The sequence below is a fragment of the Pimephales promelas genome, chromosome 10 (assembly GCF_988280905.1).
Source record: "Pimephales promelas chromosome 10, fPimPro1.hap1.1, whole genome shotgun sequence".
Lineage (NCBI taxonomy): Eukaryota > Metazoa > Chordata > Actinopteri > Cypriniformes > Leuciscidae > Pimephales > Pimephales promelas.
In genome coordinates, this window is record NC_142778.1 from 17,483,867 (window position 1) to 18,025,922 (window position 542,056).

Here is a 542,056-nt window from a genome sequence, read left to right on the forward strand (position 1 = left end):
AGTGATGAGCGAGCATGGTCGCGGACACGGGGCTTTACTGGCCGTGTAACAGAGCGGGCAGAGAGGGAGCCCGTGCGCGCGTTTATGAACTCTGACACCCGAACGGGCTCTGCCCGCTTTATGGGAGTGGGCTCTGACAGAGACACCGGGAGTGTGGTGCTTTTGTGTAGGGGTGAACACTGGATTGTGGGCACATTTTCTACACAAACGGCATGTTTGCTCTTTAAGAGATCTCTCTGGGTTCAGGCAAGCAGGAGTGGTGACTGGCTTGTTGGCTGCTGTGTACACTGCTGCAGTAATGTGAATATAGGGGACTGACAGAGGATGAAGCTTTGACGGCGGTCCGGCCGCGGCGGGAGATAGCCGTCGTTTTCTCAGCTGGGCTAGGAGGACTTCGGTTGTTCGGGCGGCGGCCTGTGGCAGCTGTCTGAGCGTGATCTAGGGCGGCCGCCCTGACGACGCTGCGAAGTCTGACTGTGCTGAGCTGGGCACTGCAGCGGTACTCGTGCTGATCACGTGAAAAGCCTGCAGAGGAGCTAGCATGATGAGTTATCGCTTGCGTGGCTTTCTGGATTTCTGAGAAACGGTCGACGATCCCACTCACAGAGGATCCGAAGAGACCGGACGGAGAAAGCAGCGTGTTGAGAAAGGTGGCGCGTTCAGCTTCTCCCATGTCGGCTAACGTTAGCCACAGATGTCTCTCAGTCACAGTTAAAGCGGCCATGCATCTTCCCAGGGCTTGAGCTGCAGATTTCATGGCACGAAGAGAAAGATCCGTCATGCTCCTTAAATCAGTGACAGCATCAGGGAGTTTGGCCCTCGCTTGGAGGATCTGCAGGAAGGCCATAAAGTGCAGAGCTGAAGAGACTTGGCTGGCTGCGGCATAAGCGCGGGCAACACAAGCGGACATGGTTCTGCAGGCCTTAGACAGGAGCACAGGCTTAGATCGCCATCTCACGGAGGGCGGACAAAGGTGTGCTGCAACCGAGTCCTCGACGGGGGGGATGGATGAATAGCCTTTCTCGGCAACCCAGTCCACCGAGCTCAGAGAGGTGGAAACATGAGACCGGTTCCTGACCGAGAGCGGCACGTTCCACAACTTGAGTTCAGTGTGGAGTTTCGGCAGGGTGACGGCACTGAAGAAAGCAGCCATTGAGTCGGTTGAGGGCCTGCTCAGGGGGCGGTGACCACTCGAGCCCGAGGCGGCCAACGGCCTGTGAGAGGAGGCGCATTAGTTCCTCTTCGACTCCGGCGCTGTTCCTGCTGGATTCCGTAGCCGAGGAGGAGGCGTGAGAACCTGACCACTCCTCGCTGTCTGAAGCCAAAAGGGAACAAACCTCCTTCTCATCCGGAGGTAGAGGCTCCGGCGAGACGGTCGCTTTCATGGGAGGTTCCGGCGGCCTTTGGGAGCGGCGCTTCTTGCGTGGCAACGAAAGCTCCTCATCCACCGTTGGCGAGAGCGAGCTCTGTGTTCTCCAGTCCCAGGCAGAGAGCATAAATGAGATGGCGGTCTCCGTTGCTGAGAGGGGCGCGGCATGAACCGCAGGTGTTGCGAGGCATCTTTAAAAGACTCTCGCTGTTCTTTTGTGAAGCTTCACAAATGAAGTAGTGCTCTAAAAAGGATACGTCGCAGGATGGCTGACGGTGGCGAAGATGGCCAGCTTCTTCAGGCGCTGTCCACGCTTGCTAAAGATGCCCATCAACGCCGACGCGGCTTCTGACGATCAGAGATGCAAATCAGGGAGGCACCCTGTGAACCTCACTTTTATACACGCTGGCCACGCCCTTTCTGGCGGGCTATGATGCAATGACGGCGTGTCCACTCACAGGAATGTTATGGCACTTAAAGGTTCTCTGAGCAATCCTGGGTGTTTACATTCGGAATATTTTCAAACAAAACGGAGGCTAGCTAGACCCTCCCTCCTCCGCATCTCATCTCCTCCCCCTCCCTTCCGTGCTTCTTGAAATAATTGTGAACGTGCATTTCTAGCAAATGATATCCTTGTGTGGGTTTGGCAAACATAAGCGTCAATTAAAAGAAAAAAACAATTTAACGTTACCCACCTGTCCAGCAAAAACAGAGCAGCCTGAATGTCGGACTGGAAGCTCTGAGCAGGGCATGGTAAATTGAAACGTCAGGTTTTAATTTGATATGACAAATATATTTATTCTATATTTAACTTGTGAACGACCGACCTGCTGCTGCGCATAGGCCTATAGATGATTGCTGCCTGCGCCTTATTAGAATAGGTTTTCAACCAATAAATCGCCTTTACTCTACTCTTCATTCTAATCTAGTCTATTCTTAAAATACAGCGTCATCATCGACCCCACAAACTTTCGGTAAGTTTGAATATTAACTTGATGGATGTATAATTTTGCTTTTTGTGTTTGATTAAACTCTATATTCGCCTAAAGGACTGGCGATAATATATCCGGTAGAAATATTTAAATTTTGCTGCGCCATCATGATGTAAGTTTATCATTTAAACGCGTTTTTAAACGTTGTGGTTTGGATACAAATTATTTCAGACTGCTCAGGCACAGTGAGCAGCGGGAGAATTTGTAATTTGTAAATGCTGGTTTTGAGACCAAGGTGAAGCATAGACTGTGGTGAACTTGAGCCGGTTTTGCACAGCGCACTTGAATCCGACTCTGAGGTCTCAAAGTGACCGCCGTGTGTGTCAATAATGTTAATCAAACATCAGAAAGAAAGTAATTTACTGCATTTGACTGAATTACTTTTGCAAAATTAACACGAATGAATGTTGAATTTATAGTGAAAACCATGTATTGTATATTTGATTACTTTATATAATATAATATTATTCAGTGCTTCAAGTTTTTCATAGGTCGATTTATTGTGCCTTTGTTCTATTTTAATTTGTGACTCTTGTCATCAGTAAGCTTGAGATTATTTTCTTAAGCTACTATTATTTTTTGGTGATATTGAAATTGGTCACAATAATTATGAAATTTTAGTCAATACATTTTGATATGATAAAAAAATCGTGTTAAAAGTAACATAACTTAACTGTGAAGTATATCATAGATGGATAAAATGACTTGTATAATAATATAACATTTAGCTCATCTAGTTGGTGACCTAAAGTGGTGGGGGGGCCCTGCAGTAACTCATAGCCCCGGGGCCCAGTAAGCTCTTAATACGGCCCTGAGGGCGGTTATGCAGATTTTCCGCGCGATACGGCCAGGATGTGACGTCTTTTCCGCGCGATATGGCCAGGATGTGACGTCTTTTTGTAGTCAATTTGTAATCGATGATGATTATTTTAAAAATCAGCTTCAATATCATATTAAATTTACCTTTCATAGTATATGCAATTATAGTGTCTGCTGTCATTTTAATCGAGAACTGAATTAAACTTGCTAGGATTTAGTATTTAAATAAAATAAAAATGCAAAATACATAGACCTACAACGGCCTACAACTTTCAAGATCAGTCTTTTAGATGTTGAAAATTAGTTGCATTGATTTACAGTGAGTAATAAATATACTTTTTCAGACATTGTTTTGACATATCACACCAAATTGACGTTTCATTTCCTGATGTCGAATCAACATTGATTTAATGTCGATGTTGACCTGAGATTTAGGGACCAGAAAAAACATGTCAGATTGATACCTTTGTTTGGCCTCTTTATAACCACAAGGAAATAATTACAAAATATAATGATAATATGCATATTCATGCATGTTATACATGGTGGTCAAAAGTCTTGCTTTTGCTGATAATTTACTCACCCCCATGTCATCCAAGATGTCCATGTCATTCTTTCTTCAGTCGAAAAGAAATTAAGGTTTTTGATGAAAACATTCCAGCATTTTTCTCCATATAATGCACTCCAAACGGTCCAAGGTCCAAAAGACACTTTCTCAGTACAAACTGCAAACTGTTCAAAGGGCTTTAAAGGGCATATTGCAGGTTAGAGAACCCAACGAGTCAATGCATAGAAAAATAATGTAGGAACTAGATTTTGTTTAAAATATACTTATAAATACGCTACAAGCTTCTGGAGTCGTTTTTGAGAGAAAATTTTACCTCCGCGTGACCGCGTCTGAAAATGGGCGTGGCGGGTGTGACGCAACAAACGGGAGAGTGGTCGATTCACACAAAAGGAAAACAATGGATCGCAATGACATTTCGGACGCTGAGGAAATACTCCTACAACGGACCAAGCCATAAAGTTATGAGCCTGCTATTCTAAAGAGAGCAGGGACAGGCCAGGATAATGTTAGACAGAACGGTCAGAAACAAATTGAGTTGTGGTGTGAGGAACCAGTGGAGAACAGGACAGGTGTCTTTTTGTGAGAGACGTGCTTGTAGATATACACGTTCACTAACGATATATACTGTGCTCACAATATTGTACAGATTATTATGATCCTATAACAGGCCAGCAGACATTAGTTTGTTTAGGGTATACTATTAAATGTATAAAAACTATACTTGCGTATATTTCTATTGTACTAAAAACATAAAGGTAGCCTACATTTTTCACCTGGGTTATAACATAAACAGAAAATAAAAGATTTGAGTATTTAAACAACCAATTTTGTTTTTCAATTACAAGTTGCCTCTATTTAGGGCATGACTAAGGCCCTGTTCCCACCGCAAGTCTTAATGCTCATTTATGATTTTTTGCTCAGATCAGATTTTTGGTTTTGGCTGTTCACATTACCTTTTAAAATGTGACCTATATGTGATTCCAATGTGAACTGTTTGCATGTTTCAAACCAACCCGTATGCGCAAAAGAACAACAATGACTTCATACGCAGCACACTGTTGCACTAAGGTTTCTGTGGTTATGGAGGAAGTAAGCATTTCACGCTTTTATTTCTAAATGTCTGTGTAATAGAAGCCATAAAATTAATGAGCAGGTGATGATGAGGAGAAGAATGAAGAGAAAGAAAGCAAAATTGGCTATTTATTAATTAGCCCATATGTTAATAGGTCTAACACATCACTCTCCCTCCATTGACTCCCTCCATGACTGTTCTCCATATGTATTCAAGTTTTTAATGTTACTGTCTGTGTCTGTTGTGTCTAGTGCTTAATCGCCGGCGCATAATTCTGTCAAATGTCAGATGTAGATTGATGTCAGAGTCGCATTAAATCCGCCTTGGTTGTTCACACTGTGGACACATTGAAAAAAATCAGATCTGTGTCTGATTCAGGACTACATATGAATGTGGTCTGAATCTGATTTAAAAAGATCAGATCTGGGCCAGATTTGAGTGTTCACACTATCTCTGAAGAAGTCTGACCTGGTCACTTGACCCCAAAAAAATCAGATTTGGGCCACTTTTGTCTGCAGTGTGAACGGGGCCTAAGTTACCTATATCACACTATTTGATGATCGTGGTATAGTATACGACGATCAATATTCTTGCTTCGGCATCCCATGTTGAACTCCTTTATATCGCCGGGATGATAATCATTTGATTTGAAGTGAACGCTACACACGACCGCGTTTTCCGAAGCCGATGCGGAAGAGAAATCCCTAGACAGTATAAGAAGTGGACAGAGCCAGGAACTCCATTGAGACAAGTGAAGCCCATTTTTAGCATTTTTTATTTATTTATTTTTTTAGCACTTCCGTTCCTGACACGCAGACTCAAACCGACTCAAACATTGCTTGACGATGTAGATGTGACGTGAGCAACCCATCTGTCTTCTAGTGGCTGTGGCATGAGAAATTTGAATCATTCCCTTCCGAAACTTCCAGAGGCAGAGTGTGTGAGTAGGAGCTGTCCATGAGCTAGGAGCAGGAGAAACTTTTGCTAGGTATTCTAATAAATTATTTTGTCATTTTGCCTCCAAGTTTCCCCGATTGCCCGCGAGCTTCTCCTCCTGTCAGAGGAGAGTCACAAACGCACATCGCAGTACAGAGCAAGGCAACCTTTTTAGCTTATAAAACTTTTTTTTTAAATGAGTGATCATTTCGCTTGATAAGACCCTTATTCATCGTCTGGAATCGTTTAAAGCCCTTTGAACAGTTTGCAGTTTGTTCTGAAAGTGTCTATTGGACCTTGAACCGTTTGGTTCTCCCAATGAAGTGCATTATATGGAGAAAAATGCTGGAATGTTTTCATCAAAAACCTTAATTTCTTTTTGACTAAAGAAAGAAAGGCATAGACATCTTGGATGACATGGGGGTGAGTAAATTATCAGCAAAAGTTTTTTGAAAAGCGAACAACTTTAAGTATAGCATATTATCCCTTTTCGGGAGATTTAATAATGTAAAGTTTATCTGATTCAAACCTGTGTGAATAATTATTCATTATCAATTATTAATTATAGTAGGCTATACATATTCCCCAAATTGACCAGACAGACTCTACACCACCTTTCTCGTAAAAATATTGGTTATCAATGGTAATTCATTAGCTTGACCGTTGTTTAGTCACATACACAAAATAACTCTGTATCTATGACTGTGCTGTTAAACAGACAATAGCTAGAAGAGTTTGAAATATAATAGTTTTATAGGTAACAGAAAAACAGCAATACTCATCTTTCATGTCAATGTTTCGTAGACATAGCTGAAAGAAGCTCTAAAAGAAATATCTCATGTAGAAATATCGGTTCATGTTTTTCGTAAATTCCTATATGTTTGACCACGCTCGGAGACTATAGTTTTTGCAAACTGTACAAATACAAAAAGCACCAAGATGTAAACTTCTAGTAATCATATATACAATTACAATTACGTATATACAATGTCAATTACAAACATACAAAACTGAGCACAAGTGGCTTTTCTGTATGGCTCATGTTGTATTTACTTTTTAGCATGTTGATCACTAGAATTTACTTTGTGCAATGTTATCTGCAGGTTTTACCGAACCTTATTTAAAAGCCTTGAGCTTTAATGAATATGCATCTCTCAGTGCAATAGTTTAAAGGCGCTTTTCCACTGCATAGTACGGTACGGTTCGGCTCAGTACACTTCGACTCGGCGCAGAACAGTTCGGATCGCTTTTCGTTTCCACCGCAGTAGTACCCCTTCAAAGTGTGTGGGACTGATCGTTATTTGCGCGCGCCTCTACTGCCATGACATCATCTTAAAAGCGCCACATTTTCAAACCCACAACACAGGAACAATGGAGACTATCGAGGGGATGGTGTTCCTGATTCTCGGTATGTGGTTGTTTTTAACTGCTAGACGGAAAAATGTGTTTAAAATGAGGCTGATGGCAGCAAAACAAAAATACTGCTAAAAAAGTGTCTCGTGTCTCGTGTCGCAAATCCAATGACGCTAGTAGTGACGCAGGGAATGACGATTCTGTCTGGCCAATCAGTGATCTGCAGTGTTTCGCGTCACATTTTAGTACCGGTACGGTACGCTTGGAACCTCAACAGACCAGGTACCATTTAAAGCGACCTGAAGCGAACCGTACTGTACCGTACCATGCAGTGGAAAAGCACCACAAGTGAGACGTACCGAACCGTACCGTACTATGCAGTGGAAAAGCGCCTTTAGTGTAGGGAACCAAACTGAAAAATAGTTTGGCACCGGCCTAGATTGTACATAGTACATGTACACGCAACTCCACTCCATGGGGTGCCCCACGCCATGCAGGGCAGTTAGAACCATTGAGAGATCCAAAGAGGGCACCAGAGGAGGGGGAGGAGGATTCAGTCTCCTCGCTCCTCTCAGGAACCTGACGATCAGGTAGAGTTTTCCCACCGACTTACCTTTGATAAGGTCGTGGTGTGTGGCGATAGCGGTGACAGAGACCTTGAGGGTGGAGGGAGACAGCCTTCACTCCAACCCATCTTGAAAGAAGGAAAGCACGACACTGATCGCACATCTCCGGGGGTCTTCTCTGTGAGAAGAGCACCAGTTGACGAAGAGGTTCCACTTCAACACGTAGGCGTGTCCCGTGGACGACACTCTAGCAGAAGTGATGGTAGCCACCACCGCTGGTGGAAGGGTCCTCAAACCTGCCTCGTCCCGTCCACGAGCCACACGTGGAGGTTCCAAAGATCAGGACGAGGGTGCAATTATGTGCCCCGTCCCTGAGAAAGGAGGTCCTTCCTCAGAGCAGAGGAATGGGGCAAAGAGGTGTTGTCACGAGGAGAATGAGTTCGGAAAACCAGGTACGTGTGGGCCAGTACGGCGCGACCAGAATGACTTGTACTCCCCGACCTTGCGCAAGAAGGCTCACTGGGGGAAACGCATATTTGCGGCCCCTCTGCCAGCTGTGCGCCAGTGCATCTGTGCCGAGCATGCCCTTGGTCAGAGAATAATCAAACATATCTATCTGTGCGTCCCCGAACTGGTCCCAAATCAGCTGAACCGACTGGAGATAGAGTCGCCATTCCCCCAGGAGGGGCTGAAGCCGTGAGAGCTTGTCGGCTGCACAGATCAGGGCTCCGGGAATATAAATGGTATAAAGCGACCTCAGATGCTTCTGACTCCAAATAAGGAGGTGGCGGGCGAGTTGCGACATACGGCAGAAGCGCAGACCACCTTGACGGTTATTGTACGCTACAGTTGCAGTATTGTCTGATTGGACCAGTACATGCTGGCCCTTGAGCACGGCTCGGAAGCGGCGCAGGGTGAGCTGTACAGCCAGCAACTCGAGGCAATTGACGTGCCATAGGCGCTGGGTTATTGTCCAGGAGCCCGCGGAAGCATGTCCATTGCACATGGCACCCCAGCCCATGGTGGAGGCATCTGTCATTACGACAACATGCCGGGAAGCTCGTTCCAGGGGGACTACGGTTCAACCACGGGGTGAGGGTCTGACGGCAAGTTGGAGTAAGTGCTACTCGGAGAGTGCCATGTTGCCATGCCCACCTCGGGACCCAGTCGTGAAGCCAAAGCTGAAGTGGTCTCATATGAAGCAATCCGAGCGATGTTGCCATGGCTGCAGATGCCTTATGGCCCAGGAGCCTCTGGAAAAGTTTCAGTGGAACCACACTCTTGCCCTCAAACTGTCTAAGGCAAGCCAAGCAGTGACTGCGCACACTCGCTCATAAGCTGCATGGACATGGCGACCGAGTCGTTATCCATACCAAGATAGGAGATCCTCTGCACTGGGCAAAGCACTTGGTCCCTATGTTCGCACACCTGGTCTCGAGAGTTCAAGATCAAGTTAATTTATTTATATAGCACATTTAAACAGCCGCTTAGACAGACCAAAGTGCTTTAGAGAACTCACAAATAAGAAAAGAAAACAGCAATAAAAAACAAAAAGCATATAACACATAAAAAGCAGCAAAGCTACGAGTAGCCTTGTCAGAGACTCAATTATAACATAATAAAATACTTAAAAAAGAGATCAGTATGCTAAAGAGAACAGGTAGGTTTTTACCAAAGGGCGGGGCACGGCCTGGGGGCGGTACACTGTGTCGTTCGTGAACTCTTTGTGCTCAGGGATGGACATGTTACTTCTTTCTTTAACCACATTAGGGTGAGTGGAGAACAAAAGCACCCATCCCACCCGGGCCCTCCCACCCGCTCCAAGCAGCAGGCTTCACCCAGGCCCGGTCATGGAGGAAGCCGCAAGAAGGTGCCGACTGGATGGAGGCAGCAGTGGGTCAGCGGGGCAGGATGTGTTTAATGACCTCAGTCTGTTTCTGAGCAGTTGAGAACTGTTGGGCGACGCCCTCAACTGCACCACCGAAGAGGCTGGCCTGGGACATGGGGGTGTCGAGCAGACAGGACCGCTTGGCATCCTTCATTTCAGCCAGGTTCATCCACAGTTGTCTCTCCTGGACAACGGCTGTGGACATCACCAAACCCAGGGAGTGTGAGGTCACCTTCGTCGCCCGGAGAGCAAGGTGGCAGCGCGCAGCTCATCAAAGAGCCCTGGGTCTGTCATACCCTCGTGCATGTCTCTGAGCATCTGGGTCTGGTAGACCTGCAGAGTGGCCATAGCATGCAGCAAAGATGCTGCCTGTCCCGCCGCTCTGTAGGACTTTGCCACTAACATAGACGAGTACCTACAGGCTTTGGATGGGTGCTTAGGCTCGCTGCGAGAAGAAGCACTCTGAGGACACAGCTGCATCGCAACAGAGCGTTCAACTGGGGGGAGCCCAGTGTATCCATGGGCAGCTGCTCCATCGAGGGCAGGAATGGGCACAGATAAGCAGGAAGTGTGCCCTCGAAGGGAGATCGCCATCACACCAACATCGAAGAATTTCGCTCATCTGTTAAAAGCTGACAATTCAGAGATGGCTTGTAGAGCGAAGGATCAACTTGGCTCCGAAGCGAAAACATATCTGCATGTTGCCGGCGTCCTCCTTTTATACCCACAAGGTGGGGCGGAGTTGCGACATGCAAATTCCGCAGGCCCATGGCATTTCTTTGCCATTGGCTCGTTTTGTAATACTGAAAGCTGATGGGCTTTCTAAGCGAAACCCCATTCATCGTCACCCGATGGAACTCGGAGTGCCAACGAAAGGGAACCACCTTGTCAAAGCCTAACAGCAAATTTAAGCTCTCATCTTTGAGTTTCTAAAGTGTTTGTGAATGTGATCAATGATGCTGCTTCTTTCTTCTATTCTGTTCAAGCTGAATCAATAAAGACATTCTGTTATAGTTGGATCCTGTAACTGCCCCAGGGATCATTTGTCATTGTCAGTTTAAAGCAGCATTCTGTTATTTTTAAAAAATTTTGCTCTCGGGGTCCCCCCACAGTTGGGAAACAGTAATCTGTCATGGTTACACTAGGAAATACACACGTGCATTTGTTGACAAACGATACCCCCGAACTCTGCAGAAGGAAGGAGTTCTCACATCTTGGCCAGACTCCAGTGTTCGCAACACTCCAGTGTTGCGAAATGTCTTCAGGTACATTGGCATACATTTCAGCATGTCTTATGAAGATAGTGTCATGGGCTTTATTTTTTTCGAACGTCAAAAGATTGCGCAGCTCATGTTTAAAAGCAGCGTCTTTATAGTAACGTTAGCCTATTGGCTACTGTTTTACATAATGGATATGCTAGTTCAATTCAATGTTTGTTGGTAGATAATAGCCATGTCGTCAATATTATAATCTCAAGCTACCATAGATGAATCTGCAAATTTGAAAAATCGATTTGCATTATGAGGCAAGACACTTTCACCAGAAAAATAATTATCAAACATGACTATCAGCCTGCAGTCATAGGATAGTTATCTTGATTGATTATTTGGTTCGTCTAATCATGTATTATTTATTTACTTGCAAGAATATAGCCCCTACGAAACTCAGTGATCCGTATACTTTCACGTCTCAAGCTGGTGCGAGCTGCCCGCCCCGGCTCTACGGGGATGCTTGAGTGTCTTAAGCGCCATCAAAAGAAAGCAATGCAGTCTACACTGGATGCGGCGAGGTGCGAAGCTGCACAACACATTACCAACAGTAAACTGATCGCCTGTGCGCTCTGTTTCTGACGCACTTCACATTAGTTTTACTTGCTGCTTCAGCCATGACAACATACAGAGGAAAAAAAAAAACGCTCATTGCGGTCTCGCATGTTGGAATTTGAGGAAGTGGGGGAAGTGACGTATGCTACTGTATAAAGCAGTCGAATTTTGTAGTTCTTTTTGTGCTTGGGTTCCTACCCGCTCCCCAAAGTTACAGAGTGCCAGTAAAAGCGATACAGACCACGTCAGGCTATGGCAGACCTGTCATTCAACCTATTTTAAGTCGATGTACCATCTCAAGGGTTTTAGAAAAATATTATAAAGGTTAAAAAAAAAAAAAAACTGCTGCTTTAAGGCATCAGGAGTCATAACGTAAAACGGTCAGGACAGGATTCTCCCGCTCATAAGTTCAACATCAATAATCAATCATGAGTGCGTAATGGTCTGTGATGGATAAATGAGAGCAGCCTGTGGGCTGATGTCATAAGAATTAAATAATCCAACTATCAGGCCCCGGATGATCACGTGTGCAAAATCTGTTTCAAATAAACCATGAAACTGATTTTGGATCATGCTTGAAATGCAATGAATGCAATTTCATGAGATTAATTGCATTTTATATTGGACACTCAAACTACATTTTTCCATTTTTGGAAGGTGTGCTGGGTGTTTTTTTAGTTTGCTGTATCATCCTTGGGTGAACATTTTAAGAATGTCCTTATTATCAATCATCATGCCAGTCATTGCAGATTGATATATGTATACGCCTTATTCACGGCAGCGCCATCTTTGATTTTTAATGAGAATGAAAGCGAGGCTGTGAGGGATAGTCATGCATCTCTTCAATGGGCTGTACTGTTATTTAATGTGTTTTCGGATTGTTCTGCTCATGAAACACTGAAAAAATATCTTTCCAAGAAATTTCAGTTGACAAAAAACTCCCGAGAATGTAAACTGTGGAAAATTGTAAGTAATCTAGCAGCTTTATTCAGCTTTTTACAGCGGATGCCATTGGAAACACGGTAAGTCTATCCCTCACAGCCTCACTTTCATACCTGTCATGGCGCTGCTCTGAATAAGGTGTATAGTAGTACTCTTGTTTATGGGGTTGTTATTCAAATAATATACCCATATGCTTTCCTTGGCAAACACCACTAACAAATTATTTTTGAGTTGTAAGTGTTTACAGAAGCCAGTAGATGGTGCCATTGGACTGTTTTGCTGTGGTGATGAACATCTTTCTATTTATTCCAAATACAGTAATACCAAATTGGGAAGGATGATGCAAAGGGAATAAACAATGTACCAAGCAAAGCATAAAGTACATATGTGCAAGCTGATTATGATTTTTTGTCTTTGTGCAAACAAATACAGATACAACAAACCTATGTAGATTAGGACAGAAGCAATTGTGAGCACAGTTCATCTCTGGAGTGATGGATGGACGCAATGTCTGAAAATGTGATCTGGGATTCAAGTTTATTTTTTTCAAATCAGAAAACATTAAGTCTAGCACTGACCTGATCTTAAAGTTGAATGCAGTCAGCAGGCTCATGCGACTGCTTTCACACTCTTCACAAGAAAGATCACAAGAAAAGTTTCGATGTTAAAATTTAGGAAGTCCATTATCAGCCAAAGATAGTATGGAATTTTTTTTGTGCCAATAAAAATGAACGCAACTTATCAAGAAACTAATGAAAATATCAATTGAAACTGAATAAAATATCTTTGAAACTGAAAAAGAATGAATCGCAGGCAATTTTTTAAACTTTGTTTTTAATACACTGCATGTTTTGCTAACTATTCCTCATATTTCTTTTACTGATCTAAACTTACAAATGCGCTTCCACAGTTTTCATTTACGCTTCTGAAGTTTTCATTTACACTTCTGAAGTTTTCGTTTACCCTCCCTGAGTTTGCGTTCGCTGTTCTGACACAAATCTCTCGTGGGGGCGGGGCTAGTAGTAGTGTGTTCTCATTGGCTACTGAGTTTTAGATTGACAGCTTCTTGACCTGGAAGTGAAGACGTCAGTGTTGTGCATAGACGGTAAAAGAAATGGACAGACCCACCTCATTGGAACTCCATTGAAACGATTGAATCCCGTTTTTGGCGATTATTTTTTTTTTAGCACTTCCGTCCCTGACGCGCAGACTCAAGCAGAGCTTGACTACGTACTGGGACGTGAGTGACCCGTCTGTCTTCTAGTGCTGTGGCATGAGAAATCTAAATCATTCCCCTCCGAAACCCGAAACATGCAGAGGCGGAGAGTGTGAATAGGAGCTGTCCATGAGCTATAGGAGAAGGAGACAATTTTGCTAGGTATTCTGATTAATTATTTTGTCATTTTGCCTCCACATTTCCCCGATTGTGTGTGAGCTTCTTCTCATGTCCATACGGTACTGTCTTTACTGTGCGACAGAGAGTCGCGTGGGTATGACGCAATCGTTAGCCTACTTTCACTAAAACTGCTTCTACGGGGCCATAACATAAGCTACAAGGTAATGGAGCTATTTATAGATTGTCGTGTTTCTTTAGAAATAAATAAAGGACAAATGGACCCAGACAGCAAACTGACATTGAATCAACGTGGAAACAACGTCTCTCATGACATTGAAACAACGTTGATTTTGCTCATCGAATTAACGTTGAACCAACGTCAGACGCGGCATTCTTCAAAGCTAAATGAAAATCGAAAATTGGTTTGCTTTCATAACGTTGAAACAACGCGTTGATTTCAAGTTGATTTTCCGTTAGTTTTGAAAGAATGACGCGTCTGACGTTGGTTCAACGTTAATTCGATGAGCAAAACAATGTCAGATCAACGTTGTTTCGATGTCATATTTCCACGTTGATTCAATTTCAGTTTGCTATCTGGGGAGTCTTCAAATGCCTCAGATGTAAAGTTATTCGCTGTCAAAGTGACGCCAAAATGAATGGGAGTCAATGGGAATGCTAACGCAAGTGAAGTTCTGCTACAAGATGTCAGCTCCCGCGAGGCTTCAACTTCCGGTCGATGGATTACCCCCTTGGTGTTGTGTTTACTTGTGTGGATGTGAGCGTCTGTAAGCGCAGCTTTCTATTTCATTTAGGTGATATTAAGTTTATATCTATATTTATTTACTACGCTATATTGTTGATTTGATTTCTTATAGAAGGAATAGTACAGACAAATGATATAATTTGTCATCGTCAATATCAGAATACTGGATAGCATACTCGTGGTAAGTCTGATTGTTTTTATTTTTTATTAATTAATACTAAACTAATACTAATTATAATACAGTTCTTGCTTTTTCAGGTGGAGAGGCATATTAGAGCTCAGTGAGAGCCCATAACATATAGCAGTGTTGTCTTGATTTAAAGGGTTAGTTCACCCAAAAATGAAAATTCTGTCAGTATTTACTCACCCTCATGTTGTTCCAACCCCGTAAGACCTTTGTTCATCTTCGGAACACAAATTAAGATATTTAAGATATTAAGATCGCTCCTGCATACAGTCCATAGGCTTCTTGAGGCACTGGCTCTTGCTGTCCCCGAAAAGTCATTAAAGACATCGTTAAAATAGTCCAAGTGACTTCAGTGGCTCAATCTTAAGTTTATCAAACGACGAGAACACTTTTGTGCGCAAAAAAACAACAAAAATAACGACTTTATTTCAACTATTCACTTCCTTCTCCATGAGCCTGTAAGTCAGTTAACGTAGTGTGATTGCGTAGAGCTACGTCACACGTAGGCTCACTATTGGCCGACGCTGGTCATGTGTGTGTGATGCGTGTGACGTACAATAACAGAAGCTTACGCTATTAAACTAGTAACCTGACTCGCGCAGAGGGAGAAATAAACGAATAGTTGAAATAAAGTCGTTATTTTTGTTGTTTTTTTGCGCACAAAAGTGTTCTCGTCGTTTGATAAACTTGAGATTGAGCCCCTGTAGTCACTTGGACTATTTTAACGATGTCTTTAATGACTTTTCGAGGACAGCAAAACACAATATTTTAAGTAGTCATATACAGTGGGCCTACTTTGATGTACAATTACACCTGAATAGACTGATCCCTTGTGAACCTAAAAGCTTCTGTTGACAAAATAGTAGCAGCAGAAGGTAAATACAGATAAAATTAAAAAACAAACATAACTTAATATCACTAAAATTAAATAGAAAGCTGCGCTTACAGACGCTTACATCCACACAAGTAAACACAACACTGACGTCAAAGAACGTATATTGACAAGAAGTGAAAGCCAATAGAACGTTCCATTGCAACACCAGCGCCCAGCAGCAGCCCTACGCTTCCGCCATTTCGGGGTGAAAGCGACTCGGCGACGGCAGTCATATAATATACATATATTAGTCTAGTGCAGAGATCATTTTTAGGTTGAAATAATTAGGCTAGGTGATTATTTAACTCACAACAGTTAACTTTATAGCAGTTAAAAAAGAAGTTGCTACTTAACCAGGCTTTTATACCCCCACATAACTTGAGAAAGGGAAGTTTGAGGATTTAATTCATTATATTACTCTCCACATTAAGTGTGATAGGTAAGAATAAAGTGATATCAGTTCATAAAGTTATAATAACATAGACCGTTTCCCGGGAGGTAGGCCTACACATAACGTTACTTACAAAAATAAATAAGTTATCAATGAAATAAATTCAGCAAATAAATGTTGTACTAAAATGTAAATGTTTGACAATAAATATATAACAGCAATAGAATAACTTTACAGTAAACAGTTTTTTTTTTTTTTTGCAGTACTAGCCTATCTTATATTAATGACCCAGATAGCAAACTGACATTGAATCAACGTAGAAACATGACATCGAAACAACGTTGATCTGACATTGTTTTGCTCATCGAATTAACGTTGAACCAACGTCAGACGCGTCATTCTTTCAAAACTAACGGAAAATCAACTTGAAATCAACGCGTTGTTTCAACGTTATGAAAGCAAACCAATTTTCGATTTTCATTTAGCTTTGAAGAATGCCGCGTCTGATGTTGGTTCAACGTTAATTCGATGAGCAAAATCAACGTTGTTTCAATGTCATGAGAGACGTCGTTTCCACGTTGATTCAATGTCAGTTTGCTGTCTGGGGACGCAAGACCATGTAAACAAACAAACAAAAAAAACAGCCAATGTCCAAAGTGGCAATTAGTTATAGAATAACGGACACAGCGCATCAATGATCATCATGTTTGTAGCATGATCCAGGCCAGGGGACTAAAATGTCCAAAATATATTTCAGGCCTAGTGGAGTTGGTAACTAATAATAGTAGTAAAAGTGTAAAGTTGCATACAATGGAAATACTCACTAATGCAAGAAAAAACTACCTCAAAAAACTGTAATCTGTGCTGTTGTCCAGTAACTCCAGTTGGAATTTTCACCCCGATATGGCGGCCGCGCTACCGAAGCGCCATCTAGTGGCTGTTACCAAAAAAGCATCAGAGTTTCGCCTCTTGTTCTTCTATAATCTTTGCTGACGTCTTCACTTCCAGGTCAAGAAGCTGTCAATCAAAAACTCAGTAGCCAATGAGAATACACTGCTACTTGCCCCGCACCCATGAGAGATTTGTGTCAGAACAGCGAACTCAAACTCAGGGAATGTAAACGAAAACTTCAGAAGCGTAAACGAAAACTTCAGAAGCGTAAATGAAAACTCTGGAAGTGCATTTGTAAGTTTAGATCAGTAAAAGAAATATTAGGAATAGTTAGCAAAACATGTAGTGTATTAAAAACAAAGTTGAAAAAATTGCTTGTGGTTCATTCTTTTTCAGTTTCAAAGATATTTTAGTAAGTTTCAATTTATATTTTCATTAGTTTCTTGAAAAGTTACATTCATTTTTATTGGCACAAAAATAATTCCATAAGATAGTTCCAAAGTAATGTCCGTATGGCAGGGATATAGCTAATGTGTTAACTTAAGTAAAAACAACGAATTTGCAATTACAACTTGTGTTCACAATGAATACAATATAAGGATAATATTACAATATTATGATTATTTATGAAAGTTTTACATGTTAATGAAAAGTCACCATCATCTGAAACCTTTGCAATTGTCTGTGTCGACAGAAAACATTGGAAAGGCTGGATTCGTCATCACAGAAATTTCATCATATTATATTAGCTACTTCTCTAGTGCCTAGAGATGCACAAGAAGCATGCACAAGAAAATGCACAAGAAGCATAGGCCTATAAATGCAAGCTGTTTCAATGAAATACTTAGGAAGTAAAATGGGTTGCAAATGCCTTTTCATGGTAACTTTAAATTAAAAGTTTCTGATTATGGAGTTTAAAGCAGGAGAATCGAGACATGTAGGCTATAGTTCAAATGCTTGACTGTTGTCCTTTCCTGAAACGATATCGGTGAAGTCAGGCATCTCTAATACTTTAAACTCTGTGTACAGCAGCGTGTGATTGTGTCTGTAGTCCCGTATCTCGTGTTCCGGATTAGACGACCCTGTCGAGACAGATAGAGGGAACATTGTGAACTGTCTGCTCAGAATCTACTTGCCAAATCATCGACATCTGCCCAGCCGAACTCTCAACTGATTACACAGTCACTATTTCACTTGTGATAATAAGCGCCACACCGCCACTCATATTTTAGCCTCCATGTACATACAGGTGTGAGATGGGCATTAGGTTCCTGTCCAAACTGTGAGATTGTATTCTGCTGCTTTTTTACATCATCAGCTCGCAAGTCAGTCTCTAAAAGCATCAGGGGACAACAATTCCTCTCTTAAAATGTCAATTCCAGCATCCTCAGATCGTGTCTGGTTCCTGTGTGCTGGCTTACTCTGTTTGACCTTCAGGGATGCGACTGTTTTTTGTTTTTGTTTTTTTGTTTTTACATTTTAAATATCTGCTTTAACATTTTCCTCTAGCATTGCGTCCCATCCAGCACTGGTGTGGTTTACTGATCTCTCTTCCAGTGTACACAGACAAACCAATGGAATAAAGTTTTCATAATGTTAAACTTTCATAAAGAAAAAATTCTGTAATAATGTATGTTTTTTTTTTTCAGAAATGACAAAAGTATATTGATTCTTTAGTTGACAGAAAAAAATAGTTGTTTCACAGACAAACCTAGTCCTGGACTAAAATGTAGACTTGTAGTTAAGACCGCCTAAACCGAGACCAAGACACTACCAAGACCAGAGGGTATCGAAACCAAGACCGAGATCAAGTCAAGACCGGGGAAAAAAACAGACTAGTGTTGTTGAAGCTAAACAATAACTTGTAAGATTTTGTTTTGCAATGCCTGCCAATTTTGAAGTCTCCAAATGAATCCATTCTGCAACTTTTTATTACATAATTATAAGCTTAAGTGCAGGATCTGAAAGTTGGTCGTTTTGACGCTATGGTTACGCACACACACACACACACTTGCCCCTTTCACACAGAGATTCCGGAAAATACACGGATAATGTGACATTGTGGATAATGTGGCATTTGTCCTGGGATTGATTGATTTCGGTTCATTCACACTGCCAGTGATTTGCCGGGATCTGTGAGTGCGTTCACACACAACTCGTAAAGATCCCGGAAAGACACATGACGTCAGGATGAGACGTGTAACAAATGCATCGAAAACGTACAAGCAGACAGAGGTTCTTTGTTGATGACGAACACAAACTTTCTTCAGAGCAACAGAGTCGTGCAATGGCACGAGCGTCATCACTGGGGCCGTTTACACGTGGTCACTTCATGAGTTTTCTGTGATCGGATAGCTATCCGATCGTGAAAAGACCAGGTCTAAATGCCCCCCGAAACGCATTCGAGACGGATTGGAATCCGATCGCTCAAACCACTTCAGGAGGAAGTGTAATGTGTAAATGCATCTGGTTGTTGAAAACCAGAATTCTGGTTGAATTCTGAAACCACATATGTAAATTTGACTACTCCCAAAAATGCTAAAAAATAAACGTGTGAGCTGTTATAGGCTATATGTCATGTTATTTTAGCCAGATATGACAACGCTTCTGTGACACGCATCACTTCAGATGAGCACCTGAGCCCTTATCAAGCCAACGCGCCGCAATCTATCGCAAATCAAAGTGAAAGTAAGTCGCAGACACTTAACACTGCCAATTTCATTAAAAGTAAAGAAAATGAATCTTACAGGACTGTTGCCACTCTCTCTTATTGCTGTCTTTGCTTATTTTGAAATTAGCCAATGATCAATAAAATGCTGCTCATATCTGTTGCTTTCACTGACGTGCACTTCATTAAATCCGCATATAGCGCGGGAATTGAAGATCAGATTTATATCCGTTTTGCAAAAACACATTTATGTGACCAGGTATAAATGGAATCGTTTTACAGTTTTTTCCAATTGCTAACACACAATTTTGCAAACTAGTCTGGTTTTATCAAAATACTTAACACAATTCACAAAAACACACACCCAAACTGCAAAATACCTCATATATCCTGCAAAATGAAGCACTGCAACCGAAACTACACATAGCATTATCAAAATCAAACTTTTGCATGAAATGGCACACACTTCATTCATATTACCAGATTTTTGCCTAAACAACTACACACAGTTAGACATAATGAAAAGCACTCATATCTTTAGTATGCTTTGCCATAATACTAAAATATGTATCAGATTGTTCACATGCACAGAAATATTTGCAGACACACACATGCTGTTGAAACTTCATTTTAACGTAATAGATTTTTTCACTACAGTAAACAAGTCAGTGCAACATATGCACAGCAGAAATATTTACATGGGACTGAAAAAATTGTCTTACAAAAAACAGTAAACTGAAAAAGAAACTTACAGAAAATATATTACAGTAAAAAAAAGTGGCAAGAAAAATAATGTTTTATAGTTTTATAGTTTTTATAGTGCATACGATCTGCTGTTGAGGAAACTAGCAGAGGTGGCAGAGTCGTGTAGACAGGAGGCTAACAGAAGACCTTTTGGACCAACGAGAAGTCCCATCCTGTTTGCAAGGACCGGTGAAAAAATCAATCACCCTCATCAGAGAGCAACATCTGGAGTCCTCTTATCTGGCTGTGAGTGAAACATGAGGGTCAACCTGGGGAGGCAGCTCCAATTCCCCAGGGAGATCGTGGAAACTTTGCTCCGGCCAGACCTGATCATGTGGTCAGAGTTATGCAAGACCATTTTGTTGGTGGAGCTTACTGTCCCATGGGGGGAGGGAATGGAGGCTGCCAATGAGCGGAAGCGTGCCAAGTATGCAGATCTGGTAGAAGCCTGCAAAGAGGCTGGCTGGAAAGCCACCACGTGTCCTGTTGAAGTGGGATGTAGGGGCTTCGTTGGGTCCTCAATGCTTCGCCTGCTCCGTGAAATGGGACGTACAGGAGCAAGGTGTCGAAAAGCCATCAAAGAACTGGCAGAGGAGGCTGAGAGGGGCAGCTTTTGGCTGTGGCTAAGGGGTGGGGGCCAAGTAACATCTAGGGCATCAGCAGGGGGTGGCAGAGAGTGATCCCTGCCATTTCTCCGCCACCAGGAGATGTACTGGGATTAAAGGAGCAAAACATCAATGACTGGTGGTCCCCAGCTGATGACCCATTTTAGGCCCAAAGGGGTGGAGCACACCTGCACAAAAGGCACCGGTGGAGGTGCATCAGGCAGCAATGCCCAGCAGGTTGACCATCAGCCTGTATTTTAATGAGTGTAGTTGTTTAGGCAAAAATCTGGTAATATGAATGAAGTGTGTGCCATTTCATGCAAAAGTTTGATTTCGATAATGCTATGTGTAGTTTCGGTTGCAGTGCTTCATTTTGCAGGATATATGAGGTATTTTGCAGTTTGGGTGTGTGGTTTTGTGAATTGTGTTAAGTATTTTGATAAAACCAGACTAGTTTGCAAAATTGTGTGTTAGCAATTGGAAAAAACTGTAACCATTGAGGTGTTTGGCCAGGTGGCACATGTAATTGGCCAATTAGCTCATGTAGTGTCATTTTGAATGGTAGTGTTTTGAAATGGCAAACATGTGACTTTATGTCAGATTGCTGTGTCTTCTGCAGAGAACTGTGTTCAGTGCATTTAAAAAGTGGCATTTTGAAATGCAAAATGTGTGTAAAGCAGAAAATGTGTTTAGACTTTTGGAAACTTGAGAAGAAGTTTTGCTCTCTGTGTGTCCATTTAAATAATTGTGCTGTGCATGTCATTTTAGTGTGTTAGCAACTGGAAAAAACTGTAATAAATCAGATAGCTATCCGATGTGAGAAAACGCATGATGTGGCCAGGTGTAAACAGCCCCACTATGACACACCTCTTACGGCATTGGTCCTGGCTTTTGTTCACACAGCGCGCGTTCCGGGACTGATTCCGGCAATGTTACTAGGTCCCCAACCTGGCATTGATGCCAGTATCAATCCCAGATCGTGTTTATGTTCACACAGCAAATACTCTAAAAAATATGGCTTCCAGATGTAAACACACACATCAAATAGTCTCTGTAATGTATTGGTGGAAAAGGTGGATTTGTATTTGCACTGGTGTGTTGGCAAGAACACATAAGACTCTGTTGAACTAGAGTTTGAAGTTTACTGATGATTCAGTTGAATAGTAACAGTGAGTGGTCTGAAATATATGTAACCCTTATTTCTTTACTCCAGTCTCTTCGTCGTGGTTAACATTAATGAAACATGGGTTACAATGGTGAAAGTTCACATTTCTTCTTTAATCAGAAGCATCGGCATAACAGCATGAACAGCCGCCTAACTCAACTCACTTCACTTCACTTTTTTTTTTCTTCCTGCCAGCACACTGGGGCAGGGGCACAAAATAACCCTTTCACATACATATATTTAACTTTGTATGAGACAAGTAAAGATGTATGAAAATACTCAGATTATTATTGTTTAACATCTGTTTCTTTTGAAATAAAATGAAATAAAATAATGAACTATATAGCAAATATAAAGGTTACATATCAAATAACAATAAATATTAGATTACAAATCAATAACATAACATAGGCAATAATCTAGGTTACATTATTGTAGGGGAGACCAGGGACAGTTTTTAGCAATACATCAAAAACCATTTATACTGGAATATCCAATTTCAACCATGAAATATGAAATTCCAACCATGAATATGAAATTCCAACCATGTATACTGGAATATCCAATTTGTTATATTATAAACTTCAATCCGTCTACTGCTGAAACAATGTATTAAAGTGGTTTTATGAAATATGTATAGGTTGCAAAATTAATTTCAATATAGTATCTCCACTGCTTACAACCGTCCCAGTGTACAGGGACGGTTGTAACGTATGTCAGGGACGGTTGTAACATGTCTAAAATATAGGCTACATAATGAATTAATGATATAACCTACTCAAAATGGAAAATATTATGTATCAGTCATGGTATTGTGACTATTAATTTATCCAGTATCCAACTCTGGGAAGTGTCTTTGATCCCTGACTCCTCTTCTTGTGGAATCGGTGCAGGGTCACATGGCAAATGCCATATGATGACATTTTACATTTCATTTGCTATGCACCGTGCACATTTTACTTTTAATTTGGACATTAAATGGAAACTATGCAATTTTTTTTTAACTTAATTAGTTTTTAAAATATAAACGAAACTTGGTTGGTGATACTGGGACAGTTGTAACGGGGCGTTACAACCGTCCCAGTATCACCAACCATGTTTTCATCTCATGTGAGCTAGCTTGACTGCTAGTTTGACACTTGTTAGCCATTTCTATTTTTAGCTGAAAAAACAGTGATTCTAATAATACTTGTTTGAATTAATAAAATTTTTATCACAGCATCCAAAAAAGTACATCAGAAAGAAAAGTAATTTTTTTACCTCAAAAACAACCTTTTGTTGATAACTCTGCCAGAAAGTTTCAACTGTAGCTCCCTTTTTGAAAAAAAAATGGCGGAAAACTACCTGAGCATGACCAGAGTGAGTCTCATCACTCTAGGTTGTTTCTGATTGGAGGAATTCAAAGCGTTATAACCGTCCCTTGTTACAACTGTCCCTGGTCTCCCCTAGTATTTAGTTTGTCCACAAGATGGCATTAAAAGCTCAAACATGACATTAGATATGAAAGACAATCATTTTAACGTGACCTTAGGCATTATTAATGGCAGAAAAAGAAACTTCATAACAAAATAGATATAAAAATATAAGGAAATAACAATATAAAATCACCATCCAGAGCCCATACTATAATGGTAGGCCTACTCAGACATTAGTTCTACATATCGTAAATAGTGAACTTTGGCGCTCAGGCACTAACGTGGATTGCCGCGGTATGGCACATTTTCCATGCCAAAATCAAACATTCGACTGACCGAACGTCTATCCGAATGTCTTGTACTTTTAAAAATCAGCGAGTTGACCCACGTGACGACCTGACGTGACGTCAACATCTTGAAATTAGCAGTCATGTAAGTATCCAAGCCTTACTGTGATGTCATTGAATACTAGGGGTATACGGGACTCTGTAAAAAGGAAAGCTGTTTTTTTATTTTGTAAAAAAAGTGGGGCTGATTTAATTCTTCTTCAAGAAACACATTCCTGTGAATCAGACATTACGTTTTGGAAAGGGCAATGGGGAAACGAAATTTACTGTTGTCATGGCACCAATCACTCAGCTGGGGTCTCTATCTTTCTACATAGATTTAGGGGAGATATTCTAGAGGTGGTATCTTCTGATGATGGCAGATGGTTAACTATTGTTACTAGGCAGAATAATGCAATCATTATTGTGTGCAATGTTTATGGTCACAACTCACGCTCTCTGAACAAAGGGCTTTTCTCCCACATAGTTTCAAAATTAAATGAACTCTTACAGAAGTATTCAAACTCCCTCTTAATTTTAGGTGGTGACTTTAATGAATGTGCTGATGAGGCAAAAGACAGGTATCCTCCCAAGATTTGCCAATCTTTACAAAGTAACAATTTGATCTTAAAACTTTGTTGTGACTTGTCTCTGACTGATGCATGGCGCTTTTTGAATCCTGATTTGTTGAATTTTACTTGGTCTAACAAAAGTTTGTCGTGTAAATCTAGAATAGATCTTTTTTTAATTTCAACAAATGCTCTTCATCTTCTTAAAAACGTGTCTCACTCTTCTGCCCCTCTATCGGATCATAAACAAATTATTCTGAAATTGGGTAATTCACAGGAAACTGCAAACTTAAGAGGTTACTGGAAATTCAATAACTCTCTTCTCCAGGACGTCAACTTCAATGATAATATTAAAAAAATAATTGAAGAAATATTTAATGATAATACAAATTGCAACTTCATGCAAAAATGGGAATATTTTAAATATATGGCTAGATGTGCTGCTATTAAAAGAAGCAAAGAACTTAAATTCCTCAGAAATCAAAAAGAATCTGAGTTATTTAATAGAATTAACATTCTTTTAACTAAAAGAACTGTATCTTCTGAGGAAGAAGTGGAGTTAAAAGAGTCACAACTAAAAATTGATCAAATGTATAAGGATTTAGCTAGAGGCGCTTTTATAAGATCCAGAGCTAAATGGCTAGAGGAGGGAGAAACCAACTCAAGTTACTTTTTTGCTCTGGAAAAAAGAAATGGAAGGAGGAAATCACTGGATGTTCTTAACATTAATGGAACTCACTGTTCAGATATAACCGAGATTTCCAACTTTGTCTCTTCATTTTTCAGTGCCCTTTACACTTCCAAATTTGATGATTGCAAATGTAAAAATTTCATTTCTAAATTAATGAAGGATGTGCCTGCTATTAAAGATGACTTTAAAACACTTTGTGACTCGCAGATTACTTTGAATGAAATTAAAACAGCACTTTTTTCAATGAAAAAGGGGAAAGCACCCGGTATCGATGGCCTTTCAGTTGAATTTTATATTCATTTCTGGGACCTTATTCAAAATCCGTTATTTTACATGTATAAAGATTGCATCAGTCAGAGAGAAATGAGCACAACGATGAAACAGGGGATTATCTCCTTAATACCAAAACCTGATAAAGATGTTTTACTAATAGATAACTGGCGGCCCATCACTCTATTGACTATTGATTATAAAATTTTGGCTTTAGTTTTTGCAAGTAGATTAAAGACTGGACTTGATAATATTGTTGCTGAACCTCAGTCAGGTTTCATTAAGGGACGGCATATTAGTAACAATGTTAGACTGGTATTAGACCTATTGGACTATGCAAACTCAGTACATTCTAAAGCTTTCATCCTTTTTTTAGACTTTTATAAGGCATTCGACACCATTGAACATGGTTTTCTCATAAAATGCCTCAAGTTGTTTGGTTTCGGAATGGAATTTATAGAGACGATCGAAATGTTTTATAAAGGAATTAATAGCTCTGTGATAATAAATTTCAACACATCTCCTAGATTTGAGATAAAGCGGGGTGTTAGACAAGGTTGCCCTATTTCGCCCTTTCTTTTTATTTTAGTTGTTGAGTTGTTGTCCAGGAACATTTTATGCAATCCTGATTTGAAAGGTATCTCCATATTTGATAGGGAAATAAGAATTTCGCTACTGGCGGATGACACAACACTTTTCCTTAAAGATAAAGATCAGATACCTAAAGCTATTGAGTTAGTTGAACAGTTTTCTGCGGCCTCAGGTTTAAAGCTGAATATATCTAAATGTGAGTTATTGCCTGTGCATGATTGTGAAGATACCTCGATAGGAAGTATCCCTGTAAAGAATGTAGTGAAATATTTAGGTATTTATATATCCAGGAATCTTTCTGCCAGACAACATCTGAACTTTAATGAGAGAATAAAAAAAACGAAGAATATATTTAACCTCTGGCTTTAAAGAGACTTAACGATATATGGTAGAGTGCTTTTATCAAAAGCTGAAGGTCTGTCTCGTTTTGTTTACCCATCACTTTCTCTTTTTGTTAATGAATCCATGGCCAATGACATTAATAAGTTATTCCTTGATTTTATTTGGAGAAATAAAACTCACAAACTTAAAAAAGCTGTGCTATCTAATAGCAGAGCGGAAGGAGGTCTTGAAGTTTTAAACTTCATTGATACTATTAATACTTTTAAAATTAACTGGCTTAAAGATGCCTGGCAAACCCTAATTCTGTATGGTTTTTTATCCCCAACTACATTTTTGAAAAAATTGGTGGCCTCTCTTTTGTCTTGATATGTAATTACTGTCCAAACAAACTCCCTGTTGCATTATCTAAGTTTCATAAGCAGTCACTTCTTGCATGGAAGCTATGTTATGTCCACAATTTTTCTCCTCACAAAACTTTCTTATGGAATAATATTAATATAACTAGTAAAAATTCCTCTCTTTTCTATCCAAAGTGGTTCCAAAGAAATATAGTAAATATCTTGTCTTTGGTTGATGAACATGGCTCCATTCTGTGATATGAGAACTTCATGATGAAGCACAGTTTTCCCATTCCTTTTAAGGAATACAATGCGGTAGTTAAAGCCATCCCTTCTGGGTTGATCCATTTAATTAGGAGTCATGTTCTTTTTAATAAAGTAAATACCCCATATCCTCAACCTACATTGTCTTTGAACGGCATTCAATTACTTGATAAAAAATGTAACAATAAATATATTCATACAATATTGCAAAGTAAAAACAAAGTCGTTCCAAGAGGAAAATTTTTTTGGAATTCACAGTTGGATGATATAAATTGGAAAAAAACATGGCTTTTACCTCATAAATTTTGCATTTCCAACAAGGTAAAAGAAGTGAAAATCTTGCATAAAATTTATCCTGTAAATTCAATTATATCCAAATATATGGATGTTGATAGCTCCTGTTCTTTTTGTGGATGTGCTGATGAAACTTTTACTCATCTTTTCTTTCATTGTGATTCTACAAAGAAGTTTTGGTCTGATTTAAATTATTTCATATTCCATCCTCCCATGATGATTTATAACTTTTCTCTCAAGGATGTAATATGTTATTATGATAATAGTAAGGATCAATCTCTAATTAATGTGGTGAACTTTCTAATTTTATTGGGGAAATTTTTCATTCATAAGCAGAAATTCTTAGGCTCTCAACCCTCATTCCCTTTATTTTTAGTAGAACTTAAATTACTTTTCAATTCTCTTACCCTGATAGATAATAAGAAGTGTAATAGACTTATAGAGTGCTATGAAAATATATTTGGTAAGCTTCCCTGATATTATAGTGATTAATTTACCCAATATTTATTGGCTGTGTAAGAGGAATTTATTATTTATGTATTCTGTGGCTAGCTATTTTTATTGTATTTTTATTTATTTATTTATCTATTTTATTTAAATGAAATAATTGTAATGCGTATGTATGGATATGTTTGTGTGTGTGTATCCATATTGTTTTTTTTATTGTTTTTTTATGCTTATATTTTATGATGTGAGAAATTTGTTAACCTTTCTATTTCTGTTTGGTGTTTGAATGTATCTGACTAATTTTTGTAATTTACAATAAATAAAAAAAAAAAAAAAAAAAAAAGTAAGTATCCAAGCTGATGTGTAAAGACTATAAATGGACATAAAAAAGGAAGGCACTAAATATAAATATTGTACCCCTAAACAACACTAACACATTTTTCCTGAATCCTGTGTATATACTTTCAAAGTGCAGAAATACTGTAGGCTGTAGCAGACAGACATTCAATAGTCTTAATTTGACTATAATTTCAATAAAATCATTTTAACTAGTTTTTATTCTTAATTTTATTGCCCAATTTACAATGTTCTCACAGTTCATAAATAACACTCCAAATCAATATGTTTTTTATGTTATATTATTTATAATATTTATATTAATTATTTTATTTTATTGCATAGGCTAATCTTTAAAAAACTGATCCAAAAGGTTTTCATATATATATGGCTCTCTGGAGAGGCTTGTGAATTTTTTAGTAGTTTTTGGACAAAATCACTTACTTTTATCCTGTGGATTTGAATGTATTCTCAAATAATACTTTTGCCAAGGTTTATCTAAAAAAAAAAAAAAACATTTAGATTTGAAGTGTACATATATTTTTGCACTATTAACAGTCAAAACTGGAAGTTAAAGATGATTCTCCTCCTGTCTTTACAGTAATGTCTGTACTGTGTGATGGAGAGTTGATTTGTTATGACGCAATCGTTAGCCTATTTTTTACAAAAAACATCTTCTTCTATGGGGCCATAACGTAAGATATATATTATAAGGTAATGGAGCCTTTTATACATTGTTGTGTTTCTTTAGAAATAAATAATGGACAAATGGAGTCTTTGGAGGCCTCAGATGTAAAGTTATTTGCTGTCAAAGTGACGCCAAAATGAATGGGAGTCAATGGAATGGTAACAGCAGGTGAAGTTCTGCTACAATGGCACCTCGGCTTCAACTTCAGGCTGATGGATTACCTCCTTGGTTCTTAAGTCGAGCCTGCCACTTATCAGCCAATCAAAAAAAAAAACTATTGTATTTGGGTAAGATTTAACGTAATAACCAATGAAAAAAAATCAGAGGAAACCACTGGAGCTTCAAGCAGCACTTTGAGCACAGAGTAAGCCATGATCTCCTGTTTTAAGGTTACGACAAATTCACAACTTGTTTGACACAAACAATGACAACTTGACTGATGTTATAGAACGTTTACCAGATAATTAGCAACAGTTTTGTCTGTAACTTAGCAAAGAGTTTTACAGCCTGTTTTTTATTTCTTTACTTAGAAAAGGGACAGTGTACAATAATAAACATTCTTAAATGTAAATGTACCCAAATTAGCCCGAAGGCTAGTTTTCATTGGTAGTCCCTTTGCCAGATGTTAGTAGGCTCTAAACTAGAAAAAAAGAGTTAAACATTACAGCAATACAACAGTCATAAAACTAAAAGTATACAAAAAGAATATATATATATATATATATATATATATACACACACACACACAATTAAACAAAAAATAGAAATAATAAGGTTAGTAATAATAAAAATAATAGAAGAGAAGCGTTAATGTTCACATTGTTGGTTATGAAGTAGCCATTTCTTAAGATTAAGCTTAAAAGAGTTAAATGATGAGCACTCTCTAATTGGTTGAGGTACAGTATTCCACTGATGTGAAGCTTTGTATGGGAAAACACCAACTTGACCAAACAATGTTTTCCTATGTGGAATTATACAATCCGCTCTAATTGCACTTCTTGTATTTCTGTTTTCAACAGATTTAGATGTTCACTGACAACGCTTGCTCAGAACAAGTAGTCTAGACCTAGTCATATCTTCGTTATCACACGATGACCGACATATTGTCACATAATAAACATCTCTCTCTCCAAGTAGGCTTAATAATTTTATTAGCACTAAATGATTTAAATTGTATTGCATAGTTGATGTTATAGTTGACTTTTAAAATCATGTCATATTTTATAATTATATCCTGGCCATGGATGCATTAATCATTGTATCTGTCTTTCAAAGATGTAAGTTAAAAAGCAATTAAGCATCCTCTCATTTTCCCTAAAAGGAAAGGCCCCTAAAAAGACCAGGTTAGAGGGTGCTGGCCCAGAGAAGGTGGCGAAAAGGGTAGGCCCATTAGAGGAGGCAGGGGGGAAAAGGGTGCAAATGTAAACAATGTCCAAACTGAGTGACTCTGTCAATGTGGTTGTCCTCAAAATAATATCTTAATAAAAAATATGAATGTTCCTTAAAAAAGGCATAATTTCCATTTTCTTTTTTAATGACCCTGCCATTTTCTTTGTGCGATTCACCGCTTATTTACTGCTATTTTTTCTTTTCTTTTTCGGAGCAACAGTTTCAAATGGTGATTTATTGACCTGTGGAGGAGTCTGCTTAATTCAGTCATTAACAGTCACTCATTAATTTGTCCCTCATTAACTGGTGATGTTGTAGAGTTTTTTCACAAGTGTCAGTGAAGGTCTCAGAAGTGCAGGCTATATGTGGTTCTTTGTCCTGGTTTGGATCGTCTGTTTCCCTGCAGGTCATTAATCATCATAAAGACAGCAGAGCGCTGTTAGCCGTATGAGCCTCTGTCGCAGGCTGGAGTCTGCCGGAGCTCGGAGGCCTCTCACACCTCATAAATCTACACCGAACAGAATTTTAGGAAGGTTTCTGCTGAGCAAGAATCATTACTGTTCGGATGGAAAGTTTGGACCCGTCTGCTGAGTTGCAGGTGGTTCATTTGTTACTATTTGAGATTATTGAATGTTGTCAGTGTTATATGAGTATTAAGAAAATGGATTTTGCCACCATTTTGCATGCATTTATATTCTGGCTCTCAGACCCACACATGGTAGATTCTAGAGAGGATGAGTTGGAACAGAATCAGGAATGACTAACTAATTGGAAATAATAGGAAACGTTGTGTGGTGTTTTGGGGGAATGTTACTTATAACACTAAGGTTTCTGAACAAATTGTGATGCAGTGGGTGCTAGGGAGGTAACAAGTAGTTGCATCCTGGCGCAAGTGAAAATCAAATATTAAAATGTTAATGTAAGTGCATTTCTGTCACCAGTTGGGGGCAGTATGTGCACAGAGGGTTTTTAAACATGTGTTTCTTATTTGTAATGTATGGCCAGGGGCTCGTTCTTCGTACGTTGCTTAAAACATCCGAGATCAAATGAGAGATCTAAGATGATATCATCGTGCTAATCATGATCCGGCTAATTGGGTTCTTCGAACACACCTGTTGTTTATGATTAGTATCGCTGGATTGAGTTATCTGAGATAACTGCGCGTTCTCGCGTTGGTTTAAAAGGGTACATGTATCGATAGCAGAACCAGTGATCAGCAGCGCTGCTATGGGCTCTATGCACGGCGGTATTTCCGGTGAAGCATTAGGGATGCTCGATAACTTCCGCCGATCATAGAGTCCAATGCAATAGCAAGAATTTATATTGAATTTTATACTCCATGGTTATACTAATGAAACGTTAGTCACAAAAACAGATAAAACAGACACCCCTCGTTGTGTTTTTGCTTCTTTTTAAAATGATATCAAATAAACATAACTGTATATAAAATTACATCTAAACGTATGTACATTTCGTTTCAAAGACGGGAGGACAGTAAATATTGAAGACTCTGCCATAATCCCGTTTTCTCCGGTTTTCCTCCGCTTTAATCTACACAACCGGAAATAGACGAGCATCCTTGCGTCAAATGCGGAACTTATGCGTGCATATAGCCCATTGGCTGTTCAGCATGGCCAAAGAACACGCCCAGTTTTTCTCCCAAGCAGAGCAAGCGCTTTTAATGCAAGGTTATGCCGAATTTCAGTCTTTAATTAAAACGCCAGGGAACACCTCAAAGTGTGCAAAAGCCAGGAGAGAGTGCTGGCAAAACTAGAAGACAAATTAAATGCGTTTGTGGTGACCATGTTAGATGTTTTAATAACTTATTATTATTTTATTTTTATTTTCATAATTTCATAATTACTTTGTTCATTGTAATGTCGAGTCACCGCACTATAATAATGGACATGGTCAAAGTGAAGTATAAATATTCTACTTAATGGTAATTTTAGGCCTTATAGGCCTACTAGTCTCTTTTAAAAAGGCACTGTTAAATAAATGATTGTCTGTTTATAAAAGCAACCAGGAAAAAGGCTGAGAAAAAAATAATAATGATGCTCCTGACCCTGGCAGAAGAGCTGACCCTTGTGTTGAATGTGAATTGCCCTGTTGTGAAGGGCATCCCTGGGTTCAGCTCTTCCAGACACACATCAGGGACCAGCAGCAGCAACACCTTTATCACTGGGAAATGAGATTTAAATTATCTTTGTATACTATGAAATAATTTGTTGCTGCATTAAATGAAGTAGACCTATAATCCAAATTGGCTGGTTTAGTCATTTCAGCTGTTAAATCTTGAGTAATGATAAATTGCTTTGTCTTTTGAAAGTAAAAACTGATAAACTTATGTTAATGTAAAAATATTTTGCCATGAGTTATCAATCACATTGCACTGGAGAGTGAAGAAAACTTCTCAGATGACTGTCCTTTGGAGGAAGAACTTTAATTTAATTGATGGCTTTAATTGATTTCTACTTGTGCCTATGCCTGTTATTTCTGAGAGGAGTCCACATGTACAGAAAGGCCTACAGAAGAGTCTGCACACAGCAGTGATACAGGGGTGGGCAGTGTAGAGACAACTTTTGCTTTTTATTTGTTGCATGAGGCATGTGTGACACAAACGACACAGGGTTAAATTCGTCCCCTATATGAGTCTTCAACAGAAAATAGAGTATTTTGAAAAAACAAAAATCAGGGGGAGAAACAGAACTTGACTAAGAAAAAATTGCACTAGAAATAGAATTGCTTCAAAATAAACTTCAGAGTAAAATCACACAGAGTACTATTGCTGACCTTGCATAATATCTTTTAAAAAGATGACTGAATAACTGGCTTTTTTTTACAAAGAACAATTGAAATAAAACTCTAAGCAAATAGAGTTTTGCAAATTTGTCTTGTCTTTTATTTTAGGCTTAATGAAACTTTTTTTTTTTCTGATGTTGGCAGTGTTGTGTAATATGGCACATGCAATGTCACAGGCCCTGTCAGGTGCAACCCTCAGGCTTTTTAGACCCTGAAATCTTCCCTTTAGTTGGCCAAAGCTCATGTCATTGTGGCAAAAAAAAAAAAAACTAAGAGCACTACTTTGTGAATGGCACGACAGAAAGCTTATCAAGTTCTCCGCATCTCCAGTAGTGTAAAGGAAACCACTCGCAAATAATTTTAGGGCAATGCAAACATTTTGTACTGTTGTTGAAGCCCGACATCGAATCAAACATTAATGTGCATTTCCAACAAAATAATAATGTATTTAAACGACACCCTCACGACGATCGTTTCACGAGAAAACAAAAATAAATCTCAGAAATTAGGCTACACACTATCGCGCTGCGCTGAAGGACTTCCCGTATCAGCCGCGATCTAATCCTGTTTACATGAAATAAGCCTGCTCGCGAGCAGGTTCAAGCTGACGGACCAGTTGCTATGACAGCAAGTCCAGGATGAGCGTCGAAGAACCAAACGATCCAAGATCATGCCAAATCGCCAACAATCAAATCCAGCTAACTGAGTTAGCGACGTACGAAGAACGAGCCCCTGGTGGATGGAACACATGCAGTTTCATACCACACAAACAATAGAAGCCACAAGTTGGATGTCCACCATCACGCCAAAGGATGTAACTAAGTTACATCATTATGTTCAAAAACGTAATCAAAGAGTTAAGATCAACTACAAGACTGGACATGGTGTGCGTAAAGCATGTGTTAAAGAAGTAGTTCACTTTTAAAAAAACTTTTGCTGATAATTTACTCACCCCCATGTCATCCAAGATATCCATGTCATTCTTTCTTCAGTCGAAAAGAAATTAAGGTTTTTGATAAAAACATTCCAGGATTTTTCTCAATATAATGCACTTTACTGGTAACCAAACGGTTCAAGGTCTAAGGAGACTCTGGGGGTAATTTGAGTTGAGAGAATGACTCTTCTTGACAATTAAAAGTGAGTGTTATTACAGTGAGATGCCTCTTCTGCTTGCTGAACAAAACTTTGCTCTTTTAAGAAGGATCTGAAGGAGTAGGATGTATTTGAGTCGAGAGGAAGTTTAGACTGACAGCCATTTGATATCTCATCGTCTTTCTCTCTGTGACTCTGTGAATTTGCTCCTGGAGGAGATTCCCTGCCGTGAATAAAACATGAGGGCACATGCACTCCTCCTGATGCTTTAAAGGGACTTGTAATAAAAAGGCAAAAAGAGAGAGAGTCTCCAAATTGATTTATTGCAGAACCCATAATTTTCATTGAACATCAAATGGCAAGTCTCAGAAACATTAAAAGTCTGGAATAATTTGTTTATGAACTTTCTTGATTTAATTTCCAATTCTCTCTGCAGTGAATAATTAGCAACCACATACATATTTGTTGCCTTCATCCTAATTGCAAGCACATTTGTATTTAAAAGTGAAATATATAATTTCTGCACTCTTTTTACCAAATGCAATTGCAGAAACAACACTTTCCAGACAAGCATTCTAGCACTTAAATAGTCTTTTTGCAGTTTAACATACACAGACACCACATCAGCTGCGCCGCTGGTTGCCATGTCTCAGCGCTTTCATGAAGAGGACACAACTTCACGCCCTTTGTGCATGCATGTGCATCCAGAACCGGGTTTGACTGGGTACTCGGTACCACCGGTACTTGGTATTGTGGCGTTTAAAAACTTTTAGTACCGACTTGGTACCGAGGTACTGAATATTTTGACAACACTACAAAGAAGGATGGAGGGCTGAGGCCAATTTTAGATCTCAGACATTTGAACCGTTCTCTGAGGAGGTTCAGGTTCAAGATGCTTACTATTCCCGTCATCGTGAATCAGATCAGATCTGAGGACTGGTTTGTCACGATATAAAAGACGCTTATTTTCATGTTTCCATCCTTCTATGTCACAGGAGGTTCCTGAGGTTCGCTTTCGGGGGCGACGCTTACCAATATTGGTTCTTCTGTTCAGCCTTGGATTCTCTACCCGCACATGCAGCAGGATGCAGCACTTGCTCCACTGAGACTTCAGGACATACTGAATTATATTGACGACTGGCCAGTGTTAGGAGCGTCATGTTGCCGGAAAACCATTTTGACAGACGCCTTCCTCACTGGCTGGGGTGCAGTCATGGACGGCCCATTTGCCAGGAGTCTGTGGCAGGACCATCATCTTTCTTGGCATATAAATTGCCTAGAGATGTTGGCTGTGTTCAGGGCTCTGAGGAGCTTCCTTCCAGACATCAAGGGTTACCATGTCCCACTACGATCGGACAATACATCAGTGGTAGCTTATCTGAACTGACAAGGGGGACTCAGATCTCACCCTCTGTACAGATTGACGCATCAGATTATCTTTTGGTCCCAAGGGAAAATACTGTCTATCAGGGCAATGTATGTTTTCTGGGGGTTCAGAATCAGGGGCTGATGCCCGGGAAATGGAGACTTCCAGATATGGTGAAGTCGATATGGGAGAGGTTTGGACCGATGGAAGTTGATCTATTCACGTCTCGAAAGACGTCTCATTGCCCACTTTGGTTCTCCCTCTCACATCCAGCCCCACTGGGGTTGGATGCCATGGTACAGGCCTGGCCGAGGCTTTGTCTGTATGCTTTCCCCCTGATTGCCCTGCTCCCGGGAGTCCTGGAGAGGGTCTGTCAGGAGGGCATCAGTCTACTTCTGGTTTCTCCAATGTGGCTGGCCCGAGTATGGTTTTCACACATAATTTCACTCCTGATAGCTCCGCCATGGCAGATTCCTCTGAGGAAGCTGTGGGTCTGGCCCCAAAGGGGGTTCAGTACTTGAATGCTGGTTTATCAGCCGGGGTGGTTGAAACCATACTTAGCTCTAGGGCTCCATCTACAAGGAGATTGTATGGCCTCAAGTGGCATATGTTTTCCACTTGGTTTAGAGAACACTTGGTGTGGTTCTCGAAGGTTATCCCTGGTTATCCCCCTTCGTCGGCTTCGCCCTAGGATCTAACATTCAAAATGTTTTTTCTCTTAGCTATTACCTCTCTTAAGAGGGTGGGAGATCTCCAAACCCTGGCAGTGACACCAGCTTGCTTGGAGTTTGCCCCTGGCAGAGTTAAGGCCTTTTTGCACCCGAGACTGGGCTATGTGCCTAAGGTGTCTTCTAACACGGCACGGTCTACGGTCCTGCAGGCATTTTATCCTCCACCTCATGTGTCGGCAGAAGAGAAGCTCCATTTGCTCTGCCCCGTCAGAGCTTTGAGTATTTGCCTCGAGAGGACATCTTCTTGTAGGAGGTCTGACCACCTAAGAAGGCATTCAAGCAAACCATTAGTATTTGGATTGTTCAGGCTATTGCCTCGGCTTACAAGATACGCAATTTGTCTTCACCTTTGGCCGTAAGGGTTCATTCAACTAGAGGCATGGCATCCTCTAGGGGCCTCATTTCGGGAGTGCCCCTCCAGGAGATCTGTGAGTCAGCTGGTTGGGCTACCCCGCACACTTTTATCAGGTTCTATAGTCTGCACCTCCCTAGTACGCCTGGCACTCATGTGCGATCTTGTTACGGAGCAGGCTCCCGCACCACCTCCTCTTCGCCAGCAGAGGGAGCCTTCTCCAGAGTACTAACTCCCACTAGAACTCCGTTTACCATAATGCCTCATTCCTGGGACTGATTACACTCACACCTGAACCTCATTCAGACTGCCTATTTAAGCCACACTCAAACACAGACTCAGTGCGAAGTATTGCATTGCCACGGCCTGTAATGACTGAGCGTTTATCCCTGTCTTGCCTGTTCTGTGTACCGACTTTGGATTGTTATATCACCTCTGCCTGTTTGCTGCCTGTCTTGATTTGGATTGTCCTGGATTATTGTTGTTTGCTGCCTGCCCTGATCTACTGCCTGTTATCTGACCACTCTCTGTGCCTGCTCTCTGAAAACCCTGCTTTGCTGTTCTCTGACCCTTGCCTGTTTGACCAATCTCTAATAAAGCTGCAAATGGATTCCACTCCGTCTAGAGTCTCGTTACAGAATACTTCGCCATCAACGAATCCAGCAGCTGTACTACAGATTTCCTCTGAACTCACATCGCAAGCGTCTCGCCTGGATCTCCACCACCAACAACTCAGTCATCTGATTTCACTCACTGAGAAACTGGTTCATGGCTTAAGCGAATTACGGTCTGCAATTGCTAACCCACCTGTTGCACCTGCCAAGCCTCCTGTGGAAAACCCTCCAACAGCTCCCGCTTCATCAGTAACCCCACGACTGGCTTTTCCGGAGAAGTCCGACGGTAAGCCCACTAAATGCAAGGGATTTCTGCTTCAGTGTACTCTCTTTGTGGATCAGCAACCGCTGTTATACACCACCGACGCAAGCCGGATTGTGTTTGTTTGCTCGCTGCTCACAGGTCGAGCGCTGGAATGGGCTACAGCTGTTTGGAGTACTAATGGGTCATCCTTCGCTTCATTCAGTGAGTTTATTCAGCAATTCTGTCATGTTTTTGAACATTCAAGTGAGAAAGGAGACGGCGGGGAACAATTGCTATCACTCACGCAAGGGAATAAATCAGCTGCTGATTATGCATTAACCTTCCGCACTCTAGCGGCGCAAACTGACTGGGTGGAGAGCACACTGAAAACTCTGTTCCGCAAAGGTCTTACCATTGATCTACAATCTGAACTGGCCTGCCGAGATGAGGGGAAAACTTTATCTGAATATATCGACCTGGCCATTCAATTGGACATTCTCATTCGCTCCCGACGATCAAATCGGCCGGTACAACGTTTTCATCATGAGACACCTACTGAACATGCACCCATGCAGCTCGGATTTTCTCACATCACTCCTGAAGAAAGAGAACGTCGGCGTCAATGCGGACTGTGCATGTATTGTGGTCAGCCGGGACACATGAAAGTCGCATACCCAAATCGACCATCCACCAACTCTCGTTCGGTGAGTCCACACCAGGGCAGTTTGGTAGATGGGTAGAGCACTGCAGCTTACTGTATGGCACTCCTGTGGACACCGACTTGAACGCTGTTTCTGCTGCTGTACCACAACTACCTGTCCTTAACAAGCTAGATACGGAGATCTCAGCAATGGAAATAGAGCACGCAATAGCAGCTCTTAAGAACAACAACTCACCGGGCAGCGATGGAATTCCAGCAGAGCTGCTGAGTGGGTGGGCCAGTGCTGGTCAGGCGGCTTCACTGCCTGTTTCGATGTTGTTGGCAGAACAAATGCATCCCTAGTGAACTCAAGAATGCCAACATTGTCACTCTTTATAAAAATAAGGGTGACAGACAGGACTGCACTGCAACAACTACCGAGGTATTTCGCTCCTTAGCCTTCCGGGTAAATGCCTTGCCCGCGTAAACCTTCCAAGGCTGCAGCGCATTGAGCGGTGCCCGCTCAAATGAGTTTGATGTCTGCTGTGTAGTAAAGCAGGGGTCCTCGCTCCCACCTTGTTTGGCATCTATTTCTTGGCCGTGCTGCGATGGGCGTTTCCTGATCCGGTTAGGTTACTGCTGCACACTAGGTATGATGGAAACTTCTTCAGCCTGGCTCATCTGAGGGACAGACCAGGGTGAAATGCGTCCTTGTGCACAAGTTACTTTATGCAGATGACGCTGCCTTCCTCACACTGAACAAGAAATTCAGGAGATGTGCAATTCTTTTGCTGCTGCCTACACAGAGTTTGGACTTACCATAAGCCTCAAGAAGACAGTGGTGATGGCTCAGAACATTCCTGCTTCCCCTTACGTCACCATCAATGGCAAAGTGCTGTCGTCTGTCGAGAAATTCATCTACCTCGGCTCAACCTTGACAGCAAACAACACCCTTGATGCTGAACTGAATACCAGGATCGGTCGTGCCTCAACAACCTTTGGGTGGCTTCAGTCTCGCGTTTGGAACAACAGCCACCTTTCTCTCAAAATAAAGGTGCACGTGTAGGAGCAGAAGCTTAATGCTTTTCATTTCCGTTGCCTACGACAGATCCTTGGCGTGTCATGGCAGGATCGGGACCCGAACACCACCGTGCTGAAGCTCACTAACAGCAGTGACATGTACACCATGCTCCGGAGGAGGCGACTCAGATGGATCAGCCATGTACGTCGTATGCCTGATCTCCCAAAGTCCATCTTCCATGGGGAGTTAGCTGTGGGACACCGCCCTTGTGGCCGACCAAAGCTCCGCTTTAAGGATGTCATCAAGCGGGACATGAATGTCTTCAACATCAACCCTAACAAATGGCATCACCTTGCGGAAGACCGGGCAGCTTGGCGGTCTGCGTTGACAGAAGGCACGACTCTGTCCTGTTATGCTTACACCAGCTTTTGCACAGAAAGACAGCATGCTAGACAACGTTCAGATCGGCGCTTGCGCTGTAAAAGGCGTTGATTGAAAATGTTTAATTTAGATTCCAATATAAACTGAGAAAGGTTACTGTACATTGAATTTAGCATTCAAGTTGAGGAGGGGGGAGGTGATATCTGGCTAATCCTGCTTTCACATTGCTGAAACTCTTAGTGGCTACTGAGACTCCCACCCTTTTTTCTCAGTGATAATGTAAAGGTTTAACCACTCTAGTCAGACTGATTGGATTAGCATCTCAAGGCTCTGAATAACTGCTATGCTGATTAACTCGGGTAACCAGCTGAATCTTTTACACTTGCTTTGTTTCAAGAGTCTCCTCCTCTATGTAACTCCTCCAGATTAGCATTTCAAGCTTCCGAATAACTGCTATGCTGATGAACTGAGGTAACCAGCTGAATCATTTACATTTGCTTTGTTTCAGTGTCTCCACCTTTATTTAATCCCACCCTCTTTGAAATGTATAAACTAGAATGTAAAGTTATTTTAATTTAGACGATGTTTGAATGCAGCTATACCAGCAATAAAGAACTTCTGCTTGGAAAACCTTCATTGTCTCCTGGTCTCCTCAGCTTTTCTACATGGAAAAAGTTCCCTACAATAGGATAAAACCTACAATAGTAAAACTTGAGCACAGGCAGTATATAGCATGTCTTTGTAATTATATTGAATGCATTGTAACAAATAAAAGCTCAAAAGATATTTTCTAAAAAATATTATTGTTTTACATATACTGCTCATAAGCGGTTAGAAAAAGTCTTAATTTCTGAAAACTGCTTTTAGAGAGATATTTATGTTTGTTTTTTCTTACTGAAAAACAACACTGATATAATGTTAAAGAAGAGGATTGTACAATGCACATGTTGTGTAGTTGAGTGTATTAGTGTGTTTGTTTGTTCGTGTGTGCGTATTTGTAAAGCACTTATGAACTTGTTGGCCCTCTATGGTTCAGATTAAATATTTGCAGGTAGTTTCATTCAATATGCTGTTGAGACAGATTTGCTTATCAAGTCAAGCCAGCTTATTTTCAGACTATGTTTGAGGCGCTCTTGTTCTCTGGCATCTCTCTGGCTTCAGTCAGCCGAGACACTGCTGTGGTTTGAATAGAACAGAGAGCAGAGATACAGATTTATAAGAACAAAGTAACTTTAAAAAAAAAAAAAAAAAAACATTTTATGTTGTGCATTTCTTGAATATAGCTGTAAGCACCTAAATCACTTAAAGTCACCATAAAATCAAAATGTACAATTATTTTTTTATTTTTAATGGAATATTACTGTATATATTATTGGCCTAAATGATTGATTTGTGCACATGATTATTATTTTTTTTTTAATCATGTGCCTTGTGTTTGTCACAGTCTTTGTCTGCACCTGTCTGTCTTAGTCTTCACTACACTTCCCAGGATCCTCTTGTTTCCACACCTGTTCTCACTCCCTCAATCATCCACCTGTTCAGCGTCATTATCATCTGTGTCACCTGTCTTCACCTCGTTAGTGTTCATTTGTATCTGTATTTAGTTCTCTCTGTTTGTTCAGTCCGTGTCGGTCAATGTTTATGCTAGGTGCTTTGAATGTATATGTTTTAAGTGTCATGCCTGCCTGCCTGCCTGCCTATCTTTACCTGTTTGAGAGTATTGGAGCATTTGCCTTCTTCTGTCAGCATCACACCTCGTGACATAGTGTTCACTTGTTCACTTTGGCAGCGAATAACTTTACATCTGAGGCGTTAAAAGATTCCATTTGTCCATTGTTTATTTCTAAAGAAACACGACAATTTATAAAAGGCTCCATTACCTTGTATCTTATGTTATGGCCCCGTAGAAGCAGTTTTTGTAAAAATGCTAATGATTGCATCAAAACACTCGACTCTGTCACACAGTAGAGAAATTTCCGCATAGACAGGAGGAGAAGCTTGTGGGCAATCGGGGGGGGGGGGCGTTGAGGCATAAAGTCAAGGGAGAAGCCCATAGAGAGTCATAAAGTTGCTCCTGCTGCTAGCTCATGGACAGTTCCTACTCACACTTTCACTTCCCTATGTCCCAGCCACAGCCGCCTGAAGGGTCTTCACTGCCGTGGCCGCCCGAAGGGTCTTCACCGCCGTGGCCGCCCGAAGGGTCTTCTCCACCGTGGCCGCCCCAAGGGTCTTCTACGCCGTGGCCGCCCGAAGGGTCTTCTCCGCCATGGCTGCCCGAAGGGTCCTCACCGCCATGGCCACCCGAACGGCCTGCTCCGCCCTGGACGCCCGAGGGTCCAACAGCTCCGCCCTGGACGTCAAAGGGTTCATCTGCTCCGCCCTGGCCACGCCCTCAGCCTGCTCCGCCACGCCTTCAGCCTGCTCCGCCACTTCCTGCTCCGCCCTGGCCACGCCCTCAGCCTGCTCCACCATGTCCACGTCCTGCTCCGCCCTGGCCACGCCCTCAGCCTGCTCCGCCACGTCCATGTCCTGCTCCGCCCTTTGGAGGGAGTTTTACGACCCTTTACAACCATTTGTTTCCTAGAACAGTGTTATGCAACAAAAACCTGGGCCAAACATGCATAAAATCCCCTTTTACAAATCTACTGCAAATGTAATTATCTAATCATCTAACAAGATTATCAAGTGAATTCTTTTATCAATTGTCAGAGTTTGTTTTGTTAGTTTTATGATTGGCTCAGCTAAACAGGCCAATAAGACTATTAACTATCATTATTCATTTTAATTATAAAGTATTCTGAAGTCAACTATTCAATCTAGATTGGCGTAGCCTAATCACGTCACTCGTGATGGCGATGCAGAAGCTATAAAAGGATGCCGGATCATAGTAGCGTCAGCTTCTGATTGGTCAAGGCAAGTCGTTCTCAGGAGCGCAAACAGTGTGGCCGAGGGACGCAGCGCTTGGGTACAGTCGTAAACAAAGACGTTCCCTTTCGAGGGAACTTTCGCTGCGTCGGAAATCGACACATTGGGGAACAAAATGCCCACTGCGCCACACTGAGAGAATACGCCCTAGTGTGAAGCATCTGGCACACTCATGGATGGTATGAGAAGGCAGATCCAACCTAGATTGTCAGAGAGAGAATGAAGGGCACTTTATGCCACTTTGAGTGATTTATTGCCCTCATAAAAATAAGCCCCGCCCCCTTTTTTACCCCTCCCGCTCACTTCCGGTCTGACCGCGTGACCGTGGGAAATTCCCACGGTCTCCCCTCCTCTTACCACCCACCAACACCCCTCACCACCACCTCCACTTCTGGACTGGTCATGTGATTGTGGGAAAATTTTCCCACGATACGGAACCCCATCCGACCCCGTACCGAACTGGACACCTGTTGTACACCTGTTACACCTGTCTTGTTCAATGTAATAATGTTCAAAATGATGGAAAAACAATACATTTTCAAACTTTAATGATGACAGAAAACAGATATAGGTTATGTTTTTTAGTTTTTATTAAACAATGGTCCTTTTACACACATTGTTTAACATTTTGGATCAAAAGTTGTACTTTTACACAATTACACACCGTTTAAAAGTATTAAATAATATTGATTATAATAATAATTATCGATGTTCAAACACTAAAATGTTAAATTGTTTAGACGTAAAAATAAATAATTAATAAACGTTATCAAAATGCATATTAAAACAGTGTGTATTTACATTACATCAAACAATTATTAAAGGATATCAAAACTTAAAAACATAAAAACTGACTTACGTTCTGTTTTGTTGGTGAAAGAAGAACAAAATTATCCCGTTTAAAGATTAATCAGCTCCAAAGATATATCCGACAGCAGCGGTTATCCAAAAGGTATATCCAACAGCAAGGATTATCCCAAAGGTATATATCCAAAACTTTAGAGATATTCCAAAAGTTATCCGGTTCAAAGTTGTGTAAATGTAATCCCGGGAGCCCAAGAAAGCACGTCCTAACAGGCCGAAGTCAGAGAGAGCAATGACATCTCGAACCTCTGTACTGTGACCAGACTCAGGCTCCGCCTCTTAGATCCCTCCCACAACACGTGATGAAGATGGGCGTGGAAATAGAAAGTTCCCACCTCTTCAAGCAGGATTAGAGGAGGAGCGTCCTTGTAGCTCCTCCCAATTCTACAACCATTAATACCAAAAAATGTACAAAATGGTGGAAAAACAATACATTTTCATTCTTTAAGGACGACATAAAACAAATAGGTTTAGTGATTTTTATTAAAAGAAAAATCTTTTACACAGACTTGAAGTTGTACAAACAATATTTAAAACTATAGCAAATATTACAAGTTTCAAATACAATAACGTTGTATCTTTTAGTATTCTATTAAAAAAGTTTTCTAAAATACATTTGTTATATTAGTAATATCTTTTAGTGTTTCATTAAAAATACACGGCTTCATATATATTTTATGTTAAAAACCTTTAAAACAGTTAAAAATGCATTAAAAAGTCAAAGATCGGACATTTTACAGAAAAAAGTCAAACAAGTGGGTTTTTCATTAAAGAAAACTGTTTTTCTAAACCATTTTTAAAAAGACTTACGTTTTACAAAACAATATTTAAAACTATAACAAATATTACAAGTTTCAAATACAATAACGTTGTAATATCTTTTAGTGTTCTATTAAAAAAGTTTTCTAAAATACATTTGTTATATTAGTAATATCTTTTAGTGTTTCATTAAAATACACTGCTTCGTATATATTTTATGTTAAAAACCTTTAAAACAGTTTAAAAATGCATTAAAAAGTCAAAGATCGGCCATTTTACAGAAAAAAGTCAAACAAGTGGGTTTTTCATTAAAGAAAACTGTTTTCCTAAACCATTATTTTTTAAAAGACTTACGTTTTACAATACAGTGTTTAAAACTATAACAAATATTACAAGTTTCAAATACAATAACGTTGTAATATCTTTTAGTGTTCTACTAAAAAAGTTTTCTAAAATACATTTGTTATATTAGTAATATCTTTTAGTGTTTCATTAAAAATACACGGCTTCATATATATTTTATGTTAAAAACCTTTAAAACAGTTTAAAAATGCATTAAAAAGTCAAAGAACGGCCATTTTACAGAAAAAAGTCAAACAAGCGGGTTTTTTCATTAAAGAAAACTGTTTTCCTAAACCATTATTTTTTAAAAGACTTACGTTTTACAAAACAGTGTTTAAAACTATAACAAATATTACAAGTTTCAAATACAATAACGTTGTAATATCTTTTAGTGTTCTATTAAAAAAGTTTTCTAAAATACATTTGTTATATATCTTTTACTGTTTCATTAAAAATACACGGCTTCATATATATTTTATGTTAAAAAACCTTTAAAACAGTTTAAAGATCGGACATTTTACAGAAAAAAGTCAAACAAATGGGTTCTCTTACGAGAGGTTCTCTCGTATTGCGTAAGCTAGCTTACGCTACGGGAAAGATTCATCTTTGCTGAGAAGTTGAAGCCAAAAAATTATTCCATAATTTTGTAATCATTGTCAACGCAGTCTCTTCGGAGGCAGACCATGAGCGGGCTAGCTAGCGGCTCATTGGTTCGCTCAGAGAGAATGCACGAACCTATGGGAGAGCGGCGCTGAGTCCGCGGCCAATGAGCGGACGGCGCTCGCTTACTGCGTCACAGCCCGCCAAAAGGGGCGTGGCTACAGTGTATAAAGGTCGCTCTCCCAGCTCGTTCGTTGATTCTGTTCATTTCAGCGAGCTACACGCATCCGCTGTTCTGGGAAGAAGCCGCCGTCGTTGAGAAGGCACCGTCTAGCGAGCTCCGGAGTCTGAGGAAGCCGGCCGTCTGCCACCTTCAGCCGCCCAGCAAGCTAGCGCCATCCGACGCGTATCCTTTTTACTATTCCATATTCCTAAAAGAGCCGAGCGTCTTTTTCAAGATGCCTCGTATTTCCTGCGGCTCATGCCGCTCTTCACTCGAGGAAGGAGACCGCTTCTGCGTTCTCTGTTTCGGAGTGGAACACGCAGAGCTCGCCCTCGCCAACGGAGGACGCGACCACTGCGAGGACCTGCCTCCGTCTTCCCTGCGGGCTCGACTACAGGCAGTCAGAACTGCTCCCGCGCCGCCTCTCACTTCGCCGCGGAAGAAGAAACGCCGCTCCCAGAGGCCGCCGGAGCCCCCTGCGGATCCATGTGGGCCGCCGCCGCCGCCCACCGACCGCTCTCCCTCTCCGCCCCTGCCGGACTTACAGTTGCCGCCGTATGGCCGCTCTGTCGCCTCCGACGACACCGCGGATGAGAAGGACTCTTGTTCGCTGCACCCTTCTGACAGCGAGGATTGGTCGTCGATCGGCTCATCGACGAGAGAGTCTGCGGGGACCCGCGCCGGCATCGAGGAGGGACTATCGCGCCTCCTTTCGCAGGCCATCTACCGCCTGGGTCTCGAGTGGTCTCCTCCCCCAGAGCAACCACCGAACCGGCGCCCGGCCCCCGCCTGCAGCCGGGCTGCACCATTCCTGCCTGAGCTTCACTTCGAGCTCACTAAATCCTGGAATGCCCCTCTTTCGGCTCTTATCCGCTCCGAGGGGTCCGCTTCGCTCAGTGGACGGAGCCGCCGAGATGAGTTATACTGCCATGCTGCCCGCGCCTTTGACGCCGCCGAACAGGCCGCCTCAGCGCTGCATTCCATCCAGGCGCTCCAGAGCGACATCTCGTGCGAGATGGCGAACAGCGGTAGGAACCCGCCCATCCTTTCGGATCTGAGAAGCGCGACGGATCTTTCCCTTCGCGCCACTAAAGCCGCCGCACAAGCCTTGGGAAAATGCATGGCCGCCCTCGTTGTCACTGAGAGACACTTGTGGCTCACGCTCACCGATATGGGAGATTCAGAACGCGCCCTGTTCCTCAACGCGCCTATATCTCCTACCGGGCTCTTCGGATCTGCCGTCACGGGCATCGTTGACCGCTTCTCCGAGGTACAGAAAGCGACTCAGGCCATGAATCTGTTCTTGCCCCGCCGCTCTAGTTCTTCGACAGGCCGTTCTCACGAGCCGCCTGCCAGAACCACACAGCAGCGCCCGCCTCAGCAAGCTCAGCAGCCCCAGCGTAGACAGGGCGGCCGCCCTCGCTCTCGCTCAGACAGCCGCCGCAGACAGCCTCCTCCCCGGGGGCCTCGACCCAAGATCACGCTGAAGCCTGATCAACAGAAGTCTGCCTAGCACAGCTGAGAAAAGGACGGCTTTCTCCCGCTGCGGCCGGATCGCCGTAAAAGCTTCGCCCACTGTTAGTCCCCGTTTCACCGCTGACTGCAGTAGTGTTTACCGCCACAAACAAGCCGGTTTCCCTGCCCGCTTGCGAGCGTCTAAACGCCGTTTTCACGGCTACCCAGAGAGTTCACAAAAAGAGCATAAAAGCCTCAAGTGTAATAAATGTGCCCACAAGCATGTGCTCACGTACACACACAAGCACCTTATGCCCAGGGTCTCACAGAGCCCATTCTCACGGAGCGAGCACTTCCGCTCCAGTAGCAGAGAACATAAGCACGCCCACGAGCCCGTGCGCGTGTCCCCCCTCTGCCCGCTCTGTCACACGGCCCATAAAACTCCTCTCTGAGTCTAAGTCCCGTTGCCACCCACATTATAAGCGTGCCCACACACAGTGTCCAGCCCGCGATGTGCAGCAATCAGGGCGAAATATCCATTCAACCGCTTACGAAGCGTGGGAAGCCATCCCCGGCATCTCCCCGTGGGTTTTTAGCATAATAAAGAATGGTTATCGATTACAGTTTCGTCGCCGCCCGCCACGCTCGCGCGTGCGGCTCGAATCCACTGTCAGCTGCCCGCTATGAACACGCTTCGCTTAGAAATAGCCAAGCTACTGCAGAAGGGCGCTATAGAGAGAGTCCCACCATCTATGACCGAGTCGGGGTTTTTACGGCCGTTATTTTCTGGTTCCCTAGAAAGACGGCGGCCTCAGGCCGATCTTAGATCTCAGGGCTTTGAACAAAGCGCTCTTTAGAGACCGTTCAAAATGCTCACAGTCAGGAAACTCCTCGCGCACGTCCGCCAGGGGGACTGGTTTATCTCTCTAGACCTGAAAGACGCATATTTTCAGATCCAGATAAGCCCTCATCACAGGCCATTCCTACGTTTCGCCTTCGAGGGCCAAGTTTATCAGTATGCCGTTCTCCCGTTCGGCCTATCCTTAGCACCCCGTACGTTCACGAAGTGCATGGATACAGCGCTCGCCCCCCTGCTAAGTCAAGGGCTGCGCATACTGAATTATCTGGACGAATGGCTGATTCTAGCAGATTCCCAGACAGAGCTGCTGTCGCACTGCACAGTTCTCCTCTACCATCTGGAAGCGCTGGGACTCTCTGTCAACTGGACAAAGAGCTCTCTCCAGCCCAGTCAAACTATTTCGTTCCCTGGAATAGATTTGAACGCTATCACGATGACGGCTCGCTTATCCACACAGCGCGCGCGCCGTGTTCAGCGACTGGCCGCCTCGTTTCAGATGGGTACCCATACATCCCTGAAATCTCTTCAGAGGATGCTGGGTCATATGGCTTCAGCCTCCGCTGTGCTACAGCTGGGTCTTCTGCACATGCGCCCCCTTCAACTCTGGTTAAAGAGCCGCGTATCCCACCACGAGTGGACGACGGGCCGCCAGATGATCAGGATTACTCAGACATGTATCACTGCACTGCAGCCATGGGCAGTAAGCGAGTGGTTTCAGAGGGGCGTTACCATGGGAACCTTCTCTCGCCGGAAAGTTATCTCGACAGACGCATCCAACTCGGGTTGGGGAGCGGTTTGCGAGGGCTCACCGGCCGCCGGCCAGTGGTCGAGCCACGAGAGTTCCTTACACATAAACTGTCTGGAAATGATCGCGGTCGAGAACGCGCTGCTATGCTTCCTCCCGCGCATAAACGGTCACCACGTCCTGATTCGCTCCGACTATATGGCCGTGGTATCATACATCAACCGTCAGGGCGGCGTCAGATCCAAGAATCTCTTCATCTGACACGCCGCATCCTATTGTGGTCCCAGAGTCACCTGCTATCGCTCAGAGCGACGCACGTGCCGGGCCATCTGAACGACGGTCCAGACAGGCTGTCCAGGAACCTGGTCTCCCCGGAGAATGGTCCCTGCACACTCAAACAGTCCAAACACTGTGGCGCCTATTCGGCAGAGCGGAGATAGATCTTTTCGCGTCAGAAGAGAACGCTCACTGCCAATATTCTTTTCAAGAGCGAGGACGCGCTAGCCCAGGATTGGCCCCGCCGCCCGCTCTATGCTTTTCCCCCGATTTCTCTGCTACCGCAGGTCATTCAGAGAATCAGGGACTCACGCCACTCGGTGCTCCTCATAGCCCCGCGCTGGGAGAATCAGATTTGGTTCCCGGAGCTAACGCGGCTGTCACAGACAGCCCCGTGGCCCATTCCAATCAGAGCAGATCTCCTCACTCAAGCCCGCGGCTCGATCTGGCATCCCCATCCACAGCGCTGGGCGCTTCATGCATGGGTGACCAACGACTACGCGTTGAATTGCCAGAAGGGGTTTTGAACACGATCTAACACGCCAGAGCGGATTCTACCAGAAAGCTCTATGCTGCAAAATGGTCTGTGTTCTCCAAATGGTGCACCGACATGAATTTGGACCCACGGACGTGCGAGGTTTCGTCTTTGCTAGTGTTCCTTCAGGAGATGCTGGATAAGGGCAGGTCCCCATCCACTCTTAAGGTTTACGGGGCAGCCGTCGCGGCGTTCGCTGAACCCCGGCGCGCCCAGTCTCTGGGCAAAGACGAGCTAATCATCCGCTTCCTCAGGGGAGCCAGAAGGATGAACCCCCCTCGCCCCCCCTACGGTGCCGGTCTGGGATCTTTCTATAGTTCTAGAAGCTCTGAAAGCCCCACCGTTTGAACCACTTGAGTCCGTGGAGCTAAAATACCTCTCGTTAAAAACCGTTCTTCTGACGGCTCTCGCCTCAGTATAACGTGTGGGGGACATTCACGCGCTGTCTTCGAGCGCCGCGTGCCTAGAGTTTGGACCGAGTGACTCCATAGTCATTCTAAAGCCTAGACACGGTTATGTTCCAAAAGCGATTGGTACCCCTTTCAGGGCGCAAGTGATCTCTCTATCGGCGCTGCCTGCATCCGATAGCGAACGTGACGCTGACCGCCTCTGCCCGGTTCGGGCTATCAGAGTGTACACTACACGCGTTGCCGCGTTCAGACGCTCGGAGCAGCTGTTTGTGTCGTTCGGTGGCCGCACCAAGGGACTAGCCGCCTCGAAACAGACCCTATCCAGGTGGATAGTAGACGCGATTGCCTCTGCTTATGCCGCTAAAGACCTGCCTTGCCCTCTGGGCATCAGGGCTCATTCCACCAGAGGCATGGCCTCATCGTGGGCATGGTCCTGCGGGATTTCCATCCACGACATTTGTGTGGCTGCGGGATGGGCCTCCCCCTCCACCTTTGTCAGATTTTACAACTTGGAAGTTCCAGCCTTACAGGCTAAAATTCTGGCGGTCTAGTACTCACAGCCCTCCTATAGAAGCCGCACTATCGGGAGTTCCATCACAACCGGCTCACCCCTTGTGTTCCCCTATGTGCTTATGCATTAGCCTACACATCACGGCCCGCCTTCGCCGGCCGCCTTGGGCGTTTTTGCACTAGATAGTAACGGCCGCTATGCTGGCCGCCGTATTATCTTCATCCACTTATAGATTCCCCCGGTGTTCCCCTGGGATGCTTAGTGGTTACTTAGCGCGCACGGCGTTGACCAGGTGTTCCCGTAGCGTAAGCTAGCTTACGCAATACGAGAGAACCTCTCGTAAGAGAACGAATCGGTTACCTAACGTAACCTCGGTTCTCTCTAGATGAGGGAACGAGTATTGCGTTCCCGGCCGTGCTTGCGCCACTAGCGTTTCGCTTCATGCTACAGAATCAACGAACGAGCTGGGAGAGCGACCTTTATACACTGTAGCCACGCCCCTTTTGGCGGGCTGTGACGCAGTAAGCGAGCGCCGTCCGCTCATTGGCCGCGGACTCAGCGCCGCTCTCCCATAGGTTCGTGCATTCTCTCTGAGCGAACCAATGAGCCGCTAGCTAGCCCGCTCATGGTCTGCATCAGAAGAGACTGCGTTGACAATGATTACAAAATTATGGAATAATTTTTTGGCTTCAACTTCTCAGCAAAGATGAATCTTTCCCGTAGCGTAAGCTAGCTTACGCAATACTCGTTCCCTCATCTAGAGAGAACCGAGGTTACGTTAGGTAACCGATTCGTTTTCTTTAATGAAAAACCCATTTGTTTGACTTTTTTCTGTAAAATGTCCGATCTTTAAACTGTTTTAAAGGTTTTTTAACATAAAATATATATGAAGCCGTGTATTTTTAATGAAACAGTAAAAGATATACAACAAATGTATTTTAGAAAACTTTTTTAATAGAACACTAAAAGATATTACAACGTTATTGTATTTGAAACTTGTAATATTTGTTATAGTTTTAAACACTGTTTTGTAAAACGTAAGTCTTTTAAAAAATAATGGTTTAGGAAAACAGTTTTCTTTAATGAAAAAACCCGCTTGTTTGACTTTTTTCTGTAAAATGGCCGTTCTTTGACTTTTTAATGCATTTTTAAACTGTTTTAAAGGTTTTTAACATAAAATATATATGAAGCCGTGTATTTTTAATGAAACACTAAAAGATATTACTAATATAACAAATGTATTTTAGAAAACTTTTTTAGTAGAACACTAAAAGATATTACAACGTTATTGTATTTGAAACTTGTAATATTTGTTATAGTTTTAAACACTGTATTGTAAAACGTAAGTCTTTTAAAAAATAATGGTTTAGGAAAACAGTTTTCTTTAATGAAAAAACCCGCTTGTTTGACTTTTTTCTGTAAAATGGCCGTTCTTTGACTTTTTAATGCATTTTTAAACTGTTTTAAAGGTTTTTAACATAAAATATATATGAAGCCGTGTATTTTTAATGAAACACTAAAAGATATTACTAATATAACAAATGTATTTTAGAAAACTTTTTTAGTAGAACACTAAAAGATATAACAACGTTATTGTATTTGAAACTTGTAATATTTGTTATAGTTTTAAACACTGTATTGTAAAACGTAAGTCTTTTAAAAAATAATGGTTTAGGAAAACAGTTTTCTTTAATGAAAAACCCACTTGTTTGACTTTTTTCTGTAAAATGGCCGATCTTTGACTTTTTAATGCATTTTTAAACTGTTTTAAAGGTTTTTAACATAAAATATATACGAAGCAGTGTATTTTAATGAAACACTAAAAGATATTACTAATATAACAAATGTATTTTAGAAAACTTTTTTAATAGAACACTAAAAGATATTACAACGTTATTGTATTTGAAACTTGTAATATTTGTTATAGTTTTAAATATTGTTTTGTAAAACGTAAGTCTTTTTAAAAATGGTTTAGAAAAACAGTTTTCTTTAATGAAAAACCCACTTGTTTGACTTTTTTCTGTAAAATGTCCGATCTTTGACTTTTTAATGCATTTTTAACTGTTTTAAAGGTTTTTAACATAAAATATATATGAAGCCGTGTATTTTTAATGAAACACTAAAAGATATTACTAATATAACAAATGTATTTTAGAAAACTTTTTTAATAGAATACTAAAAGATACAACGTTATTGTATTTGAAACTTGTAATATTTGCTATAGTTTTAAATATTGTTTGTACAACTTCAAGTCTGTGTAAAAGATTTTTCTTTTAATAAAAATCACTAAACCTATTTGTTTTATGTCGTCCTTAAAGAATGAAAATGTATTGTTTTTCCACCATTTTGTACATTTTTTGGTATTAATGGTTGTAGAATTGGGAGGAGCTACAAGGACGCTCCTCCTCTAATCCTGCTTGAAGAGGCGGGAACTTTCTATTTCCACGCCCATCTTCATCACGTGTTGTGGGAGGGATCTAAGAGGCGGAGCCTGAGTCTGGTCACAGTACAGAGGTTCGAGATGTCATTGCTCTCTCTGACTTCGGCCTGTTAGGACGTGCTTTCTTGGGCTCCCGGGATTACATTTACACAACTTTGAACCGGATAACTTTTGGAATATCTCTAAAGTTTTGGATATATACCTTTGGGATAATCCTTGCTGTTGGATATACCTTTTGGATAACCGCTGCTGTCGGATATATCTTTGGAGCTGATTAATCTTTAAACGGGATAATTTTGTTCTTCTTTCACCAACAAAACAGAACGTAAGTCAGTTTTTATGTTTTTAAGTTTTGATATCCTTTAATAATTGTTTGATGTAATGTAAATACACACTGTTTTAATATGCATTTTGATAACGTTTATTAATTATTTATTTTTACGTCTAAACAATTTAACATTTTAGTGTTTGAACATCGATAATTATTATTATAATCAATATTATTTAATACTTTTAAACGGTGTGTAATTGTGTAAAAGTACAACTTTTGATCCAAAATGTTAAACAATGTGTGTAAAAGGACCATTGTTTAATAAAAACTAAAAAACATAACCTATATCTGTTTTCTGTCATCATTAAAGTTTGAAAATGTATTGTTTTTCCATCATTTTGAACATTATTACATTGAACAAGACAGGTGTAACAGGTGTACAACAGGTGTCCAGTTCGGTACGGGGTCGGATGGGGTTCCGTATCGTGGGAAAATTTTCCCACAATCACATGACCAGTCCAGAAGTGGAGGTGGTGGTGAGGGGTGTTGGTGGGTGGTAAGAGGAGGGGAGACCGTGGGAATTTCCCACGGTCACGCGGTCAGACCGGAAGTGAGCGGGAGGGGTAAAAAAGGGGGCGGGGCTTATTTTTATGAGGGCAATAAATCACTCAAAGTGGCATAAAGTGCCCTTCATTCTCTCTCTATTGTCATAAGATTTGGTGTAAGAAAGGGAGGTCTGGAGGCGGTGGCTCAACGGACCCCATGGATGGGAACTCCAGACAGTAAAGAAACACCATATTAGTAACACTTTATAACAACTGCTCTCTATTAATCATTTGTTAAGCATGAGTTAATTCATTATTTATAAAGCATGAGTATACATTTAAGCAGTTTATAAATACAGCTATAAATGTTTTTTTCTTGATTTATAAGCATATCTATAATGCGTTTGATAATTGTATTTTCTTAATTTACTTAATAATCAATTAATAATCAATTAATAATTTCTAAATGAAGTATAGCATTATTTACAAACCAGTTATTTAAGAGTTGTCAATCATTCTTAAGATAAATGAAATTGATAAGTACATGTAGTAAATACAGTTAGTTATTTAGCATTTAGTAGTGGTCAGTTGTCAGTTAAATGTGTTTGTGAGCTCATCTAAAGTGAGGACTATTAATGCTTTGTAAAGCATTTATAAAGGAGATTTAAAGGCGCATCAATCTTCTAAAAAGTAAAATGTAACAAACACAGTGATACAAAACATAAGTATTTAACAGCCTTTAAATCTCCTTTATAAATGCTTCACATGGCATGAATAGTCCTCACTTTAGATGAGCTCACAAACATAGTTAACTGACCACTACTAAATGCTTTATAACTACCAGAATTAACCCTGAATTGCAGCATAAATACATGTTAATAAAGCATTTTTTAACACACTAAGTAACCATCACTATATGTCTGAATGATAAGATGTATGAATCTACATTTAAAAAAAAAGTTTATTAATCATTTACTTACACTTTCTAAGTAATTTTATGAACCACTGAAAACTATTAAATAACTGGTTTAAAAAAAATGCAATTCTTCATTTAGAAATGATAAATTGATTATTAATAAATGACAAATACAATTATTAAACAAATTATAGATATGCTTTTATATCAAGAAGAAAGCATTTATAGCTATATTTATAAACTGCTTATTAATGTCTATTAATGCTTTATGAATGATGAATTAACTGTTTACTCATGCTTAACTAATGATTATTAGTGTGTAGTTGTTATAAAGTGTTACCTATTTGGCTATTACACAAATAAACCATAAATTAAATTACCAATCTTTCTTTCATTTTGAGCTTGAATTCCCAGTTATTATCAAAAGAATTTATTATATACAGATTTTATTGTACTCAAATGGATTGCATTGATAGTCAAAAGAAGGTTATTGCAGGAACATATTTAAAATATAGAGCAACATAATAATAATCGAGATGTAGCCAAGAGGTAAGGCAATATTATTTTAAGATCATCATACTTCTTGACTGGACAGATCGATATCCCAGAAGCTTGCGTTAAACTGTATTGGGTGTTCCCTTATTTCTTAAGTAGTAGTTTGCTTTTATTAATTTACAACACCATTAGCCTTATTAAGAGGTGAAAAAAAACTGAAAAGAACCAATGGTTGCCCTGAATTTAGTTTAAAAAAAGCATGTTTTGTTGGAAATTGTTCACTGCTTGAGGCCTTTCTTTTTTTCCTCTGTTTGTGTCATCACAACAGTTTGGGAGAGGAAGAATGGAGAAGGAGAAAATGGGTGTTTGGCATGTTGGGTGTGAAGCAGGAGGAACAGAAGGGAAAAAGGGCCAAGCCAGTGCTTCGACCGGTGGAGAGAAGGGGTCGTCAGAACCTTGTGCCCCTGATTGCACTCCATGTAAAGACTGGCTCCTCTATCATAAGTGATGAATGGCGGGCATATCGTACGCTAGGTGAGCTCGGGTACGACCATGTGACAGGTAATCACTCCAGGTGGTATGTGGATCCAAGAACGGGTGCCAGCACCCAACATATTGAACGTGCCTGGAGAAGCATCAAGGAGCAGGTTTGGAGGCAGAGGGGGAATCGAACAGAACGCCTACTGTCTGACCATCTTTGCCTTGTTAAATGGATGGAGTGGCTGGGCAGGAGACACAAAGGTGGCCCTCTCAGAAGGCTCCTGTCCTGCATGATATAGCGAAGACCTACCAAGTACCAAGTTAGGATGTAGCATGTATTTTTTTTTTTATTTCGTTTTTTTTTTCAAGCAACTACTTTGTTGTAATCAAAATTAAAATCCCTGCAGCGCTGGGCTGACATGCTGAGTCAAACTAAGTCAGGGCAAAGTTGTCTACTGCTGCTATGTGTGTGTTGTGTGTGTTTCCTGAGTTGAGCCCTCAGCCTCTCCCTTGCTACTGTACATCACAGTTAAGTCAGAGGAGGGATTCGTCTTTATTAAAACCTTCTTAAGACTGCACCAAATTCAGCACTGCTTTCTTCATCAGCAACAAACCTAAGCTAATTTTAAAGTAGATTGGATGAACACTTCTTGAGATATGGAAGTCACTGAGTGAGAGAGGGAAATAATTAAATTTTCTATGTAGTAAGTCTGTTTTAATTTGAATACTTTTTTCAAACTTCTTTTTGACTTTCTTTTGGTTGATGCGTTTAGTTAAGTTATGAAATGTGTATTATTATACAAAAAATGTCACAGTGTGATTTCCTGCTTCACAAATAAAACACAATTTTTTCCAACATACTCATTTTATTTTTTACAAACATTCCTTACAGTTCCCATTTTATTTTAGGTAGCTGCAAGGTGCATTATTAATGGTTAATAAGTGCATAATGAAGGAGTTATTCATATAAATAAGACACTGTTCCCACTTTATTTTAGTTAGCTGCAAGGTGCATTGTTAATGGTTAATAAGTGCATAATGAAGGAGTTATTCATTTAAATAAGACACTGTTCGCACTTTATTTTAGGTAGCTGCAAAGGAGCATTGTTGCTGTGGGACAATGTGGGAGACACCAATAAAATGCAATATATTATTTTAAATATTATCATTACTATAGTAGAACAATACATAACATACATACATAACACATAATTTTAGGTTTAGGTTTAGAACTTTTAATATTTAATATTGCACAGACCACAACTGGCCAACAAATAAGTCGAAAAATATATTATGCTTAAATGTACCCAAAAAAATAAATAAATAATACAATATACATACAATCTTTGTAGTTGTTGTGTTGGCTTTAAATGTTAAGCTGAGTTAATATGCTTGGTCACTAGGGGTTGCTATGAACCTAGAGTGTTGAAGGAAAAGAAAGAGGAGAATAAAAGAAAATGGAGTGTTGAGCTACTGCACGTTTGTTTGCTGCGTTTCATTTTATTAGTAATAGTATCAAGATACAACATTTTGGCGACGAGGATGGCAGCTCTCAGTTTACCTACGCCGGCTTTGTTCTTGCCATGCCCGGGCCATCCCTCAATATTGATTCATACTTGGCGGAAGATGTTTGAAAACTATTTTGTCGCCATCGATGCTACAGGAGATCGGTGGCCGGAGGAGAGGAAGCGCGCCGTTTTACTACAATACCTGGGGGCCGAGGGGTTAAAAGTTGTCTACACGCTGCCTGATACAGGTCGATCTGTTGCCGATGCTTTCAAGGCTTTGGAAGAACATTTCCAGCCAGCTACCAATGTTGTTTTCGTACGACAAAAATTCAGACAACGCGCCCAAAGGCCAGGTGAATCAATAAAGGATTTTGTTGTTGCCCTACGTGAACTCAGTGTACACTGTGACTTTGGCGATCATACGGACAACGCATTCTCACCCCAAGGCGTCACCTTTGACCATGCTTCAATATTTGACGTTTTAGGCGCCCTTTAGCGTCACTTACATGACGCGATCCTACGGCGTCATCTAACTGACGCTAAAGGAAAGCGTCAGTTAGAGGACGCGGTTAGGTTTAGGTGTGGGGTTGGGGTAGGGTACACGCGATCCTAGGGCGTCATCTAACTGACGCTAAAGGGCGCCTAAAGCGTCAGATATTGAAGCATGTCCAAATGCTTCCCAAGGCGTCAGTTAAGTGACGCCTTGTGGGTGAGAATGGGCTGATACGGAAGAGATGATCCGGGATCAATTAGTGGAAAAGGTATCCTCCGCACGTATTCGGGAGAGTCTCTTGTTACAGCCACAGTTAACATTGAAGGACGCGCTGCTGATGGCTGGCCAAACAGAGACGGCCGTGGGGAACACTCAAATGCTCGATGCGGCATCAGTGCACGAGATTAAATCTGCTCAGCGTGGCGTGTCAAAACGAACTCAGAAATACCATGGAAACCATGTGAGTAAAACACTATCACGGTATACTGCACAGAAAAATCACAGTTGTTTTCGTTGTGGGTCTGGCTCTCACTTGGCTAATGCTTTAAATTGCCCTTCTGCCAAAGTTAAATGTAAGAGTTGTGGAAAAGTGGGACATTTTGCAAGGGTTTGCCGCTCAGAAAAAAAGTGCAAGTACTTGACACCCCTGAAATGGAGGTCCCCGAAATAGTGCAGGTGCTTGAAGTGCAAGGGAAACCGCTGTGTGAGAACTGAGGGAGTGGGCCCCGTCCCGGTCGAGCTCACAGTCGACGCGGGCTCTGCCGTTTCCATCCTCCCTCACCACCTTTATAAGCGTCATTTCAGTACATCTTCTTTACAACCTCCCGGTGTGAAACTGGTGACTTACTCTAAGGCGGCACTGCCTGTTCTTGGATGCTTGTGTGCACATGTATTTTACGGAGATGCGGTGGCCAGTACTAGCATCTATGTTGTTGAGACAGGCACCCCTATACTGGGCATGGACTTAGTATCTGGCCTAAACATTCATATTGCTGGAAATGAAGTGGTCCCACCCCCCTCTCCTACCATGGTTAGACAAGTGACGACCACAACTGAGGCCATCGGATGCGCTAAAGGCTTTGTGCATCGGGTGAAAGTAAGAGAGTCAGTAGTGCCGGTACAGCAAAAGCTGCGCAGACTTCCTTTAACTGTTAGGAATGCAGTCTCCAAAGAACTTTTTCGGTTACAAGCTGAAAACATCATTGAGAGAGTGGATGCTTACCCATGGGTGTCACCTATTGTGGTGACAAGAAAGAAAAATGGAGAAATTTGCTTATGTGTGGATTTGCGGGAACCAAACAGGGCAGTAATAATCGATAGCCATCCACTTCCACACATTGAGGACTCATTCACTGAATTGAAGGGGGCCACAATATTTTCAAGCATCGATCTGAACAATGCATACCTCCAAGTAATGCTTCACAAGGACAGCAGAGATCTGACGGCTTTCATCACCCATGAAGTGTTGTTTAGATTTTGTCGGGTACTGTATGGTTTGGCCTCGGCACTGGCAGCTTTTCAGTCTTCTTGCTGCATTACCGTGCTACACCTCATGCCGCCACTGGTGTTGCTCCCTGTGAACTCTTGCTTGGACGCAAACTGAGAACAACCTTAAAAGTTTTGCCCACCCGGCCCTCTGCTTGTATGGATGCTACAGTGCAAGCTCGCGTTCATGCTCGTCAGTCTCAAGTCAAGATCTACACTGATATCAAACGCGCAGCGAAACCATCCGCGTTAAGACCAGGTGACAGAGTGCGGGTGAGGATACCTACATATGTGAAAAAGGGCAGGCCGAAATTCAGTCCGCCTTGTACAGTGCGGGGACAAAAAGGTCAGGACACATACATCCTGGATGATGGGAAAGTGTGGAATGCAAAACACCTGTCAATATGTCCGGGTAAAAACCATTCGGATAATGATCCTACAGAGGTTCCAATGCCGGTTGTTACACCGGTAGCTCAAAGACAGTCCAGAATCAGACGTCCGCCAATCTGGCACAAAGACTTTGTTACATAAACTGTACACAGGCACACTCATCACGTCAGTACATCTCTACTAAAGTTGTTAAGTTTCCAGATGTTGATGTTGTATAGTGTATCTACACAGTTCTGATGCTTCTGTATTGTATGGGGAGATTACTGGAGTCCGTAATTGTTGATGGATATGAAGGAATATGCATCTTTTTGAGTTATGTAATAAGAGACCTTAAGGTACTTTCCACATGATAACCTTAGCGAATTAGGTATGTTAAAACAGTTGTTCTTTGGTTATTGGCTTGTTCAGGATTGCAGTAAGCTATGTTAATATATCTTCCATTGGGTAATATTCTTAAAAGTGAGTAAAGTGTTGTGTTGGCTTTAAATGTTAAGCTGAGTTAATATGCTTGGCCACTAGGGGTTGCTATGAACCTAGAGTGTTGAAGGAAAAGAAAGAGGAGAATAAAAGAAAATGGAGTATTGAGCTACTGCACATTTGTTTGCTGCGTTTCATTTTATTAGTAATAGTATCAAGATACAACAGTAGTGAACATTAAAATGATAAACAGTTTCACAAGAAGTGCTCCCAGAACGTTCCCTGCAGGTTATTTTTTAGATTTGAAAAAAATCGCAAAAAATCAATCTCGCCTAGGGCAACCAAAGGGATAGAGCCGGCCCTGGGCACAAAATAACCAATTACTTATTCATTTTGATGTTTTTGAATGCAAAAACCAAGCAAATGTCATAAATTGATCTCAGACAACAATATAATAAAATTTTAAAAAGCCAGTTCATGACCCGTTAATATTCTATCTGTGGCGCTGCATTAAACCTTTGACGTGTTTCAATCATCAAACAGAAAGTCATCAAAGCTTAGCCTGCTGTTGGGAGGGACTCAAGGTGTACTTGTCCTTTATTAGATGACATTGAGGAGTTTATCCATACTTCTTAAATGACTGACACATTCTCTCATAATGGTTTCAATTCCTATTTCTTGTGCAACAGCTTGTGAGAATTGGACCAGCAGGAGGACGGGCGGATCTTTGCCATTCCTCTATCACCATGTCGAGCATCATAATGATACTAACGTCTTTCACACATGCCTGATTAAAATTTTCTCTGAAAACATGATCTCATTCACTCCGCTTATGATTTTTGAAGGGAAACATGCATTTGGAAGCTGCTTTTATTTAAAGTGACTCACATTTCATTAACGTAATACATTTTATGCCTTTCCTGGGAACTGAACCCTTGACATTGGTGTTGCAAGCACAAGGCTTCAAATCCCCCAAACCCTTTCAAATGAAAGAAAATAGAAAATTAATTTAGTATTTTTAGCACTTTAGCATTATTTTATTGTATAATTTATATTTGTTATTATTGTCATGCACTCTTATGCATGTGTTTGTAAAACCCGATTAGAGACTATAGACAAAAAAAACTTGCAATACCGAAATGTGCACAATCCTTGTAAATCCAATAATTAATGCATATTACATTTTATGTAAAAAAATACATATTTTGAGGCTAAAATTTCTCCAACCTAGGTTTATTGAAAAAATGTGACTGTGGTGACATGCTAGCAAAATATTCCACTGCTTCTTGCATTTTTCAACATTTTCAATTGAAATGTCCATTGAGGGTTCAAGAAGCATATTCCGTTTTTTCCAAAACTGAGAATCTTGAAATTGGCAACATGCTATTGCTAATTCACTCCTGCATTTAAATGCATTTGTAACTCCTGAAACTTTGCAGTGTTTACATAGTGACCAAATCTTCTTGCAGGCTTCATGTCCTTTGTTAAGAGGAGACCTTTACTGTATTTCCTGATAGAATGATAAACGCAAACATATTCAGAGGTGTGGCCGTTTCTGTCCTTGAAAGCAATTATTACGATCCATAAATATGCTGTGTGCTGTTCACAAACACTGTCACATTGAACTGTCAAATGAATGTCGACAGCGACACACATGGACAGATGCAAGTGAAATGACATTTGAAGTCCTTGTCATCTGCACAGATGCTAAAAGAATTTTGTAATGTAAGCATGAGCTTCAGGTCGCAACAGACATTAAGTTCCCTCTCTACTCTTGGTAATGCATCTCTTACTGTCTTTTTCTCCTTGTGTTTATGAGCAGATTATTATGAGCTGGTGGGAGAATGTGGGTTGAAGGTTAATGTCTTTTGGCTGCTTGTGTATGTACAGTATGTTTCTCCGTGCTTGATGAAGAAGGACAGCTCACTTCCTCGAGACATGTCCAATAAGGACAAACAGCCGTCTGAGAATCACTGCGAGACCAATGACACCGGAGCGGAGCGTGTTTTTCCCCAAGACGCTTCCTGAATTAGAGAGGTTTGTCTCTGTCTGAGGCAAATGTCCATAATGGCTAATGCAAGAAAAGCCCCCAGATCCACTCATCCTTAATATCACTGATGAGACCAAAGACACCATCTTAGTCTTCTGTCCTTAGATGTCACCAAAATAAATATGAATTATTTATAATTAATGACCCTACAAATTTGATTCAACCATCAAAATATGAGAGAAAATATTTGACATTTTTGAAATATTTTAAATATGAGAGAAAAAAATCATCAAAATAATATGACATAAAAGACAATCTATGTGCCTACAGGTTGTATTTAAAAAAAGCATAGAAAAACAAAAAGCCCAGGGGAAAAACGTCTTGGGTAACGACTGTACAGGGTTCCTGCACACTTTTTAAAGTAAAATTTAAGGCTTTTTATGACCTTTTTAAGACCTGAAGAAATCAAAATTAATACCATACATTAGGGGTGTGCAATATTGACAAAAATATATCTAGATATTTTCAACGTTTTGTTGATAATAATTAGTTGATATTTTACTGATTGTGTTTTTGTGCTGGTGCCATGGCTGGTTTAGGCCTGTTGTTGACAGCAGACTCGCGGAGATATTTATATTTTTCATATTCTATGCAGTGGTCAGCTCACAGCAGTGACAGAAATTATTAATTAATGTGCAATATTTGCCACCTTAAATTGATTTCCAGGGGCATTTTCACCTATTTATGGAGTTTTTTTCTAAACTTATTTAGAGTTATGCATCACGTTTTATGTCAATTATACAGTAATTATACTTATTACTACAATAATATTTAATTACACAATAATTATATATTGGGAAATAAAGGGAAAACAAACAATATCGATAATGTTATGTCTAAAAACTAACTCACAATGTCAATTTATTTTTAATTTAACTATTGTATAACATAAATATCACATTTGTGCATGGGAAAATGGCACTCTTACTGATGTGATATTCTAATATAACAACATGATATAAATATAAGGCAAAAACTAATTTGGGGACATACCTACAGTATAGATATAATAAATAACGTTACATGTCTATGCCTATAACTGCACACATCACGCAGTGAAAACACGAGAGACAAATGCGATGTCAGCTCACACTCACAATGCCTCGTCCATTGTTAAAACAATTAGAACAACGTCGCCCGTGACCTTTTGAACGTAATTACGTATTACGTGACGTTGCAAACGCGCCTCACAGAATGGAGAAAGGCTAGCATTTGTCCTTAGAAAAGTTACATTTTTGGAATAAGCTTTGAAATAACCGATCGTTTCGCATGATAAGACCCTTATTCATCGTCTGATATCGTTTAAAGACATTTGAAGCTGCATCTGAAACAGTTATTAACTGTCTTTTGGACCTTGAACCATCCGGTTCCCATTGAAGTCCCATTATATGGAGAAAAATCCTGGAATGTTTTCATCAAAAACCTTAATTTCTTTTCGACTGAGGAAAGAAAGACATGGACATCTTGGATGACATGGGGGTGAGTAAATTATCAGCAAAAGTTTTTTCAAAAGTGAACTAATCCTTTAATGTCTATCAGGGCCCTTATATGATTAATTGAAATTTGACCTATGGAAATTTTTGACCGAAAGCGTGGTTTAAATTTGTTTTAAGGCTTCAAGTTTGCGGACAGTTTATTTCTTTTTTGAGTTTTCTAGTCTTGTCTCTCTGGCACCTTGTTTATCGTGAGTGCGGTGAAACTCCTTCAATATGATTAATTGAAATACATTTCTTACATACAGTTCCTTTAATATTTCATTGGTTCTCTTATTTTTGCATGTGTTCATAATTTCTTTGTATGACAGCCTGGCCAAAAATTATGTAAATGCACAGTTTGACATGCTTTATTGCGTTATCATAAATGAAACCATTGACTCCAAGCACAACTATACAATATGCTTAAAAAATCGGTAACAATTTTTTTTTATTAATATTTGAATAAACGGTGAAGCCGGACATCAGTTTTGGCCAGTATAGCTGCAAGCCATCATTACTGTTTTCATCACAGCATAAAGAAAAGAAAAATCCCAAATAATGTATATCTCAATGACTTCTCCAAGAGAGCAATGAGAGTAATTACATAGCAAATGGATACTTTTGCAAATTAAAAAAAAAAATCACTATAAATGCAGATGCATTTTCTGTAGAGTTTTAGAGATCTCAAAATGAACAATTTGTTCTCAGTACGATCTCAATATGTATCAGAATTTAATGGTCGGTTTTTATGACATATTCCATATTTTGAGAAGGAATTTATCGAAAACATCCAAAACAATGCACTTTGTGCACTTTAAAATATGTGAATAATCGTACATACCTTATTATAATAATTGTTTAGATTTTTAAGTCAAAACAGCATTAACATTTTTTTTCAAACATCCATTGTTGATTTTCGTATTCACTTTTTAACTCTAAATATTTAAATACTTAAAAGTCGGGAGACAACATTTTTGTTTCAAACATTTGTTTACACACACATATGTTTACATTTTAATCTAGACATGCAACCCTAACCCTAACATGCCAGCCGAGAAACAAGATTATTCGCTTATCACCAGCACATTTGTTAGTAACCAACCAACGGTTACCAACGAACTTGGTAAAGCTGCTAATCATTGTCTGTGGTAAGTGACAGTGACTTTAGTGAATAACAGTAGGTCTGCCCCAGCGTTTTGGGAAAAGAATGATAATATGGTAATATTGTAACGTAAGTAACTCAAATGATCATGCCAGTCTTCAAACAAGTATATTTCTAATGATTCCTCACCCCAAACGTATCCCTGTAGCAGCCGCATTCATTCTCTACTAGTTTACTTAGCTAGCTTTAGCCGTTTTAGCTAATTTTGGTAGTTTCTTTAAATGGCCATAACTCCTCACAGGTACCATGTCACCATGTCAGGTTCAACCCATTTTATTGAGCTTTTGAGACTTTGGCTCCCTGACTATTAAATGGTTAAAGGTGCTCTAGGCCAGTCTATCTCCAGCTCTAGACACACCTGAATTAACTCATCGGCTCATTATCACGGGATATATGTGATAATGAGCTAATGAGTTGAATCAAGTGTGTTTGAATATGGAGACAAAGACCAGTGTTGGGGGTCCTTCAGGAGCAGGGTTGGGAAACTCTGTTCTAAGCAGTGTCATGCATTTTTTAGGCCAAAATTTTCGTCACATGCAGCAAACATCTCCTCACTATCCACTAGCTGCCTGTCCCCACTGTAAAAACGCGGTCTCTGTAATAGAGCCAGACCGATATATCGGGCAGCCGATATTAGGCATTTTCCAAAATATCGGTATCGGCAGTTATAATGGCTGATAAATGAATATTTAAAAAATGAAATAAAAACGGACAAAAACACGCTTCAATCATCTCTCCTTGGCCTGTTATATTGAAAATGTCTGTTGTACAATTTGCAGATTGATGTTATCTATTGCTAAATTATGGCTCATCATAGACTAGCTAACCACAAAGCCATCTAATGCCACTATCATCAGTGGAAGACCGCTAACGTTAACATTAATGAGCTTGGAAACCACAATGAACTTTTTCTGCCTAAATAAAGTAATGATTACTGTATTTATAACTAGCATATCCCCAGTTACAGTCCCTGCATTGTAAAATGTCTGCCTTCAAAATCCTTTATCGGTCGGGCTCTACTCTGTAGACAGCCCAAGCTCCACAAACGGCAACAAAAACAAACTGGGCCAACCCCCACGAAACATAACAAGCAATCTTCTAGCCAATAACCGACAAGAAGGATTTTGGGGTTGGCTTTGGAGGCGCATATAAGGATGAGGGAGGGTCGAGCTAACCTCTGTTTTGCTTGACAAGACTTCGAACGTCAACAATAAGTGACGTCATCCAACATCACTTAGATCACCTATAAGCGGAATAAAATGGCTAAAACAACATGTAAACCCATTAAGACTCAAATATATGTTTATATATAAACTATCATGATTTTGAGTGGTATAAAACACGTGTCTAATGTGACAGTAGCCACATTTTAATTATCCTTCAATTTTTGCAAATTGAAATGTTCATTGAAAATACACCCAGTGTGGACACACGTCAATTTAGCAAAAACTCCAATAAATCATTAAAAAGTTTTTACAAAAGGAATTTTTCATAAAACTACAACTACAAACTTAAAACAGTACATGATGTAGGTATATTTAGACAAAAGACGAGACGTAGTTCTTTATTAAACTCATAAAAGACGAAAGATTTATAGGAATACTGGCCCTCATTTATCAATCTTGCGTAGAAACGGGTGTATATTTTGGTGTAAGATTATGCTTACACTCCTCTCACCGCCTGATTTATGAAGATGTGCGTACCTTTGAAATCCAGGGGCCTCATGTATAAAACTTTGCGTAGATTTCATCCTTAAAGTGTGCGTACGCACATAAGGCAGAATTTGCGTACGCACAAAAGTTTTCAGATTTATAAAACCGTTCATACGCCAGAACCTGCGCAGAATTCACTTTATAAATCCCAGTCAGCGGGAGATTGTGCGCACGTGCGTCTCCTCTCCGAAATAACCATATATGGAGATTACAACGCCTAGTTTAAATATGCATATCCTCATCTGCATATCATTTGCATATGATTATTCATCCACGTGATACCAAGTTTAACGGTACAAGACGTTAGGAAAATATGAAATGCGGATGTGCCGTCACATTATTACAAACATTTTTTTTTAGTAGCCTATCTTGCCTTGTTTTTGAATGAATAAATCAAATAGTGTTAAATACATTTCAGAGAAAGTTTTTCTCAATCTTTTCCACTGGCCAAATAGTATTTTTAATTGATTTATATTTTAATGGAAAGAGATAGACATGGTTGTGCATTATTTGCACGAAACAGTTTTCTCAGACAATCTTTAGTTAAAACATTAAAACACAGCATGCCAGAAGAAAAGTGTTCAAAAGCAATGCATCCACAACAAATAGGTCTATTTCTATTTATTGAATATATATACTGTATATATTGTAACTTCTTAGTAATGATTGCATGTAGTTTAAGAGTTTAACTCCATTAATGAGAATGGCATATTTAATCTAAATGTTTATATCAGAAGTAAAACAAAGTTTAAACCATTTTCTTATTTATTTAAACTGTTATTGAGAACATGCACTCTATTTATGATTTGGACTCATAATGATGATTTACGGTTTTACTCCATTTGCCGTTAGATTATAGGCTATATGTGCGTCAGTTTCACTAAACTGCCCAACGCGCGTGCTGGCGCGGTCATTTAAGAAGGGATGGATGTTTGCTTCAAGTGATGATAGGTTTGTGAAATTATATTTGTATTATCTTTCTGTAGATGTATAATTTTCTTTAGATTCTCTGTCTAATAGTGAGCAAAAAGACATTTGACTCCAGCTCACCATCGGTGTCGCCAAAACCCATAATCTTCTAAAAAGAGTGCGTACGCACAGTCAAGAGCATCCTTACAGTGCGCACTTATTTACGCCAAGTTTATTTTTTATAAATCCCGATGTGCACGTGGAAAAATGCGTACGCATATTTCTATGCCCATTTTGTGCGTACGCAACGTTTATACATGAGGCCCCAGGTGTACGCAATACCTGCCCTTGATAAATCCCGCGGCCGAAAACGATCGTCATTAGAATAACACGCCCCTAAATATTCAAGTCTCCGCTCCCCCCACGCCCTTATTTTACGCCATGGACACACGGAAGACGGCAAAGAAGAGAAACTTCTCCGACGTGGAGACGAAATTACCTATCACAATGCATTATTTTACAGCACGTCTTTTGAAATTAGCATTCAATTTCGAATCACGTCACATGTATAATAGTGATGATGATGATGTGATGTGAAGTACCATTCATTCACATTAATAATTATGACAATTTGTAATAGTATTCTTATTATTATTATGATTTGCATTAATGATGCTTATTGTTATTTAGAAGAAGGATGTCGTTATTATTATTTCTATTATTATCATCATTTAAAAGAAGAAGAATGTATTTTTTATTATTTTGTCAGTCTTAATTATTTTTTTGTCATTGAAAGCCTTTCATTAGGCTACCGAACGCACCTGCCGGGGCACATGTCCGTGCGCACCTGCCGGGGATAATCCTGAAACGTCAGGGTAAAGCGGGCTCGCAACTGAAGGAATATATGCTTACAAATCAAATGCTTTGGTAAAGTCACACAAATTAAACATTGAAGTCCACGTTACACAAAAATAAATACTGAAGTTTATAATTTCTATGTTGTTTTTTGTTTGTTTGTTTTACACTGGGTCATAATATATCATATCTTTTAGTTTGTCAGTGCGTTTTGTGGTGTTAGGAATTTTTCTGCGCATTTCCTCACTAACTCAAAACGTGCGTACACCACCTCCTGAGCTGGTGTAGGATTCGAGCGTGCCGTACGCCCACGTCCATATTGATAAATCTCAAACTCACCGTGGTTTTGAGTGTACGCAAGGTGTACGCTGGAAATTTGGTGTACGCACTTTTGATAAATGAGGGCCAGTGTGTTCAAAGAAATGCCACAACCAAGACCTTGAAGCAGATATGAGGGAGAAACACCAAAACAACTCATACATGGCCTCTCCCAAGTATGAAGGGCTTTCCTTGCCATTAATGCTTAAATAACACGCCTACGTCTTCTTGGATGAATATAATGGCTGGTGTGGTGGCTGCGATATACGTAAACCTACCAACATCCATTGCCATGGTTTTTGGAATGACTTATCGCGAGAGGAAAAAATTTACGTTTTAGTTGCATAACATCCATCAAGGCGCAATGGAAACACCATCAAGGCACAACAGTCTTTTAATGACATTTAGAAAATATTACAAAAGTTTTGCGCAAATATGTAATGGAAATGCGGCTAGTGTCACAAACTGAACTTGATTGCGAAACCAGCATGTCTAGTGCAAAGGCTTTGATTTTTTTAGGCTTCAATATATAACATTGTTTTATTTATCCACTATATCCTCACAAATCGGCTGTTTCTTGTTTTTCACTGGCATGTTTCTTAGGAGTTGAGAAAAAGAGCATCTTTGAGCCTATTCAGTCTGAGTAAAGTACTTCAGTGCTGTTAAAAACAGATCACCTGGTTTCACAGACAAGGCTTAAGCCTATAGTCCCAGACTAAAATGAATGTTTGAGCAGTTATAACTTAAAGTAACTTGCACCAAAATACCTGTACCTTAAAATATGCAGTGCCATTGTTTTGTCTCAAGATGCACACCAGTAATGTTTTGTTTTCTAAAGCACATTTAAAAGTATCTTAAATGTCCTGATGTAACTAAGGTCTAATCCTGTCTTAATCTAAGCCCTCTCTATGAAACTGGGCCTTAGACTTTTACTCAAGTGGTGAAATTGGTGATTTGTAATGGATTAGCTGTAAGGTATCTGTCCTTTTACTCAAGTAGGCTATGATTTTCATGCTCTGTACACCTGTGCATGTCCTTGTGTCTATTAATTAGGACAAAGTTGATATTTGTAACCAATGAGAAATCATGAGCTTTAAAACAGCAAACTCTTGGCAAACCTGCTTAAGTTATGAAAAATGTGAAGTTCATGAGAATCTTAAGTGTATGTTCTCATGTCATTATATCAGTCCTGTTTTAAGATTTTTCATGATGCCCAAACCAGGCTGTTGAAGGGCATATGCATATCAGTCTCCGCCTCCTCGTGTGTGTCCTCAGCTCTGAGCAGATTCATGAATCACAGCATGTGCTGTTTTTGACACAGAAAAAGGGCATTTGATTTGTCTTTGTGTAATGCAGGCCAATAAAAGCTGTGCGTGTAAACCCCGTTTCGCTGGCATCAAGAGGCGCTAGAGGCCGTGGTCTTTATCATCCTTGTTAGCGTGCCCGCTTCCCACACCGGTTTGTATCCAGCTCGGAGCAGGTTGAGTATGACTGGTTACATTTGGTGCTGTGACCTGAATGAGAGTGAGGTTTAGGGGGTGAGTGTAACAGATGTAGACCAGAAAGAGCTTTGCGTGTCAAACTCTCTCCCCACACGAGGCATAGAGGAAAACCGAGGGTCAACAAAATTAAACAAAGCGTGAGCTGATATTCAGCGGCTTTTGTAAAAGGTGCAGCAAACACCTTCCACATTACTCTAAAGCATTCTAATAGGCCTCTTTTCCCTTTGAGCCGCTGAGAGATTGATGACATGGGTAAAACGCATTACTATATACCCATGGGAGGCAAAATATTGGCTGGTTGCTGGTTTGGAGATTATGGTTTTTAAGATGTCAGTTTTTCATGGACAAAAGACAATTATGGAGCATCACCCACAGCACATTATGAAAGTGTTAACCACTTTCTCTTCAATTTTACAAAATCTGCATTAAACCGAATTGTCTGATGTTTATGAGGAACCAAATGTTTGGAACATGTTTTCTGTCAGAAGCTCGCACCACATCTGTCATTTTACATGCTTGAGTTTGACCTTTCCAATATGGTGGCAATCTCTGCAAGTAGCTAATGCAGAATCGACATATTCATATTTATGGTCTCTTACACATATGCTGAGCGATGAGGATTGTTTTGAATGAAAATGTGGCGGGTCTAATTTCCCCCCTGCTGTCTCAAAAATCAACAGTGTGTTACCACATACTGTGATGAAATCCGTTGTTGTGTAACCCACAGATATTGTTAAGAGCTGATTGTGGCCATTCAGATGAAAAAGAAAGACTCATATTGAGGAGCAGTTATCATAAAAATTGTGTGAACAACTGAATTATAAGGTAAATGCCATGGCATCAGTCAAGAACATGTCATAATTCACCCCCCCAGAAATTATATACAAAGTGTTTTACAGCATTTGCATTCTTTTTTACATTTGCATTCATGTATTATAGTAAATTACTAATATAAGTTTGAGTAATGCGAATTTGGAGGGCAGGGTTAATTCACTCCCACTCATACAAGTAGCCATAGGAACATTTTTCTATTTACAGATATGACGAGACACGCACGTGTGAGTGATGTATTCCATGAGGGGGTTTGGCATCACAGCAACTTTGTTTCCAGGGGAGGAATGCTAAAGAATGCGACACACACGTCTCCTGGAAATTCTGTAGAATACAACAAATCAGATGATGCCTTCAAAACTCCTGAAGTGTTTCCAATTTTGTATTACATATGCATCAGACGTTCAGCCAGCGGTCTGCAGGCATGACGTCTGAGGCTGAGACTAGCTTACCATAGTAAATCAGGGTAAGACAAAACACATTTTGGAAGAAGGATTAATAATGTATTGACTCATTATTTAAATTTTGTTAATTCTGAATTGAAAAAAGTTACATAGTGTACCTTTATATCAGGGATGACCAGGGCATGTTTTTTTTGTCAAACTCACCCCATAACTCCCTCTGAATGTTCAATGATATAATGCTAATAATTGAGTGAGTTAATAAAGCTTCTTTCCTAAAAAATGTAAAACAATGAGACCTTAATTACAATTTCTCACTAAATATATTTACATGACATACAATTTGCCATCAGTGCAATACATAGGAATGTTGCATAAATACCAAATGTTAAACTTTTTCCTCTGTAAACAAAAATAAATGAGATGACAGCGATCGATATGACTCTTCTTGTAAAGTAACACTTACCACATTCATACCAGATAAAACAACTTCACAGAAATCATCCTGAAAAACTCAGAACCCAGCCCATAAACACAATCAGATATGACTCAGCAATACTATAAACATGATTCATGTACAGTATGTAGCATGTGTACATAGTATATACTGATTTTCATACAGATCATGAATTGCTTTTGTATGAATATTTTCATGTAACTTTGGCAGTTTTTTCTTCTTTTGTTTTTGAATCAAAGTTGTTTCAAAAAATAAAAAAGATGATATCAAACAGTCAACAAATGTGATGTAAGCTTGCCTTTCAGAGCCCATGTTCACAGTGTTAATTCAGAAAGGCTGAAAGCCTATGGTAACAAAAAAAAGGAAGGAAACGCACAGGAACTAAACATATGAAACAAACGAAAATAACATCCCACCCCTCCTGCCTGGAGCGACAGCACTCAAGGTGGTTTTCATTGTTGTCAACGACTATAAAATTACAAACACGTATGAAGAGATTCGTAGCAGTCATCGCCATTTTAAAAAAATGGTCTCTTTTTAAAGTCGGCTCAAAATACAAAACGTTGGAGGGGAGAGGGTCCGAGCCGATGCCCACAGTCACTGCGAACACATGGGAGAGACGTCACCAAGAAAACGAGACATGCACCACCAGTGCTGTGTGAGAAAGGGTGAGTTACCAAAAATGCAAAAAAACAAAACAAACTACAAAAAATGGCGTGAGAATGAAAAGACGAACAAAACCGTTACACACTTAAAGAGAGGATGATATACACCGGACAAAAAGAATCGAGCAAATTTAGAAAGATACCAACTTCACCAATAATTCATGTGTTTGTTTTTTTGTCTTTTTTTTTAAACTCATCAGGTTTGGCACTTTATCTGAACAAATACAAGATCTGTTCACAAAGACTAATCGTCATACAAAACTGTATTCAACGTCTCTTGAACATAACTTTGTAGAATATAATATTTGATAGAGAGCATACGGTAGGTAAACACTTTTGTACGTACTTGTAGTTTAAAATGAACATTCCAACAGATGTTTTACACACATGCACAAAAACAAACACAACCATCTTGCATTGCGATATCCCTCCCGCTCTTTTTTTTTCTTTACGATACTTCCTCGGCTGACCGCGTGTCTGATTTGAGACGTACGAACTCTTTGGCCACTTCGTCGTTGGTCCTTTGCGAGAGTATTCTCATGATGGTCAGACCGGTATCGTCCATAGTTACGCTCCTGGCGAGCGGATAGCAAGCATTCAGGCTGCCCTTTTCGGCCAGTTCTCTGAGCTGCAGGACAGTCAAGCCGATGATTCGGTCCTCTCGGGCGAAGCAGTAGTCCTTCACAGAGATGTGAAGCTCGTAGGCCTCTGGGCCATGTTCGTTACTCAGCACGCTGGACGGAGAAGGTACAAGAAAACTTATATTAATACACCACAATGTATTATATTTAATTGTGATGATTATGGCCTGCAGCATATGAAACCCCCAAATTCAAAATGTAATATTGTGAAAAAGGTTTTTACAGCTGTAAACCATAATCATAAAAATGATAACACATAAAGGGTTGAAATATCTCACTTTGCATATTAGTTTCACCTTTTAGTTAAATTAATGAAAAACTAACTTTTGAACAATATTAATTTTTTTTTTCCGAGTTTCACCTGTAGTGTTTAGCATCTTGAGTAAAGAAAACAATGCAGTTCTTTATTTACCCTTGCAATGTTTCAACAGGAACACAGACAGTGTGTTTACACCGGGTCCAACTGTTATAGGGTGCAACAGCTAAAAGCCGTCCACACTGGACGCGACAAAATAACCGTTGCAAATCCATTTTTTGATAGTGTCAGAAATAGAGCGAGTATGTCATAAATAGAATCAGTTTATTGTGTGGGATATGTCATGTTCCATTGCACTGCAACCAATGTAAACAGAACCACTGATTATAATGGGTTTTATTGTATTCTGCCATGTTTGTGATGTGAAATATTTGCTGGTGCTTTTCGTTGCCAATTTTCAATTTCAAGTAAATAATCTTTCATTTGTAAAAATATTTTAATAGGGGTGGCATATTATTTCTTAAAGGTTTAAGGGGGTAGGTTTGAAAACCACTGCTTCATCTACGATAGAGACGACGTTGAGAAATGCGGGTTGACCGACGGTTTGATGATCCAATGGAATTACAAGGTTTAGTAATAAACTCTTTTTAATAATTTTTCATTGGTTAAGGGCGATAGTTGTGACCTAATGGTTAGTGAGTCAGACTGGTAACCTGAACGTTGTGGGTTCAATTTTTAAAACTGGAAGAAAAGGACTGAGGTGCCCTTGAGCAAGGCACCAAACCCCCAATCGCTCCCTGGGCACCACAGCAAAATAGCTGCCCACTGCTCCAAGTCTGTGTCCACAGTTTGCACTATGTGTGTGTGTGTGTGTGCACCAACTTGGATGGGCAGAGGACAAGTTCAGAGTATGGGTTACTATACTTGGCCTTCACATAAATATTTGCAAAACCCACAGACCATTATTTCGCCTCATTGTAATTGGGTCCCGGGAAGGGATGTGCGAGCATAAGCGAACATGCTTAGAATGCTTATGCATAAATCCGGCCCTGCACATAATGTATTTCCAAATGGAAGTCATTGCAAGCCATTGTAATGTGCTTACACACAGAACAAGACATTAAATCGAAATAAACATAAAAAGAAAAACTGTTTGGAAAAAATAACTTACTTACTTAAAGGACTTACTGTATAGGTAACACTTTTTTCATTCTTTAAGATTAGATAACTTCATTAGTTAAAATGAACTAACAATGAACAAAACTTCTACAGCATTTTGGTAATTCTGCAGAATGATAAATTGCAATTTGTATCTGTTAACATTAGTTAATGCACTCTGAACTATCATGAACAAACAATTAATAAAGGCATTTGTACTAACTAACATTAAGAAAGGATAATACATTGAGGGAAAATGTATTGCTGGTTGTTAGTTCATGTTAACTAATGTAGCTAACTAATGTTAACAATTGAGACCTTATTGTAAAGTGTTCTCCTGCCATCGGCATGACAAGTTGGTAAACTTGTAACTTTTGCATAATATGCTCAATAACTGTCACGGTGTGGGTTTTGTGTCTTGTTCTTGTCTCTCATGTGATTCCCTGTTTGTCAGGTGAGGCTGCCATGTGTCTTGTCAATTGTTAATTGTCTGATCATTGTTCACAGATGTTCCTTGTCTTGTAATAAGTCAGTGTATAAAAGCCATCATGTTTTCCCTGTGTCTTTTGTCGAGGATTGTATGTTTTCTAGTGTTGACTGTTTTCTGCCATGGTTCTTGTCTCATACCTTGTCCTTGTTTGCATTTGGGTCCTCACCAGCTTGCCTCCAGTGGATTGTTTCATAACAATAATACTGCCAAGTGGTTTTAGGACAAGTAGTAATAAAACTATAAATCAATAAACGTATATGATCAACAAAAATGCAAACTTCACATTTCAACTATCCAGAATGTCTTGCTTCAAAGACTTCCTTTATAAACGCATTACTGTTAATTCGATTTTTATTTGGGTGAGGAAAAATATTTGCGGCGTATTATTATATTAACTCTTAAGAAAAATGCTTCCCCACCATGGACGGAAATAAGCATCCAAACATTTTAACGATGAATGAAATGAACGGTAACCCATCCTATAACTGACCACTTTTGCTTTCAAATTCATGGCTGACTGTGAATACAGCCTCTCTACAATGAATAAGTAACCTTTGCATGGTACTTCATTTAAATCACTAGTTTTCAGAAAGTCTCAAATGACTAAAGATCAGCCAGCAAAAATAATAATAATAATAATAAATATAGCTGCAAGCAGCAATACCGAGGCCAAGCACAAAGAAGATGACAAGACATGCCAACATGTGGTAGACCAACTATAGCAAGGAGCAACTGAAGACATTTAAAGATGAATTTAGGCAAAATGGCTGAAAAATGTGATTAAATGGATTATCACTTTCGACCAATAGGTGGCGTGGTTACAAAATAGATGAACGATTAAAAATTGACGATTAAAAAACCTTCAGACCAGTGGCATTAAAATACGCAGATTTATTCAAAAGTTATAAGCATTATTAGAAATTTTGTTATAACTTTGACCAAAAGGTGGCGCTATCTTGAAATCTTTTGAGTACCTTCAGGGGATGGTGCTCATGGCACAAACTGAGTTTCGTAATGTTACATCAATGCATTCATTAAGTATAGCATGTTATGTTCTATTATAGCGCCACCAAGAGGCAAAATCTCACTTTTTTTCATGTGTCCTCAGAATGAGCCTATGCATTTGTGTGCCAAATTTGGTGAATATATCTCAATTCACTTTAGAGTTATAGACATTTATATGAAAAAACACTGACACGAAACAAATTACTGACACGTGACTTTGATTGAATTTTACTACACCTTACTATCAATATTTTTGCATTTGGGCATTAACATATAACCAGAGACCTATGTTTCCAAACTTTGATCGGACAAATGGTTTTGAAGATATCGGCAAATGTTTTTTAAGCACTAAATGACTGAGTTGCACAAACCATATGATGGAGCCTGGCAAGTCTGGTATTGTTGGACTCGGCAACGATTCAGGAACACAACGAGATGAGTCTCGTTAAAATATGTCAACCAGAGTCAGAATTATAAGCATTTGAAAATGTAATTTTACCACTAAGTGGCACTGTTTCAAAACTTCTCAGGTTCCTTCAGGGCATCGTACAGATGGACCCATAGTGAGTTTCGTAAAACAATTCATTCATGCGTTAAAAAATACAGCATTTTAACACATCACTCAAAATGGCCGACAGCCAAAATGGCCGATCTGGGAAAATTGGATATCAGTTGACTCGGTATGACGCCCTGAATCTAACAAGACTACGATTTATGATTTTTGGACAAACCGTTAAGAAGTTATGAGCACAAATAGCCATTTTTCATATCTCCGGACCAGTAGGTGGCACTACATGTAACCTCAGGTCATGCTTATGATGACATGGACCAAGTTTGGTCAGAATATGATAAAGCATTGCGGAGATACAGCCTTATGTCTGTTTTTGCAAGGGCTACATAAAATTAAATCGCGTGGTATTCAAGAACAGGGGTTCTCAACTCCAGTCCTCGCGACCCACTGCTCTGCATATTGTGTATGTCTCCCTCATTTAACACACCTGATTCAGATCCTCAGCTCATTATAGACTCTACGTCAATACTAACGAGCTGAGGATCTGAATCAGGTGTGTTAAATAAGAGAGACATACACAATATGCAGAGCAGTGGGTCGCGAGGACTGGAGTTGAGAACCCCTTTTCTAGAACGACTTGCAGCGTTTTTATGAATTTTATAACTTTTGGTCGGCACAATCTGGAGATGATCTGGTTCAATTTTGGTGAGAATCGGAGCAACGGCCTAGGAGGAGTTTGAAAAAGTAGCTTTTTCGGATAATTAAAAATGGCGGACAAATTGTCATCATGAACAGGGTTCAATCAAATCGGCTTGAGCCAAGGAATAAGACGACAAAGGAATTGTGATTCTAGGCATTATGGCTTAAAAGTTATTAGCATAAACATGAGTGAAATTTTGGACAGTTAGTGGCACAAGAGGGATTGAGTTGGAGACTCTAAATTTGCCGACTTTTCAGACTGTCCTGTCAGTGTACCAAATTTAATAACTTTCCTGCAAGTATGGGCTGCCATCAGCAGAAGAAGAAGAAGAAGAAGAATAGGTGCCTCCACACCATCAGTGTTTGGCCCCTAATAAGAACCGGAACAGATACAATAAGTGCCTCCCCACCTGTGATGCTTGGCCCCTAATAAGAACCAGTACAGATACAATAGGTGCCTCTGCATCTGCAATGCTTGGCCCGTAATAAGAACCGGAACAGATACAATAGGTGCCTCCGCACCTTCGGTGCTTGGCCCCTAATAAGAACCAGTAAAGATACAATAGGTGCCTCTGCACCTGCGATGCTTGGCCCCTAATAAGAATAGGAACAGATACAATAGGTGCCTCCACACCTGTGATGATTGGCCCCTAATAAGAACCGGAAAAGATACAATAGGTGCCTCCGCACCTGCGGTGCTTGGCCCTTAATAATGATATACAATACATTAATGTAAATGTCTTCTCTCCAGGCATGTCTTGGATCTGATGAGTCTGTAAAATACCCTTGACAGTAGTACACAGCAACCAGGTCAGCCTTTTTTATCAGCTTAATGTTTAGCATCTATCAGACACAGAAATCACACTGACAGAGTGAAAAGACCCACACAGGAGCTCTTTTATGATTCCACACAAAAACGGCTTAAGACTCCATTAGGCTAAAAGGCCCTTAACAACCAAAGGTTGGTTTGATTTCATTTTTTAATTTATTTATATTTTTTATTTATGTGCGCTTTAAGTGAGAGGTTAATTTAGAGTGTCTTTGAGTTTGTGCAGGGCTTCCATCATATTTTATGTCAGCTTTGAATGCCATTGAAACGCCAAATGCAGGTCTGTCTTTTGAGCCAACTGTTCTGGAAAGTCTTTCTTAATTATCTTTTCTTCCACAAGGGTATTTTAGACCTAAAAGGAGACTGTCAGAAGTAAATCTTCATGTGAATGGTTTATTTCTGTCCTGTTGTTCAAGTGCAGTTATGCAGCTTAAAGCCGACAAGTCAATGCCACTGGTGAAAAACCAGGAAGTAGATGAGACAGTTGCTGATGTATAATGCTCTATTTACAGTCAGACATGAATATTTATTTAACAAGAAAAAGGGACCCAATAAAAAGGAAGGTTACCAAGATAAAGTGAGAAGTATTCATCTGGTCCATGAGCACCATATAAAATACAACAGCTTTTATTAGGGTGCTTTCACACAGGCAGTTTAGTTTGAAAATGTGGAACTGTGTGAATGTGAAAGCAATTGCACATAGTGAGTGCAATCAAAATGGCAAATCTGTGGCTTGCAATCCGCTGTCTCCTCTGCAAACAGCAGAAAGCCACCTTAATGCGATAAACCCAAGTCTCTGCTGTGCATTCTGTTTATCATCCACCGTGCACGCTTGTGATTATGTAAGATGCAAATGCACTAGGGTTCGATAGTCAAGTGACTGTGAAACCCCACCAACGCCGCGGGAGACGCCAGGAACAATCACACTTGGACTGCAGCAAACGTCTCCAGTGTGAAAGTCCTCTTAGGATATTGAGTCTTACGTGATCTTTCAAAAGTACGATTCATTTATTTCTGTTAAAGTTCAGGACAAAAAGACTGAGTGAAAAATGTGATTACAGAGGGAATAGTAGTGATTACATATTGAACCATGACTTTATCCAATTACTAGCTAGGGTGTCATTTTCAGTAATATAACCCTATGGAATTGCCATCCAGCTCTTAAAAATTAGTTCTATGATGGTATCAGAAGGTACTACCATTGTACTTTGATGCATAACTGTTCAAAAGTTCAGGGTCAGTAAGAAAGAAGTACACTCTTAGTACATGTACTCTAAAATAAAGCAACAACAACAACATAAAAAGTTTAGTTTAGTTTCCATAAGAATGTTAAAGGTGAAGTATCTACGATTTTTATGTTAAAATACATTCACTTAACCCAGATTATTGTTTATTGTTCATTGACTAATCTCAGTCATTCATAGGTTTATCTCCCCCAAAGGTATGAACATTGAGCCCCTCAGGCACCACTAAAACCCTGAAAGTCGTCCACTCAGATCCGTCAATATCTTTCCAGCTCTACCTATTAGGGGTGGGGGAAAAATCGATTCTCGATGCATCGCGATGCGGACGTGGACGATCCTGAATCGATTCACAAATGTCAAAAAATCGATTTAAAAAAAAAATAAATGTATATGTATTTATAATAACGTAATATTGACGGAACGCGAAAGACGGAACTCTGAAGCGCGGAAGTGCAGTGGCCGGACCGTCTGTGGCGTGCACATAACAGAGATGAGATGGCACGCGAGATCCAAACACCTTCCTTGTTAGGTTAAAAGCTGACGTGTGGAAATATTTTGGCTTCTGAAGTTGAAGGGGAAAAGGAGCCGCACTAGTTGTACGCTTTGTGGAATAAAACCAACGACGGAAACACGACAAATATGATAAGCCATATGACACCTTTCCAGCCAGAGGAGGAAAAACACTCGGCTGCACCAGTCGTTATATTATTTATTTACTACAAGTATGCTCCTAGTTCAGGCACACATTTATTTTCCTGGTCGTTCTTTGTAATGTTAATAAAACATATTGTACATTAATTCTTTATGGGTCATTACTTTGTACTTTTAAAGCAAATTATTTATAGTCACACACAAAAGATTCAGATAATCAATTTGTAACATTATAAATGTCTTATACTTTAACTTTGATCAACTTAATTTATCTTTGATGAATAAAAGTATAGATTTCTTTTTTCTTTTGCCCAAAAAATTAAATAAAAATTCTTACCGACTCCAAACATTTGAACGGTATTGTTTAATGTTACAAAAGCTTTCTATTTCAGATAAATGCTGTTCTTTTGAATTTCTGGGTGATTCTCTGAATCGGGTGCCCTTCAAGTCCCCCAAACTTGCTTCAAATATTTTCAATTGAAGGAAATCACAAAATACATTTTAATGCTGTCAATTAATAGAACCAGGTGCATTTGCATTAATGCAACACAATTGCTTTTGAAAAAAATTTAAAGTTAAGAAATTTAAAGATAATGAGTTGCCTAAGTAGTAGACAACAAGCATGTTTGCATGTCCTCACTAACCATCATTATATTTTCAATGAATATCAAACAAATAAAAAGTGCAATTAATACCAAAATGTTGCTGCTGCTAATATAATCATATGTTGGTCTAGTGTATTTTCGTTTACTGTTGTGAAATGGAAAAATCAATAATCGGTAATCGAGAATCGTTAATAATCGAAAATCGACTGTAATCGAATCGGGACTTCAATAATCGTAATCGAATCGAATCGGGAAATCAGACAGATTAACCACCCCTACTACCTATAGCATATGAGTTTGGGGTGTGGCTACTGTAGCAGGCAGGTGGAGCCAAAGAATGATTAGCATCTATGGGATCGTGACTGACACATAACATGGGAAAAGACAATTCAGCTTCGATTACAGACGCGCAAGCCAAAATTCAGTACATTTAAAAAGATTAAAGTGATAGTTCACCTAAAAAATTAAAATTAGCACATGATTTACTAACCCTCAAGACATCATAGGTGTATATGACATTCTAGCATTCTAGGATCTAGCTAGTTATTTTACTTTATAAAGTTTTATATATCGATATTTTTTTTTACAAAAACACATCACTTCACTTCAGAAAACCTTTATTAACCTCCCGGAGCCGATAATATTAGTGATACTGGCTTTCATTCATTAAAAAGATGCCATTTAATCTGTAATACTTAATAAATAAATGGTGCCATTGAAGATCAGTCGTCGTAGTCAACACCCCCCCCCCCCCTCCAAAAAAAAAAAAGTTCAGGCTCAGGAATTTTTACTTTAACCTCTGGCACAAGGTCTCTGTGTTCGCAAACCTGCTCTCGAGAGTGTGCCAGGATCAGCCAATCCTCGAGATAATTCAGGATGCGAACCCCGTGTTCGCGCAGGGGAACAAGGGCCACCTCGACAATCTTCGTAAAGACGCGAGGAGACAGAGCTAACCCGAATGGGAGGACCGTTTACTGATATGCCTGTTCCTCGAAAGCAAACCGAAGCAACGGTCTGTGTCGAGGCAAGATGGAGACATGAAAGTACACGTCCTTCAGGTCTATCGCTGAAAACCAATCCTGAGGCCGAACGCACTCGAAAATGCGTTTGGCCGTGAGCATTTTGAACGGCAGTTGGTGAAGAGTACGGTTCAAAACGCGAAGATCTAGGATCGGTCGTAACCCACCGGTCTTCTTGGGGACAATGAAGTAGGGACTGTAAAACCCCGACCTCATCTCGGCTGGAGGGACACGATTGCACCCTTCGCCAGCAGGGCCGCAATCTCCCCTCTCATGACCGGGGCATTGCCACCGACCACCGTGAAGCGAACTCCCCGGAAACGGGGAGGAGAACATGCGAACTGAATCACATAGCCGAGTCTGATCGTTCTGGCGACCCAGCGGGATAGGCCGGGGAGCTCTAACCAAGCTAGACGCACGGGAGTTACCCCCTACGGGTGCACAGTCGAGCTCTGCTCCCCGACAGAGGAGACCAGGGAAGGACCAGCGTTCCACGGGGGTCTGTTCTGCCGGGGGTCTGGCGTCCGGGGACGACACACGCTCCCTTCCACTCTCTCAGAGACAGAGGGGAATGAGTGCAGCGATGCACGGGGACGTCGTGCACACTCATGCCAGTCTGTGTGCTCAGTGATGGTGTCAAGTCTTTCTTTAACCAACTCAGGGTGCTGCCCACCCATGGGTGAGCAGCGGGGAGCTGAGAACAAAAGATTCTCCCCCGGCCCTCCACCGGGGTAAGGAGGGGGCCTGCTACCACCTCCTGGGAAAAACTTGATGCCATCACTGAGCAGCCCGTCTCAGGGACGGCGCTTTGCCTGGTGTTTAGCGGGGCGCAGAGCCTGAGGGGGCTGTGACGCTCTCCTGCGGCCTCCTCCACGACGCAGGCCGGGTGAAGGCTGCTGCTGTGGCTGTGTGGGAGGGAGGGGAGCCGCAGGGGGGCGTCCTCGGCGGCGATCAGGCTGGGGCGTCTGAACCGACGGCTGGGTGGAGGCAGCAGCTGGCCGTCGGGGCAGGATGTGTTTAATCACCTCAGTCTGCTTCTGGGCGGTCGAGAACTGCTGGGCGAAGTCCTCAACCGCACCACCGAAAAGGCAAGCCTGGGAGAGGGGGGCGTCAAGCAGACGAGTCCGCTCGGCGTCCTGCACATCTGCCAGGTTGAGCCAAAGATGACGTTCCTGGACCACGCTAGTGGCCATCACCTGACCCAGGGAGCGAGTGGCCACCTTAGTCGCCGGGAGAGCGAGGTCAGTGGCAGCACGCAGTTCGTTAAAAGCCCCTGAGTCAGTCCCACCCTCGTGCATATCCCTGAGCAGCTTTGCTTGAAATACCTGCAAGGTGCTCATGGCGTGCAGGGCAGCGGCCACCTGTCCCGCAGCTCTATAAGATCTTGCCGCCATTGACGACGAGATCCTACAGGCTTTGGAGGGGTGCTTAGGAATACCCCGAGAGGACGCGCTCTGAGGACACAGTTGCATCGCAACAGAGCGCTCCACCGGGGGAACCCCAGCATACCCACGGGCAGCCGCGCCGTTGAGGGGAGGAAAGGCAGGGTGACTGACGAGCGCTCACGGGAGGTCAAAGGAGCCTTCCAAGTCTTCGTCAGTTCCCCATGCAGTTCGGGAAAGAATGGGATTGGGGTCGGCTGTGGCCGTGAGGCTGCAGCCTTGCCCAAAAACCAATCATCCATCCGTGAGCGATCGGGACAGGGCGGAAGGTTCCACTCTAGCCCAATGCTCACGGCGGCCCGAGACAGCATGGCCATCATCTCAGGATCAGACATGGGCAAAGCTGGCACTCCCCGAGGAGTCTAGCCCATCTTGTGATGCCGCGATCGACATCGCATTATCCTCCGGAGCACCGAACGACACAGACGGTACCTGCGAAGAGGCACTCGTCTGAATTGCCACTTTAGTTAAAAATTATTTATCGGGAGCATTTATGCTCATTATGTGGACGTTTCTAATCTCTTCAACTGAATTTCTGAGATTAAGAATTATGGGTGTCTATACATTTTTTGTTTAAATAGTTCTAAAACTTAAGTCAACCCCCTTGGCTCTCCCCAACAACTGTGTAATGCTGGCTCAATAGCTTCCCCTGTGTTTGTAAGTGTTTCCTTAAAGGCAGGACAGGCAGTTTGTTTCTAAAACACTTTTTTTTCAAGAACTGTCTTTATATACCAATTCATATCTAAAATGAGAAGCAGAATCAATCGAATGTCTGTAGTCATCTCAGGGCTGCAATAAACACAGCTACTCTTTCCATTTGGAATGAATGAAATGATTGTCTGGGCGACTGTCACTCTTCCTCGCTACCAAGGCTACCACCCCTGCTGCTGCAGGAGCTGCCCATATGCGTGCACTCGGTTGACTTGCTCATTTCAAAAGAAGAGAGGCACGTACCGGCCGGAAGCTTGAAAGTCTCACAATTATGTCAGAGAAAGAGCAGTCAAATTTCCACCTGTACCTGCATATGAAGAGTTCAGATGCAAAACCCTCTAAATGCCATTTGAAAATTTTCTTCTTTAATGATGATTTTTATTAAACTTGTATATTTAAGTTCAGTAATTTCAGTTAAATAACAATTAATAGGTAATTATCATTGACATTTAAGTGAAATTACTGAACTTAAATATACAAGCTTGATAAAAATGATCATTCTAGAAGAAAATTTCAAATGGCACTTAGAGGCTTTTGCATCTGAACTCTTCATATACAGTCAGGGCAGGCAAACAAGACACAAAAAGGTGATGTCACTCCATCACGCGTTCATGTGTTTTGGGGACGTAGCTTTGGAAGGAGCCAAGAAGTGAGGGGGTGGGAGCAGTTTTCCGCTAGTTTCTCAAACGTACCTACTCTTTAAGTTACAAATAAAAATAAAAATTGAGTCGTCTTTGATGCCAGCCTGTCATTTGAGTCTATTGTGCAGAACACTGTTAAGACCTTCATTGAATAATAAGAAATGTTTCTTGAGCAGCAAATCAGCATATTAGAATGATTTCTGAAGAATAGTGACACTGAAGACTGGAGTAAGGATGCTGAAATACATCAGAAATAAATTACATTTTTAAATATATTCAAAGAGAAAACATTTATTTTAAATTGTAATAATATTTCACAATATTACTGTTCTACTCTATTTTTGATCAAATAAATTCATTGTTGATGAGCATAAGAGACTTCTTTAATAAAACATTTTTAAAATCTTACTGACCCCAAACTTTGGAACAGAAGTGTATGTGATACTGAACATGAGCAGCACTTACAAAAAATAAATAAAAAAGCATGACATTTCCATGGTTCTGTCTCCATAAACATCATACTTTTATATATTTTTTTGTAAACACCAACTGTTATGAGTATAAACTATGGAAAGGTTCTAATCCTGTATTAAATGAATACTCACTACTGGAATGTTTCATTGAATTTTGGAGACCAGTTGTTATTCTTGGTTTTGGTGCTAAACTTGCGTTTCTTGTCCGCCAGGTGTGGGCCGATGGCGTTAATCTCCACGAAGGGGCGAAACATGGCATTGGTCTGCCAGTTGATATTGTTCACACCCACAACTGCAGAGAAGAAGTGGATGGTCTCGAGTTAGATCATCAAACACTACTCTGGTAAGACAGACATTGAAGTCACCATAAAATCAAAATGGACAATTCTTCTTCTTCTTTTTTTTTATGGAATAGGAATATTGTAGTATTTATTACAAATGACACATCTGTGGACATCATTATTTTTAAAGTCAGAGAGTTAAAGAGAAACATGCCAATTCGATTCATTTAGACCTCAGAGTTTCTTAATCATAAATTAATCGCTGTGTGTGTGTGTGTTACCTTTGACGCTGACTTTGTGCTCTCCAGTACCGGGGTGTGAGATCAGGTCCACCTGGATGGCGACCTCCCCGTTGGATGCAGTCGTGGACTGACCTGGAATCAATGTTGAGTCACATGAACTTCATACTGTATGTCACATAAGAGCAAGCGCAACACACTGATCCACACACCAATATACAATAAAACCATAGAAATCAGTAGTCAATTATTGTGATCCAAATTAATTATTATGTAAGTGTAACATATCAATAGGGATTCAGTACAATAAACATTCAAAACATTTTTTTTCAGAAAGTGTTTGTTTTATTTCTCATATCTTTGTAGATAACTGGTATCACTCCCAGACAGGTTTGTTCAGTAGTTTTCCAGATACTTGCCAGAAGGTGAATGGAAAACCTACTTAAGAGGTTGTTCCACATCATTAAGCAAGTCACAGTTCTGAAGCAATATGGGGAGGAAGAAAGATCTTTTTGAATATGAAAAGCATGCAAAGTCTTGCAAAAGACATGAAAACAACTGATATTTTGCGAAAACTGAATAGAGATTATCAAACTGTCAAAAGATTTATTAATTATTTACAGAACAGAAGAACTCAAGAACAGTGAAGAACTGAAGAACAGTCAAACACAGGGCTGTCGCAGTGAATGAATTTCCCTTGCGATAATTTTGAGTGGCTCAAAGTCAATAGCGCGATATGTGATATTATTGCCATTCATTTATATTTATTTATTGCTATATAAATAAGTGTTACGATGTGATCGGTAAGCATGAAAATGAGGCCATGTTCAGTAACCAATGAAACCAAAACTAAACAGAGCGTTGAAACAAGAAGTGAAGTAAACAGAAGAGAGTGTCAAAATAAGGGTCAACATAAATCTGACAATAAGCCTGTTGTGCTATTGTTATATTATGTAAAACAGTTAGTTCCATTTTTCTGTCCGAGTCTGGCCCGCGTCTGACAGGACAGTACCAGAACCCGACCCGAGCCCCACAGGCATTAAGATATTTATGTCTGAGCCCGACACAGTTAAAAATCTCTCTTTTTTTTCTCATACTAATGACACGTATGTTTGTTTGTGTAGAAAGCCCGCTTTTATTTAGCAACTGGAAGACATTCGGAAATGTTTACAGATGTGCGCAGTGCATCAGCGTGCGCCAAACACAGCCAACAAAGCGCATGTTAACACAGGCGCGCACAAGAGGCCAATCAAATAACCAATAGTAATTAAATTAACAAAGCTAGGTCTATATTAAATCATCCAAGCTAACAGAACAAAACATTAAGGTAACACAAATGCAGCTAATTGGAATGAAAATCACTCTTACCATTTTTCTCGAAAACTGTGTGGCTAATAAAACTGTAACATGCGATCTGTTCACATAATCTATCCTTCAATGTTCAGAAAAAGGATTGCATCAATGGTGGATGGCTTCAAGGCTGTCCTCCTCTGCGCGATGGTCCTGCCAGCAGCACTGAAGTTGCGCTCACTGCTTTTGCTGCTGGCTGGAATAGCAAGGATGCCGCAGGCAAGGACACTAAGCTTCGGGTAGTTGAGTTGATGATCGCTCGTATGATTTTGAGTCGAGTATATATCAACTTCGTCTGTGGCATCTGCCACAGGTAGATTTTCCTACTCTTCAAAGTCAAGTGCAGCTTTCTTGGGCGTGGGTCCTTCAGTGGCGGTCTCCTGGGTGCGGAGGCCACTGAGCTGTCTCCGAACCTCCTGGAGAAGATTGTCTCTCTCTCTGAGGACTACAAAATTCAGAGCTGGCTATATTTAGGCAAAGAAGCAAAATTGAGTTTCAAATTCAAATTTTTGGAGTTCTTGGATCTCTACTTTACGCAAAATTGATAGGGGCTTGATAGGGGCTGTCAGTCGTTTTTTTGTTGCAGTGACGCTTCAGCCGCACAAACCACAGAAACACCAGGTTCCCCTGTGAGGCTAAAATGGTTGCAGGAACTCGACAAGAAAGTCAAGGACATTTGTAGATATGGCATCGATCTGTCAGCCCTGCGCAATCATTTAGTTTTTCGCGTAGTTCTTGATAAACTGAGCGGACAGAATTTAAGGTCAGATATACCATGCTAAACCTTGTGTCTGCCATTTGGATGACTGTTTTTTGACAGCAAAGCTGCCATGCTCGATTTTTTGACATATTTGACCAGTGCCTTGGTAGCTTGCATAGAGTCTGCAACAGTTGGAGCATCTTGGGCCAGTTGTGTGGGGTCTAGGGCGTGTCTGATCACTGTAAACGTGATCTTGGCAGTCAAGTCTTCGATATGGTCTGAGGGCACTGACGATGTTTGAGCCTTGGTCTGTCACCCACACACCTTTATTCAGCAGACTCATATCCAGGCCATACTCCGTTAGAAGTCTGATGATTTCTCTTCTTATATTCTCCCCTGTTTTAGCCTCTTCTAGTGGGAATGTGACTGTTGTTAATACGGTACTTATCATTTTAAATGATCGTGTCACGAAATGGCAAGTGATGGTCAAGTAGCTTAATTTGTGGTAGTCCTCCGTCCAGATATCCGTTGTCATTCCGATCGAATTCACCTCAGTCAGAGTGTAATTTAGCTGCTCAACAGGCTTTGTGCGTTTCTCTATTGCCAGCTCACGGCACCGTTTTGACACAGTGGTGGGATCAGGTAGTACATCCTGCGCTGCCACCAAATGTAGCACTGATGTTAATAAGCTGCTGGGCCAGCTTAATGAAACCCCCTCCTTCAATGGAACGAAATGGCCTTATGTCTTTACAGCAGTACTCAATGCATTTTTCAGTCAGTTTTTGTTTGTCCTGCTGAGGAATTTTTTTTGGGGAACTGGCAAAGGCAGTGGTGCTCGACTTACAATTTCTATCCACATGACGATGCAGGGCGGAATTCCCGGTCCTCTTGCTGTCATATTTCATGAGAAATCCACAACTCTTGCATTGAACATAATCAAAATGTTCATCACTATCAGCCTTGACAACTATGTAGAAAAACTTCCACACAGTCGACTTTCCTTTATTTTCGGTGGTTTTAAAATCTCCTGAGGCCAACTTCTTTTTAACGTCTTCCTTTGTGTCCTGCCAGCCACATGTAGCCAAATATGCAATATTATGCACGCACATGTTGCGCGTTGACACAGTAACATAAACAAATTTCCGCACACATGAAGATGGAGGTTAGGGTAATATTTTTAATTAATTTTAATCACAAAAACAAACATTTGCATCCAGTTAAACATTATAATAAGCTGTTGTAAATTTCATATGTTCAATGCCTTATCGCGCCGACCGAGCCCGACCCGAACCCGAAAGTCATTTCAAAATATGTGCCCGAACCCGGCCCGTTGGGTACCGTCGGATCCCGTCGGGCTCGGTTTGGGTATCCATCCTCTACAACGGACCATCTTTGAGCGAGTCATTAAACCATTAAACCGTTCATTCAATGAACACGTTCAAAAAAGCTGATTCATTTAGGCCTAAAGATAGATGTAATGAAACATGCTGTTTGAGCTCCACTTTTCAAGGCATTGAAACTGCATTGCTCTGCGGTTGGCTTGTCAGTATCGCGGTATTACAATATTGCGGTTAAAAGAGAAATGGTTACAATTTTAACTCTATCCTCACTGGAGTAAATTCAGACAGATCGCTCCTGAACGTGAGAATAAAGGAGGAGGAATTGGTGTGTTCTGTATCTTTGCATTTGCCCTTCAAGGTTTGAAAACAGAGAAACTGTCAAGGCCACATTTGCCCAAACTAATTCAAGAACACATGACATGTGTCGGCTAAATGAACAACTACAGAATTACCTATAGCGTCCACGGCAGACATCAACAATCAATCAATATTGGATTAACCTTGTCTCTGCTTTCATTTGCTCTCTAACCTCGAAACAAACACTGTGTTTTATAAAGAGTCACTTTGGCAGATGCCTGACGGGCCCCTGGTTTTATTTTCCAAGCCACAATTAGACAGGGAAATTTAAAAGACTTTTACTATAACGCAACAAATGGTAAACTATGAAAAATGTTGTGATCGCCAGAAATGTTTTCACCTTCAATTTTCATGGATCTTAGATTTTCAGAACTTTTTCCTTTGAATTATTAATCTTTTACAATGCGAATCAGCATTAAACAATCTTATTGTAATGGACCTCATGTAGAAAACTTAAATAATAAATATATGGTGTGTTATGCCCACTTTAATTTAAAAAAATAAAAAAATGAAAAAATTAAATAATAATAATAATAAAAAAAATCTCTTCTTCTCTTCTGGTCAGACTGAAAAAAGAAAAAGAAAATCCTGTCCAGAATCATTCACGTTGACTCTGAACTACAGTGAAAGGGTGTCGTAGCATTGCTGACCCCCACTGGATACATTTTCACAGGCCTTTTCACAGACAAAGAAAACAAACTTGTCTCTGGAGGTTTTTTTTTAAAGTTAGTCCAGAAACAAGTTTTCCTCCCCCAAGAGGAAGATTTAAAGTTTAAAGTTTTCCTCCCACAAGAGGAAACTGGGGGACTGTGGGAGATTTTCACTCGAATCAGGGAAAGTGAATCGATCATTTCCAAAGCTAATGGGAGGGAATCAGAGGTCACAGCAACCAATGGAAGCACTGCGTTGACATTTCTGCATATAACTGAGTTAGACTTTTTTCTGAGATGAGAACATCATCTAAATCAAGCTAAAAATAAACCACTTCACATTTCTCAGCGGGTTTGCACCATTATCACATCATCACTGCATTGAAATACAGGACGACACACTGTACCAAGAAGATGCACACAAAGGCATCTTGACTACTGTAGCTAGATATGGAAACAACAGGTGAATATATAATGATAGATAGTTATGCTAGTGTAGATGTATAATGCTGTTAGATAAAGTTTTTAACCCAGTTTAAACATGCAAAATAACTTTTTCGGCATGACCCAGTGTGACGTGTCTGTTGTGTAAAATCGCCAGAGATTCTCCTTTTGAACCAAGGGTACCCTGGATTATATCAATCACCTGTTTTCCGAAAGAAAATTCTCTATAACTGCAATGATGAATAACTCCAAACATGAAGTTTAATGAATTATAAACAGTGTAAAGGGAAGTAAACACATCCTCACCTCAAAACACACACACACACACTGTGTAATAAAGAAATCATATTCTGTACGCAGTCTTTGCCTCAGGAGATCAGAAAGAAAGAGAGACAGGAACTGAAACTGTGTTAGTACACTTTACAGAACACAGCACAATATGCTGTATACTGTATGCTATTAAAAATCAGTGTTTAAGGCTACGTCCACATTAATCCGGATACATTTGAAAACGGGGTTTTCGTTTAAAAACGCTCTCCGTCCACACTAGCGTTTTCAGGTGTTTTCCGACGTTTCAGTGTGGATGAGAAACTTCTAAATTCACTTTACTGCGCATGCGTGAAACTTCACAAAAGCTCACTGAGATGATACAGATGGGAAAATAAATAATAATGTCATCGCATAATAACAGGATAATTTTATTTAGCAAAATATCTCACCATCACGGATGCGTCCAGGTCGCATTCAGTCACCATATAAAAACGCAACTGCTCTCCTGTTTTGCCGCAGGACAGCAAATGTGAGTAGACTACACTGTTATCTTTGCAGTACTGTGCTATGAAGAATAGCACATATTAAGTAACATAGAAAGTAACAAGTAATTTTAGCAATAGTGTAAAAATGAATAACACATAACAGGCACAATACCGATAAACATGAATATCTATTGGTACTACATGGATCACATGACTAAACTTACGTCATCGTTTTGAAATACCACACTACAACGCGAAAACGGCGTTTTCAAATTTATCCACTTTGGAGAGCGTTTTCCAAACTATACGTTTTTGTTGACTTAAAACGGCGTCTCAGTGTGGACGGAAGGCCAAAACGGAGAGAAAAATGTACGTTTTCAAACGAAAAAGTATTAGTGTGGACATGGCCTAAAGCAGTAGGCACCAATTAATGTTCCAAACAGTAGTGTGGTTGTTGTTACATGACCACAGTGGAAATAGAAAGTCACATCAATCAAGTTGTATTGTGGGATATAGTGGCTCTGTTCCAAAATCTAGTGAGCTGCATTGCTGTTTACTGTCTACATAAGCAACTGCCTTCCAAACACTGTTGTTCTTTTTAACTAAAAATAATAAAATTGCTTTTGTTTATTGAAATAAAACTGAAATAAAATGACTATTAGATGAAAAACCATAAAACGTAAAAATGGGAAATGTTGCTGTACCAACTAAAATAAGTTTAAGTACTAAAATTAGTAAAAATGAAATAAAAATAAATTAAAGCTAAATAGAAATATTAGAAAACTCAAAAACTATTAAAAATGACAAAAGCACATTCCAAAATAACTAAAAATAAATTAAATGAAAATATAAAAATAAAAGCTCATTTAATATTGATAAATATAATAAATACAATAAGAATATAACCTGTAAATAATATTAATTAACGCTGCCTCTAAAGCAGCATGGTGACTGAAATGGAACCTAATAAGTAACCAATTTGGAACTTTCAATATAGACACTGTGTCCTAAAAGTAATGCCTGATCTACACTTGAAGCATGTAAGCTATGCAATGCCATACTATAATATTAATAAGCATAAAAATGCACAGCACACAGAAATAACTGTTTCACTGTGAGTAAACCTATCTCTCTCACTCCCTCCAGTCCTGACAGAGAGATATATGATGAGGTCTGCCAGGAGCACAAACATGGTCTTACCTTGAGAGGTTTGGGTGCATATATATTTCTTGATCAAGGCATCTGTGGGTTGAGTGTAAAGGCTGAGGGCGTATTTCAAGGACTTGAGATCGGGGCTCTTTTCCAGGAAGGTTTTCTTCAGACCGTTTCCACCCGCATGGAAATATTGCTGAACGGAGAAACGAAAGCACTGGTTACTAAAAGAGTCAAACATGCTGTTTGTAGCTACGGATCAGTCATCCATCACAGCCTTAACCTGAAAAATCATTCATTCATTGTGACTGAGCAAAATAACCATATGAAATAAAAGTTTTTAGCTGTCACTGTGGGAAGTAATTCAGGGATATTCGCAACAAGGGTTCTCATACTAAGCAGCACATGTAGATGTCATAGAAATCATAGTTCATTTTCTTTTATCTCAATATCACAAATTAGTGAAAATGGGGCACAGCTGGAAGAAAACAAAACTAGAGGTATTTTGCATTATGTGGAAGGACAGTGTTACTGCAAACAGAAAAAAGTCATGAAATCCGAAAACATCTTTTGAGAAGTTAACAGATATGTACAAAGTTACACATCAATAAAAAGTATCCATTTTTTTTCTTACGGTTTAAAAATAAAAGTTGAACCAACGTCATGAAAAGTGGTCCGAATTGCAGCAGCTAGAGTTCTTACTAGAACCAGGAAGTACATTATGTCAACACTGCATTGGCTCCTTATTAAATATTGTATACATTTCAAAATCGTAATACTTTTAAAGCCCTAAATGGTTTAGATCTTGAGTACTTGAGCGAGCTCTTAACGCAATATAGTCCTTTACGTCTGCTGGGGTCAAAAAATATTTAGATTGGGGTCTCTTTTTCTTATTTACATCCCAAACTCTGGAACAGTCTTCCTAACGTTATTCGGGGGGCAAACACACTCTGTCCGTTTAAATCTACAATTAAGAAAGAGTCACACGTCTGGAAATTCCGTTGGGTCGTAAAATTCATCAGTCTTGTAACAGAGTTCTGCCAGTGTTGACTTCATTAGTGGGGGAAGTTTCATAGAGTCTATGTATGTGTGTGTGTGTGTGTGCTGTGTATGGATGGTCCCTGGTGAAGATCGCCAAACCATAAAAGTGTCTGAAAGTTCCTCTTAGTCCCAGACATGTTGGTACCATTTTAGACTTAGATTGTCACGCTTTCTGATCTACATTCGCGAGTTCAGAGTCTAAAAGCTTTGGGGATTTCAGAAGGAATGTGCATTATTTGTGTTCAGATGAACCATGATTCTGGTTCAATCATTAGGGTGTTGGAATGCATGATTCACTCTGGTGTGGCCCAGAGACCCTATAAAAGCATTATTTAATTAAATAATTATATTTTATTTACTGACAACAATTAGAAATATTAATTAATTACTAAAAGAATGAATGAAAGTAATCATCACACAATAAACAAATGTATATAAAAGTCAACACATGAAACAAAGCTTTATTCAAACTACAATTATGTATGTGGACTACAGGCACTGAACCACTTCCCACTGCCATCTCAACACAGCGGTTCCCATTCTGTAGCTTTATTCTGATGAATCAGCTGACCGCCAGAGGTGAGCCGCTCCTTCGTGCCTGAGGTTGTTGCATGATGTGTTGTGCTTCACAATCTGAGGAAATAAGGGCAGGTGGAGTGATGGAGGGTCTCATCCATGGCACCACTTCCAGGATTCAGCTCTGAGCTCCTCATTCTCAGTGCTCACAGCAGTCTGCAGACTTCAGATCCTACAAAAATGCACAAACATAACACAAAAGCAGTCATTTTAGCAACAAAATGTAATTTGATTTCAGAATTATTTAGAAGACAAACACGCTTTTTTTGCAAATCCATTTTTTTGCAAATCCATTCAAGAATCATAAAAGTGCTGCAATAGCTCTGTTTGAAATTACAATCATTCAAATAAACTACAACTTAATATTTAAATAGTTGTTAATAATTTCTGTAGTATACTCACTCAAAACCTTTAATGGCAAGATTCAGCTTCATGAGCCACTCTCCATTGGATAAACACACATTTGTTCATCTGTCCCTGTAACATCCTGACAAGATTCACACAACCTCTGTGATTTATGAGCTCAACACTATATTTATATGTTGAGGTTGTTCTATCTTTTTAGCCAACATAAATGATCATCAATTTATCAACAGTACTAATGGACTTATGTTTAGTTTCTTTATAGATTTGTTCTACATAATAGCACACATACATCACTCAGATGGCTATTTCATGTTGTGATGTGCTCTTCTGCAATACTTATTGAAGATTTTCCTGTCAGATGTAAATAGACATTTAAAATCAGCGTCTTTAAGATGTATGCTTTATGTAAATCCACTTTAGAGATGTAACTTACGTGTGCTTACTGGAGCTCCCCTGTTAGCTGTACATAATAAAACGTGTTTTTACAGCAAAATCACAACTATACTATACTGTCTAATGTCTTTAAACCTTCAACAATTCAACAGTTTACAGTAGTTCAGCACATGCAATTTTAACACAAAGGACTACGAAACTCACATTTGATCTCTGCGATTGTTGATAATGACGTATCCTCTCGCGTGGCCTCCTGGGATAGAAATGTATCCATCTGATGAGCACTCGAAAATCTGTCCTGAACAAGGGGGTAATCAATCGACTGGAAGTTGAAGCCGGCCGGGTGCCGCCATCTTGAAGCAGAACTTCACTTGAGTTAGCATTTCCATTGACTCCAATTCATTTTGGCGTCACTTTGACAGCGAATAACTTTACATCTGAGGCATTTGAAGACTCCATTTGTCCATTATTTAATTCTAAAGAAACACGACAATGTATAAAATGCTCCATTACCTTGTAGCTTAAGTTATGGCCCCGTAGAAGCAGTTTTTTGTAAAAGTAGGCTAACGATTGAGTCATAACCACTAGGGATGGGCAATGATTAATCGCGATTAATTGCATCCAAAATAAAAGTTTGTGTTTACATAATATATGTGTGTGTAGTGTGTATAATTAATATGTATATATAAATACCCACACATGCATGTATATTTAAGAAATATGTGCATGTATATATTTTATATATATTTATTCACAATTAATATTATATATAAATATAAATATTTTATATATTAATAACACATTTTTCTTACATGCATGTGTGGGTATTTATATATACATATTAATATATACACACATGCATGTATATATTTAAGAAATATGTGCATGTATATATTTTATATATATATTTATTCACAATTAATATTATATATAAATATAAATATTTGATATATTAATAACACATTTTTCTTAAATATATACATGCATGTGTGGGTTTTTATATATACAAATTAATTATACACACTACACACACATATATTGTGTAAACACAAACTTTTATTTTGGATGCGATTAATCACGATTAATCGTTGCCCATCCCTAATAACCACGCGACTCTCTGTCACACAGTAGAGAGATTACCGTATGGTCAGGAGGAGAAGCTTGCGGGCTATCAGGGAAACGTGGAGGCAAAATGACAAAATAATTAATCAGAATATCTAGCAAAAGTTTCTCCTGCTCCTAGTTCATGGACAGCTCCTACTCACACTCTCCGCCTCTGCAAGTTTCAGAAGGGAATGATTCAGATTTCTCATGCCACAGCCACTAGAAGACAGACGGGTTGCTCACGTCACATCTACGTCGTCAAGCTCTGTTTGAGTCGGACTATATTCGAACGGACTATAAGTATACACGTCTGAATCTTGCGATAATTAGTACGTCACCCAGGTATTCTCGCCTACACTTTTATGAATACAGAGGATTCATACATACTTTTTCTCTTGACTACTCTTTTTCCCCTTCTATATACCGGGGAAGTATGCGGTTTCGTATGGGATTAGATATGGTCACAATTCTGCACGCGCAAGATCATATTTTGAGCGTGCAAAAGGGCAAGGGCAAAAGGGAACTGGGATTTGCGGAGAAACGTTCGTCTTGCAGATAAGAAAATATTTCGAGTGAACGAAAATCAACTTTGCATTTAAAATAAGTATTTGGATGTGCACAGACGTTCTCTTTCGCATGTGCAAAGTATCACTTTCTTGCTCCTCTCATACCAGCCATAAGCGCTCTCGAAGCACAGACGGCTCGCGTGCTCAACACAACCCAGCATTAAAATATGCCATAATTCCAGCCAATCAGAGATGAGGCTGCTAAATTTTGATTGGCTGGCTTGAAAACCAACCACAAGACTCCCTGCATCACAAACTGTGGACGAGGAAAATTACATGTTGGAAGATGTTTATGAGCAGCTAAGGGGTATGTGGCGATCCCCCCAGTGGAACGGGCTGTCGCAATGCAGTTGTGTCCGGCGTCTGCTTCCTCCTGGCGGGGTTACCCACACCTCCCGTCCAAGGCCTGGAAGTTCTCGTCCGGTCTAATGGCGAGCGCTTACAAGGCCTGTGGACAAGCTGCTTCCGCTCTTCATGGCATGGCATTCCTGCCGGTCCACCAGGCCCAGGCGCTCATGGACATGAATGAGGCTGGTCCTGACCCAGAGCTCCTCCGGGAGCTCCGTGTGGCAACTGTCCTCACCCTCTGGGCGACGAAGGAAACCGCACGTTCAGTCAGTCAGGCGATGTCCACTTTGGTGGTCCAGGAACGCAACCTTTGGCTCAACCTGGCGGACATGAGGGACACGATAAATATCATTTCCTGGATGCCCCTCTCTCCCAGGTTGAGTTGTTCAGCGAAGCGGTCGAGAGCTTCGCCCAACAGTTCTCGGCTGCCCAGAAGCAGACGGAGGCCATTCGACACATCCTGCCCCTGGCGGACCGCTGCTGCTCCCACCCGTCCGCCAGCCGCAGACCCTCCGTCTACTCGTCACCGAGGTCGGCCTCCTGTAGCATCCTCAGCTCCCGCCCCAGCAGCAGCCACCATCCAGGCCTCAGCGTGGAACAAGCCGCAGGAAGCTGACCCCGCCCATCCAGGCCGCTGCCAAACCAGGAGGCAAGCGTAGGTGCAAACGACCCTGAGACGGGCGGCCCAGAGGTGGATCAAGTTGCTCTTCAGGAGATGGCGAACGCGCCACTCCTTCCCCCGGTGGAGGGCCGGGCGGAAAATCTTTTGTTTCCTTTTCTTTTAGTTCCACCTTTTCAAAGAAATAGCAATTTGTCCCACCTTTTCAAAGAAAGAGCAATTTCTGAAACCTCTGGGCCCCAAGAGGGCGTGCTTGGCAGTCGACGACGCCATGCCTTTTCACTCCCAAGCCCCTCTTTCATCACCAGCGGGCAGCAGTGGCTGTGTCCTGGATGCATTGCCGCCTCCGCACACTCACTCTGCCCTTCGACGGAAGCAGGTTCATGTTGCACCACACGCTCAAACCCCACTTCGGGCCGCTGTGCCGTCCGAGTCGGGTCCCTGCATTCCGCTACGCTGCCCCACTCTGGGTACGTCTGTGGTGCCGTTGATCCTGCTTGCTCAGTCACTGGGAGCTTGGCTAACACTTCCCAGTCCAGCTCGCTGGCTCATCCGTACCATCAGACTCGGCTATGCGATTCAGTTCGTCCGGCACCCCCCGTGCTTTCAAGGGCATTCTTTTCCCTCGTGTTCTGGCAGACAGTGACCCTGTTCTCAGGGCGGAGAGCCGGTCCCTCCAGCCGATATGAAGACCGGCTTCTACAGCCTGTACTTCATTGTACCCAAGAAAGGAGGTGTGTTAAGGCCAATCTTGGACTTGCACATCCTGAATCGGTCCCTTCACAGGCTACCGTTTAAGATGATTACGCAGAAAAGCATTTTCAAGTACATCCGTCTCCAAGATTGTTTAGCAGCGATCGACCTGAAGGATGCGTACTTTCATGTCTCGATTCTCCCTTGACACAGACCGTTTCTTTGCTTTGCGTTTGCGGGACGGACATATCAGTACAAAGTCTCATCCTTCAGGCTGGCCCTGTCACCCTGTGTCTTCACGAAAGTCGCGGAGGCGGCCATTGCTCCCATGTACAAGCGTGGTGTTCACATTCTCAACTACCTTGAAGACTGGCTGATTCTCGCCCAGTTGAGAGAGAAGTAGTGCAAACACAGGGACATGGTGCTCAGTAACCTCAGCCACTTAGGGCTTCAGGCCAACTAGGAAAAGAGCAAACTCACCCCCGGGCAGAAGATCTCTTTTCTCAGTATGGAGTTGGACTTGATCAACATGACAGCTCGCCTCACAAAGGCCCACGTCCAGTCTGTGTTGAACTGCGTGAGTACGCTCAGACGCAGAACAGCGGCACCACTGAAACTTTTTCAGAGGCTCCTGGAGCATATGGCATCTGCAGCTGTGGTAACGCCGCTCGGATTGCTTCATATGAGACCGCATCAACAAGGCCTCCACGACAAAGTCCCGAGATGGGCGTGGCAGAGCGGCTTGTGCCGGGTTCCAGTGACCCCGCACTGTCGCCAGACTCTCAGTTTGTGGTCGGACCCTTCGTTTCTGCGGGCAGGTGTTCCCCTAGAACAAGCGTCCAGGCACTCTGTGGTCTTCACGGATGCCTCTGCCACTGGATGGGGGGCCACGTACAACGGGCATGCAACTTCAGGTCTGTGGACAGGGCCTCAACTGCATTGGCACATCAACTGCCTCGAGCTGTTAGCAGTTGCGTTGAGCCGCTTCAAAACGCCGCTACAAGGCAAGCATGTACTGGTCCGTACGGACAGCACTGTGACCGTTGCATACATCAACCGTCCGGGTGGTCTATGCTCCTGCCGCATGTCACAACTTGCCCGCCATCTCCTCCTTTGGAGTCAGAAGCATCTGAGGTCACTTCAGAGACTTATCTTGTCCTGTAAGACAGTTCTCCTGGTTGCATTGGCCTCTATCAAGAGGTTAGGGGACCTGCATGCATTTTCGGTCAACGAGTCGTGCCTGGAATTCGGCCCTGACATGATCCTGAGACCCCGCCCGGATACGTGCCCAAGGTTCTTACCACTCCCTTCCGGGACCAGGTAGTGAACCTGCAAGCGCTGCCTTCGGAGGAGGCAGACCCAGCCCTGGCTTTTCTCTGTCCCGTTCACGCTCTGCGTCTTTATGTGGACAGAACGCAAAGCCTCAGATCAGCTCCTCGTCTGTTACGGAGACCACCAGAAAGGGAAGGCTGTCTCCAAGCAGAGGATGGCCCACTGGATAGTGGATGCCATCGCCTTGGCTTATGAAGGCCAAGGCGTGCCCTGCCCGTCTGGGTTGAGAGCCCACTCCACTAGAGGTGTCGCTTCTTCCTGGGCACTGGCACATGGCGTCTCGCTGACAGACATATGTAGAGCTGCGGGCTGTGCGACACCTAACGTTCGCTTGGTTTTATAGCCTGTGTGCTTGCTTTAACCAGCTGGTAACACTGAAGTTCACGCTCTAGTGTCGGCTTACTGCGCCACTCCCCTCCACGGAGCGGATACATGCGCTTTTTGCTCCAGTCGAGTTTCCCGTTCGGCGAACCCTGCGAGTTCCTCCGCACCCCTTCGGCAGTCGAACGTTGCGGAGCATCCAATGCCAAGCCTAGTACTCGTATGCTTGTGTAACTTGTGCTAGGCTGGGTTCCATATGTAGTGATCCCTGCGGCGATCACATATGTCTATTCTTCCACGACCATCTCCTTGCGGTGAGCCTGTGTCTTCCCTTGCCAGAGTCTACCGTCACTGTCCGGTGCTCCCCCTTCGCTGGAGCCACCTCAGTGACATTCCATATGTTGCACTGCCCCTCTGGCCAGTCCATATGTGTATTGTCCACATGTTACCTCCTTTTGGCAGGATGTGATTCGGCAGCGCCCCCTTCCTCTGGAAGGGTACACTTTCCCAGCGTTATCCAAAAGTTCACTGTTTGGGGTATAATGGAACAGCAGTTGAACTCCCTATACGCAGGTCTTCCGCCCCAGCAATTGGGGGTCTGACCTGTCTTGCGTAGGGCACTGGATGTGGCAGCAACCGATGGCGTTTTCCATGGGATCCCCTAACGTTGTCACATTCAAGCCTCTGGTTCTGTGAGCCTCTACCTGGCCTAAGACTGGTGCTAAGATATACATCAAGCTACAAGTTGCTTGTGTTCCTCCCTGGTCTTTCCTTTGGAACTGCCTCTATTGCACTCACATCATTGCCATCTTAGGCCCCGTCCACACTACTGCGTTTTCGTTTAAAAACGGAGACCTTTTGCTACGTTTGCACCTCCCGTCCACACTAAAACGGGAAACAACGAAGACCTAAAACGGAGAAGTTTAGAAACGCTGCAGCTGCGTTTTGCGTTTTGAATATCTGGAGGGCGTTTTAGTGTGGACGAGACAAAACGGAGAACTTCAGAAACGCTGACGCAGAGGCTGACGCTTGGCTCTATGATTGGGTGTTATCAGTCATGATGTATCCTTCCCTGATTCGTCATTCTCTGTTTACACCGGCACGCGCATGCCCAGTGTTGGTGAATGGTCACGTGATCCGCGTTTTCAGTCGTTTTAATGTGGACGGAGATCACAAAAGGTTGCATTTAATTGGAAATGTGAATGGCCTTGCAAAAAAAAAATTGCTTAAAGGGTTAGTTCACCCAAAAATGAAAATTAAGTCATTAATTACTCACCCCCATGCTGTACTGTACCAACCCCGTAAGACCTTTGTTTGTCTTCGGAACACAAATGAAGATATTTTTGATTAAATTTGAGAGGTGGATCACTGCTACATAGGCTGCCTAAGGGATCGAAACTTGACGGCCCAGAAAGTCGATGAAGAAAATGTTTAAATATTCCATGTGACAACAGTGGCTCAAGTATAAGTTTATCAAGCGATGAGAATACTTTTTGTGCGAAAAAAAAACAAAAATAACAACTTTATTCGACTATTCCTTTTCTTCCTTGTAGGCCTGAGACAAGAGTTCAAGAGATTTCCACACGCCTCTCCTTCAACTACATCTTGTTCAGTTCTCGCGCATGCGTCGTGGAAATCTCTTGAACTCTGACGAGAATGAAGCCTCATCACCGCCGCTGTTAAATGCTGAGCGCGCCTCTCCCCGAGAGACTGGTCTCTTCCCTTTGCATGCACACTAATGTCCTTGTGGGTCCAGTAAGGGAGCGGGGAGGGATTACCGCGTCGAAGGAGCTGTGACCCGCGGTCCGAAGAGAGAACATGCATAACGCCGCTGACAGGCTAGGAGGTCGGGCTGCTATTCCCCTTCGTTGTCGGGGCCTAGAGAGGACAAGCCGTGATGCTGAAACTGCCGCCCCCTCGTGCCTCAGACCAAGGAGAGAGAGAAGTGTGCGCGACCGCCCCCTTACCTGGACCCACCCCATATCTTCACTACCCTACCTTCACGATTCCCTGCCCCAACGAGGACACCAGATCCCCTTTTGTTTTAACACTTTATTTCCCCCATTTTCAACATTTTACGTTTAATTTAATAAATGCCTCTCCGAGGCTTGACACCACTCCCACTGTGTCTGTCGTTTGCTCCTCCCACCAAAACATGTACTCATAATATTGTATTGCCTTGTTTATACTGTTTTGTATTGCCTTGTTTATACTGTTATGCAACATGCACACACAGAGAAAAATCATTAATTCATTAGAACAAAACGCATGAATTTGAACATAATAAATGGTTCTTAGTGGAAAATCACCACAGATGCTACAGGAGGCAATTCAGCAATATTCATACCTCCACATTGTTAATTGAGTTAATCTCTAAGTTACATTGAGACATAAGACCGATGCAGCATCGGTCACATTCACCTCCATCAGCTGAACACAATCAGGGTTAAACATGAGCCCAGAGCTTCAGGCACTGCCACAGAGTTAATGGCATATGGAGATATCCGACACAACTAGACATTAGTGTGAGGGGAAGGCTGGCATTTGATCAGATCTAGTTTATTATTCTATTAGCATAAAGGGCGATTAGAGAGGGAATGGTGTGGATGGAGCGGTGACGTTTTCATGTCTGATGTGATTGAGATAAATGAGATTTCCACTGAGGAATCAATTGTTCCGGGTCTGCGGAAAGGGCAAAAGTTATTTTCAATGTTTGTATTTGGGGTTTCCCTCACTTAATAAAAATAAATAAACTAAATAAAAAATAAAATAAACTAAAATAAATACAAAATAAAATATTTCATTTGTTCATCAATCATTTCAGTTTGTGTGATGAACAGTAAACAGCTCCTCATTTTCTAGTGACGAGAGCCTCTGGCTGTGTGCTGGATTTTAATTAAGCCGATGATGAATGGCTGATATAGTTGGTCTGCAGTATAGATTGGTCAGGTTTTAGAGCATCACTTTTTTGGATTTCAAATGCATGCTTTTCTGATCTTCCGGAGGCCCGTTATTTTAGCTGCATTATTCATAGAGCTTTCTCTATTGAGATCAGTTTGTGTGTGGTGGTCTTCTGAAATGAGGAGGCAAAGTATCTTATTACTGCATCTTAAAGATGTTTAGATATTTCAATGGAAAATGTTAATAGGATATGTTGTATTTTGCAGTGCATCGATTCATAAATATTTAAAAAGACAGTTGATGACAAAGACATCAGAATGCGTTTGTTTTCCTCTCTTTTCATCTGTCTGTGTATCTTGTTTTTCACTCACCCATTAATTATTTTTCTCATTAATCTCTTCAGATGTCTTCTGTCGTTACTTTGCCACCTCAAGCACAGAATCCTGAGCTCATCACTGTGTGCAGCCATTTCCATTGTCAAAAATTTACTCAAGGCTTTTGTTAACTTCCCTAATTAGCTTCTGTCCTCAGAATACCAATGAGCATAATTCCCACTCCATGACTGATTCGAACAGGGAGGGGCGCGTGTTTCCAAGGAGACGACTGAATCAATAATATCTCTGATGATGCATGTATCTGCAGCTCACATGCACATTTACACCACAACTAAAGACACACCATTCTAACCGTGTGTGTGTATGTATGCATATGTGATGCAGGATAAATAGAGTAAATGCTCTCTTACACCGCCCATCTAATCTGGCTGTGTTCCATAACTGAATAATAATCTGCTTCGGGTGTTTGAAAAATGGACTTCATGTCATCTCTTAAACCGTTTATTTGACTAATTTAATTTGAAAGAAACACTAGTGAGTCTCGTCTAAGCATAAGTTTATGCAACTGTCCCCTGAAATGGAAGAATCATGGCGGAAGATACCTTGATGGTGGGAAGCACTAAATCCATGGCGGCACATTGTCGAGGAGTGAGACTACGAGCTTCCTCCCGTATCACATGCTCCTGTGAGAGAGAGAGAGAGAGATAGAAAGAGAGAGAGAGGGGATTATGATATACTGTTTACATTAAGATTAAAATGTACTTAAATCTTTTCTACCATCCATTTACATTGGTCAGCTACATAAGCTACCTCATGTTAAAGTGCCATGTTATACACATGAATGAGTTTTTCCTTCTGCCTGAAACACTCTTTTTAGTTCGATTAAAACCCGCCTACTGAAAAGTGGTGTCTTCTCTGATTGGTCAGCTGTCCCAGTCTGCTGTGATTTATCTACCGCTTAGAGTGTGTACTGGAGATGTAACACCCTTTTTATTATATCTATAATAACTAATTTTTTATTTCCAACTGTATTCAAACTTTTACTCCACCTTCTCCAGTCAGCTGCTCTAACACCAGGACACTGACTGGATGATATTAGGTGGAAGATTCAGGTAAAACAAAAGCTTTTTGTGAATCACTAGTGTGCATCAGTGAGTTTTTGCATGTATACAACATTCAAAGGGTGAACAGGGCCTTTCCCAGAGAGCTCCTTACCGCTCTTTAGAATCAAAGGTAACAGTTCCTAGAAGACTTTGTGGCCTCACCATGATGCAAGACAAGAAGACAGGCAGTTCAACTTTAATTTCTTTTAATTGCACAGGTCAATGGTGGTGCAAAGTTTAATACAAATAAGCATGAGAGTGATGTCAGGGTGGTGTGTGAGTGAACATTAATCCCACATCAAATCAGTGTAAGTTCATCTCTATGCGTAGGAAGAGCTGATCCTGTTCATTGACTTCTTCCAGTTTAAAGTCACCGTCACACCTTTAGAGCTTCGAGTGTATTGATCAGGTGTTAAGATGATCTGTACATCCACTGACTACTCTCTTTTCAGGTCAGTACGCACTTTCAGACTGACCAATAAATCCACAAATACTGAATGCACATTTCTGCATACTCATTGTGTTTTAGATGTTACTCCACATTTAAAACTTGTCCTATAAAGATTTTAATAAAACAGATAATAAAATCTCAAATCTCTTTAATAAAATCTCACTTGATGCACAATGCAATAAAAGCAATCACTAGCCATGTTTCCATCCACTTGTCAATCGAATTATCTGAAATTCGGTTAAAAAACTCATGCGGATAAAGCTGGTGAAAGTGTGTTTCCATCCAACGGCTTTAAAGCGAATAAAAACCTGTACGTAATGACGTCACATGCTGTTTTGCGATCAAATTGGTATATCGAATTGATTTGAGACATTTTAAGGTGTTTCCATTTTTTTTCGCACTGAATCGAACAACATTCAAGCAAAATTTTGCGAACAAAGTTTTGTTAGACAAAACGGATCGCGCCATCTACCAAAAAAATTATCAATATTTCACAAGTTGAAGGCTAATAATAATGCTTATTTGCCAGCTGATAGCGACATATGAATGGGATAATGTATGTGAGGCGGTTGTTGTATTCGCTATAACAACCGCCTCGCTATATATTATCCTGCTTATTACATATAAATCAACCAAATAAATAAATAAATCAATAATTTGACACAAAATATTGACTTAAAAACGAGTTTATTGATTTAAAAACGAGTATTGCTTCTGCTAAAGAAAATAGTCTGTTCCGTCTCTGAACTGCGTCCATGGCAACGATGTGTTATACTAGCAGCGCCGTAGTCTGTTAACTAGAAATAACAGACCACATTCTACATTACAATTCAACCAAGCCACGTAAAAACAAGCAAAACTAACCTAAGAAAACAACGACGCTATAAACATTGCTATGATGATGCCGATGCACGTATGCCCGATGACAGCGGAGGTGACTGTGGTGTGGGAACGAGCGCTCAATCAGTTCTGGGAGATCGTGGTTCACGGAAACCCTTTGGTTGAAGCATCTTTTTGCTTTGTCCACTTACATCTGTCTTTGTTGACATCCGCCATGTGTGCGCAAACAGACTGGCGGGAAATGAACTCGTCTTCTGACGTGTTGCAACCATAAAAGGGCATAAAACTTAATCGCAATTCATTATTTATTCGGCAAATAACGTTTCCATCAGCTTTTATCGCATTAGAGAAAATTCGATGAGACCGAACGTATTTCATTTGAGTCGATTTTCATGAAATTTCATTGAATTTTACTGTTTCCACAAGGCTTTTTTCATTCGATATCAATTAATTCGGATAAAAACGTGTCGATGGAAACATGGCTACTGATAATTACTTTAGCAACCAAAGGTTATCAGTAGAATTGAAAATTAGAGACGCACGATTGATCGGCTGGTGATCGGTGATCGGCCGATTTTCACATGATCGTCGACCGGCTGGTCAGTCTGACATAATCCAATTTTATGCCGGTCAAATGCACTCGGGCAAGCGCAACATCAGCATCACACGTGCACAAGGAACGCACATGTAGTAAACCTAGTGAATTACGGCCGCTTCACACCAAGCACGAGCAGCGCGTTTTTTGTTTGTTTGTTGGTTTTTAGTTTTGTTCGGCGTGCATGTTAATCAATGAGTGCATTCACATGGGGAGCCGGAGCGGCGTGCGAGCGTCGAGCAGAAGCATCTCGTGAGCAGCAGTAAAGCGCGGGTTTCGGCGCAGAGTCTATTTTTGTTGTGCTCAATTAAAGTGAAAGCACACTTTTGATGTGCAAAATAAATATGATTTCATCCAAAAATGCCCAAAATGCACAGAATATGCATGTCTGGTGTGTTTTAACAAGAACTGAAGTAGGCTAGGCTATGTGAGAAAAGAAAATGAAGACTCAAAAATATTTTACAGAAAATGTAACCATTTAAACTTGTTTTTATTATTTCCCAATTGTTTCCCTGCACATGCTCCACTTGTCCTGTTTAGCCTGGCTGGACATGTGTCAGGTGAGAGAAGAACTGTTTGAGAAATATAAATTGCCATTGATATCTATATACTGCAAGGCTATGTTTATTTTATTTCATTTGTTATTTATATATTATTTTATTGCCATTACCTGTTTTCATATAGAAGTTTAGTTTGCTATATATATATATATATATATATATATATTTTTTTTTTGTTGGTTATTGGATGTAAAAAGGAAATGGTTCTTCCATAACACTGGTCTTTAGATGTGTGTGAAAATCCCACACAAGGAGTAATTTATATAGTTCTGTTTTATAGCGGTTAACTGTTCAGAAAATGTTCCAGGCAAAATGTTCAATTAAAGAGGCAGGTCAAACTTAATGAAAAATCAGAAAAAAGCTAACACAGTCTCATCCCAAGACGTCATATAACTGACGTCTTGGGGCGTATTTTGACCATACGTCAATATCCGCCTTTTTAGGGCCCCCTTAAACGTCGGTAGATGGCGATCCTGGGCCGTCATACAACTGACGCTTTACCTTTAACGTCAGTTAGGTGACGGGTTAGGTTTAGGTATGGGGTAGAGTTAGGATCCCATAACCTCATCTACCGACGTTTAAGGGGGCCCTAAAAAGGCGAATATTGACGTATGGTCAAAAGACGTCCCAAAACGTCAGTTAAATGACGTCTTGGGATGAGACCGGGTTGAAAAAGCATGCAGATTCTCTACAACACTATACTAGGGAGGAGATTAACAAAAAATGGTAAAATTCTAAAAGAACGCCGATGGGAGTGGAAAGTTCTGCGCATGATCAACTGATGACGCACAACGTACAGAACACAGTCTGATAATCTCCATACTGACCAACGCAATCTACCATGTAGTGGTCTGGTTAAAGACGTGCTTTTTGGGGCTGTAAATACTGGTGCAAACACCAGTACATTGACGAGTGCAAACCTTAGTATTTAAATTACAGTTTAAATTACTGGAATGACATTTAATTTAAAAAAAAAAAAAATCATCTACTATTATAATGCCAAGTTTGTTCCGTTTCTTTCATTACATTCTGCAAAATAATAATAAAAATGATTTATGTTCTTTAACCATTTTATTCCCAAACTGTAATGAAAGATAATTTTTCATAAACTGATAACGATAATACATGTGAGATTAATTTTGAAGATGAAAGCGTTAGTTCACCCAAAAAATGAAAATTCTGTCATTAATTACTCACTCTCATGTCATTCCAAACCCGTAAGACTTTGTATATATGTATATATGTATATATACTAAACTAATCTGTATAAGCCATAGACAATGGCAATGCCCTAGGTTTAGAAACAGAGCAGCTGAATTATACACACAGTTACTGCAAGACAGAGAACAGGAGCCATAAAAAGCCTTTTTGAGGTAAAGCTGCAATTGACCAGAGATGTTTCAATGCATATGAAATGAGAGAGAGAGAGAGTATCCGCCACTGGACTGTGGAGACATAATCACGAGAAACCCTCCATCTGCCTGACACCTGCTCAGATCCAAAGTGCCCATCCTTCTCTGCCCATCTTTAAACTCCTCAGCAGGGCGGATTTAATTACACCAGCAGATCTCTCGCAACCGGGAACGTTTTCCGGCGTGATTCTAGAGAAACTGTCATGATGTAAGCGGGCACCGGTGGAAACTTTTGACGGACAGCTACAAAGCCTTATCGTAAGCTGGAAACCATTATCACAGCATACGTAGCAAAATGCGAGCTACATGAAAGCCCCGAGCCCTGCTGTAATTTCTCAAGAAGGATATCTACTTCTGCTCTGTGTCCTCGAGGAGCACTGCCTTCTAAATCTAACAAAACATAAAACTCTCCGTCAGTCGCAGCCTGTTTGCCTTTCCTCGCTCTGTCAGGATGGAAAACAACACTTTAAATTGAACATGCCCTGCTTCTATCTACAATATAATACCATTCACAAATATTTTATACTCTGAGGCTTGATTATTAAACCAAGTATCTTACATTTTGGGGGGTCATGTTCAAACCAAGCGGCAACATTCTGGACTCTCTCTTGAATCCAACACGGAAGTGACTTAAACTGCAATTAATCGACTGGCTGCTAGAGACAGGCTTCAAAAGAGAGTCAATCCCATAGAACCACCATGTTAAAATGCCCAACTTTACAGCAAAAAAATATATGTTTATAGCCTGGAACAAAAATTTTGGTCTATATAGCTAATTTTGCCCTTTATGAGAAGTATGATGGTGGTGATTTTTTTTTATTTTTTTATATAACTCATCCGTTTAAATTATATTAAGCCTTAAAATTGCATAATTAAGGGCATGGGCAGGTGAGTGACAGGTGGATTGTCGCTGCTGTCACTACCAGCCATTTGTCTGCTATCTGTTAGCGTCATGTCACCTCAGCTAATCCCGCCTCTTTGCCCATTTATTTTCATTTATCAGGGACTTTCAACTTTGGGATTCAAAAATGCTCTTTTTTGAAAGTCACAGACACTACGTCCATATATATATATATATATATATATATATATATATATATATATATTTTTTTTTTTTTACAGTCTATGGTTATGTCATTTTTGAAACTGGGCAGCATTAGTCACAATAAACTAACAATAAACATTATTTAAATTTTTTTGTGAACTATTTCTTAAAAATGAAGACATCTTTTAAAAAAAGTTAAAACTGATTTGGTCATACTTAATAGTAGATGTCTTAAAGTAGTTACATTAAAAAAATACTAGGTACAATTTATTTAATGTGTTGATGCTGCAAAACACACTTCCTGCTATTGAGGTGGGACACGGGTAAGTGTAGGACAGGTTTGGTGGTATGGCTAGGTTTAAGTGGGTAAAGTAGTAAGGGAAGGGGTCAAAAATTTAATTATGGATGTAATTACAGAAATGAATTACAGATATATTACATGCAGCAGCATCTAAGTACAATTTAAAAACATGTGTGCACACAACAGTGCATTGTATCAATGATATGTTAGTATATAGCTGTTAAAGACATTTATGGCCATATCTTGCACCCGGCGCAAATGACTTTACACAAACGCATGTCTCATTCCTATTTTGCACGCGCGCAAAGCAGGATTTTCCCCTCCACAGATGCACGTCGGTAAACTAGGGAATGAACTTGCGATCCCTGGGCGGATCGGCGCAAAAAGGAGGCGTGTTTCGGCGCAAACATTCCCTGGTGCTATTTTACACTTCCAGAAAAAAATTGCGCCACTGACTTTGGACCAGGTTTTTTCTGGTCAGTGGCGCAATTTTTTTCGTTGCGCGTTGTTCATAATGCTATTTTAAGCGTGCATGCTTGCCCATAATGTAGCGGGTACACAGCGCGCATACACTGATTCTCTCATCAACACAGATGCAGTAGTTTTTATTTTTGCAAAACATACATTATAACAAGGAAAAATATTAACACATGAGGGAAATCATTGTGGTTTACATGAAGATGAAAAAAACAAATTACCCATTTTTTTAAGGCTAATTGTAGTACTGAAGGATCAGACCTGTTTGCCCAATAGTGGCAAGAAACATACGTATAGGCTATAATGTTTAACTGACGCTGATGTGCGAGAGTTTCTCCCATCCCCATACAACGTCACCTCTCTGTCTTTCACTGTCCCGACAAGAACGTCGGTCTCATCGGCTGTGAACGCTCCTGGCGCGCGCCGTTATAATAACAATCCGTCATGCAAAATGCGCACCTGTCCTTAAAGGGACTCTGTGTAGATTTTTAGGTATTTTATTATCTGAAATCAATATTTTTATTCATAAATATGTCCTCAATGGTGTACAAATACCTCTGCAAATTATCTGACTTATCCTCGTAAATGAAGAATTTATTATCTTTATGTACATGGGACGGGTAGGTTCACGGAGGCTTCCATGTCCGTTCCGCCATCTTGAAAACTATAATAGCAGAGAGGGTCAAAAAGTACCACCAGCCAAACGCGTTTCCACAACGCGTTTTCGTTCAGACTCAGAGCCATCGTCACGTCACATTGAGAGGCGCATTCCCTGCAAGTTTAAACGGCTGCATTGCACTCCTATGATTGCTGATTGCTCTTTTGCTCTATTATTTGTTGCGGACCATATGCCGAGTCACAGGAGAATGCATCCTCCTCGCAAAAAAAGGCCAGACTTGAAAGAAAAAGGAAACGTGACCGGAGATTGCAAAAAACAAGGCCATTCATTTTTCCGTCATAAAATTAATCGGATATGGTTCGATTTTCTGCGTTTTTCGCATCCAGAGCCAGCATTTTGAGAGGTCTTTTGACAATTCAGGGCCGGGGGAGCTCGTCCTCAAATCATTGAACATTATGCGCCGTGCTTTCAGTTTCGGTTTTCAATTCGATCAAGTGTTTATGTTCTCTTCTCTATATTGGATTATGAAATTAATAAACCTCCCCTTTCAATCAGATTGAAATTTAGGATCGAATAAGGTGTGATTGAGCAGCCTATTCGATAACTAATGTATTATTTGGGCACAATATACACAATACATACACAATAACAGCCTAGCTGTTCTGTCTGCCCAGCGCTTCCACAGGGCCGCGCGCGGGTGTGTGTGTGTGTGTGTGTGTTTGTGTGTGTCCATACCTGGTCCATACCAGACACACTGCCAGTCTCCGTTCAGAATCGATTGGTTCACGGAAATTGGTGGTCTTGTTTTTAATATGTGGCTCCAGAATCGCTAGCAAAGCATCAAACTGTCCCGCTGACATTCTGAGGTAAATTTTGAATCGCTCAGGATAAATTCGCAACTTCTTGATAATGAACTCCTTCCTCTCGGCGCAATTTCAGGATTGGATGGATATTTTCTATTTCTTCTCTTTTCAATATGAGAGAGGGCAAAAATCATCCTCACTGCTTGACGAATCCATTTGGTATTTTTGCGTTTTTTCCCGCAAAGGTTTAATAAATACGCAACGGACTCGGTGTGCAAGGTTTCTATGCGTGACGAATTTTTAGGCTGACGTACAGGAAAATACGCATACGAATATTTCGTGCTCAGTGTGCAATGGCCTTAAATATCGGGATAGCGTTTTCAACCGTGGAAATAGCTAATGCAGCAGAAAGATTTCAGAAGAGACGCTGAAGTTGCCTGCTTTCTCCTCGACAGGTTAGTCAATGTTACAGTCTGACTTAATTTTTTTTGTCATTGCTTGGTTGTGTACTTTATTATATAGACAGTATAACATTTATAGGTAAAAAGTTAAACAAGGTCTTTGATGAATAGCAGCTATTGACTACTTTACTCGCAGCTATTGTGAAGGAAGGTGCTAAAAACAAGGTTTGTAAGTTAATTCTTTATAACCTATAAATTCAGTAAGAATATAGAGATAATGATTGTAAGAAAATATTGCTCTCTGTAAGATTTTCTATAGCTTTCCTTTTATATATAAATGATCAATTAGCTAAAATTGTGATTTTGCTATGTGGATAAGATTGTACAGAGAATTAAAATTAATTTATACAGCTAGACACATAAATTGTACACATAAGTTAACACATAAGTTGCTGTTTTTTTTTAAGTTACAAACCTGTTCACCCGGAGAAAAACTCGATGAAGTGTTACTACAAGACATCCTGTCATAGCATTTTTGGTACATAACGGCAACCGTAGATGCAATACGCACTTGAAAATGCGAGGCGCTGGAGAGCAAAATTCGTTTGAATGCAAAATACTATTTAACCACTAGATGGGGGTATTTCCTACACAGAGTCCCTTTAAAGGGTATGTTGGATGGCGCTCGGATTGGTTTATTTCACATTACGGCCAAACCACACCGAAGAATAATGAAGCTACTTCAGACAAACCCCTTTTAGATTTGCGCCAGGCACAAGAGGCATTTATCCCGTCGGGAAAATAGCAACAGCGCCCGGACCCGCCCACAAAGTTACTTGCGCCATGCACTTTGACACTTGCGTTTCAGATCGTTAAAATAGGGCCCTTAATATGAAGTGGGACCCCTACATTTCTTTACAAATCGAAATCCTCACCTTGAGCTTGGAGAGCTGACCCAGGTCCTTGGCAGCACTGAAAATCATCTGAGCCCCTTGCTGTCAAACAAACGTACAAAACAAATGTATATGTATTTTTCTATTTATATAAATACTCACACACGTGTGTATATATATATATATATATATATATATATACACACACACACACACAGTGTCTGACGTAAAGTATTCAGACCCCCTTAAATTTTTCACTCTTTGTTATTTTGCAGCCATTTGCTAAAATCATTTAAGTTAGTTTTTTTTCCTCATTATTGTACACACAGCATCCCATATTGACAGAAAAACACAGAATTGTTGACATTTTTGCACATTTATTAAAAAAGAAAAACTGAAATATCACATGGTCCTAAAGGCGGGCATACACTGTGCGATGTCTGTGCGATTTCAGCAAGGTATCTACTCACACTGAACGAGTAAATCGCATGCGATGCAAAGCCAAAGTTCAGGATTTATGTGCTCACACTGTACGGTCCGATCGTCGAGCTGCGACTTCACTGCTCACACTATACGTGTAATATCTGCGATAACCCCCTGGATTGCGCCTATTTACGTGTATGTATCCAGAGATATTGTCAAAACAAGCATCTGCTATCAGTATCAAGATGATTTAGTATTTTCAATTTATGCATTTAATTATTATTATTATATTATCATTATTAGGGGAGGCCTATAGGCTAATTTTACTATTAAATTGATCCGCTATTATAATTAATTTGCCACGCAATATTTTCCCAGCACATAACCAACGTGCTGTGAGGATAATAAAATATTAATCTTACTCCTCATTTAAAATTGTCTAAAACATTTAGGTCGATTACAATGAATTATATACATATAAAATAACTATTAACAGTCTATAATATGTCCGAACATTGCCATTATTAATCATCAATGAAAATTAAAACAGGTTTATTTCAAAAACATTGTTTGACAAAATAATAAAAGAGGTGTTACATATCAGGTGGCTTGAAGACGTTGGGTAATATTATCCATTTTGCAACACGAACTGGAGGTAAGCAACAGTAATTTGTAGCTCGTTTTTATTTTAATTTTATTTTTGCTGCAGATGAAATGGTTAAACTTCTGTTTTCGCGCAGGTGCAGTGAGGGAAAAAACACTGAGTTTAGGGCAATCGGTTCGTAGCTTTGCTTCAACTGTGCGATATAGTCACGAGGAGCGACCAAAATTTCTGACATGCCAGAAATTCATCCGACCATCCGATTGTTGATCGTGAGAGGTTATTCGCCTCTCGTTTCTCCCTGTACACTGCACGAACACTGCACGACAAACGACGCACGACAAAGCTGAAAATCGGTCCGACACGAAAATGAGTCGCACGAGTCGGAATTCGGCTCAAATTCGGACGAAAATCGCACAGTGTATGCCCGCCTTAAGTATTCAGACCCTTTGCTGTGACACTCATATATTTAACTCAGGTGCTGTCTATTTCTTCTGATCATCCTTGAGATGGTTCTACATCTTCATTTGAGTCCAGCTGTGTTTGATTATATTGATTGGACTTGATCAGGAAAGCCACACACCTGTCTATATAAGACCTTACAGCTCACAGTGCATGTCAGAGCAAATGAGAATCATGAGGTCAAAGGAACTGCCTGAAGAGCTCAGAGACAGAATTGTGGCAAGACACAGATCTGGCCAAGGTTACAAAAACATTTCTGCTGCACTTAAGGTTCCTAAGAGCACAGTGGCCTCCATAATCCTTAAATGGAAGACGTTTGGGACGACCAGAACCCTTCCTAGAGCTGGCTTTCCGGCCAAACTGAGCTATCGAGCGAGAAGAGCCTTGGTGAGAGAGGTAAAAAAGAACCCAAAGATCACTGTGGCCAAGCTCCAGAGATGCAGTCGGGAGATGGGAGAAAGTTGTAGTAAGTCAACCATCACTGCAGCAATCCACCAGTCAGGGCTTTATGGCAGAGTGGCTCGACGGAAGCCTCTCCTCAGTGCAAGACACATGAAAGCCTGCATGGAGTTTGCTAAAAAAACACCTGAAGGACTCCAAGATGGTGATAAATAAGATCCTCTGGTCTGATGAGACCAAGATAGAAATTTTTGGCCTTAATTCTAAGCTGTATGTGCCGAGAAAACCAGGCACTGCTCATCACCTGTCCAATACAGTCTCAACAGTGAAGCATGGTGGTGGCAGCATCATACTGTGGGGGTGTTTTTCAGCTGCAGGGACAGGGCGACTGGTTGCAATCGAGGGAAAGATGAATGCGGCCAAGTACAGGGATATCCTGGACGAAAACCTTTTCCAGAGTGCTCTGGACCTCAGACTGGGCCGAAGGTTCACCTTCCAACAAGACAATGACCCTAAGCACACCGCTAAAATAACGAAGGAGTGGCTTCACAACAACTCCGTGGCTGTTCTTGAATGGCCCAGACAGAGCCCTGATTTAAACCCAATTGAGCATCTCTGGAGAGACCTGAAAATGGCTGTCCACCAACGTTTCCCATCCAACCAGACAGAACTGGAGAGGATCTGCAAGGAGGAATGGCAGAGGATACCCAAATCCAGATGTGAAAAACTTGTTGCATCTTTCCCAAAAAGACTCATGGCTTTTATTAGATCAAAAGGGTGCTTCTACTAAATACTGAGCAAAGGGTCTGAATACTACCTAGGAACATGTGATATCAGTTTTTCTTTTTTAATAAATGGCCCTGAGGATGGTTGTATTACCGAAAGCTCGGCATTAAATTTTGCTTTAAGGACTCAAGTGTGCAGACAATTTATTTATTTTTTTGGGTTGTCAAGTGGTATCTGTCTGGCACCTTGTTTGCCGTGAGTGTGGTGAAACTCCTTCAAATTAATAAATGTACAAAAATGTCAACAGTTCTGTGTTTTTCTGTCAATATGGGGTGCTGTGTATAATGAGGGATGAGGGGCAATAATGAGGGGAAAAAAATTAAATGATTTTAGCAAATGTCTGCAATATAAGAGAGTGAACAATTTAGGGGGGTCTGAATACTTTCCGTACCCACTGTGTATATATATATATATATATATATATATACACACACACTGACACATTTAAAATATTATATTAAATTGTAATTCAATCAATCAACCAATCAATCAATCAATCAATCACACAAAACAGCTGGTGTTCATTAGTATTTATAACCAGCATTCATATTTTTAGATCCCTTAACCACTTAATAACACTTTTTAAAGACCAACACCTCTCTTTATATACCCAGCTGATAACCTGGAATTGTGTCTTGCAGAGTAGACGACATATCGTATGTGTGCGTTTGGCTAAAAGACTTGTTACACTCACTGTCTGGTCTGAGAGCGGCGGAAGAACAATCTGTCGTTCAATGGTGTTAATGACAATTTTCCACAGCTCCTTCAGAACCCGCTTGAGAACTGTCTTCTCACATATCTTAGCAAACAGAATAAGGCTGGAGAAAAAAAAAGGGGGGATGGAGTAAAAGACAGAAATGCACCTTGCTTACACTGTCAGTGAAATGTGACCCAATTCCGATTTTTTTGCTCATACGTGACACAGATCGGATGTGTTCTATGACAGTGTAAACAGGAACAAAACGCATGCACTCGGATATTTCTAGATCGATTTCAGGCCTCATTCATATGTGGAATTAAATCGAATATGTGCCAATGCGACTGTCATGTAAACAGGCATTTTCTGAGGCATTAGGCGACGTCTCCTCAGTTTAATGACGATAGAAACCCCCGACGCGCCTCTGCGAAGGGACGGATGGCCGCTGAAACGTTGTGTCATAGGAGAGGAATGTGGACAGGGGAGATGTTTTCACAGGATTGTAAATGTGACGAAAATTGTTCATTTACATTTATTTTAAGCATTTAGTAATTTATTTGTAATAAACACTTTAAGTGGGCTATTTAAAACATGCTAGGACTATTAACATGCTCAATTATATTTTTAAAACATATGCGCAGAGTGTGACATCATATTGTGTGACCATAGAAAGAATTACTCCGCAGGCGCTCAAAAAATTGAAATAAAATCAGCTGCTCTACACCTGAGCGCAACTCCACCGTCAGTGTTGTGTAAGTACAGGCTCTAGTCAGTTTTATAGTGTTCATTAAGTTGGCTTGAGAAAGCCAACTTACTGAAATCCTATTTAAACTTATTAGTGGTGCTTGCTGAAAGCAAGGCAACACTATTACTATTGTGTTTTTTGAGTCGGCCCAAAAGTTTGACGCGCTACTCCTCCCGCAGATTTTGTCACACACCCATGAATGAGGTCTCAAAACGTGCGGAATATTCGGGAATGGTGTGCTATGACTTTTCTAAGCGATCGGGGGTACGATGTTCGCCCGAAGGGCGAACAAATTTCCCAAAAATCCCATAGACTTAACATTGCGACAAACTTTGACGACTCATAGCTCCGAGCGAGGATTTCACAGAAGCCTGCGATTTACCACATTTGAAGAGGCTGACAGGCTCTGTAAGAATACACCTCACAATGGGGTAAAAGTTGCACCCCTGGGGGGCAGGAGCTGCCCAAATTTTCCCCATTGACCCCAATGTTATTTATTATTCTTATTAGTGGTGCTTGCAAAGCAACACTATTGTTATCCTGCATACTTATTATTATTCCGCTACTTCTTCTTCTTATTCCGTACAAATTTCGGCGCGCTACTCCTCCCGCAGCTTTTGTCACAGACCCATAAGAGAGGTGTCAAAACGTGCGGCTTGTTCGGGAATGGTGTGCTATGACTTTTCTAAGAGATCGGGTGTACGATGTTCGCACAGCGGACGAAAAAGCGGCCAAAAATGTCCCAAGTCATTTCCTATGGGGAATTTTCAAAAATTCTAATCCCAACTGTCACTTTCTCACAGACACAAAAAGGGGCCTGACAGCCCTATTTTGACAGCTATTTCAGCCATTAAAACTTTAAAATGTTGAGAAATTTGTCAGCTATTAAAGTTGTATTCAACTTTTTGATATCTATTATACTTTTTTCACAATCTCTACTTTAGTCTCATGATGTTTTTCAAGCCGTTTCTGAAATTATAATGGGAGTGAATGAGAGAGACTGTTCAGAGCTAGAGCACGTGATGTCATAAGCTAGAGTGAGCCAGCTTGAAAACTAATGCTAAAAAATAATTTTTAAATCGCTGGCCTGGCCACAATCTTCACTCTTTGGCCATGAAAATATACTTAAAACGTAGGTATTTTTGTTGTGGTTCCTCTCGTGTGTTTAGTAAATCCCTCGGACTTATAGTTTTTTCTCTGTGTCCTTCCAAACGACAGGAGTGACAGACTATCCTCCATTGGCAGCAATTATAAATTCAGGTCAAACTTTAGTAATCAGAGCATTACGGACCAGTTTTTTAACTTGCCAAAGTGGTCCCTTTTTTCAACTCTATCCACACAAAAAATACATCACAGCGTTCACAAAGGCCTTGTCTCGCTCACGGTCAGGTCATTTCGCTGATACAACCTATAGTTTTGTCTCTAGGGAGGTTTGTTCGAGGCCAAGTATCAGCGATTTTGACTAAACATTGGGGGATTTTCAAAAATTCAAATCCCAACTGTCACTTTCTCACAGACACAAAAGGGCCTGACAGCCCTGCTGTAGGGCAGACGTCTCTCTCTCCCTAGGAGGATTTATTTTATCAGGCAACCAATAAATAATGGCCTAAAATCTTCATGGTCACACCATAGCAACCAGTTACAGCACCCTAGCAACCGTGGGCGATAGGCACGAGGCCGCAGGCCTCGTGCCATACTAAATAACTCTATAAAAACTCTATAAAAACTAATTTTTGAGACTAAATAGTAATCATCTGTTAAAAAATACACGCCGACATCACAGACCCCTGATTGAGGCGTCAAATTTTGCGGATTATTGAGGAGAGGTGTGCTGTGACTTTTCGTAGCGATCGGGGGTACGGTGTTCGCCCCAGGGGCAAATCATTGGGTAAAAAAGTCCCATAGACTTTTAGTGTTTTTCCTACTATGGTAATTTGCATAGGGATTTTGTATTGAACATAGCTCTGGATCACAGTGTCATAGAGACAAGGGGGCGGGCTCATTTTACTCAGACGACCAATCAGTCTCTCAGCATCATTGTGAAGCTATTAAGCCACGCCCTAGCAACCATTTAGAGCACCTTAGCAACAACTCCCATAGACTTCCATTAAAAGAGATCAAAGGGATATCTCAGGATATAAGTGTCATAGAAACATGAGGGTGGGCTCGTTTGACTTGGGCCAGCAAACAGCCAATCATGAATCACCTCAACAATTTCTGGCCATGCCCTAGCAACCATTGTAGAGCACCTTAGCAACCAAAATCCAAAGAGGGATATCTTCCATTCTGAATGTCATAGAGGCATGGGAGTTGGTTTATATCATTCATACTGACAAGCAGCCTTTGGAGTTTCATGATTGGCAGCTACCAAGCCACTCCCTAGCAACCAAACAGAGTACCCTAGCAACCATTTTGCAAGACTTTATCTCTGCATCAAAACATCGTATAGAGATGGGGGTTGGTTCATACATTCACATTGACTTTGGAGCTTCATGATTGGCAGCTGCCAAGCCACTCCCTAGCAACCAAACAGAGTACCCTAGCAACCATTTTGTAAGACCTACATCTCTGCAACAAAACATCGTATAGAGATGGGGGTTTGCCTTCTGTCAACTAGTGTTTAAATATAATCTCATACACTGTATAATCACACCATAGCAACCATATAGAGTACCCTAGTAACCACCTGAACACATGAATAAGCCATTTCTCCGCTGAATAAGCCATTTCTCATCACACAAACATTGTACAGACATGTTTGGTGTCTCGTATGCAATCATGTACCACACTCTAGCAACCGGGTGGTGAGTTTTGCCACTGCAAGCACCACTTCACATTTTCCTCTGGAAATGTACATTCTAGTTCTTATTCTTATTCTTATTGTTCCGCCGTTTTTTGGTTCGCTACTCCTCCCGCAGCTTTTGTCACAGACCCATGGGTGAGGTGTCAAATCGACCAGCTCATTAAGGAGAGGTGTGCTATGACTTTTCTAAGAGATCGGGGGTACGATGTTCGCCCCAGGGGCGAAAAACAGCCCAAAAAAAAAATCCCATAGACTTAACATGGCGAAAAAATTTGACGAGTCATAGCTCTGAGCGAGGATTTCGCAGAAACTTGCAATTTACCACATTTGAAGAGGCTGACAGGCTCTGTAAGAAAATACCATACAATGGGGTAAAAGTTGCACCCCTGGGGGGCAGGAGCTCCCCAAAAATTTTTCGCGTTGAAATTTTCTAGTATAGCATTTTACTATTCCAGGAAAAAGTTTGGAGCACTCCTACGTCCACAGTTTTTGTCACAGACCCATGAATGAGGCATCAAATCGTGCGGCCTATTGAGGAGAAGTGTCCTATCACTTTTATCAAAGATCGGGGGTACGGTGTTCGACCCAGGGGCGAACAAATTTCCAAAAAATCCCATAGACTTAACATTGAGACAAACTTTGACGACTCGTAGCTCCAAACGAGGATTTCGGACAAATGTGTGTTTTGCCACATTTGAAGAGGCTGGCAGGCTCTTTAAGAACATACCTCACAATGGGGTAAAAGTTGCACCCCTGGGGGGCAGGAGCTGCCCAAAGTTTCCCCATTGACTTACTATGGTGAAGGACGTCCCATCAAATGCATGTGTTTTTCCTACTATGGTAAATTGCATAGGGATTTTGTATTGAACATAGCTCTGGATCACAGTGTCATAGAGACAAGGGGGCGGGCTCATTTTACTCAGACGACCAATCAGTCTCTCAGCATCATTGTGAAGCTATTAAGCCACGCCCTAGCAACCATTTAGAGCACCTTAGCAACAACTCCCATAGACTTCCATTAAAAGAGATCAAAGGGATATCTCAGGATATAAGTGTCATAGAAACATGAGGGTGGGCTCGTTTGACTTGGGCCAGCAAACAGCCAATCATGAATCACCTCAACAATTTCTGGCCATGCCCTAGCAACCATTGTAGAGCACCTTAGCAACCAAAATCCAAAGAGGGATATCTTCCATTCTGAATGTCATAGAGGCATGGGAGTTGGTTTATATCATTCATACTGACAAGCAGCCTTTGGAGTTTCATGATTGGCAGCTACCAAGCCACTCCCTAGCAACCAAAAAGAGTACCCTAGCAACCATTTTGCAAGGCCTACATCTCTGCATCAAAACATCGTATAGAGATGGGGGTTGGTTCATACATTCACATTGACTTTGGAGCTTCATGATTGGCAGCTGCCAAGCCACTCCCTAGCAACCAAACAGAGTACCCTAGCAACCATTTTGTAAGACCTACATCTCTGCATCAAAACATCGTATAGAGATGGGGGTTGGTTTATCCATTCACATTGACTTTGGAGCTTCATGATTGGCAGCTGCCAAGCCACTCCCTAGCAACCAAACAGAGTACCCTAGCAACCATTTTGTAACAGCTATATCTCAGCATCAGAACATTGTATCGCGATGGGGGTTGGGTCTTTTGACTCATGCTAGCACATAGAACTTTCAAAATGTTAAACATGCTAGCTGTGAATAGCTACATGCTAATATTGATTAGCTAAGTGCTAAATCATGCCATTAACATTATAAAAACTCTATAGTAACCATATGTGAACAATACCAACCACCTAGTAACACCATAGCAACCACCCAGAACACCCTAGCAACCACCTAGCAACACCCTAGCAACCACCTAGCAACACCTTAGCAACCACCGAGCAACACCCTAGCAACCGCCTAGCAACCTTCCAGAACACCTTAGCAACACCCTAGCAACCACCTAGCAACCACCCAGAACACCCTAGCAACTACCTAGCAACACCCTAGCAACCACCAGAACACCCTAGCAACCGCCCAGCAACACCCTAGCAACCACCCAGAACACCCTAGCAACCACCTAGCAACACCTTAGCAACCACCCAGAACACCTTGGCAACCACCCATAATACCCTAGCAACTGCATAGCAACCGCATAGCAACTACCTAGAATACCCTGACAACCAACTAGCAACCAGCCATAACACCCTAGCAACCGGGTGGTGAGTTTTGCCACTGCAAGCACCACTTCACATTTTCCTCTGGAAATGTACATTCTAGTTAGTGGTGCTTGCTGAAAGCAAGGCAACACTATTACTATTGTGTTTTTTGAGTCGGCCCAAAAGTTTGGCACGCTACTCCTCCCGCAGTTTTTGTCACACACCCATGAATGAGGTCTCAAAACGTGCGGAATATTCGGGAATGGTGTGCTATGACTTTTCTAAGCGATCGGGGGTACGATGTTCGCCCGAAGGGCGAACAAATTTCCCAAAAATCCCATAGACTTAACATTGCGACAAACTTTGACGACTCATAGCTCCGAGCGAGAATTTCACAGAAGCCTGCGATTCACCACATTTGAAGAGGCTGACAGGCTCTGTAAGAACATACCTCACAATGGGGTAAAAGTTGCACCCCTGGGGGGCAGGAGCTGCCCAAATTTTCCCCATAGACCCCAATGTTATTTATTATTAGTGGTGCTTGCTGAAAGCAAGGCAACACTATTACTATTGTGTTTTTTGAGCCGGCCCAAAAGTTTGACGCGCTACTCCTCCCGCAGTTTTTGTCACACACCCATGAATGAGGTCTCAAAACGTGCGGAATATTCGGGAATGGTGTGCTATGACTTTTCTAAGCGATCGGGGGTACGATGTTCGCCCGAAGGGCGAACAAATTTCCCAAAAATCCCATAGACTTAACATTGCGACAAACTTTGACGACTCATAGCTCCGAGCGAGGATTTCACAGAAGCCTGCGATTTACCACATTTGAAGAGGCTGACAGGCTCTGTAAGAACATACCTCACAATGGGGTAAAAGTTGCACCCCTGGGGGGCAGGAGCTGCCCAAATTTTCCCCATTGACCCCCATGTTGTTTATTATTCTTCTTCTTATTATTATTCTGGCCACTTTTTGGTTCGCTACTCCTCCCGCAGCTTTTGTCACAGACCCATGGGTGAGGCGTCAAATCGACCGGCTCATTTAGGAGAGGTGTGCTATGACTTTTCTAAGAGATCGGAGGTACGATGGTCGCCCCAGAGCCGAAAAACGGCCCAAAAAAATCCCATAGACTTAACATTGCGAAAAAATTTGACGAGTCATAGCTCTGAGCGAGGATTTCGCAGAAACCAGCAATTTACCACATTTGAAGAGGCTGACAGGCTCTGTAAGAAAATACCTCACAATGGGGTAAAAGTTGCACCCCTGGGGGGCAGGAGCTGCCCAAAATTTTGCCAAAATTCCCATAGACTTAACATTGCGAAAAAATTTGACGAGTCATAGCTCTGAGCGAGGATTTCGCAGAAACCAGCAATTTACCACATTTGAAGAGGCTGACAGGCTCTTTAAGAAAATACCTCACAATGGGGTAAAAGTTGCACCCCTTGGGGGCAGGAGCTCCCCAAATTTTTCCCATTGAAAATTTTCTAGTATAGCATTTTACTATTCCAGGAAAAAGTTTGGAGCACTCCTACGTCCACAGTTTTTGTCACAGACCCATGAATGAGGCATCAAATCGTGCGGCCTATTGAGGAGAAGTGTCCTATCACTTTTATCAGAGATCGGGGGTACGGTGTTCGACCCAGGGGCGAACAAATTTCCAAAAAATCCCATAGACTTAACATTGAGACAAACTTTGACGACTCGTAGCTCCAAACAAGGATTTCGGACAAACGTGAGATTTGCCACATTTGAAGAGGCTGGCAGGCTCTTTAAGAACATACCACACAATGGGGTAAAAGTTGTACCCCTGGGGGGCAGGAGCTGCCCAAAGTTTCCCCATTGACTTACTATGGTGAAGGACGTCCCATCAAATGCATGTGTTTTTCCTACTATGGTAAATTGCATAGGGATTTTGTATTGAACATAGCTCTGGATCACAGTGTCATAGAGACAAGGGGGCGGGCTCATTTTACTCAGACGACCAATCAGTCTCTCAGGATCATTGTGAAGCTATTAAGCCACGCCCTAGCAACCATTTAGAGCACCTTAGCAACAACTCCCATAGACTTCCATTAAAAGAGATCAAAGGGATATCTCAGGATATAAGTGTCATAGAAACATGAGGGTGGGCTCGTTTGACTTGGGCCAGCAAACAGCCAATCATGAAACACCTCAACAATTTCTGGCCATGCTCTAGCAACCATTATCGAGCACCTTAGCAACCAAAATCCAAAGTGGCATATCTTCCATTCTGAATGTCATAGAGGCATGGGAGTTGGTTTATATCATTCATACTGACAAGCAGCCTTTGGAGTTTCATGATTGACAGCTACCAAGCCACTCCCTAGCAACCAAATAGAGTACCCTAGCAACCATTTTGCAAGGCCTACATCTCTGCATCAGAACATCGTATAGAGATGGGGGTTGGTTTATACATTCACATTGACTTTGGAGCTTCATGATTGGAAGCTGCCAAGCCACTCCCTAGCAACCAAACAGAGTACCCTAGCAACCGTTTTGCAAGACCTATATCTCTGCATCAAAACATCGTATAGAGATGGGGGTAGGTTTATCCATTCACATTGACTTTGGAGCTTCATGATTGGCAGCTGCCAAGCCACTCCCTAGCAACCAAACAGAGTACCCTAGCAACCATTTTGTAACAGCTATATCTCAGCATCAGAACATTGTATCGCGATGGGGGTTGGGTCTTTTGACTCATGCTAGCACATAGAACTTTCAAAATGTTAAACATGCTAGCTGTGAATAGCTACATGCTAATATTGATTAGCTAAGTGCTAAATCATTCCATGAACATTATAAAAACTCTATAGTAACCATATGTGAACAATACCAACCACCTAGTAACACCAGGGCTCATTTTACTCAGACGACCAATCATTCTCTCAGGATCATTGTGAAGCTATCAAGCCACGCCCTAGCAACCATATAGAGCACCTTAGCAACAACTCCCATAGACTTCCATTGAAAGAGATCAAAGGGATATCTCCGGATAGAAGTGTCATAGAAACACAAGGGTGGTCTCGTTTGACTCGGGGTAGCAAACAGCCAATCATGAATCACCTCAACAATTTCTGGCCACACCCTAGCAACCATTATCGAGGACCTTAGCAACCAAAATTTTAAAGAGGGAAATCTTCCATTCTGAATGTCAGAGAGGCATGGGAGTTGTATTATATCAATTATACTGACAAGCAGTCTTTGGAGATTCATGATTGGCAGCTGCCAAGCCACTCCCTAGCAACCAAAATGAGTACCCTAGCAACCATTTTGCAAGGCCTACATCTCTGCATCAGAACATCGTATAGAGATGGGGGTTGGTTTGTATATTCACATTGACTTTGGAGCTTCATGATTGGAAGCTGCCAAGCCACTCCCTAGCAACCAAACAGAGTACCCTAGCAACCGTTTTGCAAGACCTATATCTCTGCATCAAAACATCGTATAGAGATGGGGGTTGGTTTATCCATTCACATTGACTTTGGAGCTTCATGATTGGCAGCTGCCAAGCCACTCCCTAGCAACCAAACAGAGTACCCTAGCAACCATTTTGTAACAGCTATATCTCAGCATCAGAACATTCTATCGCGATGGGGGTTGGGTCTTTTGACTCATGCTAGCACATAGAACTTTCAAAATGCTAAACATGCTAGCTGTGAATAGCTACATGCTAATATTGATTAGCTAAGTGCTAAATCATGCCATGAACAATATAAAAACTCTATAATAACCATATGTGAACACTACCAACCACCTAGTAATATCATAGCAACTACCCAGAATACCCTAGCAACAACCTAACAACACCATAGCAACCACCCAGAACACCCTAGCAACAACCTAGCAACACCCTAGCAACCACCCCAAACACCATAGCAACCACCTAGCAACACCTTAGCAACCACCCATAACACCCTAGCAACCGCCTAGCAACCATCCAGAACACCTTAGCAACACCCTAGCAACCACCTAGCAACACCCTAGCAACCACCCAGAACACCCTAGCAACCACCTAGCAACACCCTAGCAACCACCCAGAAAACCCTAGCAACACCCTAGCAACCACCTAGCAACACCTTAGCAACCACCAAGCAACACCCTAGCAACCGTCTAGCAACCTTCCAGAACACCTTAGCAACACCCTAGCAACCACCTAGCAACCACCCAGAACACCCTAGCAACCGCCTAGCAACACCCTAGCAACCACCAGAACACCCTAGCAACCGCCTAGCAACACCCTAGCAACCACCCAGAACACCCTAGCAACCACCTAGCAACACCTTAGCAACCACCCAGAACACCTTGGCAACCACCCATAATACCCTAGCAACTGCATAGCAACCGCATAGCAACTACCTAGAATACCCTGACAACCAACTAGCAACCACCCAGAACACCCTAGCAACCGGGTGGTGAGTTTTGCCACTGCAAGCACCACTTCACATTTTCCTCTGGAAATGTACATTCTAGTTCTTATTCTTATTGTTCTGGTCACTTTTTGACGCGCTACTCCTCCCGCAGCTTTTGTCACAGACCCATGGGTGAGGTGTCAAAACGTGCGGATTATTCGGGAATGGTGTGCTATGACTTTTCTAAGAGATCGGGGGTACGATGTTCGCCCCAGGGGCGAAAAACGGCCAAAAAAAATCCCATAGACTTAACATGGTGAAAAAATTTGACGAGTCATAGCTCTGAGCGAGGATTTCGCAGAAACTTGCAATTTACCACATTTGAAGAGGCTGACAGGCTCTTTAAGAAAATACCTCACAATGGGGTAAAAGTTGCACCCCTGGGGGGCAGGAGCTCCCCAAAAATTTTTTCCATTGAAATTTTCTAGTATAGCATTTTACTATTCCAGGAAAAAGTTTGGAGCACTCCTACGTCCACATTTTTTGTCACAGACCCATGAATGAGGCATCAAATCGTGCGGCCTATTGAGGAGAAGAGTCATATTAATTTTATAAGAGATCAGGGGTACGGTGTTCGCCCCAGGGGCGAACAAATTTCCAAAAAATCCCATAGACTTAACATTGAGACAAACTTTGACGACTCGTAGCTCCGAACAAGGATTTCGGACAAATGTGTGATTTGCCACATTTGAAGAGGCTGGCAGGCTCTTTAAGAACATACCACACAATGGGGTAAAAGTTGCACCCCTGGGGGGCAGGAGCTGCCTAAAGTTTTCCCCATTGACTTACTATGGTGAAGGACGTCCCATCAAATGCATGTGTTTTTCCTAATATGGTAAATTGCATAGGGATTTTGTATTGAACATAGCTCTGGATCACAGTGTCATAGAGACAAGGGGGCGGGCTCATTTTACTCAGATGACCAATCAGTCTCTCAGGATCATTGTGAAGCTATTAAGCCACGCCCTAGCAACCATTTAGAGCACCTTAGCAACAACTCCCATAGACTTCCATTGAAAGAGATCAAATGGATATCTCAGGATATAAGTGTCATAGAAACATGAGGGTGGGCTCGTTTGACTCGGGCAAGCAAACAGCCAATCCTGAATCACCTCAACACTTACTGGCAACGCCCTAGCAACCATTGTAGAGCACCTTAGCAACCAAAATCCAAAGAGGGATATCTTCCATTCTGAATGTCATAGAGGCATGGGAGTTGTATTATATCATTCATACTGACAAGCAGCCTTTGGAGATTCATGATTGGCAGCTGCCAAGCCACTCCCTAGCAACCAAACAGAGTACCCAGCAACCATTTTGCAAGACCTATATCTCTGCATCAAAACATCGTATAGAGATGGGGGTTGGTTTATACATTCACATTGACTTTGGAGCTTCATGATTGGCAGCTGCCAAGCCACTCCCTAGCAACCAAACAGAGTACCCTAGCAACCGTTTTGCAAGACCTATATCTCTGCCTCAAAACATCGTATAGAGATGGGGGTTGGTTTAAACATTCACATTGACTTTGGAGCTTCATGATTGGCAGCTGCCAAGCCACTCCCTAGCAACCAAACAGAGTACCCTAGCAACCATTTTGTAATACCTATATCTCTGCATCAAAACATTGTATAGAGATGCTGGTTGGCTCTTTTTACTCATGCTAGCAAACATGACTTGCTACATGTTACACATGCTAGCAGAGAATAGCTACATGCTAATATTGATTAGCTAAGTGCTAAATCATGCCAAGAAAATGCTACAAACTTCATAGTAACCATCTGTGACAACTACCAACCACCTATACCAGAACATCCTAGCAACCTCCTAGCAACAACCTAGCAACCACCCAGAACACGCTAGCAACACCCTAGCAACCACCCAGAATACCCTAGCAACCGCCTTACAACACCATAGCAACCACCCAGAACACCCTAGCAACCACCAAGAACACCCTAGCAACCACCCAGAATACCCTAGCAACCACCTAGCAACACCCTAGCAACCACTCAGAACACCCTAGCAACTGCCTAGCAACACCCTAGCAACCACCCAGAACACCCTAGCAACCACCCAGAACACACTAGCAACCACCTAGCAACACCCTAGCAACCACCCAGAACACCCTAGCAACCGAGCGAGCTTTTTGCCACTGCAAGCACCACTTCACATTTTCCTCTGGAAATGTACATTCTAGTTAGTGGTGCTTGCTGAAAGCAAGGCAACACTATTACTATTGTGTTTTTTGAGTCGGCCCAAAAGTTTGGCACGCTACTCCTCCCGCAGTTTTTGTCACACACCCATGAATGAGGTCTCAAAACGTGCGGAATATTCGGGAATGGTGTGCTATGACTTTTCTAAGCGATCGGGGGTACGATGTTCGCCCGAAGGGCGAACAAATTTCCCAAAAATCCCATAGACTTAACATTGCGACAAACTTTGACGACTCATAACTCCGAGCGAGAATTTCACAGAAGCCTGCGATTCACCACATTTGAAGAGGCTGACAGGCTCTGTAAGAACATACCTCACAATGGGGTAAAAGTTGCACCCCTGGGGGGCAGGAGCTGCCCAAATTTTCCCCATAGACCCCAATGTTATTTATTATTCTTATTCTTATTGTTCTGGTCACTTTTTGACGCGCTACTCCTCCCGCAGATTTTGTCACAGACCCATGGGTGAGGTGTCAAAACGTGCGGATTATTCGGGAATGGTGTGCTATGACTTTTCTAAGAGATCGGGGGTACGATGTTCGCCCCAGGGGCGAAAAACGGCCAAAAAAAATCCCATAGACTTAACATGGTGAAAAAATTTGACGAGTCATAGCTCTGAGCGAGGATTTCGCAGAAACTTGCAATTTACCACATTTGAAGAGGCTGACAGGCTCTTTAAGAAAATACCTCACAATGGGGTAAAAGTTGCACCCCTGGGGGGCAGGAGCTCCCCAAATTTTTTTTCCATTGAAATTTTCTAGTATAGCATTTTACTATTCCAGGAAAAAGTTTGGAGCACTCCTACGTCCACATTTTTTGTCACAGACCCATGAATGAGGCATCAAATCGTGCGGCCTATTGAGGAGAAGTGTCATATTAATTTTATAAGAGATCAGGGGTACGGTGTTCGCCCCAAGGGCGAACAAATTTCCAAAAAATCCCATAGACTTAACATTGAGACAAACTTTGACGACTCGTAGCTCCGAACGAGGATTTCGGACAAATGTGTGATTTGCCACATTTGAAGAGGCTGGCAGGCTCTTTAAGAACATACCACACAATGGGGTAAAAGTTGCACCCCTGGGGGGCAGGAGCTGCCTAAAGTTTTCCCCATTGACTTACTATGGTGAAGGACGTCCCATCAAATGCATGTGTTTTTCCTAATATGGTAAATTGCATAGGGATTTTGTATTGAACATAGCTCTGGATCACAGTGTCATAGAGACAAGGGGGCGGGCTCATTTTACTTAGATGACCAATCAGTCTCTCAGGATCATTGTGAAGCTATTAAGCCACGCCCTAGCAACCATTTAGAGCACCTTAGCAACAACTCCCATAGACTTCCATTGAAAGAGATCAAATGGATATCTCAGGATATAAGTGTCATAGAAACATGAGGGTGGGCTCGTTTGACTTGGGCAAGCAAACAGCCAATCCTGAATCACCTCAACACTTACTGGCAACGCCCTAGCAACCATTGTAGAGCACCTTAGCAACCAAAATCCAAAGAGGGATATCTTCCATTCTGAATGTCATAGAGGCATGGGAGTTGTATTATATCATTCATACTGACAAGCAGCCTTTGGAGATTCATGATTGGCAGCTGCCAAGCCACTCCCTAGCAACCAAACAGAGTACCCAGCAACCATTTTGCAAGACCTATATCTCTGCATCAAAACATCGTATAGAGATGGGGGTTGGTTTATACATTCACATTGACTTTGGAGCTTCATGATTGGCAGCTGCCAAGCCACTCCCTAGCAACCAAACAGAGTACCCTAGCAACCGTTTTGCAAGACCTATATCTCTGCCTCAAAACATCGTATAGAGATGGGGGTTGGTTTAAACATTCACATTGACTTTGGAGCTTCATGATTGGCAGCTGCCAAGCCAGTCCCTAGCAACCAAACAGAGTACCCTAGCAACCATTTTGTAAGACCTATATCTCTGCATCAAAACATTGTATAGAGATGCTGGTTGGCTCTTTTTACTCATGCTAGCAAACATGACTTGCTACATGCTACACATGCTAGCAGAGAATAGCTACATGCTAATATTGATTAGCTAAGTGCTAAATCATGCCAAGAAAATGCTACAAACTTCATAGTAACCATCTGTGACAACTACCAACCACCTATACCAGAACATCCTAGCAACCTCCTAGCAACAACCTAGCAACCACCCAGAACACGCTAGCAACACCCTAGCAACCACCCAGAATACCCTAGCAACCGCCTTACAACACCATAGCAACCACCCAGAACACCCTAGCAACCACCAAGAACACCCTAGCAACCACCCATAATACCCTAGCAACCATCGTACAGACGTGTTTGGTGTCTCGTATGCAAAAATGTGCCACACTCTAGCAACCGAGCGAGCTTTTTGCCACTGCAAGCACCACTTCACATTTTCCTCTGGAAATGTACATTCTAGTGTTGTGAATACTATTCTCCAAGACAAAAATTTGGCACGCTACTCCTCCCGCATTTATTGTCGTAGATCCATGAATGTGGTGTCAAATCGACCCGCTCATTGAGGAGAGGTGTGCTATGACTTTTCTAAGCGATCGGTTGTACAATGTTCGTCTGGCGGGCGATAAATCGGACAGAAAAAGTCCCATAGACTTTACATTGGCACAAAATTGGTGAGATCATATATTTTGAACAGAAGGTCATAGAGACATGGGGTTGGGCTCTTTTTACTCGGCCTATCATGTAGCCAACAAGTAGTGAAATAATAACTTCATATTTACGCCCTAGCAACCACTTAGGGCAGCCTAGCAACCATAAATCAACATATTCAAGTCATTTCTCAGCTTCAGAAAATAGAAGAAACATCGATTTTGCCTTTTTTGACTTAGACTGTCAACTAGTGTTTAAATATAATCTCATACACTGTATAATCACACCATAGCAACCATATAGAGTACCCTAGTAACCACCTGAATACATGAATAAGCCATTTCTCTGCTGAATAAGCCATTTCTCATCACAAAACATCGTACAGACGTGTTTGGTGTCTCGTATGCAAAAATGTGCCACACTCTAGCAACCGAGCGAGCTTTTTGCCACTGCAAGCACCACTTCACATTTTCCTCTGGAAATGTACATTCTAGTGTTGTGAATACTATTCTCCAAGACAAAACTTTGGCACGCTACTCCTCCCGCATTTTTTGTCACAGACACATGAATAAGGTGTCAAATCGACCAGCTCGTTAAGGAGAGGTGTGCTATGACTTTTCTAAGAGATCGGGCGTACAATGCTTGTCTAGCGGGCAATAAATCGGCCGAAAAATCTCCCATAGACTTAACATTGGAACCAAATTTGTGAGATCATATCTTTTGAATAGAAGGTCATAGAGACTTGGGGTTGGGCTCATTTGACTCGGCCTATCATACAGCCAACAAGTAGTGACATAGTAACTTAATATTCACGCCCTAGCAACCACTTAGGGCAGCCTAGCAACCATAAAACAACATATACAAGCCATATCTCAGCTCCAGAAAATAGAAGAAACATGGATTTTGCCTTTTTTTGACTCAGACTGTCAACTAGTCTTTAAATATTAACTCATAAACTGTATAATCACACCATAGCAACCATATAGGGTACCCCAGTAACCCTACAAACACATGAATAAGACATGTCTCAGCTGAATAAACCATTTATCATCACAAAAACATCGTACAGACGTGTTTGGTGTCTCGTATGCAAAAATGTGCCACACTCTAGCAACCGAGCGAGCTTTTTGCCACTGCAAGCACCACTTCACATTTTCCTCTGGAAATGTACATTCTAGTTATTCTTCTTATTATTCCGGACACTTTTTTGTCCCGCTACTCCTCCCGCAGTTTTTGTCACAGACCCATGAATGAGGTGTCAAAACATGCGGCTTGTTCGGGAATGGTGTGCTATGACTTTTCTAAGCGATCGGGGGTACGATGTTCGCCCCAGGGGCGAAAAATCGGCCGAAAAAGTCCCATTGACTTAACATTACGACAAACTTTGACGAGTCATAGCTCTGAGCGAGGAATTTGCAGAAACCTGCGATTTACCACATTTGAAGAGGCTGGCAGGCTCTGTAAGAACATACCTCACAATGGGGTAAAAGTTGCACCCCTGGGGGGCAGGAGGGGCCCAAATTTGCCCCATTGACTTACTATGGTGAAGGACGTCCCATCAAATGCATGTGTTTTTCCTACTATGGTAAATTGCATAGGGATTTTGTATTGAACATAGCTCTGGATCACAGTGTCATAGAGACAAGGGGGCGGGCTCATTTTACTCAGACGACCAATCAGTCTGTCAAGATCATTGTGAAGCTATTAAGCCACGCCCTAGCAACCATTTAGCACACCTTAGCAACAACTCCCATAGACTTCCATTAAAAAAGATCAAAGGGATATCTCAGGATATAAGTGTCATAGAAACATAAGGGTGGGCTCGTTTGATTTGGGCCAGCAAACAGCCAATCCTGAATCACCTCAACACTTACTGGCCACGCCCTAGCAACCATTATCGAGGACCTTAGCAACCAAATTTCAAAGAGGGATATCTTCCATTCTGAATGTCACAGAGGCATGGTAGTTGTATTATATCAATCAAACTGACAAGCAGCCTTTGGAGATTCATGATTGGCAGCTGCCAAGCCACTCCCTAGCAACCAAACAGAGTACCCTAGCAACCATTTTACAAGAACTACATCTCTACATCAGAACATCGTATAGAGATGGGGGTTGGTTTATATCATTCATACTGACAAGCAGCCTTTGGAGTTTCATGATTGGCAGCTGCCAAGCCACTCCCTAGCAACCAAAAACAGATCCTAGCAACCATTTTGTAAGACCTATATCTCTGCACCAAAACATCATATAGAGATGGGGGTTGGTTTATACATTCACATTGACTTTTGAGCTTCATGATTGGCAGCTGCCAAGCCACTCCCTAGCAACCAAACAGAGTACCCTAGCAACCATTTTGCAAGACCTATATCTCTGCATCAAAACATCGTATAGAGATGGGGGTTGCCTCTTTTTACTCATGCTAGCAAACAGGACTTGCTACATGCTACACATGCTAGCAGTGAATAGCTACTTGCTAATATTGATTAGCTAAGTGTTAAATCATGCCATGAACATTATAAAAACTCTATAGTAACCATATGTGAACACTACTAACCACCTAGTAACACCATAGCAACCACCCAGAAGACCCTAGCAACCACCTAGCAACACCATAGCAACCACCCAGAACACCCTAGCAACCGCCTAGCAACACCCTAGCAACCGCCTAGCAACCATCCAGAACACCTTAGCAACACCCTAGAAACCACCTAGCAACCACCTAGCAACACCCAAGAAACCACCCAGAACACCCTAGCAACCACCTAGCAACACCTTAGCAACCACCCAGAATACCCTAGCAACCACCTAGCAACACCATAGCAACCACCCAGAACACCCTAGCAACACCCTAGCAACCATCCAGAATACCTTAGCAACACCCTAGCAACCGCCTAGCAACACCCTAGCAACCACCTAGAACATTCTAGCAACCACCTAGCAACACCCTAGCAACAACCCAGGACATCCTAGCAACCACCCAGAACACCCTAGCAACCACTCAGAACACCTTAGCAACCACCCACAATACCCTAGCAATCACCTAGCAACACCCTAGCAACCACCTAGCAACCATCCAGAACACCTTAGCAACACCCTAGCAACCACTTAGCAACACCCTAGCAACCACTCAGAACACCCTAGCAACCACCTAGCCACATGCTAGCAACCATCTTGCAACACCCTAGCAACCACTCAGAACGCCATAGCAACCGCCTAACAACACCCTAGCAACCACCCAGAACACCATAGCAACCACCTAGCAACCACCCAGAACACCCTAGCAACCACCTAGCAACACCCTAGCAACCACCCAGAACACCCTAGCAACCACCCAGAACACCCTAGCAACCGAGCGAGCTTTTTGCCACTGCAAGCACCACTTCACATTTTCCTCTGGAAATGTACATTCTAGTTATTATTATTCTTCTTACTCAAAATTTTCTGACTGCTACTCCTCCTAGAGCTTTAACTCTACAAACTCCAAACTCGGGTCAGACCTTCAGACTGTTCTGACTCGAGTTGCTATATCTTTTTAGACTGATTCGACTTTCAGATTTCTTAAAAATTAATATTAAAAACCATAAAAATCCCATTGACTTTCATTGCAGCATGGTCAAATTGAGCCAAGACTACGGTGGCCCAATAGCGTACAACAAAAACTCAAATCTAAATTCCCTGAAGCCCTAGACTCAATTAAACTACCATTCTATATGAGCTAATGAACTATCTATCTATCTATCTATCTATCTATCTATCTATCTATCTATCTATCTATCTATCTATCTATCTATCTATCCATCTATCCATCTATCCATCTATCCATCTATCTATCTATCTATCTATCTATCTATCTATCTATCTATCTTTCTTTCTACCTAATCTTTCTTTCTACCTAACTAATCTATCTATCTTTCTTTCTAACAAATCTATCAATCTTTCTTTCTACCTAATCTATCCATCTTTCTTTCTACCTAACTAATCTATCCATCTTTCTTTCTAACAAATCTATCCATCTTTCTTTCTAACAAATCTATCCATCTTTCTTTCTAACTAATCTATCCATCTTTCTTTCTAACAAATCTATCCATCTTTCTTTCTACCTAATCTATCCATCTTTCTTTCTACCTAATCTATCCATCTTTCTTTCTACCTAACTAATCTATCCATCTTTCTTTCTAACTAATCTATCCATCTTTCTTTCTAACAAATCTATCCATCTTTCTTTCTACCTAATCTATCCATCTTTCTTTCTACCTAACTAATCTATCCATCTTTCTTTCTAACAAATCTATCAATCTTTCTTTCTACCTAATCTATCCATCTTTCTTTCTACCTAATCTATCCATCTTTCTTTCTACCTAACTAATCTATCCATCTTTCTTTCTAACTAATCTATCCATCTTTCTTTCTAACAAATCTATCCATCTTTCTTTCTAGCAAATCTATCCATCTTTTTTTCTAACTAATCTATCCATCTTTCTTTCCAACTAATCTATCCATCTTTCTTTCTAGCAAATCTATCCATCTTTTTTTCTAACTAATCTATCCATCTTTCTTTCAAACTAATCTATCCATCTTTCTTTCTAACAAATCTATCCATCTTTCTTTCTAACTAATCTATCCATCTTTCTTTCTAACAAATCTATCCATCTTTCTTTCTAACTAATCTATCCATCTTTCTTTCTAAATAATCTATCGTTCTTTCTTTCTAACAAATCTATCGTTCTTTCTTTCTACCTAACTAATCTATCCATCTTTCTTTCTAACAATTCTATCCATCTTTCTTTCTAACTAATCTATCCATCTTTCTTTCTAACTAATCTATCGTTCTTTCTTTCTACCCAAGTAATCTATCCATCTTTCTTTCTAACAATACTTTCTTTCTCTTTCTTTCTTTCTTTCTTTCTAACTAATCTATCCATCTTTCTTTCTAACAAATCTATCCATCTTTCTTTCTAACAAATCTATCCATCTTTCTTTCTAACTAATCTATCCATCTTTCTTTCTAACTAATCTATCCATCTTTCTTTCTAACAAATCTATCCATCTTTCTTTCTACCTAATCTATCCATCTTTCTTTCTACCTAACTAATCTATCCATCTTTCTTTCTAACAAATCTATCAATCTTTCTTTCTACCTAATCTATCCATCTTTCTTTCTACCTAATCTATCCATCTTTCTTTCTACCTAACTAATCTATCCATCTTTCTTTCTAACTAATCTATCCATCTTTCTTTCTAACAAATCTATCCATCTTTCTTTCTAGCAAATCTATCCATCTTTTTTTCTAACTAATCTATCCATCTTTCTTTCCAACTAATCTATCCATCTTTCTTTCTAGCAAATCTATCCATCTTTTTTTCTAACTAATCTATCCATCTTTCTTTCAAACTAATCTATCCATCTTTCTTTCTAACAAATCTATCCATCTTTCTTTCTAACTAATCTATCCATCTTTCTTTCTAACAAATCTATCCATCTTTCTTTCTAACTAATCTATCCATCTTTCTTTCTAAATAATCTATCGTTCTTTCTTTCTAACAAATCTATCGTTCTTTCTTTCTACCTAACTAATCTATCCATCTTTCTTTCTAACAATTCTATCCATCTTTCTTTCTAACTAATCTATCCATCTTTCTTTCTAACTAATCTATCGTTCTTTCTTTCTACCCAAGTAATCTATCCATCTTTCTTTCTAACAATACTTTCTTTCTCTTTCTTTCTTTCTTTCTTTCTAACTAATCTATCCAGCTTTCTTTCTAACAAATCTATCCATCTTTCTTTCTAACTAATCTATGCATCTTTCTAAAAATTCTTTCTTTCTCTTTCGTTCTTTCTTTCTTTCTTGATGCTAATAACATGCTAATCATGCTAGCTTTCTGCTAATCATGTTAGCTTCTTGTTAAAAACATGCTAGCATGATGCTAGCTACATGCTAATCATGCTAGCATGATGCTAGCTACATGCTAATCATGCTAGCTTCTTGCTAAAAACATGCTAGCATGATGCTAGCTACATGCTAATCATGCTAGCATGATGCTAGCTACTTGCTAATCATGCTAGCATGATGCTAGCTACATGCTAATCATGCTAGCTTCTTGCTAAAAACATGCTAGCATGATGCTAGCTACATGCTAATCATGCTAGCATGATGCTAGCTACATGCTAATCATGCTAGCTTCTTGCTAAAAACATGCTAGCATGATGCTAGCAACATGATAATCATGTTATTATGATGCTAGCTACATGCTAATAATGCTAGCATGATGCTAGCTACATGCTAATCCTGCTAGCTTCTTGTTAAAAACATGCTAGCATGATGCTAGCAACATGCTAATCATGTTATTATGATGCTAGCTACATGCTAATCATGCTAGCATGATGCTAGCTACATGTTAATCATGCTAGCTTCTTGCTAAAAACATGCTAGCATGATGCTAGCAACATGCCAATCATGCTAGCATGATGCTAGCTACATGCTAATCATGCTAGCTTCTTGTTAAAAACATGCTAGCATGATGCTAGCAACATGCTAATCATGTTATTATGATGCTAGCTACATGTTAATCATGCTAGCATGATGCTAGCTACATGCTAATTATGTTAGCTTCTTGCTAAAAACATGTTAGCATGATGCTAGCAACATGCTAATCATGCTAGCATGATGCTAGCAACATGCTAATCATGCTAGCATGATGCTAGCTACATGCTAATCATGCTAGCTTCTTGCTAAAACATGCTAGCATGATGCTAGCAACATGCTAATCATGTTATTATGATGCAAGCTACATGCTTATCATGCTAGCATGATGCTAGCTACATGCTAATCATGCTAACATGATGCTAGCTACATGCTAATCATGCTAGCTTCTTGCTAAAAACATGCTAGCATGATACTAGCTACATGCTAATCATGCTAGCTTCTTGCTAGCAACATGCTAATAATGATACTAGCTACATGCTAATCATGCTAGCTTCTTGCTAACAACATGCTAATCATGTTCGCATGATGCTAGCTACATGCTAATCATGCTAGCTTCTTGCTTAAAACATGCTAGCATGATGCTAGCAACATGCTAATCATGCTAGCATGATGCTAGCTACATGCTAGTCATGCTAACTTCTTGCTAAAAACATGCTAGCATGATACTAGCAACATGCTAATCATGCTATTATGATGTTAGCTACATGCTAATCATGCTAGCTTCTTGTTAAAATATGCTAGCATGATGCTAGCAACATGCTAATCATGCTAGCATGATGCTTGCTACATGCTAGTCATGTTAGCTTCTTGTTAAAAATATGCTAGCATCATGCTAGCAACATGCTAATCATGCTATTATGATGCTAGCAACATGCTAATCACGTTAACAACATGCTAATCATTTTAACTACATGCTGATCATATTAGCATCAAGCTAGCTACATGCTAATCATGTTAGCTTCTTGCCAATAACATCTATCTATCTATCTAACTAATCTATCTTTCTAACTAATCTATCCATCTTTCTTTCTTTCTTTCTTTCTTTCTTTCTTTCTTTCTTTCTAATTCCATCTTTAAAACTTAATTCAAACTTCAAAATTCTTCAAACGCTCTGGTCCGGCTTTCTCAAGCCAACTTAAAGTTTGTGTCATCAAACTTTTTTTTCTAGTTTCTATTTGCTGTCTCTGTGCAGGCTCTTTATTGTATAACAGTGAACAGCCCAATAACCCCTTTATTTTAAGGCTTAATATCCCGTAGATCGGTCCGTTGCATTACGAATGAAAGCAGTACCAATGTCAAACATGTGAAGTGCAGTCAAGTTCGGGTGTGTATGCTGTTTTAACAAGTGTTCTCACTTATATGCGTATGATTCGTGGAGTTTTATAGACATTTTTTCTTATTTAAAAGTGGTGTTTTGCAACTTCGCATATCACAGAGCATGAAGCATATTTCGTGTTCGTCCATCTGTGCAAGATAATTTAACCCTTTAAGCATGCGTGATATATTTCAGTTAGTAGCCTATATGGCAAATGTAAACAAATGAATCGGATATGGGTCACAATTTAAAGAACGTGTAAACAGACAGTTAAAAAAAATCGGATATAGGCAACAAATCAGAATTGGGCATCAAGACCTGCAGTGTAAACGAGGCCTTAGTTACCATGTTTCAAGAAATGTAATCCGCAGTTCTCTTACTTCTTGTCCAGCAGGTCCATAAGGGGTCGCAGGACCGTCTCTGCGTCCATGGCTGCATTACTCTTGTTCCCTGCGTTTCCTTTAATCTGCACAAGCTCCTGGTTCATTTGTTTGACACAGTCCTCAATCACTGGCTTGAAACTGCGGATGGACGTGTTAAACTCAGTTTGAAAACAATATTCATAATCACACGTAGCTTAAGATACTATCATTTCATTTGATAACGAAAGCAGGTTCAGCACATTTTTATCATTTGAGCTAAAATTATTTTTTATCATTTTATCTTTAATCATCTGTATGTCTATTCTTTTTAATCACAGAGGGCAAAACAAAACAAATGTAAAATGGATGCTATTTACTTAGTCCATAAATGTCACACGTCTAATAATGAATGATTCCTTGAATGATTTCCTGTTTTTCATTTCATTTTTCCCAGTTAACATTTCATTTGTTTAAGGAATTTACACTCTTTACTTGACTTTAGCAAGTTCATTAAAATATGTCTTTATGTATAATGTGGTGAAAATCATGCTTTTAATGTTGTTTATATGTCTATGTGGTGTTTTTAATATGCTTTAAAACAAACCATGTGTAAATTCACAAGTCAACACACCATTGCTAAGTATTTTCTCTTGTAAAACTGCAGTGAACCAAAGACTGTTTAAAAACACGCTTTGAAATCGCTAGTGTTTCTGACGTCACAAACTACCTTGTAACCAATCAACGTGTGATCGTCAATGAGCTGGTGTGAGTGAGTGGAGGCGGAGGTGATTTGCACATTCATAGAACTGTGTATATTAAATGTGTTACATTCAAGCGATTTTAAGGCCTAAATATTTTTGGAAAAAAACTTTTTAAATATGTAATTTTGGTTTTCAAAGATGAGATTCAGGGGATAAAATGATTGACTACAGGGGGACATTAATGCATTAACTATGTCGTTTAATGTGCCTTATAATGAATTGTATGATCTCATTTAAGATAACCACAGTTAAAATACGTATCTGTTCATTGTTATACCTTCATTAAACACGACAAACAACTGCAAATATTATAACGCATTTGGTTACAATTGTTTATGAAAAGATATAATGTATTATACATTAAGGCTTTAAGTAAAGTGTTACCAAAATATCATTATTTTTACACCGGCTCAACAACTTTACCCATTGTTCCCAGATACTTCACCTGGAGCCGAAGACCGCGCTGAGCTCATCCAGAACCGTATTGAGCTTATTCTGAAGTTCTTTGAGTAAACCACTGGCCTCAGCATCCAGCTGTAAGAGACACACAGCATCACTGTCAGTGAACAGGATATGCTGCATATGACAGGAACAGGAAGCACTGAAGACTCAGAATCAACCAGTAGTGTCTCTACGAAATATTTAGTTGCATTGCAAATACTAAACTCTTCTGAAGTGAAAGTTTATTATACAAAAAATACATTTTGGCGCAGGGTCAAAAATTCAACAAGCCAACCAACTGCAAATAAAACTTGAGTTTGAGTGAATAAAACAGTCGTTATCCATTTAGTCAATATTTTAAAAAAGTACGTTGAATTGCAAAGTAAAGAACACATCAGTGACTTGTGTAACTTCTAACAACTTTTACCTTAGTGGAAATTAAAAAGTGCATCTAGGATACCAAAAAAAGGACAAAAATAATGAACAAAACTACAGTGTAGTTATGTTTTTGACATTTGCAGATTTACATTTGCAGCGATGGAGACTGACTCATCCTGTACATTATGCAGGACAGTTCAAAAATACTCTAAAAGAAATAAATAATCCCTGTCACAGGGACAAATATTTGTTATTTCTGTCAATTAAATAGACACATTTTATGATGTCCATATATATATATATATATATAATTGAACTTATAGGGTCATTAAAAACAAATATTCCCTCTGAACATCACTTTTGTATACAGTATGGTTGTATGTTTTGTGTTTTTAACACAGGTTCACTTGATTTAGAGAACTGGCTGACACAGCTTTGTTTTCGTGCCATGGTTGGATGATTTTATCTGCCATTGCACAGCGAGCTTTCTGTCAAGCATGCTCAGCCTCTGAAAAGGTCTTGACTGGAGTCAGTTGACTAATGATAATGGCAAATTCAATACAAGCCTTTCACCACATCAGAGGCATGAGAGCAGATGAGCCAATGAGATGCAGGTGTTCTGAATTCAAACATTACATTGTCTGCAACACAAAGGTGAATTTTACTGATAATGCACGTGAATGTTCGGCCTACTTCTCATTTCACTGTATCCATCATAGTGCAATCAAAAACAACGCTCAATATTTGCAGTCACACAAAACATTCATGCAAAACGTCTGTCAATTACACGTTCACAACATCCTAAGAGTTGAGTTATACAGAAAACCAATGTAATTCTGCATAAAATGTGTGCTATTTATAACTACTGACAACATGGACCATTTTAAAAAACTTTACAGGGAAAAGACAAAGTGAAAAAAAAAACCCTCTTTAAACTGGACTTGCTCATCTCTAAATATGCTAAAACTGTGAGACATTTGGCATTATTGACTATGCTTATTATAACCGCTAAGCTTAAAACAGCCGAGGGTTATGCAGAGGGTTGAAGTTGGCCATGGCGCTTTGGCTTGATTGAGTAATGATACAACAAAGCTTAATGTTCTCTTTTCTTCTCTGTTGTGAGAGATATTTATTGGATTTACACAAGGATTTCCTTTTCCATAACGGAACAATATTCCATCTTCACCAATAGTCACAAAACAAGCATTCAACCACAGCCTCGGTGGCGGTTTCCCTCTGGCAACACCTGCCCTTGATTACAGCTACCCTCCTAAGTAAGTCATAACCCTAGTGCCCCCTAATGGCCAAACCTGGACAGAAACATTGAAATGGCTCCTACACTTATGTTCCAGAATCATGAGACGAGGAAAAAAGTTGGATACACTTTATTTTCAATTGTCCACTTTAGACATTCTACTAATTATAAGTAAATTTGCAACTACATGTCAACTAACTCTCATTAGAGTATTAGTAGATTATAGTAGCTGGCTCATCTGTGACCAGGACAATACGTCTTTGTGGTGTATCGAGAGCTATGGTATCCAGGGTAATGTCGGCATACCACCACGTAGGTCAAACCACATCCAACAGAAGCAACTGTCAAAAAGCAAAAGGAAGCTGTCTAAAAGGTAATCCAGGTAATAACCCGGATTGTATCCAAAATGATAGAGCAGCCCAACTCACAGCAGATTTAAATGTTTAATCTCCTGTTTGTCGAGAGCTCCACAAAGTTAATATTCTTAATCAGACTGCTTCAGCCAAACCTTTGGTCACTTGTGCCAATACCAAATGTCGATTTCATTTGTGGCAACAATGCAAATCTTGGGCTGTGGACAATGTGAAACATGTATTGTTCTCTGATGAGTCCACTTTCATTGTCATAGTTATTTTGTGGAGAAGCCACAAAGAGGCTCAACACCCAGGCCTGTTTCATGCCCAGAGGATCAGTGATGGTTTGGGCTGCACTATCTTGGCATTCCCTACTGTGCTTGATGGGTGTATCTCAGCCAAGTATTACCGAACCATGCTGGAGTACCATGTGCACCTAATGATTAAAACATTGTGCCCTGAAGGGGGTGCCGTGTATCAGCATGATAATCCACAAATACACACAGCAAGACTTGCGACAGATTGCTTTGACGAACATGAAAGTGAAGTGGAACATCTATTAGTTTATTAGTTGCATTTAAATGGCAATGTTCTTGTATTACACCATAGCTGTGCTTGGATGAGGCAGGACGTCCATGTAGTCAGGGATGGATGGCTGACTTGTGAATTGTAACGGTGTTTATGGTTCTCGGTAAGCAGCGGGGCGACCATATCAATCAATGATGGCAGCGGGCCAATGCTCGTGCAAGAGACCTCATCAGGTTAATGGAGATCAGAGGAGATGTCGGTCACCGAATAGGTAATGGAGGTGATTCTGACTGATAACACGACAACAACAAATGCTTTGCAAGTGTGACCCATTACGAAGGTTTGTTTAAAAGAAAAAGAAACGGAAAAAAAAGAAATGATATTGTGCTTGATGAAAAGTCACAATTTTTGAGAACACAACCACCCCAATTCTAATTACTGTGATGCAAATAAATCTCATATGCATTACTGTGATTTATACATTCAAAAGTTTGGTTTCAGTTTTTTTTTTTTTTTTTTTTTAAGAAATGCATGTTTTCATTCAGCAAGGATGCATTAAATAAAAAGTTATAGTAATGGCATTTATAATGATACAAAAGATATTGATTGTTTTTTTTTCTATAACCAAAGATTCCTGATAAAAAGCAGAAATGTTTCTTGCAGCAAATCAGCATATAATAATAAATTCTGAAGAATCATGTGACACTGAAGACAAGACCAATAATGCTAAAAAAATGGATTTGCATCAGGAATACTTTTGAATATTCAAATAGAAAAAAGTTATTTCAAATTGTAATAATATTTCAAAATACTGTTATTTTCGACAGTTTTTTGATTAAGAAATAATCAAAAGCATAAGAGACTTATTTCAAAAAACATAAAAAAAAATTAATCGAGAATCGATCTTAAACTTTTGAATGGGATTGTATTACAATCCCAAACCTGGGATTGTACCTGAGATTTGTTCATGGTATCTTTTGTTGCATCGTCAAATAAAAATGTCACAAAAAATGAAAAGGTTTTCAAGTAAAAACGGAAAACTTTTTATGCATTTTGGCCATTCATATATTACATTAAAAAGTATTTTATACTTTTAATATAAATATTATTTAAATAAAATAAATGAATTATTAAAAAAAGTCTTAAATGATAAATAATGAAATAAAGTCTTAAATAAATTCTGTAAATATTAGCAAATTATTTGTATTTATTCATGGTATCTTTTGTTGCATCGTCAAATCGTTTTCAAGTAAAAATGAAAAAAAAAAGAAAAAAAAAAGAAAAAGAAAAATTTGCTGCAAATTTACATGATACAGTGTTTTAGTTTTTGCAGATCCGTTTGAATGTGGATTGCTGTCGTCTGGACACAGAACTTTTCAAAAACGCAATGAAAAACTTTTTTGTTTTTAAGTATATCTTACATTTAAGTACATTGAATTTCTTTTTTCCCCTACATTGCTTCTATGAGAATTTAGTAGGGATGCACCGAAATTAAAATTCTGGGACAAAAATCGTAACCAAAAATGCTTTATAATCATCAATTATCCAATTGAATGACCTTTTATTTATTTATTTTTGGAATATTTGTATTAATTTGAGTTTGTAATGAAATTCAATCATTTTACTTTACTGAATTTACAAGCCAATAAATAAAATAAAATAACCAGTTTAATAGAAAGTAACACACTAAAATTAGACGTAAAATATATTACTGTTAGATATCAATATATTATTCTTTATTCAGTTCTATGCAACATAATCAATTGTAACAGATTTATTTTTTGAAGAATTATCCAAATAATGCATAGTCCAACAAAGCTTTTATTTATAAAAGCATGTAAGCAGAGCGTGATGAGCAGAGCTCATGTAAAATGTTAATGTTAAGTTCTAACTACATTTATTACATTATAATTTGAATCTTAATTAGGGATTCATGATGTGAAATTGTAAAGATTGTAAAGATTACTCTTGTATAGTGCCCCTGTGGTCTACCTCATATCGTTAATGAGCAGAAAACAGATGCTTGAAGGCGGTCAGTTTTCGCCCGAGACCCTGTTTCAGACTGACTATCGAAGCTAACTTTCACTTCTGCAATTAATTTTTCTTGGACAGTTTGGGATCTTATATTTATAAATCCATGATAACGAGCCACTGTAATTGCATTTTTCTTTCAGTTTGCTAATTGCTTTGGGAACGGTGGCGCTGCCAGAGCATGGCAGGGTTATATTTGGTGTGTTTCGCTTTTGCTCTCTCAGAAGGAGTTTCATGAAGGAATCATATTAGTCATACTTTCAAACAGCTGCAATCCTTTTTTAAGCACTGTAGCCTCCAGCCTTAATTTCAAGAGAGGTAAGACATATATAGCCTTAATCTGACAGACCTCTAGCACTCGTACAAATGATCACTTTATAAATCTTTAATTTGATTTTTAAGTATTTTATGTTTGCCTAGACGACCGCTGTTGTGATTATGAAACCAAACAGATGTATACCATACAACGTTTTTTTTTTTGATTAAAGCAAAATAAAATAAATCAAAACAAACTTTGACCCCTGTCATAATTTACAGCATCATAACAGCATCATGTCATTTTAAACCTGTCACTTACTTTTTCCATGGAACACAAAAGAAGTTAGGCAATGTGTTTGCGCATCTCTTTTCCAAAGGGAAATTATACAATGCAATAAAAGTGAATTATAATTATGGTTTTAAGCTCCAAAAAGTGCCAGAAAAGTAACAGATGTGGTATATCAATGAATTTTGACCAACATTTATCATATGACTTCAAAAGAGTTGAAATATATGCATGGGTATATATTAGGGATGTCCCAATCCAATACTCAGTATCGGTGAGACGAGGCCGATCCAAATCCGATATTGTGCGTTTACTATTCTATAGGCGTGGATATCTTTAATGTTGATAGCCTAAGTTACTTGACTAGTATATAGTATTTACTAGTATTTACTAGTATATAAGTTAGCCTCTTATAAGGTCTAAACGGTCTAATCAGTTTTGTTATTTACCACGTTATGTCGGTGGAAACGCCTGCACGTTCATTATTATTTTATAGGGTTGGGAATTGAAAAAAATCCATAAATGTATCCTGAAATCGGATATCCAAGGTTAGGATTCGGATTATTGTTATAAAATTAAAGTTTTGATTCCTCTTATTGATTTTTTCACGCTTATTTTCGTGTAAATCCTGACCTGGCAATCTGCCATTTAAGTTAACGTTAATGTTTACCTCAGTGACGGTCTCTATCTGATGCACCACAGCGCCCAAAAAGTGCAGTTTTGTCCAAATACAAAGCTATGTGTGACATTTACAGTATTGTCTGCTATAATATCGTAATTGTTTTTATAACTATGTGTAAACTGACATGTAACGTTACGTTACTCATTTGATGGGAAAGATGCCTTGTCAAGCTTTTTTTGTCATACGATGTAACTTAGTATCACACAAGCAAGCTTGATGTTTTCACGTGATCATAAATGAATTGATTTTAAACAGTCCAACAAACAAGATGTTAGTATTAAGTGAATTACACTTTAGACATCATTTTTTTCTGTTTAGCTAAAAACAACAACAACAAAAACGTTTTTACTGTATTTTAACTGTCTTGTCTGTTCTCCTTTTCCACAGGTGTGAGCTGTGCTTATTAAGAAGACCCCATCCATCTAGATGACCGATGAATTGTAAATCTAATCTAATTTAATTTAATTATTCTATTTATCCAACTACTACTACTATACCTTGGTCCAATACTGACCCACTGAGAACATTTTAAACAGATTATTTGCCATCTGCGAATTTTGAACAGATAATTGCCTATCTGCAAGTTGTTAAGAATTGTTCTGTGAAAATACACAATAAACGTTGTTGTACAGTTTAAGGTTCAGTTGCATGAAAGCTTGGATAGAGAACTTCCTATTGCAAATGTTAGAAGATTAAGTCTGCATATAAATGATTATTAATACCGTAATGCAAATTTTTCATGGCACATGTGCATGATGAGGTTGTTTTGTGTTTAGATTTTTTTAAAGGACACTGGATAACAAATTGTCATTTTGTAATACTCATCTGGATTGGTGGTTTACTCGTCAAAGCTAGTTTATACATGTCTCCCAGCCCTGCAAATGTGGTCCTCTAGTTAGAAAGCAGTCTGACCAGTTAGACAGTTCATCTCAAACCAGTAGACCATCTTGGACTAGTTTAAGCTGTTTTCCCCCTTTCTAATAGATTGAACAGATAGCGCCCCTTTAATCTTTTCTATTTTACCTGTTCATAATAATTTTTTGCATGAATTGAAACGCATGAGTGTTCATGATTGTCATGCATGATTTTTATTGTATTATATTACATTATTATTATTCATGTATTTAATTTTATTCATGTATTTAAATGTACATATGTAAATGTACATTTACAGATGTAACTTGCTAATGTGTTTAAAATACACAATAAACCTTGAGCAGTTAAAGCTTCAATTGTTCTTTTTTCTATTTCCCATTAACAGTTAAAATAATATTTCTATATAGGATTTTCTACATATTCTACAGGTTACACAGTAGCACTATAAAATAAATACAATAACATTTAATAACTGTATAATACTATACAGTATTATTAAAAATGAACAGTGTAATACTGTACTTTAATATGGTAAGAAATTACAGTAAAATAATGTTATTTGATTTTACAGTATGCTTAACAGTACTGTAGTTAGTGTTACAGTAATTTTACTGTTGAATGAAATACAGCAAGTACTGGATAATTGTTGCCAGTAAGTTACTGTTAATTTGACAATAATTTTTTTACAGTGTACTTGTAAATGTTTCCAAAATTTTCACATGTACTGTAATATAGTAACTAATGTTAATCGATTGAACCTTATTGTAAAGTGTTAGCAACTATTCCATGTATTTTTCTCTCTCCATAAATTCATGTAATATTTGCGTTTCATTCATGTATGACTGACAAATATGTATCACTTTAAGTTGATTAGTTAAAGGGTACATATCATGCTTTTAAATCATTCATTTTTACTTATAAATCATACATTTGTGGTCTATATAAAGCATAACGGCAATGCTTGGGTCTGAATTCCTCATTATTATAGCTCCACAGGCCCCTTTTCTACCCCTTTTCTGATGTGGTCTGTGAGCGACCCATTTCAAAGCGGCCCCTTTAAATAAAATAGAGTTGCGTCTTTCCCCGCCCGCTCTCCAGGTCGCTGATTTCACACTCAGTTCAACTCCCCGCGTTCGCCCATTATTGTAGTTTGATAAGAGATATACGATTATATACTATAGCTTCAAAGGACATTTTTAATCACTCGTTAACAAAATGTCAACAACGGAAGACTTGTCCATCAAGCCTTACATATTCGAGCCAGAGCGAGCGATTTGAAAAAGACGACGACGAACCTGCAGAACAACGTCTTCATATGGATGCAGGGGTATGTAACGTTAAGTTATCTATGTTGTGTTATTAGTGAAAGTCGACTATTTCTCTTGTTAAAACAAGCACACTGACAAGATAAATGACTACGGTCCAATCTTACCACTAAAAATCTGTATTAATAATAATATAATAACTTACGTGTAGAAAAGCATCAGAAAACACAGCAGCTAAATGATAGAAGGAATTTACCCCTCATTCAGACGAAGTCGATCGGCAAACACTTCTGTATACAACAATCGGAGTTTGTTGAAGTGGGGATCCTTGAAGTGCTTCAGGTCACTACATCCAAGAACCGAACATTTTGACTTGCCCTCTCGTAACTTCTGCATCATTGAGCTCGGACTACAAAATCGGAGCGAGAAATAATAATGGCGGATTGCTCGAAGTGTTGGACCGGTAGTCAATGTCCTTATTTGTCAGTCCCGCTGCAAATACTGTGACGTGATAGTTCAAAAAACGTCATAGAGAACAGAAAAATCTGAACAGGTTGAAAAATATGACCAAAACAGAATATAAAGACATAAACGAAGCACCTGAAGAGAATAATTTCATCTTTTCTGTTACTTATAAACACTCCAAATATACAACAAAATGCATTTAAGGGCTAACAAAGTGGATTTTGCATGATATGTCCCCTTTAATGTTGAAACTGCGTAATCCACATGGATTGAAATTTAAATGTAATTTAAATACATAGATCTTAAATGTACTGTAGGCCTAAATATTTATGAGGGTGAGAACATGATGACAGAATGTTCACTTTTGTCTGAATTGTCTTTTTGAATTTTAGCAGCCTTAGCAGCCTCTGTTACAGAAGATAATCGTTCGTTCATCTGAGTTTTCATGCCAGGTAACTCGAGCAGGTGCGACATGCTCTTAAGGGGACTGAACAGGAAGTGCGAGTGACAGGATGTGAGGTGGGTTTCAATGGGTGTGAGAGCACTCGTGCTGCTCAAACCTGGTCAGTAAAACTGATCAACTGGAATGAATTAAGGCCGTACACTACAGCCTGAATTCACAACTGGGAAGCTGCAGAGATCTGGTTCAGTGTCTTCATTCACCGTCATTTAATGTTGCTCCAAACCCGTTTCAATTTTACACATAAGACTTGTGTCTTACGGGCTTGGAACGACATGAGCGTGAGTAAATGATGACAGGATTCTACCGATTTCTGCAGCTGGTCTGGCTGTAGAGCACTGGCCTAGAGAGATGTTAGAGGAAACCTGTCCACACACCTTGCAGAAGACCACAGTCCCTTCCTCCTGGTGCAAGAGCCCAGAGGAGACGGGAATGACAAGAAACAAGGATATTGTCATAGTTGGAGAGGTTTATCACATTTATAGAAGAGAGAGAAAAGCATTACAACACACATGCAAAATTCACAAGGGATGTTAAGTTGCGTTCACATCATGACAGAAATCCCATAATTATGAGGAAATCCATGAGGAATCATTTATTTCTATGATAACACTGGATGTCAAATGGATCAAGGTGGGGCTTTGTTGTTCATGACATCATAATATTTGATCACTACATTAATTAACCTAAATTCTTGTGAAATACCCCAAATAGATTTTTCCTGATTTTCTGTTTTCCAATGGTTCTTGAACTGTCAATGCTAACCAAACAAGCAACAGTGTTTCCTGCATCACTATTTAGCAGCATGTTCTGCTAATGGATCTACAATTTTCAATTCTCAATTGAATGTGGTTAGATAAAAAGTCTAGCTTATGCAAAATAATACTACGACTATAATCAGACAGCAAGTGTTTGATCTGGTTGCGAACAACAAAAACATGCAAACAATCAACCAGGAGTTTGTTTCCCAAAAGAATCGTTAGCCAATTAGGGTCGCAAGTTCCATCGCCCTAGTGAAAAAAAAAAGTATACTTTATTGTATTTGAAATATATTCCCTTTATTCATATAACTTGTGCGTCCTGAAGCACGTATGGAATCAGTCATCAGGCAGGTGACGTCATCGACCAGGAAACGTCCCAGGTTACGTATGTAACCCTAGTTCCCTGGAGGGCTGGACGCTGCATGTAATCGCAGCGGGAACGCCTCCAGCGTAGTGTGTCTGAAGCATGAATGAAATCAGTCAATGGAGAGAAAGAGCGTCACACTGAGTGATGTCATCGACCAGGAAACTATAAATCATAAGCAGAATCATAAGCACGCCAGCTTCTGATGTTAATGAAGCAAGCGATCCAAGGGGATACCGGGAGAATGGCAGGACACGCAGCGTCCGTCACTTCGGGCAACTAGGGTTACATACGTAACCTGGGACGTTCCCCTTCAGGGACTACCACTGTGTGTAATCGCAGTGGGAGCGCAATACCCATGTCCCCATACGAACAAGTCTCTGTCGTGTGTGATTAGGAGACACAAGCCGACGAGAGAACCTGAGCCCCAGAAGTGGAGCTAAAATCAAGAGGATAAAATCTGACGAAAGTGTGCGGTGAGGACCAGCCTGCCGCATCACAAACATATTGAAGAGAAGCCCCTGGAAGAAGAGCTCTAGAGGCAGCCATACTCCTAGTAGAATGCTGACCAACCGAAGCGTAAGCAAGTGAGATGGCCTCGACCACCCACTTGCTCATCCTTTGCTTAGATGCAGGACACCCCTTCTTAGGTGACCCGAAACAGACAAACAATTGTTCCGATTTCCTCCACCGGGCAGCTCTGTGGACATACGCATCTAAAGTCCTAACGGGGCACAGCAAATTAAGTTTCTCCTGGTCTGACGTCAAAAAAGGCGGAAGACAGAAAGCCTGCAGTACTATAGGTCTAACAGAAGTAGTTGGTACCTTAGGAACATAACCTGGTCTCGGACAGAGGAAGGTCTTAACCATATCAGGAGCAAATTCCAGGGACCAGGGAGCCACAGAAAGTGCTTGAATATCTCCTATTCTTTTTAGAGCTGAGATAGCGAGAAGAAGGATAGTCTTAAGTGTAAGAAATTTTTCAGAAAATTCCTCGATGGGCTCGAAAGGAGCTAGGGAGAGACCTTCTAAGACAATGGCCAGATCCCAAGATGGTACACTCGTGCGAACTGCTGGCCTCAGTCTCAAGGTGCCACGCAGGAATCGATATATAAGTGGGTATCTCCCAAGGGAACCTCCACTCAAAGGGGTGTGGTAAGCAGCCACATACACCTTCAGTGTGGAGTGGGATAACCCCGTGGAGAGACGGTCTTGCAGGAATCCCACAGAAAGCCCACAGAAAGCCCACAGCCTCTATAGTTCTGGGCGGGGGTGAAGGATTGACCCACTCGCCTGAGGCCCCAATATTGCAATATTGCTGGATGTTGTAAGTATTGGTTCAGGGGATAATAAGGATTTGCAATTATAGGCAGAAGTCTAAAGTGAAATCTAAAGTAGATGAAAGATTTTTGCCTTCCTGCATGCAACCTCCACGCCAGTGCTTACCATTTTTACCCAAACTCCACACTGAGGTGTCGAATGCCTGGAAGAAGCCGGTTTCCTGACGTATTTTTAGTCCCCAGACTAACAAAGCAGTCTAACCACCTGTAACTGGTAAAGCCATAAACTTGATGGACCTTCTAATTGCAACTAATCCGACTCATAATTACGGCAATTTGACATGTCATGAACGCATCTTTCCAGCAAGGGATGTGCTATAACTTAACTCAAACAGTTAGTGGGGAAGCATTGTTGTAGAGTGTTGAAGTAACAGGATTAGATTACTGACCTGTTTTCCTCCCATGGACTCAAACATCTTCTCCAGCTGAACTCTGAGCTGCTGGATGTTGTTCAACAGGATACAGGACTGTCAGGAGAAGAAAGATAGACAAGATGTTTCATGATTAATTGACTGTCTTCCTTTCCACATTCATTCGGACTTCAAAACCCTCCACCATCCTAATGCAAGGGGATGTTTTTTACTTGAAGACTTTGTAAATATATAAACACGGGCATTGATTCGTATGGATGCTGATGATGATGGTGGTTTCTGACATGAGTTTGCACATATTGCTTCCATCAGTGACAGTAAATCTGAATTTCATTACATAAAATCTATCTCTTCACCTCTTTAGAGAAATGCCACAATTACACAATTGAACATTCAACGTGTTCAATTGAAACGCCCATTCCTTTTTGAAAATAATGCACAACAAAGGTGTTATTAAAGCATGTTTCTTTTATATCTTATATTTAGTAGGTTGCCCTAATGCATCACATATTTTCACTATATATATATATATATATATATATATATATCAGTGGCGTGCGGTTAATATAAGCTGTGAATGTTCTGCATAGCTAACAACTCACGAGGAAAAATGTGCTGCTGCTGCCAGATATCGATCAACGAAAATCACATTGTATTTGATGCAAAACAGTGAAAACCCTAACTGAAACTACTTTCATAGTATTTTGTTTTCTCCATGAGGAAAATCATTTTGTATATATATATATATATATATATGTGTGTGTGTGTGTGTGTGTGTGTGTGGCAGGATGGGATATTACCCCTCCTATTTTCGTGATTTAAGGTTTGGCCAATGGACTGTGACCATGGGTGTAAAAAAGCACGGTGTGCCAGTCGTAGGTGTCACTTTCAGGGGCCCGTGATGTCATTGATTCGCCAGTCCTATGTCAGTCCTAAAGACCGCTGAAGCTTCTAACCACTGACTCCTGTTGTTTACTGGACGTGTTGCCCGTTGGGGAATCGAAAGTGGACATGCTCCGAGGCTCTGTGTCTCATCATAAAGTTGCTGTTCTGTTTCCAGTTCAAAATTGTTCTGTGTTTAGAATGGGGGTGATGTGCTTCCAGTAAACTTTCCATGTTGCTTTTAATTAGGATTTTCTGTGCTTTCTGAGCTCTGGTTACAGAAGTGTGTCTCAGTGTTATGCTTTAAGTTTCTTTTGTTTCCCTTTTCTTGTTTATTTCTTTAATCAGTTTCAAACACCTTGGTATTTCTGAATTTGTATTTTGGTTTCAGTTCATTTACTGTGACTATTGAGTATACATTGATTTCATTTAACTATTACTACGGTAGAGCTTTACAGCCAAATTTATTTAGTTATTTGTTTATAGTGTTCTTGAATTTGAATTTTGTTCATGCTTTGGTTTCTTTCCCAGCTGGCATTTTAACGTTGATTCACCGGTGAAACAACGTCAGGGACCAAGGTTGGATCAACATTGGATTATGTTTCGATTTTGCAAATCTAATCAACGTTGATTTTGCTACGTTGTTTCACCGTTGACATCATGAATGTTGTTTCACTGTTGATGTCGCGACGTTGTTTCACGATCTCTCCTTTCAATATTGGTGAGTAAAAGTTGTATGTCGAAGTTAAACCAACATTTAATTATGCTTCGGTTTTGCAAATTGAATCAACGTTGCTATCGTGATATTGTTTCAGTCTTACCTTTCAACATGGGAGAATACAATTATACATTAAATTACAACGTAGTTTGAATACACGATCATAACAATGCTAACTGATTTAGTGATTAACTGTACATACTGTAGTCTACACTAAAACATTGTTTAATGTCAAATGACTGACAGCAATGGCTTAATTACCAACACATTTAATAAAGAGTTAGCACATGCTCAAGATTGTAAAACAAGTTTTATTTTGGAAAACAAAACAAAAAAGTCTAAAAATACTTTCTACGTCTGAAAACTTTAACTTGCAGTGTTTTCAAAGTAATGTTAAAGTAAAGTACAAATCTGAATGGAATACTTAAAAGACAGTTTTTGTTCAATTACAGTAAAACTTAGATTAAATACATTTAATATTTTAAGTGTACAGTAACAGTAGAAAAACTTAGCATCTCAATAAAATGCGACAGCCTTTTGCATTGCTCTAGTAGAGTCCCAGCTTGAGGTCTGCTCCGATGCCATCGCTTCCTCTTGCTCCCTCTTCACTTCTTGTCTGCTCTCTGTACGATCCTGTAGCTCATAAATAAAAGCAAAAACAGTTAAAACTGAATACAAAATTATTTACAAGATTTTCACTTACACTGTTCAATAACAGTCGAGTTGAAAAAGTATACAACACTATCCAAGGCATGTTATGTATTCAGATGTAAATGTACAATATCAACCATAATTAACAAGCAGTTCTTCAGAGCCCCAAGGTGGAATTGATTGCTGCTTAATATTAAAGGTCACTTTGAAATTAATTTTTGATATGTTTTATCTTACCTCAAGGGCATCCAAGATGTAGGTGTCCTTGTTTCAAAAGTATTTTCAATTTTGACATTTTTAGGTCAAACCATTCTTGTCTGTCAGTCATATAATGGAGGTCTATGGTCACCACCTCAAAGAGCATGCAAAGAAGTCCAGATTAAACATGATTTAATGACTCATAAATGTAAGTACACATTGATGGCCTAAGACACGAAACGAACAGTTTGTGTGAGAAAACCAACAGTATTTAGGCCTATATCGTTTTTACCTCTTGTAACCACAGCCAAGTCCAAGTGATCTGAAGGCATAATCGGTCTGCGCAAGCGCTGGAAGTGATTCATTGTTTACACAGAGATTTCGGAAGTTTTAACTGTCACTGGGATCTAAACATATTTAGATATATAGTAAATCGCAATAAAACTTCCGAATCTCTGTGTAAAAAATGAATGACGTACACACGCAAGAGATCACTCCCGGCGCATGCGCAGACCGAAGCGCCCGTGCCTTCAGATCAGTTGGACGTGGCTGTGGTTACAAGAGGTAAAAACGAAATAAATACTGTTAGTTTTCTCACACAAACTGCTCGTTTCGTGTCTTAGGCCATCAATGTGTACTTACATTTACGAGTCATTAAATCATGTTTAATCTGGACTTCTCTGTGCATGCTCTTTGAGGTGGGCCCCATAAATCTCCATTACACGACTGACAGACAAGAACGGTTTGACCTAAAAATGTCAAAATTGAAAATACTCTGGAAACAAAGACACCATCTTGGATGCCCTTGAGGTAAGATAAAACATATCAAAAATTAATTTCAAAGTGAACTATCCCTTTGAACCGTGATTAATTTTTCAGGATTCGTTGAAAGTTCAAGAGAAAAGCAATTAATTAAAATATATATATATGAAGAGTTCAGATGCAAAAGCCTCTAAATGCCATTTGAAATTTTCTTCTGTAATGATGATTTTTATCAAACTTGTATATTTAAGTTCAGTAATTTCACTTAAATGGCAAATTGTTATTTAAGTGAAATTACTGAACTTAAATATACAAGCTTGATAAAAATCATCATTAAAGAAGAAAATTTCAAATGGCATTTAGAGGCTTTTGCATCTGAACTCTTCATATATATATATATATATATATATATTGCATTACTATAAATGTCTTTACTGTCACTTTTGATCAATTTAATGTGTCCTTTCTGAAAAAAAATTATTTCTATTTTATATATATATATATATAAAAAAATCATATTGACCCCAAACTTTTGAACGGTAGTGTACATTTTTATTAAATTGAGTAAAATCAAATCATAAAAGGTCAATGAATGCATACCAGAAGTGATAGCAGCTAAAGAAAAATCCTCCACCAAATTGCCAGTAATCATATGGATCCTTGGTGAGTCTGGAAGGGGAAACAAGAAATGATTCAATGAAAAGCTCTAAAAAAGCCCTAAAAAAGCAGGATTCTTTTTTCATTCCATAAACAATCTTAAAATGTATTTAATACTACAAACGTTTGCCATTATAACACATTCACACAACATGAACAGAGTACTGTCATCTTTGAGACTGTTAGTTATTACATGATTAAAATGTAAACGCATATTTAAAGCATGGCATCCCAGAAAAATGTGTATCATAGAAAGGGAAGCACACAAAAAAGCCAACTGGTACATCAAAATCAAGCCATAATATAATGTTACCTGCAGCCTTTATCCTGTTATGACATGTCTGAGGGTCTTTCCCTTAATGTTTTCCAGTGAATTAAAGACAGGACTGATGAAGGTAGGTGACATGACCTTTCACTGCGGCACGTCAGAGGAAGAAAGACAAAAGTACAAAAAGTTACTCAGACTTTCTATCAGTAAATGTCTTTCTTTGATGATGAGAATCATACTTTACTTTATATTAATCCCAGTGTAGGTTTTCGAAAGAGTGTGTAAAATTGACAAGAAACAAAACAAAAACTTACTGTAGTTGGTGGATTTGTCTCTATTTGGGTGTTCTCCCCCCGAAAAAATCATATTCCAATGCTTAACCTAAAACAAATATAAACAAATATAATCATTGGCAGTTATCAGTGTTCTTAGAGGTTTTGAACTTCTAACGAATAAATTACGATTTTATCACTTTATTCCGAGACTAATTACCTCTCATGCATTTAAGCTAACACAAACCACCAACAACAACGCACAGCAGTGTCAGATGGTAACGTAAGATACATGAATAAACTTAATAATATCTCTAGCGCGCTTCACTGATGCAGTAGAAAAACACTCATTTGCAGGCTGACTGCATTAGGCCTATGTCCGTTACCAGTTTGTAAAAATCTTGTCTACAGACAGTAAAAAATGAAGATAATGATCTTCATTAACGGGTGATTATCAGCTTATAGCGTTACCCACAAACTAAATTTACACTCTATTCAACAGATTTCAACAGAACAGAACGTTAATACCTTTTAAACATTTTTTGATATTTGTTAACATATCTAAAGTGAAACTGTGGTAACGACATACATTAAGGACAGGAACATAACGTTTAACGTTCACGTTAGACTGTTAAGATTAAAAAATGTTGTCTTACCTTTAGTGATTTCGCCAGTATTTTTACAGACCACGTAACATTACGACCCCATCCTCTGTTCACATTCCAGCTTTTGTCCTTCATTGACATATCACAACTCAAATTCGCTCAAAATAAGAATTTAACAAGAATTTTTAAAATAATCCGTGTCCGACGGGGTAATAATCAGCAGAGCAGATGCTCACCTCATACCGACTCAAACAATAACGGACGTATTTTCAAACTTAAAATAGGCGCGCATTTTTGTCATTGGCCAGTTTCCTGGAAGACAGAAAGATTAACCAATCATGATCAAAGTAAACCGGTGAAACAACCAATAACAGTAGTTTCAGCGTGGTAACGTAGCGAAATGTGTATAGAATATTTAGTTTGCAGTCTGTATTTATTTAATTAATTTGTCAAATGGTGTTTTCATGACAGTGTATGATTTAAAAAAAAATAATAATAAAGCATGGTAAACTGTTAGGTAAGCACACAGTATTGTAAATCCACACAAAATCACAAAGCAAAAAGTTTCTGCTGCACTCTTGAGGTTGAAATTATTGGAGAGTTGTCTATAATGATAATAATTATATTTTAACATAGCCAAGGCTGTATTATCAGACTATCATTAAATGCTAATAATGATCATAAACTTTATAAGGCAGATTTCTGTTGTATGTGGTTGAAAACATTACGTTGTTCCAACGTACAGATCTTGTACAAATTTCAACGTTGATTTAGAAGTGTTTTCTTAACATTTTTCAACCGTTTAGCATTAAACGTTATATCAACGTTGTTTCAATGTTGAAACAACAACTGACATTATTTCAACCATATTTCAACGTTGAAGGTCGGTCGTATGCCAGCTGGGTTGTTTGTGATCTTGATTTGTGCAGACCCGAGATGGGACTGAGTAGATGGTTCCTTACTGGAACTGCCTTTGAGTTATACGTTGTATTGTCAAATTATTGTTTTGCTTATGCATCTCTGCTATATTTTTAATGTCTCTCTCTCTCTCTCTCTCTCTCTCGTTGTCGGCAGGGTCCAGGCACCTTCACTCTGTGTCATTCTCTTTGCTGACATTAGTCGGCGTGTGTTCTAGTGTGTGTGCACTGTGATTTGAGTGATTTTCATTTTTTAAGGGTGATTAATCTATGAGACTGCCCCTGTTGGTGAGCCCCAGTGATAATTGAACCTTCTAATGAGATGAGTGTGGCTGTCTGTTAATGCACTTTTTTATAACTGTCAATAAATTTTTTGTGTGATTACCTATGTCTCTGGCTCTAATGGTGACTAGAACCTGTGCGTGCCTTTAGAGGGCGCGTTTAATTCCTTGGGTGAAATTCCCAAGGTGGCGTAGTCGGAAACTAATATCAACTTGAGTTTGCTGAGCACGTGTATAAATGAGTGCTCCGCCCCACCCTATAACACTCGCTTTGCCACATACACAACAGTTCTTTCTGGTTCTTGAATCTGACTGGCTGAGAGCCTTTCCAGCACACAGTAACAGCTCTCTGAAGGTTTCACCATTTGTATCACTCCGCTTGCGGCGACTATCATGGCGGTCGAGCAAATCCACCATCATTTTTAAAAATACTACTGTTGTTGTGTCACGAAATGTAGTTTTTGGTGAGAAATTAGTTATTTTGTCCTCAAATATGTGAGTAATATATAATCATTGTTCCTATTTTACAATCTGTTACAGTGAATGTCAAATAAACACTGACCAGACTTGTGTTGACACACACATATTACCTAGAGATACGGCAGTCAAAACACTTGTGTAAGTGTCCCAGGATTTGACTGGATGGGTAGGAGTGCATAATTAGTGCAGTCTATAAGCTAATTAAAACGGGCTCTTACTGTCTACACTGGCACACTTCTTAAAGGTCACATGTCAGCCGTGTGAAAAATAGGTGTAAAGCTCTGAAATGAAAATATGAAGCAGTTGCCTAATTGAAATGAGGGAACATCGTCTCAATGACAAGAGCTGGTGATTTCACACAGTCGTAAATTTAATTTAAGACAATGTATATAAACTCTGACGTCGCTGATTTATGGGCATTGGTGCGTTTAAAGATGTAGATATTCTTAGGATGAAGTGTGCTGTCAATTAAGCGATGGATGAGACCCGAGGAGCGGCTCTATCCTCTGAGACAGAACAGAGATATGTCTTTAATTACCGGCCGCATGATTTTCTCTCTGTGGTCCTGTCACTGCACTTAAAAGATACATCTGTCTTTCTTCCCACCACAGACGTCCTGCATGCCAAGCTTTTATAAGCATTACATGAAAACACTGTGAAAAATAAGAGGTAGAACAAAAGCTGCTCTGAGTTAGCGCCGTGAATGCTGTCATTTTACACAAAGAAAGGGAAGTTAAAAGCAAAGAGGAAGGAGACGATGCTCTTTATTTGTCGTCTACATATTCCACTCTCACAAAGACATAATGCAAAGTCAAATTTAATGTCTTACTATGGTCTCCGGGTTGGTTTCCATGGCAATGTCCCCAGTGTAATCTGATCAAGCCTTGTTCGGACACTTACAGGGTCATGACTTTAAAACATGCTGACATTTTATGACGAAGCAGTTTTGCAAGTGTGTGTGTGCAAACCTGTTCATAGACTCACCAAGTTCTCCTTGTTCAGATGGTTGCAAAAGTCTTTGGAGATGATCGCAGCATATTGGAGAAGAACTTTGTTTATGGTCTGTAAAGAGAGTAAAATGTAGATTCAAATATTATAAAAAAACAGTACAATTTAACTTTGTGAAAGCAATAAGTTGGGAATGTGGTGCTGTTATCATTTACAAATCTAAAACACATATGTACATAAACTACCAGTCCAAATGTTGCTGAAAGTCTCTTATGCTGATTAGGACAGCATTTATTTGATAAAAAATATAGTGAAAAATTATTACAATTTGAAAGGGAAAGGGAATAAAACTCTTAATATATTCATAAATATGTACATAAGTAAATGAGTGGAGTAATGACATGCGTCTTCTCAGGCCGCCGTAATAGATTTCTCTTGTCAAGTGTGCATGAAGTAATCAATGCCTCCTACAAACCCTTTACCCACAATCCAGTGGGTGGAGAGCTGGTATCAATCTTTCTCTGTCTCTCTCTTTTTCTCTCTCAGCTCATTTGCATTCAAAGGAAACATTTACAATAGGAAAATATATAAGCTGTCATAATCTGCTATGTGTATACACTACTGTGAAGAAAAACAATCACCATATTGATAAGTTGTCTCAGTAGATGTTTTAATTTGATAAACATCACTATTAGTATTGCTTATAGGTTTAGCGATGTGATCAAACTTCTAAAACTGGCAAACATCGTGGCTTCACAGGGCAAAAACTTTCTGCATTTTTACATTTTCAAAAAATATAAAAATATCAAAGACCAAAAAATGTCCCCACAAGGACAAGGATTTTGGAGATTAAGGATTTTGGAGTATACCTGAACCTCACACACGTACAAATTAACTTTTGAACTTTCTATTCCTCAAAGAATCACGTTTTCCACAAAAATATGAGACAGCACAACTCTATTCAACATTGATAATGATCAGAAATGTTTTTAGAGTAAGCGACTGTAGGTTTCCCCTAAAAGTGTAACACTGCAGTGCTTTCAAAACATTGCTCTATTCATTTGATAATCCTTACTAATATTCACAATTCCTTTTGGTGATACTAGTGGGGCAAAAAATTATACTACTTGACATTTAAAGAAAATCAAGTAATGGTGCAAAAATACACCCTAAAAATTCCCAGCCAACAAAGATCTGGATTTATGCCTAGTTTCAAAGCTTTTCTCCATCATTTGTTCTATTGATCATGTTATGCTCTCAGCTGCCAGGCAACCATATGACAACCTACAGTTAGTGTAATGTCGATTGGCGAAAGAACCGATTTTTTTTTTTGTGTGTGTGTGATTATTATTGTTAATTTATGTAATTCTTTATTGAAGATTGGTGTCTTTTATCATACTGCCACCGAGACTATGCAAGTATGATTTTACCACATTTAAGTTTTTTGTTTACTTCGTTTTACATCACAGGAACATGCAAAATCCCCAATGCACAGCCTCAAAAGACAAACTTTCTATTCGGATGTTGTCTTACCTTTGCAAATCTGCGCATGAAGTGAGCAAGAGCTTGAGGGTTCGGACACTCCAGCTTCTTAATGATCTCAAAGCTTTGGTTCAACTGCGTGAACACATCCACCACCGAGCAAGAGAAGAGAGCATGTTCTGATGTCTGCTGGAACTGTAATGATAACACAAAAATCAAAACATTAATGATTGTGTCCGCCACACAATACAGAGGATGTCAACATTGATTTGAGAACAGTTCGGGGAAGCTCGGGTAGATCTGTTTGCCTCCCACGACTCTTCCCATTGCAGCCTGTTTTATTCCCTGACCGAGGGCAGGCTCGGCACAGATGCACTGGCGCACAGCTGGCCGCAGGGCCTCTGCAAGTATGCGTTTCCCACAGTGAGCCTTCTCACATAGACCCTGTGCAAGATCAGAGAGGACGAGGAGCAGGTCATTTTGGTTGCGCCCCACTGGCCCACCCGGACCTGGTTCCCCGAACATGTACTCCTCGCGACAGCACCTCCCTGGCCAATTCCTCTAAGGAAAGACCTCCTTTCTCAGGGACGGGGCACCCTATGGCACCCTCGTTCCGATCTTTGGAACCTCTACATTGAATTTGTTGTCTTGTGCGTACTATAAATCCATTGCTTTAATATAAAATCTGTGCAAAACTGTTCAAAATTGAACTGTAAAGACGATTTAAAACTGATTTGCACATGACACCTCTTGAATTAGACTACAGAAAATTGCATTCATATTTCAGACATCTGTTGTATTGATTGTCTTGTGCATACTATATCCATTGTATTAATAAAACAATATTTGGTAACACTTTACGGAAAGGGTACATAAATTCAGTAATGCAAGTTCAACGTTTTTCATTCATGACTTCATGGATGAACAACACCTTAATTAAAGCATTAACTAAGATGAGGACATCATGATAAATTATGATTTTTTACGCATGATCTATACTTCTGCATATCACTGTTGTCTTGGGACGCTGCCGCTGAACTTTTTTTGACGGCGATCAGCTGTAAAATGGCTTGGTCCTGCTCGGTTTTCGTTGACTTTGAATAAAACAATTGAAAGTTTTTCAAAAGATCCTCTGGGGTCAATGTGTCAGCGTGACAGAAGTTTGATGCTGTCGTGTGAGAACAAGCAACAGCTGGCATTTTTCCTCCTCCCGAGTGCCTCATCTTAATCTCCTCGCGTAAATTATGCGATTTTGATGCCTTTCTTACCCCCTGCAGAAACCACCACAGGTTCATCAATTCTTCATTCGTCAAAGTTATTCTTTTTTTTTAGTTTGTTTGTTTGTTGACCGAAAAATACAAAATAGATAAGAAAACCTAGAAAGCCGGGTGTATTTAAAGTGCTGCTGTTACTGTTTACATTGCGTGGAATGGTGCGTTTTGATTGGTTGAGCGGATGTATCGCATTTTGCAGAGAAGGGAGACTGGCGTTTGTCTCGGTTTGGAAAGAAAGGGAGAAAACATTACATACTAACATGGCGGATATCACATTTTATGTAAAATTAAACATTGACTTTTCAATACTGACCAGATACTATACAGATTTTTGGAGTAACTCAATTTTTAAAAAAATGGTGTATATCACGTTTTGGAACCAAACTCTTCATATATATATATATATATATATATATATATATATATATATAATCCTTGTATTCTTTCTTGTGTGACACACCTGAATGAAAGGCTCATTATGCAGGTCTTTGTCTTCTCGCGTGAGAACCACCTAATTATTGTTGAGGGGGTTGGGCCACGCATATTGCCAAACAAAAACATTTTTTTTTGACAATTTAAAACAATCTATTGTTTTGTGTGAATGATTAGGCAGGGTGATTTTCAGATCATTTTGAAGCAAAAACTACATATTTAATGTGTTTTGTGGGCTTATTTCAGAAACTTTAATTTTTAGTTTTTTCAATAACCATGCATAAACATTATTCTCTCAAAAATACAAACATGTACATACATGTTGCTCATATATTATGGTAGACATGTTTGATTGAGTGTAATTTCACCTGTGCCATTAAAGGGTTAGTTCACCCAAAAATGAAAATTAAGTCATTAATTACTCACCCCCATGCTGTACCAACCCCGTAAGACCTTCGTTCGTCTTCGGAACACAAGTGAAGATATTTTTGATTAAATTTGAGAGCTGTATAACTACCACATTGGCTGCCTAAGGGACTGCCTCTTGACGGCCCAGAAAGTCAATGAAGAAAATTATATATATATATTAAATATCCCAAGTGACTACCGTGGCTCAACTATATGTTTATCAGGCGACGCGAATACTTTTTGTGCGAAAAAACAAACAAAAATAACGAGTTTATTCGACTATTTCTTTTCTTCCTTGTAGGCCAGAAACGAGATTTCCTTAGATTTACACGACGCATGCGCGAGAATTGCGATCTGCTTACACTACTTCAGATCGCAATTCTCGCGCATGCGTCGTGGAAATCTAAGGAAATCTCGTTTCTGGCCTACAAGGAAGAAAAGAAATAGTCGAATAAACTCGTTATTTTTGTTTGTTTTTTCGCACAAAAAGTATTCGCGTCGCTTGATAAACATATAGTTGAGCCACGGTAGTCACTTGGGATATTTAAACATTTTCTTCATTGACTTTCTGGGCCGTCAAGAGGCAGTCCTTTAGGAGCCAATGTGGTAGTTATACAGCTCTCAAATTTAATCAAAAATATCTTCATTTGTGTTCCGAAGACGAACGAAGGTCTTACGGGGTTGGTACAGCATGGGGGTGAGTAATTAATGACTTAATTTTCATTTTTGGGTGAACTAACCCTTTAATGTTTATAAGCAACTGAAAAAAGCACAAATGTCAGGGCATGTCAAAACATCTCAAGGACCCCAAAAACATATTAGACCCCCAGAGGGTTAATAAAAAACACAGACTGTGTATTCATATTTAACCTTTTTAAACGTACATGTAAAATATTTTTCAAGGCGATCATTATTTAAAACGTATCACTTTATTTGTTTCCCTGATGACGCGTCATTGTTTGTCACGTGACACACCGCAGCCACTGATCTGATTTTTTTTCTGATTTTTTATTCAAAATATTCACAAATTTGTTAGCTTTGGCATGAAATATTTGATATTCCGATTGTCAAATATATGCAAGTGGAAGTTGAGAATGCCTCCTTGAGCATGTGTCTTTCCCTTGGCAAGCCAACTTGCCACTCCTGGAGTTGAAAGATTCCACCCTACGGGCTGGATACTCCAGTGTTCTTTCGTATGCTACCCCCTATCGGACCTCCCTTCGGGCGGGCATGGTTGCTTCTCTCTCCTGAGATATGCTTCCCAGTGTACCTTGGTAATCCTACGTTAAGTGGGAGTCCTTCGTCCGTGCCAGTCTCACGACAGGAAGCTCACACTTACGCAGGGCACAGGAAAACAGACGAGAGGTGGCGTGATAAGACTGGTACCCCCATTTCGTCATCATAAAATGTAACTTGAAGTGACTACAAAAGATCACATCTCGGTTATGTATGTAACCCTCGTTCCCTGAGTAGGGAATGGAGATGTTACGTCTTCCTGCCACCAACGTCAAGCTCAGCTTGGCTCCTCAGCAGGGAAACCTGTCTGCATTCTGCAAGCGTTCTTCCTTTTATACCCACGAGGTGGGGCGAAGTTACGCCATGCAAATTCCGCAGACCCATGGAATTTCTTTGCTATTGGCTCATTTTTTAACCCTCGAAGGTGATAGGCCTCTATGTGAAATCATGATTTTGTCATCATTTGACATAACATCTCCATTCCCAACTTAGAGAACGAGAGTTCCATACGTAACCGAGACGTTCTGTTGAACTTTCTATTCATCAAAAAATCCTAAAAAAAAAAAACTACTATCAGTGTTTTCACAAAAATATGAAGCAGCACAACTGCTTTCAACATTGACACAGGAATGCTTCTTGAGCAGCAAATCAGCATATTAGGATGATAATGTGACACTGCAAACTGGAGTAATGATGCTGAAAATTCAGCTTTGGATCAAAGGAAGAAATTACATATAATATAACATATATTACAAACAGAAAACAGTTCTTTTAAATTGCAACAATATTTTACAATATTGCTGTTTTTACAGTATTTTTTACTCTGTCTTGGTCCTTTTTTTAAAATAGTAAAAAAAAAAATCGTATAAACCTCAAACTTTTGAACAGTTGTGAAAGGGAAAGGAGACTTTTTTGGGGGGTGAATTATTCAATATTGGTTTACCTACAACCAACATGCTGAACTGAAGAATCTATAATTTAATATCAAGGAATGACATTGGTTTGTGATGAGAAGATGCTGCCAGTATAAGCACTGAAGATGTTTTTAAGAAGACAGCTCTGGTATGATTCAGAGCCTTTGGGAATGCCTGCCAACATAACCTATGACACAATTAACCTGCATTTCTGCCCTTATTCTCCAGGCGCTTCTGCCAACAAGCACAAGCCTAATAATCATTAGGCAATTAACTCAAAGTGCTGCTCCATTAGCATCTTAATGTAGAGCTGAATCTCACAAGACTTGAACCTGAGTGCAGCTAAACATCTAAACACAGTTAGCAACCCACTATGTTCATGTAATCTTAGCACTAGCACTGCCTATAAATAAACTCCGGCTCTGCTGTTAACAGTAGGAAGAAGAAAAAACAAACAAACATTTCAACACTGTTTTCATTGCTCTGCAACACTAATCTGTATCTGAAAATGTCCATGTGTAATTATATTTGTCAGTGTCACATATCACATGTAATAACGTGGCCGTTCATCACGGCAGTGGATAATGTGCAGACCAATATTAACAGCACTAAATGGTTTGTGTTTTCATCGCAACCAATTTCAGGTGAAAGAAATTAGCATATGAAACCAATCATGCCAGCGAGGGGAACATTGAGCAGGATAAATGTGTGTTTTTGTACAGCCTTACAGTAACAGCAGCTCATATTTACATCAGTCCAATCAGAAGCATTCGTTTGGTTTATTTCATGAATACTCATCAGCCTAATTCTTTCAATTTACCAGCACGTCAGATTCCATTCACCGTGTTTGTCTGTGCTATGAGAAAAACACATTGCTTAATAAATTCTCAGCGCAAATGTCATAAAATAAAAAATAAATAAAAATCTCCTAGAGCTAATTGAATTAAAATTGTTATAAACTTGTTCAAATGACTGGATTTCTGAGATGAACATGAATGCCACCACTAGGGTTGGGTATCGAGAATCGAGTATCGATTGGAACCGAGACTAACTTTTCGTTTTTCCCGGAATCGTTCAAAAGTAAAAATTTCGATTCCTAGTTTCGATATTCACAGTCCGCCGAGCGGAAGAAGATACCGCTGAACAACACCAACGAAGAAGCGTCTACCGGAAGTGTTGGCATAACCACGCGAGTCAAACATGAGTAGCTTCCCAGATAGCAGACTGACATTGAATCAATGTGGAAATATGACATCGAAACAACGTTGATCTGACATTGTTTTGCTCATCGAATTAACGTTGAACCAACGTCAGATGCGTCATTCTTTCAAAACTAACGGAAAATCAACTTGAAATCAACGCGTTGTTTCAACGTTATGAAAGCAAACCAATTTTCGATTTTCATTTAGCTTTGAAGAATGCCGCGTCTGACGTTGGTTCAACGTTAATTCGATGAGCAAATCAACGTTGTTTCAATGTCATGAGAGACGTCGTTTCCACATTGATTCAATGTCAGTTTGCTGTCTGGGTTATGTCGACTATCCAAAGTGTGGCTTCACTTTTCTAAAAATAACGAAATCTTGGCAAAATGCAAAATTTGTGACAAAAGGAGTTTTTTACAGAAGGAGTATTTCCTTCAGAAAGGATTATTTCCTTCAGAAAGGCCGTTGGTTAGCAAGGTTAGCTAAACTTTTTTGACCCTGCCTCTTAAAAGAATCGGAATCGAGAATCGTTAGGAACCGGAATCGAAACAAGGAATCGGAATCGGAATCAGAATCGTTCAAATTCAAACGATACCCAACCCTAGCCACCACTCAGCTAACAAAATTGTCCATAACGTTTTGCTAACGTTCCTAATAAATTAGGAAAACGTTATTTCTGATGTTCACATGTCCATTTTTAAAATGTTTTAAAAACAATTGTGTATTGGTTGTACAAATGTTAAGGGAACGTTTAATCATTTTGCAAACATTATGTTCAGTTTGAATGTACTCTGAAACGAGTAAAAATTTTAGACGAATGTCCAACTTTTTTTTATTTATTTGTTCATAACTTTGAGAGAAAGTTTGCCAAGGTTTTGAGGAGATTCTCCTCTTAGCTGGGTACTTTATTGTTTTTACCAGTAAGAAGTCAAAGGATTTTGAGCCATGACTTTGAAGTGTCAAATAAGAAATATGGCAACTGGTTTTGATCATATTTAAGTTTAGTCTACATGCATTTGTGTACTGATTATGAAACAGCAAATAGCTTGCCGGAAAATACTCATTTAAAAGGTTGTGACAGGCTACAGAAGAATTATTATGAGAACAGAGTAAGAATGATTAAGAAAATAAATCAAGAATTAATCATATACCCAAAGCATATCCTTATTTTGTTGTTGCACTAAAAAGTGTCCCGTTGAGGAAAAAAAAGAGGATGAAATAAACTCATCCTGTGCTTTCAATTTATTCTGACGAATCATAATTTCAATGTCCATAATTCAAATAGTAATAGTAAGTAGGAACTTCACTTTGAAGGCAGCATACAAGCAAAAGAGAAATGCGGCATTTAGTGTTAATGTGACGTTTAGATGGTAATGGACTATTTGCCAATTTACAAATGAAAAGCTTGACTGAAGTAAAGTAACAATACGAAAAACTCACCCCATCTTTTTTATCTCTCTCTAGAGCTCCGTTAACAAAATCCATCGCTACATCTTCATTTTCATCCAACCACTGGATAACAAACGGCTCAAACCACCTGCAGAGAGAGAATAAAGCAGTAAAGGCTGTGAGCGCTATTGACGCCTCAGACTGAAACTGTAAAAAAGTTCTATCACAAAATGTTATTCTGATCTTTTTTTCACCCTATTTCATCATCCACGTGATGTGAGAAACAAATGATGTGACAAAGTTTAATTCCTATTTTTATATGAACCAGGATTATTTTTGTTAACTTAAATTATTAAAGCATTTTTGTTCATTGAAGCTGAAATAAAATATAAATATTAGATAAAAAATATATACATTTAACGAAAATGTTTAATGTTGCCTTTTATACACAAAATTACAAAATGAAAAATAGCTAAAACTGAAATAAAAGAAATTAAACCTAAATACTGCTATGACAGCATAAGCTTTTACATTGCATTAACGTTTCAAAAATAAGTTAAAAATATTATATAAATTATAAAAAAGTTGAAAATTGCTTAAGACATTTTTTTAAGTCAATTTAATGTAGTTTAAGTTGATTATACTTTTTTACAGTGCAGTATTGTATATATACGGTCTAAAAAAGTAACTAAAATTAAAACAAAAAAGAATTGCTTGGGGGCACAGCACTGTTTACTCAAATAAACTTGCCTTGCCTTGCCTTGTACAGGTGGGGAAAAAGTGTGTTAAGATAAAGAAATTCAGTTGAGGAGACTACATAAATCTGTTTGTGACGTTCATGCAAAAGTACAAACATTGTCTCACAAAAACAGTTCACCGACAATAGACAAACAAGCATTTGGTAAGCTGAAATGAGACAAACATCTCTTTAAATCAAAGCGTTGTAGATGGCCTGTGGCAGGCACAATCACACTAATAGCTCTGCTAATGTAATGAACCTGCGCTAGCTGTTTACTCAGATTGAGATGGTTTGCAGTCGCTCATTGTTTTTGACAGTAATAAGGGAATTAATATGATGGCATTTAGCTTGCTATCTTAAATATTGATCTGGATTGCTCTATGTGACGGTTTCCTAACCACACATTCACCGATAAGACTCTGATTGCTCAGGAAATTTGCAGATAGATCTATCTGCTGAGTGTTTTATTTATTTATTTATTTATTTTCATCTAGCCCCCCTTTTACCCTCAAATCTGATAACACTTTTTACCCTCTGGGGTCAATTTGACCCCAGTAATTTAAACCTCCACAATAAGTTTTATTATTATTTTTTTTTTTACAAAGGTTTGTCTTTGTTGACTACTTAAGTAACATTTTAAGTTGACATCCACCCACCACCCCCCTCCCCACCCCACCCCACCTAACCCCTTATACATCCAGAATACCCATTGCACGACTATGGACAAATTTACAAATCAACATAAAATCTTACTGATTTGACCTAAAATTGGAAAAGTATAAATACATCTGGTGTTTTATTTGTTTTATAATATTTCTAAGTATAGATTTTTGTAATATATAACATTTGGAAAGAAAAACTATTTATTTTATCAAGGATAGTAACACGAGTTATGTTTGGGGTCAATCTCACAAAAATTATGTTTTCTCCTCCCCCATGGCACGGGAAACATCAAAGTTCTCACAAAAATGATGTTTTCCCCTCCCAAATGCACAGGAAAGAATTATTAGTTATCTCGAGAATTATGTCACATGTCATGTGAACTACTAGTAGTTCTCGCAATACTACAGATATGGTTATGTTTGGTTAGAGCCCTAAAACAGAGGGACGTTTTTTGAAAATGATATTGAATATGTAAAATTACAATGACACATTATAAATTCAAATTATAACATGTTATAATGACCTCAATATAACAACCAAAACAAATGTGTGAGAAATTTTAATATTTCTTCTGTTTTATTATACAACTAAAAGAGCCTGGGGTCAAATTGACCCCAAGGAACACCGATGCTACAAAATTTGTACAGGACTTTGAAAAAATAATAGCAGGTTAATTTTATGTTTACAGAGTTGTCCCAATTAAATTAGGAAAAGTCATTAAATTTAAAGCAAAAAATAAAAAAATAAAATAAAATAAAATTATGTTTTTACAGACGTTAAACATTGAATGGGGTCAAATTGACCCCAAGGAACACAGATGCTACAAAATTTGTACAGGACTTTGAAAAAATAATAGCAGATTAATTTTATATTTACAGAGTTGTCCCAATTAAATTAGGAAAAGTCATTAAATTTGAAGAAAAAAAATAAAAATAAATAAAAAATATGTTTTTACAGACGTTAAACATTGAATGGGGTCAAATTGACACCAAGGATAATAGGAGGGGTAATTTCTCCAGCGATTTCTCATTTGCAGTATGTCCCTGGATATTAGAATGACATTTAGCAGATATTCTTGCCAATAGTTATTGTTTTAAATGTACATGCATTCATTTTTCACAATTTTATCAGATGCTTGTTCACAAATATGACATTTAAAATGCAATGTTTTCCAGCAATGCGCTCTCTCAGATATCTCAGAAACATACGCCAATTATGATACAGTAGGTCCATATTCTGTAAGACAAGTGCCTAATTGTAAAAAAAAAAAAACATTAAAAAACATGCCCCCAGTAAATAAATAAACAAATAAGCAAGCAAGCATCTATTAAATTATGTAAAACAGACAATATTCATCTGATCACAATGCCTGTTGCAATTGAGCAGGTGTTGTATACTTGGGCAGGGAAAGCTAACTGAACTCTAGTAAATCAAATATAATAAGAATATTGTTATAATTATAGTTTAAAAGTGAGAAGACTATGATGGGTGTGATGGGAAACACGCTGAGTGGTTTTAACAGCTGAGAATCAAAAGAAAATGTGATGAAAGGCGATGAAACTAAGCAGGTGACGAGCACTCCTGTGTGAGAAGATTTGTCTTTTTATTGATAAATTCACATCGGACAGGCTGTACAGGGATGCTGTTCCAGTGTTAGTTGTTATAGCTACTGTAGGAATCATCCTTTTCCTTAAACAACAGTTTTATTCATCCCTTTTCCCTTGGCAAATAATTCAGCTTGAATTGTTTAACCCACAAAATCCATTCAGACTTAATTTAGTATTTAATTTCTGTCAGATAGGCGTGTGGTCTAGATGCGGTTTTGTAAACATTATCCTCTGTAAGAAATTTACAATAACATTTTGAAAATCTCCTTCCGACATGCATTTGTAAGATTAGAATGTTAGCCATTTAAAATCGGCACGATGATGCCGTCATAATATTTAGATACTGAGATGCGAATGATTTTCTCTCATCTATTCTGAATTGTATTAGTCTATTAAATCTATTTTTAAAAGACTCCATTCTAAACCTAAACGCACATAAAACTTCAGTATTATTCCTTTGCCGATTTGCAAACACTGGCGTTTCCTTCAGCAAATGCAAATTCACTTCTTGTGTCACTTATGTTATGAATATGATGGGCAGAGCAGCTCTTATGTGCGGACTCATTCTCATGGCAAAATCAATTCTCCTCGAGGTGTTTTTTGATTGACAGCTGTGTGGCTCTTCCCTGATGTCCTGTCCCGTCTGTCATCCCGCCTCTCCACACTCATAACTCACAGTAATGAATGAGTGACTTTTTGACAACAGACAGCAGCCAATGAGAGGCCAACGTGTGTCTGCAGATCCAGGACAGATGCATGATGGGTTGTGAATGGATGGATCAACGTTCAGTGTAAATGGCACTTTCTAAGAAGTAGTAAAATTCTGATTTATTATTTGAAAGCATAAAAATATAAATAAATGAAACCAGTGGCGTAGGTTTGATTTTGAAATTGGTGGGGACGGGGACATCAATTTTAGGGCTGGGTATCGATTCACATGTTCAATTTCGATTCGAAAGCTCTCAGATCGATTTAATTTAGATTTTTTGGACTCTCGATTCGACTATAATGAATATAGATGTAATACAAATCCTATATTTATAAAAAAAAGAACAGTGGACATAAGTTTACTAGTGGTTAATTAATACAAAGAAATTAAGAGGCACAAACCTGTATATAAAACTGTTAAAGCGATATAATCCAGGGATAAAACTTTTGTTTCCGGCGAGCTGTTTTTGAGGCTTTACTGTATGTGCACGCAGTGAAAGACATCTCTGAGAGTGTGCGAGCACGGGATAGTTTAACATTGCTTGAATGTTTAAACTGGTAAAACTTAAAAAGACGTGAAAATGATAAACGTTAGTTACGGTGCAATGCTGGCCCGATTGTGCAAGTGAATATACCGTCATGTCCCGACTCCTAAACGCAAGATTGTGCAAGTGAATATACCGTCATGTCCCGACTCCTAAACGCAAGCGTGTACCTGCAGTGGCGCTTGCCTAGTGCAGAGAGAGAAGACGCAGCACCGCGAGCCCTTTACAGTATTATGGAAAAAATTGATTTGTGGCCGTTGAGAATCGATTTTGAACCACATTTTAAAAAAAGATTAATCGAAAAATCTATTTTTTGCCCAGCCCTAATCAATTTATAAATATATTTTAAGTTTTGATTGAAATTATTGCTAGGGATATATCAGTGTCACTGGATATTGGTAGGGACACATCCCTAGCGTCCCTACTAAATTCTACGCCACTGAATGAAATATGATGACATTGGAAATTAAATAATGTACACTTTTAAGGTTAAGTTAAAGCTGCAATACCTAAGATTTAGATGCCGCTAGAGGGCGCTACATTCAAAACAACAACAATGGCTTTGCTTGATGACGACTTGGAGGAACGCGGAATGATGGGAACTGTTGTTTTCAACTCCACCATGGATTAATCAGTCAGACGGGAATCGAAAATTAGTTGTCATGGATGAGGTAAAGTTCGATTTCTATAAACGTTGCGTTTAATGACATGCTTGTTTTTCATTAAACTGAAATAACCGCGCAAGAAAAGTCAGGTTTAAAAGTAAATTAGTTATCACAGATGTTACTGTACGAGTCACTGGACGAAGCTATGGTGGAGAGGGTTTGAAGGGGAAGGTCTCTTGCAAGGAGTTGACGTGGCTGGTCCTCCTTGGTAACTTTATAAAAATAAGAAATCAATTTAATGTACATTTGACACATCTTTTCATGTCGTGTAAGTATTCAACCACAGCTACAGTTTCACAAAATTAACGTTAAAGGGGCTGCACACCGGACGAGAAGCTGCAGCGCCGCGTCGCACCACATAATTATTCGAACACATTATTATCTATAAGTGTAACGTTACACATACCGGCGGCGCCATTCGGCGTCTGTCCGCGGCGCCCAGCAACGCCTCAATCAGGACCGTGTTCAAAATCCTGCTGCGCCACAGAGCGCCATTTACACAGTTTTATATAAAATTGTAATTATTTTTGCCTCAAACCGTTGCTAATGGATCCTGACTTTGCCCTATGCTGCAATATGCATTTAGTTTTGCAGTGATTTACAGAAATCAGCTGCTTAAATGACAATTGCTGATGTTAATTATTAGATTTTTCAGTTGAGATTCTTAATTCATTCAGTGAACGGATGATCTGAGGTAAAGTTTTCAGAATGCAGACTCAGCAATGATTGTATTTAATTGTACAGTACAGTCATAGCATAGAACAGACATTATCTTCATTTTCTGTCATTAAACATAACAATATTGCTGGCCATACACTGATGAGAAAGTGCGAGTCCGGTGTTCGTTACTGTGGAGTTGTCCTAAACGTGGCGCGGCGCTTCTCGTCCGGTGTGCGACCCCCTTTACAGCCAACAGTTCACATTCCGAGAATAAATGAAAAGAACAATTGTGCTCCATTCCATAACAAATGCGCGAAACAAGCTGTCGTTTGATAGACGCTAACGCACAACTACCGCATTTGTCCAGGACTACACGTAGTACGAGCGGAAACCGAGGTAAGCGGATATGACGCGATTGACTCGCGACTCCCAGCTCACCCCTGCTGACACGTCCCGTTTCCTTGGTTAAAATCTCAATTTTCTCGCGATTTAAATATTGTTTGAAACATGTGGAATATTGTGAGTTATCATCTTTACTAAATGTATAACACTGGCCTTGTGATTTTGGGATATTTTAATGCAAAAATCTTAGGTATTCCACCTTTAATGAAACAATGTTAAAAATGTATAAACCTATAATACATGTAAGGGATAATGTGCATCCAGCCGGTTATTATCACAAAATAAACCCCTAAAGTGTGATCAGGACCCCTTATTTAACAAAAACTGAATGTTTTTATATCTTTTATTTAACAAAGACAGAATGTTTATTATATCGCTTATAACATGGCTATTACACACAAAATATCGATGTTGAAATATTTTATAAGCTCTTTAAAGGGAAACAAAACCCTAAAACAACTTTTTTTAGTTAATGATCTGTAAGACTAGGACTTTATTAATGCTGTTCATTGATTCAAGTAATTGTTTTTACATTTAAGTATAAAGTGATTTTATTCTACAATATATGGTGTAAACACGTCTGAGTGGTGCCCTCTTTAGGTTGAATGGTGGCTACTGCTACTGGCTAACTTTCCTATTGGAAGTTGTGGTGCCTTGTGATGGAAGCATGAAAGTCAATCCCCCTGCAGTCAATAATTGAATACCTTAAAATGAATCTTTGATAATCAAAATGAAATATTTAAATGTTTTTTTTCCTCTTAAAATAATTATTCACGCCTTAAAATAGCTTGAATGCAACTCTACACCCTTGCTTCATTTAGTATATGTGGAACCATCAATATGCAAAATAGCCCCGCCTCCACTCACTCACGCCAGGTCAGAATACCTGATCCCCTTTGTCAACTGTAGTAAACGTGGCACAATGGCTAGTGGAAATATTGGTTTAATTTAGCAATATATGTTTGAACTAGAAACTAAATCAGAAGAAGAGGAAGAGTTTTATTTATGTATGAGAGGGGAACTTGACTCCTCTTTTCAAAAGACACAACAAGTCAATGGTTTTAATACTATAAGAGAACGAGACAGTAGGAATGAACTCTAGTAGAAATGAACATGGGATACTTACAGGGAATACTCTGGAGGAATTCCCTTAAAGGCAGGCAGGTCTCGGACATACTCGTTGTGGAACCATTTGACTTTGAAGTGCAAATTCATGTACTCTGTGCTCTTGCATAGACGATGCTTGTCATGTTCTGCAAATGAAAGGAACAAACATGAGACATGAGCTTTAGTGTCTGAAGACATTCCATAAACATCAGTATGTAACGGTTATATATATATATATATATATATATATATATATATATATATATATATACAAAACATATATAAAACTATAACAATGTATATAATTAATGCTAAAATAGCACTGTAACCAAGAGGACACCACAGGAAAGAAAAAAAATCCCCACTGAGATGTATTTAAGTTTAAATGGAAAAAAATGACTCCAAACAAACAAACGTTTCACTTGGAATACAGTGTTGTGCACAGCTGAATTGTTCACAATGAGAACACTACATACTGTACTATATATTAAGCAAGTAAATGTGACAGTTTTGATTTTGTGTTTAATAACCCCTATCCCATTTGAAAAAACAAAAACATAATTTAAGCAATAAAACTTCCCCCTGAGAGCTTACAAAGCAAAACATGACATAGGAAAGGTACGCATTCTTGATTTGTCGGACAACAACTTGAACGATCTGTACGTTTGCTGCAGTGTTTTGTAAGTGCACACGGCCACAGCAAGTAGAGCTCATCCCCGACAGTCAGAAAAGAGCAGAAAGACAAAAACCTGCCCACCTGTGTGGACACAAGGCGGACAGACGACAGAGTCTCAGCGGTCTGGTGGGATATTTGGCAGGGGAGCTGTGATATAGACTCTGACATGCCACGTAATAAAGTTCAGAGAGGATTGTGGGTAACCTACAGCAGCTAAACAGCGAGTGGATTCAGGAGACGACAGTCTGGCAGCCATTAGGGGAAGCACAGTGAAGTATAGCTCAGAAGTGACAGTAAGGGAGAAGGAGAGTAGTTTACTTTAACTCCTGCAGTTGTCAAGCGGGAATGACATGCAACTACAGTGAGGAGAGATGTCAGCATATATCCACCGTAACCTCTCACTCCCTGTGTAAAATGAGGACATAATCACCTCTGACAGGACAAACATGGAGGACTTTATTGACTTAATCACAGTAGTGCAGCGCAGGGCTGTCGTCAAAAATTACTGCTGCACCCAATTACAAAGCGCTCTGTTTGTGGTTATGATGACAAAAAGTTTTGAAAGTTAAATACTGTTCTTACCTGTTTTAGTTAAATACCCTAACCAAACAAAAGAAAACACCGCAAAAAATAGTATTTTGGTCCGATCTTCTGTCACGTAACGCTATGTCGCACAACGAGGGAGAATTCCAAAATATAGAGTATTTTAATAAATCCATAGAAGAGTATCACAAGAGACACACTAACATAAGTTGCACATAGATGAGATCAAACAAAGGACTGAAAGACTAGAACTAATGAGATAAGTGATAAACAGGGCACAGGTGAATGACATTGTTAATTTGACAGACTGGGGTATAGGGATGGGCAATGATTAATCGCATCCAAAATAAAAGTTTGTGTTTACATAATATATGTTTGTGTAGTGTGTATAATTAATTTGTTTATATAAATACCCACACATGCATGTATATATTTAAGAAATATGTGCATGTATATATTTTATATATATATTTATTCACAATTAATATTATATATAAATATAATTTGATATATTTGATATATTAATAACACATTTTTCTTAAATATATACATGCATGTGTGTGTATTTATATATAAAAATTAATTATACACACTAGACACAAATATATTATGTAAACACAAACTTTTATTTTGGATGCGATTAATCGCGATTAATCGTTGCCCATCCCTACTGGGGAAAACTACAGTAGGTCACAAGCATAGACAGTAAAAGAAATGGACAGAGCGATCTCATTGGAACTCCATTGAGACGATTGAATCCCGTTTTTGGCGATTTTTTAGCACTTCCGTCCCAGACGCGCAGACTCAAACAGAGCTTGACTACGTAGATGTGACGTGAGTGACCCGTCTGTCTTCTAGTGCTGTGGCATGAGAAATCTGAATCATTCCTTTCCGAAACATGCAGAGGCGGAGAGTGTGAGTAGGAGCTGTCCATGAGCTATAGGAGAAGGAGACAATTTTGCTAGGTATTCTGATGAATTATTTTGTCATTATGCCTCCACGTTTCCCTGATTGTGCACGAGCTTCTTCTCCTGTCCATACGGTAATCTCTCTAGTGTGCGACAGAGAGTCACGTGGGTATGACGCAATCGCTAGCCTATTTCACTAAAACTGCTTCTACGGGGCCATAACATAAGCTACAAGGTAATGGAGCTATTTATACATTGTCGTGTTTCTTTAGAAGTAAATAAAGGACAAATGGGGTCTTCAAACGCCTCAGATGTAAAGTTATTCGCTGTCAAAGTGACGCCAAAATGAATGGGAGTCAATGGAAATGTTAACGCAAGTGAAGTTCTGCTACAAGATGTCAGCTCCCGCGAGGCTTCAACTTCCGGTCGATGGATTACCCCCTTGGTTACAGGGGCCTGATCCAAAAACACACAAGACAGAGCATACATGTAACAATAGCATAATATTGCTATAAAATAGCATATAATTGACCAATCAGAATCTTATTGAGAACATATTAAATAAACATGAGCAGTACCACGATATCCTGTCATATATCAGTAATGATTGAGGTTTCATGACATCTCATCTTAAAGGATTAGTTCACTTTTGGAAAAAACTTTTGCTGATAATTTACTCACCCCCATGTCATCCAAGATGTCCATGTCTTTCTTTCCTCAGTCGAAAAGAAATTTAGGTTTTTGATGAAAACATTCCAGGATTTTTCTCCATATAATGGACTTCAATGGGAACCGGATGGTTCAAGGTCCAAAAGACAGTTAATAACAGTTTCAGATGCAGCTTCAAATGTCTTTAAACGACACCAGACGATGAATAAGGGTCTTATCATGCGAAACGATCGGTTATTTCAAAGCTTATTCCAAAAATGTAACTTTTCTAAGGACAAATGCTAGCCTTTCTCCATTCTGTGAGGCGCGTTTGTAACGTCAGGTAATACGTAATTACGTTCAAAAGGTCACGGGCGACGTAGCCGAAAGTACAGAGTCAGAGTGTTTACAAGTTGAACGCATAGGTTGAACGTGAAAACTAACTCAAACGCCGTTTACAAAAAAGGAATTAAAAGGTAAAACAACGATGTCGGACGATTTTGATTCTGTACTTCCGGCTACGTCGCCCGTGACCTTTTGAACGTAATTACGTATTACCTGACGTTACAAACGCGCCTCACAGAATGGAGAAAGGCTAGCATTTGTCCTTAGAAAAGTTACATTTTTGGAATAAGCTTTGAAATAACCGATCGTTTCGCATGATAAGACCCTTATTCATCGTCTGATATCGTTTAAAGACATTTGAAGCTGCATCTGAAACTGTTATTAACTGTCTTTTGGACCTTGAACCATCCGGTTCCCATTGAAGTCCATGATATGGAGAAAAATCCTGGAATGTTTTCATCAAAAACCTAAATTTCTTTTCGACTGAGGAAAGAAAGACATGGACATCTTGGATGACATGGGGGTGAGTAAATTATCAGCAAAAGTTTTTTCAAAAGTGAACTAATCCTTTAACATGCAGTACACAGCTACAGACCACCTTCTCAAATATTCACAGTACGATTTAAAATATTGCTCCAGAGGCGTGCCACCTCTGACATATATAGCAATTGTAAGTCGCTTTGGATAAAAAAAAGCGTCAGCTAAATGAATAAATGTAATATTCAACATATCCGACTGTGGTTGTCAACACTAAAATGTAAGTGTCAGTAAATAATTATTCATGCATTAGATCATCACATTCATCACTTCACTGTGAAGTTCTGATTTTCAAGCCCTTCAGCTGAAATGATACGCTCACGTCTCTGCCCTCCATCCAGTGCCAGACCTGCAATGAGGGTCACTTGAACCCAAAACCCTGATCCACCTGAGCTTTTCATAGCTTTAAGAAGCAAACAATAGCCCCGCTTGCCATGGAAACAACAACCACTTTAGTCTGAAAGCAAAGATAATGATTCAGACTGCTGCTTGCATGCTGGTCTTTAATTGTTGCATATGGCTTGACTAATTTGCTGCATTTATTTCACAGCAGAATTACCACAATTACAAGTTTCTACTGAAAACTTCAGACATAATTAAGCTTCTGCTATCACAATGACCACATGAGACAAATCACATGTATTAAGTCAAAATTAAACTAGTTAATTTACTTTCCCTAATAAAAGTTTCTGCTAAATTCAAAGAAACGACCACATTAAATCCTGATAGATAATATCCAGTAGTTATCGTTAAATACAGCTAAAACTTGAACTATTCAAAACATTAAATTATTAATAAACTAAATGAAAATGTGAAATGTCGCCTAACTACGGTAACTGATTTAAGTACTAAAATTACTGGAAATGAATAAAAATATATAAATAAATAAATAAATAAATAAACCAAATAAATGTTTACAAAAAAAAAATTAAGATTTTTATCAAGATACTGTTCAGTATGTAACAATAAATTAACACTGATACTCTCTCTGCGCATTATTTCCACCTGAATATTCTCCTTCACTGTGAAACGTCAAATTATGGAAGATAAATGTGATGAATGCATCTACAAAGTCCCAGCTGACATTATTTCCTGCTGAATATTTCATTCTGAAAGTTATGGAAGTCATTGTGGAATGTTGTCATTAACATGTTCTGGAAATGCAGAGCTAAACTCCAAGACTTATGATAGAAGGAGTCTCGGTTGGTTTAGGCAGCTCTGCATTTCCATAATGCTTCATATGTTTTCCAAAACCCCATAATGAGCGACATTAATAACACCTGCTTATGAAGCATGTCTGCATGAATTATTAAAATGAATGACTAACTCTTTTGGCAGCTCATTGTTTCTTGCAACCTCTGAGAAGTTGAATTCCTGAATTGTGCCGCTGTTTGCTATACCATGGAATTGCTCGTTTATCTTAAAGAAACCGTTATTTTTCTCAGGGAACAGTCACCTCGAGGCTAATGTAAGGGATATCAGATAGCGTCACACTGAGTGACTTGCTCTTCAAGAAAAAATATAACATCCCTCACTTTAACATAAAAGCATCCATAATCCATAATTCTGGAGTTTTCCACCACAAAGAGCGTCCTGATAAACACCTGCCGCTGCAGGCGTATGTCACATGCTCTTCTGAATGTTGCATGAAGAATGAAGCTGTAAAAGAGAGTTCGCTGAAACGGAGAATCAGCTATTGGGTAAATCTCACTAAGGCTGCATTTACACTGCAAGTCTTAAAGGAGAACTCCGGCGAACAATGAACCTTTGGTCTAATAAAACATCGGTACATAGTCAATCGTTCTCTGAGATTTGTTTTCATGATAATCGATTGTAAAGAGTTTTATCTCTAAAAACTGTTTAGCGTATAATGCTAGTACTGGGGGCATTGACTAAGTAAAAGAAATCGCTAGTTTATACCACTAATAAGGCTCAAAATAGCCCCACACTCACACAGTAATATAATGAGGCTCCATACATGCAAAACGAAGCATTGAGAACTTTGTAAGTGTACAGACCGTTTAATAAGAAGATACTTTATGAAGACAGTTTACTTCGCGTATACAGACAGCAGCCATCTTAAAAAATAGTCTCGATAAGTCGATCCCCGAACGACGTGCTGAGTGATCTGAGCTGTATGAAGTTCAGCGAACTTCTGAACTGTATGAACCGCTTTCGGGGATCGAGACTATTTTTTAAGATGGCTGCTGTCTGTATACACGAAGTGAACTGTCTTCATAAAGTATCTTCTTATTAAACGGTCTGTACACTTACAAAGTTCCCAATGCTTCGTTTTGCATGTATGGAGCCTCAGTATGTTTCTGTGTTAGTGTGGGGCTATTTTGAGCCTTGTTAGTGGTATAAACTAGCGATTTCTTTTACTTAGTCAATGCCCCCAGTACTAGCATTATACGCTAAACAGTTTTTAGAGATAAATCTCTTTACATTCGATTATCAAGAAAACAAATCTCAGAGAACGATTGACTAGGCACCGATGTTTTATTAGACCAAAGGTTCATTGTTCGCCGGAGTTCTCCTTTAATGCACAGATCCGATCTTTTGACCATATCCAATTTTTTGGCCCGTCTGTTTACATTCACTTTTGACAGGACTGGAATCCGATATCTAAGTTTACATTAATTCTTGCCCACAATTATTTTCTGTGATCGTTTTACTAGTATGCACACTGTTTATCTACAGCTCAGGGGCCTCATTTATAAAAATTTGCTTAGGATTTGTCAATCGGGAATGACATACAACTAAAGTGAGGAGAGATGTCAGCATATATCCGCCTCTCACTCCCAGTGTAAAATGAGGACATAATCACCTCCCACAGGACAGACATGGAGGACTTTATTGACTTAAAGCTAGGGTATACGTTTTCAAAGATTGTTCATTATTAATGTCCTCGTTTAGATGCTGGTTATGGTTATAGTACAATCCTAACAATATGAATAGAAAAAAGAATGAAAAAAATCTATTCACTCTATTGGCTGTACAGCCGCAGAGAAGTTGACCAATGTAAGCTGTCCGGCCGGAAATTTGAATTTTCCTAAAATTAATAAAGAAGTGGGTCGTCGGGCATTCAAATATAAAGCTCCTTCAGATTGGAACAGTTTCCCAAGGGAAATTAGATCTACTACTTTGTTTAAGTTTTTTAAGTTATTACTAAATGATTATTTGCAGACCACATGTTCCTGCTTTTGAGTATAACTATTTTCAATTATCACGTGGACTTCATTATTTTCATAATGCATGTTATGTGTGATAACTGCATACTTATTGTATTAATGTACTTGTAAGGCTTGTACTGTATGTGAGGAGAAAGTTATGGAGAGCTAAATGTTCGTAAATGTTGGTAAGAATGTGATTGTGTAATATTATGTGACATAATGCAAAATGCTGTTTGTATTTATGTTTGTTCTCAGGACCCCCTCGAAAACGAGGTGTTACATCTCAAGGGGCTGTCCTTTAAATAAATTTCAAATTTGCGTCAGAAGTGGCGTACGGATGAAACATACTGTTAGGATGTGAGTACGCACAGAAATGTTCGGATTTATAAAACCATAGGTTTCCCTTAATAAATCACAATCAATTCTAAATATAGTGCAGCTTTTGCGGCTTCAAGTCACGCCAATAGTTGCCCATAAATAGTCAGGGAAATGCCCACAAGTTAATATTCATCGATTGCGAAATCATGGCAAACACAGAGAGGAAAGCCAAGAAACGTAACTTCATTCAATGTGAAGTAGAAATTATCATTGGCGTGGTGGAAAAGAGGAGTAAAATGTTGTTTGGAGGCCACAGTGTGGGCATTAATGCCAAAAAAGGCACTTGAGTGGCAAAAGGTTGCATTTGGCATTGTGAAAGCATCATGGCATTTTATTACCATCCATTTGATTGCATCTGACAAGCTACAGATGTGTTATGAGGATGAATTGCATAACATGCAATAATTATTATTGTAGAACATATTTCACTTTTATTTTCGCAAATATGTGTTCATTTGCATTTCTGTTGTAATCTTCATTTGATTTTGTTTGTTTTACACTGCAGATTGATCAAACGGGTGTTCGTGTAGGCTGTTAATTGTAAGGCTTGCTTTGTGAAGTCTTCATGTTATTTATAAGAGCCAGTATTGTCATTTAATTTACACAACAGTCTACAGTTTCACACACATTCAAGTTTCTTCCATCTGCCGACGGTGTCGCCATTTCTCATTTCACCCGTTTTTGTGCGCACGCCTGGGTCAGATCTTGCATGAAGGACCGCAAATGTTCCCGTCAAGTTTGCTTTTTATAAATACCAATTATTGCGTAGAGAGCGGTGCACGCCTTCTTTTGTGCATACGCAACGTTTATAAATGAGGCCCTGGATCTAGAATTCTGAAGTGAAATAAAGTAGGCCTGTATTATTTTATTTTTCAATGAATTCTCCTGACTTTTAATGAGCTCCTGAATGTTTTGGTTCTAGTCATTTTGTTTCTTTACAAAGATAAACTTAAAGTTCCCACCTCAATAAAAAGCTGTGAGAGAGCGCATAAGGCATGCCAGCCTCACAATACAACATTAAAAAGCTATCTTTGTGAATAAACGTGTCGCCTTGTGGTGGCTTGGAATTGAAAGGGGAATCGGATATGTATGTTCAGACCAGTGGTGTAGTCTACGTGATACGCAGGTATACGCCGTATACCCACTAGAAAATGTCAAGGATTTGCGTATGCCCACTTTAAAAAGCGTGAGTATTCGTAACAACATCGTTTTGTGAAATACATTTCCTACGACATCAGCCCCCCTAAACGTAAGGCGACAGAATTTCGTGTTCCCTAATCTTATTAGATTCAGCGCGCGAGCACGTCAAAAACAGAGGACGCAGGGTGTGTTTGTGTGTTCGTGTTCATCTGAGCCTCATTGGTCTGTCACTGCTCGTCAATGTCAGAATATTTGAGATGACAAATCAAATCAAAGTAGGCGGGCTTTATTTCAAAGACGCTGCTGAGCGCTAATTTCAGCAGAGTGACTCGACGCTTCAGTTTACAGGCAAGTGCGAGAAAAGATGTAAGTGGCTAAACTTAACATTTCATATTTTAAATTTTTTAGGTCATGAATGTTAAACGAATGACAAAAAAATAATCAGGCAAACTATAGTTTTGTGTAATTTCGCCATTTTGAAGTGAAATAAATAGGCCTGTAACGTGACTCATGCAATTTAATAGTTTACTGTCATTGCGAGGGGACAAGAAACATTAACAAAGCCGCTTTCATCATTTTAGCCACAAGACTAAAAACGAATGTGTACATATTGAGAATATAATAAAAATTGTAGCCTTTATTACATTAAAAAAGCTCAGCCTTCGGAGGGGGAGAGAATTTACTGCCCACTGACATGGTTTTAAAGCTATTTCTTATTCTTTTTTTCTTCAAACGTCTTGAAATGCACATCAAAGAAATAAAAAAAATTGAAGCACCAACCTCAAATTTAGGACCTCTTTGATTATAAAGCCCTGTCTACGGCCCTGTATTAGTCATAAGATCAATAATGAATGTGTAGCCTATATGTTTTGAATGTATTTAATAAACTTAATTACCTAGCTTTAGTAGCTTTCAGTGAATAAACGTGTCCGAGAAAAATTATTCATAGGGAAAATCCACTTATCAGTTGACCCCATGTTTACTTTCTTTACTGACAGACAAAATTGAAAAGCCTATATTAGTCACAGCTCATCTTTAGGAGGGGAAGAGACAGGGCAAGATAAAAACAAAGAGAAAAAGAGGGTGATGCTGATGAGGAGAGAGAAATAATCAGCTGCCCAGTGCCCACTGGTTTTAAAGCTGTTATCTAATTTTTTTGGCCTTCAAAACATCCTAAAATGCACATATGTAGATCAGAGAAATAAAAATTTTCTTTTCATGCAAAAAAAAAAAAAAAAAAAAAAAATTTTGCTTCATGCAACCTGTCAAAGTTTAAAAGAAATATGTTACTATTGCACAGCAGAGTACTTCAAGTAGGCCTAATAATATTAATAATAGTTTATTAAAACACACAGAAGCTCAAATGTCTTTAATTTACAACAGTTTATAGAGATAAATAAAGTAACTCGATGGAATAATGAAAGAAATTGCATAGTAAAATGTAATTTATAAAATAATAATAATCAAATCTATTAAGACAGACCATTAAAGGAATATCACACAAGTTTTGAATTTTTTTTGCAAATGGGTGGTGGTGGGTGGGGGGGGGGGGCGCTGCTGGTATATCACAGTATACTCACTACAAAAAACTAGACTACACCACTGGTTCAGACGTACAGTAAGACAGATGTCCAGATACCGGATATATATCTGATTTAAAACCACATTTGGAAGTGCCTCAGATTGGATGCGGAAAAAGCGGATTTGTGTTTACACGTGTGCAACAAATTCCGATCTGTGTCAGATATGAGTAAAAGACCAGAGTTTTTGTGCCAGTGTAAACGCAGCCTAAATCTGTCAATAACAGATCCAGATTACATTTCACTCCAAACACAACAGAGATGAAAATTCTACAGTCTCTAACTGTAACTGTACCTACAGTATGTGTAGTGTGAAGAGGTGGATGGTTGAGAAGAGGGATGTGATTCGCTCTGACAGTGTCACTTCAATCACTGGTCCGAAGGCTAAAGCGAGTGCTAATGCGGTGTGGTTCAGGGGCGGCAGGAGATGTGTATGCCAGGCTGCCCAGAGTGCCATCCACCCACACTGAGAGCCAGCGCACCTCCAGCACATGTCCTCGCTTGAGACAAGCCCTTACTAAGCCAAGAACAGCATGGGATATTCACACAGAACAAATAAAAATGGAATTTTCCGACAATCAATGTTTTCACTGTAATACTGGGAGGGGTGATACAACTTATTTTATTTTCAATCTGATACCTTATGAAAAACAACCATGGTGTTAATTAGCCTAACATTTCAGTAATCAGTTTTTTTATTATTATTATTATTACCATGGCTTTGCTATAAAAATATTATGTTTCATGTAGTAGTAACCATGGTAAATGTGTGGTTACTGGAGTTTTACAACAAATACTATAAATTAACTGTTTAAAACCATGGTTCATTTTTGTAAAGGGCTGCCAGTGAGAGGCTATTGTATCCCTAAAGGTAAAACTTTTTTTTTTCTTTTTTTCTGACAAATTTAACAACAGCCATCAAATAACATAACACGATCCATCTGATTTTTTAATGATCAATTTAAATAAACGTAATTACACAAGCCTAATTATAATAATATTAGTGTTACAAATAAACTACTGTTTACAAGTTTGGTGTTGGTAAGGTATTTAAATCCTCACCAAGACTGCATTTATTTAAAGGGCACCAATTATGCCCCTTTCTACAAGATGTAATATTGGTCTCGGGTGTCCCCAGAATGTATTTGTGAAGTTTCAGCACAAAATACCCCATAGTTAATTTATTATAACCATTTGAAAATGTCATTTTGGGGCCTGATTAAAAATGAGCTGTTTTGGGTGTATACCACCTTAAATGCAAATGAGCTGCATATCCCCACCCTGCCTTTGGATGAGGACGTAACTTGATACCTATGGCAGTCGGTAAGCAAAAGGGGAGAGTGAGAAACCGCTGTTTTGAATGTCATTCAGCGTACGTTTGAATCGGAATATATAAATAGTACGAAGAGACTCTCGAATAAACACAAATGAGAATGGACCAGTACGTCTCGGTATGGTTATTTCATACATTCATGTACTTATAGAGTTGTAATCACGTATTTTTGCAAGTATGGATGTGCAACACACACACACACACACACACACACACACACACACACACACACAGACAAACACTAACGCTGGCGCAATTTTTTGAAACTGCATACACATTCAGTGATAAAGTTTGCTACGTACAAGCGAAATTAAATTTATGCGAGGGACCTATTGTGTCATGTTTACTTGTCATACAAGTGCTTCTGTGGCAAATGTGAGGAGATGGCTAACTTAAAGAACAACAACATATATGCAGTTTTTAATACAATATCTTTAAATATATATTTATAAACGTGTGGTTACACACTATACAAACAATGTTTAAATTATATACACAGACATCCTACGACGAAAAACAACTTGACGCATTTGTTGTTGAATTCACCTTTGGCTAAGCCCCGCCTCCCTTAGTTACTGTTGCTACATCCATCAAACTTCATCTGCACTCTGCATGGCTTATGCTGTAACAGCTCTTCCTGCTGAAATGTTATCAAACTTTTATAAAGCAGCAAATAAAGTGTCCGATAGAAGTAGGCAAAAGAGGCTGCAATATGCGTTCGAAGGGTATATTCAAGATATACAGGTGAAATGCAAGAAACAACAAGGCATCCAAAATAGAGGCAAAAGCATAACGTTAACGTTACCGGTCACAGTCAAAAAATGAACCACCGCATTTCCTACTAATCGAGACGGAGGCTGGGACTAACAATATCAGGGAGCAACACTGCTCATGCAAAGCTGGGTAGGTCTCTATTCACTTCTATAATCGTTATTACAAAGCAAACAGACTACACGAGTATAACGTTGTATTTATTAGCAGCGTGTGCTAGTGTATCAACAACCGGTATGAGAACCGAAATCATAACCTAAAACATTATAAAACGGTCTAACTAGTATAACTTTACACTCATAGTAAGGTTTGAAGTAAAAAAAGATGTGCTTGTTGATCTTTGCTGGGTCTTGATCTTGTTTAGCTGACTGAGGACATACACACACACTTTAATCCAAACACGACACTTGTCAGGATTTTACTTCGGTTTTGGGAAGGGAAAAAATGGACACCCCCCTCCAACCTCTCTGGGAAATGCGTATCTGTGTTACAAATGCCCCAGGCACAACGTTTAACCATATTTTGGATAAAACTACGACGGTAATAGCCTGCTGAGACCAAAATATGAGACGCCTGTGTTGAAAGTCAATGGAGCGCTGTGAAAAAGTGTCCGACCTCTGTGGGAGCTCGTTCTTGGCTGCGCTGTGATTGGTCAATCTACATTCTAGGGCGTGGCTTAGCCAAAGGTGAATTGGCTGACAGACTGAAATGACTATTTGCTCAAAAATCATAAAATACACTTACTAGAGCTGACGTTGGATCGCAAGATTGTGTGCGGAGTTTGGAGCACGCACTGGATGGCAGACAGGCGCGGGCGCGCCGTGAACACTTTTATTTTCCCATCAAAAGTGGAATCAACTTAAAATACTCTATCATTTCTGGTTATACAGAAAATAATAATATATTATTCGCAACTACTTTTATTTGCGTAATGTCACAATAACAAGAAAACGTGCTTTTGTAAAATAACATAAAACAATCAGGCGCACTTTATGATCTTCGTGAACTGGAGCGCGAGAACTGAAACAATATCCTTTATAGACTAAAGCTTGAAATGTCCACTTTAAAAAGAACAAATTCGAATCGTAAACTAATAGCCTACCTTCTGATTATGCAATCCGTATGAAAGGTGCGGTTCTCTTTAAAGGTGCATCCGGAGATTATGTTTTTAGCTTGTTATTTTTTCAGACACATTTATAATAACTCTCGTATAGCCTACAGCACTGCGGGAAAAATATCAGAAATATCCAAGTTCTAATTTGGCCTTAGAAAACCAGTAAAATCTACATTTTTCCCATATTAATTTGTGAATATTTTAAATGTTTTAAAGGGACAAAAAGTCATGAACAAATATCTGAAATTTTGTTGAGATGTATAGGCTACAGCGCAGCATTGGTGAGGTCAAACTAAAATGTTGGTGTTCAACTTTGCGTTTTAAAAATACAACAACCATTTATTTTTCGTTTTCCAACAACCGTTTGGACATAATACAAGATAGAGTTCTTTATTAAATTCATTTAAAAAAAAAAAAAAAAAAAAAAAAAAAATAATAATTATAGCCTCTTAATGCTTGGATAACACACAACGTCTCCTTCCATTAATAATAATAATGTCTAGTGCGGTGCATGGCTGTGAATAAACCTACCAAAGTCGGTTGCCATGATTTTTGGAATGACTTATCGCGAGAGGAAAAATAAGACGTTTTAGTCGCATAACATCGGTTAATGGAAACATCATCATTTCGCAATTGTTTTTTATCGACATTTGGAAAATATCGCAAAAGTTTTGCGCAAATCTGTAATGTAAGCGTGCTGATAAGATTTTCATTCTCGCGATCGACAGACTGTCATCTGCTGCTGCTGCTCATCACAGCAACATTTTATATGATGAGAATCTAAATACTTCAAAAACTTCTCACGAATCAGTAATCTCGATATCTGTAATAGTAAAAACGTATAATAGCTGTAGTAAATACGTATTCAAGAGATTTTCACATGTAGTATGTAGCTATTTCATATGCAAGCATGTCAGCCAATCACAGCAGTGGGCAGTTACGTTGAATCCCACAGCAGACACGCCCCTTCGAACAGAGCGTTCTAAGCAGAGGCTAAAATCAGGCTAGGAAAAATGCCTTTTATTTCTAAATTATGACTATTTTTGATCTAAAAAACAAACTAACATTATAAGGGCAACCCAGGAAACATAATAAAATAATACAAAAAACCCATGTCAGGGGACCTTTAACATTGAATTGCAGCCCTCTGAATCGTAATCGAATCGAATTGTGAGGTGCCTAGAGATTCCCACCCCTACACGTCACTGTGACGTATTGCATTAAAACACAGCAAGAGCAATTCGAGAGCAAACGGCTGACTCAGCAGGCACAGGTTGTTGATGGACTCGACGCAATAAAAACTGAAACTACCAAAAAAACACTTATGATGCAAAAACAAAAACAAAAAACAAAAAAACGAACAACTAAATTATATCACATTAAATTACTACCCTACACTTTAGATCTCATATCGATTTTTACCACTAATTCTAACTCAATTCTAATCTCAAATGGCTCTCAAACAAATGCTATCTGTGTGCTTTGGAGCAGGAGGCATTGTAGGTAAACAATGTGGGCTTCTCTCAAGAGGAAAGATGGGGGTCAGAAGGGTTTGAAGCGCTCTAAGAACAGCTGTTCACATTAACGATCGCAGACCCACATAATAAAACCTCAAGGAGGAAATGCAATAAATGCAAACCATGAATGCTTCTCTCCTCTGGTATGGTTATCAATTATAAATACATTAGGACATGTCATCTATTCCTGATGGTAGGCACAATTACTCAAGCGAAATGAAAAGTACAGCAATAATAAGATGTGATAATGAAATAATAAAGTGAACAGAGCTCATCAGCAGCTCAAACTCATTCACTTTATAATACTGCTTCACTGGTCTGTCCTTAGTAATGATGCACATGCACACTCAGCAAACCTCGCAATCATCTTCAAAATGAAGTCACACATCCCCCCAAAGTATGTGAATAATACATAAGATATTTTGGTATCACTTTAAAATATGGTTCAGTCATTAATAAATAACTACACAAAATTAAGATATTTTTAATAAAATCATGTGAAGTTTAGTCCAAATTCTCATTGTCATGGGTTCGATTCTTAGGGAAAGGTTAGTATGCGAGGAAGATATTTGTCCAATAATTAAAATCTCTCTCTCTTTTTTTTTTTTTCAGAATTGAGTAGTAGGAAATTACTAGTCATTCAGTTTTTTATTTTTTTTATTTATGACATCTATGCATTCCATTAATTTTGTGAATTGGTAAGTTTCGCCAGGGTGCGAAGAACTATAGAGCTGAGTATCATCAGCATAACAGTGAAAAGTAAGTGCCAGCAACAGTCCTAGTACTGAGCCTTGTGGTACGCCATGCTAAACTTTTGAAACTGCTATCGATCAAATAAGTATGATTTAAACTATACTAATGCAATTCCACTAATTCCAACATCATTTTCAAGTCTATTTAAAATAATTTTGTGGTCAATGGTGTCAATGCAGTACTAAGATCAAGTAACACTAACAGAGAGATACAACCAGTGGTGTAGTCTACGTGATACGCAGGTATACGCCGTATACCCACTAGAAAATGTCAAGGATTTGCGTATGCCCACAAGGAAATGTCAAAGATCTCCGTATGCCCACAGCCCACTTAAAAAAGCGTGAGGATTCGTAACAACGTAAGGCGACCGAATTTCGTGTTCCCTAATCTTATTAGATTCAGCGCGCGAGCACGTCAAAAACAGAGGACGCAGGGTGTGTTTGTGTGTTCGTGTTCATCTGAGCCTCATTGGTCTGTCACTGCTCGTCAATGTCAGAATATTTGAGATGACAAATCAAATCAAAGTAGGCGGGCTTTATTTCAAAGACGCTGCTGAGCGCGAATTTCAGCAGAGTGACTCGACGCTTCAGTTTACAGGCAAGTGCGAGAAAAGATGTAGGCTAAGTGGCTAAACTTAACATTTCATATTGTACATTTTTTAGGTCATGAATGTTAAACGAATGACAAAAAAAAAATCAGGCAAACTATAGTTTTGTGTAATTTCGCCATTTTGAAGTGAAATAAATAGACCTGTAACGTGACTCATGCAATTTAATAGTTTACTGTCATTGCGAGGGGACAAGAAACATTAACAAAGTCGTTTTCATCATTTTAGCCACAAGACTAATAACGAATGTGTACATATTGAGAATATAATAAAAATTGTAGCCTTTATTACATTAAAAAAGCTCAGCCTTCGGAGGGGGAGAGAATTTACTGCCCACTGACATGGTTTTAAAGCTATTTCTTATTCTTTTTTTCTTTAAACGTCTTGAAATGCACATCAGAGAAATCAAAAAAATTGAAGCACCAACCTCAAATTTAGGACCTCTTTGATTATAAAGCCCTGTCTACGGCCCTGTATTAGTCATAAGATCAATAATGAATGTGTAGCCTATTATGTTTTGAATGTATTTAATAAACTTAATTACCTAGCTTTACTAGCTTTCAGTGAATAAACGTGTCCGAGAAAAATTATTCATAGGGAAAATCCACTTATCAGTTGACCCCATGTTTACTTTCTTTACTGACAGACAAAAATGAAAAGCCTATATCAGTCACAGCTCATCTTTAGGAGGGGAAGAGACAGGGCAAGATAAAAACAAAGAGAAAAAGAGGGTGATGCTGATGAGGAGAGAGAAAAATAATCAGCTGCCCAGTGCCCACTGGTTTTAAAGCTGTTATCTAATTTTTTTGGCCTTCAAAACATCCTAAAATGCACATATGTAGATCAGAGAAATAAAAATTTTCTCAGGGAAACCCTGAACTCCCCTAACTAACCTACCTCACATTTGGGACAACAGTGATTATAAAACCCTGCCTTTTGCATGTAACGAAACCGGTTAATAGTGAGCATTAGATCCTAAACTAAACCTAGTGACGCCCCTGCTTCATGCAACCTGTCAAAGTTTAAAAGAAATATAAGAAAAGGCCTAATAATATTAATAATAGTTTATTAAAACACACAGAAGCAAATGTCTTTAATTTACAACAGTTTATAGAGATAAATAAAGTAACTCGATGGAATAATGAAAGAAATTGCATAGTAAAATGTAATTTATAAAATAATAATAATCAAATCTATTAAGACAGAACATTAAAGGAATATCACACAAGTTTTGAAATTTTTTAGCAAATGGGTGGTGGTGTGGGGGGGGGGGGGCGCTGCTGGTATATCACAGTATACTCACTACAAAAAACTAGACTACACCACTGGATACAACCACGATTGGATGATAAGAGCAAATCATTTGTAACTCTGATGAGAGCTGTCTCAGTACTATGGTCTAAATCCTGACTGAAAATCCTTGCAAATACCATTTCTTTCTAAAAAGGAGGATTGTTGTGACCACTGTTACAGTAGAGGTCTGGAGGATCTCATTATCTGCTCTTCATCATTTCAGTTCAGTGCCTCATAAAGATGAAGCAGCAGTGTCGATCAGGACTTTCTCTGAAAGGAATGCATTCATGAGGTGAGGCAGTGATATTAAACACTAAATTAAATCACTGCTTTAATTTTAGTGATTAATTCGAGCCCAATTCCTGCAAGGATATATTTGTTTTAATGTGAATACCTTCGTAACCACAAGAGAATGTTCAAGAAATTCCAGGCTAGTCTTTGACACACACTGACAGATGGGCTAGGGGGCTAACTTTATAGTTAAATAAAAATATTCTGTAAGTTTCAGAACTCAAAACTTCCTTGTTAGTCCAAATAAAGCTTTTACATTTTTTTGTTTTTAAAACAAGACACAATTCGATGCAGGCTATTCAGAGAGACTGAAAATAAAAGATGATGCAGTGCCGACTGGATTAGATCCGACAGTAATGTTGCAACAAAGAAGTGTGAGAAGCAATGGGTCTCATTCAATAAGCATTTTACAAACAAATCAAACTTTCATACTAATAAATGTATTCTAAATGTACGGGAAAATGTAACCACACATACGCAAAAATAACTGTGTGGCCATATAATCGTGTTAAGAAGTTGTCTTTCATCTCAGCACGACTATTATATTATATTTTGTGTGTATTATATTATTTTTATATAAAATTATATTAAAAAATAATAGATAATACATTTTAATTTAATCTTAAATAGATCTCATTACATATAGTGAAAGGGTAAGAAAAGCTGCATTATAGCTTCAGCTGTGAGGTTCCTAAAAGCTGTCTGTGTGAAAGTGTGTGTGTGTGTGTGTGTGTGTGTGCGTGTGTTTGTTTGTGTGTCTGTGTGTGTGTGCGTGTCACAAATCATAAATTGTTTTTTCAACTTATTAAAATATCTTACTTTACTGCAACTATCTGTTTCTGGTTATTTATCAAATTTATAGTGTGTGATTTATAAAATACATTATATCCTTCATCACACATATTTTGTCTGGTCACTTTATATCTTATATCAGAATATTATATTACTGCTATATATATATATATATAATCATAATATATATATAATCATCTATATTACTATGGATATTAAAATACGCTGAACCATATGAAGAGTTCAGATGCAAAAGCCTCTAAATGCCATTTGAAATTTTCTTCTTTAATGATGATTTTTATCAAACTTGTATATTTAAGTTCAGTAATTTCACTTAAATGAACTTAAATATACAAGTTTGATAAAAATCATCATTAAAGAAGAAAATTTCAAATGGCATTTAGAGGCTTTTGCATCTGAACTCTTCATATGTCCTGTATCATATCTACATGAATGATCTTTGCAGCAAAAAAAAAAAAAAATGAAAATCAGTTCGTTTTTCAGTGAGATATGATTAATTAAATGCGCCGACAGCTCATTTCACCTGCCATACAGATTACACTGAGTGGATCGGATGACCGGTTTAAGATGGCGTCTCCACAGCTCGTCCATGCCAATAGGCAGTAGGGTCGATAGGGTGTCTATCTATATGATGTCTATGACTACAAATACTGTAAAGAAACTCAAGAACAATAATACTGCAGACGTGTAACGTTACTTCAAAACAAAAACAAAGAAAGACAAAGGTACTGCTAAACCATGACCACCATGTGTTTTAAGAAAGTAAAGTACTTTGTTTTCATTAACGATATTTACAGCTTATCGAAATGCTCTGTTCGTCGTCTCCAAAGATAGAAGGAATTTACCTCTCATTCAGACAAAGTCAATCGGCAAACCCTTCTTTATACTGGCGGAGGTTGTTGAAGTGGGAATCCTTGAAAAGCTTCAGGTCACTAACGTACATCCAACAACCGAACATTTTGACTTGCCCTCTCGTAACTTCTGCATCATTGAGCTCGCACTACAAAATCGGAGCGCAAAATAATAATGGCGGATTGCTCGAAGTGTTGGACCGGTAGTCAATGTCCTTATTTGGCAGTTCCGCCGCAAATACGGTGACGCACTTGCTCAAAAAACGTCATAGACAACAGAAAAATCTGAACAGGTTGAAAAATATGACCAAAACATAATATAAAGATATAAACGAATCACCTGAAGAGAATAATTTCATCTTTTCTGTACTTATAAACACTCCAAATATACAACAAAATGCATTTAAGGGCTAAAAAAGTGGATTTTCCATGATATGTCCACTTTAATGTGCAAAAACTGTTACCCATAGTAGTGGGTGTTTACTTTCAAGTCCTGAATACGGCATGCCTGATGTATCAAAACAGAGTGTTCGCAAGAGAGGGTCAAAAACAGGATAGAAAATAGACTTGACAATAGGGATGTAACGATTCACTCGCAACCGGTTGAAAAAAAAAATGTGTGACGATTCAAGATGATTGAAATGTTAAACGAATCGGGATACACATTTTAAACAGAAGGGGCATTTACTGAATAGCCTACTGTGAAGCTGTGAACCTGTGAGCCTCGCATTACAGGCACAATAGCACTAGCGCGAACCTAGCGTGTGTTTTCACTTCATTCCTAAGGAACTTGAGCTTGTGTGAGCACTCATAGTAATGAACTGAAAAAGCTTGGTTTGCTTCGCTCGCGCCGCGCCAGTGTGTGCTATAGACTGTGTGCACGCGCTGTCAAACACATGGCGACAGCAAGCATAGATGTTGACTTAAATCGATTACCTTCTCTGTTTTAAAAATCTGTTCAAAAATGTGATGACGTCACACAATAGCAGAATGCTAGCGTGTTCCGGCCAACAACGGCCTAACCTGTAAGAAATCGAAAGGACATAAGTACTCGTTCATTCGACTTTTGGCCTATAATCTATATTGAACTTGCGGAATCAACAATAAAATGTTGATTCAACGACAAGCAGAAGAAAGAGACACGTTTAGCCGTTTAGCGCCATAGACTCCCATTCATTCTGCACTCGCCCGTGATCACCTCCAGTGGAATTCTAATGGAACTGCAACCAAGATGATACACAAATGGGGCTAATAGGAAGTGCCAAGGCTCTCCGTAAGACGGGCTCTGTTAATACGACAAGTGTGAGAGCTACGGAGATCACAAGGTGTGTCAGTGTTTTCATGGCAACCATGTGTTGTATTTATTTTACTAATGTTATCTCTTTCTCTAAATGTCGTGTACATGGATCTATTTATTTTTTAAATAATTTGTTGATGGTTATGGCATATTTTGCTCAATGTGTTCTGTTTTTTTAACTCTTTTTAGTTTAATGATACAAATTATGACAAAATTGAAATCTTTCCTTTATTACAATGTAAAACGCACGTCAATGTGGTACTAACTTTACAGTGTTTTACTTAGTGTGCGAAGGTACCAGTGTCCTGACAGACAGAAACAATGAGTTGAAACAACCTTGAAGGGAATTTTTTTTCAATGTAGTTTTATTATTTGACAAATTTATTTCAAAATGAAAAAGAAATGTGCAACATTTTGTCTGAGAAATAATAAAAGAGACACTTTTTTAATTTATAATTTGTCTTAAAGGAACACTCCGACTTTTTGGGACTTTAGCCTATTCACCTTACCCCCCAGAGTTAGATAAGTCCATACATACCTTTTTCATCTCCGTGCGTGCTATAAGTCTGTTTGACGCACCCACCGCTAGCCTAGCTTAGCACAAAGTCTGGATGTGAATGGTTGCACTTTCATAGTAATCCAAATGAGTGACAAAATAACGCAATTGTTTTCCTATTTACATGTTGTGATTTGTATAGTCACAGAATGTACAAATAACAAAGTCAAATGAGACCCAGACATCTTTTAACCGTATAAAACCTGGGAACTATTCTCTGAAGGCGAAGCACTGCTACTTTGACGGCGTAATAACCGCATCACCGGAGACACGCCGTGGTGAGGAGCGGAGAGTTCGTTCAGTGTTTGGGTAATAGAGTCAGTAATTTATAAATAGTAAAAGCGTAGTTTAGAGTCATGGGTTTTCGCTCTATTGTAAATAACTGCGACTGTAAACAGGGGAGGTAATACCATGTTTCACAGAATTCCAACTAAAAACGCTGACTGGATGAAGAAATGGCTAACTTACTCTGGATATTGATCCAAACACACCTAAATAGATTATCAAGGGACATTATGTTTGCTCGGTACATTTCAATGGACGACTATTTTGAAAAAATGGAATTTGCCACACGGACCATAATGTGCTGAAGGATACGGCCATCCCATCGATAGCACAGACAGGACAAGTGGATCACCTGCGGCTGAGGTAAGTGTTCCGTTATGTTTTTAGATGACCTACTGTAACAGTGCTTTTAGCCAGATCTAATGTAATGTTAGTGACACTATTATATGATTAGGGTATGAATATGTCTTGATGCGGTGCGGACGCGCTTGGAAAAAAAACGAGCGCGTTCACCGCGTTGAACTTGCACCCAGCGCGCGGCGCGCCTAGTAGCCTAAATTTGAAATCACCATGGAAATAACGAACTTGAGCGTGCAAAAGGGTACGATAGGCTGTGAGTTCATTGTGCAAAAACAATTTGTGCTATTACTTTCCCCTTATTCTATCCTATAGTAATGCAATTTTACTGTATATTATATACTGTTGAATACAGTTGGTTCAGCTAATAAATTGCATTTAAAATATATTGATTCCTGTAATAATAATTATTTATTCATGTGATATTTATAAATCTGGGTGCGTTTTTGGTTGGAAATCAATGAAACATGGTACTGTATTACCTGGTCTCCCCTGTTTATTGTCACAGCTCATACAATAAAGCAAACACCCGTGATAAACTATGCTTTTCTATCTAACGTTAGTAATTGCTGACTCTTTATTCCAACACTGAGCGAAGCGAACTCTCTGCTCCTCGTCACGGTGCGTCTCAGGTGATTGTTATCACTCTGCCCAAGTAGCAGTGCTTCGCCTTCAGAAAATATAGTATTTATACGGTTAAAAGATGTCTGTGTCTCATATGGCCTTCTTATTTGTACAGTCTGTGACTATACAAACCACAACATGTAAATAGGAAAACGTTTGCGTTATTTTGTCACTCATTTGGATTAGTATGAAAGCTGCAACCATTCACATCCAGTCTTTGTGCTAAGCTAGGCTAGCGGTGGGTGCGTCAAACAGACTTATAGCACGCACGGAGATGAAAAAGGTATGTATGGACTTATCTAACTCTGGGGGGTAAGGTGAATAGGCTAAAGTCCAAAAAAGTCGGAGTGTTCCTTTAAATCTCATTTGTTAAGAAAATAGTATCGTGAAACCGGTATCGTGAATCGTATCGCATCAGTTGAGTGAATCGTTACATCCCTACTTGACAACATTATAAATGGACCTCAGAGAACATTAGAATTTTTTTTTTTCGTAAACAGTTCATGACTCATGATAAAATCAACAAAAACAAATTGAATAAATAAAATAACAATTTTATTATTAGTAGTAGTAATATTAATACTGATTACTGATTAATAATAATAATAGTAGTATTATTATAGTGCCTTTAAGCATTACATATTTTAAAGACCTAAACCTCAGCTGTTTAACAGAATATGTGCAATTTTTCGTATATTCAGTTTATTTTTTGACAGATGAGGCATTTCAAACACACACACACAACCCTGATTGATGATTGACTCCAATCATGTTTCACAAAGACTCCCCGGAGTGGGGAGACAAAACACAACAAACCTGTTTATTTACATTGATTACTCAGCCTCACAGACTCTCTTACACACGCACGCACAGATGTTTGTAACTGACAGATAAACACACTCCCATCACTGGTTAACACTAATCACCCCATGCAGATGATCTCTGAATCTTCAAGTTCGGGTGCCAAACAACTAAAACCAATCGGACACAGCCGGCATCACACTGTCAACAGATTTCTTTTCGCTTGGATAACAGGTCGTATTTTTCCCTCAGGATGCAACTTACAAAATGTCACACTCTGAAACAGGAAACAAAATTGATTAAAAAGTGTTAAAGGGAAAGTTCAACCAAAAATGAACTTCTGTCATCATTTACTCAGGTCTCATTTTTCATTTAAGATTGCAGACAAACCATTGATTGGCCACCCTGAGTAACTCAGTTGTTGTGTCAATCCAGAGACTGATAATTCACAGACCCAGAAACACCACAGCACCCTCTTCTGAACAGTAAAGGCTGCTTTTCTGCTGTCCATTGAACATCAATCCCTGAGGTACTGAAAACAAGTAAAAGCTGAACATATTTTCTTTAACAGACTATTAAAGAGACTCTACAGTGTCCTCAACTAACACCCAAACCTATAAACAACCTCACATTGAAAGAATGCAATGAATAAGAATAAATAAGAATAAATGAATAAATAAGAACAAAATCACATCGACATTAGACTATTCTCTACAAGGACTTGGAAAAAAAAACCCACATTGACAGTGATCTATCCTGAATAAGAACTTGATGAAAAAGCTAAATAAAAATATAGCTGCGAGCAGCGATGGCGGGCCCAAGCCGGAGGCACCGCAACCCCGGTTCCTTTAGTTACCTAAAGGCACCCGGGTGGCGGTGCCGAAGGCTTTGGCCCTTTCATGATTAAATGTTAATGCGGCTTGCCATACTCTGTCATTTCGACTAGTCACAATTATGTTACAGATATCTCAAATGATAATACAAACTATCCAAAGTGTAACGACTAGACAGAAAGACGTTGTTGATATCTACAATGTTAATTCCGGACAGGCAAACTTAGCTTTTAAATGTTAAAAGGGCTTGCCATACAGGGACGTAGGCTCAGAGAGAGGCTCACCATATTCAGACCAAAATATCTGACTTCCTCTTGGTCCGAGCTAATGACTATGTATTAGAAAGTTGTACGGCTTGAGGAGTACAATGTATATACCGATTTTTGTAACTGTAGATAAAACTAACAACCAATGTAGTAGCACTTCTCTTTTTTTGATTGGCTGATGCGTAGCAGGGTCGACTGCTGAACTCCAGGCGAGACGCGCTTGATTCTCACGTGAGAGCGGCGCGGCCAGAGAAATTGCGTATATTAAATATATTATTAATAGTTTTTCCGCATGAGAAATACAATGTGTGACGGGAGTGTGAGACAAAAGACTGAAACGAGTGACTGCCATGCTCAATGCGTGACACACTATAAAAAAATATTTCACACTGACTCCACATTTAGGGGGCCACAAGGGGGTCCAAGCTTGTTGTCGCAGGGGCACTGGCCCCCCCAGGCCCCCGCCTAGAACCGCCATTGCTCACACACACACACACACACACACACACTTTCTCTCTCTCTCAAGAAGCAAAAACATGACTGCTAAAGGTTGTATCAGCGATGGCGGGGTAACATCACTTAACATCACGAGTGCTATTCCCTTAGACCACGCCCCCTTGTCTCCCCAAAGTATTATAAGCAATCATGCGCATCCCGTGTGCAGAATGATGCACTTGAAGCAACACCAAGTCACAGCACGCAACGCTTCACATTGAAAAGAACATAGCGAAGGGATGGTATCTATAATCTATGCTTAGTAGGGCTGCACGATTTGGGAAAATGTCATATTGCCATTATTGAGCCAATATTGCAATTGCAATTTGCGACTCCGATATAATAAAATGGTTTCATGAGTCCAACTTGCTTGGTTCTAAAGTAAAATGCACACACAGATTAATGTTTATTTCTCAACTCAAACTAAAAACAACAACAACAATAAATGATTGATAACACCTATAATGATCAATAAACCATCAACCAAACCAACATTACAGTGATTCCATCAATTGAAAGCCATCAACTTTTTAAAAAATTATTACGCTTAAAAAAATATATAACAGCTTTTAAATTAAGTGAACTTCAAACAATCCCCACATAAACCCATAATGAAAAACATATTTACCTGTGCCCTTCCTGTCTTAACAGGTACAGAAATTGAATAAAGTTATCAAACAGTCTGCGCTGCCTGAATCATAAATTATATATATAATAATCCTTATTAAAGCTACAAAAGTTCTTTACTCAAGATCAGTGAGTAATTTTCTAATTTCCCTTTGTTCTTTTAACTTTACTGAAAGAACCCTGCAAACATGCCCCTGCGGGGCCGACGCTGGCTTTTTGTGGGCACAGTGGGCTAGGGCCAGCCCACGCCAAACCTAAACAGGCCCAGTGCGGGTTGCCCAGACGAGGCCCACAGCTTTGGGCTCACTGCGGGCTATCAGTGAGCAGCCCACACTAGCGGGCTGCCCACATTAAGCCCATGATGGCCCACTGTGGGCCATCCCATTCGGGCCCATGAGCAGGTTTTGCACCTTTGGGCCCATGCGGGTTTAGTTTAGGTAGCCCACATTTAGATTTGCCCACATGCCCACAATGTCGTCAGTACGTCCTCTAATCATAATAACTTGGTAATTTTAATTCTCTTCAAAAAAAAAAAAAATATATATATATATATATATTAAGAGAATAAGAAAGCACTAATAATATATATATATATATATAAAGAGAATAAGAAAGCACTAATAACTTGGTAATTTTAATTCTCTTAAAAAAAAAATTAAACAATTTAAATATATATATATATATTTAAATTGTTTAAAAATGTTTTATTTTTTTATTTTCAATAAAAGTAAAAGCAAAATGGTATTAAAAAGCATAATTGTCAACTGAATGGGTCATAGAACTACACAATGAGTTTAAATTCATTATATAAAATTAAAGATATTTTAAATTGTTAAATGTTATAATTCTAGATGTTTATTTAAATGCTGCGTGCCTTTTGACGTGTTCTATGGTTTCAATATGGGCGTACGTGCGCGAGTCGCATTCAAATCTGATTCAAAGACAGGAGCGCGCGCGAGCAGATGGAAACCATGGAAACGAGGAAACCCATCAACTGACAAACAGCAGCGTCTCTCACTGTTGTTTTCTCTGCTTTCAGGTAAGTCTAGTTACCAAAATCACACAAATAATACATACAAACCTTCCTGATATATGTCTTACGTGTAATTGATACACTTCTGTTGAATATTTACTTTATAGAAATAGTTTTGTGTCTTCGATAAAGTCCGTTAGCATCTGACTGAACCGTTTTCAGAAGAGCTAAAGTTAAGTTGTTTACGTTACAATTGAGCTCTTGTTTTACATAAGTGTGGGTTTTTAACCACATTTTTGTGTTGATAACAGTTTTTGATAGTTTTGTTTTGCTGGTAATTTGTCAATGGGTGATTGGAAGTTAGCTAAGTTAATTTATTTAACCTTGAAAGAATTCATTGTAACGTAGGCTACTTAATGACGTCATTTACAAATATTGGTAATAAGTGATTTCAGAAGGAACAGGAAAAAAACACAACAAAGGGGAATTATTGTTTAATCATGATAATTATTTCATATGCATTATTGCACAATATATTACCTTAAGATTTTTTATGTATATTCTTTAGCTATGCTCTAGCTTGCTTCCTTGTATTAAACCCTTTGTTCTATTGTAAATTCAATGTAATATTGTTGGCTCTGTGACACATTGCATGTTATTTTCTTGAAGATCATCATAGATGTCCTGCTGCACCCCCTGGGGTCCAAGACAATCTCCACGGCTATGACCTCGACTATAGTAAGCAAAACTTCATACATACTGTTTAATTGTTGTGGGTCTGTAGGATTTATGATTTTGAATGAAGTCTCTCACTTTAAATTCATTAACTACAGTTTTTTTCAGTGACATTGTACTTGAGAAGCTAAATAATAGGTGGCAAATATAATGTTATAATAGTCATAGTTATAATAATTCAGGATAATAGTCATGGGTATATATATATATATATATATATATACAGTATATATATATATATATATTATTTTTTTATTTTATTTTTTCTCTGGGTGTGTTTTTAATTATGTTGGCCAATGAGACACCATACTGTCCAACTCAAAGCTATTTTTTTATGTATGTTTGACTGATAAATACTGAAATTCTTTTTACTTTCAAATGCTGAATTCAGGGGGTTATGGCTGTGCTCTTGTTACCAGATGAGATATCATTTGATCCTGTGATTCTTCAGGACAAGATCTTGATGCCATCCACACCCAGTACATGACGAAGGTGAGTTTCACAATAGCTATATCACCATCACAAACCAAGAGGCCAAACACAACAGGCCTTCATCCATATGAACTCACCCATATGTAGGTAGGTTCCGAAACCCAGTATTAAACATTAAACGGGCCCTGGGGCCAAATTAAGGAAGACTGCAGTATCGATAAGCTCAGATGTTATCAGTTCTGCTGACGGTACTGAAGAAATTACACACACACTATTTATTATAGACATTATCTTGTGTCATTGTCATGTGTTTTTCAGGCTGGTTGTTTGTCATTTTGTAAGAGTAGAGAGAGGCTGTACCTCAGTGAAGACTTATTTTACATTAGATAATTCAATTTCCGTACCTGATAAGTTAGATTTTCCGAAAAAACTTCATGCACTGCTTATTTCAATTGTATTTTTCTTCTATTGAATTTATCAATACTTGTAATTTGTTATCATTTTCAATGCAGATTCACTCAATAATCTCTTGAAATTTGTTTTTATATCGCAATATATATAGCAGCAGATAAACAAAATATTTTATTTAAGGTTTTTAGTATTGTGCAGCTCTAATATTGAGCATTTAACCTGATTGAACCTGGAATTGTTATAATAACCTGGAATAATTTGTGATACCAGATGTATGATTATGTATGATAGATTTTGAACTGTATTTTTTTTTTTTTTTTGCAGGTTTTCTGGGATCCACAGTGGAAGGCATCAAGGCGTGAGATGTTGGCTGGACAGATGTACCTGTACACCACACCGACCTCTGCTTTTACATGGATGGCGGATTACTATCATGTTCTGTAAAGGTTTCATTATAGCAAAACAGAGCACCTGTGACAGTGGAATCTGTAGGTGTAACGTAGTCAGTTAAAAGTAGTCAGGTGTAAAGTAGTCACAGAGAGAACGTTTTTTTTTTTTTAAGTTTCAAACTTTTTTCTCTTTCACAAAAAACACTGCAGTTACAGCTTTTCAAATTCTTCATTGGAGGTGTACAAATAATTTTCTTTTTTTCAAATCACAAAAAGGGCTGTGCAAAAATTAATTGCAATTAATCGCATCCAAAATAAAAGTCTGTGTTTACATAATATATTTGTGTGTGCTGTATATAATTATTTTGTATATATAAATACCTATGCATGCATGTATATATTTAAGAATTATTTGCACTTAAATTCTGTGTATATATATATATATATATATATATATATGAATACATAATCTATATTATATAAATATAAATATTTTATATATGAATAACACATTTTCTTACATGCATGTGTGTGTATTTATATATACAATATAGGGCTGTGTAACGATTAATTGCATCAAAAATAAAAGTTTGTGTTTACATGATATATGTCTGTATAATTATTTTGTATATATAAATACACACATATGCATGTATATATTTAAGAAAAATGTGTTATTGATATATCAAAGATTTATATTTATGTATAATATTAATTTTGTATAAACATATATACAGTACAAACATGCAAATATTTCTTAAATATATACATGCATGTGTGTGTATTTATATATACAAAATAATTATACACACTACACAAACGTATATAATTTATGTGAACACAAACTTTTATTTTGGATGCGATTAATCGTTTCACAGCCCTAATACAAAATAATTATATACAGCACACACAAATATATTATGTAAACACAGACTTTTATTTTGAATGCGATTAATCGCAATTAACTTTTGCACAGCCCTGTAAGAAATGTATGCTGACATTTAAGGCATGGCCACACGGGGTTTGAGCATATGTGACTGTGAATGAAAAGTGAAGTGTGACCACATGAGAATAGCCAAACAGTATAGATGATTCACAAAATTATACACCAAGAAATGTGCATAATTGGCCAAAATGTTACTGTTTATCAACAAAAATATGACCCTATGAGTTTGGTAATTTTTAGAATAGGATTTGTGCACCTGCAATGAAGAATTTAACTGATGTTTTGTGTAACTGATGTGTTGTGTTTGTGAGAGAGAGAAAGCAAAGAAAAAGAGGTTTGCAACTCATTAAACATTTTCTCGAAGACTAAAAATCTACAAATTGCACTGTTATAGGGACTCTGTTTAGCTTCAATATTACTAGATATAATACAGTGTCAATCTTATTAACTACTATTTATTTTGTATAAAATCATATACAGTATACAGGTAAAAAATTTGGAAACATTTTGGAAGAAGTCTATTCTGCTTATCAAGCTTGCATTTATTTGCATTTATTTAAACAAAAAAAAAAAAACAGTAATATTGTGAAATTTTATCATAATGTAAAACAGCTGTTTTCTATGTTTCTGTTTTTTATGTGAATATATAATAGTGTAATTATATTATATATAATAACCTGAATTTAATGTTTTATGTTTTGTAATTAATAAATACATTGATTTGAAATCCCTTTGACTTCTGTACATTTGTGAAAATACAGGAATTAGTTATGTGGTGACTGCATTCAGATGTATAGAATAATTGTTTTTCCCAAAGACTTATAGTTAAATTAGCCAAAAAGTATTTATAGTGAAACAGATTAATTGTGAACTAGATCTATTGTTGTAGATGCCCTGTGTGTGCGGTGCGGGCCCTGTGTGGGCTTAGTGAGGGCTTCCTTGGGGCTAAGTGAGGGCTGCCCATGCAGGGCCAACGTTTTGTGGGCCCAGTGTGCGGGCCCTGTGTGGGTTTAGTGAGGGCTAAGTGAGGGCTGCCCATGCAGGCCCAACGTTTTGCCAATGAGCAAATTCTCATGGGCCCTGCGCTAGCAGCCTGCAGGGGGCCCTTAGGCTAGCCCTAAGTGGGCCCGGACAGGGCCAGTGCAGGCTTGTTTGCAGGGAACGCTTTATTCGCTGCTGGCCCTTTAAGAGCACCCGTTGCCGAGACGCGGATCTCACACGCGCCTCATAGCACAACTCTTTTCATCCATAGACTTTTCTTATGTTATGAAGATACTAGACAAAATCACATTTTGGCATAATTGTGTGTGCTATTGTTCGTTCAAGTTCGAAAGAGAACTGTTTATTCTGGGCTGGCACACGGTCAGTGCATGCGCATTATGCGAGTCTCATCTATTCTAATCTAGGGCACTCACAGGCAGCTTTTCACTTCTTGTCGTGCAAAATGCGAAAAGGCATTTGAACCAATAAGAGGGGGATCTTGTAACACTAGTCAAAGGATGACAAAAAAGAAGAGATGCTGCGCTAATAGCCCTACTTTGTTTATTTCATATAAAATCGCGGCATTTTGCGTTATATAATTGCATAGGTTTGAGATCGCTATTACGACTGCGATATAATTAATCGTGCAGCACTAATGCTTAGTGTATTCTAAAGGGCAATAAACTCCACTCCAGCAAGATAGTCATTTTATGCAAATCATAGACCTTTATGCCTTATCTACAAATAAAGTATAATATTGGGAACATTGATCTTGAAGAGAGTGTCGTCGTGTTACTGTCGCAACCGAACGCGACGCGCTAATGCTGATGCATGGAGAATGACTGAGGCGAGATGACTTTCCGTTAACTTTAACTTAGAGACTAAAATATTAATTTTACCACACATTAAGCTATTGAATGACTTTAGAAGTCTTGGAATATAGTGTGAAAACTTGATTGTGCTTTACAGTTTTTTATGCCTTTAGTGGGGCTTAACAAAATAACACAATATGCAGAATGTCGGGCGTCACTTATAGGCTAAACTGTTTTTATAGATAAAACTATTTACATTCGGCAGTCATGAAAACAAATCTCAGATAACGGTTGACTAGGTAACAATGTGTAATTTTGCGCCGGAGTTCTCCTTTAACTTACATTAGCTAGCTAACTACGAACGAGCTAACCAGATAACATTAACAAATTGACAAGCACTTACTGGGCAGAATATGGCTCTTCAAATGACGGACGAAATTGGAGGTTGTCATCTGACTGTCCGCGATCTTAACGTTGCATGTCTTGCAAAGCGCTGTTCTTTTGCCATCTTGTTGTAAGAAATTCTTGAATCCAAAAGCGACGACGACCCTCGTTATCCCTCCGGCTGACATGTTGATGTGATCTGATGTAAGTGGGCGTGGTGTGCGCGTAAGGTATGAGAGGGCATGACTGATGATCTCGTGATCCAGTCATGACAGCGCTATTCTCAGCCTGCGCTCCAGCTGGATCAACTTTATTTTTTTTACATAATTTATATATTTTATATTCAAACTGAAAACATGATGTGATTAACACTCAAGTCATATTATTACATGCAAGTGTGTTTGATTTATGGACCAAATTTTCAGATCAAGTTTATGGACCAAGTTAATTTAATTAATAAACTAATTATATAAAACTATTAATGCACTACAATTAAACTGGTTATATGCCTTTACTTATAAAAAATAAAAAACTTATTTAAAAAAATACCAGGCTTAAGGCATTTATTTTTTATGCAGGCCATACACACAGGAGTGAAATGGTTAAGACCCCTCCCCCTACAAACACACACACATACACAGACAGGCAAAGACAGAGATGTAGGCTCAGATTAAGCAAGACCACATTCAAACAAACATATCTGACTTTCTGTGGGTCCTAGCTAATGAGTGTCAATTAGAAAGTTGTCCGGCTCGAGGAGTACAATATACATACCGATTTTTGTAACTGTAGATAAAACTAACAACCCTACTTTTGTCAAAAGGTGGCGCTACTGAGCCCTCACCACGCCCGTTTCTGAAACATTGCACGTGTCTACTGGCTAATAAATGTGATGTGTCTGTCGAGTTTCATGCATTTTGAAGCATGCTAAGGGTCTCAAAAGCATCCTAAAAGCATCCTAAAAGAAGGGTAAAGTTTGATGCGTCGCCACGGCAACAGTTTCAAAGATATCAAGAATCCATTCACAGGTCTACATCTGCCGTATGTTTACATTATACATATGAAGTTTGAAGCAAATCGGGTAAAAATAAAAGGGTGATATCAAAGCATTTTGAAAGTGACACACTTCCTGCTGCCAGTTGGTGGCGCTATAACTTTGACTCACAATAGTCACATCCATGTGATCGTCCTCTTACAGCGAACACACTGCTGAAGTTTCATCAAGATCAGTTAATGTATGCTGAAGTTATAACAAACTTCCTGTTTCACGTTTCTCGCCATGATTTCGTTTCCTCGCCACGGCCAAACCGTTCGAGATATCAAAAATCCCCACACAAGCTTTCATCCTCAATGTCTTCACTTTACGCTGACCGAGTATCGTCGAATTTGGATCAAAGCTCTAGGAGGAGTATTTCAAATAACATTGCGAGCGTTTTACAAACAAACCTCAATAGCCGACTTCCTGTTGGGCTGGGGTAAAAAGTAAAAGCGCGAGGTATAGATGAAACGATGAGATCAACATGCGTACCGAGTTTCATATTATTACATGCAAGCGTGTTTGAGTTATGGACCAAGTGTTCGGACCCCATTCCAGGGGGCGCTGACGAGCCCCCCTGCCACGCCCGGGTACCATCTTCAGCCCGGCTCTGATGGCCGCGGGTTCTGACCCGTGTGCAAAGTTTCAAGAGTTTTCGAGCATGTTAAGGGCCCCAAAAGTGCCCGAATAGTCGTAAGAAAAATAATAATAATAATAAATATAGCTGCGAGCAGCGATGGCGGGCCCAAGCCGGTGGCACCGCAACCCCGGCTCCTTTAGTTACCTAAAGGCACCGGGGTGGCGGTGCCGAAGGCTTTGGCCCTTTCATGATTAAATGTTAAAACGGCTTGCCATAGTCTGTCATTTTGACTAGTCACAATTATGTTACAGATATCTTAAATGATAATACAAACTATCCAAAATGTAATTACGACTAGACAGAAAGACATTGTTGATATCTACAATGTTAATTTCCGGATAGGCAAACTTAGCTTTTAAATGTTAAAAGGGCTTGCCATACACGGACATAGGCTCAGAGAGAGTCTCACCATATTCAAACCAAAATATCTGACTTCCTCTTGGTCTGAGCTAATGACTATGAATTAGAAAGTTGTCCGGCTTGAGGAGTACAATGTATATAACGATTTTTGTAACTGTAGATAAAAATAACAACCCCACTTTTGTCAAAAGGTGGCGCTATTTAGTCCCTGCACCATGCCCGTTTCTGAAACTTTGCACATGTCTACTGGCTAATAAATGTGATGTGTCTGTTGAGTTTCATGCAATTTCAAGCATGCTAAGAGTCTCAAAAGCATCCTAAAATAATTTCAAAGTTTGAAGCTTTGCCACGGCAACAGTTTAAAAGATATCAAGAATCCATTCACAGGTCTACATCTACCGTATGTTTACATTATACAGATGAAGTTTTTCATCTGTTTTTCATCATTATACAGATGAAGTTTTTCATCTGTTTACATTATACAGATGAAGTTTTTCATTCATATTATTACATGCAAGCGTGTTTGATTTATGGACCAAGTTTTCGGACCCCGTTCCAGGGGGCGCTATCTAGCCCCCTTGCCACGCCTAGGTACCATCTTCAGCCCGGGCCTGATGCCTGTGGGATATGACCTGTGTGCAAAGTTTCAAGAGTTTTCAAACCCGTTAAGGGCCTCAAAAGCCATTAAGAGTCTCAAAATCATCAAAAAAAAAGAATTTTAAAGTTTGATGCGTTGCCACGGCAACAGTATCAAAGATATCAAGAATCCATTCACAGGTCTTCATCTGCCATGTATTTACATTATACAGATGAAGTTTGAAGCAAATCGGGTAAAAATAAGAGGTTGATTTCAAAGCATTTTGAAAGTGACACACTTCCTGCTGCCAGTTGGTGGCGCTATAACTTTGACTCGAAATAGTCACATCCATGTGATCGTCCTCTTACAGCGAACACACTGATGAAGTTTCATCAAGATATGTTAATGTATGCTGAAGTTATAACACACTTCCTGTTTCACGTTTCTCGCCATAATTTCGTTTCCTCGCCACGGCCAAACCGTTTGAGATATCAAAAATCCCCTCACAAACTTTCATCCTCAATGTCTTGACTTCTTGCACACCGAGTTTGGTTGTGATTGGTAAACACATGCGTTGTAATTTGATGTATTTCTCCTAGGACAACTATTCAAACAACCCATAATTCTCAACTTCCATTTTAATTGTCGTAAAACTTAGAGCACGAAAGTTGTTTGGCCTGATGTGATCTATAATTGTACCGAGTTTCATATTAATTCACGCAAGTGTGTTTGATTTATGGACAAATGTTCGAATCCCAGTCCAGGGGGCGCTGTCGAGCCGCCCTGCCACGCCCGATGACCAGCTTCAGCCCGGCCCTGATGGCCGTGGGTTCTGACCCGTGTGCAAAGTTTCAAGAGTTTTAGAGGATGTTAAGGCCCCCGAAAATGCCAGAGAAGTCGCACACAGCAAATAAAGGGTTAAAATTAACCTGACAGGAGCTCCTCCTCTCACTCACACAGAGAGACACTGAGAGACTGGCAAAATTCTAAGATTTTCTCTACATTCAAACAAAGATATCTGACTTTCTGTGGGTCCTAGCTAATGAGTGTCAATTAGAAAGTTGTCCGGCTCGAGGAGTACAATATACATACCGATTTTTGTAACTCTAGTTAAAACTAACAACCCCACTTTTGTCAAAAGGTGGTGCTACTGAGCCCTCACCACGCCCGTTTCTGAAACTTTGCACATGTCTACTGGCTAATAAATGTGATGTGTCTGTCGAGTTTCATGCGATTTGAAGCATGCTAAGGGTCTCAAAAGCATCCTAAAAGAATGGTAAAGTTTGATGCGTTGCCACGGCAACAGTTTAAAAGATATCAAGAATCCATTCACAGGTCTACATCTGCCGTATATTTACATTATACAGATTAAGTTTGAAGCAAATCGGGTAAAAATAAAAGGGTGATTTCAAAGCATTTTGAAAGTGACACACTTCCTGCTGCCAGTTGGTGGCGCTATAACTTTGACTCACAATAGTCACATCCATGTGATCGTCCTCTTACAGCGAACACACTGCTGAAGTTTCATCAAGATCAGTTAATGTATGCTGAAGTTATAACACACTTCCTGTTTCACGTTTCTCGCCATAATTTCGTTTCCTCGCCACGGCCAAACCGTTCGAGATATCAAAAATCCCCTCGCAAACTTTCATCCTCAATGCCTTGACTTCATGCTGACCGAGTTTCGTGCCGTGTGTTTGAATTCTCTAGGAGGAGTATTGCACATTCCATTGCGAGCGTTTTACAAACAAACCTCAATAGCCGACTTCCTGTTGGGCTGGGTTAAAAAGTAAAAATGTGAGGTATAGATGAAACGATGAGATCAACATGTGTACCGAGTTTCATAGTATTACATTCAAGCGTGTTTGATTTATGGACCAAGTGTTCGGACCCCGTTCCAGGGGGCGCTGTCTAGCTCCCCTGCCACACCCAGGTACCATCTTCAGCCCGGCTCTGATGGCTGTGGGATCTGACCTGTGTGCAAAGTTTCAAGAGTTTTCAAACCCGTTAAGGGCCCCAAAAGCCGCTAAGAGTCTCAAAATCATCAAAAAAAAGAATTTTAAAGTTTGATGCGTTACCACGGCAACAGTATCAAAGATATCAAGAATCCATTCACAGGTCTTCATCTGCTATGTATTTACATTATACAGATTAAGTTTGAAGCAAATCGGGTAAAAATAAGAGGGTGATTTCAAAGCATTTTGAAAGTGACACACTTCCTGCTGCCAGTTGGTGGCGCTATAACTTTGACTCACAATATTCACATCCATGTGATCGTCCTCTTACAGCAAACAAACTGCTGAAGTTTCATCAAGATCAGTTAATGTATGCTGAAGTTCTGACACACTTCCTGTTTCACGATTCTCGCCATAATTTTGTTTCCTCGCCACGGCCAAACCGTTCGAGATATCAAAAATCCCCTCGCAAACTTTCATCCTCAATGCCTTGACTTCATGCTGACCGAGTTTCGTGCCGTGTGTTTGAATTCTCTAGGAGGAGTACTTCAAATTCCATTGCGAGTGTTTTATGAACAACCCTAAATAACCGACTTCCTGTTGGGCTGGGGTAAGAAGTAATAGTTTGAGGTATATATGAACGATGAGATCTATATGTGCACCGAGTTTCATATTATTACATGCAAGCGTGTTTGATTTATGGACCAAGTTTTCGGACCCCGTTCCAGGGGGCGCTGTCTAGCCCCCCTGCCACGCCCGGGTGCCATCTTCAGCCCGGCCCTGATGGCCGCGGATTCTGACCCGTGTGCAAAGTTTCAAGAGTTTTTGAGCATGTTTAGGGCCCCAAAAGTGCCCAAATAGTCGTATAAATAATAATAATAATAAATATAGCTGCGAGCAGCGATGGCGGGCCCAAGCCGGAGGCACCGCAACCCCGGTTCCTTTAGTTACCTAAAGGCACCCGGGTGGCGGTGCCGAAGGCTTTGGCCCTTTCATGATTAAATGTTAAAGCGGCTTGCCATACTCTGTCATTTCGACTAGTCACAATTATGTTACAGATATCTTAAATGATAATACAAACTATCCAAAGTGTAACGACTAGACAGAAAGACGTTGTTGATATCTACAATGTTAATTCCGGACAGGCAAACTTAGCTTTTAAATGTTAAAAGGGCTTGCCATACAGGGACGTAGGCTCAGAGAGAGGCTCACCATATTCAGACCAAAATATCTGACTTCCTCTTGGTCCGAGCTAATGACTATGTATTAGAAAGTTGTACGGCTTGAGGAGTACAATGTATATACCGATTTTTGTAACTGTAGATAAAACTAACAACCAATGTAGTAGCACTTCTCTTTTTTTGATTGGCTGATGCGTAGCAGGGTCGACTGCTGAACTCCAGGCGAGACGCGCTTGATTCTCACGTGAGAGCGGCGCGGCCAGAGAAATTGCGTATATTAAATATATTATTAATAGTTTTTCCGCATGAGAAATACAATGTGTGACGGGAGTGTGAGACAAAAGACTGAAACGAGTGACTGTCATGCTCAATGCGTGACACACTATAAAAAAATATTTCACACTGACTCCACATTTAGGGGGCCACAAGGGGGTCCAAGCTTGTTGTCGCAGGGGCACTGGCCCCCCCAGGCCCCCGCCTAGAACCGCCATTGCTCACACACACACACACACACACACACACTTTCTCTCTCTCTCAAGAAGCAAAAACATGACTGCTAAAGGTTGTATCAGCGATGGCGGGGTAACATCACTTAACATCACGAGTGCTATTCCCTTAGACCACGCCCCCTTGTCTCCCCAAAGTATTATAAGCAATCATGCGCATCCCGTGTGCAGAATGATGCACTTGAAGCAACACCAAGTCACAGCACGCAACGCTTCACATTGAAAAGAACATAGCGAAGGGATGGTATCTATAATCTATGCTTAGTAGGGCTGCACGATTTGGGAAAATGTCATATTTGAGCCAATATTGCAATTGCGATTTGCGACTCCGATATAATAAAATGGTTTCATGAGTCCAACTTGCTTGGTTCTAAAGTAAAATGCACACACAGATTAATGTTTATTTCTCAACTCAAACTAAAAACAACAACAACAATAAATGATTGATAACACCTATAATGATCAATAAACCATCAACCAAACCAACATTACAGTGATTCCATCAATTGAAAGCCATCAACTTTTTAAAAAATTATTACGCTTAAAAAAAATATATAACAGCTTTTAAATTAAGTGAACTTCAAACAATCCCCACATAAACCCATAATAAAAAACATATTTACCTGTGCCCTTCCTGTCTTAACAGGTACAGAAATTGAATAAAGTTATCAAACAGTCTGCGCTGCCTGAATCATAAATTATATATATAATAATCCTTATTAAAGCTACAAAAGTTCTTTACTCAAGATCAGTGAGTAATTTTCTAATTTCCCTTTGTTCTTTTAACTTTACTGAAAGAACGCTTTATTCGCTGCTGGCCCTTTAAGAGCACCCGTTGCCGAGACGCGGATCTCACACGCGCCTCATAGCACAACTCTTTTCATCCATAGACTTTTCTTATGTTATGAAGATACTAGACAAAATCACATTTTGGCATAATTGTGTGTGCTATTGTTCGTTCAAGCTCGAAAGAGAACTGTTTATTCTGGGCTGGCACACGGTCAGTGCATGCGCATTATGCGAGTCTCATCTATTCTAATCTAGGGCACTCACAGGCAGCTTTTCACTTCTTGTCGTGCAAAATGCGAAAAGGCATTTGAACCAATAAGAGGGGGATCTTGTAACACTAGTCAAAGGATGACAAAAAAGAAGAGATGCTGCGCTAATAGCCCTACTTTGTTTATTTCATATAAAATCGCGGCATTTTGCGTTATATAATTGCATAGGTTTGAGATCGCTATTACGACTGCGATATAATTAATCGTGCAGCACTAATGCTTAGTGTATTCTAAAGGGCAATAAACTCCACTCCAGCAAGATAGTCATTTTATGCAAATCATAGACCTTTATGCCTTATCTACAAATAAAGTATAATATTGGGAACATTGATCTTGAAGAGAGTGTCGTCGTGTTACTGTCGCAACCGAACGCGACGCGCTAATGCTGATGCATGGAGAATGACTGAGGCGAGATGACTTTCCGTTAACTTTAACTTAGAGACTAAAATATTAATTTTACCACACATTAAGCTATTGAATGACTTTAGAAGTCTTGGAATATAGTGTGAAAACTTGATTGTGCTTTACAGTTTTTTATGCCTTTAGTGGGGCTTAACAAAATAACACAATATGCAGAATGTCGGACGTCACTTATAGGCTAAACTGTTTTTATAGATAAAACTATTTACATTCGGCAGTCATGAAAACAAATCTCAGATAACGGTTGACTAGGTAACAATGTGTAATTTTGCGCCGGAGTTCTCCTTTAACTTACATTAGCTAGCTAACTACGAACGAGCTAACCAGATAACATTAACAAATTGACAAGCACTTACTGGGCACAGTGGGCAGAATGGCTCTTCAAATGACGGACGAAATTGGAGGTTGTCATCTGACTGTCCGCGATCTTAACGTTGCATGTCTTGCAAAGCGCTGTTCTTTTGCCATCTTGTTGTAAGAAATTCTTGAATCCAAAAGCGACGACGACCCTCGTTATCCCTCCGGCTGACATGTTGATGTGATCTGATGTAAGTGGGCGTGGTGTGCGCGTAAGGTATGAGAGGGCATGACTGATGATCTCGTGATCCAGTCATGACAGCGCTATTCTCAGCCTGCGCTCCAGCTGGATCAACTTTATTTTTTTTACATAATTTATATATTTTATATTCAAACTGAAAACATGATGTGATTAACACTCAAGTCATATTATTACATGCAAGTGTGTTTGATTTATGGACCAAATTTTCAGATCAAGTTTATGGACCAAGTTAATTTAATTAATAAACCTATAAAACTATTAATGCACTACAATTAAACTGGTTATATGCCTTTACTTATAAAAAATAAAAAACTTATTAAAAAAAATACCAGGCTTAAGGCATTTATTTTTTATGCAGGCCATACACACAGGAGTGAAATGGTTAAGACCCCTCCCCCTACAAACACACACACATACACAGACAGGCAAAGACAGAGATGTAGGCTCAGATTAAGCAAGACCACATTCAAACAAAGATATCTGACTTTCTGTGGGTCCTAGCTAATGAGTGTCAATTAGAAAGTTGTCCGGCTCGAGGAGTACAATATACATACCGATTTTTGTAACTGTAGATAAAACTAACAACCCTACTTTTGTCAAAAGGTGGCGCTACTGAGCCCTCACCACGCCCGTTTCTGAAACATTGCACGTGTCTACTGGCTAATAAATGTGATGTGTCTGTCGAGTTTCATGCATTTTGAAGCATGCTAAGGGTCTCAAAAGCATCCTAAAAGCATCCTAAAAGAAGGGTAAAGTTTGATGCGTCGCCACGGCAACAGTTTCAAAGATATCAAGAATCCATTCACAGGTCTACATCTGCCGTATGTTTACATTATACATATGAAGTTTGAAGCAAATCGGGTAAAAATAAAAGGGTGATATCAAAGCATTTTGAAAGTGACACACTTCCTGCTGCCAGTTGGTGGCGCTATAACTTTGACTCACAATAGTCACATCCATGTGATCGTCCTCTTACAGCGAACATACTGCTGAAGTTTCATCAAGATCAGTTAATGTATGCTGAAGTTATAACAAACTTCCTGTTTCACGTTTCTCGCCATGATTTCGTTTCCTCGCCACGGCCAAACCGTTCGAGATATCAAAAATCCCCACACAAGCTTTCATCCTCAATGTCTTCACTTTACGCTGACCGAGTATCGTCGAATTTGGATCAAAGCTCTAGGAGGAGTATTTCAAATAACATTGCGAGCGTTTTACAAACAAACCTCAATAGCCGACTTCCTGTTGGGCTGGGGTAAAAAGTAAAAGCGCGAGGTATAGATGAAACGATGAGATCAACATGCGTACCGAGTTTCATATTATTACATGCAAGCGTGTTTGAGTTATGGACCAAGTGTTCGGACCCCATTCCAGGGGGCGCTGACGAGCCCCCCTGCCACGCCCGGGTACCATCTTCAGCCCGGCTCTGATGGCCGCGGGTTCTGACCCGTGTGCAAAGTTTCAAGAGTTTTCGAGCATGTTAAGGGCCCCAAAAGTGCCCGAATAGTCGTAAGAAAAATAATAATAAATATAGCTGCGAGCAGCGATGGCGGGCCCAAGCCGGAGGCACCGCAACCCCGGTTCCTTTAGTTACCTAAAGGCACCCGGGTGGCGGTGCCGAAGGCTTTGGCCCTTTCATGATTAAATGTTAAAGCGGCTTGCCATACTCTGTCATTTCGACTAGTCACAATTATGTTACAGATATCTTAAATGATAATACAAACTATCCAAAGTGTAACGACTAGACAGAAAGACGTTGTTGATATCTACAATGTTAATTCCGGACAGGCAAACTTAGCTTTTAAATGTTAAAAGGGCTTGCCATACAGGGACGTAGGCTCAGAGAGAGGCTCACCATATTCAGACCAAAATATCTGACTTCCTCTTGGTCCGAGCTAATGACTATGTATTAGAAAGTTGTACGGCTTGAGGAGTACAATGTATATACCGATTTTTGTAACTGTAGATAAAACTAACAACCAATGTAGTAGCACTTCTCTTTTTTTGATTGGCTGATGCGTAGCAGGGTCGACTGCTGAACTCCAGGCGAGACGCGCTTGATTCTCACGTGAGAGCGGCGCGGCCAGAGAAATTGCGTATATTAAATATATTATTAATAGTTTTTCCGCATGAGAAATACAATGTGTGACGGGAGTGTGAGACAAAAGACTGAAACGAGTGACTGTCATGCTCAATGCGTGACACACTATAAAAAAATATTTCACACTATTTCCAAGCTTGTTGTCGCAGGGGCACTGGCCCCCCCAGGCCCCCGCCTAGAACCGCCATTGCTCACACACACACACACACACACACACACTTTCTCTCTCTCTCAAGAAGCAAAAACATGACTGCTAAAGGTTGTATCAGCGATGGCGGGGTAACATCACTTAACATCACGAGTGCTATTCCCTTAGGCCACGCCCCCTTGTCTCCCCAAAGTATTATAAGCAATCATGCGTATCCCGTGTGCAGAATGATGCACTTGAAGCAACACCAAGTCACAGCACGCAACGCTTCACATTGAAAAGAACATAGCGAAGGGATGGTATCTATAATCTATGCTTAGTAGGGCTGCACGATTTGGGAAAATGTCATATTGCCATTATTGAGCCAATATTGCAATTGCGATTTGCGACTCCGATATAATAAAATGGTTTCATGAGTCCAACTTGCTTGGTTCTAAAGTAAAATGCACACACAGATTAATGTTTATTTCTCAACTCAAACTAAAAACAACAACAACAATAAATGATTGATAACACCTATAATGATCAATAAACCATCAACCAAACCAACATTACAGTGATTCCATCAATTGAAAGCCATCAACTTTTTAAAAAATTATTACGCTTAAAAAATATATATAACAGCTTTTAAATTAAGTGAACTTCAAACAATCCCCACATAAACCCATAATAAAAAACATATTTACCTGTGCCCTTCCTGTCTTAACAGGTACAGAAATTGAATAAAGTTATCAAACAGTCTGCGCTGCCTGAATCATAAATTATATATATAATAATCCTTATTAAAGCTACAAAAGTTCTTTACTCAAGATCAGTGAGTAATTTTCTAATTTCCCTTTGTTCTTTTAACTTTACTGAAAGAACGCTTTATTCGCTGCTGGCCCTTTAAGAGCACCCGTTGCCGAGACGCGGATCTCACACGCGCCTCATAGCACAACTCTTTTCATCCATAGACTTTTATGTTATGAAGATACTAGACAAAACCACATTTTGGCATAATTGTGTGTGCTATTGTTCGTTCAAGCTCGAAAGAGAACTGTTTATTCTGGGCTGGCACACGGTCAGTGCATGCGCATTATGCGTATCATCTAATCTAGGGCACTCACAGGCAGCTTTTCACTTCTTGTCGTGCAAAATGCGAAAAGGCATTTGAACCAATAAGAGGGGGATCTTGTAACTCAAAGGATGACAAAAAAGAAGAGATGCTGCGCTAATAGCCCTACTTTGTTTATTTCATATAAAATCGCGGCATTTTGCGTTATATAATTGCATAGGTTTGAGATCGCTATTACGACTGCGATATAATTAATCGTGCAGCACTAATGCTTAGTGTATTCTAAAGGGCAATAAACTCCACTCCAGCAAGATAGTCATTTTATGCAAATCATAGACCTTTATGCCTTATCTACAAATAAAGTATAATATTGGGAACATTGATCTTGAAGAGAGTGTCGTCGTGTTACTGTCGCAACCGAACGCGACGCGCTAATGCTGATGCATGGAGAATGACTGAGGCGAGATGACTTTCCGTTAACTTTAACTTAGAGACTAAAATATTAATTTTACCACACATTAAGCTATTGAATGACTTTAGAAGTCTTGGAATATAGTGTGAAAACTTGATTGTGCTTTACAGTTTTTTATGCCTTTAGTGGGGCTTAACAAAATAACACAATATGCAGAATGTCGGACGTCACTTATAGGCTAAACTGTTTTTATAGATAAAACTATTTACATTCGGCAGTCATGAAAACAAATCTCAGATAACGGTTGACTAGGTAACAATGTGTAATTTTGCGCCGGAGTTCTCCTTTAACTTACATTAGCTAGCTAACTACGAACGAGCTAACCAGATAACATTAACAAATTGACAAGCACTTACTGGGCACAGTGGGCAGAATGGCTCTTCAAATGACGGACGAAATTGGAGGTTGTCATCTGACTGTCCGCGATCTTAACGTTGCATGTCTTGCAAAGCGCTGTTCTTTTGCCATCTTGTTGTAAGAAATTCTTGAATCCAAAAGCGACGACGACCCTCGTTATCCCTCCGGCTGACATGTTGATGTGATCTGATGTAAGTGGGCGTGGTGTGCGCGTAAGGTATGAGAGGGCATGACTGATGATCTCGTGATCCAGTCATGACAGCGCTATTCTCAGCCTGCGCTCCAGCTGGATCAACTTTATTTTTTTTACATAATTTATATATTTTATATTCAAACTGAAAACATGATGTGATTAACACTCAAGTCATATTATTACATGCAAGTGTGTTTGATTTATGGACCAAATTTTCAGATCAAGTTTATGGACCAAGTTAATTTAATTAATAAACTAATTATATAAAACTATTAATGCACTACAATTAAACTGGTTATATGCCTTTACTTATAAAAAATAAAAAACTTATTTAAAAAAATACCAGGCTTAAGGCATTTATTTTTTATGCAGGCCATACACACAGGAGTGAAATGGTTAAGACCCCTCCCCCTACAAACACACACACATACACAGACAGGCAAAGACAGAGATGTAGGCTCAGATTAAGCAAGACCACATTCAAACAAACATATCTGACTTTCTGTGGGTCCTAGCTAATGAGTGTCAATTAGAAAGTTGTCCGGCTCGAGGAGTACAATATACATACCGATTTTTGTAACTGTAGATAAAACTAACAACCCTACTTTTGTCAAAAGGTGGCGCTACTGAGCCCTCACCACGCCCGTTTCTGAAACATTGCACGTGTCTACTGGCTAATAAATGTGATGTGTCTGTTGAGTTTCATGCATTTTGAAGCATGCTAAGGGTCTCAAAAGCATCCTAAAAGCATCCTAAAAGAAGGGTAAAGTTTGATGCGTCGCCACGGCAACAGTTTCAAAGATATCAAGAATCCATTCACAGGTCTACATCTGCCGTATGTTTACATTATACATATGAAGTTTGAAGCAAATCGGGTAAAAATAAAAGGGTGATATCAAAGCATTTTGAAAGTGACACACTTCCTGCTGCCAGTTGGTGGCGCTATAACTTTGACTCACAATAGTCACATCCATGTGATCGTCCTCTTACAGCGAACATACTGCTGAAGTTTCATCAAGATCAGTTAATGTATGCTGAAGTTATAACAAACTTCCTGTTTCACGTTTCTCGCCATGATTTCGTTTCCTCGCCACGGCCAAACCGTTCGAGATATCAAAAATCCCCACACAAGCTTTCATCCTCAATGTCTTCACTTCACGCTGACCGAGTATCGTCGAATTTGGATCAAAGCTCTAGGAGGAGTATTTCAAATACCATTGCGAGCGTTTTACAAACAAACCTCAATAGCCGACTTCCTGTTGGGCTGGGGTAAAAAGTAAAAGCGCGAGGTATAGATGAAACGATGAGATCAACATGCGTACCGAGTTTCATATTATTACATGCAAGCGTGTTTGAGTTATGGACCAAGTGTTCGGACCCCATTCCAGGGGGCGCTGACGAGCCCCCCTGCCACGCCCGGGTACCATCTTCAGCCCGGCTCTGATGGCCGCGGGTTCTGACCCGTGTGCAAAGTTTCAAGAGTTTTCGAGCATGTTAAGGGCCCCAAAAGTGCCCGAATAGTCGTAAGAAAAATAATAATAATAATAATAATTAAAGCTGCAAGCAGCATTTATCGGTGTTCAAGCAGTTTAGGCCTTTAAGGCCTTAAAGCACAAAAGCATCAAAAGGCATTCAATTTTATTAAACATACATTTATCCAGTGACATAATAGATGGAAAACACCATTTACAGCCAATACAGGCAATTAACCATTGCAAATACATGGTTTTAATGCTTTTTAACAGATATAGCACCATCTATGGTCTGATCTCCATGAAACTGTGCATGCTTCTTTTACATGTTATGACACATATGCTCATCATTTTTTTTGAAGTTGTGAGTTTTCCTTTAGGATTTATATACTTTTGGGTGCATTTTGTCACCTACATCTTGGATACCCTTGGGGTAAGCTAAAACATACGAAAAATTAATTTCAAAGTGAACTATCCCTTTATCTCCATTATGCTTGCTTACACCAGCAGGGTGCATTACTGTATCTCCTCATTGGCCTTCCTAAAAATACCATAAGACAGTTGCAGCTCATACAGAACGCTGCTGCCAGGAGTCTGAGCAGGACCAGAAAATATGAGCAGATCACACCAGTCCTCAGGTCTTTACACTGGCTCCCAGTTACATTTAGGATTGATTTCAAAGTATTATTACTGGTATATAAATCATTTAATGGGTTAGGACCTCAATATATTACAGATATGCTCACTGAATATAAACCTAACAGATCACTCAGAATTATCTCATTCACTCAATAGAATCACATGAGCTAGATGTGACAGTTGTCAAAGTAAATGTGACAGTTGTCATAGTAATTTTGGTAAATGGACAGCATTTATATAGCACATTCATAGACCTAATGGTCACCAAAGCGCTTTACATATTGCCTCACATTCACCCATTCACACACTGGCGGCGGTGTCAGCCATACATGGCACCATTCAGCTCGTCGGGAGCAGCTGGGGTTAGGTGTCTTGCTCATGGACACCTCGACACTTGGTCAGGCTGAACCGGGGATCGAACCACCAACCTTTCGGTTTGTAGACAACCTACATGAACCACTGAGCCACTGCCGCCCCTACCCTTTTTGACTAAATTATTGTGATTATGTGATTATTGTTAAACTAGTGAATTGATAAAGTCATAATATGAATTATAGTTGAGTAGTCATGACAAATGACAATTTTGAACAGCAGGGGGCAGTAAAACTCCACTTATTGGCTTAATAGACCATCATGTTGATATCATGTTCACCTTTTTAACTGTTGTATAGGCATAATTTGTCCGATCTGTCTGAAAATGTTCATGATGTTTTAATGTCACGTGTTCTAACTTGTGTTTAACATCTGAGCATTCATTTCAAGGCTACATGTTGAAGCCATCGATTATAGGCATTCACATGAAGTAGTTCAACTTTTTCTTATAATAATTGATCAGAGAGTTCAGAGAATTGTACTGCACTGGCTAACATTATAGGGTTAGGTGTCTTGCTCATAGACACCTCGACACTTGGTCAGGTGGAACCGGGGATCGAACCACCAACCTTTCGGTTTGTAAACAACCTACATGAACCACTGAGCCACTGCCGCCCCTACCCTTTTGGACTAAATTATTGTGATTATGTGATTATTGTTAAACTATTGAATTGATAAAGACATAATATGAATTATATATTATGTCTACGGTTCGATCTCCATGAAACTTTGCATGCTTCTTCAGCATGTTATGTCACATATGCTCATCAATTTTTGTGAAGTTCTGAGTTTTCCTTTAGGATTTATAGGCTTTTTGGTTCATTATGCCACACCCCTTTTCAAAATAACCCTTTTAATACCATGCAAAAAATTAAAAAGTTCAACTTTTTTTCAATAATTATTTATCTAGAGACTCCAGAGATTTGTCCTAGACTGGTTTGGTTTTGATTAGACAAAAAACCAGGGACTAGTTCGCAAAAGTAGGTTTTCAACATATTTGTGAATATTTAATGAACGATTCAATTGACAGCAATGGTTCTAGAGGCAAAGTTGTTCATCATGAGGAGATCTATCAAATGATATTCATTTTGTGTGGATGTGTGCAACACCACGTGATTACAGAGCCATAAAACTCTTTAGCGCCAACTAGTGGCCGATTTCTATGAAAATTCTTACAGACCTCTAGTGCCACAAGTCGAATATGCCCCTCGAGTTTCGTTCCGATCAGCCTCCGTTAACCTCGTCTAATAGGTGCTCAAACTTCATTGGTTGATGGCGGCCATGTTTTTTGAGATATGCCAATATCCTTTTAGACATACATGGTAACTTGCACCAAGACACTGCATACCAAATTTCAAGTCAATTGGACAAATGGTCAGATGGTTTTAGCCAATTATATGTTTATTTAATGTTATAGCGCCACCATGTGACCAATCGATGCAGTATTTTTACAGTGACCGCAAACTGTCCTCATACACATTTCTATTGAGATTGGTGAAGATATCTTATTTACTTCTTGAGTTATAGCCATTTTAGTAAAATTGCCTAATTTCAAAATGTTCATTTTGCACCCCCTATCGACCTTGAATCGAAAATACAACTTTTTTTCGATAACTATTGGTATTCAGACTCCAGAGAACATTTCTGCACTGGTTTGGTTCCGATCGGGCAAAAATCCAGGGACTAGTTCGCAAAAGTAGGTTTTAGATAAAATTCAAAATGGCGGACAAATTTGCATATAAAATTAAAAATCCGAGATATACGTTTTGTCCTTCAGGCATCCAGCTTTTCAGTGATATAAGACACTTGAGTCTACAACTTACATTCTAGGAGATATGAGCAGTTTCGCGCAATTGATTATTATAGCGCCACCTATGGGCCAATATGGCTCATAATTTGATAACCTCTCCTCGATTTTTGTACTACCAGCTGTCAAAGTTTCAAAGATCCAGCTCTTACGGTTTGGGCTGCACGATGCGTTTTACGGCGGAATAATAATAATAATAATAATAATAATAAAAATCAGTACAATTACAATAGGTTTTCAGCACTTCGTGCTTGAACACCTAATAATAATAATAATAGAAAAGAATAATCCTAAGGAAAACAATAGGGCCTTCGCCCTTTCAGGGCTTGGGCCCTAATAATAGAAAAGAATAATCCTAAGGAAAACAATAGGGCCTTCGCCCTTTCAGGGCTTGGGCCCTAAAAATACCAGGCTTAAGGCATTTATTTTTTATGCAGGCCATACACACAGGAGTGAAATGGTTAAGACCCCTCCCCCTACAAACACACACACATACACAGACAGGCAAAGACAGAGATGTAGGCTCAGATTAAGCAAGACCACATTCAAACAAACATATCTGACTTTCTGTGGGTCCTAGCTAATGAGTGTCAATTAGAAAGTTGTCCGGCTCGAGGAGTACAATATACATACCGATTTTTGTAACTGTAGATAAAACTAACAACCCTACTTTTGTCAAAAGGTGGCGCTACTGAGCCCTCACCACGCCCGTTTCTGAAACATTGCACGTGTCTACTGGCTAATAAATGTGATGTGTCTGTTGAGTTTCATGCATTTTGAAGCATGCTAAGGGTCTCAAAAGCATCCTAAAAGCATCCTAAAAGAAGGGTAAAGTTTGATGCGTCGCCACGGCAACAGTTTCAAAGATATCAAGAATCCATTCACAGGTCTACATCTGCCGTATGTTTACATTATACATATGAAGTTTGAAGCAAATCGGGTAAAAATAAAAGGGTGATATCAAAGCATTTTGAAAGTGACACACTTCCTGCTGCCAGTTGGTGGCGCTATAACTTTGACTCACAATAGTCACATCCATGTGATCGTCCTCTTACAGCGAACATACTGCTGAAGTTTCATCAAGATCAGTTAATGTATGCTGAAGTTATAACAAACTTCCTGTTTCACGTTTCTCGCCATGATTTCGTTTCCTCGCCACGGCCAAACCGTTCGAGATATCAAAAATCCCCACACAAGCTTTCATCCTCAATGTCTTCACTTCACGCTGACCGAGTATCGTCGAATTTGGATCAAAGCTCTAGGAGGAGTATTTCAAATACCATTGCGAGCGTTTTACAAACAAACCTCAATAGCCGACTTCCTGTTGGGCTGGGGTAAAAAGTAAAAGCGCGAGGTATAGATGAAACGATGAGATCAACATGCGTACCGAGTTTCATATTATTACATGCAAGCGTGTTTGAGTTATGGACCAAGTGTTCGGACCCCATTCCAGGGGGCGCTGACGAGCCCCCCTGCCACGCCCGGGTACCATCTTCAGCCCGGCTCTGATGGCCGCGGGTTCTGACCCGTGTGCAAAGTTTCAAGAGTTTTCGAGCATGTTAAGGGCCCCAAAAGTGCCCGAATAGTCGTAAGAAAAATAATAATAATAATAATAATAATAATAATAATAGAAAAGAATAATCCTAAGGAAAACAATAGGGCCTTCGCCCTTTCAGGGCTTGGGCCCTAATAATAATAATAATAATAATAATAATAGAAAAGAATAATCCTAAGGAAAACAATAGGGCCTTCGCCCTTTCAGGGCTTGGGCCCTAATAATAAATATAGCTGCGAGCAGCGATGAAGGGCCCAAGCCGGTGGCACCGCAACCCCGGTTCCTTAGTTACCTAAAAGCACCAGGGTGGCCATGCCACTGGCTTTGGCCCTTCATCGCGGATCACAGCTATATATATATATATATACTGTATATACATATATATATGAAGCCGGTGGCACCGCCACCCTGGTGCCTTTAGGTTTATTGTGCACGACATGCAAAATGTAACCCTGCTTTGACTGATGCAAGCTCTACAGCACAGTTTATAGTAAGAAAGAATATAGTAAGAAAGAAAAGTAAGCTGTTACTCTGAGATGGTTTGGGAAACAAACATTCATCATGTCGCATTGGTTTTAGTTACTTGTCCTCGAACAGAGCCCTAATCTGTTTATATTTCAGTTACACATTCTACATTGATTAAAAAAGAAAAATCAAATGTGTTTTTAATTCATACAGAAATAAAATATTTATAATTCAGCTGAGAATAAAGTTAGTTCAAATTTTAAGAAAAAACAAATATGATCTGAAATATAGCACATTCATTTTTAAATTCATTCAGGTTCAATTACCAAATATACAATCTTAATTTAATTTAAAGCAAATAATAAATCTAAAATATATGGGTTATATGCATATTTTGTAAAAAAAGAAGAAAAAAAAAGAAAGAAAGATATATATCCAAAAACACAAGGCCTTAAACTTTAACAAGGGTGCAACTCTTATCACTACAACAAACATAGTCACACACACAAGTCAAGTCACTTACATTTTAGATGCAATATTGACTTTTTAGATGCAATATTGACTTTTTTCTGTTTCAGCAGAGAAAATAGTTAAACAAAGATCACAGCGACCCATCGCGCATCTCAAAGCAATGTGTTTTCTCATTACTGAATGATTCAGCATTTTGAATCCATGACTCGTTCATTAAGACGGTCATCTGGCGACACCTTATGGTGATTTAGGGTTATGTTTAAAAGTATCGTTCTTTACAGCGATTTTTAATTGACTCCTGTTAAACCAATCTCGTAACATTATTGTGTAACCGATTTAATTTGATCAGCCTTACCTAGGGTAACAGCCCTATAGTGTCTTATTATTCTAAATTATTGAATTTATTGATCAAATTTACTAATGAAAAATGAAGCATACATTTATTAAGACTAGGCTGCCCTGCAGATATTAGGCTACAATATGCAGATTTAAATATACCATTTATCAAATAATCTGTTTATTTTTAGGTTACACATTACATTGTTTAAAAAATAAAAATCAAATGTGACCCGCTCTGGCGAAATGAGTCGGAAGTTGCAACCTTCCATTTTAAGATATGGGCCGATTATATGGAAAAACCATGAAATAACAAATATATATATATATATATATATATATATATATATATATATATATATATATATATATTTTTTTTTTTTTTTTTTTTTGCTAATTTCAAAGAACAGACATTCAAAAATAATCTCACAGGGTTTCGTAGTCGAGATAATTGAGTAAAGGTATTTAAATAACGATTAAAGTTGTCAAAGCTTTAAATTCGCTGAAATAAACATTGCTCTTCTCAACTCCCCTCGTCACCTCTGAGCATTTCCCGGGTATCCCCTGAAACGTTGAACTCACTGGAGGCTTCTAACCTAAACTGCGTGAGTATATTTATCTGCAAGAAGAATATAGCCTATTAAGGCTGTAACGATCGCGACACTCAGATCCACGAACCTGTGTCGCGGTGTGAGAGGACAGAATCACGACACCGACACGTCCCTTCAACTCCCGAAGTTATCCTTCACGTCCAGACCCAATGCTAGCTACAACATCTTTAAATTACTAGTATTATTTGAAGTTAACATTATAAAATACGTAGACTTACACCACAAAACTTAAATTATTACTAAATTTTTTAAAATTGGGCAATTTCAGCATTATGGAGGAGATCCAATTCCCAGATAATTAAATATTTTAATAAATTGGCCTATGTGAACCACACTGCACAAACCAAAAGTAATACTCACCGGATGAAGAAGGGTTGACTCTCTCCAGAACATAAAATCTTTATTTTATTTTCCGTGTTCGCATTTATGAGGAAAAACAATCCGAACGTGACCGTTCTCTGGAAGCAGCACTAAAACTTTCACATAGCTTAAACATGCAAGCACAAAGCCTTTCTTTAAAGTAAATTTCGTTTTAAAATAATTATCTTAATTTAAATCAATGTTTCATCAACCAATTACTAGGATTTAATAATAAGAAATAAATTGCAGACAATAGGCTAGGCCTAATCACGACGCTGAGACGCGCGGCACGTGAACTGAAGCTTGTCTCATGAACCGAAAGTCAGCGTATAAGGTATCCTCACAGACATATATATTGAAATGTCTACTTTTAAAGACAACCATTCAAAATGAAAGAAAACAGACTGCTCTCTGCTTATGTGGGCTAATCCGTATGAAAACTGAATTTCTCTCTGACTCCTCTTCAATCTTTCTGATTTTAGAACATTTTTGTAAAAGTGACTTTTTAATTATTTATTTCAAAAAAATTAAAAATAAGTTGAGTTTCAGCCTCGTTAAATTGCATTTATATATGTTAATCTATTTGGTCAAATTAAGCTATATAAAATAAATAGTTTATCCCTTAAAATGCTATGGATTTTGAAAGATATCAAAAAAAAAAAAAAAAAAAAAACGGGCAAAAAAACTTTAAAAGCGATTTTCTTAGGTTTTCAATTGGAAAAAAAGGGCAGACGAACAGAATTCAAATCTGTATATCTTTACAACCATTCAAGGTATGACCAAGGTATCATTTGAAAGCTTACAGTGTCCTCTTTTCATTAATATCAAAATCTCAATTTTTAAATTTGGGTCACTGTGACTAATTTTGCTGGATCAGGTCGGTCACAAATGTGTTTTTTATTGTAGTATTATTTTATACAGAAATACATTATAATTATATATAATATACAAAATATAACCGTGGGCGCGATTAAACAGTGTTACAATAAAACTCAACATTGTGTTTTTTTAAAAATAAATTCAAATAATACAAATCCCGAAATTGCGCTAATTTTAAAATTAAACTAAAACTCATGGCTGCACAAGCATTCATAACTGTGCGCCAACAGCGAGGAACCAGCAGAACAGAGTGAACGTTCATTCTGTTTAGTTCAATCCTACTTAATAGGAATTTATTTAAAATGCTTGCTCTACTCCACAACATTAATGTCTTGTGCGGATATCTGTATTTTGACTTTCGGTTTTAAGTAAGCGATTTAAAAGTTCCCGAGTCCCAGCGGAGTCACACGTTGATTAACCGGTGGGAATATACACAATAGGCCTAACTGATATTGAACACAAGAGGGCAGTATAGCACTACGTATGACTCAGATTATTTTTTCTTCTTCTGAATTTTACAACCTGGCTGTTTTTGAACGTAAACATAATTCTTAAATGAAAAAAGGGAAAACTGCTTTAATTATAATATTTGTATAATTTAATTTAGAAACAAATGATGTATAATTACATTTTTAGAAGATATTAGGCTTTTAGTGTTTACTTTTTTGACATTACTTTAATCTTTTGCCAAAGTTGCACATGCCTACTGGCTAATAAATGTGATGTTTCTGTCGAGCTATCTGTATCTATCTGTTTCAAGCAATTTCAAGCATGCTAAGAGTCCCAAAAGTATCAAAAAAGAATGTTAAAGTTTGATTTGTTGCCACAGCAACAGTATCAAAGATATCAAGAATCCATTCACAGGTCTACATCTGCTGTATTTTTACATTATACAGATGAAGTTTGAAGCAAATCGGTTAAAAATAAGAGGGTGATATCAAAGCATTTTGAAAGTGACACACTTCCTGCTGCCAGTTGGTGGCGCTATAACTTTGACTCACAATAGTCACATCCATGTAATCAGCCTCTTACAGTGAACACACTGCTGAAGTTTCATCAAGATCAGTTAATGTATGCTGAAGTTATAACACACTTCCTGTTTCACGTTTCTCGCCATAATTTTGTTTCCTCGCCACGGCCAACCCGTTCGAGATATCAAAAATCCCCTCGCAAACTTTCATCCTCAATGCCTTGACTTCATGCTGACCGAGTTTCGTGCCGTGTGTTTGAATTCTCTAGGAGGAGTATTGCACATTCCACTGCGAGCGTTTTACAAACAAACCTCAATAGCCGACTTCCTGTTTGGCTGGGGTAAAAAGTAAGAGCGTGAGGTATAGATGAAACGATGAGATCAACATGTGTACCGAGTTTCATATTATTACATGCAAGCGTGTTTGATTTATGGACCAAGTGTTCGGACCCCGTTCCAGGGGGCGCTGTCTAGCCCCCCTGCCACACCCAGGTACCATCTTCAGCCCGGCTCTGATGGCTGTGGGATCTGACCTGTGTGCAAAGTTTCAAGAGTTTTCAAACCCGTTAAGGGCCCCAAAAGCCGCTAAGAGTCTCAAAATCATAAAAAAAAGAATTTTAAAGTTTGATGCGTTGCCACGGCAACAGTATCAAAGATATCAAGAATCCATTCACAGGTCTTCATCTGCTATGTATTTACATTATACAGATTAAGTTTGAAGCACATCGGGTAAAAATAAAAGGGTGAGTTCAAAGCATTTTGAAAGTGACACACTTCCTGCTACCAGTTGGTGGCGCTATAACTTTGACTCACAATAGTCACATCCATGTGATCGTCCTCTTACAGCGAACACACTGCTGAAGTTTCATCAAGATCAGTTAATGTATGCTGAAGTTATAACACACTTCCTGTTTCACGTTTCTCGCCATAATTTCGTTTCCTCGCCACGGCCAAACCGTTCGAGATATCAAAAATCCCCTCGCAAACTTTCATCGTCAATGCCTTGACTTCATGCTGACCGAGTTTCGTGCCGTGTGTTTGAATTCTCTAGGAGTAGTACTTCAAATTCCATTGCGAGTGTTTTATGAACAACCCTAAATAACCGACTTCCTGTTGGGCTGGGGTAAAAAGTAATAGTATGAGGTATATATGAACGATGAGATCAACATGTGTACCGAGTTTCATATTATTACATACAAGCGTGTTTGAGTTATGGACCAAGTTTTCGGACCCCGTTCCAGGGGGCGCTGTCTAGTCCCTCTGCCACGCCCGGGTACCATCTTCAGCCCGGCCCTGATGGCCGCGGGTTCTGACCCGTGTGCTAAGTTTCAAGAGTTTTTGAGCATGTTTAGGGCCCCAAAAGTGCCCGAATAGTCGTATAAATAATAATAATAATAATAATAATAATAATAATCCTAAGGAAAACAATAGGGCCTTCGCCCTTTCAGGGCTTGGGCCCTAATAATAGAAAAGAATAATCCTAAGGAAAACAATAGGGCCTTCGCCCTTTCAGGGCTTGGGCCCTAAATATATGGGTTATATGCATATTTTGTAAAAAAAAAAAAGAAAAAAGAAAGAAAGAAAGATATATATCCAAAAACACAAGGCCTTAAACTTTAACAAGGGTGCAACTCTTATCACTACAACAAACATAGTCACACACACAAGTCAAGTCACTTACATTTTAGATGCAATATTGACTTTTTAGATGCAATATTGACTTTTTTCTGTTTCAGCAGAGAAAATAGTTAAACAAAGATCACAGCGACCCATCGCGCATCTCAAAGCAATGTGTTTTCTCATTACTGAATGATTCAGCATTTTGAATCCATGACTCGTTCATTAAGACGGTCATCTGGCGACACCTTATGGTGATTTAGGGTTATGTTTAAAAGTATCGTTCTTTACAGCGATTTTTAATTGACTCCTGTTAAACCAATCTCGTAACATTATTGTGTAACCGATTTAATTTGATCAGCCTTACCTAGGGTAACAGCCCTATAGTGTCTTATTATTCTAAATTATTGAATTTATTGATCAAATTTACTAATGAAAAATGAAGCATACATTTATTAAGACTAGGCTGCCCTGCAGATATTAGGCTACAATATGCAGATTTAAATATAGCCTACCATTTATCAAATAATCTGTTTATTTTTAGGTTACACATTACATTGTTTAAAAAATAAAAATCAAATGTGACCCGCTCTGGCGAAATGAGTCGGAAGTTGCAACCTTCCATTTTAAGATATGAGCCGATTATGTGGAAAAACCATGAAATAACAAAAAAAAAATATATATATATATATATTTGCTAATTTCAAAGAACAGACATTCAAAAATAATCTCACAGGGTTTCGTAGTCGAGATAATTGAGTAAAGGTATTTAAATAACGATTAAAGTTGTCAAAGCTTTAAATTCGCTGAAATAAACATTGCTATTCTCAACTCCCCTCGTCACCTCTGAGCATTTCCCGGGTATCCCCTGAAACGTTGAACTCACTGGAGGCTTCTAACCTAAACTGCGTGAGTATATTTATCTGCAAGAAGAATATAGCCTATGTAAGGCTGTAACGATCGCGACACTCAGATCCACGAACCTGTGTCGCGGTGTGAGAAGACAGAATCACGACACCGACACGTCCCTTCAACTCCCGAAGTTATCCTTCACGTCCAGACCCAATGCTAGCTACAACATCTTTAAATTACTATTAGTATTATTTGAAGTTAACATTATAAAATACGTAGACTTACACCACAAAACTTAAATTATTACTAATTTTTTTAAAATTGGGCAATTTCAGCATTATGGAGGAGATCCAATTCCCAGATAATTAAATATTTTAATAAATTGGCCTATGTGAACCACACTGCACGAACCAAAAGTAATACTCACCGGATGAAGAAGGGTTGACTCTCTCCAGAACATAAAATCTTTATTTTATTTTCCGTGTTCGCATTTATGAGGAAAAACAATCCGAACGTGACCGTTCTCTGGAAGCAGCACTAAAACTTTCACATAGCTTAAACATGCAAGCACAAAGCCTTTCTTTAAAGTAAATTTCGTTTTAAAATAATTATCTTAATTTAAATCAATGTTTCATCAAACAATTACTAGGATTTAATAATAAGAAATAAATTGCAGACAATAGGCTAGGCCTAATCACGACGCGGAGACGCGCGGCACGTGAACTGAAGCTTGTCTCATGAACCGAAAGTCAGCGTATAAGGTATCCTCACAGACATATATATTGAAATGTCTAAAGACAACCATTCAAAATGAAAGAAAACAGACTGCTCTCTGCTTATGTGGGCTAATCCGTATGAAAACTGAATTTCTCTCTGACTCCTCTTCAATCTTTCTGATTTTAGAACATTTTTGTAAAAGTGACTTTTTAATTATTTATTTCAAAAAAATTAAAAATAAGTTGAGTTTCAGCCTCGTTAAATTGCATTTATATATGTTAATCTATTTGGTCAAATTAAGCTATATAAAATAAATAGTTTATCCCTTAAAATGCTATGGATTTTGAAAGATATCAACAACAACAACAAAAAAAAAACGGGCAAAAAAACTTTAAAAAAAAGGGCAGACGACCAGAATTCAAATCTGTATATCTTTACAACCATTCAAGGTATGACCAAGGTATCATTTGAAAGCTTACAGTGTCCTCTTTCCATTAATATCAAAATCTCAATTTTTAAATTTGGGTCACTGTGACTAATTTAGCTGGATCAGGTCGGTCACAAATGTGTTTTTTATTGTAGTATTATTTTATACAGAAATACATTATAATTATATATAATATACAAAATATAACCGTGGGCGCGATTAAACAGTGTTACAATAAAACTCAACATTTTGTTTTTTAAAAATAAATTCAAATAATACAAATCCCGAAATTGCGCTAATTTTAAAATTAAACTAAAACTCATGGCTGCACAAGCATTCATAACTGTGCGCGCCAAGCCGCCAACAGCGAGGAACCAGCAGAACAGAGTGAACGTTCATTCTGTTTAGTTCAATCCTACTTAATAGGAATTTATTTAAAATGCTTGCTCTACTCCACAACATTAATGTCTTGTGCGGATATCTGTATTTTGACTTTCGGTTTTAAGTAAGCGATTTAAAAGTTCCCGAGTCCCAGCGGAGTCACACGTTGATTAACCGGTGGGAATATACACAATAGGCCTAACTGATATTGAACACAAGAGGGCAGTATAGCACTACGTATGACTCAGATTATTTTTTCTTCTTCTGAATTTTACAACCAATATGGCTGTTTTTGAACGTAAACATAATTCTTAAATGAAAAAAGGGAAAAACTGGTTTAATTATAATATTTGTATAATTTAATTTAGAAACAAATGATGTATAATTACATTTTTAGAAGATATGAGGCTTTTAGTGTTTACTGTTTACTTTTTTGACATTACTTTAATCTTTTGCCAAAGTTGCACATGCCTACTGGCTAATAAATGTGATGTATCTGTCGAGCTATCTGTATCTATCTGTTTCAAGCAATTTCAAGCATGCTAAGAGTCCCAAAAGTATCAAAAAAGAATGTTAAAGTTTGATTTGTTGCCACAGCAACAGTATCAAAGATATCAAGAATCCATTCACAGGTCTACATCTGCTGTATTTTTACATTATACAGATGAAGTTTGAAGCAAATCGGTTAAAAATAAGAGGGTGATATCAAAGCATTTTGAAAGTAACACACTTCCTGCTGCCAGTTGGTGGCGCTATAACTTTGACTCACAATAGTCACATCCATGTAATCAGCCTCTTACAGTGAACACACTGCTGAAGTTTCATCAAGATCAGTTAATGTATGCTGAAGTTCTGACACACTACCTGTTTCACGTTTCTCGCCATAATTTTGTTTCCTTGCCACGGCCAAACCGTTCGAGATATCAAAAATCCCCTCGCAAACTTTCATCCTCAATGCCTTGACTTCATGCTGACCGAGTTTCGTGCCGTGTGTTTGAATTCTCTAGGAGGAGTATTGCACATTCCATTGCGAGCGTTTTACAAACAAACCTCAATAGCCGACTTCCTGTTGGGCTGGGGTAAAAAGTAAGAGCGTGAGGTATAGATGAAACGATGAGATCAACATGTGTACCGAGTTTCATATTATTACATGCAAGCGTGTTTGATTTATGGACCAAGTGTTCGGACCCCGTTCCAGGGGGCGCTGTCTAGCCCCCCTGCCACACCCAGGTACCATCTTCAGCCCGGCTCTGATGGCTGTGGGATCTGACCTGTGTGCAAAGTTTCAAGAGTTTTCAAACCCGTTAAGGGCCCCAAAAGCCGCTAAGAGTCTCAAAATCATAAAAAAAAAGAATTTTAAAGTTTGATGCGTTGCCACGGCAACAGTATCAAAGATATCAAGAATCCATTCACAGGTCTTCATCTGCTATGTATTTACATTATACAGATTAAGTTTGAAGCACATCGGGTAAAAATAAAAGGGTGAGTTCAAAGCATTTTGAAAGTGACACACTTCCTGCTGCCAGTTGGTGGCGCTATAACTTTGACTCACAATAGTCACATCCATGTGATCGTCCTCTTACAGCGAACAAACTGCTGAAGTTTCATCAAGATCAGTTAATGTATGCTGAAGTTATGACACACTTCCTGTTTCACGATTCTCGCCATTATTTCGTTTCCTCGCCACGGCCAAACCGTTCGAGATATCAAAAATCCCCTCGCAAACTTTCATCCTCAATATCTTGACTTCACGCTGACCGAGTTTCGTGCCGTGTGTTTGAATTCTCTAGGAGGAGTATTGCACATTCCATTGCGAGTGTTTTATGAACAACTCTAAATAACCGACTTCCTGTTGGGCTGGGGTAAAAAGTAATAGTTTGAGGTATATATGAACGATGAGATCAACATGTGTACCGAGTTTCATATTATTACATACAAGCGTGTTTGATTTATGGACCAAGTTTTCGGACCCCGTTCCAGGGGGCGCTGTCTAGTCCCCCTGCCACGCCCGGGTACCATCTTCAGCCCGGCCCTGATGGCCGCGGGTTCTGACCCGTGTGCTAAGTTTCAAGAGTTTTTGAGCATGTTAAGGGCCCCAAAAGTGCCCGAATAGTCGTATAAATAATAATAATAATAATAATAATAATAATAAATATAGCTGCGAGCAGCGATGGCGGGCCCAAGCCGGTGGCACCGCAACCCCGGCTCCTTTAGTTACCTAAAGGCACCGGGGTGGCGGTGCCGAAGGCTTTGGCCCTTTCATGATTAAATGTTAAAACGGCTTGCCATAGTCTGTCATTTTGACTAGTCACAATTATGTTACAGATATCTTAAATGATAATACAAACTATCCAAAATGTAATTACGACTAGACAGAAAGACATTGTTGATATCTACAATGTTAATTTCCGGATAGGCAAACTTAGCTTTTAAATGTTAAAGGGGCTTGCCATACACGGACGTAGGCTCAGAGAGAGTCTCACAGTATTCAATCCAAAATATCTGACTTCCTCTTGGTCTGAGCTAATGACTATGAATTAGAAAGTTGTCTGGCTTGAGGAGTACAATGTATATAACGATTTTCGTAACTGTAGATAAAAATAACAACCCCACTTTTGTCAAAAGGTGGCGCTATTTAGTCCCTGCACCATGCCCGTTTCTGAAACTTTGCACATGTCTACTGGCTAATAAATGTGATGTGTCTGTTGAGTTTCATGCAATTTCAAGCATGCTAAGAGTCTCAAAAGCATCCTAAAATAATTTCAAAGTTTGAAGCTTTGCCACGGCAACAGTTTAAAAGATATCAAGAATCCATTCACAGGTCTACATCTACCGTATGTTTACATTATACAGATGAAGTTTTTCATCTGTTTTTCATCATTATACAGATGAAGTTTTTCATCTGTTTACATTATACAGATGAAGTTTTTCATTCATATTATTACATGCAAGCGTGTTTGATTTATGGACCAAGTTTTCGGACCCCGTTCCAGGGGGCGCTGTCTAGCCCCCCTGCCACGCCTAGGTACCATCTTCAGCCCAGGCCTGATGGCTGTGGGATATGACCTGTGTGCAAAGTTTCAAGAGTTTTCAAACCCGTTAAGGGCCTCAAAAGCCATTAAGAGTCTCAAAATCATCAAAAAAAAAGAATTTTAAAGTTTGATGCGTTGCCACGGCAACAGTATCAAAGATATCAAGAATCCATTCACAGGTCTTCATCTGCCATGTATTTACATTATACAGATGAAGTTTGAAGCAAATCGGGTAAAAATAAGAGGTTGATTTCAAAGCATTTTGAAAGTGACACACTTCCTGCTGCCAGTTGGTGGCGCTATAACTTTGACTCGAAATAGTCACATCCATGTGATCGTCCTCTTACAGCGAACACACTGATGAAGTTTCATCAAGATATGTTAATGTATGCTGAAGTTATAACACACTTCCTGTTTCACGTTTCTCGCCATAATTTCGTTTCCTCGCCACGGCCAAAGCGTTTGAGATATCAAAAATCCCCTCACAAACTTTCATCCTCAATGTCTTGACTTCTTGCACACCGAGTTTGGTTGTGATTGGTAAACACATGCGTTGTAATTTGATGTATTTCTCCTAGGACAACTATTCAAACAACCCATAATTCTCAACTTCCATTTTAATTGTCGTAAAACTTAGAGCACGAAAGTTGTTTGGCCTGATGTGATCTATAATTGTACCGAGTTTCATATTAATTCACGCAAGTGTGTTTGATTTATGGACAAATGTTCGAATCCCAGTCCAGGGGGCGCTGTCGAGCTGCCCTGCCACGCCCGATGACCAGCTTCAGCCTGGCCCTGATGGCCATGGGTTCTGACCCGTGTGCAAAGTTTCAAGAGTTTTAGAGGATGTTAAGGCCCCCGAAAATGCCAGAGAAGTCGCACACAGCAAATAAAGGGTTAAAATTAACCTGACAGGCGCCCCTCCTCTCACTCACACAGAGAGACACTGAGAGACTGGCAAAATTCTAAGATTTTCTCTACATTCAAACAAAGATATCTGACTTTCTGTGGGTCCTAGCTAATGAGTGTCAATTAGAAAGTTGTCCGGCTCGAGGAGTACAATATACATACCGATTTTTGTAACTGTAGATAAAACTAACAACCCCACTTTTGTCAAAAGGTGGCGCTACTGAGCCCTCACCACGCCCGTTTCTGAAACTTTGCACGTGTCCACTGGCTAATAAATGTGATGTGTCTGTCGAGTTTCATGCAATTTCAAGCATTCTAAGGGTCTCAAAAGCATCCTAAAAGAATGGTAAAGTTTGATGCGTTGCCACGGCAACAGTTTCAAAGATATCAAGAATCCATTTACAGGTCTTCATCTGCCATGTATTTGCATTATACAGATGAAGTTTGAAGCAAATCGAGTTAAAATTAGAGGGTGATTTCAAAGCATTTTGAAAATGACACACTTCCTGCTGCCAGTTGGTGGCGCTATAACTTTGACTCACAATAGTCACATCCATGTGATCGTCCTCTTACAGCGAACACACTGCTGAAGTTTCATCAAGATCGGTTGATGTGTGCTGAAGTTATGATACACTTCCTGTTTCACGTTTCTCGCCATAATTTTGTTTCCTCGCCACGGCCAAACCGTTCGAGATATCAAAAATCCCCTCGCAAACTTTCATCCTCAATGTCTTGACTTCACGCTGACCGAGTTTCGTCGAATTTGGATCAAAGCTCTAGGAGGAGTATTAAAAATTCCATTGCGAGTGTTTTACGAACAACCCTAAATAGCCGACTTCCTGTTGGGCTGGGGTAAAAAGTAAAAGCACGAGGTATAGATGAAACGATGAGATCAACATGTGTACCGAGTTTCATATTATTACATGCAAGCGTGTTTGATTTATGGACCAAGTGTTCGGACCCCGTTCCAGGGGGCGCTGTCTAGCCCCCCTGCCACGCCCGGGTACCATCTTCAGCCCGGCTCTGATGGCCGCGGGTTCTGACCCGTGTGCAAAGTTTCAAGAGTTTTTGAGCATGTTAAGGGCCCCAAAAGTGCCCGAATAGTCGTATAAATAATAATAATAATAATAATAATAATAATAATCCTTAGGAAAACAATAGGGCCTTCGCCCTTTCAGGGCTTGGGCCCTAATAATAATAATAATAATAATCCTAAGGAAAACAATAGGGCCTTCGCCCTTTCAGGGCTTGGGCCCTAATAAAATCACAGATAGAGTGTTCAACGCTGCACAAGGACTTGGACTATACTTAGACCAGGGTGGACATTTTTCTGTTTTTATTTACATTTACGGGTTACTGGTAAATCATAATGCTGAAGAAAAAAGTAGTGTTTTTGCTCAGAACTAACGAATATTTTTAAAATTCTTATTTTGAGAATAAAAAATAGCCTACTTTATTGCTTGATAACAGGATTGTCTTTGAGTATTTTTTAACATATCGCCAAGCCCTCTCAATCCAGGACCTCACCCATATCCTGCAGGTTTTCCCTCTTTTTTTTCTCTGCACAAACTGCACTGCAAATAATTAGTAGCAGCTGTCTGTGACATTCACTGACGCACTCTCTGACTGTCCAAGCTTAAGGGGGTGATGCCACCGAAATCGAAATATAATCATCATTCATCACATAAAGCAATCATGAGGTTTAACTTTTCATATTTTCCAGAGGCCTTAAAATGTTTTCGTATTTTTTACAAGCAAAAGGAGAATATGTAGTCATTAGTTATTCCTGTACAAAAACAAACACCCCCATAAAAAAACCTGGAAATAAAGCTAGAGGGCCTCGGTCAAGAATCACATCAACATCCTCACAGGAAAGTGTCACGGCTCTATTGAGATTTCATTGAGATTAACAGTGAATCGATACAAGCAAGCACCAGAAAAGATTTATGCAGTGTCGCAGGGTCCAGCTTTGTTAAAAGAAACAGTCTTACAGATTAAGGTTGCTAAACATGAAGATTAACTCCAGGCTGATGTGAGACACCTGTGAAACACTGACCTCTTCATTAATAGCTTTGACCAGTTTAATGTTGATGTTCACAAAAATCAAAGCATTTTCCCTCTTTAACGTCCTATCTGCAAGGTCACGCACGGTCGGGCCGAGCTGACATACTGCCACCCCGTTTGCCCATCTTATCGGGACGGGAGATCATGGAATTAGAAAAGAGAAAGTGTAGAGAAAAACTGAGATGCAAGCTGTCACCGTCACACCCATCCATTCCCGATCCTGACTACAAAACCTGAGGTTCTGCAATGGCCACAAGAATTTGGGTACTTAAATTCACCAAGAAATCCAAATAAATAATTTTATTTGAATATTGCAATATTTATTATTAATTATGTATCCTTACACATCATTATTTATTACTTTTTTATTCACATGCATCATTATCTAATCAAAATAATTGCAGCGCCATCTCTTCTCTGATGATGTGTTAACTGACGCCAAGGCGGGACAAACTGTCACTCATATGAGATCCATCAATTGGAAACCAAAACCATCTAAACATCCAATGAAGTCCCGCCCTACATTTTTGGAATCTGAATTGAGCTCAATAATGACACCATTTTCTTCTGAAGAGCCGGTTTACAGATGAAATTTAAAGTTCGGTATTTTACAATTAAAGCCCGGTTTTAAGATCGTCCCTGATGAAATAGAATAGTTAAGATTGTTTTTTAGATAGATGCTCCTGTCACGAGAATTTTTGGATTCTGTGTTAGCACCCCCCACCTTTACAATGGTAGCATAGGTGCACTCGAACAATCATTCATAAAAACGCATAAAACTTTAGTTTACAAAGACGTGAAACTCACCGAGTGGTCTGGGGTGTTCACTGATACGCTCTCACAAAAATCGCTGCAAAAGATGCTTTCCAACAGGTTTTATCGTAGTTTTTGTCCGACTTCATTTTCTTCCTGTTTTCGGTCGAAGTCCACAGTAGTAAATTGTCGAGTTCACATGCGCGATCATTGGTAACTAGATAACTAAGGATCGCGCACGCAAACTCGATAATCGACTACTGTGGACTTTCGACCAAAAACAGGAAGAAAATGGACTTGGACAAAAACTACGATAAAACCTGTTGAAAAGCATATTTTGCTTTTTGTGTGAGCATATCAGTGAACACCCCAGACCACTCGGTGAGTTTCACGTCTTTGTAAACTAAAGTTTTATGCGTTTTAATGAATGATTGTTCGAGTGCACCTATGCTTTCATTATAAAGGTGGGGGAGGGGGGGGGGGGGGTGGTGCTAACACAGAATCCAAAAATTCTCGTGACAGGAGCATCTGTCTAAAAAACAATCTTAACCATTCTATTTCATCAGGGACGAAATATACCGAACTTGTCCTTTAAGTTGTTTCATAATTCTAATTAGCCTTTCGCCGGCCCCTCCCCCAAAATGGCCATTGTCAAATCACACATCATAGCAAACGTTACTATGTGAGCTGGTCCGCCAAACTTTGACTTCAAGCAAGATGGTGAAGCGGTGCGCCCACGGCATTTGTAAATCGGACACAAGATACTCCGAGAGATTGTCTGGAGAAGTTGTGTTTTTTCCCTTTCCAAAGCCAAAAACACAACACGAGCGGTGCCTAAGATGGATTAAACAGTGTGGACGGCCCCACTCCCAGTTAAATGCAGCATGCGTGAGACTGACAAAGTGAGATTAGTCAAAGAAGCACGGAGAAAGCAGGTCAAGAGGATCCACAAATGAATTACATTTTCTAAATGGTTGTTGTTAAAGGATTAGTTCACTTTTGAAAAAACTTTTGCTGATAATTTACTCACCCCCATGTCATCCAAGATGTCCATGTCTTTCTTTCCTCAGTCGAAAAGAAATTAAGGTTTTTGATGAAAACATTCCAGGATTTTTCTCCTTATAATGGACTTCCATGGGAACCAGGTCCAACCGAGGTCCAAACGACAGTTAATAACAGTTTCAGATGCAGCTTCAAATGTCTTTAAACGACACCAGACGATGAATAAGGGTCTTATCATGCGAAACGATCGGTTATTTCAAAGCTTATTCCAAAAATATAACTTTTCTAAGGACAAATGCTAGCCTTGTAATATACTGTGAGGCGCGTTTGCAATGTCACGTAATACGTAATTACGTACAAAAGGTCACGGGCGACGTAGCCGGAAATACAGAATCAAAATCGTCCGACATCGTTGTTCTACCTTTTAATTCCTTTTTTGTAAACGGCGTTTGAGTTAGTTTTCACGCTTAACCTATGCGTTCAACTTGTAAACACTCTGACTCTGTACTTCTGGCTACGTCGCCCGTGACCTTTTGAACGTAATTACGTATTACGTGACGTTGCAAACGCGCCTCACAGAATGGAGAAAGGCTAGCATTTGTCCTTAGAAAAGTTACATTTTTGGAATAAGCTTTGAAATAACCGATCGTTTCGCATGATAAGACCCTTATTCATCGTCTGGTGTCGTTTAAAGACATTTGAAGCTGCATCTGTAACTGTTATAACTGTCGTTTGGACCTCGGTTGGACCTGGTTCCCATGGAAGTCCATTATAAGGAGAAAAATCCTGGAATGTTTAAATCAAAAACCTTAATTTCTTTTCGACTGAGGAAAGAAAGACATGGACATCTTGGATGACATGGGGGTGAGTAAATTTTCAGCAAAAGTTTTTTCAAAAGTGAACTAATCCTTTAACATACCATGATATTCTTGGGGAAAATGAGCAGCAGTCAGCTAAGTTAGCAGTGCAGCACCATAGACTACAGTTTAGAGGAGTGCACGCTTGCAATGGGGAAAGCATGTATTAACTGCCCTAATAACGTTAGAAAGTCATGCAAATAAATAAAAAAATGACATGACAACTTATCGTTATAAAATCATTATTTATTTTATTAAACGTTAAGAATTTAGGTTTCTTTATCAGTACCATAGCAACGCTCAATTTCCGCTGGATTTGTCAGATAGGAACTGTCCGTAGCCTTCGCAAGTGTTAAATTTTTTGAACGCATCCGGATGACCAACGCACACGATTTTCTTCCCGTTTCGGACCCATTCGCATGCGGTCTGCGAATATCCATAGGAAATTAATGACTTCCGACTGTTTCGGAGTCGTATCGGAGAGAATTTCAACGGCCAGTGTGAAGGCGGCGATAGGGTTTGACCATTTGTTTGACAGACCTAGCAACAGTAACTAAGGGGGACAGGGCTCGGCAAAAGGCTAATTCTGTTCTTTTCCTGTTTGTTACTGTAAATCTGCTTTGAAACAAGCTATATAAAATGTGTTCAAATACTATCTGGACCCGCACTGTGTTTCTAACCCCTCTATCTCCATAGTTCACCGATATTCTATTCTGTCATTATCGACCTTGTACGTTGGACTGCAACAACTGATTTTTTTTATTTTTCTCTGTTTCAGTGGTCTTGAACTTGTGGCCTAGACAACACACACAAACTAGACCACCTTTCAGGACTCTAAGCTTTCAACTGTGAACAATTTCACAGCTCAATGAACAATTTTCACAACAATGCTCTCCCTCATGCCCCAGAAAATAAAATTCTTCCTAGATATCACTCCCTGATCGACTTGAGTTGTGTGTCATGAAACAAGCCCATTGAGGAGCCAGATGACACTTCAGATGAGTGCTGTCCTGGTTTACAAAATAAAATAAATGTTTAATCAAAGGAACTGAAAATTCTGCCACCATTTATTCATCCTGATGTGGTCCGTATGACTTACTTTCTTTTGTAGAACAATGTTGGCATTACTATTTCCTATATAACGGACAGACGTCACAAATATTTTTTGTGCACAATGATCTAAATTGTGCTGTTTTTTTATACACAAATATATTGTATGACTTCATAAGACTTGGAATAAAATACATATGGGTTAAAATATATCAGTGCAATTCCATGGGGTGTTGGCGTTAACGCTTTGAATGGGTGATTTGCTTTGAATGGGTGATGTTGAGTTGCCCACTTCAATTGTCAGTTCCGTAGCATCGCAGCACTGGCGTTGCTTGCAGCAGAAGTTAAAAATGTTTGAACTTTTCAAGTGCCAACGCAGGCATCAGCCAAGTATATTGTCTATGCAAATACCCTAAAGCAGACACTAGCCATTTGCATACATGCAAACCCGAAAGAGTAAAGTGATTGGCCGTCACTATGACGGTAGCAACAGCACCAAGCGTCAAACATGCCTTCCATCAAGCGTTGATGCTCCATGTGAATGCAGCATAAAATCATTTTGATGACAGAATTGTCATAACTGGGAAAATCTTCTTATACATGTACTGTGACCTCTTTAAGTCTGCAATTAGCAATAGATTTAGCTCATCTCCAATCGTGCATTCAACGAGTCTCTCGCTCAGTAAAATTAGCCACCTTCATCTTTCAGTCGACTGGCTTCGGGGCAACGAACAGGAAGTACATCAAAGTCTCTATTAGGCATGAAACACAAAATATTTGGTGACAAACCACTCTTGCGCTTCTGAGTGCTTCTGGGTAAGAGTTAATAAATGAAATGGACACCCTGAGCCACAATGAATTAAACAGGTCAGAGAAAGTTAGTTCCGTCCATTTGGAACAAGTGACCCCTGGAGGATGATGGGCCAGCTTTATAACTGTACAATCTCAACTTCATTATGTCCTTTTAGCAAGAGACGCACTATATGCACACGAGTCAGTAAATGTTAGCAAAAGGACACAGCTGATACTCTAGGGCAGGGGTATTCAATTAAAGTTCCAGAGGTCCAGTCTCTATAAGCCAGCTAGTAATTAAAAAAAAGAATTGCCTTCTCTTGCCATCTCTAAATAATTTTCCAAAATCTAACATTGTTTATTATGAAATGCTCTTTAAGTTGATTCATTACGCAAAATATATGAAACAACGTCTAAAGACACCACACATTAAAGGGATACTCCACTTTTTAAAAAAAAAAAAATAGGCTCATTTTACCACTCGCCCAGAGTTAAACAGTTGGGTTTTAGTGTTTTCGAATGTATTCAGCCGATTTTATGATATTTAGAAGAATATCAGTAACCAGACAGTTTCTGGTCTCATTGACTTCCATAGTAGGAAAAAATATATTCAGTACTATGGTAGTCAATGAGACCAGACACTGTCTGGTTACTGATATTCTTCTAAATATCAGAAAATCGGCTGAATGGATTCAAAAACGGTAAAACTGAACTGTTTAACTATAAGGGAGTTGTAAAATGAGCCTATTTCCAAAAAAAAAAATGGAGTATCCCTTTAACTTGTCTCAAACCTGGTTTAGTTAAAGGGTCAGTCGTCTGTATGATAGATAAAAATAATTCCATTAGCAGCATTCTAGTTTTCTAGTGTCCTTTCTTCTAGTGTTTTAGAGAAAGTTTGTATTTTGTTGCTCAACGTGTTTCTGCTACCGTTGTTAAAATAACTGCGTCATCTCCAGCTCTTAATGTGGTGCTTTACGTTTTCAGCTAGGGAGAGGGAGAGAAGCAATGCGCATGCAGCGGAAAGGGCTTTAACGAAGCAGTTTTGGCTCTCTAGATAAAATATTATAGATATAGCTCCAAAAGATCATTACCATAAACAACCTTGTGGTGTGTGCTTGTGCTTGTGGTTGTGGTGTGAACCACTCCATTGCTTTGACGCGCTGCTCATTTTAGTCTGGAGAAGCGGTAAAGTGGCGCAATTATGTCCGGTCTGCCATTTGAATAACCCTGCTGCAGGCAGGGTATGGAAAGTTCTGGACAAGTAAGCAATAATTTGTATGCTGAGAGGGGTTTGACATAATACAGCTGTAATGAGAGTGAATGCAAACTTTTAATCTGTTTCCTGAAAAATAGATTAAAATTTAAAACGCAATTTACGTGACTTCAGAAAACCGTTTTCATCAGTTAAATTTAATGAAATGAAACTAATTAAAACTCTAACACAGCCCTTATTTTCTCAATTAAGCTGCCACTCAAAATTGTCACTACATATTTACAAATGTGTCAACTCAGGCAGGAGTTTTCTGATATTAAAACTGATGAGTGTACAATACCGAACAAAAGTTTGCTGTTTTAAAGAAATTAATACTTTTATTCAGCAAGGATGCATTAAATTGTTCAAAAATAGCCAAAAGACATTTATAATGTTACAAAAGATTTCTATTTCAAATAAATGCTGTTCCTCTGAACATTCTTTTGCATCAAAGAATCCTGACAAAAAAGAAAAAAAAAAGTAATAATATTACATTTTAAATTGTATTTCTGAACAAATAAATGCAACCTTGGTGAGCATAAGAGACTTAAAAAAAAAATAATAATTTTGAACGTATTAGTACATTAGTACAGTATTTTCCCCCCGAATATGCCTACATACACCAATGTAATGTGCAGTGTTAACTATAAATAATCCATTGGTAGATTGACTTCCTCAATCACTAAGAATTTATAGCACTGACTGATAGTTATTAGCCCCTTTCACACAGCGCATTGATCCCGGGAAATTGCCGGGAAATTGCCAGAACGCCTTCTGTGTGAACGCAAACACGACCCCGGATTGATACCGGCATCGAAGCAGGGTTGGGGACCTGGTAACTTTGCCGGAATCAGTCCCGGAACGCTCGCTGTGTGAACAAAAGCCAGGACCAATGCCGTAAGGGGTGTGTCATAGTGATGTGATAGTGTCATAGTGATAGTCGTGCCATTGCGCGACTCTGTTGCTTTTAGAAGAAAGTTTGTGTTCGTCATCAACAAAGAAAGGACATACAAACACCTGCTAACTGGAGCGAAGCAGAGACCAGGAGCTCCTCTCTATCCGCGCTGAAGCTGAGATCGTTCACCAGCTTTGTGGAACGGTATGCGCGTGTACATGTTTTCGACGCGTAAGTTACACGTCTCATCCTGACGTCATGTGTCTTTCCGGGATCTTTACGGGTTGTGTGTGAACGCACTCACAGGTCCCGGCAAATCACTGGCAGTGTGAATGAACTGAAACTGAACCGAACTGTATTTTCTGGAATCTCTGTGTGAAAGGAGTTATGCAAATCAGGTAATGACATAAGCAAATAAAATCAGTGCATGAAACCAATTTGCACAGTGCAATTCCCCATCTTACAGGTCGGTTCTGAGTGTTAGGTTACTTTACTGGAACTGTACAGCATCAGTCCGCCACTGCTGTCCAAACAAATGGCTCTTTTAAATGCCAAAAATATGTTCATCTACACTGCATACACAGATATATAGTTAGTTAAACATTTTTCTCCATCATTTGATCTTTTTTTTTTTTGATGATTTTCTACTTCTCTGATCAACAGAAATGTACACACAGACATCTCCTTTTTAATAGATTGTGGATGCTAACAGTGCAATCTATAATACATTTACAGTACATAGCCAACAACTTAACATAGATATCCATGGCATCTTCATTTTTTTTTTGCTGAATTTATCCTCTGGTTGAAGTAGATTGCTAGTGCAGGATTATTGAATAAGACTGCACTGAATTTCTTAGCCTTATGTCAGATCGTAATCGTCCACAACATAACCGACCTGCGAGATGGGGAAATTCACCATCCTAATTGTGGTCAGCACACACATTTTGTGCTGCTACCTGATTTGCATAATTCCTTTGGTGAATCAGGTACTAAAACAGAAAGCACATGCAAATTTTCTGGAGTGGATTCCCTCCTCAGTATTTCTGTTTGGTGCTGCCATTGGTGCAGAAATTACACACTTCACCTTTAAAGGGTTAGTTCACCCAAAAATGAAAATTAAGTCATTAATTACTCACCCCCATGCTGTACCAACCCCGTAAGACCTTCGTTCGTCTTCGGAACACAAATGAAGATATTTTTGATTAAATTTGAGAGCTGTATAACTACCACATTGGCTCCTAAGGGACTGCCTCTTGACGGCCCAGAAAGTCAATGAAGAAAATGTTTAAATATCCAAAGTGACTACCGTGGCTCAACTATATGTTTATCAAGCGACGCGAATACTTTTTGTGCGAAAAAACAAACAAAAATAACGAGTTTATTCGACTATTTCTTTTCTTCCTTGTAGGCCAGAACGAGACTTCCTTAGATTTCCATGACGCATGCGCGAGAATTGCGATCTGAAGTAGTGTAAGCTGGTGTAAGCAGATCGCAAATCTCGCGCATGCGTCGTGGAAATCTAAGGAATTCTCGTTCTGGCCTACAAGGAAGAAAAGAAATAGTCGAATAAACTCGTTATTTTTGTTTGTTTTTTCGCACAAAAAGTATTCGCGTCGCTTGATAAACATATAGTTGAGCCACGGTAGTCACTTGGGATATTTAAACATTTTCTTCATTGACTTTTTGGGCCGTCAAGAGGCAGTCCCTTAGGAGCCAATGTGGTAGTTATACAGCTCTCAAATTTAATCAAAAATATCTTCATTTGTGTTCCGAAGACGAACGAAGGTCTTACGGGGTTGGTACAGCATGGGGGTGAGTAATTAATGACTTAATTTTCATTTTTGGGTTAACTAACCCTTTAAAGCTCTGTAGGATTGACACACACATACTATCGGGATGAGCCTGATGCCATATGTAAATCACTCTGGGATGAGTAGATAGGTGCTCTCAGAGGTTTTATCTTAAGGGTTCATTGCCTGGGCAGATTAAGCGAGAGAGTGACTATACGAGTCTGGGTGAGAAATAGTTCACATGCAACCATCTCCCGCAGATGATCAAACACCTCAGCCTTATCTGTTACATAGAATGTTTAATGCTCCTATTTTTGTTTTTACAGTTGTTTTTTTGGTTTTTTTTGTATTGAATTTATTTGTCATGCAAATAAAACAAATTCAAACTATCAATCTAAGAGAGGAAGAGTTTGTCATGTGGCAGTTTGCTTTGCACAACTTGTAGCGTTTTCTTTTGAAGCATTCTTCTGCTGCAGGGCAAAGCATCTATACACACACACACACACACACACACAATCCTGATGTGTTGCTAGTGCGTGTCTGATGCGGTTTTTCGTCTGCAGTGGCTCTTTAAAGGCTCCAGACACTATTTGTCCAGCAGATGCTTGTCCTACTGAAATCTTCCAGCTGTGTGGATCAGTATCTCATTAACATCAGCCATCTACAGCACACTAGGACACAAAAGTTGATATATAGTGCTGTTGACTAAGTCGTCACTATTACTAATGCTCATATTTAGTAAGGGATTTAAAAAGTGCCCCTATTATGCTATTAAAAAGTGTGTTTTAGAGGACTCCTACAATAGGATTGCATGCATCCAAGGTCAAAAAACACTTATTACACTCACTAATTTTCTCATAATATACTTTGCAGCATCAGCTCTTTTCTCACAGTGTTTGAAACAGTTCTATAAAAGATGGGTCTCTCTAAATCCCTCTTTTACGAGACTGGCTTCTGCAGACAAGGCCGTAGCTACAACTACAGTGTTTGAGGATGGGTCAAAATAGATGTTGTTCACAATGAAGGCCATAGGCATGTATTTTGCTAATTTGTTACAAACCCACATAGGTTCAAGCAGGAAGTTAGACTGGAATTACTGACAACATTTTTCAGGCAGTTCAGAATCGGTTCTTTCTTTTGGGACAATAACTGTATTTATCCCCACTTTGATCTTTGAGTCTTTTACAAATCACAAACAGCTACAGTACTGTGCAGAAATCTTAGGCACACTAGTATTTCGCCTCAAATAAATGGTTTTAAGCCAGTTATTTATACATTTTGTTGTAGTGTCTCAGTAGGAAATATCAGCTTACATTTCCAGACATTAATTGTGCCATTAATTGTAATAATCCAGTGAAATTTTTGAATGCACAAGGATTCTGACAACAGCCAATGCTCCACACGGAGGTCGGATCTCGACATCATCGAGTGCATCTGAAATTATATGAAGAAACAGAAATAACAGCGACTAAGACCAGAAGAACTGCGGCAACGTTTCCAAAGACGCTTGAAAAAACCTGCAAAAACTAAAAACTATGTGCAATACCTGGACAAAAGCTATTTTAAACGTAAAGGGTACTAAACGCCTATTGATTTGATGTAGTTAACTGTTAAAAGTTAATAACAGTTAATAATAGTTAACTAATAAAAGTGAATTGATGAATAAAATCTATTTATGATTATGACATTATTTTTGAAAACATTCTCATTTACAACATTTTTACACAAGTGCCTTTTTCACAGTACTGTAGCTTTGCAGGCAGGCAGGCACTACCTTCGAGACGTTGCCGCAGTTCTTCTGGTCTTAGTCTCTGTTTTTTCTGTTACTGATGGTGAGATCTGACCTCCGTGTGGAGCATCGGCCGGTTTTAGAATCCTTGTGCATTCAAAAATTTCACTGGATTATTACAATTAATGGCACAATGTCTGGAAATGTAAACTGATATTTCCTACTGAGACACTACAACAAAATATATAAATAACTGGCTTAAAACCATTTCTTTGAGGCGAAAATACTAGTGTGCCTAAGACTTGTGCACACAGTACTGTATATAAAACACTACATGAAAGTAGGGGTGACCCCAAATAGATCGAAGATTCGATGCTTCGATAGAAGGAGCCAGATTCGACTACCAATCTCACGGTCGAATCTTTGCAGAGGTGTTATGAAACGAGGATCATGCCACTTTGGCTATGAGTGTGCCCGGTAAAAAAAGTACCCGGTTGTTGTTCAACTACTAGAGCACCTAAGCTGAGTTGTGCAGCTGTTCACCTGATTTCTTTTACATAAATGAACAATATGTCACACCCTATCAGAGAGAAAGATTTAAACAGAGAGACAGGGATTGCTGGTATATGCAATCGCTTCATATGCATGCTTACCACCAGATATGAATAAATCATGGTAAATATGTAAAACACATTCCAGATATTCATTTATAGATTTCATGGTGAGTTCTAACTCAGTGTGTGAAATTATTGTACTCTGAATATGCATCACAGTATGTATACAGTATATGCATTACAGAGAGACACTTGTGCTTAAACACACGCCAGGCAGTATGCATACGATCTTGTTCTTTAATCTCTGGAGCGCCAGAGCTTGTCTGTTTGGGCAGGTGGCGGCCACGGGCTGCTAGAGCAGATTTGCTGTAATCCATAAGTCAATTTTTACACAGTAACAACCACAATAAAAAGACCCCCACCATATCTGCTGAAATATAAAGGATATTATAAAGCAGAGTTATATTTTGACCTGTTGGGCAATAAAATAGATGATACAAACCCACAGGTTTACAATAAAAGAGGAACTTTAAAGGGACAGTTCCCCAAAAATGAAAATTGCCATAATTTACTCTCTAAAGTTGTTTTAAACTTGAATGAGTTTCTTTCTTATGTTGAAAATGAAAGTTATTTTGAAGAATGTGGGTAATCAACCAAACAGTTGCTGGTCCCCAGTGTATAGTTTTTGTTTTCTCTCTTATGGAAGTCAATGGGGACCAGCAACAGTTTGGTTATCCACATTCTTCAAAAAAAGTCTTATTTTGTGTTCAGCACAAGAAAGAAATTACTAAAGGATTGGAACAATATTAGAGTGAGTAAATACTGGCAACATTTACCGTTTTTGGTGAACTATCCCGGACAAGCAGTAGCAGCATGTTTATTATTAGTCTACTGCTGCTTTAAGACCGGCATGCGAAACATCTAACATACACGCATATGATACCAGATTTTCTCTCAAATGTTTGCTTTCACTTTAGACATAACCAACTCTGTTTATGAAACCTTGTGAGTATTTGACAGTATTAGCCAACCCGATCTCACGACCAAGTCGTACGAATTCGACGAATGATTAAAAAGTGGCTAATTCGTAACAATTCATACGACCTCACTCGTACGAATTAATACGATTTTGCTAAATCGTACATATTTTACGAATTGGCCAATTCGTATGAATTCGTACGAATGACTTACCCCTTACCCCGCCCCTAAACCTAACCATCACGTGGGTTTAGACAAATCGTACGAATTAGTACGAGTGAGGTCATACGAATTAGTACGAATTAGCCACTTTTTAATCATGCGTCGAATTCGTACGAATTGGTCGTGAGATAGTGTTGGTATTAGCGCATAGAGACTCTAAAGATAACGTAGTCCAGTAACCAGGCGCTGTTTGACAGGCTGTTAGTTCACCTCTTTGATGCATACATTGAAACCCTCATCTTGTCCTATGGATGTTCTCCCAACCTATTTATTCAAGCATTTGATTGCATTGGCCCCTGTATTGTAGAGATGTTAAATACTTCACTTTTAACTCGTGTCGTTCCAACATTTTTCAAACATGCTGTTGTTAAGTCTGCACTCAGTTTGGATCCCTTACAACCCAAGAGTTAAAGGCTGATATCCAAACTTCCATTCATGTCAAAAATTCTAAAAAAAAAAAAAAAAAAGGTTGTTGCAGAACAGCTCATCCTTTTCAAGAAGAATCACCACTTATTTGACAAATTCCAGCCTGGTTTCCATAAAAATCATTCTACAGAAACTGCATTACTTGACATTTAAATGTCAGCTGACTCTTAAGGAATACACAGTTTTGGTTCTTTTGGACCTTTCATCTGCATTTGATACAGTTGAATCGCCTCCATGAGCTGGTTGGGATGTCTGGACCGGTTTTAAAATGGTTTTCTTCCCATCTTTCGGGTAGAAGTTTTAGTGATTTTGTAAATCAATTCATGTCTGAAACTGCAGGGTTGTCGTGTGGGGTACCTCAGGGTTCTGTCGTGGGACCCATCTTGTTCCTTTTGTATATATTTTTTCCTCTAGGACAGATAATAAGTCAGTTCAGTGACATTTCTTACCATCTGTATGCAGACGATATTCAACTGTATTGCTCGTTCAAGGAAACTGAGTTCCATAAATTGTCTTCTTTAACAAACTGCTTGACTAGTATTAAACAGTGGTTATGTGACAATTTCCTTCTCCTAAACTCAGAGAAAACAGAAACACTGATTATTGCCCCTGAAAGTAAAATTCCTCTGATCAAACATAGTTCATCCGAGCCTTAGGAGTTTAGGTGTTGTTTTTGATTCTGCTATGTCCCTGTAGTGTCACTCTAAAACAATTGGTCAGAAACTGTTTCTTTCAACTAAGGAATATTAACAAATTAAAGGAGAACTCCAGCGCAAAATGAACCTTTGGTCTAATAAAACTTTGGTACCTAGTCAACCGTTCTCTGAAATTTGTTTTCATGATAATCAAATGTAAAGAGTTCTCTAAAGAGGTCTCTAAAAACTAAAGAGTCTCTAAAGAGGTTCTCTAAAGAGATCTCTAAAAACTATTAAGTGTATAATGCTAGTATATGGGGGCATTTAATAAGTAAAAAGAAATCGCTAGTTAATACCACTCATAACAAGGCTCAAAATAGCCCCACACTAACACAGTAATATAATGAGGGTCCCTGCATGCAAAACGAAGCAATGAGAACTTTTTAAGTGTACAGGCCGTTTAATAAGAAGATACTTTAAAAAGAGTTTAATTCGTGTATACACAGCAGAAGCCAACTTTGGAAAACAGTCACGACATGTCAAACCACGAACAATGTGCCAAGTGAGCTGAACTGTATGAAGTTCAGCGAACTTCTGAACTGAATGAACAGCGTTCGTGGTTTGACATGTCAAGACTGTTTTCTCCTGCCTGTATACACGAAGTGGACTGTCTTCATAAAGTATCTTCTTATTAAACGGCCTGTACACTTACAAAGTTCTCAATGCTTTGTTTTGCATGCATGGACCCTCATTATGTTACTGTGTTAGTGTGGGGCTATTTTAAAACCTTGTTAGTGGTATTAACTAGCGATTTCTTTTTACTTATTACATGCCCCCATATACTAGCTTTATACGCTAAACAGGTTAAGAGATAAAACTCTTTAAATTTGATTATCATGAAAACAAATCTCAGAGAATGGTCGACAAGGTACCAATGTTTTATTAGACCAAAGGTTCATTTAGTGCCGTAGTTCTGCTTTAAGAATACTGGTGTCAAAGGGTGAGTTAAAAATGATTATTCATGCTTTTATTTCCTCTCGCTAAGATTATTGCAACAGTCTTTTTACCTGTTTGAACGAGAAGGAGCTTCACCGTCTCCATGCCGTTTAGAACTCTGCCACAAGGCTTTTAACTCACACAAATAAACAAGCTCATATCTCACCTGTATTAGGAGCACTTCACTGGTTACCTGTCCAGTATAGAATTCAATTTAAAATCCTGGTCCTTACTTTCAGAGCCCTGCAGGTTCTAGTTCCTCGCTACATCTTTGAGTTGATATAGCTCCATACTCCGACCCATAGTTTGAGGTCATCAGGTCAGAGATTGTTAGTGGTTCCCCACACTCATTTTAAAACCAGAGGGGACCGTTCATTCCAAGCTGTGGAATGCTTTACCTTTTTCTCTACGTTGTGTAAATTCTGTCGAAGCTTTTAAAAAGCAATTAAAGACGCTCCTATTTAAGCAGGCTTTTAGTTAGACTTGGGGTTGTTATGATTTTTATCTTATGTTTTCTATTTGGTTTTAAACTTTCTCATGTATTGTACTTTTGTTTTATTGTATTACATTCTACTGTGAAGCACCTTGTGATTTTTATCTGTGAAAGGTGCTATGCAAATAAACTTTACTTACATACGTACTTACTTAGTTCCTGTGCTTCGAGTGTACGCGCTAAAAAAAGCACACGTTAGAACAGCGCATCAGCACGCTAATGAAATGTTTAACCGCAAGGCTGTAAAGCAAATGCAAAAATTGAACTTTTGTGAATTGTGTCCCGTACGTACCTCATGTGTATGTACGTCGCCTTGTACAGTATTCAACATAATTTCTTAATTTATCGTTGTAAAGAAACCTCGTTGCTTGGCTACTCTCAGCTGTCTCAGACGACATCTTTTCCTGTCGACCACAGTCACTTCTGTTGGTTGTAATTCGCAATCTCACAACTAGATGCCGCTAATTTACACACTGCACTTTTAAGCCATATCCTATATTATTCGATTTTTTTTAAATTTAAACTCTAATCTCATTTAAACTCTAATCTCATCTCAAATTATTTATATTTAAAGGTAGTTTGACATTATTGCAATAATTTACAGTAGTGAAAGTGAAGCTTGGCTTTAAACTGGTTACGAGGATATGAGTACTATATAACTCTAATGACTGAGACAATAAAGTTTATTGCTCAATACTGGATGACACTTATTTTTGATCTGAGTACAGGAGCTGTGGCCACCAAGTGTTGAATCTGTGCTTTTTTTTTTTTTGGTGTGGATCCATGTTGAGTCCAGTTATTCAATTCATAACACTGAAGAAGAACATTCTTCGATCTGAGTGAGATATAAAAGTGTGATTGTAAGTGCCAGGTTTGCTCCTAGCTTACATTTCTGTAACATTTCTTTATTATATCAGCACACAGTAGTGAAAGCATGCTGGGATTTCACTGTAAAATTGATAATATTATTCTGTTGAGCAGAAACTATCAATATTTTATCATGACCCAGTGCAGAATGAGATCTATACAATGTGATTTTTTTTATATTGTATATGGTGTGGCTAAAACACAAATGGAATCAGTATTTTCCGTATACTATTATTTTAGATTCTAATGAGAAAATCTAAACATAAATACAGGTGTGTGTGTGTGTGTGTGTCTACAGAATAAAATAAATACAATCTACATATCCTCATCTGGCGATTCCTTTATTTTCATACAATCCAGCGTAACTCCAAAAATGACCTTTTCATAAGTAGGATTCCAAATGTTAAGCCAGAAGTTGACTTTAGGCAGCTCAAACAGCAGATGAATGTTTGTGTGTGTGTTTGTTTTTATGTGCCTTAAAGCGAATATTTTTTGCCTCACATCAATGTCAACGTGTCAACACAAACTAATCTGGATTATATTCAAATGAAAGAGAGATTTCTGAACGTGCCCTCAAGAAGAACACAAATGAAAAGAAAATGAAACTGCACAAAGGTTTGTGCTTTTCTTTTCTGTCACATCTCATGGCAACTTGTCAATCCATATTAAAAAGAAATGACAGCAAAGGCTGGGAGGTGTGCAGCGTGTGTGTGTGTGTGTGTGTGTGTGAACTATGTAGTAAAACCTGAGATCACCTAAGTTGTGGGGACCACGAGGTAAACGGATTGATACTAAATGCTTATTTTAGGGTGACTATATTTTGATTACCAAAAACCAGGACACTCGGCCCGGCAAACAGATGGGCCTACTCAAATGATACTCGAAGTTTACTCAAAGATACGTTATTAATTTCAATACATTTAAAGTAGGTTATGCCTCCTCTGTATGGATAGAAAATTGTTATATTGTTATTTGAAAACAGGACTTGTCCTGGGAAAACAGGACAGTTGGTCACCCTAGCTTATATGAAAAATTAAAAATTGTGAGAGTTTTCTGTGATGGGTAAGTTTAGTGTAGTGAGATATAATATATGGTTTGTATGGTAAAAATAAATAAATAAATAAATAATAATTATGTCTATGGAAAGTCCCCACAAAGATAGCAAAACGTGTGTCTGTGTGTGTGTGTGTGTGTGTGTGTGTGGGGGGGGGGGTGATGTAAGCGTGTGTGTGGAATCCTTAGGTTATCTTGACACCTTGTTCCTATGGCAACCTAAAGATGGTTCAGTAACCTGTGAAAGACTTGTGTGATTGTGTGAACCAGCATATGGTCTGCTGTCAAAGGCACACACACCCCTCCATTAAGAACATACAAACGGTGTGTGTGTGAATGTGTGTGTCATTTTTGTCTTTGGTAATATCTGCAATTCATTGTGTGAAACAGATTGATATTGAGGATATATTGTTCTTTTTAAAAATCATTATTTAATTATGAAAAAAACATCAAACTTATGTCAAAACATACTGGATAATGGAGCATCAAAAGGACCAGCTATATTTAAAAAAAAAAAAAAAAAAAAAAAAACAGTTACTAGAGTGAAAAATGTGATTCTATAAAAAATATATAGAGAATATAATGGAAATGAAATCAAACTGCAGACACTGGAGCTTTATACATGTACTGTAACTTGGACAGGGCCAGGGCAAACAGGCCATAGTAGACCCCGAAGCCATTTGTTTTGAGAATAATGGCTGGCTGATGACGTTATTGGCTGGCTAGACGGCTCAGCCAAAACCTAAATGGCTTCTGCAGCCGCCAAACTTTTCATAGCTGCAAACGGCTGAAGCTGCCACTTCATGTCTACAGATGTTATACTGATTTACTAGATCTAAATATTTTCAAGTAATGCATGGCTTACACTATATTTTTACAAAATGTAATACAATGTAATAAAAAAATGCAATACAATTGCTTCTAAGAACGGTTTCACAAAACACCTAGAGTGAAGATTTAGAACTAGCCTATTTGAGCTATTTGGTAATATTAGCTATAGTGCTAGGTGGATTCAATAGCCACTGTAACGTTAGTGAATAATGTCCCTGCTGCTGTGTAAGAATGCACACTTGTCAAACGTCACGGAGTAAGGTTATGCATATATTTATGACATGTACAGTAATTTGTTGTTCAACTTTTTAGTTAAGCCGAGACACTACGGATGAATTGGGTAAAATTTAGCAGATATCACCATGATAAAATCTAGATAAAATCTAGCAGATATCACCATGAAACTTTCCCAGTTGATTACTTACATTAAGATGAGAAAAAGAAAATGTATCATGAGTTTTCTTTAATTTTATGTTTAAATATGCAAATTAGGCAATATATAATTTAATATGTGCCAATTTGCATATATTTTAAAAAACGAAATCTGAGTATTGGATAAAGCCAGGTTAAAAAATGTTTTTTCATTGTGTTCACATATTAAATGGGAAAAAAATTACAGAGGGATTTATGGATATCTACTTTTGTTATCCTGTAATTAAATCAGAATATAATTATTTTCGCCATGTTTTTTTATACATATCAGGCTACAAATTACAAATTACAAATATATTTCGGATTTTTTTACCACAATTCTGAAGGGACCCGAAGACAAAAACCCTAAAATCTCAAAATTGACCAATAAAAAAAAAAAAAAAAAAAAAAAAAAAAAAAAAAAAGTTATAAAACTAATAATTAGAAATGTTAATAGAAAGCACAACTACAAATAATATTACATACTTACAAGTTGTCTTACATACAACAGATTTTCCTGACAGTGGGAAGAAGCTTTGGTGCGTAGCTGGCATTGTGGTGCTGTAAATATATTGTGCATAACAGGAGGCCTCTCTGTGTGGAGTTTGCATGTTCTCCCTGTGTATGTGTGGGTTCCTTCCGATTTCCCCACAATACAAAAACATGCAGTACAGGTACAGTACATTTAAATTGGAGATGCTAAATCGTCCATATGTGTGTGTCTGAGCCCCAAGCCATGTAAAGGAGAGGGCTGGGGAATAATAAAAATGAATTGACAGTCTCTCGCGTATGGAGAGAGATGGCCCACAGAATCACCAAGTGTCAGATACGACTGAAATGGTTAATAAATGAATGTATGTACATAATTTATGAAAAGAAACAGATGATTCCAAAAGTGCATTATAAAGCATTGAGAAAATGTATTCTATACAGGTTGATTATGGTTTTGAGTATAGGTTGTTCGGTTAGCTTTATTTTAAAAACAATATCCTAACTGAGATGCTCAAAAAATGTGTGAGATTCAGAGCGAATGACCTTTAAATGCTCCACTGTCAAGTGTGTGTCTGTGTGTGTGTGCAGGACAGGATAACCTTGTTATTCATAAATCTTTTACTTTTAAGAACAGTTTTGTGCGTGTTGTTTTTGTGTCACAGACTTTGACAGCACACCATCTGTGGTTCAAATTTTACAGGTGAATCTGAATCCTGGAGAGTTTGCTCCAAATATATCTATGAAACACAGATGCCACGCTGTCCTACTGCTGTCAGAGTCACAAACAACATCCAAAAAAACACTAATTCAAACCTTCCCATGATCCAATCACATTTATGTTCCCCCGAACTGGTCAAATGGCTTTAAGCGATTCCAGACGATGGATAAGGGTTTTATCTAGCGAAACGGTCGCTTGTTTAAAAAAAATAAAATCAAAGTTTTATAAGCTCAAATGCTCACCTTGCTCTGTTCTGTGATGCACGTATGTGCACCTATGTTCGGACTCGTTCATCGAATGAAATGAAACAAATTGACTCGGAAAAAGATTTGTTCATTTTGATGAACGAGTTCGAACAGGAGAGTCACGGACACGCGTTTGAGCTAATAAAACTTAAACTTTGTTATTTATTTTAAAATGACTGATCGTTTAGCTTGATAAGACCCTTATTCATCGTTGAGCAGTTTGCACTGAATCTGTCTTTTGGACCTTGAACCGTTTGATGCCCAGTAAAGTGCATTTTATGGTGAAAAAATCCTGGAATGTTTTCATCAAAAACCTTAATTTCTTTTCGACTGAAGAAAGAAAGACATGGACATCTTGGATGACATATAGTAAATTATCAGCAAAAGTTTTTTTTTTTTTTTTTAAAGTGAACTACTCCTTTAAAATCAGAAGCCAAAACAGAGAGAGTGGGCGAACAATAGTCACAAAAAGTATTTCTGGTAATAAAATTATGTTTTGGTAAAAAAAAACAAAAAAACTTTATAGATATTATTTGTAGACATACATGTAGACTGCATGACAAAACTAAAACCGTTTTCAACTTTAAAAACATGAAAGAGCCTCCAGAAAGAACAGAAACACCAGCATCACTTAAGATGTTTCTCAAACACGCAGTCCAACCATGATGTAAAAAGCCATCTTGAGTTTTGCTCAAAAGAATCGATATACGAAGTGAGTTGGATTTCAGATCCAAACAGACTCAGCTGAAACCACAACAAAACAAAAACCATGCCACCAAGAGATAGTATAAAACTGGAGCTGGAGTTACTCACCATCCATTGCGTACTTCATATCCATGGCGAAGAGGTTCCACATGATTTCAGCACTAATTCTACCCATATTCAACTCTTGCGGGAACCTAAAATGAAACAAAAGCAGACATCATTACAACCACACAGTCCTGATCTTGTGGTCCGAGACTTCAGAGATCTCAAGACCACAAATAAATAAATACATCAATAATGTGCTTTTTCTTTATTTTTCAGTTCTTGGATAACATGCTTTGGGCTGGATCTAAAACTCGAGTGGTTGTAAAAGCGCCCTGTACTATTTTAGATGCGTGCATTTTACATGCGAGCACATTCTGTTTATGGGCACCAATTTCACACAGGCTGTTTCCATGGCAACCACCACCATACCATATCACTGAGTGAAGTGATCAGTTCTCTACTCTCCCCCACTGCTCAAAAGCAATCTCAGATCAATCTAGACTAGGCTCAGCTCTATTTAGACGTGGTTTAATTGCTTAGGATGGACAGAAGGGGCTATCAGAGATAGACGTATATAAATGCAGATGAACACAGAATGATCCTGAACTAGAGAAAGCATCTCTGTCCTATTTCTTTTCTCTCTCTCTCTTTCTAATATTGATGAAAGGGACATGCTCCTAACTGAAGTCATTTACTACGTTTCATTGAAGCGTCTCTCTCAGTGGCTCTTTGCTCAGAGAGATTCAGTTCTGTAAAAAATGAATTTAAGACTTTATTCACAATGCACACAATTCCAATTTAATTTTCACATTTTTAGGGCTGACTTTCATTTATTTTATTTTTTTGTTCAGATAATGTAGTCAGCTGCTGTATAACTTAAATTCAACATGAAACGTCATTTACAGCCCATTTTACTAGCATGGTTTTATCTGTGGTGGGGAATAAGGCAGATCATTATTATTCTAATGAAGGGTTATGAAGACAAACGTGGTTTCTTACTGTATAGCAGCATACAACGATGAATAGCTCATAATTAGAAAGGGAACTTGTATGAAGGAAGTAAACAGGGTCACGTTGACTTTAAGAGCATGCTGTCAGAGTGGAAAGGGAGGATTCAGAAATTTCACCTCTGCTCATGACCATCACTAATTCTCTCTGTTCTGAACTCATGAGGTTCAGTTCACTACCATTCAAAAGTGTGGTCAGGAATATTTTCTTTAAAGAAATAAATACTTTTAGTCACAAAGGATGCATTCAATTGATCACTGGTGACATTAAGGGCCTTAAAAATGTTACACAACATGTATTTTTTCAAATAAAACCTGTTCTTCTGAACTTTCTATTAACCGACGAATCCTGACAAAAATCTATCACTGTTTCCACAAAAATATGAAGCAGCACAACCGTTTTCAAAATTGATAATAATCAGAAATGTTTTTTGACAGAATGATTTCTGAAGGATCATGTGACATTCAAGACTGATGCTGAAAATTCAGCTTTGATATTTGGGTAACACTTTACAGTAAGGGTACATGAATTATCATGAATTATGCATCTCATGAATCATCAGGAACCAACAAGAGTGCAACGTTTTTCATTCATGACTTCATGGATGAACAACACATTAATTAAAACATTAAGGCTCAGGAATGTGCTCTGGGATAGGCTCGGAGCTGGATGGGACCAGCGGAGAAGGCTCGGGACTGGGTGTGACGTGAAGCTCTGGCTGGGACCAGTGGCAAAGGCTCGGCAGGGCTGGACGGGACCAGCAGTAAAGGCTTGGGGCTGACTGGGAGCAGTGGTGAAGACTCGGGGCTGGCTGGGACCAGTGGCGGAAGCTCTGTGTCCCAGTCAATAAGCTCATCCTCTTCCAGCGCTACTAAGATCTCCACTGGTATGTTGGCTATGGCACGATGCATAAGCTTGGGACTGTATGGGACCAGTGGCACAGGTTTGGAGCTGGATGGGACCAGCGATGATTGCTCGGCCATCTTGGGTGTAGCGGGGGACACAAAGCTTTTGCATAGGTATGTAGAGGTTTCTGGATTGAGGTTAACTGGGTCCACTTTGCCTACATACTTCCAGATAGGGACTGAATGATGATTTTGACTATCTTCTGCATAGTCAACGAGGAAATCTGAGCCATGTAATTCAAGGACATAATTAATAAAGTCCGGGACGGACTTATAACAATCATCAACGGAGATGAGATGGAATAAATCATCATCCAGTCCAAACCGGATGCAGGCATTAATTGTGGAGTTACCCCAGTTCACCTGATGGGAAACATCCAGGAACTCCTCAACATACCTCTCCAAAGAACAGCCATTCTGCTGAATGGTAAGGAGCTTGTCTTCAGCCATCGCGTTTTGTCTCTTTTTTTGGTCCGTTCTTCTGTTACGGTCTGGTGAGTGCAGGGAAGGACGAGGAGATCAGGATTTCCCAAAAACGATACTTTACTCAATAAAACAAAACAACAAACTGATACAGTTAGGCAAACGAGAACGGACCAGGAGTGAGGAGAACACATGGTTTAAATACACAGAGAACAGACTAGTAGAATAAGGCACAGCTGGGGCAAAGTAACTAGACACAGGTAAAGGGACTGGACACAAATGAGGAGCAGGAAAACTGGGACACAGGACTGAACCAAAAACACTAAGCAGGGGGAAACACGGGACACACATGTAACAACCGTAAAGTGTTAGCGATATTTGATATATATATATATTTTTTTTACCTTTTCAAATATCTTGTTTCTACTGTAATATATTTTAAAATGTAATTCATTTCTGTGACAAATAAACAAATTACATTTTAAAATATATTACAATAGAAACAAGATATTTCAAAATGTACAAATATTTCAGAATGTTACTGTTTTTACTGTATTTTTGATCAAATAAATGCAGCCCTTGATGACATCTTTCAAAACTAATTTAAAATTTTAACCAACCTCAAACTTTTGAACAATTGTGTCAGCTTTAAAGGCTTTACTGTAATTTATATATTAATGCATATGCACATTATTATAATTACATTGGGAAAGAGTAAATTCAGATGCAGCTTGGTCTTTCTAACGCGTTTCATTTTTAAAAATATAAAGAAAACCTGAAATCCAATCCATTTCCAAAAACCTGATTTAGTTGGAGTTCAAGCAATATATAAATGTGGTTTGGATTGGACTTCTAAAAAATGTAATTTCATGTGTTCTGTTTGGACAACAGCAAACTAATAAATCAGTTTTTTCTGCCTGTTGAAACAAAGCAGCGCTGTATTGATATTCCTTCAACAATCTTGCTCACTGCTTCCTCGGAGCTTGTTATAAACCTCTAACCTTCTGTAGTACTTCTTAAAATAACTTATTCAACTTTATTAATACTTATATTAATTAACACTGATTACTTAATTAATAATTTATTAATACTTGACTTGGAAGTGGCTTTATTAATACTAAGTTTCAACATCCCTTGACAGACAGGTTTGGCTCAACTGTTCTCAGATTCAGAGAAAACAAAGAGTGAATACTGACATTAAATCAATTAAATTAAATAAGTAATTTTTTCTATACCTTTTTGTCACTGTGTTTTGCCTTTTAAGGCAGTGTGAATCCTATCAGTTTCAATTTCATTGTGTTAAAGGGTTAGTTCACTCACAAATGAAAATTATCCCATGATTTACTCGCCCTCAAGTCATCGTCGTATATCACTATCTTCTTTTAGCAAAACACAATCTGAGGTATATTTAAAAAAAAAATACCCTGATTGGTTCCATACATTTTGAAGTCCAAAAAATCCAAATCCATCCATCATAAAAGTAATTCATATAGCACCAGGGGGTGCGAAGTGATGCGCATTTATAAGAAAAATATCCATATTTATAACTTTATAGACTACTGTATCACTGGCTTCCAGTAATGGACGTACGCCATGCACTTTTTGGGGCTTCAAAATCGCAGATGCTACTCAATCCCATTATAAAGCCGGAAAGAGCCAGGACTTTTTTTTTTTATATAACTCCAATTGTGTTTGGCAGAAAGAAGACAGTTAAATACTTCAAGGATGGATTGAGGGTGAGACAATTATGGGATAATTACATTTTTTGGGTGGACTAACCCTTTAAGTCTTCTGAACAAACAAACAAACACAGACACACACACACACACGTATATATACATACATCTGGTTTACTATCTTTGTGAGGACTCTCCATAGACGTAATGGTTTTTATACTGTATACTGTATATTCTATCCCCTTACACTGTCCCTACTCCTAAAACTACCCATCACAGGAAACATTCTGCATTTTTACATTTTCAAAAAAAAAAAAAAACATTTTATATGACTTATAAGCGTGTTTACCACTGATTTATATATTGATTGGATAGCTCATGACGTTCTAAACTGCCACCAGGCAGTGAAGCCACCGGAAGTGTTCGAGCAACCATCTTACGATTCCCTACCAGCAGAGGGCTCCAACGGCCGTTGTACAGAGATTGGTACAGTAGCTCCGACGGCACTCAACAAGTGTCAAACGAACTTCACCAAAGGATCTACAAAAACAGCCCACAGGTTGTAATTTAAGCCCATGTATAGTAATTTATATGCACAACTGTCGCTATTTCCGTGTTGTTTAAAAAAAAAAAAGTATAGCCTTCTATGTATTCTTTCACAGACGTATTCAAGTTTATATCCAATAAACGTATTATTCAATGCATTCCTTATTAATAATTTAATTAAATGTATTTATTTACTATATTTTCACGTCAATACGTGTTCAGTTTGACCACGAACCATGCGCTGTCACTTTACTTCAGCACCTGCAGCACAGCAGAAATAGACTGGGTGAGGGAATGACAAACCGATGTTTGTTTTTTTTTCTTGATTTTTGGGTTTCTGCCTTAAACAATGGTTTCTACCAATGATAGCATGTTGGTGTGCAATACAATAGAGTCTGCAAAGGATGTTTATTTTGGAATTGACAGTGTTTGGACGGTGCGGCTTGGACGCGGTGTCCGTCGGAAAAGATGTCCGTCGCCTATCTCTTTAGCAAGGCGCCGTGTCGCGGCTGGTTCACTCATGCATTGACTAGAGTGGGTCCGATCAGCTCCGGTAGCCGTGTCGCAGCCGTAACGCACCGCAGACGTGTGCAGTGTATGGGTAAATCAGAGGTGAAACAGGTGTACATTAACCCATACAATTTGTATGTATTTTCTGAACATGTTTTTGTTAACTAATCAAATACTTGAACAGCTCTATCTGTAACACACAATCTGAAAGAGCTATATTTTAAGTTAACAATTCACATATACTTCATTTTTAATAAGCAGAAATAATTTTCGACTTTAAACAAATACCCATTTAAATGTTTAGGATATTTGCATTGTAAGACTGTTCAGGGAGACTTTAGATTTAAAAACAGTGTCCCGTTATATATGCAATGTTTCTTAATCATACCATTTCCAATTGATTCAATGGAGCGCGTGAGCTCACAAGGGAATCACAATATGGCGGCGCGGTGGCTTCACTGTTTACGACATCATAAGCTATCCAGTCATTCTGGAGTCTGTGTGCATTCAGGTTTAAGTCACCAGAGTAAAAAAAAAACATGTACACATACAGACACACACACAAATAAATACACACTGCAGTTGCTCGAGTTGTGCAGAGATCATTAGTCCAAACACAGTATGTGCTATTTTTCTTCACTCCACATGGATTGAGGGACGAGGCCAGAACTAATGACAATATAAGTCCAGAAACATCTTCCTTACACACACAGACTTCTGCAAAAGGTGTGATAAAAAAATAAGAGAGTGTTGAATAAACAGAAACGCTTAAAGCAAAAGAAAAATAAATTGAGGGATGGACGATTCTTCTCTGGGTTTGGCCAGGACGTTGAATTATTCAAGTCTACTGCCTGCCAGTGAACCTCTGAACAGAATACACACACACACTACATATTGCGTTTCATAGCAATGTATAAACATGTTCAGAACATCCTGAAATCATCTGTCCTTTACAGAGGAAAACTTTTATTGCCAAGAAGTTTCTATTTAATATCTCAGTCGATTTTCCAAAGGAATATTTGTTTTGTTCAACTGAAGTATCAACTTGTCTCAGAGGTTTGTCCTAAAATGAAAGTGCCCCTGTAATGCTATTTTAAAAGTTCCTAATTAGCCCCTTTTCCACCAAAGAATTTTGAGAGCCGGTTCGGAGCCGTTGCCGGCGCGCGACCAGTTCTTTGTGTTTCGACAGCCACAGTGACGTAATGACGTTGTTCCCTGGGCGCTCTAGTCAGTGGAAAAACAAATAGGTTCTGAAGTTGTTCGCAAGTTGAACCAACTCCGAACCAACTTTGAACCAGCACCAGTCCCGAACCAGTTCTTTTTTGGGTGGAAAAGGGGTAATTGTGTTTTGGATGTACCCTAATGTCACAGTTTTGTTATGTTTGGACTTTTAGGCACAGTCCACACAAACACGTTTTTTCTTTTTTGTTTGTTTTCTTTCAAAGCCGCAGGTTTTTCTATGTGGTTTGGCCGTTTGTCCACACACAAATGCGGTATCCAGTCACTGAAATTTACTTTTTTGAAAACTCCTGAAAGGGTGAAGATTATTAGAAACTCCGGTTGTAGTGCTGTCAAGTATATTTTGGCTTGTGACGTCAGTAACCCAACAGTTGATGGACCCCATTGACTTATATTTTTTCCTCCTATGGAAGTCTGGTGAACTGTCTGGTTCTGGTTCCTTTGTGTTCAGCAGAAGATATAATTTCATACAGGTTTGAACAAACTTGAGGGTGAGTAATGATGACAAAATTTTGTAGGAAGAAGAGTCCTGTAGGAAGGACAACAAAGACATCTTGACAATCGACAAATGCCTTTATTGCAGTTCTCTGTTCGTCTTTTAAAATGAATGCGCTGTCGATTTCTTCTAAAACAGACGCGATAGTGGAATCTATACATCTCAGTTCTCCAGCTGCAGTCATCTATGATGACGATACGTAACTGTAGATCATCTGTCAATCATCGTATAAAGCCCGCCCTGGCAATTTGATTGGCCCGACCATTTTTTTTTTCCTGATCATGGGTTAGTTCGAATTTTTTGAAGCATCGAAAATACTTTTTGGTCTAAACATAGCAAAAACAACGACTTTATTCAGCATTGTATTTTCTTCCGGTTCTGTTGTCATTGCTCGTTCACGATTCCAATGACGCTGCTGACGTGTTATCTTGTGCGCCCGAGTAGGACGATTAGGACATCCGTGACATGCACACTTACGAACCATTTTTAAAAAATATTGCAATACCAAAATACAAACAATGTAGAAAAGCTTGAATACAGCGTGCGTCTCCATCGGACTGTAAACGAAGCTCGGGCGCACAAGATAACACGTCAGCAGCGTCATTGGAATCGTGAACGAGCAATGACAACAGAACTGGAAGAGAATAAAGTCGTTGTTTTTGCTATCTTTGGACCAAAAACTATTTTCGAGGCTTCAAAAAATTCGAACTAACCCACTGATGTCACATGGACTACTTTGATGATGTCTGTATTGCCTTTATGGACAAGGACAGTATAAGGTACATACATTTTCAATGGAGGAACAGAAAGCACTCGGACTAAATCTAAAATATCTTAAACTGTGTTCCGAAGATGAATGGAGGTCTTGGAATGACATGAGGGTGAGTCATTAATTACATAATTTTCATTTTTGGATAAACTAACCATTTAACTTCATTGTTACTTCCCTGTGTAGCCTTACATGTTATCAGCTTTTTCTACCATGAGTATAATCGGTTTCCCTCAATACCTCATCATACTCAAGGATTCCCCTTCCGTCGGGACAAAGCAGTTAATGTAGCTTAAAGGTATTGTAGGTAGAAATTGTTAAAAAAACTTATTTAACAAATTTGTTTAAACTTTCTGTATATATCAATGCATAATTAAAATGTAAGTACTCTGAAAAAGAAAGTATAAAAATCGAGTGCCTGTAGACCTCTCACGACTGTTTTAAAGACAGCTCATTATTTCCATTCTCTCCACCCCCTCCCTTCTGGGCTCCTTCCAAAGCCACGCCCCCAAAACACATGAACGCGCGACTGCTGAGCTGAAGACGCGTTATTTACCTCGCTATTTAAAAAAATACAATGCATTAAAATAGAAGCTGGGTTAATGCAATGTATATTTTTTTTCCAAGTAGTACAATTCAACAGGCTTTTTTGTTTCAAAAACTTTTGGCATTATTTTACTGCCATATATGTGCTATGTGCCACAATTTTTTTGTGTTGTGCACTTTCGTTGTGTTGGGCCCACCGTCGTTTTTACTGCTTAAAAAAAAAAAAAAACACGGCACAGTGGTTTAGCAAAACCTAAAATATTAATTATGTAAATATTAATTCTACTCTTTAAAAAAGAAAAGAAGCAATGTAGGAGAATAGTATATGCAAACAGCAGGAAATGCTATTCCTGCAGAATAAGTATGTCTACAATATCAAATCTGATTAGAAGCTTGTGACATAAAAACGTGCACATCAACCCGATCGCTTTAATTATACTTTCATGTAAACACTACGGTTGGATTCATCAATCGGCATGAATTCATTCCGTCAGATCATTTGACATTTAAAGAAATTAATGAAAAATGATTGAGTTCATACTTTTGTTTGCAAAAGTGTCTTGAAAATGCTGAGCACAAATTGAGATATTTCTGAGCTCTTTATTGAAATTATCTTTATAAATTTCATTGCTGTCTAGGAGTAACACCTGAGATAACAAAGATATTGTTTTCTTTCATGTTTGGGAAAAATCAGCAAAATATGATACAATCAGATGGCTTCACAATGTGTGTGTTGTGATGCGTACTGGTTAATGATGGGTGTGTAGGCCATTCTGTCCTCATCTATAACAGACACCATCAGCGTGATCAGTTTGGGCCAGAAGTCCAGGTTCTTGATGGACGGACCCTGTTCCTCACGCGGCAGATCCTGCTTCTTAGCCTAGAAAGAAAGAGAAGCAGAAGTTTATTGCAGATAATGACACAATTTCTCCATCTTCCACATGTTTAAAGTTTGAATAATTTAGTCCGGTTAACTGATGTACTGAATCTGAGTACTCGGCACTCTGGTTAAGTGTTTTTGCTTCATAAGACTTTTTATTAGGTGGTGCGAAGACACACACACACACACAGACACACACAGAGAGAGAGAGAGAGAGAGAGAGAGAGAGAGAGAGAGAAAAGGAGACTGGACTCAGGTCTCTGATCAAAATCATTTCTACTCAACACATTCGTATGTTGTGTTTCCTGCCCTTTGAGCTCATTAATGTCTTCATTAATTATGCAAATCCTGAGTTCTGCAACAATATCAGCCAAACCATTAACCAAAGCTCCACTCAAACCGTCCATTAATGAGATCTAGGACAACAGCATTTTCTAACATGTGTAGAAAGTAGACTAGTCTAGTACTATAGATTACTGGTAACCAATCATCAAATTCTCTAACTCAGTGGTTCTTACAAGGGGGGCCTCAAGATGTCTTAACATCATTTAAAATAAGACACAACAAGCTTCAAAATAAGCTAAAACAACTGAAAATCTAAATATTTCTATGTATTTATATATTTTGCCATGATCTAAAATATTTTATTAGGTAGAAATTGTAAGAAAAAATATTTTTCCTTTTTCATTTCACGGTATAATCCTAAACCGTAAATCATGAACAACTCGAAAAGTGAATGTAAATTCAGTGGTTAATAAGAGTGTGATCCTTGAAAAACATTTGAAATAATTAAGAATCCTGAAATCCTTTTTTATTTATTAATTTAGTTACTTATAATTTAGTTTAGATTTTTTTATTAATTTAGTTTACTTATTTTAATCCAAAAAAAAAGTTTTTGAAACAAAACTGTGTCATTACTGTAGATGTATCAGAGGATACCTATAGCCTATTAATCAAAATGGCATGGCAGCCAAGTGGAACAGGATGTTTTACAAATAAAAATATAAATAAATAAACAAACAAACCAAACGGCCATCACATACAAGGAAGGAGTCAGACCTGAATTCAAGGTTACTAAAATGTTGCTTAAAAAGCTATTTGGCTGAGGTAATTTGAAAGGTGGAACAACTGAATGTTGATGAAGGATTGCAAAAACAAAGACAAAGAGAAATATAGCTGCAAGCAGCCTTACCGGGGCCAAGCGCAAAAAGCGGCAACATATGCCAAAATGGCAAGGAGTGGCAGACCAACTGCAGCAAGGAGCAATTAAGGGCATTTTGAGAGAACTTTGGGCAAATGGCTAAGAAAATCACATAAACATTAACTTATAAGACGATTTAATGGGTTATCACTTTCTAACAATAGGTGGCGCAGTTACGAAATAGATGTGATGTGGTCAGAGTGAGGTGACAATGACACATGCAAAGTTTGGTGTCAAAATGTGAAGGCATTGCAGAGATAAAGCCTAAATAGTAATTTTGGCAGCATGCCTAAACTTTGATGCTGTGGTATACGAAAACGGTTTTGTCTATCATCGTGCAATTCATAACTTTTAGTCGGCACGGTCTGGAGATGATACGATTCAATTTTCGTGAAAATCGGACAAACGGTCTAGGAGGAGTTCGAAAAAGAAGGTTTTTCAAAGAAATAAAGATGGCGGACAGGAAGTTTGGCTGATTATGGCAAACCTGATATCTATGTTTTCGGCATAACCCAAGGAATCTATTAAGATCAGTTTCATTGCAATAGGCAAATTTATTCAAAAGTTATTAGCGTTCTCAGAAATTAATTATAACTTTTGACCAACAGGTGGCGCTGTCTCAAAATCTTTTGAGTACCTTCAGGGCACGCTGCTTATGGCACACACTGAGTTTCGTAATGTTATACCAAAGCATTTATTTAGTATAGCATTGTATTTCACAAAACTGTATTGAAGTCAATGGGAATTTCACGTTTTGTTCTATTATAGCGCCACCAAGAGGCTCAGTCCCACAATTTTTTTTATGTGTCCTCAGAGTGACCCCATACATATGTGTGTCAATTTTGGTGCAAATATCTCAATTCACTTCCGAGTTATAAACATTTATATGAAAAAACACGTAAAAAATGACTGACACATGACTTTGTTTGAATTTTACTACCCCTTACTATCAATATTTTCGCATTTGGGCATTAGCGTATAGTTAACAAGCTATGATTCCGTGTTTCTGGCGGTGGTTTCGTCTCGATCGGAACAGCGGTTTTGAAGATATCGCCAAGTGTTTTTTTCGCGCTAAATCGCTACGCTACACCAACCGTAACACGAAACCCAGCATGTTTAGTATCGTTGGACTCGGCAACGATTCAGGAACTCAAAAAATGACTCCCGTGAAAATAAGTGTACCACACCCAAAGTTATAAGCGTTTGAAAAAAAAAATTCACCACTAGGTGGCGCTGTTTCAAAACTTCTCAGGCTTCTTCAGGGCATCGTACTGATGACCCATACCGAGTTTCGTAACAATTCGTTCATGCGTTCAAAAAATACAGTATTTTAGCACATAATTCAAAATGGCCGACAGCCAAAATGGCCGATCTGGGAAAATTGGATATCAGTCGACTCGGCATGATGCCCTGAATCTAACGAGATGAAGTTTATGATTTTTGGACAAACCGTTCAGAAGTTACGAGCAAAAATAGCCATTTTTCATATCTACGGACCACTAGGTGGCGCTGCGCCGAAACGCTGCATTTAGCCTCAGGTCATGCTTGTGATGACATGTACCAAGTTTGGTCTGAATAGGATGAAGCGTTGCGGAGATACAACCTCACGTCTGTTTTTGCAAGCGCTACGTAAAATTAGTTTGCGTGCTTATCGAAAACGGTTATTCGAATCATCTTGAATTCCATAACTTTTTGTCAGCACTGCCTGGAGATGATCCGGTGCGATTTTGGTGAAAATCGGACAAACCGTCTAGGACGAGTTCGCAAAAGTAGGTTTTTTGGAAAATTCAAAATGGCGGCCGTTTTTTTATGACGGAAAATGACGTCATAGGGTGCGATCGAATCGGCATGAACTCAGGAACAAGAGGAAAAAAGAATTTTGTTGATAGGCCTTACGGTTCAAAAGTTATTAGCATAATAAAAGTGAAACTTTGGACAGTTGGTGGCGCTAGAGGGAATGAGTTAGAGACACCAAAATTGGTGTATTTAAAGTTGGGACTGTCCTCTATCAGAATGTCAAACCAAAACAACTTTCCCGCAAACCGGTCTATGGGCTGCCATAGACGCCCAGTCGGAAGAAGAATAATAATAATAATAATAATAATAATAATAAGAACCGGCACAGATACAATAGGTGCCTCCGCACCTTCGGTGCTTGGCCCCTAAAAATGATAATAGACTGTTCTCAAGGCCAAAGTGCATTTACTTCAAAAGGCTCCCAATCTAAGGTCATAAAAACGATTAATGAATTGTGCATAATAATGTGTACTACGAAAGTAAGTGTTTCATTTTTTTCCCTTGACATTTTTGTTAGCCACTCTATTCCTCCTCAAACACTTAACAGGGGTTTTGTCTTGCTCTACGACCGCATTTCTGCCATGTCTCATAACCTCAGAGAGATTGACAGCTATATTACAACAATAACAGCAAATAACCTGTGAAACATGCACTTCATGTTGTCAACTGCATATTCATTCAAACCAGTTTGTTGGTGCTGCTATTGGTCGAAGACCACCAATCATGGGCTGTGGTTCAGGATATAAGGCACACTGGAGAACGTAAGAGGGGGAGTTTGGAGTGTTTGTTGGCTTGTGCTACTCTTGTTAAAAAGTACTGACTTTGTGGTGGTTAGCTTGCGTGATTATTTGATTGTTTGTTTACTCAGAGGACTTCTTGCCTGATCTAAAACCAGCACCAGCCCGGAGAGAAGAGAAAAGGAAAGTACGTCACAGGACACATCTTACTTGTACATGCACGTAGAGTTACCATCGTTAGACACACTAGGGAAGGGGAAAGTGCAACTGTGCAGTTTTTTGTTTGGTTAGTTAGTGAAGCTTTAGTTATGGCATGTTGAGCGCTTAAGAATTTTTGTTTTCAGTCCGCTCAGAGAGTGGGAATTAGTTAGTGTGTGTGCTTTGGTTTTGTTATTTTGTTTGTTTAGCACCACTCATCTTCTTTCTCTCTGTGGCTCATTTCATTATAAGGGATCATCTCTGTGTGTGTATATAGCTGTAATTAAGTTTGTTTGTTTGTTTGTTTTCATTTATGTAAATTATAGTAATTTGTTGTCTTAGCGTCATTCACCCAGAGAGACTAAAACTATAGGAGTGTGTTTCAATTTGATTATGTACGTCTTCCTCATACCTCTATGCCATCAGGGGACGTAACACCAAGAAATGCTTGAACTCATAAAATACTCATAAATCTTGAATGTATGTAAGTCGCTTTGGATAAAAGTGTCGACTAAATGCATAAATGGTCATTTCAACTTTTTTAAAAACATTAAAAAGTATTGAACTAACAGAAAAATCCCATGTATCATTCCAAACAGGACTGACAACTGCGCTGCTATATTATGAATGTATGTAGTCCAAATCCAAAGGAATCATCATTAGGGTTGGGTATCGAGAATCGAGTATCGATTGGAACCGGGACTAACTTTTCGTTTTTCCCGGAATCGTTCAAAAGTAAAAATTTCGATTCCTAGTTTCGATATTCACAGTCCGCCGAGCGGAAGAAGAAACCGCTGAACAACACCAACGAAGAAGCGTCTACCGGAAGTGTTGGCATAACCACGCGAGTCGAACATGAGTAGCTTACGTCAGCGGTCCAAAGTGTGGCTTCACTTTTCTAAAAATAACGAAATCTCGGCAAAATGCAAAATTTGTGACAAAAGGAGTATTTTTACAGAAGGACTATTTCCTTCAGAAAGACCGTTGGTTAGCAAGGTTAGCTAAACTTTTTTGACCCTGCCTCTTAAAAGAATCGGAATCGAGAATCGTTAGGAACCGGAATCGAAACAAGGAATCGGAATCAGAATCGTTCAAATTCAAACGATACCCAACCCTAATCATCATGCATCCAAACATGTGATTCAATGTGCATCTTCAATTCTCACATAGCTGTAAAGACATCAGCTATTACAGTGTAAGTGTGATCGCTGGAATTACAGCATCTCTTGGCACAAAGGTCAGAGTTTATTCTGGGGTGGATGTTTGTTTATCATGTATCTGGATGGTAAAATTAGTACTCTCACTTTCTTCCTCTTGATTCTCCCACAATGCACCTCTGTCTAACATCAGTCCAGGCTTATTTGATGGACAACTGGGCATTATGCCAGACTATTTTGGGCATCTCTCTGGGCTGTTTTCCACGGCAAGACAGTAAAATGTAAGATGCTTTACAGTTCTCCGGCCACTCTGCATAGTACAATTGTGGGAAGTGTGTGAGCTGTCCATGGTGCTGAAGCATTATTCGTGGTGCTGAAATTGGTTGCATTGAGTGTTACAAATCTTCAGTAGCTCTCAGTGGCATTAGAGGGGTTAATTTTTAATGTATATTTTTTGAGGGGTGGGTAGGGGTAAAGCAAAACATTCATAATTGAATACATAAAATAAACTAAATTAAATTCTTAAGTTTGTCGGGGCAGTAATCAGGACAGTTTAATTACATTGACATACATACATGTCACTTAAATAATAATAATATTTCAAAATCATAGTGTTTTTACTCTATTTTTGATCAAATAAATGAAGCCTTGGTGAGCAAAACAGACAGAAATCTGATTGCTTCATATCCGTCTTTGTAAGGGCTAGTTTGTAACATATTAAAACAGCATTTACTAAAAACTGTAATTAGTAACATGCAATAAGCATGCTCTATCGTGCTCAACCGTGTGTTTCTGTACAAGAGTAAGTGCATTTTTCCTTCTTTGCTCCGTGATCCTTCCTGTCAGGCCACAGCAGTGAGTGTGTCAACTTAACTTGATTCAACATGCCAAGACTTGCATAATATATGTGTCTCTACATTTTTAGTAAATCCGACAATAATGCATGCACATATTCTAAAAACCTAGTTGGAGCTTAACAAGTGACTCATAAGTGTTTCACTGGAGATCATGCTGAAGTCTGTGTTTATGTGTGTATGTGGCATGTGAGAGAAACAGGTTTAGTGAAGGGAAAAGGAGCTCCTTGGGGGTGTTGAGTAATATGTGCTGAATTAGATTAAAGTAACAGCAGGACAACTGCAATCAGTGTCTTTAGAATGAAAGCAAAGTCTGTCCTTGTTTCACATATGAAAGAAGAAGACTAACATTTGCTAAAACACAATAGAACTGACTCTTGTAACTGCAGCAACCCCCAGCAACTACATATCAACGCCCTAGAAACTCCAGAACAATCCTTAGAAACCATAATTACTATACATGCCATAGAATCTGCATTACAGCCACATAACAATGCTCTAATAACCGCTTAGCACCCCCTCACAACCACACAGCAACACCCTAGTAACTGCATAGCCAATTTTCAGAAAACATCTATAATGTCATGGCAATTGCATAGAATTCACATAGCAATGCACTAGTAACTGCATAGCAGCAATTGTTTTAAACCATCAGGGGTGTAACAATATATCGTGTCACAATATATCACAATACAAAAATGCAACAATATATTTCATTAATAGTAACAATATGTATTGTGCACAGTTCACCCAAAAAAATTCAAGTTTTCAGAGTTTTAGTCACATTACTACATTAAACTGCCATATATGTTGAATATAATGTATAATGATGCAATTGGGGGACATATATATATATATATATATATATATATATATATGAAGAGTTCAGATGCAAAAGCCTCTAAATGCCATTTGAAATTTTCTTCTTTAATGATGATTTTTTAACAAACTTGTATATTTTTAAGTTCAGTAATTTCACTTAAATGGAAATGATAATTATCTATTAATTGTTATTTAAGTGAAATTACTGAACTTAAATATACAAGTTTGATGAAAATCATCATTAAAGATGAAAATTTCAAATGGCATTTAGAGGCTTTTGCATCTGAACTCTTCATATATATATATATATATATATATATATAATCCCTAAGAAAATGGTGACACCAGAATAAAAACATTTATGATTCTGAAGCTGAAAATACAGAATTATTTTAAAAGAATGCTTGCACTCTGTCACTGACTAGATATATATATATATATATATCTAGTCAGTGACAGAGTGCAAGCATTCTTTTAAAATAATTCTGTATTTTCAGCTTCAGAATCATAAATGTTTTTATTCTGGTGTCACCATTTTCTTGTGCATTGGGTTATCAGCACCAAGTCCAAGCCTATGCATTTCCACACCCAATTTAATACCAAATGAAGCATTTTAATCAACAGTAAATTATGTTAACCTTTTACTATAACCTTTTACTATTGGAGTATCTCAATAATATCGTATTGTGAGTTAAGAATCGTGACACGTCTCGAATCGTGACATTGGGCTATCTTTACACCCCTATAAACCATATATAAATGCCCTAGTAACTGCAGAGCAACCCCTACCGACCACACAGCAATGCCCATAATGCCCTAGGAGATGCATAGAAACACCCTGGCAACCACCCACAACATTCTAGAATTACAACAGTGTGTTCTACACAAGCAAACACAAATCACATGACCTTCAGAAAATGTGAAAGTCTAGTTTTTGAATTAATTAAATGGGTGTGTCACATGTCTTATGCAAGTTCATAGCAACAATGACAATACTGAGACAGGTGTGAGGTCATCACTACGAGACAATAGACGACACACACACACAAGATGACACCCTCTCTCCACAAAGACTATTGCTGAATTCCATACCACATACTAACATATTACTCTTACTATTTTTGCCATAGAAAGATGTAGGAAAAATAGTAAGAGTAGTATGCGGATCTGATTTCAGCGTATTGCTCTTGCAGCTGAGTCACTCCACCTAAATGTGAGATTAAATGAGGAATGGCTAATTCTCAGTGTGTGCGAGTGCTAGTATCTGATGTTGTAAGAGAACTGATTGTTGTGAAACTGAGGATCAAATTCCAGGGGAGAAGAATAAGAAGGAAAGATGCATATTTTTTTCTTATTTATTGGGCATGTGTGTCTGTGGGTTGTATATTTTGAATTAAAGATGAGATGCACTAATAACTATAATTTAGTGCCGTCAACTGATTAAAAAGGAAACACGGATTGCGACCGGATAATTTAGAACAGGATTTTTGTACATGGTGAAAAGAAGGCAGTCCGGAAGTAGGAGTTTGACGCCCATTGGCTGAGGTGAGTGACATCAAACCTCTGTCTCTGGAATAAGGAGCACTGATACTGTAAATCACACACAAAAAGACAAGGAAAGAAAAAGAACAGTAAAACATTATGATATAAACCCTTTCTAATTTATCTGGTAATCCGTGTTTCACGTCGGATAGCTATGAGAAACAAATCCTCCTCCACACGAAAGACTGTGATGACATGCATGGAGATAGCATGACCTATATGACAAAAGGGATTATTGCCATAACACACACACACGGGTTTTCATGTTTTTATTTTTTGTTTTGTTTTTATGACACTGATATTTATACTGTACAAACTGTATATTTTATCTCTTTACACTAGCCCTACCCCTCAACCTACCCATCACAGAAATCATTCTGGATTTTTATATTTAAAAAAAAAAAACATCACTTAGTATGATTTATAAGCTATTTTCTCATGGGGACCAAAAAAAAAAAAAAAAACGTCCCTATGTGGACAAGGATTTTGGATATTGTCGTCTTTGTGGGGACATTTTGTCATCTCTCTCTCACAAACACAAGTTTGGTGCTTTAGTCAGTGTGCGGATCCTCCTGAGAGATGCACCCTTCACTGACACATAATGGACTCTCCCCTCCACCGACACATAATGGACTCCCCCCCCCCCCCCCCCACGCGCCCTGCAGCGGGTTTGGACTTATTTTTATCACAAGCTCCAAAGATCCAGATCTTACATCAACCCTTATTTTACTGCTCAGAGGTTGCTTTTTCATTGCTCATGAGACTAAATTCAAGACAAAATAGCATGCAGACTTTGGTATCTTTGCAAATCTGATCACAGTTTGAGACATTGTTGAGATGTCTTTTGCAACTTTATAGAAAACGCACAAAGACATTCTATACCGTACACCTCTACTAAGAAGGCAATCTGCATAAAAGCGTAAAAACAAAACATTTTTACTTAAATGTATGACTTTGTTGTTGGTATGTTTTTTTTTGACAAATGTGCCTGTCCCCGTAGGCAGGTTTTGTCTAATTGATATGGTTATAGAAAAGTAAACATATAGAGACACTCTGCTAAAAGTAGGTAGATGTAAACTATCTCTTTATAATCATCTAGACCTCTGCATATCATTGTAATTAACTCATAGCTTCAATTAAAAGGTGTTGTGAGGGCTTCACTTTAGTGTGGGTTCCTTGTGGTGTTCTTTTAGGTGTGAGTTTAAAGTACACTGTGTAAGTCATAGCTACCTGTCCTGATAATTGCTACTTATGCAATATGTGCAATTTATTTCTACATCAATTTGGTAGGAAAGTTCCTTAAATAAGGACATAAATGAACATGTAAAGTGGTTAATCTCTCTCTTTCTTCGGCAGTCTAGATTGGTGAATCTCATGAAAACAACAGACCACGTGTCATCACAAAAATCGTAATACATATATATTGCATAAAGTAAGATGCCTCCTTTTGGTACAGTTTTTTTTATTTTATTTACATTTTCATGACAATTAAGTACTTTCTCATTGCTCTAATGCATTCACTTCCCTTTTTTTCTTAATGGTGGTTCACAATTGTAATAAATAAATATATATGTATTTTTTGATTTAAATCAGGATTAAAACCGTAAAATGAATATACTTTGAATGAATATTACAATACAAGTACAATAAAATAATAAGTATTAATTTATCATTATAAGCATAACTTAATATCATTAATTAAATATTATGAAATGTAATTTATTTTATAGTATTAAAAAAAAATTGTGGTTAATTGTCAGAAAAAAAATTACCACAACATACCACAATCATTCATAGATGGTTGGATAAAAGTAAAAAAAATTATAATAATAATAATAAATAAATAAATACATTTTAAGTCACAATTTTTCTTCAACAGTTTCTTTATCTTTTTATCACGGAATATTCTGCCAGTTGTTCTGACTCAGTGTGTCTCATTTGATTTCCACCAACCTTGTTTCTTTGTTCTTTTTCAGCCTCCCTCTTTCTCTCCCTCTCTCTCTCCCTCCCTCCCTCCCTCCCTCCCTCCCTCTCTCTCTCTCCCTCTCTCTCTCTCTCTTCTATGGATCTCCTTCATTCACATCACACTAACAGGATTTGGTTGTTTCCGACCCCCCCTGCACGTGTCTTAAGAGCTTTTTGACATGATTATATAACATACCAACCCACCTCTTAGTGATGCCGCTATATTTAATAAATAAGACATCCAGAGGAAGAACATTCAATGTGCCCATTCCTTTAGCACCAAATAAAAACCTATTTTTCTCTTCATGGGGCTGTTGCCTCAGTTTAGGAAAGATGGGTCAGATCTGCAACTAAAAATAAGCCTCTTCACTAGCGAGAGTAAAACTGGCTCGTAATTTTAGCTACGTTGTGTTCGGGGAATCCGGACTGTTATTTAGGGCTGATGTAAGTTCTCTGGGCGCTGCTGCTGTCTGCTGCTAGTAGATGAGTTACACGTTTTAGTTCAGTCGCTGTGGATGAATGTGTGTTTTCCAGTCCAGCCATTGAGATCTTGATGAACGTCTAAACACAGAAACACTTCTATTTCTGCAGGATCAGTGTTATTGTTTACTATTGTTAAAAATATATATTTATGGTTAGAAATGGCTTTTGTTCACTAAAAGAAAGCAGAAATAAGAATAAATAAGTAAAATAAAAATATGAGTATTCTTACAATATTTTATTTTTAAATACTTCATTGGCAACTAACTGAAATGAAAGATGAAGTACGGTACTAAAATTAAGTTGAAGCTAAATGGAAATGTAATTTAAAAACCAATAAAACTGACAAAAGCATATGTATAGCAATATGTATAAATAAAGATAAATTTATTTAAAAAAAATAATAAATATTAAAATTTTATATAAATATTACTAAAATAACAAATGGATGGTATTGTTTTTTTTATATAATGGCGATTATATAGAAAACAAATAAAGTGGAAAAACTGAAGCAAAAAAACATATTTATAACATATTTGACGCAAAAAACAACATTTTTGACGCAAAGAGAGACGTCTCTCTTTTGCCATCAAACAGAAACCGATATGAATAAACTGAATCCCTCAGTTTAGAGATCTGAGTCATCTGCCATCGCCAGGGGAATACCTTCAGAAAGCCATGCTCGAAAAACTCAGATACATTAAAGAGATTTAAAGACTGTGGCAGGAAAACATTGGAAGAAGAACTACTGTAACTATCAACCCAGAAAATACTCATTTCCAAACAATTTCCTTTTCCTGAAATTTCCTTTAATGCCTGAAAGTTGCAAAAAGCCAAATCCATCAGTTCAGAGCGTGTCATTTAGTTAAAGGGTCACTCCACCTCTGGAAAGATGAATGTGTATTTAAAATGGGTAATTTATGTAGAAGAAATGTGAAATTATTTTTGAATTTTGGCTTATGTGGATGAAAGACAACAACTCCCAGAATGCACTTGCTTCGCTGCCCTATAAGGCCACACCTACCTTTTCTGTGTTTAATAGAGGTGTAACGATTTTCGAACCGAACCGAAAAACCGCGACACTGAACTCACGATTCGAATCGCGATACCGTCATTGCGTACCGAACACGCCCCGCCCCCTGCTACCCCAGCCCCGCCCAACCCAGCCCAGCCCAGCTCAATGGACCTCATGTCTTATGTGTACAGTACACAACGAATTCAGTTTTGTAGTCTAACCACCATTAACACTAAATAACACGCTCCGTGGTTTGTTACTTTCGATAATACGCAAGGTGTAATCTTTCAAATTCTGTCTATTTGATCATGAACTTCAAATGGCGTTTTGGCGCTCTTTAATGTGGCGTGACAGATCGCTGTAGTCCTACTAGGCTCGTCATCTCAAGCGGCAGTGCAGCGCGCGAGTAAACGCGATCATCTCTTCCTCAGTTAAAGAATGGACAGCTGAAGGTATGTTGAAAGATACAGTATACTTACTGAAAGGCATCATAACTAGTGTAATCGCTCAATCAGTGTTTCAACAGCGGAAAGACGCCAATAAAACAGCATAGCTTGTCACTTGCATTATATTTACCTCAATAGGCACGTGATTCAGTGTCTACAACTTCCTATAAATGACCTCTTGCACTAAATAAATGCACTATGTTAGCCTATATATTATATTTTGCTTAACCTGTTAATGATATCTTGATTATTTAATGTATGTTTAAAATATCTTTCATGAAAATGACAACTGTGTAAATTATTATAGTAAAAACACAAGTTAATGTAAAAACTGCCTTATGTTCAGTTTACAGTTTTTCATACAATGTGTTGTGTGTTGATTATTATACCTAAAAAATAAATAGCATCTGAATTTAGGTTAAAAGTCTAGGCTACAACCTTTAATGTTTTAGTAATTTACAGCATTAGCAGATTTTGTTTTAATCCTTGTGAAATGTTTAATTATAATTAAACTCATTTAAAGACAGACCATTTTTTTTTCATTAAACCTCCTTTAAAAAATAAAAAGCCATTTTAGCTTTCTAAACCGAACCGAATCGAACCAAACAGAGACGTCAAAACCGTGGGAAAACCGAACCGTCAGTTTTGTGTATCGTTACACCCCTAGTGTTTAAGTGGTATAATCGAGTCTCCGGTGCATCTACCAACCCAGAAAACGTGAAAAGTGTTTTGGTAAGCCTTTCACTGCAAGCATGTCAAAAAATAAGCCGATCAGATTTCGCCCCCCTTAATCTGCACGTTTCCACCCACGGCGCCCCCATTTGGTTTTCGCAAGTGACAACAGTGTAACCAGTTCTAACGCAATGGCAGAAGTTCAAACTGTTCTGTCGTTGTTGCACAACAATGCACAGAACATTATTGGACCAAAAAATGTCACAGATGTCTTATAAAGACCTCAAGAGACTTTATCAACTTGTGTAAAAGTTAAACATGATGGTAAATCCAAGTCAACGACATGAATCAATGTAACTCCACAACAGCTGCTTAAATGTATCTACTAACCATTCAGAAACGCACAGGTGCTTCTAAACGTTGCAACCTCTTCCTGAGTCTCTCCGTAAGGCTTCACATGCTACTGGTTATTTCTGGGATTTTAGATGATTTTGCTCACGCCCAAAAAGGGAGATTTATAGACACCAAGGATTTATATTGCATCTTGTGAAAAGGGTCATAACATGTCACCTTTAAAGGTATAGTTCACTTTGAAATGAATTTTTGATATGTCTTAGCTTACCTCAAGGCCATCCAAGATGTCTTTGTTTCCACAGTATTTTCAATTTTAAGATTTTTAGGTCAAACCATTCTTGTCTGTCAGTCATATAACGGAAGTTTATGGGGTCTACCCTGGGTTCACCTCAAAGAGCATGCACAGACAAGTCCAAATTAAACATGATTTAATGACTCGTAAATGTAAGTACACATTGATGGCCTAAGACACAAAACGAGCGGTTTGTGTGAGAAAACGAACAGTATAACAGTAATATCGTTTTTACCTCTTGTAATCACAGTCACGTCCAAGTACCCTGAGGGCGAGGGCGCTTCTATCGGAAAGCCTCGGAAGTGATCTCTCGCGCATGTACGTCACTCATTGTTTACACAGAGATTTCATAAGTGTTATGGTTCACTGTGAAAATCTACAGGAAATTGCAATGGAGGACGATTTCGATATATCAACAGACAACGTTGATTTGTTTTTCGCAACCGCGCAAGAGATCACTTCCGGCGCTTGCGCAGACCAAAGTGCCCGTGCCTTCAGATCACTTGGACGTGGCTGTGGTTACAAGAGGTTAAAACGATATAAATACTGTTCGTTTTCTCACACAACCCGCTCGTTTCATGCTTTAGGCCATCAATGTGTAATTTACGAGTCATTAAGTCATGTTTAATTTTGACTTCTCTGTGCATGAGGTGAATCCAGGGTAGACCCCATAAACTTCCATTATATGACTGACAGACAAGAACGGTTTGACCTAAAAATATCAAAATTGAAAATACTGTGGAAACAAAGACACCTACATCTTGGATGCCCTTGAGGTAAGCTAAAACATATCAAAAATCAATTTCAAAGTGAACTATCCCTTTAAATAAAACCATTTATTGTGGGTGTTCAAAAACAACACAAACCTGGCATATGGCTTTAGAAGACTTAGTGGCTTATTGGAGTATAGCACATAAGTCATATGAACTACTGTTATATTTTTATCACAATTGTTTTTGTGCTTTTGGGGGTTGACAAACTCTGGTCAAGATCTAGAAAAGAGCAACATGATTATTAGAGATAACATAATAATGTAGATGGGTTTGGAACAACATGAGGGTTAGTAAATGATGACTGACTTTTCATTTGTGGTGAAATGACTACCTCTCTATATACACTAAAAACCAATGAAATACGGACACAGAACACAGGACACAGCACATCTGGAGTGTTTCAGGCACTCAAAACGCCACATCTAGAAAAAAACAACCAGATTTGAATGACACTTTGATCGAGCGTGACATCGGTCCTCACAGCATATCCCTGTGACGGAGGATTCTGGGGTCAACAAATCAGATCATGTTGTGTGTGAATTCCTCTGCCCTGGTGTGTGTGTAATGTGGATGGACCATGAGAAATTTCATTGTCGTGTCAGACTGAAGGGATCAGATCGAAGTGACATTGTAATGAGAGACTCGCTATACACACATACACATCAACAGCATTAGAAATAGTGTCATAACACTGCATGTACTTTACAACAGGGGTGAGAAGAAACGCTCTCTACCAGCGAGGAAAGACTGTTCTCTCGTTCTCCACACTAACGCTATCTATGTGACACACACACACATAATTTGTCCAGAACACCACACATCACAGATGTTATTTCTTAGAAAATGCATTGCACGAGTGTCGTCTAGTTATACATATTTAACAGACCTCAATTCTCAAGGCGCAGATTGAGTTTTCTTCAACAGCATGTGTTATTATTCAGGTCGCCGCTATACACTTCAACACCAAGGGCTCGACAATAAGGTCCAACAGACGTTCTTCTGATACTTAACAGATTGTCAAAGGACCGGACACGTTTTTTCATTTACACATTTTTTGTAAGTCCTGCCAATTTCTATCCATTTATCCACCCACCCATCATTATTTATTTATCAAAAACCTAAACCACTAGCCTAACCAGGCCATTAGAAACATCCTTAGTGTTGAGCACTGATCACATGAAGTCTCAAAGAGAAAACTGACCATATAGATGGTCAAAGCGCACCTGTGGAAACATCTGGATTCATGTACTTGAGAATGTTTGTGGTCTTGCTGATCTTAACCCTTCTGGTTAGTCTCTACTCTTACCTGGTCCAGTAGCTGGTTGTAGAGCTCATGACAGTTGTCAAAGATGTATTTGTAGGTGGAGTCCAGACAGGCCTTCACACAGTCTTTAACTACCATACTGGCTCTGGGAGGATTCTGCAGCTCCTGCACCTAGAACACACACACACACAAACACCTCCGAATTAGTCAAATACTAATACACAGACGCTTAAAATGACTTATAATCAGTAATCTTGATGTATGCAGTATGCCGTTTCTAAGGGGCTGTTTACACCTGACCACTTCATGTGTTGTCTCGGATCAGATAGCTATCTGATTTATCAAAATGATTCCATTTACACCTGGTCACATAGATGTGTTTTTGCAAAATCCGATCTTTAATTCCCGCTGCAGATTTAAAGGAGTGCATGTCACCGAAAGCAACAGATATGAGCGGCATTTTATTGATCATCAGCTAATTTCAAAATCAAAGACAGCAATAAGAGACCTGCACTCGGAGCGTTAACCGAACTGGTAAGATCATTTTGTTTCTTTACTTTTAATGAAGATGATTGTGTGTTAAGTGTCAGCGATTTACTTTCACTTTGATTTGCGATAGTTTGCGGTGCGTTGGCTTGATGAATAGATACTCAGATGCGTACCGCAGTAGCATCATCATATTGGACTAACATGACATATAGCCTATAACACCCTCTTACACATTTATATTTATGAATTTTTTGTAGGAGTAAAATTGACATATTTTGTTTCAACAACCAGATGCATTTACACAGTTTCGTCTGGAATGCGGCCCATACCACCTCCTGAAGTGGTTTGAGCGATCGGATTCAAATCCGCCTCGAATGTGTTTTGGAGGGCTTTTACACCTGGTCTTTTCATGATCTGATCACAGAAAACACATGGAGTGACCAGGTGTAAACAGCCCTTAAGGTATTCTGTATAATAGTTTCTATGGCTTCCTGAAAAGTTTTCAGTGTTGCCATGTGAATGCTATGGTTGATAGTGATGTGGTTGCTAGGGTATTTTGCACTATTATTGTGTAAATTAGAATCCACACATAATACTAGAATCTACAACCATTCAGGGTCCAGTTGCAAAAACATAGCCATTATGTTAAGACAACTGGTGTGTCCCAATTCGCAATTCTCAATTCAAATTCTATGTCGTTTTGTAGTAGTATAGGCACATATAGTATAGTATAGTACACGTAGTATAGGCACGAGTGCTGTTCACACTGAATTACAAAATGAAAAAGTGCACTTTAAATACCCAGATAATGGACTTATTTAACAAAAAAAATAAATAAATAAATAAATAATGAAGCTTAGAATATTGAACACTTTAAAAAAAAACTTTTTTGGGGGTTGAAAACTTCACGCACTCATAGCTTTAATTACGTAGCTTTAAATAAATAGCGGAGGGGCTATCAGTCTCTAATGTTGAAAGATGAACAACCTCATAGTTTATTAACTACACCAGGGCTATTCAATAAATTTGGAATTGGGGCCGGTTCATGAAACTGAAGCGAAATAAGGGGCCAGAGAATATGGGTCATTATTGTAACAAACAAAGAAATTACAACAACATACTGAAGGAATCAATATATTCTATTTTGTAAATGCAGAACAACATACAGTATGCACATTGTGATGCACTAAGACACATAGGCCCAATGCATTGTTACATTTAAATGGAAATACAATGTTGACAGGCAACATCAAATGTATCTCCACCAACAAAAATAAAACCAAAATGCATAGTGTGGTACAGAATACAATTAAAACAACAAAAGTACACTGTATTTAATCACATTAATCAGTTTAGGTGAGCCATATAAGTTGTTTAGAATTTCATTAATTTAACTAACAAACAACTTCAATTCCAAGTGCACCAACAAAAATAAAACCAAAGTGTATAGTATGGTACAGAATAGAATTATAACAACATAACAGTGCATGGCAATTTATCAAGGCAAAATATTTCAAACTGCATTCAACAATAATACCACATCAAGAAAAACATTAAGTGCATAATATGGTGCGAATAACTTGTTAATGTTAATTGCATCATACTGTTCAAAATAGTTTGCCAACATTTGCCATCTAATGAGAGAAATGGCATTTTTTTGAGTTGGCAAGAGCAGTGGAGTAAGGTGTATATTCTGTCAATGTGCAAGCAGTGTTGGAGGTGCTGGTCAGTGAGGGATATGCGATTTTGAGTTTTAATGGCGTTCATGTGTGAGAATGAAGACTCGCAAGTGTACGTTGAGCCAAACATTGTCAGAAGAAAAAGTGCAAGGCCCCTTGAATGTGGAAATTTCTCTTGGCTGACTTCATGGGTCCAGAATTTCTCAAAACCTGCCTACAGCAATGACTGTCGCAAGTCATCTGACGACTGAATGTCAATGAGTTCCAGTTGTAAAGACCAAAGCATTTTTTCAAAGCATTTCCTTTGCTAAGCCATCTAATGTCATTGCGATTGAGCAAATCTTTACATTCAGCAGACATGTCAATCAACAGCTTGCGGATTAGGCGGTGCTGTAAACTGAAGGTACAACAGATGAAGTCGCCATGACAGAGTCGCCATGGTCTCTTTTAACTCACCACTAAGCTTGACACACAGGAGGCTTTGGTGGATGAGACAATGCAGAGATCTCACCTGCGGAGCCGCAGCTGCCATCTTCCCGGCAAGCCCCTGATCCCTGCCCGCCATTGAGGGCGCACCATCCGTCACCAACATGTTGACGCGCCAAATCCAAGTTGATCTCCAAAAAGAATGAAGCAATTTTATTTTGGTGAAGAGAATCTCACTGGTAGTGTGCCGCTCCATGGAAATTAGTCCAAGCAGATCCTCACGAAAACATTCCCCATCAAAAAAATCACACATAGAGGCACAGCTGTGCAACATCACTGTTATCAGTCGACTCATCCACAGCCAAAGACATCACCTCAGCTTGTCCAAAAGCGTCTTGAAAACGTCCAAAGCAAGGTACCCGACTCTCGTCATATTTGACGTGTCAGAAATTGGAATTTGCTTGATTGAATCGGTAATGCTTTTTCTGGTTTTCTCATCTGTTATCACCTCCTCAATGGATGCCAGCATACACTCCTTGACTGTCTCAGAGTCTGTAAACGGCTTTTTCTTTTTGCCCAATATCCATGCCACTCGTAACAATGCCGCAGTTGCTCTCTCTTGATCCGTACAGGCCCGAAACAAAATGCGACGTCTTTGCTCATAACAAGATGTAAGCCCTGTTATCTTTTGCCTCCGAGTAGCAGAGCCCGGTGGGAAAGTGGCATCAAAGTTATCATGTGTTGTCTTAAAATGCCTTCTCAAAATATACTCCTTGCACATGGCGAGGCACTCGTTGCAGATTAAGCAAACATCAACGACAATAAACGCGTATTTCAGTGTCCATTCATTGTTGAACTGCCTTTTCTCTGGGTCAGTTTTTCTTTTTTTAAGGTAGAGAGAGACATTTCAAACTTCATTTTTATATCGACATTTATATCAAAATTAGCTACTTCGTGCTTGGCTTGAAAGAAAAACAGAGCATGCCGCGAATGGGTGGTTTTGATTGGTCATGTACCTGTTTTGCCTCAATGGCTTAAAGGGGTGCATACCACCTAATACTGCACGAAATAATTTACAATTAACCATGAAACTACCCATACTGTATGTAATAACTACACTCAGTGGCGTAAATTTGTTTTAAAAAGTGATTTAATTTGTCGTTTAATGAGGTCTAATATATGTTGTCAGTGGCAAGAATTTTCACGTGAATAAATACATTGATCCGACTGTTGGAAGTGTATATTTGAATGGTCCAGTGGTAGAACATTTGCTAAGCAAAAGGGTTTAGGGTTTGGGTTCTAATCCGCATTCGAATAGGTTCATTTTTTCTTTCTTTTTTTTTTTATCAAAACCAATTATGTTTATCAGTGGATGAATATCAGGCAGAGACAAGTTTGTGTGAATTTTGTTTATTAATTTCACCGTAACGAATAGACGAGTCTCCTCTCCACAACGGATTGAAGCGCGCGTCCGTCTGAAGACTGCGCGAGCAACAAGAGAACACGTATCCGCCACTGATCGCTGCGCTATTTGATCACTTGATTTCAAAAACAACACATTTCAGCGCTAGATTGCCTCGTATCTAACAAACAAACGAAATGAATGCTCTGCTAGTTAACTGGATATTTTTTTATTTATTTGTATAGGCTACATTCATGCCGCGAGATGTTTCAAAAGTGATGGGGACAATTTCCACCCGCAAATTATGCCTTAAGGGCCGGTTCAAAATCCCTCAGGGGCCGGATCCGGCCCGGAGGCCGCCAATTGAATAGCCCGGAACTACACGATTGATAAGTACATAGTGTATAGTGCGTCATTTGGGACACAACTTGTATCTTTAGATCTAGTATTACCCCAATACTCAGACAGCAACATAGACCCCGTTTACACCTGGTATTAAAATGCGATCTGTATCCAGATAAGTTATCCGGATAATAAAAAACGCATGTTAATGCAAGGTGTAAACGCGTTGTGATCGGATCGTGATCGGATCTGCCTGACCACATCTGGAGGTAGTCTGGCTCGCATTGTGTCCGGATCTTTACTAGGTGTAAACGCAATCTGGTTGTTGAAACCACATATGTATATTTTACTCCTCCCAAAAATGCTAAAAAATAAACGAGTGAGAGCGTGTTATATAGGCTATATGTCATGTTATAGCCTAGTCAGATGCGACACGCGACACGCATCACCGCAGATGAGCAGCTGAGCGTCTATTCAACGTGCAAACATCGCAAATAAAAGTGAAAGTAAGTCACAGACGCAGTTAACACATCTTCAAGTAAAGAAACGAAATTATCTTACCAGGCCTGTTGCCACTCTCTCTTATTGATGTCTCTGATTTGGAAATTAGCTGATGATCAATAAAATGCCGCTCAGATCTGTTGCTTTTGGTGGCGTGCAATCCAATAAATCTGCATATAACGCAGGAGGTGAAGATCGGATTTATATCCGTTTTGCAAAAACACATTTATGTGGCCAGGTGTAAATGGAATCAGTACTTATTATCCGGATAACTTATCTGGATACAGATCGCATTTTAATACCAGGTGTAAACGGGGTCATAGTGTCTGCCCAGATCTGGCCCACATCTGGTACACGTGGATTCCACACGGCCCAGATGTGGGCCAGATCCAGTACACGTGGACTCCACATGACTCCACACTCCACGCCAACACTTGCTGTCTGGGTAGCAGTCAAGAGGAAGTCAGTCTAATTTTTCGGTATCAAATAAGGCCAATCTACGTTTATATGTAACTGATTAAAAATGTTATGAACAGTCATACAGAAAACAATTTGATGTCTAACTTGTAAGACTAGCCTTAGCGGTTTATGCAACCGGCTCCCGAACTCTGTGGCAATTGCGGAGTAAAAAAAGCATAGCAACTCAGACTTACTAATTACTTAGCAACCATATAATAATGCCCTGGCAACCACCAACAACACTTCTGCAAACACATAGCAACGTGCTACAGTATGTGGTTACTAAGGTGTTGCATACTGCTTCAAGAGTCCAAGTCTCTGTGATATTAATAATTTTTTTTTTATGCGTCTGTTCACCATCACATATATCTGATCACTTAGTAAAATACCAGTACAGCTCTACTCAACAACAAACAAGATTTAAGGAATCATTCATGTAAGGAGGAAAAATGCTTCAGAACGAGCTAAAAGTCTCATACTGTTTGCCATTAATTAGAAAAGACAAACACACACACAAACACATTTGTCTGTCTATTTCTATGCTTTTCTAGTATATTTTGGACTTATTTCTCTCCTTGTACAGAAGTCGAAGAAGATACTGAAAATACTCCCTCAGAATATGTAAATGAATAACATCAGAATATACATATTAGAATGACTAAACTCATCTGCCTGTGCCGTGTTGCTGTTTCTGAATGCAGACGCTAAGGGGAGAAATAAACATCACCCTGGCATGGGCACTCTTCCATTACCCATAATGCTTTGTGACAGTCGGAGTTTTCATTCTCTGCCTAGCGGTATTCTCTCGGTGGGCGGGGCTTCCTTTGCCTCTTTAGCCGTGCTTCACTGATTCGCCTGCTCGGACCACTCTAGCTGTCAGTCATTAAAATGACGAGGCGCTTTTTATCAGAGGCAAGGCCTGCCTAATAAACTGACAGCGCTAGGTGTGTATGTGTGTATGGATGTGACACCATCTCCTCATGCCTCAGTCTACTCTGTACGACTAATCCAAACACACTCCTTAATTCTCACAGTTCACAGGCAATCAAATCTGCATGTGGGTCAATCACAAACAAAGAAAATCGGGAGATGATGACTATTCTTATAAAAATACAAGCCAAGTAGTTTGATTATTTAAATATTTCTTTTAATATAAATGAAGAAACTTTAAGATAAGAAACTTAAAATCCTGAAAATAGTTGTCTTGTCATTAAAAACAAAATGGCTTCCACCAAGTCAGTTAAAATAACATATTAATACAAAAATATAATCTATCTATATTATTAAAATAAATGTATTACATTAATAAATATATATATATATATATATATATATACAGTTGTACACATGAAAAGTGCTATATAAATGCCTCATTCGTTCATTCATTCATTCATTGTCTGTTCTTATAAACTATAAAATAATATTTTAATATTTAAATATTAATACAAAAACCACTTCAGTACAGTCCTCGTTTTTAAGAATTGCATTTTAAATGTAGCTTTTAATACATTCATTGATCCAGACCAAAATAAAAATGAACATCATCATTGACCCACATTGAGTTTTGAATAAAACATTATCTATCTACATCAAAGGCCCAAAACATATTCCACGCAAGTACACAAACACTTCTAGCTACAAAAGCTTGATTCATGCCATTGCATTCTGAAATGTGTCAGGAGGATATTAATAATTCAACAAGGGAACAGTTTATGGGTTGATAATATAACATGTGGTTTAATGGCACAGACATTTGAACAAAACTTCAAATTCGTATTTGTGTTTGCATACTTGCATACTGTACTGTATGTTTGTGGCCAATGGCTGTCAATGTCTCAGCAAGGACTAAATTTGACAAAACGAAATAGCAAATGTGTGTACGTCTGTGTAAATGAAATATAATAGCCTGGGAGGAGAAAGGAAGGAGAAAAAAAATCAATCACTGTTTATTATTTGTATTGGATTTGATGTTTTTTTAACAACTCATTTTACAACTTGAACTGCAATTACAATAGTCAGTCATATATTAAAACAGAGAATCAAGCTCAGTGAACTAATAACAGGGGCCAATCGTGGCTGTGGTCTCATTTGAACTATGTCTACTAAATAAAATAGTCTGGTTGGTTGCCCTTAGGCAACCTAAACCTCTGAGTAGTGTGATTTTACAAGCACTTTTGCTCTGAATACATTTACAGACGCGGCTCCCCAACAGCGAGAAATCAGTATATTCTTTATGACTTATCAAAAAAGGCTGTATTGTCTCATTCAGAGCTGAGCTATAAGTCAAAGACGTTTTTATTGCCACAAGACCCCCAGAACAAGTGGTTCTTGTTATTGTGCTCAAACAAATGTGACTCAAGTACATATTTCAAGAGCCAAAAGATTATTTTTTTTTTTTTATTTCGTGCAAACAAATGAGAAATCATTGAAACCCTGCAGCGCCGGTGAAAAATATTTCATTACAGACTGCAAAAGTGCAGCTTTATATTCACAGCTGATGAAGCAGAACATAGATGAAAACAATCAGAGAGTATTTCACTTTATCTGTGCTCACTGAAGTGAAACACATCAGAATTCTCTCAATGCCGGACTCTTATCAGGAGAGCTGTGATTAGCAGCTCATTCCACTCAAGACACTCCTGTTTCTTCAAAACGAGATCTGTATCTGAATCGGAAATTCAGAATCGGACAAGTCAAAAACTTGGCAGGGTCCTATATATTTCAGCCCCAAAATATATAAGCATAAAGAAAATGAACCTGGCTATTCAGAGATCTTTTTTTTCAAAAACGCCATTGAACTCATACTTGATACAGGACTCGAACTGTGTCAAGAAAAGCAGTCAGCTTAACGTTAAAGCATCTTATCGTGTACAAATTGATGTAGGAATAATTCAAAAGTCTTCTTTGTTTCATGATGGGAAGGACTCATGTTAACTTTTGCCTCAAGCTGATATATAGTCACATTACATTGTATGACACATGAATGACATTTTCTCATCAAAATGCATGCTGCTTCCCCAAATATTACACGACATAATAGCCTACTTAATAAATCACCCAGTCTTTCGATAAAGACGTTTATTCAGTGTTCATGAGTTTAATGGATTTAGAGATGTATTACATATATTTAACATTTTAGAACAGAATCTTGAGCTATGCAATGGATATTTTTCTGAATATACCTTGAGCAATGCAAAGGGTTTTTGTTTAAGATTGTTTGTGCTAGAATAGAAATATATGTATATATATATATATATATATATTTGGTTGTGAATTCACGCTGGTGTATTGAAAATTAGAAATGGGGACAAATTTTAAGAGGTAATGTGCATAATTTTCATGAAATTAATAACAATATCGGTAACACTTTACAATAAGGTCCATTATTTAACATTAGTTAATGTATTAATTGACATGAACTAACCATGAGCAATACATTTGTTAATCTCCATTGATGTTAGTTAATTCAAATAAAGCTGTTCATTGTTTTGTTCATGTTAGTTCACGGCGCATTAACTAATGTTAACAAGAATTGAATAAAGTATTAATAAATACTGATATTTACAAAGATTAATAAATGCTCTATAAGTGCAGTTCATTATTAGTTCATGCTAACTAATGTGGTTAACTAATGAACCTTATTGTAAAGTGTTACCATAATAATACTAATAATAATGCAAAAAAAAATTCAAATTAAAACTTATTGGTTTTGGAGCAAAATGTAACTTTGTGGGATTCATTCAAAATTGTGATGTGACAGGAAGTTAGTTGAACAGGATTTTATTTTCCATTTAATATATTTGACTACTTAATGCAGGGAATAATTATTAAGTCATTCACACTGAATAAAAACTGCAATAATGTTTTGACTGCCGCAAAGTCGCAAAACCCCCTGATAGTTTCATTTATATTTTTATATGAAAGAATTCTCTTGGTTTTTTGTTTTGTTTTGTTTTTTTGTGAGTCTGAGTCATAGTGTGGAGTCACACTGTTTTAATTAGTTAAAGAGCCCACATACTGTACTGTTTGTGTGTGTGTGTGTGTGTGTGTGAGAGAGAGAGAGAGAGAGAGTGAGAGAGTGAGTCGTACCTTCATCCTGAAAAAGGTGATGCTCGTCAGCAGGTCAACGGTTGATTTTAAATCCTGGAGTCTCTCTGGATTTCCAGCAGGGAAGTTATCCTGTAAACACAGAATAAAAATCAGATTTTATTTGAAGGGCGAAGATAAATAGATTAAGATTACAGTTGTGGCTATATATTTGATGAAAAGAGGCAAGTCAAAAGACAGCATAGCTCAGAAAGATGGACTATATAGGTCTATATTTTGGCATAACAGAAAAACATGTAGTTTGCACTTGCAGAAATATCCCAGATAAAAACAGATTATCAAAATGTATATGATAGATGTGGCTATAGACTGATTTCTATATCGCATTAGAGTTTGATGTTACCAGTAGCTAAATTAACAACAATTAAAAATCCCCAGTATACGTAGGTTTAAGATTAGGTGTGGGTGTGGGGTTAGGATTAGGGGGTGAAGTTAGGATTAGAAAATCAGTTAGCAGCTTCAACAAGGGAGGGGGAAATAATTCGCCAAGGAATAAAAATTCGAAAAAATACTGGTTCTAAATGTCCAAGAACCATGGATTTGTTAAGACATGTACATTTCAATTCTGCTTATTGATTCCTGTGTGATTTTAAATCATTCAAGGGCAAGAAGAATGCGAAAGATTTTAAAAATTGTATTTGCACACTGTTTTCCTGCTTCCAACACATCTGAAGTGAGCGCACAAAAAGCTCCCTCTCAGATAGTGTGCGAATGCTGAATTGAGTCATCATTCGTGTCTTGTTGCGCTTGAACTGAAAAAAATACAAACAAAGTTATGTCAAAGGGGCTATTTACACCAAGTGACCTGGTCAGCAGTTCGCTGAAGAAAGACTTAGCTGCACATTTGCGGTGATGTGTGCTACAGTAGGGCTGTCATATCAGCGGAGCAAGTTGATATATTAAACTTTTACAGTATCTAGTCAGCAAAACTCCAAACAATTTTTTTTTTAAAAAATGACTCAAGTGCCGTTCTAATGCTACGTTCACACCGGACGCGAATAGCGCGTCAGGCGCGAATGATTTCAATGTTAAGTCAATGCAAAGACGCTTTACGCGCGTGAAAAATTCCTGCGGCGCGAATGAGGCGTGGAGCGAGGCGCGGAAGACGCGAATACGCCTCATTCGCGCGTCAAGTTCGCGCGAATGGCGCGAATTGAGCGTCTGGCGCGTTAAGCGCGTTACGCGCGAATGATTCAGTTAGTGCCATTTGTGCATTCACGCGTTTGACGCGAATTCGCGTCTGCCGCCCGAGCTGAAAAATCTGAACTTTGGCGTGAATTCGCGCCGCGTTAACCAATCAGGAGCCTAGCTGCTTGCTCACGTGGTGAAGTGTCTGGATGCTTCAATAAATTATTTTGTTAATATGACTAAATGCATGGTGGGATTATGCACAACAAAGCAAATGTTTTATCACTTAAAACATTATTTCTATATACGAGACATGTTCATTTTGTTTTGAATGTTATTCATTCCAGCTAGACTATATGAAATAGTATTATGTTGTAAAGACAATCAACATATGTGCATAAATTCGTGTCTGGACGTGAGCGAGAGAAAAAAAATCACAGGACAGGTTAATAACTTTTGAAGGCTGGCTCTATTTATCATCAAAACAAAAAATAAATGACAGCTAGATTAGATGGATGAGGGCGAGGGTGATCCTCGCTCCGATGCGGGACAACATGTCATCAAACTGGGCGCGGGACAGGCGGAAGTACCGCTGACAGCGGCCGTCATCCAGCGCAGCTCCTGGAGCGAGCAAATGGTGAAACTCGCCAAACGGTTCGGCTCTGAAGGGTCCGGTGGACACAAATATACGGCGACGATGATCCCCACGCCGCTGTTCTGCTCTCCAGAGTAAATACAGAGCGGTAACTCTCTTGATGAATGCTCGGTCGACATAAAAACAATGGCCGCCAACGGATTTCGATTCTGACGCGCGTAAATTTCGCTTCAAACTTTTGTTTTTACGCGCGCCAGTTTCGCTCTTGACACGCGAATTAACACAAAGTGGTCAAGCGTCAAACTAGACGCGTCAGGCGCGAATTTGACGCGCGATTCGCGTCCGGTGTGAACGTAGCATTAGTTCTGGTTTCAAAGAAAAGCTTAAGTTCAAATCATCCAGAGTAGTGGTCAAAGCCGAATCGAAAGACAGCTGTTCACCAGCAGCAGCCATTCTTTGTTTTCAAGTAACAGTGAACCGTCGCAACTCTGTCGTCATTATGTTAAGCCCGCCGACTCTATAAACGATGTGATTGGCCTGACCAGAGTTTGGTTTTTCCAGCTAAAACGTCTATGGAGAGTCGCTAGACCACACTGGCTGCGAAATTGCTGCTGCTATGGTGCGTCTAGATTTCAAGGCTATCTCACACCTCCTCCTGAAGTCGTTTGAGTGATCTGATTTAAATCTGTCTCATATGCGCTTCTGAGGAAATTTACACCTGGTCTTTTCACGATAGGATAGCTTTCCGATCAGAAAAAAAGCATTAAGTGACCAGATGTAAACAGGCCCCAAAACAGTCAGTTTTATCTCAAGTGAACGTAAACCGTTGAGGAAGAAAATGTGTCGCGGTATATTTGATGTGTGCATTTGGTCTTAGTGACATCAGCCTAATATACAGTACCTGCTGCCGTCAGCCATTAATGTTAATAACAGAACAAAAGATTTATTTATGCCATTGCTAATACTTTTATTTGTTCTTATTTATTACTAAGTGATTACTTGTCTTTAATAGTGTTTGAAATTATATAAGTTAGGCAAGATGTTTTCTTTAACATTACGATAAACATCTCTAGATAGTGGATGTTTCACCTGGCCTTTTACTAAAGTTGAGGAGCTTTGGCAGAGATGGATGGTTAAAAACATGTCAACATTCTTCATTCACCTAGCAGCATTATGCAGCAAAATTAATAACCAAAACGTATTCCATCGTCATGAACACCAGTGACAAAATATATCATAATATAGCGGCATGAGCAAAATCTGCAACAGGCAGAGAAAATGTGTTCTTGGGCTGTAAAGCTATCAGCCTGTCCGCTCTAGCATGAAGGAACACAGTATATTTACACTGTGAGAGGAAGAGGCCATGCATGTGCGGACAGTCCCCAACACAAAACGAGCTTGGAGAAAACCAATAGCCGTGGGAAACTCATTGTGTTCTGTCGGATTGCGCTAATGGCAGCTAAAACAAGTTATAAAATGTCACTGAGTTTTGTGACGGCGTGGTTATGCAATAGTTATGACTTGGTTTTGTAAGAATGAGAAGAGACTCCTGTGGTCTGCAGGTTTGCTTTTCGGCACTTTTATCAATGCCAGAGCGTGAGATGTTTCTGTACTTGGCTGGTGTTTCACCGCAAATTTCTAATTATTCTGAAAATTACTGAAAAGATGCTGAAAACTCAGCTTTAAATCACAGGAATAAATTACATTCAGATCAAATAAATGTAGCATTGTTGAGCATGAGAGAGATATTTCAAAAAATCATAAAAAAATCTTAATTTCCAACAGATGGCTAAAATAAACTGTTGCAACACATTGGGAACGAGTTATAAAATGTCACTGAGTTTCATGACGGCATGGTTATACAATAGTTATGACTTGGTTTTTTAAGAATGAGAAGAGACGCCTGTGGTCTGAGGTTTGCTTTTCGGCACTTTTATCAATGCCAGAGCGAGAGACGTTTCTGTACTTCTTGGCTGGTGTTTCACCGCAGCTTTCTAATTATTCAGAGTGAGTCAACAACAACCACCAAAAAACTAAGACAAATCAATTTAGGCTGTTTTCACACTTGCTTCGATTCCACATCCCTCCCTCTGTTGCCGCAGGTCTTTCCTCACAGTATTTTTGGGGTTGAATTGCGGTAGTGCTATCAGCAGCTGTTCATCAATGCAGCTAGTAGCAAACAATATTTTTTGGTGATTTCTTGTGAACAGAGAATTAACTAATGTTAACAGATTTAAAGGTAAATAAATTTAGACATTAAGCTTAACTAAGATTAATGAGTAGAGTAGAAGTATTCTTAATTGATTGAATACAAATTCTATGCCATCAATATACTGCAAATAAAAAGTTCACATGACCTCACAAGAACTGCCCACCATACAAACTGAAATCTCAGACTTTGGTCTACTTTCAAATCTCTAGAGTGAAATAAATCATCACGGTTTCCAAAAAAACATGGATTGGAGAGCAACCATTTTCAACATTGATAATAATAATAAATGTTTCTTGAGCATCAAATCAATTTCTGAAGGATCATGTGACACTGAAGACTGAAATAAAAATCACAGGAAAAAATTACATTCAGATCAAATAAATGCAGCATTGTTGAGCATAAAGGCCCTTGCACACTGAGAATTCGCGTCCAAAATTTTTGCATCTAAAAAAATAAATACGTCCTCACGTTATGTCAATCACGCTTGCACACTGCCTCTGAAACTTTCGTTCGTCAAAAAAAAAAAAAAATATCGAATCGGGTTCAATATTCTGTGTTTTTCGCATCCGTATCAAGCAGTTTGAATGGAGTTTGAATGATGTTTTGACAATTCAGAGCCACCAAATCACGAATACGAAAAAAAAAAAAAACACATACGAAAATTAAGGACTCAGTGTGCAATGGCCTTTTGATATTTGTAAACAAACTAATTTGATTTCCAACAGATGGCTAATATAAACTGTTGCAACACACTGGGCACAAGAAGTATTGTGCGATCAATCTTTTCCATGATAAAATTATTATTTTGAAAGCACATGGAATGGTGCCAGATTGAGCAGAAAGCGTGTTTTCTGGAGTTCAGTGTGATTTCAAGTGTAGAGGAGGTAAGTCTGCCTGAGGTTTATCAAGCACAACTATGATGTAGACAAAACAGACTCAAATGGTTTAAATTCATCTAATAAAGCAGAGGCGTTAAAGCACTCTGGAGGAACAAAACCTGCATCGGCCAAATCCACACGAGCAACCGAAAAACCAAACTCACTTTTTCTCCGAATTTCATTACAGTCAAGTCCCCAGAGCGCTGCAGATCTGGAGTGTATTACTGTCAGGACATGTTGCCTGGAAGCTGACGGCCGGATAGCAGCAGGTAACGGGCACTGAATTCCCTGGATGCATGCCAGGAGTGAGTGTGTGTGTGTGTGTGTGAGCTTCCTGTCAATGCTTTCTAGCTCACACACAGATATAGACGGACTGCACATCAACGAGAAAGTCACAGACTTAAATATCTGATCTGACTCTGAAAGCGTCCTTTCAGAAGAAACAAACGGTTGGAGTGAGTGACATTTTCCCTGAGAGACACAATTAGTATAAAAGCAAGAAGGTCAGCACGAGTCAAGCACAATCTTTGATTTTCAGAGACACTTTCTCAAATCCTTGCTTTGTGCGTGTATAAATGGACCTAAGGTAGCTAAGTGGCTCAGATAATCATCCACAAAAAAAACTTTTCTGTTAAGATCCTGTATAGGCGCTTGAATGTCTTTGTAAATTAAGGTAGGGGATCACTAAAAGTGATGGAGGGGGTCAAATTATCTCCATGGCGATGAATAATAGATAAGTGTTTTTCTTTCTGATGTCTCTGAAATAGAAAATCCGTCTGGAGCAGCGTAGCGTCTGAGAGATGCATGTCTGCTCTAAGATCTTCGGTTTGACGGTTGTGCTTTAACTCACCCGATACTTGGAGAGATCGATCCTTAGAGAGTTGTGAAGCTGATCCAAGAGTTTGACGAACTTTTCTCTCTGCAGAAAACCAAAGTCACATAAAGCGGATCCTGTCATCCATCTATTCCTTTTGTTTGTGCATTCATCAATGCAGTCTTCAACATATCATCCATTCATTCATTCAATCATTTATCTATCTATCTGCCCATCCATCCATCCATCCATCCATCCACCTATCTATCCATCCATCCATCCAAACATCCATTAATATATCCATACATTTACATCCATCTGTACATCCATCAATCCATTGATTAATTAATTAATTAATTCATTCATTCATTCATTCATGCATTCATCCATCTTTCTGTCTGTATATCCACCCATCCAACCACCCATCTAGCTATCGTATCCTTCAGTATGTCTGTCTGTCCATCCATCTATCATCATTTGTTGGTCTGTTTTTCTGTCTATCTATTTATCTAGCTATCCCATGTATCATTCACCCATCCAAAAGCAGTGAGACTGACAAACCCCAAAGTTGGACGCTGCGAATCGGTCGGAAGCCGAGATGTTAGTAGTTGCTGTTGTTGTGTGAGCGAAGTAGGCATTGATGTTGGCAAGCAGGTTACTCATCACCGCGGGAACACCGGGACACATGTACTTGGATGAGAGACAAGAGAAATGACTGAAAGAGAGAGAGAGAGAGACACAGATGTTAGATTTCGGTTTTAAACATACTCATTAGCCATTTACCATCTATGATAATGTATATTTCATATCAGATTCCTGTGAATTTACTGCCCTTGAGCATTGAAACAACAACAAAAAGTTACTCCTGAAAACAAACTGATGACTTCTGTACTGCCCAGGAATAATATTACTGAAATGCGTATTAAGAACATGATTTTTTTGCAAAGTACAAACTAAAAATTTTAATTTTTAGAACATTTTACTAAGTGGTAGTAGTAAACATGACATACATGTAAATGATTATTTGAGGTATGCACACTTGATTTTAACTGCATGATCCAACTCGTCATGTCAGAATTAACAGACAGTACAACACAGATCTGCTCATGTGTCGAGCCGCAGGGCAGTGCAGGAAATTGCTCAGCAATGTCAGCCACTGTTAGAGGAGATTCATTAAAGAAAGATATAAAAGCGAAAACGAGATACTGTAGGAGAAGAAAGAAGAGAGACGTCGACTAAAAATAGCAGCAGGCCTGCAGGGCTTATACACACACACACACACACACACACACACACACAGAGAGAGAGTGCAATACAGCATCTCACATGTGCACTGCTCTCACACACTCACACTCACATAATACAGTACTATTTTTTTTGTAGAACATTTCACATAAACGGCTCATATAAACACATTTTTTCTCTTTCTCCTATATAATTATGTATGAATGTAAATCATTTATGTAAGCTTGATAAAGCACACATGTATAATAAATAAAAAATTTTATAAAGCAACCATCTAATAATATTCTTGATTAAATTACTTTCAAACAGCTCTAAACAAACGATTCAACTGGATCTTAAGCACCAAACAGACCAGAAGCCAGCCATTTGTTCAAGATATACACTAAATGAAAAAGAACGCAACAATATGTCGATGTAAAAGTTCATGTGTACACACTTGCATACACAAATGTTGAACATACCCGTCACATTACAGTGTAATTATATCTTAAGTACTGAGTAATAATAATTAATAACATTACTTATTACAGTGTTAGGATTAGGGTTTGGTTTAGGTTTAGTTCCAGTACATGTAATTATGCACAATTTATAGTTATTGCTATAGTAAATACATATGTGTAACGAGTAACAAGGACATTGTAAAATAAATTGTTACTGATTTTGTTTTGTTTTTAAATGATGAAAATGACAGAATCGCGTAACAAAATTGCTAAAATAAAATGAAAACTGAACATATAAAAAGCTAATTCAGAATATGAATAAAAACTGCAATAGTGTATAGGCCTATAAATGCCAGTAATGTTAAAATAACGTTTACTGTGGATAGACCACTATAATTTCCACTCCCTGAAGCCACACCAACAACTCACATATTAAAACCACCCCTACTTAAAAGAACCCACAGACTGAAACTGTAAAATGAATGCTGTTTTTACCTTTTTGGTTTTGTCCTGTTTTACCTGTGTCAGCTGACCTATTTTTCCTGGTCTCTGTCTGTTTTTGATTTATTACACCTGTCATCCAATTAATTCCCTTGTTATTTTCCTCATTTGTTCTATTATTTATACTCCATGTTCCCTCAGTATTTTGGAATTAAAGACTGTTTCTTGGATTATTCCTGTTGTGTGCTTTAGTAAACACCCCTGATAATATCTCTGATCTCTGTTCTTTACAGTAAGTCTGCAAGAAGAAGCCGTAGGCCTTAAAGATGTGATACCGTACATTAGTACCTGCAGACATTGATTTAGACCTCATTAGTTCTGATGGCATGACCTCTGAGACCGAACGGCCCATCATGACACACACGGGAATAAAGAATTATTGTGCCTCCAAGAAAAGGTGAAGATTGATCCCTTCCTCCATCCATCTTCCCTTCTCCCTATTTCAGATGTGATTGAAAGATGCTCACGGCTAAATCTGAATAAATTATATTTGATGGAGAGTGTTGACTTCCTGTTGCCTGGTAACCGCTCGCTTTCCTTTCAGCCTATGACCATTTGCTCTTTCCTCATTTCTAAAATCCTTGTCTTGCTGCTTCAGTGGTCCGCAGAGCTCCGCTGTAAATCAGAGAAATAAAACTTGCCAGCAAGTATTGACTCGTCTTTCTCTCTCACTCTATCTGCTGTCCTCTTTAACCTCTGCGCACCTCCCTCCAATCCAGGTCTTAAATTCCCACATGATGTCAATATCTGGGATTTCATCTGCATCTGGTAATGAGTTGTGATCTGTGTTTTCATTATGGTTGAGATTCCAGGATTGTTCTTAGTAAAGTTAGTTTAACACTTAAATGCATGAATGTTTCACCAATCATTATTACACTTTCGGGTCTTTAGCGAACCGGGTCTAACATCTAACACGGATGGATCTCTCCCTGACGCGATAATATAAAACTCTCCTGAAAATCGAGTAACAATTACAAAAGAACACAATAGAGTATATTTTGTTGTCTTTTGGAGCTTGGAAGGGTTCAGTTTGAGCAGATGTTTTATACCATCATCATTGTTCTCGTCAGAGCTTATTTCCCAGATCATCTGGCTCATATTCGCCATCTCAAACATAATTTCAAAAGTATCATTTTCAACATTTTCAAAATCCGTATTGTAGGGCTGGGGTAAACGATTATTAACTAAACGATTAGTTGGGCGATTATTTTATCGATTAGTCGACTAATCTAACTAATTGGACGACTAATATAAAGAATATTTTTTCTGCTGCTCAATTAATAAAAAAAACAATATCTCAAATAAATACTAGCATACTGAATCAAGATACTATAAGCTGGCTAACGTTAGTCTAATGTTATGTATTTGAACACCATCATAACTCTACAACCGCCAAAACCGTGTTATTAAAATATTTTTTACAAACATTTTTTATCATAGAGAATGTTTAAATATTAATATCAGCTGAGGAGGGAAACGGAGTCGGAGGCGGAGTTCACCTACTGTTCAGAGCGCGTGCTGACACGGAGTAAAGCCTTGTTTATACTCGACACGTCCGCACGAGCGCGAATGTGCGCACGGCAAAAATGACGCGTTGGGTGCGCAAGACCAGGAAGACTCAAGACTGTGGCTGGCTGTGTGTACGCCTTTTTTGTCACAGCGCGCCCGGCGCCGCGTCCGGGAACCACTTCAAGCCGAATCTGCCCGAGCTTGTACGTCTCATCACACCAGCACCCAGTTTGCGCGTCTAAATTGCGAAGTTTTTTTTCTTAAGGGTTTGTTTACTGTGTGTGATTCATTTAATGGATAGCACATTCACTTCTAGTTGTTTTCGTCCTCTATTCTGCAATGTTTCGGTCTCCCACGTGTGTGTGGCAAGCTGTACCGCCGGGAACATGCAAAAAATAAATAAATAAAGAAGCGTCGACGCAAAAATATGACGTCGACAAATTTTTACGTCGAATCATCGACGTCATCGACGCGCCGCTACAGCACTACCGTATTGTGATCGCTAACAGCTTCTTCACCAGATCCGTCATCAGACAGTGACATTAATAGATGACTGTGTTGTTCAACAATCCCTCTGTAGTAAATCGCTTTCAGGTTTTGCTGAAGATACTCTTATTCTTTTGTTTTCTGCCTGCGGTAACTATGAGTGAAATGTCACTTCATCATTGCCACCTTGTGGAATAAAGGTGAATTGCACTTGTTTAGTCATCAAAGATTAAATTATAGTCGTGCAGAAAAAAATAATAATTACACTGTTACACGATAGTATAGAATTTTTAAAAAAAAAGATTAATGGAGAGTCACCAGAGGGCACTCCAAACAGACTATTATTACTCCCTCACAAACTACATTTCCCATACTCACTGCCTGGACTCATCATCATTGATTGCATTCAACTGTGTCTCATTACCTTGTTAGTCTCAGCCTATTTAAAACTTGTTCAATCATTCACTTACTGTGAAGTTTTGTATATTATTGCACTGCATTTCTGAGCGATTTCTGTTCCGTGGATTACTCTAGCCTCTGACCCCTGCCTGTTTTGTTTGGACTGCTTACCTGTGTTTTTACCAATTGCCTGTTTATTGGATTACGTGTCTGCATTGCCCCTAATTAAAGTTGCATATGGATGTCTCGGAGCAGTATGTAACAGAAAACTTTGCAGACACAGAAGACAAAAGACCCATCAATGAATCCAGCAGCACAACTTATATGTCTTCGTCAAGGAGATTGACCCATTGAGAATTATGTAATGGACTTTTTGGAACTTGCTCCTCTGTCTTAAATGGGTGAGGTATGTCTAATGATATTTTTTTGTGGATGATTATCTGAGCCACTTAGCTACCTTATGCCAGGGCATGACCCTAGCGGAACTTTCGAACAGTATTTTGACTTGCCCCTATTCATTGAGCGGTTCATCATCTACTGTAGGCTTTGCAGAGGAAGAACCCCACAAGCTCACTGTAAACTCTAAGCCTGAGAATCTTCATTTCATGCCACTCATTAGGCCCATCACCGGATGGCCAAGAAGATCGGCCGAACAGGGGCTTGTCCTGCCAAAACCACCGTTCCAGAGTCTCTTTCCGTCGAGGTCCCTGCCGAGGCTGGTCTTCACGTCAGTCCTGTCGAGTCTGCTCTAGAGGTCTTCACGGGTCCAAAAATTCATGCCCGAACCGGAAGAGACCCGTAATGCGCTACACCGAACCGACCCGGACCCGTCGTTCATTTCAAAAGTTGGACCCGGACCCATGCAGACCCGAGAAATCCCATAAATGTACTGCCCGGACCCAACCTGGACCCGTCTATTATTTGAAAACTGGACCTGAACCCGGCAGGAAGACACAGACCCGACTGGACCCGATTGTCACATATTATTTCACACGAGTTGCGAAAGATAAAACTTTTTGTCTTACCTAATTTTAGTAGCCGTCGTCTCACTTCCTTGTAACTTTACCTGACTGACTGTGATGCATTACAATCCACCGACAAGAAAGTTCTATCCATGTTATTTCTCTCGTTATTCCAAGCTTAATCCACTCATTATTTCAGCTTTAAAAGTCCACTTGATGTCACGGTGATGGATGAAAAATGCAACCTTGCACATGCACATTCTGACTCGAGTTAACTCGCATAATAACTTTAAAGGAGAACTCCGGCTCAAAATGAACCTTTGGTCTAATTACACATTGTTACCTAGTCAACCGTTATCTGAGATTTGTTTTCATGATTGCCGAATATAAATAGTTTTATCTCTAAAAACAGTTTAGCCTATAATGCTAGTATAACGCTAGTATATAGGGAATAGAGTAATGACAAATAAAAATCACTTGTTATTACCACTAACAAGGCTCAAAATAGCCCCACACTAACACGGTAGCATAATAAGGGTCCCTACATTCAAAACGAAGCATTCAGAACTTTGTCAGTGTCCAAACAGTTTAATAAGAAGATATTTTATACATACAGTCAACTTCGCGAAAACAGGAAGAAGCTATCTTTGAAAAATAGTCTCTACCAGTCGATCTACGAACGCCGATCCAAGTGCGCTGAACTGTGCAGAATCTCATATGGTCCTTTGTTTCCGGAAGAAACACAAACACGAACCATTTTCTACTCTTTAATATGTACACGTAGACTACTGTTCACGCTCACCTTATCACCTTATTCACATCTCACCAGCGCACTTGGATCGGCGTTCGTAGATCGACTGGTAGAGACTATTTTTCAAAGATGGCTTCTTCCTGTATTCGCGAAGTTGACTGTATGTATAAAATATCTTCTTATTAAACTTTATGGACACTGACAAAGTTCTCAATGCTTCGGTTTGAATGTAGGGACCCTCATTATGCTGTCGTGTTACTGTGGGGCTATTTTGACCCTTGTTAGTGGTAATAACAAGTGATTTTTATTTGTCATTACTCTATGCCCTATATACTAGCGTTATACTAGCATTATAGGCTAAACTGTTTTTAGAGATAAAACTATTTATTTTCGGCAATCATGAAAACAAATCTCAGATAACGGTTGACTAGGTAACAATGTGTAATTAGACCAAAGGTTCATTTTGCGCCGGAGTTCTCCTTTAACTGTTTGTCCTTTTGAACTATAATAACGATTGCTTGTTGCTTTTTTCAGCTTGACCATATCTGTGCTCTCTGCTCTTCATTGAGTCTAAATCTGACCACCAAAACATTAAGATTAAACAAGACGGTTCATTTATATTATTATAAACGCACGGGTATTACACACAATGTTAAACAGACCCGGGACCCGAAGTAATAGATTCGGACCTGACCCGGACCCGGCTGATCTTTAAAATATAGACCCGAACCCGTACGGGTCCCGGGTCTGGTCCCGGGCCGACGGGTCTCGGGTGCACTGTGAAGACCACTAGTCTGCTCTTCACGTCAGTCTTGCCGAGTCTGCTCTTCACGTCAGTCCTGCCGAGTCTGCTCTTCACGTCAGTCCTAACGAGTCTGCTCTTCACGTTAGTCCTGCCGAGTCTGCTCTTCACGTCAGTCCTGCCGAGTCTGCTCTTCACGTCAGTCCTGCCGAGTCTGCTCTTCACGTCAGTCCTGCCGAGTCTGCTCTTCACGTCAGTCCTGCCGAGTCTGCTCTTCACGTCAGTCCTGCCGAGTCTGCTCTTCACGTTAGTCCTGCCGAGTCTGCTCTTCACGTCAGTCCTGCCGAGTCTGCTCTTCACGTCAGTCCTGCCGAGTCTGCTCTTCACGTCAGTCCTGCCGAGTCTGCTCTTCACGTCAGTCCTGCCGAGTCTGCTCTTCACGTCAGTCCTGCCGAGTCTGCTCTTCACGTCAGTCCTAACGTGTCTGCTCTTCACGTTAGTCCTGCCGAGTCTGCTCTTCATGTCAGTCCTGCCGAGTCTGCTCTTCACGTCAGTCCTGCCGAGTCTGCTCTTCACGTCAGTCCTGCCGAGTCTGCTCTTCACGTTAGTCCTGCCGAGTCTGCTCTTCACGTTAGTCCTGCCGAGTCTGCTCTTCACGTCAGTCCTGCCGAGTCTGCTCTTCACGTCAGTCCTGCCGAGTCTGCTCTTCACGTCAGTCCTGCCGAGTCTGCTCTTCACGTTAGTCCTGCCGAGTCTGCTCTTCACGTCAGTCCTGCCGAGTCTGCTCTTCACGTCAGTCCTGCCGAGTCTGCTCTTCACGTTAGTCCTGCCGAGTCTGCTCTTCACGTCAGTCCTGCCGAGTCTGCTCTTCACGTCAGTCCTGCCGAGTCTGCTCTTCACGTCAGTCCTAACGAGTCTGCTCTTCACGTTAGTCCTGCCGAGTCTGCTCTTCATGTCAGTCCTGCCGAGTCTGCTCTTCACGTCAGTCCTGCCGAGTCTGCTCTTCACGTCAGTCCTAACGAGTCTGCTCTTCACGTTAGTCCTGCCGAGTCTGCTCTTCACGTCAGTCCTGCCGAGTCTGCTCTTCACGTCAGTCCTGCCGAGTCTGCTCTTCACGTTAGTCCTGCCGAGTCTGCTCTTCACGTCAGTCCTGCCAAGCCAACACATCACTTCATGGCCACCGAACCAGAGGCTGTACACGTCGTACCTGCCAATCCAGAGACTGTTCACATCACGCCCACCAGGCCAGTGTCTCCGGACAAGATAGCCACCGCTAAACCTGCTCTGCCTGATCCGTCCTCGTCGCCTACACTGCCTACTCCGTCCTGGCCGTCTGTCTATTTAAACCCTGTTTACTCATTCACTCACTGCAAAGTCTTGTACAGTATGTTGTTGCACTGCATTTCCGAGCGATTTCCCTGGTTTCTCTTGGTTTTTGGATTTCTTGCTTGTTCCGTGGATTACTCTTTTTTGCCTCTGACCCCTGCCTGGTTTGTTTGTTTGGACTGCTTACCTGTGTTTTGACCTATTGCCTGTTTTTTGGATTATGTGTCTGGAATTCTCCTAAAGCTGCATTTGGATCTCAACCTTCGTAGTCTCGGAGCAGTTCGTAACAATAGGACTCATATTATGTTTTTTTTTTTTTTCTGTTTGTAGTTTTCAAAGTCTGGGAAGCTACTAAATCCATACCACCACAGCAAAATAAATTACATTTAATCTGATTTTACACTCTGAATTAAAAGCAATGAAAGAGAAAGTGTGCCAGAAAATAATCCAAAAACACAATGAGCATCCTATAGCATGATCTTCACTGGTTACATGCAACAACAATGTCCGAGTTGCAAAAAAAATATTAGTTAGTCTAATGACTCCCTAAATTAATTCTTGACTTTTCAATGAACTTTAGTCATTACTATTTCTGATATGTTAAGGATAAATCAGAATATGAACCAGAACTGTTCAGTTCCTTACATTGCTAATGACAACTTGCATTTGAAGGTACAACATTTATAGTTTTGATGTAAAAAATTCTGCTTATATAATAAACATAACTTAGCGTAAAACTTCAAATAATAGCCCGGGCTTTTATTTTCCCAAATCGTCGATCTGCACAAAGCTTGTATTTGAGATAGGCGTCTATATGAGATTGGCCTTTATAATTTAGTGTTGAGATGTTGTTCATTGAGTGTAGGCCTAGAGTCTCTAATCTCTAAAAATCTCCAAAAGCTCCACGTGAAACTGCGGTCTTCCGACCTTTTACTATTGTGTAAATTGATTTTGATTAATATGCGTGAAGGAGAGAGAGCATGACAGCGTTTGTGTTGTTTGAAGACGTGAGAGTGTGCGTGAGCGGCCAGGGCGCTCTCTCTCTCTGCTCATTATGCACTCTGTCAAAAGCAGCAGTCATTCTACTCTACATCACTCATCGATCGAAAAAGGTTTTGGCGGGACAAAAATTTGCTTTATTTGCAGCCACCAAAAAGCGATCTGACTGGTTTTAGAATATTAAATACAACCCGAAACTAAAAAACAGACATGGCCTCTATTTGAGACCAGCTTTTATTTACCCAAACCTGCAGCCACACCAGGCGTGTAAAAGAGACAGGCGTCTATTTAGGACTCTGCTATTATTTGAAGTTTTACGGTATATACTTATTTTGAATTAAAAAAAAAAGGTTTATAAAAACTTATCCCTAATCTTCATCTCCTTCCAGAAAGCACTCAACAGGATCATTTGCGATGCATTTTCTGTAAACCTATGGACCAACATGCTGCTGATGGCAGAGGATTTCACCCTGAAATCATTATCCCCCCTTCAGCAATAAAAAGTGCTGAATGGTAAAAAAAAAAATATATAGGCTGCATCTCTAATAACATCAGGAACATGTCACATGACTTTGTTAATGATTACAGGGCTGAGGAAAGGTCATCAGGGCAAACATAAGCATCCCTGGAAACTGTGTGAGTAGATTCACGAAAAGATCCTGTGCCATTCCGGGCAGGATAATCTCCATACATTGTCCATCAGAATTAAAGTTTAAAGGGGAAATGAAGCGGTGAATCAAGTTTACATGATTTACAAGATGGATTTCCAATATAATCAACAATTATATAAGAAACATTACAAATGTAAACATTTAGAAGAAAAAAAGAAAAAAACGTTGTATCTTTCGCCGCCAGGGCGCCGCCATTGTGCAGGTGACGTCACGGGGTTGGTTGGCTCAAGTTTAACAGGCTCTGGGCATTGAAAATCGCGACATCAAACTGTGTTTATACCAGTGTTTTGACCGCGAACGATAATATTAGGTACAGATATTAGACAAAAAGACGACGTCTCATGTTATATGTTGACAAACTGCACATAGAAACATTGTTCGCGATGTCTGCTGTCAGATATTCCCGTCTCGTCAACACCATGTAAGTTACGTTGCTGTGTAGAACAGTCAGTGGTGGTTTGGGGCGGAGAGCGGGTTTGCAACGCTAACTTACCAGGTGTCAGTGTGGCTGTTGTCCTGCGATGCCCTCCGTGTCAGAGTCCATCTGTTGTCAAGAGGTTGATCTTGAGCATTTGTTGCGTGGTCAATTCTGCATCACCGGCGCGCACGTTTACCATGCTGTGTCGGGAGTTAGACGTGTGGAAGCGGCGATGCTTTACCTGAAGGATTTCAGAGCGGAGACACCTTTTCCTAGTATATGTAGGCTGTAGCTAACGTTACTAGCACTACCAGTGCGAAAATATGGACGTTTCATTTCCCCTTTAACAAATACGTGCTAACTTGCATGTTATTGACGAGACGGGAATATCTGACGGCAGACATCGCGAACAATGTTTCTATGTGCAGTTTGTCAACATATAACATAAGACGTCGTCTTTTTGTCTAATAACTGTACCTAACATTAGTCGTTCACGGTCAAAACACTGGTATAAACACAGTTTGATGTCACGATTTTCAATGCCCAGAGCCTGTTAAACTTGAGCCAACCAACCCCGTGACATCAACTGCACAATGGCGGCGCCCTGGCGGCGAAAGATACAAAGTTTTTTCTTTTTTTCTTCTAAATGTTTACATTTGTTATGTTCCTTATATAATTGTTGATTATATTGGAAATCCATCTTGTAAATCATGTAAACTTGATTCACTGCTTAATTTCCCCTTTAACCTGAAGAAGTGACCTGACCTCACTCATATGCAGCAGATATACATGCAAAAAAAAGAGTTTGCATTAACTAGTAGGTTCATTAAAACACACAATTTCTCATACATAAACAAACTAGAACACTATCTACAAGGTGGCGCTAAATGATTTCCTGAGATTTCCTGTATAAATAATTCTACATCTAATCATTTAGGCCAGTCCCCCTGATTCAGTACTGAACACTCATTGCTGGAAGACTATCATTTATTGAATTAATCAATATCCATTATCGTAAAACAGAAGCACAAATTAGCAGATGCTTTAAAAGTCAGGAATCGACCAAACAGCAGAACCTGACGTTTCTCTTGATCAACAAGAAATAATCTAGACGTAGGATCCAAAATTTACACTCAGCAAGTGCCAAAATGCATTTGGAGTCATTTGCCAGTTAGCCAGTAACTTTATTTATGCATTTAATTAACTATTGCCTGCAGAAAATATCTCCATGGCATAAACAAAGTGAATAACAAGTCATACAATTAACAAAAATATATATAAAACATTTCAGATTCATGAAAAAAAAAACATTAAAGGGTGATGATGTCATTAAAGGAGAACTCGGGCGCAAAATGAACCTTTGGTCTAATAAAACATTGGTACCTAGTTGACCGTTCTCTGAGATTTGTTTTCATGGTAATCAAATTTTTTAGAGATAAAACTCTTTACATTCGATTATCATGAAAACAAATCTCAGAGAACGGTTGAACGGTTAACGGTTGATTTTGCGCCGGAGTTCTCCTTTAAAGACTCACCTTCATGTCGTTCCAAACCCGTAAGACCTCCGTTCATCTTCAGAAAACAGTTTAAAGGGTCACTTCACCAATTTGCATTAAGCTTTTGTATCTTTAGAAACCCAGTCATATTTTTGAATGGTTGTGGTTTATTCCCTTATTTTCCCCTGAGATGGGAGAAATAAGGATACAAGTGTTTTACTTCCTGCTTATCATGACGTAAAAATCATCATTTTGCATCAAAATTAGCAGGAATTCACATTTTATTAAAATCTGTATAAACTACAAAGATTAGCTCATTATTATTCAAGGGTGTGGGATCCACTCACCCTACAAGCCTATTACAGATCAGTGGGTAGGACTTCACTTGCAGATACTGAATCAATATCCGCCATCTTGTTTGGAAGCTTAAGCTAACAAGCGCTGTGGAGATGACGGTAGAAATGACAATGACGGAAGAAACTAAACATGATATGGAAGAAGAGGATTTTGAAATTCTGCTGCTCGAATCCGATGTCCGTGGCTATCTTTACGAGTCGCAGTATAGTTTAGAGCAGCTGAGGCTCATGGAGGAGCAGGAGGCGGCTGCCTGTCGGTCGAGAAGTTTGGACTGGGTCGAGCTGGGCGGACTGCTGTTGCCTGTACTCTCGCTGCGTGTCAATGCCTACGGACACAGAGTCCGTCTGCTGCGGAGAATTTCAACGATGGCAATTTCTCCTGGAGGAAATCTCTGAATCAGATGAGCACACGGATGTTTGTGTTGTGATAGTTTCGTCTGACAGAACATCCAGGTATCATGCAGTAATTCACCAAACAGAAAGAAATACAAACGAGGAGTAATTCACTAATGAGTTTGCCAATGTAACGTGAATGGGGTTTGTTGTTATGGGAAGAAGGCGGGAACCGGGGAACATTTAAACATTTTAATAGTAAAATGAACGAATACAAAACGAAAGTATAAGCCAGCAGCCTCTCATTGGCGACTGCTGTAACGTTACACACAACAGAAACAAAACACAACATAAAATCAGGCCTGTTTCTCTCTCGATCTGCCGTCGTCGCAACCCATTTTATGTTTTCGCTCCTCCGTGAGGGACGCGAGACCGGCGCGCGCCTCAGAGGTCTCTTTCATCATCGCTCACGCCACCGGCCTCGCGCAGCGCGCCGTCCTCTTACATCCCTCGTCCTTGATCGTCCTGCTCACCACAGCCAACTAGACATTTTGTGTGAAATGAATTTCAAACTCTGGTGACAACTAATGTTAGCCTTGTAGACGGAAGAGTGAATTCTCTGTTTGCGCTGTTCTGGATTAGTGGGTGTGGCTTGCGGATTTGTGCAATGCGGTGCATTGTGGGACCTGTAGTCTTTCATACAAATGCAACCCCTCGGTTGTCTTTTCTCGATCAAGAGGGCACCAAATTAAAAAATTCTTTTACATTTCGACTACATATATGATCCACTTTCAATAAAGATAAATGTTGCAATGGGTAAAATGCTCCTTTAAGATATTTTAAATTTAGTCCGAGAGTTTTCTGTCCCTCCATTGAAAATGTATGTACGGTTGTCCAGAAAGGAAAGAAAGACATCGTCATAGTAGTCCATGTGACATCAGTGGGTTAGTTAGAATGTTTTGATGCATCGAAAAAACATTTTGGTCCAAAAATAACAAAAACGACTTTATTTAGCATTGTACTCTCTTCCAGTTCTGTTGTCAAGCCACGTTCACGGGTCCGCAGTGATGCTGATGATGTAAGACGCTGCTGGCGTTTTATCTGGTGTTTCCATGTATTCGGGTTCAAATAAATATGGTCTTCCTCTGTGTCAAAAACGAAGCTCAGACGCAATGATAACACGTCAGCAGCGTCTTGCGTCACAAGCGTCACTGAACGCGGCTCAACAACAGAACCGGAAGAGAATACAATACTCAAGAAAGTTGCAGTTTTTGTTATTTTTGGACCAAAATGTATTTTCGACGCTTCAAAACATTCTAACTAACCCACTGATGTCACATGGACTACTTTGATGATGTGTTTATTTCCTTTCTGGACAAGGACAGTATACCGTACATACATTTTCAATGGAGGGACAGAAAACTCTCGGACTAAACCTAAATATCTTAAACTGTGTTACGAAGATGAACGGAGGTCTTGCCGGCTTGGGACAACATGAGAGTCATTAGTGACATAATTTTCAGTGAAAGGAGTCTGAAAAGAAAGGCATGATCGAATAAATAAATCTTGAATGATCTAATTGTAATACATTTATTCTAAACTGCAACATTGCAGTGAACTGTTAAAAATCTAAACTGTTAAAAATCTAACGTGAATGAAGATGTGCACAATTAATGATATTAACAATAAATTAAAAATAACAATGGCTAATTAATCAGCTGTTTAAATCAAATGATTTGCAGTGGAAATTTTGTGCTATTATAATTAATTAACAATTATTTCCCCATTAGAAATCCATGAAACCATACGTATGTGCAATATTCCTCAATAAGCCAACAAAACAACAACACGAGGAACAAAATCACAGTGTGTTCTCACGGCATGTGCATTTTCACATGATGCAAAACAACAGCTAAATAATACCAACTGAATGACCCCATAAAAAGACGCTATATATATAGATATATAAGATTTTATATACAGTATATTGTATATACTGTATATATCAACTATAAAATAAAATAAAAAAAAATAATGCACAAATAACACATTTTATGGCCAGTAATTTATCTCAATTCACCCACCAGCGAGAAAAATAAATGCTGGTCCCTGCTTTAAAATCTGTTCAAAATGTGCAAAACAGAGTAAAGATAAATTGCTTGTATGCAAAATGAAATTACAATGTAAAGTAAGAGCTTCTTTATGCATTACAATCATCTAAACTGGAGCTGCTAGCATTTGGAAGCTTTGCTGAAACATGAAGAGAATAACTGCAATGACCAAGTCAAACACGACACGCTTTAAAGCTACTTACAATCCAGAGAGACCATTCATTATTTTCTGCTCAAACCTGCCCTTTTTGTGAGGTTGTCACATGGCCTGTTAAATGTGGCCCAGGTCTGAACATGTGAAGCTCCTGAACTGACCCGAATAAGCAAAACCCCCTTAAAATGTTCATTAGCAGTAAACTACAGTAACGATAATCAATACTAGATAAACTGTGTCTAACATCTAACTGCATGTCAGAACCTCCCTACACTCTCAAACTCTCTATATATTTGGCCTGTAAATAGAAAACAGTTCAAAAGTTTGTGGTCTGTATTTAAAAAAAATATGAAAGAAATAGGTGGGGTGTTGCGACAGTTCGTCTGTTTTAGAACAACTTAGTTTGAATAAACGAGCAGACATTGATTATCTACTTGCTCTGCGTTTATTTTAAATTAACAGCAAGACAACTGGAAGTGAACATGCTTTCCATTAAATGAATCACACACAGTAAAAAAAAAAAAACAGGCCTTTGTCAGTGTCGGCTGCAAAGATGAAGTTGACGATTCTGACTCGCGATCTTTACAGTAGTGAACGCGCCAGAGAGAGAGAAATTCATACGGATTACATAAGCAGAGAGCGGTCTATAGTCTGTTTCCTTTCAGTTTGAATTGTTCTGTTTAAAAGTAGACATGTCTGTGAGGCAAGTAGGCTACCTTATATGCTGAGTTTCGGTTCATTTATGAGACGAGCTCCAGTTTACGCGCCGACGCCTCCGTTTCCTGATTAGCTATTGTCTGCTATTTTACTTCTTAGTTATTAAATCCAGGCAATTGGTTGATGAAACATTGATTAAAATTAAGATACAAATATTACAGAAATGCACTTTAAAGAAAGGTTTTGTGCTCTATCTTTGATGTCTCAGTGAAAGTTTTACTCTGTGAGATGTGATTAAATGTCACGTCTTTTAGTGGCACTTTCAGACTGGTCACATGCGTAACATTGTTTTTTCCACATGAATGCGAACAAGAAAAATGAAATAAAATGAATATTTTATGTTCTGTGGAGACTACTGTTACTAATGATGATTTGTATTCTGAATACGTAACGCCGGTACATGTATTCCGTTACTCCCCAAAACTGATATTAATATAACCTTATGTGCAAGATATTTTAACAACCTGGTTTTGGCAGTTATAGCCGGTCTCACGGTTATATAATAACCGTCACACCCCTACTCCAGATTTTATTACGAGAGTAAGAGCCCTCAGAGTGGATACACATCAGGGGACCACATTAATTACAGCGATCCAAATGGCCAAAAGAGAGAAAGACAAAGTGTGTGTTAAGGGTGAGAGGTTTTCACTGGGAGCCTGAGCAATTCTAGTAAACAGTGTGATTTATAAAGCTATCGTGTGCATGTATGACCATAAGTCATCGAAAGACTCAGAGTGGTCCAACACGAAACAAGCCTTTCATAAATCCCTGTTCAAGCACAATCAGCACCAGTCATGAAAAATGCCAAGCGTCATCTTTCAAAAGCAATAAAGATGGACAATATAAATACAGTGAATACAGCAAATTGTGTGAGCTATTGGCTGCTTTCTGTTAAATACTATCCATTGCATCACAGGCCAGAATTATTATTCAGTAAAAGATAATCTTAATATCCAATAATAATATGGATTTGACAACACTGACACTATTGGATGAGAACAAAACTTAAATAATATTATTCAATATAGAACAAAACTGAACTGAAAAAACAAATAAAAACACTATTGTCTTCTATTGAGCTGCTTCATAGCTGAATGACATTTTTATAATTGATTCACTTTTCAGAGTCATTGAACTGAACCAACATTACAATGGCTATCTATTGTCTTTTAAAGCTGCAGAATTTGAATTGGTTTCATATTTGATTAAGTTAGCTGATCACTGATTCTGAAAAGTCATATTAATTACTGTGAAGATGCTTTGAAACAACATATTGCGCTATATAAATAAAGGTGACTTAAATGACTTGCAATCTCCAAAAAACAAATGAAGCATTAGAAACTGGAAGGGTTCTTCACTCACGTCATAGCCTGGTAGATGGACTCTACACCAAAACGCATGGCAAACTCATCCACGATCTCCTGTGACACGTCGTCAAAATAAACCTTCCAGGCATCGTCGCCTTTGACTTCTGGGATCTTCACGACTCCACTGTTCTTCACCTCCGTCAGGTAGTGGAAGAGATTCTGCACAGGAACATAAGAATCATGAAGAACCATGTTATTTCAAGAGATAAACAGAAACAGCAAACCCGTTTAGGGGCCAGGCACTGTGCGTGAACTGCAACAACATTGGTATGGAATAAATGTCAAGAAATATCAACAGCACAGCCAACTTGGAAAGGTTAACATTTCAGGGTGCCAACCTACTGTCATCACACCAACAAAAATGCCACAACACTGTGCAGCCAATGGTGGTATAACACCAGCGAGACATGGGCCAGATTCTACACAAACATGTAGCTGAAAGAGTTTGCATTCATAAAAACGCTGGATTCTGAAAAACAGTTCATAATGCAAATATGTGTTTTGGCGGCTCTTTAACTTTCCAATATGGTGGGTATATGTTTTGCAGAAATCAACTACTGTTGTTAATTTATTTTATGTTGTAAAAGTTCGTAGACCAAATGTTTATATAATATAGGCGTGAGTGCTAATGAGCATCATCTAAGCGTCACACTGGTCAGTTTATGAACAGTTTATGCAGCAGTCATCCGTGAGGGGACAAAACCAGTCATTTCGTTTTGTTGTTTGTTTATTTGGTGATTTAAGTTTTACGCTGAACGTTTGCCGGTCCCTGCCTCCTTCCCTGAACACAAATCTTGTTACAGTACTATAATATAATATAATATAATATAATATAATATAATATAATATAATATAATATAATATAATATAATATAATATAATATAATATAATATAATATAATATGGGAACTTAACACAAAAAATAATGAAATATGGTATATGTAATGACTAAATCTAAATATCACATTTTGTGAAATTAATGTAATTTAATTATAAAATAAAATCAAAGTATACATTTTTTTTGTTTTTATATAGTTTTTATCGTGTTTTACAGAAAAAAAATGCAAAAAATTGTACTCGTAGAAAAATACAGAGAAAAGTTATTTACCACAATGTTTTTCGCAATATTAAGCACAAATCTACCAATATTTTATGAGTATTAAAGATATTTGAAGAGTTCTTTTCCAAAATGCGATAAACGCCATTTAAAAAAATAAAAAATAGTTTGTCGTGTCATTCTGCTGTGGACAGAACCCTTTCACTGCTCCATCAACGTTTCATGCCAAATCGCTATATTTCTTTGTTTAAAATGTACTGCAAGATACAGTTTCTTTCCAAAACGCAATAAGCGCCGCTCCCGGTTTTTGGCCTAAACGCGATAAATCCTCAAATTCAATGAGCGTTCCACGCAATCCAGCACGCGCGGCACTCTGAACAGAGGTTTATTATGTTCATTCATTCCTCAAAATGAGTCCTAGTTTTCTAGTCGACTAGTAGTAGATCATTTAAGCCATTTGTCTTATTAGTAATCACATATATTGATTTAATTAAATGGGAGAGAAACCGTATGAGATTTTTAATTGCCTATTCCGCATCTCAACGCATGCATAAAGCTTGCCATAAAGAACCGGCAAAAGTAATGATTATGAAACATTTGAATTGTTTATTAATAAACTAGTGTTTTCTGTCAGTGTCAGCAGCAAAGATAAATTTGATGATGCTACTCGCCATCTTCGCAGTGAATGCGCATAGGCCTATAGAGAGAAACGCATACTTCGAATTAGCCTACATACGCAGAGAGTTGCCAATTCATTTTCGTTTTTAATTGTTTTGTTTAAAAGTAGACATTTAAAGCTTTCTGTAGCCTAGTTCTCAGGTCTGTGTGAGGCAAGCATCGCGGTGTTTCGGTTCATATATGAGACGCGCTCCGGTTCACCTGAGCGCCTCTGTGTCCTGATTATATTGTCTGATATTTGCTTCTAATGTTTTAATTCAGTCAATTTGTTGATGAAACATTTATTAAAATGAAGATAAAATTTATATCAAACGAAATTTACAAGCTTTCTACAAAACAAAACTTAATAAGTGGTCAAAATCATGTCCGACCCATTTCAAATATTTTCCGATATTGGGCAGCTTTTGAATTTTGATCTCATGCGGTTCCCTTTTCATAGCCTATACTCAACATAGATGAAATAATAAAAATAAGTAACGTAATATTATTAAACACAAATGTGAAACGTAGCCTATGGTTTTTTTTTTTTTTTTTTACTTATATTTAAGCGTCACGCCGCTCCGCTTTGCTCACATGCTATGTAGCCTACACATGTGTGTGTGCATGTGCTGGAGGGGTGCCCATCCCTGTTTTGAATATCATTATCATTATTGATCATTTTTAATAATTAGTTTTTTCATGCATATGTTGAAATTGGTACTATTTGTTTGAGGTTTGACACTTTACTAAAAATGACTTTACTAAAAATTATACAAAAAAATGGATGGATTTATAGCGTTTTGAAAAAAAAAAATTAACTTTTAATTTATCATTAACAATAATGTTGTTTGATTTAATAATCATTGTTCAAAATCTTCAGACTGAACCAATACAACATTTCAACAGGATAATTTGAATATTCACAAAATCTGTGGGTCTAGGTAAAAAATGTAGTTTTCCTGAAAACTATTGAAATGGATTTATAGCGTTTTTGGAAAAGAACTCCTCATTTATGTATTTTTAGTGGATTTTTTTCATACCTCGTGTAAACATGTGTACTGCCCATGAGGCGGAGCCACCTTCTCTTCGCCTTTCATCTCAACGCTGATCTTAAGCCTGATGGCCCCCGACACCATCGACTTATCCGTACGCTTCTCTGCAGGGAGACAGAACAGCAAGAGCAAGAAAGGTGAATTGACCATGTGAACAGAATAGACAAGATAGATAAGACAAGAAATAGAAATAATTAAAGAGTGTTGGAGCTGAAGAATTTTCCTCCTCCTATCAATAGCACATTTGTAATGCAGCTGACCTCAGAACAGTGACCTGCAGACAGACACACACCAAATCTCATCAGCGTATGGCCATGTTCCTTTATAAATCTGACCCCAGGTCAAACTGCAAATGTAAGTAGGCCAATGAGCGCTCAGAGCACTGAAACACTAACAGATGCCAAATTTAGACCATCAACCTAAGCTAAAAGTTAAACGTCAACCATTGTACTTTTGTAAAGCGAAACTTTATCTTTGGTATATTATGCAAGATGATGAATGGAACTATGGAAGCTTGTTACCGCCACAGAATAAAAAATAAAAAAAAGTAATTGTGACTTTCTATCTCACAATTCTGACTTTTTTTCCTCACAATTGCGAGTTTACATCTCGATATAATGTATACCTCTATATATATATATATATATATATATATATATATATATATAAAGTGATATAATAATTGAGTGATTTGAATTGAGTGATATAAAGTCGCAATTTAGTTTTAAATCAGAATTGAATGTTATAAAGTGAGAAATATATATATATATATATATATATATATATACTGTATATATATATATATATATATATATATATTTAATTTAGGGTTTTTTCTCAGAATTGCATGCTTACATCTTGCAATTCAGAGGAAAAAAGACAGTCTTTTTTTCCTTAGAATTGGACTTTATAACTTGTGAGTTTATATCTCACAATTCTGAGAAAAGATGTCAGAATTGCGAGTTTATTTCTCACAATTCTGACTCTATAACACGCAGTTGCGGTTTTTTATATCTTGTTTCAATGTTTTATTCTGTGGCGAAAACAAGATTCCATTGATTATATTTCCAGCCATTGACAGAAATTTTGGTCTTTCAGCATATTCACTGTTATATGGTAGGGGGCACTATTACGCATCTTTAAAGAGTACAGAATCTCTGGTTCAAAACAGAGGTAAAAAAGAGGCAGAAACATACGGTGGCCGAGAGAAACTGTATTTGGTTGTGTTGTGAGTACTTAGAGCACACGTGTGTTGTGGAACTGATGAAGATGTTTTTCTTAATTTGCAGATGTATTTTTGTATTTGAATGAGTTTTTATAGTTGCACACGTTTTTTTGAATTTGCATTCGTCTTCATCAGGTTGCAGCGCGGTGAGCTCTCTCGGCCACCGTAGAAACAAGTGATAAAAGCATTGCAGGTTTTGTTCTGAATGTTGCATTTTTTATGAAAATTAACACATTTTATGAACACATCCAAGTGGTGATAATAAAATGTTTATTTGTTGTTTAAAAGCAGAGGATCTGTTCTTTCTTTTGAAATATTGCATGTTCAGATATTGCTGGCGGTGATTTGCAATTTACTTTAATTTAATTTTGACTTGAAAGTTGATATTCGGCAGCTGCTATTAAAACAATAAAGGAAAAATAGCACTTTGGCAATAATACTCCTCAAATCTTGTTTTGTCACTTAATTGCTCTAATTGATGTCTGGTCCATGGCTGCAGCGGATCTCTCATCCCGATGTGGACAGAAGAAGGACAGATTAGCCAGAGTCACAGCTCTAAAAACACATGCTTCTGCTCCAAGCCAAGGAAAACAATCCAACACACAAACCATCAACAAAATCAGAAATTATTCTCTGTGGAACAATGAGGCCATCTGCAACTTTCCTTGAGGAGTATTTAAGGGGCAGTTCATCATTAGCGAAGCTAGAATACCTGATGTAAAAGCACAGGATGAACTTCTTTTATGGTGTGTCTTTGTAATTTTTTGGTGCCACTACGGATAAATCTCACAAAAGGGATCACATTTCAACCTAAAATCAAAAGATTATATTATATTTAAAGGGGTGGTTGCGATTTCATTTTTTTCATTTTAAATAGTGTGTAATGTTGCTGTTGGTGCACAGTATATGTAAAGTTGCAGCGCTGAAAGTAAGCAGAGATATCATCTTTTAAAAATCAAGTTTATTGCCTACAAAAACGACTCGAATGGGACTACAACGGGTTTTATACGTAACTAACCCATATATTTGTATCAACCCCTCCCTCCGGAATATGCAAAAAAGGGCATGGCCATATTTCTGTGGCTTGTCAAAAGTGTGTTATGTTCATCCAGCTGTCAGGTCTTCTGTGTTCGGGCTTCCCACGGACGTAGTTTGTCAACAATGGATACAATTTATGTTTGATTATGTTCCTGAAAATTACAATCGTAATTTAGCTCTCTGTGCTCTCAAGAAACTGTTATTAAAACATGAAGCAGTTCCAACTTTAAAACCACAACCTGTAAGTAGGCTAAGACTTAATCATTTTAAATGTATTTGCATGTATAATTTCAGACGTAATGTTTTAGTTTAATCAAATGCCAGCACTGGCTTTATTACCACAAGACAAACGTGTACAAACATTTTGGACTTGAATTTTGTATACTGTATGTACTAATGTTGTAAATGTATTTTTCATGTATATATACTTTATGGTGTTATTTCTCGATTTGATCAAGAACGTAAACCAGTGCCAACGCTGTTTGTGTATATAATAGCCAGTCAGTTCGATGCTAATTTGTGTAAGACACATGTGTATAAAGTTAAAGGGTAACTAAACCCCTGGTCAGAGCCTGACTCCACCCACTGGCAATATTTGAAAAATGCTGAAAAAGTGGGCAGACCCCAGTGGACATAGAGGGGACGAAATAGATGCTAAAACACTCTATCCTGATTGTTTTCAATACTCGCAATTCCAACTCGCTACAGTGGTTTTGACGAAACAAGCTGGTTTTTATACTGGCGCTCATGCCAAGAGCGTGGTGAGCTGAAACCTGCGTACGTCACGAAGTGCGGAATTTCCAATAGGAAAATTCAACTGCAGTAGCCACCGTTCAACCTGAAGAGGGCAGCACTAAGACGTCTTTACACCATATATTGTAGAAATAAAACACTTTATACACAAATGTCAAAAAAGTTACTCGAATCAATGACTGGTATTAATAAAGATCCATTCTTACAGATCATTAACTAAAAAAGTTGGTTTAGGGTTTACTTACTCTTTAAAAAAATATAGGCTAATTAAAATTCTGAAACGTTTTGTAAGAGCCATGTGTGGTGAGGTTCTGCTTGCCTCTCTTTATCGCCGCTTTCTGGGTCTGATTCTGGCTCATACTGTTACTGCAGTATCGACACCATTATGTACATTTGACAGGAACATATGCAACTTCACCCGTAAAGGTAAAAGCATAAATATATATATATATATATATATATATATATATATATATAAATGAGAAAAAAAATCATAAAGGTTTAGCTTTATGTGGGTAAGTAAATGATGATTTTTTGTTTGTTTGTTTGTTTGTATCTTGTTAATGATTCCTTTCAATTTTGGTGAGATTTTTGATCGTAGAGGCCCATAACATACCTAGATTATACCAGACGTCCATCTCCCCGCTCAGCATCCGCACCTCGATGATAGTCTGACCCAGAAAGTCATCAGATTCCTTCTTAAAGTGCTGCTTCACTCTGGACTTTATGTCGTCGTCTTCATCCCACACACGAACCTTTATACGGTCTGTGGCGTTATGGCATTCACTGAGAATAGAGAGAAAGGAGCATAAGAAAGATTTATCCTACAATTTCAATTTCTCATCAAAATTTGATGAGAAATGTTTGAGCTCGAGTTCTTTTGATTGCAATCTGTTGGTATCTTGGAAATCTGACCATAGATCTCTTCTGAAAGACGTTTTTATTTTCAGAATCTGAGAACCAGGAGACTTAAAAATCTTTTTGCTCACCATATAATATCATTGCTGCTTTCCAAGAAAAAACAAATCCGATATTAAAGAGATCTCATTTGAGATTTTTCTTCGTCTAGACAGAACACTATTGACTTTATTTAAGAGTCAATTTTCCTTTGAGGATGTCCCCAAAGGGAAGTCTTTTGTTATTTAGCTGACATCAAGGGACAGTTTTGTCCCTAAAGTATAGCCAAGAAAATCCACACACACACACACACACACACAGAGAGAGAGAAGAGATTCGAGCTGCTTGCCGAACTACTTTTAAAGGTCATATGCTCCACTGAATCTCCAAACAGGGCACTTAGCCTCCTGTGGTCCATCTCTATGTCTTTCTCTCCGGTGGAGAGTTGATGTGAGAGACAGACGGTCTCACAGACAGACGTTACGCCTACAGACAGACGCTCCACAGATGCAGTCAACGCACCACAGCCTCACAGCACTACAAAACAGCACAGCCCCGAAACACTTCCAATCACATCAAATCATACTGACTGACATGATCCTAAGAGGAAAATATAAATATAATATTACAAGAACGGTAAGAGTTTTGTACAATGATCGCTGTGAGGGCCAGACAAATCCTGACACTGTTTCTTTATAATGAAAGAATCAAGTCTGATCATTTCCCTGTCCTTTTAATCAGTTCATCCTTTATGATATGAACTGATGTATTGGAATTCATACAGTACTGTTCAGTAAGTTTGGTGTCAGTAAGTAAGGGGTCAGTTCACTCTTCACAAGAACAAATGACCATAGGAAATTATACTGAAATGGATTCAAACTGTGCAGAAAGAAAAAAAAAAATCACAGAAGAACAAAGAATTTTCACTTTACAACATGAAGGTGACAGTATTATTTTTTTTTTCTGTCAAAATATACAAATTCTCAAATGTGTAGAAATTAAGCACCTACTCCACCCCATGTGTCCTCATTAACAGTCTCTGAACTAAATCTGAAATGTATACAGTGTTTATACACATGCAAATTTAGTTTAAAGCTAATCCAGAAAGTGTGCTAAAATGCAAATGAGACTAGCCACATGGTGCAACTTTGGGGTGGAGGAGCTGCTAAAGAGAACTGGATCAATGTCACAGATTTACTTCTATGTGCCATGGTGTTTTACAGCACATACAGCACACTAAAACACTAAGAGTTTTCAACGTGGCATTAGAAATGAAAATACACCACAACAGAAGCTCAAGAGCAGAGAAATGTATAATGACTCTTCATCAGCAGTTATAAACAGCAGTTATATTTAATGAATTGAATTTGCTGTTATGACAGAGAAAGACTATCAACCTGAGAAAACAAATCCAAAGTCTTCCACTAGCTCTCAATGAAAAAGTTTAAACAGGTGAGGGGAACTGAGAAATCATCTCATAATAATTATTTCCCCATAATCCTCCAGGGTTAAAAATTTAACAAGCGCCAAATGCGTGAACAAATAGGCTTTGGCGAGGCATAATGGTAGCTGAAAAGTGTAAACACTGTGAATCCTTCAAAAGATGTCTCTATTTGTTGAAGCATTTCGACAGAAAGATACAGTATTTCAACCAATAGCAGAGTTTGGTGTGGAACTATGTTTATTCAACCAATGGTAGAATGGTAGAAACAGTCCCGCCCACAGCCCGAGAGAGATTTGGTGCCGGAAGTAAATTTCCCATTCATTTCTCCCATTGATGTTTTGTAAAATCCATATCTAAAGAGTTTTAGAGCATATCTGAGGATAACCAGCTACGGCTGAACTCATAAGCATACAACATTTCATTTCGAGAGAAAAAAACGAAGAGAAAGTCCCAAAAAAGTCAACAAGACTGTGTACATATTTTTATTACCGAGCAAAGGAACTACTCATCCCATAAACCACCGCGCCTCACTGAAGATGACTGAAGCCACCGTGAAAGAGCCTTTTGAGTGACTTTCAAATCTGACGCCAGCCACGTGAACTTTTTCCTCCAGTGAATTTTATATAGTCAATGTGCAGGGAAACTCCTTTTCCTTGATTTACTGAAGCTTATATGTAAAACGCATTTGCAGCTGCACAGCTAAAACATTGAGCATCTGACTCGCTCATAGGCTGTGCTCCGGCAACTGCACATCCAATGGCGCGGGGGCGTCTCTGAGGTGCGACCAATGATCTTAGCCCTACGTCATTACACGATCTTCAGTCTTCACGGACCTTTGCGGGGTTTAACCAGACTGTACATGACTTCCACCAATCAGATGCATTACTGTGTGATTGTGGGATTGTTCAGGATTGTGGGTAATGAAGTACTTATCCAAGACATTGGAAATTAAAGGCATTTATCTTAAAACAAGGTTAGTGCCCCATGAACTTTTGACGTTTATATGAGCATATACTGTACAATTGCTTATCACAGCCGTAGCTGGTTTTAAGTCTACCATGTATGGTTACGTTTTTATGGCTTATATCTCAAATGTCAATGTAGAAATTGTATTGAATTGTTACTCCCGGCACTGGCTGTGGGCGGGACTGTGATGCTCTATTTCAGGTTCCGGAAGCATTTTTCCCATTAGGGTCTTAAAATGTCTTCTTTAAAGCATTATAAGCTAAGAACCAAACCAACCACCAGCAAACCACCACCAGTTATGGTAAATCACAACATTACAGACTTTGATTTGAAGAATGTTTTATTTATTTGTTTATGTTTTTTATTAGACAATAATGGTACAAGACAGTGTACTATGTAATGATAGTAATGGCTTTACTGTGGGAAAGAACTAGAATTCCATGAAGCACAGAGTAGACAATTAAATGTATATATTTATATGTATGAATAAATATACTGTATATAAGTTGATGTAATTTGCAGTGCTTCATGGGAGATTGCATTATGAGTACTGTATTTTTTTTACCAAATATTCACTGTTAGTTGAAATAAAATTGTGAATATATGGCTTCAAGAAAAGCATATATCATCAATATATCAACAACCTCATAGCTCACAAGAGGTCAGTAAGCTTATCGTTTAAAAAACTCTTTCCCAATGGAGAAAATCAAGGGATTTTTTAATTCCGGAACCCGACTGTGGCACTATATAAAGACACGTGAGGCTGTGTTATATAATGAATACAGTCACGACTGAAGGGGTTACAGGCCCTTTGCTGCTTGTTGTGTCTTGACAGCACCCTTAGTTTGTAACTATATTCACAATACAGCCAGGCCTCTCATACATTATTGCTCAAGGAAGTCACAGACAGTAATTACCTGTCATATTTCTCATACCAGTGTGAGGTCGACCACTTACACTGTACAACAGCAAGAGAGTGTGATCTCTTCTTTAATGTTCTCTGAACTGTTTTTATTCAGTTTCAGCTCTATATTCTTACACCACACTCTTCTCCTTTTCTTGTACAACAGAGGTGTCAAAGACACATCCCAGGGACCAGTCAAAGTCTATGGACGAGCTCAATTCAACCCACAGGATGATTCAAAGTTACATATAAAAAATGTATAATTTATATACCACACTGTTACAGCAAAGCAGGGCTGTAATGAAATGAATGTAACACAGATTATATATTGGATGGTTGGATGGTCCTTGTGATAACAGTTTGTCAGGCAGAAAGTAGTATTAGCAACTTTCTTTTCACACCACATTCATAATTATCACTTTTGCAAATGCACTGTAGCAAACTTTAAGCCCAATTTAGGCTACGTCCACATTTATCCAGATTTCGTTTAAAAAAACGCTCTCTGTCCACACTAGCGATTTAAGGCGTTTTCCAACATTTCAACGTGGATAAGAAACTTCTAAATTCACGTACTGCTTATGCGGTGAAAACTTCACAAAAGCTCACCATTTATTAAAAATAAATAATAAAGTTATCGCGCAATTCTTCAAACAGGATCATTTTATTTAGAAAAATATCTCACCATCACTGATGCGTCCAAGTCGCACTCAGTCACCATACTGTATGTTTGGTCTAAAACCCAACTGCTCTCCTGTATTGCCGCAGGACAGCAAATGTGAGTAGATTTTCTGTCATCTTTGCAGTACTGTGATATGAAGAGTGTGCAAAGTAACATATTTTAGCAACAGTGTAAAAGTGAATAGCACATAACAGGCACAATACCGGTAAACATGAATATCTATTGGTACAACATTGATCACATGACTAAACTTGCGTCATCGTTTTCCCCTCCGGCTTCACAGTCCACACTACAATGCGAAAACAACGTTTTCAAATTTATCCACTTTGGAGGCCGTATTCCAAAAGCTACATTTTCATTGACTTGAAACGCCGTCTCAATGTGGACGAAAGGCCAAACCGGAGAGAAAAATATAAGTTTTCAAACGAAAATGTATTAGTGTGGACATGGCCTTATACTTCTGCGTCAAACTCACGCCGTAGCTTTGTCATAGCCTGTGTGTAGCACACGTAGCCTATGGCATACCCTGACGTGCACCTCTCAAAAAATGTAACAACGTGACAATTCTACGCGGACCGGAAATATTGCCGGACCGGAATCTGCTAGAATCCCTCTCTCAGGTTTCACATGTTCGGACGGACGGATAGATAGATGTAGCCATTGACTTTAAAAAGGGGTTTGATACTGCTATTTTCGGCCGCTCTCATTTTCTCTTTCTAAACAGCTTCACTGTTCATCTTTCATCTCATCATCTTCTTGGTTGGCTCCCATGGGACTTTTAACGATTGGTGCAGAAAGCTGTGGGGGCAGGGAAGGGTGAACAAGGGGTTGGCAGACCAAACCCTTTAGAAAAGGTTTCCTAAAGAAGCTTTCATACCACCATCAACATAAAATGCCCATAATGCTTAGAGGCAATCTCCTCAAGCACCACAGTACTGTCAGATTTCGACATGTCACAGCACGCGTGTGTTTTAAATGTAGCCTTTAAAATCAGTGCATAACATGACATCAGTGGAGGAAGTAAAGCATGTATTACTCAGAGGGGATTTATGATGGTACATCACTCTCAGAACAGCAATCAACACCCATTAACATTGTCATACAGTACATAAGAGTGGTTTGGGTGAAATGACCATTAAAACCACCCTAATGGATCCCACCCAACAACACAACAGAATCAGCAACATATCTACTGGTGACAAGACTCACTATCACTGCAGCTAGTATTTAACCTTTAAACAGTGATTTAAACAGATGCATGACTAGGGATGACAAAAGCACAGCTCCTTTAGTATCAAGTAAAAAAACTCAAAGTAATGTAATAGATAAATATAAATATAAACTGCTGGAGGATAAAAACTTTGAATGTGTGGCTATTTTATCCATGCATTCGACCTTAACAAACCTACCAGTGTTATAATTGACCTACCACTTATGATAATTAAAGCAACACCAAGTAACTTTTCCTCTGCAGTCGCCCTACAGGTTGGAAGCTGAATTGCCAATTACCGCTGTTGTAAATAATTTAGCCTACCGCATCCCACTATCGCACACGCACATGCTCTCTGTTTATCCAGCACTGGCTTTGGAATGAACGATGTCCACAGACAAGGTAGAGTATGTTGCATGATTTAATGAAAGAATGATGTATTGCGACATCAGAAACGAAGAAAAACTAAATAATGACTATTGTAACGCTAGACGTAAAGCAAGTCAAATTTGTAGTTTTCTGTCACATTAGAACTACAGAAACACGACTTGATCTGGCAATCTTAGCGCGGTTATAGCAGATATAGGGCTGCAAAGCGAATCCAGTTCACCCTGTGTATATGTATATGTATATATAGAGGATCTATGTGGCCTTTAGCATACAGAACAATTCATTAAAGATCCCAAACCCTCTTCCATAGGCGGAGGCTGATAATTCTGTCAGGATTAAGGTCGCAAACTCGGATTGAAATGGAAAAATAAAGTGGGCGATGAGGATTAGAGGTCACATATAAGACAAGTAGACATACAAGCTGCAACTCTAATCACTGTCTATAGTAATCTAGCAATCCTCCCTTACGGCAACAACACATCCACACATTCAAGCTAAAGTTCAATACAACAGCAAGGAGAAGCAGATCGCTCCAGCGGCGATTTCTGCCGACAGGATTAATCAGTGTAATATTCAAGGCATCAGCAGTGTTCTCTCATATGTAATACAGGCTGAAAATCGGAGTTACTTGGTTTCACTTGGTTCACTGCATCTGTGCTGTTTGCTCACCATATGGAGTGAAAAAGGGCTGGGCAGTTTAACAGTAGATAAAGTAACATGGGTTAATGCAAAACATACAGGGCAGGATGCGGAGGAGCAGTATACAGAATATAGTATCCAAATATATGACTGTAACACAGTTATTCAACATATTATTTAATTGCATTTTCAGTAAAAATACTTACATTGTGATATACCATTACAGCCATGTAAAATTACTTTCTTTGCAAAACAGATCGGTTTGCTACATTCTGATTGGGTCTTGGTGGACTTACACAAACAAACTGTCCAACACCATCAGATAAAGATGCTATGACAACAGCTCTTAGAAGGCAAGAAGACCACCTCTGGAACCAATCCCAGGAAGCACAAGACTTCTCAATGGCTACATGTTACAATGTTTACATGGTACAATGACTGGTAGGCTATTGTTTGTATTATTCAATTAAATTCTTGGATTTGATTTCAATCTTAATTCTATATTGACTCATTTGGATAAATATTAGGAAAAAGAAATATTTGTATAAAGGTATAGGCTACAGGCTGCAGAAGACTTGTCCATCAAGCCTTACATATTCGAGCCAGAGCGAGCGAGTTGATAAAGACGACGAACCTGCATATGAACCTGCCGAACCATATGGATGTATTGGTATGTGAGTTAACTGTTTTGTGTTATTAGTGAAAGTCGACTATTTCTCTTGTTAAAACAAGCACACTGACAAGATAAATGACTACGGTCTAATCTTACCACAAAAAAATCTGTATTGACAATATGATACGTTTAGAAAAGCATCAGAAAACAACGCAACTAAATGACCATTGATGAAACTCAAGAACAATAATACTGCAGACGTGTAACATTACTTCAAAACCTAAACAAAGAAAGACAAAGGTACTGCTAAACCATGACCACCATGTGTTTTAAGAAAGTAAAGTACTTTATTTTCATTAACGATATTTACAGCTTATCGAAATGCTCTGTTCGTCGTCTCCAAAGATAGAAGGAATTTACCTCTCATTCAGACGAAGTCAATCGGCAAACCCTTCTTTATACTGGCGGAGGTTGTTGAAATGGGAATCCTTGAAGTGCTTCAGGTCACTAACGTACATCCAACAACCGAACATTTTGACTTGCCCTCTCGTAACTTCTGCATCATTGAGCTCGGACTACAAAATCGGAGCGAGAAATATTAATGGCGGATTGCTCGAAGTGTTGGACCGGTAGTCAATGTCCTTATTTGGCAGTTCCGCTGCAAATACGGTGACACACTTGCTCAAAACACGTCATAGAAAACAGAAAAATCTGAACAGGTTGAAAAATATGACCAAAACAGAATATAAAGATATAAACGAAGCACCTGAAGAGAATAATTTCATCTTTTCTGTACTTAAACACTCCAAATATACAACAAAATGGGCTAAAAAAAGTGGATTTTGCATGATATGTCCCCTTTAACTAAAAAGTAACAGATGATCGGTTTACTTGAACTGAGGCGTACATGTTGGGGATTGTTTGGGATCAGAGTACGCACGTATTTTGCGCAGCATATACATAGTGTTTAAGCGGTTGATGGAAAATAACTTAATGCACGTTCTGAAAGTCTGAATTCGAATCTATTATTTTTCACAGTATTTTGAAGTGCCCGCGATAACAATTTCATGCATAGTCATTTCCACGATTTATCGCATTACCGAATACCAGCACATGTCTAGTGGCTGAAACAATGATCCATCCAAATCCATTCATAACCATGTTTGGAAACTTTAAAACTGATGCAAACTACACACATCGATTTCAAACTCATTCAGATAAATTAAAAAAACTCCTTTAAGGTCAAGCAAAACGTCAGTGGTCCCACTCATCGCCTAAATCATACAGTAGATTTAATTATATCATATGGAACCAATCCAACTGATATAAATATTATACCGCAAAGTGACGATCTCACTGATCATTACATGGTACGTACTGCTGAAATTTGTCATGTTGCGCCACGTTATCGACCAGGAAGACCAATCCTTCCAACCACTATAGATGGATTCTCAAATTACTTACCTGATCTATCTCAGCTGCTCAATGAAGCCAAACAAACAGATGAACTAGAGGAAATGACTAGCAGTTTGAGCACAATTTTCTAGTACATTAGATATTGTTGCACCAATTAGATTAAAAAAGGTTAGAGAGAAAACTAAAGCACCATGGTACAAAAGTGATATGCATGCTATCAAAAGAGAAACTCACAACTTAGAGCATAAATGGAAACAAACTAATTTAGAGGTCTTTAGAATCGCGTGGAAAGACAGCATGTCACGTTATAAAAAGGCCCTGAAAACAGCCAGGGCTGAGCATCTCCGCAAACTAATCGAAAATAACCAAAATAATCCAAGGTTTTTATTTAACACCGTGGCTAGACTAACAAATATACAAACATCACCAGAGCAAAATATACCATTACAGTTTAGTACTAATGATTTTATGAATTACTTCAATGAGAAAATAGAAAGCATCCGAAACACAAAAATGCACATAAATGTACTTCTGAAGAAGGCTTGCTTCTGAAGAAGGCTGTATCTCAATACTAGTTCTACTTGATCTTAGCGCTGCGTTCGATACTAAAGATCATAAAATACTCTTGGATCGACTACAAAACTACACTGGTGTTCAGGGACAGGCATTAAGCTGGTTTAGATCGTACTTATCGGACTGTTACCATTTTGTCTGTTTAAATGGGGAAAAATCAAAGATAACGTCTGTAGACTATGGAGTACCGCAAGGATCGGTGTTAGGGCCTCTGCTATTCTCAATATGCTGCCACTTGGTAATATTATAAGAAAACACGGAATTAATTTCCACTGTTATGCTGATGACACTCAATTATATATTTCATCACGACCAGATGAAAACACTTTAATATAGATACAACTTTAATATAGAAGGATGTGCTGTTACTTATCCACTACAGTAAAAGACCTGGGTGTTATACTAAATCACCACTTGTCTTTCGAACACCATATTTCATGTTACAAGGCCTTTTTCCACCTTAGAAACATTGCTAATCTACGTAACATACTATCTGTTTCTGATGCAGAAAAGTTAGTTCATGCATTCATGACCTCAAGACTAGATTACTGTAATGCTTTATTAGCCGGTTGTCCTGCATCCTCAATGAACAAGCTATAGTTAGTACAAAATGCAGCGGCTAGAGTTCTTATAGGTCAAGAAAATATGATCATATAACACCAATTTTATCATCTCTACACTGGTTACCAGTTACAAAGTAGTACTACTGACCTATAAAGCCCTAACTGGTTTAGCTCCTGTGTACTTAATGGACCTTCTATCGCCCTAGAATCCATCGCGTTCTTCACTAGATCACTAAATTCGAGGCTTCTGGTCATTCCTAGGATATCTAAGTCCACTAAAGGAGGGAGGGCGTTCTTGCATTTAGCTACAAAACTCTGGAATAGCCTTCCTGATATTGTCCGAGGCTCTGACTGGCTGTCCCAGTTTAAAACTAGATTAAAGACGCATCTCTTTAGTCAAGCATTCACTTAATGCTTACCTTTTATTCCTATGTTGAATCAGATTGAATTTAATATTATAAAACTTGACGAGTCTGTAGGTTATTTGTATAGGTTGCATAGTATTTACAGTCATTACGTTCCTGTGGATATGGCGTGAATGATGGATGGTTGGGCAGATATTGTGTTTCACGGTAGGTGGTATGCCATACAAAACCGTTGGCACTGAAACAGCATTAACGCACCAGTGGGGCTCGGCAGCCTTAGTCAAACGGGTTGACGCGTATGGTTGGGTTGCGGAGAGATTGTGGTTAGGTCTCAGCAGCAGGAGGGATGTAGAGGTCCGTAAGCTGGGCTGAGTTGAGTGGGGGACGAAGGGGGGTGACTCTGGGTCACTGTCTTCAAGTTTTTAACATCTACTCTAGTGTAATGGAAATCATTATGAACAGCAGCTATGCTAATTATTTCCCATTTGCTTCTCTGCTGTTATCTCAGGACGTGAGTCCCAAGAAAAATGGTGTTCGTCAGCTCCAGTTTGTATCCAGCCTCTCACGGAGACTTCAGATGCCCAAACACCTGCGATGAGACGAATCAACGCCTGCGATGAGAAGACTCAACGCCTGCGAAGAGACGACTCAACGCCTGTGAAGAGACGACTCAACGCCTGTGAAGAGACGACTCAATGCCAGCGATATGTTATGCCCTAAATTATTACATGATTAACTAAATGTGTTTTTTCCATGTACATTTCTGAGATGCTTTCTGTAGAGCTGCTTTAAAAACAATATGAAGAGTTCAGATGCAAAAGCCTCTAAATGCCATTTGAAATTTTCTTCTTTAATGATGATTTGTATCAAACTTATATATTTAAGTTCAGTAATTTCACTTAAATAACAATTAATAGGTAATTATCATTGCAATTCAAGTGAAATTACTGAACTTAAATATACAAGTTTGATAAAAATCATCATTAAAGAAGAAAATTTCAAATGGCATATAGAGGCTTTTGCATCTGAACTCTTCATATGTATTGTGAAAAGCGCTATACAAAAAAAACAAACATTTTCTCAGTGACAAGCTATATGTAGCACAACAATGAATAATGAATCTTACACAAATTCAGCTGTAAATGTACAAATGAATTAATGCATCACAGATCAATCTTTTTACAGCTTCTTTGGACTCTATTTGTTTAGAATATTGCCAAAACTATTCAAATGGTGGTTTGGAAAGTGAGAAATGTATCGGTAAAAGTTGAAAGACACTTTAAAGACTTCTAACTGTGTGATTTAAACAAATAAGTTCCACAGGGCATTGGGGAAGGAACTGATGCCAGCAGTCAATCACAGCACAGGAATGGAAAAAATGCCAAACTGCAATCTCCTCCTCCTCATCGGAAAGGGATAAAGGTACGCTTTCAACAGACACTCTTTGTTCTGGGTCTCAGTTCAGCAAAAGTAAGACAGCCGATACATTCAAGTTCTGAGTCTCCCATCCAGTGGGACATCAATAGCTACAACAACATTCTGAGTCGCGGCCTGCAAGGGTGAGACTAACAGATCAACCATGTACTGAGCCTGCGGCCTGTTACAGGTGAAGGCAGCAAAACATACAATTTCTGAGTCTCTGGCCTGCAAAAGTGAGACAGCAACAGATACATTCAAGTTCTGAGTCTTACATCCGGTGGGACAACAACAGATACCCCCATGTTCTAAGACTGTAAGGAAAGAGACAATAACAACTACACTGCCCTACAAAGCAAAAAGGCAGTAACTGCAGTTTTGGTAAAGCATTAATTATTACAATTTTCATGACATTCAAGACATCCTTTGTTATGTGACAAAACATCTTATCTTAAATGCGTGTTGTTTTAGAGAAAAATGGTAGTCGTTTGTACAGTAACTGCAAAAAGCCCTAGCAAAAGTCATTTTTCTCAGTTCTGCACTCTGCGTAGTTACTGCCTTTTTGCTTTGTAGGGCAGTACAGCATGTCCCGAGTCTCTATGTCAGAGAGACAAAAGTGGATCAGCCAAGTTCTGAGTGCCTGGCTCAAAGGGGTAGAAGACGTACAGAGACATTTGCAACAAGGTTGAGGACTCTTTAAGGACCTTCCGCACCTACTTCTGGGCCTCAACTCATTGTTTTACAGATTTTAGGACCCTTTTGGTGCTCCTAAAGGCTGTTGAAATGGATTCTGACTCCTTTCCCCACTGCACTGTCACCCAGCACAACCAGTGGAAGACATCACGGCCATTGAACTGCTCTTTCAACCATGAGGAATGTAAATATCAATTAAACAAACCTCTTTCCAGAGACCTTGGGAGTGTTATATATTATCAGTATATGATTTTCTAATTTACATAAGAGGTAATATAGCTGATGTTAGTTAAAAACAAATAATCTTTCATTTATATGTTTGGTGCATAAGGCTTTTCGCCTTAATAGTTTCAGAAAAACAACAGTTTATGTAGAAAAGAAAAACCCAAGGCACTCTTCTTCAAAATTATTTTAAAAGCCTTTATTTGCTGGCTATTTTATGATAGAACTTTTTTTTCTATAATGAAATAGCCAGTAAATGTAGGTCTTTATAAATCATTTTGAAGAAGAGTGCCTTGGATTTTTTTCTTTTCTACATTTATTTTAATTCCCGACCGCAAAGAACACCTTCAAACATCCGACTGAAATCCCTGAGCACCCTGGACACTTTTCTTGTCTTGCTAAACAACAGTTTATCTTTCCATTATATAATGTAACTTCCATTGACACACTCAACTTAATCACTTGTATTTAATTCGTCTGATGCACTTTATGCCTTTATCATTCATAGTATTCGTTCCGTAGTTGTTAGTTATTCTTGTTTATCTTTTTACTAATAAAATCTATTTTATCACACCTTTGTGCTGAAAATAGAAAAGGTTTTACAAGTTAATGATATCAATCACCAATCTTTCAGATAAATCAGCTGACCATTCTCTCACATTGCCCAGGTAAAAGAACTTGACTGGTTCCCTGACCAAAGAGAGGAGGGAAGTGGTCATCTGATATACTCATTACCACAAGTGTGATGTGTCATCCAAGAATTACAACGTCGGCTCTGACACGAGTACCAATTACAGTATGCATCCATCCATCCTTCCATAATTGTGTCTGTCCGCGAATTTCAAAGCTTGTTTTTCAAAAACGTTTAAACATTTGGTTTGTTTTGACAAGCTTTGCTTTTCTAGTTAAGAATTGATGGTTAAGAATTTACTTTTTTTGTTTCGTGAGAGAAAATTTTGCTTCGTGTTTGCTACCTCAATTCAATTATCGAATTGGAATTTAAAAGGCATTCTCAGTTTAACTCAGAATGATGAATGATCCATGCTGGTCACACCACTCACTCCTCTGAACACACCACAGCTTGCAAAATACAGCAGTGTGATGAACAAGTGCATTGATCTCATAAAGATGACCTCAGCAAAACCTTAATTAAAAAAGCAACTAATAATCAGAGACAACCATAAATACACAAATGGCACAAGATAAAAGGTCTCTGTCCGGATAGTACAACATTTCCACAGTCAGGGAGATGCTGTAGATATTAGGCTTCTGATTTATTGGCTTTGTGCATCATCAGAAACATCAAATCCTAATAAAGGTTTATGAATGGAGCAGGGCAGTCTTCACTATAATGTGACACCCATGATTGCAGAAGCCTCAAGGATACACCATCAGGAATATGAAAAGAAATGATCCCATGAGAGAATGACAAAGCCAACAGGAATACAAATGATTTCCATTACTCATAATGTATGACCCTTTTCAAACAAACAAAAAAAAAGCTCCTTTGAGTATCAGCAAAAAAGGCAAAGATACAGACTCGTAATGGAAGGGCTCTAATAGAAACTGTCAAATTAATGAAAGGCTATTTTGAATAATTCATATGCCATTTAAAATTTGTTTGTGATTGAGTGGCAGAAATGTTGTAAAATGGAAACTATGTCTCTACCCTTTGAGTTCAACCTAATATTAAAAAGCTTCATTGCAGAAGAATAATCGCATAAAACCATTTTCATCTCTAGCAGCTTGTGCAGAGAGCCTGATATTCTAGAGCAGTGGATATGAACTGATGGGTCACACCCTAAAAAAATGTGCCTCAGGTCTGTTCTGAAGGGTTGTGAAAAGCAAGGGAAATAAAATGTTAAATGCCAATATAAAACAGCAACAAACCATATAATTATGCATCTAAATTCTCTGTATTTTAGTGCAAATTTATCTGTCACGTAATACCAACATAAAAAGGTTCACGATAAACGATAAAAGTTTTTACTGATTGCAATGTTACACTGTTGGCAGGAGAGATGTATATTAACATTAAATCTCAACGTCTAAAGGATATGTTTGTATGATACATCAGTATTGATTGCTCTGCAAATTGATTTCCAGTGTAGAAATCTGGATCCTTAAGCAAAACCAGTTAAGAACAATTGATAGAGCATATTGATAGAGCATCAGCACAATGTTAGCTAGTCTTATAAGACAGAAGGAAGATCTCAGAAGACTCACAAGAAAAACTTCTCGTCCCAGATGGGGTTGAGATTCCCGAAAACAGTTTTGGTCCTCCGTTTGGTCTTTCCCACTTGTACTGTGACGTAGGGGTCGCTGGAGCCCGTCTTGTCTTTGGCTTGCAAACCTTGAGCACATAAAACTAGAGAAGGGAGACAGAAAAAAAGAAAATGTTTTGCAAATTGTGTATTCTAAAAGAAAGAAAAAACATTTCCATTGAAGATAAAATGCTATTGTCTGAAGGATTGTTTTTAGTTTTATAAATCTGCGATTTTTAGTTATAATTTTCATATAGACCATTTCACAAGATGTAAACAACACTGGTCCAGAAGCACTTCCTGTTTCAGTTTGTAACTCTTTATTTCACATGTAAAGAAAACATCTTAAAGATGTTTGTTTAACTTTTTGATTCAGTTTTAAATGTTCTGTTGGCTGTATTTTATCCCAGCTTTTGTGTAGTGTTAAAAAACTGAAACAGGAAGTGCTTCTGGACCAGTGTTGTTTACATCTTGTGAAATGGTCTATATGAAAACGTCTCAGGTTACGACTGTAACCATAGTTCCCTGAGAAGGGAACGAGAAGATGCATCACTGTTACGCTTTGGGAACGCTTCCAGCGTGATTGCGTCTGAAGCTTCTATGTCAACTAGTCCAATAGAAAACATGACCGTCATGTTGACGACGTCATGACCAGGAAATGATAAAAGAGCATCCGGTGCAAACCGTCATTAGCTTCCAAATTGCCAAAGTAAGCTGATACAGGGATGCAGGAAGTATGGCAGGGTGAAGCATCGTCTCGTTCCCTTCTTTGGGAACTATGGTTACAGTCGTAACCAGAGACGTTCCCTTTCGAGGGGAACTCGCAATGCATCACTGTTACGCTTTGGGAACGAGAATACCCAAATTGCCAGACTTTCAAATGCCTGAGTGTCAGCCTGTTGTCACACCACACTAAGCACTACTACGCACCTGAGAACCTGGGGCAGCCTCTAGGTCCAGGCTATAAAATCTGACAAATGTGAGAGGATAGGATCAACCCGCCGCATCACAAACATCTTGTAGAGAAACTCCAGATAAAAGAGCTTTAGAAGCCGGCATACTCCTAGTAGAATGGGCCCTGACCGCCAAAGGGCAAGGCAGGCCAGAAGACTCATAAGCCAAAGAAATAGCCTCGACTATCCACTTGCTGACTGTCTGCTTTGAAGCAGGAAGACCTTTCTTGGGAGATCCAAAGCAGACAAATAACTGATCAGATCTCCTAAATGCAGAAGTCCAGTGCTCACACTGGCCACAAAAGGTTCAATTTTTCCTGGTCCGGAGAAGTATACGGCGGAGGACAAAAAGCCTGTAGCACAATAGGCCTCGGAATCATGTTAGGCACATTAGGCACATAGCATTGTTTAGGGTATAAACATGCCTTGTCCATCCCTGGTGCAGGTGGGGGAAACCGAAAGGTCCTGAAGGTCACCAACTCTCTTAAAGGGTTAGTTCACCCAAAAATGAAAATTCTGTCAGTATTTACTCACCCTCATGTTGTTCCAACCCCGTAAGACCTTCGTTCATCTTCGGAACACAAATTAAGATATTTAAGATATTAAGATCGCTCCTGCATACAGTCCATAGGCTTCTTGAGGGACTGGCTCTTGCCGTCCCCGAAAAGTCATAAAAGACATCGTTAAAATAGTCCAAGTGACTACAGGGGCTCAATCTTAAGTTTATCAAACGACGAGAACACTTTTGTGCGCAAAAAAACAACAAAAATAACGACTTTATTTCAACTATTCGTTTATTTCTCCCTCTGCGCGAGTCAGGTTACTAGTTTAATAGCGTAAGCTTCTTGTTCTGCCCCTCTTTGTGTTGCATTAGAGACATCTAGTGGTGTAAATTTATATTGCATTTGAGTTCTCATATTTAGTCCCTCCTCTCTTGCCGTTGTTTTTGCCCGTGTGCTTCTGACTCTGATCTACTGAGAGGTCTCGCAGCAGTTACTCTTTTCTCTTTGCCTTGGTAGTTTTTGAAGGTCTAAGTCTGTAAGTATTTCTGAAAAAGTATATTTACTTTGCTATATTCTTTGAGTATTGTCCGTTTTAGCATAATATGTATGTTGTATTAATAGATGCTAATCGCGATTAGCATTTCTCCATAGACATCCATGTTAATGTTAGCTTAAATGCTAACTAGTCCTACAAGTCTCTTTAAAATGACTAATTTTTCTTATGGGATAGCTATATATGTTAGACTTGATTTGCATATTCACGTATATGTATATATGGGCAGTTTGTAATGCCATGTTATTATGTTTTCACAGTTTTACAAAATTGGAAAGATCCTTACTAAAGGCCTCTCTCTACTCCGGTTTCCTGGGTCTTTATTTATTGGGTCTTATGTTAGCTATCTGCTACGCTAACCGATCAAAGCAAGAGCAGAATAGTAAAAAGACTTAAAATTCAGTCTGCTACCATAAGAAAAGTGAGATATCAACACTGCAGCCCAGAAGTGCAGCATAGATTCAACAATCTATCATGGAGGAAAAAAGTGAAGAAAAACCTCTGCTATATCCAGAAGATGGACAGTCTCAACACTCCTACCATACCAGAAGCTCAACCCATTCTAGCCGTGCCTCAACACACGGTTCTGCTGCCACGAGAGCTAGAGCTAAAGCGGAAGCTGCAAAAATCAAAGCTGCATATGCACAAAGAGAAGCAGACATGCTAATAAAGCAAGCACGGTTAGAAGCAGAAGAATTTAAAAGAAAAACTGAGCTTGAAGTGGAACTGAAACGTAGGACAACTGAGTTACAGGCCAACCTCAAAGCACTGAAAATACAGGGCGCTGCTGAAGCAGCTATTACAGAGGCTGAAATCCTTGAAGCAGCTTATGAGGAAGAAGTTGGAAAACCAACACAGCAGAATGTGACCAAATTAGCTCCATATCACTCACATCAACGCACTAGTGAGTATGTGCAACAACATTCGCTGGAACATGGGGAGCAACAGTCTCAACTCATGGAACCACAATGCATCTTTACACCAGAGCACCAGACAAACATGGACAACGGTGATACAGATAATCGTGGAATCCAAACACACAGTTGGGAAGAAATAAGCGACGGCATGTTCCAAGAATTAACAGCACAACGCCAGAGCACGAGCACAGCCTACGCTCAGCAAAGTCATGCAAGCCCTTTGAAGTTCTACCAAAATGAGTGCCGCCCTCTACAGACTCGCATCACACCAACAGAAGGTAAAACCTACTTCATGCCCTCTAGAGCACCCCTGCATGATCAGTCAGACACAAAAGACTTAGCCAGATACCTGATTCGCAAAGAAATAATTAGCTCTGGGCTCTTAAAGTTTGACGATAAACCAGAGAACTACTGGGCCTGGAAAGCTTCCTTTGTCAACTCCACCAGTGATCTGAACTTAACCCCCAGGGAAGAGCTAGATTTACTGACAAAATGGCTGGGACCACGGTCTACAGAGCAGGCTAAACGGATCCGTGCAGTTCACATCAATAATGCCAGCGCAGGACTCAAAATGGTGTGGCAGAGATTGGAAGAATGCTATGGATCAGCAGAAATGATAGAAAACGCTCTGCTTAAGAAGTTAGAGGAGTTTCCAAAAATATCAAACAGGGACAATGAGAAGCTGTGGGAGCTAGGGGACCTGTTGCTAGAGCTGGAGGCAGCCAGGAAAGATGGATTCTTACCTGGATTATCTTACCTCAACACACCACGGGGAGTCAATCCCATCGCACAGAAGCTTCCCTATAACCTTCTGGAGAAATGGATTGCAGTCGGCTCTAAATATAAAGACGAACATCAGGTTCAATACCCCCCATTTTGTGTCTTTGTAAAGTTTATCAGAGACCAAGCAAAGACAAGAAATGACCCCAGCTTTGTCGAACTGACCATGAGTGGTTCAGTCAAGACGGATAAACCTCTGAAACCCACCAAACCGTATGTGTTCACCAGGAAGACTGAGGTTTCTTCAGAAAGTGGTGATAAGCAAAACATTAGGGAAGAAAAGGTTGAGGATCCAGATAGATTATGTCCGTTACATAATAAGCCCCATCCTCTAAGAAAATGCCGTGGCTTTCGCAGCAAGACCCTAGATGAACGAAAAGCTTACCTCAAAGAGAAACACATTTGTTTCAAGTGTTGTGCCTCAACAAATCATCTCGCCAAGAACTGTGACAAATCTGTGCAGTGCAAAGAGTGCAACAGCAACAAACACTTAGCTGCGCTTCACCCAGGGCCAGTGCCATGGAAGTCATTCAGCTCTGCCGTCAAGGAGGATCATGGCGGGGAGCAGCAGGAAGATGAGACTCCAGAGGTTATGTCAAAGTGCACAGAAGTCTGTGGGGACTCATTCGGTTCCCGATCATGCTCCAAAATATGCTTGGTCCGAGTCTACCCTGCAGGCCAAAGGGAGAAAGCTGTTAAAGCATACGCTGTCCTTGATGAGCAGAGTAATAAGTCTCTGGCCAAGACCGAGCTGTTCGACCTTTTGGGCATTGGAGCAAATGCCGCACCATACACCCTTAAAACATGCTCAGGGATTGTGGAAACATCAGGAAGACGTGCAAACAACCTCATAGTTGAGTCAATAGATGGAAAGGTACAGATCTCACTTCCATCACTCATAGAGTGTGACATGATGCCAGACGACCGTTCAGAGATTCCCTCAGCAGAAATAGCACAGCACTATTCCCACCTCAAGCCAATTGCGGATAAAATCCCAGCCATTGATCCGGATGCAGCCATTCTTCTTCTACTCGGCAGAGATATACTGTGCGTACACAAAGTACGTAAACAGTATAATGGACCCAACAATGCTCCATATGCCCAACAACTTGACCTCGGCTGGGTCATTGTTGGAGAGGTATGTCTCGGAGGGGCCCACAAGCCTAGCAGCATTAATGTTTACAGGACTGATGTCCTACCTACTGGCCGTACGTCTTTCCTTAGACCATGTCATAGTGTTATTCACATCCGGGAAAAGTTTGACAAGAGGAGATCAAGTCACAGTGTACAAACCTTGAAAAAGATGGACATACTGGCAGATGACATTGATAATCTTGGAAGCACAGTATTCAAAAGAACAAAAGAGGATGAGAAAATAGCTTTGTCTGTTGAAGATCAAGCCTTCCTTGAGATCATGGACAAAAACGTTCACATGAATGATGCAAACAGTTGGGTGGCTCCCTTACCATTTCATTCCACAAGGCGCCGTCTCCCAAATAATAGAGAGCAAGCAGCCAAACGTCTCTCATCTCTGTGTCGCACTTTGGAAAGAAAGCCAGACATGAAAAAGCAATATATGGATTTCATGCAGAAAATCTTCGAGTCAAATCAGGCAGAACTAGCTCCGCCATTGAAAGAGAATCAAGAGTGCTGGTATCTACCAACATTTGGTGTCTACCACCCTAAGAAGCCAGACCAAATACGGGTGGTGTTTGACTCCAGTGCCAGGTACGAAGGTGTCTCCCTCAACGACGTCCTCTTAAAGGGACCAGACCTCAATAATACTCTTCTTGGTGTCCTTCTTCGTTTCCGCAGGGAACCTTTTGCAATCACTGCAGATGTGCAACAGATGTTTTATTGTTTCACAGTCTGTGAGGAACACCGTGATTTCCTAAGGTTCTTGTGGTTTGAAGATAACGACTTCACAAAACCAGTGACTGAATACCGGATGACAGTACATGTATTCGGTAACAGCCCTTCACCAGCTGTGGCCATTTATGGCTTGAGACGGGCAGCACAAGAAGGACAAAAAGAACATGGCCAAGATGCTAAGCAGTTTGTCATGCGGAACTTTTACGTGGATGATGGACTCGCCTCATTCTCCACAGCAGTAGAAGCCATCGACATTCTGAAAAGAACAAGGGAGATGTTAGCTGAGTCAAGCATCAAGTTGCACAAGATAGCATCAAATAGCAGCACTGTTATGAACGCTTTCCCATCTGAAGATCGTGCCAAAGATCTTAAGGATCTGGATCTGTCATCTGATCCTTTGCCTTTTCAACGCAGTCTAGGCCTCAGATGGGACCTGCAAACAGACAGCTTCTCCTTCTGCGTGTCTGATGAGGAAAAGCCATTCACTAGAAGGGGAATTCTTTCAACGGTCAACAGTGTCTACGATCCCTTGGGATTTGTGGCACCAATCACGATTCAGGGAAAGGCTCTGGTGAGAGATATCTCCATAGAAGAGTACGATTGGGACACTAAACTACCAGACGTCAAAATAACCCAGTGGAAAGCCTGGAAAGATTCCTTGATGGAACTTAAGCTACTTCAGATCCAGAGGACCTACCTTTCTGTTTCTCTGCTTGCCACTGTACACAGAGAAATTTGTGTCTTCGCAGATGCATCGACTTTAGCTATATCAGCTGTAGCCTACCTTAAGGCAGTTGATACAGAAGGACGCAGTCATGTCGGGTTCATTATGGGGAAGTCCAAGCTGGCTCCACGTCCTGCGCACACTGTTCCTCGTTTGGAGCTGTGTGCAGCTGTCTTGGCAACAGAGCTTGCAGACCTGATAATGGATGAAATCGATGTGGAGATTCACACAGTCAAGTACTACACAGATAGCAGGATTGTCCTTGGCTACATTCATAACACGTCTAGGAACTTCTATGTATATGTTGCAAACAGAGTGACAAGAATCAGGAAGTCCTCGCACCCTAATCAGTGGCACTATATCAGCACCAGCCATAATCCTGCAGATCATGGATCCAGGTCAGTCCCAGCCGCTCTCCTAAAAGACACCAACTGGTTTTCAGGTCCAGCTTTTCTGACAAAACCTGAGTCGGATGAGTCTCCTCAGCTAGAGATATTTGACCTTTTACATCCAGAGTCTGATGCAGAAATCCGCCCTCAAGTTTCAACCTATGCTACAAACACTACAGGTGGAGGTGGAGGTATCGGCTCTAATCGGTTTAGTAGATTCTCCAGTTGGAAATCACTTACCCGTGCAACAGCCAGGCTCATCCAAAAGGCCAGAGCCTACTCCAAAAATACAGACCATAAACAGAGAATGGGTGAGCTTCCTCAAGCAAAACTCATAATAATGAGAAGCGTACAACAGGACTTCTTTAAAGAGGAAATTCAAAACATCTCAAAGGGTGAAGAAGTCTCAAGACACAGTTCAATCAGAAGTTTGGATCCCATCGTAGATGATAATGGTTTGCTGAGAGTTGGAGGTCGAATATCGTCAGCAGACATGTCCTGGGAAGAAAAGCATCCAATCCTTCTTCCAAAAAACCATCATGTCTCTACTCTGCTGGTAAGACATTATCATGAACAAGTTGCTCACCAAGGACGACACTTCACTGAAGGTGCAGTTCGTACAGCTGGACTGTGGATAACAGGAAGTAAGAGATTGGTGTCAAGTGTGATTCACAAATGTGTGATCTGCAAAAGATTAAGAGGAAAGTTGGAAGAACAAAAAATGTCTGACTTACCTCTGGACAGATTCACCATGGATCCTCCGTTCACGAATGTTGGACTTGACGTTTTCGGACCTTGGACCATCTCGTCGCGCAGAACCAGAGGTGGTCAAGTAGAAAACAAACGCTGGGCAGTTATGTTCACTTGTCTGAGTACACGAGCAGTGCATATTGAGGTTGTAGAGACCATGTCAACCTCCAGCTTCATCAATGCTTTGAGGAGATTCACCGCTATCAGAGGTCCTGTAAGTCTGCTCCGTTCTGATAGGGGCACAAACTTTGTTGGAGCTTGCAAAGAACTGCAAATAAACTCAGAAGATCCTGAGCTAAAAGCTCACCTGCAAGAAAAAAGTTGCACCTGGATATTCAATCCTCCACACTCCTCTCACATGGGTGGAGTGTGGGAGAGGATGATCGGTGTTGCACGCCGCATTTTGGATGCCATGCTATTGAAGGAGAACTGTCGCCTCACTCATGAAGTGCTTGTGACTCTCATGGCTGAAATCATGGCAATCATGAATGCAAGACCTCTTGTTCCAGTGTCCTCTGATCCAGGGATGCCAGCTGTTCTCACACCAGCAATGCTGCTCACTCAGAAGATTGATCCAGTATCTGCTCCTCTGGGGAACATGGATCTCAAAGATCTTTATAGCAAGCAATGGAGGCAAGTCCAAAGCCTCGCTGAAACTTTCTGGAGACGCTGGAAGCAAGAGTACTTGGAGACGCTCCAACCCCGTAAGAAGTGGAAATCCGAAAGACCGAACCTGCAAGTTGGAGATGTGGTACTCCTTAAAGACACTCAAGTTAAAAGGAATGAGTGGTCCACAGGTGTTATTGCGGAAACCATCCCCAGTCGTGATGGCAGGATTCGGAAAGTCAATGTGAAGATCATGAGACAGGGTACTCCCAAGGTGTATTCAAGACCTGTTTCAGACATTGTGCTGCTTCTCAGTAATGGGCCATAGTGGTATTATTTAATACCAGGCGGGGAGTGTTCTGCCCCTCTTTGTGTTGCATTAGAGACATCTAGTGGTGTAAATTTATATTGCATTTGAGTTCTCATATTTAGTCCCTCCTCTCTTGCCGTTGTTTTTGCCCGTGTGCTTCTGACTCTGATCTACTGAGAGGTCTCGCAGCAGTTACTCTTTTCTCTTTGCCTTGGTAGTTTTTGAAGGTCTAAGTCTGTAAGTATTTCTGAAAAAGTATATTTACTTTGCTATATTCTTTGAGTATTGTCCGTTTTAGCATAATATGTATGTTGTATTAATAGATGCTAATCGCGATTAGCATTTCTCCATAGACATCCATGTTAATGTTAGCTTAAATGCTAACTAGTCCTACAAGTCTCTTTAAAATGACTAATTTTTCTTATGGGATAGCTATATATGTTAGACTTGATTTGCATATTCACGTATATGTATATATGGGCAGTTTGTAATGCCATGTTATTATGTTTTCACAGTTTTACAAAATTGGAAAGATCCTTACTAAAGGCCTCTCTCTACTCCGGTTTCCTGGGTCTTTATTTATTGGGTCTTATGTTAGCTATCTGCTACGCTAACCGATCAAAGCAAGAGCAGAATACTTCTGTTATTGTACGTCACACGCATCACACACACATGACCAGCGTCGGCCAATAGTGAGCCTACGTGTGACGTAGCTCTACGCAATCACACTACGTTAACGGACTACAGGCTTATGGAGAAGGAAGTGAATAGTTGAAATAAAGTCGTTATTTTTTTGCGCACAAAAGTGTTCTCGTCGTTTGATAAACTTAAGATTGAGCCCCTGTAGTCACTTGGACCATTTTAACGATGTCTTCAATTACTTTTCGGGGACAGCAAGAGCCAGTCCCTCAAGAAACCTATGGACTGTATGCAGGAGCGATCTTAATATCTTAAATATCTTAATTTGTGTTCCGAAGATGAACGAAGGTCTTACGGGGTTGGAACAACATGAGGGTGAGTAAATACTGACAGAATTTTCATTTTTGGGTGAACTAACCCTTTAAGGGATGAAATAGCTAACAGAAACACTGTTTTAAAAGTGAGAAATTTCTCTGAAACTTAATCCAAGGGCTCAAAGAGAACCTCAGATAAGCCTTCAAGAACTATATCCAAATCCCAAGCCAGTACCCTAGTGCGAGTTGCAGGCCTCATCCTCAATGTGCCACGGAGGAAACGTGAAATCAAGGGGTCTCGACCGAGAGAAGTACCACCCACTAGGGCATGGGAAGCCGCAATGGCTGCCACGAAACCTTGAGCGTGGAAGGACATAGACCTGATGAGAAACGCTCTTGTAGAAACTCGAGAATTGTGTTGACCGAACAATTAACTGGGTCCCACTGGCATTGGTGACACCAGGAAGTAAAAAACTTTTCGTTTAAGTGCATAAAGTTTCCTCATTGCAGGAGCTCTGGGGCTTAAAATGTTCTCAGCTACTTCCGCTGAAAGACCACTATCTATGAGTTGGGCCCCCTCAGAGGCCACACCCACAATTTCCAAATCTCTGGGCGGGGGTAGAATATAGTGCCCCCTGCCTGAGACAGAAGGTCTCTCCTGACGGGCACCTCCAAGGGAGGATCGTCGAGAAGATGAATGAGGTCCGCAAACCAAATTCGACTTGGCCAGCGTGGTGCTACTAGCAATAGACTTATTCCATCCTGGCGGATTTTCTCCAAAACTCCTGGGAGCAGAGCTACAGGGGGAAAGGCATACAGACGCAGCCTCGGCCACGTCTGAACCATAGCATCCAGCCCCAGGTGGCTGGTTGAGTGAGGGAAAACCAAAGAGGACAGTGCATCGTGTGCAGAGACGCAAACAGATCCACTTCTGCCTGGCCAGAAACCCTCCAAATCTGCTCCACCACCTCGGGGTGGAGCCTCCATTCCCCTGGCCTCAGCCCCTGCCTCGACAGTGTGTCTGCTCCTACATTCTGGACCGCTGGAATATATACCGCCCTCAGTGAGAGCACTTTCCCTAGGGACCACAGGAGGATCTGGTGTGCCAGTTTGCATAGTGGACGCGAACGCAGCCTGGCATGCCTGGAGCACAGCCATAGTAAGGAGACATGCACCAGCCTGACCTGCTGCCGTATAAGCTTTGCCCACTAACGTAGATGTTGCTTTTAACGGTTTATACGGCTGTCAACTTTAGTCGTTTAGTCGACTAATCAGTCGATGCCGTCTTGGTCGACTCACATTCTTATTGGTCGTCCAGTTGCATTTTTTCTTTTACAATAGAAATATTTTTTTAATGATTTCCTCCTTGATATTTATTCCTGTATAAGCAGTTATATATTGCCGTATTCTAAATATAATTAGCCTATATTTTGTCCCCAACTTTTAAGTCCCCCTCCGTTCATATTTTGATCTACTTTATAAACATTCCCAGTGGTCTTTAAAATATGATTATGCCATTTTTAGCCAAAATCACAAAACCTGTGCCGTTTTATGGGACTTCACTTCAGCAGAGCCGCAGTAGCTCATTAGCAATTCGCCTCTGGGTTGTGGGCGGAGCTGTTAGCACGGAGACGACCCTCCCCCTCCCCGTTGCTGAGAGCTCTCCTCTGTCTCTCCCGCCAGCTTACTTACAAATTATAAGCAACTCAAATGTTGTATTAATTTATTAGTTGTTGAGTCTTAAGTTCAGGCTATTGCTGTCTGATTCTATTAGTTCACCTCACCTCCTGATCCGAGACATTCATTCCTTGCAACTTCATATTTATCAGGTTTGTTCTCCTCCTCTCGTGTCTCGATACGTTAGCTGTCGACTCGTCAGTGTCTGACTCTGATCTGTCTGCTGGGCTGTGCCGTGTGTGATACAGAAGGACCGGAAAGAGTAATGATTAGTTCATATTTCGAGTCTCGAGTTCGGGTTCGGCCGCGTCCGAGTCTTTCGTTCTTCCCATCAGTCCCATAGACTAGAGGCTATGCTGTCAGTACCGGAAAGAGAAATGATTAGTTCATCTCATCTCTTCGAGTCTTCGGGTGTGAGTCGTTCTTTTGTCACTTGACCGCTGGTATCTCGCATGAAATACATTAGTTTCGTATTATTGACTGCGTCTGAATGTATATTGTTTTATATTTATAGGTATTAAATAACAAAATAAAACATTATCTGAAAAATAAAAGTTCCATATTGTCCCTGTCCGTCTCTTTTCTATATTGTGCATCTGTGGTGTGTTTTATATATATATATATATTATACATGAATTAACTACTATTACAGAAATCGCGCCTACATTTGAAATCGAACTTGAGCACGCAAAAGACGTGAGCAGCCCTTTTAACGGCTTTATCATGCTGACTCAAAAGATTGTTTTTTCTTAATATGTTTTTGTTTTAATTAGTACACTTGATGCATTTGAAAAATGGCCTAAAAAATGCAACAAAATGAAAATAGACCTATATGTCTTCCAAAATACAGCCCATTATAATTGGGATTTTTTTTAGGCTATGTGGGATTTTTGTGTGTTGTTTTAAAATGAGCAGCTTGGCAAAAGTTAACCCATAGCATTGTAAGTAAATAAGAATATAAAGCCTGTATAAACGAGAGCTTTTGTTAGGATATTTCATTATGTGGCAGATAGCAGTTATATTTTTTGTAGCGTGTGGTGTGGTCAGGAGCACGATTGTGACCGTCACTATAGACCTAGGACAGTGCTCCTCACTTTTTGCAGTTAAAAAAAAAATCACTAAATTTTCAAAGAATTGTATTATTATTATAGTTTTATTTATTTGTGATGTTTTTTCATTGTTGTTTTATAAATGCTCTATGACAATTGTTTAAAAAAATGTTCAATCAAAACATCCAGTTTTTTTTAGTCGACTAATCGTTGCGCAGGACAAGACTTTGGTCGACTAAGGATTTCTTTGGTTGACTACAGCCCTAATGGTTTAGTGGGCAAAGCTGTGGCCTTCAGAGACGATACCAAACCGGGCGACAGATAGCTCGCGAGCGTCTGTTCAGCCCGGGGCATCGCCTCATAACCGTACTCTCAGCCCCCTTATAACCGAATAAATATTAACTTGGGGGCTGAAAACACATGCTGAGTACGGCTTATTCCATGTTCTAGATATTTCATGATGTAAATCGGGGAAAATGGAAGGCCTTGTGGTGGAAGTGATGCACTAGATGAAAGAAAGCGCTCGTCGAGTTTGCTTTTAGGACGAGCGCCTTTCTTTTCAGCTGGCCAATCAATTTGTAATTTCTCTACAGCTCTAGTGATCACTTCCACCAGCTAATCATATATGGGAGAAACAGATGGCGAGTCTCTTTATCCCGTGCGTGTGCTTTCACTGTCGATGTCGAGTACATCTACGTCCTCAGAGCTAGAGCACTGAAGCATCGGGCTCTCTCCCATTCTCGCGGTGTTGGCAGTCAGCCCCCTCGAAGGCTGACACCGCATGCTCCACTCCGAAACAACCTACACACAGCTCGTGAGTATCCCCACCCGTTAAATAACGCAGGCAGGGAGAAGCACAAGGCTTGTACATTTGTTTCGCTATAATAGTTTTCCAACAATATATTCACAGACAACAGTAAATAGAACAGACAGAGACACAGATCGCTTGCTGAGGCAACAGAAGCTAATGCCGGTTTGCACCGGACCAGGAAATGCTTTGCTCTTTGACCAGGAAATGCTTCATTTCCTGGTCATGACGTCATCCGCCCATAACGGTCATTTTTCCTATTGGACAAGTTGACATAGATGCTTCAGACGCAATCCCGCTGGAAGCGTTCCCAAAGCGTAACAGTGACGCATCGCGAGTTCCCTCGAAAGGGAACAAAGGTTTAAAGATTTCAAGTTACGCTGGTGCCAGATGCTTCGTAAGAACACAATCCATCCTTGAACATCACTCATGTCCTATCTGAATGTGCATATACATATGGGACCCTAACTAATAACTGCATTAATGCCACATAAAAACAGTGTGTAGCCTGACTGTGGCACTAAAATCAGTCAATGGAGATACTATTCGTCACAGAGCCAATAGTAGTTCACAGGAAGCTCTTGCCTCATTAATTATGAAAGAGCAGGGTGCTAAATTATTCAGGGAACATATATCCTTGGGCTTGGAGACAGACAGACATTGGTGCAATGTCACCAGGCTGGTTGAAGAGGGTAATATAGTCCGAATTAGTTTTATCTAGAATGAAAGAGCGATGGCATGTTTCTGCTTCCAGAGTTGTGTTCACACATTGATGTCATGTTAGTGTGTCTGACAGTGACGGTCATATTGGTTTTGGGGTCATGGCACAACACTCTCTCACTGAACGATAGAATGACAGAGCGATAGATAGAACAATACATTGATAGAATTATAGATACAACGATAGATAGATAGATAGATAGATAGATAGATAGATAGATAGATAGATAGATAGATAGATAGATAGATAGATAGATAGATAGATAGATAGATAGATAGATAGATAGATAGATAGGTAAGTAGGTAGGTAACAGACAGACAGACAGACAGACAGACAGACAGACAGACAGACAGACAGACAGACAGACAGACAGACAGACAGACAGACAGACAGACAGACAGATAGATAGATAGATAGATAGATAGATAGATAGATAGATAGATAGATAGATAGATAGATAGATAGATAGATAGATAGATAGATAGATAGATAGATAGATAGATAGATAGATAGATAGATAGATAAATAGGTAGGTAGGTAGGTAGATAACAGACAGACAGACAGACAGACAGACAGACAGATAGATAGATAGATAGATAGATAGATAGATAGATAGATAGATAGATAGATAGATAGATAGATAGATAGATAGATAGATAGATAGATAGATAGATAGATAGATAGATAGATAGATAGATAGATAGATAGATAGATAGATAGATAGATAGGTAGGTAGGTAGGTAGGTAGGTAGGTAGGTAGGTAGGTAACAGACAGACAGACAGACAGACAGACAGACAGACAGACAGACAGACAGACAGACAGACAGACAGACAGACAGACAGACAGATAGATAGATAGATAGATAGATAGATAGATAGATAGATAGATAGATAGATAGATAGATAGATAGATAGATAGATAGATAGATAGATATAGCCCTTAGGTGTATATAAGTGTATGTTGCAGTCAAAGTAAATAAGAATGCACAGACTCTAGTGTTGAAACTCAAGATAAATAAATCATTGCATGAATACTTTCTGAAATGGGAGTTTCGACCGTACGCCAGGATAAATTAAATCAGAGAGCTGTTTTTCTCTCTTTGTTCTATTGACACTCTGGCAGTGTTGCAAGCTTGGCAATAATTCACAGCCTCTGTTGGCCCTCAAAGTCAGGTGAAGGAGCAACACTGATAGGGACATATATAGGAGCAAACTTCACCTGGCACTGGCATTTTTTTTCGTACCAAATGCAATTAATATGCTTAATAACAAATTGTAGAGGTGGTTTTCAGATATGTTGTACTAGGGGTCTTATGATTTTATGATGTTACAAAGATCATACGAAATGTTTTGAGAGCACTTTCTTGAGAGCTCTTCACTAAGTAATGAGTATTTATTTATCTGTCATTATGTGTCGTGTAGTGTCCTGTGTTGTGTGTTATTGAACTGGATTCCACAGAATGTCATTGCACTGTAAAACAAATTTACCTAGGGGTATAATAAAAGAAACCTGACCTAACCTAACCTGAACTAATACAGAGGTAAAATATACCAAGAGATAAAATATGACCGAAACATAGTAATGTGAAGATATACGTCATGCAGACGGACAGAAACTGTTCTTTATGACTCAGAGAGACGGATGTGACTGCCTGTGTTTCTGTCCACAGCAGATGGTTGTTGTCGTCTGGCGGTTTAAGCTGTCAGAAAACAAGCAAAACTCTTGGCGCATTTCACAAACTAAACTGAGCAGCATTTCCTCCTTGTAGGGTCTGATCCAGCCACACATGCAGAGATGCACAAATAGACTGTAAGGGTGAATCTCATAAAACTTGCCTAGAACGTGCTCGGCCAAGTTCTTGTTAGGTTATGTAAGATTTGTTCATTGCTTACCCGTGATGGTGATTTTGGCAGACCACTTGGACGTCCCCTCCAGCACGGCCTGTTTGGCTGTCTTCAGATGGGTCGTGAAGTCTTCCTTCGTGAGCAGAAACATCTCCTGAATCAACTCGAACACCTCGGGTCGGTTCTTCTCCCTGATTTTCATCCGTTCCTTCATGGCCATGATGATGTTTTGGGTTTTGTCCTCGGCTCCATGTTTCGAGCTCTTCTCTACTGCACCTATAGAGGACGATGAGATTTACATGTCATCTTACGTAATCTCTGATAATATGAGCCACAATTACAATTTCTATACTGTACGGCCTAAACAGTATATAAGATAAAGTGAAATGCATCCTAAATTATAGTACATTAAAAATAGCATGTTAAAGGTGCCTAGATGGTGTATTATTTCTGCAGGTTTTTGAAAGTATGAATGCATCTGTGCATGCTTTACGAGCCAATATTTCTCCAAAAAAAAAAAAAAAAAGATTTTGGAAAAATGTATGATGATGATTGCCATTTTCAGCAGTACAAAAATGGCAAGGGATGTGAGAGTGCAAGTTTATAGTTGTAATCTAAGGATTGGAATTATGCATGTATATAATGAGTATGCATTATGCATATAATCAAATCCTGAATAATTGAACACAATGCTTTGTGAATGATGGACATTGCAACTCCATAAAAATCTACGGAATTTCCTTAATTAAGATTTTATAATGATGTAGTTCGTCTTATTCAACATGTGCTTTCCCATCATCAGTAAAGTACAGACTTCAAGTGCTTAATATACAGTAGTATGCAAATTTACAACCATGTCAACGTGCATATAAAAAGTGGATATAGTATTTGCACATCCCTAGTGTGCAGCCACGAAACAGACGATTATAGATGATTCACTGCCGCTTGAAAAACGTATCTCTCTGCACCCTATTAAAATGAATCATTCATTCAGATGCATCATACATACCTTACAAATGCTTTATTAGAGTGTTCAAGAGGTGCTGAATGTGGGGGAAAAAAACGTGCGTCTCTGAGAGCGAGGTTTACTGGTGTCTCGCCCTATGTCTTTCCATGCAGAGAAAAGTGACGCACTAGTCAAACCAAACGCTCATATACACTCACATTCAAAAACACATTCTCAATATGATGAATTTGATGGCTCGTTTAATAAATCTCTTTCTGTACAGGCCCATTTGCGTCTCTGGCAGACAGCCACGTCTGTGAGGTTTACTAGGGAACTACATATATCTCACGCACTTTACCACTCATCTGAGAGCTTATACTTGTGTAGATGGTTATTCTGTTAGTGTCGAACAATAAAATGAACAGCTGCCAAACGCAAAATGTCAAGAGAAGCGAGCTGCCACGCTATGTGACAGACAGACAATGGCGTTAAACAATGGCGAACATTGCTCATAAAATGTGACAACTTTAGCATTTTCAGAAGAATGTTTTTTTTAAAAACTCACCATCAAAATGCAAAAGTGTCTCTATGGAGTGTTTTAGACATTTACATCTATTACACCCCCATTTTAATGCAAAAGTAATGATGTTTGACTTAGCAAACACCTTATATCCATTGTTAAAATATTCCAAGTGACTACAGTGGCTCAATCTTAACGTTATCAAACGACGAGAATACTTTGTGCGCAAAAAACAAAAACAAAAATAACGACTTTATTTCAACTATTAATTTCCTTCTCTCTGGGCCTCAAGTCAGGTTACTAGTTTAACAGCATATGATTTGCTGTTGCTGTGATACATCACACACATGACCAGCGTCGGCCAATAGTGAGCCTACGTGTGACGCAGCTCTACGCAATTACACTAGTTTGAATAGAGGCCCAAAGAGAAGGAAATGAATAGTTGAAATAAAGTTTATTTTTGGCACAAAAAGCATTCTCGTCGCTTGATGAAGTTAAGATTGAGCCACTGTAGTCACTTGGAACTCTTCGAAGTTTCAAGAAGCCTATGGATTAGTATGGAGAAGTGATCTAGCTCTCAGATTTCATCAAAAATATCTTAATTCGTGTTCCAAAGATGAACGAAGGTCTTACAGGGTTGGAGCAACATGAGCGTGAGTAAATACTGACAGAATTTTCATTTTTGGGTGACCTATCCCTTTCAATACAATCAGATATGTGTTGTTAAACAATATTTAGCCATTACTTCCAAATGTTCGTTAAAATTTACTTTGACTACGATTGGTTTGAACACGTAAACGTGTTTTGATCGTTTTTTTGTTTTTTGTTTTTCACATAGCTGCAACATAGACTTAAAATACTCCGTCATTAATGGTCATATAAATAAAATCAATACATGATTATAAACTATAGAGGGTGTTCTTTTTTGTGTACACTCTTATTAACATCACAAACTTGTGTTTTCGTAAAATAAATAAAATAAACAGGGTGCGCTTTGATTTTTAGATATAAAAATCTTTCTGAAACGTGTAAAATAAATGTAAAATAAATGAAGTTATTTATATAAAAAAGCAACTATTCTCAGTTGATGTAATCTGTATGAAAAGAAAGATGTCAGTGAACGATGTCCACAGACGAGGTAGAGTATGTTGCATGATTTCATTAAAGTTTGATGTATTGCGACATCAGAAACAGAGAAAAACGAAATAATGCCTATTGTAACGCTTGACGTAAAGCAAGTCAAATTTGTAGTTTTCTGTCTTATTCGAACTACAGAAACGCGACCCGTTCTGGCAAACTTGAATAGTGTGCTTATAGCAGATATAGAGCTGCAAAGCGAATCCAGAAGTGCCTTTCACCCTGTTGCGACTTAATGAACCACTGAAACAATTTTGGAAACATTATTTAAAGGTAAAAAAATTTTCTTAACTGTGCGTTCACACCAGATGCAAATAGCGCGTCAATTTTGCGCCTACTGTGTCTAGTTATACGCTTGAACACTTTGAGTCCATTCACACGACAAGAGCGAAATTGACGCGTGTAAAAACAAAAGTTTGAAGCGAAATTTAAGCGTGTCACGTGCGTCAGAATCAAAACCCGTTGGTGGCCATCTTTTTTCTGTTGATCCAGCATTCATCGAGAGAGTCACCGCTCTGCTCTGGAGAACAGAATAGCGGCATGGGGGATCATCGTCGCCGTATTTGTGTCTATAAAATCCTTCAGAGGCAAACTGTTTGGCGAGTTTCACCATTGCTCGCTCCAGGAGCTGCGCCTGGATGACGGCCGTTGTCAGCGGTACTTCAGCCAGTCCCGCGGCCAGTTTGATAACCTGTTGTCCTGCATCGGAGCGAGCGAGGATCACCCTCAACCTCATCCACCTAATCTGTCATTTACGTGTATTTTCGTTTTGATGATAAACAGAGCCAGCCTCCAAAAGTTATTAACCCGTCCTGTGATTTTTTCTCTCTCACGTCCAGACATGAATTTATGCACATGTTGTTGGTTGTCTTTACATTAAAATAATATTTCATATAATCTAGATATGGAATAAATAACATTTAATGAACATGTCTCGGTGTAAGTGTCCCGGTGTACTTCGGGTTTGTTTAAACTTAAAAGAACCACCATATGCATAAAGGCTTAGCTGTTTTTTCCTGGTTATTATTGGTATTATGGTTACACAATACACCATATCTGTGTTATGACTTTTGTTTCACTTCCTGTCTTGTATGCCATGTTTGTAGTCTTTTGTAGTTTTTAACGTTGATTTGTTCCTTGATTGAATCAACAGGTGATCCTAGGCATCGTTAACAACTATTTATCTTGTAAAATGTGTGATCAGTACCACCGCTCCCTATACACAGAGTATGTATGATCGTGATTTGGAAAGTGAAAGTAAAAAGTAAACGCATTTGAAAGCGATTTCAATACCCCACATATTGATAGCACCTTCCTGATGCCGCCCACAAATTATATGATATTATATACAATATAAAGTAATTACCAAACTACATAAGTGTGAGACAACGCAAAAGCATTGAAATATTTATCCCTCCCATCTCATATTTTTTTTCCATGTCCCTTTAGGGGGCCCGTAGAATGTGTCGAATGTATTTTGAATCATGGACTCACGTTGGAGACAGTCTGCATTCAGAAGGTCCTGGCATTTCTCGTGGCATTTCACCCCGCATTCACTGCAGCGCATGCCCTGTCGGGCGATGCCCCAGAGCAGACCCTCACACTCGTGACAGTAGGTGGGTGCAGTGGCCGTCCACACCTCGAAATTATGGGGCGTCGTGGAGGAGATGGGATAGATCAACGCTTGGAGAGTCTTTCTGAGCACATGCAGTTTCTGAGAAAAAAAAAAGAGAAAGTTTACAGCAAAAGGTAACACAGATACACATTTTTTTTTATTTTTTTTTTTAAGCAATGGAGGCCGTAGAAGAAGAAAAAAAGAGCATTTGCACTGATCACAGGATTCGATATGCACATTACTGCTGTGAACAAGCATGGTCTGGAAATCTACAGTTGATTATTACAGCTTTAAGGATAACCTGTGTTCAATAGATTGCTGAGTAAAGGGCCAGTTACTTTACATACTGTACGAATGCTGGATACTGGAAAAGCAAGCTCATGCAAAGAAGTTTCACATTTTGGTGCCAGAGACAGACTTATTATTGGGAGATGTGAGGGTCCGTGGCTCTACCATTGAAAAAAGCTTAATGGCTAACTTAAGTTGGATCATGTGTGCCTTGACGACCAATCACATTACAGCCTTGGCGTCATTTAATTTCATTCAGAGTTGTGTGACAGGCAATCACTGTCTGTGGAAATGAATTAGAAGTGCCGTAAACTGAACCATACCTGTCACACATTTTTTCTTGACTTCTATTATAAAACAGCATTTTTTAGGTGTAAACTCTAAAAATAGATCAATCCAAAATTACTGTTTAAGAGCAAACATGTTGAAGATTAGCCGATGGGCTGTTGATTCATTAAATGAAAAGCTACTTCCTCACAAAAACAACCCAGGGTCTAAATGAAGTTCCGGGTAAAAAAGTCAAGTCAAATTGTCAAGTCAACCACTGTAAATATTCAATATATCACCCAGCCCTAGGAAAGAACTCATTTTAAATGCATAATGTAATAAAATATTAGTCAAGGACTAAGAGATGTCATTCAGATTCATCTACATGATCTGAAGTTTAAGACCTCCACTCCTCTTACAAAATACTTCAAAAAGTAGACGACTCAGTCAGCTGGTGTTCAAAAACATCAATATACACATATATATATATATATATATATATATATTTTCTTAAAGATGTCATGCTGATATTAATTTCCGTAATTATAGAGCAGATATTTAAGCCCATAGTGTTCAATCTGTCCCTGCTCAGACTAAAAAGGTCTCTTAAAACCAGTCAAGAACATGTCATATTTCCCCCCAAAATTAAGATTTGTTGAATACAACACACAATTATGTTTATTTAAATTTGGGTTTCGATACATTACAATTACATGCATTTAAAATTAAACAATATATTGTTTTTTTTTTTTTTTTCACATTACATTAATAAAAATAGTGGAAGAAAATTTCCTTGTTAAAAAAAACTCAGGTTAAAAACATTTTCGTAATAACTAAAATTATTCGTTATCTTAAGGTCACCAAGAAATCAAAATCGACCCTATATCTACTTTGTTAGCGCACTAGTCACTACTAGCGCATTACTAGTCTTGTGGTAAACAATTCATCCATGAAACTTTCTTGAATTTTGTCTTCATAATCTTTAATCAAAATCTAAAAAAAGTACTTCCCTCTGGAATTGCCTTCATTCTCTAATGACATCAGTTTGACAGCTTGGGTAGAACATCCCTTCCGCTTGCTGCAAGCTTTTGACAGCAAGCTGAATGGAACGCCTACTTTTCTAGATCCAATCAGTTCCCAGTGGGAAAAAAACAAGCTAAGCCATCTATTTTTCTCATTCAGTATTCAGTTTCACTCAGAAAATATGTCAATACTGAAGTCAAGTCGGTCATTTTTAAATTGAAATGATAATAAAAAATATGAAACTATAAAAAAATCTCGATGAAACTAAAACTATTAATGAACAACATCACTATGCAAAAAATGAAGAAAAAAAAACACGAATGGTCCATAAAACAAGCTTAATTTTCTGTAAGCAAAAAATTCCTTCTTTTTTCTTTAGATTTCAAGCTCATGTATTTGCCAGATTTTATGTGATTTAACTACTTTGTCAATAGCTTGCATTCATGGACAAGAGTGGTGTAGAGTATCAGGAATCCTTTTGAAAGAGCAGAATCAATGTGTGAGTCCTTTTACAGCTGGATAAGACAAAGAGAGAGTGAGATATGAAGGAGAGGTGAGCTGGTGATGCACAGTGCTCTAAACTGATGTTTTCTTGTTTCCCATTGTGCACTTTTGCTGATGTGTGTTCTCTGCTCTCCACCCACAGAGTCATTACATTAAGAGAACTTCAGCCATGTCTAAATGGTGTAAATGTAGAAAAAAAAAATACAGTATAAAAGTAATTGTACTGCAGTGTGAAAATCCAGGTTAATTAGCTAAGTAAACCTAAAAATAGACAAAGGGAGAAACTTCCTTTACCGATCTCTGAGGGGAAATTTAGACACGAAACAGCAACAGCATCCAATGTGAAGTGAAAAAATAACTGAATGCACAATTGAAACTGCACAGAATGATTAATGTCAGTTGTCCTAGTTATATAAAACACTTAAAGAGGTCACATTATACATTTACAAATATTTTTTTTCATGAGGTTTTTCATGAGGCACTTATGTTGTTAGTCAAGGTTTAATGCACCTTCATTTATATTTTCATGACTATTTGTTTATGTTTTTAAAAAAAATCCTAAATGTAAGATTTTTGTGTTTGAATTGTATATAAAATGTACATCCATTTGGATTACAGTTTTAACAAACTAATAGGCCTACATTTTATGTATTATTATGTATTTATACTTTTTATGTATATTTGTCAGTCATGCAAAAAAAAAATGGTAACTCAAAATAATCATGGAATAGTTTAACTATTTAACCTATTTTATTTTATTTGAATAATCATTTTTAAAATGCATTTATTTCGATTGCTTAAAGTATGAACATGGTTAAAATATGGTCTTATTGCTGCTGGCCGTCACGTGCTCGACTCCTGCTTGACTGACGGCTGATTTCAGGCCAGCGGGGGTAATGTTACGCAAACGAGGAGGATTAACAGCTGGCCAAAACGGAAAAGGACTTTCCAATTTAATCTAGCAACTCCAGAGCAACTAGATGAGTTACCCTCAGAATTAAACACTGGGCTATCAGCCAGAGAGAGAGAGAGGGAATATTCATGGAGTAATCGCTCACGCTGAACGAAGTGGTCAGCACTGTCACAAACTCCAGCAGAAATGAGGGACAGAGGAATTAAACCATCTGTCAAACACACAGCCGCTGACCCACAAGCCTCACAGCATCAAATTACTAACAGCATATGCACTTTAAAAAAAAAAAGGGATCCTTAAGGGGGGTGGGTTTCACAACGATGCAATAGAAGATCTATTTCTATTTCCCCAAAGAACCAACAATAACCTCTTTTCCACTATGAAGAACCTTTTGTGGAATGGAAAGTGTCCGTAGATGGAAGTGTTCTACATGGAACGGTCAATGCCAATAAAGAACCTTTATTATTTTTTTTAAGTTATTTTGGAATGACTTGAATGTGGATAAATATAATAAAATAAAAAATAAAAAACATTTTCTTATTCTCGGCTTGTCCTTTAAGAAACATCAGCCAATTAAACATTTGGAAGAGTCCTAAACACCCGGAGCTCTCAGCTTCCAGACCCACTGTGGTGAAGTCTTTTGTTGAAGATCTGTTTCTGTGCTGGAGGCCACAGCTGGTCCTGGAAATGCTGTGATTTCACTTGATCACTGTGTCTGGAGACATTTGTACGGATCATGTGCACAACCTTTGAGGTCAGTAAGTTTTTTGTTTGTTAGGAAAGAAATGAACCCTTTTATTCAGTAAGGATGCATTCATTTGATCAAAAGTGACAGTAAAAGATTTCTGTTTTCAATAAATTACGTTTCCTTTGAACGTTCAATTCATAAAAGAATCCTGAGAAAAAATATATCACGGGCTCCACAGAAATATGAAGCTGCACAACTGTTTTCAACATTGGTAATAATAAGAAATGTTTCTTGAGCAGCAAATCAGCATATTAGAATTAATTCTGAAGGATGACTCCGAAGAATACCGACCGAAGAAAAAGTGACCTTTTGATACAATGCAAAGAATGCATTGCATGGTTGCAATATAGTATATTTTAACATTTTAACAACTTATAACTTCTTGTTTACAATTTATTCTTAATTAAAACCCCAAGTCCTACAGTATGACATCATCATGTTACTCATAGGCACGGATCAAAAAAATGTAACATGCAAAGAGGCCATTTACATAGAAGAAACTATGAGTCAAAGACAATTTAAAAACTAAATAGTGAATGTTTTTTTTGGCACAAAAACCCTTGACTCACATCATAAGTGGATTATAGGGGAAAGCGGACTATGGTGTTTCGCTGAATAATGTCACAGATCCAATCTAAACACTCTCTGTTGATTATTAGGGGCCAAGCACCGAAGGTGCGGAGGCACCTATTGTATCTGTTCCGGTTCTTATTATTATTATTAGGGGCCAAGCACCGAAGGTGCGGAGGCACCTATTGTATCTGTGCTGGTTCTTATTAGGGGCCAAGCACCGAAGGTGCGGAGGCACCTATTGTATCTGTGCCGGTTCTTATTATTATTATTATTATTATTATTATTATTCTTCTTCCGACTGGGCGTCTATGGCAGCCCATAGACCGGTTTGCGGGAAAGTTGTTTTGGTTTGACATTCTGATAGAGGACAGTCCCAACTTTAAATACACCAATTTTGGTGTCTCTAACTCATTCCCTCTAGCGCCACCAACTGTCCAAAGTTTCACTTTTATTATGCTAATAACTTTTGAACCGTAAGGCCTATCAACAAAATTCTTTTTTCCTCTTGTTCCTGAGCTCATGTCGATTCGATCGCACCCTATGACGTCATTTTCCGTCATAAAAAAACGCCCGCCATTTTGAATTTTCCAAAAAACCTACTTTTGCGAACTCGTCCTAGACGGTTTGTCCGATTTTCACCAAAATCGCACCGGATCATCTCCAGGCAGTGCTGACAAAAAGTTATGGAATTCAAGATGATTCGAATAACCGTTTTCGATAAACGCGTAAACAAAATTTACGTAGCGCTTGCGAAAACAGACGTGAGGTTGTATCTCCGCAACGCTTACTCGTTTTCACACCAAACTTGGTACGTGTTATCACAAGCATGACCTGAGGCTACGTGCTGCGTTTCGGCGCAGCGCCACCTAGTGGTCCGGAGATATGAAAAATGGCTATTTTTGCTCGTAACTTCTGAACGGTTTCTCCAAAAATCAAAAACTTGGTCTCGTTAGATTCAGGGCGTCATGCCGAGTCGACCGATATCCAATTTTCCCAGATCGGCCATTTTGGCTGTCGGCCATTTTGAATTATGTGCTAAAATGCTGTATTTTTTGAACGCATGAACGAATTGTTACGAAACTCGTTATGGGTCATCAGTACGATGCCCTGAAGGAGCCTGAGAAGTTTCGAAACAGCGCCACCTAGTGGTGAATTGTTTTATTCAAACGCTTATAACTTTGGGTGTGGTACACTTATTTTCACGGGAGTCATATTTTTGAGGTCCTGAATCGTTGCCGAGTCCAACGATACCAAATATGTCGGGTTTCGTCTCACGGATGGCGTAGCGTAGCGATTTAGCGCGAAAAAAACACTTGGCGATATCTTCAAAACCGCTGTTCCGATCGAGACGAAACCACCGCCAGAAACACGGAATCATAGCTTGTTAACTACATGCTAATGCCCAAATGCGTAAATATTGATAGTAAGGGGTAGTAAAATTCAAACAAAGTCATGTGTCAGTCATTTTTTACGTGTTTTTTCATATAAATGTTTATAACTCGGAAGTAAATTGAGATATTTGCACCAAAATTGACACACATATGTATGGGGTCACTCTGAGGACACATACAAAAAAATTGTGGGACTGAGCCTCTTGGTGGCGCTATAATAGAACAAAACGTGAAATTCCCATTGACTTCAATACAGTTTTGTGAAATACAATGCTATACTAAACAAATGCTTTGGTCTAACATTACGAAACTCAGTGTGTGCCATAAGCAGCATGCCCTGAAGGTACTCAAAAGATTTTGAGACAGCGCCACCTGTTGGTCAAAAGTTATAATTAATTTCTGAGAACGCTAATAACGTTTGAATAAATTTGCCTATTGCAATGAAACTGATCTTAATAGATTCCTTGGGTTATCCCGAAAACATAGATATCAGGTTTTGCATAATCAGCCAAACTTCCTGTCCGCCATCTTTATTTCTTTGAAAAGCCTTCTTTTTCGAACTCCTCCTAGACCGTTTGTCCGATTTTCACGAAAATTTAATCGCATCATCTCCAGACCGTGCCGACTAAAAGTTATGAATTGCACGATGATAGACAAAACCGTTTTCGTATACCACAGCATCAAAGTTTAGGCATGCTGCCAAAATTACTATTTAGGCTTTATCTCTGCAATGCCTTCACATTTTGACACCAAACTTTGCATGTGTCATTGTCACCTCCCTCTGACCACATCACATCTATTTCGTAACTGCGCCACCTATTGTTCGAAAGTGATAACCCATTAAAACATCTTATAAGTTAATGTTTATGTGATTTTTTTAGCCATTTGCCCAAAGTTCTCTCAAAATGCCCTTAATTGCTCCTTGCTGCAGTTGGTCTGCCACTCCTTGCCATTTTGGCATATGTTGCCGCTTCTTGCGCTTGGCCCCGGTAATGGCTGCTTGCAGCTATATTTATTATTATTCTTCTTCCGACTGGGCGTCTATGGCAGCCCATAGACCGGTTTGCGGGAAAGTTGTTTTGGTTTGACATTCTGATAGAGGACAGTCCCAACTTTAAATACTCCAATTTTGGTGTCTCTAACTCATTCCCTCTAGCGCCACCAACTGTCCAAAGTTTCACTTTTATTATGCTAATAACTTTTGAACCGTAAGGCCTATCAACAAAATTCTTTTTTCCTCTTGTTTCTGAGCTCATGCCGATTCGATCGCACCCTATGACGTCATTTTCCGTCATAAAAAAACGGCCGCCATTTTGAATTTTCCAAAAAACCTACTTTTGCAAACTCGTCCTAGACGGTTTGTCCGATTTTCACCAAAATCGCACCGGATCATCTCCAGGCAGTGCTGACAAAAAGTTATGGAATTCATGATGATTCGAATAACCGTTTTCGATAAGCGCGCAAACTAATTTTACGTAGCGCTTGCGAAAACAGACGTGAGGCTGTATCTCCGCAACGCTTACTCATTTTCAGACCAAACTTTGTACGTGTCATCACAAGCATGACCTGAGGCTACGTGCTGCGTTTCGGCGCAGCGCCACCTAGTGGTCCGGAGATATGAAAAATGGCTATTTTTGCTCGTAACTTCTGAACGGTTTGTCCAAAAATCATAAACTTCATCTCGTTAGATTCAGGGCATCATGCCGAGTCGACCGATATCCAATTTTCCCAGATCGGCCATTTTGGCTGTCGGCCATTTTGAATTATGTGCTAAAATGCTGTATTTTTTGAACGCATGAACGAATTGTTACGAAACTCGGTATGGGTCATCAGTACGATGCCCTGAAGAAGCCTGAGAAGTTTCGAAACAGCGCCACCTAGTGGTGAATTGTTTTTTTCAAGCGCTTATAACTTTGGGTGTGGTACACTTATTTTCACGGGAGTCATCTTTTTGAGTTCCTGAATCGTTGCCGAGTCCAACGATACTAAACATGCTGGGTTTCGTGTTACGGTTGGTGTAGCGTAGCGATTTAGCGCGAAAAAAACACTTGGCGATATCTTCAAAACCGCTGTTCCGATCGAGACGAAACCACCGCCAGAAACACGGAATCATAGCTTGTTAACTAAACGCAAATGCCCAAATGCGAAAATATTGATAGTAAGGGGTAGTAAAATTCAAACAAAGTCATGTGTCAGTCATTTTTTACGTGTTTTTTCATATAAATGTTTATAACTCGGAAGTGAATTGAGATATTTGCACCAAAATTGACACACATATGTATGGGGTCACTCTGAGGACACATAAAAAAAATTGTGGGACTGAGCCTCTTGGTGGCGCTATAATAGAACAAAACGTGAAATTCCCATTGACTTCAATAGAGTTTTGTGAAATAAAATGCTATACTAAACAAATGCATTGGTGTAATATTACAAAACTCAGTGTGTGCCATAAGCACCATGCCCTAAAGGTACTCAAAAGATTTTGAGACAGCGCCACCTGTTGGTCAAAAGTTATAATTAATTTCTGAGAACGCTAATAACTTTTGAATAAATTTGCCTATTGCAATGAAACTGATCTTAATAGATTCCTTGGGTTATGCCGAAAACATAGATATCAGGTTTTGCATAATCAGCCAAACTTCCTGTCCGCCATCTTTATTTCTTTGAAAAGCCTTCTTTTTCGAACTCCTCCTAGACCGTTTGTCCGATTTTCACGAAAATTTAATCGCATCATCTCCAGACCGTGCCGACTAAAAGTTATGAATTGCACGATGATAGACAAAACCGTTTTCGTATACCACAGCATCAAAGTTTAGGCATGCTGCCAAAATTACTATTTAGGCTTTATCTCTGCAATGCCTTCACATTTTGACACCAAACTTTGCATGTGTCATTGTCACCTCCCTCTGACCACATCACATCTATTTCGTAACTGCGCCACCTATTGTTCGAAAGTGATAACCCATTAAATCATCTTATAAGTTAATGTTTATGTGATTTTTTTAGCCATTTGCCCAAAGTTCTCTCAAAATGCCCTTAATTGCTCCTTGCTGCAGTTGGTCTGCCACTCCTTGCCATTTTGGCATATGTTGCCGCTTCTTGCGCTTGGCCCCGGTAATGGCTGCTTGCAGCTATATTTATTAGGGGCCAAGCACCGAAGGTGCGGAGGCACCTATTGTATCTGTGCCGGTTCTTATTATTATTATTATTATTATTATTATTCTTCTTCCGACTGGGCGTCTATGGCAGCCCATAGACCGGTTTGCGGGAAAGTTGTTTTGGTTTGACATTCTGATAGAGGACAGTCCCAACTTTAAATACACCAATTTTGGTGTCTCTAACTCATTCCCTCTAGCGCCACCAACTGTCCAAAGTTGCACTTTTATTATGCTAATAACTTTTGAACCGTAAGGCCTATCAACAAAATTCTTTTTTCCTCTTGTTCCTGAGCTCATGCCGATTCGATAGCACCCTATGACGTCATTTTCCGTCATAAAAAAATGGCCGCCATTTTGAATTTTCCAAAAAACCTACTTTTGCGAACTCGTCCTAGACGGTTTGTCCGATTTTCACCAAAATCGCACCGGATCATCTCCAGGCAGTGCTGACAAAAAGTTATGGAATTCAAGATGATTCGAAGAACCGTTTTCGATAAACGCGCAAACTAATTTTACGTAGCGCTTGCGAAAACAGACGTGAGGCTGTATCTCCGCAACGCTTCATCCTATTCAGACCAAACTTGGTACATGTCATCACAAGCATGATCTGAGGCTACATGCAGCGTTTCGGCGCAGCGCCACCTAGTGGTCCGGAGATATAAAAAATGGCTATTTTTGCTCATAACTTCTGAACGGTTTCTCCAAAAATCAAAAACTTGGTCTCGATAGATTCAGGGCGTCATGCCGAGTCGACCGATATCCAATTTTCCCAGATCGGCCATTTTGGCTGTCGGCCATTTTGAATTATGTGCGAAAATGCTGTATTTTTTGAACGCATGAACGAATTGTTACGAAACTCGGTATGGGTCATCAGTACGATGCCCTGAAGGAGCCTGAGAAGTTTCGAAACAGCGCCACCTATTGGTGAATTGTTTTATTCAAACGCTTATAACTTTGGGTGTGGTACACTTATATTCACGGGAGTCATATTTTTGAGGTCCTGAATCGTTGCCGAGTCCAACGATACTAAACATGCTGGGTTTCGTGTTACGGTTGGTGTAGTGTAGCGATTTAGCGCGAAAAAAACACTTGGCGATATCTTCAAAACCGCTGTTCCGATCGAGACGAAACCACCGCCAGAAACACGGAATCATAGCTTGTTAACTAAATGCAAATGCCCAAATGCGAAAATATTGATAGTAAGGGGTAGTAAAATTCAAACAAAGTCATGTGTCAGTCATTTTTTATGTGTTTTTTCATATAAATGTTTATAACTCGGAAGTGAATTGAGATATTTGCACCAAAATTGACACACATATGTATGGGGTCACTCTGAGGACACATAAAAAAAATTGTGGGACTGAGCCTCTTGGTGGCGCTATAATAGAACAAAACGTGAAATTCCCATTGACTTCAATAGAGTTTTGTGAAATAAAATGCTATACTAAACAAATGCATTGGTGTAATATTACAAAACTCAGTGTGTGCCATAAGCAGCATGCCCTGAAGGTACTCAAAAGATTTTGAGACAGCGCCACCTGTTGGTCAAAAGTTATAATTAATTTCTGAGAACGCTAATAACTTTTGAATAAATTTGCCTATTGCAATGAAACTGATCTTAATAGATTCCTTCGGTTATGCCGAAAACATAGATATCAGGTTTTCCATAATCAGACAAACGTCCTGTTCGCCATCTTTATTTCTTTGAAAAACCTTCTTTTTCGAACTCCTCCTAGACCGTTTGTTCGATTTTCACGAAAATTGAATAGTATCATCTCCAGACCGTGCCGACTAAAAGTTATGAATTGCACGATGATAGACAAAACCGTTTTTGTATACCACAGCATCAAAATTTAGGCATGCTGCCAAAATTACTATTTAGGCTTTATCTCTGCAATGCCTTCACATTTTGACACCAAACTTTGCATGTGTCATTGTCACCTCCCTCTGACCACATCACATCTATTTCGTAACTGCGCCACCTATTGTTCGAAAGTGATAACCCATTAAATCATCTTATAAGTTAATGTTTATGTGATTTTTTTAGCCATTTGCCCAAAGTTCTCTCAAAATGCCCTTAATTGCTCCTTGCTGCAGTTGGTCTGCCACTCCTTGCCATTTTGGCATATGTTGCCGCTTCTTGCGCTTGGCCCCGGTAATGGCTGCTTGCAGCTATATTTATTAGGGGCCAAGCACCGAAGGTGCGGAGGCACCTATTGTATCTGTGCCGGTTCTTATTATTATTATTATTATTATTATTATTCTTCTTCCGACTGGGCGTCTATGGCAGCCCATAGACCGGTTTGCGGGAAAGTTGTTTTGGTTTGACATTCTGATAGAGGACAGTCCCAACTTTAAATACACCAATTTTGGTGTCTCTAACTCATTCCCTCTAGCGCCACCAACTGTCCAAAGTTGCACTTTTATTATGCTAATAACTTTTGAACCGTAAGGCCTATCAACAAAATTCTTTTTTCCTCTTGTTCCTGAGCTCATGCCGATTCGATAGCACCCTATGACGTCATTTTCCGTCATAAAAAAATGGCCGCCATTTTGAATTTTCCAAAAAACCTACTTTTGCGAACTCGTCCTAGACGGTTTGTCCGATTTTCACCAAAATCGCACCGGATCATCTCCAGGCAGTGCTGACAAAAAGTTATGGAATTCAAGATGATTCGAAGAACCGTTTTCGATAAACGCGCAAACTAATTTTACGTAGCGCTTGCGAAAACAGACGTGAGGCTGTATCTCCGCAACGCTTCATCCTATTCAGACCAAACTTGGTACGTGTCATCACAAGCATGATCTGAGGCTACATGCAGCGTTTCGGCGCAGCGCCACCTAGTGGTCCGGAGATATAAAAAATGGCTATTTTTGCTCATAACTTCTGAACGGTTTCTCCAAAAATCAAAAACTTGGTCTCGATAGATTCAGGGCGTCATGCCGAGTCGACCGATATCCAATTTTCCCAGATCGGCCATTTTGGCTGTCGGCCATTTTGAATTATGTGCGAAAATGCTGTATTTTTTGAACGCATGAACGAATTGTTACGAAACTCGGTATGGGTCATCAGTACGATGCCCTGAAGGAGCCTGAGAAGTTTCGAAACAGCGCCACCTATTGGTGAATTGTTTTATTCAAACGCTTATAACTTTGGGTGTGGTACACTTATTTTCACGGGAGTCATATTTTTGAGGTCCTGAATCGTTGCCGAGTCCAACGATACTAAACATGCTGGGTTTCGTGTTACGGTTGGTGTAGTGTAGCGATTTAGCGCGAAAAAAACACTTGGCGATATCTTCAAAACCACTGTTCCGATCGAGACGAAACCACCGCCAGAAACACGGAATCATAGCTTGTTAACTATATGCAAATGCCCAAATGCGAAAATATTGATAGTAAGGGGTAGTAAAATTCAAACAAAGTCATGTGTCAGTCATTTTTTATGTGTTTTTTCATATAAATGTTTATAACTCGGAAGTGAATTGAGATATTTGCACCAAAATTGACACACATATGTATGGGGTCACTCTGAGGACACATAAAAAAAATTGTGGGACTGAGCCTCTTGGTGGCGCTATAATAGAACAAAACGTGAAATTCCCATTGACTTCAATAGAGTTTTGTGAAATAAAATGCTATACTAAACAAATGCATTGGTGTAATATTACAAAACTCAGTGTGTGCCATAAGCAGCATGCCCTGAAGGTACTCAAAAGATTTTGAGACAGCGCCACCTGTTGGTCAAAAGTTATAATTAATTTCTGAGAACGCTAATAACTTTTGAATAAATTTGCCTATTGCAATGAAACTGATCTTAATAGATTCCTTCGGTTATGCCGAAAACATAGATATCAGGTTTTCCATAATCAGACAAACGTCCTGTTCGCCATCTTTATTTCTTTGAAAAACCTTCTTTTTCGAACTCCTCCTAGACCGTTTGTTCGATTTTCACGAAAATTGAATAGTATCATCTCCAGACCGTGCCGACTAAAAGTTATGAATTGCACGATGATAGACAAAACCGTTTTTGTATACCACAGCATCAAAATTTAGGCATGCTGCCAAAATTACTATTTAGGCTTTATCTGTGCAATGCCTTCACATTTTGACACCAAACTTTGCATGTGTCATTGTCACCTCCCTCTGACCACATCACATCTATTTCGTAACTGCGCCACCTATTGTTCGAAAGTGATAACCCATTAAATCATCTTATAAGTTAATGTTTATGTGATTTTTTTAGCCATTTGCCCAAAGTTCTCTCAAAATGCCCTTAATTGCTCCTTGCTACAGTTGGTCTGCCACTCCTTGCCATTTTGGCATATGTTGCCGCTTCTTGCGCTTGGCCCCGGTAATGGCTGCTTGCAGCTATATTTATTATTATTATTCTTCTTCCGACTGGGCGTCTATGGCAGCCCATAGACCGGTTTGCGGGAAAGTTGTTTTGGTTTGACATTCTGATAGAGGACAGTCCCAACTTTAAATACACCAATTTTGGTGTCTCTAACTCATTCCCTCTAGCGCCACCAACTGTCCAAAGTTTCACTTTTATTATGCTAATAACTTTTGAACCGTAAGGCCTATCAACAAAATTCTTTTTTCCTCTTGTTCCTGAGCTCATGCCGATTCGATCGCACCCTATGACGTCATTTTCCGTCATAAAAAAACGGACGCCATTTTGAATTTTCCAAAAAACCTACTTTTGCAAACTCGTCCTAGACGGTTTGTCCGATTTTCACCAAAATCGCACCGGATCATCTCCAGGCAGTGCTGACAAAAAGTTATGGAATTCAAGATGATTCGAATAACCGTTTTCGATAAACGCGTAAACAAAATTTACGTAGCGCTTGCGAAAACAGACGTGAGGTTGTATCTCCGCAACGCTTACTCGTTTTCACACCAAACTTGGTACGTGTTATCACAAGCATGACCTGAGGCTACGTGCTGCGTTTCGGCGCAGCGCCACCTAGTGGTCCGGAGATATGAAAAATGGCTATTTTTGCTCGTAACTTCTGAACGGTTTCTCCAAAAATCAAAAACTTGGTCTCGTTAGATTCAGGGCGTCATGCCGAGTCGACCGATATCCAATTTTCCCAGATCGGCCATTTTGGCTGTCGGCCATTTTGAATTATGTGCTAAAATGCTGTATTTTTTGAACGCATGAACGAATTGTTACGAAACTCGTTATGGGTCATCAGTACGATGCCCTGAAGGAGCCTGAGAAGTTTCGAAACAGCGCCACCTAGTGGTGAATTGTTTTATTCAAACGCTTATACCTTTGGGTGTGGTACACTTATTTTCACGGGAGTCATATTTTTGAGGTCCTGAATGGTTGCCGAGTCCAACGATACCAAATATGTCGGGTTTCGTCTCACGGATGGCGTAGCGTAGCGATTTAGCGCGAAAAAAACACTTGGCGATATCTTCAAAACCGCTGTTCCGATCGAGACGAAACCACCGCCAGAAACACGGAATCATAGCTTGTTAACCATACGCTAATGCCCAAATGCGTAAATATTGATAGTAAGGGGTAGTAAAATTCAAACAAAGTCATGTGTCAGTCATTTTTTACGTGTTTTTTCATATAAATGTTTATAACTCGGAAGTAAATTGAGATATTTGCACCAAAACTGACACACATATGTATGGGGTCACTCTGAGGACACATAAAAAAAATTGTGGGACTGAGCCTCTTGGTGGCGCTATAATAGAACAAAACGTGAAATTCCCATTGACTTCAATACAGTTTTGTGAAATACAATGCTATACTAAACAAATGCTTTGGTCTAACATTACGAAACTCAGTGTGTGCCATAAGCAGCATGCCCTGAAGGTACTCAAAAGATTTTGAGACAGCGCCACCTGTTGGTCAAAAGTTATAATTAATTTCTGAGAACGCTAATAACTTTTGAATAAATTTGCCTATTGCAATGAAACTGATCTTAATAGATTCCTTGGGTTATGCCGAAAACATAGATATCAGGTTTTGCATAATCAGCCAAACTTCCTGTCCGCCATCTTTATTTTTTTAAAAACCTTCTTTTTCGAACTCCTCCTAGACCGTTTGTCCGATTTTCACGAAAATTGAATCGTATCATCTCCAGACGGTGCCGAATAAAAGTTATGGATTGCGTGACGATAGACAAAACCGTTTTCGTATACCACAGCATCAAAGTTTAGGCATGCTGCCAAAATGACTATTTAGGCTTTATCTCTGCAATGCCTTCACATTTTGACACCAAACTTTGCATGTGTCATTGTCACCTCCCTCTGACCACATCACATCTATTTCGTAACTGCGCCACCTATTGTTCGAAAGTGATAACCCATTAAATCATCTTATAAGTTAATGTTTATGTGATTTTTTTAGCCATTTGCCCAAAGTTCTCTCAAAATGCCCTTAATTGCTCCTTGCTGCAGTTGGTCTGCCACTCCTTGCCATTTTGGCATATGTTGCCGCTTCTTGCGCTTGGCCCCGGTAATGGCTGCTTGCAGCTATATTTATTAGGGGCCAAGCACCGAAGGTGCGGAGGCACCTATTGTATCTGTTCCGGTTCTTATTATTATTATTATTAGGGGCCAAGCACCGAAGGTGCGGAGGCACCTATTGTATCTGTGCCGGTTCTTATTATTATTATTATTATTAGGGGCCAAGCACCGAAGGTGCGGAGGCACCTATTGTATCTGTGCCGGTTCTTATTATTATTATTATTATTATTATTATTATTATTATTCTTCCGACTGGGCGTCTATGGCAGCCCATAGACCGGTTTGCGGGAAAGTTGTTTTGGTTTGACATTCTGATAGAGGACAGTCCCAACTTTAAATACACCAATTTTGGTGTCTCTAACTCATTCCCTCTAGCGCCACCAACTGTCCAAAGTTTCACTTTTATTATGCTAATAACTTTTGAACCGTAAGGCCTATCAACAAAATTCTTTTTTCCTCTTGTTCCTGAGCTCATGCCGATTCGATCGCACCCTATGACGTCATTTTCCGTCATAAAAAAACGGCCGCCATTTTGAATTTTCCAAAAAACCTACTTTTGCGAACTCGTCCTAGACGGTTTGTCCGATTTTCACCAAAATCGCACCGGATCATCTCCAGGCAGTGCTGACAAAAAGTTATGGAATTCAAGATGATTCGAATAACCGTTTTCGATAAACGCGTAAACAAAATTTACGTAGCGCTTGCGAAAACAGACGTGAGGTTGTATCTCCGCAACGCTTACTCGTTTTCACACCAAACTTGGTATGTGTTATCACAAGCATGACCTGAGGCTACGTGCTGCGTTTCGGCGCAGCGCCACCTAGTGGTCCGGAGATATGAAAAATGGCTATTTTTGCTCGTAACTTCTGAACGGTTTCTCCAAAAATCAAAAACTTGGTCTCGTTAGATTCAGGGCGTCATGCCGCGTCGACCGATATCCAATTTTCCCAGATCGGCCATTTTGGCTGTCGGCCATTTTGAATTATGTGCTAAAATGCTGTATTTTTTGAACGCATGAACGAATTGTTACGAAACTCGTTATGGGTCATCAGTACGATGCCCTGAAGGAGCCTGAGAAGTTTCGAAACAGCGCCACCTAGTGGTGAATTGTTTTATTCAAACGCTTATAACTTTGGGTGTGGTACACTTATTTTCACGGGAGTCATATTTTTGAGGTCCTGAATCGTTGCCGAGTCCAACGATACCAAATATGTCGGGTTTCGTCTCACGGATGGCGTAGCGTAGCGTTTTAGCGCGAAAAAAACACTTGGCGATATCTTCAAAACCGCTGTTCCGATCGAGACGAAACCACCGCCAGAAACACGGAATCATAGCTTGTTAACTATACGCTAATGCCCAAATGCGAAAATATTGATAGTAAGGGGTAGTAAAATTCAAAAAAAGTCATGTGTCAGTCATTTTTTACGTGTTTTTTCATATAAATGTTTATAACTCGGAAGTAAATTGAGATATTTGCACCAAAATTGACACACATATGTATGGGGTCACTCTGAGGACACATAAAAAAAATTGTGGGACTGAGGCTCTTGGTGGCGCTATAAAAGAAGAAAACGTGAAATTCCCATTGACTTCAATAGAGTTTTGTTAAATAAAATGCTATACTAAACAAATGCATTGGTGTAATATTACAAAACTCAGTGTGTGCCATAAGCAGCATGCCCTGAAGGTACTCAAAAGATTTTGAGACAGCGCCACCTGTTGGTCAAAAGTCATAATTAATTTCTGAAAACGCTAATAACTTTTGAATAAATTTGCCTATTGCAATGAAACTGATCTTAATAGATTCCTTGGGTTATGCCGAAAACATAGATATCAGGTTTTGCATAATCAGCCAAACTTCCTGTCCGCCATCTTTATTTCTTTGAAAAACCTTCTTTTTCGAACTCCTCCTACACCGTTTGTCCAATTTTCACGAAACTTTAATCGTATCATCTCCAGACCGTGCCGACTAAAAGTTATAAATTGCACGATGATAGACAAAACCGTTTTCGTATACTACAGCATCAAAGTTTAGGCATGCTGCCAAAATTACTATTTAGGCTTTATCTCTGCAATGCCTTCACATTTTGACACCAAACTTTGCATGTGTCATTGTCACCTCACTCTGACCACATCACATCTATTTCGTAACTGCGCCACCTATTGTTCGAAAGTGATAACCCATTAAATCATCTTATAAGTTAATGTTTATGTGATTTTCTTAGCCATTTGCCCAAAGTTCTCTCAAAATGCCCTTAATTGCTCCTTGCTGCAGTTGGTCTGCCACTCCTTGCCATTTTGGCATATGTTGCCGCTTCTTGCGCTTGGCCCCGGTAATGGCTGCTTGCAGCTATATTTAGGGGCCAAGCACCGAAGGTGCGGAGGCACCTATTGTATCTGTGCCGGTTCTTATTATTATTATTATTATTCTTCTTCCGACTGGGCGTCTATGGCAGCCCATAGACCGGTTTGCGGGAAAGTTGTTTTGGTTTGACATTCTGATAGAGGACAGTCCCAACTTTAAATACACCAATTTTGGTGTCTCTAACTCATTCCCTCTAGCGCCACCAACTGTCCAAAGTTTCACTTTTATTATGCTAATAACTTTTGAACCGTAAGGCCTATCAACAAAATTCTTTTTTCTTCTTGTTCCTGAGCTCATGCCGATTCGATCGCACCCTATGACGTCATTTTCCGTCATAAAAAAACGGCCGCCATTTTGAATTTTCCAAAAAACCTACTTTTGCGAACTCGTCCTAGACGGTTTGTCCGATTTTCACCAAAATCGCACCGGATCATCTCCAGGCAGTGCTGACAAAAAGTTATGGAATTCAAGATGATTCGAAGAACCGTTTTTGATAAACGCGCAAACTAATTTTACGTAGCGCTTGCAAAAACAGACGTGAGGCTGTATCTCCGCAACGCTTCATCCTATTCAGACCAAACTTGGTACGTGTCATCACAAGCATGACCTGAGGCTACGTGCAGCGTTTCGGCGCAGCGCCACCTAGTGGTCCGGAGATATGAAAAATGGCTATTTTTGCTCGTAACTTCTGAACGGTTTGTCCAAAAATCATAAACTTCACCTCGTTAGATTCAGGGCGTCATGCCGAGTCGACTGATATGCAATTTTCCCAGATCGGCCATTTTGGCTGTCGGCCATTTTGAATTATGTGCTAAAATGCTGTATTTTTTGAACGCATAAACGAATTGTTACGAAACTCGGTATGGGTCATCAGTACGATGCCCTGAAGGAGCCTGAGAAGTTTCGAAACAGCGCCACCTAGTGGTGAATTTCTTTTTTCAAACGCTTATAACTTTGGGTGTGGTACACTTATTTTCACGGGAGTCATCTTTTTGAGTTCCTGAATCGTTGCCGAGTCCAACGATACTAAACATGCTGGGTTTTGTCTTACGGTTTGTGTAGCGTAGCGATTTAGCGCGGAAAAAACACTTGGCGATATCTTTAAAACCGCTGTTCCGATCGAGACGAAACCACCGCCAGAAACACGGAATCATAGCTTGTTAACTATACGCTAATGCCCAAATGCGAAAATATTGATAGTAAGGGGTAGTAAAATTCAAACAAAGTCATGTGTCAGTCATTTTTTACGTGTTTTTTCATATAAATGTTTATAACTCGGAAGTGAATTGAGATATTTGCACCAAAATTGACACACATATGTATGGGGTCACTCTGAGGACACATAAAAAAAATTGTGGGACTGAGCCTCTTGGTGGCGCTATAATAGAACAAAACGTGAAATTCCCATTGACTTCAATAGAGTTTTGTGAAATAAAATGCTATACTAAACTAATGCATTGGTGTAATATTACAAAACTCAGTGTGTGCCATAAGCAGCATGCCCTGAAGGTACTCAAAAGATTTTGAGACAGCGCCACCTGTTGGTCAAAAGTTATAATTAATTTCTGAGAACGCTAATAACTTTTGAATAAATTTGCCTATTGCAATGAAACTGATCTTAATAGATTCCTTCGGTTATGCCGAAAACATAGATATCAGGTTTTCCATAATCAGACAAACGTCCTGTTCGCCATCTTTATTTCTTTGAAAAACCTTCTTTTTCGAACTCCTCCTAGACCGTTTGTCCGATTTTCACGAAAATTGAATCGTATCATCTCCAGACCGTGCCGAATAAAAGTTATGAATTGCACGATGATAGACAAAACCGTTTTCGTATACCACAGCATCAAAATTTAGGCATGCTGCCAAAATTACTATTTAGGCTTTATCTCTGCAATGCCTTCACATTTTGACACCAAACTTTGCATGTGTCATTGTCACCTCACTCTGACCACATCACATCTATTTCGTAACTGCGCCACCTATTGTTAGAAAGTGATAACCCATTAAATCGTCTTATAAGTTAATGTTTATGTGATTTTCTTAGCCATTTGCCCAAAGTTCTCTCAAAATGCCCTTAATTGCTCCTTGCTGCAGTTGGTCTGCCACTCCTTGCCATTTTGGCATATGTTGCCGCTTTTTGCGCTTGGCCCCGGTAATGGCTGCTTGCAGCTATATTTATTATTATTATTCTTCTTCCGACTGGGCGTCTATGGCAGCCCATAGACCGGTTTGCGGGAAAGTTGTTTTGGTTTGACATTCTGATAGAGGACAGTCCCAACTTTAAATACACCAATTTTGGTGTCTCTAACTCATTCCCTCTAGCGCCACCAACTGTCCAAAGTTTCACTTTTATTATGCTAATAACTTTTGAACCGTAAGGCCTATCAACAAAATTATTTTTTCCTCTTGTTCCTGAGCTCATGCCGATTCGATCGCACCCTATGACGTCATTTTCCGTCATAAAAAAACGGCCGCCATTTTGAATTTTACAAAAAACCTACTTTTGCGAACTCGTCCTAGACGGTTTGTCCGATTTTCACCAAAATCGCACCGGATCATCTCCAGGCAGTGCTGACAAAAAGTTATGGAATTCAAGTTGATTCGAATAACCGTTTTCGATAAACGCGTAAACAAAATTTACGTAGCGCTTGCGAAAACAGACGTGAGGTTGTATCTCCGCAACGCTTACTCGTTTTCAGACCAAACTTGGTACGTGTTATCACAAGCATGACCTGAGGCTACGTGCTGCGTTTCGGCGCAGCGCCACCTAGTGGTCCGGAGATATGAAAAATGGCTATTTTTGCTCGTAACTTCTGAACGGTTTGTCCAAAAATCATAAATTTGGTCTCGTTAGATTCAGGGCGTCATGCCAAGTCCACCGATATCCAATTTTCCCAGAACGGCCATTTTGGCGGTCGGCCATTTTGAATTATGTGCTAAAATGCTGTATTTTTTGAACGCATGAACGAATTGTTACGAAACTCGGTATGGGTCATCAGTACAATGCCCTGAAGGAGCCTGAGAAGTTTCGAAACAGCGCCACCTAGTGGTGAATTTTTGTTTTTCAAACGCTTATAACTTTGGGTTTGGTACACTTATTTTCACGGGAGTCATCTTTTTGAGTTCCTGAATCGTTGCCGAGTCCAACGATACTAAACATGCTGGGTTTCGTGTTACGGTTGGTGTAACGTAGCGATTTAGCGCGAAAAAAACACTTGGCGATATCTTCAAAACCGCTGTTCCGATCGAGACGAAACCACCGCCAAAAACACGGAATCATAGCTCGTTAACTATACGCTAATGCCCAAATGCAAAAATATTGATAGTAAGGGGTAGTAAAATTCAAACAAAGTCATGTGTCAGTCATTTTTTAAGTGTTTTTTCATATAAATGTTTATAACTCGGAAGTGAATTGAGATATTTTCACCAAAATTGACACACATATGTATGGGGTCACTCTGAGGACACATAAAAAAAATTGTGGGACTGAGCCTCTTGGTGGCGCTATAATAGAACAAAACGTGAAATTCCCATTGACTTCAATAGAGTTTTGTGAAAAAAAATGCTATACTAAACAAATGCATTGGTGTAATATTACAAAACTCAGTGTGTGCCATAAGCAGCATGCCCTGAAGGTACTCAAAAGATTTTGAGACAGCGCCACCTGTTGGTCAAAAGTTATAATTAATTTCTGAGAACGCTAATAACTTTTGAATAAATTTGCCTATTGCAATGAAACTGATCTTAATAGATTCCTTCTGTTATGCCGAAAATATAGATATCAGGTTTTCCATAATCAGACAAACTTCCTGTTCGCCATCTTTATTTCTTTGAAAAACCTTCTTTTTCGAACTCCTCCTAGACCGTTTGTCCGATTTTCACGAAAATTGAATCGTATCATCTCCAGACCGTGCCGACTAAAAGTTATGAATTGCACGATGATAGACAAAACCGTTTTCGTATACCACAGCATCAAAATGTAGGCATGCTGCCAAAATTACTATTTAGGCTTTATCTCTGCAATGCCTTCACATTTTGACACCAAACTTTGCATGTGTCATTGTTACCTCAGTCTGACCACATCACATCTATTTCGTAACTGCGCCACCTATTGTTCGAAAGTGATAACCCATTAAATCATCTTATAAGTTAATGTTTGTGATTTTCTTAGCCATTTGCCCAAAGTTCTCTCAAAATGCCCTTAATTGCTCCTTGCTGCAGTTGGTCTGCCACTCCTTGCCATTTTGGCATATGTTGCCGCTTCTTGCGCTTGGCCCCGGTAATGGCTGCTTGCAGCTATATTTCTCCTTCTTTCTGTGAATGCTGAGGAGAGTTCTCGTGATATAACAGTTTCTGTCCTTGTTTTAATGTGTCTTCTTAAGCATATGGACGCATGGGCTGTTTTGGGCACGCTTTTCTCGAAGGAATTGTGTTTCTTTTATAATTTCTCCCTCAGCCCCCTCACTTCATGTTTCTTTCTCTCTCGTTTTTTTTTTTTTTTTTTACTTTGTTCTCACTTTTGCTGGCATATTTAAAGCATTTGAAAAGCCTCGGACATCTGTTCGACCTACTTAGTAATCTGCTGGCTAGCTACAGCCTCTGCTCTCTATATCTGACCTTCCTCCTTTTTAAGTCTTTGAGACCCGTCGAAGGCTGTTTGGAAAAAGGTGCATCTAAAAGAGTAATTGTAGTGCTGCTATTCTTTAGAGGACTGCTAGTGTTGGATTAAGGTCGATTGCACTGTACCGCTGAACCCCATCTTTGACCTGTCCATTTATCACTCGCTAACGGTACCTTCAACACATGTAGCAATGAGTGTACTATATAACGTAGAGTATGTACCTGTATATGTAATATTGTGTATGACCTTCATTCTATGGGCAGAAAATCAATGAGACATTCTTTAAAATATCTTATTTTGAGTTCAACAGAAGAAACTCAAGACAGATTTGGAACGACATAGGGGTCAGTAAATTAGTCACTTTAGGGTGAAGTATCTGTTTAAGCTTTCAAGAAAATATGACTTTTCAGCTTCTCTACAACATAAACCCATGAAGCACTACAAATGACAATCTTCCGATGTTCTTAAATATTTGTGTGCTACTATATATATATATATATATATATATATAGTCCCTGACAAAAGTCTTGTCGCTTGTGTTCAAATTGATCTAAAGTGCCGCTGAAATATATTTCTAATCAAGATTTTTATTACAAGAAATGGCTCATTTTAATCCCAACAGCTTTTGCAATAATGTTTCAGTGCAAAACGAAACTTTCAAAAAGTATTCTAATATTCACAGCTTGGTAAAACCCAATGTTTCACTCCAGCAGAGCTCCACGAGGCCTGGTCACCTAAAGTCCCTGTGTCAACCAGAACAGTTTGTCGGATTCTATCTCAAAATGGCCTCCATGGTTGAATCAGAAGCCAACACTAAACAAAAGACAATTGAAAAACCGTGTGGCATTTGCCAAGGCCCACAGCCTGCTAAAAGGATAGATGCTTGGAAAGTGGAAGGTGGATTTTTCAGATGAATCTTCTGTTGAATTACACCACAGTCGCCGCAAATATTGCAGGAGACCTAATGGAGCCTGCGTGGATCCGAGATTCACCCAGAAAACAGTGAAGTTTGGTGGCTGAAAAATCTTGGTCTGGGGTTACATCCACTATGGGGGTGTGCGAGAATCTGCAGGGTGGAAGGCAACATCGATGGTCTAAAATAACAAGAAATCTTAGCTACCTATTATATTCCCAACCATAAAAGAGGCCAAATTCTGCAGGAGGATGGTCCTCCATCGCATATTTCCATCTCCACATCAAAGTTCCTCAAGGCGAAGAAGATCAAGATAGGATTGGCCAGCCCAGTCACCAGACATGAACATCATTGAGCATATGTGGGGTAGGATGAAAGAGGAAGCGTGGAAGACGAAACCAAAGAATATAGATGAACTCTGGGAGCCAAGACTGCTTTCTTTGTTATTCCTTATGACTTTATTAATAAATTGTATGAATCCTTGCCAAACCACATGGGTTATTTGTTCATAGAAAATTTGTTCAATGTCTGTATAGGCAAAAAAACCTTTTGTCTTGCCAAAATTTGACCTTTCTGTCTTGCTTCAATTGTTCTGTCTTGGGAGGGTTTTAGCTTTTCATATGAGCTATTTCTAACACCAACTGATTAATTAAAAGTCTGGTTAATAGCAGGTGATTCTACAAAATAGATAAGCGACAAGATTTTTTTAGGGACTGTATACATATATATATATATTTGTGCTGTCAAACGATTAAAATATTTAATCGCGATTAATCGCAATAATGTCAGTAAACTTGCGATTAATCGCACATTTTTATTCTAAATGTCTTTTGATTTCTTTTTGTTACATTATGTTTTTCTCATTTTAATTTCCCTTGTCAACATGGAAAAGTGGATTGGCTTGTTTAGTGCAAATGTTTTTTATAACATTGGAATAGTGTTCAATTTCACACTTACATATATAAATAATCTCTCACACAATGCAACACTGTCTATCAATAAAAGGGTGAAAGAAATACTGACGAGGTCCTGATATTGACAAGAGGGTGAAGAATTCGCATCATCTGTGTGTGTGTGTGTTTGCTTGGCCATCATCAAGTGGTGTTTCAGACTGGACGTGCTGCGATGATGATCGCTCAGTTCACAAAGACAAAACACAGATCACTTGGTCTTGTCAATGGGACAATTTGGCAACTTTTTAAAAGTAAACTTTCCATTCAGAATCTTAGGGTATCCATTTCGGCGTCTCGCGCTCGTCATCCACTCAAAACGTAACGTTACAATTTGGCCGGCTCGCAAGCCGAAACGAGTGTGTGCGGCACAAAACGTCCAAAACGAGGTTTTGTTGCTTCTTCGACCAAAGCGCAAGCGGATCTATCTAGAACGGAAACAAAACAACAGGCACGCCACAAACACACGTTTGAGCTTGCGAGCCGGCTTTGAGTGGATGACGAGTGCGAGACGCCGAAATGGATCAGGACGCATGCCGCGTCCTGTTGCAAAAGCATTTGAAAAAACTACAAAGTTTGCTAGGACAAAAAGACTGTTAATCGTGCGATAAAAAATTAACGCCGTTAAAATGGGTTTGCGTTAACACCGTTAAACTGACAGCCCTAATATATATATATATATATATATCGGCTGAGCGAACTGCATCACTAATTTTGTTGAATGGATTTTTGTACTTTAAATGGGTTCCGGAGGCAGTTTATTACTTTCTGAAAGCGGAGTTTGATTGGGAGATTATTCCATATAGTCGCACGTCAGAGGCGCCTGCACCATTGGATGTGCATTTGCCGCAGCACAGCCTATTAATGAGCCAAGCGCTCAATGAGCTCAAGCCAAACGCTCAAAGCGCTCAACCAAGGACTTAACAGTGGCTATAAGAAGCATATACAGGCTGTTATTTCAGCAAAAGGAGGCTCTACTAAATATTGATGTGATTTTTCCATTGGGGTGCCCAAATGTCTGCCTGTTTTTGTTGTGACTCATATTGCTTTGTATCTGTTAATTCAATAAATGTTATTTACGGTTTCAATAAGGTATATTATAAATAATAAAAAAAATGAAGTTGCTGCGTCGAAAGGCCAGCAGATTATTAACTGAAATTATGATAATTATCAGGGGTGCCCAAACTTATTTGCATATGTTGCAATAAAACAGTTCAATTCTATATATTTTAGGGCTGAAACAACTAATCGATAAAATCGATTATAATCAATTATGAAAATTGTTGTCAATGAAAGTCAGTATCGATTAGTTGGTCTTACGTCACGGGGATTGTTTACTGGTGATTGGTTGAAACAGGCCAGTAATGATGCTCTCTATCTTACATGCGCTTCATGAGGCAGGTCTCTCTCCCTCGACGCTCTACCCTGCTGCGCGCGCAACACGGACGCTTTGGAGCACATTATCTTCTGTCTCGCATGCGCGCTCTTGATTCCGTGAGTTTGAACTAATTTGCGGGCATCAGGGAACTGTTATCAATATGCAGCATACATGAATGCGGCATATTGATCTCACCTTTCGGCCAAATTCACCGTTTTGAAACTGAAATATGTGACCTACGTTAATTGTGTACACTTTATACTAAATGAAGCCATACTATAGGCCATACTATAGTATAATGTGAGATAGAAATGTATATTATTTAAGTAATTAAATTTAGGTTGAATTAAGGTTTTCCCTTCGCTGCGGCTGTCAGTCATTCTCTATTCGGTGTTCAAACAGCACGTCGCATTCGGTTATGACAGTTAACATGATGAAACTCTTTCCAAGATTCAATTTTAATATTATTATAATTGATCCGTAGATAAAGGTCTATGGTTCACATAAAATCATTATCTTGCAAGACTTTTATTGCTGTAACTTAATCACTTTCCACTGAGTGTCTGTTAGATCACAACACTAGAGTAGTCAGCGCACTATAATAGGTGGTTTGCAGTCACGTGATTGTATTGACGCGCGGAACGCAGATGGAGGGCAAGGAGTGAAGAGCGCAATGGACGAGATGGAGGAAAATCTGTACTGTACTACTTTAGACGCTATTACAAGAGAAATATATAAACAGAAAATCGAAACATATGTTGGACGTGATCCTTACGTTATGAAGAGGACCGATTTTCAACTGAATTGAGAGATTTGCCTGCCATCGAGGCTGTAAATATCAGCAACTAACTCGTCTTACAGACATACTTTGACTTTACAAAGTTCGGAAACTGCTATGTTACACAAACAGCCACATAAGTGTATTTAAACACCGGAATAATGTAATTATAAGCCACATAAATATTAACTCACAGTTGACGAAGTGATCACTGCGCACACACACACAGGCATTTTCCCATTCGGCTCCTCCCGACCGCAGACGTAGGTTTATAAGGCATTTTCCCGGTGTTTTTCTGTCAATTTCATGTACTTTCCTCCCTTATGAACAACAACTTTTGTCACACGATAAAAACTCCTCGTGGTTTGATCGATTTGAGCAACCATAAACGACGCAAAACATAGGCATTTTGAGTGTGTTTAAGTGCTTCCTAAATATAGAAATCACTTCCTGCCCTCCATTTGCGCTTCGCGCCATGGCAACGCAGTTGCGTGACGTCACGTGAAAACAAGCTATTGTTCATCACGCGCACAGTAGCCTAACTGAAATTTAAAACTGTTAAAAGAAAAGGCTGAATAAACTATTGCATAGATACTGTATAATACACTATGCATCGATATGTCTTTCTCTTTCCTTGGAGCTTTTAACTTTTCAATGCGGACTCGAAGAGCTGCGCGCCGCCCTGTGACTCCATGTGGCTTCAAGTGCATCATTCAGCGCTCGTGATGTGCATAAGCACTTTGTGCAGCACTGTATTGCAGTTTTTCATGATCATGTCATAATACTTTGAAAGATAACACAATGAAAGATTATTAATAGCCTTTGTTCTGTCCATCTCTTACATGTTGCTGCCTCACTAAACACCTGTGCTATACATTTAAAACAGCAGTGCATCTGATTTTTACGTTGTTTTTCATGAATGTATTTTACAACAATACAAAGAGCAATGCGTAACTAAATATTCAGATTTTATACAATTATTGTGCACTTGTGATTTTTCTAGGCTAAGTTTTGATGAGTTATCCACTAATCTAGTTTATAATAGCATTTTTTTTATATGTACATATATATATATATATATATATATATATATATTTGTTGTTTTTCTTTATAATGAAGTTGTCTCTAAGTATTGTGTTTAACACAAAAAAAAAATGACTATCAGATCACCGAGGCCTCATCCTGCTCGCCACAACCCTGATTTGGGGTTTTATTTAGTTGTAATAAATGACAAGGATGCATCATCAATTACACACCTAATGCACATCCAGGTAATTTTGTTGGTAGATAAAAACAGAATAGGAAATAAATAGGAAATTCCCCAGCATGTCCAGTTTGTGCCTGAATGCACATTATATATTCTTATAAGTTTATAAATAAATAAATAAATAAATAAAATGATATACTCTCCAGCTGAAATATAATCGGGTTTGTCGAGTAACTACCTGCATCTCAGTGTCATAACAGAGCGCTAAACATCACATCACACCGTGTGAATCTGTGCTGTTGATTCAGTGGATCAATTAATGGGAGGGAAGAAGGTCTGGATAAAAAGAAGAGTCATTCTTCTTTATTGATTAAGACGTTCTTTCCTCTCTCAGGTTTTTAACCCCTCCTTCAATCTTAAGTATGCAAATACAATTAAAACTAGAATCATCGATCAACACCCAAATAATCAGAAAGCATCTTAATGCTTTTAACACAAGTCAAGTACAACAGCAACATCCTCATCACGGCCACACTGAATGGATCTTCTATTTATCAGAGAAAGCTAATGAAATGTATAACTGTTTCCACAAAGATATGAAGCAGCACTACTGTTTTTAACATTGATAATAATAATAAATGTTTCTTGAGCAGCAAATCAGCATATCAAAATGATCTCTGAAGGATTATGTGACACCGAAGACTGGAGTAATGATGCTGAAAATTCAGCTTTGCATCACAGGAATAATTTAATTACATCTTAAAATACATCCACAGAGAAAATAATAATAATAATAATTCACAATATTTTTGATTGTACCAAATTTTGATCAAAGAAATCCAGCCTTGGTGAGCAGAAGAAATAAAACTTTCTTAAGGGGTCATATAATGCCATTTTTATAAGTTAATGATTCTTCAGGGTCTAAATGAAAAGGTTGTAATATACTTTAAATAAAAAGTATTTTAAGAAAACACACATTTTACCTGGTACTCATTTTACCACTCCGTTTAAGTGCATGCGTCTTTAAATGATAATGAGCTTCGATTATCCCGCCCCTCTGTTCTGTGTGGTGTTTTGACAACACACATGGAGTGTTGCCTTGACAACAGTTGAGGGTATATTTTGGAGAAAGAATGGCAGCGGGAGCCTCTGAGGACACACCTGTGCAACCGTATCAATTTGAACCGGAGTCGAAGGCGGAACAAGATGACGGGTGACGGCCCGAAGAAGTTCGACAATTAATTCTAGAACAGGATGTTTCTGAATGGTTGGTTAACGTAATGTCACTTTGATCTATCTTTGTATGTACTGGCAGGGTAGAGTAGTGAGATATGAACGCTATGTGTTTACTGATGTAACTTATACATACAAAGTTTGTAATAACACAATAACCATAACACGTTGTTCATTATAAATATGGGATTATGAATTATATTAAGAATGACATACATGGAAACACGTAATGTATCCTGAGTGTGAACCTTCACCATTCAACGCATTCATCATGAAGCATACACGCAATATGCAAAGTTTAATATAAAGTTAATAAAACTTAAAGGGATAGTTCACTCAAAAATGAAAAATCGGTCAGTTTTAACTCACCCTCATGTTGTTCCAACCCCGAAAGACCTTCGTTCATCTTCGGAACACAAATTAAGTTATTTTTGATTAAATCTGAGAGCTGGATCATTCCTCTATAGGCTCCTAAGGGACTGAAACTTGCCGGCCACGAAAAGTTATTAAAGACATTGTTAAAATAGTCCAAGTGACTACAGTTTCGCAATCTTAAATTTATCAAATGACGAGAATACTTTTTGAGCGCAAAAAAAGACTTTATTTCAACTATTCATTTCCTTCTCTGTGGGGCTCTATTCAGTAAACGTAGTGTGATAGCTCAGAGCTACGTCACACATTGGCTTACTATTGGCCAATGCTGGTCATGTGTGTGATACGTGTGATGTACAATAACAGAAGCTTACACTGTTACACTAGTGAACTCACTCGAGCCCCACAGAGAAGGAAATTATTAGTTGAATATAGTCGTTATTTTGGGGGTTTTGCGCACAAAAAGTATTCTCATCGCTTGATAAACTTAGGAATGAGCCTCTGTAGTCACTTGGACTATTTTAACTGTCTTTAATAAGTTTTCGGGGAACAAGTTTCAATCCCTTAAGAAGCCTATGGAGGAGTGATCCAGCTCTCAGATTTCATCAAAAATATCTTAATTTGTGTTCCGAAGATGAGCGAAGGTCTAACGGGGTTGGAACAACATGAGGGTGAGTAAAAACAGACAGAAATTTTCATTTTTGAGTGAACTATCCCTTTTAACAACCACTTCTTCTGGAGGTGCAGCAGGGACACGAATAGTTGGTACCCAATCTTTTTTTCAGGAGCAGCTTCATTCTTAGGAAAACCAGCTTTATACTGACCCTCGTTTATAAAGCAGTCTGGTGAGAAATGATTCGAGCAAACATGAAAGCATTGACGTTGATCGTGGGGAATATTCCCTTCGAAAACAAAACTCAGCCACTGCGTCTTCAGCGTTTCGGATTTAGGAACATCAAAATAATTTCTGTGTTTGTTATTGCACCCAAGAACAGAACAACACAATCTCTTAGATGCCATTCTTCTCCAGCGTATCAACTATGGCGGACTATGCTGACAGCTCACTCAGGGCGGGTCTGTGTTGAAACGCTGCTGTCAATCAACAATCGTGGGAGGTGTGTCGATATGAGACAGGGAAAACATACAAGTAGATTAAAAAAAAAACTTGATGGATTTTTATCATTATATGATGGTTGCGTACAGTGCCAACACACATTTCAGTACAGTCAACTCGTAAAAGTGCATGTTGCATTATATGACCCATTTAAGGTATTAAATAATTCTTGCTAACCCCAAAATTTTGAATAGCTTTGCTTTGAGTCTGCTTTGCATCAGGTTCCTGATCTCACTGTCAGGGTTTATTTTGTGACAATGATCAAATAGTCAAGAATATCATTAGAGTTTTTAAATAGTAATTTTTTGTCTTGCATGAATTGTTCTTGCCTCTGGGTCTGTGTTTGCAGACATGCGTGTGAATTAGTTGTGACTTTATGCATGAACGTTACATTAGTGCCACATGATCGCTCCTCATTAGACTAGCTGCTTACAGATTTATTTGCATATGAATCTGTATAGTAAAACCACTGTGCATGTGCTGTACACATCTGTATGTTTAAAACTCACCAGCTCCTCGTTGTTTAGAGTCGTTCTGTTCACGAGCCCAAACGCAATGCCTGCCTTTCGAGCAGCCAATGTCTGAAAGGAATTGAGAGCGAGCCAGAGTAAGGGAGGATGATAAACACAATGCTCAGGAACTCAAGTAAAACACTACAAGCTAAAAATCTGTTGTATTAGGCTAAATGTTTCCATGTGGGATAAGACAATTTCTGATTACTCAGACTGGGAAACCACTTTCACCATCCAGCAGATATTCACCGGTTACATAGAATGCAGCTCTCAGAAAGCTTTTCATTTTAGATTGAATAGAAGAACTAGATGAACATGTAGGCTGTATTCTGCTCTAATATGCTTTCATTTCATTTAGGTGTGCTGTGATTTTAAAGGAACACTCCGACTTTTTGGGACTTTAGCCTATTCACCTTACCCCCCAGAGTTAGATAAGTCCATACATACCTTTTTCATCTCCGTGCGTGCTATAAGTCTGTTTGACGCACCCACCGCTAGCCTAGCTTAGCACAAAGACTGGATGTGAATGGTTGCAGCTTTTATACTAATCCAAATGAGTGACAAAATAACGCAAACTTTTTCCTATTTACATGTTGTGGTTTGTATAGTCACAGAGTGTGCAAATATCAAGGCCATATGAGACACAGACATCTTTTGACCGTATAAATACTATATTTTCTGAAGGGGAAGCACTGCTACTTGGGCAGAGTGATAACAATCACCTGAGACGCACCGTGACGAGGAGCAGAGAGTTCGCTTCGCTCAGCGTTGGAATAAAGAGTCAGCAATTACTAACGTTAGATAGAAAAGCAAAGTTTATCATGGGTGTTTGCTTTATTGTATGAGCTGTGACAATAAACAGGGGAGACCAGGTAATACAGTACCATGTTTCATTGATTTCCAACCAAAAACGCACCCAGATTTATAAATATCACATGAATAAATAATTATTATTACAGGAATCAATATATTTTAAATGCAATTTATTAGCTGAACCAAATGTATTCAACAGTAAATACATTTGCCTATATAATATACAGTATTGCATTACTATAGGATAGAATAAGGGGAAAGTAATAGCACAAATTGTTTTTGCACAATGAACTCACAGCCTATCGTACCCTTTTGCACGCTCAAGTTCGTTATTTCCATGGTTATTTCAAATTTAGGCTACTAGGCGCGCCGCGCGCAGGGTGCAAGTTCAACGCGGTGAACGCGTTAGTTTTTTTTCCCAAGCGCGTCCGCACCGCATCAAGATAAAAACATATTCATACCCTAATCATATAATAGTGTCACTAACGTTACATTAGATCTGGCTAAAGGCACTGTTACAGTAGGTCATCTAAAAACATAACGGAACACTTACCTCAGCTGCAGGTGATCCACTTGTCCTGTCTATCGATGGGATGGCCGTATCCTTCAACACATTATGGTCCGTGTGGCAAATTCCATTTTTTCAAAATAGTCGTCCTCATTGAAATGTACCGAGCAAACATAATGTCCCTTGATAATCTTAGGTGTGTTTGGATAAATATCCAGAGTAAGTTAGCCATTTCTTCATCCAGTCAGCGTTTTTAGTTGGAATTCTGTGAAACATGGTATTACCTCCCCTATTTACAGTCGCAGCTATTTACAATAGAGCGAAAACCCATGACTGTAAACTACGCTTTTACTATTTATAAATTGCTGACTCTATTACCCAAACACCGAGCGAACTCTCCGCTCCTCACCACGGCGTGTCTCAGGGGATGCGGTTATTACGCCGTCAAAGTAGCAGTGCTTCGCCTTCAGAGAATAGTTCCCAGGTTTTATACGGTTAAAAGATGTCTGTGTCTCATTTGACTTTGTTATTTGTACATTATGTGACTATACAAACCACAACATGTAAATAGGAAAACGTTTGCGTTATTTTGTCACTCATTTGGATTAGTATGAAAGCTGCAACCATTCACATCCAGTCTTTGTGCTAAGCTAGGCTAGCGGTGGGTGCGTCAAACAGACTTATAGCACGCACGGAGATGAAAAAGGTATGTATGGACTTATCTAACTCTGGGGGGTAAGGTGAATAGGCTAAAGTCCCAAAAAGTCGGAGTGTTCCTTTAAAAATGCTGTCTAGGTGGATTGCGGGCTCACTAGAATTGTAACCTAGCAGGCATTTTCTTTTATGAACACTGAACAGAATTATACATATTCAGAAACATTCTTCATTTTTACATCAAATAAAGAAAAAAAAAAGAAAAAAATTATAAATAAAAATATAAAAATATTACAAATATTTAATAATAAGATTGGGCTTCCAGATGTCTGTTCACACATTGATGTCTGTTGTCTGTCAGACAGACAGACAGACAGACAGACAGACAGACAGACAGATAGACAGACAGACAGTTACTGCACCATAACTTCATATCTAATGAGCTAGAACAAATTAAAGTGAAACTTAAACAGTGAGTAATTTGTATTCTTTCCAAACACACACACACACACACACACACACACACACACAGGGTCTCTTAGGTAGATAATGATACATCTGCTGCCTTCAGCTGACTACTGTAGATAGCAGTTTAAGCAGTTTTAAGCAGACAATCACTGGATTCAAACGTGCATTCATTAAATGTCATTAGAATTCAAGAAACTTACCAAAGCCTAGAGTGTCCAGTCCAGGTGCAGGGAAAAGCACAACAGAACACAAAATTAGACATTTGGTGACGGTGAGCTGTCACATACTGAAGAGCACATCTCTTTACGTCATACCTGCCGTCATGCAGAAAATCAGATCAAGAGTCTGTCTAAAGCGCAGAGAGAAAGCTGCAGAGGTGAGGCTCAATCCTTAAATAACTCACCTCTGACATGCAGCAGAAATTTACAGTTCACTCATGCATTTGCTGTGCAAATGTTTGGTAAAGATACTGAAAGGTGCCCTGACATAGTCCTACAGCCTGTGAGTAGTTTTGCCATAAGACAGCATGTGTTAAAGCCAGCTAAAAAACACGATCCAAAGAGTTCAGGACAGAGAACGAAAGAGAGAGAGAGAAAGAGCCAATGCGGGGGAATGGGACACTACAGAGCCGGTCAAAAGTCATAAAGCCACGATTAGCCATATCGAGATCAGCAGGCTTGGACAGCGGACCATACTGGACTCGTCTTTACCATCTGACCCTGAACCTGAAGGTGGTAAAGACCAAGCGGGCTGCTAACGCCCCCTTAAAGCAGGGGTGCATAGGGAAATAGGATAGATTTGACCTCTACATGAACGTCAAGTGTTGATGTAAGTCTCAACATGCACTTGAATTGCTGAGGGTTGCTGCAGGCAATGGAATTGTAGTCTAAATTTTGGAGGAATTTTTCTCTGAGGTCACGTGACCGACTGTCGTTGCCCTGAAGCAATCACACAGCCAACAAGGGGACAGAAACAGACGACAGAGGCATGATGGGATAGACCAGATCGGACCCGGTACAGCACTGACTTCATCCACGCTGTAAAAGGCTTAGTGGCGCACGTCACTTTTACATGGATTTAAAAAGGCACACAGTTAAATCAGAAGTCAATGAAGTCCTCAGATATATTTTTGGGTAGAGTTGTCAACATTTCGGTTTCGAATGTATCTGCTGTCGATTGACTGAAAACGACCGTTTTGAAGGGAAATCTGACAACTCACGGAAAAATATCACCCATAATCAATATGGGCCCAAGTGGGAATGGACCACAGGACACGGCAAAAAAACAAAATAACAAACTGAACGATGACCCGTACTTACCAAAATAGGGTTGGTTTTTAATTTCATGCAAAATATGGACAGATACAGCATCAACATTTGTCCTTCAGAAGCAGAACATTTGCACAAAACTCAATGTAAGAATCGGTTAAGAAAATTTCCTCTAACAAAAATCAAGAAGAGATGGAGACAAAGACATGTAGACGGACTGCAAGAGCTCAAACGAGAAAACAAAAAGAAATCCTTTGAAATGTTAACAACAAATGCAAAAGTATGAATAGAAACATACGACATACTACATAGATGCTGTGGATCGATCATTCGCCGCCTAGAGTCTCGTAAATTAAATAGAACTTCATTATTAATATAAGAGCACTACACATTTAAAGACAAGACAGATGATTTGAACTCTGCAGATATTGTGGACAACACCAGGTGAGTGACCTACTTTTACTCTGGTGGAGCGTAAAACCCTTAAAATAGCATCAAAACATAAACACGTGTGCGCCTCTATCTTGCATGTGCCCTGCTGACAGTGTTGGATTGTAAATTCCGACTAGTGACCGTGTGCACGGTGGCTCTGATTGGCTAATACAGTCTTCTACAGCTCCATCAGTCAAACATAACCGTGCTGGGCATGATTACTCACCAGGTCTCGGACAATAGGCATGGTCCTCTTGCGACGTAAATCTGGCATGCTGTCAATGCCATAAAGTATACTGCCAACCCTGGGGATGGAGGCAGATTTAGAGTCTATTAATACCATAATCATGCTGTACGCTGTGAAACATTACCCGGATAAAAAGCAGTCGGCTGATTTACAGCACTGGCAAATGACATGGGATGGGCAGAGGGGGCTGGGAGGAACAGGAAGTCCATCATAATTGCTCTTGCCTCACACAGACCCATACTATTCATGCACAGAATACTTGGTCAAATTAGGCCTTACAACCAAAGCACACTCCACTGAGTACTGTATTCCACAATGCAATATGCTAAACTTATTCATATACATCATCTTCTTCACTAATCATTTGATCCGATATCAATTTCCGATATGATACCTGTATGATCAAATAAATCACGCTTTGGTTTTTAATGTCTCCATACTGAGTTTTTATTTGATTGGACTACCAAATATTAAAAAGAACTGTTCACAAAATTGCAATTAAAAATGTCAAATAAATATTTTCAACATCAAATTTGGATGAATGCAATGACAATTTACCATGCAACTGTTTAAAACGTTTTTCGTTGCATTATCCATACCGTTTCACATGGTATTTTTAAAAATCGAGGGTGGTACACACATACTGCAGAGAATACAGTATGCTTGTATTGTATGAACATAGGCGAAATAGATCTGGAGAATAACTCTGCATGTCAATAATTCTAAAATACACACATACACATTCGAGAGTTTAGATTAGGTCAGGATGTTCTCATACTGCACATTTCTATAAACTCAAGTCTTTTTCAATCATGCAGAGCCCAAATAAACACGTTTGTCTTTGTTAGGAAGAAAGTGACATCATCAATGCTTAATGAGAACGGCCTTTACTAAATGCCAACAGTGTAGGGTATATTTATTTATTTTTGACAGCTCATTACCAAAAATGTAATTCATCCCCACTACATTCATTAACCTGAAGACATACCATTGTAAACAATTAACACTAGATCAGGTCCCAAGAAAATCCACAAATAACATTCCATGCACATTCCTGCTCTCCTGCCTGAGGTTTATCAGAGAAAAATAATATCAGCGAGTGTGTGTCAGTGATAAATGGAAGACGAGGAGACCCAACGGCTTGAGGCACCAACACGCACACACAAACATTATTATGCATCTATAAAAGTGTAACTCTAGACAGTGTATAAGGGTGTGCAGATCAGCTGTCTTTATTTCAAGTGTGTTTTGCAGTTGAGTATGTCTGTACTCACCCTCCGCCAGTCAACCCCAGTTTGGCTGGGTCCAGGATATTGACACAACCCTGTCAAACAAGAAAACAGCCTGCTGATGATGACTTACACAGATCAATAAGACACTGTACTTAAGTACAGTAAGACTGTACTTACTGTATAGAATTTACCTGTACAGTAAATATAAAACATGGTCACAAAGAAACAGACAAACAGTGACAAACATGTGTAAATATACAGACAAATACATTACAAAAATATCTGTCTTTCTGTCTATTTATCTATCTCCATCCATCTCTGTCCTGTCTGTCTCTCTACCTGTATACCAGTGGAAATATCAATGGTGTTCTTATCTATATGAATCAAATGTAAATTCATTACAATTATAAATCTCATCAAGTTTTTTTTTTTCTTTTAGCATTTTTGCATTTCATTTTTGCATGTGATCTTGTCTAATCATAGTTTGATGGAGGCATTGCCTCCTCTCATGTGACTTTCCTCATTCATTCTGAAATAGCCCCCACCAAACCCACCTCACGCTTAGTGGGTCAGTTAAAACTCAATAGGCTCAGGGGAGGCGAAAAAGATGTGGCGTCCCACTGCAACTTTGCGTGCTGGTATTGCTGTTGAACAGTGTTACTTAAGAAAAATGAGTGATTTACAATGTCATATTTTGTAATATTTGCATTATTTTATTTTTGTAATATGGATTATATTTTCATCCATTTTTTTTAAAGAGGAACTGCCTCCCTTGCCTACCCAGAGGAAACACCCCTGTTACTACAAATCTACTGCATCTATACTACATCTATCTGTATATCCATCCACCCATAAGTTTATACATCTATCGAGCCATTTACCCATCTATTTATCTGTCTATATGTTTTTCTGTCTATCGGTCTATTTGCCTATGTCTCATTGTATAATACTGCTTATTAACATCACCACCAAACAGAACACTGGAAAAACATGCAGCATATATTATGTGAATTCAGAAATGAACAAACACAAACAGAAATGGGTGAACAATTATATAAGTAAAGAAAACACAAGAAGACCTCCGTGTCCAGAGCAGTGCTGTCTGCAGAAGAGAAGCAGAAAGACAGAGAGGAACGTTAGAAATAACAGCATATATCGACATCTTTATCTATAAATAACTGCACACACTTATAATGACTTGTGCCTAATGGAGCCAAACAAATAGTGCCAGCACAGCTCATTTACGATATCTCAGTCAGAGTAATCTCTGATACACACACACACAACCTTGAGCCAATATATCATGTTTCTCTCTCTATACTACACTGGCCATATAGTGCTGTAAAAGCCTGCGGTGCCTGGCACAGAGAGACCGCTTATGTTTATTTAAATACACTTTCAGACAATCAATATCCAAACACGATTTCTGCCAAATTATGGGCAGATTCAAACCTCAGAGATGAGGTTACACTGATGACCATTATACTGACCCTGATTTCTCATATTACAGTAGATAATCCATAAACTCCTTCCCCTCTTTCCATTCGTCTCATTCTCCCTCAAAGTTCACCTCAGACGCTTTAATGTCACTCAAGTGTTTAAATGTAATGGTGATGATTAGTTCAGCTTTAGTGTGATAGCTTCACAGCTCACTGGACCACGAACAATAAAAGTGAGACTTCAGAGGTCAATAAACGCACAAAGACGCCTAAAGAACAGCCTTGAAGCTGAAATCTAGCTGGTCAATAAAGTGAACACGAGCATGGTCGACGAAGTATTGATCAAATCTTTCCTGTTGGGCTTGTGAAGGGTTACTCATCCTTTTTGTAGCGTAGTGTGAAAACACTAAACCGAGGGCCAATCAGTATATATTTGGGTGTTTAAATGCCCTGTTCATTCCAAAACGATTTTATAGCAACAAAACATCCAACTTTAACTACTAATTGGGTTTATGGGTCTTATGCATTATATCTTCAAAAATTATGTTGATTTAAGAAAATTAAGAATTCTTTGGTCATTCTTACATCATGTCCAAGTAACAAAGTACCCCAACATAAAAATACATTTATTTTATATATAATTAAAAAGTTCAGCATCAACGTATTTTTGAAGTCAACATGTTTTTTACGGCTATCACTAAAAAAAAGTCACATCACACATTTTATCTTGCAGAATATCCTGTTTCACTCTATATGACACTACAGAAATAAGTAGGATTATAAATGAAAAATCACATTTTGACATTAAGAGAACATTAAGTTTGGTAACACTTTACAATAAGGTTTCATTAGTTAAACTTTAGTTAACTATGCTACTTATGTTAAGATGAACTAGGAATGAACAATACTTCTATAGCATTTATTAATCTTAATGTTAATTTTACTAATGCATTATTAAAATCAAAAGTTGTATTTGTAAACATGAGTTGATGCACTGTGAACTAACATGAACAAACTATTAACAGCAATATGTTTAGCATTGATTAATAAATACTGTAACAAATGTATTGCTCATTGTTAGTCCATGTTAGTTAATACATTAACTAATGTGAACAAATAAGACCTTAATGTAAAGTATTACCAAGTTCTAATTCTGATTGATTTTAAATTTGAAATATTCTTTACAGATCACATGATTTTGACCCTAAAAAAAAGATCACACACTGGATGTCCAATGTCTGCAGAATATATATGCACTGAGGCATTTCTCAGATGAATTAGATTTCTTGGTCAGTGACAAATGAAATGAAATGAATATTTTGGCTGGGGTTCTCAAGAGGCTAAAACATATCAGTATATGGGAGAGGTGACAGAAAACCTCTTTCACTCATTTGGATCAATGGTCTGTTTCCACTAAGCTCTGGCTAAAAGCATTACTTTTATGAATAGTTGCTTTCAGAAAACTAATTGCAGGTAGGAAATATTATCTTAAAAACATACAATGCCATTCACCATTTAAATGACCATATTGGGATCATCTTTCCAAGTTAAACAGAAGTCTCATATGCTGAAACGTGTTACATTTCTAACGAAAGTTAATGAAAAACATTTTTCCTTTTTCTTAAGGCACTGATGAATAGTGCACAACAAGACCAAGAACATTTATTGGAAGTAATGTTCATGTTGTCTCGACACAATATGAAAAGTCTTTTGTAATGCACTTTAATTATGCATTCTATAATTTGATGTATTTCTGAGCGAAACAAGCTTAGGTGAAGTGATGGAGCAAGTTGTTACATTTCGATTAAATAATAAAAAATAAAAAAAACTATTACATTTGAATAACATGCGCTGATTAATCATTCACAATAAGACCAGCTACAAGTATGAATAAAGTAAACGTGAGTCAAATTTGATTATTCTTGACTTACATGTCCATCTCTGTGAAGAATATTCCTAATACTGTACATAATCCTTGATTATTGAAATGCAGTTCAAATGTAAAGCATTGAAAATCTGGAGCAGAACTATATTTTTCTGGGTTTGAAGAGCCAATAAAGAAATTACAATCTTAAAATATTAATTCCTAAAAACAGCGAGGAGATGAGACTTTTTCTGCTGCTTCACACTTTTCTTTTTTCTGATACTTCACACATCTGCAAGTGGCAAAAAGTATTTAAATATCCACATGTTTTTTAAGTCAGTTTTCTGTGAGTGATGTGATCTAAATACAAAATAGCAGAACTGGCTTACAAACAGCATCAGCTGACATCGATGGGTCATAGCGGAAGAAATAAAATTGATATAATAAACACGTGAAGTGTGGACTGCAGGCTCACACGGCTAGCCTCCGAAACAAGACTCATGTAAGAGTCCCAACAACACTGACCTGGTTAGCAAGCGCCCTTGGGAGGAGGAATTAGCATGTGAATGCAGTTCAGGATAGAACTAAATGAGATTGGTTTGGCAGAAAGAACAAATCCCAAGAGACCACACTGTAAAAGGCTCCTAAAAACGTGCAGCCTGAAGAAGACTAAACCTAAACAGCGATGATACTCAGAGACACTCCATGACAGTTCCTCATTTTATGCAAATGATTTCTGATAAGCACTCTTTAATTAGTCGAGGAGAAAATGAGAGCTGAGGAATTAAATTGGCTGTGTGAAAACAAGGAGCTAAACACCAGCACCGCTGAGTTGAAGAATATTTCTGTGCAGTTTTCTTCAAAGAGGATAAACCTAGAGAAAGCTAATCATTAACATTCCCATTTTAAGCCCTATCAACAGAAAATCATAAAAAATATTAAAAAAAACTAAATTATATTAAAAGGGTCTGTCTAAATACTTAGTTCCAAGTCAGTTTAATCACTGTTTTATGAATGCCCTGTTTTCATTAAAGCACACACACACGTCACTCACTCACACAGATTAGAGATCGTCCTGCGAACACACAGAAACAGGAGCACAGAAACTTCTTGTCAACACTGCCCTGCCACTTTTATTAAAAAATTAACTTAGCTACATTATATTACTCAGAAAGAAGATTGTAACATTTCTGTTTTTGAAGCAATTGAACTTGCACAGCTTCTTTGCTAGTAGAGAGACGCTGCACAGATGCAAGTCATTCACACGCACATCCCTCTCTCTCTCCGTTCAAATAAATAAATGTTATAATTCAATCAAATAAATCTAATCGCACTACTTTATCTATTATTTAAAGTGGATTGAATGCAAGATGTAATGAGAGGTAGCTGATGAAAATAACCATCATTTGATCCTTCCAGTCAAATATTACACAGCTACTCGCCACATAGGCCAACTAAATAATTATGCACGAAATATTGATCTGTATTGAAATATTTTAGAAGCTGTAGAATGTTCAACTAAACAGACATTTAAGAGATATGGTATACAGTCATTTATATCACTATTACACCGCATTTCGCCACTTAGGCTAAATTATTCTTGGGATAAAATATGTTGATTTCAGATGAAACCATTTTAAAATCGTACCTGTTTGTATCTCATAATCCAACTGTGTACAAAAATAGTCACTAAATGGCAGCAGCTGCGTTTGTGTGAAACAAGAGAGAGCGAGTCCACGATTCTGGGTTGTAGAGCTGGGCGATATGGCCCAAAAAAATGATCACGATTTTTTTTTTTATATATACATCAGTCGATGTCGATAATTATCACAATATATGTCATATCTTTATTTCTTTCAAGTTTAAAGGCAGATTTTTGCTCTGCCTTTCCAGTGAGAGTTGTAAAGACCCCTTTTGCAGCGACGTCACAGTTACGTCACGGCGCTAGCTGGAGGCAGAACAAAGTGAAAACTGGAGGCGGCAAATACAAAACAGCACAGATTCGGCTACATAATAAGGAGCTTAAATAATTGCTACTATTATTAAATGTCATCTTGTTGTGTTGTTTGGTGCAAGAATTGATGAAAAATTAATATGCTGTATCTGGAACTTTTATTTCTAGAAAAAATTTACATCATTAAAATCGCACTGTAATGTCACTCTTTACATTGTCGTGGTCTCGGCGCTGGCTCGGCAGAACTGCGGATCGTACACACAAGTCTTCTACAGGACCATATAGGCATCTAAAGATTTATATGCCCTCAGTTTCTCTTTACGATCGGTTTCTCTATAAGGTAGGTGTAGAAGTCAGGCCACTCAACCGAGGTAACGTACGTTAATCCTGTCAGATCATCCATGCATTGAGTGAGCGTGTAGGCGGCTACAGGTCGGCCAATCTGGTTCCGTCCGTTAAAAATAAATTTTGGAAATAACAATTGTGGTCCTGGACACTGAGTGACTTTACACATTAAGATAATATCGGATTTTCTCCAGTCATTGTTAAAAAACAAGCTAACAATCCTTGCTAACTAGCGTTAGTGAAGCGGCCAGAGGGATCTTTCTGCCTCCACCTAAGCTCCACCCACAAAAAAACGTCACCATGTTTACCAACTGTAAAAGGGTCTATAAACCAGAGTGTTAATTGTGTTTTTAAACTACTCTTTAAATTTATGTTCAAAAACATATTTTTTTTTTTTTATGTAAAGACCACATTTTTATTTGGTAAAAAGTAATATTCTGACTGTTTGAGTTGTATTAAAATTAACCATTGGTCATCCAGTCTCATGCATTTGATCATGATAACCACAGATAAAACCTCACTATCATGGCATAACTTTATGGTTTCTGTGGTATTTGTATGAAAAACAGTAGCCTAACAGATAAATACATTATTAAATACTGTACTTATATTCCATTAGTCATTTCATAATATTATACAATTTAATATGTATATCCCACATTTCATAGTGCAGTTAATATTACTAGGCTAATAATCTTACAGTAAATCCATGATAGGCTAAATGGATTCAGTATCAACTCAGATTCTGACTGTATCGTTGCACGCAGTGTTTCTCCTTTTTTTCAGCGGTGTTCCATCTGCCTTTAAACTGGTTTAAACTTGACATTTGTGTTCTTCCCTGAACTCGCGCGCTTCTCACTGGATCTTGTGAGTGAGACGATCAGAGTAATTGCGTCTGCGTGAGCCAACGCTGCGCTCAGTGCGCTGCCGTTTGGACTTTGAGCCGAGCGGGTAAATGCTCCGTGTGGCGCGCGCAGTTCAAATGAGTTTCGTTCCGCTTTTACCGCATAAACATTATCGAATATTTATCGACCTCTTGATATCGTTTTATCGAGAAAAATTATATCGCGATAATTATCGTTATCGTTTTATCGCCCAGCCCTACTGGGTTGCATAAATAAAGAACTGTACACAAAATATTGATTTGACTGAGGGTTAGGGTTTTAATATTTTATTAGCACACCAAATGCAAAAACTTTACGGACAAAAAACATTCCTAGCAGGCGTATAACACTGGTAACTTTAGTGATCCGGATGAGCCTGCGTTGTCTGCTTTAAAGGGTTAGTTCACCCAAAAATGAAAATTAAGTCAGTAATTAAAGCTGCAAGCAGCGATGGGCGGGCCCTCGCACCTGTAGCACGTCGGGGTCTGAGGCGGCCGCGTTTCATTTTCTGCAGCTCAGCCAGTGCGGCTGTGCATTTGCCACACTGCTTCGTTAAAGGCCACTTCCTGTTGCCAGCAGGTGGCGCTATGACTGTGGGTGAATTTCGGCATGTAGATTTGATCAGGGCGGGACTCTTGTCAAATGTGTTAAATTTCGTGCAGATCTGGGCATTTACAGCCAAGTTACTACAACTTCCTGTTTCATGGCGAATCATCGACGCCACGGACACGCCCATCGACGAAAACGCGCAGATAGCACAACTTTTCATCGTCAATGCCTTTAGAAGGCACAGCAGAAATTTGAAGGCGATCCGACTAAAGCCCTAGGAGGAGTTAGTTAAAGTACGTAATGAGTAAATCATCCAAAAATGGCGGTAAAATTAGAAATGGCTGACTTCCTGTTGAGTTTAGGGCATCGCTCCAAGAGACTTTTCTGTGCGTCTGGACATGGTAGATGTACCACAGAAATTTCGTACATGTCGGTCAAACATGCGACGGGGGCTGCTTCGTTAAATATCACTTCCTCTTGCCACTAGGTGGCGCTATGAATGTGGGTGAATGTCAGCATGTAGATTTGTTCAGGGCGGGACTCTTGTCAAATGTGTAAAATTTCGTGTAGATCTGGGCATTTACAGCCAAGTTACTACGACTTCCTGTTTCATGGCGAATCATCGACGCCACGGACACGCCCATCGACGAAAACGCGCAGATAGCACAACTTTACATCGTCAATGCCTTTAGAAGGTACAGCAGAAATTTGAAGTTGATACGACTAAATCCCTAGGAGGAGTTCGTTAAAGTACGGAGTGTGTAAATCGTCCCAAATCGGTCGCCGAATTCAAAATGGCGGACTTCCTGTCGAGTTTAGGGTATGGGTTCTTGAGGCTTTTTTGTGCGTCTGGTCATGGTAGATGTACCACAGAAATTTCGTACATGTCGGTCAAACAAGCGGCGGAGGCTGCTTCGTTAAAGGTCACTTCCTGTTGCCAGCAGGTGGCGCTATGACTGTGGGTGAATGTCGGCATGTAGATTTGTTCAGGGCGTGACTCTTGTCAAATGTGTAAAATTTCGTGCAGATCTGGGCATTTACAGCCAAGTTAGTACAACTTCCTGTTTCATGGCGAATCTTCGACGCCACGGACACGCCCATCGACGAAAACGCGCAGATAGCACAACTTTACATCGTCAATGCCTTTAGAAGGCACAGCAGAAATTTTAAGTCGATCCGACTAAATCCCTAGGAGGAGTTCGTTAAAGTACGGAGTCTGTAAATCGTCCAAAAATGGCCGCCAAATTCAAAATGGCGGACCTCCTGTCGAGTTTAGGGTATGGGTTCTTGAGGCTTTTTTGTGCGTCTTGATATGATACACGTCCCCACCAAATTTCGTGCATGTAGGTTGAACGTGGACGAGGGGCTAATTTTTTCCAATTTTCTAGGTGGCGCTAGCGTGCCATTTTGCCCCGCCCATCTGCGAAACCCACAAAATACGAAATTTTTCACCAGTCCTGACATGCGTGCCAAATTTGGTGAGTTTTTGAGCATGTTGAGGCCCCGAAAATGGCACTTACTTTGCAGAAAAAAAAAAAAAAAAAAAATAATAATAATAATCCTAACAGTTTCAATAGGGTCCTCGCACTGTTAGTGCTCGGGCCCTAATTACTCACCCCAATGCTGTACCAAACCCGTAAGACATTCGTTCATTTTAGGAACACAAATGAAGATATTTTTGATAAAATTTGAGAGCTGGATCACTACCACATAGGCACCCTAAGGGATTGAAACGTGAAGGCGCAGAAAGTCATCGAAAAAAATGTTTAAATATTCCATGTGACAACAGTGGCTCAACTATAGTTGATCAAATGACGAGAATACTTTTTGTACGAAAAAACAACAACAAAAATAACAACTTTATTCGACTATTCCTTTTCTTCCTTGTAGGCCTGAGACGGGAATTTAATAGATTTCCACGACGCATGCGCAAGAACTGAACTAGGAGTAGAAGAAGATCGCAGTTCTAGCGCATGCATCGTGGAAATCTCTTGAATGATAGAACAAATGAACAAATCAAAATGAACAAATCTTTTTCCGAGTCATTTGGTTCATTCAACGAACGAAACGAACGAATTGACTTGGAAAAAGATTCATTCATTTTGATGAACGAGTTCGAACAGCAGAGTCACGAACGTGCATCACAGAACAGAGCAAGGCAAGCATTTGAGCTTATAAAACTTAAACTTAGTGTTGTTTTTTGTTTTTTTTTAATGAGCGATCGTTTCGCTTGATAAGACCCTTCATCGTCTGGAACCGTTTAAAGCCCTTTGAACAGTTTGCAGTTTGTACTGAAAGTGTCTTTTGGACCTTAAACCGTTTGGTTCACATTGAAGTGCATTATATGGAGAAAAATCCTGGAATGTTTTCATCAAAAACCTTAATTTCTTTTCGACTGGGTCATCTTGGATGACATGGGGTGAGTAAATTATCAGCAAAAGGTTTTTTTTGAAAAGTGAACTACTCCTTTAAATAGACACACCAGTAATAGACATAAGAATGGACAAGGAATTGAACAGGGAATATATATACACAGACGCAGAGCTGCCAACTCTCGCGCATTCACCGAGAGACTCACGCAATTGACACTTTTCACACGCTCTCACGCCCCACATTCATTTTCTCATGCAGACTTGCAGAGGAAAATCGCGAAGCAAAAGAGGACACTGACACCGACAGACAAGACAGAAAGCAGGCTACTGTTTTGATATGAAACAAATTCTCCGCTCCTTTAGATTCTGTAAATATTATTCCAAAATTCAAACAATAAATATCATTTTGGTGCTTTTAAATAGCGCCTGGTGGCATGGCATGTAAACCGATAATCTCTCTTTACTACTAGTTAAATAAACACAATTGAACAATAGGTAGCCTGTATTAAAAGATACAGTACAACTTACCGAAATGTGTGCCTTATACATAATAGGCTATTGATTGTTTTCAACCACGGAAAGAGATCAATAAAACATCTGGAGAACAATGTCACAATGTTACATTTACCATTTAATTACCATAGCACGTGTTAGTTGGCTAGAAACAAAATTGTATTTTATAATATAGCCTCTATTTAGCATTAGTATAAATTAGTATTTTGCTAAATATGTGCACTATTACATATCTATTATATTTTTTTTACTTATATCGTTAGAATATTATTAAATTGTCATTATAATAAGCTGTTTGTAGCCTATGTTTACAGCATTAGGTGAGATTTTCTTTATTGAAAAAAAAAAAATTTACTGTGCCGAATATTTATCAAAATGAATCAATATTGAATCAAGATCAGAATCAAACCACAATAATTGAATTGAAATGAAAAAAATTTGTATCAAAGAAATAATAAAATAAAGGCAATAGCCTACCAGTCATTGCACCATAATATGCTGTCACTATAATGAAATTGTTTAGTTGGGCTACCAAATATTTTGACAATGTGATGCAAGTTTATTTTATTTTTTTCCGCTGCAAGAGCAGCATATCTTGCAAAAAGAAACGAGAGGTGATGAATCTTGTTTAGAAGTCTCAACTGACTTAACCTTATTATTCTTTTCGTATCAATATAAAACACAAGGCTGTTGTTATTCAATCAAAACCGATTACAGTGTATCAGACCAATCCATTGCACTGTAGTCTATTCAAGCACCAAAGTTTCGAAAGCGATTTATTCTGTTTTTGATCAATTTACTATTTTTACTTCAATGGAGATTGTTGTGTTTGTATTTCATTTTATATGTAAAGAAAGTGGAGAAAAAAATCCAGTATTCTGAATATTCTAGTGCACAAACACATTGTTCCTGACTTAAAATATGCATTATATCAATTCTGAAAAGATATGTTTATCCTTTTTTAAACTTTTTTTGTCATTAACCCATTTGCATCATCTTCTGAATAGCATAATTCCATTGGTGAATCTGACTCTAAAATAACACAGAGAGCACTGCACCCTACATGCATGTATTCGATGTAAAACATCAAAATGCAATCATTTCTGGAATCCATGAGTTGAATTGTGTGCCAATGTCAAATCTCATTGTAATGCCTAAAAAATGAGCTCATTTGGTTTGTGATTTGTGGCTTGTGTTTTAAGGGAATCAGAATCCCCTTAAGTACACAGAGCATCTGGCTGTTAGCGTGCAGCATGAATGAGCAGCCTAAATACAGTATCCCAACAGTACTCAGCAGTGCAGTGTTGGGTTTGCCGTGTGCTGTGACTGTGATTTTCACATCTAGGTCAAGAGCGTTTTCAGTGTGAGTAAGACTGGGTGGAAATTCCCTTGATTCCTGACTGACTGTAAAAGAAACTGCTTTTGTGGGGTACATTTTAGAATAGTGTAGAGACAGTCGACACAGTTTCAGCTGTTTATGTTCATATTAGCATGTATTGTGTAAACTGACTATGAAAACAAATGTTTGAGAAACTACCACTGGAAATTAAATAAAATGCTAAAACTGCTAAGAAAACATGCTAGCACTTATTTAAGGAATATTTCACCCTAGATGAAATCATACATATGCACATATTCAAATGTGGTGCATCAAATTACAAGACTTCCAAGAAGAACCTATGCAGTTTGTTGTCAGACATCAACTCTGTCATTGTCATCAACTCTGGCCTGATCTGAAAATTCACATGAACAAATTGTATTGGAGAGAGCTATCAAATTGTAAACATCTATAAAATTGCGGTTTTATGATAAAAAAAAAAGAAGCAATCTGGGTGTGGAATGACAGTAGTGAGATTACAGTAAATAATGAGAAAAACATTATTATATGGATGGACTTATCTTTTAAAAATAAATGCTTAAATAACCACCTTGATGTCGATTTGTTTCTCTAAGATTATTGAAGGCCACAAAAGTAAAGTACACTTTCACCTGAACACTGATATGCTGGACAACCACACACACAAACACAAAATCAATCGACAATTCTAACCACTCAACATCTAAAAATAGTAATCATGATCCTGTCCATCAGAACAACCCTTCAATAGTGCCAGGGTATTCAGGAACCAAGACCTTTTTTTTTAAATTTAAACAACTATAATGTATGAGCAATTTTGTACAGTTAGCAAATAAAATAAAAATAACTGTTTGGATCATACCTCCTGCCAGGATCTGCTGTTCCAGCTCAGCCATCTGCTTCCTGTAAGCTCTCAATGCTGCCTCTTTGAAGGTGGGACGTATCCTTTTTTTGGGTGGTGCTTCCTGCACAGGAACCTCTGTAACGTTCTTGTTCTCGTCCTCATGTTCTACAGCCTTTTCAACCTCATCTGCTCCCTTCGTTTCTGATGTTTCTTGAACTTCCTGCACCTCCTTTTTGCCTTCCTCCTGTTCTTCAATCTCTGCTTCTGGTTCCCCAGTTTCTTCCACATAATCCACCAGACTCACGTCATATTCTGCTGTGTCTTCAGTCATGGGATTGTCGTCATACTCCTCACTAAATTCCTCATCATATTGTTCATCAAGGCTGCAGTCATATTCCAACACAAGGTTACCATCTTGAGAGATGTCATATTCTTGCGAGACATTGTATTCCTCTTCTTGGTACTGTTCCTCAGCCTCGTTGGCATTGGTTCTGTTTTCCAAATTGGCTAGCACTTGTTCCATCACCTCAACATAATGTGTCTCATTGTCCACAGGTTGTTCAGTAGATTGATCTTCATCTTCTGCCTTGTAATAGAAAGGTTCTGTGTAGACATCAGAGTCAATAGTTGTGCTGGAGCTGTTCGCTGTGGACTGGGACATGGTTCTGAACCTTCCCATGAATGAGGTGTTGCTTGGTTCTTCAACTGGGGCACTGGTGCTTTGGGGGCCTTTATTCCATACAAAATCCAAAGCTGACTTTGCTCTTTGCAGGGTGGATCCAAAACCTCCAAAGCCAAAGGATTTTTCACCAAGGTCTATGCTAAGCCTGCTACTCCATGATTTGGGGACGTCCTCCACCTTCTCATTTCTGATCTCACTCTGGCTCCGGTACATGGCTGAAGATTTCTGGCCCTGCTGGAGGTGGTTCACATCTTGCCGCTGCAAAGTTTGTGGAGCTGATTCAGGCTTAGCTTGGATCTTCTTGGTCTTGGGCTTCTTTTCAGGTTGCGGTTCAGCCACAGGTCTAGGTACTGGTTTTGCTATGGGTTCAATCACAACCTCTGGCCCCGGCTCTAATTCTGGTTCAGGTTCTGGCGGTGCCATTTGTTCTGGCTCTGGTTCTGGTTCTGGCTCTGGCTCTGGTTTTGGCTCTGGCTCTGGTTCTAGCTCTGGCTCTGGTTCTGGCTCTGGTTCTGGTTCAAGCTCAAGATCCATCTCAGGTTCTAAATATGTAGGTTCAAAATCTATATATTGGTATTGGCCTGTCTCGGGAGTGCTATCTAGTGTCAGAAAGGTCTCACCTTCAAATTGTAAATCAACCTCAAGGCATTTAGTAATTTTCTCAGGGAAACCAGGGTTAGCTGCAGGGTCAAAGGGACTACTGATCTCAGAGATTATGTTCTGCTCAGTTGAAGCATCCAAACCTGAATCAGTACCTTGTTCAAGGTGATGCCAATCTTTCCATGGTGAGAGGTCACCCTGCAGCGACAGCTGAGAGCCACTGTAATGGCTCCGGTCCCCTGATATACAAACGAGACCATTACTTACACCACTGTCAATTGTCTCAGTGGTTTCAACTTCATTATGCTCCACATAAGGTCGTTCTTGGCTCAGAGTTTGACTGGGAGGAGTAGCGTACCAGGACGATGCCATGTCTTCTTGCTTCCGTTGCCAAAGTTCCTGATCTGAGGAGGAAAGCAAGGAGCAGCCATTGACTCTGCTGAAATACTGACTCTCTGAGAAATCCTCAGAGTAAGACTGGCAAAGTTTAGAGCAGTCAGATTCAGACCGGCTGAGTTTGGGAGTGGAGTAGTCACTTTGAGAAAGCCATCCAGGTGTTATGTCAGAATAGTAGGACTTACTCTGCTTGTCGTGGTCATCATAGCCTGTATTATCCGCATAGTGTACAGAGTAGGCCGAGTCATCGGCCATCCTTCGGTGATCGTGAGACTTTTTCTTATCAGATTTACTTTTGGGGGGTGGTTTGGACACAATTGCATATTTGTTCTTGTTTAATTCATCAAGCTCTTTGTCACTTTCCATGGAGTCCCAGTCATCACTTTCAGCCTTGTCTTTGGCTGAGACCTTGATGTCCATGCTTTCATATGTCTGAGAGGAAGCAATTGGCTTGTCTCTCTTTTCTTTTGAATCATGTACTAGACTATCAGTCGAGATGGATATTCCAGTTCCTTTAAGCTTATAACACTTTTTCAAAACTAAATCCCTATCTTGTGGGCTTGAAAATATAACTACAATTGGTCGAGGTTTAGCATTGTAACATTCTCTTTGTTGCCCTAGTCGATGGGCCAGTTCGATTTTAAATGTCTTGCGTGCTTCGGCAAAGCCCATTTTCTCTTTCAGGATTTGATAAATAAGCTCTTCTGTTTTTTCAAACTTCTCCTCAGGCACATTTAAAAATCTCAAAGCAGCTTTGTTGGTCTGTTGGCTAATCTGTTTGATGTAATCATGGATGTCTCGAGTCTCACGTCTAGACTGCACAAAACCTGTTCGGAGCTGCTCAATTTCACTCTGCACCACCTCCACGCTGCTGGAGATCTCATCAATGGAGCTTTTGAGGGCGTTAACGTGCCCTCGCAGCTCTGAGAGCTCAGACTCAATCTGACTGATTCCCTGAAGTTCTTTGAAAATCATCTCCATCACATCCTGAGTCTGACTGATACATCCCGTCGAGCTGGATCCCGGCTCTAGGGTAGTGGTTTTCTGCTGTCGGCCAGCCCGGTCTAGAGATTTGCTTCTGATGCCAAGAGTCTTTCTCCAGTTGCTGGCCTCTGAGTCTGAGGACACACATTCTTGGCTCTTCTTCCATTTCCTCAGCTTTTTCAGAGCACCCAATCGAAGAGTTTGGAGACTGCTGCGCTCTCCCCGTTCTCCCTCCGAGCTGCCATCAGAGGGCGCTAAACTAATCAAACTCTTCCTGTTCCTTCTTACTGGCATTGTATAAGCTTTTTGTTCATCGAATCTATGGACAAGTTTTGCCTCGTTTAGAGAGTCAGAGTAATCACTATCAATTGACAAGACCTCATGAAATTCATTATTGTTCAGAAAGAGGGAATTTTTTGGCAGACCATTGGCAATTGCTACACGGTAACTGAATGTTGGCGAGAGAGAAGAACAGTCGTTTTTTCCATCATCCTCCTCAAGAGATATATTGCGTGCCGACGAGCATTTGGAGATTTTTTTAACTGTGCTTTTTAGTGTGGTTGAGAATGTTGGGTTCCTTGCTTGCAGGTCAGGGGACGTTTTTGGTTCTTTTTTGTTTTCGCTGCTCTCTTTCTTCTTTGTGGCAGTTGCCAGTTTCTTTGTAAACATTCCTTTGCAAATCTTTACGATGTAAGACGATAGCTTCTTGAAATGGGCAGAAACCATGGAGGGCGATGTTTCCGCAGTTTTGCACTCTGGATGCAGTGAAGCAAAACTGGTCTCAAACCAAGCGGTGCTCAACGGGGAACATGCAGACACTTATGAATTTTGAAAGTCAACCCTGAGGTATAAGAGGGTCTAGACAAAAAGTGACCTCAGATGTGGTTGTGCTGAGCAGAAATGGTTGCACATCCTCAGTGAGAGAAATATTGTTCAATGTTCTTCAGAAGAAGCATCATATCTCTGAAAAAAGAAAAAGAAAAACATCTTTTCAGTTAGTTTGCAATGAAGGTCAATATGTAAAATGCATAACGTTACACTGTATGTACTGCACGGTGAATCACAGAACAATGCATCTAGAGCACCAATTTAATAGGCCATTTCTCATGAGACTGTCAAATCCAATTCAGTTGAGCTAGATATGTCATGTTTTGTGAGTATTGAGGGAACCATCTTATTTACACAAAAACCAGAGCAGACTCTGGGCCACAATAGTATTGTTTTGGAGAGCCAATAATGCCCAAAACATACTAACATGAATGCCTGTGTTGTTATTGTTTTACAAATCTATACATACTGTACCTAACAACAAGCTTCAAAATTAGAAGAATGCAATTTGTTAGCTGTATCATGATCAATGATGTGTCTGTATGGCAATATAACCATTAATCATCAAGACACACCGATGTAAACTGTCTTTTGCCACATGTAGTATACCTTGCCTATAATCCCACCTACAGGCAAGGTACCTACTTAATGAGCACACGATTATTAACCCGAACAATCAACTCAATTGTACAGGACAAAACCCTTTATGCAATGGGAAAGAAGTGGCATCTGTTTGAAAATCAATAATTCAGACTTGAATAGATTTGTCTGAAAACTCATGTTATTCATAAATGGAGCAGGGCTAACTTTTTTTGCTCACCAGCCACTGTGGCTAGTGGTTTTCCAAAGTTACTTAGCCACTCAGCATTTTCACTGGCCACAATTTGGATCTCATAATTTGGCAGCCGGTATATTAGGCTACTGTCACTTTAAGACCTGACGCACGGACCCAATATGTTTTATCAACCTGGGGCCGTATTCACAAAGAATTTTAAGGCTAAAAGTAGCTCCTAACTGGCGAATTTAGGAGCAACTCCTAAAAATAATGGGCGTGTCACTCCTAACTTTAGGACTCCTATTTTTTTTTTCACTAAGAGTAATTCACGAAGCATTTTAGCCCTAAAAGTAGCACCTAAGTCTGGGACAGCTTAAAAGAAGTCGAGAGGACTCCTAACTTAGTAAGACCTATTCACAAAGGATTGTAGCGACACCAGCGCCTCTCGCAGTTGTCCGGGGTCCGCGACCAGTGTTGTGCAAGTTACTTCCAAACTGTAATACATTAGGTATTACTTGTTACTGTTATTTAAAAGTAATGCATTACCTTACAATATTACTGTCCCAGTATTGTAATGCGTTACATTACTCATGTATTACTTTTGAGTTACTTTCACCAAAATAACTAAGTAGAACTTAACTTTTGGGCTGTAACGATATGCAATATGAAACCGAAATCGCGATTCGCCACACGATCAACGAACCTACAGAATCGCGACACACCTCTTCCAACTCCAGCGTTATTCTCCTTACCGTCCAGATCCAATGCTGCCTTATCTTTAAATTAGGCTATTAGTATTATTTGAAGTTAACATTATAAAATACATAGACCTACACCACAAAACTAGTTGAGGATAAATTATTTAAAATTGGGGAAGTCCAGCATTATGGACATGATGACATTTGCAGTCAAAACTTGAAATAAAAATTCTCAGAAAATACATGTAGCCTATTGAAACGTATATAGGCTACTTCCTTAAAGGACTCCAGACATTAGACAAATATCAGTCTATTTTTTATTTTTAATATTAGGGAAAAGACACATTCATGCGTGACAAAAAAATAGGAGGCAAAATATATTTTTTGTAATTCTGTTAATTACACTGCGCAAATCGGATGAGGAAGGGTTGGCTCTCCAGTCTCCATAGAACTTAAAATATTCATTTTATTTTAGTTTTCGTGTTCGCATTTATGAGGAAAAAACAATGTCACAGACGCGACCGCTCTGAACTGGCACTAAAAGTCTGCTTTAAAACTTTCACATAGTCTGTTGCCTTTAAGAAGTGAAAGCAGACAATACACTGTAATACAACTGTAATACAAGCCTCACTGAACATGTAACGAGTAAAATATTACTGAAAATTGATTAGTAATGCCTTACACTACTGCGTTACAGCAAAACGCAATATGTTACTGTAATGTATTACTTTTGTAATGCGTTACTCCCAACACTGTCCGCGACACAAGTGGGAATGCTGCCTTCCAGTGCCAAATTTCACTTTTATTATGGTTTTTTTTTTTTTTTTTCTAGCACCAACTGGGCCAGCAGCAGTAACCGATCCTGAGTCCAGTTGGGCTTTCTTTTCCATTTTGGCGAGTTCAACTATTACATTATTTCAATAGGAGCAACATGTCCTTGCTTTAAATAGTCTAGTTAGGCTAATAGAATGTCAATTAACCTAGCAAGTGTTAATGCAAGTGTCGTTTTTCATTATTAGGCAAGTTGTGGTTTTCATTAGGGTATTAGGCACCGTTCACATATAGCGTCTAAAAATGCAAGGGGCACTGCATTCTCCCGGCGGTTGCGCTCCGGTTCTTGTCACATGACCTACGGTGCGCTCGGAAAAAACGGGCGGGCATACCGCGTACCTACATTTAAAAAAACGAACTTGAGCACGCAAAAGACGTGATAAGTGAACACTGCATGCCCTTAGGCTACCTTGAATAATTTCATTCATGACTTTTCTGTCTCTGCCTTTTTAGAATTACACTTTACTGTGGCCTGCACAAACATGTCATTATATAGCCTCATGCATTTCGATGACATTACTTTTTTTTCTTATTATTATTTTGTGTAGGACACAGACATATTTAGATATCGTAATTCCATGATGTTTTGCTGTGTTATGTTCCGCATGATGACCCTCTCATCTAACAACCAATCACCGTGATCATTGCGAGGAAGCTCGTGCATGAGAATTGACGTCATCCATAGCAACAAAGAGTTTAGGAGTTGTCATTTTTCCTTACTAAGAGTAGGTCTGAAAGGCCTTGTGAATAACTTTTAAGAGAAAACTCCTAGCTAAAATATTTTAGTCCGATTTAGGAGAACTCCTAGTGGTACGATAAAATTCTTTGTGAATACGGCCCCTGGTCTCACAGAAAATCTGTGGCAGTTTCACAGAATCGCCGAAAAATCCGTGATGGGTCCACGGAAGTGATGCCTAGTCAATGACAGGCAGCATCTGTGGTCCACACTCCAATTTACGTTGTTTTATCTCTTGGAAAGACATCGTTTATTATGGGTTTCTTTAAAAGGTACTTCACTTTAAATAATGATATTGCATTGTTCTGGTGTCATTTAATCACTATATAACTTCTGGTCAACCTGTTCCGTAACGGTGCCACCACATATTTTGTTAGCGACATTTATTTTGTTATCTTCAAGATATCAGTAAGTTTTTTAAACTAATGTATTTCAATGGGAAGCATCTTTCGTGATCACAGCACGATTCTTTCATCCTGTCACCCATCCAATCAACATTTATTCACAATATACTTTGTGCACAGACTATGGGTGTGAGCACAAAATCTGTGGGAATGAGTATAATGGTACTCAATACGTGCAATCCCCCGCCAGAATTCAAGCCCTGTACCACCAACAATATTCATCCGGAGCAAATTAAAAGAGTAGAGTAAGTAAAGGTTTGGTGAGTTAAGGTGAGTAAGGTTTGGTGAGTTAAGGTTTTGGAGAGTGTGAACACGCAGCTGGTGTCTTTTGTATATTTCAGTATTAATATGTATCGAAAAGTAAATATTACGGCCAACACTAGATTGCACTTAGTTTACTATTTCAGATGCCTTTTTAAAAGACTACAATTGAAAATGTATATTATATAAAATTCAACCCGCCAAAGTGGCTAGTAGGAGTGACTCCGTTACATGCAAACACTGAAATCCACCCGCTTTTGGCGGGTTGGCGGGTGTTAATGTCAAGCCCTGAATGGAGGTAAAAGGGGAGTAATAAAGTTATTATGCATCACTCCACAAAAGGATCCACTTGTTGCATCTAATTAGATAAAGTAAAAAAAAAAATGTATAGTTATAGATGTTAATTTATAAATTTCTGTCAGTGAAAATAGCAACACAAACACAGCAATAGTACACTGTAAGGAATTAGATAGCACATTTGACCTATAATACAGAACAGACCAGAAGACAGCCCGCATGTGTGCGTGTGCGTGAAGCATGCGCGCAAGGGTTGATGACAGTGTTGTGAGTCAGGCACCTTGGTGTTTACAGACCCTTCTCCCTCACTCTTTCTTTCTCGCTCTCTCTCTCTCTCTCTCACACACACACACACATACACCTTCTAAAGAAGCTTTCATTTCACTAATGTAATTATAACCAAACAAAGCTTGTACACTCACTCAAGCATTATTGACCCCATTACACATGATTTGTCCATCTAGGCCTACTTTTGTCTTGTTTTTTACAAAAAATATCTAAACATCCTTACAACAAGATATGCTTATCAGGTAAAATAATGTAAATAAGATAAAAAAAAGGGAATTTTGAATCTTCAATTAGGTTTAATTTATCCCCCGCTGGTGAAAACAATCCAGTTTTTTCTTCTTGTTTTAATCATAAACCTCTCAATATATTTTCTTATATAAAAACAAACTCTAAATAGTTGGAAAATTTCTATGGGTAAATTTTGAAAAACTATAGGATAAAATTCAGTCATCTGCCACACATACTGTCTATTCAACACAACCAAACCACTCAATAACAGAAGCTAGAACATGGAAGCCAAATGTCCCAATCACTAGACTCTCCGATACTTTTAATTAAACTAAGTATTTGGCTGGTAAAACTCCAGCATCCGGCATGATTAAGACTTTGGACCTAATAACATTTGTCAAGTTCATTTCTGATGAACCCACACAGAAAAAGTTTAAACTGGGCAGTGGAAGCAAACGCTGAGACCAGAGGTTTCTAACTTCCTTTTCCAATTGATTTATTAGCTCTTCTGTGATTAATGGCTAAAATCACAGTCTCTTTATTAAGCTATTACAGCATTACAGAGCTCAATCAATCAATCAATCTACTGAAAAATACAGATGAGACGATTAAATCTGGTTAGAGTAACTGCAGTATTTCCACCACACCCCCAACAGGTAGGCATCAACTTCTAATTTACAGAGCTAAATGCTAATCAAATTTCACTGGATATGGTGTAAATGGAAAAATATGTTTTTGAAACATTAACTGAAATTCATTTTGATTCAGAGTCACATTATTTGGATAGCTAATGACAAATAAGTGTGTCTGCCTGCCTAACGAACCTATCTGCATACCTTAATTGACCAAATGATTGTGACACAACCTACAAATGCACACAATTTGCTATTTGAGCTACACCATAAAATCAAGCATACAGACATGCTATTATTTCAAAATGACTTTGTGCACAAAGCAAAGTCTATAAAGATATGCTTTACTGACTCTGGTGTGGAAGAACTGAACTGATTCACTAATGCTCTCATGTCCGAATACTGAAGGTGAGCAAAACCCTGCATACATGATCCAAGATCTTGTGGAAAGAAGAGTTAAGAAGAGTTAAGCTCTTAGAGACATTCATTTTATAGCTCTATATGATTCTTATTAACTAATTTGTATCTATTTTTATTTCATCTAAGCAGTTTAACAAGGTTTTTTTTAAGTTCTGAATTACGAAAGAACAACCTCTGAGCAATAACATTTTACTTTCCAGTTCCACAAGTTAGAATACAAATTCATGAGAATTGCAAACTGTGCCATTCACAACAACCAAACCTCAAACCAACTTTATGCAGATCTATGTGTGGAAAATGGGTTTCAGAAAACTGATTTCACTATCCAAATGGAACTACAAAGTATCCATGTATTTATTTATAATTTATTTTTTCAGTCATTTATTAGTTCAGTTCATGTATTATGTAGCTGCTCCAAATCATTGCGCTTGACAGCGTGTTGTGGAATGCTTCATAAAGACAGGCAGCTCATTAGCTACTCTCGCTTTCTCTCTCCCGAGGAAAGACGATCTCATGTGTGGCCGGCGGTGAGCTTGAGATGCAAAAGATATGGATTATTGATCTGATGTAGACGCAGGGCTCTGACCCCATACCTCACATACAGACACTCCTTTGACAACCTCAGCCCCTCCTGATGCATATTTAGGATGGAGAGAGAGAGAGGGGGGGACGAGAGACAGCGAGAGAGTGAGTAAGAGCCCCACCCACTAACACAATTACAATCCGTTGCTCATCTCACATTCAGTCATTACCCCGCTAAACCTCGGCGTGCACAGATCCCTGTCTACATACGCTCTTTAAACCTTAAAAATCGCATTCATTTTAAAAATGAGCACGGTTGACAATGATGCCCCTAGACGGAGAACATGCTGGATATCACTTCACATCAGGGCTTCTGTCCCGGCATGCATGCATGCATCAATGCATGCATGCATGAAACAAATGCTGGGTGCGATGCATGCCCTTTAGCCGAGAAACACAACAAATCAGAGCTGCGGGAATTTGAAAGCTCTCTCGATGATAATCCAGCGAGTGCTTCAATCATCCCTCTCTGCTTGCGAGAACATGCCACCAGATGTTGATCAGAGAGAAATGCGCTGATGGCAACAACGGGCTGAAAGCATCGGGCTTACCCCCGCCCCCTCTTCCCAGAACAACGCACAAAGTCTAATGACAGAATGTTAAAAAGTGATCCACGGATGCATGGACACACGATGCAGCAAGCAAATGCATGATCTGTTCAAGTGCATTTTAAGGTTCAAGATGCAACAGCTTAACTTAGTGAAGTGGACATACATACCCTCTCCGACAGCACGTAAAATCCATCCACTACAGCACAGGATCGTCCAACGAACTCTTAAACGTCCTGCCGTGAAGCACAGAGCATCCTCTGACAACGGAAAAGCCCTCAGTTCCACGTCCTGCTCTCTCCACGATCCATTCCTCCCTCGTCGCCCTCTTGCAGCGGCTGTGCTCAGCTCAACCTTGGAATGAAGTCTGGCACGGCGGGCGCATGCTGTTGCAAATCACGGAAGGATCCTGGGTAAAAATCCCCTCCTCTCCGTCAGGCTCTCCCAGACAGAAGTCGCAGTGCTCCGCTGGGCAGCAGACGGTGTGTCTGGGATGGTGAAAGCCCCCTGTCTGGATGAACGCGTGTGCGTGTGTGAATGTGTGCTGAGAGAGAGTACGAGAAGCCCTTAGAGGAGTGCAGCCCTGAGCCTCTCTCTCGCTCACACAGAAAGAAACGCACAAAGCCGCTGCTGCGATTCACAGACCTGCACACGTGACGAGAGAGAGAGAGAGAGAGAGAGAGAGGATGGGAAGGGATGAGACGCACAACAGGAAGGCGGGTTGAATGTGTGTGTGTGTAACAGAATCTAAGATTGACTTGCAGCTATTAAACCTGCAGTCAACATTTTGCACTCTTTCTCTCATTCAGTCCATTTCATGCATCCTTTAACTTGTGATGTTTTCTAAGGTTCTAAGCTCATAGGGATTTGAACAAAACTCTGACATTTAACATATTAAAATTGAGAGTGTGCCATCCCGCAGTTTTTGTGCTCCAGACAGGCTAAATTGTTGCTCAAATCGTGTGTTGTTGAGGAGAGGGTGCACTGTGCGGGCACTTTACTCTGGGGTTGTACTGATATCCTAATGTCACGATTCGATCAGTGGAGATTTCTTTAAGACTGCAAGGGAAGCTCAGCTTCCCCTATAATGTCAAACAAATAATGATCAAATGTGTACTATTGTGTTAACATTTTAATGAGTAAAAATGCGTTAGAACACGGTAATCTCGAAGACGAGTTCGTTCAGAATAAGCAACAAATAGCAGGTCGGCTGACTTGATCTCCTTCTCATGCATACCTGTAGCGCGTCACAGTGCATGCATTTTCCTATGGCATTTCCCCGTTGAAGCTCGGCGTCCATTGACTTCAATGGGGCTGCTTTGAACAGTTTTTTTCAGTGCTGTTAAACTAGACGGTCATTGGATAAATGCTGCGATTATGTCCCGCCCACGGACGCCGGGCGTCTCTGGGGTGAATAGGGAAGTGGGCTGGCCTGGCGTCCGGGCGTCCGCGTGATGATTGGAGGATTGCATCTCCTTTTGATTGACAGCGATTTCACCCAATAAAAAAAATCGCTGACGCGGAAGCTAGTTTAAAGACTTCGTGCTCAGTCTCGTCGCGAATTTTGTGTGTATTTTACTCGAAAGACGAACTACTGTAACATATTTCTTAGTATTTGCAATTTTCATCAGATATATTTCACAGTTCAACCTAATTCCCACATTTCTTCCGTCGATGTCAGGTGTCTTGTTACATGTGCGGGCGTGGTGTTTGAATCACGGCACATCTGTCTAGTTTGGTTTCACTTTTGTGTCGGGATTCGGACGTGCATTCTCCGCGTGTTTGTTTTCGGTTGTGAGTGCACAGGATGACCTTATGGTCGTACTCATGCGTAACGTTAGCGTTCTGTCTTGTCGTGTTCGCTCTGTTCAGTGTGTTGTGTAGCACATGGTTTGTGTTTACATCGGCCGCGTGCTTTCATGTCATGTTTTGTCTTGTGCTGTGTAGCACACAGCTTGTGTTTTAAACTAGCTGTGTGCTTTCATGTTGTCATGTTCTGTGTGAACACGTGTCTTATGAGTGTTCTCATCGTTCTTCAGGTCTCATTTTGTGTGAGCACAATTGCTTTTTAATTTGTTTTATTGGTCATGTGTTTTTGCACATGGCTTGTGCTTGTCATGTGTTTGTTGTGCCATATGTGCTTTCCTGTCATTGTGTCGACTCCCATCTTGTTTCCTGATTATTAGTTATTTTGCCCCACCTGTCCTCCCTCGTTACCTGCCTTTTTTGCTCCCAATTTATTCCCCTTGTTTGTTTTTTGTTTGTTTTTATCAATAAAATAAAGCCCATCAACTCTGCATCGAGTCCTCGCTCTTTTCACCATCCCCACACCTGACAGTCGAGTTTAAAAAAAAGAAGAAGAAAAAAGAGCTTCCCCTCTTTGAAAGACCAGCAGCCGCCACTGGATTCGATATCATCGATACGATATTATTGCGATGCTCCAAGTACAAAAAATGTACTGTTGATTAAAATGCTATATTTGGTATTACATTGAGTGTGGAAATGAATAGGCTTGGACTTGGTGCTGATAACCCAATGCAGAAGACAATGGTGACAGCAGAATAAAAACATTCATGATTCTGGGACCGTATTCCCAGAGAATTTTAAGGATAAAAGTTGCTCCTAACTGGCGAATTTAGGAGCAACTCCTAAAAATAACTTTAGGACTGCTAATTTTTTTCACTAAGAGTAATTCACGAAGCATTTTAGCCCTAAAAGTAGCACCTAAGTCTGGGACAGCTTAAAAGAAGTCGAGAGGACTCCTAACTCACTAAGACCTATTCACAAAGGATTGTAGCGACACCAGCGCCTCTCGCAGTTGTCCGGGGTCCGCGAAACAAGCGGGAATGCTGCATTGATCTGCAAACAAATCCTCTTCCATGTCTCACGCTAAGTTTTGCTTGATATTCCAGTGCCGAATTTCACTTTTATTATTATTTTTTTCTAGCACCAACTGATTCGGCGTCCAGTTGGGGTTTCTTTTCCATTTTGGCGAGTTCATAATCCACCGTCATTCAACTATTACATTACTTCAATAGGAGCAACATTTCCTTGCTTTAAGTAGTCTAGTTAGGCTAGATATTCACATTCACATATAGCGCCTAAAAACGCATGGCGCCGCTTTCTCCTTTTTCCAAAGCGCTGGTTAGTTCTTGTCACGTGACCAACGGTGCGCTCCATACGGACGCGCTTGGAAAAAACGGGCGCTCACACCTACATTTAAAATAACGAACTTGAGCGCGCAAAAGACGCGATATGTGGACACTGCATGCCCTTAGACTACCTTAAATAATTTAATTCATGACTTTTCTGTCTCTGCCTTTTTAGAATTACACTTTACTGTGGCCTGCACAAACATGTCATTATATAGCCTCATGCATTTCGATGACATTACTTTTTTTTCTTATTATTATTTTGTGTAGGACACAGACATATTTAGATGTCATAATTCTATGATTTGTTGCTGTGTTATGTTCCGCATGATGGCCCTCTCATCTAACAACTAATCACCGTGATCATTGCGAGGAAGCTCGTGCATGAGAATAGACGTCCTCCATAGCAACGAAGACTCACTCTTAGTTTAGGAGTTTTCATTTTTTCTTACTAAGAAGAGTAGGTCTGAAAGGCGTTGTGAATAACTTTTAAGAGAAAACTCCTAGCTAAAATATTTTAGTGCAATTTAGGAGAACTCCTAGTGGTAAGATAAAATTTTTTTTGAATACGGCCCCTGAAGCTGAAAATAAAAAAATATTTTTAAACAAATGCTTGCACTCTGTCACTGACTAGATATATTTAAAATAATGTAGGCCACTTCTTACTGGTAATATAAGACAGTTGGACCCACAAATATCCCCCAATTGGATTATTATACATTATATTCAACACACTCACCTAAAGGATTATTAGGAACACCTGTTTATTTTCTCATTAATGCAATTTATTATCTAATCATCAACCAATCACATGGCAGCTGCTTCAATGGATTTATGGGTGTGGTCCTGGTCAAGACAATCTCCTGAACTCCAAACTGAATGTCAGAATGGGAAAGAAAGGTTATTTAAGCAATTTTGAGCATGGCATGGTTGTTGGTGCCAGACGGGCTGGTCTGAGTATTTCACAATCTGCTCAGTTACTGGGATTGTGTGTCTGTGTGTGTGTGTTCCACATCCATAATTGCAAATGGGACGCGATTACAACAACAAATGGTAAATGGTAAATGGACTGCATTTATATAGCGCCTTCATAGACCTAATGGCCACCAAAGCGCTTTACAGTTTGCCTCACATTCACCCATTCATACACTCTTTCATACACCGACGGCGGTGTCAGCCATGCAAGGCGCCATCCAGCTCGTCGGGAGCAGCTGGGGTTAGGTGTCTTGCTCATGGAGTCATGGACACCTCGACACTTGGTCAGGTGGAACCGAGGATTGAACCACCAACCTTTCGGTTCGTAGACAACCCACATGAACCACTGAGCCACTGCCGCCCAAGTACATAAATGTATCAAATAACCATACCGAGACGTACTGGTCCATTCTCATTTGTGTTTATTCTGCCGGAGTCTCTTCGTACTATTTATTTTCCGATTCAAACGTACGCTGAATGACAGACAAAACAGCACGTCTCTCGCTCTCCCCTTCTCCTTACTGACTGCCATAGGTATCAACTTACGCACCTACACCTATAAAACCTATAAAACCTTATACCTATAAAACAGGTGGAAAACACAGCAGATGCACACAGAAGGAGGATCAATCATCTATAATCTGCTATCAACCACATAGCAATGCCCTGGCAACCCAGAACAGTCCATGCAACCATCTAGTAATCACAAATAACACTAGCAATAACCTAGTACACCCTAGAAACGTTTTAGACCGTATGCATGCGCCAGAGAAACAAGCATTCAGCCATCTTTAGAATTTTGTGTTTAAACTTCTGTTTTTGTGGTAGTATGACACAATGTCGAAGAGTAATTAGCTGGTGAATTGAATTTACCAATTGTAGAGTTAACAAAAGTGTCATGAACATTGTAATGTTTGAAGCGAATGTCATAACAAATGTCAGTAGACTGGGAAGATTTTAAATTGAGCAGTTCATTCTTAAAATCCATAAGATCTTACCTTCATGTTGTGGAAACCAAACCAGGAGACAGAACACAATAAGCGAAGCGCTGAAAAGGGGCGATTGTGGTGGACTTTAAATCAACCTTCAAGAAGACCATATCAACTGGAAAAAAAAAAAAAACATTCAGAATGCATTAGCAATCACATCGCCCTAGTAACTACACCCAAAACACTCTAGGTGGCCACTAATAACCCAGAACAACTTAAAACAGCCTATAGATTATATTATTTAAAATCATATAATACAATATATAATTTATAATAAATAAAACTATTAAAAACATTTGTGTTAATTAAACCAGAGTTGAAATAAGGTAAAATGCAAATATTAGATTAAAGGAGCATTTCACCCATTTCAACAATAATCTTTATTGAAAGTGGATCATATATGTAGTCGAAATGTAAAATAATTTTTTAATTTGGTGCCCTCTTGACCGAGAAAAGACAGAAAATACCCGAAGGGTGCATTTGTATGAAAGACTACAACACCCACGATGCACCACATTGCACAGCTCCGCAAGCCACACCCACTAATCATTCTTTCGTCAACGAGGCTAACGTTAGCTGCCACCAGAGTTTGAAATTAATTTCACGCAAAATTTCTAGTTAGTTGAGACTAGAATCAATGTTGACGTGAGAGCGGCGCAAAAGGACGGCACGAGGCTGGTGGCATGAATGATAATGAAAGACAAGAAACGCACCGAACGAGCAGGAGCATAAACGGCAGATCGAGAGAAAAACAGGCCTGATTTTATGTTGTGTGTGGACATCAGTTGTCATTGAGGGGCTGTCGGCTTATACTTTCGTTTTGTATTTGTTCATTTTACTATTAAAATGTTCAAATGTTCGCCAATTCCCGCCTCCTTCTTCCCACAACAACAAACCCCGTTAACGTTACATTGGCAAACTCATTAGTGAATTACTCCTCGTTTGTATTTCTTTCTAAATATGGTGCATTACTGCATGATACCTGGAGACGAAACTATGATTGTTCACATCACAACACAAACGTCCGTGTGCTCGTCTGATTCAGAGATTTCGTCCAGGAGAAATTGCCATTGTTGAAATTCTCTGCAGCATACGGACTCTATCTGTATCTGTAGCACGCAGCGAGAGCACATGCACAGCAGTCCGCCTCAGCTCGAGCCAGTCCGGGCTCCTCGACCGCGACAGACAGCCGCCTCCTCCGCCTAAGCTGCTCTTCACTAACTTATATTGCGGCTCGTAAAGATAGTCACGAACATTGAATTCGAGCAGCAGACTTTCAAAATCCTCTTCTTCCATATCATGTTTAGTGTCTTTTGTCATTGTCATACTTCCAAAAACAAGATGGTGGATATTGATTTCAGTTTCTGCAAGTGAAGTGCCCACCCACTGATCTGTAATAGGCTTGTAGGGTGAGTGGGTCCCACACCCTTGAATATTGAGGAGCTAAGTTTGTAGCCTAGTTTCTATACTTTTCAATGAAATGTGACTTCCTGCTTATTATGAAGCAAAATGACATTTTTTACGTCATAGTAAGCAGGAAGTAAAACACTTAAAACCTTATTTCTCCCATCACAGGGGGAAAGAAGGGAATAAACCATGACCATTCAAAAATATAACTGGGTTTCTAAACATACAAAGCTTAATGCAAATGGGTGAAGTGTCCCTTTAAAAACTAAATCAAACGTTGCCTTGGCAAATTACTTCAATAAGTTTCATTTTTCAGCACCATCCACCTAAAAATCATGCAGAACAGTGAACCACACAGAAAACACTTAACAACAGCCAAGCAAGCACCTAATATATTTGCACAGGCAAAAACACCCCCCACATTTTCTTATAAGAACAAAATATATCATTATATCATACTGCATGTCACTCCCAACTTGCAAGAGGAAAAATGCAATGATACCCTAATACTCAACACAATATTTGAAACTCACCAACTGGACTTTCCGGAAGTCTTAGTGTATAATTAGTGATCTTTTACAAACTATCTTATTTGTTGTGTCCTCGTAGAATATGATGATTATCATTTCTGATTCATTTAGAGCCGATAGCTGAGAGCTCTGCTCACTTAATTTAGCCTCTGCGCTATTTCCAAAGCTTTTATTATGATTTCTGCATCACTCAGGAAACAGGGGATGTGTCATGTAATTCCACAAATAGCCACTAATTTGTCTCGTCTCCCAGCTAAATTGCCTTCCAAACAATCTTTCCCTGTTTCAACAGAAAATGGGTGTGTGAGAGAGAGGGAGAAAACCATATGAAAAAAAAAGACAGAAAATGAACTGGAGCCAGAGGGAAGCATGAGGACTGAATTTGGGATGTTAATGCAAAACACGGCTCTTTGTCGCCCCCTAGTCTGGACACAACTACTGTAATAGTCAAACATAGGGCAGAACTAATCCACAGCTGTTTGTCTACCAAAGCTTATTTTTTCTGGCACAAAAATAGCTAATTATTTAGGCGAATGCACTGCTTTACTATAAATGTGATGTTCGATCAGTAATAATCTCTGGCTGTGTCATATGGACGAACCTATAAAATAGCCTACATAAATTTCATAATCCTGTTCATAAAGTCAACATGAAATTCCATTTGCAAACCATTTTACCATTTGATTGATTGGACTACTTGTAACCAGACCTCCATTCTCCAAAGCCTGATTCATCCAGGGGCATTGGATAAGAGCAGCATGGTTAGGGTTCGGTGCGTGCACGGGGAGGTGGTGAGTTCTGACAAATATGAATAAATGGTGGATTACATTGTAATCTATCAGAAAATTACAAAAAACATACCACTCTGAAACATCCAGTGAAATCCATACTTGCAAAAGCCTGTGCTTGAAATTCATTCAGCACAATCCTCTTGTTCGTTAACATTGTCAGGGTCTGAATCGGGCTCAAACTGTTTTGAAATTGATGGCATCCTTAAAGGGATAGTTCACCCAAAAATGAAAATTAGCCCATGATTTACTCACCCTCAAGCCATCGGTGTATATAACTTTCTTCTTTCATACGGATACAATCGGGGGTTAATAAAGGCCTTCTGAAGTGAAGCGATGCATTAGTGTAAGAAAAATATCCATATTTAAAACTTTATTGACTAAAATAACTAGCTTCCGGCAGATGATGGTACGCTTTGATTTATGGTGAAAGAGTAACCCTTGATCTTGACGTACAACATAATGACGAACGCAGAAGTGCAGAGGATAAAGTAAATTAGAATTAGAAGTCTAAAAAAAAAAAAGCATTGCTGTGTTTTCGTGCCACACAGCAGTGCTCCTAACGCACCATGTTAACAGGTTAGGGCTTTCACTTTTCACTGGTGTGGTACATATAACAGCAGCACAGCGATCGTTTCCACACCGAGTCTATTTTTGCTGTGCTGCAAACGCTGAATTAAAGTGACACATTTCGTGGTCAAAATAATAAAGATTGACCTGAAAATGTAGTAATTTCACCATAAATGCACATTTAATCAAGGAAATCAAGGAAAACTACAATTTACTTCAACAAGGCGAAAGAATGAACAACACTCGTCTCAGTCGTGGAGGTGGAAAAACAAGTTCTTTGTGACATGCATGTTTTAAAATTGAAATGCAAAAGAAAAGGCAAGTCGGCTGCTTTTTTCAATTTTAAGTTTTAATTTAAATTGTTTGCGATTTTATTATAGTAAAATATTTGACCACTTGCTTGAGCAACTTATAAGTAATGCATGGAGTAATAGCTAGGGTTGGGTATCGAGAATTGAGTATCGATTGGAACCGGGACTAACTTTTCGTTTTTCCCGGAATCGTTCAAAAGTTAAAATTTCGATTCCTAGTTTCGATATTCACAGTCCGCCGAGCGGAATAAGAAACCGCTGAACAATACCAACGAAGAAGCGTCTACCGGAAGTGTTGGCATAACCGCGCGAGTCGAACATGACTAGCTTACGTTGGCGGTCCAAAGTGTGGCTTCACTTTTCTAAAAATAACGAAATCTCGGCAAAATGCAAAATTTGTGACAAAAGGAGTATTTCCTTCAGAATGGATTATTTCCTTTAGAAAGACCGTTGGTTAGCAAGGTTAGCTAAACTTTTTTGACCCTGCCTCTTAATAGAATCAGAATCGAGAATCGTTAGGAACCGGAATCGAAACAAGGAATCTGAATCAGAATCATTCAAATTCAAACGATACCCAACCCTAGTAATAGCCCTAACTTACGTTGTTTAAATTGTGTTAAATGTGCATACAAAGAATCGCAATGCTGACAACTTTTTTTTTTTTTTTTTTTTAAGTTGCAGCATAACTTCTGGATTTTAATAAAAATAGTAAGTGTGTGTTTGTAGTAAGGCCACGGATCAGTTATTTACTCCAAATGCATCATAATATGTGAAAGCACTACAGCACGCGTTGCTCCTGCAACCGCAACACGCACTGCAAACGGGGTATGTGTGAAACGGGCGTTAGATCCACCTACAGTTCTTAGAAACTTAGATGTGTTTAAGAACGCTTTTTTTCGTACAACAGCACTCATCTTGTTTGTTTATTAGCGGATGCGGATGAACAGTCGTAGACCGGAAACTGATATGCCGACAAACTGACAATCTGACAAAAGTTCGTCACTGCACTTATGCTCGCAGCCTATTGTGTATGTCTCCCTTATTTAACACACCTGATTCAGATCCTCAGCTCGTTAGGATAGACTCTATGAACTGAACTGAGTGTGTCAGATAAGAGAGACAAAATGTGCAGAGCAATGGGTCCCGAGGACTGCAGTTGAGAACCACTGTCCTATGCCATACATCGTCAAGTGTTACTCTTTTGGCGTACATGTAAGTCAACTTGCATAGGATGTCTGCCGGAAGCTAGTTATTTTAGTCGATAAAGTTTTAAATATGGGGGGTTTTTTAGCCATATTTAAGATAAAAAATATATATTTTTCTTACATAAATGCATCGCTTCACTTCAGAAGGCCTTTAATAACCCCCCAGAGCTGTCTGGATTTTCTTCCCAATAACATTTGCTTACAATAGCCATTTTGACAGTGTTGGATGAACAGTGTTAAAGGAGTAGTTCACTTTTAAAAAACTTTTGTTGATAATTTACTCACCCCCATGTCATCCAAGATGTCCATGTCTTTCTTTCTTCAGTCGAAAAGCAAATAAGGTTTTTGAGGATTCCAGGATTTTCTACATATACTGTAATAGACTTCAATGGGAACCAAACGGTTCAAGATCCAAATGAGAGTTTCAGTGCAGCTTCAAAGGGCTTTAAACGACACCAGATGATGAATAAGGGTCTTATCTAGCGAAGCGATCAGTCATTTAAAAAATAAATAAAAAAGTTTTATAAGCACAAATGCTCACCTTGCCCTGTTTTGTGATTTGCGTTCGTGACTCTCCTGTTCTAACTCGTTCATCAAAATGAACAAATCTTTTTTCGAGTCATGACTCGAAGGGTCCTAGATAAGACCCTTATTCATCGTCTGGTGTCATTTAAAGCCCTGTGAAGCTGCACTGAAACTCTCATTTGGACCTTGACCCGTTTGGTTCCCAATGAAGTCCATTATATGGAGAAAATCCTGGAATGTTTTCACTGAAAACCTTAATTTCTTTTTGTCTGAAGAAAGAAAGACGTGGACATCTTGGATGACATGGGGGTGAGTAAATTATCAGCAAAAGTTTTTTTTTAAAAGTGAACTACTCCTTTAAATGCTCTAGTGTGGACCTGTGTCAGTATTTGACAAAATAGCTGGCTAAATCAAGTCAAGTTTAATCTTACTTTACTCAGATGTCCGGAAAAGATGAAACTCCAAAAACAGACTGGTGGCACTTGAACGAACTATAACCTACAACAGAACACACACACACAGTATCTTAAAGGGTTAGTTCACCCAAAAATGAAAATTCTGTCAGTAATTACTCACCCTCATGTTGTTCCAACCCCGTAAGACTTTCGTTCATCTTCGGAACACAAATTAAGATATTTTTGATTAAATCAGGAGAGCTGGATTACTCCTCCATAGGCTTCTTAAGGGATCGAAACTGGCCGGCCCAAAAGTTATGAAAGACATCGTTACAATAGTCCGAATCACTGCAGTGGCTCAATCTTTAGTTTATCAAGCGAAGACAATAATTTTTGTGCGCAAAAAAAACAAGCAAAAATATCGACTTTATTCAACAATTAATTTCCTTCTCTGTGGGCCTCAAGATTTCTCGTAGTGAAACTACGCAAAGCTTCTAGGTTGTACATCACACACATGACCAGCGCCGGCCAATAGTGAGCCTACGTGTAACGTGCAACAGATTACGGAGATGAACGGAGGTCTTACGGGCTTGGGATGACATGAGGATGAGTCATTAATGACATAGTTTTAATTTTTGGGTGAACAAACCATTTAATAGGAAATAATTATCTGAAACAACATTACATGGGGAGGTGGTGGACAGGGGCGGTTTTTTTTTCATTGGGGCGATTGGGCGACGCACCACCAAAGTGTGAATCACATTCACAATCTCATGCAACCAGAGAGTTACGCTAGCCGTCACTGGATATAGTCCAATCAGCGTCATGTCACGTTCTGTGGAGTACCACCTCTTTTTGGGCGATTTCACTCTGGCTGAGAATTGCCCAGAGTGTTTCCATAGACTTACATTCAAAGATGTTTTTTTTTCGAACTGCAGGCACTGCAATACATTCTCTATGGGTTCCGGGAGGGCTCGCACTAACGTGCTTACATCATCATACGTATCCTTAACTTGTGCAGCGATTGGTGGGAACAAACATACACTATTAAAAATCTTATCTTACAAATAATCTAATAATCTTACAATTATTTTAAGTGTTACTTTTTAACACTGGTAATGAGTTCATATAATTATTTTGAGAGTTACATTTACTCTCCTTAGATTTAGTATTTTAACACTATAAATTTTAACTCTGAAAAAGTGTTAAAAATTCAACTCCAAGAGCAGAGTTATTTTAACTCTGCGCTGGAGTCTATTTGATGGTCTCACATGTACACTCAGATTGAGTCGATTTTAACTAACAGGGAGTTTATTCCAAAAAACAGAATTTGCTGTGTATGGAGGAGTGATCCAGCTCTTAGATATAATCCAAAATTTTTAATCTTAATTTGTGTGCCGAATCTCTTTATTGTGATGTAATAAGTGTAATAATAGTGAGTATAGAAACAAGACGATTTATTGTTATTAAGTCACTTTATTTGTCATTAATATTAAAGCGAAGTTGACTTTACATGCTTAAACGTACAGTATGCGATTTTTGGCCACCAGGGGTCACTCATTTAAAATAATAACAAAAGACGTACTTTGATGACGTCGGGAAAGAGCGTGGGCTCACGGGAGTTGTTGTCGCTGTCAATGACAACCAGCTCAGCTCATGACATGACATCATCGTTTCACAAAATATACGGATATACGGCATCTCTCTGTAGATTTAGCTTGTCAAGAAGCTTTAAATGCAACCCCAATGTTTACCTGTGTCATGCTTTTTCTCCTGTCCCAAACCCTTCTCGGGTCATATTTTTCACCCGTACGTTTGAGCTTTACTGAGCTGGCTGTAGCAGCAGAACGTGCAGGCAAAGCGTAATCGTGGTCCATAACTATAATACAGACGAATATAAATATTTATATTACGCCCCTTCAATGAATGACCTATTTAGAACATTTTTCATATAAAGGGCGCACCGGATTATAAAGCACATAAGATACTACAGTCAAACGTTTGATTGGGTTTGCGTTATGCATCCACTATGTGCTAAAGGCTAAAGGGAATGTAGTGAGTGCGCAGCGCCGGAAGTGAGGCGTTTATTTAGTAAGCACGAGCGTGCTGGAGCGGGCACGTAACTTACATTCGCAGCCTGACTCATATGAGTATTCAATGTGCGCGGCTCGCTGACAGCAACAGCTGGCTGATTTGAATGAGACGACCCGGTTACTGTGAACGGGGAGCGCTTTATGAACATTCTGTGACGCGCGAGCAGCACCGGGGACAGTGTGTCTGTTAAGAGTGAGCGCTCGTGAGGGCACGTGATTTACACACATAAAAATATGTACAACTTTTTTTTCTTCTTTATTTTCTTTGCTTTATTGGCAGTAGTCCTGTGTTCCCCTTTGTGTTTGGCAGGTTTCGCCGGGTTCCGCAGGAAGTTAGAGAAAAAATAGAGGAGTCAAAGGTTATATGACGCCATAGATGGGCGACGAAACGGAAATAAAGAAACGTCCCGTGTGTTCGAATTAAACTATAAATTTCTCCGTATTTTAAAGTTGGTGGAAACTGTCGGGATAATGTAACTACACATCTAATAGAAATATATAACATAGATACAGTTATTTTTGCTATTTTAAAAGCAGAAAAAATACATATTGTGGCTTTAAGCTCTTAATTTATCCATTGCATGGGTGGGCCTTGTCCTTATCAATCATCCAAATATTTGCCTCCCCTGAGAGTTTTTGCAGGAGCCGCCACTGGTGGTGGAGAATATATTTGTCATGATGTAAACAAAAATGGACTCAAACTAACCAAACCAGAACAGTGTTAAATGCTCTATTGTGGACCAGTGTCAGTATTTGACAAAATAGCTGGTTTACTCAGATGTCTTACTTTACTTACTTTACTTTAATCTTACTTTACTCAGATGTCTGGAAAAATTAAACTCCAGTGGCTCTTGAACTGCAACAGCTGCAACAGAACACACACACACACACACACAGTATCATGATTTAATTTTTAATATTTATAAAATTAATTTATATATGAATTCTTTTTTGGGGGCATTCATTTTCTGGGGTAACATTACATGGGTTCTGTCAAAATGTAAACAAAAATGGACTCAAATTCAGTGAAAAAAGTTATTGGGCCTAACATTATCCTTTCTCACCTGGCATTTTACTGGAAAGGGGAGAAAATATGCACTAAAAATCCAGACAGCTAACATTAAATTTCCCTGAGAGAGAAATAATTTCATCCAAATTGTTTTTTACTCAAAGTTATTATTTACCAAATAACGTTACATGTTTACTCAAATCTACCCTAATGACAATAGTGCTAACTTAGTTTGCCACAATCATTGCAGAAATAAAAACATTGGTATGTTGAAAGGTATGAAAGGTAATGCTAACAGGCTAAGTAACTGTAGGCCTACAAATAAAGCATATTTTAAACTTTCTTACCGTGTTCCGTTCTCGCCGAACTGAACACTGCATGAAAAGACTCAAATCCGGCAATATCCGGGCATGGTAAACTCCTGTGCAATTCGATGTTTGCTGGATGTATGTGGGAAAAAGCGGATCAGAGTAACACGGAACAGTATATTTCCAGACAAACCCGGAAACCTCACCTACGCGGGCATATACAGGAATCCGTGAAATTTTACGGACATATACAGCTGAAACACTGCTGGATGTGAGAGGTGTGAAGAAGACCTTTCATATGTTAATGACTGACACTAAGGGTGCTGGCTGTTCTCAGAGGGAGGAGTGGCAGGGGACTTCAGGATTGAAAATTATCTCTGGTCTACAGCAAACAAGTTTTTTTTGTACAGAAAAATAAATAAATTCTTAAGGCCCTGAAACAGAAAACCGACGTCAAAGAACTAGCAATGACTAAAGCCAACTCTAGGGTTGGCTTATGTCGCCTGTGTCAGGGCCTTAAAACTACTGTATGAAAAAAAGTATCCTAATCAAATGTTCTTTTATAAAAACAGGACAAAATAAACACCATGAATATACGTTCACAAAAACATCTGAATATTTAATGAAATAAAAAATACAGGGAAACATTTCAGAATATCTAAATTTTTATTGTGAAGTTTTACAAATTGCAGACAACAACATTTGTCGCCATTGGCTTTGCTTAGTTGGGGACATTTTTATTTAATATTCAACAATGTTATTGAACTGCCTGCATTGACACCATTATATGAGATCTGAACTGAGATGGACAATGACATCACGGTTTTGGCTTGGAGTTAATCCATGCTTCTTTGGGCATGCATGATGTGAAACGAGTGGTCGCAAAACCACCGGGCTTTCCCGTGTTATTGTCAGCAGCTGGTTATCCTTCCATGTTGAAAGGTCCAGCTGCATCATTAACCATTAATGGCGTCACCCTTGTTGTTGTGCAAAATAAGGTGAATAGAAGAAAACTGTTTCCAAACCTTGAACTGTTCTCTTTGCTTCGGGAAAGAATGCTGTAATTTTAAAGTATTTTTCTCGCGCTTGAAGCAATACACTAACGTTATTGGTTGCACCTCCATTACGTCACCACATTTGTTGTGTTAATGGTTGTGAGTGGTGAATTTCAAACCTCAAAACGCCCCCTTTTCTTGCAGCTTGTTTGTTTGCGGAAGGACTTATTTACTCAAACCACAAACCTCGGTATGACGCGTTGCAAGTGAATCTATTTTGTGAATAAATATGATGCAGCTGGACCTTTCAACATGGAAGGATAACCAGCTGCTGACAATAACACGGGAAAGCCCGGTGGTTTTGCGACCACTAGGTGCTGAAGGGGTGCTATCATTGACAGGGGAGCTTCACAATTATATAAAAAGGCTACTTTTAATAAATGAGCAAAACTTAGCCACTCAATATATCATATTCAATTATTGTAATTATCACAATTCAGGTTTTAATTTAAATTAAAATAAGCACAACATTCAACATTCAATCAAATATTCTTATGTAGCCTATTAATAATAATGTAATTTCCACACAATATCTTGTTATTTCGACATAATATGTGTGCGTGCAACAAGCAAGATGTGCATTTGTAAATCCGGTGACACGCGTGCATTGATTTTTATTGCATTTTATTTTTATTAATAAACTGTTTTCTGTGTCCGCTGCAAAAGATGAAGTTGAAGATCTCCATCTCCGCAGCGAACGCGCCTTGAGAGAGAAATGCACAAAATGATTACATAATCAGAGAGTACCTATTTCTTTTCGTTTTGAATTGTTTTGTTTAAAGATATTTCCAGCTCTCTATAGATATGTCTCATGTCTTTGAGACATGCTGAGTTGTGGTAAGTTGAAAGGCATTTTTTGTGCATAGTAAAACATATCTGCAACATTTATCAAGTTCACGGATAATTGTGCGTGCATTTATTAATCGTTATGATAGGCCTAAAATCATAATAAAGGCTGTGTACAAAAAATCAGATGAGCCCAGAACATGAATGCAACGCGTTTAATTAGCCTACACATTAAGCATTTTCCTCCAAACCAGAACGCTTGGCCTGCGGACTTGAATGTATTTAAAAAATACATAGAATAGTTTATAATTGTTCCTCATGTTTCATCTGTAATCTGTGTAGGCTATATGAGGAAATATGTGCATGCCTTATGTAGGTTTTAATCAATGTTTTTGCAAAAAAAACAAACAAAAAAACAATCTACAGCACGTTTACCATTTTTTAAAGCTATATTATATTATTAGACTATTAGCCTACATGACTTAAAACATTGTTTTATAGTTTGACGATGGCCACAGGCCTACTATCCACTTAATAATGCATCAAGTTTCAGCTGATTGTCAAATAATTCACTCCATCTCAATGCTGCGTAACTCTGCGTGTTTTAATCAATGGGCGCACGCGCTGAACATTCGAGCCGCATTTGAACTGGAGCAGACAACGTTACCATGGAAACCGGGCGGTAGCTCAACTGACAACGATCAGCACAGCTCCATCTCTCGCTGTTGTTTTCACTACTTTCAGGTAAGTTTAGTCCCTAAAATTACACAAATAGTACATAAAAATGTTTCCGACAATTTCTTTTATGTAAAAGACTCACTTCCGTTGAATATTTGCTTGGTTAGTGTCTTAGAAAAAGTCCGTTAGCATCTCAACTGTTAGGCTAACTATAGGTAAGTTAGGTTAACTATAACGTTAGACTTGAGCAGTAAGTTTGGGCTTTTAATCGTATCTTACTGTATGTGTAGATTAGATATTTATTTTGATAGTTTTGTAAAGGTTTTGTTGGCAATTGGTCAATGGATGAATGGAATTAAGCTAGCTAATCGTCAAAACAGTGTTATTAATACAGTTTATTGATGACGTATTCTTTGTACAGGTAATGAACACACAGAACAAATTATTTATAACGTAATAATATTGGTGTCTTTCTCTTTTCAGTATTGTTAGCTCCAACCCCAATTATTTATAATGTAACTTAATAATATCAGTTGTCTTCTTTCTCTTTTCAGTATTGTTAGCTCCAACCCCAATTAATCAGACCTGAGCAGCTGACTAAACATCACCAGAAACTCTGCAGAACACTGGCCCTGGTCTGGTCTGGATGCCACTGTTGTAAGTCATCAATCTAGCAGTCATCCTGCATCTCTGATGTGTCATGTTCAGAACAAAGTTTTCCTCTAACCTAGTCCAGCACACCTGAACAAGCTAATCAAGGTGTTAAACTCTGGGTGCTTATCACTCAGGTCCCTAGCTCAGTAGTCAGTGGTTAAAGGGATTGTTCATTTTTTAAATACATTTTTGGTATGTTTTAGCTTATCTCGAGGGCATCCAAGATGTAGCCTAGGTGTCTTTGTTTCCACAGTATTTTCAATTTCGATTTTTTTAGGTCAAACCGTTCTTGTCGGTCAGGCATATAATGCAGGTATATGGGGTCCACCTCAAAGAGCATGCACAGAGAAGTCCAAATTAAACATGATTTAATGACTCGTAAATTAAGTACACATTGATGGCTTAAAGACACGAAACGAGCGGTTTGTGTGAGAAAATGAACAGTATTTATATCGTTTTTATCTGTAACCACAGCCACGTCCAAGTGATCTGAGGGCGTGGGCTCTTCGGTCTGCGAAAGTGTCGGGAAAGTGCCGGAAGTGATCTCTCTCGCACGTGTACGTCACTCATTGTTTACACAGAACAGAGATTGTAGGTAAGACGGCTAATTGAAATGGTACTTATTCAACGTTGTCTGTTGATATATCGAAATCGTCTTCCATTGCGATTTCCTCTATATCTAAATAGATCTTCACAGTGAAAGGTAACACTTCCGAAATCTCTGTGTAAACAATTAGAGATCACTTTCGGCGCTTTCCGGCGCTTGCGCAGACCGAAGAGCCTGCGCCTTCACATCACTTGGACGTGGCTGTGGTTACAAGAGGTAAAAATGATATAAATACTGTTCGTTTTCTCACAATCTGCTCGTTTCGTGTCTTAGGCCATCAATGTGTACATATACGAGTCATTAAATCATGTTTAATTTGGACTTCTCTGTGCATGCTCTATTAGGTGGTGACCATAGACCTGCAACTAAAAATGACCTAAAAATATAAAAATTGAAACTACTGCGGAAACAAAGACACCTACATCTTGGATGCACTTGAGGTAGGCTAAAACATACCAAAAATTAATTTCAAAGTGAACTACCCTGATTACTAGAACTAGATGATTTTAAAACAAAAACCAATATTATATTTCAGCATAAACATGTAATGTCTGATCAAGCAAACATTTACAATTTATCTGTGACTGAAATCTTGCACGTATATGTATCCACAAGTTTCCGAGGGGCGCTCCTGTAAAAAATAAAGTGGGTGAAACTTCCGGTGAGGCGGCGGAAGTAGCATTCCAATGGTATTTTGTGTGTTAGTTAGCGAAGAGGCTAGCTGTTTTTCGGAGAATTATTTTACTATTTAAAGACGCAAATCTTTATGAGAGATGTCGTTACGGAGCTCATGGACAACATGTGCTGTTCGCGGTTGTATGTATAACCGGTCTAAACTAGTTCAGTGGCTTAAACGTGATTGTTTTGAACATAAGCTGAAAACGAAATCAGAGTGTTCCTGCCAACGACTGTAGTTTCCATCACCTCCCAAAAGACGACGAATCTTCCTGTGTACATTTGTTTAAATTCTTAATATTCTATAAACTTTTATCAGCATGTGTTTGGCTGTTCTCTACTGATGTTGCACCTAAACTCAGGATCAAAGCCTGTGTTGACAGAATACCAAATGTGCCAGTTAATGTATTCAAGTTGCACATTCATTTATAATTTTGAATAAACTCCAAAGCACAATGACTAAGTGTGTATTTTTTATTTTAATTGTTTGTCAGCTCGCACAACTGTCTGTCACCATGCCTTGATGAGTATTGATTATTAATAATGTTATTATAATACTCCCAATCAACTACTGCGGAGGGTAAAGGTACTGTTATTTCACCTTTTTTAATTTCGTTGAGGTTGTGTTCCCACATCGTTAGCTAGTTTGGATCGCTATAACTTGAATGACTGTCAACTGTTGAATGAACGAGTGTCAAGCATGTCAAATCGTGCTTTGTTTACTTCCAACCGGAAGTCGCGCCCACTTTTGACGCAAGGCCTCATGGGGCGTAGGAAACTTGTGGATAGGAAAAACTCAAGTGTATACTTTACGTTTCGGACAGCCATTGTTTTTTTTTGTTTTTTTAAATGTACATTTTGGTTATTGTTTTCTTTCTCACCAGGCTAAAGCATTTCAAGTAAAAACTTAAGTCGTGGCTTAATAATCCGGGGTTGGGATGGTGGAAGGAGCAGAAGAACCAGAAGATCGGAGATCAGGAAGATATCTGTTGGTGCCTCTGAGGGAACTGATTTAATGTGTAGAATTTAACCAAAAATGTTCGTCACTCACCTTCATGTCGTTGCAAACCTGTAAGACTTTCGTTCATCTTTGAAAGATATTTTTAATGAAATCTGAGAGGTTTCTGTCCCTCAATTTCACAGTTTATGCAACTACCACTTTCAAGCTTCAGAAACGTAAGACATTATAAAAATAATCAATAGAGGGTTTGCATATGGCAAGCCGTTTTAACGTTTAATCATTTTAACCTACTAGTCTCTATTTTCATGCTACTAGTACTTATTTTTTAGATACTAGTATCTATTCCATTAAGTACAAGTACTTATTCATTAGCTACTAGTGCTTATTCTTTAGATACTAGTGCATTTTCTTTAGATACTAGTGCTTATTCTTTAGGTACTAGTACCTTTTTAAAGATACTATCACTTATTCATTAGATACTAGTCCTTATTTATTAGATACTAGTACTTATTCATTAGATACTAGTACTTATTTATAAGATACTAGTACTTATGTATTAGTTACTAGTGCTTATTCATTAGGTACTAATACTTATTCAATAGATACTAGTACTTATTTTTTGATACTAGTACTTATTCATTAGATACTAGTACCTATTAAATAGATACTAGTACTTATTTATTAGATACTAGTACTTATTTCGAAAGTGACTAGTAACTATTATTTTGTGACTAGTAACAAATTTAATTTTTTGCCATTGACTTCTATGGGGATCTGTCATTCAGATATCAACTATTCAGTTCTGACTAGTATGTATTCCAATTGTGACTAGTACATATACATTAGATACTAGTAGTTATTCATTAGGTACTAGTACTTATTTTGTAGATACTAGTACCTATTAAATAGATACTAGTACTTATTCGTTAGCTACTAGTACTTATTCAATAGATACTAGTACTTATTCATTAGATACTAGTACATATTCATTAGCTACTAGTACTTATTCAATAGATACTAGTACTTATTCATTAGATACTAGTACTTATTCATTAGATACTAGTACTTATTCATTAGATACTAGTACCTATTTATTAGATACTAGTACTTATTCATTAGATACTAGTACTTATTCAATAGATACTAGTACCTATTTATTAGATACTAGTATTTATTCCAAATGTTACTAGTAAGAATTTTTATTATACTAGTCACAACTGCTTTTTTACTAGTCTTATGTTATGACTAGTCAGAACGACCACTGTATAGTTCAATTAAAAATCTTACTAGTAAAATAAAAATTCTTACTAGTAACATTTGGAATAAATACTAGTATCTAATAAATAGGTACTAGTATCTATTGAATAAGTACTAGTATCTAATGAATAAGTACTAGTACCTAATGAATAAGTACTAGTATCCATTGAATAAGTACTAGTATCTAATTAATAAGTACTAGTATCTATTGAATAAGTACTAGTATCTATTGAATAAGTACTAGTATCTAATGAATAAGTACTAGTATCTATTGAATAAGTACTAGTATCTATTGAATAAGTACTAGTACCTAATGAATAAGTACTAGTATCTATTGAATAAGTACTAGTATCTAATGAATGAGTACTAGTATCTAATGAATATGTACTAGTATCTAATGAATAAGTACTAGTATCTATTGAATAAGTACTAGTGTCTAATGAATAAGTACTAGTGTCTAATGAATAAGTACTAGTATCTATTGAATAAGTACTAGTATCTATTGAATAAGTACTAGTATCTATTTAATAAGTACTAGTATCTAAAATATAAGTACTAGTACCTAATGAATAACTACTAGCATCTAATATATATGTACTAGTCACAATTGGAATGCATACTAGTCAGAACTGAATAGTTGATATCTGAATGACAGATCCCCATAGAAGTCAATGGCAAAAAATTTAATTTGTTACTAGTCACAAAAGAAAAGCTACTAGTCACTATCGAAATAAGTACTAGTATCTAATGAATAAGTACTAGTATCTATTTAATAGGTATTAGTATCTAATGAATAAGTACTAGTATCTATTGAATAAGTACTAGTATCTATTGAATAAGTACTAGTATCTAATGAATAAGTACTAGTATCTATTGAATAAGTACTAGTATCTATTGAATAAGTACTAGTATCTAATGAATAAGTACTAGTATCTATTGAATAAGTACTAGTATCTATTGAATAAGTACTAGTATCTAATGAATAAGTACTAGTATCTAATGAATAAGTACTAGTATCTAATGAATAAGCACTAGTAACTAATAAATAAGTACTAGTATCTAATAAATAAGTACTAGTATCTAATGAATAAGTACTAGTATCTAATAAATAAGGACTAGTATCTTTAAAAAGGTACTAGTACCTAAAGAATAAGCACTAGTATCTAAAGAAAAGGCACTAGTATCTAAAGAATAAGCACTAGTAGCTAATGAATAAGTACTTGTACTTAATGGAATAGATACTATTATCTAAAAAATAAGTACTAGTAGCATGAAAATAGAGACTAGTAGGTTAAAATGATTAAATGTTAAAACGGCTTGCCATAGTTTGCACCCACGTCACGATTTGGCCAGTTACCCGGATGCGCGGCTATATTCGAGATACTCGGATGTAAACAACAGCATTGATTGCACTGTTTATGTACTACTGAACACATTGTTACACTAATTTATGATGTCTTAACTACGAAAAAAACACATGGAAGCTGCAAAATCATATAGGCTAGACTTAGTAAGCAGGAAAGAGCGTGGATTTTTGACGAACTAAAGTTAATATCTGGTAAAGATCTGAACGAGCTAGTTTCTCTAGCCCTTACTGCTATTCATCCTTCTATTTCTTATCCCACATAGGCTACGTTCAGATTGTCAGTCCAAAAAAAGCACATGAAATCCGTTTCAAGCTACATCCATATGTCCACAATCCTATTAAATCACATATCTGGAAATCTGCTTCAGTCCGAACGCTCTGATCAGATTTCGCGTGGTATGTGACTTTCTCACGCCACGCAAATTTTAAAGTCAGACATTGTAATAGGGAACATGCTAAAAGTCGCTGCCGAAACAAGGCTGTGTTGTTGCAAAGTGCCGGACAAGCGCTTTATATTTGAAACCGGCGCAGATACGAGCACGGAAAAAAGCTGTGCACACCAGCCTCCTCTAGTTCTGCAGCTCAAAACACCAGTCCAGCACGGCGGCTACACATTTCCATGTTGTAAAATTTAAATAAGACAACATCTCTATTGCAAATGCAAACCCCTCCATCAACGCAATGTCATTGCCATATTTCCAAAGAGCTGCATGAACACACGACTCGGATCTGAACAGTTGCGATACATAGTGTAGACATCATTTTAGATCAGATCCCAATCGGATACAAAGATACATCAGATTTGGACTGACCGTGTGAATGTAGCCATAGTTAACTACTTTACTTTAACATTTTAGCCATAGTCAACGCTTCATTTACACATGTGGCTGATGCTTTGCCTCTCAACTACAAACACCTTCATCACAAACACTTTCTTTCATCCATTTTTTGCACTCTTCTCTTTAACTTTAGGCAGTCTATAGAACTTGAAATGTTTTTTTCCCGGTGTGACCTATTAGTACAGACCAAAACACGACCATTTTTCAGCAGCAATAATCAGCCAAATATGCAAGTCTGTTCAGTTCAGTGGCATTGTTTACGTTCAGTGCCTCCAAAATGACCGACTTCCGGATTGATGACGTGTAGTGAAAACACTCTATTAAAATCGTACGGATTAATTAATGAACCACTTGTTTTAAAATCATCCCGTTCTACTGACATTTGTTATGACATCCGTTTCAAACATTACAATGCTCATGATAACTTTCTCTCCAATGGTTTAACCTCAACATTATGAAGCGATGTGAATGCTGAACACGTGTTCACAGAGCACCACGATTCATCAGTGTTGTGTTGGCGTGAGAGTCAGTCATCTCATGGTGCAACCTGTATCGGCGATACATAATTTTGTTTTGTTTTTTCCACACACAAGGCATCTGTTAAAAATATATTCAAAAGTCTTATGGGTTTGGAGCGACATGAGAGTAAGTAATTAATGACAATTACATTTTTGTGTAAACTATACCTTTAATGTTTTCTAATGTGGTTATAATTAGTCTGTTTTATAAACATTTTCAATGTTTTAAAGATTTATTGTTTTGATGTTTATCAATAAATGATAAAATGATGTTTATACAGAAAAGATGGATTCATTTGATCAAGTCACAGTTAAAGTCTTTTAAATTGTTTTTGAAAAATTGTTTCAAATAAATGCTGCTCTTTTGAAAGTTATTTTCAAAGAATACTGAAAGCTGAATCATTTTCCAAAAAAAAACATGAAGCAGTACTACTGATAATAATCATAAATGTTTCTTGAGAATCAAATCACCATATTAGAATGATTTCTGAATGATCTTGTGGCACTGAAGACTGAAGTAATGATGCTGAAAATTCAGCTTGGCCATCACAGGAATAAATGACACTTTATTATATATTTATATGTATATTTATTTATAAATTTATAGAGAAGTTATTTTTATTGTGGTAATATTTCACAATATTGCAGTGTTTAGGCTATATTTGATCAAATGTGGGCTTGATGTGTGATCAGGGAAGTTTTTACTTGAAAGATGTATTTTATGTGTCAATAAATGTTTTGATAAACTTTTGTGAATTGTCTTATTTTGACAGTAATTAGGAATATTAAATATAATCATGAATCCATGAAAATTATGCCTAAAAAAAGACGTCTTTTTCAACTTTCACTTTACAACCTAATTTAAACGTGAATGGGACGTCCTTTTATAGACTACAACTACCAGAAAAAGACGTCTTTTCAACGACCCGAAAAAGACGTCTTTTCAACGACCTGAAAAAGACGGCTTTTCACCTTTCACTTTTCAACCAAATTTTAACGTAGTTTAGACGTCTAGCAATGTCGTCTTTTCAACGTCTTTTCAACGAGTTTTTGCTGGGTGGGTTGCGTTCGTTTTGTCATCTTACTCCCGTCTGAGAAAGACTTTAACTTCCGGCTCATGAGAGGGATGAGATTCTGCGCTAGTTGAAACGAACGGTAAAATATGTCAAGTATTAAATGTTCAGTTAGGTGCTGCCATAACAGTTGGATTAAGAGGAGAGAACAATTGAACCAACGGTGTAACGAACATAATGTGAGGCGGTCAGATTGTTGTTGTGGTGCACTTTACGATTTAGCTACACCCACCACCTAAAGACGAGGAGCACCGGAGGCAATGGCGGAAGGCACACATTTGGAAGCATAGGCTTGAAAGTGCCCGATTCTGATGAGAAAACGCAAAAGTGGCGTTGCGTCATCTTTTTTTTTTATTCTGCGCTTAGACGAGCGTTTTGTGTGAGAAGTTATGGAATTAATATTGAGCCAATAAAAATGAACGTAACTTTTCAAGAAACGAATGAAAATATAAATTGAAACTGAATAAAATATCTTTGAAACTGAAAAAGAATGAACCGCAAGCAATTTTTTTGACTTTGTTTTTAATACACTACATGTTTTGCTAACTATTCCTCATATTTCGTTTACTGATCTACACTTACAAATGCGCTTCCAGAGTTTTCATTTACGCTTCTGAAGTTTTCGTTTACACTCCCTGAGTTTGCGTTCGCTGTTCTGACACAAATCTCTCGTGGGGGCGGGGCTAGTAGCAGTGTATTCTCATTGGCTACTGAGTTTTTGATTGACAGCTTCTTGACCTGGAAGTGAAGACGTCAGAGTTGTGTTTACACGTGTGGATGTGAGCGTCTGTAAGCGCAGCTTTCTATTTAATTTTAGTGATATTAAGTTATGTTTGTTTTTTAATTTTATCTGTATTTACCTTCTGCTGCGATTACTTTGTCAACAGAAGCTTTTAGGTTCACAAGAGATCAGTCTATTCAGCTGTAATTGTACATCAAAGTACGCCCACTGTATGTGACTAAGTTACTTAAAATATTTTGCCCAATGTTTTAGGAGAATATTTGTTTATTCTTGATGATTCGTTTGCATGTTAGGCTCTGAATAGGTTGTGCTATTACAAGAGAATAGCCTACTAGTATACGTGTGTGATATATTCAGCAGTCAAGAAAGTTTCACTTCAACCAGGTAATCAAGGTTGGCAACCATGGCCATCAAATTTCTCATTGTTACCATATGCATTTACACCATCAAATGATCATGTATGATCACTTAAATAAGAGGAATTTAAACTATATGAAAATTACAATCGTGGGTTGCTGTCAGATGATACAGACCTCAAAGGTTTTCTCACATTTAAAATGGTAAATGTATTTGAACAATCATCAACAGGTTCAATTATGACTTATAAAATCAGTTAAATGAATTTAAATAAAAAATCTAATAAATGTATTCATTCTTTATTGTCACTACAGCATATACACAAGTATCCAAGTGAAAGTCTTGGATGCAGTTATGACAGGAAAGACCAGAATCCACAAAACATTAACTGCATACTGTAATGCACAGTATTCTCATAATATAGATAATAAAATGTATAATCACAAAGATTTTTAATGAAATAATACATCTCTGTGAGTCCACATAACACAAGTGGATTGTACCCATGTATGGCAGTTGGTCGGAAGTTATTTTTAATAGTTAAAACAGTTTACATTATTAGTATTTTCTTATCCTATTGTTTCACTTCAGAAGGTATTGATTCATCCACTGAGGTCACATGGACATCACGGTCACTGTGTGTGGTTTTTAAAGCATCTTTAGGACTTGCAGAGATGGATTACTTTCCTTAAAATCTTAATTCGTATTTATATAGAAATAAAGTAAAATGCATCTGGGACAGCATGAGGGTGAGTAAAATAAGTGATCATTTTATTTTTGGATGAACTATCCCATTCATATGCTGTTGATATGCAAATCCATGATCAGCAGAGACTAATAAGAATAAACTGCAACCTCTTGTGTACTGTGTTTGTTTTAATCTAGAGCTCCAAAGAAATTAAAATATTTGCTATTTTATCATATTAAAATAAAATACAACAGGTGTCTGAAGATAAGGATCCCAGTCATTCAAAGGTGATATGTCTGAAGTAACATTATTGTCTGATGGAGACAGCTGATCTCTGGTATTATCACTCCATCATCTGTGTCAGCATCAGAATTTTGTTTATGGAAAAGTTGCTCAAATCCCTGGAAAATGAGAAAGGAAATATATTATAATCTAACAATACAAACTGCTTTGAACTCCCACATGCAGTAACCATTTGCAGACTTAAAATAATTATTTCAAACAAATTATATAAATGTTTTAAGGGATTTTACAGTACTAAATGTTTACCTGACTCGCACACCATTTATCATCTGTAATACTATTGTGTAACCAGTAGATGGCTCTATAGCCCAATAAACATTTATCCATGGCTGTGTAGCGTCTACTCCCAGTTGCTGGATTTTTTCAGTCATAATTATATATATATATATATATATATATATATATATATATATATATAAATTATTAAAGACTATTAAAAATTCGAAATTTTTCTCCAAAATGTTGTTTTTTTTAACATAATTATTACTCAAATATGGATACAGAAAAAGCATTTTGTTGCCTTTTGCAGAATAAATATTGCGCCCAGGGTTATACTTCAAAACAAATGAGTGTTTACATATTATGAATGGAGACGTGGAAAAAGGTCAAGTACTCTCTCTCTTCTTTTAAAAACTCTGCATCACAAATTAATCAGCAATTGGCTTTACAATGCCAAAGTTGAATCGGGCAGTGATTGACAGCGCTCTGGTCCAAAGGCATTGGTCATTGTCTGATACAGTACATTTTGTACTGTAGGCTACAGTACAGATACTGTACAGTACTCTAGCACAATGTTGTTTGGGGTGGCAGAGGGGAAATATGATCTAATTGAAGCAAATATGATCTAATCGAAGACTGTAACCGTATGTAACGTTAGATAAACAAGACATGTAATGATTGGGCTAAAAACTTACCAATTAAATCAAGAAAACACTGCTGTATAATTTTATGGGCTCTCACTGAGCTCTAATATGCCTCTCCACCTGAAAAAGCAAGAACTGTATTATAATTAGTATTAGTTTAGTATTAATTAATAAAAAAAAATAAAAACAATCAGACTTACCACGAGTAGCCTATGCTATCCAGTATTCTGATATCGACGATGACAAATTATATCATTTGTCTGTATTCCTTCTATAAGAAATCATATCAACAATATAGTGTAGCAGTATATAAATATAGAAATAAACTTAATATCACCTAAATGAAATAAAAAGCTACGCTTCGACGCTCACATCCAAACGTGTAAACACAACACTCACTGACGTCTTCACTTCCAGGTCAAGAAGCTGTCAATCAAAAACTCAGTAGCCAATGAGAATACACTGCTACTAGCCCCGCCCCCACGAGAGATTTGTGTCAGAACAGCGAACGCAAACTCAGGGAGTGTAAACGAAAACTTCAGAAGCGTAAATGAAAACTCTTGAAGCGCATTTGTAAGTGTAGATCAGTAAACGAAATATGAGGAATAGTTAGCAAAACATGTAGTGTGTTAAAAACAAAGTCAAAAAAATTGCTTGCGGTTCATTCTTTTTCAGTTTCAAAGATATTTTATTTAGTTTCAATTTATATTTTCATTCGTTTCTTGAAAAGTTACGTTCATTTTTATTGGCTCAAAATTAATTCGATAAGAAGTCCGCGTGCAAATGGAGACGCAAAAGTGTGTGAAATTCAATGTAGTATGCACTTCAGGCGGCTAGGAGTGCATACTACAACAACACTAAGTCCACGCGCCTGCGTACAACTTTCACCGTCAAGCAAACTTTTGCGTTTTTACCGTTACACGGGAACGCGGAGGTGGAGCGTTTTTAAGATTTCCACTCTGGAGGGTGGTTTCACTTTTTTTGCGTTTTTGAGCCTCAAAAACGCCATCGCCGTGTAAACGAAAGGCACATCCGATAAAATATTTTTACTTTTTCACCCGCGAGCGTTCTCGTGTAAACAGGGCCTAAGGACGGGAATCCGATTGAGGAACACCCCAGAAATGGCTCGGCTACGATGTTCCGATAAAGAAGTCACGCTGGGTGTTGAATATTGTCAGATTCAGGTAAGCTAACTTGCCTAACTGGTATGTGCTTGTTTGCCTAACTTTAGATTCGTGAAGTCCGTTCTATGAATGCATTTAAGATCAGTAACAAGCCGTAAACAAAATACAATGAATCTTGCATGATTACCATTGCCCACATACATGTTATTTATTTAACTTTGTGATATTGACCTAAGAGTCTGAAAGAATAAATGAATGAATGAATATTCACGGTAGTACAAGATAGTATGGTAACTTACATTAGTCTTACAATAGCTCACATTACTGCTATTGCACATTACGAGATGTAAACAACACTGATCCAGATGCACTTCCTGTTTCAGTTTGTAAAAGGCTTCTTAATTTCAAATGTAAAGAAAATATCTTGAATATGTTTGTTTAACTTTTTGATTCAGTTGTTCTGTTGGTTGTGTACTTTAACCCAACGTTTATACAGTGTTAAAACTGAAACAGGAAGTGCTTCTGGACCAGTGTTTACATCTTGTGAAATGGTCTATACAGAGATTGCTGATGCTAGCAGGCCAGCTAGCTACATCTCTCATTCAGATATTGATATTGACTTATGGCGAGTTAGGAGATTGTGTATTGTTTCGTTTTTAATTAATGTATCTTTCTCACACACTGTTCTGTGTAACTATGGGTGCCATCATCAATGAATTCTCCATGATCTATTTTAAGTAGCTACTAATGTAAAAAAATGTTTATGGTTATAATATTTCCATAGATGCATCAATGAGAGTCAGTAATGCAGTGGATAACTATGAGGATGATCACATCCACATGCCCCACAGCTGTGATGCAGAATCACAATGGGAGGATCAATCTGTCTTTGGTCACAACCTGATCTTCTCAGAGAGACTCTCCAGCGTCTTGATGCTCTTTAGCGAAAGTATGAGCAGCACAGACTAACGTTACATGAAGAATCTTACAACGCTTCGAAAAGAATAAAAAAGGCACATGACGTGAACATTGCGGTAAGTCCAATTATTGTTCTATAACGTGGATAACGTGTATAACGTGTTCGGTTACAATTATTGTTTTGTCTCTTGCGGTTACTGTGATGGTCAGCTTATTCCAACTGAAAATTCAGTTTTGTGGTTCTTGAAGATTGTGAATCAATTTAATTGCTTTTTAATTTCAAACTTTACAGGAATCTGTAAGGCGCCTCCATAATTCAGAGAACAACCCACACAAATATGTTCCACAAACCAGGTAAGACTGTTTCTTATATACTATAGCCTAAATGTTAGTTTAATCTACTACTCTATGGATTTGGAATGCCAAAAGTGAATTTCAGTAATGATACCTGCAACTTTCCCCCCCAGAATAAATTCATCACATAACCTGGCTGTGACCACTTACCTCTTCGAAGAATTAAGGTCAACTTTTACAGACGTTGACCCTGAATGTGTAAAAGGTAATCTTAAAGATGTTTTAATCATTTTATTGTCCTCTGTTTTACTTATTTTTATTGCCATTACATTTATTTATGATATATTTAGCAGGTTGGAAGATGTATTTTGAGACTTTGCGGAGGAAGTATTCTTTGGCTCAGCCTGAAAAGGCCCAGAAAAGAAAAACTATGACGAGCATTGCAAAGAACCTTCAAAGAAAGCGACTGGTAAGTTAAGAAACTGGTTAAGCACTTTTTTTTCTCTTCAGAATGTAACTATCCTCCTCTCTGTGTTTTAGTGGTTAAGTTACTGTCATGTTTTTCAGTTGCTGGAGACCAGGTCCGGGGTTGTACAAACCAACACAGAAAAGGAACTTTGGAAGACCGCAACAATAGAACTGATGTCTGATGAAGATGATGCTATTGTTGATGGAAGGCCAGTGTGAATGGTGAGGTCTCCACCAATCTGCTCTCTGCTAGGTACTATAAAACAGACTAGAGGCTGACCCACACTATGCGTCACACCACCAGCGTATCATGGCAGTTTGAAAAATGTTAACTCGTAAAAAAAAAAAATATATATATATATATATATATATATATATATAACCGTTCAAAAGTTTGGGGGTCGGTAAGATATTTTTTTTTTTTGGTTTGGGGGGGATAGCTCAAATTAACTCAATACTTTTATTCAGCAAGGATGCATTAAATGAATCAAACGTGATAGTAAAGACATTTATAATGTTACAAAACATCATATTTCAAATAAATGAAATATAACTTTCTATTGATCAAATAATCCTAAAAAGTCTACAACTGTTTTCAACTTTGGTAATAATAATGAATATTTATTGAGCATCAAATCATCACATTAGAATGATGTCTGAAGGATCATGTGACACTGAAGACTGGAGTAATGATGCTAAAAATTCATCTTTGATCACAAGAATAATGTATTCCAATAGAAACGTTTATTTTAAATTGTCATAATATTTAACAATATTACTCTTACTTTTTTTGTATTTTTTATATATAAAAAAAAAGCAGCCTTGGCGAGCATATGAGACTTCTTACCGATCCCAAACTTATAAACGGCAGTGTACACCTTGAATATTTTATATACACTTTAATTTCTTATTTATTTTTCTCGTATTATTTCATATATTTGTTCCTTTTTTTTGTTGTCCATGTTGCTTATCTCCATTTTGTTTACTTGTTTGCATTTTAATGTATGTTTATAATGCACTCTCTGTAATGTTCTATTTATTTATATTGTTTACTTGGAATATCTACGTATATTTTATATATATATATATATATATATATATATATATATATGAAGAGTTCAGATGCAAAAGCCTCTAAATGCCATTTGAAATTTTCTCCTTTAATGATGATTTTTATCAAACTTGTATATTTAAGTTCAGTAATTTCTCTTAAATAACAATTAATAGGCAATTATCATTGCCATTTAAGAGAAATTACTGAACTTAAATATACAAGTTTGATAAAAATCATCATTAAAGGAGAAAATTTCAAATGGAACTCTTCATATATTTTATATATATATATATGTAACTTTTTATATACACTGTGTACTTTATTCCTTTACATCTGTCCTTTAAAATGATTGGGTAAAAAAAAATTAACGAAAATAAAAAGTTAACAATTTATTTAATGTATGTTTATAATTTTCTTTGGAATGTCCATGATTTTTTTTTCTTCCTTTGAGATGTTATTACTTCATACTTTTTTTTCTAGTTTTTGTTCCCAATTCCTCTGTAATGCTTGTTTATAATGCTATTTGGAATGTGTTATATACCTTAATAAAAATTTCAGACTTTCCCATTGTTCTTTGTGTGTTTAAATATAAATATAAATATATATATATATATATATATATCAAATTTATTTTAATGAATATATTAAAATTGGGGGAGGGAGGTTTGGTATATATTTGAGCAATATCTGCATAGCTGGTATATAACCAATCAAATCAGTATGCTACAAGGCCTAGGGTGGGCTATGTTTAAAAGTAACCAATAAAGTCCGTTTACTGGGTTTTCAATGTGTCCTGCCCTCCAATAGTGGTCTGGGTGTTGGGAGTGGCTTTAAAAGAACAACCAATCCAGTTTGGTTGGAAGGCAAAAAGGTGTGAATGTTTCCTGCAAAAAGGTGTGATTTTTTCCTGCTAAAAACTTTAATGGGATTACTTGCCATGGCAACAAATGGCTCTAGCACGGAAGTATACGTCCACAACATACATCCGATTTGGTATCATTCCGGATGTATGCGGATATATACAAACCCATGGAATTTGACATATCCGGCCACTATACTCCTGGATTCTTCCGAATTTCAGCAGTGTATACAGGAGTATACTGGTCCGGATACACCTATTTTCATGCAGTGGAAGTGCTGACAATGATCAGATAATTTGGAATGATTCAGTAATGGCGAGGTGACAGTTGAAATAGGCGCGTTCGGTCAGAGAGAGCCATGTATTGAGAGAGTTGCGACACGCACTTGCTTTGATGTCGCCGCAAGGCTGTCACGTGGTTCATGGAACAGACGCGGGCTGTCATGTTCTTCAATGGACAGACAGCAGCGATTGCATTATTAAACGGTAAATATAAAATAAAACGCACACCAAAGTACTTTTTAAGCTTTTATTGCGTTTGATTAATGTCAGTATTGCATTTGGAGAGGCAGGGTGACAACTTTGATGTTTTTTAGGCTATATTTTTGGAGGGGAAAGGCTTGTTAAATGTTCGCATTGGTAGTTGCACTGGCTTTAGCGGCTCTAACTTAACTTTTCCATGTCATTAATCTGATGATGGACGTCTCATGATATTTATTTTAGCACAACTGGGATGTAGGTTATTGATTCCCGTGATCTTGCTTATAAATTCCGATTCAGCCATTAGCCTACCGTGATCACGCAAAGACCCGTGGACCGGTGGCCCGTTCAGGATAACAATCACGACAACCAACGTAAAATATAAATAATTACGCTGTGCATGTACAAATGAATGATTTAGGAGGGATATAGACTGCTCCCATGACGTAGCAATGACCATACAGTAATGTTCGGTAAATTTTAACTGTTAGGTATCTTTTCTATTTTGAATGTACTTTATTTTGTATAGTGCGATGGACCGTTTAATATGTATGTCCTGAATAAAGATATGATGATGATGATGAGTTAATGAGTAAAATATTTGTTCCTAAATATGATCCATAACTGTTGGGATTCAATTCAGTGGCTTCATCCTACCCTATTCATAGACTAAACCATTCATCAGAAAACACACACAAATACATTTATACGAGGTATGTATTGCCTCCCACACCAGTGTTGTGCAAGTTACTTCCAAACTGTAATACATTAGGTACTTGTTACTGTTATTTAAAAGTAATTCATTACCTTACAATATTACTTTCTCAGAATTGTAATGCGTTACATTACTCATGTATTACTTTTGAGTTACTTAATAACTAAGTAGAACTTAACTTTGGGGCTGTAACGATCTGCAATATGAAACCGAAATCGCGATTCGCCACACGACTCAGATCCACGAACCTACAGAATCGCGACACAATTCCAACTCCCAGCATTATTCTCCTTACCGTCCAGATCCAATGCTGCCTTATCTTTAAATTAGGCTATTAGTATTATTTGAAGTTAACATTATAAAATACGTAGACCTACACCACAAAATTACCACAATAAATTATTTAAAATTGGGGAAGTCCAGCATTATGGACATGACATTTGCAGTCAAAACATGAAATAAAAATTCTCAGAAAATACATGTATTGAAACGTATATAGGCTACTTCCTTAAAGGACTCCAGACATTAGACAAATATCAGTCTATGTTTTATTTTTAATATTAGGGAAAAGACACACATTCATACGTGACAAAAAAATTGGGGGCAACATATTTTTTGTAATTCTGTTAATTACACTGCGCAAATCGGATGAGGAAGGGTTGGCTCTCCAGTCTCCATAGAACTTAAAATATTCATTTTATTTTAGTTTTCGTGTTCGCATTTATGAGGAAAAAACAATGTTACAGACGCGACCGCACTGAACTAGCACTAAAAGACTGCTTTAAAACTTTCACAGAGTCTGTTGCCTTTAAGAAGTAAAAGCAGACAATACACTGTAATACAACTGTAATACAAGCCTCACTGAACATGTAACGAGTAAAATATTACTGAAAATTGATTAGTAATGCCTTACACTACTGCGTTACAGCAAAAAGTAATATGTTACTGTAATGTATTACTTTTGTAATGCGTTACTCCCAACACTGTCCCACACACACATACATATATATATATATATATATATATATATATATATATGAAGAGTTCAGATGCAAAAGCCTCTATGCCATTTGAAATTTTCTTCTTTAATGATGATTTTTATAAAACTTGTATATTTAAGTTCAGTAATTTCACTTAAATAACAATTATTAGGTAATTATCATTGCCATTTAAGTGAAATCACTGAACTTAAATATACAAGCTTGATAAAAATGATCATTCTAGAAGAAAATTTCAAATGGCACTTAGAGGCTTTTGCATCTGAACTCTTCATATATATATTATGTATGCCTATATACATTTCACAAACATGCATAACCCTAAACCATTTAAATAAATCAATTGTGTGTGTGTATGTATATCTAATATTATATATATATATATATATAATATTATATATATATATATATATATATATATGATGTTATAAAAAAAGCTAACAACGTTAGTGAAGTGTGGCTATCGCTGCAATTAACCTATTATCTTCCAATAAACATTTACTAGATCTGGCTACATAACATATAACTACAGACTAGATTCACGAGAGGTCGGCTAATGTGTGTAAAAGTAAAAAAATACAGTAATTTCATTAATTTACCAGCGAGTGTACTTCGGAAGCACTGAAAATGAATGGGGTTCAATGCTGGAACTATCAGTGGTTGGAACTAATGGGCGGGTCCATGACACGCGTTACTTCCGCATTCCTGAGTTACAATGGCGGCCTATACACAAGTTTACGCGGCAAATTGTGGGCGCCGCCATAACGCTACACATATGCAATTAATTTCCGCCGGAAGTGGTTTGCACAGCGTCTGCCGGTGTAAACAGATGCTAGCTTGGGAACACGGTTCCACTACTTTGACTGGAGATGGCGTTACTATCCCCCACCCGAATTCAGTACAGAACTGGGAGGATAACATGACGACGTGGCCCAGGATAACGTACAGTAATATTTGCTCCTACTTCATGCACTCCATGGCAATAGATGGAAAAGCAATGGACAATCTAAAAGCCTCCGAGGCATACCAATATCTGCACAGCAACAAAGTCGGTTGTGTTATGTCATACAAACATGATCACTTTATTTATCTAAAAGCAAATGTAGAGCCTAGCCAGTGAGTTAACGCCTCTTTGGCTGGGGAGGACGATTGTATCCCAACCACAACTCTGGGAAAGGATTATCCTTGGTTGGTTTTTGGTCAACAAAGTGATAGGAACAAACATAAACGGTGCGGGGTGGTTTCTTTAGATTTAATGCCTTCAGCCAGGTCCTTGATTCCGAGTCGGTATCAGGCTTGCGAAAAAATGTAAACAATGGAGCGCATGGACATTGCCTCTTCGTAGCTGGTTTGTGGTCGTAACACTCTCTATCTAACCACTCGTTCAGGTGCTTTCGCGAGTTTTTGCAACCAACTACCGCACACGTCGTTCCCGAACCACTTTTATTCATGTTGTAAGTTAATTGTTATCCTCTTTGTCACTGCGATATCAGTGCTTTGTCGGCACAACGGAGCTAGGTAGCATAACCAGCCCGCCAAAACGGAAGTGGATTGCATAAACGGGAGGAGCTTAGGATGTAGAGCGGAAACGGCTCAAAAACTTGTGTATGGGACTACATGGCTCTGCGGTCAGAGAATCCTCGAGGTGACAATGCAGAGAGCGTTGTCCAGAGGCGGGGCATATTGTGCGCAATGCTGCTGCGCATGGCCGAAAATTTGCAGAGCGTTACCGGAGTCTTGCCATCAGGCACTGAAGCTGATTAATTAAATGCATTGACCAGCAGCTAACACCATTCATGGTAAATACCCTTAAACATTGAAAGGATGATACTTCAAATATTTCACTTTCCTTGTACTGTAGCCTTTTCATGAATATATAATTTATGAATCCACGAAGCCTCTGTACAGATAACCATGATAAACACAGCCTTGTTATCATTATTAACTTATTTAACATACACATGCATGAAGTTCAAAACAAGAAGGGTAACCTTATAGACAGAAAACACATTGCAGTAAGTGCAAATCCACGAAGCCTCTGGTAAACACAGCCTTGTTATCATTTTTTAACTTTTTTAACACACACATGTATGATGAAGTTCAAAACAAGAAGAGCTTGGTAGTCTAAGGTTGGTTGCGGTTTTCGCCACAGCCCTACTTAAAAAAATATACAGCCGATCACTGCCATTATAAAGTGATTTGTGAACTATGATTGTGTTCATCTGAAAGGAGAATATCATACAACTATGATGACTTGAGGGTGAGTAAATCATGGGCTATTTTTTATTTTTTGGAGGAACTATCCCTTTAACTATTAAAACCTCTACACCAGAGCAAAACTCACTCCGTTATGAAGGGCCATAAAATTTCGAGAACACAGAAGCAGTAGCTGTGCATATGGGCCAGATAACCATTCTTGTCTTTTTTTTTTTTTTGTCACATTTTATATTTTGTAGCATCATCAAAACAGAAACTAAGCACTGTGTTCAAGACACACTGGGGAGTGAGAAGCTGTAATAATGTAAAATGTGAAAAATGATGTTTTTCAAACAATCAAGCATGAAAGCGTATTTTAATACACCCCAAAAACAAAATCAAGACTTTGTAAAAAGTGTAGGACCCCTTTGAGATATTTTGTCTTTTTGAAGCTTGACTTTATTTTACTTTTCTTCCACAGAAGAAAGAATGAACATGTTGGATGACAGAGTTGTCCCTTTTGTTGTTCTTGTGATTAGGCCTTAAGAAAGAAAGGAGAAAGTTCAACAAGTAAAACTACTTTTCCACAACAAAAAGTGTGCCAAACCAATTAAACTGTTCATTTGTTTAGGAAAATTGGACAGTTGCTCTCACAGCTGTTTAACTGTAAAGTGGACCTTATCTCTCTCTTTCTCTCCTGTGATATATCCCATCATCGGTCTTCCTGTCCATCTTGCCCGGTCATGTATCTTTGCTCTAGATGAGTCAGAGACATTTAGGCATCAATCCTGGTTCACAGTGTGAGTCCACCTATAACCTACATTTGCCACACAGGAGAATGGCCACTGCATGCCGCATAACCTACACACACATGTGTAGTAGTCATAGATCATTCAGTACATATCATACAGTCTCTCCACAGTAGGAAATTTAAAGTAACAAGGCGATTAATCACGAGTGCTGTGATGCTCAGAAATATCATTATATTCTTTCTTGACAACATAATAGAAGCTTGCCACCAAGTGAATATTCAATGGAGTATGTTGTTTGAGAGTAAATGACAATCGTTTAAGATCATTTCTTGTCTTTCCTCCTCCAGTGAATGCAGGTTTCATTAGAGGTTGTGATGTCTCATTTCATTCTGTAATTTTTCAGTAAACAGAGTTAACCTGTTACTCGCCAAACGAATGAGAATGGGTTACACATGGAACATAAATTGCAACATATTCATAACTCAGTAATTTGAGTTACATTTTTCAGTGTTTTGTTTAATGATGTTTTTCATGACTGATGTTCCTCAAACATGCCTGCGTGTAAAACGGAGAAATGCATCTCTTTGGCATTTGAGAAAATTGTTTTAAAGGTCAAAGCAGAGCAGAATGATATGAAACACCTGAGATTTCACAACATGACATCATGACTTTTGCGTAAACATATACGCCACTTTTGAGTCAGGTGGCGTGTTATCTCTACGCCATTAACGTCCACGTCAGATCCGTGTGTCTGTACACGCAGTCAAATCTCCAGTCATAAATGCCATTAACCCCAGTGACGGTTAAGTTTAGGGATGGGGTTGAGGTAAGTCATATCTTTTTTTTACCTAGGATGGTAAGGGAACAGTCATAAATGCCATTAACCCCAGTGACGTTTAGGTTTAGGGACGGGGTTGAGGTAAGTCATATATTTATATAACGTTAAGTCAACGGCGTTCATAAACACGCTGAAAGGCGATTATGCGTCTTGATAACACGCCAAAAATGGAAATACGAATTGGCGTGTCATACACACGCTACTTCATGAGATCAGTCTGGATTTCATTTGCACATTACTGGAAATTGATTTAATATTTATAAAATAGAAATAGAAAGAGGAAACTATATAATAATACAGGAAATATGCATTCAGACAAACTAAGTGTTTTGACGGGACACAGGTGTCCGTGTCTATTGGTCAGAAATGAAAATTCTCTATTTATTCTCATGTTGTTAAAAACACATGTGACTTTTTTGTCTGTAGAACACAAAAAGTGAATTTTGAAAGAATATTCTACCATTGTATATAAAGTAAAAAAAAAAAAAAAGACCAAAAAAAAGGTTTTCAGTTCTCAAAACGACAAAAATATTTGGGTCAGTATTTATGTATTATTTTATTTTCCACAAAACACATGAACACATACTTGATTTTTGACAGACTCTTTATTTACCTCAGCGACATGAGCAGTGTTGCGTAAGCTACTCTGAAACTGTAGTTTGACAAGCTACAAGCTACTCGTAAGTTAAAGTCGTTCAACTATAGTCAAGCTACCCGTTTAGAAAAGTAGTTAGCTACACTACAAGTTACTATCAAAAAGTAGCTAGCTACATTGAAACTACTTTTGCTTTTTTAACAATATATATTATAAATAACTGAATTGTCTGAGGAATGTTTTAAGTAGTATATTTAGTGTTTAAAACAATGCAATACAATTATGATTTCAAAGAGTATTGTTTTATTACACACAACACTCAAATATCTAATATTAAATATCAAAAGTGCAAAATTGCAACAAATAGCCTACAACATTGCAAGAACAAAATATAAATCCATGTAAATTGCATGTAGCAAAAATACCGATTGAACTTGGACAAATAAGGCCATGGGTAATTAGCGTTAGTTGTTTCTCCATCCTCCAAATCTGCCATCACATCTTGTCTAATCATAATATGGGTGTGTCAACCCACTTCTGTACGTCAGTGAACCGTTAGCCGCAAGATGCGTGATTAAACAACAGGTGGCGGTAATGGCAAAAAATGAGTTTGTAATCTAACAAGAAGAAGAATATCCTTGCATCGCGCTGATTCGCGCAGGCTCGACAACGCAATGTAGCTTTTGCTCGCACTACACCGCTACTTGCTGCAAAAAGTAGTTAGCTACTGGAAAAGCTACACTGTTTAAAAAGCAACTGAGCCACTGCCAAGCTACTGAAAAATGTAGTTAAGTTAGTAGCGTCACTACTTGTAGTTAACTACTCCCCAACACTGGACATGAGAGATGGATTAACCACACAAATATATCTACAACTATACTGTTGTGTCTCAGACTGGCCACCTAGCACTAACCCTAAGGACATTTAAAGTAGGGATGGCTGACGCGAAACAGACGTGCCGAAGCGAGATCCCGAAGCGCAGATGGTTCAAAGCACTGATCCGAAGCGTGATTTAAAACACCCATGTCACGTGACTACGGCTAAATGAAGCTTCTGAAGCCCCTTTCACACAGCGCGTTGATCCCGTGAAATTGCCGGGAAATTGCCAGAACGCCTTCTGTGTGAACGCAAACACGACCCGGGATTGATACCGGGACTGATCCTGGGTTGGGGACCTATTAACATTGCCGGGATCAGTCCCGGAATGCGCACTGTGTGAACAAAAGCCAGGACCAATGCCGTAAGGGGTGTGTCATAGTGATGACGCTCGTGCCATCGCGCGACTCTGTTGCTCTTAGAAGAAAGTTTGTGTTCGTCATCAACAAAGAAAGGACGAACAAATGTCTGCAAACTGGAACAAAGCAGAGACTAGGAGCTCCTCACTATCGCGCTGAAGCTGAGATCGTTCACCAGCTTTGTGGAACGGTATGAGCGTGTACATGTTTTCGACACGTCCGTTATACGTCTCATCCTGACATCCTGTGTCTTCCCGGGATTTTTACGGGTTGTGTGTGAACGCACTCACAGATCCCGGCAAATCACTGGCAGTGTGAATGAACCGAAATCAAACAATCCCGGGACAAATGCCGGGTCACATTATCCGTGTATTTTCTGGAATCTCTGTGTGAAAGGGGCTTGAGTGTTTCCTCAGGTGTCATGGTCCGCTGAATCAGGGGTTGATTGATAGATAGGTCGGTAGGGAAAAATCACACAATCACACAGTAAAAGTGAAGTCAAAGCATTTTCACATTGTGGGTTTTTGTGAGAGGACTTTGGTTTTTAGATAGCTGATTTTTGGTGATATAATGACATTTATAGTGTGATTTGTTTAGTTATATTTAGGCTTCCATTAAAATGTACACATTGACTGAGAGAAAGACAGTTTAGTGAGAAAGAAAGAAATGAATCAATCAATCAATTCGGCATCGATGCCGGTATCAATCCCGGGTCGTGTTTGCGTTCACACAGAAGGCGTTCTGGCAATTTCCCGGGATCAACGCGCAGTGTGAAAGGGGCTCTAGTAACATTGCCGGAATCAGTCCCGGAACGCTCGCTGTGTGAACAAAAGCCAGGACCAATATGCCATAAGGGGTGTGTCATAGTGATAGTCGTGCCATCGCGCGACTCTGTTACTCTTAGAAGATAGTTTGTGTTCGTCATCAACAAAGAAAGAACGAACAAATGTCTGCAAACTAGAATGAAGCAGAGACCAGGAGCTCCTCATCCGCACTGAAGCTGAGATCGTTCACCAGCCCTGTGGAACGGTATGCGCGTGTACATGTTTTTCGACACGTATGTTACACGTCTCATCCTGACTCGCTGATCCCGGCAACTCACTGGCAGTGTGAATGAACCGAAATCAAACAATCCCGGGACAAATGCTGGGTCACATTATCCGTGTATTTTCAGGAATCTCTGTGTGAAAGGGGCTTATGTTATGTTATGCCATCTGATTCATGAAATTTATACTTCATATGTGCCGTCAGTTTAGGATTTGTTACTAATTGCTGTTTTCATTTTCAGCCACAAATGTCAACATCAGGCCCATCATCATCAACAGCAGTAGAAACACAGGACAGTTTATGGGAATATTTTGATGATTGTATTTGATGATACAATGATACACAATGCTACAGCTGATGCCACAGTAGAAGTGAAAAATACATTTATGCCCAGAACTCATGATCCCCTAAATTACTGGAAAGAGAGAGAAATAATCTTTCCTCATTTGTATGCCCTTGCTAAAAAATATCTTTGCATGCCAGCAACAAGTGTCTCCTCAAAAGAAGTAGGCCAAGTCCTTTGACAGCAGAGAAATTAATATTTTTGAATAAAAATCTATAAGAAAGTGAGACTCTGTGGCATATATACTGTATATACATATATATATGTATATATATATATTTATATACTATGATACAAATTTTATTTATTGGCTTTTCTTACTAGATTACTTAATGTTAAGTCAAAATAATTTGTTTTTGCTATGATTTTAATTTAGACTGTACCATGTGGTAATTAGTACTTACCTTATCCCATTGAATTGCAATGACACTTAAAAGTCAGGGCAAATATATTGTGTAACTAAAAGGTTTTTTTTTTTTTTTTTTTGATAACAGTACCTTTCTCTGTAATTTATTCTGCAAATTGTGTTGTTTCGTATTGCTACATAGTAAGTAGCGTTTGTTACCCCCTTGTTCTGTGTAGTTACAGGGTAAGTTTAACTTCTGCGGGCTGTAAATTAAAGTGGTGCTTGTTACCCCCTTGTTCTCCGTAGTTACAGGGTGTAACTCCTGCGGGCTGTAAATTAAAGTGGTGCTTGTTACCCTCTTGTTCTGTGTAGTTACAGGGTAAGTGTAACTCCTGCGGGCTGTAAATTAAAGTGGTGCTTGTTACCCCTTTTTTACCCAAAACTTAACATATTGTTCCCTTATACCTACACGGAAGTATACGATAATTACAGAAATGTAAACCGTAATTTCAGTGTACTTACACAGTTGTTTGTGGGTTGTAAAATAAAGTGTTACCAGATGTGTTTTACTATGCACAAAATGCCTTTCAACTTGAGCGCAAAATTGCATGTTACATAAAAGCGTCACCACTGCATCAACACCGAAAACATGATAAAAAAAAAATTCAAATCAAAACTTGTGAATAATAAATTATGGGGGAAGGTCATGCCTTTTTTCACAATCATTTTGGAGGGTCATAGAAAAAAAATATTGCAGGCGAACTGAGGGTCAAGTCTTTTTTGACTACAGATCTAAAATCTCCTCCCTTAAATACATTAAATAACGAACAGTCCCTGAAAGGAAGAAAAAGAGCAGCATGGATGATGGATCTGGTTGTGAACAAACAATCAATCGCTCTTTGATGACGTGATTATTACTTAACTGCAGATCATCTGTCCATCATCGTGTAAAGCCCGCCCTGGCAATTTGATTGGCCCGACCATTTCTGAACCGATCATAATTACTCCTAAATGGATCGAGTCCAGACCGAACATCCCTACCAAAAAATGTTGTGGGCGGGGTTTGAGCATCCAGGCTAATATTTTGTATTTTGCATATACCGAGTCTTTTTTTGTGATGAACAAAACAAAATATAAGTCATTTTACATTGAAAGGGGAATAACAAAGGTTTATTTATCACATAAAGCTATCATATGGCCTCATCATACCATATAGTACTCAATTCCATGGAAGAGAGAAAATCATAATTGATGAATGGATGACAAAATTTAGTTTTGGGATTAACTTCTTTAAAACATGATGAATACATTTTTATTTAAGTTCCCCTGTCAATAATTTTACCTCTTTAAACTCATATTTGATCACCAAAATGTCATATTTAAATGTTTTTCCTTGAATTTTTTTTCATGCCTTAAAATAGCTTGAATGTAACTCTACACACTTACCGCATTAAGTATACAAGATTTTATGATTACGCCTCCACTCACTCGCACCAGAGATCCACTCGTTGATGATCCCATGTTGACCTGATTGGTTACAAGGTAATTTGTGACGTCAGAAACACCAGCGATTTCCAAATGCGTTTTTGAGACTGTCTTTGATTCACTGCAGTTTTAAGGAGAAAATGGTGTTGGCTTATGAATTTGTGCATGATTTGTCTTAACCCTCAGGTGCTCTTCATTTCGGAGTCACACTTGTTATCTTCCCGGTCAAAAGTGACCGGACACCTAAAAATGAAACTTTCTCCATCCCAGTAAAACCAATGCAATTTATTTTTGTTCTATAATATTTATTCTTTGTAATTTAGTATTTTGAGACAGTTTGATTGAATTTATTAATATTTATGCAATATTTATGGTTTATTTTTGCCATGGAAAAGTATATATATTTTTCTAAATATATATAATTTTGAAAAAAAATGATGAATGCAGTATTTTAGTATACTATAGAGTCTTGGCCTTCAGAAAAAAAATATTTTTTGAAGAAAATTAGCATCATCTAGTTACAGTATAGAGAAAAAGCGTAGAATCATGGTGTAATCACTAGCCTTCGTTTCGGAGTCACACTTGTTATCTTCCCGGTCAAAAGTGACCGGACACCTAAAAATGAAACTTTCTCCATCCCAGTAAAACCAATGCAATTTATTTTTGTTCAGTTATATTTTTTCTTTTTAATTTTGTATTTTGAGCCAATTTGATGTTACTTATTAATATTTATGCAATATTTATGGTCCATTTTTGCCATTGAAAATAATACAAACTTTTTTTATATATACATTTTTTATTTTATTTTATTTTTTTAGCAGTATTTTAGGTTAAAATAGAGACTAGGCCTTCCAAAAAATTTTTTTTGAAGGCAGATTAGCGCCATCTGGTAAGAGTATGGAGAGAAAGCGTAGAACCATGTTGTAACCACTAGATGAAATGTACAGTTCTCTATGGAGAAGCATGTAAATTCCCCAGCTGTTCATGGACACGTTTACTTTTACTTTTCATGGACACATAAGTTTTAGATTTAATAGTGATTTAAAGTGTTAGTTTTTGCATTATGATTACAGTCAAACCTAAACATTGTGTTAGAAAGAGAATGCTAGGAAGCAAATTTTATACACATTTTTTTTTCATTCTGAATTTGTACAAAAAACAAACAAAAAAACAATGCAATTCATTCAATTATAACACTTTATGTAAAATAATATTTAATGAGCATGTCTATTTGTGTCACTGAACCGTAACAAATATATAGGTGTGTGTTTATTTGTGCGTGTGTGCGTCTGTTTGTGAGTGTGGGTGAGTGTCAATATCACAATCTTGATGTTTTAGAGTGTCACCCCTTCATTGTTGAGCACTTTTTTCTGCATCATGGCCAATTTGTAGATTGCAAATTGTAGTTTGAAGTTGTAGATTGTTGTTTTTGTCAATTTCCCATTCATTTCCTATGGTCGGTCATGTTTGACAGAAGAGCAGAAGTGTATCTCATTTTTTTACGACCACTTAAAGTGCTCGAATCATGACCTCAATTTTTTTTTGTGTTCACATACATGTTGCCATAAAAGTCACGAAGTTTCGTAATTTTCTGATGAAGCAGTGATTTTTTTAGAAATTCAAAACAGATTTTTTAATCACAATTTATTGGTGTTTTTGTGTATAAAAGTGTGTGTGTGTGTGTGTGTGTGTGTGTGTGTGTGGTTGGGTATGTCTGTTTTGCACTCTTGATATTTTAGAGTGTCACCCCTTCAATGCTGAGCACTTTTTTTCTGCATCGTGGCCGATTTGTAGATTGTACACACAAAAATTCTCAAAGTTTTTGTTTTTGTCATTTTCCCATTCATTTCCTATGGTCGGTCATTTTTGACCGAAGAGCACAAGTGTGACTATTTTTTTTACGACCACTTAGCATGCTCGGATCATGACCTCAATTTTTTTGTGTGTTCACATACCCAATGGAATAAAAGTCACCAAGTTTTGTAACATTCCGATGAAGCTGTGATTTTTAACATTTCAAAACAGAAATTTTTTCGGTCAGAGATGACCGAAGAGCACCTGAGGGTTAAAGCATTAAAAACAATACATAGACATATAAACAACATTAAAAGCATTATTTTTTTCCACAGGGGACTTTAAATAAACAGCAGTTTTGTTCCACCAAAATGTTAAACACTTGCATATATCTTTGAACATCTGATGGTGGCGTTTGAGCAGCAGGATTGCAGAAGCACAAGATGGATGGAGGAGGATGAAATTTAGGGATTTCCCTTGTGTCACTCACAGCAGTCAGTACATCACATGCAGGTCTGGACTGCTGCATTGCAGTTGAGAGATAATGTACCACAGCCCATCAAACCCTGAATCTAAAATTGCTAAGGAAGAGAAAGACAGACAAGAAAACACTCAAAACTCATCATTACTCACTTAAACATTCATAATCACCAGAACAAACACATTCTCTTTCTTATCAGACCAAAAAATACAGCATGGCCCTCTGCAGTTGCTCGCTTGATGTTGTTAAACTCAAACTATATCAGTAAACACAAACCAACTGTACAGTATATGCCTCCTTATTTCTATAAGAAAATGGAAAGCAGACCCAGATAGCAAACTGACATTGAATCAACGTGGAAATATGACATCGAAACAACGTTGATCTGACATTGTTTTGCTCATCGAATTAACGCTGAACCAACGTCAGACGCGTCATTCTTTCAAAACTAACGGAAAATCAACTTGAAATCAACGCGTTGTTTCAACGTTATGAAAGCAAACCAATTTTCGATTTCATTTAGCTTTGAAGAATGCCGCGTCTGACGTTGGTTCAACGTTAATTCGATGAGCAAATCAACGTTGTTTCAATGTCATGAGAGACGTCGTTTCCACGTTGATTCAATGTCAGTTTGCTGTCTGGGGAAGCAGTTGGATACCAACCTCTAACTGAATCTCAGCTCTATAATTAATAATTTCTTTACTATGATGAGTTAAGACTTGTACTAATGAGGAACTAACCTTAACTACAACATGAGTCATATGAATTCCTGCATGAATATACCATCTTAACTACACGTTAATACATGCTTGTTAATTAATGCATTAATTAACATTTCGGGAGGAACTAAATCAAACTTGTTCTAGAAAATGGACACATTTTGTGGCCCAAAAGAACAGCAAGAACTGCATTATGATATAAAGACAGTAAAACCAATCCATAAAATAACAACATAAATAACCATCATCTGTGCTAACACTGATTTTAATTTTGAAAATTGCATCTGTTTATGAATATGGTAGTGTAGGTATGTCACTCTTGGGGCCCTATTTTAAAGTGGGGGTTGACTGCAATTTCACTTTTTTCATTTTAAATAGTGAGTAATGTTGCTGTTGATGCATGGACAGTATCTGCAAAGTTGCAGCGCTGAAAGTTCAGTGTAAGCAGAGATATCGTCTTTTAATAATCAGGAAGTATATTGCCTACAAAAACGACTCGATTGAGACTACAGCTAGGTTATGGTACGTCACTAACCTACACATTTGCATCAACCACTCCCTCCGGAATATGCAGAAAAGGGCATGTGCATATTTCAGCAGCTCTAGCTCGTCGAGTGTGTTGTTCATGCAGCTGTCAGGTCTTATGTCTTCGAGCTTTCCACAGACGCTGTACTTCGTCAACAATGGATACAATTTATGTTTGATTATGTTCCTGAAAATGACGATCGTAATCTAGCTCTCTGTGCTGCGCATTTACGAAAGACAGCTTCCAGAATCTCCACGAGTTCAACACCGGATTCAACAAGAAACTATTACTAAAACATGAAGCAGTTCCAGCTTTAAAACCAGAGACAGCAGTTGTTGGGCCACAACCTGTAAGTAGGCTAAGACTTCATCATTTTAAATGTATTTGCATGTATAATTCCAGACGTAACCTTGTATTTTATTTTTTTTCAAATGCCAGCGCTGGCTTTATTGCCACTAGGCTATTAGTTATGCTATTTTGTGTCTACGACAAACGCGTACAAACATGAATTTTGTATAAGTACTAATATTGTAAATGTATTTTTCATGTGTTTTATGACGTTATTTTCGATTTGATCAAGAACGTAAACTAATTCCAATGCTGTTTGAGTTAACACAGTCTCATCTCAAAAAGTCATATAACTGACGTCTTGGGACGTTTTTTGACCGTACGTCAATATCCGCCTTTTTAGGGCCCCTTTAAACGTCGGTAGATGGCGATCCCGGGCCGTCATACAACTGACGCTTTACCTTTAACGTCAGTTAGGTGACGGGTTAGGTTTAGGGTTAAGTTTAGGTCTGGGGTAGAGTTAGGATCCCATAACCTCATCTACCGACGTTTAAGGGGGCCCTAAAAAGGCGAATATTGACGTATGGTCAAAAGACGTCCCAAAACGTCAGTTATATGACGTCTTGGGATGAGACCGGGTTGTTTGAGTATAACATTAGTTGCCAGTCAGTTGCTATTGTTGCCAGTCAGATGCTATTGTCTTAAACAAACGTGTATAAAGTAAAAAAAAGTAGCAAATTATCATTCAGAAACGTTTATTAAGAGCTGTGTGTGGTGAGGTTCTGTTTGACTCTCTTCTGTTTGGCTTTCTCTGTCTGATTCTGCCTCAAACCGATACTGCAGTTCGACGCATATTTACATCTGGACCGGAGCTCATGACATGCCCGTTTCGCCCGTAAAGGTAATGGGCGTTAACTTTCCGGACAACGTGAGCGACAGTTTAGCCAATCACAACACACCGGGCCAAGCTAACCAATCTGAGCCCACTACGTGTTTCTGAGGGAGTGGTTTCATAGACTCAGGAAGTCAACCGCTCGTTCGAGGACAGAGGAGAGCGCGGCTGACAATAAAAGTGAAGTTTATGAAAAATAAGACTTTTTAAAAACGAAAAACCACGAATACATGTTATATCGCACCCCATAAACTACAATCATGCAAAGAAAAAAGCAGTCAACCCCCCTTTAACGATCTGAAACGCAAGTGGCAAAACGCAAAGCGCAAGTAACTTTGTGGGCGGATCCCGGCCCTGTTGCTATTTTCCCGGCGGGATAAATGCCTCTTGCGCTTGGCGCAAATCTAAAAGAGGTTGGTTTGAAATAGCTTCATTATTCATGGGTGTGGTTTGGGCGTAACGGAAATAAACCAATGAGAGCGTCATATCACATTCCCATGATGAACGAGGTGCGCTTGTTCCATGGCGCAATTCTATTTTACCGGCGCATTTACCAGGCGCGCTTCAGCATCGGTTCACAGCCGAGGAGATCGATGTTCTCGTCAGGGCCGTAAAAGAAAGAGGAGTGACATTGGGGATGGGACAAAGACACCCAGTATTTTTCTGGAACTGCAAAATATCACTAGGGATTGTTTGCGCCCACACACACGCCTCCTTTTTGCGCCGACCCGCCCAGGGAGCGCAAGTTCATTTCCTAGTTTACCGGCGTGCGTCTGTGGAGGAAAAAATCCCGCTTTGCACAAGTGTAAAATAGGAATGATAAATGCGTCAGTGAATAAAGTCATTTGCGCCGGGTGCAAGATAGAGCCCTTGATGGCAGCAGTGGAATTACTTAAAACAGAGTGAGATTAAATTGTTTTTAATTATTAATGCATCATTGTGTGTTCAATATTGAACACACAGTGATGCATTCATAATTAAACCTTAACCTTACTAAAGTTAAATGCAAACATTACAAGACATCTATATTCACTGATGTTTGTGACAGTTGCTGGTGTCAAATTTATGAACAATTTTACATTGTGCCCTTTAAGTACATGTTTTTCTGATCTAGATCAAGTTTGATAAGTTGATTATTAATTAACAAGCATGTACTAACTTGTAGTTAAGATGGTATTCATGCAGTATGTCATATGACTCATGTCGTAGTTTAGTTCCTCATTACATGTCTCATCATTAGTTCATATTAAAGTAATTATTAATTCAGGCATTAGTGCATGAATTTTAAGGTGAAATTTCTTATGTTGATCATACTTCCAAACGTAGAATCTGTTATTCTGAATGCCAGTATCCACACCGGCATGACTGACACCATGCACACTCAAAACTCAAAACTTTGAATTCATCCGCACTGTACCATGTCGCAGCTTTAACTGTATAAAAATACTATATTTACAGAAAAGAGAATCATAAAAAAAAATCCTAATATTTATAGTTATAGAATCAGGAAAACCATTGCTAAAATATTAACACTTTCATGAGCTTGACCCAACTGTCTAAATCAAAACTCTTGATTACCTTGAGTTTTGTTGATTTTCAACAAGTTGTAGCATCAGTCTGCTAAACATTAAACACAACTAATTGTGACTGATATGAACCTGTAGTTCCTCAACTCCCAAAAATTGCATACAGCCAATCAAATTAGAATAGGTGATTTCAGCTTGCCATTTTGTGTGCAGTATGCATCAGTGTGCAATATGTGATGGTTCGTGAGCGTGCTGAGACGAGCCGTTCATTACCATCATGACATTTAGGACACCTATTAGCATGCAGTCTCATGCACACAAAAACACACACCTCAGTCATTGCGCTCTAGTTCCCCTATCAGGGCCCCTAGAGAATTATGGTGAACAAGCACTGATTCTTTAACGTTTTTTGCACCGCAGCTCTCTTCTGTAAAAACAACACCAGAAAAACTCCCTTAAGATCCTCAGAACAAACTCAGAAGCACTTTGCTAAACTCTCCAGGCTCAGGCAGACACCATCCTCTGTAGAAGTAACTCTTTTAATCTCACTGTAGACGACAGGGTCCTTTCAGGGCCGCAGAGACCTTTCAACAGCACAATTGTCTGGCGAGTTCAGGAAGAACTCCTGTGGATTTGTGTTTGAAGAGGACATGATAGTTTGTACCTGAAAGCCCGTGAAATCAGCAAACCAGCATTTGAGCATAATTACTCTAGCAGTCTCTTTACACGTCCGCAGCAACAAAACCTCAGAAGAAAGAAAATTTAAAGTCACCGAAACCCTCAAAAGAACTGAACAGAACATGAGCTGGACGTGCTGCTGCTATCAATATTGCGCAGACTTACAACGATGCAGTTAACCAGATGACAAATCCTCAAAATAGATTGTGTTTTGAACACTTTTACAATTAAACTGTATTTTTTTTTTTTTTTCAAGTGTTCAAATATTGCAAGTTCTGAAATGAGAACTAGTCAACGACTAATCTGTCATGTTATTCTTCGCAGGTTAATCATTAATATTACTGGTTTCTACCTCCCTAAGGTTATGAAATATGACAGAAAATAGACTAAACAATAGTAAATGTGTGGGCCGAATAGGAAAAACAGAACGGGAGTTTTTGGTAACACTTAATTTTACAGTGTCATTGTTACACATGTAGTGACATGTAGTTAGTAGTGACTATAAATTATGCATAATTACATGCAATTAACCCTTAACCAAACCCTTATCCTAACTTTAACCCTATAGTAAGCACATATAGTTTATTATTAGTACTCAGTAATCAAAAGTATAATTACACTGTTGTAGTGACAACTTAATGCTAGGGTATACGATTTCAAAGATTGTTCATTATTAATGTCCTCGTTTAAATGCTGGTTATGGTTATATAGTACAATCCTAACAATATGAATAGAAAAAAGAATGAAAAAAAATCTATTCACTCTATTGGCTGTAGAGCCGCAGAGAAGTTGACCAATGTAAGCTGTGCGGCCGGACAGCTTACATTGGTCAACTGCTCTCATCCAATCACCAGCTCCACTTGAAACTCCGCCTGGCGCTCGCGTCTCCAACCTCCTGGAACCCGACCCCGCCCCCCTCCTTGCGCAAGCAAGCAGCAGCTGACAGTCTATGGTAGCTAGCTCAGCTCAAGTAGCGTCAGATCACCAATGGATAAAGCAATGGATAAAAATATAAACGACAGCAGCAAGTGGACCCTGCTTGCCCCTACTGTAAAGTTTGGACAAAAGAGAAAGTCTGTGGAGGAAAGAGCAGAGATTAAAAAGAAATGTGAAGAATGCCGGACTCTAATTCGGATAAATATAGGGTCCACTTGACCGTTGGAGGAAGCTTCAGGGAGATTTGGGACTGAAAACTGACGCTGACCTGGCTGACTTTTTGTTTAGCAGGTAAACATTTATTTATACTTTCATGGTGTGACGTGTTGCATAGCTTTTTATCAGTTTGACAACGTGCTCATGCTGCCGGTCGGCATTGGAATGTTAGCCGTTTAGCAGCGCCCATCACAGGTCAAAGTAATTATATTTCTTGAAGTCCTTGAATATATTTCAGTATGCCTAGCGGGTTTCTGTTCGAGCCGATCGGAATTTGAACAAGATGCGCTGTGTGCTGCAATAACAATTACTGAAAACCTTAGCAATGCTAGTGGTATTATACTAATGGTGGTGGGCAGTTTAGAACATTTCATGTGTTGCTAATCTTGCGTTGACGTGAACTCAAAAGTGACATACGTCAGGGATCAGGTAGCACAGAGAGAAGGGGTGTGTGGAGGGGCGGGATGAGTTTTTTAAAACTTCCCTTCCGTCTCAGGCTTTCTCGACCGAGTTTTAACATCGTATACCATAGCTTTAAAGTGTAACCGAGTTTTTAACCACATCTCTAAGAGGATTACATTTATAAGAGTAACCAAAATATCAAACAATTTAGAATATAATTGAAAATAAAATGTTTCTGCTTGATAGCAGTGAAGTTTAATTATCTATTTATTATTTAATTTTTCACAAAAATGACATTCGAGCATCTCTGCCTCACAGGTGCAAAACGGTTTTGAGGCAGTGCTTGAGTAATTGCCAGTGAAAAGCTAAATTCTTTTTGAATTGCCACAGTAATTGCCAGTGAAAAGCAAAATTTAATAACCTCAAATAGCCATTTACGCCACAAGTATCTTTTATTTGTTGTCAAAATGGAATTAAAAGCAATTTTTCACATTTAAGCGCCAATTTTCCCTCTAGACGCTGCTTGTCAGTAATCCATCAATGGGACAGATACAAGCGGCTACTCTCGTACTGCCTTCACCCGTCTGTTACCCAGCATGACAGCAAAACACAATGACCGGTCCTTTGCGTCGGTATTGATCCGACTGGCACAGTATTCCGGGATAATGGACTAAACAGGAAGCGCTGGTAGGCTACACTGATTAGTGATTAGGATAAATTTTTCTGTTGAAACGCTTAAGGCTTTTAAGTGCCACAGCTTGGAGGATATGTTAAAATTTTAACTCCTTTGTGCTACAATCCACTCTTAGAGAAAAAGGTTCAATGGGGTTCTTGCCTAAATTTCAAAGAACCCATTATGCCAAAAAGGATACAGTACGGAGAAATGTCTTAAAGGAGCATTTCACCCATTGCAACATTAATCTTTATTGAAAGTGGATCATATATGTAGTCGAAATTTAAAATACTTTTTTAATATGATGCCCTCTTGACCGAGAAAAGACAGAAAATAACCAAGGGGCGCCTAAGTATTAATAACTACATGTCCCACAATGACCCGCATTGCACATATCCGCAAGCCACACCCACTAATCCGGGACGGCGCAAACAGAGAATTCACTCTTCCGTCTACAAGGCTAACATTTGTCACCGGAGTTTGAAATTCATTTCACACAAAATGTAGCTGGCCGTGGCGAGCAGGACGATCAAGGGCGAGGGATAACGGCGCTCTGCGCGAGGCCGGTGGCGTGAGTTATAAGAGAGACTGATAATACCAAGACACCTGTGAGGCGCGCGCCAGTCTTGCGTCTTTCACGGAGAAGCGAAAGCATAAAACGGGGAGTGACGACGGCAGATCGAGGGAGAAACAGGCCTGATTTTATGTTGTGTTTTGTTTCTGTTGTGTGTAACGTTACAGCAGTCGTCAATGAGAGGCTGCTGGCTTATACTTTCGTTTTGTATTAGTTCATTTTACTATTAAAATGTTTAAATGTTCGCCGGTTCCTGCCTCCTTCTTCCCACAATAGTAAACCCCGTTAACGGTACATTGGCAAACTCATTAGTGAATTACTCCTCGTTTGTATTTTTTCTATATGGTGAATTACTGCATGTTACCTGGATGTTTAGTCAGGTGAAACTATCACAACACAAACATCCGTGTGCTCGTCTGATTCAGAGATTTCCTCCAGGAGAAATTGCCATCGTTGAAATTCTCTGCAGCAGACGGACTCTGTGTCCGTAGGCCGTAGCACGCAACGAGAGCACGGGCACCAGCAAGCCGCCCAGCGCCAGAGTCAGTGCGGGGTCCTCGACCGACAGGCAGCCGCCTCCTGCTCCTCCATGAGCCTCAGCTGCTCTAAACTATACTGCGACTCGTAAAGATAGCCACGAACATCGGATTCGAGCAGCAGAATTTCAAAATCCTCTTCTTCCATACCATGTTTAGTTTCTTCCATCAATGTCATAACTTACTATCTCCACAGCGCTTGTTAGCTTAGCTTCCAAACAAGATGGCGGATATTGATTTCAGTTTCTGCAAGTGAAGTCCCACCCACTGATCTGTAATAGGTCTGTAGGGTGAGTGGGTCCCACACCCTGGAATAATAATGTGCTAATCTTTGTAGTTCTAAAGATTTTAATGAAATATGACTTCCTGCTTATCACGACGCAAAATGACGATTTTTACGCCACGATAAGCAGGAAGTAAAACACTTAAATCCTTATTTCTTTCATCTCAGGGGAAAATACGGGAATAAACCATGACCATTCAAAAATATGACTGGGTTTCTAAAGATACAAAGCTTAATGCAAATGGGTGAAGTGACCCTTTAAAGGTGCTGTAAGTGATTTATTTACCTTTCTTTGCCTTTGTCGCCATTGGCTTTTGGCTTGCTTCGTAGGGGACTGTCACAGTGTTGGGTTTGTGTTCCCCAGGTGTCCACTAGATGTCCTCCTTCCCCACGGTGTCATTCACTTATGAACTACAATTCCCATGATCCTTGTCTTATCATTGCACTCAGCTGTTCCTCATCACTGATCATTGCACTCAGCCATTTCCCCATTATCATTGACTATTCCCTGTGTATATAACCCAGTCTGTTCCAGTGTGTTTTACGGAGTCCTTGTATTTTGTGTCACACCACTTCATGTCTATGTTAATTACTAGTTCCTGCTAGTGATGGGCAGATCGAGGCTTCGTGAAGCAATGAAACAGTTGAAGCAAATGTGCTATATTGTTTCAAGGCTTCGAATCAATCCGACACCCGTCTCCATGGCGACACCTAGTGGTCAATTGCAGGTGTTCATCTGAAACAACCTTTACAACGAGCCATTTAAAAATGTGTTGTTTTTTATTATTGTATTTTTTATTGTATTTTTCTCCATACTTCCAGTCCTAAACACTTTCATAGTGGGGGGAGTACTTTGGGTTCGGGCCAAACTCCGAGACAGCACGCCAAATACGCATTCAATTTTATCCACTCTAAATATATGTAAGTGTGAACTTATGAATTTATTTCAAAACAGGTTCAAGAATAATACAAGACAGCAGTCATTATTGCACACTTAATTTATTTATTATTCCCTGACATGAAGCCTTAAAAGTCCCCTTATTAAAACAACTCGTCCAGGGCGAGCATTTTCTATGAGCGACTTCTTAGGCTGACGATGCTTTTGGGAAATGCAGCCCAGATTAGTCAAATTTAAAGATGACATTACCTTTACTAATGCTAACATCTAATTTTATAGAGGGAAATGTCACAAGAAACAGCTGTGGTTGAATATTATGTCAAAATTAAATAAACAAGAAATAATTATTTTTTTAATGAATTCTCATTAAAATAGTCGCGGTGATGATCATTGTCTTAAAAGGTTATTGGACAGGAGAGTTAAAGATATTAAAAATAAATACATTTTGTTTGACAATTTGTTTGGATGTCTATTTCAAATATCAACAATGTTTCTCAGAAATCTGTACCTTTATTTATAAGGATGTTATTTTATTTTTTTCTGATGATAAAGTATGTTTACGAGCTGTTTAATTCATACAATTAAAAATTAATGAAACAAAATTAAAACTAAATCTATAAAAGGATCCCATGATGGGAACCCCTAACATGTTCTGTATGAAGCGCCTGACAGAACTTTTTAACATTTTCTTCTTAGAGGGTTAAATTAGGGTGAGGGGTTTGTGTAAATCACTTCCACTAACTTTTCCCTGCATTAGCACAATTCATCTTGTGTGGTTTCATCCTCTTCCAGAGATCCTCTGGCATGTTGTTATTGTGCGTGGGTCGAGACACAGAGTTGGTGGATCCAGCCTACAGCCGCATGAAAGACTGCATTTACATTTGCATCAGAGTCAATGTGGCAGCCGAACAGCCCCAAGATTCACCGATGCTCACTAACTCCCTCAAACATACATCACCCTATAGCTGAATACGGCTGTTTTCTCAATCTTATGCAACCGAGAACAGCAGAGAAGAGAAACTTTATTGTGGGAATAATTGTCTAAGAGTGGGGAGATGGACTCAGTTCAGTCTACCACATGAAGCATAAAAACAAACTAATTTCATCTGCTATATTTTTTTTATACTATCACAAAAAATATATTTATCGCCCAGCTCTTTATAAGTATACATATATACTCATGTAAAGCTATACTATGTAACAAATCTAAACTGCTTGATTGCTTGTGTCGTTGCAAAATATAAACTATATTATCACTAATATAGCCCTAAGACGTGAAGATATAAAGATGTTTAAACATTAACATCATGATTTTCTGTGAAGCTGATTTAAAACAATGAGTGTTGTGAAAAGTGCTTCACAAATAATTTGACTTGACATAAAGGAATCATTCAACTGAAAACTTCTTGGTTACTGATGTAACCCTCGTTCCCTGATAGAAGGATTGGGGATGTTATGTTGGCTGACAAATGGGGTCTCACTTGGAGGCAATAATCACCTCTGAGTTAAAAAAAAGGCCAATGGAATTGGTGAGTGGAATTTGCATGACAAACCACTCCCCGTACATATGGGTATAAGGCAACGCTACTTTTGCGTCATCGAAGGTTAACGCCCCTTTTGGGGGGAAAAGAAACGGATTCCCCTGACGACAGAACTTGCTCTAGTCGCAGCAAAGTTTCTTAAATGGCACAAACATACACACTATCTTTGCCGGCCGAGGACCGTGAGCGGCATTTAAATAAGCTACTGGATACAGGGTTACAGAGGTGTCCTTTTAAAATGTTCGAAACTGGATTAATGACCCCACTATTCAGACATCTACCACTATCTCGTGGAATCACCAAGTAAGTAGCCTATTTTTTTTTTGTCATTAACACACTCACAGTATGGCAAACTAGACGATGAGGCTATGTCGCTTGGATCATATTTAACTTGATTTAAGCTATTGACATAGTTTTGTTGCCGACTAGCTATAAGTTACCAACGTTAGTTGGCTGCTAGCAGCTACGTGATTAACTTAGACATGCTACCCTGGCTGTTAACTGATTTTACTGTTGAAATAGTGGCAGGCTAGGACTAAAGTGGACTTGGCTGGTTTCTGCTTGTGTCTAGAAAGTGCTGGTACTTTGAAAGTTGTACGGTAACATAATTAAAGCCAGTAACTAGCAAGTACACTACTTTATGTTAAATAAAGATAGTTTAGGGGTTGAATTAATTAAATAATTGGCTTACCTGTTATGAAATGCTTCCCACATGCATAAGTGTGAGGGGTCTTTGGGTCCCACAACCCTCCATCTGGTGCTTCCCTCTTTATCGACAAACCGGGTGTTTTAAAAACATTTGAGGTGCAGCTCACCACGCAACAACTTTTGGGCATGTTATTTTTGTTCTTCTGTTACCCGGAGTTGACAAAATTCAGACCGTGTCAAAATAGAGAATCCAGACTGAGACCGTTTGTTTTCCCCCAAAAAGGGGCGTTAACCTTCGATGACGCAAAAGTAGCGTTGCCTTATATAGGATGACTGCACACATCCACTCATTCAGGTTTTATGCTGAGGAGCCGAGATTGTATCCTGGCCATTTAGCAGTGGGGTGGTTCACGTTTGTGGCAAGAGGGACATAACGGCTCCGTTCCCTCCATCAGGGAACGAGGGTTACATCAGTAACCAAGATGTTCCCTATCTGTCAGTTATTTCAACATTACATCGACTGACAGATGGACTCTCTGGAAAGTGCACAACCACTGAACCGAGTTACGAGTGTTGGAAACACAGAGGATGGCAAGTTGTAGCAACTGCAACTAATGTGGCAACTGCTCCCATTAAGTAGTAACCTACCCAACGCACCGGGCAGTACTGGGCCTGGCATTGGAAGCCTGCGCCATGTCTGGCTGCCCAAGGATGCTCGGAGGAACTCAATCCAAGGTTCACCTGGAGAGCAAGAAGGCGCTCATATTTTAAGTTCAACTGATTCGAGCAGTTCAAAGAGAACCTCTCTAGACCAGAGAGATCCCAGGAGGGGATGAGGCACAGGCTGGAAGGATTTAGCCTTTTGGCGCTGCTCAGGTACCTGATAATCAGGTTTCCCAGTGATCTACCGTGAACTGCAACGGGATATCATGCGATATGGCGCAACATACAGTACACCATCATGGTGAAGGGGGACAGCCCCCAACCTCTCTTGCAGGAAGGAAAGCACAGAGCTGATTGGGCATTTCTAGGGGGCTTCCCGTAGAGAGGAGTACCACTCATCGAACAGACTTGAGCTTGACATAAGCTAGCCTTGAAACAGCCTCAGTGGCGTAGGTTGTAGGGCGTGAAGTACTTGAAAGAAGCTTTTTGATGCGCTAAACGCGAGTTTGAATCCGCCTTGCCAAACTCTCTCTTCTCCCTTTTCCCAACTCAGATTATGTAAAATGTAAAACCTAAAATTAAGGTCTCTAGCGTTATATTTTGCCAACGAACTAAAATTGAAACCATGATATGGTGTTGCGCCATTATAATAACTGACATTAGAATAGCATCCAGTTTGTGCTGCGTGATTACTTTGCTCACGCGATCATCATGGTCAGGCTGCTGGTGTTTTCTCCTAAATAAAAGCTCAAGGGTTTATTTCTTGCAAGTGAAGAAATTAGAACAAAAGTATTTTAATTTTCCTATATTATAGTGTAATGTAGGTTAAAATATACTTTTGAAATACTCATTTTCATTTACATAGTACATTTATAGGCTATAAATGGATTTTACAGTACGTCATAGGAATAATTATAAATCATTTTATTTATAATTATTGAGGGGAGGATGGATGGGGCCATGTATCGCGAGATCTTGGCCAACAACATCCTTAACTCAATAAGTGCATTGAAGATGGGTCGTGGCTGGGTCTTCCAGCATGACAATGACTCGAAACACACAGCCAGAACTACAGGAAACATGAATTCTGTAATTGCAAACAAAGGTTTCTGTGCCAAATATGTTCCTCTTTGTCGCCATCTCTGTTCAAATCTGTACTTCGACACGGCACAGTGCAGATGAACACAATGTTTGAGGAGAGTGTGCAGCTGTCAATTACCGCACCAGAGAGGATACTGGCATTCAGAATCACAGACTATTCTTTTTGAAACAGGGGCGGCTGGCCAATAGAGGGCGTTAGGGCGCCGCCCTCCCTCGACGAGCCAGACCACAGTTTATGAGCCAAATGCAATAAATAAGTAAATACATAAATCATGTATACAAATTGTCAATATTAGTGTGTTTGAGATGTTAAATGCACCCAGTTTATGTGAAAAATAAAATAGAAATTCAAAATGTCTGTTTTTTATACACTTCCCCTTCTTGAAGTGCACGCATAGAGTGCATGTGACCAGCTCTGGGGCGCTGGAGAAATCGCCGGAAGGCGGGTCTCTGGAGCAGCTTAGCCAATCGCTGATTTAAGATATAAATGATTGACATAAACTGTAGCCAATCAGCGAGCTCAAATCTAGTCAGCTATGGGCGATTCTTGTAGCGCCCCAGTCTCATTTACTGTACATGTGGAATATTTGCTTGAAAAAATCACTAAAAATTGTTGTGAATAATACTTTATTTAATCAGCTAATTAAGCAATCACTAAGTATTAGGGATGCAACGGTACACGGTAAAATCCCGGACCGTTCGGTCAGCCCTGCACGGGACAATCTAACCTCGTGTCCCGTGGGACTTCGGTTCTGCCATAGAGTTCGTGCTGATCCTTTAACCGTATTTTACGCACTATAAAAGGCGCACTTAAAAGCCTTTAATCTTCTCAAAAAACAACAGTGTGCCTTATATTCTGGAGCGCCTTTCTTATATATGGATCAATTAGTTAACAACGCTCCGCGTTATTAAATTCGCCCGCTCACTCTAACAGACACACGAACAGACCGGCGCTGCTCGCGCGTCATAGATGTTCATAAAGCGCTCCCCGTTCACACGGGTCGTCTCATTCAAAACAGCCAACTGTCGTTAGTGAGCCGCCGCACATTGAATAATATGAGTCAGGCTGCGAATGTAAGTTACGTGCCCGCCCCAGCGCGCTCACGCTTACTAAATAAACGCCTCACCTCCAGCTCCACGTAGCTTACTCTCTACATTCCCAGCACATAGTGGATGCATAACGCAAACCCAGTCAAATGTTTGACTGCAGTATATTTTTGCACAAGAATCTCTCAAAAGTGGATGAGTAAATAACATTGCACTTTGTATCCTGAATGCAGTATTTTTTTTATTATATTATTTAGCTCTGCTCTTTTTATTCAAACCACAAGCTAATTTATGTTTTTTAAAGGTAAAAGTGCACTTTTTCTTTCACATTGATCACTTCATTTACCAGTTATCAAGGTTTGGAATTGGGATCCACTTGAATATTTTAAAGTGTGCTCGTTTACATTTTGTATATCATAAGTGATAGTTGAAGAGGTTGTATTGCTTAGTGTTGTTCAGTACAGACTAGAGTGTTAATTTATTCCATACACATTGATGTTCTTCCTACTGTGACATTCTGTTTATGCTCATAAGAAAAATAAAACATATTTTTGGGATGAAATAGCAGTCTCTTTCTGCACAAAACATGTACCGAAACCGAACCGAGACCGTGGCCCAAAAACCGAGGTACGGACCGTACCGTGGGCTATCTGTACTGTTGCACCCCTACTAAGTATATTGTTTGAGTTCAATTTCAAATGGAAAGTTTATGCACTACGTTTGTTTTTGTGCAAGCCTGGCTCAACCTTTTAATATTGGCATTAAATAATTACTTCTTCACAGAGCACTGGTATCCTTAAATTGTATTTGTGTGGTTATTAAAATTAATTATAATAAGAATTGTTAATTGTATAGCCTTTCCAACAGCCCAGGTCGCTTTACAATATAGGTTAAGAAATTAAAAAAATAAATAAACCTCAACAGCAAAGATGACAGAAAGTAATATTCAGAGGTTACTTACATTAATCTCTTACTGTACAATATCCATAACAAGGCAGAGGTCTACATCAAAGCGTACAAAAATAAGCATGTTATGGAACCTTTAAAGATTGTGAGCTGAAGAGTAATATTCAGATTTTTTTAAGTGTTTTTAAAAGGTTTTTGATGGAGAGAAGGGTGGATTCTTGACAGATGTCTTGAGGAAGAGCATGCCACAATGCTAAAAGACCTGAGTTCCATGGTTACCAGACTATTGAAATGCCAAATATGACACAGCCCCACCTAAGATATTTTTCACCAGCCACCACTGTTTTGGAAGTATGACCAACATAATCATTTTCACCGTAAAATGTCATCTGAACAAGTAAGTAGCATCCACTTTTGTTCTGGTTCTGACATTGCAGTAAATTGCACTGATTAAATCTAAAAATCGCTTATCATATCACGCAAAACCGTGCAAATTATACTTTGTTCTCAAATTGTTAATGTTCAGTGTTGTGCAAGTTACTTCCAAACTGTAATGCATTATAGATTACTTGTTACTGTTATTTTAAAGTAATTCTCTAAATTACAATATTACTGTCTCAGAAATGTAATGCGTTACATTACTGTATTACTTTTGAGTTACTTTCACCAAAATAACTACATGGGTTAATTGTTAACGAACTGTGATAGGCCATTTTGCATAGTTTTGGCCATTAGAACTTCAAGTGTTGGTTGAAGTGTTCCATAAAAACAGGTTTCCGCACTCTATAGGATGTCCAGTGAAACACAGAAAGGCTTCATAATGGAGAAGTATTCCTTCAGAAACTGGTATTTCCATTCATACATTTAATCTGAATCTGTGTGCAATGCATAGATTGTTGATGTCACCTAGTGGCATTTCTATGATCCTAAAATAGGTGTCATAAAGAGTCCCATTTTTATGACACCTATCCTAACATAGGCTATGACAGGTGTCATAAAAATGGGTTAATTGGGCACAATCAACTTCATTTCACTGATCTCTTCTAGGCACTCAGATGCAACTGTGGACCGGCTAGCTTTGGTCCATAGTGCTGAATACTTAGCTGTGGAACCGCGGTAAACATTCATGGATTCTGGGTTTGATACCAACCATTTATGAACCTCATTGTTGCATCTATGATGTACAGGAAGCACACACAGTCCTTGCTGTGCATCCTCATCATCTTCCTACACCTTCGTCATCCTCAGTTTTGACTTTGTTGGTATTCTTAAAAGCTTTAACAAAGTTGCTGCCATTGCCTGTCACACATGCAGTTAACTTTTCAGTGGTTAATCCATACTGGGATTAAGAGTAGCTTGGACATTAATCATGCAGATTTTAAAATGATTATTTTTTTTCCTTGAAACTCAGCACTGCAGAGCCCTGAGGATCAGCTGTGCTTGTTCATTCATAGGGAAGCCCATAAATAAATGGAAGACTAGCTCCTGCTTAGATCATGAACATTTCCCACATCACTATGATGCAATTTCAGTGTGAATTTCCCGCTCTGGAAGGTACTGTCAAACTAGGCAACACCCCTGGGAATTAAACCGCCTCGCTAATCGCACTCCTGCGGGCGAACTAAAATGAGCTTGGCCGTTTCTCCATTCTGAACGTGTGCTTTCTAATCTTTGGGCAGATTAAAATACGACCCACGTCTGAAACAAAACACTGGAGGCAGGCGAGGACAAAAAGACTTTGTTCCGGCTGTTAGCATGGACAGGGAGTGAAATGTCAAGGGAATGAGCTAAATTGTTTCCAGAGCAGAATCACTATTGGCTTGCTCACAATATCAATGACACAAAGAGATTTGCATTTTCTTAATGCTAAAATGCTGTTTAAAAGCTAAACCAATTTACTATTTACTTTTTAGCCTCAAACACAAATGTGTGTTTATGAAAAAAAAAACTATAAAACTAGAACCTGTGTAGTTTCAAATTTTTAAGTTCCAATTAACTCTAAACAGAAATTGTTTGTGTTCCTCCACGAAACGAAAGTGCAACAACCTAATTATGACATTGCAGTGAGACAGTGATAAATGTGACCTACTGTATCATTATTTGACTATAGAGCCAACAAAGCTAACATCCCTCAGGCACCCGTGGAGTCCAGATATACAGTATAATACACAGTAAAGTCCTAATTACTACAGTACACAGGGCGCTAATGACAGAGGCGCTGCAGTTGACACCGCAGGCGTTTGGAGATGCTTGTCCCATAACAGTCTGTGGCCGGAGCACAGAAAGCCAACATTAAAACTGAACGAATCTTTTTGCACTTTTGAGTATAATACTCGTCTATATAAATGGTCCTAACTAAAGTGAGGATTTTATACAAAAATGGGGACTTAAACAATTTTACAGGTTAAATAATACACGCATTTTAACAAAACTGAATGTATGTCAAAAAAAGTATATAACTCAGAGTTGTCGGCTGTAAGTATATATCACAAATTTGTCAGCTGCACATCCATGATGGAAATCTTCCTTTCCAGCACATCCCAAAGGTGCTGTATTGGATTGAGATCTGGTGACTGTGGAGGACATTTAAGTAGTCATGTTCAAGAAACCAGTTTGAGATTATTTGAGCTGGAAGTAACCATCAGACAGTTCTTATCTGACAGGAGTGTCACCAGTGAGTTCTTCTGCTGCTATAATACGTCTGCTTCAAGGTTGGACGTGTTGTGCATTTAGAGATGCTCTTCTGCAAACCTTGGTTCTATCGAGTGTTTATTTGAGTTATTGTTGCCTTTCTATCAGCTGAACCAGCCTTCTCCTCTGACCTCTGTCATCAAGGAGGCATTTTCACCCACAGAACTGCCACTCACTGGATATTTTCTCTTTTAGACTATTCTCTGTAAGTCCTAGAGATGGTTTTGTGTGAAAATCCCAGTAGATCATCAGTTTCTGAAACACTCAGACCAGCCCATCTGGCACCAAGAACCATGTTCAAAGGTTCAAAAACACTTAAATCCCCTTTCTTCCTCATTCTGATGCTAAGTTTGAACTTCATTAGATCATATTGACCATGTCTACTAAATGCATTGAGTTGCTATGTGTTTGGCTGATTAGATATATGGGTTAAAGAGTAGTTGATACAGTAGTACAGCAATATACAAATGTTTTGGGTGAGTAACCAGATAGTATGTAACCATTGAAACAATGTTGAGTCAGTGTTGATGTGTCAACGCTGATTACATTGAAATGACGTTAGAAAGTGATGTTGATTTAGCATCAGTCTTGCACCCTCAGTTAATATTGAAATAATGTTCAGATTTCAACCACAAATCAATGGTGTTAATATTGCTTCAACATTACAAAGTGATATTGTTCCAACATCACTTTTGCACCCTTGGTTAATGGTGAAGCAATGTTGAGATTTCAACCAAAAATCATTGGTAATAGTATTGATTCAACATTACAAATTGATATTTTTTCAACATCACTTTTGCACCCTCAGTTAATGTTGAAATAATGTTGAGATTTCAACCAAAAGTCAATGGTAATAGTATTGATTCAACATTACAAAGTGATATTTTATCAACATCATTTTTGAAATATGAAAGTCAATGGCTACCATCAACCATCACGTCTGATTACCAACATCCTTCACCAAAGAAAGACATTCATACGGGTTTGGACAACTTGAGGGTTAATAAATGATGACATAATTTTAATTTCATGCTGAACTATACAGTATATTTTCTTTAAATATGACAAAATAGATGTCAGTCACTTTCTTTATAAACACAAGATGTTTTTTGTTATTGTGTTTAAGTGGAAACCAGTTTAACTGAATGGAAATCAGTTACATTTCTCAAATTTAATACAGATTCAGGAATATGAATAATTACCTGATTAAGCAGTGATAAGATGCAGGATATCATCAAGTCCCAGGTCAGGTGATTATGCTGTCGACAACAACTAGTGTAATCAAATGTCAGCATTATCAGGGGGGTGCTTCTCTTATTTTTGAATTTTTTTTTTTTTACTGTCCATCTTCATCTGCCTTCACTCCTACTAAAGGAGCAATGTGCTCTGCATACAAGCACTGACGGATGCAAGACATCGGCTATGTTTGTAGTGTAACATTCTTGTTCATGTGTCCTACTAGCCTGACTTTGTTATACTCATATTCTTGTCGTAATATGAGTCTGAAACTGCTCCGTAGGGCTTTGATTATGAGGCGTGTCTTAACCGTACCAGGAAAAAAAACTCTGCACTCAATTGGATAGTCGGTAAACCTTCAACCAATCAGAGCAACGAGTGCAAGTGATAACAAGTGTTGCTTCTTTTACTTGGTCCTTCATGAGTGCGACCAAAGGAGAAACCACAACGACCACAGGCTTTTCATTACATTCCATCTTCTTAGCGACCGTCAGAGCCAGCTGATAAGTTACTCTTTTGCCGAATCATGTAGGAAGAAGGGCAAAGATATCTTTCAGATCGACAAATGCCTTGATTGCAGTTTTCTGTTTGTCTATTCAAATTAATGCGCTGTCGATTTATTTCCCGATTTATTTAAATCCCAATTCTCCAGCTGCAGTCATCTCTGAGGGAAATCAGTTAAGCGCTCTTTGATAACGTGATGATTACGTCCTTGCAGATTACCTGTCCGTCATCGTATAAAGCCCGCCCTGGCAATTTGATTGGCCCGAACTTTTCTTGTCTGATAATAATTACTCCTCAATGGATCGAGTCCAGACCGAACTTCCCGACCAAAAAATGTTGTGGGCGGGGTTCTGGCAACCAGGCTAGTGTCCTACACTTGAAGAAATCTGTTAAATGATGTCAGAACTTTATTCAGGAAATTCTTTATAAACTTTACTAAAGCAAGATGCATGTTTTAAGAATGTAGAAAAATATATGCTTTATTCAAACAAGATCACTTTTTAATGTATCTAATTAATGAATGTATCGGTAACAACACAAATAAAACACAAATAAGCACACAAAACTGAGAAATACTGATGCATCATTGTTTGAAACTGTCCTAGAGAAGTCATGCAAGTATGTCAGGTGATTTAACAAACAAGAGGTCTTGGATGCACCTGTTTTCTCTCTAATGAGGAAGCATTAGGCCACGTTTACACAAAGCCGGGTATTGAGCGAAACGAATATTTTCCCCCTCTCCGTTTTCAAAAATAACATCGTTCACACACCTGCATAAATACACCATCGAACGCCATCATAACTATGCCAAACCTATTGGCGGCAGTGTAGGGAGAAAGAGAAAGCCATGCAAGTCAATCAGAATCCTCAGAATCGACAAGAGAGAACCTAAAACACCATTTCTCCCAGTTCACATAACAACAAAACCGGCGTTTTCAGAAATCTCCACTTTAGCCGGAGTTTTTAGAAATAATCGTTTTCTGTGATAAAAAATGGGGTTTTCGTGTAAACAAGAGGCCAATCCGCAGGAAAATATCTGCGTTTTCCCTTCGTGTAAACGGGGCCTTAGACTACTGAGAAGTGTACATGCAAAAACAAAAATGCCATTTACCAATCAGTGGCCAATTTCAAACTATAATAAATGTTTTTCAACCATTTTTCAACAGACATGCTAAAATCATGAAGGCCCACCCCTAAACCAAGCCCCCAGTGGGTTAGAGCAAATTGGGTAAAGCAGTTGAAAATGCCAATTGTGGTTTAAACGCCCCTCTGACTGAGAAACAACCACTAGTGTTCTACAGAGAGACATGCCTGAATGATCTTGTGCTCATCAACTACAAATCACCGTTAGTTCAAATGTCTACATGTCTCCACCCTTGTGTGCTGTTGGCTTTCATCAACATTTCAATGCTGATCCAACACACTTTAAACATTGAAATGTCAATCTCCACCAAAATGATGGTTTGGATCAAAACTCAACATTGAATTAATGTTACCATGCTATCTGGGTATGTTTTTTTCTGTTCATTCTTTACTCAGCAAGATGGCATGATCAAAAGTGATTTTGAAAACATTTGAAATCTTAAATAAGATTTCTATTTCAAATAAATGCTGTTCATTTGAACTTTCATTGAAGAATCCAGCAAGACAATGTATCAGTTTCCACAAAAATATGAAGCAGCACAACTCTTTTCAAAATTGATAATAAGAAGTTTCTTGAGCAACAGCATATTTGAATGATTTTTGAATGATCATGTGCCACTAAAGACCCGAGTTGTGATGCTGAGAATTCAGATTTGATCACAGAGATGAATTACATTTTAAAATGTATTAAAAAATACTTTCCCTCTGGCTATCAGATATCTAAATTGTACTGACGGCTCACAGCACCTCATTAACTGTATGTACTGTGCACTTTCTCTGCCATGGGGTATGGGCTATGTGCACAACCGTAGTTTCGAACTTCCGCTTTTGTCAGAAGTTGGCGTATCAGTTTCCGGTCTACGACTGGTCATCCGCATCCACTAATAAACAAACAAGATGAGTGCTGCTGTTTTACGAAATAAAGAGTTCTTAAACACATCTAAGTTCCTAAGAACTGTAGAGGATCTAACGTCCGTTTCACACCCGTTTGCAGTGTGTGTTGCGGTGCAGGAGTGTGCTGTTACGTTCACATATGATGCGTTTGCACAGTGAATAACTGATCCGCGGCTGTACAACAAACACATACTTATTATTTTTATTATTTTTTGCGCGTCGATCAAAATGTCTATTTTGTGCAGCCATTCCGCATGAAGGTTGGTGTTTATCAGGAAGCAGTAGAAGCTCAAATGGCTGTTAGCGACTTGAAGCCGAGCAAAGTGCCGCACAGCACAGCAGTCTTCTAACGCTCCATGTAAACAGGTTAGGGCTTTCACTTTTCACTGGTGTGGTACGTATAACAGCAGCACAGCGATCGTTTCCACACCGAGTCTATTTCTGCTGTGCTGCAAACGCTGGTGGTCAAAATGATAAAGATTGACCTGAAAATGTAGTAATTTCACCATAAATGCGTTTAATTAAATAAAATGAAGTAATCTCACCATAAATGCACATTTAATCAAGGAAAACTACAATTTACTTCAACCAGGCGACAGAATGAACTCGTCTCGATCATGAAGGTGGAAAAATAAGTTTTGTGACATGCAAGATCTATAGTTTTAAAATAAGGTTTGCAAAAGAAAAGGCAAGTCGGCTGCTTTTGTCAATTTCAAGTTTTAATTTAAATTATTTGCGATTTTAATATAGGAAATATTTGACCACTTGCTTGAGCAACTTGTAATGCATGGTAATAGCCCTAACTTACATTGTTTAAATTGTGTTTAAACGTGCATACAAAGAATCGCAATGCTGACACTGAAACTTTTTGTTTTTAAAAATAAGTTACAGCATAACTTCTAGACTTTAAAGGAGCAATGTGTGATTTTTAGCGACATCTAGTGGTTCGGTTGCGAGTTTGCACCAGGTTTGCACTAAGGGCTCAGCCCACTGCTCACCCCTCCCTTTCGAAGAAGCTACGGTTGCTAAAACGGGACAAACATCTCGTCGGCTGAGACAGCAGAGAATAGCCAGAGTAAGCCAAGAGTGTGTAACATTGTCACTGTTTCTGTACCACAGTCCATTATAAACCACATCATGGATACTGTTTACAAAGCCATAGTCAGGTGAGGATCAAGGGTTTTAATATATAATTTAATATAATAATAGTAATCAGCTGATTGTCTCACAAACGTAACCAGCAGCACATTTCTCCACACATACTGTAGTAGCAGCAAACCCATAATACAGCGAGGGAGCAGCTATATATTTTTTCTAACAGGGTAGTAATAGTTTAGCTGGCTAATATGAGCTGTTACTGTGGCTGAGCTGGGACGCGTCCGCATCGCATGAGTCCAAAGGTCGGAAGTGCGCGCGCTGTTACAATCATGTCATCTCCGCATCCCATAGATACTATTTACTACACACAATAGGCTTTTTTCTCTGTTTTGAAAACTCTTCGTGATCGACTTTAGTGATCTAAAAGTTTCTATCGACGGGTTAGTGATTCCTGTAACGTACTGTTTTACGGTCAATGACATGAATACTAATCATCAGCTGTCTCACGAACGTAACAGCACATCTATCCCCAACATAACAAACCCATAACACAGCGAGGGAGAACTAAGTTACATGAAACAATCCCAACTACATATTTTACACCACTCACAAGGGAAAAGTCATTACTCACGGAGTGTAAGGCTAGCTTCCAGCTTTCCGCTACTTTCAAGGTAGTGATGAAACGCGTTCTGATGCACTGTTTGTTCGCGTTCGGCTACGGTAGGAATATGACGTCACAACATGGCGACCTTCATAGAAGGGGATTCCCGCGGTTATGGAGCTATTAATGTCTCATTCTAAGGTAATAAAAACATTACGGTTAATTAAGTAAGTTCTTTATACACCACTGAAAACATAGTTATGGATGTCATATTGCATTTCTGTTAATAGATACTCATCTTTTTTACACATTGCACCTTTAAATAAAAATATTAAGTATGTGTTTGTTGTACAGTCGCGGATCAGTTATTCACTGTGCAAACGCATCATAATATGTGAACGCACTAACAGCACGCTCCTGCACCGCAACACAACCTGCAAACGGGTGTTAAACAGAGGTTAGATCCACTACAGTTCTTAGCAACTTAGATGTGTTTAAGAACTCTTTTTTTCGTAAAACAGCAGCACTCATCTTGTTTGTTTATTAGTGGATGCGGATGACCAGTCGTAGACTGGAAACTGATACGCCGACTTCTGACAAAAGCGGAAGTTCGAAACTACGGTTGTGCACATAGCCTATAAGGGTTTTGGTCCTATGCCCTAGGGTTGCTGCTGGGGATTGTTGGGTTCATTGTTGGTGTATTTATGATGTCTGTTTTTTTTTTGTTGTTGTTGTTGTTTTGGTTATTTATGTCTGAGAGTTGTACCAAGAAAAATTCCTATCAACTTTGTTGACATGGCAATAAATTATTGAAACTTGAACTTGAAAAAGAAAACAGGTCTTTTAAATTGTAATAATATTTCACAACATCACTGTTTTACTCTATTTTTTATCAAATAAATGCAGCCTTGGTGAGACTATGAGAGATTTTCAAAAACGTTTTAAAATCTATCTTACCAACCCAAAACTTGAAAAGAAATGTAGAATTTCAGCATTAAGGAAAATCATCTTCATCACCTGCTCCATGGTCTTCTTCATCATTGGCAACTTTTACACCTTTAAGAACATTCATTCATCAAACAATCAAAACAATTAGCACTGCTAAGTGCTAATTAAATATGGTTAATGATGGAAGACTTTTTGGTTTTTGATTAGGCTCAGCAAAGCATGCTAACACAGGAAACACTGTTTCTGCAGAAGAGATATCTGTAATAATTATCACTAAGAAAAAAAATTGCTGTTGTCATATTTTCCCCATAAAACCATTTTTCTTTCACTGGAATTAGGGAGTTATTTAAGAAACACTCACAAGTAAATTGGCTCAGCGCTGCTCCTCTAAAGGCATCTGAAACAAACATGTGACACGGGATTTGACACAAGAAAAAAACTCAATTGTAACGTTACAATCAGTGCAAATAAATTGCAAACATAATTGAGTGATAAATCTAGCAGTTTTATCTCATGAATACACAAATTAAAACAGGTTTTTTTGTTGTTGTTTTTTTCAGCTGCCAAGTCTGACACACTATCAGAGCGAGCAATCCTTCATTTCAGCTCCATCTGAGCTGAGCACACCACACAGGAAATGAACTGATCCCTAACCCATTCTTTTCATTAGTTTTTCACCCAGGGAACATCGACTGTGTACAAAATAGAATACTAGCATACTGCTCTGATGGTTTCTGCAGTATGCATATATTGTTCACTGTGTGCTTGCAGAATAAGTCAAATGTGCAGTATAAACTAGAGTAAAATAAGATAAGAAAACCTCCCAATACCTTTCAGAGATGATGCTATTCTTCTTCTGACATTTTCAGAAAGTTCATGCACTGAGACACACACACAAACTTGTTTTAATATCATTATTTAGACTTTCCATAGACATAACTTTTATACTACAAACTAATTACTCTTAGTTTTCCCCCTGTGGTGAAAATCAAGTTTTTAATGTTGTTTATATGTCTATGTGTTGTTTTTCTGTTTCCTGTTAGGCTATGTTTACACAGAAATGATTCTGAAGAGAAAACGCAAAAGTGGCGTTGTGTCATCACTTTTTATTCTCCGTTTAGATGAGCATTTTATGTGGGAAATCCGTGTGCAAATGGTGACGCAAAAGTGTGTGAAATTCAATGTAGTATGCACTTCAGGCGGCTAGGAGTGCATACTACAACAACACCAAGTCCAAACGCGCCTGCGTACAACCTTCACTGTCAAGCAGACTTTTGCATTTTTACCGTTTACACGGGAACGCGGCGGTGGAGCGTTTTTAAGATTTCCACTCTGGAGGGTGCTTTCACTTTTATGCGTTTTTAAGCCTAAAAAACGAAAGGCACATCTGGTAAAATATTTTTACGTTTTCACCCGGAATCGTTCTTGTGTAACTTAGTGTAATGCCACTTTTGCGTTTTCTCTTCAGAATCGTTTCTGTGTAAACATAGCCTAACAGGAAACAGAAAGAAACACCAGCAATTACTTACCAATGAATGCATGCTTTGTGTTAAAGCATATTTAAAAACAACACATAGACATATAAACAACATTAAAAACTTGATTTTCACCACAGGGGGGAAACTAAAAGTAATTAGTTTGTAGTATAAAAAATATGTCTATGGACTTAATCGCGTGTAACTTAGCCTTAGTCCTTGTTGTCTTCATTTACTTGATTGTTTTCACCTGGTCGTCATGTGCTATCCCCTTTATATTGTGCCTCTTTTCTTCATTCTTTTGTGTATGTGTGTTCATATTTTATTTAGTTCCTCTCTAGCTTGCCTTCAAGGTTGGAGTTTTGTTTTTATTTCTTTGTTAAGTTCCAATTATTCATTTATAGAATTTATTGGATTTTTCCTTTGTTATAGAAGTCCCGCCCCTCCGCTTCCGGCTCATGTGACCTTATTTTGGAAAAAAATATGAATGGTAGTCAATGGCGAGAGACAACTTATCTTTTTATTCCGTCTGAACTGTGCCCTCAATTACACATATGCTGTTTGTCAATTTAAAAGATAATTCTGAAAGTCAAAAACGTTGCCGTTTTTCATACAACAGAAGAGTAACATTTAGTTTTATGTGAAAATCGCTCTGTGAACTACATCTCCCGGGAAGAGAAACGAGATCCGCGGCTCGTGTGTGTGCAGTCTGGTACAAAACACTCAGGTAGGATGGCGTAACGTTACGATTACAACGTAAGACTGTAGAAACAATGACAGACAGCCTCAGTAAAGTTAGCTTCATTCATTGAGAGAAAATGTGTGCGCCTTTGGGGTTTGTAGTCTTTGTAATTATGTATTTTCACAGTCTTATACCTAAACGGTTTTACATCAAACTGCGACTTTCTTTACTTTAAAATGTATCTTTTAAATTGACAAACATCATATGTGTAATTCAGGGCACAATTCAAACGAGATCAAAATATTTGTTGTCTCTTGCCATTGACTACCATTCAATATTTTTCCGAAATAAGGTCCCATGGTGGTCGACCGGAAGGGGAGGGACTTAGGCTCTCTATAGCTCCAATTAGGCTATAATAAGTTTCTTATTGTTTTCTGGTGTCGTAGTTTTTATTTTTTATCTCTTGTCTTGAGTCTTAATTGTGTTGTTTCCTGTCTGCTCCCCAAGATTCCCTGCTTGCTGGTTCCTTCTGCCTGGCCATTAGACTGGTTCAGGGTCTGTGTGCAGATCTCTTCTTTATGGTTCTATGTTTTCACCACATCATCTGCCTGGCCTGGTCACGTCCTCAGTAGAGTTCTTCCACCTGTCTGGACTTGGTTCCAGCAGCACCCTCATCTGTCCTGTCGTTGTTTCCTGTTGATCCTTCTGTTTGGACCGTTCCTGCTTCACCCTTGTACTGTCTCCTGTTAAAGGGGTCATGATCTGGCTTTTTAAATTTTATTATATTGTTGTCTGAGGTGAACTTATGACATTCTCTTGGTTTTTGCATTCAAAAACATCAAAATGAATAATTAATGGGCTATTTTCTACCCTAGTTTTGAGCCCAGCTCCAAACGCAAGGTTTTTATGGGCGTCTCGCACTGAACACTTGGAAGTAAACGTCCACTGCTGTGAGTGGAACAGTTTTGCATATTATAATGACTTTCAACTCACCTCGTCGATGTACGTGGGGAAAATTGTTTTGAAAATGTCCAATCTTGTAAAATGACAACCGGAATGATTCTCCCATACATGTTCGATCCAGAGTCCGTGTGTTGCACAATTCCTGTCAGATCCAATATAGATGGCACTGCACCGTTCTTTACCCTTAATATGTCTGCAAATCCAGTCTTGTTTACAAAACAATCCTCAGTGAAATGAAGCGAACAGACGGTTTTACCTTATCAGCTGGAACGTCTTGAAAAATAAATTTTTGCATTCCTATTGGAATCCAGAGGAAGCTTATGCAGCCACTGTTTTCTTCCACAACCAGGCACTGCACAACATTTAATAAACGGTGGCTCCGGTTTGTCATCATGAGCTAGGCATCTATGTTATTCAGCTATGCGTGTAATGCGCGGAACGGTGGGCAGGGCTAAACCGGCCATGTTGAAGTAGGCGTTGATCTTCTTCTGCGCGGGTAGTGTTTTATCCTCTTTGACGTCATAGTTCCCCACTTTTAAAAACAAGTCGTTTGCTGATGTTGGTATCAATAAAAGCTTTTATTGGACTAACAAGAACGTTTTCAGTTCTGAAACCTACAGGATATTCTTATAATATGATGACCTCTTAGATGTCAAAAGCTCAAGAAAAATTTGATTTCTCAGTTTATCACCCCTTTAATAAATGTCACTCCCCTGCTCATTCTGCATCTGGATCTCCCCTATCTGAACCCTGACCGTTACATTCAAGCTATTTTGAGGGAAACTTTTAAATGAATCATTTTGGTGATAAAAGATTAGTTTTAAGGGATGAAATTGACTACAGTGGACTTAGGGGGAAAAAAAACAGAAATATAAAAAACGTAATCTTGCTTTATTTCTCGTTTTAATTTAGTTTAAATTTATATATTAAAATAACTTAAGCCAAAATATAAATGAAAGCTAAACAGACATTTTAAAAATAAATCTTAAAAAACCAAGTAAATTACTAAAATTTGTAACTAAAATGAAGTGAAAAAATATGTAAAAACTTAATGTTAATAACAATAGTTTCACAAAAACACTAAATTAACACTTAGTCCGAGACCGTGCGACCCCAGATGTCACAAAGCAGATTTATGTCATATTTAGCTCACTTCTAGGGTTTTTTTGTTCCTAAAGTTTAGCTATATAAACCTCCACAGAGTCCACACACATGCGAAATCACTATTTGTGCTCAAACAAGGCTCTTGAAGGGCACATGAACTTTTAGTTCTGCATTGTTTCAGGGGGAAATAGGATTTTGTGCTGACTATGAGAATATTATGACCTTCCTGTTTGATCAGCTCAACAAATATTTCTCTTTGTGTCCAGTGATCAATGACACCTTCTCTCTCACACACACACACGGGCAGGGGGCTTCACTATTTCTCTCTTTTCTCTCCTCCCCTCTCTGTCTCCTCTTTCACCTGCTCTGGTTAATGCCAGATTGCTGTTTCTTTTCACACCGCTCTTTCAATCTCTTTGTCTCTATCCAACTAGCTAGTCATGGATGACTCTGATATGTCCAAACACAACGCCTTCATCAACCAGGGCTGAGAAGATCGTAGAACCATTGCCATGCCACCAATGGTCTCTACTATCAATGTAGCTCAATGCTTTTAAGAAAAGCAGCTTTGGGTGGTTTGGTCTTTGTTTTTAATATTGAAAAATAGCCATGCTTATAATCTCACAATATCTATACACAAACACTTTTTACTGATGTTAAAGTCATTTTAGTGCGTCATCGTGTGTTTTTAAAGCCTGAGAAACTATAAATATTAATAAATAATTAAATTAAAATTAAAATGAAAAAAACTCTATTCTATTTTGTCTGAATAAATAACATAAAAACTATAGTGAACAATGATAGCATTATTATGCACAGTTTAAAAAAGCATTTGAACTCAGTTCTCAATAATGTATTTGTCTAAATGACATTTAGCCGTGAAAAAAAACCTAGTAATAATTTAAAAAATAAATTCTAGGAAAATTTCATGAAATAGAATAAAGTGAATATACATTTTTCTAGTTATTCTATGATGTAAAATACTTCATTGGTTAAACTTTGCTCATAATATGCTCATATTTTTGTCAATTAATCATTTTTTAATCGGTTCATCAACTAAACTGTTTTATAACTTAGGCAGAATAATTTGTTATCAGAGTCATCTGCATCATAAAACTATTAATCCTGAGATCTCAGCCAATTTAAAAACTCATGTAGAAGTAACTGAATTAAATGGTTTTACGTTGGCAGACCAGTGGCAGAATGGAAGAGTTCGGAAAAAAAAAAACTGTTTAAATTGTTTTTGGAATTCTGCATTCTGTAAATTACACACTTCAGTTTTAAAACAGGATTTTACAAATCTACATTGTGAAATATTCAAACCAAACTGGATCAGTGTGAAACATAGGACAATATAATGGATCTAGAGATAAAAATGACTTTGGATATTTAAGTATAAAAACTCAAACAAATGATCCTAAATAATGACAGGTCTGAAGAAGGCAAATGTTTATGATACTAACACACGAGCGGCAATGAGAGTTGTGTATGTGGGCATTATCAGTGGCAGATGGTATCACTGGTGGACGATAGCACACAGATGGTCCAGGTATCGGGTCGGGTGCCAGGGGCCCGCTGGGGAACAGGTCCATAAGATGGATCAGGCTGTCTGGGGCTAGACAAAGGCATAAAACAGGGTCAATACAAATGCTGTTCTTCTCCACTCTCTCCCTCCATATCCATCCTCCACGATTCTTAGAAGAGCTTTTTTTAGGGGAAGGACCTGCGGGAGGAGGCAACACCTCTCTAACAAATGGATCTTTGGAAAGCACCAAGTCTATTTTTTTGGAACTGTCATACCCATTACAAGCCCAAGACAAATGAACATTTCTGCTCCACGGAACTTCTCCACGGAGCATTTCTTTATTTAGGACACGGAGAAATTTTAAACAGTGTTCAATTATGCTCTATATTTTTGAAAACCTTATAAAATAAATTGTCAACAATGATTAAAATAAAAAAAAAAAGGTCAACAATGATAATATATTGAATGGTAATATCCAATAATGTGTGAATTATGAGTCGACGGGTAAAGCTTCCTAACACTAGTTTTCAGGAGCTGGGATAAACAAAATAAACACAATAAATGTCTCCTCTGTCAAATGCACAGCTTAAAAGATTTAATGCAAAGCTATTTTTCCATTAAAGCAATTAATTACGCTTTTCCATGTATAAAGATTATAATGTTTCTCTTTTCAAATAATGCTTAAGCTGAGATACATATACTGTAGATGAAAACACGAAATGTACTTTTCGAAACAGTGAAAATAGAGGGTAAATGACGTATGAAAGACACTAATCTCCTGCTGTTTGTCCGTGAGGGTTATAAAGGCCCGTACGGACCTATGGATTGAGGGAATATTGCTGTCTGTAGCAGAAATCAGATTTGCTCCAGTACTTTTATCCCTCGAACGTGTCGTGGCCACAGTGAAGCTCTTTATGATGTTCTTAGAGAGATGGTGATTAAATATTCCAGTATGTGCTCTAAATGGTTTGTGACATTTCAGCAGTAGACTAGATGAGCAGCATCTATGTTTTTTTATTTTTTTATTTAAATCCTCTGGAGAACTGCATAATCAACTATCTACCAACAGCCTGATTTAATTCAACACAATGAACGATATTAATTTTGGCCAACAATGGTAAGAACAGAATTATTTTCATTTTATGAAACCGAAATGGTCACAGAAAAGTAATAAGAATACCTTGATCGAATATTGTGTGAATGATGGCAGTAAAGCTTCTCAGCATTTTTAGATGCCACAAAAACAAAACAAGCACAATAAATGTCATAATTCAACTGCGTAATCCAACCGTAAGTCAACAACTTTATTCAATGCAACACAATGAAGGAGGTTGGGGAGAGAATGGTTTGTACCAGATTGTGTGGCAAACACACACACACTCACACACACACACGTCTTAGCTTTAATCAAGCTTGCATCTGGTGACCTGTGTGTGTCACTGCCTCCTGTGCCGGTGGATATTAAACAATCTCTTCTGACCAGCCACAGCTGGCAGGGAAAGGGAGGTCACACAGGGGTCACTGTCTGTGAACTTTGACCTCACATAACGTCCTCCCTCTGCACAAAAATATATCTGGCTCTGAACTCTCCTTCTTTTGCCAGTTTTATCCAAAAAAAAAAAACATGCATCTGATCACTTAATAAAGTAGCAGCACAGCTCTCCTCAACAAGACATTATTTGAGAAATCATTAATGTCTGGAGCACAAATGCTGCAAGGTGTTTCTCATTTTTGAAAAATTTGAATGCATTAAACAAAACTACAAAATAGTTAAAAAACTATTCACATCTAAAAAAATACACATCTTCCCTGGCACTGCCCACAGAAATGCAGAAAAAGACTGTTTGTTTATCCTCTGGAGATCATGAAAGTCAAAGGGGCGCTCATCTTTGTGCTCTGTATAATCCTTTTGCACATTCAAGTTTGTTTAGCATTATAATAGAACTATATTTAATATGCAAATTACCTGGAGGATGAAGTATTCTCTCAGAGGACATTAGGAATTTCCACATCTGCATAATATTACTGTTACTAAGAGGCTTTCAAGGCAAAGGGTGCAATTTCTGCACAACTCGTAGCACCAAACTACAAAAGTAATGACTGTCTTTAAACAGGTTTGCAAAGCATTCCTTCTGCCCCCTATCTGCTAAGTAGTCCAGACCCAATCTTATTTACATTTATGCATTTGGCAGATGCTTTTATCCAAACTGGCAGCTCCAGAAGTAATAAAATTATTTATATTAAACTAAAAACCTAAATCAAACAATTCAATAATAAATTAAAAAGGAATTTTATACCTCTATGATATTACACTCTACCCACATTGGACATGGAGTTAGTAAAAAATATGGATGGATGATTCAGCTGAAGGTGCCATCTTCTGGACATGGGAATTCATTCGGTGAGACCCTCACAATGCATTATGGGCCGTTGAGCAAACGACTGTATCCTAAAGAATAAAAATGCTGCCTTCAGAGGACGCATTCCATGGTAGGAAGGCATCAACGCACATCCGAAGCCAATGTTGGGCAATGTTGTACACTTGTTATTTCGGTGCATTATGGGATTGAATGAGTGCCCTGGATAACGTCCACTCCAAATGGCTGTTCCCTCAAATAATGCCCTACTTATAGGGGGCGATTTCAAACACAGCCGGAGCTCCGATGAGCATTTACTACTTTTAAAAAATGCGGCCAGGAAGCGGGTCGGGTACAATGTTTTTTTTTACTTTTTTTTTGCGGTCCGAGTTGCGGGCGGGTAGCTGAAAACGTCGGTCGGTTGCGGTTTGTTTATACATTGACCCGCGCATCACTGATAGATATGCATGTGTTTCACATGAGAGTGTCTGTCCAATCAACTGTATGTAAATCAGTTGCTGACATTACAGTTCCTCACATGTTGGTTTGTTGCAGTTCAGCATGTCAATTGAAGGAGAAAAGCTACTAATAGAGCCTCTTCCTGCATCATATAAACCTCCTTAATAATTCTCTTTTATGTCTTGTGCTTGAACTGACAAATTCACACAAAAAATATATCCATAACATGCCAATCTTGATGAATATCCTTGTAGGTTAAATCTTAACTGAACGTAAACAGTTGAGAAAGACAACGCATGTGTACAGTAACGCATATTGGATCCATGCATTGTCTTAAAGTGGCAGCAGCCTAATATTCCTGCTGCTGCTGTTTTTGTTTTTGTTAATCAACAAAAAAATGACAAAGAAATCACTAACTGCTATTGGCTGAATAACTTTTGTAACTTTAATAAGGATTCATCTTTATTTAATTAATAAGTTAAGTTTATATGAAGTGTTGGTTTACATTTGGTTTACTTTACTAAATCTCTGCACCTGAAAAACTGAAAAGCACTGTTTTTTTATTTGCTTTATTTATTTTTGCTATTGCTTGTTTGATTATTTGTTCATATTTTCTTCATTTTTTATTTGCCAGTAGTCATTTTTTTATAGCACATACCGAAATTATGACACTAAAGGCGTGATACAAAATGAAGCATGAGTAATTTGAACCGTTACACCCTTGGTAGTTACATGGCTGCTTGCTCTAACCTTAACCTAGGTAAATATGAGCTATTATTAGTGGAAGCTAAGTCACAATCAGCTTTATTGCCAAGTACAGTGGGTTTACACGTACATGGAATTTAAATCAGTGTACAGGTGGGTTGTATTGTTGATGAGGCCAGATGCAGATGGAAAGAAACTATTTTTGTAGTGTGAGGTTTTAGCCTTGATGGACCGCAGCGTCCTGCCAAAAGGGAGTGCCTCAAAAAGTTATTTGTCCAGGGTGAGAGGGATCAGCCACAATCTTAAATGTGCACTTTGGTGTCCTGGAAGTGTACAGGGCAGGCCCTGAAGAGATGGCAGATTGAAGGCCAATAACCTTCTCAGCAGACAGAATGACACACAGTTTGCTTTTGTCTTTGGCAGTGGCAACAGCGTACCAGATGGTGATGGAAGAGAAGGATTTGGACTCGATGGTGGAAGTGCTGAAGAGCACCATCATTGTCTTCTGCAGTGGCGGTTCTAGACCATTTCAACTGGGGGGGCCAAGCTGGGGCCAGTTGTACTGTTAGAGGGGCCAGTTACATTTAGACCTTATCATTTTCTGCACTGCACTAAAGGCTAAACAAGCAAAACACCATGTTTATAATTATCCAACAATTTGCATTTCCATTATATTTTTACATTTGCATTACATATTCAGTATCAGTCACAGTAGCTGTATTTGAATTTCCACTATATTTTTTTTTACATTTGAATATATATACAGTATATATATTCAGCATCAGTCACATTAACTCTAATCTACGATTTTTTTGTTTGTTTTTGTTTCTTGCAAAAAGATCAGAAAATTATCCTCTAAACTGGCCTTTGTAGGGGGCTTCCTCTCAGGGTTAATGAGCTTTTTCATAATTGTTTTTTTCCTGACATCTTTGAAAGACAGAAGCAATAATTAATGCATCCTTTGCCAGGATATAATTATAAAATATGACATGATTTTAAAAGTGACCTATAAAATCGACTATGCAATACACTTTAATTTATCTAATGCTAATAAAATTATTAATCCTATTTGGAGAGAGAGATGTTTATAATGTGACAATGTCAGTCATGGTGTAATAAGGAAAATATGACTAGGCCTAGACTGCTTGTTCTGAGCAGGTGTTGTCAGGCTGTAAAACTGTTTTCTAAGGGGCCGTTTACACCTGGCCACTTTATGCGTTTTCTGTGATCGGATAGCTATGCGATCGTGAAAAGACCAGGTGTAAATGCCCCCCGAAATGCATTCGAGACGGATTTGAATCCGATCGCCCAAACCACTTCAGGAGGTGGTCTGGGCCGCATTCCAATCCAGACGAAACTGGACAAGTGTAAATGCATCTGGTTCTTGAAACCACATATGTAAATGTTACTACTCCCAAAAATGCTAAAAAAAATAAACGCATGAGAGCGTGTTACAGGCTAGGCTATCCACAAGTTTCCTACGCCCCATGAGGCCTTGCGTCAAAAGTGGGCGCGACTTCCGGTTGGAAGTAAACAAAGCGCGACTTGACATGCTTAACACTCGTTCATTCAACAGTTGACAGTCATTCAAGTTATAGCGATTCAAAAAAGCTAACGATGTGGGAACACAACCTCAACGAAATTAAAAAGGGTGAAATAACAGTACCTTTACCCTCCGCAGTCGTTGATTGGGAGTATTATAATAACATTATTAATTATCAATACTCATCAAAGTATTCAATCAAAAAATACACACTTAGTCATTGTGCTTTGGAGTTTATTCAAAATTATAAATGAATGTGCCGCTTGAATACATTACTGGCACATTTGGTATTCTGTCAACACAGGCTTTGATCCTGAGTTTAGGTGTAACATCAGTAGCGAACAGCCAATCACATGCTGATAGAGTTTATAAAATATAAAGAATTAAAAAAAATGTACACAGGAAGATTCGTCGTCTTTTGGGAGGTGATGGAAACTAACGTTACAGTCGTTGGCAGGATCAGAGACGGGCTCTGGCAGGATCACTTGTTTTCAGCTTATGTTCAAAACAATCACGTTTAAGCCACTGAACTAGTTTAGTCCGGTTATACATACAACCGCGAACAGCACATGTTGTCCCTGAGCTCCGTAACGACATCTCTCATAAAGATTTGCGTCTTTAAATAGTAAAATAATTCTCCGAAAAACAGCTAGCATCTTCGCTAACTAACACACAAAATACCACCGCCTCACCGGAAGTTTCACCCACTTTATTTTTTACAGGAGCGCCCCTCGGAAACTTGTGGATATGTCATGTCATTTTAGTCAGATGACGACACTACTGCGACACGCTCAAGCGCATCACTGAACGCCTATCAAACCAACGCACCGCAATCTAAATCAAAGTGAAAGTAAGTCGCAGACGCTTAACACTACCATCTTCATTAAAAGTAAAGAAACGAAATGATCTTACCAGTTCTGTTGCCGCTCTCTCTTATCACCGTCTTTGCTGATTTTTAAATTAACCGATGATCAATAAAATCCAGCTCATATCTGTTGCTTTCGGTGACGTGCACTTCATTAAATCCGAATATAGCGCGGGAATTGAAGATCGGATTTATATCCGTTTTGCAAAAACACATTTATGTGACCAGGTGTAAATGGAATCGTTTTGATAAATCAGATAGCTGTCCGATCTGAGAAAACGCATGAAGTGGCCAGGTGTAAACAGCCCCAAAGTTACAGAGTGATAATTAACTGAAACGTTCTCTAACATCAGTCAAGTTGTCATTGTTTTTGTCAAACAAGTTGCGAATTTGTTGTAACATTAAAACAGGCTTACTCCGTGCTCTAAGTGATGTTCGGAGCTCGAGTGATTAGTTTCATCTGTGGGACGGGTGAAGAAACTTTCGGAAGATGTTGTAACAAAATCATATGAACAATTGCAGGATATGCTTTTTTTCATTGGTTATTGCGTTAAATTTTACCCAGATACCCAGATAAGTGCCCTTTTCTGATCGGCTATTAAGTAGCACTTCTCTTTTTTTGATTGGCTGATACGTTGCAGGGTCGACTGCTGAACTCCAGGCGAGACGCGCTTGATTCTCACGTGAGAGCGGCGCGGCCAGAGAAATTGCATATATTAAATATATTATTAGTTTTTCCGCATGAGAAATACAATGTGTGACGGGAGTGTGTGACAAAAGACTGAAACGAGTGACTGTCACGCTCAATGCATAACAAAATAAAAAAAATATTTCACACTGACTCCACATTTAGGGGGGGCCACAAGGGGGTCCAAGCTTGTTGTCGCAGGGGCACTGGCCCCCCCAGGCCCCCGCCTAGAACCGCCACTGGTCTTCTGTGAGTTAAACTTCTTCAACTGCCACAGGAAGTGATGATGATGATGGTTACCAGGAAGCGTAAAGAGTCCACAGTATAGACTGGGGTACGGTGTACATTTTAGGACATCCTCAGACCTCAAACTGTCACGGCACGGTTAACAAAAGTGAAGGGGAGGACTCAAGTGCAGCAGAAGGGGAATATTTATTAATAAATGAAAACAAAACACAAAAACAAAAACCCACGAGGGGAAAAACATACTTCATAAAACATAAAACTTAACTGACCATAAACACATCGAGAATCAAAAGGAACAGGGGAGACATAAGACAAAGATCCGACCAAGACAGCAAACAAGAGGAGACTTAAATAGGGAACAAATCAAAAGGGAACAGGTGGAATAACTCAAACAGCAATCAGGTAACGAGGTGGAGGGATCAACAATAACAGAAGCACATGGCTCAACATAACAAAACACCCATGTGCTAACAAGGACAGACATGCGACACAAACATGAAGACAAGGTATCATGCCTCAGACTAAAAGGCTTCATTTGTTGGACAAAACGGCATCGTGCCTCAGATTGAAAAGCTTCAGGTCCCAGGAAAAACAATGTCAGGCGTCAGGTCTCGTACAATTAGGCATCAGACAAAACAGCCTCAGACTAAAAGGCATCAGACAAAACAGCCTCAGACTAAAAGGCATCAGACAAAACAGCCTCAGACTAAAACACATCAGACATAAAGGCATCGGACGAAACGGACTCAGACATAAAGGCATCAGGCGAAACCCTATTTTTTACAGTCAGTGGGCGAAACGGACTCAGATGGAGTTTGGAGGTTCGCATTGCCCCGCCCCTCGTGACGTCACATGTACACGCGGTTCATAGCTCAAAAGAATTATTTACTTCACAATAGTTTGCACATATGTCATCTAACATTTTAAACGTGCAACTAAAACTCGTGAAATGCATGTTCTCTTCTGCATACAGCGAAATTAGTGTAACATTTAATTACACTAATTTCTTGCACGTTACACCCAAAACACGGGTCTAATTCCTCATTAAGAGAATAGGGACAACTCTTTTAGAACATGCGCCAGGCACGCCGACCAATTTTCGTGTCATTAAACTAGTAAAAGTGAATTCGGACACATTTGCACCGTCCGATTGCACCATACACTTTAGACCATGCGCTTACATCTTTAAAATAGCGCCCTATGCATACTACGTAAAATTACCATGTGTTAACCAAGCATTCATGCATTTGCATACTACTGTAGCTTGGAGCATGCTTACATCCTCACAATTTTCAGGAAATCTGCCTCTACAGAACTGAAAAACACAAACACTTCTGCTTGAAGTTCTCGTTTACAATTCAAATATGAACATGATGATCTGGCAGGGTTACTTGGGAGTGTCAAAATGTCCCTGAATCAAGCAGGTCACGTGTCTCAGAAGGGAAGTAAATGAAAATCTCTAAGCCTGCATTTGAAGAGTTCAGATGCAAAAGCCTCTAAATGCCATTTGAAATTTTCTTCTTTAATGATGATTTTTATCAAACTTGTATATTTAAGTTCAGTAATTTCACTTAAATTGCAATGATAATTACCTATTAATTGTTATTTAAGTGAAATTACTGAACTTAAATATATAAGTTTGATAAAAATCATCATTAAAGAAGAAAATTTCAAATGGCATTTAGAGGCTTTTGCATCTGAACTCTTCATTTAAAGCCAAAGTTTCTACACATTCCTACCTAGATGCACCTGTGGAGATTTCCTGACAGGGCCAGAGGAGGATCTGACAGCATTCCAGGCATTTTCATAAGTGAGAGACATTCACCATTCAAACCCTCTCTGACACTGTATGACATCAGAAATGCTAAATGTAATGTAAATGTATGGCATCTCTGCAATGTGCACACACAACATGACACACACACACACACATATCAAGTGACATAGCCATGATACATTTCATCTTAAATGCTCGTCTTTAAATGCAAAAATAATCTGGGTGGGAAACTCAAAGTAAGATATTTAAAGAATAAATACAAGTGTTTGATAAGCTGTCACTGTGTCGCCCACTGGCTGCAGGAAATAGCGTTAGCGTAGAGAGATGTTATGTGACCTGCATTATCAAAGAGCCACGGGACAGTTACATAAACACACATGACACAAATCAACATGTCATGTTTACATTACTCACATAAACTCACCCACACAGTCTAAAATGTGCAGTGTATTATATGAAAAGAATAACATTAGAACACTGAAATGTTTATCAGAACACAGACGACATTGCCTATATATGGACGCACTACTACTGTACTAATAATGGTCATTTTTTATATCATTGTGAGCTGGTTTGGGATCGACCGGCAACCTTCCAGTCTCTCTTGTGCAGCCAACACAGTGAATTGTGAAGTGAATTAAACTGCAATTAATCCACTGGCCGCTAGAGACAGGGTCCAGAAGGGAGTCAACTCCATATATCCCCCATGTTAAAATGCCCAACTTTACAGCAGAAAAATATGTGTTTACAACCTGGTGCGAAAATTGCTTTTGGTCTATATAGCTAATGTCATGGCAACTCTGAGGCGGGTGATTTTTTTTACTACTCATCCGTTTAAATAATATTAAGCCTTAAAGTTCTGCATAATTAAGGGCGTGGCCATTTGAGCGACAGTTGGATTGCCGCAGATTTCACAACTAGCCTTTGTATGCTGTTAGCCGTCACTTCACCTCAGATAATTCCAGCCGCTGAAGTTGGCATCTCTGTCCTGTTTGTGCTTTGTTCAGGATTATTTCATATAATTTAGTAAGCGCACTATACCTACGCCAACGCCATTGGATTCTGTCATTGTCAAGTATCGAGAGAACAACCAGCGCTGTTTTTCAGTTGTTTTCCTCTGTGAACATGCATTAATGGATGTCTGACAATTTTGTTGCTTTTTGGAGAACCATATTTTCAGATTTAAAAACATCTATAGATATAGAGGCTACACTCGTTCTGCGGTACCATTGCTCTCACTGAACAGATAGACTATACTAGACTGACACGCTGCCAAGATGGCTACAGCAGGCTCGGCCCACTTTAGGCTTCAAAAAAGCTCTTCAGAAACCTACGGGTGACATTGCTGACACTATGCCCATATTTTTTACAGTCTAGGTGTGTTCGACATCAGCTGCTACTGGGATGTAACTGATTGGAAAGAGTTGCCGCGTGCAGCCGGGGAGGAGCTGAAAATGGAGACCATTGGTGCTTCTCAATATCCCTCCTCGTCTCCTTGCTCATCCGTCTTCCATACTATGACCCGGAAACCGATCAAGCTCAGCCATGTTGAAGGACATCTCAATCCTCTAATTGGACCGCGAGGAGGTGAGGATTGAGGAGTGAGGAAGCGAGGATGCACAGGTGTATACTTTGCGGAAGTGTTTTATTGACTAAACATGATGCACGTGTAGTGGACTTAGTGGGGCTCTGTGGCTCTATAATTAAATTGATGCGCTGGGGGTAGTGAGGGCCAATTACCAGGAGGAGGCACAATATAAAAAGGAATCGTTCACCCTTGTGTGCGTGTGCCGTCTGAGTTGCGTCATTGCTCGGGGACCGCCCCTTCCAGCTTTCGGTGTTGTTTCCGCTTTGAGGTATGTGCTACCTGTCTCGTTTAGTGAACACAGGTGCAGGATTTGGGATAACCGATTGTGTCGTTTATAGCTTCAGGATAATTCGCGGCTGTTGGCGGCCCCAGCTTTCCGGTTGCATGCCTCTCTTGCTGTCTCTTTGGCAGTCCCGTCTCTCCGATACTTGAGGTAATGTATGTGTGTGTTGGCTAATTAGTCGACACCTTGATTGCGATGTGTTTTAATAATAACTGTGCGGGGTTTAGTGGTGGGAATAGCTCGTCGTGTGGGCTGCGGGTGGCGGCCGCGCTCCCTGTGCATGTCCCTCTCGCATTCCCGTGCTTTGTGGATGATGATGTCCGGCGTGGTGTAGGTGGGCGTCGGCTTATGAACAAAAGGTATGTGACACGTCCATTTTTGTGTAGCGCCAATCCTGTATTGTATCGCAAATATGTTTGTTTGTATTTTAGGATTAATAAGACCTGGTGGGAAACGCTGGTTGACGCTGCTGCTTACCTCCAGATTTTTATAACAACTCCTTCAACACGTGTGTGCCGAGTTTAAGTATTTTGTGTGTCACCTGCTTCCAGCCCGAGTCACCGTACGGCTGGAGGTTTCATTAGTTTTTTTCAAATCGCTGTTTGTTTACTGCCTTCATTTTCTTTTGAGTATTTTCTATTTTTTGTTATTGTGCTTGGTGGTGTTTTGCAAATATCTGTTGAGGTCTGTTGTCCTTCTAATGTGCTGGTAGCAAGCCAGTGAGTTAATAGGAACACAGCGGAGACGGCAAACCTTGACTTTTATTTTTTTTGTTATTTTTATGTAATTGTGTATGTATACTTGGTGTAAGTGTTTTGTGAGTATTGAGACTGGTGGTAATTCTCATTCTCATTGCAGGAGCCGAGGCTTTAGGGCAGTCCTCTATCAGACCCTTACGTGTGGTGGTGGGCTCGTCACAGAGTGCTGTGCTGGACTGGATTGCGATGTGTGTGCATTGCTGTGGTACACAGGGTGTTGAGAGTTATATAGAAGCCTGGTGCGCCCTGAGAGGTGTCTGCCATTAAGCCTCGGTTCCCTTTTAGCTATTGTGTTTCTTTTGTGGGGAATGCTGATGACCTATTTCTTTCTTGATGTTTTTAATGGTGTGAATATTTAAATAAAACTTTTGCATATTTTGTATCCACGTCAATTATAACTCTATGAAGCTGGAGTTTGTTGCGCTCAAGTGGGCCATGACAGAGAAATTCCGCGAGTACTTGTTGGGTAGTAAGGTTGTGGTATTTACAGATAACAACCCCCTTAGCCACCTGGCCTCCGCAAAACTTGGAGCAACGGAGCAGCGTTGGGCTTCTCAATTGGCGGCCTTTGATTTTGACATCAAGTACCGTTCGGGTAAGAGTAACAGAAACGCAGATGCACTTTCACGGCGGGACCACGTGGATCCTGGGGTTTTAGACGGGCTGGTCCCCGGCTCTGCAATTCCTGAGTCATTGCGGCCAATGGTCGGGTTGGACTCAGCTGGAGTACTGACCCAATGCGTGATCTCTACGCTTCCCGGTTACTCAGTTGGTGAGTTGGGTTCACTGCAAGAAGCCGACTCTGTTATCCGGGAAGTGTTGCGATTCTGGAGACGTGGTACTCGCCCGAGCCATGAGGAACGACGCCGGCTGACTAAGGCAGCCCTAACGTTGCTCCGTCAGTGGGACCATCTGGTTGAGCGGGACGGTATGCTTTATCGAATAGTTTACTGCCCCGAGGGTAAGGAAGAGATGTTGCAATTGGTATTGCCTGCGGTCTTGAAGCCCGAGGTTTTGCGACAGTTGCATCAGCAACATGGACATCAGGGCAGAGAGCGCACACTGGAGCTAGTGAGACAGCGGTGCTATTGGCCGGGATTGTCCTCTGAGGTGGCAAGCTGGTGTCAGGAGTGCGAGCGGTGCCAGTCAGCCAAGGACACCCAGCCACTCGCCCAGGGATTTATGGGGAGGTTAATGTCGTCTAGGCCAAACGACATCCTCGCTGTGGACTTTACCGTTCTGGAGCCTACGCACTCTGGCATTGATAGCGTCTTAGTAATGACTGACGTGTTTAGTAAATATACCCTGGCTGTTCCAACAAGGGATCAGCGAGCCGAGACAGTGGCTCAAGTACTGGTGACGGAATGGTTTTATAGGTTTGGCGTTCCGGGCCGCGTCCATTTTTATCAGGGTCGAAATTTTGAGTCCTTGTTAATCCGTCAACTATGTAACCTCTATGGTGTGGAGAAGTCTCGTACGACCCCATATCACCCGGCTGGCAACGGCCAGTGTGAGCGCTTTAATCGCACATTACACAATCTGTTGTGCACACTGCCAGTGTCCAGGAAACGTGACTGGGTAGCGTGTCTTCCCCAGGTAGTGTTCAGCTATAATAGCACCCCCCATCAGTCCACAGGGGAATCACCTCACTTCCTGATGTTCGGGCAGGAGCCGCGATTGCCCGTGGATTTTCTGTTGGGAAGAGGGCCACAGCCTATTGAGGGTAGTGTGCATGATTGGGTTTTGGAACACCAAACCAGTCTACAGGTAGCCTTTGCAGGAGCACGCGAACGGTTGCAGGTGATGGCCGACAGACGCAAGGCCCATCACGATCAACATGTCCGAGATGAACCGCTGGTGGAGGGTCAGCTGGTGTACCTCCGGGATTATGGGGTAAGGGGCCGTCACAAAATCCAGGACCTGTGGAGCCCAGTGGTCTATCAAGTGACGAGGGCACCGAAGGAGGGTGGTGTCGTGTACACAATTGCGCCTGTGGACGACCTTACCAAGACTAGGAACGTGCACCGTTCACTGGTAAAGAGTCGAGTCTGTAAAGATACTGAGGCCGCAGACTGCAGTAGTCCCTTCTGTGACCCAGTTGGGGACACACACCCAGTAGGTGAATACGAGGATGAGGGGGATCTGCTGGCTGTGGTACAGGAGCCTGACCGATTCGCAGTTGAACTACAACTGAGAGGGCTGGCACCTGAAGCGGAACCGGGCCCACAGGGGGGGATGGAACCTACAGAACCAGTTCTTATGATAGAGCCAGGACAACTGGATCCAGAAGGAAGTAGGGCCAGTACCCGGGGACCCCAGCCTGAGGGCCTGCCTAGGGCTGATGGGGTTGTCTTGCGCCGAACAAGCCGTTTAACTGCAGGCCTACATCCAAATCGACATCATCTTCCCCGCCCGGTGGGAGAGATGGGCGGGGTCTCCCTTCAGCAAATGCAAGGTATAACACGCATTTTTAGGCCATGGGATTAAGTAGAGTTGACTGGGACCGTCGGGGCGACGATCCGAGGTTGGGGGGGTAGATTGTAGTGGACTTAGTGGGGCTCTGTGGCTCTATAATTAAATTGATGCGCTGGGGGTAGTGAGGGCCAATTACCAGGAGGAGGCACAATATAAAAAGGAATCGTTCACCCTTGTGTGCGTGTGCCGTCTGAGTTGCGTCATTGCTCGGGGACCGCCCCTTCCAGCTTTCGGTGTTGTTTCCGCTTTGAGGTATGTGCTACCTGTCTCGTTTAGTGAACACAGGTGCAGGATTTGGGATAACCGATTGTGTCGTTTATAGCTTCAGGATAATTCGCGGCTGTTGGCGGCCCCAGCTTTCCGGTTGCATGCCTCTCTTGCTGTCTCTTTGGCAGTCCCGTCTCTCCGATACTTGAGGTAATGTATGTGTGTGTTGGCTAATTAGTTGACACCTTGATTGCGATGTGTTTTAATAATAACTGTGCGGGGTTTAGTGGTGGGAATAGCTCGTCGTGTGGGCTGCGGGTGGCGGCCGCGCTCTCTGTGCATGTCCCTCTCGCATTCCCGTGCTTTGTGGATGATGATGTCCGGCGTGGTGTAGGTGGGCGTCGGCTTATGAACAAAAGGTATGTGACACGTCCATTTTTGTGTAGCGCCAATCCTGTATTGTATCGCAAATATGTTTGTTTGTATTTTAGGATTAATAAGACCTGGTGGGAAACGCTGGTTGACGCTGCTGCTTACCTCCAGATTTTTATAACAACTCCTTCAACACGTGTGTGCCGAGTTTAAGTATTTTGTGTGTCACCTGCTTCCAGCCCGAGTCACCGTACGGCTGGAGGTTTCATTAGTTTTTTTCAAATCGTTGTTTGTTTACTGCCTTCATTTTCTTTTGAGTATTTTCTATTTTTTGTTATTGTGCTTGGTGGTGTTTTGCAAATATCTGTTGAGGTCTGTTGTCCTTCTAATGTGCTGGTAGCAAGCCAGTGAGTTCATAGGAACACAGCGGAGACGGCAAACCTTGACTTTTATTTTTTTTGTTATTTTTATGTAATTGTGTATGTATACTTGGTGTAAGTGTTTTGTGAGTATTGAGACTGGTGGTAATTCTCATTCTCATTGCAGGAGCCGAGGCTTTAGGGCAGTCCTCTATCAGACCCTTACGTGTGGTGGTGGGCTCGTCACAGAGTGCTGTGCTGGACTGGATTGCGATGTGTGTGCATTGCTGTGGTACACAGGGTGTTGAGAGTTATATAGAAGCCTGGTGCGCCCTGAGAGGTGTCTGCCATTAAGCCTCGGTTCCCTTTTAGCTATTGTGTTTCTTTTGTGGGGAATGCTGATGACCTATTTCTTTCTTGATGTTTTTAATGGTGTGAATATTTAAATAAAACTTTTGCATATTTTGTATCCACGTCTCTGACCCTCCTTTGACAATCACGTTCCTGCGTGTCTCCGGGTGTGAGACAGTAAACCTATAGTGTTAATATTTCCCTGGTAAACAGAGTGGCGTAGTCACGTTTCAGCCGGTGGTGGCATGTCTATAGTTGCTCTACCTCCGAAGAGAGAGGTCCCACTACACACGTATACATTCTCCTCCCCCTTCACATCGGTCACAAGAATTTAAATTTATACTTTACCTTTGCAGTTTATATAAACCACACTTCTCACATATTTCAACAGGGTATCTTGCTTTATTATAAACAAACTTCAACAACACCAGCTGATGACGCTGTGAAGTGACACTCGAGTGGTCAAGTATTCCAATGTATTTAAAAATAGCAGCTCTATGCAGTTTTTTTTTTACCTTAACTGACCCAGATAGCAAACTGACATTGAATCAACGTGGAAACATGACTTTGAAACAACGTTGATCTGACATTGTTTTGCTCATCGAATTAACGTTGAACCAACGTCAGACGCGTTGTTCTTTCAAAACGAACAGAAAATCAACTTGAAATCAACGTTGTTTCAACGTTATGAAAGCAAACCAATTTTCGATTTTCATTTAGCTTTGAAGAATGCCGCGTCTGACGTTGGTTCAACATTAATTCGATGAGCAAAACAATGCCAGATCAACATTGTTTCGATGTCATGAGAGACATTGTTTCCACGTTGAGTCAATGTCAGTTTGCTGTCTGGGGAATAGCTTCAGAGTTATTGCAATGGTTATATGACTATTTTCAGGTTGAATGTTGTGCGTCTTGCAGTTTGACAAAAATGGAAATCTTACAAAGTGCTGCTTTAAAAAACTTTCATTTGTCCTCCTCTTCTTTCCTTGCATCCTTCCCTTGCATATAGGGGGTGGACTGAGACACAAGGAAAGGAAGCAAGGAAAGGTAACGAGGATGCACAAATAAGAAATGAGGAGCACCCCTGAAGTTGCTATAGTGACTGCTCACGTGATGTTTGTACAGTATACTTTACCACAGCTTAACATTATTATTAAGAATAAAAAACTTCCATTAAGTAATGTCTTCTGCAATTTTGTGCTGTTTGCAGTTACCAAAATTAGGGTTAGGGTTAAGTGTTTTAGAGTGTTCTTTGAAACTTGTCTCACCAAAACATAATTTAATAGTCAAAATAACGACCTGTCCTACAATAATACGTAATAAATAATTTATAAAAAATATATTATTTTATTAAGAATAAAGTAATAAAATTATCTTCTTACCAATGAGGAATCACAGATTAGCTTTTCAAGTGTTCCCGAGAAGGAAAAGAAAGGTATCTCTCATTTCCTGCTTCTGTGTCTCTCTCATCTCACTCAGACTGGTTTCTAGGGTTACAGGAAGGAAATGTGTCCCAGAATGTTAAATAATGGCTTTCAGAATCAAACAAATCAATTATTTTTCTCTCTGTGACCTCAAGGCAGACGTGCTGGATGTATTTCAGTGTGTCAGAGCTGTGAGATTATGATAATGACAAGAGAATGAATCATGAGATCAGAGGCTCTGACCCCATTTAGCACCCGCTAATATTGAGAACCATTACTGTCTGTTATTACCAGCATTATCTCATGTCATCCAATATGTTATGACAATTATCATATTTCTATAACTAGATTTTCACATTTTTTTTCAAAGAAAGTGTGTGCAATATGACTGAATTTTAAGCATGTTGCTGTAGGGTTTCTATAGGGTGTTCTGAGTGGTTACTAGGTGATTACTGACGGTATTTTACAATGTAAAAAATATATATATTTTCAAAGTTGTAAATCAATCAATTATAGTGTCATGGTGTGGGTTTGGCTTGTCATGTTTAGTGGTTCCCTGTCTGTCTATAAGGCTGAATCCCAATTCTCTGTCTTAACCCTTCCCCTTACCCCTTCCCCTTAGTTTTGCACGTTCACGTGAGAGGAAGGGCTATCCCAATTCTTATTTTTATATAGGGGTAGGGGGAAGGGGTGCCCATTTCTGTCTGTGGTCGCTGCAACGTTTCCCCTGCGTGCCTCAGTACCAGTGAGAGCAGTCCCTAAAAGAGCATACACAGATAGTTCGCATCTTTTTAAAGATGACATCCTATCTGTGTGTTTCTGGATGCGGTCGTTACCTGGGATCACAGGATGGTCACGAACGCTGTGTTGTGTGCCGAACCTGGGGTTTGAACACGCACAATCAGCGTTCATGGATGAGTCATGTTCTCATTGCGGGAAAATGACCATCTCGGAGCCGAGACTCTTGCTCCTGCAAGGGGGTGGAGTCCCCGTGCCGGCGCTCCATTCCAATCCTCCAACAAGGGTTGCTTCGGCCGCTGGCGCGGGTGACCTGAGGATAACAGTGAGCGCGCTTCCTTCGGGGAACTAACCCCCTAGGAACCTTCACTCCTCTCAGCTTCCGCTACCATTTGAGCTGCCAAGAGAGCGCACTGGACCATCCACGAGATGTGTATCAGTCGTATCTTTTGACGCTACCCACGATGAACAGATGTCAATTGCGGCATCAGAGGGTGGGTCAGATATTTCCGCGGATGACGTGTCGGAGCCGCTGCCTCCTTCGGGGGTGCCAGCAGTGCCCGATACGGACCCGGAGATAATGGCCATGCTTTCCCGGGCCGCTGAGCGGGTCGGGCTCGTGTGGAACCCTCCACCGTGTCCCGAACCCTCGAGATTGGATAATTGGTATCTCGGGGTGGCGCGCGCTGGTTCTCAGCAACCCACCCCAGAGCCATTCTTCCCGGAGGTGCATGAGGAGCTCACTGGGACGTGGATGGCACCTTTTACTGTCCGAAACCGTTCCAGTGGTTCCTCCTCCCTCACCACCCTTGACGGCGGCGTAGCTAAGGGTTACACGTGCATCCCGCCGGTGGAGCGGGCCATTGCTATGCAGCTGTGCCCTAACTCCACTTGGCGCAGAGAACCGAGTCTCCCTTCCCGGGCCTGTAAGTACTCGTCGGATTTAACCGGCAAGGCTTACAAGGCCTGTGGGGAAGCTGCCGCTGCCGTGCATGCTTCGTGTTCCAAGAACTCCGGCGGGCGACGGACCTCGCGCTTTGTGCGACGAAGGTTACTGCTCGCACAGTGGGCCGTGCAATGTCCACAATGGTGGTCCAGGAACGCCATCTCTGGCTGTGTCTGGCTGACATGTGGGAGACCGACAAGCTCCAGTTCCTCCACGCCCCTGTATCCCAGACCGGCCTCTTCGGCAACGCGGTCGAGAACTTTGCCGAGCAGTTCTCGACTGTACAGAAGCAGATTGAGGCCATCAAACACATCCTGCCACGGCGGTCAGCTGCTGCCTCCACCTCACCACCGACGGCTCCTCAGTCTGCTTGTCGCCGGGGGCGTCCACCTGCGCCCTCCCCGGCTCCGGCTCGCAGCAGCAGCCTCCACCGAAGCAGCGCCCAGGAGCCAGTCGCAGGCAGAACGCCCCACCCGTCCAGGCCGAGAACGCCACCGAGCCACCTCCCGCACCTCCTGCCCCATGGAACCAGGTAAGCGCTTCACAGCACACTCAGACACTGCTGGGGGCTGCCTCCCAGAGAGAGCCCCCCCAGCCAGGTCCCTGTGTTCCACTTCGCTGCCCCACTCCAGGTACACCTACGGTCCCCTTAGTCCCGCTTGTACGGTCTCTGAGAGCCTGGTTAGCGCTCCCCAGTCCATCTTGCTGGCTCATCCGGACCATCAGGCTTGGCTATGCGATTCAGTTCACCCGGCGTCCCCCCAAGTTTCGGGCCATCCACTCCACTACAGTGAGAGCAGCCGATGCCCATGTCTTGTTTGCGTTCGAGGGTCGAGCATATCAGTATAAGGTCCTACCCTTCGGGCTGTCCCTGTCCCCCCGTGTCTTCATGAAAGTCGCGGAGGTCTCTTGTTCCCATGAGAGAACAGGGTGTTTACATCCTCAACTATCTTGACGACTGGCTCATACTAGCACACTCTTGAGATCAGTTATGCGATCACAGGGACCTTGTGCTCAGGCACCTCAGCCAGTTGGGTCTTCGGGTCAACTGGGAGAAGAGCAAACTCTCCCCCGTGCAGAGGATCTCTTTTCTCGGTATGGAGTTGGATTCGGTCACACAAACAGCGCGCCTCACAGAGCAGCGCACTCAGTCGGTGCTGGACTGCTTGAACAAAATTCTTTCAGAGGCTCCTGGGGCATATGGCAGCAGCAGCAGCGGTAACCCCGCTCGGCTTCCTTCATATGAGACCGCTTCAGCACTGACTTCACGGCCGAGTCCCGAGATGGGCGTGGCATCACGGCACTCACCGGGTGGCAATCACACCGACCTGCCGTCAGACCTTCAGCCCGTGGTCAGATCCCTCGTTTCTTCGGCAGGAGTCCCCTTGGAACAGGTGTCCAGGCACACTGTGGTATTCACAGCTGCCTCTGCCACTGGCTGGGGTGCCACATACAACGGGCATGCAGTATCAGGGGTGTGGACGGACCCTAATCTGCATTGGCATATCAATTACCTTGAATTGCTAGCAGTACACCTCGCTCTGCGCCGTCTGAAAAGGCCGCTGCAGGGCAGGGATGTGCTGGTCCGTACGGACAACACTGCAATCGTTGCGTATATCAACCTTCTCTCAACCTTCGCTTGGTGGTCTTCGCTCCCGTCGCATGTCGCAACTCGTCCGCCATCTCCTCCTCTGGGAGCTGTGCTCCCGGGAGAATGGTGACTTTACCCCCAGGTGGTTCAGCTGATCTGGAGAGAGTTCGGGGAGGCTCAGGTAAACCTGTTTGCCTCCACAGAGACTTCCCACTGCCAGCTGTTTTACTCCCTGACCGAGGGAACACTCAGCACGGACGCACTGGCACACAGCTGGCCCCGGGGCCTTCGCAAATATGCGTTTCCCCCAGTGAGCCTTCTTGCACAGACACTGTGCAAAGTCAGGGAGGACAATGAGCAAGTCCTTCTGGTGGCTCCCTACTCGACCCCACTCATTACCCTCTTGCGATCTTTACCTGGTGCTCCGAGCATTTCAGGATGTTCACTTTGAGCCTTTGCAATCAGTGGACTTAAAGCTTCTATCCATGAAAGCTTTGCTACTGGTTGCATTGGCCTCTGTCAAGAGGGTAGGAGACCTACACGCATTTTCGGTCGACGAATCGTGCCTAGAGTTCGGGCCGGGTGACAGGCACGTGGAATTAAGACCCCGGTGTGGCTATGTGCCCAAGGTTCCTACCACTCCCTTTAGAGACCAGGTAGTGAACCTGCAAGCACTGCCCTTGGAAGAGGCAGACCCAGCCCTGGCTTTGCTCTGTCCCGTTCACGCTCTGCGTATGTACGTGGACAGAACTCAAAGCATCAGGACCTCAGACCAGCTCTTTGTCTGTTACGGAGGCCAGCAGAAGGGAAAGGCTGTCTCCAAGCAGAGGATGGCCCACTGGATAGTGGATGCCATCACCTTGGCTTACCAAGCTCAAGGTGTGCCCTGCCCGCTCAGGTTGCATGCACACTCCACGAGAGGTGTTGCATCCTCCTGGGCGCTGGCTCGTGGTGCCTCGCTAACAGATATCTGTAGAGCTGCAGCCTGGGCGACACCTAACACGTTCGCTAGATACTATAGCCTATGTGTAGAGCCGGTCTCCGCCCGTGTTCTCACCCTAAACGGATAGAAGTCCGCTGAATCCCTGAGAGCCGGACTCGGGCTGGGTTCCATATGTGCGACCCTTCAGGGATCCCATATGTGTATATGTTCCACGGCTGCTCCTAAGTCGGAAGCCTGTGTCTTTCCCTTGGCCTAAGTCACCCATTATATCATATGCAGTACAGCCTTCAGGTTAGTCCATATGTATTTTCCACATAACTCTCTGAAGAAAGTGGGTTCTGCAGTGTTCCCCTCCCTCTAAAAAGGGCACGCTTTCCCAGTGTTATCCAAGTCTCCCTGTATGGGTTATAAAGGAACAACAGTGTCAGGCACTCTCTGTGTAACCCTCCTCCTATTGTCCTTCCAGGCAAGAAGGTGCAGAGGCTTGCATGGGGTGCTGGATGGGGTGCAGCGACTGTGGCGCTTTGGTAGGGATTCCTATAGGTCAGTCTGACCTACGTTGTAGTGACTGACCGATAGGGAACGTCTCTGTTACATATGGTAACCCTCGTTCCCTGAGGGAGGGAACGGAAACGTAGGTCCCGTCGCCACATCTGCTGCCAAGCCACATCTGCTGCTTCCCAAGTTTTGCTCCTCAGAAAAAAAACTGAAGTCCAATCACACAGCCACTCATTATATACCCGGGCTGACAAGGACGCGCAGCTGTTGCAAATGATTGCACGCCAATGTGCATTGGCTTGTTTTAGATTTACTCAAAGTAAATTGGCTCTCTAGCGAGATTCCTATAGGCAAGATTCCTATAGGTCAGTCTGACCTACGTCTCCGTTCCCTCCCTCAGGGAACGAGGGTTACCATATGTAACCGAGATGATTTGCACAATCTGTCCCACATTTTGAGATCACCTCAAATGTCCGGGATTCAGCTTTTGCTTTCTACAGTCGCCATTCATTATGTGTACATTATTTGACACTGACACATACGTGATCAGCTTCTCAAGTGAAGCATTCAGCTTCAAACTGATCTAGACAGAGTTGAAAACACAGGGATATTAGATAAACAATACATTCAGATTCACCGATTTAAATGAATGAATTCAGTCCGATTGAAACAACACCTTGTGCATGTAAACATAATGAATATTGAAGGCAGAAAGAAAAAGCCGAATCCCGGACATTTTGAGCAATCCCGACATATCCGGGAAAAGGAGGACGTTGTATGGTCACCCTGGAGACATCAGTACATGCTTCACATATTCTGTCCTGTATTTGTTGCTGACGATCACAAATAAATCTCCAGTACCCACGCAATCAACATAAACATACTTGCAGACGGCATCTTGAAAGTTTTGAGAAGTTTGTGATCAACACTTGTCGCCCCGGGTGACACAGATGCCAGTTAAGGACAATGTAAGATGACGTAACCAAGTGGTGTCTCATTTCATAGGGGTATGTTTGCACTAGCGCTTACCACTCGGTTTCGAGGGACAAAGGCTCGGGGTAAGATGAAGGGGAAGGGGTAAAGGGAAGGGTTAAGACAGAGAATTGGGATTCAGCCTTAGTCTTGTTCTTAGTCTGGTATGTAGTCTGTATTATTCATAGTTTATGAAATAAAGTAGGGATGCACCGAATATTCGGCCGCCGAAAATTTTCGGCCGAAAATGGCCCAAAAGTGCATTTTCGGTTTTCGGCCGAAAGACTTTTATCACCGAAACAATACGGCCGAAATGTTGTGATGACGCAAACAGAAACCGCGACCTGCACGTGCTTGTCTGAAGCAACATGTCTGTGTCGTGGACGTATATCAGTGTATCTGAACCCGCGATGAGACGGAAACCTTGTTTATCCACCTATTATCTGCTCTAAACAATGCGTGCCGCCATGACGACGACTCCGGTTGCGAGCGGGTCAAGAGCGGTGCGCGCGCTGTCAGTGGAGGCAGGCGAAAGTATAAACAAGGCAGCGCGAGTCTCCACAGACAGCGCGCGCACCGCTCTTGACCCGCTCGGAACCGGAGTCGTCGTCATGGCGGCACGCATTGTTTAGAGCAGATATAGGTGGATGAAACATGTAAAAATTATAAATAAGACTCGCGCTGCGGAGGCAGGCGAAAGTAAACAAGGCAGCGCGCGTCTTCACAAACAGCGCGTGCACCGCTCCAAACAGTCGAGGCCTTTATACTTGACGCGCTCTCCGTTATACTATTCCTTGAAACGACAGGGGACGACTCAAGTAACTGTCCTCTAACCATCAGGAATCGGTGAGAAGAAGACAGATAAACACATGACAATGTTTATTTTTTAGTATTCCACCACCAAAACAAAAATAATCATGTAAAACCCAGTAAACCCTGAGATTATTACTTGTGACATTACAAAAAAATATATGGGAACATGTATGTATAGAACTAAATTAATGCTCTCTTAAATATTTTCTACATTCACTAAACATGTTTCATTAAGTTTCATGTACATTTGTATAAAACATGGACCATTGTTCATTTAAAAAGGCTTTTTATGCTATTGTATGCTAAATTTTTAAAATTTAACTAATTTAGACATGCAAACTGGGTGCTAGTGTGATGAGAAGTTTGCGCTCGGCTTTGTTTTTGAGAGAACATTTCATTTTAAAACCTTTCTGCAGGCCAGTAGATTATTATTTAGTGTACACATGAGTGGGGTCAAGTTAAACATTTTTAAGTTTGAATTTTATTTTATACTGTGCATTGTGCTAAATAAATATTTGCATTATTTGTAATTGATTTATTCTTTGAAAATGTTATATTAATTTATGCAATTGCAATGCCTTGATTTTAGTAAAGTTTGTACACAGTCATAGCCATAAATGCAATGATACTAATAGGCATAATTTCTTTCGGTGTTTCGGTTTTCGGCCTTGGTTTCCTCTTTTTCGGTTTTCGGTTTCGGCCAAGAATTTTCATTTCGGTGCATCCCTAAAATAAAGTGTGCTGCACTTGGATCCAGCCTCGTCACTGCTTCCACAACTGCACCATCGTTACATATAGTATGTTTTACAAGAAAATAATTTTTCACTTATTAATTAGGAATTACTTTTCTAATTCAGTTGTCATGTATTAATTGCTGTTTTTCATTTTTACTTATGAAATATACTAGAAATTTTCCAGTGTAGACTTTTTTTCACCTGTTGCAACATTCTTGTTGCATCATCCTCAAAAAAGAAATGTGTGCTTGATAGTTCAGACAGTAACATAGTGTCGGCCCAGATCCGGCCCACATCTGGTACGCGTTGTATCCATATGTACCAGATGTGGCCCAGATCTGGGCCAACACTATTGCCGCTTTTCCATTACCAGCACCAGCTCGACTCCGTTTTACATTGCAGACAGCACCGCCACAAATAGGACCCGGTCGACGTAGCGACGCATTTCGTTCCTCGTTGCCCCATCAAGCTCTCGCTCGATGCTCTATTCGGCAACCAAACAAAGGAAAGTCTGTACTTACTCATTTGACCACAGCGTATTCTTCCAAGTTGCCATAATAATAGTAGTGAGTTTAGTAACTGTCTCTAGCCAAACTATTTAAACATGTCAGGGTTATTCTGGATACTCCATCTGGTGCGTGTAATGATGACGCAGTGAATGGTGACGATTCTCTCTGACTAATCAGCAGTCGGGATTGTTTTCACGTGACATTTTAATATCGCCTTAGCTCGCTCAGAACCTCGCCGGAGGTGGTACAAAAAAAGATACCCGAAACCAGGTACAGGTACAATTTCTACACAGTGGAAAACCAAACAAAGGCAAGCCGAGCTGGTACTGTGTAGTGGAAAAGGCCATAAGTTGCTGTCTGGAATAGCACCCCTCTCTTCATTAAGACCCAATTTTAAAGTTTGAAGTTTAAAACCCGGCTCCAGACTTCGACCAAATGGATGCATTTTGCGACCATAATTTGAGTGTGCGACTGAATTTTACATCCAGTGGCACATGTGCGACCAGTAATTTTAATTTTTTTTGCAACCAGCAAATTTGCCACACGTTAAACGCGTGCTTAGACATGGAAGGGGCATGTGGTGACAATAATAGCGCGCGTATGCGTCTGTGGGAACGAGACGGCGGAGAATCATATCACAATCTGCTATGTGCATCTGAGCAATGAGCTATCTATTGTGACATAAAGATAGCGGAGACAAAAGCAAGTAAAAAATATCTTTTATTAGATGAATATCACCAGTCTCAGAGTGAATAAATGAGCAGACAAAAGCTCTCAGAAGATCGCAGATGCTGTTCTCAAGGAAGACGATGGGATCCTTCTCAGTGCGATAGTAGACTCATGTGATGATGACGATCTGGCAGCGCAGGTTTGCGTGGACAACTCGATCCGAAAGTCAGACGTGAAGTGAATAATCCAGGGTAAGTGAAACGTGAAGACAAACAGCAACTGCGAACTTCCAGACGAAGACAATCCAGGAAACACAGGGAGCCGAGGACGGAGACAGGAACACAACAGGCAACATCCACAAAACAACGATCTGACAAACACAAAGCACACAAGATGAGTATTAGTAGGCAGTGGTAATGCACAACACCTGTTGCTGATAATCCCGGCAACCACGCCCATACACATTCATTCACAAATCTACTAACACACAGCGCGAGGAGGCGTCCATGAATCTCCCAACCGTGACACCTATCGACTCATTACCAAACAGGGAATGCAAACAAAATGAAAGTGGAATGAAAATACACTACTCATATATGCTTCGCGGACCGTTTATTAGTTTGGACCAATAATAGACAGAGCAGCGCATAGCATTTCTTATGTAGTATATGGAGCAGCGCCACGAACCACTGAGAGTAAAATAAAGACCCAGACTTGCCAGTCACGGGCCAATCAAGATCAAGCGACACTGTAACTATGAGATCCTGTGAAAAAATTGAATTCGCCTCAGAATTAATAACATCATCGCTACGAGATCCAGTGAGAAACATTCCGATTCATGGCAGAGTTCTGTTATAAATATCAGATCAAACAGCGCTGACGTGGAAACCAGGAGAAACACTTAAAGAAGGCTTTCAATCCACAAATCAGCAACATTCACCATGGATTTAGGCTAATGTAGTAAGTAACTCTAACCAGTATGATAATGTGCAGACTGATCTCATGAAGTAGCGTGTGTATGACATGCCAATTCGTATTTCCATTTTTGGCGTGCTATCAAGATGCATAATCGCCTTTCAGCGTGTTTATGAACGCCGTTGACTTAACGTTATATAAATATATGACTTACCTCAACCCCGTCCCTAAACCTAACCGTCACTGGGGTTAATGGCATTCATGACTGTTCCCTTACCATCCTAGGTAAAAAAAAAGATATGACTTACCTCAACCCCATCCCTAAACTTAACCGTCACTGGGGTAAATGGCATTTATGACTGGAGATTTGACTGCGTGTACAGAGACGCGGAATGACGCGGACGTTAATGGCGTAGACATATACGCATACACGCGGATACACGAGGATAGCTCAAAATGCGTAGCGATAACACGCCACCTGACTCGAAAGTGGTATATGTTTACGCAAAAGTCATGATGTCATGTTGTAATGTGACAGAAATAGTCAAACGCTTACAAGTAGCCTACAGTAAGCTACACATCTTTTCCTAGCACTTCAAAACTATAGGGTTCACCGGCATCATATGTGACGTCATTAAATGGGCGTGGGCGCGAACTGGTTGGTAGAAAGAACCAAAACATATGCAGCAGTCTATGTGTTCTGTCAGCATATGATAATTCTTTGTACAAAGAAGCTAAAAGGAGACATAAGGTAAAGCTCAATCAGGGTTCAAGTTCTCTGCCTGATCCATATCACCTGAGTGAGAATTGGAGCAAAAGCCCGAATACATGGCCAGATTTGACATTCAGAGACATCTACCTGTATCTCATCAATACGCCATCTATGTTTACCAGAGAGTCAATGAAGGCGTACAAATCTTTAGATGCCTATAAGTCATAATTACGATTATTACTTGTGTTAATTAAGGATAACTGGTAAATTTGTTACAATTAGAGTAAAATAGAGGTGTAATTTGTCCATGGGCTATATTTTGAATCAAAATTATCTTACCTCTGATATATAACATTGGTCAACATATGTGTAAAAATGTATCAAAGAAATACAATAATTTGCCCTTAATCTATAGAGGGAATCCGTCGGCCGGAGTGCCTGCAGTTCCTCAGTGAGTGGCAAAAAGACTGAGCGGCTGTATATGTGTTCAGCGTGAATGCTGCGAAAAACAAACACAACACACACAAATAAAGTGGGAAAGAGCTTTGCGCTTTGACTGTAGGCCTACAACTAGATTTGACAAAACATCAGAGGTATATTTTTACAGACTGCTATAGAAAGAGGAGCAAATGGATCGCTGCAATTCACAGAAACAACTGGACCCCAGTCAGCGAAAGGTGGATTTGGAGTTATCATTTTGTGTCAATATGCTGAATTTAGCTGTAAAACCATACCCATATATTTTGTATTGTTATATACATTAACAACTCATCAATTAAATATTTATCATTGTATATTCTGCATTATTGGATGTTTTTTTTTAATAAACACTGACCAAAAAAACTTATAAAGTTTTAGGGCTGGACAATATGATATACGTATAAATAGGCTATATATAACACTGATATAAGTGATCACCCGGATTTAGACCTACCTATATTATATTTATATAAAGCGTTCACAGGCAAATTTGCTTTATGTTTAGGTCTATATTGCTTTTATTTCCCCGGTGTCGAAATCAAACATAAATGTCAGGCAACACGATTCCTGGCTGCATGTCAATATCTATGGATCACTGAATCTTTAGTAAGTTGTAAGGAACACTATATTGACTCAAACATTTAGTTTAAATTGATAAAATTGTTCGATTTAGTTGCATTTCTGCAGTTTCCCCTATTTAATCCAGTCACGCAGCAGATCTTTTGCCACTCGGTCAGGCTGAGGGGGGTTGTTCCGGCGGGAAAGTCACGTGTCAATGCATTCCCTCTATAAGTGTATGTGATACACTGTACATGTACCCAATCTGTGGGTTAACTTATGTCTTTATAATACTGTGCGGCAAACGGCCATTACTTTTCTGTCAACCAGAGCACATATATAACCGCACCGTGACATCACGGGCGAAGATCCCTATAAAATCATATAAATGTTTTTTTAATGATTACCAACACATTTTTTTTGTGTTTTCATCCTTCAAAGCTTGTCCTAAAACGAAAAATTTTAAGATGTTTGATAACTCTTAAAAATACGATAAATACGATAAATACGACCAGTAAACAGTAGGATGTTTATTGGCTATGTTCATTCTTTAATATACATTTTTTCACTCCTTTTGTTTTTTAATTAATATTAAGACATTATGAATGATAATAACTAAAATTAATCTACACCCTAAATAAACCTTAGTGATTTATTGCTAGTCCCAGTGCTACCAGAATTTGTCAGTATTACAGTTATTTTGGGGGAAATTTGAAGAACTGCATTGCAAGCTGATTTAAGTTGTGCCCCTAAATGTTCTAGCCTGGTTCAACCAGACTCAGTACATTTCATTTGTACATAGAGTCTGGCCTCTCTCCATTGAGAAACATTTACTTCCTTGTAGGCGGGTTCACTATTAAAGTTCAAAACTATTGGATCTACCCAGAGTCACGTATGTCATGCGCCGAAACGGCTGGAAACAACCAAGGGGGTAATCCATCGACCGGAAGTTGAAGCCTCGCGGGAGCTGACATCTTGTAGCAGAACTTCACTTGCGTTAGCATTGCCATTGACTCCCATTCATTTTGGCGTCACTTTGACAGTGAATAACTTTACATCTGAGGCGTTTGAAGACCCCATTTGTCCTTTATTTATTTCTAAAGAAACATGACAATATATAAATAGCTCCATTACCTTGTAGCTTATGTTATGGCCCCGTAGAAGCAGTTTTAGTGAAAGTAGGCTAACGATTGCGTCATACCCACGCGACTCTCTGTCGCACACTAGAGAGATTACCGTATGGACATGAGAAGAAGCTTGCATGCAATCGGGGAAACGTGGAGGCAAAATGACAAAATACTTAATCAGAATACCTAGCAAAATTGTCTCCTTCTCCTAGCTCAAGAACAGCTCCTATTGACACTCTCCGCCTCTGCATGTTTCGGAAGGGAATGATTCAGATTTCTCATGCCACAGCACTAGAAGACAGACGGATCACTCACGTCCCACTACGTAGTCAAGCTCTGTTTGAGTCTGCGCGTCAGGGACGGAAGTGCTAAAAAATCACCAAAAACTGGCTTCAATCGTCTCAATGGAGTTCCAATGAGATCGCTCTGTCCATTTCTTTTACTGTCTATGGAAACAACAAGTCCGAATGATCAGAGGATTATGTTTACAATAGGATTTCAGTCAACAAGAGCTGCAGGTGTTGTTAATCTAGGAACAATTATAAATTCGAAATGTATATTTGACACGAAGGACAGTGATATATTCATTCAACGGTCGAAGCTGTGTCTAATCATTACAAATACGCCGCTGTGGTCGTTTTCTGATCTGCCGCAAATGCTGTACAGTGAATGATCAGTCTGTCTCTATCTGCATGTAACCGGTGGCTCGCGACACCAGTTATAATAATACTTGTCTGCGTTGTGTAGATAAAGACACTGGACCACAGGCGGTGGTTTCACTGAGTTTACTCTCTGATACACAAAACACATAGGACAGTCTTGAGTGAGACGCTCCTATATATCACTCCTCAGTGCATTAACAATGCTCAAGAGCAACATTAAACTGGGAAAACATACCTGATACACAAAACACATAGGATAGTCTTGAGTGATACGCTCCTATATATCACTATAAAACAAATGTGACGTACATTTAGTCACCATGTGCTTTCATCTCCACATATATGGATCAAAGTCAAGAATATAACTCAATCAGGACAAAATCACCGAAATAACCATACAGATATGTAAAGTAACACAATATGCATACATTGAAGTGAAAATATAAACATAAAACCAATTATTAAAGTAAAGATTAACTAAGATTAAGAAGAGCCAAAAATAACTCACCTCCTCAGTGCATTAACAATGCTCAAGAGGAAGAGGTGGAGACAAAACAGGAAATTTACAGGCTCATGATGACGTCACAGCAATTAAAGGGAAAACACCCTCATTCTAAGACAAGTATATATCAGATATATGTGAAAGTAAACCTTTTTTGTGTAAATTATAACAATACATACATTTTAACAGAACACATTCTGTCCCTGTTACATGCAGATGTGTAATAAACAATAATTTTTCATATTACGTCTTATTGTTTCTTAATTACCTTAATTATGGTCTTCAAAGTATGTGTTTGTACATTTTATATGGCATTTAGTTTTTTTTATTAAAACAAATTAACCATTGCCATCTAAAACTGAAAATCAAATATAGTCTTCAATGTATGGGTTTTCACATTTGTACGATTTACAACATGTAAAACTGACACACCAACCTCCTGCACGAGTACACAAAGGGGCTCAAAATGTTCTATTCATCACAAGAATCAGTAAATTTACTGTTGGGAATCTGAGCTACTGACTCCTGAGCGGATCTTCAACAATAGTTTAGCAGCCAGGTCTTGGGGCTTCCGAACACCAGGCTAAAAAGTCCGTCCAAAATGTCACGGTCATCGTGCACGAGCTGCCCAGCACAAACTTCCAACCTTTCTGCCTCCTTCACTTGGTCCTCCGTTGTGCAACAAGAGGTGAGACGATAACAATCCGGCTTTAAGTTCTGTATATTCGGCAGTTTCTTTTCCAACAATGGACCGAATAGCTTTTCTCACGTTTTTCTCCGCTGCCATTACTGAACTCGAACTGACGCGCTACATCAACGTCATCGTTCTCAGCCACTCCCTCTATTCGCTGATTGGTCCTACAAAAAATTGATTTCTGAAAACCTAAGGATATACAGCAGTCCCAGACGTAGTACTGAAGGAAAATGAAATTGAGCGGAAGTGCGTAGGAGGGCGCAGCCAGGCTATACATTTTCTGCTTGTTATCCTAAAATTTTAGTCTGGGGCAACAGTGGAGCCCTGAATGCTGATGCAAAAACACTAATAATGAATGTTTTAATGGTGGTTTTGTGAGTATGTGGATCAACCACACACAGTAACAAAATCTTCTTTCTGTCCAGAAAGAAGTCCCATGCTCTGAAGAAAAACCTCAGACTTGTTACCTTGTGCCAAAAAACATAAAGTATATTCTGAGCCATATCTGCCAACGTGCATTAGATATTTCACCTTGATCACATAGATGAGGATCTGCTCGTCACAGTACACACAAAACAGAGGCCATCTGAACATTTACATAATCTGTTGTGAATGGTTCAGCTCACACAATCTTTACCTCTGAGTGACTTTCACCTCGTCTCTGTTGTTTTCTTCTTACTTTCATGTGGCCTGACAAGCTTCTACAATCATCAGGGACAAACACTTGCACCGCCTCTCTGAAAAGGAGATACTCTGCGTCTATCTCAAGATCTGTCATCACAAATTCTGTCTTATAATCAAAGGGGCAGGATAGATCTGGATGTCAGGTTGCATGTATGTTTGGATATATATATATATATATATATATTTTTTTTTTTTTTTTTATTGAGAAATAAATCTAAATACAAAATTCGGTATATAACAGGAATGCTTCACATGACAAATATAACATGTACAAAAACAGGATCAAACAAATAAACAGGAACAACAACACTAAAAGAGAAGAAGAAAAAAAAAATATATATATATATATATATATATATATATATTACAAAAAAAGCTCAATATTTATTCATGTTTGGATATAGTTTAATATGTAACTGATTGATGTGGTGGTTGTGATGTTGAAGCCTGTCAAGAACACATCAACAAGGCCTTGATCGGGTTCTCGATATGTTGGTCTGGCAGTTTACAGCACACTAGAGCTTTTGGTTATGGTCTTCACCGATGTTGTTGGTAAATAATGGGGCCTTAAATAATCAGATTACTTTTTGATTTAACAAGTAAAGTAATGTAATACTAACTTACACATGAATATATTAGTTACTTAAAAAAAAAAGAAGTAAAGAACGTTATTTTTCTGTTTACTCAATGCTTAAATATTTTCTACCAAATTACAATTTTCAGTTACATTATTCGACTATTTCGATTGTAGACATTCTACCAATTATAAGTAACTTTGCAACTGTGCATGTGTGTGTACATATACTCTCAGAGTTTGTGATGGTATTCGGCCTTACAAGATTAAAGGGGTGATGAACTGAGAAATCAAATTTTCCTTGAGCGTTTGACATCTAAGAGGTCATCATATTATAAGAATATCCTGTAAGTTCCTGAACTGAAAACGTCCTTGTTAGTCCAAAAAAAAAGCTTTTATTGACACCAGCCCCAGCAAACGACTCGTTTTTAAAATTGGGGAATTATGACGTCAAAGAGGATAAAACACCACCCCCGCAGAAGAAGATCAACTCAGTACATTAATACATTTCATTCCAAAAGTAATAAATAGAATGGAAAACAGATTTTATTAAATTTTTCTATTAATTTCAGACCCAGGAACATATATCTTTTAATTACCTTACAGTAATAAATGAATAAAAGATACATCTAAATAAATAATTCAGCTGATGAAATACAATGCAATAAATCTTATGCAATCACCAATCTTAAGGGCAATCCAAACGCATTGTCATCCAGTCCAGGCAAGGTTCAATATCCACAAAGGCAGTCCAAAACATAAAACATAAAACATAAAACATAAAACATAAAACATAAAACATAAACCACAAACAAGACTCAGGCAAAGGTAGCACACAGAAGTGTGAGGACATAAAATAACGAATCCGTACTAACATACTAACACAGACAGGGAATATATACACAGATCTAACAAGACTAACAATGAACAGCTGGGAACAATGATACGGGGAACAGCTGAGTGCAATGAACTGATGAGTGACACTGACAGTGACAGACAGAATGCTGGGAAATGAAGTCAAAAGCGAAGGACACCGTGAGAACGAGGACCTCTAGTGACAAACAAGGGAAACACAACCAGACACACTGTGACAATATCTTATTTAGTTAAAATAGCTCAAATATAATGCATGTAAGAGGGTTAGGGTTAGTACAATAAGTTGACGTACTTGAAAAGTTACTTAACGTATAGTCAGTAGAATGTCTGTTGAGCCATCAAAGTTGAGGACCATCAAAATAAAGTATTAGTAGATATTAACCAGACTGTCTAATACTCTAATGACTTGTACTTTACATGTTGCAAAGGTACTTATGGTCAGTGTTATTACTTTTAGTCTCAAGTGGTGTATTGAAATAAAGTGTTACCGTATTCTGTCTCTTCTCCATAACGTTACATTATCTAGGCTATGTTACTGAAAGCATTACTGCGTTAAAAAATAATAGAAAGAAAAAAAAACCCTGCAATGCCTAGAAGAGAGTGAGCCTCAGTCAGGTGAGATTTAATGCAAAAGTAACAAAAAGCTTTATTTAAAAAAAAAAAAAAAAGTAACTTAGAAACATATCAGTTACTATTATAGGGAGGAATGCAATATTGTAACTAATTACTTCTTTAACAAGTATCTTTCCCCAACTCTGGTCTTGACTGCAGTAAAAAAAAACAAGATGTTTGATGTCATGAGCTGGATTGCTGCAGTAGGCAAACACATCTGTTAGACAGCATTATTGATGACTCTCAGAATGATTCATTGACGGAAACAGACACAAATCCGATGCTGATGAAAGGAATTGGTCTGAAAAGGAACACAGTTGGTTATTTGTTTTAGCGTGTCTGTATTTGTTTGCAAACGTGAACTTTGTCAGCATGTTTGAAAATCTTCGTCTGAGATATCTGATTTTCCATCATCAATTTCTTTATCCCTTTGCATTTTGTTCTCTCCTCACCTGCAAAATGAAGAGAGGATTTTAGAATGCCTTGGTGGTGCAGGATAAAAGTTTACAACATAAAAATGACTTTTCTTATCTGACACCATCCTAAAAATACAAAGTAAAGGTATAGTAAAGGCACAATCTTATGCGCATCCAGTTTGTGTAAAATATGGGTAACACTTTACTTGAAGGGGTGTGCATAAGACTGACATGATGACACCTTCATAATCATGACATGACACGTCATAAATATGAAGGTTTTATGCTTGTTAATGACTCATTAAGTATCATTCGCTCAATTATGACATTTTTAATGCAAATATGACATTGTTTGAGATGTCTTTGTTATAACAACTTGACATAAACCAATACATCATAACCTGTCAGTGTCTTTTTCATGACAACTTGACGTTACCAAAGCAACATAAATTGTCATAAATATGTCATGAAGATTAATCAAACTTAAGAAACCACTTAGCTTTATGGGTTAACCTCACATTAAAATGTCATGTGGTTGGTTTTGACATTGGCTGTCATGAGGCCATTATAACTGCCTCGTGAATATTTTTCTTGACCTACAGTGGTACAAATTGAATTTGTCATTAAAAGGTTATAATGGCCTCATGACAGCCAATGTCAAAACCAACTACCTGACAGTTTAATGTAATGTTAATCAATAAAGCTATGTGGTTTCTTAAGTTTAATAATTAATCTGCAATGTCATGTTAATATTTATGACAGGTTGTGTGGACTTAGTCATGTCAAGTTGTCATGACAAAGACAGTCCCTTGCAGTAAGTTATGATGTATTGGTTTATGTCAAGTTGTCATGATAAGACACAGACAGGTTATGATGTATTGGTTTGCATGAAACCTCCTTCATATTCATGACATGTGTCATGTCATGATTATAGTATCATGTCAGCCTTATGCACACCCCTTCTGCATACCCCTTCAAGTCAAGTGTTACCAAAGCATTATTTGCATTCTTTTGCAGAGCCACACTGTCTCATAATCTGATGTATTGTGCCGTTCTTATCAACATCCTTCTTACAGAAAAAAATCAAATGTTTTTTTTTAAAGTAAAATAAGAATAATAATGGGATTTGTGGTAACACTCAGCAGGGTTAGGATCTCAGGATTAACGGCAGAACAGCACAGGCATGCGTCTAATAAATAAAAAGCCCTTATCTAATTGAATTCTGCACAACTGGTCGATGTATTGATGTTGATTTAAGTCTTTACACTGATTAATGATCGTCTTTTTAGTGTGACTGAGCGTTCTGGGCATGAGCCTTTGAATCAAAGGTTTTGAAGAGAACATTGCTTAACAAACAATCCTCAGGTGTAGCTCAAATAGTGCCCCAAAAACAAATAAAAATAATAAATTTTAGTGTTTTAATTCTCTTAAGTAAGTGGAGATGTTGTAAGTCACGAGTGCAAAAAAGGAATACGGCTTAAAAAATACATTTAGTGAGGTCCAAAACAAGTAAAGGAATTGTTTTTATGATTATATTTAACATAAATTCACTAGTAGCAATTAGTAAAGTTGGCGTGACATCAAAATTCACCATATTTATTTTCTAAATGCATAATTATTATTATTATTTTTTTGGCTTTTCTGACTTTTTTTTAATGAGAATATTATAAAAACCAAGGCTGCATTTATTTGATCAATAATACCATTTTAAATTATGTAATTTATCCCTTTGATGCAAAGATAAAATTTTCAGCATTACTCCAGTCTTCAGGGTCACATGATGTGACATTGTGCGGAGAAATAGTGCTGAGGCTGGGTCCAGACACTATGAAGCTTTATTAATCAAACTCAGGAACAGGGTACATAGACTAGAACAAGACTCGGTATCAAAAAGCACCAACGTAACATACATAAATTCAACAACCAACAAAGTAGACGGTCCTCCAAGGAACAAGCCCAAGCAATATACCGGTCAAGAGTCCAGTTGGGAAGGTCCAGCGGCATCCATTGAGAGATCGCATAGTCCAGCCCATTCAGAAACAGGCCCATGAGCTGGATATCATCTAGCGCTCCCAGATGGCAAATGGACAGAAAATCCTTCACGTACCTCTGGACGGACTGGCCCTCTTGCAATAACCAATAATAAAAATTGCTGACAACTGCTGGACTCATTTTGTGGTTGGTTGTTCTGTGACGTTGTGCAGAGAAATAGTGCTGAGGCTGGGTCCAGACGCAGTGAAGCTTTATTAATCAAACTCAGGAACAGGGTACATAGACTAGAACAAGACTCGGAATCAAAAAGCAACGTAACATACATAAATTCAACAACCAACAAAGACAGGGCAGAAACACAGGGCTTAAAGGGCACCTATTATGCCCCTTTTTACAAGATGTAATATTGGTCTTGGTTGTCCCCAGAATGTATTTGTGAAGTTTCAGCTCAAAATACCCCACAGTTAATTTATAATAACCATTTGAAAATGTCATTTTGGGGCCTGTTTGATAATGAGCTGTTTTGAGGCATGCCACTTTAATGCAAATGAGCTGCATATCCCCGCCCTGCCTTTGGATGAGGGCGTAACTTGAAACCTATGGCAGTCGGTCTAAGCAGAAGGGGAGAGTGAGGGACGCGCTGTTTTGTCTTTCATTCAGCGTACGTTTGAATCGGAATAAATAAATAGCACAAAGAGACTCCGGCAGAATAAACATAAATGAGAATGGACCAGTACGTCTCGGTATGGTTATTTGATACATTTATGTACTTTAGCGTTGTAATTGCGTCCTCTTTGCAAGTATGGTGGAGCAACACACACACACACAGACACACAAACACTAACGCTGGCGCATTTTTTTTAAACTAACGTTACATACACATTCTGTGATAAAGTTTGCTACGTAACTTACAAGCGAAATTACATTTATGCGAGGGACCTGTGGCGTCATGTTTACTTGTCATACAGGTGCTTCTGTGGAAAATGTGAGAAGATGGCTAACTTACAGAACAAGAACATATATGCGGTTTTTAATACAATATCTTTAAAAATATATATATTTATAAACGTGTGGTTACACACTATACAAACAAGGTTTAAATTATATAGACAGACATCCTACGACGACAACAACTTTAGACGCATTTGTTATTGAATTGAAAAGTCCACGACAGAACACTTAAGTTATGTTTCCAAGAGACATTACCGGCTGTCGTTGAAACAATGGAGGATGATGTGTACAGATCACCGAGGGCGGGGTCAAGGCCACAACCACACTGTCAATCAAACCCCTTGCTCACTTTCTACGTCACAAAGAGCTGAATCTCAGAACAGCTCGTTCTGAGACAGTGCATATGATTTATTGAGATTGTAAAAAAACCACTGGGTGGATTTTTATCATTCTAGGGTGGTTTTGCTCACACACTGCCAACACACATGTATGTTCAAACACCATGTAAAAGTGAACTTTCCATAATAGGTGCCCTTTAAATAATCAAGGACAAACGAGCTAGACAAGATAACAAGGGGGTGTAAGAAATAAGAAACACCTGGGTAAATTACTAGACAGGGAACAACTGATAACGAATTGACAAGACACAAAACCACATCATGACACATGAATCCTAAATCACTCTAATATGCTGATTTGGTGCTGAATAAATGTTTCTTATTATTATCAATTTTGAAAACAATTGTGCCCGCTTCACATTTTTAAAGCTGCAGTAGGCAACTTTTGAGAAAACATTGAGTTAGCCTGAAAATTTGAACAAGCACAACTTACATGTCCCATCCCCTTGCTCTCTGCTGTGCAACAGCCCTCCCTCCACAGCTCCTCCCCCACGTTATGGGCTGTCGCAGGTCAATAGGATTGCCGTGATTCGATAGCAGTTTCAGACACCCGTCATGCATGACTCATTCCCCAATGCGTTTCGATGCAGTGTCTCGTTCCCTGTTCTCAGGGAACAGGGGTTACATTCGTAACCAAGACATTTTCAAGCCACTGTAAAATTTAAATCGACCCTATTTATTTTCTTAATACACATTCCTGGTGAAATACAAATAATATTAGTAAGAAATATATTTGTCAATTAGAATTCTTCATAATGCACATTTTTCTCACCTCCAACTGTGTATGAAACTTTTCACCATCCAGGTCCGCATCGTACATAATTTCTCCCTGAATATCCCGTTTCACTGGCCAATATGAAAACGTCAGTGTTCATTTTTCACTTTTTTTGCTTGCGTTGTTATCAAAATCAGTAATTTGTGAAAAGTGAGCAAGTGTTCAGCGCCTCTGTGTTTAATGATATGCAAATATTGCATTTAATAACCTGAGACTTAAAACAGTGTCAAGAGAGATCTGGACACAAAAGACAATGCCTGAGGCTTCAAAAATCAGAGCTGTTTTACATACAATATATATTTAAAACCCACCACTCATATGCAATCACAACACCCTGAAGGTAGAAACTAATTTGGATAACTCTTGTGGTTGAGACAGATTTACGACTGCAAACATCATTCCTACCGCAGAAAGAGGATGCCCAGACAGCTATAGGTGAGAGATGCACACATATGAATCTTTGCATGTGAAGACGAAACCCACGCTTATTGACCTTGAGCAGAGATTCTAACATATAAATTTGGTTTCATGGATGAGGGAATAACTGTGTATTTGACGTTTATCTTAACATATGAAAGTGCCAGGAAACAATAATGTCTCTGGCGCTGCAGGGTTCAGGCAGTAAACAACGCATGAAAACTCCCACAGTGCCGCTGCGCTTGCATTGTGGATGCATGCAGTTCTGGAATGAGCAGGTGGCTCATAAGATCATCAACAGGTTTCTGATCCACGGGGCTATAGAGAAAAAGAAACATGAATAATATCAGTAAAATGCAACACCTTTACTTCTATAAAAATCCTTTCACTGTTAACCAGTTAGTGGTGTGACTGTAGAGCAGCAGTTTTCAAAATAATAACAAGATGATGACAAGCAGTGTGACAAAATACTACATTACTGTTGTTCCTGTCATACTGTTTTGCACAGCCTAAGGTAACCAAACACGGTTCAACCCTGTTCTCAGACTCTCTACGGAACATTTTTACATCTTTTATAGTAAAACAAAATATTGTTTTATTCATATTAACAGTATAGCAGTAGACTACTGTATATTACTCTGCTATCACTTTAATACACAGATATAATATACACATGCAGATGTAACCCTGGGTTAATTTTGGGTTACTTTCTACATGATTATTCTTTATTATTATTTTTATTTTATTTATTTGTTTATTTTAAATGGTATGCAAAAATGTGCTGCTTGGTGACGAGAGTTTACTATTGAATCAAAGTGTACCTGTTCAGAAAATGTTCATGTCAGTAAGTCATGTTTGGTTTAATTTTATTGGCTAAAAGCAGCTTGATCCCGCCTCATATCCAATATGGCAACTGTGATTGGCCAGTGTTAATGTCAGTCAAGTGAGGGTCAGGGAGAAGGAAATAAAATGTGAATGTTGTCGGCATCATAAAAGAGCGTGCTCGGTTTTTGTGTTAAAGGGATAGTTCACTTTGAAATTAATTTTTAGATATGTTTTAGCTTACCTCAAGGGCATCCAAGATGTAGGTGTCTTTGTTTCCACAGTATTTTCAATTTTGACATTTTTCAGTCAAACCGTTGTTGTCTATCAGTCATACACTGGAGGCTAAAGGGGTCCACCAAAAAGCATGCACAGAGAAGTCAAAATTAAACATGATTTAATGACTCGTAAATGTAAGTACACATTGATGGCCTAAGACACGAAACGAGCGGTTTTTGTGAGAAAACGAACAGTATTTATATCGTTTTTACCTCGTGTAATCACAGAGACGTCCAAGTGATCTGAATCAGTTGTGCAATGTCCAACTGAACCGAACTGAATCAGTTCAGTGTTACGCCGGAAGTGATCGCTTGCGTGTGACGTCACTCAATATTTACACGGAGATTTCGGAAGTTTTACCTTTTACTAAACATATTTAGATATACCGAAATCGTCTTCCATTGCGGTTTCCCGTATATCTAAATATGTTTAGTGAAAAGTAAAATTTCCGAAATCTCTGTATAAACAAAGAGTGACGTAGGCGCGCAAGCGATCACTTTCGGCGCATGTGCAGACCGAAGCGCCCGTGCCGTCAGATCATTTTGTCATGGCTATGATTACAAGAGGTAAAAACGATATAAATACTGTTCGTTTTCTCACACAAACCGCTCGTTTCGTTTCTTAGGCCATCAATGTGTACTTACATTTACGAGTCATTAAATTATGTTTAATTTTGACTTCTCTGTGCATGCTTTTTGGTGGACCCCCTTAGCCTCCAGTTTATGACTGATAGACAACGGTTTGACTAAAAAATGTCAAAATTGAAAATACTGTGGAAACACCTACATCTTGGATGCCCTTGAGGTAAGCTTAAACATATCAAAAATTAATTTCAAAGTGAACTATCCCTTTAAATATCGTCAGAACTGCATAGTTTAAGTGTAAAATGAGTAGTTCACTTTTAAAAAGCCTTTTGCTCTCCTGTTCAAACTTGTTCATCAAAATGAACATATCTTTTTTCGAGTCATTTTTTAAATGACCTATTGTTTCGCTAGATAAAACCCTTATTCATTGTTTAGTGTCATTTAAAGCCCTTTGAGGTCAGATAATTGGCAGATAATTGGCAGAGGTATTTGTACACCATTGAGGACATATTTCTGAATAAAAATATTGATTTTAAATAATAAATTACATAAAAAGTTACACATAGTCCCTTTAAAGCGTACGTACCATGCTTTTAAATCATTCCTTTTACATATAAATCATACATTTGTGGTCTATATAAAGCGAAAAAGCAATGCTTTGGTCTGAATTCCTCATTATTATTGCTCCACAAGCGCCTTTTCTACCCCTTTTCTGATGTACGTCTGTGAGCAACTGGTTTTGGAGTGGTCTCTTTAAATGCAAAGGAGATGTGTCATACCGCTCTCCAGGTTGCTAAGCTGACACTCAGTTCAACTTTTTTTTTTTTTTTTTTTATTAGAGATGTACGATTATATAGCATCACAGAACATTTTTATTCAAACATTAACAAAATGTCAACAATGGAAGACTTCATCAAGCCTTACGTGCTCAAGCCAGAGCCGGACCCGGAGCGAGTTGAAAAAGAAGACAACGAACCTGCAGAACAACGTCTTCATATGGATGTATTGCAATGGTATGTAACTGTATTGTGTTATAAGTGAAAGTTGATTATTTCTCTTGTTAAAACAAGCACACTAACAAGATAAATGACTATGGTCTAATCTTACCACTAAAAATCTATATTGATAATATGATACGTTTAGAAAAGCATCAGAAAACACAGCAGCTAAATGACACGTAAGATTACAAAAAGACGTGTAACATTACTTAAAAACTAAAACAAAGAAGGCAAAGGTACTGCAAAACCCTGAAAGTAAAGTATTTTTTTTTTGGTAACACTTTAAAATAATGGTCCATAGTTAACAAGTAGCTATGCAGGAAGTAATAGGTAGTACTGCATTAACACCGAACTTAATACTATTAACTAATATGGAAGCAATATTAACTAAGCATTAAGTAATAGGTAATTTAGTACAAAGGTAGTTCCTTGGTAGGTATTTGATTGTTACTAAAGAAATATATCCTCATTGAGAACTACTTGTGAACTAAGAAATAATAACCAATTAATTACTAATCACAAAAGTACCATGTCTAAAAAGTGAACAATTGTGGGGGTTTTACTCTTAACATGGTCATAACATTTCAGAAGCATGTGCCTCAAATGGGTTCTTTGTGGAAACCAGTTTATGAAGTTTATACATCCCCCCAAATACATTAGCTAGATTGAGATTGTGACCACTACTCTTGCCAGGATGGACGCATGTTCTCTGTTTATTTAAAACTTAAACATAAAATAATACTAATAAAGACAGTTTTTAAAAATAAATCTTAAATAATTAGGAAGTGATGCTGACACTCTCATGATTGGATTAGTTCACTATTATGAGCTCTATTGAATTTCAGTCACATATATCTCAGACTCCAAAGACCTATAACGTTACATTAGCTGCCTGAGGAGGACTTCTCTTTAGGACATAAATATAAACATTGATGTTCACTTGTCAAAAACAATTAGCATCTTTAATGAAGAAATTGGCTACATTTATGTTACGATAAGCAGAAAAACCACATCTTCCAGATTACAGTGTTTGTTAGAATATTAGTGCCTCACAGAACCTGTACAGTATGTGGCAAATATACAATTAAATTACTTGTATCATTTGTGAACAACATGTTAACTCCTCAATAACTACTTAAGCGTTACCTTGTCATCCCACAGGAACTACTAGTGATGTGGCCCATTATTTTAAAGTGAAAAACATGTTAACTCCTAACTAACTACAAGCGTTACCTTGTGTAAACATTGCGGGATGACAAGGTAACGCTTGTAGTTAGTTAGGAGTTAACATGTTTTTCACTTTAAAATAATGGGCCACATCACTAGTAGTTCCTGCGGGATGACATGTTAACTCCTAACTAACTACCTTGTCATCCCGCAATGTTTACACAAGGTAACGCTTGTAGTTAGTTAGGCGTTAACATGTTTTTCACTTTAAAATAATGGGCCACATGATCACTAGTAGTTCCTGCGGGATGACAAGGTAACGCTTAAGTAGTTAGTGAGGAGTTAACATGTTTTTCACAAATGATACAAGTAATTTAATTTTATATTTGACACATAGCCTACTGTACAGGTTCTGTGAGGCACTAATATTCTAACAAACACTGTAATCTGGAAGATGTGGTTTTTCTGCTTATCGTAACATAAATGCAGCCAATTTCTTCATTAAAGATGCTAATTGTTTTTGACAAGTGAACATCAATGTTTATATTTATGTCCTAAAGAGAAGTCCTCCTCAGGCAGCTAATGTAACATAAAGTTATAGGTCTTTGGAGTCTGAGATATATGTGACTGACATTCAATAGAGCTCATAATAGTGAACTAATCCAATCATGAGAGTGTCAGCATCACTTCCTAATTATTTAAGATTTATTTTTAAAAACTGTCTTTATTAGGATTATTTTATGTTTAAGTTTTAAACAAACAGAGAACATGCGTCCATCCTGGCAAGAGTAGTGGTCACAATCTCAACCTAGCTGATGTATTTGGGAGGATATATAAACTTCATAAACTGGTTTCCACAAAGAACCCATTTGAGGCACATGCTTCTGAAATGTTATGACCACGTTAAGAGTAAAACCCCCACAATTGTTCACTTTTTAGACATGTTACTTTTGTGATTAGTAATTAATCGGTTATTATTTCTTAGTTCACAAGTAGTTCTCAATGAGGATATATTCTTTAGTAACAATCAAATACCTACCAAGGAACTACCTTTGTACTAAATTACATATTACTTAATGCTTAGTTAATATTGATTCCATATTAGTTAATAGTATTAACTTCGGTGTTAATGCAGTACTACCTATTACTTCCTGCATAGCTACTTGTTAACTACTGACCATTATTTTAAAGTGTTACCTTTTTTTTATTAACGATATTTAAAGCTTATTGACATGCTCTGTTTGTCATCTACAAAGATAGAAGGAATTGACGCTTCATTCAGACGAAGTCGATCGGCAAACCCTTCTTTATACTGGCGGAAGTTGTTGAAGTTGGAAGTGCTTCACGCACACAAAAAATTACTTTACCCACAGATGTGGGAGCATTTCCTGGGAGACGATGTAATGAAACATGTGGGTCACTAGATCCAACAACCGAACATTTTGACTTACCCTCTCATAACTTCTTCATCCTTGAGCATGGACTACAAAATCGGAGCGAGAAATAAAAATGGCGGATTGCTCGAAGAGTTGGACCAGTAGTCGATGTCCTTATTTGGCAGTTCTGCTGTAAATACTGTGTCGTAATTGTTCAAAATACATCATACAGAAAAATTGGAACAGGTGGCAAAATATGACCAAAACAGAATATAAAGATATAAACGAAGCACCTGAAGAGAATAATTTAAACTTTTCTGTACTTATAAACACCCCAAATATAGAACAAAATGCATTTAAGGGCCAAAAAAGTGGATTTAGCGTGATATGTACCCTTTACGAACGGGGTTGTTGTGCACAGAAGAGTCAATCAAACATTTTTTTTGAAAATACCCGTTTATTCAGAAGTTGGTTGAACAGATTCTATTCATATCTAATTTGGTTTTGTAATTCTTTTTCTTTTTTTTCTTTTCTTTTAAATTCATTGTATATTTTAGTTTTATTAGTTTAGTTTTAATACTGATATTGCTGAGATCTGAGTTGCACTTTGTAAGAAGTAGTGTAGAACCAAGGGTCACAGATTGATTATATTTTTAAGTTCACGCCGAGAGACAAACAAATCTGGGTTCAACCGTCCAACATTCCAAAAGGGTAGATTAGAAACACCTACGACAGTAGGGGGCGCTACATTTCTTTACTTGCTTTTTATTTTCACAGACACAACCGACACATAGTTCACATATGTTTTTGACCAAACCTTGTGTGTGTTTGACAGTTTAAGCTCAATAACATGAGAAAGAGAACTTAGTTTAAAGGGGTGATGAACTGAGAAATCAAATTTTTCAAATCAAGAGGTCATCTTTTTATAAGGATATCCTGTAAGTTTCAGAACTGAAAACGTCCTTGTTAGTCCAATAAAAGCTTTTATTGACGCCAGGGGCGAGTTGCAAACTGCTAAGACTAGTCTTACAAGTTAGTCATCCAATTTTTTTCTTCAAGACTGTTCATAACTTTTTAAAGTTAGTTACATAAAAACTTACATTGGTCTAATTTATACCAAATAGCAAGACTGATTACCCCTAACTAACTGCTAGTTGATCATACTAGTTCTTAAGACACTGTCTTAAAGGGTTAGTTCACCCAAAAATGAAAATTCTGTCAGTATTTACTCACCCTCATGTTGTTCCAACCCCGTAAGACCTTCGTTCATCTTCGGAAAACGAATTAAGATATTTAAGATATTAAAATCGCTCCTGCATACTAGTCCATAGGCTTCTTGAGGGACTGGCTCTTGCCGTCCCCGAAAAGTCATAAAAGACATCGTTAAAATAGTCCAAGTGACTACAGGGGCTCAATCTTAAGTTTATCAAACGACGAGAACACTTTTGTGCGCAAAAAACAACAAAAATAACGACTTTATTTCAACTATTCGTTTATTTCTCCCTCTGCGCGAGTCAGCTAACTAGTTTAATAGCGTAAGCTTCTGTTGTTGTACGTCACACGCATCACACACACATGACCAGCGTCGACCAATAGTGAGCCTACGTGTGACGTAGCTCTACGCAATCACACTACGCTAACGGACTATAGGCTTATGGAGAAGGAAGTGAATAGTTGAAATAAAGTCGTTATTTTTGTTGTTTTTTTGCGCACAAAAGTGTTCTCGTCGTTTGATAAAGTTAAGATTGAGCCCCTGTAGTCACTTGGACTATTTTAACTATGTCTTCAATTACTTTTCGAGGACAGCAAGAGCCAGTCCCTCAAGAAGCCTATGGACTGTATGCAGGAGCGATTTTAATATCCTAAATATCTTAATTTGTGTTCCGAAGATGAACGAAGGTCTTACGGGGTTGGAACAACATGAGGGTGAGTAAATACTGACAGAATTTTCATTTTTGGGTGAACTAACCCTTTAATATAATGGCTATGTTTATGCAACTGGCCCCAGGCTCAGCAAATGACTCGTTTTTCAAAGTGGGGAACGTCTCGGTTACGTATGTAACCCTCATTCCCTGAGTACAGGGAACGGAGACATGTCGTCAGGGAGTTCCCTAACAAATTGGGATCACGCTAGGGAGCCTATTGTTTTCGAGAGAATTAAAAATGAGCCAATAAATATTGGCATGCAAGATTTGCATTCCGCGAGCCGCCTACTAGCGCAGATATAAAAAGCGGAAGTAAACAATGCATGACGCTTTTCGCTGAGGAGCCGAACAGTGTTCAGCCCTCCGCAAAGGTACAGTAAAATGGCGAAGGGACGACAAGTCTCCATTCCCTGTACTCAGGGAATGAGGGTTACATATAATAACCGAGACGTTCCCTTTCGTCCTGGGAACTCCAATATGTCGTTGGGGAGTGACCTGATGAATTGGGATCCCCAACAAAACGCCATGGTGCTGGCCCCTTCCAGCACCTAGCTACGCTACCCAAAGCATTTTCACAAATTAGAGCTAGCTAGGGAGTCACACTGCTGTTCCACAAGACCCATTCAGTGGACATTGGATAACACTGGGAAAACGTGCCATAACCCGACAAGGGGAAGGGAACGCTGCGGAAGCCAGCCACCTGATACAGGCCTGGAATACACAAATGTACTAGCCCAGGGGGATAGTGAAACATATGGCAGTCCCTGAGGTAGTCCCAATCCAAGGGGAGTGGGAGCGTACTCAACAGGGACGACAGAATGAGTCTGGCAAGGGGAAGACACGGCTGAACTGCACATGGCATAATGGGTAACCAAAGAAACCACTAGACATCACACCCAGTCTACACGACAACTCCCTTAGAGGTAGTAGACTTGGCGCCGGCGGTCCGCCACGCCTGGCACTGAAGGGGTGATGAAGGAACTCACAAGGCTAACCAACGTAGGGCACCAACGGAGCAAAAGACGCACGTATCCAGCTGAGACATGGAGTGGCGTAGCAAGCCAACACAACCTATTCCCTCGCACTAGGGATGGGATGGTATGAAAATTTCATATCACGATTATAGTGTCCAAAATAATCGTGATTATCAATATTATCACGGTTTTTGTTAAAAATTTGTGAAAGTGCTCAAAAAGAACTGATGCTCACACTGAAAACATTTCATTTCATTTTATAATTGAAAATCAACAAACAAAAAATAAAACAAGTCTCTCTATGCAGTTTTTTAAGCAAGATTCTATTCTATGGCATCTTTATAATGCCCGTCGTCAATAGCAACGCATTATTACACAGCGCACATCCATAACATTCACAACGGACGCGCGCTCTTGTTTCATTCAAATACAACTTGCCGTCTTGCGTCTCTGGTTTTTGATTGTATCGCAAAAATGAAATCAGAGTTGATTTATTTTTTACATAGTTTGATAATATTGGTGTGATATATCTTGTCTGGACGATTGTTTTACAAAATGAATTCATAAACAGGTAAGATTTAAAACATTAGCTAATCTCATTATCAATTCAATATGTCCCCATAATTATGTGGTAAAAATAAAATCAGTTTAATACGTGATGTATCTATATTTTACTATCCCTTAAAATATCACTCTTAATAATAGTCTTGTTTGAAGTTGTTCGTTCGTCTTTGGCTCAAAGCCACTTGCTACAAACTTTTGTTCGCGGAAGCTTGACGTCTATTTCAAGTGAGTGACATAAAATGTTTCAACTCAAAACAACATTTCGTGCCCAATTGTTTCCCAGACGTAGTTTTGGTATTGAGGTCAAAGTTAACTTGCCTTGCGTTCGGGTGATGATCACACAAGACGACTCGGCAGATTTGAAGTGTTTCTATTACAGTGACTTTTTGTTCGGCAGACAAGGTGACCATCCTCGATCAAGTTTCCCTCAGGACTTTTGTAAAACCCAAAATATGACCACACCTCAGATTTGGTCCTCTTAAAAGGCTGAAAAACCTCCTGAGCACGGTCACTGCCTTCCGCCATTCCTTCTCGAATAGTAATTTAAAAAAATATTGCGTGCTGCGTGCCTGCGTCAGACTGGCCGACAGGATTCAGGGAGTTATTAAAATCGCGATAATCAAACACGGTTTTAATGATAATTAAATTTTAAACGATAATACTAACCGTCAGTACATTTTATCACGGTTTATAGTGAAACCGGTTACCGTCCCATCCCTACCTCGCACCACTGGCTGTAGCGAGTACTCAGGAAGAAACAGGTTTCACACATAGGCTATAGAATCTAGCGAACGTGTTCGGTATCACCCAGCCCGCAGCTCTACAAATGTGGCAGCAACACCTCTAGTAGAGTGAGCGCGCAACCTGGGAGGACAAGGCTCACCCGTACCTTCATACGTACGGGTGATAGCATCCACTAACAAGTGAGCTAACCTCTGCTTGGAGACAGCCTTCCCCTTCTGCTGGCCTGTGTAACAGACAAAGAGCTGGTCCGAGGTCCAGAAGCTTTGCGTTCTGTCAATGTAAACCTGCAGGGCGCGGACAGGACAGAGAAAAGCTAGGGCTGGGTCTGCCTCATCCTGGAGCAGTGCTTGCAGGTTCACTACCTTGGGCACATATCCGGGTATCTCAATATCACCTGAGAAAGACCCAGCCCTAACTCTAGGCATGATTCGTCAACCGAAAAAGCCTGCAGATCCCCGACCCTCTTAAAAGAAGCCAATGCCAACAGGAGCGCTGTCTTAATGGACAGGATACACTTTAGGCAACATACACTTTGAGGGTGAAGGGAGACAGCCTTCGCTCCAACCCATCTTGTAGGAAGGAAAGCATGACTCTGATCGGGCAAGTTCGGGGGTCCTCCTGACGGGAGGAACATCACTCAACGAATAGGTTCCACTTCAACGCATAGAGGCGCCTCGTAGAGGGGGCTCTAGCAGAAGTGATGGTGTTTACCACTGCCTGTGGTAGATCACCTAGAACCTCCACGTCCCATCCAGGGACCAGATATTAAGTTTCCAGAGGTCTGGACGCGGGTGTCACAGAGTGCCCCGTCTCTGAGAAAAGAGGTCCTTCCTCAGAGGAATCGACCAAGGAGGGGCTGTCGCAAGGAGCATGAGTTCCATGAACCAACTCCTGGTGGGCCAATATGGCACCACTAACAGTATCTGCTCCTTGTCCTCCCTGACCTTGCACAGGGTCTGTGCAAGAAGGCTCACTGGAGGAAACACATACTTGCGCAGGTCCCGCCGTGAGCTTGCGCAGGGCCAGCTGTGAGCCAGGGCGTCCATGTCGAGGGTCTCCTCGGACAGGGAGTAAAATCACTGTGGGTCGTGTCTGGAGAGGCAAACAGGTCTACCTGTACGACTCTGAAAACACTCCAGATCAGCTGAACTGCCTAAGGATGGAGTCGCTATTCTCCTGGCAGGGGAGGCAACCGTGAAAGCTTGTCTGCCACACGGTTGAGCTCCCCTGGAACATGAGTCGCGCGAAGCGACCTCACATTATCTGTTGATGTACGCAATGGTCGCAGTGCTGTCCGTACGGACCAGTACATGCTTGTATTTGAGAAGCCCTTTGAGGCAGCACAAAGCCAAGTGTACTGCTTGCAACTCTAGGCAATTGATGTGTCAATGCAGCTGGGGCACCGTGCACAGACCCGAGACTGCATGCCCTTTGTACGTGGCCTCCCCACCCCATGGCAGAAGCATCTGTGAAAACCACAGCATGCCTGAAAACCTGGAAAGGGGCACCCCGGCCCGCAGAAACGTAGGATCCGACCACGGGGAGTAGGTTTGGCGATGGTTCGGAGTTACTTTGACCCGAAACGTGCCGCTCTGCTACGCCCACCTCGGGACTCGATCGCAATTTTTTCAGTGGAACCACTGTCCTGCCTCGAAAGGACCTGAGGCAGGTGAGCACTGACTGGACAAGTTCCTTCATGAGGCGCGCTGTCTGGCCGACCGAGTCCAACTTCATAACGAGATAAGAGATCCCCTGCACGGGGCAGAGTTTGCTCTTGTCCCAGTTGACTTGAAGCCCCAACTTGCTAAGGTGCTGTAGCACCATGTCCCTGTGATCGCATAACACATCTCGCGTGTGAGCCAGAATGAGCCAGTCGTCGAGATAGTTGAGTGAAGACGTAAACGCACGGGTGTGACGACATCCTGAAAAGGATGCGAACACACTGTGAAGCTCTTTTAGGAAAAGTCAATGAAGAAAATGTTTAAATATCCCATGTGACTACCGTGTCTCAACTATAAGTTTATCAAGCAGCGAGAAAAAAAAAGTATTCTAGTCGCTTGATAAACGAAGGTCTTACAGGGTTGGTACAGCATGGGGGTGAGTAATTAATGACTTAATTTTCATTTTTGGGTGAACTAACCCTTTAAATATTTGTTAAAAATCACCTGCGTGCATTAATGCTGCATATTTGTACCTGAGAATGCTCGACGTGTTTCCACAGCGCATAATGCCTAAGGGAACGTCTGCCAATTCCACCAACTGCGTTAAACGTATAGCGTATGATTTGTATTATTTAAAATTACTTTTCAAATTCCAAAGATTGAACAATTGGGAATACTTACCTGGAATTACGATAATGATTCATAAAACATAAATATCAGTTACTTTACTTCACTGACACAGAAGAAAATGAGGAGAAGAATTAGGAGGGGAATAAATTGGGCAGGATAAGGAGACTGAGAGAAAAAGAAAGATATAGATGAGGAGAGAGCAGGTATTGACAAAAGAATCTAATGCCCACTGACATGGTTTGAAAGCTATTTATTATCCCCTTTTTTCAGGGGGGGGGGGGATTTTCTCAGGGGAGCATGCCCCCGAACCTAAACACTGAACATTTTAATATACATGCCAGAGCTCAACATTTGTCCCAGTATTAAGCAGTATTAACACCATTCAAATATCACTTAAATAAGTGATACTTGGTGCCACAGCGACACTCTTGTCCCAAAAAGTATTGCTGTACCACGATGCTCAATATGTTGTCCCACGGTGAGTCATTTTTCCCCATTGCACCTATACAAAATTTGAGGGTTCCCCCACATGCCAAATCCCACTTTAACCACTGGGTACAATAAATATGGAATTCTGTTGTTTCCGCCACAGAATAAAAATAAATAAATAAATAAATAAAATAAAAAATGTAATTGCGACTTTTTATCTCAGAATTGTGTGATATAAAGTGGTAATAGTGTGTTATAAAATTAAATAGCGTGAAATAAACTAGTGGTGTATATCACAATAACTATTGTTATATTGAGTGTATATTTGTTGTCAAATGAAGTTAATTTTGAGAGATTTTAATAATTCTGCTCAGACTTAATAAGATGCATATTTTAAAAATATCTTGGCTCCGTAAATTGCTTCAATTAGCAGTAAGCTATTTGTTTGTTGGTAGCTTGTAGTGAAGTGAAATACTTTTTCAGAAGTGTAGCTTTACTGTATTGAACTTTTTAACTGCATTAAGTTATTAGTGCCTTTATAGTTTGTCCATAGGGAAGCTGCAGCTTGAAAGTACTTCTGGTTGATGGGAATCTTACAGTGCTCAGAGAGAGAGAGAGAGAGAGAGAGAGAGGTAAAAAAACAGGAAACCAATACAGCCAAGGCAAGCCGAGAGCAGATGGAGGAACACACTCACACTCACAGTATCACATCGAGGCATGAAAATAAAATAAATGCAAAGTCATTCATGCATATGTTCACTCACACACACGACGGCATCCACAATCTTCATCCTTATCACCAGCTGGACCTGTTCACCTGCCAGAGCAAAGACCGCACCCATCCGAGGAGGCTAAAAAATAGGAAAGGCACAGTATTTATATTCAGCATCAGAATATAATGCATGTTCTGCTTCATGTGCATCATGTCAGATCCGTGTACCGCTGACGGATCGTCTGTGAGGTGCCAATAGAAGCACAGGGCACAGCTGCCACATGGATGATAACGTTAATCGTCTCACCTCCGGGACAGCAGCAAACACGTCGTATGAAAGCACATGTTTGAGCATGTCTGAATAATCCAGCAGTTTAAATGACATGTACTGGGATAAAAGAATGAATTAAAGCTGGTATAGAGTTTGGTGTTGAAATACAGTTTAATATGACAACTATAAGCTGCTCCTGGAATAAATGATTGACTGGTTGAGGACAGGTTTGCAGTTACTTTACTAAGTGATCAGGCAATTTAAATTTAGTAGACTGAAATCTCTTAGGTCGGGGGCCTGACACAGTAAAAGATTAAGGATGGATGAGGGGTGAGAGACTAAATGACTAAACTCAATCCCAATTCCCCATCGAATAGCCTATTACAAAAGACTATTTTGGCAGCAAATCAATGCGTGCCGAAATGAGAACAGGAGTGCAGAGAACATAAATGATTGAAATAGACTAAATCAGGATGTAATTCATGCAGTAACTTTAGCATGTGAATGTGTGCAATTGTGCATCTGGTCCAGTGTGTGCGATTGTGCATCTGGTCCTATGGGATAAATTAGATGATCATACAGTTCCCTCCAAAAGTATTGGGATGGTAAGGCAAATTTGAAGATATTTGGGTTTAAGATCAAAAGATGAGTATGAGTCAGTAGTTCAGAATTTCAGCTTTTATTTCCTGGTATTCACATATAGATGTGTCATGGAGTGACAGATTTTATTTTTTTTAAATAAATTTTTTAAATTTGTTTTGCCTCCCGCCGGACCCATAACAACGGGACAACGGGCTAGTTATCATACGGGCTAGTTACCATAGATATCATATAGAGACTAGACACCCTATTGGACGCTGGAAACCGAAAAATCCGGCCGCCATCTTGAACCGGTCGTATTCCTAGTTTCGTTGCGTGGCAGCAGATGAGATGCCAGAGCATTGTGAAGCATTTTCCTGTTCTAATCGCCGGACCACCGAAAATAGGGCTTTTCACAAGTAAGGGCCAATCCCAATTCTACACCTTACCCCTTCACTTTCCCCTAGCCCTACCCCTTCGCCTTCCCCTTGACCCTTGAAACAGAGTGGCAATGCGTAGGGGTGAAAATATTCCCCTAAGAAATGGGACACCACTACGCCTCCGTGAAACGTCATTATATGTCGTCGCCAGGGCCTACGTCACAGGAGATGCGCCGATGTTTATCACAACTTCCAAGATGCCATCGACAGCTGCAGTTATCTCAGTCGTGTGGGTTACAGCTATGAAGTTCACAGGAAACAACGGAGACGACGAAAATATGTTGCGGGACTATCGTTAGCAAACTACAGTTATTTTAGCGATTTTTTTACAAACATTTCTGTGAAGAAACTGACCGTAAATATGAACACAATATTGAATGTAACATAAAGCAAATCATTATGTGTCGTTACAATACTTATTAAAGCCATAAATACTTACATTTATGGGTCTCCTTTTTCGCTTGGGCAGCCATTTTGCGTCTGTAGCCTGGGTTAGCAGTGACACTTCTCATACCCTTTTGTTTGAAGTGTGCTCCCGAAAAATCTTCGTTTGAAGGGCTATCTGGCCCTTCCCCCTAGCCCTCCCCCTACAACCAAAAGAGAATTGGGACAGCCCTACCCCTTCACATGGACGCGCAAA

The 542,056-nt window shown here is 39.2% G+C and overlaps 3 protein-coding genes and 5 long non-coding RNA genes across 14 annotated transcripts; 4 read left to right on the forward strand and 4 right to left on the reverse strand.

Annotated features, from left to right (window-relative positions):
- Positions 1-70,618: 70,618 nt before the first annotated feature.
- Positions 70,619-414,077, reverse strand: unc13c (unc-13 homolog C (C. elegans)). 3 transcript variants are annotated; one of them, XM_089135437.1, is made up of 34 exons: positions 413,599-414,077; positions 412,892-412,929; positions 403,257-406,863; positions 392,197-392,219; positions 391,160-391,209; positions 389,865-389,943; positions 385,493-385,546; positions 354,572-354,791; positions 350,523-350,750; positions 335,027-335,168; positions 320,427-320,596; positions 316,783-316,898; positions 314,024-314,187; positions 297,607-297,760; positions 297,082-297,150; positions 291,401-291,490; positions 282,056-282,184; positions 266,311-266,444; positions 257,510-257,595; positions 173,644-173,770; positions 166,580-166,676; positions 159,725-159,868; positions 158,228-158,305; positions 150,571-150,648; positions 148,094-148,120; positions 138,884-138,972; positions 137,696-137,836; positions 114,540-114,663; positions 111,217-111,276; positions 102,277-102,357; positions 91,128-91,275; positions 84,374-84,466; positions 83,944-84,103; positions 70,619-72,170 (listed from the first exon to the last, which is right to left on the reverse strand). In XM_089135437.1, exons 3-34 carry the CDS (start codon positions 406,624-406,626, stop codon positions 71,885-71,887), a joined length of 7,011 nt encoding a protein of 2,336 aa, XP_088991563.1. In that variant the 5' UTR covers positions 406,627-406,863; positions 412,892-412,929; positions 413,599-414,077; the 3' UTR covers positions 70,619-71,884. The 3 variants fall into 3 exon arrangements, with proteins under 3 accessions (XP_088991563.1, XP_088991562.1, XP_088991564.1); XM_089135436.1 differs by lacking the exon at positions 412,892-412,929; XM_089135438.1 differs by lacking the exons at positions 148,094-148,120; positions 412,892-412,929.
- Positions 152,540-155,844, reverse strand: LOC120466773 (uncharacterized). Of its 2 annotated transcripts, none has more exons than XR_016169908.1 (5): positions 155,617-155,844; positions 155,003-155,069; positions 154,734-154,835; positions 154,364-154,432; positions 152,540-152,791 (listed from the first exon to the last, which is right to left on the reverse strand). It is a non-coding gene; the product is annotated as an uncharacterized LOC120466773 (long non-coding RNA). The 2 variants fall into 2 exon arrangements; XR_016169907.1 differs by having other exon boundaries at positions 152,570-152,785; positions 155,617-155,841.
- On the forward strand, positions 199,846-203,649 carry LOC120483066 (uncharacterized). 2 transcript variants are annotated; one of them, XR_016169905.1, is made up of 4 exons: positions 199,846-200,075; positions 200,679-200,747; positions 201,136-201,236; positions 201,912-203,649. It is a non-coding gene; the product is annotated as an uncharacterized LOC120483066 (long non-coding RNA). The 2 variants fall into 2 exon arrangements; XR_016169904.1 differs by lacking the exon at positions 199,846-200,075 and having other exon boundaries at positions 200,420-200,747.
- Positions 303,991-305,034, reverse strand: LOC148977388 (uncharacterized). The gene has a single exon (XM_089116661.1). It carries the CDS (start codon positions 305,032-305,034, stop codon positions 303,991-303,993), a length of 1,044 nt encoding a protein of 347 aa, XP_088972787.1.
- Positions 336,861-343,978, forward strand: LOC148977389 (uncharacterized). 2 transcript variants are annotated; one of them, XR_016169906.1, is made up of 2 exons: positions 336,861-343,658; positions 343,937-343,978. XR_016169906.1 is itself a non-coding variant. In XM_089135435.1 (2 exons), exon 2 carries the CDS (start codon positions 337,548-337,550, stop codon positions 343,437-343,439), a length of 5,892 nt encoding a protein of 1,963 aa, XP_088991561.1. In that variant the 5' UTR covers positions 336,861-337,055; positions 337,334-337,547; the 3' UTR covers positions 343,440-343,978. The 2 variants fall into 2 exon arrangements, 1 of the variants encoding a protein (XP_088991561.1); XM_089135435.1 differs by having other exon boundaries at positions 336,861-337,055; positions 337,334-343,978.
- Positions 414,078-429,750: 15,673 nt separating the features above from the next.
- On the forward strand, positions 429,751-433,341 carry LOC120468029 (uncharacterized). Its single transcript, XR_016145441.1, has 3 exons — positions 429,751-430,270; positions 430,759-430,861; positions 433,025-433,341. It is a non-coding gene; the product is annotated as an uncharacterized LOC120468029 (long non-coding RNA).
- A 6,656-nt stretch (positions 433,342-439,997) lies between these two features.
- LOC148977390 (uncharacterized) lies at positions 439,998-441,670 on the reverse strand. Of its 2 annotated transcripts, none has more exons than XR_016169909.1 (3): positions 441,308-441,670; positions 441,159-441,227; positions 439,998-440,342 (listed from the first exon to the last, which is right to left on the reverse strand). It is a non-coding gene; the product is annotated as an uncharacterized LOC148977390 (long non-coding RNA). The 2 variants fall into 2 exon arrangements; XR_016169910.1 differs by having other exon boundaries at positions 441,159-441,242.
- Positions 441,671-441,883: 213 nt separating this feature from the next.
- Positions 441,884-444,707, forward strand: LOC148977391 (uncharacterized). Its single transcript, XR_016169911.1, has 6 exons — positions 441,884-442,291; positions 443,016-443,265; positions 443,442-443,503; positions 443,617-443,708; positions 443,794-443,912; positions 444,011-444,707. It is a non-coding gene; the product is annotated as an uncharacterized LOC148977391 (long non-coding RNA).
- The last annotated feature ends 97,349 nt before the right edge of the window (positions 444,708-542,056 follow it).

Bases quoted from the DNA above. Each gene is read 5' to 3' on its own strand.
- LOC148977389 (XM_089135435.1), top strand. From the start codon at position 337,548: ATGGAGGAAAAAAGTGAAGAAAAACCTCTGCTATATCCAGAAGATGGA.
- LOC148977388 (XM_089116661.1), bottom strand. From the start codon at position 305,034: ATGAAGAGCAGACTCGGCAGGACTAACGTGAAGAGCAGACTCGTTAGG.
- unc13c (XM_089135436.1), bottom strand. From the start codon at position 406,626: ATGGTTTCTGCCCATTTCAAGAAGCTATCGTCTTACATCGTAAAGATT. The intron at 391,210-392,196 runs GTCTTCTTGTGT...CTTGTTTGACAG, and splicing joins GCACTGCTCTGGACACGGAG to GGTTGTGTCAATATCCTGGA. The intron at 389,944-391,159 runs GTGAGTACAGAC...CTCCATCCCCAG, and splicing joins CTGGGGTTGACTGGCGGAGG to GGTTGGCAGTATACTTTATG.